The sequence below is a fragment of the Ixodes scapularis genome, unplaced genomic scaffold (assembly GCF_016920785.2).
Source record: "Ixodes scapularis isolate PalLabHiFi unplaced genomic scaffold, ASM1692078v2 PGA_scaffold13__105_contigs__length_92229423, whole genome shotgun sequence".
In the NCBI taxonomy this organism is placed as follows: domain Eukaryota; kingdom Metazoa; phylum Arthropoda; class Arachnida; order Ixodida; family Ixodidae; genus Ixodes; species Ixodes scapularis.
In genome coordinates, this window is record NW_024609839.1 from 41,093,397 (window position 1) to 41,670,112 (window position 576,716).

General features: G+C 47.4%; 7 protein-coding genes, 1 long non-coding RNA gene and 1 pseudogene across 10 annotated transcripts; 3 read left to right on the plus strand and 6 right to left on the minus strand.

Annotated features, from left to right (window-relative positions):
• Window positions 1-18,302: 18,302 nt before the first annotated feature.
• Window positions 18,303-299,184, minus strand: LOC8031807 (putative polypeptide N-acetylgalactosaminyltransferase 10). 2 transcript variants are annotated; one of them, XM_042289876.1, is made up of 10 exons: window positions 298,835-299,184; window positions 265,051-265,327; window positions 170,210-170,260; window positions 113,290-113,531; window positions 61,601-61,767; window positions 56,314-56,680; window positions 55,622-55,871; window positions 50,163-50,363; window positions 24,256-24,510; window positions 18,303-21,218 (listed from the first exon to the last, which is right to left on the minus strand). In XM_042289876.1, exons 2-10 carry the CDS (start codon window positions 265,225-265,227, stop codon window positions 21,066-21,068), a joined length of 1,863 nt encoding a protein of 620 aa, XP_042145810.1. In that variant the 5' UTR covers window positions 265,228-265,327; window positions 298,835-299,184; the 3' UTR covers window positions 18,303-21,065. The 2 variants fall into 2 exon arrangements, with proteins under 2 accessions (XP_042145810.1, XP_042145811.1); XM_042289877.1 differs by lacking the exon at window positions 170,210-170,260 and having other exon boundaries at window positions 298,835-299,161.
• Window positions 299,185-299,448: 264 nt separating this feature from the next.
• On the plus strand, window positions 299,449-312,443 carry LOC8031810 (fucose-1-phosphate guanylyltransferase). The gene is made up of 5 exons (XM_029975277.2): window positions 299,449-299,631; window positions 301,875-302,045; window positions 302,486-302,767; window positions 309,431-309,649; window positions 311,344-312,443. The coding sequence occupies exons 1-5, from the start codon at window positions 299,571-299,573 to the stop codon at window positions 312,321-312,323; spliced, it is 1,713 nt and encodes a 570-aa protein (XP_029831137.2). The 5' UTR covers window positions 299,449-299,570; the 3' UTR covers window positions 312,324-312,443.
• A 67,264-nt stretch (window positions 312,444-379,707) lies between these two features.
• Window positions 379,708-405,138, minus strand: LOC8029689 (U3 small nucleolar RNA-associated protein 18 homolog). Its single transcript, XM_029975278.3, has 14 exons — window positions 405,098-405,138; window positions 404,748-404,947; window positions 402,469-402,620; window positions 401,333-401,422; window positions 400,480-400,541; window positions 399,337-399,458; window positions 396,213-396,296; window positions 393,417-393,591; window positions 390,877-390,977; window positions 390,343-390,430; window positions 382,693-382,816; window positions 381,617-381,791; window positions 380,769-380,905; window positions 379,708-379,810 (listed from the first exon to the last, which is right to left on the minus strand). Exons 2-14 carry the CDS (start codon window positions 404,934-404,936, stop codon window positions 379,786-379,788), a joined length of 1,524 nt encoding a protein of 507 aa, XP_029831138.2. The 5' UTR covers window positions 404,937-404,947; window positions 405,098-405,138; the 3' UTR covers window positions 379,708-379,785.
• Window positions 405,139-405,352: 214 nt separating this feature from the next.
• Window positions 405,353-406,340, plus strand: LOC8036697 (COMM domain-containing protein 4). Its single transcript, XM_040215466.3, has one exon. It carries the CDS (start codon window positions 405,497-405,499, stop codon window positions 406,103-406,105), a length of 609 nt encoding a protein of 202 aa, XP_040071400.1. The 5' UTR covers window positions 405,353-405,496; the 3' UTR covers window positions 406,106-406,340.
• A 1,269-nt stretch (window positions 406,341-407,609) lies between these two features.
• LOC8036700 (NIPA-like protein) lies at window positions 407,610-416,729 on the minus strand. 2 transcript variants are annotated; one of them, XM_029975280.4, is made up of 9 exons: window positions 416,604-416,729; window positions 416,377-416,495; window positions 415,542-415,692; window positions 414,449-414,532; window positions 413,169-413,296; window positions 412,973-413,079; window positions 411,179-411,347; window positions 410,384-410,533; window positions 407,610-407,770 (listed from the first exon to the last, which is right to left on the minus strand). In XM_029975280.4, exons 1-9 carry the CDS (start codon window positions 416,617-416,619, stop codon window positions 407,678-407,680), a joined length of 1,017 nt encoding a protein of 338 aa, XP_029831140.3. In that variant the 5' UTR covers window positions 416,620-416,729; the 3' UTR covers window positions 407,610-407,677. The 2 variants fall into 2 exon arrangements, with proteins under 2 accessions (XP_029831140.3, XP_029831141.3); XM_029975281.4 differs by lacking the exon at window positions 416,604-416,729 and having other exon boundaries at window positions 416,252-416,495.
• Window positions 416,730-447,255: 30,526 nt separating this feature from the next.
• Window positions 447,256-460,524, minus strand: LOC120843948. The gene is made up of 2 exons (XR_005716298.3): window positions 460,160-460,524; window positions 447,256-447,418 (listed from the first exon to the last, which is right to left on the minus strand). It is a non-coding gene; the product is annotated as an uncharacterized LOC120843948 (long non-coding RNA).
• A 14,455-nt stretch (window positions 460,525-474,979) lies between these two features.
• LOC120843947 lies at window positions 474,980-478,837 on the minus strand (annotated as a pseudogene).
• A 15,653-nt stretch (window positions 478,838-494,490) lies between these two features.
• On the minus strand, window positions 494,491-509,948 carry LOC115329632 (cyclic nucleotide-gated cation channel alpha-3). The gene is made up of 5 exons (XM_040215465.1): window positions 509,910-509,948; window positions 502,082-502,228; window positions 500,548-500,687; window positions 499,786-500,009; window positions 494,491-495,920 (listed from the first exon to the last, which is right to left on the minus strand). The coding sequence occupies exons 1-5, from the start codon at window positions 509,946-509,948 to the stop codon at window positions 494,491-494,493; spliced, it is 1,980 nt and encodes a 659-aa protein (XP_040071399.1).
• A 59,922-nt stretch (window positions 509,949-569,870) lies between these two features.
• LOC120841342 lies at window positions 569,871-571,340 on the plus strand. The gene has a single exon (XM_040212221.2). The coding sequence runs from the start codon at window positions 569,871-569,873 to the stop codon at window positions 571,338-571,340; it is 1,470 nt and encodes a 489-aa protein (XP_040068155.2).
• Window positions 571,341-576,716: the final 5,376 nt, after the last annotated feature.

Here is a 576,716-nt window from a genome sequence, read left to right on the forward strand (position 1 = left end):
AGTTGTGCGCTGAATACCAGACTTCCCGAGAAATGGTCTGTGCTACCAGATCCTCGCGCTCGAAGTCTGCGACAGGGCACTCTATGGCTCCGTCGTCGAACTGCCAGGCTTTGTGAGTATAGAGGAAGCTATGGTTGGAAGTTGCCCTTAAAGGGGCCATGAAACGAATCTTAAGCTAGGATAAATGATTTTAAATTGGGACTTTACTAATCGCATATCGTTTAGTTGGCCAAAAGGAAAATGGTAGAAAGTCAAAAGCCAGCTTTTCGGTACGAACATTTGAAAACATAGTGGACTATTTTGTACCTTCTTTCCTTCGAAAGCTCCCCGCCTTTTCACTATGATACATCTGTTGTGTGTTGGCAACCGAGGATATCCAGGGATGCCGGTGAACTGGTGCACGCGCGCAGGCACGAGACGTTCGACTGCTCTGGCCCCACCCCGGTCGGTTGTGCCCGCTGTATGCTGTAATGTATATATTAAGTAAAGATTAAATACACAACATTGGCGACGAAGTGGAGTCAACCTGCGGCGGAAGACCTTCTAAAGCGCCGTTCACGGCGCCATGGCAGAAGCAAAGGCATCAGCGGCGCCGGCATTCGGCGGCATCGAAGAGTTCGCACCGAGCACCGGTGCAACATGGCCACTGTACCACGAAAGACTTGAGTTCTACTTTATCGCAAATGAGATCAAGTCAGCCGAGAAGAAGCGTGCAATCCTGTGCACGGTCTGCGGGACGGCAACGTACGCCATCGTTCGTTCACTCTGCTCACCGGCTCTACCTTCCGAGACGAGCTACGACGACATCGTCTCGCGACTGGCGGCCCACTTCAACCCGAGGCCGTCCGCCATTGTTCAGCGTTTCCAGTTCGGAAAGCGCGACCAGCGTCAAGGAGAAAGTATCGCCGACTACATCGCCGAGCTTCGTCGGCTGTCGGAGCACTGCGCTTTCGGGCCAACGTTGGACGACATGCTCCGAGACAGGTTAGTCTGCGGCCTCCGGGAAGAGTCCCTTCAGCGACGGCTTCTCTCCGAGCCGGAACTAACCTTCGCGGTGGCCAAAGAGAAGGCGATAGCAGCAGAATACGCCCACCGCCAGACAGAAAAGATCAGGGGGGCGTCCGCAGAGAGCAGCGATGTGTGTCGTGTTGGTAAGCAAATGGCTCCGAGAGCTAAGCCTAATGCCGAGGCAGCAAGAGAAAGGACTGCGTCGAAGTCACAGCAAGACGCTGGCAAGTGTTTTCGCTGTGGAGGGTCACACGCACCAGACGAGTGTCGTTTTCGACACGCACAGTGCCACTTTTGCAAGCAGCGGGGCCATATCGTGAAAGTTTGTCGACGAAAAGCGAAACAGTCCTCACCGACGCCTAGGCCTACAGGTGGCAGCCGCCAGAACGGCCGGCGGCGCGACAGTGAAACAGCGGATGTTTTCGGCATCTTCCGATTGACTGCCGAGGAACCTGCTATCCGCGTGGTCGTAGAAGTGAACGGAAACCCTCTCGAGATGGAAGTCGACTCAGGAGCGGTGTGCTCCGTGATCAACGAGAGAACTATGCGTCAGCTGCGGTTGTCCAAGCACAAGCTGCGACCGTGTGAACTACGTCTTCGCACGTACAACCAGCAGGAATTGAAGGTGCTAGGCTCCGTGATGGTCCAAATCACCTATAAAGGGCGTCAAAAACGACTGCGTCTCGTCGCGATCAAGGGAGCAGGCGTAGGCTTGCTTGGCCGAGACTGGTTCAAGGCTCTTGGGATTGAGCTGAGAGTCAATCAGCTGGAAGAAGCAATGAGCAATCAGAGCCCGTCCAGCGTAGCAATGCTGAGTCGTCACGCCGACGTTTTCCAACCAGGTCTAGGCAAGAGCAAGGGACCACCAGTTCGAGTCGAAGTGGAACCGACTGCCCAGCCCAAGTTTTTCAAACCGCGTCCAGTTCCCTTTGCCTTACTACCAAAAGTGGATGAAGCCTTGGACAAGCTCATCAGGCAAGGCATTTTGGAACCGGTCCGACATTCCAGTTGGGCGACTCCAATAGTACCTGTGGTAAAAAAGGATGGCACAGTGCGAATCTGTGGCGACTACAAGAGTACGGTAAACCCTGTGGTCCGTTGGGAAAGCTACCCCCTACCCACACCTGAGGAACTTTTCGCGAAGCTGGCAGGCTGTGCAAGGTTTTCCAAGCTTGATTTAGACCAAGCGTACCTGCAGCTGACAGTTGACAGTGAGAAAGCTGACCTTCTCACCATCACCACACACCGTGGACTTTTCCGTGTCACGCGCCTACAGTTCGGAGTAGCTGTTGCAGTCGCTATTTTTCAGAGGTACATGGAAGAGCTGCTGCAAGGGCTGGAAGGGGTGCAAGTTTTTCTCGATGACATCCTGGTAGGCGGTAAAGATGAAGCCGAGCACAACACCCGTCTGCAAGCTGTGCTTCAAAGAATTCAAGACGACGGTGTCCGGCTAAAAAGGGACAAGTGCGTTTTTGGAGTGGATGAAGTTGTATTCCTAGGATACAAGGTCAGCAAAGCAGGAATACAGCCGACAGACGACAAGGTAAAGGCTATCCATGGGGCACCCGAGCCAAAATGCAAGAAGGAGTTGCAAGCGTTCCTAGGGGCACTCAACTTCTACAACAGGTTGCTACGGGGAGCGGCACACACTTTGGAGCCCTTGTACAGGCTGCTCGACAACGGCCATAAGTGGAGATGGACTACACAGGAAGCAGAGGCTTTTCTGCGGGCCAAGCAGCTACTGCAGTCTTCGGACGTCCTTGCCCATTACAGTGTCCACCAGCCACTAGTCATGGCATGTGATGCCCCTCCGTACGGACTTGGGGTGGTACTCAGCCACGTTGATCGCGAAGGCCGGGAGGTACCGGTAGCCTATGGCTCTCGAACTATGACAGCTGCCGAAAGGAACTACGCACAGACAGACCGGGAAGCTCTGGCGATAGGTTTTGGAATACGAAAGTTCCACAAGTTCATCTACGGTCGGCATTTTCGGATCGTGACCGATCACAAACCTCTACTGGGACTCTTGCATCACGCAAAACCGATGCCTCAAGTGCTGTCGCCGAGGATGTTGCGATGGTCGTTAATGTTGTCGGCTTACGACTACGAGCTGGAGTACAGGCCTGCTCATCAGCTCAGGAACGCGGATGCACTGAGTCGACTGCCTCTAACTGTGGAAGACAGCTCAACTGACGAGAAACTTTTTGAAGTCCGGATGCTGGAGACTGCGCCGGAGATTCCGTGGAATGCCCAGAAGATTGCCCGATGCACCCGGAACGACCCAACCTTGTCCAGAGTTCGACATTGGACGGGGGTTGGATGGCCTCAAGGCAGGCTGCCGGACGAGTTCAAGCCATTTGTTCGACGGCAGCACGAGTTGTCGGAGTATCGGGGATGCCTGCTGTGGGGATGTAGAGTCATCATTCCAGAGCAAGCGAGAGACCAGGTTTTGGAGCTGCTGCACACCACGCATCCCGGGATCGTCCGCATGAAGGCGCTTGCCAGAAGCACAGTTTGGTGGCCGGGTATCGACCAAGATATCGAAGGAAAGGTCCGAACCTGCCTGCCCTGCCAGGAGACAAGGTCGCAACCTGCACGTGCAAGACTGCATCCGTGGGAATTCGCCAGAAACCCATGGTCCCGAATCCACATCGATTTTGCAGGACCCTTCCAAGGAAAGGTTTTTCTTCTGGTGGTGGATGCGCATTCGAAATGGCTGGAAGTCATCCAGATAGCATCCATGTCGTCAGCAGCAGTGTGTCAAAGGCTGCGAGTGCTGTTCGCAACACACGGTGTTCCCGACACTATAGTCTCGGACAATGGGACAGCGTTCGTCTCACAAGAATTTGAAGAATTTTTGCAGAGAAACCAGATCCGGCACGTTAAGGTGGCGCCATATCATCCATCGTCAAATGGCCAAGTGGAGCGCATGGTCCAAGAAACTAAACAAGTCCTCAGGCGCATGGAAGGAGGCGACATGGCCACCAAGTTGGCCCGATTTCTTTTGAGTCAGCATATTCTCCCGCACTCAACGACCGGAAAGAGTCCGGCGGAATTGTTGATGGGTCGGAGACTCCGTACTGCACTGGACCGGCTTCACCCAGACCTACAAGCAGAGATGGTGGACAAGCAAGAGGAACAAGCGCTGCGGGGAAGACAAGGTGTACGCGAATTCGAGCCGCGAGAACCAGTCTTCATCCGCAATTATTTAGCAGGCCCCAAGTGGCTACCCGGTATCATCACTGAGATCACCGGTCCGGTGTCTTACAAGGTTCGCACCATCGACGGTCGTTTCTGGAAGCGGCACGTGGACCAAATCCGGAGACGGGAGTGGAGCACATACCTGGACGAGGAGGAGCCTACGACAGAGCTGTCACCTCAGCAGCTCTCCTTACCAAGCGAGCCATCGCTTAGGAATGAATCGGTGGAAGAGTGCCCACCATCTACGAGTCAAGCGGACTTCCCTGAGGAGTCAACCCCAGTGGCAACACCTCCAGCTTCCCCACAACGTTCACCTGCTTCACCCCATGAACCGAGGCACCAAACAGTGTTGCCAACTTCAGCGCCTGCGCAAGAACAGTCAAATTGTCCCCAGCGACAACGGCGACGTCCCGACTACCTAAAGGACTATGTGACCTAGGGGGAAGGGATGTTGTGTGTTGGCAACCGAGGATATCCAGGGATGCCGGTGAACTGGTGCACGCGCGCAGGCACGAGACGTTCGACTGCTCTGGCCCCAACCCGGTCGGTTGTGCCCGCTGTATGCTGTAATGTATATATTATGTAAAGATTAAATACACAACAACATCCGTGGTTCACAAAGCGCGTCAGCGGTGCCAACCTGACGTCAGCCGAGCCCAGCTCACGCATTGGACACGAGAACTGCGTCACTCGGACGTACGCGCTCGTCAACAATCAATCCGTCGACGAATATTTGGATTCGCGTTCGTGACCAATGAGTGCCCTGACGGAACTTATTGTCACCGGCGAATGACAAGTTCTATGGTGTGCGTAAAAAGCACGGTGGAAGCTAGGAGTCATCGCACCGGTGCCGAAGGAATGTCACGACCACGTGATTTCACAATTCGCATATGAGTTGAGGATGAAAGCTAAGGAGGAAGAAGTAGGAAAATCGTTTCATGACCCCTTGAATGCACGAGAGCATGTGCCGCCGAGATGTGCCCTATTGGCGACGTGAGCTATCGAAAGCGTCGCCGTGGTCGGCCCACCCCAATTGGCCGAATGCTGACTATGACGTCAGCAAAGCATGTCTCATCGCCGGAAATAAGAGGAGTGCAAGAACTTCAATTTTAACGGTGTTGGCAGTGTTGCTTTGAGATCGCTATGATTTCAGGCTTCCACCATGCCCATTACAAACACCATCGAACTTGTTGTTCGCAAGGTAATGACGTCACGAAAGGTAACCGAACGAGGGCGCAGCCGGAACATCTAGCCGCTAATAGAGCAAGGAGCTCGCGCTTATAACATTTCATGCGATACTTCATAAGGTGAAATAGGGTATTAGCGGCGAGATGTTCTGGTGGCGCCCTCCTATGGTTCCCTCTCGTGACGTCATTATCTTGCGAACAACAGTTTTGATGTTGTTTGCAATTAGCATGGTGGAAGCCTGAAATCATTGCGTTCTAAAACCAACACCGCCAAAATTGAAGTTCTTCCATTACTCTTATTTCCGTCGATGAGAAACCCCTTTCTGACGTCACAGTCAGCATTAGGCCAATCGTGGAAGGCCGACCACAGCGACGCTTCCGATCGCGCACGTCGCCTATAGGTGCCCTGCGAGAACTGCCCACGCTTCCGCGGAACTCTTCTCGGCGAAGGTACCTCCACCGCGAGCCCGAAGGCTAAGCGCTGCTCTGAGAAATGTGTTTTCGTTCGTCGGGCCGCGCTACACATATTGCGACTTGCATTCAAGCAACCTCCGCGGTATCAGAGAACACGGGCTTCCTTTCGCGTCTGGGTTCTAAGGCCGTGCCTGTTTTCAATCAGAGCGACACGAAAAGGGCGGTCCTCTCCTCGCTCGCAAGCCTCAATGCCGAGCTTCATTCTCCAGCGGCTTGTAAAGCCGCCCGAATACAAGAAGACAAGTAACACATAGAATAAAGCAGACAAAAAAAGGACAGCGTCAGGAGTACGTACTACGTACTACAGTCTCCAGAACTGCGGTTCTGCCGTTTGGGTGGAATCCTTGAAGCAGTGCGTTGTAATTCCGAGTGGGACTTGGGGCTTGATCGTAAGCCTCGTTGTTTCGTTTTTTTTTCTTTTCGTTTTGTTTACAAATAAGATGCCTTAGAGTTTCGTTACCAGCCCCTCAAGCAGAGACCAAGGCTTTGCGATTCATCTGGTCCATTCCGCCCTTTCCTCTCGCACGTTTCTTTTGTGTTCTGGGTAGAGGCGCGTGCTGCGTTTTTTGCAGAACGTACTGTCGCCCTAACATATATCTTAGGGTTACAGTACGTCCTGCTACTAATACTGTTAATTATATGTATAATTAACAGTGTTAGTAGCTCGCGCTGCCACTTCGAGAAATTATTTCAAGGGCGCTCACGGAACGATATTGAGCCTTTGCAATCCCTTCGTTAAAACTTCCTGATAGGGATTTTTAACCACCTATTAGGGGCTGTTAAAACGTAGTTTTGGCACTTCGATAACGTTTCGTCAAATCAAGACTCCGGAATTGGATTACGTTGACTCGACCGAGTTCAGATTGCATTCATCTATCTTGCATTCTGGATCCTTCCTTTTCCTTGACCATATTTTTTTTTATCGGGTAGTATTAACGGAGAGTACAACTATGTGCCTCCAATGCGTCTTCGACTGGTGTGTTCACCGCGACGAAAAAAGTGGTCCCTCGATTTCCGCCTCATGACGTCATAGAATTAAGTGTCATGTTGTCGCCAGTCGCGATCCTGGCGGCGTGACAGCACGGGTAGTTGATGTGGCAGACGCCTGTTCTGCTGTTTGTCGCTCTCCAGTGTGGCAGTCCACGGAAACTTTAGCCGCCAGGAGTTGGGACGCCACGACGAGAGCGACACTCGCATTTACTCGTGCTTTTCGCCAGCATTTCTGAACCAGGCACCGGGATCGCGATATTCGACGCATAGAGTTATTATAATGTACGCTAGTGGTTCAACTGGCGCTAGTGTGCTCCGGAAAATTGAAGCAGACAGCAACCAGTCGAAAATTGACTTCTGGTAATGAATTTCTATGAAAAAAGAGCGAGTGTATTTTTATCTGCGCTTGATTATTTAAGCAAGTAGGACGAATAATTTGTACGTAGTAGGTAGATTGAAACATTTCTCAGTCACGCAGACGACCAAATTAATCAGTTACGGCGTTTTTTTTTTTTAATACGTGGCATGAAAAATGGTGCTAACAAAACTTCCCACATGCACTGTCGGATACTGTTAGCGCGAACACGGCGTCGGCGCTTTCCAGCATGGGGGTATACGTGCCAAACGAACGAAGGACATGTGGGAAACCAAAAGAGACGGCGAGGACTACGCAGTAACACTGGATAATTAGCTCCTTGGCACGGTGAAAGAAACACATTTAGATGATGACTCTCTGTCTGACGCGGCGGCCATATTATGTTCGGCGCACCGAGCGCTTACCTCGCACGGGGATAGATGGCGCCCAAGTATGGTTTCCCTCCCAAGCCGACCGCTCCAATTGTTTCTCCCAGCCGTGATCCCGCATTTCCTCGCTCACCGCTTCTTGTTGTACCTAGGGTGCCTACATGTTTCCGCTCCGCTTTAGGGTGGCGCCAACTTCTTGTTACCCTTTCCCAGATCCTCTCCCACCGCCATTTTGACCCACTTCTTATTTGGCTAAACGTACACAACGTTGAGTTTTCATAGTTTCGACACACCAGCAACACTGTGAGGCCACTTCCGTTTCCGTTCATAAGAGGAGTCGGACGAGTCGGAGGCTCAGCGGGATGGCGGTCGTCGTGGCTGTCGCTCTCTTTATTCGGGTGTTTCATACTTTGAAGTTGCGAGCAGGAAGTATGCGTTGCGTTTATCGAAACGTGAGTCCCCTCGACAAAATCGAACGCAACAGACCGGCATCGCACGCCGAAACCTCGCCGTCGGAACGAGAGCGGTGGGCGCTCCCTAGCCCTAACGAGGATTAGCGGAGTAGCGCGAGCGCACGACTGGCGAGTGGGACAAAATGGTCGACGAAACAGCGGAGGCTGCCATGGTAACGAGGTAGGCAACACTGGTTTGTCGGCAACAGGTATCACAAACGTTGTCGCCACCCTAAACAGCGGAGCGGCGGAAACATGTAGGCACCCTATAGTTGTACCTCACCGCCGCCACGCCGCCACCAAGTCGCCAGAGTCCGTAAATTTGTGTTCTCTTCCTTCTTCTTGTTCGGGTTAAGGGTCACCTTCGCGCATTATGGTGGCACCTGTGATAGGCACAGCACCAAAGTAAGACACGAGGCCAGCCACTGGCCGCACACCACCGCCTGACCACCACACCGCAAAAAAGGCGAGCACGCTACGCCGCCGACACCGTGGCCGCTGAGGAGGGACCAGTGAACAGGTGCCCGTATACATGGTTAAAGTCAGCGAGCAACGTGAAGATACCGCAGAAGAATACAGGAGACAGGATAGACCCTATCCTGTCTCCTGCATTCCTCTACAGCTTCCCTCATGTTGCTCACTGAACTAGCCCAGCTCACCACCCTTCAACAGGTGCCCGATAAAAGCTGCCTGAGATAGGAAATAATGAACAGACACACCTTTCTTAGCTCACGTACTTTATTCTTTACGTTTCGAATTTTTTTTTTTTTTCTAACCGCTCGTGAAGATGCACCGCGGAGTCTTTTCTATGTAGTGACAGGACGGGCATATTAGCAATATATAAGCGCCACCGGAATGCTGGCGAACCTTGAACACACTCTACATTCCTTTCGATTGTTATTTTACTTGGAATCGTTACTCGTTTTTACATACCTGCCATGGAAACGAGGTTTGGGCCTGAAATATAGAGAAGTTTAACATCGTTTTATGGGAAAGAGAAATGTTGTGACTAAAGCAATTACACTTTTATCATGTTAATAAAGGCACACGCTATTCGGTACGACCCACAGAAATTCCCAGGATCTCCTATGTTATCCCTAAGACGACTTGAAGGCGCAAGCCCAAGCACCGATGCATTAAAGACAGACACATGATTTACGGACGTGACAGAACCCCTCCGCGTACCGCGTCGGACTACCGAACGAAAAGCGAGCAACGTGAGGAAACCGTAGAGGAATACAGGAGACAGGACAGGGTCTGTCTTGTCTCCTGTATTCTTCTGCAGTTTCCTCAAGTTGCTCGCTGACCTAAACCATGTATACAAGCACCTGTTCTCTAGATTCCTCCTATATTCAATAATTTCGAGCGTGATTTTGATGTTTTGAACGCTATACGAGGGACAAGAGCGAAAAGTCTTCTTGCAGGTATACGGCGGCTCCGCCGATCCTGGCACAGGTAACGCCATCCCATGGTCCATCGGCGAACCGCGGGTGTTGGTACCTTTCGTGTCGCAGGTTTTCGTGCCTTTCGTGCCACTGTCGAGTTTTCGCTCAGAGACTTTGAAGGTCGACTGAACCATGGGACGTATAAGGCTTTCGCCTTAAAAACAAAAGTTATCTACGGTTACTTTCCGCCGAAGAGACAAAGGACACGCTCGTTTTCCCATAGGAATGCGCAGGAGCACCGCAAAGGTAGACTGGTGACTGTCTACTTCAATTTGCCTCCCGGAAGTCGCATGAACACTAAAGCAAGCTGAACCTCTAGCTAGCGTACATTATAATAACTCTAACAGCACGACGTAGAGAGCCGAGATTGAAGAGGGTCCATCTCAAAATATGGGCAGCGTTTGCAATTTCATGATGGATGCGTAGATTAGTCGCAAGTGCGCATGCGCTGCGTTTTCGCGTGGTGAGGAGGAAAGCAGGCGGAAAGGCGGAGACATTCGCAGACGATCAACGCTTTCGGCACCTCCTCGCAACTCGTACTGCAAACGCGGCCCAAAAACCACATGAGCCCAATCGAGCAGTTGGAAGCTCTCTCAGATACAGGCTCTTTACATCACACTTCGGCTTTTGTGATGTCATTGGTTGCCACTTTGGGACCGGCTTCGGGATTTGGAAATAGGGACGCTAAACACACCCATCGGAGACATGTTCCGGACATCGTAGTGCAACGATCTACCAAAGCTTTCTATCGGCTGCACGACATGGCTCACTTAACTCCAAGGAACGTTATTGTGGCGGCTTTCCATTTTACTGCAAATAACGTCACGAGGTTGGTCCATTTTGTAAGATGAGGGGAGTCAGTAGAGGCAGCGCCAGTTAGCGTGCATGCATACCTGAATATCTAGAAATCGGAAAAGCTTCCAAAATGGCCGAACACTCAATAATAACATGTAAATAAAAAAAAAAAACACGGATGCTTTTTTTTTCTTTGACACGCGTTTACATATTGGTAATTAATTACATCGTGGACGTGTAGTTGCAACGAAAACAGTGTGCACTGCCCGAAGTGCGTTCTGGCGGCCGCATTCGTAGAATTGCAAAATGTCGAAATTAAATCCAGCGGGCTTTAAAAGGATCCCCTCCCCAATTCATCCGCGTCAGGTTTCCAAACTTTAAAAAGGGACATCCGAGCAAAAACAAAAACTTCGAAGACTGCTGCACGGCCCCCAATCGCAGTGTCTCCAGCCTCATCCGTTCCTGCTTCTTAAAAAAAAAATAAAAAAAAAATAAGAGAAAGTTAGAATAATTGCCCGCCATCAATTTTACGCGGGAAACCGGGATATATATTTTTACATTAGATTACTTGTATGCTACCCATACTAACGTCAAGGGGGACCGAAACATCAAGGCGAAACAACGCAAGAACAGAAAGCAACAAAGAAAAAGCTTGTTTCCCTTTTTCTTGCTCCTCATCTGTCTATCTTATTGCCCAGACCACGGAGCTGAGAGAAGCTGTTTCTCTTTTAGTTGCCAGGCTTCTTGTTTAATGAAAAGGAGCTCGGTGACACAAATGTATAGACCATACAGAAAAGCACGTCGTTCAAAAGGAAACCCCGTACACCACCGCGGGGTTGGTTCGTTTATCATGCTGACGACGCGCTTAAAAAAGTATTCCCTTCGTATATCTGCTTGAGTTTCTTTTTTTTTTTCTTTTTTTGTAGCAAATGGGACATTTCCTTTCTATTATATTCACTTATTTTCGATGTTTTTTTCTCTTTTCGTTTGTGAGGGAACTTCGTTACGGCAACCACGATTGTCTTCGTAGGCGTGAAAGTCTTCTCTTCACTAGCAAAGTCTCGGAAGTGAACTGCTAGGAGCGGGAGTGTTCGATATCCTGTCCTATATTTTTCACAGAAATAGGGAGGTCCGTTAATAAAACTAATTTTCAATATCAAGGTTTATACCATGGACACGCTCGAAATAATACATATTTTACCATAGATTACTTTAAAAATCGATTGCTGCTACAGGGAGTATTCACTGGCGGCCATAGCTGTGTGCGCGAGTGCTGAGCGCGTGCTGATGGCGAGCTTCCACAGTTCTTTCGCAACGTGCATTCCGCACCACCAAGAGTGCCGGTCTTAGCAGCCTGTTGATGTGAGCTCGTTCCGAGCATGCGCTCTAGACAGTACCCACAAATATGGCGTCCAGTGAATACTTCCTATATTTTCTTTCACTTTAAGAGCGAGCTATAGTCTAGAGAAGCTAAGCTTTAAAGTAATGATATTTCAGTCAACTTGGTGTTGAAAAATATTGTTCGCAGTTATTTGAAACCTTATCTGAAATGGCAGCTAAGAGTTTAAACAAGCTAAGCTTTAGAGCAACAACATTTCAGCCATCTTGGTGCTGAAAAACATTGTTGCCAGTTTGAAACCTTATCTGCAATGGCAATAGTCTAAACAAGCTAAGTTTGCTTTGTTAAACATCGTTGCCAATTACTTGAAAGCTTGTCTGGTGTGTGCGCGTTTGTACAGCCTGGACTTGGCCTGCTTCAACGGGCGACTTGTTTCTCAGCTGAGCAATTTAGCCAGTGCGGTACAACCGCTATAGCCTGGGGTCTTTAACGTGCAACACGCAGTAGTGATACACGAACGCACGCCGGTACGATGCTCATCCAGATCGAAACGGGCAGGGGTGGGGATTGAACCCAGGATACCTAAGTTCTGAAGCGCGAGCTTTCGGTATACCTTATCTGAAATGGCAACAAACTGTTACCCGTCCACCAAAAATGTTAAAACAAATTTCGAATCATAGTGATCGCCTGACGCGCAATCTCTGCACCAAGCACCAAAATGGCGGCGTTCGCAACAAAAAACTGGGACTGGGCGGCCACTACCCTATGCTGAGCTTACAGTAGTAGGTCGTGCTGAGATGTATGCTGTATGCATACCACATAAACTCAGCATACCTGCTGTATGCTGAGTTTACCGTACGTCGCGGTCGTACCAATGACGGCCTTCTAGCGACTGATGAAGATGTTAAAAGATGCTTCTAAGTGGATGATGCGAGGTGTATACATTCGAGTTAGTACGGTGCGACGCAGGAATCGAACACGAGTGGACAAAAGCTTCGTAAACGTTCATTTCTGACTCAGATTCAGTCTGTTCATTTCTAATTCAGATTCTGTAAGCGGCACACAATTGGCCCTAAAGCCCTTTGGGGGTATTATTTTATCGAAGCGCCTACGGAGGTTGGAGCATCATTCTGACCGGTTGTATGTTTGTCACCATCGAAACTGAAAGTGATCGAGAAAGAACTGAACACTGAACACTTCCTCGCCAACCGTTGGTTTGCGAAAGGGACGCTGCCCGATACATTGGTATGGCAAAAATTAGACTTCGCTGTATGAGCCACCAGTTGGCACTGAATTTCGGAAAGGGTCTATTATTCTAAAGAGTGAAATAAGTGAGGCTTGACGTAGACCGCGGTGAAAAAAGACAGGAGCATCTGAGTAAGGCGGGAAAGGGGACTGACATTTCACTCGGGCTTCGCGCACCTCCCGGCAGAGGCGCTGTTGCTTTAGGGCTCTCGCGATGGCGCGGCCTTGAAAACCTGTGCGCGCTTAAGGACGGTTCCTCAAGGCCCAATAGACCTATTGGCGACGTGAGCGATCGAAAGCGTCGCAATGGTCAGCCTTCCACGATTGGCCGAATGCTGACTATGACGTCAGCAAAGGATGTCTTATCGACGGAAATAAGAGTAATGTGAGAACTTAGAGTTTGATGGTGTTGGCAGTGTTTCTTTGAGAGCGCAATGACTTCGAGCTTCCACCATGCTCATAGAAACACCATCGAGCTTGTTCGCAAGGTAATGGCGTCACGAGAGAAAACCATAGGAGGGCGCCACCGAAACATCTCGCCGCCAATAGCTAAATTACCCAAGCATCAAGGATAATGCAGGGATTGTTGTTCCAAGCGCCACACGCGCACGCCTTCCCCGTATAAAAGATTCGAAGAACCAAAATAAAGCGTTGACGAACGCGCGTGCAAGATGCCATTTGTTTTAGGTATTCGCTTTAGAAAAGTTACTACTGCTGAGGCCAGCACGTGCGGCGCGCGCAACACCGATGCCTGCATTCTCCTTGATGCTTGCCCCACCCCTGCCCGTTTCGATCTGGATGAGCATCGTACCGGCGTGCGGTCGTGTATCACTACTGCGTGATGCACGTTAAAGACCCCAGGCTAGCGGCTGTACCGCACTGGCTAAATTGCTCATCTACAGCTGGGAGACTCGTCGCCCCTGTGAGGCAGACCAAGTTCTAGGCTGTATAAACACAAACACAACCCAATTTTTTTGGGTAAGATAGAAATAGGTCTGTTAGGGTGCCTCGATGTGCGTCTGTCATAGGGTGAAGACACCCATTGTTGTATTGAAAACTGTTTGTGCGTGCCAAATGGGCATTAAAATGGCGCCAAACCACCGGGCGGAGAAGCGCTCGCTCCGAACGAGATCGAAGCGCGTGCATTCTGGGCACAGAAATGGCCGAGATGCCGCCACCCTAAGACCACGGTGGAAGAAATACATTTAGGTGATGATTCTGTCTCGCGCGGCGACCACATTGGCTATGTTCCAAATCTTACCCGAGTAACCTGCCTCTTACGTCAGCGGGTAATACCACGTGACATCGCGAGTAAACGATCCGCGACTCGATTTTGGAACGGCCAGGATAATCACCTGGATACTACGCGGATTGGCTTCGTCTTGGGCGACGGCAAAAAGAAAACACAGCAGCGATGGCAGAAAATAGCAGACGATCCTTTTGATCATGGAGAAAGCACCCGAAGAGCGGTAATGTTAATGACGACGCGGTGTATTTTGAGGTGGATCCACCAGCTCCTTTTTTACTCACCTTCCCTTTGAGCTGTATATTGAGATCAAAATTACTTTCTCCTTACAGCTAGACATAAAAAAATGTGTTTTTATTAATCAGCGCGATCGCTGCAATTCTAGTCACGGTGCCCGAAACGCATATATTCCACGCATTGTAATTTGCACCGATTATGTTTTGCAGAAATATATTCCACACGGTGTAGCGGTACAGCGCGAGGGTGCTTTCTCCAGAATGATATGAAACTCACGTTCGCTTTGACGCGAATGTGGTTACAGTGAAATTTTCGAAGCCTTCACTGCTTTACAAACGTTTATCCTCTCATTACACACACTCTGGAGGAAACAAAAATACTACATTATCATATACCGAGTTCAAACATTTTCGGCCTTGAGCGTGAGAATACGGCATTCCGCCAACGCCGAAGACGAGGATGCGGAGAAGCTCCTGTTTACGCTCGCACTCAGATAATAACAAGTACACGTTCCCGGGGAAGGTGGACGGTCTGGATGTAATGCAGTCAATTCTTGCGTTGACAACAGCAAATCGCAATAACCAGACATGCTGCACCTAATTCTTTGTCATTTCGAACGTCCGCCACCAAAACCAACGGTGCAAGCGAGCTTTGACGGCTGTCGGCGCAGAAAGCAGACGACGAACAGATCACGTGACGTATTTACTCGATTTGATCCGACTTTACCCCCCGATCGAGGAGGGTAGCGCGAGTAATTACTCCGGAGTAAACAACCCGCTTCTGGAACGCGAGTTCTGACGTCATCGAGTAAGCTCGAGTAAGTTTTGGAACGCTACGGTACGAAACTTTTACTCCGGAGTCGGATCGAGTAAATTTTGGAACACAGCCAAGATGTTCGGCCGACCGAGCGCGCTTCACTCGCACGGGGATAGATGGCGCCCGCGTATAGAGGGGCTTGTGAAGGCTTGTTTATAGGGCTTGTGAAGGAAATTATGCATTCTTTACTCGGTCCCTGTGTACTGTGTAGTGAAATTATGGATTTATGTTGGCGCACTGGCACTGATTGCCTTTTCCCCGTGCGGTTCCTTTTTTTTTTTTAAACGAGAACATTCCGATGATGACTCCAACGTGACAAAAATACTCCTATAAATATAAAACTTCCCGGCATAATCTACTGGGCCTACAATAATTTAGAGTAATTTAGAGTAAACACCTGGGTCGTACTCGCATGTTTTGTCAATCAACATCTTTGGTAACAGTTCCGTAACTTGTTTACACACATTGCGTGGCTTTATATGAGGTCGGGTGATTTTTCCCCCCTGCTCCTGCCTTATTGAAAAAAATTAATTCTAATAATGTTACATAGTGGGGCCTAAATAATTATTTACATGCTCATAAAGGTTTTAGCGTTACAAATGGTTTACACATAAAATAGGCATGGAACATACAAACCTTGTGAGCAGAAAAAAATCCTATTTATGATGCCATAGTGACTGAAACGATGACAGAGTATGATGACATACTGATTGACATGATGACACAGTGACTGAAAGTCAAACAATAGTAGCGGTTATAAGACATAGATCACTTTTCATCTATACTCTCACAATATGGTGGCACTACGTCTCACAGGTAAAAAAATACCTGACAAGTATTTTTGCTTTAAAATGTACATAAAAGCTGAATTCACTGCATACTACCAAAGAACGCTACCTCCTACATCCTGTGTTTCTCGCCCATGCAATTAAACTAAGAAGAGCGCTGCTTCGCTGATTTCTTTATTTCTTGAGCTTGTTTGTTGATTCTCGTCGTAATATGCTTACAGTGTTGTCACATTCGCATGCTGAAGTAGTAGTGGAGCAACTGGGCAATTGTTTCTGTTCACCGCATGGAAACGTTATTGTGCATGTGTCAAGAACACTGTCGATTGTGTCCCAGTAGACAGTCTGGTGGCTTTTATTTTCCACGAAGAACTGTTCCGCTTTCTTCAGTAGCTGGAAAAGGTTCTTGTTGGGGTGTATAGACGCTTTACACACGCGCCAGAATACAGCCGCCATTGCTGACCTTCTCTTGTTTTACCGAGATACCGAGCCACTGAAATTGGTGTGTACGAGCCTACACAAAAGCCATTGGTGGGGAGAAAGACAGAATAAAATCTAAGATGGCTATAACCTGGCCTGCTATGGTAATAATGAAGTGAAGTAAACGTAATAAGGGGAAATAAAAACTGAAGGTCAGTTATGGCGATGCCCATGCACAGCTGCTGCAAAGCGTCTATATTGGTTTGGCGCCATCTAGCGACTGAAGCAAGAAATATTGGGTACCCCTGGGAGTGGCGACTGCATTGTTCAAACGTGAGCTTTTACTCTGGTGGCGCCGCCGCTGAGCCTAGTGTCTGAAGCAAGAAATACTGGGTATCCCAGGAAGCCGTGATCGCGTAACGTGCCAGTAGAGCGGAAGCTACGGCCCTGGCGGGACAATCGGAACGTCAGTGCGTATTACCGGAGCGCGCCTCAACTCCGAAGAAGTATCAGGCTTTACGCTGCGTCATGCTCCAATATGTGTGCGTCGCGCTCGTATACGTAGCGCATTTCGAAGCCTTCGGCACGCAATGTGGGGCTTATCGTTCGCCGTTTGCCAAGTTACAACGGGATAGGGCGTTATAGGCAGCTGGCGCCGCCTGGCCGTTGCCGGCTGCCTATAAGGCTTCCTCTGTTCTTCACGTTTGTCAGGGCTGATTCAGTAGAAGTGTTCTTGTCGATGCTGAAAGCTGATCGGCATGCAGGGCAGCGTGTAATTTTTTATTTTTTTATTTTCATGCTCAAAAACCCAGTTACATAAGATAGCATGCAGTCCACAGCCTTGGTTTCTTGAGCCTTTTCTGTCCAGACATCTTTGCATTCCCAGTCTTCGACAGAAATCAGACTGCCAAGCTTGGTCTTTACTTGGTCAACGAGATGAGGAGACTAGGTAGTAACTTGCGATCGGCCCTCGGGATCGCATGGCGCCATTGCTCTAGGCGAGCGCCATTCGATGGAGCTTTGAACAAGGCCACTCGCTCTGCGCAGTTCCGGTACCCCGAATTGCAGTTGGGAACAAAGCACGTCTTTCCCATCCTTATAGCATACCTTCTTCTTCGGGTTAAGGCTCATCTTCGTGCACGATGGTGGCACCGGTGATTGACACAGCACCAAAGCAAAACATGAGACCAGCCACTGACCGCACACCACCACCACACCGCGAAAAAGGCGAGCCAGCTACGCCCCCGACACCGTGCCCGCCGAGGAGAGACCTTGTACTTACGGTGCTCACACCTCAGCGCCCTCCGCGGCGGCGCGGAACAACTACACCTCGTTTCGCCTTATGTTGTACCGCAGCGAAGGTTAGAAGCGCGAGCTCATAGCGTTGGCAGCTGCTCTTAAGTCACGAGTGCTTGTGTCTCCGGGATGTGCCCCAGAGCAAGGAGCTCGCGCTTGTAGCCTTTCCTGCGGTACATCATAAGGTGAAACAGAGTATACTCCTTGTTCGAGGCTAGCTCCGAACACGATCTGGCCGCTCGCTCCCCGCGTGAAGAGCGGCCAGAGTCACCACCTAAATGTATTTCTTCCACCGTGCCTAAGACAGACATGGCGAAAGTGTATGAAGGCTCCCTAAGGTCTATCAGAGGTCTATTGTCATACTCCGCCATCTCACGGCGATTGCCAGAAATGCGAGCGAGCCTTCGACACACCCGTTCCACGTCGCGACGCCGTTCAGACGCTTTCTTTCTTTCTTCCGTCATGGCCGTAGACATTATTTTCTCACTGCCACAAAATATTTTTTTTTTTTTTTTTTTTTAAAAAGGGCATAATGTTGCATTTATGATTTTCGAGCGGTTCAGTGGACTAATATTCTGTTCTGATGTTTTGAGACGTCGGCAGTCCACACAAACGACTTGGAAACAAAAAGAAAACAACTTTTATTTTCGAAGTTCTTTTCGTCAGACCATACTCGTTCCCCATCTAAAGAAACGCCTTCTAGCTCTCCATCAAAAATAACGACGTGTCATTTTATTTTTTGCTTTGTTTATCCTTGTCGAAGAGCACTTTCGAGCACAAGTCTCAGTCACGTCGGTATTTTGAGTTTCGACGGAGTAGCAAGAAGGAAAGGGCACGTTCACCAAGAACACTTAAATTGTCAGTGAAAGATCGGAATGGTTCTTGTAACAAGATCAAGTGAAAGTACTACGCACCCTGTACCAGCACGTGAAGTACCACAAGCACACACATGTACACAATCGCAACTCTTTTAAGGAAAGCAATCTGTTCTAAGATCAAAAAATAAAACAAAGACATAAAAAATAAAGAGCGCGAGGAAAACGATGGCCTACGGTGCGACGAAATCACTTCCCAAACGTATCACAGTCCCAGCCGAATGAGAAGCAAAGGAACACCTTCGCTGAAAGCATCTTTAAATTACAGAACATTTTTACTATAGTCAGTGACATGTTAAGGAACGCAGGGCGTGGTTTATTTACTACCTTCTCGCTTCTTGGTTCCTGGTTCGTTCTCCAGCATTCGTACTGTCCATTGCCACAATCTGATTTGTCGCGAAAAGATAATAGGCTAGGTGGCGCAAGCTACCGCCCGTTATAAAAGGTACAGCCGTTAGCATCCATCCATCCATCCATCCGATGATAGGGACTCACCATGCCCTGCGTTTCTTAAGCATTTCGTAACTATAATATTAAAAAAAAAACTTATTAAAGGATTTACAGGATCACGTTGGTAGTAAAAGCAAATTAAGACAAAGATTAAGACAGCTGATATTTTAAACATTAATATCTCTGTCCTTGTTTATAGGTTCGTTATCTACACTTTAGAGTACGCTAGGTAGTTTTCTTTGTGAGCCAATTGGACGCGACAATGGTCGACTTGACAAGCATGCAGGTTCTAGGAAGTTAAGGTGTGCATTGTTTGATAAACTGACCCGGGTTTATGCAAAAGCAGAACAATTAACTTGACTTAGAGCGTTCATGTACCACCAAAGCTGCATGCCGGGTCAGGCTAAAGATGACTCATCTTTAATCTCCCCTGAATGGCTCGTAGCATCGGCCGCACTCTTCATTAGAACGACGCAGTTTACAATCAATTTTGGCCAAAACGCTAACCCTAACGAGGAACCTAGTCCTCATAACCTTCCAGTCGCACATCTCTTCATTCACAACAAACACAAACGATCGAAGTTCAGCTCTCGTACGCCCCGTATTTGTTTATATATATATAAAGACACAACCAACACTTCAAAAAGCACCAAGGCATTTGAGCTTCGTGACTAAAACCGAAAGGCACGGACCCAAAGTTTCGAAGAAAAACAAATTTAGAGAGAAAAAAACAAAGGTATGGATTGCTGCGCATGGTGTGAATGGGATGCACAGCAGATTCAGTCCCAACGATGGGCGGTGAAGCGGCATACCAGGGACATGAATACTGGGGACAGGCATGCCAGGAACAAGCATACCTAAAAGGCATACCTCGACATGTATACCAAGCCCAGGCACACCAGGCACCAGTATACCAGGCACAGACATACCAGGCCCTAGCTTACCAGTCACTGGCATACCAGGCGCAGGCATACCAGGTATACCAGGCACAAGGGGTCTTCGTAACGGACTAGACCTTGCCCCTTTCGAATGTTTTACTGCTCTTACGATGAGTGCGCCTTAAAAGCAGAAGAAAACGTTTTCCGAGAGACGGATGGCTTGAAAAGTTCGAAGAAAGTTTCGGCTCATCCGTGGAGTGGCCATCGATCATGATTAACGTTGGATGGCTGAACGGCGGACTTCAGCATGTTCGAAGTTGTAGTCACTTGAAAAAAAAGTCACAGACAAAGAGAGAGAGAAAGAAAGAAAGAGAAAAAGATCGAAAAAAAAGTTCGAAGTTCGTCTCGGGTTACTGAAATACCGATCGTAGTTTTGGGTCGGGCGCGCAAGTGAAGCAAAGAGTCGTGGACTTGGCACGCGACGAGTTTTCTTGTAGTTCTGTTCCGTCTCGAGATCTTTTGGCGGTTCAAGCGAGACGTCCCACAACGTACCAGTGGCATTAGTTACTCACGAGAAGCGTATTTAAGCGTCTCACAAACCGTTACGCACTTTCTGCGAGATACTGCTGTAGGAATGCTCACATACCTGGCCCACAAGCACGGCCACTTATAAACTTCACACGCGTAAAAGAGCGCGCACTTGTCCAGCCGCGAAGGCGAAAACTGTCTCGACGCATCGGCCGTCTTAGTCAATTGGAAGAGTAGACACACATTTTGACACACATGAAGTTCCCAGCAGTGCAGACCACAGAATCACATTGCGCGAAGACAACGCCGTCTTACTGCTATCGTCGACGTATTTCCGACACATCCCGCGAATGGAACTGGAATAACTCCCTCGCGAAACTCCCGACAGCATCCAGAAGTAACTTGGACTTCAATAAGTATTCGGGACGTTCTCCAAATCCACTTGGGGAAATCCTGGACGACCCTCGAAACACCGTTGGGACATCCCCGGAATGCCTTATAGAACACATGGGTGCGTTTTTTTTTCTCTCTCTCAAAAGCACCGTCCCGCCATCCTTGCTGAAGAACCCGGCTTGGTTTGCTTTCAGTTCGAAAGCCAAGGATGGACCGTCATTATGTCACACATCGCTGATTTTCCAGTGGGGGTACGACGGATCACCAGTTGGCCAGGGCTGTTTCGTTGACGTGTTCGAAAAGCCATCGCTGCGTGCGGACGTCACTATCACATATACTCATGAAGACTTCGTGACTTTTCGCGTCACAGTCCAGGCAGTTGGCGGTGATTGGATGGAACAAATGCTTCGTCACCTGCGAATAAAGAGAAAGACGCGTGCACCGCGTTATACAAGAACTGAGAGTTGTGTATAGACACAAAACGCTGTTTACAAACAAATTCCCGCTGTCCCACACAATGGCGCCTGGAGCGCGTCTCCGACCGGTATGTGTAATAACGTCCTGTGCTGCCCATACATCGAAAGCGGTCCCGAAGTTTCAACAAAATGACGTCGCGGAAGCCGGAGTGTCAAGCTGTCGGATGATCGCGCATTGCGGCGGTGGGTTCTAGAAATGCTGGCGAAAAGCACGAGCGAACGCGAGTGTCGCTGCTGTCGTCACGACGTCCCAACGTATGGCCGCCGAAGTTTCCATGAACTGCCACACTGAAGAGCGACCTGCAGCAGGACAGGTCCACCACCACTCTTGGGACGCCGCCAGGGTCGCGACCGGCGTCAGCGTGACACTTAACGTCACCAGGTGGAAATCGAGGGACCATATTTTTTTTTAAGCGTTAAACACACCAGTCAGAGAAGCGTCTGCACGTATTCGCCGTGCCGACAGCAGCGCCACCACAGCTATGCGACACCAGAAACACGGATTGATGCATAACAACACCGTCGTTAGTGCGTCAATACAAGCTTCGTGCGCAGTCGACTTTGCTGTGAGTGGTCGGCAAACGGCAAACAGATGACACACCGGTTTAAATATACTTTAAATGTTAGCGGGCAATTCCAGTTACTGGACAACATGTGCTGCATACTAAACATGACACAGTGTGAGAGTAGCTTGGAAGGAGCGGGGGGCATGACGACTATAGGCAGGCCGAACTTTGCCTAAATTATAGACATTCATGTAGCTCCGAAATGTTGGAAAGCGTTTTCTCTCCGAGCGACATGCTTCCTGCATAAGTTCGCTGTTTTAAATGGTGCTTTGACTGCGCGGAAATAACAAAAAGGTTAGCAATGCAAGAGCATCTCTGGAAAGTATCCAGCTCTGGTTTCAAAACAACTACTGAAAGAGCGATTATATCTGTAAATGTAAAGCGTCATTGAGACTCTCCAACGTTCCAGCTGGTGACCTTGCACGATACAATTGTAGTCGCTAACCCGATGAGAACGGCTGGGCGTCTCTTTCGGATGGACGGTCTCCAGCACGCGCTCGTTGGTGTCACGTGACGTTACGGTGCCACGTAACATCGCAGTGTCACGTGGCGCCGCGTGACGTCACTGTGGCAGACGAATACCCTGCGCTAAACCTAAGCAGACATCTCAGCCGTCGCCACAATTCATCTACAGAACACTGCGAGGAACCACCGATTATTTTTCCACCTCTTTTTCACCCTACCCTGTGCTTGCGCCCGCCAAAGGGTGAGGTTAGGGGTTAGAACAGGCCTTAAAGAGATTCAGGCTTCTGCCATCGCGTGGATTCACCTTCTCGTGTCTTTCTCTGACGCGCACGGACGCTGCCGCTGCGCTCGGTTCCCCTGATCCGGCCAGTTTGATGTCGCGCGGAGTTCAGAATATTCCTAATCGTGCTCCGCGCGCTCCTCGAGTAGCGGGTATCAGGCTTCCCCGCTTCGAGCCGGCGTGCCAGGAGCAGCGGCTGACACGGGCGGGAAAGCACCCGCGTTAGCTCGATCGGCCGTGAAATATTGCTCGCTCTTATTCGAGGCGTGCGCGACCAGAAGCGTCGATGTGGTCGGCCTTCCACCATCGGCGAAACGTTCAACTGAAGACGCCGTGCCTTCCGAAGCGGTGAGACAAACTGACGGCGGCTGCCCATAGTCTATGCATCATTTCAACATCTCGGAAAGGGTCTATTATGGCGCCTGTAACGCGTCTCCTACCAGTGTATTTGCCGCGTCCCAAGATGTGGTCTCTCGATTTCCGCCCCATGACGTCGTAAAATTGTCATGTTGACGCCGGCCGCGATCCCTACGGTGTCGGATGAGGCAAACGTTTGATCTGTTGCAGTTCGCTCTCCAGCTTGACAGTACACTCTAAGAAATGCCTACGCGACTACTTAGCCGCAAAACCCTCAAAGAGCCAATCATTGCGATCTAGGAAATTTGCTCAGCGAATGATGAGGTGTAACATCTGTTTCGACCTTACAATTAAGTCTGCGCTGCGGTATTGCGCAATGCAAGCATGACGCTTTGCATTGCGTAATGCCAACATCCCAGACTTCATTTTTAAGTCTAAACGGATGTTCCGCCTCATCGTTCGCTGAGCTGATTTCGTAACTAGCAGAGACTGGCTCTTCTAGTGTTTTGCGGGTAAGTACACGCGCAGGCATTTCTTAGAGTGCACCCGCGGAGGCTTCGGCAGCCAGGGGTTGGGACGCCGCAGCGACAGCGACACTAGCATTCTAACCTGCTTTTATTTTTAGAGCGCAGCTCTTAGAGGCCCGTTCCCGGCTTGAGCGACGTCGCCCTCGGCGTAACCAAGGTCATTCCAAGGTCACGTGACCCCCCAAGGTCATCCCAAGGTCACCGCAAGGTCATGTGACCCCCAAGATCACATGACACCCAAAGTCACGTGACTCCCCAACTCACGTGACCCCCCGATGACGTCATCGGCACTGATGACGTCACCGTCATCCGCATCGTCACTGATGACGTCACCGGCATCCGCATCGTCATCATCGCTGATGACGCCATCAGCGACGTCACAGGCATCCGCATCGTCATCATCACTGATGACGTCATCGGTATCCGCATCGTTATCGTCACTGATGACGTCATCGGCATCGTCACGTGACCCCCCAAGGTCACGTGACCCACCCCCCCCGTACCCTTCCCTCCTCCTCCTCAAGAGCTGCGCTCAAATTCGGCGTTACAGGGAGTTGTAAACGGCTTTCACTTTTCGTTCCTCAGAACTTCAACGTTTAACATGATTACGACATCCAACAACATGACATAAGAGCTTTTGGGACGTTATTTGATGTCACTTCAGAACCACTTTGGACGCACGGGTAAACTAGGACGCTTAACACACCAGTTACGAACGCGTTCCAGGCACCCTAGCGGTATTGCCTCGTCTTCTAGGTGGCACAACGCTGGCATGCTCACCGTGTCGTACTTCCACAGCTGGTTGCCGTGCATGCCGTGGCAGCTCCAGAGCATGACGGGCGCGTGGACGTCCGAGCTGGACACGTCGAAGCAGACACTGCGCTTGGCCGGCCGCACGTCCTTGTGCCAGGTGAGCACGAGCTGCTGTTCCCCGGACCGGCCCCGCTGGTCCTTGAGGCAGGGCGCCAGCGAGAACCGCTCGTTCTGGCCCTTGAACTGCGTATCGATGCACAGCCCGCTCTCCTCGTTCCGAACCTGCGGCCAGCGGGCAACGGGTGTGAGCAACTGTCGGGACACGCACCACACAGGGGCCACTTTATTCCGAGTCTATTCGGCTAGAAATTGAGGGGGAGGAGGAGACGGAAGCACGCGGGGACGTCGGAACGCTGAGTTCTGGTTGGAACGTCTACCCGTACATCCCTGGGACAAGCTCCTTCCCACAATGCCCTCCACTCTTTCCACTTGAGCAGAAAACACTCTTGGAGAGAAAGTGAGAGGGGGCCAGTCCCTTCTTGCCTCTTCTCCAGTGTTCCCTCAGCAAGAGTGGAAAGTGTCGGGGGCCTTACGGAAGACGCTTGTCCCAGGGATCCCTGACAGAAAGAGTTGCATCTCAAGATCTAGTGTCTTATACCACCCTAGCGGCTGCAGCAAGGATTATATTTTGTTCTTGGCCCGAGACTGAGGCAGGAAAAGAGGAAAGTTTCAAAGTAGGAGAAAAATGAACAGTCGAGGACACGTCTGTTCATTTTTCTTCTAATTTGAAACTTTCCTCTTTTCCTGCCTCAGTCTCGGGCTAAGAACAAAATGGTTAACATCCACCAGCTCGCCTGCGCAATCACTACATTATCAAGAATTACATGTAATTCGAACATCGGATCATTCGCTTCCGAACCCAAAACAATGCAACACAACAATAATGCAAGAGAAACGGAGAGAGAGATAGAGCACACATCAGCTATGCTGCCTCCTCTCACTCCGCGAGACGCGATGCCACTGGCGCTAAGCCAACAGCTATGCTGTGCTGCTGATAGTCTCTCGCATGGCCTTCCTACGATGCGGCCAGCACGGGAAAGCAAGGTCCCCGCGCATGATTTTCATACAAAGCTATCGCCTTAAAACACGTTTTGAACTGACTCGGCGAGCAGGCTGGCAGGCGCAATACAGCACAGCACTAGGCGTACTTTATTCTACCCATGCTGCGATACGGGAGCATCACGTGTGCCCACTTTTTCGGTCACCGAAGGTCATATAACCTTCAAATCCATCTCCGTTGAAACGGAGTAACCGAACGGTATTTTCATTATTACCCGCGTTCGGCCAATTGCGTTCTTTCGTTTTCGTGCCAGCCATCCCAATAGATGGCTTAGTGAATGACGCGTCGTTTAATCCGTTCTTGCGTTAATGTTTTCAGTAACGTCTGATTGCAACCAACGTGCTCACCTCCACCGCAGAATGGGTCGGAGTACAATCTGGCGTCGAAAAGAAGAGATCACCGCTCCGCATCCTCAAGAATAGTGCATACACATTTCCACATACCGCGATCCAGATAGAGAGTTTTGAAATAGGGGGCACCAAGGCTCGGGGGCCCAAAGAAATAGGGGCCCACCACTGCGCTTGCGCCGAACTTAAACTGTGGGTTGGGTTTTTGGATCGACTCTCGTTCCCCAGCGCAAAATTCGAGAAACAGCGTGGGGCCCCTCTTTGCTTGGGGCCGGGTTACGTCGGCAAACGTGGCGGAAGAGTTGGGAAGTATCGCGAAATAGTATTTCAGAAACATATGTATTTATACTTCTGTATCGCGATACAGTTTTTCAACTGTACTTTGTATTTCTGTAACAAAATACATTTTCGAATGTGTCCTTGGTATCGCGACACTATTAGGTCCGATGCATTTTTGTTACCGTTATAAAATAATTGCTTACCTTCACACAGAAGGTCAAGACCAAGTTTCGGCCGGGACGTTTGGTGTATCTGTCCGCACATGACTGCCTTCTTTATTGTGAAAAAGTTAACAAATGTTTTCCAAAACTTTAGAGGGTCGACTATTCCAGTAGATTCCAAAAGGGGAAGGTGCTGTCGGCGCGCCCAACAGTTGAAAGGGTACGGGTTCTTTGAACTTCATACGACGTGACGTCGAAAGGTCATTGCTGAAACAGGCATCCGGACTGGACATAATCGAGTGACTTTTCGAAGTTATGTGGGAAGACACATGACTGATTCAGATGTCTCTGGGGTAAAAAAAAGATCGCTTGCTTCCAATACTACCTCCCAAAATAGAAGATTTTAATTTTGCGGTAAATTTGATTCGAGCTTAGTTCAGGCTCCAACATGCAGTGAGTACTTGCTTGCTGATTTAAGAACAAAATATCGTATTCTAGATCATGCTTCTCTTTTTGTTCTCCGTACGCACTAAGCAGTGCACCAAAAGGTCGAAAATATTGCTTTTAAAACAAAGTATTTCAGTGTCTGTATTTCAGCCCCAACAAAATGTAATGTATTTGTATGCAAATACTTTTGTATTTTTCAAAAGTATTTCTGTTACGTATCACGGTACATTTTTATAAATGAATTTCAGTATCGGTTTTTTGGCTGTTTTTGGCAATTATCCCAGTATTTGTATTTTCGAATACTTTTGAGAGTATTTCTGCCCAACCCTGGATTGCGCCGCCCTTTCCGCTCGCTTCGGAGGAAATTCATCACGGTCGCTGCCTTAGAGCCACGTTCATTGCCAGTGAATGGTGCAGCCGAATTTCGCTTCGCTTTATCTCGCTCAAATCTGAGAGAATGAGCGGTGAGCTTGCCCCTTTTTAAAGACCGTGTTCTGATCCCGGTTCTCCGTAAGCCTAGAAAGACGCGGTAACCGTTGGCATGGCAGCGTCTCGCTACTCCAAGACCCCCGAGTGGACATTCTTGGCTCAATTGGCCGAGCGTTCGTGGCACGTTACCTGTAGCATAGCCTCCTGTATATTCACAAAGCCTGGCAGTTCGACGACGGAGCCATATATGTTCCCGGTCGCAGATTTGGAGCGCGAGGATCTGGTAGCACATAGGATCAAAGAGCCGTTTCTCGGAGAACCTGGACGTCAGCCAACACCTCCTAGAAGACAAGGCCGTAGCGCTCTTCTCGTGACGTCGCAAAGGAAGGCCATCGGGGGCGCGCGTCGAAGCGAATGCACCGCGCGTAGATCGACCGTCGTAACGCGTTTTTAGTCGCATACGCGTGTCATATTAGCTAAAATGAAAGCTGCACATAGCAACGGGTCTAGAAAACATTTTATTACACGAGCAAAATATTACACCGCTAAATAATCGGTACGAAATGGCACGAGGTATGCGTACAAGACGTCTATAAAAAAATGTGATTGTTTTAAGTCGAAAACATTGAGTCATGCAATTATTGTTGTAGGAATGCATATTTTATACAGAAATACTTCGACAAAATGGCGAGACACGCAGTGATCTGGAAACAGCAAAACAGAACAGTTAAAAATCAGGTAGACGTAGTCAACGCGGACAAGGCAAGACAAGTGTTTCTCACGATCATGTAAGCGACGTTATCGCGTGCAGTCACTGAATTCTTGCATCATACCCCGGCCACATGGCAAAATTAATGCAATTTCGATCGAATGACATTGTGGGGTCGACAAATCCGCTTGCGGGGCTCGTATAATCACTCAAGACCGCGAGCTGATTAAATCCTATATCACTGAATGAAAATATATTAACTTTTCCGTGTGGCAGGGGTACTAAACTTACTACTCATTTACTTCTCCCTGTGGGGCTCGAGCTGCCTTAGAACAAAATATAACTTATTTTGTATATAATAATATTATTACCTTAATACAGTTAAGATTCTAGTATAAACGCGGAAAAGGCAATACAATAACTTAAGTATAAATAAACACAGAACCACGAACAACGCACTTTCAATAATCACACAAACTTGTTTTTCACCTTCCAGTGAAAACTAGATTAGCGCGCATATTTACAAATGTCGACGCAACTGCACACGAATTAGGACAAGAACAAAATTGCAGTCTATCATGCGATTAGAAAAAAAAAACAAAAAAAAAACGATTGCAGCATCTTACTTGGGTTCTACATGACCAAGAAAGCCCGTAAATAAGTTGCTTCTCACCTGTCGATCGTATCCATACGTCCCACAATATCCGTGACGTACACATTTGAACACGAACTCCAAGAAGCCTCTCTCTGTCGAGAGAGAGGTCTACCGATTAATCGACCAGTCTTCGTTGGCTAGTTGTCACACATGTCACTCAAACCGAAGCAGGACTTGTTTCACGAATCCACGTAAATGCCGTAGTATCAAGCGAACACAAAAAAACTACCCGAGACTACGGTGATGACAAAAATACGACGGGAAACAAGTCTCAAAAGTACCACACACGAGAGCAGCGGCGACGAAAGGCTTGACGTTGTCGACCCATCTCTTGCTCGTGTGCGCTCCCTGCGACAATGACTGGATTTCTTTTCGGTTTCCTTCCCTTCTGAGATGTCTCAGCGTTCCTTTTCAGACAGTCAGCAGCTCACACACAACGTAAATTTAACAGAATCGGAGCCATGTGGCATCGCATGGGCAGCGTCGCAGCCGGTCCTTTCGAAAAGTGTGGGGTGCTGCGGAACTGCACGTAGTCCCGCGGTTACGGGGATACTCATAAATATAAATTTGGTACTCTCAACCTTGGTAACGCGTTGTATATTACGTTTAAATTATATATATAATAAATTGTACAAGACTGCGCCTTTAAAACGTATATTAATGCCGGATAAAAGCGCATGAACCGCATGAACACCACCGCGCCGAGGTCCATTTTTTTCACGTCGATAGCGTATTCTCACGTAGTTGCGCCATGGACTTCCTTCCTCCGCCATTGTGACGTAACCTTTCAGAGCGCTCTGGCCTTCTTCTCTAGGAGGTGTTGCGTCAGCCCACAGCTTTTGAAGCGGCGAGGACCCGAAACACACTTGTTCCCTCAGGGGAAGTGTGTTTCGGCGTCTCGCCACAGCGGGGCGCTAGTCACGTGGCTCTCCTCTCATCCGCTGTCTGCCGCTCCACCTTTTCCATTTCGGCGGCCGCTTCTCGGGGTGATCTGCCAGGCTTTGTCAGAGGCTATGGCTTGCCGCATTTTAAGGATCGTCTTCTGACTACGGCCGTTCGCAAGCCTAAAGAGACGCGGTAACCGTTGACATGGGCAGCGTCTCGCTGCTCCGAGACTTCGCATGGATACTCTTGGCTCGATCGGCCGAGAGTTCGTTGCACGTTACCTGTAGCTTAAAAGCAAGGCTTCAAGAGCCTGTAGCTTCCGCTCAGATATAAACAAATCAGATGCTCGCAGGGTGTGCTCACCCGCGCTCGTCTGAGTTTCGTTACGGTGCCCGGAGCGCGTCTCTGACCGGTATGTTTAGCGTCCTAGCCCGCCCATATGTCAAAAGTGGTCCCCAAATGGCAACAAACGACGTCGAAGAAGCCGGAGTGTCGTCTGCTGTCGGATGATGTCGGCGAAAAGCACGAGCCTAACGCGAGCGCCGCTGTCGTCGCGGCGTCCCAACTCCTGGTTGCCGGAGCTTCCACGGACTGTCAAGCCGGAGAGCGACCTGCAGCAGATCAGACTTCTGCCGCATTCCCCACCGCTGCTGGGACACCGCCAGGATCGCGACCGGCGAGAGCGCGACACTTTTATGACGTCATCGGGCGGAAATCGAGGAACCACTTTTTTGGTCGCGGCAGAACACACCAGTCGGAAACTTGTTCCGGGCACAATAGATCCTTTTCAAAAGTCCATCGAGCAACATTGTTCGGTCGCCATTGCCTGCTCACGAAGAGCGAAATTGGCTCCGAGTCCTTGCCGAACGGTGACGTCAGCGCTCGTGATCAACGCGAGCTGAACCGAGTTGACGCCGAACGCTGACGTCATCCTCGTGTCCAATACACGCTCAGGCTATGTGAGCAAGCAATGGCGGACAGTCGTTGGAGCGGACTTTTGAAAAGGGTCTATTAGTCTCGGCATATTATTGAAGGCCAAAATCTTCGTCGACAGACGGTCAACGCGGCAGACGAACGCCTAATTAGAGCGCTAAGGATTGGATTGTTTTGACTAAAAGCAGCCAACAACGTTTATACTGATTTTAGATTGTATTTTGTTTTAGCCAGATTGATTTGGTCTTACCTCAACTACTATCTGTAAACGAAAAGTACTTGTTAAGCGCATAAATGTCTTTACGTTTTTTAGAGCGCAGCTCTTATGCCTAGTTCACACTTGCGAACCGGCGGCCGGATCCGCGAGAATTCTGACGCCCGGCTTCGAAAGCAGGCAGAACTTCCGGCGGAGGGCAAGATCGCTCCGGGACCAATTTCGAAGGCCGGAAAAGAATTTTCTCTCGTCGCAAGCCAATCAGAACGCACGGGGGAAGTGGCACTTGCTGACATCAGAATCCCCGCTGACGAGCTGGCGACGATGGCGACGAGACGCGCACGAGCAAGGAGGAGGTTGGGGAGCTCTCGTCAGCTCTCGTCTGTTCGGGAAATTGCGAGACGCTGGCGCCGCGCACTCCGCAGGCGGCGACAAATGCGAACGGCCCGATCTTTTTTCGGCGAGCGAATCCAGTCGGCGGCGAGTGCGTGAACGAGCCATTAGGTGCCCGTTTCCGGGTTGAGCGGCGTCGCCGTCGACGTAACCGCGTGACGTCACACGTGACGTCACGTGACGTCACGAGGACCACGAGTGATGTCACGAGGGTCACGATTTACGTCAAAAAAGTCACGAGTGACGCCACCCTCTTGACGTCACACGGGCATACCCTACTTTCCCCTCCTTCTCCTCAAGAGCTGCGCTCTGATCCGGCCTCGCAGAAAATTTTAAACGTCTTTCATTTTTTACAAATTTTTGCCTATTTCATATCTTAAACTTTTTAGCTGTACTGGAGCTGCAAACGGGAAACAGAAGCGCGCAGCGCTGCGTTGCAAGAACCCTCATATATTCGCAAGTTCCAGCGAATATAGAGGGCGCTGGGGAAATCAAAGACGGGAGTCAAGAGGGGAATCGGTCCGCCACCTGGGGATCACAATTCATTGTAATCGAAGTGCATGGCGACAAATAATACCGTGCGACCGATTTTAATATTTCATTAGTCCGTGTTTTTTTTTTTTTTTTTTTCTTCTTAAGATGCACGGGCAGCTAGTCAGACATTTGGAAACATCTCGTAGCCGCAGGCCACGCCACGCAAGGATGAAAAAAGGCGCCACCGGAACTGTCAGAATGGGGATCGTTTTGTTGTGGGCACTACGTTTCAGCAAGACCAGTCTTCCGACACAAAGTGGGATGCGACGGACAGTCGATTTTTGTCGCATGACGCGCGGGCAGCCGTCACATTTGAGGACGCCCACCGCTGGCTCGTCGCGCAAAGTAAGCAAAAAAATATCACCGCCGCGGTTAATTTGATACGCCGCTATTCAGCAGCACGTCTCATCGATCTAAAGAAGGCGCCGCTGCACTGAACGAGATTTATTTTATATCTCCATTTGTTTGATGTGGGACGCATTCCTCACCAACGGGCAGTACATTCGTGAGCGATATGAAGTTGAACAGCCCTCTTCTTGTTTTTGAAGCTCCTGCAAGTTTTGGAACAAGCTCTGCTCAGAAGAGGGCTATAACGCAAAGTTTAGACCCCCAAGCCATGTACCATTTGAGATGTTGAGACTTAATATAGCTTTAGGGAGCCGCAAAAAAGGCAAGAGACCAGGTAAGGTGTTCACCTTCATATTACCGGCGGGTGTACGGTACAGAACACGACGAGCTGTGGGTGACATCTCGGGAGACGAGGGAGCGAACCTCGATGAATGCCTTCCTTGGGTAAGCGCCGCAAACCTTCGGAAACAACGAACCAGAGAAACGCGCTAAAATGATTTTAAATTTCGTAAACATTATTCAAATCAGATATTTATTTCGTTTACGCTCATAATGCAATATACGGTGAACCGAAATGAGGTCGCTACATGGCCACTTTGCAAAACAAATAGCTCTACAGAAGCTCAGAATCATTTCGCATATATCTTGCTCGGTGCCACAAACATGTGCATTACCCACGGCCAAACATTGCACTCATACACAATTGTGTTACACTGGTCCAAAAATAAAAAAAGAACCAATACCTGAATGTATAACAATTTATTTGACGTAAAACAACATAATTTCATGCCTCTACGGGTTTCTTTATGCTATGCTCGGAATCAGGCACGTAGCCACCCCCCCCCCCCCCCCCCCCCCCCAAAAAAAAATATATATATATTTTTGCGAATTGCATTTGAAGAAAGAGGCCAGCTGCAGAGCTAACAGTGCAAAAGCTTTCGGACAAAAGCGATGGGGAAGAGTTCGTTGTGCACATGCGCAAAAACCGGGATTACGTCTCCCCTAACGCACATAGCTCACTTACATTTGCTCTATATCCAAAATAAAGCGACGTTACATTCACCTTTGTACTCAGAATTAGTCTTCAAATTCTTCACGGGAACACTGGTTGACCATGCTTCGACCGTAATAACTTCCGTTCAGGGATATATCGCTATCTCGGCAAGCGGGGAGCACAGACGATGATCGCACCGACTTTTAGGCTTTTACGGCCACTGTCAGGACCGAAGACCGCTCCGTGAGACTCATCCACACAGACCGTGAAGGAGACGTTTTCAGTGTCGAGTAGGAGCGAAGCAGCGAAACTTCATGGAGGGGGAAACCCATACCACGATGACAATCATCGTCGAGCGGCGGACATAGTGCCGACACAGGCCGTGCTTTCTTCGACGGATTGTTGCCGCGTGGCTCGGGAGTGTTTGCAAGCCTCCGTCACCTACGCTGCGGGCCTACGCAGCAAAACGACCCACCTAGTTTCATTTCTGAGGTTGCTTGCCAGGGCGGCGGCACCCTAGCTGGAACTTGCGAATAAGCCGACGTTTGGGTTGTTGCGTTTGGGTCCTTCAATTTCCTACGGGCACTCAAACGTTACTAAAAATAGAAGGAATAAAAACAGGAAGGACTTTCACAGACAAGCACACTCTTTCAAACCAATTCAAACGTTGGGGCTCCCTATCCTAAAGCTCTCTGATGCCAATTTCAAAGATTGTTATCTGTTCTTGCGTAGTTCCTCCGGGACTAAAAATAGTTTTCATTCCCAAAAGAGTCCTCGTTAGGGTCCGTTCGTTGACAGCCCTCCTGTCCGCGCGCGCATTCGACCCCGATGCCGCGCGGTGTTGTAATTCCTCAGGGGAAACAACGTCGATTTGTCTTCGAGATGCATGATCGAGCGTACGGCAAAGTGAAAGTGAAGCCCCGAAGTTCCCCCCTCCCCCTCCAGAGCTCACACACACACACGCACGCACAGACAAACGGAAATGCGGCGAAAGAATGCGTCGGAATGCAATAGACGCGCGTCGCCATCTCCGCAAATTGGGCGAAATTCACGAACTCGAAAAGAAAAAAAAAAAAGAAAAAAAAGAAAAGCGACGAAGTCGGTATATCTACTTTCTGTACCATACGCCAGTGCATCACTGGTTCCCCTGTGTACGCGGAATTGAATTTCGCACGCCTTCTGAGGTGGAACTCGGTTTCCTAGCTTCCATTTGGCTTGCCACCAAAGAAAAAGAAGAAAAAAAAAAGACACCATTTATGTGAAAAAAAAGGAAGGACAGCTTCTTGTCGCGCCGTAAGAAATCGGGCACCGAGGCGCCTTCGCTAAAAAAGCAAAAAAAAAAAAAAAAAAGTACGTGGAAGGTGGTGTAGGACGCCATCTTTTGTTGTGTGAGTCATGAGGCGCGGTGATGCTTCGCGATAATAACAATAATAAAAAAAAAAAGTCGAGCAAAGCGTCGAAAACAGAGGGCAAGAGGAGTAGGAATGAACCAAAAACTTACAAGAGAGAGAAAAGAAAAAGCTTTGGCGCGATTTGCGCGTCAACCCGACCGCGCACCGGTGAAACGTTCTTGAGCGTGCGCCTTCGAAGCTGTGAAATTGGAGCGTCGAGACGGACCGAGGGCCAGCACCAGCAGTCATCCGACATCTTCCTTTGGGCATTTATTTATTTATTTTCCTCGCTCTGTTTCTTTTTCCAACAGAAATCTCGTCCTCGGTGAGACGCTCGTTCCCGCAAAAATACTTTTATTGGATTCTGGTCCTGTGAGTTGGTTCTCCTTACGGGCGACGCGGTCGATCGAGAAGTTACGCTAAAAGAAATTGAAGGAGTCAACGAAAATTAAAAAAAAAAAAGAAGGCGCGGTGCTACACTTCGTTTCATCTTACAATGGACAGTAGTGCACGCCACGAGCCAGGTCGTGTCTATTTGATTGTTGTGTTTACTGGATTTCTTTTCAATATACCCTGATCCTTCTAAAGTGTCGCTCCGTGAATCTGTGTTTTTGTTACACGGATACTTACAGTATATATACAGGGTGTTTCACGAAAGGTGGACAAATTCGATATTGCAAAAACTACGCGTCGCACCAAAAGAATGCGTGTGTGGTTTTGGTCCTAGGCCAGGCGCCCATTTAGGAAAATTATTAAAGTCCGGGATAATTAGATTATTAATTATTTTTGCGTAATTAACTTTATTAATATTGGGATTAAGGCTATGGTTGCAATTAGAGAACTGCGCAGCATCATCGAAAAACACTTAATCAAAAAATTGCAGAACGATAGAAGGCACGCGAAGCATTTTACGGCTTTCTGAAAAACCGCACAAATTCGACGGGTTTTTACGTTTCGGTTTGCTATCGGAGCGCATCTCGGCCCCGGCGGCGCCGCGCCCCATGGAGTGATAGTGCAACCAGCCTCTGCTCCGCTGCCCTCGCGCAGCGCAGCAGAGGCTGGTTGCACTATCTCTCCACGGGACGCGGTGCCTCCGTGGAGAGCTCAAGTTCAAGTTATGCATATGTAGGGCTACGAGTCTTTGGATAAGTCCGAACAAAGTATAAACAAAAACAAACAACACTCGCCGGTAAATGTTTCGTGAATTCGGATTCTTTGGAAAAACAAAATCGCAAGGACAAAAAAAAAAGACATGTTTTACAAATGCATTTTATCAGAGAACTTGGTCAGTGGTCCTGAGGAGATGCCACTTCAGTTTCATTTTAAATCTAGAACTACTGACAAAAGGGGTTTACCTTTTAGCACGTCGAGGTTCCTTCAGGACAACGGGTCATGGTACCGACACTTTTTATTTATGTATTTTTATGAATTTTTAAAATATAAGAACACAGTAAAATAAACACCGAATAACAAAGAATTGGCAATCTAACAAAAATAAACTCCGACAACCCTCGAAGTTTCAGCGCAATAAAGAAAAAAACACCCTCTGATATTCAAGAGAAATAAACTCCGACAACACGAAATGCATATGTTAGGAATAAAACTATTCTATTTTATCAACACCAATCCAATGCCATTTCAGTGTCACGGAACCTTGTACGCCACTCATTACAAGTAATCAAATTAGCTGTAATCGATTACTTTACTTACAACAGCAGTCGAAGCTATTCAAAATAGATCTGTTCGCTTCATTCTTACTAACTATCACCCTAGTGCAAGCGTAACATCCATGAAAACGTTTTTAAACCTACCTAACCTTTCTTCACGTCGTGAGTTATCCCGTCTTTGTCTGTTTCATAAAATTTATTATCACAATTCTTCTTTGCATCAAAAATTACTAACTCCTCCCTCATATGTCTCGCCACGCGTCGATCACCAGCACAAAATCGGTCTACCTGTTTGTAAAACCACTACTTTTTATAATTCATTCATCCCCAAAACAACAATCACGTGGAACCACCTTCCATCGTCAGTTGTGTCTGTAACAGATGCCATTATGTTTAAACGTTGTTTAACCACTTTTCTAAGTTAAAATTTCTTATGTTCGTGTTTCTATTCTTAGGTTGTCATTTTGTTTTTTAGTGATTTTCCTTTTGTAACCACTCCCCTCTGTAATGCCCTCGGGCCCTGAGGGTACAATAAATAAATAAATAAATAAATACATTTACGAGGAAGTAATCCCATGGTTAATCTGATTACCTTGGGAAGTACTACCAAAAATTACTCGTAACCATTACTAGTGTCCCTCCCCTTTCTAATGCCGTCCTTTGTTTCTATACAAAGTTTCCTTCCAAAGAATCCTCGAACAAAGTCTCCGATGGGAGACTGGTTTACCAAAAACCTTGGAGGACACTTAAGCTTCGCCTTTAAGAGTGGAACACGATAGCGCTGTCGGGTCCCGTTCGCATCGCCTTCTCATGCTCTTCCTGGCAGTGAGCAGGAAGTGTGGCGGACGTAGCCTAGTTGTATGAAAAAAACAACAAAAAAAAAAACAACAAGGACATAGCTCAGTCAGCAGCGTGTCTGGCTCGACACCGAAGGGTCGTGGGTTGTTTGAAATATCCGCGCGAGGTTACGTGGCGGTGACGTCACGACCCTATCGACCAATCAGGATTTTCCCGTTCCATGCGACCGACATCGGTTTGTTTGCGACACGAAATCCTTAGCGCTGTCGCGTTATAATTGGTGGATTAAGAGCGAGGAGTTTATAGATCGGTGATTCTCATCCAATAATGAACGGTGGACGAAAGACCTGTTTTCAAACCGTCAGAAGAAAATGTGTCGTTTTGAAAACTCGAAGTCATCGGAAAAGCAACGGTTACTTTTCGAAGGCACGCTCAATTACTCTAGTCGATGAATCGAGTAACCAAATTTAATATCTTCAAACGAGAGCAGAGGACGCGAGAGGTATCGGCGTAGTCACGTGGTACGTTCAAAGCCCTGATTGCCTGTGGTGGCTCGTAGCATCCACTGCGCTCCATCGTAAAATAAAACGGAGCAATCGTTGTTGTTTTTTTTCCTTATCGTTGTATTACTCGGGTACAGCTTGGGATCCAACGTAACGCGGCGCGACAGAAGGCTTTGCTCCCAGAGGAAGCGGACAATTCTCGGACGAGTAAATTTCGGCGAGGGAACGTGAGCAGCACTGACAGTTTTAGAAACTGTTGCGTCGCAGTCACTTACACACGAGGAAGGCCGCTTCAAAAACCATACAATAAAGAAAAGAAGAAAAGAAAAGAAACAAGCATGACCAGTTAATACTGTAAAAAGCTGGACCATCTAGTTTTCTGCAAAGCATTTGGGGCAGTGCATCACAGCAATCTAAGAAGGGGGCTTATCGAACGACAAGGCCGGAAAAATGCTCATACCTAAAATATACCACACACCATGCTCAAATCACAACGCAACCTAATTTTATTTTTTTAGGGGCGGTCGGTGGGGTTTGAAATTAGACTTGTATGTTACGAACAAGTTAGACTACTGGTACTTAGTTTCTTTTCTGAGAAACGACGTAAGAACCTAGAGTTACTTTTTAAGAGAAGAAAAGGATAACATTTTTTCGTTACTTTTTGATGAAGTAACGAGAAACGGTATTCCGTTACTCCTAAAGGGAACGTGTGCCAACCCAATCCAGTTTTGACCCCAGTACGCGCCTGTATTTTGCACGACAAAAACAAAACACACACAAAAAAAAAAAAAACGGTAGGTTGGCCATCGAAAGACGTGCACAAGGTATATCAGTACAACCACAGTTAAACCACATTCGCACCGGCGGTTCAACCGCAGTTCAACCGCATGCATGCGCAAAGCCGTTCGAACGCGGTCACTTAAAAAATACGGTGCAAATTCACGCGTATTCGACGATTCAGCCGAGCGGATTCGCTTCGCTGTTGCGATTTGAACGCCAATGTAAATGCCGCTTTATCCCCGAATGAATGCATTCAAACGCGAGAAATTATCAGAGAGTTTTGGTAGACCGTGTTTCCAGGCCACGCGGTTTGTAACGGGAGCACGCGCTGCTATTCGGAGCATACACTAAAAGCGCGCGCCCGTAGCGGTGCGGGCCTTTGAAAACGATTTACTAAAACTGTCTTATTAACGACTACAAATATCAAAAACTACTAATGCCTCAAAAAAAAAAAAAAAACACGACACGTTTGGGGTGAGGAGAAACCAACGCGTTACTTTCAAACTGGCGTAACGCGTTTCTTATGAATCGCGGTAACGAGGAACGCACTTGGTTACATTTTGAGGTGATATAACGCGTAACGGTATTTAGTTATCCCACTGTACGTACACATGTGAGGGCCCGAAACTAGGGGTCTGCGGACGGTGGATCAAATGGAATCGCGCAAAGTCATTCGGAGCTTTCCCGTGTGCCCGGTAGACGCACGCGACGTGCCAGCTCCCTTTGCAGCGTTGAAGCTATAGGAGCGACGCCGCGCCATTCGATTCGAAGTGTTCCCGCAGAGTCCCAAACGCGTCAGTGGGCCCTTTCTATTTATTATTGTTTCAGCGATGATGGAACACGTATACAAAAACGCTTTTGAAGCTGTCTGATTGATCCTGTCAGCTCGTAGTGTCGCCCTGGGCTCGTAGCCCTGGGGTGATGAAACGTAGCATAGTCGAAACACGTCCTCAGCACCGCCGTTCGCCGTGTCTTTCCTACAGAGTACTAAGGTGGCGAATTCGGCGAGTTCGGTAAACGTTATACATGACGAAAACAGCTCGAACGACGTCGAAGAAGAAAGTGAAGGAACATACACTACAGGACGAAGCGTCTTCCTGTGGTGTATGTTTCCTCATTTCGTCTTCGTTGTTTGAGTTGTTTTCGTCGTGCATAACTTTCTTCGAGTATGCGCAACGATGTTTCTTACGCTTGTCTCGATTTTTGGGACGCGCCGACCGACCTAGATTTGTGGAAAGGAGTCGCGAGGAAGATCGAGTGGTATACGGCACAACTCCACCTCGTAGAAGACAAGTAGACCTGCTTTGTTTCTGCTATGTCGCCGCTTTACAGCGTGTTCACACGTTGGACTGAGGTTTATATAGAGAGAACAATGTGCTTACCGTGAAAGACACGCTGTAAAACCTTGTTACGGGGCCTAAACTGAGCATGTTGGTTCATCACTTGTAAAGGTGCTCAGCTGAACACGATAGAACAAAATACACGCGCTAGAAAAATGGTGCGTTCACACCGCTGGACTAGATACCTAGGTTCTAGTGCGTCGTTTTCTTCTTTTCCCTTTCTGCTATAGTTCAGTGACGCTTTTTCTTGTTTTGTTTTTTTCCTTTCTGCTTTTCTGCTATTTACTCTTCCTCTTCATCGACATTTTTCGACATTTGCCCAAGCTGTTGGAATCATAGCGTTATTATAATGTACGCTAGAGGTCCAACTGGGGCTAGTGTCTAGGGGACTTCACGTTTGAAATTGAAGCAGACAGTGAGAACCATAGTCCTCTTTTGCAGTACTCCCCTGCATTCTTATAGGAAAACGCGCGTGAACATTGTCTCTTCCTCTGAGAATAAGAGGAATTACCTTTGATGCTTGAGTCGAAGCTAATAGAAGGTAACTTTATTAACATTATAAAAGTGAAATTGCTTTAGGTACAGTATTTTTTCGATCACTAAACGATGTTTAAGTTCCCAGTATTCCGGTTTCAGCAATACAGCCGCGTTTACACGAATGCGACTTAGTCGCATCGAATCCAGTTGTCGCTTTCAATGCGGTCATGTAAACGGCATAATGCGCAAAGAAAGCGCATCACATTCAAGCCGCCAGACAGAGGTGGATCGAGATGGCGAGTGCGCATTCATTCAGCCCATGTAAACGGAGGTCGCATCGCATTTTAGAACGGGGAGGATTATGGGAAGGCGCTCGCTGCGGGAGCGAGTGAACAGCTGAGAACATGGCGGCGGCCAACCTCGGCGGCGGCGCGGAGAGTGGGACCGTATGGTCGCCGGCAATTTTTTCCTGAGAACAAACGCGAGCTTTTATTGCCATCATAAGTAACCGGAATATAGCGGAGCTGCTCGGTGAGGGCGGCCCCCGTCCAAGTAAGCTTGTGAAGTACGACTTGCGCGTCCGAAGGGGTCCCGAAGGCTTCGGCGCAAGCATGAACGACACCGAGAGCTCCGAGCACTGTAGAGCACTGCATGGTAGCACAGAACGAGCAGCTCCTACTTCGGTGCCGTTCCTGGCTGCGCAAGAGCCTCTCGGACTCGGGGTCCGGTTGGTCCGGTCGCGATCGGCGAGCTCTGGCGCGGCGAAGCGCGGAGGCTTCCTCAAAGCGTGCGCACACACGTCGGCTCTGGTCCAGAGTGACCCGGCGGCCCGGCCTGGAGCCCTAACGCTTGGGTTTTGATGTTTCTTCCGTCTCGTAACTTCTTCCGCAGCACCGAAGACAGCGGGCATGATCTTTACGTTCACTGAATGCGTCGAAAGGCCTCCGCGTGCGATGCACCGGAAAACGTGGTGCGGCTGGTTCCGGAAGTGCATAACTTCGAGCTTTGACACGGCGTGGCGCCACCTTCGTGTAGGGCTTGGTGCGCATTCGTGTAAACGTTGCCGCGTCGGCTTCGTTCGAAGAACGAGTGGAGTCGATGCGCTGAAGTCGCTTTCATGTAAACGAGGCTTATGTTTCACGGAAAGTGTGTAAAGGGAAGCGGCGAATTTAAGCAAGAATAACAGTCGAAAAGAACGTTGGACTTCTTCAAGGAGCGCCAACATCCCGATGACATCTGCGACATTTATATTCCACTAAAATGACCACTAAAAAGGTGGAAAAAGGATAGTAGGGTGCGTTGTTCGGCTAATTGGTTCATCTTAGTTAAACGCATAAAATAGCGCAAGAAAAGACAAGGACAAGAAGTAAACAGGACAAGCGCTAACTTTCAACTAGGTGGAAGGAGGTGGGAGGAGTGCTGCAGGGAGCAAAGATCCTGGGTTCTGTCACGATTCACTGCAACCCCGACCTGCCCACAGACTGGTTCAGTGTTGCCAGACGGAGAAAAAAAAAGTCAGCAGATTGATCCCCAAAAAGTCAGTAGATTTGCACAAAATTCAGTAGATTCTACGAAATCTGCGTTTTGCCATGTCTTGCTATTTCCGTTAAACCATACTTCATAGAAATAGTATGGAGTAACAAATAACATGGTAATAAACACAAATAAAAATGAAAAAAAAAGACTAGTTCTCGAGTAATTCGTTATGAAGGACAAAATAAAATGGCACCGCAAATGTTTTTTTTTTTTATTAGCTTTGATTAGTTTTGCGATTTTGAGGATTATTCTTTGAAATCGAGACTGAGTCACTTTTGGGATTAAGAGATGAGGGCGACAGTGCGACATCCACCTGTCGCTAATATTGAAACGAAACCAAAACAAGACGTTCCGGCAAGTGCGTGCGTACATGTCCAATGGAAGTCCTCTGCAAGCTGCCATTTTTCCTTTCTGGGCTGTGGAAGGTTTTTGACGCAACGCTGTCGGCGCGGAGCACTGTTGAGGGTACGCATTGTCTGCTACGGGCATATTTCTTTTTCGCCTGACTCAAAGTTTGCGTTCAAACGTGGAGATACTTAATTCCTTAGCTTTTTAAGCCACCGAGGAATAACATTATATAATTTTCTTGCCAGAGCCTGCCAATAAAAGGAAAGAACCGAAATTTGCATGTCGATCCGTTGCATTCCGCCGGACGAATGAATGAAAATGGCAGCCCTCTCCGTTCAGCTGGGAGCAGCCGAGAGTTCACGCGCATGCGCTTACACCTCTCGCTCTGCGCCGCAGGCTGATTGGCCCACTCGGGAGAGGGACATTAGGGCGGCGAGATCATAGTCTGGCCAAACTCTCCCTCTATATGTCTCTGGCCCGGATGTCACCGTCGAACCTGCTCTGGGTGAATAGATAGATGAATATACGGCTAAGTCACTCGAATAGGACGGGCTTCTGGGCCATCTAGCCAGTGCTTCATTTTTAATTATGGGAGAAGATGAATTTCCTTTGATGGGCGACCCTGGGAACTGAAAAGGCCAAATAATAAATTTTAATATGTTTACAAAAAAAAAAATTCAGTAGATTTTCGTTTTTTTCAGTGAATCAGTAGACCCGGAACGAAATCAGTAGATCTACTGATAAATCAGTAGACCTGGCAACACTGGACTGGTTCCCTAAGGAAGTCGGTGCCGCCGATGAAGCGCCTCGCTTTGCCGTTGGGGGCGCTCAGCAAAGGCTTTTCAGTAACCCAAACTCGGTTTACAGCCTGACTGTCTAGCCCACGGTTCGCACGGCACACAGGTGTTGATATTTGATGACTGTTTTTCGGTACACCTGCCGTAGCGTGGCGCCAGCAGGCAACACTAGCACACTGCAGCAGGACGCATCGCCGCATCGCTTTCATGTTTGTTTGGAACGAAAGAGCGGGTTTCTCAAGCACAGAAGTGCAAGGGTGTTTTTTTTTTTTTCGTTTTTTTTTAGCCTTGGCTGCTGTCGTGCTATTGTCGAAATAAGCCGCGTTCTCGGATGACCCACAGATAGCTACTGTGCTGGCAGCCGGCGCCTCTAGTGACGAACCTGTTCACTGACTGACAAGATCCCACGAGGCCCACGAGGAGAGCAGCTCAGGTTCAGATAACGCCGCCGCGTCTTGCGCGCTTTCGATTGATATGCGGATACCTTAGGAAACAAAACAAGACCCTTTGCGTGACGAAACGCTGCGGCCGCTGCCTGTACTTCAAAGTGCGCGCTGGCACACTCTTCTGTGGTCAGGTCAGGATTACAGTATAAGTCGTAAGTTCTGCAGCGATCCGCACTGCAGATTTCGGCATTCTCCAAGGGGTCCACCACGATCCGACCCTAGGCCCTCGGCAACCGTTTAGGTACTGTGTTCGGCCAGGTGTCAAGGACTTGTACACCATGCACCTCCGAAATTCGTCGCTTTACTCCACCCCTATACCAAGAGCAGAATGAACAAAATGAACATTATTTAATGCAAATCGCACTCATTACTCCGCTTTACTTTATTTTGATAATCTACATGCACAGGTAGCTACTCAGCCAGTGTCAGTGCGTAGTTCTTGACGCCTCTATTGATTTTCTAGATGCTCTTCATTGCTTTGACACGTAAACCCCTGGAGAAAGGCGCCGAAAACAGTGTAGGACAGTTTACATAAACATATGCAGGAAGCCATTTCAGCACCGCTCTTAATGGCATGCATTTGAAAGTAAAACGCCGTGACTGACCAATATTTTGGTCTGTGTGACTGAGAAATGTTCCAAGCTATCTAGCATGTACAAATTATTCGTGATATTTGCTCTTGTAATCGAGCGTCGGGAGCTAATGCGCTCACTTTTTTCCCATAGAAATGCATTACCGGAAGTCAATTTCAGACTCCTTGCTGTCTGCTTCAATTTGAAACAATTGACAACAGCGATCGTTGAACCTCTTACGTATATTACAATAACTATATGACTGGAATGAAAGAGCTCGTCATTCTTAAGGGGGATGGGTGGCCGAGTGGGCTGGCGCACACCAGCTCGGAGCACAATGAGCGAAAGCTCGTGCTGCAGAACCCAGGGATCCTAAGTTCAATCCCCACCCCTACCCGTTGCGATCTGGATGAGCATCGTACTGGCGTGAGGTCGTGTATCACTACTGCGTGGTGCACGCCAAAGACCCCAGGCTAGCGGTTGTACTGCACTGGCTAAAATGCTCATCTTGAATAGGTAACAATGGGTTCCTTTCGTTTCGACAAAACTCGTTTCGTGGAATTACGTTTCGTGGACAACTTTTCATGGACACACGTTTCATGAACACACACTTCATCGACAAGAACGTTTCCCCGAAACTGGTTATGCGAATTGCACGCTGTAGGGACATTTCGTCGCGCGTGTAATACTGGGGTGCGTGTTAAACCATCCGGCTGCCCCGTTTACTCCGTTTCGCGGCGACACAGTCTGCGGTGGCTGTCGATGAAACGATTTCTCGATGAAACAATCTGTCGTAGAAACATCGCGTGTCGATGAAACTACCCGTCGATGAGACGACCCGTCGATGAAACGACCCGTCGATGAACTGATTGCCACCGGGTAACAATGTCGCCATGTTTCTGGCACACTAACCTCCCGCTGTATAAATTCAACTGACGAATATTTACTTTCTTATTACTTGTTATTCTTCATTTATTGGAGTTATGAGCATTTACGACCCCCGTAGTAGGAACATTCTCTCTTTCTGGTGGAGTGAAAAAAACAAATCATGCGAAAATCAGATTAAAAAAAAGCTTTGACATGTACATATCTAGATTATTTCATGCTGAATATTTTAACACATTACTGGTGGTGGTAGGTGAAATTATCTCCAAGAACGTGAAGCGCGAACCAACAGGAGTCGACCTATAAACAAAGAAGACCAAAAAACTTATAGTGGTGGTGCCATATTTTCACGGCGTTACTCAATAGATAAAAAAGAACGCAGGCAGGCAAGGGGTTCAAGTTGTATGCACTCTGCCAAACAAGGCATATTCCATGTACGGTAAGGTAAACAAAGACCAAAGGACCAATGGACGAATAAGTGACACAAACCGAAGGACCAACCGAGAAAAATGTGACAGTACAGAACGCGAAACAAAGTATGCTCATTGCCAAAACGAGGTTGGCATACAGCGAACATTTGGCATATTATAAGTGCTATATTGGCCAAAACGGCCGATGTGATAATGACCGCACAAATGAACACGCTGCAACCTTAAGAAACTTAACAAGAGCAGGGCACCTTGCAGCTCGTTGTTGTGAATGCCAATGGGAGGCAAGATTGTTCGACCTCGCCACTGTGGGCCAACGTCGAAACCAACTTGGGCGAGAATTGCTGGAAGCTCTAGCCATTGATGAAAGGGAAAAATAATGCTGGAGTGCCGCTTCTATTGCACTCCACCAAAAAAAGAGAAGGCCGTAAATTTTCGGAACTCAGATTAATGAAGAAGAATGACATCTCCTTCATTCCAACAGCTTGGGAAAATGGCGATAAATGAAGATGAAAAGGAAGAGTAGATAGCAGAAAGAAAAAGAACAAGCCTCACTTTACTGTAACAAAAAGGAAAAAGAAGAAAAGGAAGCATTAGACGGTTGTCAGTCCAGCGGTGTGAATGTATCATGTAAGTGTGTGTGTGTATTTTGTTCTAATCAGCTCGCTACTTGGACACGTAAAACGTGTTCTTTTTTTTAATTAATATTTTGCGCCTTCTTTTCGGGAAGAAGACGTGCTGATGTCTCGCTACAATGTTTAGCTGTGGTTAAAATACAAAGGGAATTCAAGGTACCCGCAACAACCTTAAAACTAAATAAAAAAAATACTGCAGTGTTGGGGTCCTAAGCTGGACGCTTGGCGAAAACAACGGCGAGGAATTCGGCGGCCGCGATTGGCCAACGCCACACTTGACCTTGGCGCCGACCAATCATAGCCGCCGAATTTCTCGCCGACTTTTCCGCCAAGTGTCCAGATTAGGGCCCTTGGAGTGACTTTTTCTCTCCGCAGCCCCTTTCCCTCGGTAACAGATATTCGCCACTTCCCTCACGCACCTTTAGCCCAGCAAACCGCCCCCCCCCCCCTTCCTTTCGCCAAGTCGTACGACATAGTCGGCTGTGTAGAAATTACTGTATAGCTAACTGCGATGAATTTTTTACGCAGCGTACTACTGTAGGCCGCGTAATAACTCGATCTGCGTTTCATTAGCATGCCAGAGTGCAAAGACATCACATTTCTGTATTAGATCTGCTTTTATATTTCGCGAATCTTATCTCTTCAACTAACATCGGTGCGTCGTGGTTCACGCGCCAATTTATTTAAGGAATGGCGCGGGCACGTCTTTGTTGTCTGTCTGTACCGTGGCGGAGATTTAAGGCAGCTAACTAATTTCTCCAATTGCCTCAGTCTCCCCATGTGGACGATGTCGGTGAGATCAAACTGACTCGTAAATCTCCATTCGGCGTGAGGGCGAACAGCCTATGGTTCGAATAACAGATGTAATTACTCCGAAGATCGAATGGGCAAACCTCGTTTCATAACTCAAGTTTAGGTGTTACCTATGGCCAACGTCCAGCATAACATGCTCAGTACTGTATGTGCCGTCGAAGTGAAAGAAAAGACAGTCCTAAACGTTATCATACATACCATTACTACGATCAGCCGAGTTTACTAAAACGTTACTGAGCTACCAGATGAATGAGTAGTGCACAACTCCGCAAATGATGATAATAAAAAAAAAAAAAAAAAACTGGCAGCGACCTTTACTTTTAAAGTTATATAATGCATTACGTTCATTATAAGACTTTGAATTTTCAATTTTTACGCTAAATTTAGCGGGGAAACCATATTAGTGTATAGTTCACGTGACGTCAGGTTACGTGACATCAATTTCTCAACTAAATTTCTCCACAAAACTGAATCAATGTATATGTCACGTGACATAAATTTCCCGCCACATTTAGCGGGGAAACTGAATTGGTGCATAGGGTCAGGCGGCATCAATTTCCCAACAAAATTTCCCCAGAAAACGGAATTCGCGTATATGTCACGTTACATAAGTTTTCCCACCAAATTTAGCAGGGGAACTGAATTCGCGTATATGTCACGTTACATAAGTTTTCCCACCAAATTTAGCAGGGGAACTGAATTGGAGTACAAGTCACGTGACGTCAATTTTCCCACCGAAATTTAGCGGGGAAACTGAATTGTATAGGCCACGAGACATCGATTTTCCCGCCAAATTTATGGGGGAAACTCAATTGGTATGTAGGTACCGTGACGTCACGTAAGGTGATGTCAAATTTCCCCCTAAAGTTTTCGGGGAAACTGAATTCGTGCATAGGTCGCATGTAATCAATTTGCGCGCTAAATTTAGCGGGAACTGCACCGACGGACGGACGACCAAAATATGTGTGTGTGTGTGTGTGTATGTGTGGGAGGGGGGGGGGAAGGGGGGTAAACGTTGAAAAGTATTTCATGCTTAAAAAAATATGAAACTCTTTGTCTGGTTACCTCGTAGCGGGCACATGGATACCTCCAATTGTGCACACGTTCTCTGTCTTTATACACAAGATAGTCAAACAATACTGCCTTAAAAGTTGAGGAGACGGAGACAGAGTCGAAGGTCATTCAGAGAAACGTTTCGGGCATAGCAGGTCCTTCGTCAGTTGATTTAATAACTTCATTTTCTCGATGTCACTTTATATCGCTCTCTCTATCTCACTTTCTTGCTCCGTCGTACACTTTATCTCAGACTCACCCTCTTTCCCTCTACCTCTTTGTCGTACATTCTCTACTCCATTGTCTAACCTATTGTGTGCCACAAACACACACTGAAAAACTCGTTCTTTCTTTCTTTTATCGCTCAGTATCTCGATCTCTATCTTGATATCTTTCATACACGATCTGACTCTCCAGCGCACTCTCTCACGCACTCACACACACTGTCTCGCTCTCTATCTGATACATTCCTACAAACAGCCCCGCTCACACACTCTCTCGCTCTATCTTGCATTGAAGACGAGTGTAGTTTATGGCTTATAGCAGTGGTTCTCAAATGGGGGTCCGCGAGACCCTCAGCAAAATGTTTTTTTTTTTCTTAGTTGGCACGTTTCTTTTGCAGTTCAGTTCACGTATTGATGAACTGACCAAAATGAAGCGATGTGGCACCTTTGTTTTATGTTTTTCTGCTACATAGCAATAAAGGGCACCTGTTTCATGCTCCAGATGTGTTGACTTACTAACGTCCCCCCCCCCCCCCCCCCCTCCTGCTGGGAGGGGTCCCCCATCACTGCCAGCGGTCCGCAAGGGGTCCCCGACACATCCATGGCTGAGAACCACTGGCTTAAAGAATGGAGTCAATAGACTATTCCGGAAACAAACACGCAGCATTCTCACCGTCTCCTCGACGCGTTAGGACAATCCCATGCACGGTTCGTGAAGGGGTATTAGCGAATAGAAGCTGTCGATGTTGGTTTGGCATTGTGCGAATGTATGGGACGCAAACAGGGCACGACAGTAGCGAAACAGGGTACGCATCGGCTCTGTCAAGCGTTCGTTCTGCTCTCTTCGCGCTCTCAACTCGCCATGAGACGAGAGAAGAGATAAGCGCCGCCTCCATGACGTAATGGAGCGTGTACGTCGGCCCGTGCGCGCATCGCAACGGCCCCCAGAATACCCTGCGCCGCGCGGTGCAATGTGGGGTCGCACAGAGGGCTTGTGGGATTTTCGCGAAAGAGTGCCTCGGCGCGCACTGCCCTATCATGTAGACTACAAAAGAAGCTCGGCAAATGACGGGGCTGAAAGTATGTGTACACCTTTATTTTTATACTACTAACGAGGATTAGTGGTATTGATAAATAACTGAATGAATAAAAACACAGCCTGCGCTCTGTGACACGTTTCACCGTGCTGCGCGTCCCAGTGAAGACTTTTTTTTTTTTTGGGTGGGGGGAAGGGGATTTAAACGAATGTTCGGCACCGTCTTTCGTGTATCTCCATCCGTAGATCGCAGCGATTGGTTCTTCCAGGCGCTTTGCGGGAAAGGAGAAGCACCCGATTTAATTGAATGTATTGACCGTGTTTTTTTGTTTTTTTTTGCCATGTTGAATTTTAGCGTAGCTGAGTTGTCGCGAAATATTATTTCTGAGGCGCATCCGCTATGACCTTCAGCGCCCCCGTCGGCTTCCGTGACGAAGCATCTCCGTTGCTGCGCTTTTCTTTGTGTTCTATTTTTCTGAAAGCGCGTTCTGCATGACTTGCATTTAGGTGCCGTTTCGCTCAGCCAATGGGAATGGTGGGAGTTTACGTGCCGTTTCGCTCAGCCAATGGGAATGGGAGCTTCTAGGTGCCGTTTTTCGCGGTTACAGACGTCGCCGGCTTCGCTCTGTGGGGCAGCTACTGGTTTCGGATTAGAGTAGCAAATCACTCTATTGGCCGACAGGAAGGCAATCGAATTCACGGGGGTTCCTGTCAGTAGTTGAACATTTTTTTTTTCTTTGCTATACTTTCTTATAGCAGTTACGCTTAAACTATTTACTTTAGTTTTTGTCGCCCATCCCAACTACGCCATATATGAAGATGGCAACCGTCATTACGAAAACGGTGGGACAAATATTCTGACAACTTTAAGTCGCAGCCCATGCTATATTCCGGTGGATCCAATCAAACAGCACCAAAAGTGCACCGTCATGGCGTTCGTTGTCTTTCCAAGTATGTTGTCAACGGCTGAACCAATCGAACACTCAAAAAAAAAAAAAAAAGAAGAAAAACGCAGGATTGCGGCGGATTTGTTGTACCATTCTTCTATACTCGCAAAGCCTGGCAGTTCGACGACGGAGCCATAGACTGCCCGGTTAGAGATTTGGAGCGCGAGGATCTGGTAGCACAAAGCATTTCTCGGGAAACCTGAACGTCAGCGCACAACTTTTGCAGCGGCAAGGACCCGAAACGTGAATTTCAAACCCGGCGAGAAAAGAAGCGATAGCGCGAGGAAAGCGAGGATCACGAGTGGACATTCCATCGCTCGGGAGAAGTGTGTTTCGGCGTTTCGCCGCAGCGGGGCGCCCGTTACATGACTCTCCTCTCATCCGTTGTCTGCCGTTCTACCTGTTCACTTTCGGCGGCCGCGTCTCGTGGCGATCTACCAGGCTTTGTCAGTATAGAGGAGGTTATGCAAGTATGCTGTCAACGGCTGTCCCAATCAAGCACAAAAAAAAGAAAAGAAAAAAAAGAAACGCAGGATAGCGGGGTTTTTGTTGTACCCGATTAGCTCAGAGCTTGACAGCAACCGCATAAACGCGACGAGCGTAGAGACGATGCACTTTTGGCGCTGCGTGGTTGGCTCGATCGGATCATAGTGTTGACGTGACGTCACTGTGGGGGCGCTGCTGTCGGCACTGCGCATGTGCAGATGCTTTGCACCTGGCGAATCTGATTTCTGCGCACCCCGGAGTGCCCACAGCCAGTGTGGGCAAACGCCGAAACAAAGTCCCCCGAAAAGGAGGGGGTGCACTCGCCTCCCCCCAGGCGTAGTCCGGCGGCTCGACTGCGGGGTACTTGGAGGGCTGGTCGAAGGCCACCTGCTCCATGAACCACTTGAAGGACTTGCAGTTGAGGCGCTTGCGGAGCGCCTTCTGGGCCGTCAGGTCTCCCGGGTCCAGGTGGCGGTAGTGGGGTCGCCGGTGGTACAGGTGCTCCTTGTACTCGTCCATCCACACCTGCCAGAGGACGCGAGTTCAGCCGGCGCAGCCAAGGCACGGCAAACACACTGCCACGGTGATAGGCGCTACAATACAGCCCCATGCAGTCTTTCTTGGTGCACAAGGCGCGGTAATATAAGCTTCGTTTCATCTCCAGCCCGGACACAGCCGACGCTACGAGCTGATGGCACCAACCAAACGGCGTCGAGAGCGCACCAAGATGGTGTCCGTTGTGTTTCTCTACGTGTTCCAAGCTTGTACACGTTAACAAAAAAAAAAGTAATCCATTACAATTTTATTACTCTCGGTTAAAATGTAGGTAATTAGATTACTCGATTACTCGACAAGAAAAGTATTTGACCGTTACTTAAAAAAAGAAACCATGATTTTTCCGGCTGCTTTGGATTTTCAAAACGTCCGATTTTCTGCCGGTTTAAGGGCGGGCCTTTCGTGCTGTCCATTAGTGGATAGGAGTCACCGAATTACAAACTGCCCATCATCTTTTAATCCACCAATTTCGGTGGACCATTCCCTCCTGTCTGAGACGTAGTTCGAGGATTCCTCAGTGGGAAACTTGTAGAAGAAGGCACGACATTAGGAAGTGGTGGGGAAATTAGTAACGGTTACGGGTAATTTTGGTACTTTCTAAAGTAATAAGATTACTCTCGTTATTACTTCGTAATAAACGTAATCAACGTGTTCTATCATCGCTGAACCAATCAGGTACAGGCAAGGCTCAGCGACTTGCGCTGTTCAAACTGTTCGACTAAACGAAGTTACAGTCCAACGGAACGCCGGCCGGAGCGGTACAAACCCTGCATGTGCCCGCGGGAACGGAGGCGCGCACTGCATTTTTTGGGGAGGTGCACGGTCTGGGGCCAACTTTCCGGACCGCGGGAGCAGTGGCCGAACTGCATTGCTGCGTCTTTTGATGGCACGGCGCCTGCCGTAAAGACCTGCGCTTACACGTTTTACGGCAGCCGCGCTCCGACTACTGGTCGGTCACTTGCCGCGTGGCGCGGCTTCGTTAGCAGACGCGCGGGCCGCCGGAAAAGTTGACGAGGTTTGCGAAACCTCCTTTCACTTGCCCACAGGATCGCCTTCTTAGCGCGGCGGCCGTGAGCGAAGAGGATCGACATCCCTGCGAGTACGGCACTTGGCGGATGCTCGTCCTTGAGGATGAAGATGCGCCAGGTGCTGCCGGTCTCGACAGCAGACGCCGTGCCATCAGGAGGCGCAGCGAGGCATTTTGGCCACCGTTCCCGTGTCTCGAGAAATCTATCCCCGACTTACCGTTAGTGCGGCAAAGGTTCAACTGATACTGATATTTGAGCCACTAGAGGACGGTAAATTTCGGAAAATGGTAAGCTGCGCTCCATTAAAAAAGCAAGATACTTTTATTTTATTTTGTTTACTTTCTCTTTCGTTTCGAGTCTTTATATGGTCCAGCGAGAGTGAATGGCGATCTTCGACCCCGTAGCTTGCATCGGTTCGGACCGGCGAGAAATGCCGGCTCCATTCTGTTGCACGGTTAGTTAATTGCGGGGTTTTACGAGGCCCGGATGCACAGACGGATTTTACGACAGGCCAGTATATACGAGTCTGCTCGCTTCCGGACCGGTAGTTCCCCGAGGCTCGGAAAACGGTCGCTGCCGCGGCTGGGGCTCGATAGAACGTGCGCCAAAGGCAGCGTAAGGGGTGGGAGATAAATCCGCGAGTGAGTCTGGGTATAGGTGACCGGGCAGAGACTCCTGTTCGGCGGCAGTCGAGAATGAACCTGAATGGCGTATACACATCTATTATACTTCGTTTCGGCTTAAGCACACGCGCAATTACCGACGCTACGAGCTGATGGGTTCCACTAGACAGCGTGAAAAGTGCACCGTCGTGGTGTTCGTCATGTTATTGTGCCTGTTCTATCATCGCTGAACCAGTCAAAACAGAAAAGGTCCAGTGACCTGTGCTTTTGACTCCACTTCATAGGTCCCACTAGCTCGTAGCGTCGGCAGCGTCTAGACTTAGGCTGAAACGAAGTATAACATCTGAGCACGGTTTGAAGCATTCACCGATGCTCTTGGAGCAGACGCCAACGTGTCGACACTTGAAAAGGAAAATGTGATTGCGTCGTTCAATGAGCTTATATCTGAAAATGACTCAGGGTTCCTCTTTGATATTAAAGAATATTGCTTATATTTTGTAGTAAAAATAGTCGCGAAAAGAAACACGCGGGCTTCTTTTTAGACGTAGGGCTGAGGTCAGTGTCAGTTGCGTTTAAAATGGATATTAGAAATAGTTGAAAACTGGGGCATAGCTGACCACTTGAACGGAGATGAAGCCTCTCTCCCCTTCCCGCTTTTACACTCAGTAGATAATTTAGCCAGTAAATTTCTATAAAATGGGGGCAAGAAATCAGCATATCCGCCGAAACGCCCATAAATAAAAAATTCGACCGTCCAAGTTTTATGGACACGAAATTTAAAATTCGAATATCATAAACTGCAAAAACAACTAACCCCAAATATTATGAAAATCTACACTCGCGCTTTAAAAGTGGCACCGCGCACGAGCGCGGCGCTCGAACCAGAGTTGAGTCGAAGCGATCGCTGCTCTTTCGGTCGACCGCATGCTGCACGGGAACTACCTTGACCACCGTATTTATTCAGATAGAGACCCGCGTTCCGCCTCCTTTCTTGGCAGGATCTTTTTAAAGCTAGAGGTCAACCTACTGCCAAGACCAAAGGAGGTGGGCCTGTAAGAGTACTGAGCAAAATAATTTCCGAGCCAATCGCGCCAGCCCATGCGCTACATCCCTATATTACGCTGCTCCCAGCACTCCGGTGCCCAGCGGTGAAGCTCGTACTGGCTATAGTGTACCGTAGTACTTGCGGCCCTCGCATCAACCTTCACGTCCTCACACCAATCGCGCGCCGGAGGCAGGCATCCGGCAGACACGATAGTCAAGCGGTATCATCGGAAGTAAAAGACCTTGGGTCTGTCTCATTACAGTAGCTACCATCCCACTATTTTGCAAATTTCTCTAGCGACTTTTAGATCCTGACATCGTCTGGAAATCCAGTCGATGACGAGCCGGCGCAATTGAGGCCAATCTCTACACTTTGTTTCATCTTAAGTCGAAGCGCAGCCGACCCTACGAGTCAATATGGAGACCCATCATGTTGGCTCCAAACGTGCGATGTCCTGGTCTTCCTCGACTATTTGTAGTCGAGAAAGGTCATGGGCCATTACAAAACAAAAACGGCCAGAGAAATTCACGAAGCATTCCTGATTAAGTCCCACCACGACAACTCTTGTATAAACGCACCCTCTTTGTCCTTGTCCGATAAAGAATTGTAACATCTGAAGAGCGAGGTTTTAACCATATATTTGAGTTCTGCCAAGTGCGCCTGTTTTTATATTTTTAAAAGTATGTCATTAAAATTAACACTTCGGTTGAAAGTTACGCCGCGTCCTGTCCATTTCTCCCTTCGTTCTCGTCCGTGTTGTTTAGGCGTGCAAAACGGCACGTGCAAACTATTTGTACGTGCAATTTCATTGGCCAAAGCAATCAAGCGCTGCGAATGCCCATAGACTCGCGGTTTTAGTGTGTTCATGACTATATCTGTGTGAGCCTTCGACTGTTTTCTGACATTAGCGAAACACGCATACGGCTCTGAAATGCATATTGATACCATATTCGTTTCCCTCTGCTTCACCAAATATTAGAATCGATCAGTAATATAACTTTAAGGGTTTAGGTGTAATTTTCAATGAGTACTTATCTTGGGATAATCATGTAAATGATTTACGCACTAGATTGTCAAAGGTCATTGGACTAATCTTTCGTAACCGTTTTATTCTACCGACAAATGTTAAGTTTCTTTTATACCACACTTTATTTCTTTCTGGCCTGAATTATTGTTATCTAGTTTGGGGCACGAACACCCGCACAAATCTCCAAAAATACGCCTACTTAAAAAAAAAAAAATATGTACGTCTCATTGAGAATGCTTCTTACGACTCTAGCACCCAGGGACTGTTCATAAAAAATAGTATACTTCCTGTTTACAACATGTACAAGTATAGACTCGAGATCAGTTTCAAGTTAGAAAATGAAAGAAATGGGGGTAGTTTAGTAAATCTTGAGGAGCTAAAAGAACATGCAGCTTCCTACCCAACTCGCGGTCGGCGGAATATTGGACTGTACCACTGTGTCATAACAACTATTCAATGCCATCACTCAAATACACACTTCCTACTATATTGAACACCCTAACAAAGAATAACATTGGTATTATTTCTGTTGCAATTCGGGAATTACGAACTGAAAGCGGCGTTCAGTTCGTGCGGCGAAAACGAATGAATTGATTTATGAGACCTGTTTGATTTTTGTATTTTACTTTGTTATGTCGGTTTTCTCAGTGTTGTTCGCTGTTGCTTTGTTTTCACTTCTGCGTGTGCCACTAGATTGGGAGCAAGGGGCTCCGTCAAGCTGTTCTCACAGCTTTTTTTTTTACCGTGTTTCCTCCATTTATGTATCGAAATGGAAAATAAAGGTTCTTAATAAAAATATAATAATAATAATAATAATATTTTTCCTTGCTTTGTTCAGGCCCAATTTGACGCAGGTGTGGCGTCATTCTTCGCGAAATTGGCGCTTTGGCGCAAGATGTAGCCGACTTTCGTCGATGGCGCAAATGGCGCAGTAGCTTCATCACTGCGTTAATTCACCATCTCGGCGCCGCCACCTTCGTCTACTGGGCTGTGGAAGGCGTTCTGGGCATGCGCAGTAGCTCTCCTCTGACGGATATCAGGCTCCGCGCATGCATGCCCAACGACTCGGCGTTTTTTTGTTTTTTTTTTTTGCCTGGGCGATGAGCGATGAAAAGATGAAGCAGGCCGATCGATCTCGAAAGGAGCTTGGTTTGTGGGCGAAACTAATCTGACCCGCTTGACGTAGTCATCTTCGCGATGACACAAAACAATGTCACCGAATTTTGTCCTATATAGCTCATATATGGCCGCACTGTTGTGAAGAGTACGTGTTAACGTCCGTCGCATCTTTGGAAGATCAGATCGGACAACGTAAATGCTTATAGAGCGAATAACAACTAAAACTGCAACGATTGCCCCCCCCCCCCCCCCCTTCTCCTCCTCCTCCTTGAGCGTTCTACGGAAAAGCGGACGGTCCCAGTATCTTAGAATGAACGGTCCCATATATACAGAGGGCCCCAAAACGAAACGAGGTTCTCGTTCGGCTGCCCAGAGGCGGCGGTTACCTCGGCGACCCGCCGGTAGTTGCGTCCCACGAAGTCCCCGATGCCCGGGTTGGGGAAGGGCGCGAACTTGCGGTAGATGTGCCCCACCCGCGAGCAGGGCGCGTCCACCATGGTGCCTCCGCACTGCCAGATCTTGAAGGAGAGCTCGTACTGCTCGCCGCCCCACACGTCAAGGCCCTCGTCGTAGCCGCCCAGCTCCCAGAAGTACTTGCGGCTGATGGCGAACAACCCGCCGGCCATCACGGGGCTCCTGCGACGCAGAAAGAAAAAGCCAGTTCACTACTGACCCTTTCGCTGTTCACAAACATGAATTGCCGTTGCGTCCCAAGCTACTTCTGGCCGCTCCGTCTTTGCAAGCCTGTCGAGCTCGCTTATGTCACCTGCGCTACGAAGCATAAATGCTACATAAAAGCCTGAGGTCATTAACGTGCGCCACGCGGTAGTGATACACTACCGCATGCCGGTACGATGCTCGTCCAGATAGAAACGGGCAGGGGTGGGGATTGTGCCCAGGATCCCTGAGTCCTGCAGAGCGAGCTTTTGCTCCACGAGCTCGAAGGCTGCCGCTTTCCAGACTGGCGCACCTACCCGAAAATCTAGGAAGCTATGTCAAAGAGGCAATGGCGGTTTGTTCGGGTCCCTGTCCTCCGGCACAGGAGAGACGCCGTTGGCCGCTCAGACACGTAACTCACTTGAAAGGCTCGGTCGGCTTGGCCAGATCATCGGGGAGCAGCGGCAGCCGCTTGTAGTACAGCTCCCAGTCGAAGGAGCCCCTGGCTCCTTCGTCCTGCGCCCTGTAGGCGAACGTCTCGTAGTCGATGACGTCGATGAACGGGCACACCACGGTCCGGTAGTCCTTGGCGATAGGCTCCAGGAGCGGCGGCAGCCAGTTGGTGTTGGCCTCCGTGTGCGAGTCGAGGAAGATGAGCACGTCGCCCGTCGCCTGCCGGGCACCCATCAGCCGGGCGCGGATCAGGCCCTCGCGCTTCGTGGCCCGCACCACGTGCACGTTGGTGAAGTGCTTCGCGATGTAGTCTTCTAGGGGCTTCTTCAGCTGGTCTGCGGGGCCAAGACGCGAAAATGGTCAGGATCTCTACCATCGAAGACGGCTCTCAAAACGACCATAAAAACGATGTTCGACAGTACCTAGGGATTAACCTTTTGCTAAATTACCCAAGCACAAAAGAGCATGCTGCGGGCGTAGCTACACCAGCCGTACGTGCTGGCATCTACAGTAGTAACTGTTCTAAAGCAAACGACTAAAACAAATTTCATCTTTCACGCGCGTTCGTCAACGCCTTATTTTGGTTATTAATTTCGAATCTTTTAAACGGGGAAGGTGAGCGTGTGCGAGGCGTAGACCGTATCATATAGACTCCTATATAGGAGGTATTCACTAGACGCCACATTTGTGGGTGCTGTTTAGAGCGCATGCTCAGAACGAGCTCACATTATTAGCCTGCTAAGGACGGCAACCTTGATGGTGCTAAATGCACGCTCCAAAAGGACTGCGGAAGCTCGCCGTCAGCACGCGCTCAGCAGTAGCGCACACGGATATGGCCGCCAGTGAATACTCCCTATACTGACAAAGCCTGGCAAATCGCCACGAGAAGCGGCCGCCGAAATGGAAAAGGAGGAGCGGCAGACAACGGATGAGAGGAGAGCCATGTGACTGGTGCCCCGCTGCGGCGAGACGCCGAAACACACTTCTCTCGAGCGAACAAGTGTGTTTCGGGTCCTCGCGCTTCAAAAGCTGTGCACTGACGTCCAGGTTCTTCGAGAGATGGCTTTTTGACGCTCTGTGCTGCCAGATCGTCGAGCTCCAAATCTGCGACCGGGCACTCTATGGCTCCGTCGTCGAACTGCCAGGCTTTGTGAGTATAGAGGAGGCTATGACCGTATGCATTTCCAGCATCCTCCTTGATGCTTGGGTAATTTAGCAATGGTCGATTGTACTCAGACATGTTCAAACAGCTAGATATTTTAAAAAAACACAAAAAACGTAACTATAGTCGGTGACAGGTTAGGACTCAGTGAAGTGGAAACTCCTTCCCCCTCTTTCCACTTTAGCAGGGCGAACGCAGGAGAGGAGGTCGCCTCCTCTCCAGCGTTCGCTCTGCTAAAGTGGAAATGGGTGGGAGGAGCTTTCACTTCACTCTTAACTTGCCATCGATCATGAGTAGATTCCTTGTTTCTGGGATTCAAGAGGAACGCCGTTATGTCAGCTCAAAAGTAATGACTTACGTTCTCGTACTTTGAACGTGTCGTTTTCCTGCCCCCCACAAGTGGCCTCCTTCCAATATTTCGTGTCGTTAATAGTGCCTAGTTTTTTGTTGCATTCATGGGCATATATATATATATTCTTTTTTTCTCTTGGCGCTTTTTTTTCTGCCGCGAAAGCCACAGCCGCGGTCTGGGGAGGAAAACAAATAGGCTACCTTTTGTTGTGGACGTTCCTCCGCACAAGTAACTAAACGCATTTACTGGGTATTTTACCAGAAAATAACAAAATACGTTACTCGCTCATTCTGTCCAAACGTATACGTAAGCAGTTACTTCGTTACAAAAAAAGAACTCTCAGCCTTTCCACTCTGGTGAAGAAGGAAGACCAGCGAAGCTGCACTATGGTGAGAATGAAGTAATGGCCGGCCGCAAGTCGACAAGCCAGAGTTGAAAGGCTGGAAAGGTTGCCGCCATCTGTGAGCGACGGCAGCAACCAGACAACCGGCAAGTCGGTTGTCTGTTTGGCGTCGTTGTTTATAGATGGTGGTAGCTGTCCAGAGTTCTGTGTCATCAGGTCATTTGAGGTCGGACACGATCCTGGGGAAACTATCCCTTAACAGTTTCGCTATAAAAATGTAACTAGATAGAAAAAATGTAACTAGATAGAAGTAACGCGTTACATACACGAGTCTGGTCATTACCTGGCGAGGCGAAGGTAATACGGCGAGCGAGCGTTCAACAACGCGTCCGCGATGCACCGGAACGCGAGGAGGAGCTCGGCAATCAAAGGGCAACATAGAGAACGCCCAGGGAGCGCGCGATGACGCCAAGCGGCCAAGCGCGCGCCGCCATTGGTTGAGGTCGGGGGCAAAACAAAAGCACGCGGGCGCGTTTGGGGGTAAACAAACGCACGAGGGGCGCAAGGAGCAGACGAACATGCTCGCACCGTATATACACACAGGAGTCAACCGTTTATAAACAAGCCCGCGTTTGCAGAAACCGGGTGTGGTGGGCAGTGCGCGTGCACAAAAACCACAAGATTCGCCCGTAGGCGAAGCATCTGCGCACGCGCAGTGCCGACAGCAGCGCCATCACCGTGCCGTGACGCCAGAGTAAAGCTGGCCTATTTATATAAAAAAAAAAAAAAGAATTCCGTACACGGTTTATACTCACGCGTGCGAGCTTCGCAAGCCCCACGAAGGAAAGAACACCTGAAATGCCCGTGGGATCGTCGTAGCGTGATGCGCGCGTCGTCTCAGTTTACATGCTCGCGCGGATAGTCAACAAAACACCCGTTGAAAGGAATTCCGGGGGAACAATCTCGACGAGAAAGGACAAACGTATAGACTAGAGAGGGCGGCCAAAGAAACACGCGATCGACAATGCGCACCGCGTATTCGGTCTCGGCGAAACGAATCTGAACCGGTGGAAGATCGGACTAAACGAAAAGGCATCGATCGTAGGCGGAGCGACCGAAGACACACTTCCACCTTTGACCAAGCAATACCTAAAATATGTTCTAGCTATAGAAAGCCTCAACGTGCCAACGGACGCTCTGCGCCTCTCTTCTTTCGAGTACGAGTTTATCTTCACGACTAAAAAAATAATAATTCAATTTCTCACCGCCGTGACATAACCGCTCCGACATGAATGGACGAACACGCTATCCGTTCCCTTCATTTTTAAGCGCAGAATTAACTCTGTTCTTTTCTCGTTTGCTCGTTCGAAGCTTTTAGCGGTGTTCTTTAGGATCTGTATACAAGACGCTCTGCGGGCCTTCTTTATAAAATTGGATGCGGTAGCACGGAGGCTTCTGTGTGCGTCCCTCTTTATGTACCAATTTTCACTTCAGTGGTCCTAGGTTTTTGGTTATTTTTACGGCGGTTTTAGCGTTGTTTTGCGGCCCCAAGGACGAAAAAAAGTTAAGATGAGGTGTTCCTTGTTCGCTACGATGAACTTAGACATGCGATCATAGTTTACGCCTTCTTGTCTTTTCCGTTACACTCTAAAAAAGCCCGTGCGTCTGCTTTCCCGCACAACACTCGGAGAGCCAATCACCGCAACTTACGGAGGCAGCTGAGCGAATGACAATGGCGTAAAATATGTTTAGACCAAAAAACTCAGTCTGAGTACTGTGTGCGTGAAAGTAGACGCACAAACGTTTTTAAAGTGTAGCTGCTGCCGAAAAAAAAAAACATAATCGAGATGAAATTTCGTCAGATCCGTGCCAATATTTTATGTCTGGTTCGCCGCTACTCGGACCACACCTAAACGAGTTAGGAAAAAAAAAATGCGTTCCACTATCGCGCGTTATCGACCACGGACGCATAAGCCCTGGACGTGCCGCGTATAGCATAAATTATGACCCGAATCCCCCAGGATAATAACCGAGGAAATCTGACGGAAACCAGCTATTTGTTTCCATAGCCCTAAGAATGACAGATTCTCCGGCGGTATAAAGCTGTCAAATGTGACCATCATAATCAAGACGAATAATGTCTACTACTCTTTATTTTGTGCTGGAATAAAAAACAGAAGAAAAAAAACCAACCCCAACAAAAGAGCAATCCATACATCAATGCTAAAGAAGCGGGGGAAAAATGCGCAGAACATTTTATCAGCGTGGCTGAGGAGTTTGAATCCAAGGATTCAGTACGTTCCGTAATTGGTCTGGTTACTAAGATGGATTCTTTGTAATTATCAGGCTGCGTGAATGTACAAACTTTTATCACATATTTTTGCCGTTAAAACCCTTTCACACGCTTTAATTAAGCTTATTACTCGCAAAAAAAAAGTGCACGTAGAAAAAAGAAAGAATTTTTAATTTTGCGCAGGACCGGTACACGTTAGCGTTAGGCGAGAACTCGTATCCAATCACACGCTCTGCGCTCAAAGACGGATGGATGGATGCTAACGGCTGTACTCTTTATAATGGGCGGTAGCTTGCGCCACCTAGCCTAGAAATGGCGATCGCCAATGTTGCGCAATGAACTTTTGAAAAAGGGTCTATTCGGCATTATAAACTTCGAAAAAAAAAAAAAGCAGCGAAACACGCTCTTTTCCCGATGCCCCCCCCTTTCCATTTTAGCAGAGCGAACGCTGGAGATAGTGTGAGTGGAGAGGAGGAAACAACCAATCACTGCGAGCAGAGGGTTTTGTGGACGGGGTTTGTCCTGCTTTTCCTAGCGTAGTCAGACCTGTACGTAACTTGTTGTAGAGTTACTTTTTTTTTTTTTCTTATAACCAAGCAACGACCTAGTTACCTTTAAACGAAGGAATGAGTGGCGTATTTTCGTTAAGTGTTTTGATGAAGTGAGGAGCAGGGTTATTCAGTTACTTCTGGAGGGGAACGTGTACTACACAAGTACCCAATTCTCGCCCTACACTCTAAATGTCTGCGCGTCTATACTTACCCGCGAAACACTCGAAGAGCCAATCTCTACGATCTACGAAATCAGCTCAACGAATGAAATCTGCGCTGTGGCATTAGGCAATGCAAAGCGTCCTGCTTGCATCGCGTGATGCCACAGCACGCACACATAATTTTGAGGTCTAAACGGATGTTCCGCCCCATCATTCGCTCAGCTGATTTCGTAGATCGTAGAGATTGGGCTCTTCGCGTGTTTTGTGAGTAAGTGGACGCGCAGGCATTTTTAAGAGAGTTCCCACTCGTCCTTCCGGTCGGAGCTCGGTGTTCAGACGTGTTCCCGCGTGCTCTCGTCTCCTGCTCCTCCCTCAGTGACCAACCCCGCCTACCTTTGTTGCTGAAGTCGTCGGCGAGGATGATCTCCTTGATGAGTCCCGGCGGAGACCTGTTCAGCACGCTGGTGGCCGTCCTCAGCAGCGTCGTCCAGTGCTCGTTGTGGAAGGGCACCACCACGCTGGCCGTGGGCAGCTCCTTCACGTAGCGCTTCTTTCGGCACCTGCGCCGCCAACACGGAGAGGGCAATAGAAAGACTGAGGCAAGACGAACTACTTGCGTGGACCGAGCGCGACGGGGTTGGCTCCAAACGCGTAACGCCGGTGGCTTCGTCTTTTCTTCGCATCAGGAACGCTACCATCGAACTGAATCAACACCTCCTAGACAGTTTTCAAAGCCTGCGCGTCACGTGATATGACGTCACATCCCGGAGGCCTGCACGAGCGCTGATTGGATGCGAGTGCCGCGTCAGCCTTCGCGTAGGACTATGATAGGAAACGAGTCCCACAAGAACGCTTACGCGGCACTCGAATCCAATCAGCACCCGTGCAAGCCTCCGGGAAGTGACGTCATATCACGTGACGCGCAAGCTTTGAAAGCTGTCTAGGAGGTGTTGACTGAATGCGGTTGGGTGCGCGATCGCGATCGATCGAGAGATACGTTCGTGTTGTCGCCTGACACGAGAGTTTCGAATCGCCAAACCTGAAGCAACACGAAACCGGAGTGATACATCTTTCCAAAAAAGAAAAACCAACGTGCAAGCAACATGCTTACTACGTTTCCGTAAAAAAAAAAACAAAAAAAAAACAAAAAAAACACCTAAAAATGTTTTGAAAATCATTTAAAAACTGGCGTATAAATACAACACTATGCGAGCGATGGAGGAATGCGTTCGTGTTGTTGCCTGATACCAAAACTTTAAATCCTCATTATAGGAGCAATACGAAATCGGGGTGATCGATAATTTGTCTTCAAAATCAACGTGCAGGGTTCCACAGACTCCACTGCTTCACGCGACCCCCAAAACACCGACCGATCGAGGACTACACAACGATGACTCTACGTCATCGGGATGGCAGGAGCAGTCTTCCTCGGATGGTGACTCCGTTCAACCCCTAAGCTCACTGTGCGGTGCGAAGCACCCATCCACCGCCTCCCATTCATCGCCCGACCCCGCTCTCTGCACGTATAGTGTTGGGCAAGAGCGCTATCGCGTGGCGAAAGGTGGGCGTATGTGCCTGGTTTGTCCAACGAGCACGAATAGCTTCCGCAGCGCCGTCAGTGTTGGGGTGAATAGAGCGATGGGGGAGGTGACACTCCACCAGGCAGCTCCACCAGTAGCCGCAGGAATAGCGCTAAAAGCTCCAAACCCCGACGATTCCCTGGTGACGTTAAGTTTACACGAAAAGGTGGGAACGCTACACAGTTAATTCTCCCGGGGTGAGTAGAGTAACAATTTATAAAACATTTCCAAGCAATTTTATTTTATTTTTGTTTTGCTAAAGAAGATAAGGGTGATATATTTTTCTTCTTCTTCTTCCATCGACAGCTTGGGAGTTTGTTTTCTTTCTCCCCGCAGGATTCGGATATACACCGCAAAGCCTCCGGTAAAGTATGGAACCCAGGGCTCTAAGCTCCTACCCCGAGGGAGCGAAGCCGACAAAAAGCAAAATGACGTAAAAAAAAAGAACTAAAAAGAACACTGCGGGCATATTCCTCGACCCTCCCTGTTCCTGGAGGCTCTTCTTGCTACACTTCCCCGAGACGGAAATCCCCGGCAGCCGTCGGGTTTCCCAGTCGCACGCCTGACCAGGCTGGCTGAGGGTGTGTGGCAGGAGGGGAGAACACAGGAAAAATCCAAAACAGAAAGGAAAGTGTCACGCCGTTTAGTGTAACGTCGTTCGCAGCTCCGTTTCACTTTAACACGTTGCAAAAGCTACAAGAACGAGCTCCAAGCTTTCAGCGCTCCCTACCGCCAAGGATGGTTCGGGGCAACTTGTTCGTGCTTGTAGCTTCGGTTTTTCTCGCACATAAAGTGAAACGAGCAATAGTAGGTTCGATGCCAGTTAAAAGATGGTGCGGCAAGAAAGCGAGCTCTTTTAAAGAAACGCTAACAACTCTTCCATACTTAAAAAAGAAATAACCCGCTGCTATGTGTTTTATAGGACGCTCAACATGCTTCGCCGTTTTCCTCTCAACTTGGAGATGAATATGTGGACATAATGTAAGGATGCAAGTGAGCAGGCGGAGATCAAGCAAAAGGATGCGGCACAACACAAACACATAGACGTCTCAAACACAGCTGAGCGTTAGAAGACAGAAGATATCTTAAACAGGCATCGAGCGCAATATGCGGCACGCGAAAACTAACGGAAACGGACTAAGAAAGAGCGAGAAAGACGAAAACTATGTCACGGACGGCAGAAACGGATGATAAAAACATCGTAGACCCCAAATTCGTTACCGCCGACAAGATCCCAAGACAACAAAAACGTTAAAAAAATGCAAAACGATAAAAAAAGGCGGCATATCTAACTTACGGACGACAAATACGTCACAGGAGACAAACACGTCAGGGGCGATGACTATATCACGCAATAACAGCGGGATACAATGGATGCAGGTCCAATTGATCGACACATTAATGAGTTTTAGTATTGCGTATGCGAGCGATCGCAATCCCTGTGCATTTGCGTTGGCGTTGCGTGCTCCACACTGCCCGTGCGCGGAGCCTAAACTGCGGCCCTGGATTGGCGCATGGCGACTTCGCGCACGCGCAGCGTGGAGAACGCAACGCTAACGCAAACGCGCAGCGCTTGCGTTTGCCCGATACGCAATACTAAAACTCACTATTAACCGACAAATCGATACGCGGAAGAAGCGACAATTCACGCGCTTAGGTTAAACTACGATCATGAGTGGCCGAAGTTCTTGTGCCACAATTCCCAATCGCAAAAACAGAGCTCCGATACAAAGCTCGGCGTTTCTAAACCCGATTTTTGAAACGGTCGCACGTGCGATTCAGGCCCAGGGCCGTGGCAGCGAGAATGAACATGGGACTCGACAGTAGCTGGCGGACAACGGAGTCACACGACCGTTCCTCCTCCTCCTCATAAAAAAAAAAGAGAAAAAAGAAGAGAAGAAAATGCGACAGTGTCGGAGCCCCTACAGAAACCGAAACAACGAGGAAGGAAGAAGGGCATATTCAGATCCCACCGCCTCGGGAACGGGGGGCTTAGGGATGAAACGGCAGGACACTTCTTCGGGAAAAAGGGGATGCCGACGTAATTCCCTGCTTTCCCCGGGCTCCTCACTGTATCCCCGCCCCTTTCTCTCTTTTCGTAGCCGCCAGAAGCAAATATACAAGCAGAACAAGAAAAAACAAATACAAACCTCGCGACGTGATGGAAGTCCATGAATTGTCACAAAGAGTCGGAGTGTGACAATATTCGAAATAATCGATACGCGACACGATTCAAAAACATTCAGATGGGAAGGTGTCATTCGCTCATGTGCTATGGACCCAACTTTCGCACTTCGAATGAACAAAACGTAGCATTTTGTTTTCTCACGAACATATAATAAAAAAGCGAACTGTTCAAAAACGTTTTCCAAGCGCGTACACATATTCAAACTAAAAGTTGCAAGCGAAGCGGACCAAGATTTTGTAAAAAAAAGAAACCCGTTTTCACCTCAAGAACCGTAGTGAAAAACGTCCGGCTCCACGCGGAGCATTACTAATTTCCCCACTTACGTTGATAATTAAGACATGTGTCATCTTATTTAGGCGTACACGTTCCAAACACCAAAAACATCGCTTTTTCCTCCAACAACCAAATCTCGTAAGAACTACTTCGCGCCGTGTATGAACAATGCGCTGAAGCAGCGCGGCGAAGCGTTGATGTAGCGCTACTCACGTGTCGTCAGCTACACATCGTCTGCCATGAGCAAGAGTTTTGACGGTGCGATACAAAGCTGGTGAACGCTCCCGTCAGCACACGCTTAGCGCGAGGTCAGCGTATATGCTTGTAGCGCTCCACTGCATGTGTGAACGGGCCTTAACTTCACCTCCATATGTCCAAAAATACAGTCAAAATTTGTTTAAGACAGATATGGACAGCACCTATGATCACCGCCACACGCAGTGCGTGGTCCGGGTATCTTATCATCGCGTCGTAACCAATGAAATTGCGGTATCAGGTGATTAATCACAAAGCAAGAATAATGAACATATGTATATAAGCTGCGTTTATGAAGTTGACAATGACTATGGCTGCACTCAAGATGGCTCTTCCTGTAATAGAATACGTTGCATTCTATTGAATCACGTGGTTTCCGACGCCTTTTACCCTCCTCACAGGTATTTCCGTCTCGCTCGTCTACGATTCCGCTGCCCACGGCTTGCAGCTTCGTGCAGAGACCCCTCCCCCTTTTCATTACCATTACGCACGCACCCTCTTCTTGCATGCGGCCCCTACATTTATCTCCGGCATCCTGAGCGTCACGATAAACGGGGTGACTACAAAGGCGATGCGACAATAAGCCGAGTGTACTTTATTCGACCTCGGCAAAATGCCGGTGCGAAAGCGAGTTAACACTTTCACTCTGTCTAAAGGAAAGGATAATTTACTTTTACCACCGCGCTACCCCTTTCCCGTTTCTCTAATCCAAGGAAAGAGGCTGTACTCCGTCGTGATGGACCGCAGAGAACGCTACCAGCCATCCTAACCAATCCAGCGCTGCGAGCGTGCCACGTGACCACGCGCCCACATTCACGCGACATATAGACGCTTTGCAGCAGCTGTGCATGGGCACCGCCATAACTGACCTTCAGTTTTTGTTTCCCCTTATTACGTTTACTTCACTTCATTATTACCATAGCAGGCTAGGTTATTGCCATCTTAGATTTGATTCTGTCTTGCTCCCCAGCATTGACCTTTGTGGAGGCTCGTCCGCACCAATTTCAGTGCCTCGGTATCTCGGTAAAACAAGAGAAGGTCAGCAATGGCGGCCGTATTCTGGCGCGTGTGTAAAGCGTCTATGAGGCTGGCTTCGATGGCTCGTCGTAGCAGTGCTGTGGTAACGCGTTATAAAACCCGACGTTGCCGGTAACGCTTTTTCTATCTCGGTAACGTAGTAAAGTACTGGATTACACTTTCAAAGATAGTAATTTATAACGTAGTTACGTTACGTATTTCCAGAAACGGCTAATCATATAGTTAAATTACACGTTGCGCATCTTCTTCCCGAGACTTCGAACAAATTACACTCAGATTTCTTACACGTTTTACGCGCCAAGTCATACGAATTCTTGCACTCTTCCCAGATACCATAAAAATCAGAACTGTAAAAAAATAGTTAGAGATAATAATAATAATAATATTAATAATAAAAAGGTCACTTCATTTTCGCTTTGTGACGTCATATGAGTGTCACGCTATCGCCGGTCGCGATCCTGGCGGTGTGCCAGCAGCGGTGGCGGGTTGTGACAGACGCTGCAGGTCGCAGCAGAACGGGCGTAAAATGTTAGAAACAATAAAAAATATAAAACACTAAATTGTTTCAATTCACAAATAAAAACTAACGTAAACGCAACGTGCGTTACTAGACAGTTTCAGTGGACCGTATTCGCTAAAGCTTTGCGTACGCAAAGAAATTGGGGGTCGGGAGTGCGCCTGCGCAGAACGCGATAGAAGGGCTAGCGTATTGCGCGCGCACGCAACGCAGGGGATTTTGCGTTGCGGGCTAGCAGGCTTTGCGGGGAAGCTCTCGCGAGATCTCGGGCCCAGCGAGAGCGCCAGTTTCAAGATGGCGGTTACCTCGACTGGCGCAGCAAGGGCGACGTGGTGTTCGCGAGGTTCAGTGTTACGTGAAATTGCGTGGTGTTCAGCTCGGCAATTCTTTCCCGGTCAGATCGCCGTGCAGCTGAAGGAGTGCATAGTGAAAATGTTTGCCGCTCGCTAAATATACGTGAATGCTGCCATCTGCTCGACGTCAAGCCTCTTCGCGCAGTTCATCGCCGACGGACGAACGACTCTTCGAGCAATCGCGAAATATTCGCTATGCACAGGACATCAGCAGGTCACAGATTTCGTCCCGCGATGGCACTGATAAAATGTGCCGTTCCCACGGGGACGATTGACGGAAGCTCCGTGATCGAACTTCGCTACGCTCTCGTACTCGTAACCTTCGTTTCCCGAAGAAAAGCGCGCCTGACCAGGCAGCTGCGGCTCGGTTTAATCTGAAATAGACTCGTTGAAAACGTTCCCCTTGTCAACATTTCTTTTGAGCAGCATGCTCGCGCTCTAGGAACGCGGAATTCTACGGCTCTGGCAAATTTCATCAAGATCGTGCGAGGTTCTCTCTGAAGAATACACAGAAAGAATAAAACACATGAAGGACGAACACAGACGCACACAGTTCTTTCAATTCTCTCTCTCTCTCTCTCGGTAACGTAACGCACAACTAAATTTGGTTCGAGCCGGTCGTTTTTAGCGTACGCTATACTACTGGGTATTCCGTACGCAAGGGCCAGCAATGCTATACTAAAACTGTCTACTTATTATCTGTAACTTTAAAGCGTTCCATTTATTTCTGAGTAACAAAAGGCGGTAACGCCTTCCTTTTATCTTAGAAAAAAAGAAAAACGCGTAGCCTGTTATGTTACATCTTTTTTTTTTTTTTCGGTAACGCCTGCAACACTGGTGTGTAATGTCGTCTGCGGTCCATCGTTAGCTCAAACGGGGTACAGCGGGGCATAGCGCCGACGCTGTGATCCGTATAATCGTCCGTCCTTTTCCTTTATATCTTCGCGGGGTACACTAGCGACGGGGACGAGGGTTTAAAGATCCCTGTGCCGGCGCCATCTTCACGGGTAGGACGGAGGAAGCGAGGCGACGGAAAGTTTGGAGGGAAAATTGCCCCCGAAAACAGCGGGACCGTTTTTCAAGCCATCTTCCCTCCGGGTAGATTATCCATTCTCGAGGTGCACCGCAATTGCCTCGCGACTCCCGGAGGAGAGTGATAGATTCTCGAACCTCGATGAGAAAGGGAGACAAAACTGTTTTTAGTTTCTTTTTTTTTTTCTTTTTCTGTTCAGCGTTAAACGATGGTTTTGAGCAATAGTTCCCTCCCTTCGGCGTGTCCTTGTAGCTCGTTCAAGTCGTGGTCGCGGCGGTTCACGCGCATCCAGCTGAGAATAGCGAGTTTTAGCATTGCGTATACGAGCAAACGCAACTGTATACTGTGCGCGAGCGGAACGCAATGTCCACGCGTTATAAAGGAACACTGCGTTTTTGTTGGGGCGCGAAAACCGGCCTGCCGATTTCGACCGGTTCCACGCAGTGCCATGTATAAAGAGTGTTTGGCCATTTAATGGGAAGTATATGAGTCAAATAAGGAGGCGCCGAAAGCGGGCTGGGCTTGTTCCAGGGCGTCTTCACAAATTCGAATGTGGTCAGCTGCAGAAGCCAGAAATAACACCCTGGCGGCGGTCGCGAGAAACAAACTTAATAAATGCGTCAGAGTAACTTTCGGCGATTGAAAATATGGTGCACGTATAATGTTTCAATCAAGGTCATCCAGAATCATGGTGGAAGAGTGCAACTAGCGGAACGATCGACATAATCTGTACACCAGGCGCCGAGGGCCGGGAATCTGCCGTCCGAGCAGTCACGCTCTGTCCGAGCATATCGAGGAACTCTAGTCCGAGCAAAACAGAGTTCGGGGGGCGCATTCGTATCTTACATCTTTCTGCATGATCATGATCGAAACATCACGTGCACCCTATTTTCAACCACAAAGGGTTACTACATTTAACTCTTACGCACTTATTAAAACCACATATCTATGATTAATACCGTTTCTCATGACCACTGCTCGAGGATTCTTTTCGGCTTCTGGTTGGCCAAGAGAGCATGTCAAGACCTCTTTCTGCGTCTGGTGCACGCCGTGGCTCTGTCCGCTCCTCCCATTGACCAAACTCTCTCCATACACGGCTCTGGTTCCACGGAACGAAGAGCGCGAACTCGCGCGGCAATATACGTTTCATCACCTCAAACAGGAGCCCAGCCGATGCCCCATGGCTCACGGGGCCAATCAACAAGCGACAAAAGATCCACGTCACGGGCCTTGGCCATCTGTCTATATGTGTGCTATAGCGTCGGCTCAACCGATCAACAGCGCGGAATATACGGTGACCCTGCGCCTTTAGTATATGCGTGTCTGTATTTGCATGTATTTAATGGTCACGGACACGTAAGAAACGAAAAGCGCGTCACATTCTGTTCACGCTTCAAGCTTCGCGATCGGTTTTTCGGCGCTCTGATCGACTAACGCCGCAATATGATTGGCCGAGGAGCGATAATGAGATGCGCGGGACGCAGCAGGCTCTGCACTTCATAAACTGCCAGTGAGCCTCGACTACGCTCTAACTTACGGTGAAACGGCGAGTCGGAGAACGAGACTCGGGTCACGACAGTTCCGTGCCCAAACAAGTAAGGAAGAGAAAGTACCAAAGAAAGGAAGATTGGTGGGGGCACAGCGAGCGCGCGGAATGAACAGGCTTTCAAAGAGATGGCCATTGTTAGGGCTGTTGTTTACGATCGCCCGAAGGCAAAGTTGGAAGCGCGGGACCCTCTTTTTTTTTTTTTTTTGGTCTCGCGCTCGTAAAGCACGTCCACGTTGCCGCGGCGTTGCCCATTGAGTCTAACGACGTCTCTGATATACCACGCTACGCTGCGCCAGGCTCTCTATCGCCGCACTCAAATGCAGACATAACCAAAAACAAAGTAAGAAGGGACAAAGAAAGAAAAATAAAGAAAGATTAACGTTAGGAAGCACGTACGAACCTCGAATACGCGCTGGGTATTCGCTATTTTGGCATCTGGCTTGGCTATGTACGATATCAAAATACAGACCCTTTTTGTAAGGGGGCGCCCTCCTGTAGCTGACGTACCAATTATCCGAGGTCGCCATTGTTTGGGCACGCGTGTGTAGATCTTTTCGTCTCAGTAGCTACCCGACCGGCGGATAGAGGGCGCTGACGCACTCGCCGACATTGCGTGGCTTCAATTTAGTTGGTTTCGGTTTGAGCGCGCTCACGGCCGTGTTTATGTTTTATGTCATTTTCGCCTAATTTCGTGATACAAATGTGTCCGTTATATGACACAACCGATAAAACGATGGTAGCCTACTCGACCACTGCCATAATTGCGGAATTTTTAACGAACACTTAACGATGCATCCGGTCATGTTCGTCGTTATTTTCGGTCAGGTTCGGCGGCGAAACGACTCTAATGCACACGGAGGATTCCCATCGTCTACGGCCGCACCCACTGACCCTACTTTCGAGAAAAATAAACTAATAAGGAGACTAATGCGCAGATCTACAGTAAAAATGCAGGTCCACAACCTGATTAACAACCTGCTGAACCGCGAAAAGCACACGCAGGCGCATGTTAACAGCTCAGTGGCTGATTTTCCCGGACCCAACTTATTGTGATCTTCAGAGACTGGAAATGTCTCCTATAATAACGTCGATAACCTAAAAAAAATTATATTGTTTTGTGCTGTTTTCTTGAAAGAAATTAAGCGCTCAAGAAATATTTCTATTGTCCACGATACATGTCGGGCGGGGAATTTATTTAGCTATCGGCCCTGCTGAAGTACTTATTAACAGCATTTCACAACGTTGGCGTTAGAAGGTAAAACTTTGCCAAGTGCAATTAAAGGCCGCCAGAGAACTGGCCTCCCGTACGCTTAGCTGAAGTCAAATGCTAGCCAACACGTCATGATTTTGTGTAGACGGATCTTTATTAAAGGGGCCCTCCAACAGCATTTGAGCGTCGACTTTTTTTTTTTTTTTTTGCGGTTTCTACACGCTAGTGGTCCCGGAAACCCAGTGGACAACGAAAGAGTTTGAAAATATCAGCGCATCATGTTTTAATTTGACAACTCGGAAACACCTCCTCCGACGGTGGCTCCGCGAGGTGCCAAATGCGCGCCCATAACGGCGCTCCCTTTCACTATACGTCACATTCTCTGGGTTTCGTGATTGGCGAGAGCCGTCCGAGGAATTTTGAAGCGAAATATAGTATATCACACATTAACCGTCATTATTTCTCTAACAAGTCATTTTTATAGAGCTAATAAAGTTGCAAAGTAAAGTTCAAAAAGGGCGAAAACAACGCCTCGTCGCTCATGCGCGGCTCCCAGCGGCGCCCGTGACGTACCATCGCGAGCAGATGACAAGTGATCCGTGCAGACAACGCGCATCGTATTTTCACTTGTGCGCCCCCGGTCCCGGTCAACTAAAAGCAGTAAGAGAAGCCAGGGGAACCCTTATTTTCTTTTAGTGCTGTGACAGACTTTTCACTGTTCGAGTGAAGTGCGGCGACGGGACCCAGCTTCTATGGTGCACAACGGGAACGCTCCCCAGCTTGTACCTCTTACTCGCCGAGGTGGCTCCGGTGGCGGAGTTGCGGGAGACGAGTCTTCCGCGGCTGTCGAAGCGGACTGAGTGTCCTCGTACGGCGCGACGCCCATATCCGCACTCAAAATCAGATAAGCCCGGTACATTCATCGATGATGGCAACCCTATCCCAAAGCTACGATGGTTGCAGCTAGGCCTAATGACCGACGAGCCGACCGGGCCGACGGGCTATCAACGAAACTCGCGTCCAATTGGCCAACCGCTTTGCTCCAATCGCTAAACTGTTTCATTTTACGTCATGAAGCGCACTGTTTTGCGTATTTAAAGTTGTTTTCTGTAATATTTAGTTTGCTAATAACTCACAAAATATTGCGAAGTTCTGTAATATTTTTTTTCCTCGGTGTTCCTGCTTTCATGGAGCTCCGTTTCAGCGCGAACTTCAAACCGGTCAAAAAATTGTTGGTGGGCCCCTTTAAAACCGATGCGATCTGGAATCAAAGACGCTGAACTCGGGGGATCGCCATAGATGGCTGCTTTTCGGCATCACATAGTTGAGGCACTCTCAAGTTGCCTGTGACAGATATGTTCACCGAGGTAGTCCCGACCCTTGTGTTGAAATAATTGAAATAAATTAACTTAAATATATGTCTTAAAGAATTTGTTAAAACACTTAAATGACAGCAGATATGGGACCGAGCACGGTGTACAGTTTCTTGAAATTCATAAATAAACAAATAAAAAAAATGTTTATACCGCAAAGAAAAAAAAAAGATTAAGAACGTTAACACATTTATGTGTATTATTACGAATAAAAAAACAGCCTGGTGAGGACGTTACCATTTTCACAAACATGATATAAAATGTGAGTTAGATGTTCGCGATCTATCTTGTTTCAATCAAAAACAGCTATTTGAAATATGTTATGAAGGCAAAGCAGAAAACTCATGAAACACACATATAGCTTCATATGCTGAGTATTTTACATTGTGCTACTTATCTCGAACATTCCGCCACTATCACTGAGCAAACATTAGTTGTCATAAATAATTCGGCTCCGTGTGCGCCAGGGCCGACGCTTATTCTTGTGCCTCCTCCCTTCTCCCGCGTATCCAGTACGCCGACGTTGAAAATAGTCAAAAAATGTTACAAAACTAACTGCAGAAGTCATCGTGCACATAATAATGGCATGCAATTAAGTTGTAAATGCAAGCGTAGGCCGACACAGTACACGCCAAGGCGAGAAATGCGGTGAAATGCGACTCAAAAAGAAATAATGTAACGCCTTTGCCAAGGCGCGTTTGGGAGACCGGAGCGACGAGTTGAAGCCACCTTACGGCGGCCGCATCACGTGATTCCAAGATGGCAGCGCCCATGGGGACGGAGGCTGAAAAGGGGCAGCGTCACCGTTCGGCGTGGACTCGGTGCAGCTCGTACCGAGAACCCAATATAAACTCAGCGTTCGGCAAAGACTCGGAGCCAATCACACGCTTCGTGCCCCGATATAGATGGATGCTAACGGCTGTACCCTCTCTAACGGGCGGTAGCTTGCGCCACCTAGCCGAGGAGCCAAAAATAACCGAAAGTGTGATTCGTTTAGTTTCCGCGTGCTGGCCGCTACAGGCGGGTCGAGATCCCCCTAACCATGACGTCACGCGCAGGACTTCTCTCCACTGTGGCGCTGATTCGTCCATCTTTCCGACGCGTCGTATACGACCCCTTGGGCGTTTGATCGTGCACGTGTATGTGCGGTTAATCGGGGATAAAATATTTAATCGACGCCCAACACTAGGTCGAAGGCATCTGTACTGCCCCCCTACCTCTCTTGCACGCAGCAAGTTGGTTCAAGCGCAAATCTAGCCTCCGCGAGACTGCCTCGGTAAATATCAATAAACCGCGAAACGTCGGCCAGATCCGCCCACGGGCAAACCGGATTATACACCGCGCCGCGCACCGTTTTCTCCGCGAAAACTGAAAAGCCGAGAGGTTTTCGTTCCCGACGTTTCGTACGATTACTTCCACAAACGGCGCCGCGGCCTCGCTTCAGGGACACGTGGGATATGCTAGGATTAAAAACTAAATAACAATATTAATAAACTGTGCAGCACCGTTCTTGGACCGGTGTTTTTCTCCGCCGGCCGACACTCTAAGGAATGAGGGTGCACACTCATATTTTAGTCAAAGGGACAGGAGGCTTTCGCTAAATCGGCGAACACTGGAGCGGGCTCGGGGCAGGGTTTTCCAGTAAGTCTATATTTACGCGGACGTGTGCATATCTGCGTGTCTGTACCCGTGCGTGCTTATGTGCTTGTTTGTCTTTATGTGTGTGTGCGTATATTACGTCCGTGCGTGTGACCATTACTCTATGCTACGACCATTTCCTGTCCGTTCTGAAATACGACCAGGAAGGACGTGAACTCTCAATAGAAACGAATTTCAGTAGAAAAAAAAAAAGTGACCTCGTTTTCGTTTTTTCCAAATAATAGGATGAGGATAACAAGAATGAATCATGGGCTTTTTACCAATAAAGTTATATCTGGAATTTATATATAGAAAAAAAACGTGTACAGTAACCACGGCTGCAAAGAAATATGCCAAATAGCTATCGCTAATAACAACAAGAATCACAACTCCCAAAAAAGGAAATTTTGAACAGAGGGCCGCGCGAGCGAGACGGAGATCGTAAATGTCAGGTCCAGGACACTACGACCATTTCCAACCTTTGCACTCCCGCAAACCTAAACAGAAAAAAAAAAAGAAGAAAGAGATGGGGCAAAGACTGGAGATACGATACACAAAATGCACCAAAATAACGACTAAGTCTCAATGAAACACTGCGTCATTAAACAATGAAGGAGACAACACGGAAATGCGAACCGGCTACAGCGTCGTAAAGACTATCCTTCGCGTTCTTAGTTTCCAACGGTTATGGGCCACCTCTCCCTCGTTTGTGCCCGTTTCTGCGCAGCGGGAGTGAACGCAACAATGCCGGAACGGGACGCCACGCGCCACGGACGCTGTGTGAAGGCCGCGGCGTTCACTTTCCCGTCCGTTTCGGTGACACTACATATCGATGACGGACTTCGGAAGTTACTCGGACGCTCATTTCGCCGCCATACTATACGTTGACGGATCGATGGCCGTGCGTGTTGACGTACCGCAGCTATAGACCATTCCATTTAGCGCTCTCTGGGCGGCACCATTTTGTTCGACCGCAGCGCCCTCTCCACACATCCGGGAAGTTCAGCGGGTTCGGCGGGGTAAAACGAGAGAGAGGGAACGCGCCCTACTCCTCTAGCAGACGACAAACCGGGAGGTTGCCGTTCTCCATCTTTGGGCTGTATCGGCGGGCAGTACGGAACATCGAACTCTCGCTCGTGGCTGCCGTTGTGAAGTGGTTTGCTTTCTTAGAATAGTTATGGCTCCTCCAAAACCAGCCTATAGCTCTCTGTTGTTCTATTTCGCTAGATGATCAACTAGCATATCCTTTTTCCGTTACTTAAATAGCAGTTGAGTCAGCCGGCAGTACTACCCTCAACTACTGCGTGTATTGCGGCAGGAGAGCACGTTTTAATTATTACTTCAGACTTCCACTCATGGTCGCTAAAGGCCTATACCTGTACGAACTTTGTATAGTAAAAAAGGTACAGCAACCGGATTTACCTTTCGCCAAAGAAACCGGCCAATCTGACACAGTTTTCCCTATTTTTTTTTTATTTGCACGCAGGTAACAGCGCAATTGGACCCTGTGAGTTTTTTATCGAGCGTAGTTTTACACGACAACCGGCATACCAAAGTCTGCGCATCTGCGCTTGAAACCTCCAAATGGCGCGATTTTAAACAGAGTTTGCACGCCAGCCCGACGCTAGCTACAGTCTACTCGGCGGAGCAGACGACGTGCGGGGTGAGAGGGGGAGTGCATTTTTTTCTCTTTTACCCTCTCTGCTACTCCGGCGGCGCTGCGATCGCGCCGGAGCCGGGGGGCGTATAAGCAAACCATATCCCGTACAGCACCTGGCCACGCCCCCTTGTCACGTGACATGACGTCACTTCCGTCAAGGCAATTTGTCATGTCACGTGACCTGACGTCACTTCCGCTCCAAACCGAAACCAGTTGTTTTATTGGTTAGCGAATTGTCACGTGACATGACGTCACTCGCGCCGCTGTGGCAAGGTAAACATGGCGCCCGCCGCCGCCTGAAGCACGAATCGTACGCGGTCGATCATCGGTGCAGTCGCGGCTGAAGCCAGAAACGCTTGAGACGGGAAGCCTACGTGATCGACGCAGTCGCGGCTGAGACGCTGTGAACGCGGTGACGCGAGGGACTCAACACTTGGTGACGCAACTACGCGACGCCCGCAGTATGCGACGTCTCGCATCGTGCTTCTGCACAGGAGTGCGTAAAAGGCGCAAGTACTTCTCTTAGCGTTCTCAACTCGTCGCTTGATAAGAGCGAAGCAAGGTTACTACCAACGCCTACCGCTGGTTTCCGAAGTCGAGCCTTCGGTTTCCAACGTCGGGTCTCGATGTCGCCGCTATTCTTGCCGCGCAGGTTCGTCGCCGACGCGGCGGATGTGAACCATGTCATGCATGAACGCTTGCCTTTTTCGATACGAAAATATGCTCTGTCGTCACGAACGCTTACGCCGACCCACAAGCTGAATTTGAAGTATTGTCAGCATTTTTATTTCGCCTGTACGTTGTCATCGCATCACCGTTACTCGTGGCGACGCAGATCTTCGTGCTTGCCTTCTAGCGGTGCCGCGGCTCTCCCGACCCAAAATAAAAAAAGCTGCTCTACGCTCGAACCGCAAATTGGGGAAGTGGTAAAGAAATTAGCTTAGTACCGTCAGAAACACTCGTATGACGATAGGCATGCCCAGTGGAACTATGAAGAGAAAAAACAAGAGTGCATACTTTGAACTCGAAAAGTTTTTATTTCACCACATTAAATATATTGTTGCAATGCAGTGCTGGTTTCAAAGAATGCTATTTCCTCAGTTCCTTGCAAAATGGCAAGTTCACACTGAAAAGCAACAGTTTACGTGTACAAAAAGAAGTTCACAAATGGTAATAATAGTTTCTCTCGAGACCTAGGGTAAAGCAAACGGGCATGTCGCCTCAAACGCACATGAAAGCTGTAACTTTGGAAGCTACTACAGCTTTTTCATGTAAAAGCAGCTTCACACACTTGCAACAGCTTATGACCTGTGGCTGACCAGTCAGTCACAAGAGGCTAAAATCGGTTTGAAGTCATTCCCTTCGTAAGCAGTTTGCAGGTGAGTGAAACAGCCTTAAAGTGTGACACCTTTCGCTGTAAACACCAATTGTAAACAATGAATAAACCTCTTCTGTTCTTACTTAAGTTGTACCATGTCGGAATTTTACATCACACTTGTGTGCCTGTGAAATTGTGTGTGCATGTGACAAAATGTGAAATTGAGCCCGAAACTGACACGGCTGCAAAATAATCAGTTTTAAGAACTCGTGTCGGATTCAGAATTGCACCCAAAAATCCTGGACACGGAGCAGACGTTTGATTGTATCTGTTCGGATGAGCAGCTGTGTTTTTCCTTTCATTAATCCAGACAGTTCGAATGGATGTAACCTCTGCTTTTGTACAAAACATGTGGATATGAGCATAAACAACAGGGGAGGCACCCAGCATTAGCATCAGAAGAATGAAAACAGGTTAGAGAGCAGCTGGACTTAATTCTACTTGTTGGCTGATGAGTTCGTGGACGACATGAAGCGTGGAGTCTTCTGCCGCGCATGTCAACCCTCTGTGTACGCCCCTCTTTCAATCTCTTTTTTTTTTTTTTTTGTCTCCGCTTTTGAGGAGATTTGGGGCTAAGGACGTAGGCAACAGGTCACCGGTTGACACTCGACAAGTGCTTCCGGGTAGTCTGTGCCCAACTACATTGCCATGCTACGTCGTGTCGCTCAGCACTGCGAGTAGACATAATGTTCGTACAAGTTTTGTGACCGGTTAGTTTGTAGGGTGTGTGAGGAAGCCATTTAGCGACACCTTCTCGCCACACCAGATCTCGCTTTTGCTAGGGCTCAACAACTTGTGATTGCTGTGGAGTGTGCCACAAACGGAAAACCCCACATTTCCGGACTCCAGAGATGGCAGAGGTTCGCCACATGGACAAACACCACCTACACAAGGCATGAAACGGTTCATCAATGCCAAGCCACAGCACTGGCGCACGGAAGACATCTCCGAGTACAGCTAGAAAATGTTGCGCACGGTGCAAGTAGCTATAATTCTGAACACGCCATTTCTGTGGTGGAAAGGGACACATCATACATGCATGCCGTCAGTAGTTGGCCGAATCCCAGCACCAAGCTCCGGAAGTGGAATCCAGTCATCATCTGGATCATTGAACCAAGGCAGAAATCTTCGAAGTTCAAATAAATGAAATCTTCGTCTGCATAGATGGTGAGGCTTGGTCAACAATTGTTCTAAAGAGATAGTGTCGGCTTGGAACGGCAGCATAGACTTAAACCTAAACAGCTCTCCGGACGTATTCACAATGTAAGTTGGTGGTTCTGGGAAATATCAATTTTTCCATGCGGTTCAAGGGAAAGGAGCGTGAGCCATTGTTGCTGACCGTGAAAAGACGTGGAGCAAGCCTGCTTGAAAGAAACCGGTTTGAAGTATTCGATAAGCTACGTGATGCGTGAGCAACAGACCTTTCCAGAAACATGTGGTACCCCCAGCGTCTACTTTATGCACTGCGACGTCCAGATGTATGGCACGAGGAATTGTCCCAGAAGCGAAGACGGAGTTGATGTTTGTTTAACAGTTTGTGATTTCAGAACACGGAGGGGGCAGAGGGAGAGCAAAACAGAGGGTGTGATAACTTTTTTTTTACCACTCACTCAATTTTTAGCATTTTCTGAGCTCCTAATGATAAGAAAGACTGAATCGTGCTACTTCTACGATATACAAAGTGTTCGAGCCGGCACGAGCGTACATCCGAAGAGCCCCACAATTCCCCCGGTTGCAAGGTCTCTTGGGATTTTCCGGAAAGGTCTATTGCGCATTCAGAAAGGGAGAGAGGGGAGGGGTCCAAGAAGATGACAAATTAAAACACTCTTTGTCGAGGCTTGAGAAAGGATGGTCTTGCTCTTGTCTACCGCCTAACACAACACAAAGCACTACTATTTAAGGTGTCCTTCAATTAGCCGAGCCACTCCCACAGACTCAAGGACTGCCACAAGAATTTCCAAGGGTCTTCGAGTAAGGACTTGGCGGACCCACATACATTCACACTAAATCTAAACTTCAAACCCAAGTACCACAAGCCTCGACGTGTTCCTTTGGCCCATGAGTCAAAGGAGTAGTACACCATCACGCAACTCGTGCAACAAGGAATTTTGCCTTGGTGCGGAAATCTGCATGGGCTACGCCAGTTGTACCTGTGGGGAAGTCAAACGGCGTGATATGGCTATGTGAATGTTATAAACGCATCATTAATCCAGTCTTGAAACAGAAGTCGTACCCACTGCCAACAGCACAGCAAATGTTGACTCAACTAGTAGCATAGTCCTTTATTACGCTTTTGGTCACAAAACTTCTCTGCAATGCTATAGAAGGGCTTGGTATGCGACTACGTGTGACACTGGGGTTGACAAGGAGCCTGAAAGATGCAAATCTAGCCAGCACCACTGGGAACTGGGCTATTGTAGTTCCGAACCCACTCTGAATGAGCCACCTTTAGATCACGGTGATGCATCAATGCACTGAGAGCATTTCTGACAAGTCTAAGTGTCTTTGGCTCTGTACGCTGAGTCAACTGATCAAACTTTAAAACCTTGATTGCAGGTGCTATTTGTAAACAGTGTGATAGCCGCGTCCCACTAGAGCGACAAACAGCAACAAACGACAGTGACACACGACAACGAACGACAGACTACACCGACAGACAGCCTGTTTGTCGGAGTCCGCCGTCCCACCTGGGCGGACACGATGCAGAACACGGGGGCAAGGAAACTTGTTTCCTAGTGGGACTGGAGTTGTCAACAAAACACTTCAAAATACACAGGCAAACAAAGTCTGGTGATGCGGTTTTCGTGTTTTGCTCTTTGGGCATAAAACGCGCCGACAAACACGGTGAAAGGCGCGACGATTACTTTATTTCTTGATTAAATCTTCAGCTTCTCATCGTTGGCTGTTGGCGACTTTTCGTAAACAGTGCTGACAATCGACACCAAACTTTTTCCAAACTAGAAATACCTGAATCGTTCCTTTTGTGGTGCGCCATTAAACCCCAATCATCATCATCATCCTTTTGTGGGCCGTTCGAGGCATTCTAGGTGAGCGCCACGGAGTTTCACGCTGATTTTGAGGATGTTTATAACTTTATATTCGAATGATCGAGGGAAAGCGCTCCTTTGTGGACAATACGGCATCCCGATTATCACAGAACGTGATGACAAGTCTCTTGTCTGCCGGAGTGGCTTGCCGCGGAACGTCGTGTCCTACTTCGTGGTAAGCGGTCTTACTTTGGTCGGTCCTCGCACATGGGTGTATCCATCCTGATGCAAGGGCGTAGACTTCGGCGTCTTGAAGCACCACCTTGCACACCAAGTTTTCACGAGCAAAACCAGCCAGAGCAAATTCGCTTTTGCAACACGACCGCCCGGCACCAGCCAGCAAGCCTCGCCCGTGACTACTACATGCAACCGAGGGACCCGAACTGCGGGGCCGGGAACGAGGAGTGGCAGTGGCCACCAAGGGCTTCTCGTTCCGGGAGGAAGGGTAGAAGGGTGGGAAGGGAGAAAACAAAAGGCATAAACGGGCGAGGAGGATAGGTTTTGTCTCCGAGAGATGTTCCTCAGTGGGACTGCTTGCTGCACTTCAAGTCCAACGACAGACAAGAACTCGTCCGTCGTCAATCGTTTGTCGGCGATTGTCGGCGACACAGAACTTTGTGGTGTCGTCGTACAAAAACCGGTGTTTGTCGCTCTAGTGGGACGAGGCTATGAATGTTATATTCGGCGGCAACACTTATAAGAACACCGTGCAGAGTCCAAGTAACGTCGCTCTCACGGTCCCCCTCGCTCGGATCAAGTATTGTCAGCGCCAGGAAGCCACGAACATAGATCAGACTCTCTCAACAAACGTCGCAGCATCCTGTTCATTGCACCGTCCTTTTACCAAAAATTCATCAATGAAACGCATTTGATCGCAGTATGCGTTCAATTAACGACGGGGAAGTTTCTGGACCCCCGAGGATGGACGACTCGGCTCATCACGGATGAATTATAAAGCTTTCTCCTGGTAAAAACTGGAGTTAGTAGTTGGAATGCCTCGAATCCTACTTCGAGGCTAAGAACATCACAAGCTCCGCAAAGTAGCAAGCCGTCTTCCCGGCGTTCTGCATGAATAAACCTATGACACCGTACAAGCCCTGCTTGCACCGAAAAAGCTTTCAGATCGAGGTTGAGTTTGAGATCATCAAGCGCCTCAATGAACACCACGACCCCAAGCCAGCGAAAGTGCAGAGTTGGTTCAAATTCCATCAACGGAACAAATCAAACTACGACGGGCTCCGTTCTCGAGTACGTGGCCGCACTTCCTCCGCGATTATCAACTTTTCAAGGATTAGCATCATCAAAGGTCGCGGCGAGCTGTCGACACAAAAGACGGTTTGCCACGGTGCTGACGGCGAGTGTAGCAGTGGAGGGGGACAGGTTTTGTTCACTTCCGCATATCACACATCAGTTCCGTTAGCCACCACGGCAACTGCAGATTGGCAAATATTTTCTTTTCTTTGCGACTACGCACCGGAATAGCGGTTTTTCGAGGCAAAGTGACACGTTTTTGGTCACTTGAGCTTGGGTAAAAAATATAAAAAATACAAACTGCCAATTCTTTCAACACTGAAATCGTTGCACCACCCCTTTGACGTGCATCACGCAGTAGTGATACATGACTGCGTGCCACTATGATGCTCATCCACATTGAAGCAAGGAGGGACGGCGATTGAACCTCGAATTCCTGGATTCTGCAGTCCAAGCTTCCTGCTTCATGTGCTCCGAGCTGTGGTGCACTAACACGCTCGGCCACCGATCCCCTCAGCAGTGCCATCGAAGGGTTATGCGCCTCGGTCCAGCCCCACGAGCTGACCGCTCGACCAATGTCAGCGACCTTAGTGTAGCTGCATCAGTGTTGGCAACCGTTCTTCGTAAAGCAGTCCTTGTTAAGGAGATGAACAGCTTCACTCTGGTTAGTCTAAAACGTTGAAACGTGCCACCTGTGAGAAGAGTGTGGGTTTCCACGGTAAGGTTTTCCTAGTGTGCCACTGCGAAAAGCCCTCTTTGTGTCGCGACTTGGCTCAGGTTGCCTTTCCGGTTGAACCTTTTTGGTGTATGTTACTTGTACCCTAAGATTTCTTAGCTGACGCGGGAGTCTGCTAGCCTCCCATGCATTATGCACTTATTATAAAGTCGCATTCACTTAAGACCTGACTGCTTCTTCCAACACATTTCAAATCAGACTTGGGTTGCCAAAGGCATGGTAGCGCTTTTTTGGACGAGGACAAAAGAAAGAAAGACGAGACAGACACGAGCGCTGACTGCAACTATTTAATCAACATGGAAATGAGGCATATATACATGCTTCGATCCTATCGATCAACCAACCCCAGGCCTAGCCGCCACTTGCATGAACTGCACCTCCTTATCGAAAAGGTCGATAGATGCAACGCTGACACACCCCAGCCCTGCCCTTTTTATTTTGTCTGCTTCGATAATCTCCCTAACAGTTCTATTTTTATGTTTAGCGAGTATGGAGCATGAGTCAAACAAAGGTTTGCACCCGCAGTCATGGCAATGCATTGAAAGGTGGCCATCCCGATAGTTTTTGATGTTTAGACTATGTTCTCGGAGCCTATCGTTCAGGCATCTCCCAGTCTGACCTACATATTTCTTACCGCATGTTAAGGGAATGTGATATACCACACCCTTAACACAAACGACAAACGACAAATCCGTTTGTCGTTTGTGTTGAGGGTGTGGTATATCAGATTTCCTTAACATGCGGTAAGAAATATGTAGGTCAGACTGGGAGATGCCTGAACGATAGGCTCCGAGAACATAGTCTAAACATCAAAAACTATCGGGATGGCCACCTTTCAGTGCATTGCCATGACTGCGAGTGCAAACCTTTGTTTGACTCATGCTCCGTACTCGCTAAACATAAAAATAGAACTGTTAGGGAGATTATCGAAGCAGACGAAATAAAAAGGGCAGGGCTGGGGTGTGTCAGCGTTGCATCTATGGACCTTTTTGATAAGGAGGTGCAGTTCATGCAAGTGGCGGCTAGGCCTGGGGTTGGTTGATCGATAGGATCGAAGCATGTATATATGCCTCATTTCCATGTTGATTAAATAGTTGCAGTCAGCGCTCGTGTCTGTCTTGTCTTTCTTTCTTTTGTCCTCATCCAAAAAAGCGCTACCATGCCTTTGGCAACCCAAGACAAATACCAACTAGCGCAACATACAGCTTTGACAAATCAGAGACATGTGAAAGAGGGTTGTCCACTTACGCATACTAAGGTTAAATGAGTTTTATTAATGAGTTTCGCTTGAAAGGACGGTGAAGCGAACTGGAATCTGCGACGTTCGTTGAGAAAGTCTGATCTATTTCCAAAGGTCATCCATCCACCAGGAGCGTGACAATAATCCACGACGGGTCCCCTTCACCGACGCTGCTCATTGCAGAGGTCTCCATGCGTCTCGCCTTTACCGTCAACCGACGGGTACGACTTGACGAGCATTCCTTTGACTTTTCGTTGAACTCTTTGCTTGAAACACGCTCTTCCAAGTGTCCCTTGTAGAAAAATTTGCATGCATCTTTAGCGAGCTTGCATTTATCAGGTGAACGCATACCTGCGCAAAGGATACAGAATTTCTTTGATGATCTCGCCCCCTTACTTGTGGTTGCAGTGGAACTGGGCACATTACCTTGTTTCCGCATCTGGAATTGCTGGCTGGCGGCCGACTCTGTTTTCAATGCGAGAGTGTTGGCGCAGTCTAAAGTGATGTTCCGTTCCACTAGCAAACGTTGAAGGTGGGAATCCTTGATGCCACAAATTAATCGGTCCCTCATCATCACTTCGAGCGGTAGCACAGCGGAGAATTCTCTCGCTGGGGCTTGCGGGACCTGTCGAGTCTTTTGTGGTGAACTGGCATTTGACACAAGCATGGCTGTGGTGGCCGTTGCCAGAGAGGGTGTGGTCGTTGTGGCCGTCACTGTACCGAAGTTGCAGTCGGCAGTGATTTTTTGCAGTGCGACCACATCCTCGGAGACGGAGCCCATCGTAGTTTGATTCGTACCGTTGATGGAATTTGAACCGACTGAGCACTTTCGCTGGCTTGGGGTCGTGGTGCTCATTGAGGCGCTTGATGATCTCAAGCTCGACCTCCGAAGCTTTTTGTGCGCGGGCAGGGCTCGTACGGTGTCGTAGGATTATTCATGCAGAACGCCAGGAAGACGGCTTGCATCTTTGCGGAGCTTGTGATGTTCTTAGCCTTGAAGTAGGATTCGAGGCATTCCAACTACAAACTTCAGTTTTCACCAGGAGAAAGCTTTATAATTCATCCGTGATGAGCGGAGCCGTCCATCCTCAGGGGTCCAGAAACTTCCTCGTCGTTAATTGAACGCAAACTGGGGTTAAATGCGTTTCATTGATGAATTTTGGTTAAAAGGACGGTACTATCAGAGCATTGATGCATCACTGTGATCTAAAGGTGGCTCATTCAGAGTGGGTTCGGAACTACAATAGCACGTCCTGGATGCCCAGTTCCCAGTGGTGCTGGCTAGATTGACAGCTTTCAGGCTCCTTGTCAATTCCAGTGCCACACGTAGTCGCACACCAAGCCCTCCTATAGCGTTACGGAGAAGTTTTGTGACCAGAAGCGTAATAAAGGACTATGCTACAAGTTAACATTTGCTGTGCTGTTGGCAGTGGGTACGACTTCTGTTTCAAGACTGGATTAATGATGCGTTTATGACATGCACATAGCCATATCACGCCGTGTGACTTCCCCACGGGTACAACCGTAGTCGTCCATGTAGATTTCCGCACCGGGGGCAAAATTCCTTGTTGCACGAGTTGCGTGATGGTGTACTACACCTTTGGCTCATGGGCCAAAGGAACAAGTCGACGCTTGTGGTACTTGGGTTTAAGTTTAGATTTAGTGTGAAAGTATGTGGGTCCGCCAAGTCCTTACTCGAAGACCCTTGGAAATTCTTTTGGAAGTCCTTGAGTCTGTGGGAGTGGCTCGGCTAATTGAAGGACACCTTAAATAGTAGTGCTTTGTGTTGTGTTAGGCGGTAGACAAGAGCAAGACCGTCCTTTCTCAAGCCTCGACAAAGAGCGTTTCAATTTGTCATCTTCTTGGACCCCCCCTCTCTCTCTCTCTCTCCCCTTCTGAATGCGCAATAGACCTTTCCGCAAAAGACCTTGCAAAGGGGGGAATTGTGGGGCTCTTCGGATGTATGCTCGTGCCGGCTCGAATGCTTTGTATATCGTAGTAGTAGCACGATTCTCTCTTTCTTATCATTAGGAGCTCAGAACATGCTAAAATTGAGTGAGTGGTAAAAAAAGTGGTCATCACACCCTCTGTTTTGCTCTCCCTCTGCCACGTCTTCGCTTCTTGGACAATTCCTCGTACCATACATCTGGACGTCGCAGTGCATAAAGTAGACGCTGGGGGCATCACATATTTCCAGAAAGGTCTGTTGCCCACGCATCACGTAGCTTATCGAATACTTCAAACCGGTTTCCTTCAAGCAGGCTTGCTCCACGTCTTTTCACGGTCAGCAATGGTGGCTCACGCTCCTTTCCCTTGAACCGCGTGGAAAAATTGACACTTCCCAGAACCACCAACTTACATTGTGGATACGTTCGGAGAGCAGTTTAGGTTTAAGTCTCTGCTGCCGTTCCAAGCCGACACTATCTCTTTAGAACAATTGTTGACCAAGCCTCACCATCTATGCAGATAAAAATTTCATTTACTTGAACTTCGACGATTTCTACCTTGGTTCAAAGATCCCAGATGATGATTGGATTCCACTACCGGAGCGTGGTGCTTGGATTTGGCCAACTACTGACGGCACGCATGTATGATGAGTCCCTTTCCACCACAGAAATGGCGTGTTTAAAATTATAGCTACTTGCATTGTGCGCAACATTTTCTAGCTGTACTCAAAGATGTCTTCCCTGCGCCAGGGCTGTGGCTTGGCATTGATGAACCGTTTCATGCCTTGTGTAGGTGGTGTTTGTCCATGTGGCGAACCTCTGCCGTCTCTGGAGCCTGGAAATGTGGGGTTTTCCGTTTGTCGCACACTCCGCAGCAATCGCAAGTTGTTGAGCTCAACAACTTGCGATTGCTGCGGAGTGTGCGACAAACGGAAAACCCCACATTTCCCTAGCGAAAGCGAGATCTGGTGTGGCGAGAAGGTGTCGCTAAATCGCTTCTTCACACACCCAACAAACTAACCGGTCACAAAACTTGTACGAAAACTATGTCTACTCGCAGTGCTGAGCGACACGACGCAGCACAGCAATGTAGTTGGGCACAGACTCGCCAGAAGCACTTGTCGAGTGTGAACCGGTGACCTGTTGCCAACGTCCTTAGCCCCAAGTCTCCTCAAAAGCGGAGTCAAAAAAAAGACGTTGAAAGAGGGGCGTACACAGAGGGTTGACATGCGCGGCAGAAGACTCCACGCTTCATGTCGTCCACGAACTCATCAGCCAACAAGTAGAATTAAGTCCAGCTGCTCTCTAACCTGTTTTCATTCTTCTGATGCTAATGCTGGGTGCCTCCCCTGTTGTTTATGCTCATATCCACATGTTATTTACAAAAGCAGAGGTTACATCCATTCGAACTGTCTGGATTAATGAAAGGAAAAACACAGCTGCTCATCCGAACAGATACAATCAAACGTCTGCTCCGTGTCCAGGATTTTTGGGTGCAATTCTGAATCCGACACGAGTTCTTAAAACTGATTATTTTGCAGCCGTGTCAGTTTCGGGCTCAATTTCACATTTTGTCACATGCACACACAATTTCACAGGCACACAAGTGTGATGTAAAATTCCGACATGGTACAACTTAAGTAAGAACAGAAGAGGTTTATTCATTGTTTACAATTGGTGTTTACAGCGAAAGGTGTCACACTTTAAGGCTGTTTCACTCACCTGCAAACTGCTTACGAAGGGAATGACTTCAAACCGATTTTAGCCTCTTGTGACTGACTGGTCAGCCACAGGTCATAAGCTGTTGCAAGTGTGTGAAGCTGCTTTTACATGAAAAAGCTGTAGTAGCTTCCAAAGTTACAGCTTTCATGTGCGTTTGAGGCGACATGCCCGTTTGCTTTACCCTAGGTCTCGAGAGAAACTATTATTACCATTTGTGAACTTCTTTTTGTACACGTAAACTGTTGCTTTTCAGTGTGAACTTGCCATTTTGCAAGGGACTGAGGAAATAGCATTCTTTGAAACCAGCACTGCATTGCAACAATATATTTAATGTGGTGAAATAAAAACTTTTCGAGTTCAAAGTATGCACTCTTGTTTTTTCTCTTCATAGTTCCACTGGGCATGCCTATCGTCATACGAGTGTTTCTGACGGTACTAAGCTAATTTCTTTACCACTTCCCCAATTTGCGGTTCGAGCGTAGAGCAGCTTTTTTTATTTTGGGTCGGGAGAGCCGCGGCACCGCTAGAAGGCAAGCACGAAGATCTGCGTCGCCACGAGTAACGGTGATGCGATGACAACGTACAGGCGAAATAAAAATGCTGACAATACTTCAAATTCAGCTTGTGGGTCGGCGTAAGCGTTCGTGACGACAGAGCATATTTTCGTATCGAAAAAGGCAAGCGTTCATGCATGACATGGTTCACATCCGCCGCGTCGGCGACGAACCTGCGCGGCAAGAATAGCGGCGACATCGAGACCCGACGTTGGAAACCGAAGGCTCGACTTCGGAAACCAGCGGTAGGCGTTGGTAGTAACCTTGCTTCGCTCTTATCAAGCGACGAGTTGAGAACGCTAAGAGAAGTACTTGCGCCTTTTACGCACTCCTGTGCAGAAGCAAGATGCGAGACGTCGCATACTGCGGGCGTCGCGTAGTTGCGTCACCAAGTGTTGAGTCCCTCGCGTCACCGCGTTCACAGCGTCTCAGCCGCGACTGCGTCGATCACGTAGGCTTCCCGTCTCAAGCGTTTCTGGCTTCAGCCGCGACTGCACCGATGATCGACCGCGTACGATTCGTGCTTCAGGCGGCGGCGGGCGCCATGTTTACCTTGCCACAGCGGCGCGAGTGACGTCATGTCACGTGACAATTCGCTAACCAATAAAACAACTGGTTTCGGTTTGGAGCGGAAGTGACGTCAGGTCACGTGACATGACAAATTGCCTTGACGGAAGTGACGTCATGTCACGTGACAAGGGGGCGTGGCCAAGAGCTGTACGGGATATGGTTTGCTTATACGCAGCCGGGGGGTGTGGGCAAAAGCGCGCACGTTTCGCATGGGCGTCATAGTATTTCAGCATGCCGCGGAGCTGTGTTGTCGCTAATTGCGCCAAAATATACAAGAAAAGCAGCCGAGTGAGTTTCCACAAGTTTCCGGCAGACTCTGAAAGGCATAGAAGGTGGATAATATCCGTGGATCGAAAAGTATGGTCGCCTCGCGCGAACGACCGTTTGTGCGGCAAACACTGTCTTGAAGGCAAGTGCGGCTTCCATTTCAATCTCCGTCCCGAGGCTTGCTTATGTGCAGGGAAACCGTTGTCTGATCGAGACCACCCGGATTTTGTTCCCACGGTGTTCGCGCACAAAGCACCGGCCAAGCGCTCGTCGGAGGCTCGTTACGCCCGTGCTACCCAGCAGAAGGGGAACGGCGACAGAACGGCAGTGTTGTAGGCGTTACCGAAAAAAAGTAACTAAATACGTTACTCGTTACTTGCAAATAAAAGGTACGCGTTACTGAGCTACGTTACCTAAAAATAAAAGGAACGCGTTACCGCTACCGATAAAAAGGTACGTTACTTCTGATTCTGCGTTACTTTTTTAAATTATGATTTAACACATTTTACGGTTTTGACGATACAGGTAATATATCAAGAAACGTTATGTTCATGCAGAAACTGAACATAATTACTTGATCTCTTTTTACGGTTTCACCAAAATACTTACGAGAAAAAACGCACAGAAAATCATGGCTTGACGCCTAAAACACGTAAAAAATTGAAGTGTAATTTCTTTAAGACCTAGGAAGTAGTAACGAGTAACGTAACTACATTACTTGAAATGGTAGCATAAGTACGTTACTCGTTACTGTGTCGAAAACGTAACGAGTGGGTTACTACGTTACTGAAAAAAGTAACGCGTTACCAACAACGCCGTTACTTGTAACCTGTTACCGCCAAGACTGCAGAACGGACAAAGCGTTTCTGCTTGTCATGCCTTGTGGTCATGAGGGCAGGGAAAATATCATACCTTGACTTGAAGACGCTGTGTGTATTTAATCAATTAATGAATACACACACTTCCGCGGACCCACAGGCCGCTGATCCCGCCGGCAGTGCGGAAACCAACTCGAAGTAATCGTAGACCTCGAGAGACGTGTACGCCTGCACCGTGTCGGCCGTGAACTGGCTTGGCGAAAAAACTAAATAAACGACGACGTGAGCCATCGACGTCGGTGGCAGTAACTTTACGTCGGAAGTCCAGCAGGTCTTGTTTATACGCCGTACGGATCCTCGTAGTCAACGCCGTCCACGCACAGTTTGTTTCGATACCGCTGCCGTTCAGGCTCGGGCAACGAGCTCAAATAGTCGGGCATAGCATACGACATACGTTTTGAGGAAATACGACGCACAAATAAAGGTACAAGCGTCCCTACAACGTCAACAACGAGCGCACGCCATAGAGCGCAATGGCGAAAACACAGAGAATCGGGCTGCTTTTGCCCACATAGCTACCGCGCATGCGCGGCCTTCCGGCCGTGTTGGTAAACAGAGCCGCTCCGCGTGTCGGGAGCAAGAATCTCGCGCTGCAGACCCCAGGGATGCATGGGCCGAATCCCCACCCCTTACCGCTTCCATCTGGACCAGCATCGTTCCGGCGTGCAGTCGTGTAATCACCACTGCGTGATGCACGTTGGACGCCGGGCTATGCGGAGCGCAAGTTCGTCTGCTTCTTTTACAAGGGTTGTGGTGACGTCAGAACGCCGAGCTCTGATTGGCTCCGGATTAAAAGGATAGTGGGTAGACCTCAAGGCACCTAGCATTGAGGTCTCTACCCACTATCCTTCCAATCGAAGCCAATCAGAACTCGGCGTCGTTCTGACGTCATCACCAGCAAAAGAAGCAGACGAACTTGCGCTCCGCATTGTCACCGACGGCTCAAGTGAAGCAGGGCGTGGCAAGTTTTGTGCATTGGCCAACGAGAGCGCCGAACAACCAATCACGATCAGCTAGAAGCATTCACATAATTAAACTACGCCAGGCACGTAGCCAGGATTTTGTTTCGGGGGGGGGGGGGGGGGGGGGGGCGCCAATTTTCGACGTAGACAAACGCAACCGGGGGGGGGGGGGGAAGGCAGAGCCCCCCCCCCCCCCCCCCCCCCCCTTGCCGGCTACGTCCTTGAACCACGCCCTGCGTTTCTCAGGCTGTCGGCGATTTTAGCAGAGGTACCGCGCACTGGTAAAGTGCTCATCTGTACGGTTTTGAAAAACACTCGCCAGCAATTTTTCCGTCAAAAGCTCCGAATTTCGACGTCACAGCAACAAAATTAACAACAAAAAAGAGGTAGTTTTACAACTAAACCTTATAAGAGCACAAGGTCAGTGGTCCCGAGGAGATTCCACTTCCGTTTCCTTTGGAATCTAGAACTACTCACAAAAGGGGTTTGCTTTTTAGCACGTCGAGGTTGCTTCGGTACAACGGGTGAGGGAACCCAAACCTTATTTATTTTGTTTTTATTTATCATTATTATTATTTTTTTAATTTTTCGCAGTTAAATAAACTTCGCATTTTAAAGAATTGGGAATTTTAACCAAAATTAACTCCGATAAACCCCGAATCCCCAGCGAAAAAATAAACTCCGAAAAACACCTTCCGATTTTCACGAGAAATGAACTCCGAAAACACGGAGTCCTAAGCGTATGCCAGTGTCGCCGTACCTTAAAGGCAGACCGCTGACGCTTGTCTTGACACGAACGTCAAATTTGGTGGTTTGGTGGCGTCACCTGCGGTGGAACTCTAGGAAACCGTTTCGCGGATTGATGATGAGGATTATGATGATGATGACGATGATGGTTATAATAATAATGATAATAATAACAATAATAAATATTTATTGGAACCTGTATCTGTAGCAAGTTCGCTTGTAGGGTTGGTCGAAGCCTGCAAGGACTCGTAGGACCAGACCCAGCACTCAAATGAAGTATATTCATACGTAGTCTCACGCTCTCTCTCACTCTCACACACACAAACACACACACACACAAACATACACACACACGCGCGCACGCACACACACACACACACACACATATATATATATATATATATATATATATATATATATATATATATATATATAACCTCACTAAATCCGAACGGGCTAGCTTAAAAACCCTAAGCAATAGGACAGACATAACGATAAAACCAGCCGATAAAGGAGGAGCAATTGTGATTCTTAGCACTTCTGAATACATCCGAGAAGGAAACCGCCAACTAAATGACTCAAAGTTTTATGAACCTCTCGCGGATGACCCTACGGCGCACCACACTCAGATTGTGACCTCGGTTCTTAAGGATCTCCTAGACGAGGGCAGAATAACTGCTAACGAACATAAATTAATGAAACCGGTACAGCCTTCTCCGGGCCGCTTCTATATGCTCCCTAAGATTCACAAACCTGGTAACCCAGGGCGTCCAATCATATCCGGAATAGGTACAGTAACCGAACCCATATCAGGATATGTAGACAGTTTAATTAAACATATACCTACAATTCTTGATTCGTACATTAAAGACACAACTCACTTCTTAAGAGAAATATCAAATTTATGCATACCAAAAGAATCATATCTCGTTACACTCGATGTGTCATCGCTGTATACGAATATTCCACATGATGATGGATTACTCTCTTTAATTGACGTGTACGAACTCCACAAACAACCGGATACCCCAGATGGACACGTCGTCGCTACTCTAGCGAGGCTTGTCTTAGAACTAAACACGTTCGAATTTAACAATAAATACTTTAGGCAGGTTAGCGGAACCGCGATGGGCACCAAAATGGCCCCGAACTATGCCAACATATTCATGGGAAAATTAGAATCTCAGTTTCTTTCTGAATGTCCCGTAAAGCCGCTAATATACAAAAGGTTTATAGATGATATATTTATTGTATGGTCGCACACTGAGGAGGAGCTGGTGGACTTCATAGGTCGATACAATGCTGCTCATCCGAGCATCCGCTTTACTCATTCGTACTCTCAAACCGAAATAAACTTCCTAGACGTCAACGTTAAGATAGACGAAAGTAAACTCGCCACGAGCCTGTACCGTAAGCCAACAGATCGGCAGCAATACCTTCATTATCAAAGCGACCACCCACACCATTGCAAGAACAGCATTCCCTATAGCCAAGCTCATCGTTTCAAACGAATTTGTTCAAAAGAGACAGATTTTGATGCGAGCAGTCAAAATTTAAAGTCAGTGCTAGAGAAACAAAAGTATCCACCCCGTATAATCGACGATGCAATCAGAAAAGCCAAACAACTGAACCGCGCAGACCTCATCGGCCCGCGCCCCACGCAAAGCGCCACACAACGCACAAATCTCTGTCTAACTTATAGCATAAACCATCCTAATGTAAATAATGTCTTGAGACGACATTATAACATTCTCGAACAAAGCGAGCGCCTTAAACGCGCGTTTCCATCCGCCCCGGGGGTAGTCCACAGACGATCGCGTAACCTCAAAGACGCGCTAGTAAACTCTCGGATAAATTCATCGCCACCACCTAACGAATGTAGGCCTTGCAGGCACCCAGGATGTCTAATCTGTAAACAGATGCAGCACACAAGCACGGCCAGCAGCACGCACTCGCAGTTCTCGATCAAAATTAAAGGAAACTTAACATGTGCCTCGTCGAATGTCATTTACTTATTGGAGTGTACGGTATGCAAAATGCAATACATAGGGCAGACTAGAACGGCATTTAGACTGCGCTTTAATAATCACAAATCTCACGCCATAAATCTTCCGGCACTGCCTTTATCCAAACATCTCGCTCTCCCAAAACATTCTTTTGATAAATTGTCAGTGACGCTCCTAGAATCTGGATTTAAATCAAATCGCGAACGTGAACAGCGTGAATCCTACCTAATTTACCGATTTAACACTATTAAACAAGGAATAAATGAAAGCCCCGGTACTCTGGCATCGATTAAAATGCTAACAGACGAATAGCAACAACAATCCAAAAACATTTTTTTTTTTGTAGATTTTGTTGTTAACAGTGGTACTGTGTTTGGGGCCGGAACTGGACCATCAACTTCTCTTTTATTTCCAGGTTCTGATGTCTATTGTATTTCTTTTTACTTCTAGGTTTAACATTGTTCCCTTCCAGGTTTGACTCATGTATGCCGGCATGCACACAAGTGACCGTGCCGCCTTTCTTTTTTTTTTTTTTTTGAGACAGCACTTTAGTTTGCGCGTGTAACTTTCGTCTATTGTACGCTATCGTCTATATAGGTCACCGCTGCCGGCCCGGACACAAAGTCACCCTGCGCCCCCTCTCAAGAAGCTACAACCGTCATCCCGCCGTCCTTGAAACTTGGCACCGACCGTCAAGCTTCTTCACCCGGATAAGAACTGCCCTACGCTTCCCTCTCTCGAAAGCTTCAACCGTCACCCCTCCGAAATTTGGACTCGACCGTAGCATTGTATAAATACCACCCGCGTTCATCTGTAAAAGTTCTTCCTGACGAAGGCCGGACTCCGGCCGAAACGTCGAAGATTAAATCGTCCGCTGTTGCTGTTTTTCACTAAGGGTTTTTTTCTTCTCAGTTTTATATATATATATATATATTGATGTCATTGTTGTATCAGAACGCAGTTTCACAATTAGCGTCGTACTGAAAAATACTAGCAAATTTAGATAATTAAAAAAACGCACACACAAAAACATGACAATAAAAAAAGTACGTAGTGAAACCCGTTTAGAACGAACTTACGTACAGCGAATTATTGTCGATATCGAACTCAAGAAAAATGTAAATAAAAATGCATGTGAAAAGTACTTTTTATAACGAACAACATATTGGCTATATCGAACTTTTTCCCCACGGCAAGGCTTCCAAAAACGGATAAACTAGGGTGCCTACATGTTTCCGCTCCGCTTTAGTGTGGCCCCAACTTCTTGTTACCCTTTCCCAGATCCTCTCCCATCGCCATTTTTTACCACTTCTTATTTCACTAAACGTAAACAACGTTGAGTTTCTGTAGACTCGAAACACCGGCAACACTGGGAGGCCACTTCCGTTTCCGTTCATAAGAGGAGTCGGAGGCTCAGCGGGCCGGCGGTCGTGGTGGCTGTCGCTCTCTTTCTTCGGGTGTTTCATATCTTGAAGTAGCGAGCAGGAAGTGTGCGTTGCTTTTAACGAAACGCGAGTTCCCGCGACAAAATCGAACGGAACAGACCGGCATCGCACGCCGAAACCTCGCCGTCGGGACGAGAGCGGTGGGCGCTCCCTAGCCCTCACGAGGATTAGCGGCGTAGTGCGAGCGCACGACCGGCGAGTGTGACAAAATGGTCGACGAAAACAGCCGAGGTTGCCATGGCAACGAGGTAGGCAACGCTGCTCTGTCGGCAACAGGTATCACAAACGTTGTCGCCACCCTAAACAGCGGAGCGGCGGAAACATGTATAGGCAACCTAGCATAAACAATCGCCTTTTAGCCTGTTTTAGCCTGTCCTCGCCCCCCCTCCCCCCCCCCCCCCACCCCAAAAAAAAAGGAAGAAAATTTAAAGGCTCTAGTCGCGAACAAAATTGAGCGAAGAGAAGCGATTCAGAAGGGGAGAAAGCTAAAAAAGAAAACACTGCACGCACACACAGAAAAAAATAGTTTCATCCCAAAGCGGTTGCCCACGAAGAGAAGCGATTTAAAAGAAGAGAAAAGCTAAAACACAAAAAAACTCTGCAAGCATGCAAAAAAAAAAAAAAATCCACCGCGTTGTTACCAGGCGGAGGCGAAGAGATGAGACAGAAAGAGATGCTCTTCGCCTTAAAACAAACGCATCGCGGAAGTTCGTAGTAAATGGTTTTTGCTATATCGAACTGATCGTAGCGTTTCCTGCTCTTCGTTACAAACGGGTTTGACTGTAGTCGGTTTTGAGGCCGGGACGAAGTCTCAAAGTTAGTATATATGCCTACTTTAGAACGTAATTAGCATACACATAAACAATCATTTGTCCCAATCATTGTAAGATGCCTCAGGTTGTAGTCACATCCGTTTTTTGTTATAATTCTTGTTACTTATGTTGTACAGTACTGTATTAGTACAACTTGATATTAACTTTTTTTTTTTTTCAAATTCCTTTTTGTAGTAGTTTCCAGCATACATTCTGGAAGCTTATTAAAAATGAAAGACACATAACGTGAACGTACTCGTGTACCATAACGCGTAAAAAAAAAAAACATCGAATGGTCATAAACCGAGTTGCTTGACGAAGGTTTCTATGAGAAACAAAGAGATGTTTAAAATCATCACACCAAAAGTGGCCAAAGACGATACTTTTGACAAAAAAGAATAAAAATTTGTCAGTTATAGAGCTTCGAAAACATCTTCTTCGGATGAAAATTCGATTTGGTATCCAACACTCTTCAATAGACTATTCAAAATACGACTGATCTTGCATCGCCACAGTTCTGCACAATTCCCGAACAATGTGATACCCGTACCCCATCATGCTGTAACCGAGGACACGCGCGATTAACCTTCTGACGACATACGACATAAACATTTCTTTATTATAAAGTAAACAACTAATGATAATAATGATGATGTCGGTTACCCTTATTATTATTATTATAAGGGGGAGGAGGAGGAAAAGCTATGGCAGCAGCAGCAACGGCGGCAGCAGCACAGTAATTTATGAACTAATAAATATTGAGCAAGACTAAAAGAGCGTATGTGTGTCTAAGCTCCGGCGTACGACTAATCGGAAAATGATCGCGTGGCTAAGCCAAACACAAGCACGGTCACTGTCGCGTCCAGGAAATGAAATCAAATAAAACGAATGGCGCGTAGAGGAAAAATCGGCAGCTTCCAGTGGCTCGCAGAGAACAAATAATATCAAGTCCGTTTGTCGAGCTGAAAGGACATTAAAAAGAAATAGAGAGAGAGAGAGACAAACGAGTTAGTCGTGGTCACGAGCACATTGTGTCGAAAGAAGTAAAACGAAAACTTAATAATATAAATGTATTAAAAAAAAAAAACGGCCGGAAAGCTCAAAATGCCTTTTTTTTTTTTATGGTGCGGTTGTTCCAGTAACGACGCGCTGACAATGCAGAACGCTAATAAAACACGGCAGCAGAAACGGAGTAGCTGGAAAAGAGGAAGGAAAAATTACGAACGCAGACGCCGTTATTGTTTCTTTGTCCTCGGGGACAGTCGACGTTCGTTTTGCGTAAAAATGAATGTCACTCTATGGGCGCTGTGACCGGAAAAACAAAAAAACATGGCGTATAAAGTGTAAGGAAATTCGAGGATATTGTAAAGTGTAAGTATTAAAACGATATACTTATCATCATAGCATGAGTGAGACAGCCTTTGTTTAAACGCTGAATAATTCGTGGTTCGTCGAACAATAGAATTAAGGCTAAGTGTTGCGGGTCGGAAAATTCTAAACCGTAAAAAAAAAAAAACTAAAATATAACACTAGAGGAAAAATACGGATAAAAAGAAACACGGTGCACGTTCAAAAGAAGTGCGCCTCCTGCGACGTACTCGGGAAATTCGCCCCAGGAGAGTGCGTTTAATATTATTTCTTTTTCTTTCTCTGTTGGTGTTGTTGTTTACCGTTGTTGAAGATTATTTTCGCTTCTCAAGAAAAAACAAAAAACAATTAAGAGCTTAATTCCGAACCTAGCTAAAGATTGACTGAAAAAAAAAATATATCTATATGTAAAACACACAGCTAGCCGCTTGAAAACAATTTGCAGATTAAGGATGACTAAAAGAAATCGTAAAAGAGTGATTTCCTTATAGAATAAAAAATATTAATCAATGTTTAGGGACTTTTATTTATCTCTCTCTAATTTAGACATTTGGACTTTCCTGTTCGTACATGCAGAGTGCCAGCGCCGACCGTAGAACCTGTCAAATCGCAAGCGCAAAACAAAAAAAAAAAAAAAAAAGTAATTAACGCATCAAGTATTCGCGAGTCTAATTTAATTAAAGTGTAATCTAAAATCTGAGGAGGTAAGCAAATGAAAAAAAAATCGCAAAAGTTCGTACTTTGCGCGTAATTCCTGGGGAGCTAATCAGCTCATCGATCGTTTGCAGGGTACAGGAAAAATACGAGTCGGCGTGCAAACATTAGAGCTAAAAATCACGATACCAAATGCGAACAAACCAAACAATGCCTCTGTTGTGCCTGCTCTGTGGGCCTTGTTTTACGCAAATTCGTTTCACACTTCTCGCACTAATTACGCCGCGAGAAGACTTTAGTTAAATTCGAGTTTTTGTCTCTTTCCTTAGAATATGCTAATGAAAAGGAAACGATTCACCGTTCGTATAGTGGCATTGATCGGTAATTAATTCGCAGAGAAAAAATATAAACAGAACTAACAGTTAGGCGGCAGACGATGGAAAATGAAAGGATTATTTACATTTATAATAAGTACCGAGTAAATATGATTCGCTCGTCTGATTCAACAAAGATCACGATGGTGAGGAGGACACGATGATGCGGGTGAGGCGAATAGAAAAAAAATATATGAATATTGTTGTTTATAATGCGAAAAAAAAAAAGGGGGTCTAGTGCAGTCGTATTCGGTATGCAAAGTACCCTGTAGACCGGTTGATAATAGGTAGTTTTAGTAGACCGTGCTTCCCCCACCGTTCACCGTCCGCTACGAAGAAACCGCCACTGCGTCTGCGCGCCGATGGCCTTGGCTGTGGAGTTTCGGGTAGCGGAGGGGCTTAGCGGAGGGGAAAACACGGTCTGCTAAAACTCGCTAGTAAAACTCTACGGGTTTGACTTGTGCCGTGGAGACGAAGAGGTCTTCCCACTGATCATTCCAACAAAAGATTGGCGTAGCGCTCTCGTCTTAAGGGCCGCCCACACTAGCGAGAAAGCGCGCGTGGCACGCCGATCGCGGCAAGTAACAAAATGTCGCCGAAGCACAGTCAGCGCCACGAGCGCGTGCAGAGACACGCCCTTTATCTTCCCGCTTAACCGATTTATCGGCGCGCCGAGCGCGTTTTCTCGCTAGTGTGGGCGGCCCTTTATTCTCCCTGACTTTCTCGGCGCATTAAATCCTAAATGTACAAGCGTTCGGAGTCAACCATTTCGCGCCTATCGTCAAGGCTAGCCTATAGCTTCCACGGTGCTTTAACCCGCGCAGTGCCTCGAGAGCACGTGGCTTCGTCTTGCGTCTCATTCGCGTGAACACGGGCAACTAGCCTTGACAGTTTGGAACACTGCGAACGCTACATTAGCCTTGACAACGTAGCACAAAAAGTTGACGCCGGGCATGGTGTAATACCGCTAACTCAAACAAATAACCCCCGCAATTTCTTTTTATGGAAACGCTGTTTTAGTTGACTAGTGTGGCGGAAAGTATACTCTAGGTTTGACTTGAGCTAGTTGGCACACATTGAATACGGTCAGCTGACCAGTTACAACGTAGAAAAACCGAGAGAGGAAAAGACGTACACACCGCTGTTCTGTACGCCGGAAAGTGCACACTCGGGACAGTAACCTTTAGTCGTTCAAGTTAAGGTATACGAAGAAAAAATTGGACGGTGCATAGGTGTACTATGCTGCATAACTTTCCGTAGAACGACATGTGGGTGGCACTAAGGTCACTGGATCCTGGGAAAGTAACGCCAAGCTCCCCGTGTGGTCGCCATATTGGTCCGTGAAATGAGCAATTTCTCCTTGACCCCTCCGTTCTTGGTGAGCCGATCTAGATTCGGTGGTGACGGGTAGCTTTGCGGAGTGATTATTTGTATACCGAGATTTTGCTAACCACACACCGGCGAAACAAGCGTACACCTTCGTACCACCACCAGATGCTGTGTCGGTGCCTAGAGGCACTGAAAAATAAGTTTGCTGTATTGAAATACGCAAGAAGAACAATATAATTGTAAGAGATCCATGGAGATGGGCATGAATAATAAGTTGATTGCATACACTGTGCCAAAGACTCTTACATTGGTGAGAAACGCCTCCAGTACGATGATGCTCCATGGTAATCTTGGCGCGACTGGTTTAGAACGACCCTCTGGAAGCTTCGAAGATTTAAATGGACCAAGATGGCGATTTCCATGGCAACGTAGACCGATTGGCCAATCGCCTTGCTAGGTTTGGGTCATCTGTATGTTAGTATCCGTTTGTGTCCGGCTAGCACGTAGGAAAGGCAATAGCGCTACTTTCCCAGGATCCAGTGACTTTAGGTGGCACAAGACGTGAGGGGGGGGGGGGGGGGGGGGGGATATATGAAGTCATCGTTTATTCGTGTAGAAATGCGATCAGTATGCAGAGCGATGGAAATCAAAGATCAGCGAGCACAGAACGATGGTACGAGAAGTAGCAGATCTGTTTGTGGCAGCTGGAGACACGTCCACGAGTTCGTGCCGCTCGATGATGGCGGGTCTCGGAGTCCGGTAGAGGCAATTTCGCAGGCCCCCGCACCACCATCTCCGAGGCGCATAGGCGGAATTGCGTGCTAAGTAAGTCGAAGGAGGAACCCTGGGCGCGCTTTTGGGCCACTTCACGCACAGGGTACGAAGTCATTTTCGGGAGGAAGCACACACGGATGAAAGGAGCCGACGGCACCTGCTTGGCTGACGCGATAGCATGTTCGCCGCGTCATTGGTGCGAACGGGAAGAAAGGAACCAGTTGCTAGAAGAAAACAAAAGAAGAAAAAAAAAAAAAGGAGCTGCCGCCACCACCGCCGGCTGACGCGACAGCTTGTTCACCAAGTTTACGCGTGAAGGAAAAAAAAAAAATAATAAAAATATCATTAAAAAGGAGCCGACGGCCTTCCGTGGCTGGAGCGACAGCATGTTCGCCGCGTCACCGGTGTACGCCTCAAAAGACGTCACTTCCGTGACCAAGTTTTCGTGGTATCGACTCACAACTTTGCGCCCCTTTCCGAGCGCGAAGAAAAACGCGCAATTCTACGTTTAAAAAAAAATAAAAAAGACGGTCCCGTCTTGTACGTAGAACCCGGAACGGTAAGGTGATCCGTAAATTCTGACCCAATATCATTGCATATCCCTCTTAACCACCGCTGAGACGTGTACTACATTTGAATTTTCGCTGGCGTGCAGCTCAACTGGGCACCACCAAGTAGCATTTGCACTCAGTGGTGCCCCTGACCAGCTATAACAAAAAATAATACGATGGTAAAAAAAAACGTAATTTTTTTTAATTGTTTAAACCTTTTTCTTTTTTTTCTTTTTTTTGTACTGATGTCAAAGATGCACGCACGCCACATACGGCGGTGAGCAATTGTGAATACAGACATAAATACATTATTTCTATTTGCTATTTTTGAGTTGCATCGCCCCAAAAAAAAGCCGGGCACAGAGGTCCTCGTTCCTCGGCTTCGTGTTCCCCCAGCTGGAGAGCGTAAGGTGCGAATAACGTAAATTATGTAGACGTTAAAGGGCAACTCCGCTCAATTCCGAAGATTTCGGGATAATGATTGATTTCGAATTAAAAAGCCCTAGTAAAACACACTACGTCGTTTGCTTCGCGAAAAATGGGATATATATTTTTAAATCTGATTTTAAACACGAGCGGAAATCGAAACCGAAACTTCGGCTCCGCCCGGCAACATTGACCTCGGGTCGCCAAGTACATGGCCATCACGTGGTACGAGATGTCACGTGATCCTCGGCCCAACGACGGGCGGGATTGGGGCGGGCGTGTGGCAGGCGCGAGTGTCGTCTGCACCGCACTCTTCGCCACGTTTTGGTGTCTACGGCATTCGACGACGTCTGCACAACTGCGGCATAAGTGTGCGCGCACGTGGTGTCCGTGGTGTGGACGAAACTCCGAGAGACAATAATCACAATCGGTGAGACGACGACGGCGGTTGTGACGCGGAAGACGGCGGTAACTGCGGGACCACGGCGGGCGGCCGGACGGCTCCCAAGAAACGCGCTGCGCAGGCGCGTTACGCCAATCACGTGGACACTGCTGAGCGCCGAGAGGCAACGTTGCTGACGTCATGCGCTATGCTCGCCCGGAGAAGTGAAAACAAGCAAAAGGGGGCCATGTAGATGGCGTTTAGCTCAATGTTGGCTCCGCCCATGCCGTAGCCTTGACTGCGCTGTTGGTTGCGCCTGAATTCGCCCGCTCAAGTCAGTCGATTTCGGCAACTTGGCGAGTTGCAAAGTTTGCCGGACCGTTTAAAGACCGACGACCAGTTCGCGCTTTCCACTTTTCCCCCGCTTCCTCCTCTCCCCCTTCTACCCTGTCTAGCGTTGCCTGTTTCCTCCTCCCCCATGGTGAGGAGGATCTTCTGCCTTGCAGAATCTCGTGTCTGGTCGTCGGCCTTTAAGAAACATTTAGACGGAACTGCGTCGTAAGATTTCACGTGTGGTCTTCCTAGGCGATACTGAAGAGGACTGCATTGTTTTTTCAAAACCAAAAATGAAGCGGAGTTGCCCTTTAACTTCTCAAATAAAAAACACCGGCAGGGTGGCGCAAGTCGCCACCCGATTCAAGGGGTTCAGCCGTATATGCATCCATCCATTCATTCCTCCATTCAAGCCCGCGAACAAGACATTGCATGGCGTGGTAACAAGCGCTGGACAATTCATCGCAACCTGGGCACGCCCTTGCACATGACCAATAGAGTTTTTTTTTTTTTTTACGTAAATACCCTTTCTGTCACACCGACGCCATTAGTACGTCGTCGCTACGTCACGAGGGATCCAGGCACACAGCTAGGGGGGGGGGGGGGGTTCGCCCATGGGGCCCGGCCCCCCCCCCCCCCTTAAATCTTCCATTTTGCTGGGGCCTCCTCTCCCCCTCCCCCTCATACACCCCCCCCCCCCCCCCGAAACAAAATCCTGCTTACGCGCCTGGAGGGATCTACGCATGCGCAGAACCGTTCTGAAAAAATATCCATGGCTGGCAGAAGCGCTCGTATCTAGACAGCATGTCACGTTGTCTGCGCCAAAGGCGTGTGTATACAGCGCGGCAGGGGCACTAATCTAAGTGGCAAAAGTCGACGTTCGCTTGTAGCCTTTCTGAGTAAAATCCGAAAACGTATCGATACTGTGTTCGTGCTAACGGTGTCGTGCAGAGGGAGTGCAACCAGGCACGCTTCGAGTGGCTCTCAAAGCGCGCGAGAAGCGCGGAAAAAGGAAGAACGAATTTACTTCCTTTGTTTCACTCCTCGGCTGAGCACGAACTCGAGTCGGAGCTGCCCGAGTAAGAAAGAACACTCACATCATCATCATAAACATCATCATTATCATCCGCGCAACGACTGCCGCATCCGCCAACTCAGGCAAGACGCGGACAAAACGACGGAATTCCACGGAGAGCAAGATAGAGATGAAAGAGATACTGGAAGACGGAGAGAGACACAAAGAGAGAAAGAGAGAGAAGGGGTTGTGAGAGAGGAAACAACGACTCGAGGCAAGCATCTCGATTCCTGTCACGTGGGAAAGTTTTAACGTCCCTTTCTCTCTAATCTAATCCCGCAACTCAGGCGGATCCCGCACACTGCACTCGGGTACCCAGTCAAAAAACAAAAATAAATATACGCCGCAAAAGAGAGACGTACATCAAAAGAGGGACCAGGGGAAAATCCATTATAATAAAGGTGGGCCTCATTTACATTTGAAAGCCGAGCTTCCCGCTCGAGAACGAAGGCCAAGTTTCCGCGATAACGAAAAATTGTCCGGGCGTGCCTTGGGGCGACAGTCGCTATCTTTATTTTCTATTTTTTCCTATTGTACGATTTTATTGCTTCTAGTTATTTTCGTAACTCAATAAAATGCGGATTGAATACAGTGGTTCGTCGATTCTTTTCTCTTTTTTTTTTCTTTTGCTTTTGTTAATTTTTGAATTTTTCCTCGTAAGAAAATTTGTCGTACTAAAGCAGACACGACATTCAAAGTGCGCATACGTTCTGGCACGCCGGACCTCGCCTTTATGAAACTGTCCCCTCCCCCTCTTTCTCACATTTTAAACATATATGGTTCTGGTGCCATCTTGACATACGGCGCTATGCGTGTGTATTCCTTCCACTTGTCTTCGTCTTTTCCGCATTTTTTTTTTCACTTCGATATGTTTAATTATTTAACCTAACGACAATTTCTACCCTCACTGAAGATGATTTGTTCTTTTCTTCAAACTAAGAAGGAAACCGAATTCGCCATACACGCTGTTTCCATACTAAACAAGTTGCCGTTTGTCCCCATCAGGTGCGGGGCACGTGGCCAGAAACCGCTTCAAGAGAAGCGCTTGCGCGTGCGCAGTGCCGACAGCAGCGCCACCGCGGCGCCGTGACGTCAGAGCTAAGTGCTCGTGTACTGTCAGCGACAGCTTCATAAGAACAAAAGGGGCGTGGCCTATGGTTTTATTTTGGCGCATCCGCTTCCGCGACATTCCCATGGTTTCACATTTCGAACGTGAGGTACTTTACAGAGCTCCTCCGTCGGACGGTAAGCTCTCACACCTCGAACTCAATGCCAAGAAGCCTCAAAAGCCTGAATCGGAAGAAACGGCGCTCCATTTCCACCACCGCGCCCGATCAGCCGAGATGCGAATTCACCATCTCGCGCGTATCAGGCTTGCGGAGCGCCTAATTTCAAACCGATAAATATTCCCAGAAAAGCGGCACACCGCGCCGCTAATATAACGTTTCTGGTTCGCCAAAAACAAAGCAAATGGCGACACCTTCCACGGTGTGTGCGGTTTCGCGTTCAGTCGGACATATTGAAACGCGTAATCGCCGCCGCACGGGGGCGACCGTCAAAACTTTAACTTTAAGCATCCCTTTCCCAATGTAAGGACGAAATTACAGGTAGAGTTGTAGACTCTATATATAAAGGTATACCGCCGTATACCTTGAAATTTTAGCGAGACGATTAGCTGCAGTCACGCAGGAAGCTCTACCCTACTATACGGGTAGAAATAGAGGGAGAAGGGGCATCTGGTTGGAACGATTAGGGGGTAGACGCAAAGCCGGCTGCCGTGGTCTCTATTCGCTGCTCGAACGGAAACGCCGAACGCCTGATGCCGGCGTTCGAACACGTTTTCGATCAGTGAGTAGAAGAGGCTTTGCTTCCACCCACAAACTCTTCCGACCGGAACTCGCACCTCCTCCTCTCCCCTAGCTTCTACCCGTATATTCGGGGACAGTTTGCAGTCGTTAAGCGGTCCACGGTTTGCCACCGTTGACCGCTTAGCATTTGTTTGAGCGCCGATAAAAGCTGCGCACGCGCACTCTTCCTCTCTTCGGAAATGCCACACAAGGTTGTCGTCTCCGTGTATAGTTTCCCGTTAATGACCGTAAGGGCGGATAGTCTCCGCCTCCAAATGCGCTCCTTCTGAACGTGCACCAATTAAGAGGAAAAAAAAAAAAAAAAAAAAAAAACAGCACCCCGAAGCTTCATGTTTCTAAACGATCCACACAGCTGAGAGATAACAGCGCTCCCCGACGACCAGAGCAAGATTAGGGTACTGAAATCAACGAGGGAAGCCGTTAAAGCGTTTGCGGAACGGCCCAACGCTCGGACGGCTATCGTGCATAACTTGGCGCTGTTAATGCCGCGAAGTCGGCGAGCCACGAAGCTCGGCTATAGACGGGGAAGTCTGTCCCGATAAGGACGTGACCGCGGCAGGGAAAACACCTCCTAGATAAGACAAACGCATAGTGCTGAATTTTCGGCGCGTAACCCAAAGAAGGGTTTCACCGTAAAGGCCGGCTGACACAACACCGTTTCCTTACGTTAAATATGAGTCACTGAAACATTGGTGTCTCGAATGTCGCGTGCCAGGCCATCTCCTTGAATTGGTATTACAGGGGCGAAGTAGTTAGAAAAGAGGGGATGGGGGAACGCCTCTCCTACCAGGACCCTCTTTTGTGTCGCTTTCGTACCCCTCGGAGTTTAGTTCGTCACTCAAGATTTGCGCAACAGCGGCTTTCCTTTCTCTAACGCATACGGCTTTGACAGCACTGCGAGCAATGAGTGAAATAGAAAACAGTCACGTGCGCGCCCTGACGCGCTGATTGGCTCGCTGGGAGCGTAGCCTTCGCCGTCTGCCAAGTTACGGTGAGGCCGAGTTCGGCACGACAGAGACGCTGTCCGCCGTCACGGGAGGATACAACGAGGAACAAACGTGACTGTCTCGAAGAACACTCGGGGCAATCTGGCACGAAATATGGTTGCGCTGATTTTCCAAAGATATCGGGTCCAGCAGCTGCAAAACAACGAAGCGATACATCTATTCTTCACCGAACGGAACGCTGGGAACCGGCTGTACATAGAACCGGCTGGAGCAGACGACGGGGGCAGTCGTGGATCACTGCATGGATCCTGGGAACGTAGCGCGTTGCATTCCCTGACTGCTAACAGGGGACAAGCGGGTGCTAACATACAGACGACCAAAAACTTCGTCAGACGATCGGATGATCGGTCTCTGTTGTCATGGCAATGGACACTTCGGTCCTCAGAAATCTTCGGAGCTGCCAAAGGGCCGTTCTGAAACAGTCGCGCCAAGACCGATATGGATAGTCATGGTACTTAAAGCGCCGCTCGCCAGAACAAGCGTCTCTGGCACTGCACTCAACGTATATCACAGATCTCTTATAATGGCAGTGTTATTCTTGCCAATTTCGAAACAAGAAAACTGTCTTTCAACGCCGCCAGGTGCCGACGCCGTATGTGGTGGCGGTGCAAAGATGTGCGCTTGTTTCGCTGCCGCGTAAATGACAAAAAATGTCGGTAAACAAGCAATGTCCTTATAAAGCAACCTGGCACCGGGAATTTGAATCCGCTCAGCAAGAGTGTAGAGGTTAAGGAGACGCCGCTTATTCTATTGGCCGAAATGGTGACCGCCTGGCCGCCCTCACTGGAGCCTCCCTAACGACGAGATAAGACACTGGCACCATCTATGGGGTGGCATACAGTGGCGTAGCCAGAGACGTTTTTCGGGGAGGGTTGAGGTGACTGGGGTGCCATTGACATGAAGGGGGGAGGGGGGTTCAAAATGCATATGTGTAATATAGGGTGGGCTGGATTCCGGGGAGTGGGGGTTGAAGTGCCATAAGCTGGCTAGCTAATGGGACACTCAGTTTGCGTATGTTTTTATTTTTGCGCACCATTATTATTATTTTAATTTTTCGGATCGGAAGTCCAAGCCGAAATCGGGGATCACGCCATTTAATTGCTAATCTTTGCTGGGAGTCTACGGGGCAAAGGGCCGTTTTATTTTCTAACTCGAGTCATAAGACCCCGTCAATCTGCTTGAATAATTTACGTAAGGTAGAAATGATTACCTTTCTATAGCCACCAGTTCTGTTCCGATAGGTTAAGCATTTGTTTCACGCGAAATATGGAAAACTCTGCCATCTTGGACGCTGTTGCTTGTCTGGCAACCCTGCTTTCTCCTCTCAACGTTTGCGATTCCCGGAGAGAGAAGGAAGTGAGAAAGGCTACGCCAAGGCGTTCGTTGCATGCAATGAGAGGCGAGAGGAGGAAAGGCGCATGGGGCAAGAGAGTTGCAACAGAGCGGGCCTCTGCTCTCGTGTAGGCAACATTGGCGCATATCTTTTACCCATCCTCTCCCTCAAGCGCCGGCATTAAATTACAAACGCTCTCCTGAATTTGAGTTGCGATCACCCTCATTAGAGACTCCCTACTCGTCGTAAGAGATCTTAGGCCATATTAAGGAACACGGGCGTAAGCTGTCGCAAGTGTGAACCACTCTTTAAAGCAAGAGCCACACAAGTTAAAAAGCATAAAAGTGCCGAAAACAACGAGGGCCAAGACCAACTAAGGCAACACAAGTCGCGTTTTGTTGTCTTACTTGGTCTTGGTCCTCGTTGTTTTCGACCCTTTTATACTTTTCTAAGCCATGAACCAACTAGCCCAACTAACTACTTTGCAACAACACAGCGTATAAAATTGCCACCACTCCTACTTCAGGCGCACATTGAGTCGGTGGTTTTCGAGCGCGACTGTAAGTCACCGCGGAAGCTCCCACGCACGTTCTAATTAACGCGCCAAGTAACATTTTCTCGGCGAAAAGAACCCGTACCTCCTCCAAACGACAAAAAGAAAAAAAAGAAGAGAAAAAAGGAAGCCCTCGTTGCACTAATTTACATCGCGCAGATGCGAGGAACAAACTAGCTCAGAAAAACCGCAACTCTCTTAATCTAATTACTCTCCCAAGCACGCTTTGCTAAGTCCCCACCAGAGGCGCCACCCCACGCTCGTTCGGGGTCATTCCACAGTTGTCTCTCCATGCACGTATGCACGCGCACGCGACAAGACCCGATACAGGAGCTCAGGTACGGCGGGAAAAAAAACAAAAAGGTAAGCGGAGGGGGTGTGGGGGCTAGAATTGATTCGGATCGTGAGCTGTAATAAAGATGAGTCGGAGCAGCAAACGAACACGACCAAGACCCAAGTACGAGCAGGCGGCTTGGCTGATCATAAGATGCCGAAAAGGAAAACGAAACTGAAAGTAACAGCAACCGAGGAAGGAACAACAAAGGCGACGGAAAAAAAAGGTCGGAAACGGCGAATGCGATCGCACACACGGGCTAATTAACTTGTTCGCTAATGAGTACTTTGGAAGCAGCAGGCCGCGAAATTATGCAAATCTGCCACGGTGTATGTAGACCCCGCGAGAGTGTGTGCGCTCAGGGTGTTGCTAGGAGAAAAATAAAGAAGGGCGAAGACTCAGCCAAGGTAAATAAGTAAAAAAAAAAAAAGAAAAGAAGCGCGGCTCTATGTTTCACGATTGCAGCGCTGCGCAGAAGCTAAAGAATGAGACGGCAGACGGAAGGTGCTCAGAAGGTGATGCTTACGTATAAAGAAGTTGGAACGAGCATAGTTGGGTTCCGGTATCACTTTTTTTGTCGCGCTCACGATGCATTTTTATTACATTTCTTAACAACCTTCGACGCATACATTCCGAAAGACCACTAAAATATTTGTCCAACTCTAAAATGACAAAAAAAAAAAGAAGAAATAATGATATATTGGGAAGACTGCGCGTGCAGATAAGTTTTAACAGCGCAACGAGACTCGAGAATAAAAATAACAGCAGTAGCAGCAGTAGCAGGAGCTTTGTACATGACGAAGTCCATGCTCATCAAATGTGAACGTACAAAAAAAAAATAGAAAACTTGTGGCGAAACATTTTCCACAAAAGTATATCGCTCGAAAGAGTGCAGCCCCGACCTTGCGCAAAAAAGATAAGGCGCCTCGACTTCATACAGGATGAAGTTCCGGTGCGCTCAACATTAAACCGCGTTGTGCTGCCGATGATTACGCGCACGAACGAAAAATTCTTGCAAGTTGGATCATTGTTGCCAAGATCGGCCGTCTAACGAACAAAAAAAAAAAAAAAAAAGAAAAGAAATTGATAGAGAGATAGACCACGACGTAAAACGGGGACGATGGTGAAAGAAGGGAGACGGGGCAAGAGAATACAAACAAGACAATTTCAACTTTCATAGATTTCCTTCCGAAGGTTAGGAGTAGAGATAGCGCTGGCTATAAAACGGCTACATTGGAAGCCAGGTCGCTTCTTTTTTTTTTTTTTTTCCTTTTCTAGAATGAAATAAAACGCAGAGCACGCGCGTTTCGATGTGGTAGATGAAGTCGTTACGGGCAGGGTTATTCTCTCTAGAGACGAAGAAAAATAAAATAAAACACCTATCTTAATGTTAATATCGAAAAAAAAAAAGTACGAAAGTGCGATTAAAGTACACTTGAGCTGTCTAAACATTTTTTTTTCTTTCTTTCTGCGTTATTTTCTTGTTATTATTATTTATTTTTTTTAGAACAAAAAGATAACGGCGAGTGCGCTTATAACGCACAACACGAGGAACCTTGCAAAACGTTTCGGGGAGAAGGGAACCACTTTTGGACGACTAAATAATACTTCGAGCTTCTTTCAAATAAAACAAACACAAGAGAGGTATCGATCTCAATTCTTTCCTTTCACTTCCCACCGCTGCAGGAACTTCATCCCGAAGGAACGGGAAAGTCGTTCCTCGAAACAAAACAAAACTAAACTAAACAGAAAGAGGGGGGGGGGGGGGGGGGGGGGGGGGGGGGCGTGTCTTGCGAAGAGCTTTAAGTCGTGGTCGATCTCTTCCCTGAAGCAATTCGAACCTTCCTATTTTATTTATTTATTTTTCTCGTTTCAACCGAGGAAGCTACTTCCCGAAGAAGAGGGTGTACGAAAGATCGAAGTGCTTTTTTATCCTCTGGCTATTCCGGTTGCGCGTTTTGTTCTTGTGCCCCCGCGTACACCCGTCGAATATGAAGAACTATGGAACTTGCTCTCGGCAGAGTTTGCGCTTAGAAGCCCGACCAAGAGCGGCAAGATTCGCGTTTGCCTGCATTGCGCGTTTGTCGGGAGTACGAGCTATAGATTAGTGCGAGAGAGAATGGTAAGAGGACAACTGGGAACCGGTTTCCTTTCCGGAGGAAGACGATTCCGTAGGTCGGCCTTTAACCTGTCACCGTCTAAGCCACGGTCCCTCCTGTCGCCACGCACGGATCGCGGGAGATTGTGTGGATGGCCGAAAGCAGGCGTCCTCACTACGAACCCAACCAAAGCGCCAGGTTGCCCAAACCGATACCCAAACGTTGCCCGCTTCAAGCACGCGGCAAGAAACGGCTGCCTGATGTGACGTTTTCGGCGGCTTCCGGTCACTTCGAAACGCTCGGTAGCGTCCCAGATGCTGACGTGTACGCGTTCGTCCCTAGAGCCGGCAGACGAAGAATCTCGAAACCAAAATCCCAAGGTTTTCAGCTTTCGAAAGTGCTTCGTATAGGCGATCCGAAACGCACAGTTCGTGTAGCTCTGCGAGCAACACCCCTCAGCCCGAAGGCTCGTTTACACGGTTACGTCGACTGCGTTCCGCTGCGTTGCGTCGTGCTGCACAGCGCTCCCATATTGGCTCCTCGTAAGTGTCGCCATAGCAACAGCTCGAAGCAGGCAGTCTTAACGAGGAGTTAGTGTTTGCAATCCCACTCGAACGCCAATGTGTGAACGAGCCTCGAAGGTTGGTTCGCACTCTTGCGTTATCATACAACCGAGTTCTTGTGATCTCTTACGACGAGAGAAGACACTGGCCCGCTGGCGCCATCTATGAGGTTGCCCTTGAACTGCACTTCGCTAGAACGAAGGTTTCGCGGTATTTGTGAAATCAAATGTACGTACCATCTGTGAGAAGCTGTCGCTTATAACGCTGTCGAGAGATTTTCGAGTTAATGGCGGAAGAACGATGCGCGTAAAACGTAGGAAGTATACGGAAGTCACGGGTGTTCCATGGCTACGAAACGGATGACGCCACTGTCTTCTCTCGTCATAAGAGATCACAAAAACAAATAACTGCAGCGTACGAGTGACGTAATCACAGTGCTGTAAGACCGAGGTGCTCGCCGCGCTAGGAGGCAACGTTGCTAGAACATCTCGGTTCGGAAACTATCGCAGGCGCCTGCTTGAAGGAACGTGCTCCAATCATGCGCCGAGTATAATATAAACGCTATCGTAGCGCCGCCGTTTCTCCCGCACCGCCCACTCCGGAAACTATATATATATATATATATGCCAGAAAATCGGGAGGATACAAACAAATGAATCTTCCTCGTGCCGACAAAGCGAACTCTCGACGAGTCCTCGTCTCGAATCAGATCATATATACCTCCAGCTAACCAAAAAACCTCGCGCAACTAACTAAAAAAAAGTCAATTTTTGCGCGGTTTGAATTTTTTAATGACCGCCCAAGGGGTGGCAAAGCAGTAATCGATCTGGCTCACGGTGGCCAAATAAGCTCTACGGTGGACGCCGCGGGGTGCTTGTTTTAACGGCGAGTTTCTCAACCGAGTCGTTCTACGCACTCCGCTTCCCTTTAAGGGCCCGTCCACGGCGGACGCCATGCACTGACCCACGGCGCGAAATCGAGCGTCACCCAAAGTGCACAGTCACGGCGCTCGTCTCCTTTAGACGTTTGTAATCACCGATGAAACCTAATCACGCACGGTAAATGCGCCCTGATCCTGCACATTTTTCTTTTCCCGTGCGTGATCGGTGAGGCCGACGACGACAAACCCACTAGGACGACGAGCGCGCTGACCACGCAACTGGGCTACAGTAACGTTGCTAGCGGGCAACGTTACTGTAGCCCTTCTCCGAAAAGGCAAAAAAGCGTGCAAAGCACCATACTTTCTCAATGCGGGGCGGCCGTCGGAACACCGGAGAGCCGAGAAATCGACGTCTCGAGTCATTCCTCTGCCCCCCGGCCCCCTTCGGCGCCTGGGGGCGCGGCTCTTCTGCAAGTTTCATCCGTGCCAAGCCAAGTTGGCCTACCAGAGGGGAAAGGGGGGGGGAGACATAAAGTATAGATGCATTCATCTCGGCATGCAAAAAGGGGGGGAGGCGTCCTTACGAAGCTGGCCGATCGATAGCCAGGTTCCCAGGGGACGCGGCTGCACTTTGAGCCTTCTTCACATCCGCTTCCGGCGTCAAGGAGGATGGGTCGTGTGGAAGCCTGCTCGGCAGTGCGAGTTTGAGAGCCTAGGTTTCAGAGAGGGAGCTACTCGCAGCATGGAGAGTGTTGGCGATGTAATGGCGGATGCCTTCCGCGTTGATGTGTTATAAGTGCGCCTGCCTGGCGTCGTTGTTTAGTGAGGGAGGAAGGGGGGAAATGGGCGGAGACGCTTCTAGACATCCCACAGATGCGGTGTTTATCGGTATCAATTTCTGGTTGAGGACGAAAAATCGGAGGGTATGAGCTAAACAGTTTAGTTTCACCAAACACGATAAATCGGGGTCTATCGGGATTTCTGTTGAAGCTTCGAGAACATGGTGCCGCTTTTACACACGGACGAAAGGGGAGAACAGAAGAACACAATGCGCTACCGTAGCCCAACAAGCAACAGTGGCCAGTTTTACTTCTGTTGAACGACACGGGCATAGGGTTCTCCGAGTTGCAGGGAACTTACGCGTGACCCGATAACTTGGAAAACGTCCACATGCCTAAAAGAGAAAAAGAAACGAGATTTGTGGCTCCGAAGCAAGAAGCTTCGAAGACATTGGGGTCTGTACTCCTGCTCAACACAAAGTGATGTTCTTCGTGATCCTTTGCGAGAGATTGCCTTCTGAAGATGCTTCTGGAAAACTGAAACTGAACAGGACACTTTCACCTTTGGAGTCGAGTTGGTTGGTAGAGACTCTATTCGGTTGTGGATCGACGACCCCGGCAAAAGGCAACAGTTCCCTGGAGAACAATAAACGGATGACTTTTTCCGTGATCCTTGCGGCCTTGGTCACCTACAGCGTTCCTCAGATGCCTTCCACATTCCCTCGAAGATTAACAACTAAGTCTGTAGAAATATTTTTGAACTTTAGATAACAGTCGCCGACAGGCACTCCGGTTTCCACCGGACAGACATGGACCCTGAAGACGCACGAACTATATGCTTCCAGCCGGGCGTAAGTCTAACGAAATGACCAACCTTCTGCAAGGAGATACAACCGTCGCGCTCCCAGCGGCTAAGTTGGGAACCCAACTCGCGAGGTCAACAAGAGCATAACATATTTGTTCGTGCTTCCGACCGCTGGGAACCCGACTCCTAGCCAAACTGCGACGCAGCACTCGTGCCGAATGTAAGGCGTTACATAACTGCGTTCATCGTTACTCGAAAAAAAAACAAAAAAAAAACATAACGAGTACGTTACCGAAAACAGTTAGGCGTTACCGCCAACACCGGTTCAGCAAGAAGGAGGCACATGAGGCGAAGGAGGAGGACTCACCCGGGGTGGCGGATGTCGGGCAGCGATCGGTTGAGGGAGATGAAGTCGCTGGCGAGGGCGTTGAAGCCGTTCACCTTGTACAGCTGCTCCTTCTTCTGCTCCAGACCCGCGGGCAGGAAGAAGGCTAAGCCCTGCTCCCCGGGACCCTTGGCCGAGGCCTCCTTCTGCATCTGCGGATAGTTGTGCCAGTCGCGGTCCTTCTCCGTGGAACCCCCGGCGTCGCTAGAGGGCTTCGCTACTGCCTGCACCAAACGGATGACAAAACGGTCCCGGTTAAACTCACTAAAAAAAAAAAAAAAACTAAGCAAGAAAATAAATATTAAAAAGTGCATTAGGACCGGGGCGAAAGCAAAAACACTACTCGTTGCCACATACAAAAAATAATAATAATGAGCATTGTTTATGAACAGCGCAAATGAGATCTTACAAGATTTGGTTGTGGAAAAAGAAAGGACGCCTTTGGGCGTTTGAAACGTTTACGTTTTGACAGAAGTACATAAAGCTAATATAGGATGCATTTAAGTATATCCTACTTCCTCACATGATGGGGGGAAATTAATAACGTTCGCCAAAACACCGGACTTTTTTTACGTTTTTTTTTAGGTGAATACGAGTACAAACTGCTTTCTCGGAACTTATAATTTATAAAGTAATTATTAATTACATTCGGATGGTCAAAGACAAAAAACATGTGCAAACAACCAAAAAACAAAAATTGGCACAAAATTTAGGACATGCGAAAAAATTTTCATGCTATTTTCGAAGCCAAGGTATATTCTAAACTAACATAAAAAATAAATAATAATATATGGTTTTGTTAAAAGCTTATTTAAGATTTTTACGTGATCACGACTAGACCACAGATCGTTTTGTTAGACTAAAGTCGGCGACAATTTGGAAAACGAAGGGCGTAGTTTTTGGCTTGTTCAGCGCTCTTATTATAACGTGCCGCCACCTGATTGGTGGAGGCGCGACAATAGGAAACTGAGAACTCGTCACGCCCCCGAGTTTCTCGGGCTCTTTGCTGACTACAACGGTCGCGCAACTATTTTTCCACGTTTCTAAAATTCGCGCCTTTTCCGCATTCTTTTCTTTTTTTTCGCACGTGTGTTGCCGCGCTTTTAACGCTACATTCCTTACGCACCTTTAAAACGTTTTTTTTTTCTCCTCTCATAAAACCACCTTCATTTTTTTTTTTTTTTTTCGCATTCTAGCTTAGTAATTAATTTGTGCTTGGTTCTGGATCCGTAACAATGTTTACTTCGGAGAGATTGCCGAGAACTGCAGTTTTTGCCCGCCGTTTTCAGCGCAGTTACTTTATAAGGGCGGGTTTTATGAAGGGCTCTTTACACACGCGCCATATCACAACAACCATTGCTGCCTTATTTATTTATTTTTTTTGTCTCACCAAGGTGTTTAGAGCAATTGAAGCGGGCATTGACGAGTCTCCACAAGGGCCTATATGCTGGGGAGGCGGACACAGTAGTATCCAAAATTGGCAATAACCTGTCCCGCTGTGGTAAGGATGGCGTGGATCGAAAGGAATAAGAGGACACAAAAACGGAAGGTAGGTTATGGCGTCGCCCATGCACAGCTGCAGCGAGGCGTCGATCTCAAAACTCCTTTCCAGTTGACAGTCTGACCTTACTGTCATCTCCGTGAACTAAGGCGGAATTAATCATCCCACTAAGGACGGTGAGCGTTTGGCCAGCCGTGGAATGCCGGCTACAGCGACGCGTTCGGTCGCGCTGTCGCCAGTGGGCGAACCGTGCTCTATAACCGGAATGTGCGGGACGCAACCGGCGGGAGCAATCGGCCTTGTTTCACGCTCTTAATTATCGCGCAGCCGTGAAAAACGCGGAGAGAGAGGCGAATGACGAGAAAGGGGAGAGGAGGGAGAGGGGAGTTCCAGTCTTCAGCGCGAATCAGGGGCTCTCAATTACTTCCAACGTGCCCCCTTTCCCTCGCTAGTTCTCTGGAGCGAAGCTGAGACGAGTTTTAAATTAAAGCCCCACCTCGCGAGCGTCTGGCCATGTGAGGCGAATTTGGGAAAGGCGGAAAACGGACTACTCTTCCGAAGTTGAGAAAGAGAGAGAGAGAAAGGGAATACATGGGCACGGTATAGCGGCGAAGATTGAACGTCTGGACAGCGCAAATAAAAAAGAACTTTCAGAAATTTCGAAAAGCCAAAGTGAGAACAACTACTGCGTCGTGTTTACCGTGTTAAACACGACATAAACACGACATATTTGACGGGATGAAGGTTAAATATGACGAAAGCAAAAGGGGGCTCCGACGGTTTTTATTGGTTACCGCAAAAGGTGCCCTGCAAAGGTTTCTGAGATCGCCTGAATATAGCGATAACTCACTCTGCTGGCTCTGAACGAGAGGTTTCCCTAGGACCTGAAATTAGGGGAATCTACATTTTTAGGGGGGGGGGCGGTGCATTGAGAATAGAGGAGTCGTTGCAAATGAAGCCGTCAAAAAAACAAGGGGTGTGTACACCTCCCGACACGCGACGAAGTTCCCTATTAAACCAAGCAATCAAAGATGACAACAGACCGAGGTAATTTCCGGCGATGGAAGGAGCCTATTGTTCCGAAACCAGGACCACTGTAAGCCAATAGGAAGCGAAGGATCCTCGCGCTTCTGACCGGTGGAACCGCGGAGGGATATCTCGACTGGGAGTGGCTCGTTGCCCATACAGCCCGGACTACGGTTCAATCCAGCGAGTGCGCGCTCGAGAGCTGACAACCGGACACGTCACTCCGGCAAGAGACAAAGAGAAAAAAGAAATGTTGGTTTTGAGACGATTATTCTAGTATTATGTTCCCTTTCCTCGAGAAAGACATTTTTCGACCGCTCTTTTTTGCTTTTATCATCTACAAAGGCATAAAGATCTTGTAATAACAGCGTTGTCAATCTCAACGAAATGGCCGCCGGAACAATGCTCCTCCAATCGCCCGAGATGGCCTCGGTGTGTTGCTATCTATGTTTTTTGTTTTGTTTTTTTTGATACGGAAGTTGGCTGCGCATCGTTATGATTTGTGAATTTCTAGGACGCTTAAAGGCCCGCAGAGTGAGTTGTCGTCATATTTAGGTCATCTCAAAAACCTCCTCAGTGCACCTTTATATGTAAAAAAATCTGTAGTCTGAAGACGTGCAACACTGCTGCATTCTGGTAGGAAGAGGGGCGGCGGGGGGGGGGGGGGGGGGGGGGGGGGGGGGGCTGGTATTAGTCCAGTTGTCTGTAATCAGCTTTTTTTTTCCCCCTTGTCTCGTCCACCATTGGGTTGGTTGGAAAAGAAAGTAGATTATTATTAACTCACAGCTAGAGAAGCGCATGACATGGCTTATAATGTTCGCGGTTCTTGCTTCCTGATTGGTTATTGGGCGCTCTTACCGTGTAATGCCGCAATCTGATTGGCCACGGAGGGACAATACGGGACCCGCGCCACGCCTCCGCGCTTCCCAAGTTGTCGGTGACATCTATAAATATTAAGTAGACGGAACGATAAGCGGGTCAATTTAGAGCCTAGTTTGTGCGTCGAAAGCCTGGCACGCCACCGCCGAGATTGCGCGAGGTATCGTCAAAGAGCTAGCGGACGGCAGACGAGATCCCTTAGAGATCCCGGCTGGTACTCGGCGCCATGCCGCGGCAGCGGTTACCTAATGAAACACATTTATGCCGTCGCGCAATGTGAAGCAGAAATGTAATTCCGAGTGTTGCCGCGCTGCCGTGGCATGGCGCTAAACGCCTACATATTTCGCGTCTTTCTTTTTCTCCCATCTTTAGTGACGGCTTTTCTCGACCATCTGCGTGTTTTCTAATAAAAAAAGCCAAGGCCCATTCATTTGTTTTTTGCAGTGTATTGCAGATGATGGGGTTTAGTCCTAGTGGGAGAAGTGCGGTCGGTATTCAGCTTTATTAAGGCATATTATATCCGCCGCTAAAGCACCTACTACGTATCGTTTAAAAAAAAAGGAAGAAAACAAACGGCTTACTAGGTTCCCAACTAAACTGACCCTACGAGCAGTAAATCTCGTACTTGCTATACTTAGACTGGAGTGTACGGCACACAAGGTCGTAAGACAACAATGTTGTTAGCTTGAAAGCGGGAAACGGGAATGAACGCGAGCGCTTCATTCCAACTTCAGATACAGGCACACCGTCTAATGTGAGGGTATGAGCCGCGACTGTCGCTGTTGCTACATTAACCGGCGCCCGGCGTATAAAATTTGGGAAGACGCGCACTGCAGGCCCGAAAAGGGGGAAAGGGCAAGGAGCTGAAAAAATCTCGAGCGTTACAATAAAGGGCGGGGACAGGCACTTAGGGGGCCCCCGAAAACTTTGGAGGGGCACTCGAGGGGAGACGCTGTTCCCTTTCGTCGCACAAGGAGTCTGGAGTTCGGGCAAAGTTTAATGACGCGAGTTGAAGTGGAAGTTGGAGGCGCGCAGGTGCACGCCTCTTAGATCTAGCGGAAAAGACGGAGGAGAAACGAGCTTTGTGTTTAGGGAACCGCGGGGGGCACTTCTGCCAAACCGAGGTTTCGCTCGTTCTCGAGTGAAAGGATAACAAAGTGCTCCTTTTTTGTTTTTTTCCTTCTCGTCTTATAATTTTTCGGCAGTATCTACGGCACCTAATGGCGTTACGACATTCGAATTTCGGGAAGACAATGGCGGCGGGATGAAAATGGAATGAACAGGAACATGCCAAGTTCGTCTAATCTTCCATAGACTATTTTATGATTCGCCTTTCGCGTACTGCCACCTTTGTCTGCCGGGCTTCGTCGTGCAACACTGCGTCACAAGACGAATGTGACGTCACATGGCGCCCCATGACCAAGACAGCCTCAAGTGAGATCCCAGCGTCACGTCACGTCATGTGACGCGGTGTCACGTGACGTGACACAGCGTGGATAATACGCCAATACAGGTTTCGCCGCTAAAGTTTGCAGAAAACGCTAACCGCAGGACATAGCGGGGAAAAAAAAAGATCCCCGCTAAATTCAGCTACCGAGCCGCTACAAATGGACGGACACAATCCCATGCTTCGGTGAACTTCGAAATAATATCGAATTAAAAAAAAAAAAAATAACGAAAATTGTGCCGAAAAAAAAAACAGTCTGCGTATTTATTAAGAAATATATATCTTCTTGTATTTCTTTTTTAATATAAGACACACATTTCTGAAAGCAGGGTTGGCCAGATCGAAGGACAGTCTTTGGCCAATCTTAAAGGGGTAGTGAAACGAAATTTTAGCGCCGATCTTGTTGCATAAATATGGGCTAGGGACAGGCACCACCTCGGAAATATAAATATTGCTCTGTAAAACACAGGAGAACTAATTTTAAACATAATTAAACGATTTCAAATTCTCATCTGGTGAATGGGGGGAAGTTCTCGTGACATCACTTGTGCCAAAATAGCAGCGCCGTTCTGCGGCAATACGGCGTGCCGGCAGAATTCGCCTAGGCCTGAACGCGTTTGCAAAGCCTTGGGGAGAAAGCCAAAGCGTAGTTGGCCACAGTGAGCTCGTTCTCGTTGCGGCTCTTTGCACGACACGGCCCGAGCATGCTTCTGGCACGGCCGGTATTAGTTGCTGCGAGTCGCGAGCTGCAAGCCGACGTTAAAAAGGATATGTTTGAACTACGAGGGTGTCAGCAAGAGCCACGCAAATGCCAAATACCTGTTCACACTCGGAGCGGACACGCGCGTTTGATCGAAGTGCTGGATTCGCTCTGTTAGACCGTGCTTCGGTAAGCGCTTCTGGACCGATCTTTTACAATTGCAACTCGATACTGACATGACACGGCAAAGAAAGGTTAGACCGACATCGCGTAGCTCCCACGAACTGCTATTGGGCAGGAGATCGAACTATAGGGGGCGCTCTGACCCGTTTGTTTTCCCCACACTCGGTGTTTACTCAACACAAGGCCTGTGCACATGCCGACAGGCCTTATGGGCAGGTCCATGTCATCTTCTACAATAGAGCGCGGGCCACAGTTTAAAATAAAAAATACTAACAATCGACGAAGCGACGTTAAGAGGGGGCGCACCTCAGAGCCCCATAGAGAATACATGAGGTTTTTCACCAAATTAAAAAAATTGTCACATAATAACGGCTGCGCGGATCTTCTTGAAAATTTCGGCTTTAAAGACATTGAGTCATTATCGAGTCACTAAGCGCAACAAATGTTTCATCATAAATTTAATTATATTCTTTAAAAAAATCATGAAAATGGTCAAAATCGGCTAATTCGGCACTCTTGCGTTCGGAGCGAATTTACAAAATTATCTAAATTCAAACATAAGAAATATTGCGCTTAATGTCTTCTAAATTTATTACGGAATCGAATAATATTCAAATTATTCATGTAAGTCGATTTGTTCCGTAACTACAGCAAATATAAAGAACCAAGGTGTCGGTGCTTGTTTTCGTCGTTTTTAAGGTACCTCTCTCTCCCGTGCGGTGGCGCTCGCTGTCCACGAAATGCGAAATCGTCCGTTCGGAGATCGGCCGGATCGGCACTGTGCGAGGTGTTCTTCCGCGGCCGTATTCCGCGCCCGTATCCTGTTTCATTCTGCACGCCGAGGCGTCAGTGTGCGTGTCTTGCTTTCCTGGTTCTCGCTGGGTAGGTCTCCGTGCTTTCGCAAGTGGCAAATTCACCTTGGAGCTATGGGTCGAAGACAACCGTCCTGTGGCAAGCGGACCGCGAGGTGTTCCACAACCTCGCGGTCCGTCAACGCGTTGTGCTTGTTTCTACTTTTTTTTTTCTTTTAAAAACGGGCTTTTTTTTTTTTTTGACGCAAAGTTTTATTTTATGGTTATCCTTCACACAAACGTCCTTCGGCCTTGGGGTCGTGGAAATCGGGGATGAAGCGTGCACAGAGTAGATCGTTGTTTGCCTCCTTTTTATTTTTCACGGACGTCCTGTGACCTCCGTATGGTTCGTGGTCACCGCAATCTAACGCGGGGAAAAACGGGTCGCCTGCTCTGTAGTCAGGGTATTCCTAGGGGAGGGTGATAACTCGCTGTTCTTCTGGAAATTCACATATCACCCAAAAAGGTGACATGGGTAATGATTACGGTATGTTTTTCCGGTGTTTATTTTTGAGCGAAAACCGGTGCATGTTTTTCGGTGCTTATTTTTTAATCACCAGTGTATTATGGGTTGAACGTCTTGTGATGATGCTAAAAAGCGTTGATAACCAAAGAAAAATGCGATTGGACAAGAACATTTCAAATTTCCAATTCTATTCACATATCCATTACGCTCTTCTCGTGGGAGCATCTATCCTGACGAAAAATGCCTAAGTCATTGAGCTGTGAACGCATACTCAGTGTACAATCTTTCGGCCTAGAGAGGTATTGCGCACGCTCGAACGCGCTTCACAGCCCAGTAGACAAAGTTGGTGGCACTCAGAAGGCGAGTTTTTGAATGGTCTGTAGTAGGCAAAAGAAACAAATAACAATCAACGCATATCAGCTCTTCAAGCGAAGAGGCGCGTTTCTAAGGTCAATGGTTCCGGACGGCACTAATGTTGTTGGCGTTGTCGTAAGATGACGTCAGTTCATACGAACTGACGTCATCTTACGTGATCACGTGACACAAACACGTCATCTTACATGATCTCGTTACACGAAATGACGTCATCTTACGTGATCACGCTGCACGAAATGACGCCATCTTACGTGACCACATAACACGTCATCTTGTAAGTCAACCTCTCCCTACAGCAGCGCGCTCCGCGCTTTCCGGGCCCATGCAGTGCTGTAGTCGAAAGCAAGCTCCATATGGCAAGCGAAAGCTTCTGAAGTCTCACATTGAGAATACTCGCAAGCGACCGTCTGTGGAAGCTTCGCACGTTGAGGTTTTTGTTGAGATCGAGCCATCGTATTCCATTAACTATAGTTGAAGTTATCGTTCAATAAAGCCCTAAAGAATATGAATGTAGTTGGTGTAGACATCAAGATCTAATCAAAAATGCGGTTTGACGTCGTTTAATTAACGTGTATATACAAGTGTAGAAAAAAATGAGTTATTTGTGCATAGATGTTTAAAAAAGTGTTTATTATTCGACATAGGACTTTGGGAGAAGGATGTGTTCAGAGTTTTCTTCATGAGCGCAAATATACCTGACGCAATAAATAGTGACGATTTCATCGTCCCAGTGGTGAGCAGGTGATTTCTTGCTCGAAACAATGATGCCATTTCATAAACCAAGTTCTGCGACATATGCTTTTCCAATGTCTGGTCACTATTTTGTAAACCTTTCAGTCCAAACGAGTATACTTCTGTTTGTTTTTGTTAGCTTAGGAGGGGGTCACAGAGCCTATCTTTTTGTCTTCCTCTAGGACAGACGTACAGAGTTATACCGCAACACGCATCTGTGGAGCACACAGAGCTATCGCTCTCCTGTTGGCGGTACAGTAGCAGACGACACAACGCAGCTCCGTAGTCTATCGAGGGCACGGCTAGCCGCGGCCCGAGAAATGGTATCTTGTGTACAATAATCACATGTCGTTAGTATACTAGTATTCTACTTGCTAAGCCAAATAAATATTTGCAGCTTGTGAGAATATGTTTGCGTGACGATTTACCGTTCACACTCCTGACGTATGCTAGCGAATCCTTCATGTTCGTGGCTCGCAGTTATCGGTACCCCCTCGGAGTGACTTCACCATATATATTTTTTTCTTGCTTGCAGGACATCATAAAAATCACAAACACGCGAGAAAAAATATCTTATGAGTACGCGTGATTTTGAGCTTCGCAGCTCTAAAGATGCCCGGTAAATGTCGTCCAGCTTGGGAAGAAACTAATCCTTTTTGTTGGAGTTTGACTATCGTATGCTGGCAGCTCGTTTCCGGTTTGTTTTGTCTATACTCCGTTTCACCGTAATTTGGCAACCCTCAGTCAGGGCTGCTGTGAGGGAATCACAGTCGCGGAGCAAGCACGTGACAGCTACTTTTAGGAGCAGTACTATGGCACCTGCAGCGCGTCTCCGACTGGTGTGGTTAGCGTCTTATGCTGGCCATACATCAAAAGTGGTTCCGAAGTGCAACAAATGACGTCACAGAAGACGGAGTGTCACGCTGTTGCATCTCGCGATCCTGGCAATTCATCGTAGAAAGGCTGGCGAAAGCCACGAGGGAACACGAGTGTCGCTGTCGTCATGGCGTCCCAACGAAAAGCAATTATACAATTTCGACGTTTTTGGAATTCGGTAATTTAAATTACTGTATACAATTTTTAAGAAAGTAAAGACATCATAACCAAATAGGAACTTCCGTGCTAAAACATGCAGTGCGAAGTGAAGACAACTACTATCTTTTTTTTTTTTCTTGATGTCCACAAAAAAAAAAAGGCTATGCAGCATCGATCCTACCGTTTTTTTTTGTTTTTTTTTCGCACATTATGTGATGCACGAAAGTAACGACGTAAAAGCGCTGTAGAGACGATATAAAAACAAAAATTTAAGGGAATCGAGCTTTGTAGTGGAACGGAAAAAAATAAATAATTAACGACTTTTTACGGTAAACACTTCACCTCTAAGTAGAACTTCAAAAAAGTGACGGTTACGCGCTTTCATGGCCATTTCAACAAAGTTGGGAGAACGATGTATTGCATCTTGTGAATAGACATGTGGAGCAGCATGTTTATGTTAGAGGTATTGTGTGTAATCGCTGCGCAGTACCTGCCAAAAGAAGATATTATTTGGGCACAGTCTCAACCGTTTCCGTCTGTGTGTGCTACGAATACAGCAACTCTTTTCGTAGAAGTGATGAGGAAATGGCGTGCCCTTGATGATACGATTGTGATTATGAAATAAAATTTTTAATCAGCCAATAATTGCGACCTGTCCGGTCGCCTGGAACCCCGACAACAACTATCGTTCTCTGGAAAGTTCACTCTAATATTTACACGTTTTGTGGAGTTCATCGAGCGAATAAGAATGTTCCAACAATGAGCTAAACCTACACGAGTTCCCGAATCCAACACGGCGCTTTTGAATTTTAGCGCCGTAGATAGTTCTGCGAACAGTGTATACTACTGTGCAAATATTCGTCTAACAGTTTTGCAACGTTGGAAAGCATCGGAATGATTCAGAATCACTGCGGAGTTGATACTCGGGACGATAAGACGGGCACTTGGGAGAAACGGACCGTGGCATTTGAGACAGGGGCACAACCGGGGGACAAACGTGCTACAATCGCATACCCTTCCAAGGTCATCGCTTGGGCGACCGCGCGCGCGCCCAAGAAACCTTTTTTTTCTTCTTTTTAGGGGTGGTGGGGGGGGGGGGGAGGGGAGTGGTGTAGGCGCTGATTGTGTTCCTCCTTTGTGGCTTTTGACAGACGCACAACGAGACTGGCAGAACAAGCGCATGATTCATTTCTTTCGATGGAGGCGTTCTGTCCGTGTATGCGAACATGATTTTTTTCCCCTTTTAGTAGTTAGTTGTTCTTGCCTTGACTCGGGTCCCAGTGGGTGCGTTGTCGTTGTATGCCCACTATTTTTTTTTTTTTTTAGTTATTGGTAGCTTTTGTGCTGATGGGGTATCAAGGTAGACAAAAAGAAAAAAAAAAAATGAAATAGCGCCTCGACAAAAAAAAAAAAAAAAAAAAAAAAAAAAGTTGTTGCGATCAGGAACGTTTTCAAAGCGATTTTAGGAGCCTGCAGTGTTACCACAGGTGCAGGATTGAGAGCGTAACCCACGCACTTGAAGAGAAGGGGAAGCTCTCGTCTTATTGGAACTATCTTTTATGGGTTTCCACGTCGCGATTGTCCTTCAAAATCAACTGTCATTTATTTCTCGCTCGTGGCTTCCAAGTACTTGAAGCCACGACTCGAGCCACAATAGTTTTGCGAAATCAAGGTTTCGCTGAAATGGATAACTCTCACGTACAGTTCGACGCGCAATACCTTTGCCGTATTGACTCGTGAGAGATGCCCCCAACACGGCTGGGTATAGCGGTGCTCCAGACCTAACATCTAAATTTTGTTGCCTTACCTGCTACTATTTCGCGCCCATTTTGAGCCATATCAAAATGAAAGCGCATGATGAAATAAAAATGACACTCGTTTTCCGCTCGATGGAAATTTCACGCCAGCTCGCTGTCTTTGCTGGTACCTTGAGCGTTTCCCAGCGATGCGGAGAGGTAAAAAAAAAAAAAAAAAAACAACACGTACGATGGCATTTTTTGCACACTCATTACTTCTATAACACTGAGCCACCTCGTATCCTTTTGTTTTTCTTTCATGGTACTAATTTCTTTCTGCGCATTACGGCTGTTACGACGCTAAGTCTGTCTGCCCTTCGAATTTGAACTTAGGCTCAGATCAGGGACGAACCAGTTTAAATCAGGAAAATATAATTAACACTGTAGCAAAGTAAATCTATCATATCGATCGGAAATACGATTTGGCACATTCCATCTGAACACATATTGTGCACAGCGAATGCAATAGCGAGTCAGCGTGCAAAACGCCGCCACACTGAGCTACCATAACATCTCAGCGATTTTTGCACAGCACCGAGCACGGAAAAGAGAAAACAGTTATTCATTCAAATAAACGAAGCAAATTTATTTAAAGCGCGGACACTCCGTACGTCCAATCTAGCTAAGGTTATCAATAGACTCGACCATGTCATTTGTCGAAACAGATAAAAGACGTTGGCAAAAATGATTAAACTGAATAAGTGAATCTAACGCACGTATTTTACCAACCGACGGTCGCGCGCCTTCAATACCCTTTCCAATTGTCATTGCGCACCTTGGACACACTTTGGGGAGCAATGCATATTTACATCGCCGCCCGAGGTCTCCATTGAACGTGTAGTGCTGACCCAAATAAAATGCTAACCTGACTCTCAATCGCTCACCGCAAAGGACGATTTCGAACAGGCGGTACTGTAGGTCACTTGAGATAAAAAAAAAAAAAAGAAAAACAAGCTATAGAAACGAGCGTCGTAAAAAAGGGGACCGGCATTTTTATTCCTACCTCCGAACAGAAACGAGCGCCACCCAGTGCATCACACAGCGCAGAGACCGGACTCGGCCACCGCGCGTACATACCAAGCGCGCGCGAGGGAGGGAGGAACTTCCTCCGCCGGGAGAACACGGCACATTTCGGGATCTATTTCACGCAGCGGATAACGCGAGCCTTTTCACACCTCGATACTGGCGCCATCTAGAAGTTGCGCGTTCAACCACGTTTCGAGCCGCGCGCCATCTGGTGGCTGAAACGGACGAATAAATAGAGGTACCGCGCCCTCTTAAGTGCCGGATCTATCCTCAGAGAATGCGAGCTTGACCCACTTCGGCTTTTGTGCTGAGCTGGGACCGTGCATGCTGCATTGTTCATGCAGGCCCTAGTGGAAACAAAAGAGCCCCTCCTCCCCCTCACCGGAGAGCACGAACTCCAGCCGAACGCTGACGCCGCGTTCGGTTATGTCGGCCTAGCGCTGAGTCATTGTATTTGTTGTCCCCATCCGTGTAGTTGTCAAGTTAACCGCTTGGAGCGTCACGGTCTGTCCTCCTCCCCAATAGCTCGACACTGACGTAGCGTCGAGTCAGAATAAAAATGGCATACTAATAACAGAGTGTAAATACCGAGTTGCCAAGGTAATCCGTATGGCGCTTATTTGAGCTCTACATCACACAAAACAAGGAGGTAGAATCAATGAGAGTCCCTTTTCGACGACAGCGTTCGTCACCGCTGTCTCGGAAAACAAGGAGATCGAGATGACAAGGAGAAAATATTGACCTCTGAAATTTAGTTCAGGGATCAAACTACTCATCCGGTAAGGGTCCACAAGGGTCGCGCGGGCATATTCCATTCAGCAGGCCAGCCGGTCATGGACAGACGGTCTTGGCCAAGGACCGCCGGAGCAACGGTGCGCCGAGTCGATGTTGCTGCTAGGCCTACTATATTCTGCCGAGCTCGCTCGGTCGGCAGAATCGTGGCTGTTGTAGCTCTTCTCGTGTGTTTGTGGATCCTGCGTACCTTGATCGTCGTGGTCTGTTTTAAGTACTCCTTCCTTTTTTTCTTGCTGGTTGAAGTCGGGACGCACGAGAAGAGCACGAAGAAAAATAAATGTCCGTTGGTGGCCGATACCAAGTAACTGAGCGACGCTGTCGGCCTTGTTGATTTGATCGTAAAAAGTGCGTAAGACAGCTTCGCAGCTGTCGTAGGATTCTGTCGTAACCTGCGCAAAGGTTACGACAATTTCGCTTCGAGAGCACGGGTTTTCTCTCAAATTTGTCGTACGCACTTTTTTCGTCGTGAATTCGCTTTGAGAATCCGGCCTCAGAGCTGGTTTTGTCAGTGCTGCCGTGGTTGCCGACTTGCCGTGGTCCCGTGGTGCAGCGTGCGTGCAGCCCTTGCACATCTCAAACGGCCACGTTGTCACAGGTGGATGGATGGATGGATGGATGAATACGGCTGAGCCCTTTGGATCGGGCGGTAGCTTACGCCACCTAGCCATTTTGCTTTACCATTTAAGCTTAGAATATTTAAATGTGAAATCTATATTCACACCGCAGTGCAAAGAAAGTGAGGCTATGAAACCCCCTTGCCATCAGTGGATAAGAAAATACCTAGTTTTCTCTCGATTTCTGCCACCATTCACTTAATCTTTGCTTGGTAATCTCTACAGATTTGAAATCCACTCTCCCTTCGCTGTCTCTAAAACCCAATGACTTTATTAAATCTATGTTGTCTTCGGTAGGCATAGGGTGAAGCCCTTTACAGTAGAGTATCAAGTGTTCAGCCGTCTCGTCCTCCTCTCCACAAGCAGTGCACACTGTATCAATTTCCTGGTACTTCACTCTGTATGTTCTGGTTCGCAGAACACCCGTTCTTGCCTCAAACAGCAATGAGCTTCCCCTAGAATTGTCATAAATGCTTTCTTTGGCAATAACTCTTTTGTTTAATCTATAGCTTTCCAGAGCCGTCTTTGTCTGCATTCCCTCTAGCCACCAATCTCTTTCTGTGGCCTTAACTTTCTTCTTAACTGAGACTTGCTCTTCCGTATCTTCGCTATAGCCCAAAAACTTTCCTCTTAATTTCCTAGTGCGCTGTCTCCACTTTGTGTCTACACTCCTCATGTATAAATAGCTGGTCGTAAATCGTCGACGCGCCACCTAGTGGCAACGCTCGTAACCACAACATTCACGCCGTAGCCTTTCCCGACCGGCACAAGTGACGTCACGAATGCGCCCAATATCCCAAGACGCATCGCGCTCTCCGATGGCCGATTTTTGAGCGCGCGCCCAATCGGGCCCATCAGGGTGAAAAATATAGCCATCCGTTCAAAATACAAACGCGCGATTATGATTTATGAATATCATTGATCATATTGAACCTATTTCTGACCATAATAGGTGTATTTCAAGTTTCGCTTCAGTATCCCTTTAACGTCCGAGGATGTGGAGAGGGTGCGTCCGGCCAGTCTGCTCGTCCGTCGGTAGCGGACGTGACCTGGCGTTTAAACGCCACTTTTCTCTAAAAAAAAACCAACAAAAAAAAACAAGGGGGGTCATTGAACTTTTTTTTCTCCAAAAACGTAAAATAAAAAAATAAAAAAATGCTTTTCTCCACGCACCGGGAACGGATACAATCACAGACAAACGCGCATGCGAACGTAAGGTCCGAGGAGCCCACGCACCCCGAGTGTCTAGTTTAGTGGATAAAATGACCGGGTTACTTTAGAAGAACAGAAAACGATTCTTCTTTTTTTTTCTTTTTTATTTGCGGTTAACGAATAAGAATAAACTGTTCACGAGACGAATAGATTTTGATGGTAAATGTCCGTCAGCGCGCGTTTCGTACCTCGCAAAATGCTACCGTCTTTCAACACATTTCGCTCTGAAAGGTAAGAGTAAAGGAATTAGACAATATTTAACTTTTGGCGAACAGATGAACTATGGTGTGTTTGTGTGCGTGTGTTGGGGGGGAGGGGGTGTGAAAAGGGAAGCTTTTTCCGCCTTGCTTATCACAAAGCCCGGTGTTTACCACACAGAAGGCCCGTGAAGGACTCGTTACAAGATTGGGGAAAAGAAACTGCGACAACCCGAAAACAAGCCCAACACTTTGCCGACCTCCCTTTGCTTTTGCGTGCACACACAGTCGCCAAAAAAGAAAAAAAAAAAACATTCAGAAAACCGACAAGAATCGACAAACTGTGTAGAACCCTTGGTCTCGATAAACATTCTTGCCTCCCTGACCCCCAGCGATAATCCAATTAGAAAGAACGCGCGGCGGTGGTTCTTTCCTAATAGGCGTCCGGGAGAACAGGCGAGTGTGCCGTGCCGAATCCCAAAGGCACGACGACGCTCGATGTTCGAGAGACGCTAAGCTCGTCGCAATGAACGCGCCGGTCAGAGAGAGAGAGAGGGCGCTATGGGCTGGGTGGCCACCGCGAGCTCTCCTATACTTCGTTCACTCCTAAGCTGACAGTGCAGTGGGAGCTACAAGCTCGGCCCGACCAATCAGCGTCCTCCCCTTCATCACCCGACTCAGCTCCCTGCACGAGGGTATAGCGGCGGGAGCGTGATCACGTGACTGGTCCGACGAGCACGCGATCTCCGCGGCACTGTCAGCTTAGGGGGGCGAACGAAGAGCGTGGAGGGACACCGCAAATAACTCCTCGTCCGAGGGAGGAGTCTCACGCCAGTGCAGCGCGCAGAAAAGGACAGCTGGCAACCCCGGGCACCCGAGGCACGCCAACGTCGGATATCTTCCCGTGGTTTCAGAAGTCGATGGGAATGCGGTCGTCTTAAAGGGGCACTGACACCCCAAAGGTCGTATTTATTTTTATTGTCTAAAACGATGCAAGTTGCAGTCATAAACACGCAAAAAAAACCGCATCGCGAAAAAAAATTTTCCCGCGCGCGCGCGCGTCTTTTTATTTTTGGCGTTTGATTTTCCCGCCTCTCGCCTCCTCGCTTCTTTTGATCGGTGACGTCAAAAATCAGGAAATTTAGAAGCTTTGTAGGCGACATCTCTATAACATTTAATTACGGCAATCCTAAAACATGTTTTTTAACGCAATTGCGAACGCACTACGGCCCTTCTTTTTGAAATACCAAAAATCGGGAGTTCGTTGTGGTGCCGTCTCCTGGATTTGTATCCTCCAACGGAAAACGGGCGAACCGCTCAAAACCGGTCCGCCGCAACGCCGGGCGCTCGCTCCTTTCCTCCTCGCTTTGGGTCGCCATGGCAACAGCAGGGAGTGGTGAAAGGAAGTCTACTCTCAGGTCTCCGTAATTTTTGACGTCAAGGCACCGGCGCCGATCGCGCGGGAACTTCGAATTCGGCTTTTGGAAGTTGTTTTTTTACTTCACGAATACTGAATTCCCAAATCTCAAATTTTGAGGGTAATGTCCCGGCATCGTTTTCAATCGTTTCGGATAATAAAAAAAAATATGATTTTGATGTGTCAGTGCCCCTTTAAGACGACGCTGCTTTCGAGCTGCTGTTTTTCTTTTCCCCATTCTCTATCGAGCCGCGCCCGGCTTCAACTAAATGCAGCCGCGCACGAGAAAGAAAAACAACAACAAAACATCCTAACCCAACAAATAAAAAAAAAAAAACATTTTTTAAAGACATTGTTGTTTATTTATAAGAGGAATTCCTCAAGATCCTGAATGGTTGGATTATGTTTGCAGCGTGTTTCCAGCTGCGCTTGGTGTTATCTCCTCCCTTGTTTCATTTCATTAGGCATTTTCGTAGATTGCTTTTGTCCGCCGCCATTGCGTACGCGCGCCGCTAGATTCATCGGAGAGTTCTGGATCTTCCAGAAATCCGGAAAGCGCTGCAAGACGCAGAAAGAGATCCGTGAAAACTCCCACGTTATATCAGCCCAAAATACAGCGGGAAACGGTTTCTCGACAACTTTCGCTGCAAAAATAAATGTTACACCTTTGCGTCGCAGTTTCTTCGGGACTTTTTTTTTTAACGCGAATGCGAAGCCGGCGTTGTCTGTAACCGTCTGTAGCAGAAAAACGGCACCCGAATTCCCATTCCCATGGAAAACACAAAGAAAAGCGCAGCAACGCAGATGCCTCGCCACGGAAGCCCGCGGGTGCGCTCAATGTCACAGCGGACGCGCTTCGGAAATAAGACACAAAGAAAAGCACATGTTAATGCAATGCTTCGTCACGGAAGCCGTCGAAAAGCCGGCAGGGTTCGCTGCGCCTGCGCAGTGGGGGACCGGGATGTCACCGCCGGAGCGCCGTGTGAGGTACGAGGACGTGGCGAGCTGCTTGTAGGAATGCTTTCGCATTTCTACACGTAAGCAGTCTTAAATGTCTGTGATATACGGAAACGTATATTTTCTTGTGACACACTAGCTTTAATAACGTCTGTGCTTCAGCGCCTCGTGATATTCGAGCATGTGCACATAGCCGAAGCACGACGGAACGCGACCGGCGCGTGCTGGAGGCAAGGAATTCAAAGAGACGCCCTCACATTATTATCCTATCAGTAATTACTGTTAACCCATACTTCAATACGTAAAAAAAAAAAAAAAAAAAAAAAAAAAACTAGTGAGATATTTCGCATCACTATTTTTCCTGGCTAGCAGTGGAAGTATCAACCAGAATGCATTGCATGAAAATGGTGGGTTATTGTATACTCATAAAAGATTCCACGCCTTTCGGCAGATGCTCGTAAATCTGTCAGCTTCCTTCCTGACACGTGTAGATAGCTTGTACCCTCGTCACTTGGCAAAACATGATGGGGGGATGGTACGCGTGAAAGCCCATAGCTTCCGGTGCGATAACGAGGCGCTTCTGACCAACAGAAAGAGGAACGCGGACTGACGTCACGTGCAAGCTATATGTATACAGCCGGATCCCAAGCCTCGGCTACTTTTCGAGTAGCACAGACACCCACGACGAACATAAACATCCCGGTCCATCAGGCTGACACAAAACAGTGTAAAAAAAAAACGAAACAAAAAACAAAAAAAAAACACGAGGGATGCATTAACATTTGTTACGCTTAAACGACCAACACAGGAGGCTGTCAAGGGGGACATGGAAAGACGTCTCGCTCAAGGGTACTATATCAAAGTCAGTTGACAAGAATCCTTGTACACCTGTCACCTTTTCGTGGCGCGTCTGCGCTCTGTGGCGCTCGCTAGCTATCAGCTTTGCTGGCTGCGCCTTACTATAGACCGACACGCGGAGCGGCTCTGTTTACCAACACGGCCGGGAGGCCGCGCATGCGCGGTAGCTATGTGGGCAAAAGCAGCCCGGCTGTCCGTGGTTTCGCCATTGCGCTGTATGGCGTGCGCTCGTTGTTGACGTTGTAGGGACGCTTGTATCTTTATTTGTGCGTCGTATTTCCTCATAACGTATGTCGTATGCTATGCCCGACTATTTGAGCTCGTTGCCCGAGCCCGAACGGTAGCGGTATCGAAACAAACTGTGCGTGGACGGCGTTGCCTACGAGGATCCGTACGCCGTAAACAAGGCCTGCTGGACTTCCGACGTAAAGTTGCTGCCACGGAAGTCGACGGCTCAGGTCGTCGTTTATTTAGTTTTTTCGCCAAGCCAGTTCACGGCCGACACGGTGCAGGCGTACAAGTCTCTCGAGGTCTACGATTACATTGAGTCGGTTTCCGCACTGCCGGCGGGATCGGCAGACTGTGGGTCTGCGGAAGTGTGTGTATTCGTTAATTGATTAAATACACAGAGCGTCTTCAAGTCAAGGTATGATATTTTTCATACCCTCATGACCACAAGGCATTACAACCAGTAAAGTTTGTCCGTTCTGCAGTCTTGGCGGTAACAGGTTACAAGTAACGGCATTACCAGGAACGCGTTACTTTTTTCAGTAGCGTAGTAACCTACTCGTTACGTTTTCGGCACAGTAACGGGTAACGTACTTCCGTTACTATTTCAAGTAACGTAGTTACGTTAGTCGTTACTGCTTCCCAAGTCTTAAAGAAATTACACTTCAATTGTTTCCGTGTTTTAGGCGTCAAGCCATCTTTTTCTTTGCGTTTTTTCTCGTAAGTATTTAGGTGAAACCGTGAAAAGAGCTAAAGTAATTATGTTCAGTTTCTGCATGAACATAATGTTTCTTGATATATGACCTGTATCGTCAAAACCGTAAAATATGTTACATCATAATTTAAAAAAGTAACGCAGAAGTAACGTGCCTTACTTTTTATCGGTAGCGGCAACGCGTCCTTTTATTTTTAGATAACGCAGCTCAGTAACGCGTACCTTTGATTTGCAAGTAACGAGTAACGTATTTCGTTACTTGTTTTTGGTAACGCCGCCAACAGTGCCGTTCTGTCGTCGATCCCCTTCTGCTCGGTAGCACGGGCGTATCGAGCCTCCGACGAGCGCTTGGGGGGGTGCCCGGGTGCGTTGTGCGCGAACACCGTGGGAACAAAATCCGGGTGGTCTCGATCAGACAACTGTTTCCCTGCACATAAGCAAGCCTCGGGACGGAGATTGAAATGGAAACCGCACTTGCCTCCAAGAAAGTGTTTGCCGCACGAACGGTCGTTCGCGCGAGGCGACCATTCTTTTCGATCCACGGATATTATCCACCTTCTCTGCGTTTCAGAGTCTGCCGGGAACTTGTGGAAACTCACTCCACTGCTTTTCTTGTACATTTCGGTGCAATTAACGGCAACACAGCTTCGCGGCATGCTGAAATGCTATGACGCCCATGCGAAACGTGCGCGCTTTTGCCCACACCCCCCGGCTCCGGCGCGATCGCAGCGCCGCCGCAGCTCCGTGACGTCAAGCCCGCGTGTCGGTGTATAGAATGCCGACATCCTTTGGGAGGGAATAATGGCGACGTGCGCCATCGAAAGCGTCGCTGTGGTCGGCCTTCCACGATTGGCCGAATGCTGACTGTGACGTCAGCAAAGGATTTCTCATCGACGGAAATATGGATAATAGAAGAACTTCTATTTTGACGGTGTTGGCAGCGTTCGCTTCAGTGCGCAATGGTCTCAAGCTTTCACCATGGTAAGTACAAACACCATCGAACTTGTTGTTCGCAGGGTAATGACGTCAGGAGAGGGTACCATTGGAGGGCGCCACCAAAACATCTCGCCGCTAATACCGTCTCTTCGGCCGCGGCCAACATTTTGTCTCCAGCGATCCGGTGACCTCGTATGCCTGAGACCGGTGGATCGGCTTCTGCCCGTGAAAATGCCGATTTATAAAGTACTCGTTTAGGTCGGGGTAAATTATTCCAAGTAGAGGCTTCCTCGACTCGCTAAGGCAACGGAGCATCGCGAACGCAGCCATCTTTCTACAATGTTTTCGCACAATCATTGGATGCATCACAGAAAAAGAAAACCCATACCCAAAGTTATCCCTCGTCTTTTTACGAGTGATGAGGCCTATCAACTAGATAAATAGCTCATAAACGGCTACGTATGAGTGGAAGGCAAGATGGCGGTGCACTCTAAAAAGATCGGGTCGTAAAATAACTCTGAAGCCGGGGTCACCATAGCTTATACATCCTGCAAAAGACCGTCCGCATACATATTCGAACGCGAGTTACAGCGAGGTCCCTGCTTCGAATGCCGCGTGGCATTGAGTTGAAGGAGAAAACTTGGCACGCGGCATTCGAACCACGGATATTGCGGTGACTCGTGTTTGCAGACTGTCTCTTGTGTGATATATGAGCATTCTGACGCCGGCTTTAAGGGTTCTTCGGCTTGTCAATATTGTGCACCCTAAAAGGTTCTTTTAAGCACCCCTTAAAAGGCTTCTTCGTGAAAAACCTATAAAGGGTTCGTTTAGGCTCCCTTTTTGTTGCAAAAGAGTCCTTCTTCGCCCAGTAGCCTTTCTACACTCTCACAAATAGGGGGTGTAGTTCCGACACCCTTTGTCCCATATATATAGCACCCCAAAAGCTACAGTTTGACGTTCAGTCCACTGACGTCGAATTGACGATACCCACTTGCACGAGCGGCTAAATAATCGAATGATACAACTTTCATAGTCAATGGACGCATTAAGGACTACAGAAAAACACTCAAGGTTTTGTTTTCCCTGCTGCAGAACTTCAGTGTACTTTTTTTTTTTCTTTGTAGACTTTGATACCTTAAGCATCTAGTAAGTCATATCACGCCGCTGTCAAGCCGCTCGTGAAAGTTGGTATCGTCAGCTCGACTTAAGGGAACTGAACGTCAAAACGTAGTTTTCGGGGCGTTATACACGGGACAAGGGGAGTAAGCATCCTCCATTCCCTATTTATGAGAGTGTAGGTCACCAGGGGGCAAAAGTGTTTGGTGCGAAATTGTTCTTCACGAGCTCAAAGGGTTCTGGGTCGTCAACAAACCTTTCAAGAACTGTTTCATTTTATTTGTATTTAGTGTGGTAGGCAAGATGCTTTAAAGGGAAGATGGGGCACTTCCACATTTGAGAGAAAAAACGCTTGAATTGCGTTCATTTGGCCTTTAGAATAACAGATATCACAATTTTATTTCAATGCGACGCGCCGGAGAGCCATAAGAGCAATTTGAAAATAGGGCTGAAGCCCCGCCTCCCTAGCCTTGGCAAGCCAAAAGATCCGTCGATGACGTCACGTACAGCGACTATCTTTCGCGTTTTTCTCGCGTTTAAAAATACTTGCGCGGCAAATGGTTTTGGTATTCGGGTTCGCGAGGTAAAAATACACTAGAATTCACTTCTAACTCATTCTTTTCAAGAAGCTCCGTAGCTTCCCTCTAATGGTACTGAGCCGCCAGCCTAGCAACATTGATGCACTCTATATCCATAGAGTTAACAATATCGTCTAGACGGAAAGGTCCCACGCATTTGGGCCGCCTCACAACGGCGAGGCATATAGACGCGGAATATCGGCCATCCGAGTTGGCAGTGCCGATGGGCCCATACATCGCTGGCGACGCCTAACATGCGCAAAGAAGCAGCAAAGACATCACCCGAAAGATCTGTACCATGTTCTTCTCAATCTTACTTGGCAGAAAAAAAAGTTGGAATCGCGCATTGATAAAACCAAATCAAGTCGACAAGCGCTGGAGCAACTTCAACTCGTCGCGGCAAAACGAACCCGCCTAACCTTTCGTCCGCTTTCTTTCTCCGCTGTTCTTTTCGCTCTCTTTCTCGTTGTTTCTCTCGAACGACCGCCGATGTCAGCGCCCAGGATTTGCCGTGTTCTGCTCCCGTCTTTACCTACCCTGTCTATATGTCAGCCCAGCTCATCTGTCAAGAAGTGTCGGAGCCGGCGGAACGTTGGATGCACACTGTCTGCGGCCCAAAGTGATTTTTTTTTGTTTTGTTTTGTGGTTTATACGGTGATTATAAATTTTGCGAGAAAAGAGCGTGGTTTGGAAACGGTCCTTCTCCGTCTCCTGTGGGAGCGGTGGCGCATGGTAACGCTATCCGCCCGAACCTGCTTGCGCGCGGACCACAAAGAATAGGGGGTATTCATTAGACGCCATATTTGAGGGCGATGTTTAGGGCGCATGCTTAGAACGAGCTTACATTAATACCCTGCTAAGACATACAGTCTCGATGGTGCGGAATGCACGTTGCAAAAGAACTCTGGAAGCTCGCCGTCAGCACGCGCTCTGCATGCAACCACGCACACAGATATGGCCGCCAGTGAATACTCCCTATAGAAGCGTTCTCGAATCATGCCCTCTCCGTGGAGCTTGTCAGCTGATGAACCTAAGAACATTGGTCTCGCCAGGGCCGCGAATAACATTCCGAGTACCACAAACCAAACTGCGACGCTCGTCGTTAAAAAGAGAAAGGAATATATAAAAAAAAAGGGGGGGGGGGGGGGGGGTCCGGTTGTCAGGGAGGTCAAAAGGGGCTGTTCCCGGCACAAAGTCACGCAGCTGCGACAAGAGGCAGCCGCGCGCACCGTTAATTGATCCGGCCCGTCGTTTCCCCGAGCAACGGAAAGGATCGAAGAAGCGACCACCACAATCACCCCCTCCCTTTCCCCCCCGTACTGCACTTGGACAGGATCCAAACCGCGAGTCAGTAATGTTGCGGGCAACATGATACCGGTAACGGGTTACAATAGGGAGTTTTCGTAGACCCTTTTCGCCATTCCGCCACGCCCTCCGCAACCCGTATACGATATCCGGAACTCTGCAGTCAAGGCTATTGGCGCGCAGGCGCAGTAGCAACTTCTTCGTTCCGGTGGGCTTAGCGGAGGGGGAAACACGCGGTCTACGAAAACTCCCTGTTGTTCGGGTAGCATAGTAATTAACGTACTCGTTAGATATTCAAAACCGTAACTCATAACGCACTTGCGTGACTAATTTCGAGTAACGGGTAAACTTGAATAAAACGGCGGCTCAGCGCAACTATGGAGTTACACACAAAGCACAAGTCACCACAGGCCACAAAAACAATCATGCACAATCACAGCACACAAAACACTCACGCAGCGCCGACTCACAGCTCAATCTGTATTTGCACTTCTTTTTTCTTCTACGTCCCTTGAAATGGCGATCATGTGCGTTTATCCTATGGTAGAAAGATAAGCTAATTCTTTTCCTGGTGAAGTGAGCGATGAACTGCTAACGCATTTATCGTCTTACCTGGCAATATGTTCCGCTTCCACTATCTCTCTAGTCAGTTGGCAACCGCCTCTGTCCAGCACTGTACACATACCTAAATGTGCAGCTGATCCGCAATCACGGCAATGTAGACTTAAATGTCTTGAGTTGGCTCTAGTTATGTTGTTGTTGTGCTCACGCAGACGATCGTTTAAACATTTCCCAGTCTGGCCGATATATCACTTGCCACAGGAGAGGGGCGTTTCGGTGCACCAAACAAAACTGGTCTGGTGCTTTTTTGTGCAGCTCGCTGAATGTCTTAAGGATTGTTCACTTTCTTGCACAAGCTGGAAAGCTTGTTTGGAGCCGAGAACATGACGTCGATGTTGATGCTGTTCGCCACTTTTTAGAGCGCAGCCCTTAGGCGCCCGCTCCTGGCTTGAGCGGCGTCGCCGTCGCCGTCGGCGTAACCGCGAGTAACCCTCATGAGGGTTACGGGGGTTACGAGGGTTAATTTCACGAGGGCTACGAGGGTTACTAACCCTCGTAACCATCACGAGGGTTACAAGGGTTAGTTACCCTCAAAAGGGTTACCCTCACGAGGGTCACGAGGGTTATGAGAGTTACCCTCACGAGAGTCACGAGAGTTACCCTCACAAGGGTTACTAGGGTTACCCCCACGAGGGTCACGATGGTTACCCAGGTCACGTGACCCCCCTCCTGAGGTCACGTGACCCCCTCCCCCCGAAGTCACGTGACTCCCGTTGACGTCATCGCCACTGATGACGCCATCGGCATCCGCATCGTCATCATCACTGATGACGTCATCGGTGACGTCACTGATGACCTCATCTGCATCGTCATCATCACTGATGACGTCATCAGTGACGTCACAGATGACGTCACCGGCATCCGCATCGTCATCGTCATCATCACCGATGACATCATCAGTGACGTCATCGGTATCCGCATCGTCATCGTCACTGATGACGTCATACGTGACGTCATTGGTGACGTCATCGGCATCGTCACGTGACCCCCAGGTCACGTGACCCCCCGACGTCACGTGACACCCCAAGGTCACGTGACCCCCCAAGGTCACAGGACCCCCTCCACCCGAGGTCACTTGACCCACCCCCAGTACCCTTCCCTCCTCCTCCTCCTCAAGAGCTGCGCTCTAATTCGGCATTACAGGGAGTTGTAAACGGCTTTCATTTTTTTAAGACCATGGACGATGTTGTGGATGCAAGGCACAACAATCCGTCTAGTTGTCCTCTCTCTCTCTCTCTCTCTCTCTCTTAAATTTACGTCTGATGAAATCCTTTTTCCTGTTCTCTGCCAAGGTTCTCTGCCACTGATGTTAATAAGGAATTGGGATACCCTGCTGATGGCAGGCGCAAATCTGTGCACCGAAGCTTGATCGCATGATTTTCTAAGGGAGTTTTTAAGGCAAAGTTTGACAATGCCCGTCTTAACGAGCTTGGAAAGTGGAGAATTCAAGTTAGGGAGCGGCTTGTTTCCTCGTTGCTTGAACAACCAGCGTACGTGACACGTCAATAAAAATATTCGTATATCCAGGAATCTAATGGATCTTTCAACGGGAAGCTCGTACGTGAGCCCCAGCGGATTCGTGCACTCTTCGAAAGTGGACAGAACTTGCTGTCAACGCCGCGCGTGTAGACAGCAAGGTAAATTTGTTACGTTACTCGTGACCTCTTAGTATAGGTAATAGCTAATACAAACAAAAGGTAATACAATTACATTTTCTTTTGTGCGTTTCGGGGGCGAAGTTACAAAACATGAAGCGTTTTCTGGCTTTTCGCCTTGTAAATATTCAGGCGAAACCGCAAAAAAAAAAAAAAAAAGGCTATTTAGGTTTAGTTTTTGCGTGGACATAATGTTTCTTGAAATATGCGGCTTGGGGGTACCCGTAACGTAAGAACAGTTGAATATTTTAATTGATAATTAAAAAGTAACGCAAAAGTAACGTGCGGTCTGTTTTTTTTTTCTTTGCCTGCAGCGGTAACGCGTTTCTTTTATTTCCAAGTAACGAGTCGTTCCTTCTCTTCGGTAACGCGCCTTCCACACTGCACCGAGCCCACGAGGCTGACTCCGACGCGGGGTAGGCGGGGTTCTGACGCCCCGACGGGTCGCCGCTCCGTTGGGCGCGGAGCTCGACGGAGCCTGCGAGCACTCCCGACAAATCGCCACCACCTCGCCCGACACCCTGGAGCCTCGATTGCTGTATACCCTCCCCCCGTTCTTTCAGCCTCTTTGCTGAAAGATCGATGACTCTCACCGCGCGAGATTGCTTCAACGCGTCCGCGTGTTGGTTGTTCGCTACCGCGCGGTGTTGACAGCAAGCGAGAAGTACAAAGACGAGACGGGAAAGGAAAAAAAAAAACGGTCACGTAAAAAAACGTGTTTTAGTGCCGTGACGGCGGAAGAGAAAGGAAAGAGAAGAGACGTGACAAAAAGGTGTATGGGGGCAGAAAAAAAAAAACTGAGGGAGAAGAGGGGATGAGAGAACGGCCGAGTTCTGGTCCGAGTGATTACTGGGTAGACATAAAGCTATAGCTGCCTCTGTCTGCACTGTACTTGTCGAACGCGAATGCCGCAGGCCAGCGTTCCGCGCTTATCCTTATGAGGATAAGCGGAAAAAAAAGGTCTACACGACGGCAACACGCGGCACTAGCGTCAGACTGCCTTCGCTGTTGTAAGCAAGGCGCATACGAGCGCGCGCTTTACGCGAATCTCGTTTCTGCGCAGCCTCAGTGCCCACGCCTGGTGTGAGCCTGAGTTGTTCGCATACAGCGCGTTGGTCTACGCGTGGTCTGTGTGTGACATAATTTTATCACGCCGAAAAAAACAAAATAAAACGAACAAACAAATCCAATGGTGCGAAATGTGCGCTGCAGAAGGTACGCGGTCGGTAACAATGGAACCACAATGCATGCACCCGACGTGACGTCGTGCGAGCAGTGAGTAACAGATTTAGGATAAACCACGCGGGGAATTAACGCAAAGATAAAAATTTAAACGTAGCTTAATCCTGAGGTCCAAATCGGGATACGTAAACTGTGCAGGGTGTTTGTTGGTGTTCATGGTGGCAGTGGTGTTTCCGAACGCTTTTTGGAACTTACACAAAGTGGTCAAGGTTAGATCACGTGTTATATCTGGTGAACTCTGAACATTCAAGCTGCACTGGACATACCCTTCTTTCTTCGTTTTATTTTATATACAAAAGCACGAAATGTAGCGAGAAGCATTTCCCCACCCATTTAGGCGGGGAAAGAAAAAGAAAGCATCGGTCCATATTATTTTAGTTTAGCGGGTAAATTACGCATTACACTTATTCGTTTCTATTGTGGGGACATATTGTTTTATAAAACCCTAGCCTCAAACACATTTCATGTAAAAAAAAAAAATTACATGAAGTGAACATCCGATTTTTCATACGCGCCTGCGGCTATTGGGAAAGAAAGGGGTTTTCTTTATTCACTTTTTTCAGTTTTGTACTTTCAAAGTAAGCGCTTGAGCTTTTGTAGGTTCATTTTCTTTTTGATTCAAACTTTATATATTATAGTTTATAGTTTTATAGTTTATATTTTCACGGCGGGGTCCTGTTTGTCACCTCTTTCTTCCATTAAATAGAGTCGAACTTTCGCTTGAAAAGGTATAAAAAAAAAGGATTAAATAACCGAGGCGTTAGCCGGTCATGCTATCACGTGGTCCGTTTAATAAAACAGCCCTGAAGGTGACCCGCCGCTCGGCGATATGCGACCAACGAAGCCATCCCGAACTAATGACGCTGTAATCGCGTTCCTTCGTTTAGCCCAGCATCTTTTTGTACGTCTTTTGCGCTTTAAAACTGCCAGCATATTTGTTTTCGTATAATTTCATTAGCGTTTTTTTTTTTTGCCCTTTTTTTGCGCACTCAACTCCCTTGATTAACGACCCACGGTAATGATGAACGCTCTAAATACTATTAATGGGCGCGAAACGTGCTTTATATGCATAGTTCCCTCTTATTTATGACAGATTATCGTATACAGTCACATAAATAAAAATAATAGCAACATCTCGGTTTGAGAAAAGCAAACGAACTACGACCTAACTGCAGCAGTTAAACGAGTATCGCATAAAAAAATCCCAAGCGTAAAGAAAAAGAGAGAGAGAGAGAGAGAAAGAGAGGACAAACAGTGAACCTGGGAGTCCCGGAATTTAAAAGCCAACCCCCCTAACTGAAGCCCCGACCAGGGCGCCCCTAGCGGCAAATAGATCATTTTCATCGGTAGTTCCTTTTTAGCTGCTCCACACATTCGCTCAAGTTTTGCGCCACGGAAAAAAAAAAAAAAAAAAAAAAACAACTTGCGGGATTTGTAAAAACCTTAAATCCCGTCGTAATAATGACGGGCACCCTAAGTCCGCGCAATTCGTCACAATTGTTTCCCGACGACTTGGCGTCGACAACCGCTAGATGACAGCGAACAATCAGACAGCCCGTATTACAGAGAGCTTTCAACTGCCCCTATGGAAGTCACGTGGTTTATAGACCGCGTTTGCAATACGAGATACAGGCGACAAACGCGTTGGTCGTCTGCGAACGCCTCCGCCTTTCCGCCCGCTTTCCTCCCAGCCACGCGATAGCGCAGCGCATGCGCACTTGCGACCAATCTCCGATGGAGGCGTCCCCTATTAAACTGCAAACGCTCCCCAAAGTTTGAGTTGGACCCTCTCTACAGTCTAGGCTCTCTACGAACAATAGGCGACAGAGGCGACGCCGCCGCACTTCGTTCCACCTTTAGGCCAGACGCAGCGACGCTGCAAGCTGATGGGAGAGAGCAGACAACGTCAAACGCGCGTCATCGTGGCGCTCGTCGTGCTCCTTTACCTGCGCTATCATCGCTGAATTAATCACAGACAGAAAAGGCCTAGTGACTCGCGCACTTAAGGCTGCTTAATTGGTCGCATTACCTCGTAACGTCGGCTGCGTCAGGACGCAAGTTTAACGAAGTACAAGGTGTTCCCGAGAAAAGAGAACCGTGTTTTTCCGCTCGGGTAAATCAAGTACGCATCGCAGAACGCTCAAACTTCGTAAAAATGTGGTGCTATCGGCTGGGATAGAACGATGAAAGTTTGAGAACATGACTTTACCTGGATCAAAAGATAACTGAGAAAAACAAACTTTCTCTATGAGCCGACGTCCACCTAAGCCTAATTTCTTCCAGACATAAAATGACAGTATGTGCGCCTGTAGCTTTTATTTCAGCCCAACAAACTTATCGGCAAGAAATAAAACAATATTCTCTTTCTTACTGACGAGTGTTTTTCATTCACATCAATTTCCCGAGCGTTCACAATATCATTTCTTGTTTTGACGATATGTTACCGCCGAATTCAGAAACCTCATTCAAACTACACTCAAACTGAAGGGCCCCTCCTCTTCCTCGAGGAAGGCGCGAGGGCCGGCGGTGGCCAATCGCGAGGACGAATCCGCCGTCGCGATTGGCCAGCGCCGGCCCTCGCGCCTTCCTCGAGGAAGTGGAGGGGCCCTTCAGTTTGAGTGTAGTTTGAATGAGGTTTCTGAGTTCGGCGGTAAGCCTAGCAAGACGTCGACTCGTACAAAAATTTTGTTTTCCCTCAATTATAAAAGTGCTCATTGTTGGGCTAGTTGGTGACGAATGTTTTTGAACCGTGGTTAAAAGCGCCAAAGAGACGAAGACAAGAGCGAAGACAAACACGAACGCGTTTTTCTTCTCTCTTGTGTTCGTCTTTTTAGCGCTTTGGACCGTGGTTCAATACGTTCCCGAATTATCTTTTAATCCAGGAAACGTCATCTTCTCCAACTTTCGCTTTTCTATCCCAACGGCTAGCTTCATATTCTCACGAAGTTCGAGCTCTCAGCGATGCATATAGTTTATTTCTCCGGCACCGAAAAACACGGTTCTCTTTTCTTGGGGATTCCCTGTATAGTACAGACAATGTCAACTTGGGAAACGCGACTGGTGACGCCCTGCGTTTCTCAAGATGGTAGCGGGTACATATACAGTGCGATGAAACTGGGGCTTCTAGTCTGTATCGCGTTAGCGTCACATCTCTTCGTACAAAAGCGGCACAAGTGTTACTTGAAGCGAAGCATGCTTCGCGCAGCAGAAAGCTCGTTCATTATTCATGGACGTTAATTCCTCGCAGCGTCTCTCCTAATTGAGGTCTGTGCCAGAAGCAAAAGGTGTGCGCCGTTCGAGGGAGGCGAGAAAAAGAGAAAGAAGCAAATCAAAGTAAGAAAAAAAGTAGTGCGAAAGGGATGACGCGCTGTCTGCGTTCCCGTCATTAGTCTAGCACGCGTATATATATATATCACGGCGGAAAAAGACAGGTTCGGGGTTACTGCCGGTGGGAGACTCATCTCTCCTGGGTTCCCTAATTGGTTCCCGGTGAGAGCGAGAGCTTTCTAGGCTGCTCATTGGAGGGTACGTCACGGCTTCCTGCTGGGCGCGCGTAATCCGCCAATGAGAAATGCTCGACCCGTTCAAGAGTTCACGGTATTTTGGTGAAAGCATCTCACCGACACAGAAATGGCGAGGAAGGTCTCTCGGCCTCTGGTGGACGTGTTCTAAGTAGTCCTTCATTCACCGTTGATGTCAGCTTGTGTATACGGCAGCGAACAACAAGAGGGTTGCAAAAGAAGTGCGGGTTGTTCGTTGTTTCATACGTGAAATAGCAGAGAATCGCAACTTCAGCCTGCTATCAATCTTACCTCGCTGCGCACTCAATTCGTAGCCGACGATCCACTTTCTTTTTTTCTCGGTCTGTTAGCAAACGGCGTAGGGTGCCTTCTAGTTTCGTTTCTATCTTTACGTTTCTTAACTGATAATCCCGGTCGTGAACGTCCCGGCCAGGAACCTTGTGGGGCACCACCGAAACATATCGTAACTAAGTTAGAAGAGTTTCAAGTCGACGAAGCATTTGTGGATTGAGCATACGACTTCGCCAATAATGGAGACGAAAAAAAAAAAAAAAAGATCGGTTCAAAGAGACACTGAGTGAATTTCTGCAGTAAGATTCTTCTTTTTCTTTTATATTGCTAGGCGTATAGAGAGTTCAAAAACTCCGACAAATCTATCCGTATAATGGTACCGCACAGTTCGAATCGGTGCCGAGTGATTTTGAGCCGCCCTCCCAAGAGATTCAGTTCGTGAGTCGTTTTTCTTACGACCGTTCAGTTAAGGTGCTTTCCAGAGTAGCAAAGTATAAAATCGACAGAAGAAAAAAAGTTTGAGAGCTATATCTCTAACAACCCCAAAATGACATCGAAGATAACTACTTCACCTCCCGTCTCCCATTGGTACACTTTTACTAATGTCGATTCAATCCCATTTCTCCAGCCCCCTCCACCTTCACCCGTCTTTCTTCCAGCAATGCTTCTGCGCTTTGTACAGTAAGATCTAGCGTTTTTTTTTTCGAGTTGTCAACGACATTTCTTTAGAAAAGAAACTTCTTTTTAGGAGGACCTTTTATTTTTGTCTTCTTTTTCAAAAGAAATTCAACAGCAAGCTCAAAAAGTAGCCTGTACGCACCAACTCAGCGAGAGAACTACAAGGCCATTTCGTCTGAGCAACATCGCTCCTAGGTACGGCTCATCCAAGCGAGGGGAAAAAAATAATAAAATAGAACAAACTACAAGGAAACATATTGACCCTCGTAGAGCTCCTGACAAGAACGAAATTCAATAGCTCTCGAAATCGTACACCTATTCCAACACAAGATAAAAAAGAACACAAACATATGTATAAACGGAAACAACAGCAACAACAACAACAGGGGCGCATCGAAAAAGGATGCTAGCTAGTTCTCTCGGTCGAGTGCCTCGTTTTTCAAGTTTATATCCGAATTTCGCCTATAATCACAGAGCGTCGTAACACCGTGGACTTAAACATCTCACTTATTACTGTTCGTGGACTCCAGCTAGAATCACACTCCGAACTGGATAGTTGGCCAATGACAGTTAAAGGTAAGATTAAAAAGAAAAAAAGCAACATAGATTATAATTGTGACAACATTCGCGGGTACATATGATAACTACCTGTAGGCTGTTATTGGAAAGGTACAAAAAGCTGTAGTCCCATCGAAAAATAGCCTCCAGTAAAATTCATGTCTAAAATACTTTGCATGAAAAGCATCACTCACTCACTCACGCACACACACACACTCACGCGCACGCACACACACACACACGCACGCACGCACGCCCACACAAACACACACACGTTAAGTTGCAAGCGAGGTTAATAGCGCGTGATATTATAAAAACTCTTCGCGACACACCGCGGACTGTAATAGCTCATACATCTTGCGTAACACGAAAGTTTTGACCCGCAAGCGTTGTTCTACGGCAAAATACAAAAAAGACCAAGAGGGCCGAAGAGTTCTTGTACGCGAAACCCTAAACGGGAATTCAGTGTTCGTATATAGCAACCGCTCCGTTTATAAAACGGAGTTCAAATCACAATAAGTGGAGCATGCTGCGTTCACAGAACCAACGTCGACAGGTCGCTATCAAGATGAAAAATGGATTCGGATTCCAATTACACCCCCCCCCCCCCCCCCCTTTCCGCCCTTTTTTTCCTCCGCCAACTTTGGGACGAAACAGAAAGAGCAATACAACACTGCTCTAAGGAGTGTCAGGAGAAGTCAGCTTCAAATGAAACTGGCCAGGACCATCTTTCTCTTGTGTTCACCACCAATCATGTTCAATTACGAGTAATCCAGCTCAAGAACCAACAAAAGGTTCGGGTCTACACAAGAGTTTTTCGTCTTCAAGAAAGGTGGTCGCCCTAACCGGCTTTTTTCGGAAAATACTCTCAATGATAATATATATATATACGCGATGAGAAGGTTCAACGGACCGGTTGGACGTTAAAGGGAAGTTGAGAAGTTCCAGGACGGGCCCTTAATTCACCATTTCAAGCGGGGACCTCTTTTTTCAGGGTGGGATGGTGTGTGAAACACCGCTAAATACAGTCCAACTGTCGGTTCGGTGGATTGCCGGAAACGTTCGTGGAACAGCAAGAACTCGATAACTTATTTGGAAGTGGTTTTGAATTTGGGTATTAATGGTCACACACTAAAAACATTCACGTCGACACCGGTCGTAATCGGGAGACTTTAAGAACGAATGAAATCGGAGTAACTGAAGACACTAAACTCCTAAACGAAAAAGAAGAAAATAAAAAAGCCAGTGTCGCTAATATTGATCCGACTGCACTTAACATTGTTTTGGAATCGCTGCCAATTATTTCGCCATATTTCGGGCTTGACTAGTGCTGACAGCGAAGAGAGACAGATATCCACACTCTATTACGCCTAAACGTATTAAAAATAAACGTCCATTAACGGGAAACACTCCTTGTGCCGATTTCGATTTTAACGGAACGCTATACCTAAAATAGATTTAAAGCTACCTATATTAAACTTTAATGTAGCGTAAGTTTGGCAAGTGCCTAAAAAAATTCCGATCCGAGTAAACGTTTTAAATAGTTTAGGGCATCAGTTTGAAAATCGAATGCAATAATACTGAAATAAGGGTAATGGTGCAGGCTAGCTCGTGAACGATCATACTTATGCTTATGAACACCGAGAGAAGGGAACAAACGAAGAGAAAGAAGAAAGGGCACAACACAACGAGGTCTCACATTCAAAATCTCGTTGTGATGTCCACTTTTTTTTTTTTTTTTTTTTTTGCTTGTTTGGGTACGCAAGTCTAAGTCAATAATATTAAAAAATTCGAACACCAACCAAGCCCTTCTGTAGGGACCCAACGTTTCAAGGCCAATTCGGCCTCTTCTTCAGGGGCGACTACGGCTATGGCCGTTGAGGAGCAGTGTCCTTTTCTTTTTCTTCTACGGCGTGTGTCTGGTCTTCTTCTTCTACGGCTCTGCCTTTTTCAATAATGTGACGAAGCCCATTCACATAGGCGGATGGTAAAGCCCCTAGAGATCTGTTGATGTTCTGTGGCGTTGTTTGAATGTGCCATGATTCTAGGAACAGTCTTTTTCGAGGATTTGTCTCAACGTCAACGATGCATGCGTTGTCGAAGTCAATGCGATGGTCCTTGACGTCGCAGTGCTCAGCAACCGCGCTACGCTCGTGATCGAACTTGCGCACGTCGTTTTTATGTTGACGGATTCTCTCTCTAAAGTTCTTCGTTTCGCCGATGTATGAGGCCGCGCAAACCCCGCACGGAATCTTATATACAACGCCTTGGGCCCTTTCTTTACCAGGGCGATCTTTTGGGCGTGGCATGAGTCGTCCAAGGGTAGACACAGGTTTGTGCGCTAGTTGGATACCCTCTTTCGCAAGCACACGTGCCAGTGCCTCGCTTGTTCCGTTGATGTAGGGAACGCTGATGCGGGAGGTTGGGCGGAAATTCGCACTTAACTGTTGCTGCACGTGTCGTTGGTTTCGGCCTACACGGCGGGCAACGCGATGGATGAAGCTGCTCGTGTAGCCGTTTTTCTTAAGGTCAGCAATGACGGTTCGTTCCTCCTTTCTTTTGTCCTCTTCTGATGAGCAGATGGTCTTTGCCCTGGTTAAGAGTGTCCTGACCACCGACGCCTTATGATTGGCTGGGTGGTTGGATTGAAACTGGAGGTAGCGTCCAGTGTGCGTCGGTTTTCGGTATACAGAGAATTTTAGCTGTTCCTTTTGCCGTTTTACTAGCACGTCCAGGAAAGGTAAGGTGCCGTCCTTTTCGCGCTCCACAGTGAACTGGATGGCAGGCTCGATGGTGTTGAGATGCGCCAGGAATTTGTCCACTTCAGATTTGGCCAGGACGCAGAAGCAGTCATCTACATACCGCAAGAAAATCTTGGGTGGTGTAGATAATGACTGCAGTGCCTTCTGTTCAATAGCTTCCATGCAGAGGTTTGCCGTGGTTTTTACAGGAACACTTGTAAAAATCGAGATGACGTTTGCAGAGGTTTGTCGTTTTTTACAGGAACACTTGTAAAAATCGAGATGACGTCGAACGATACCATGGTGTCCTCAGCGCTCTACAAGTGTTCCTGTTCCCCTGGCAGTCGCCACGGCTAGGAACGCTTTAGAAAAAGACAAAAACCTCAGCGACAGAACGAACCTCAGCGTGGATGAACTGTGCCGCCTCCTTGAGCTCTGCCTCGACAGTTTATATTTCAGCTTTAGGGGGGAGTTCTTCAAGCAGACCAGTGGAACCGCGATGGGTGCTTCCATCTCCGTCACCACGGCAAACCTCTGCATGGAAGCTATTGAACAGAAGGCACTGCAGTCATTATCTACACCACCCAAGATTTTCTTGCGGTATGTAGATGACTGCTTCTGCGTCCTGGCCAAATCTGAAGTGGAAAAATTCCTGGCGCATCTCAACACCATCGAGCCTGCCATCCAGTTCACTGTGGAGCGCGAAAAGGACGGCACCTTACCTTTCCTGGACGTGCTAGTAAAACGGCAAAAGGAACAGCTAAAATTCTCTGTATACCGAAAACCGATGCACACTGGACGCTACCTCCAGTTTCAATCCAACCACCCAGCCAATCATAAGGCGTCGGTGGTCAGGACACTCTTAACCAGGGCAAAGACCATCTGCTCATCAGAAGAGGACAAAAGAAAGGAGGAACGAACCGTCATTGCTGACCTTAAGAAAAACGGCTACACGAGCAGCTTCATCCATCGCGTTGCCCGCCGTGTAGGCCGAAACCAACGACACGTGCAGCAACAGTTAAGTGCGAATTTCCGCCCAACCTCCCGCATCAGCGTTCCCTACATCAACGGAACAAGCGAGGCACTGGCACGTGTGCTTGCGAAAGAGGGTATCCAACTAGCGCACAAACCTGTGTCTACCCTTGGACGACTCATGCCACGCCCAAAAGATCGCCCTGGTAAAGAAAGGGCCCAAGGCGTTGTATATAAGATTCCGTGCGGGGTTTGCGCGGCCTCATACATCGGCGAAACGAAGAACTTTAGAGAGAGAATCCGTCAACATAAAAACGACGTGCGCAAGTTCGATCACGAGCGTAGCGCGGTTGCTGAGCACTGCGACGTCAAGGACCATCGCATTGACTTCAACAACGCATGCATCGTTGACGTTGAGACAAATCCTCGAAAAAGACTGTTCCTAGAATCATGGCACATTCAAACAACGCCACAGAACATCAACAGATCTCTAGGGGCTTTACCATCCGCCTATGTGAATGGGCTTCGTCACATTATTGAAAAAGGCAGAGCCGTAGAAGAAGAAGACCAGACACACGCCGTAGAAGAAAAAGAAAAGGACACTGCTCCTCAACGGCCATAGCCGTAGTCGCCCCTGAAGAAGAGGCCGAATTGGCCTTGAAACGTTGGGTCCCTACAGAAGGGCTTGGTTGGTGTTCGAATTTTTTAATATTAATTACTCCCAACCAGACAGATCTCTGTCAAATGTTTACCTTTAAATCTTTACGCATTGACTTCGGAGAGGAGACAGCGCAGCTCGCTAAACGGTATGTGAATATTGCTCGGAGCATCTCTATTTTCAAGACTCACCTGGACTTTACGGTTGCCTGCCGGGACTCCCATGTGGTTCCCCAAAGCCTTCGCATTAAGCGCCTCGTTCATACGCCGGAAGGACACAAGATCCTCGAGCAGGCTGAGCGCCGTCTCATTAAAGCCCGCATCCACGAATGCCACGCCACTTTAAAGAAAAAGAAACTGGACCTTTTTTTCACTCGACGGCAGCTAGAATACTGCATTCCAGATGTATTCCCATCTCTACAGTCTTTCGCCGAAAGTGTCGCCTCCACTGCAGCTGAAAAACAGCAAGTATCTCAAGGCAAAAAGTTTTCGAGACTGCAAAACAGACAAACAACACAACGCAGCACCAACACCGCTAGTTTTGTCACGAATCTCTCGTCCAGGTTACTCTCCCCTTGTGAGATTAATGTATTAGCCAAGGGCCATGGGTTTAACATGACCACAACGAGGCCGCCTTTGCCAAAAATGGTCGCAGCTCTTGAAGACGGCATCGCGCACATGAATCCAAGCTCTCGCGAACGAACCCGACAAAAGGTGATCGGCATCTTGTCTAAGATACCGCAACATCAGCGACACAACCTACCAAAAGAAGAAGTAAAAGCACTTCGAGCGCTTCGAGAAGATGACAAGATTGTGCTCCTTCCAGCCGACAAGGGCAACTCGACTGTCGTCTTGGACCGTGATGACTACGAGAAAAAGGTTCAAGATCTTCTTGATACTTCCGCTTATAAAAAGCTGCCAAAGGACCCTACATCACAAGTCCAGGCAAGAATGAACAAAGTTCTAGCGGACATCTTCAAGAAGCACCCTGATTCAAGAAGCCTCCACCTGCGACTTCTCTGTAGGAATGTATCTGCTCCAGGCTTGTATGGTCTTCCGAAGATTCACAAGCCTAGCGTTCCTCTTCGGCCTATTGTAGATTTTACCACCTCGCCACTTCGTGCTCTTTCCAACTATCTTCATCGCACCTTTTCTCCTCTTGTGGGAAATACGACGACCTATGTGCGCAATTCCAGCGATTTCGTAGAGAAGGTTGCACTATTACAACACAGTTTTGTTTGTTGGTGTTCGAATTTTTTAATATTAATTACTCCCAACCAGACAGATCTCTGTCAAATGTTTACCTTTAAGTCAATAATGCCTTACGAACGTACATACACAGCCTGGCCTGCCCGGAAGGATACTTTGCCGCAAGGTGAGGGCTTATGCGGAGAAGCCCACCGCGGCTGCCCGGGGGAGCATGCTCTACCGCAAAAGAGGTCCCTACGTGGTGAAGCCAGCTTCACAAATAATCCCGTTATCCTCGAGGCGATCGCAGCTTCTGTGAGTGGTTTCGACCTGCTACGTTATGAATATTCATTCTCAAGACAACATTCCTGGGCGGCTTTGTTCCACAAATGTTTCGTTTGCCCTAAAGAGAAACGGAAGTAACGGAACTGACGATATCGCGTCTGATTGGCTAGAGGCTCAACTGACGAAAGAGGAAACTTTCGTCTTTTGAGCCTCTAACCAATCAGACGCGATATCGTCACTTCCGTTTATTTTTAGGGGAAACGAAGCATTTGTCGAACATAGCCCCCTGGTTTCTTCATAAAGAAGTGTGTCAAGGCCATACGATACAACCGCTGTGGACAACAAACCAAGAAGAACGAGCCTGCACTCATTTTCTCCTTTTTTTATGTGGTGATCAGAACCCAAACCCACCACACAGTTATTCTCTCTGTTGCTAACATAAGACAGGGGGTTGGATGCGTTGAATGCTACATTTTGTTATAATTCTTTATCGCCACGCGAGTACCACCAGTAGAGTAGATCTATCCACACATTTTTATATCGGTACCTGGGAGGCATCCATAGCCAGTAGATTTCAGCACGGCATATGCAGATGAGCTCACTTTGATTACCGCGCAATATTAGTAAGCTATATTTGACCAAGTTCACCTTTAAGTACGACAGCTTGGGAAGTTAATCGAATTAATTAATTTTAATGACGCAAGGGGCGACTTTGGCCAAAGAACGATAGGGACCCACCCGGTACGTGAATAAAGTGATGTGTGAAGAAAAAAAAAATGAAACTAATAAAAAAAAAAAAAAGCTTCGGGGATGCTTAAAGGGACAATGAAGACGATTTTATCGAATTTTTTTTTTTAATGGTGTTTTTATTCTTCTTGGGAACATACATGCTGCCCAATTTTTTGTAGACATTTGTGACGAGTATTTCTTTGCTTACGAAAGAAGTAAAGAAGCCGAAACTGAATAATCTCCATTTTCGTTTCTGGGCCTCCGAAAATGGAAGTGACGTAGGGAGTGACGTCAAGTGTGAATAGTCGGTATCGGTAGTATTTAGGAGATCGAGACTCTGGTTACCGCGGTGGGTTATAACAGCGCAATGGCGCGGTCGTTTCGTCGAATCTGTCAACATGGACTACAATGCCGATCTCGCGAGCGAGTTTGAGTTTCCGTTCATTGACCCAACACAAACGGAACGGGAGTACGTGTGTGGCGGCCTCCGCCATCACCCGACGGAGACCGCCCGGCCAGTGACAAGCGGCCCGCATGCCGAAGTGCCCATAGTTGCTCGTTCGCCGTTTCGCGTCCAGCGTAGCAAAGAAAAAAACAATTATGCTGCTTTATTTACGGTTTAGTAACCATTTCCGGTCCGATTTATACTTTTCATGGTTATTCAAGCGGAAATTAGAACAAAATCGCGAACCAAAACGTGACCGAGGGCACGTTTCTCGTTTCGACCAATCGCTGACGCGTCTCTTGTGACGTCGCGCTTCTCGGCCCCGCATGGGTCACGTGAGCTCCGCTTCTCCTGGCTTCTCCCGCAACTCTCGGGGCGTCGCCCCAGTCGATCCCGGTACGATTATTAGCGCGACTGTTTAATTGATTTGCGTGGCACAAAAGCGCCGGTTTCGGCTGAATTTTGGGCAACGTGGCCCGATACGTGCCTGGAATCCAGTTCAATTGCCAAAAAGATGTCCGAAATTGCTTTCATTGACATTTTAAGCTTCACCTTTAAGATTGGAACGCGATAGCGTTATCGGGCCCGTTCGCAATGCCTTCTCATACGAGCCGGCGCTCATTCACAAGCGGTGCAAGCACGTGTGCGCGTGGTCTAGTCCGTAACGTCACGTGTCGCGTGACGTCGCACGTGGCTATGACGTCATCATCCTATCTACCCGCTAAATTTAGTGGAAAATGTTCCGCTAAATTTGGCGGGAAATTTCTCCACTACACTTAGCCGAACATTTTCCCGCCAAATGAAGCGTGTAAACAGGGTCATGACGTCACGTGTGACGTCACACTTGGGTCCGAACACCGCATTATGGGATGTTTTTTGTGACGCCGACGCCCGATTTTCTGCGACACAAGCTCTTAAACGCTATCGCCTTAATAGAGTATTTTCCTACAGGACGAACTGGTTCCCTCAATTAATACCTGATTTCACACTATGTCAGTTTGCTTCCATCCCAGCTCTACTTTTTTTAGGTAAACACAGAACAGAAGCAATACGGCGACGTCAATCCTTCCAGGTTCTGACTAAATATTAATAATAAAAAAACGGCAAAATTAAACACGCCACAGCATGCTCACCCGCAACTTTCCTTTCGCGCGAAAAAAAAAAAATAAAGGTACACGCCGAGATTTATAGACTTGGGGTCACACGCGAAGTAAATCCCCTTTGCGTCGTCCCTCCCTGGAAAGTAGGCTTTCCGGCGTCACTCCCAAGTGCTCGGGCAAACGAACTCGAACCCGCTGCAGCGTCCCGCACGAACCTAAAGAGCCATTTCAGGCGCAGGCTCTTCACGTTCCGCAGCACCATTAACATTCTCCCTCCCCCTTTTTGGTGGCGGTAATAAAATTACTCCGGCACTGCGGACGTTCCTGGCGTCTTGAGTGCAGCGCCGAAGCTTTCTGGCGGAGGCACTACACTCCCCATGGGGCCGCCAAGAGAAGCCACAGCTTTCCGTTCGCCTTCATTTGCATATGGGACGTAATAAGGTAACGGACAAAGCAGTACAGCCCGCGCCTGCCAACTCAAGGCTACCAACAGACGCAAAAAGAAAAAAAAAGCTATATTTAAGTAGAAAAAAAAAAAGCATCCCGTTTCGCGCTACGGTGAATATTCAAAAGCGCCAACCAACAGACAAAATGTAATAAAAATACTTTTTTTTTTCAGGCGCTTTCAACGTGGTAAACAAGAATACACACAAAACAAATTGGGTAATGAGAAAATATAATCTAGGAGAGGGAGTCGGGTAAGAAGCTCTAAAAAAATTATAGCGATAAAGAAATTAAATAATAAAGAAACGGTAAGCAAAGAGAGCCGACCTGCGCAAACTGAATGACACGGACGTGAAAGCAACCGGGACAGGCGGAAAAAAAAAATTAAAATAAAGGCGAGGACGCAACTCAAAAACGAAATGCGAGGGATAAAGAGACCTCTAGCGACCGATTTAATAAACAGGCCCGAAGAACAGCCGACCACGCAGCAGCTCAGAAACACACCAGCTTAAGAAAAAAAAAAAAAAGAAAGCCCGTCTTTTTCTTTTTTTTTTGTTTTTTTAAGTTCCCTTAAGCCAGAAACGTAGAAAGGAAAAGGTGGGGTCCCCAAACAGGAAGACTCGTTCGTCTACGCTCACTGTCTTTTTCTCTTTCTTTCTATCTGTTTTTCTTTCTCTCGTTGCTACGCCACTTGTGCGTGACATTGCCAAGATCCAAACAAAAAAACAACTAAAAAAAAAAACAAGGTGCACTTTTTTAAAACGAGGCCAAACACACTCCCTCCTCCGTCAACTTTCCTTTCCGTTGTTGCAAATGTAACAATCAAAATACGAGAGAGAGAGAGAGAGAGAGAGAGAAAAAAAAGCTTTTCGTAAATATCAGAGTAAAAAGTAGAACGGACAAACAATGGTGTTCCCTAAAATCTTTCCGTCCTACTTCCATTCCCGAATGAATGGCGCTGCTGAAAACGAAGAACTCGAAAGAGCAGGAAGAAACCAACGAAGAAAGCAGCCTATAGGGAGTGCGCATTAGCGCAAAACTAAACTCGGAACACGAGCACGCGAGATGGCGTTTCCTTTATTGCCGTTAAGAGAAAAAGGGGAAAAAAAAAAGAAATACGGGAGCTGGGGAGTTGTCGAAGGCTGAATCAACAATGACTCATTCGTTATAAAAAGAAAGGGGGGGGGGGGGGGGGGGCAATTCGCTTCACGCGATTGAAGATCCCTCTGGTGTGATTTTCCGCATATACGAACCCCTGGAGGCATTATCCGAACAAAGTTCTAGAGGGTTAGTCCCCCTTTTTTTAAAGTTTCGATCGCGTTAATTAGCACGTAACTATAGTTAAGTATAAAAGAGTCTCTTCCAATTTTCTTCTTCTTTTTCAGGAAGATAAATTGTTATCTTTATTTTTATCATTTTCTAGTATTTTCGTCTTCCTTCAATTTCGCTGGGACCAAAGTGGTTTTTCGCAGTGTGATGAACATCGTATAAATGTCGTTGCTCGTTGATAAAACTGTGAGTGTCTGTTCCTCGTCTATTTTCAGTGGTTTTTATTATTTCTGTGTGAACGATAGTTAAAACTTCGAGTTGTAACTGTGCCGTGCGCAAGTGTGGACGGTGGGAAGTTGGGTTGGACACAGTGGGCGTTCAGGGACCCCGCTGTAGACGAGAAATGTAGTCGGCGCAGTACCACCACTCGCCGCACCACGCAGTAGCGGTGACGCGCAACCGCACGCCAGTACAACCCTCATCCAGGTGATTAAAAAAGAAACAAGCAGGAATGCTTTCTTTCTAAAGATCCCTGGGCTCCGCAAAGCGAACTTTCGGTGCCCGTGCGTCCGAGCCGCGGTGCGCTAGCACATTTCGGCCACCGATCCCCCAAACCCTGCTCAGACATACATCATCAAATGACAATCTGCAGCCGTGTTCGTATCATGCGTACACGTAGGAAGCAAACGTATGCTTGGAAAATACTCGGGATGTGGCCGCGGACGATTTCTTTTCTCTTTTTTTTTGTTTTGTTTTTGCATTAATTGTCTGTATCGAACGCCACGTTCATTGTATGGCGCGTGTGCGTAGTGTCTGCGGTTTTAAACACGGGTCGGTTAATTAACCAGCTAGATAGAACACACCCTTCCGACGTCTGCAAATCCACGGCCCAGCCTGCAACCTCCACAGCCCAGCGCGCGCGTGTCGGTCGCTTCCGAGAGCGCGAGCAAATCACGCGCCGTTCGCACGAACGCCTAAAAATGGCACAGGCCTGAAACTGTTTTCTGGAAACGTGCCCCTTACCCCCCCATTCACACTGGAAGCGGATCCGCGTTCACGAAGCGGTTGCGAACGCGGTTGTATAAAGATCCAGTGCAATTGCACGCGCATTTGATGTCACCAATGCGCGTGCAATTGTACTGAATCCTTATACAACCGCGTTCGCAACCGCTTTGCGAACGCGGATCCGCTTCTAGTGTGAATGAGCCCTTACCGCTCATTCACACTGGAAGCGGATCCGCGTTCGCAAAGCGGTTGCGAATGCGGTTGTATAAAGATCCAGTACAATTTCACGCGCACTCGATGACATCAAGTGCGCGTGCAACTGTACTGGATCTTTATACAACCGCGTTCCCAACCGCTTCGCGAACGCGGATCCGCTTCCAGTGTGAATGAGCGGTTAGTGTCGAGATGTTTTTGGTGCGTGGCCTCCTACGGTTCCCTCTCATGGCGTCATTAGCTCGCAAACGACGAGTTCGATGGCGTTTTGTAATGACGAGCGGTGGAAGCTCGAAATCATATCGCCCCGAAACCAACACTGCCAACACAGTTAAAAATTCAAGTTTTGTTACGTTCCTCTCTTTTTTGTCGATGAGAAATCCCTCGCTGGCGTTACGGTCAGCATTCGGTCAATCGAGGAAGGCCGACCACAGCGAAGTCTTCGATCGCGCACGTCGCCAATAGCAGCGGAGGTAGATTCAAAAGCGCGTCGGCCACCTCCGTGTTCGAATCGTGCACGCACGTACCCCGCAAAACGAATCCTCTACCCAATCAAAAAGAAAAATGAGGCCGAATGCGCGCCGGAAAATAAACGAAAGAACGCACGCACAAGACAGTATTTACGTGTAGGTGCCGCATGCGTCGTTTAAGCACGCCGCATATGAATCTTGTTTAGAGACAAAGTCCCAGAAAATCTCGTTAGTCGCGCGCGCGCGCCCTCGAGCGAGACTTCCGGCGAAATCGTTTCGTATTCAACGGTTGCTTTCGCCGGAATGAATGGCGCTTCGAAAAACCTCGGAGTTGGTTATTTTTCGTGCGCGAAACATTTTTGCGGGCGGAAGGAGACGCGCCGGCGTCTCCGAGACGAAAATGTCTCTTCCGCGGCAAATCTGATTATACGGAGAAGGATTCGAAAGACACAGAAAGAGATTTCAGTTTCCTAAATTAGCGGCGTTGATAAATGAACGAAAAGAGAACACCCGGTGAAGGAGACTCCCAAATGAGCAGACATCGGGAACGAAACATACAGGAGGGGGCGTATGACTATGTGCTGTTAGCGCGTGTTTGATTAAATTCGGGATGAGCGGGTATAGGTTATACGGTACGCGTATTTAGGGGAAATAACGTGGACAGATCAACAAAGGTAGCTCCACACTGGCAACGAAATTTATCTACTTGGAAGCACCCTTCGGTTTTTTCTGCTGTTCTTCCGTCTCTCCCCGTTTTACCGCGATCGCTGTATGCTGATGTAGGGCGTTGTAGGGCGTCCGTTGTGGTTATCACCAAGCGCTTGAAAAAGGAATATCCCCAAAACCCGCCGCGGTTTTCTCGGGATTCGATTCCGGGCCCGCTGGTTGTGAAGCGAAATCGCCATCACGAAGCCACGCCAGCTGCGTCAACGCGCCGCCTAATAAACCGCACGTGTTGAGGACCTCTGCGGACACGAGTCTCGCGTAGCGCCCGCTAGATGGCCGCAGTTGATGTGGCGTCGCATCACGTCACCTCTATACTCTTTATCATAGAAAATACACGCTTCGTACTAGGGAAATGGTGTTGCCAGTTGGGAGCCATACCCGTCCGTCCGATTGTGTTATCTTCCTAGATACAAACGACCTGTTTCACAATCATTTAAAAAAAAAAACGGTTCATTTTTGTTTCTCGTCGAATCTGCTCCTGGTCGCGGACGCAAAAGATACATTTCGGTTTCGAGTTTCGTTCTGGATGAGTCTCTTAATTATTTAGAGTACGTCCCGGACGCCATTACACCCTGGGTCGATTCGGCGCACTGCATAAACCAGATAATTAAGGCCTAATGGACTTGGACAGAGAGAGAGAACCTCCGAGCGTCAGCTCCACTTCAACGACCCCCTTGACTTCATTCTTTTTTTCTTTAGATCATTTATTCGAGTTTGTGTTGTGGCTTGTACGCCGGCCAACCGTCCCAACTTAAAAAAAAACATGCCTAAAAAAATAGGAGCGTCAGTTTTTTTTTTTCTTTTTTTTTTATTGGGGGGGGGGGAGGGGGGGGGGCAGTCCCGAAATTCTAGAATAGCAGCCATCTTCCATTTATTTCATTCATTGATTCTCGACAAGTGCTCCGAAGGGCAGACATGAAAGGGAGAAATTTAAGAGCTGAAGTTATAGTAAGCTGGCCGCAGAATAACTGCCGACGAAGCTTCTCACTTGATTTCTCAAATAGAAATGGCATAGCGAAAGGATTGTCAAACTTTCTCTAGAGAAAAAAAGGTTGTCGAACATTCGACGGTTTAGACTTGTTTCCGAAACGAACACTGAAAGAAATACGGGCTGATTATGATTTTAAAGATTTCCTGTTGTTTGTTCTTGTTCTCGCTGTTTTTGGAAACAAAACCAGCTTTTTGCTTATCCTCATTCGAACCCGACAAAAAAGAGAAGAAATTCGACAAACTAATTAAAGTCTCGTGAACAGCAAAAATTTAAAAAAGGATAAAAAAAAAAACACGCTCAGAGCTGTAAAGTTTTAGAGCCTCCTTTTTTTAAAAATTCATTTTGGACCACAACGATATCAGAGCCACTGGCAGGATCAGAACGGCGGAGATCTCATTGAGTTGTCTCGCCTCCAGCGCAAGCTTCGTATACATTCGACAACGCCTCGGCGTGTCGTTCATCTGAAACCGACGACCCTGCCGTTCTAATCCTGTCGGTGATATATGAGCCGAGAAATAGAGGGAGAGGAGGAGGCGAGAGGGGACGACACAACGCCGACTTCTGATTGGAACGATTAAAGGGTAGATGCGAAGCTAAGAGCTTCGCATCTACCATCTACCAGCTAACAGAAAAAGGCTGTTAGAATAATTGAAAATGTACCTCGTGATTATCACTCTCTTCCTCTTTTTGAAAAACATAAAATCATTGATATATATAATATGTATTCTTCCAGATTGATTTTAAATTACCAACAATGTGTAAGAAAAAATATTAACATAATCTTAAACCTTGCTAAACTAGAAAAAAACGAGTCCATTTACGCATCGCGTCATAGGCCCCCCTGGCGTCTTCCTGTATCTAGAACAAATTTCGGCACTCAGAGATACCGCTACCAATTACCGCTATTGTTAAACCTTCTTTTTTCTCATGGAATTGATATATACTCTGTAAACAGTCGTACAATACAATACACTTTGTAATATAAAATCACTATTTACGTTTCAGATAGCTCTAAATATGTGTACTTAGGTAGATGTTTTTTTGCTGTTGTTTTTTTGTGATTGTTATATACTGTATTCTTCTTTTTTTGTATTCATGTCAGTTCCGCTGCTGCTTTGTATTGGGGCGCTGGGACTCGTCAAGCGGCTACGTGCAGCTTCTTTTCCAGCGCCCTTGTCACGAATGTATTTTTGTGGCAGAAAATAAACTGATTTGATTTGATTTGATTTGATTTGTCTCTCCTGCACTCGTAGAAGGCGTTCGAATGCGAAGGCCAAACGCCGGACGCCGGCGTTCTAACGCGAGAAATCGATTGGTCGCAGAATGATTGAAGTTGCTCGCTCTCTGACATCTCGGCTGTCTCGTTCTCTACTTCCACCGCAGCGCTCAACGAACCTACACAGGAGAAAGAAGGCCAAAACGCCTCGACACTCCGAATCCGCGGGGAGGCCCCGCGTCAAAACGGACAAAAAGACGTACCCCAACAGTACCGAGCGACGTCCCTACGACGATCCTAATCAGCGCTATCATCACCATCGCCGCAGCGATGGCTAGCTGCTAAGTCTATCCGTACACGAAGCCCGCTCCAAGCGCGTCACTCCTCACGTCCTATCGTTCCCGGCCGGGGGGGAGGTTAGACCGGACACAAAGGACACCCGGAGACGGCGATCCGCGAATACAAACGCGGACAAAAGGGACAAAAAAAATGAACCGAGCGAACGGAGAAAAAGGAGCAGAAGGAATGAGAAGAGTAAATGAGGCGCGAACGGAAACGTGGACCAACCGCGCCCTGGGTTGGCTTCGCCGCGCCAGGAAGCAGGCGATATAGAGGGGACGTCTCTGTCTAACTTGGTTTTTCCAGCCCTCCAAGGAATCAACGCAGCGCAACCCGCGTATAGTAGCCACACCACCTAAAACAAGGAAAAAAAAAAAAAAAAAAAATCCCCCGCATGAAGTCACTGTCGGTGGATCGCCGACCCGCCCCAAGCGGCAAAACACTGAACCTCGACGAGAGACGCCGCCAAGCGGCCGACGGAGCAACCAGCCTTACCTACTTCATTACTTGTTCGGAACGAGTCTGACGATGCGATGTAGATACAATAGAAGACATGTCTCCTTTAACAGGCACCGCGCGTGCCACGGGGCCTATAGGGACGTATGCAGAAAAAAACCCCAGTAATGCCGAGTCTTGGAGGTGCACATTAAAGAAGCCAGGGATTATTTCAGTGGACACTCGACTTCGGTAGAAACAACGACGTGACTGGAGAGTGCGAAGGTAAACAAGCAGGCGTGTTCAAGGCGTTGCCAGTCACCACAAGTTCAAAACAGGCAAACCCGTTGAAACAACAGTAATTCGCCTGATGTCACACACGTCAGGAAGAACGTAACACTGCCAACAAATGCGGGAAAGGGGGGAGGGGGGGGGGCATTTCGACGTGAACAAAAAGGTACGGCCCTCCCCACATCGGAGCGTCTCGCCGCCTTCGCGTAGTATAACGCTTCGACCGCGGGGCAGACCGACAAGACAAGAGTCTGACACGGACGGGAGCTTTTCACACGCGGCGGACGTGGCGCCAGATGTCGCTTTGTTCCGCCACGCTTCCCTTGATGATGATAGCTGGATATAAAATATTTATAAACGTTAAGAAAAACGAACGCGACGACCTGAAAAGACGCCTCCGCGCGCTGGTGCGAGTTGTCAGCGGTGTGTGTCGCTGTCATCTCTCGGTCGCAGTAGGGAGCCTAGACTCATGACATGGGGAGCGACTCAAACCACGGAGGGCCTTCGCAATTTAATGGCGGACGCCTCCTTTGCAGGTTGAGTGCATGCGCGCATGCGCGAATCGTTGCGTGGCGAGGAGGCCAGCAAGTCAAGCGAAGCTTGCAGACGCTTACAGACGACCGACGCATCCGCATCGCAGCTCGTACGCCAATCTCTGCCCGTAAACCACGTGATTCGATCGAGCAGATGGAAACGCTGAAATCTAGGCACCCTGGGCCGCAGCTTGCTCTCCTCAACTTCCTGCGCGTGTTTGTTTGTGTTCGGCGCTTCGGTCCGACTTTCCGAAACAACCACTTAGCTTCGGCGCACAAGCTTCCGTCCCACGTCTTTGTGTCCGTGTTTTTTTAGTTTTTTTTTTTTTTTTTTTCCCGATGTGTGTTTATACGTGGTATCCTTTGCTTCTTGGTGATGAAAAGAAAAAAAAAACTACAACAAAGCTTCAAAGCTTGAACTGTTTTTTCTTTTCTTTTTTGCAGAAATACTTTTTTACGTACTGGAATTTCGATGAGTGGCTCGCATTGGGAATCGAACTAAATGAGTCACGACGCATGAACGAAAAAAAAAAGACGAAAAAAAAACAGAAACGATCTAACTTTTGCGTTTCCCGAAAGCTCTTGTATCTACATGCATTTCGTCTCCCTTTCTCGTTGTTATCACTTTTATGTGGTATACGTAATGCGTATCAAAAGGGAGAAGTAAACATTGATGTTTGCTGAACAAATGGTTCCGGTCTCCAATCGATGCGGGAGAGAGTGAGAGAAAAAAAAAACTTGTATCGATTTCACTTCGAACCGCCTTCTTCGTTACGTACATCTATGCGTACATGTTGCTTGGCGAGGCTCTCTGTTAGTCTTCCGTATCTGCTTGTAAACAAACCCGCGGCCGGCTGGGTGTATGAGCAAAGAGTCCCGCGACACTGCATGCGGTCGTATGCCGCTCTTTTTGCAACCAATTCGCGTCAAACCCCGGTATTAGTGTACGCCGCCACACCGACCTAATCCCAACTGGAGAATGCGGCTTGATATCACTAAAAACGCACTAAAAGCCGAACTCAGCGCTGAACGAGGTATATTGTTTATATCAATTCACTCGAGCGCATATTGTATCTGTCGCTGCTCGGTTTCTCCTGGGTGGGGAGGTACGGTCGTTTTTTAAAGGCTACATAAATGAAGCATAAATAAAGAGGACGAGCGCCGCAACCATCTCCGACCCAAGTTTTTTTTTTTTTTTTTATTCCATTTATGATAAACAGACGTAAATTTCTGCTTCATCACACTAACAATCGCCAAATTATATCCCACCGCGAACAGATCACTCTCGCAAAGTTCGACGACCGTATGCCGCCAACAGAAAATACTTTCAAAATACTTTTATTTTTACATATCGGAGTGGAAGTGGTGTGCCGCGAGAATGCTGATTTTATTTTTTAACGCACCGTGCACCCCCCCCTCCCTCCCTCCCCCTCCCCCTCCCTCCCCTCCCCTCCCTCCCTCCCTCCCTCCCTCCCTCCCTCCCTCCCCCCCCCCCCCCCCGCACGCAATATTGACCAAAAGCCGCTGCGGGGTTTTCTCGAAAAAAAGAAAAAGAAGAAGCCATTTTAGCAGGGCGTCGACTTGGATCGTGAAACGAAAACATTCCTTCTACTCATTAACTTTGACCATATAGTTATTGACGAGGTGAGAACGACAGAGAGGAGCTTCGGTGGTGCCGCCTCCAGGACGAGCTCCCCGCCTTCGATAGCGCCTCGGCGTCTCGTGCCATAGTCTCCTATATACTGACAAAGCCTGGAAGATCGTCACGAGGAGAAGCGGCCGCCGAAATGGAAAAAGATGGAGCAGCAGACAACGGATGAGAGGAGAGCCACGTGACTGGCGCCCCGCTGCGGCAAGACGCCGAAACACGCTTCTCCCGAGCGAACAAGTGTGTTTCGGGTCCACGCCGCTGCAAAAGCTGCGCGCTGACGTCCAGGTTCCCCGAGAAACGGCTCTTTGATGCTCTGTGCTACCAGATCCTCGTGCGCTCCCAATCTGCGACCGGGCACTCTATGGCTCCGTCGTCGAACTGCCAGGCTTTGTGAATACAGAGGAGGCTATATAGCCCGGCGAAAGACACGGAGCGCGTGCTGGGGGCGGGGCGTTCGAAAGACACGCCCTTCCCTTCTCATTCTGCCAGTAACCACCCAATGTCCTAGGAAGGGTAGAGAGTATCAGACGTAAAGCAAGTTCTCCGAAGCGCGAGAAGCGGACCCGAGGGGCGACACTGGCGTGGATACCTCCAGTGCAGCGCGACAAGATTGGCGCCGGCAGATGCGCGCGCTTGGCTTTTATTGGTATTTTCGGCCGGCGGGCGGGAACTCACAGCGGCCTCGAGTAATCAATAGCTGCGCTACCTGTCACCCTATGTAATTAATCCTTACGCTTTACCTAATATAAAGAATAAGTTTTTTTATCTAATAGCGCGACAGCGAAAAGAAAAACATGAGTGATGACGTTACGGCGTGTCCACACTATACATTCGCGACCTGAAGTGACTCTCACCAAGCTCGGTACCTCATTTCAATTGAAAGAAAAAATAGATTACCCGTCCGCGTAAAAAAAAAAAAAAAAAGAGAACGAAACCAAAAGCCATCAACAACAACAAAGAAAAAACACTATATTAACCGAGCTCACAAACATCATACACTCGCGCTATATTTTCTCGGCGCTAGCGGGGAACCAGAGAGTTTCCTCCCGAGCCTGTGCGACTTTATCCAAAAGACCAACGACCTCGCTTAGTGATTCCAGGCACGGCCATGGACGAGGGCCATAATAAACCCAAACGTCCACGTAAAAAAAAGAAAAGAAAAGCCTACCGCCGACCGGCGCTTCGCCCCTTCCGACGCAAAGGGTGCTTCGCCGCACACTCCCGTGCCCCGCCGTGAAAACAAACCGGCGAAGCGAAGGGGCGCCAAACGAACGGCGCGGCGGCCGAAGGGCTCGGCAGAGCCATTCGATTCAAAGCGATCTGGCGCGGGGTGCATACTAATATCCCGGTCGCCTATCTTCACCGAAAATCGCCTCCAACTTCCCCGATTCTTTTGTTTGTTCGCTTTCTTTTTATTTTTGACGTTGTTTCGTGCAAGTTAGTGTTGCCTTCGCGCTTGTTTTCGATTCGCGTTCATTTTAAAATGGGAACAACGGGCGATTTGAAAGAAAGAATAAACGGGTTCGAAGCTCGGGGTCTTGAATATAATTACTGAAACGGGAAGGCCGTTCCTCCGCCTCCTCCGCAACGCGGGCTCGTTATAACGAAAGTGAAGTCGCAAACGCTCCAAAACCGCGAGCAGTGGTGCTTCATTTTGGGTTGTTGCGCGAATACGTTCGAACCGCAGTTTAATCGCGAACCCTTTATTTTCTGCGATACAACATCGCATCGTACATAAAGGTCCATCGGGAGCGCAATTTCGTAAAATTGAAATCTGTTCCTCGTTCCGCTGAAGGTATAGCATGCATGCGTCCCCCACGGGATTTTGAACAGTTTCGGTATTGTTTCGTAACGAGATCACACGTTGTCTCTAATGAGCGTACCACTATTTTGTACTAATGTAAGCTTTATTTAAGGCCTCAGGTCCATACCGGAAGGTTTGTGTTACCTCGCAAATAGCCCAATAGACACATACATGCATATAAACTGATACACGATCAAGGAAAAAAAAGAAAAGAAGAAGGCCGGAGGTGGGGATGCAGTTTTAAGAATGGCGAATCCGGGCATCTAATTATCGTTCCGCAGCCAACGAGACTGTGGTAATAGCCGATAAGAACCAATCACGAAGCAGGAACCGCGCATTAACATAAAAGGCCACGCCCCACGTTTCTGAATCTGTCCGTGACCACAGCGTCTTTGTAGGACTATTTCACGATTATGTCACCTGCTGGGGCAGTATAGCTGACATTTTGTTTGAGAGTAAAACAAATATTAAGAAATAACTACTTTTTTTGTTCCTTTTTTTGGAAGGCTCGCAGTAGTACGGACGGACAGATACTTGCATTTGAAAGTGCCGCTTCTTTTACGTTCCGGGCTCAATTTAACGTTCGCACAAAAGGCGAAACGAAAGGGAAAGCCTTTATCGACGCGCGCGAATTCAGACAAATGCCCGCGGACAAAGAGTCCGCTCCACTGGCGTCTCAACCCCCCCCCCCCCCCCCACCCCTTCCACGCGTAAATTCAAACAAATGCCCCCCCCCCCCCCCCCTCCCCGCCTTCAAAAGGATTCAAAGGATTCGCTTTCCTTCGAAAGAACCTTAATAACCGCACGGGGAGCTTCCCCTTCTACGAAAGACCGCAAGCCCAAGGGGGAAAAAAAGAAAAGGCTTAATTAGCTTTTTACACAAAGACGGCCGGACGCCAAACGGTCGTACGTAAACGAAACTCCCCCCCCCCCCCCCTTTTTTTTTTCTGAATCTAGAATGAAATTGAGATTCTAACGAAACAAAATTAAGCGGTTATGTTCGTACACGCGTTGAGAATAGCCAAAAGCCTCGGAATAGACCCTTTTTTAGTGCGCGCCATCTATACTCGCTTTCGCCTCAAGAACCGTAGTAGAAGAAGTCCGGCTCTTCGCGGATCATTACTGATTTCACTATTTATGCGGAGAGTTAAGACATGTGTAGGCGGATTTTAGATTAGATATATGTCATCTTATCAAGACACACGCGTTTCAAACGCCCAAACAAAGCATCTGCTCTTCTTACGGCAACCAAATCTTGTAAGAACGACTTCGCGCGGCGAATGAACAATGCGCAAAACGTCCTTTCTTCCTTGAAGTGAAAACGAGTATATAGGAACTGCTTCGCCAATAATCGGAGTCCGCCATTGTTTGGAAACGTACTCCTGGAATGTATTGGATCCAAGCACTGCGTCAGTAATCAGCGAGGATTCGGATAGAATCACACGCTTCGTGCCCATATAGATTGGATGGACGGATAAAGGCCGTACCCTTTATAACGGGCGGCAGCTTGCGCCACCTAGCCCAATACGTGGCAACCGCTAAAGTTGCTTAATGTCTTTATTTTTTTACGTGTTTTTTTTTTGTTTTTGTTTTTGATTGCGAGAGCCATTAGTGGTGAGGCTTCGCAGCAGATCCTGGCGTGTGTGTACGGTGTGGCCCGCTAACTTCAGTGGGAAAACAGTGTCGTCATATACGACACCATGCAAAGTGACGTCACGCGAGGTTGTTTTTTGTTTTTTTTCCTTCTATATCTTTTAGGTGAATTCTGACATCGCGTGACAGTGTAATCGCTACCAGAGTTACCGGAAGAGTCTAGCGAAACTCCTCGAGCACTTCCGAAAAGCTATTGTGACCTAATTAGAGCGGCCAATCATGACGTACTAAAATATCTACCACAGAAAACAGTAAAGCGATTTTCGGGCCGAACGAAGCCTCTAATAGGACATATGTACCAAATGTACGCTTCTACGAAATGGTGGTGCATTTTTAAGCACAAAGGCCCGTTCACACACTTGCAACCGAGTAGGACCGACTGAGACAAGACCGGCTCTTAAGCCTCTTGCGACGGCTTGGGACCTGCTCCTCAGCAGCGCGTACGGTCCTACGCCGTCGCAAGAGGCTTAAAAACCGGCCCTGTCCCGGTCAGTCCTACTCGGTTGCAAGTATTCCATTCCAGAGACCAATATTTATTAGCATCAACTGAATAATTTACATTACAGCATCAATCCTAGTCATCCTGTAAACTCGTCAGCTTTTGCAGCGTTTTCTAGACTGCGTTTACGCCTAAAAAAACTAAATATCTCCCCGTTTTCTCTTTTTTCTTTTTTGCTTTATCTTCTTACTAGTGGTTTACATTCTCACTTCATTGGTCCTTTTTTTTTTTTTTTGCTTTCTCTTCTTTCTTAGTACTTCTTATAGTTTCAATTATCACTTCATTGGAATTTCATTATGAATGTCGGCGCCAGTTTGTGCAGTCAGACATTCAATGCGTCACACTAGTAATGAGATTGAAGTTACTCCTAGATCCTGTACTTGAGGAAGAGGAATTCCTTTGATGTCAAAGTATGTGACAGATGCGCGACATAGGGGAAGAAATACCGGGCCGCTCGAGATATTAAACGAACAATATCCTGAAAAGTTGGGCCTTTCGCGTTTCATTCTTCCGCCGAGAAAGTTCTTCGGAGAACGCCAACGGACCTTCACACTGCGTCTTTATAAACTGAAACCAGGCGAACAAAGGCTTTTGCTTCTTTTAATGTCCGCGACGTCTTTTTCTTATTTTTTGCGTTTTATATTTAGTTTTAATGTTTACAATCTCAAGATGAGCTAATACTCTTCGCTGTACGCCATCTAAGCGCGCTGTGCGCGTGTGTGTGCATTCCGTCTTATACAGACGGCAGTTCTGATCGACAAGAGCGAGAACCTACGTCCAGACACAGTATACAGTCTCCACCAATATTAAAGACCCACTCAAAGCGTGTGGCCGAAACCAACGTTACTAGATCAAAGTCTGCTGACAACCTTCTTAAAACGCCTGACGCCTTTTTTTCTTTTTTTTTTCTTTTTTTTTTGTGGGGCGTTTACTGGGTGGCGCTCGGTATCCGCTAGCCCCAGAGTTCCTGCCTCTAGAACGCGCAACCCTGGGAGCCAGGGTCGCGCGTTCAGCCATGTTGAAATCATAAATTATGCGGGAAACCTCTTCTCGCGCGTGCAGGAGCCGCGCTCCGTCGATTGCGACCGGTCACGCAACTAAATTCGGCGCCGGCACCGCGCATGGAATAGAGGAAAGAAGGAGAAGGAAGCAAAAACAGGGGGACATACGCCGGGGCGCGTGCAACGTTCATATCGGCAACTTTCCTGCACGGCATAGGATTCTTTGCTCCTCACGTGATCGGTCTCAGCGAAAAACGGCGTGACGGCACGTGGAAAACAGACGCGCAACTCTGGCTCCCGTATAGGGTGCCGATACAGGAACTCTAGTTAGCCCTATGGACAGAAATGGCGGAACAAGTTGAACGTTGGATGCGCATACCCTGCGGCGTAAAATGATTCTATAAGGAGTATTCACTGGACGCCATATTTCTGGGTGCTTTTTAGAGCGCATGCTCAGAGCGAGATTTCATTAATAGGCTGCTAAGACAGGCAATGTTGATGGTGCGGAATGCACGTTGGAGAAGAACTGTGGAAGCTCGGCTTCAGCACGCGCTCAGCAGTCGCGCACACGGATATGGCCGCCAGTGAATACTCCCTATAGCGAGTATTCACTGGCGGCCATAGCCGTGTGCGCGAATGCTGAGCGCGTGCTGATGGCGAGCTTCCACAGTTCTTTTGCAACGTGCATTCCGCACCACCAAGAGTGCCGGTCTTAGCAGCCTATTGATGTGAGCACATTTTGAGCATGCGCTCTAGACAGCCCGCACAAATATGGCGCCCAGTGAATACTCCTTATTGGGGTTTTTATGGTAAACACAAAGTTTGCGCAAAAAAATCGTCGTACGAGGAAAGTCATTTACCGTTGCCCGTAGAGGCTTTTCCGCTGGTGACGCTAGGAACGCGATCCGTCCGTACCTGCTTGCGAGCAGAGAAGTGTTTTTCCAACGACGCCCTTCCGTGGAGCTCGTCAACTTATAAATCTAAGAGCGTTGGGCAAGACGGCGGCTGGTCAGGCACTTCGACAAGGCGCATCGAGTCCGTTCGGCTCTGTTATCGAGTTTCGCTCCCCTCGGAGTGACGTGGTACTGTCCACGACCCGCGCCGCGCCCTCACTTGTCGCAGAGTCAGCCATGCAACTCCGAGTGGGTCATTTTATATTCGTATTTGTCATTTTATATTCGTATTTACACAGGCCCACTGTTGGCGGTTGCTACCTTCACACTGCAGGGACTGCAAGTGCCAGCCTAATTTTAGTGAAGTCATTGTTTTGGATAAACATACAAACAGATTAAAAAGGGAAATCGTCGAGGCCTTTTTTTTTTATCTCTAAACTTGGCGGGAGATGCGTCAGCGAACCGTGAGTGGCGTTATCTGAAAAAGAATTCGGGTACCTTCGATCAACTATGAAGGGCATTACGTAGCCTCTGATATGGCCTGTCCCGACATAATAGGCTGCTTAATAGGCGCGTGTGTGGTGTATATTCTTTTTCTGGTTAAGGATGCTTTTTGTTTTATTCCTTCCTTTTTTGTGTATTAAACAACAGTTGTTTGTTCACCGTCGTCCTGTCGTTTATGTTTCTTTGCCCTTGTCCAAGCTTTTTGCCATTGTTCCTTCCCAAGATGTCCTTCATATCGGTGGAGACTGTACATCAAAAGCCACTGAGCTCGATTCAGACGCGAGAGTGAACCGTGACAGGCGTTTATTCGTTTCTAAAGGGTGGTTAACTCACCTGCGTTAGAGCGAGATAGGCTGCGTTGCTTGCGACCAAAGAAGACACTGGCGCCACCTACCAGGGAGCCCTGGAACCCTTCCGATCTGCGTGTAGCTAGACTGTAGGTTTTGTAATATTTTCGAAAACAAATATGTACGTACTATACATGAGAAATAATTACTTATAACGTTGTCAAAATTGCTCGAAGCACACAGTGAAAGAATACGCGTCAAATATACGCGAGTCGGAAATGTTCCAGGGCTAAATGATAGGTGGCGACAGCGTGTTCTTTCGTCCAGAGCCGTGTACTTGGAGAGTGTGGCCATTCATGGGTTTGAATAGGCTAATTTAAGCCGTTTTAGCGTCGCTAGAGTAAAAAGGTATAACTCTTGGTGACTGAAAACTTGGCGCATGTGAGGTTTTCGTCACGTCCGTATTCAACGGTAGAATAAACGAACGTGCGCTCCAAACCCGAACAAACTGCGTACTTGCGATCATTGCTGCTGATTAGCCGTTGACGCTATGTGTCACCGAGACGCCGAGATTGAACGATTCCATTTCGCGCTTTAAATGTCGCTACCAATATTGCGATGTCGCGGTCTGCTGATTGGTCGACACTGTGTCACACTTTGAGTTCACGCTCTAACCGCGGGGAGAATATTCGGCGCTGGCGGCAGGCTTTACTCCGCCCCATTGGCCAAACTCTCCCAATATATACGGCTCTGCTCTCCTCATAAGCAGTCGGTAACACTGAAACGCAAATTGATAAGCCAGCTTGCAAACCGCGGCCGCCAAGGAAGTTAGGCTAACAGCTGATTTGAGGTTAAGATGGCCCAACCGCGTCACCCGAGGCGTCACCGCTTCCGCGGTTCCCGTAAGCTGTAAGTGTGGAGATTGAGCTAGAAAGAAAGAGCGAAGGAAAGAAAAAAAAAAAAAAGAAAGAAAAGGAATAAAAAAGAAAAGAACAATAGTTATTCTTCGTACTATACGTCGGAGAGAATTTCAAGTGGTGTTTGAATTACCTTAAGTTCCGAGGCTTTGTCACCAGTGGCAGCGGCAGGTTTGGAAAAAACCTAGACAGGAACATTAAAAAAAATTGTAATCGGAAACAGAAAGTAAATGGCAAACTAAAGCATTGAAAATTAATGTAATAACCAAACTGAACAAAAAGACAAAAAAAAAAGCCTAACGTAAAAAAAAATGTTGCAAGGCAAAACAAAACAAAAAAAGGAGGAATTTGCAAAACTGTCCCATAGGCAGTACAACACGAACAAGCATATCGGAAAAAAAAAAAAAAAAAAAAACTTTACGATCGTTCTTTTCTTCTTTTTTTTTTAGTGAATACGGAATTTGCATTTAAAAACCTCGCATGTCATATCGTTTTATTTGCAGACGGAAATCACAAATGCTCGATATACTGGGCACGCGACATACGTATATTTGCCTCGCTAGAAATCGAGAAAACACAAGGGGACATTCGATAGCAGGTTAGTGATTAAATTCCTGGCGGAATCACGCCGCGAATGCAACTACGCCCAGGTACGCCCCCGTGAAAGCACACAGGTACAGATGCAGCACTTATACAGGCACAAACGCGCACGCAGAAATAGTCACGCGCAGAAGCACGCAGGCGCACACACACACACACACACACGTACCCCGGTAGGCATAAAATAAATGGCAGAAATATGTTTCACGGCACAAGCCGTATATATAAAGTACGGGGCGCAGCTCGCGCGAATACGGCATGCTTGTCATGTTTCGTTTTACCCGTGCATTGTAGCGTAAGGCAAACATCAAGCTGAAGCGCCTGATTCGGTGGACGAGGAGCCTTAATAACATGCTGCCGAGTAGCCACGTGCTGGCTACAGCAGTATTTGTGACAGCCTTTCAGCTGCCTGAGAAGTACGGCACATACTCTTCACATGGTTGAAAAAACCCCGAGACTGCGGGTAAACGACACGACACATTTCCGAAATCTGGTTATATAGGCACTTTGATACAAAAGAACAAAAAGGGGAGAGGGTGAGAACCCCAAAAAATGCCACTCACCCTTTCCCCCTTTTGTTCTTTTGTATCGAAGTGCCTATATAACCAGATTTTAGAAAATAAAAATTTCAGCTGTGTTAGAGACTTTTTAGTGTCGTGTCATTTACCCGCAGTCTCGGGTTTTTTTCAACCATGTGCAATGTACACCAGCTCGTTTGCGCCCTTACTTTTTATTCACATACTCTTCGGGGTATGTGAACAAAAACGTGCAAAAACGTTCGTGCTAATTATACGTCTCGCTCGTTACAAAAACCCACAGTACATGAGAGTCCGCGCAAACGCGCGGGAGTTTGCAAAACACGGGAATTGAAAGCCTCTAAACACGCACGTAATGTAAAAGCAAGCGCAAACAGCCAAAATAATAATAAAGAAACACCGGACGCGCACGCGAACTTTTATTGCACTTTTGTGCACACACAACACACAGCCACACGAGAATCGCTATTGGATGACATAAAAAAAAAAAATCGAGGGACTTTAGTTTGACAAGCGTGGTGTCTGCCCTTGTCTCGAGAATCGGGAAGGTGAAAATCGGCCCTCGGTAAACTCAGCGCGACATTTCAGACCCGCGGGTCAGACCATGAAGGAACGCTCTCCCAACGGCGAGTTTGTTTGGCGCTTCTTCAGACGCCGCCCTCCTTTGATCGTGCCGTCATGAAGAGGCGACGCGTCACCTTTTTTGGCTCGTGGCACATTCCCTACGCGCGAAACCACTCGCCCCTATTAATCAGCAGTGGCTCCCGGCCACACGACACCGTTTACGGGCGCGCTTCTTAATGGGGAATTGTAGTAGACCGTTTCCGCAGCCCGCTAAGCACCCGGACAGCGCTCCGTAATCCGCCACAAGACCTTGGACTATGCAGACAAGGCTGGCGGCGCGCATGCGCAGCTGCGGCGTTTTCTTCACGGATACCGTAGCGGAGGAGAAAAACGGTCTACTACAATTCCCTATTCGTCTGCCCAGTAACGGCCGGGGGGACACGCCGCCGGCGATGCTCCGCCATTTTTTTTCGCTCAGGAGAGTTTGCGGGTAGCAAGTCAGGGACAGGAGCAGACGAAAGGCTGGCGGGGATTTCAGAACACGGAGCCCTCGGTGGAATGATTAGTGGGTAGAGGCATAGCGATCCTCTCTCTATACTCATAAAGCCTGGTAGCTCGACGACGGAGCCATAGAGTGCCCGGTCTCAGATTTGGAGTGCGAGGATCTGGTAGCACAGAGCATCGAAGTGCCATTTCTCGTGGAACCTGGACGTCAGCGCACAGCTTTTGCAGCGGCGAGGACCCGAAACGCACTCGTTCGCTCGGGAGAAGCGTGTTTCGGCGTCTCGCCGCAGCGGGGCGCCAGTCACGTGGCTCTCCTCTTATCCGTCGTCTGCCGCTCCACCTTTTCCATTTTGGCGGCCGCTTCTCGTCGCTATCTGCAAGGCTTTGTCAGTATATAGGAGGCTCTGCCACTGCACTCGTCGAACGCCGAACGCCGGCTTCCGGCGTTTGGCGATCGCGTTCGAACGCGCACGAACAGCGAGTAGAGACTTCGCGTCTACGCCCTAATCATTCCAACAAGGGCTCGGTGTTCTGACGTCCCCACGCGCTCTCGTCTCCTCCTCGCCCTCGGTTTCTATTCGCATAGGCCACGCACTGCGTTTTTTTAAGCTGTCGATGACTACCGTCCACGGGCTTTTATTATACTTCGTTTCACCTCAAGTCCGAACGCAGCTCACGCTACGAACTGATGGGACCATCCTTTTAGAAATCCATCAGGCAACATTGGTGGTCGCCATTGCTTGGACACGAAGCTCGTGATTGGCTCCGAGTGCTCGCCGAAAGATGACGTAGGCCTCGTGTCCAATGAACGCTCAGAGTACGCGAACAAGCGGTGGCGTACAGGCGATGGCGCGGACTTTTGAAAAGGGTCCATTTAACGGCGTTTCTGTGCATATTCCATCATCGCTGAACGAATCATGTAGAAGGATGGCATAGTGACTTGCACATTCGACGCTGTTTGATTGGCGCCGCTAACTCACAGCGTTGGTCGTGTCTGGGGACTTTAGCTGAAACGAACATTGTGTTTCCAAACAAGCCCGCTTTGCCCACACTAGGTGTGGGCACTGCGCGTGCGCGGAAACCAAATTCGGGAGGAGTTAAAGCGTTTGCGCATGCGCAGTACCGAAAGCAGTGCCACCGCAGTGGCGTGACGTCAGTGAGTGTAGTGGCCCTATAGACCGTTTACGTGCGACGGTTGCCACGTTGAAATATGACGCAGTTGGGTTGGGCGAGAAGAGCTAAAGTAAATAGTTTCAGCATAACTACGAGAAAAAAAGTATAGCCAAAAACAAAGTATTGAACTATTGAATTCTAGCGCCTTCCAATCGGCAAATAAAATGGCTAGCTATTTCGCCAGAGCTAGGCTACATCAGAATTCAACATGGCGGCCGCCAAGAAAGAAAAAAAGGAGGCCAACCGCGATGCGAAATAACCGGAAGATGCGCATCCCTTCCGGTCGCCGGAAGTGACGTGTACCCTGCCATCGAAACCGGCGAAGTGCATTTCGCTGTCACGGAAGAACGATAGAGCAGAAAGTAACAAACACACACATACACAAAAAAATGCCGGCGCACAGGGGTCATCCTTTGGGGACTTCGAAAGAGCCACCCAAATCGATGCTTTCAAAGCTTGGGATACACATGTCTCAACATACGCAGTTATGCTGGAGGCGTTTTGCGATCAAATTGTTAAAGGGATACTCGAACGAAATTTGAAATTCGTGTTAAAAAATAGATTGAATATGATCCACAATAGCCGTAAATGACAATCGCACGTTTGTACTTTGAGCCTGGTGGCTGTATTTTTCGTTATAAACGACCCACTCTGGCAAGGGCTCGGAGAACAGCCAGCGGAGACCACGTGACATCCGACGCAATCGTGACATAGTTCGTCTCGGGACGAGCAAAGCTACGGCGAGGCTGACGTCGAAGAGGGTGGCCTAGTCGTTCCAGCCACCGAAGCGGCTCTTTTGTACGAATTTTGAGTGACGGGTTAATCTTTCTGGAACACACAAAAGGGATTCTCGGGAAGAGGGGAGTACCTCCTTCCCCTCTTCTCTCGTCGTGGCAGGAGGCGAGACAGTTAACGTCACTACCTCTCAAGGTTCATTGACGGGTATTACCATAGCCTCCGAGATCCCGAAGCGCGCCCGCGAAGGCTTCTCCGGCCGTCCCATTCGTCTCGCTCCCCAGCAGAAGAGTGTAATTGCGCTAACTCCGTCGCTCGCCGCGAGGCGGCGCTCCCAGCCCAGTCATGGACAGCATGGCGCGAGGCAGAAGAATTCAAGAAAAAGTCTTGTTACGTCGAGTTACTGCAACTTATACTTACAATTTTTTTGTGTATTGTGGTAGAACGGTGAACAGCTGTTCTGGCGACGCAGATAGAAAATTTGTTGTGCTTATTTAATTACTGTATTTAATTTGAGATATTCATCTGGACATGTTGCGGCTAGCGCTGCAAGCTCGCCTTTTGGTATATTTGATTGCAATCTGTAGGGACCGGGCCGGATACGGGCCTTGTATTCACATCTACAAGGGGGGCCAAAGCAAGCCAAACCGACCATTACTTTCTTCTTTTTTTTTTAACGGCTTGTTCTTTGGAATTATGTTCGGGGGTTGGGAGAGGAACCACAGTGGGGGATAAACAGATACTAAAGCATGTGTGTGTGGGTATATGTTTTTGTATGGTTCGGTGTGTGCAGCGAATGCTCTTCCAGAGCTAGGACTAGCGGCACGGCGTTTCTTTTTTCCCCGGCGGTGCCGCCATCATACAAGCGCTTCTCACCACAAATACGCACATACACGCGCCTAAACAACGTGTGCACCCTCGCCAGCGTAAACCATCTGTACGCACGAGTGCTTGCATCCCCAATAGGGGTGAAGAGGATTCCCGGAGGAGTACTTTTCCTGAACAATTTCTCGCAGACCACCGCAAGCGACAACGACATTGCATTTTTTTTTTTTTTTTTTTTTTTACGGTTGTGCGCAGCGAAAGTGGCTAATTTAGAGCTTTGCCCGTCTTTTGTCCAAACCCGTCGCGATGTGTCCCTTCCTTTCCAACTGTGACACGTGGTTTTGTTTACTTCTACTTGTCATTTTTTTTTTTTTCGTTCTTTCCGCGCGTGTTTGGTCGCAGAACAGGAAGATCGGGTGATTTTTCTTAACAAGCGGTCTACGCCTGCAGATTGGTCGAATAATATCAGCAAAAATAAAATGCTTACAGTATTTACTGTAAGCATCGTAATCAACCTATGCGTAGCAGTTGCGAGCGAGCTGCCATGCCGCGCAATTTGTGAGCTATTCATACTGGGCTAAAATAAAGCACAGCGTGCCCGTGAAAGTTAGCTTCGGGTCGGGCTGCGCCGGCTGTCGGAAATGGATAGCGGATAAACCAGAGTTCTTTCTCTTGAGATCCCATTGTTTGTTTGCATATCAATTAAGTTATATCACAAAGTACGTTACGGGATACGGTGGTCTGTGCTACATGTGCAAAAACTAGATGTTTACAAGATAACGCCCCACCTTTTCAATGATTACCTACAATTATCACGACGTTTATAAAAAAAATGGCGAAATCATTGCGAGGTGGTTGTACCTCACCGCCAAAGGTTTTTCCCCAAACCCGGGGTCACGCTGCTTGTACATCATACAAAAGACAGTCTGCGAACAGATTCACACTCGTGTCACCACGAGATCTGAGCTTCGAATGCCGCAAGGCAGTTCAATTAGAGAGTTGGCACGCAGCGTTTGAACCACGGATATCGTGGTGACTGATATCTGCAGACTGTCTTTTTGTATAATGTATAAGCAGTGTGACCTCGGCTTAAAGGTACTTCTAGTAGAAGCAAACACCGCAATACGACCCGCGAAAATTTCATAATATTAAAAATATTAAAACAATGACAACACGGACTTCATATATAGTATCAAACCTCGCGAGTCTCAAAAAGCTACGCCAAACAACGTGCGAGGGTAAAAAAAAATATATTGCAGCATGAATATTTTTATTTAGGGTAGTGCTAACTTTTTTTTATATACGGAGCTTTTCATTTTTTAGTTTTATACGTGCTACAGATTGCAATCAAATATATCAAAAGGCGCGCTTGTAGCGCTAGCCGCAACATGTCCAGATGAATATCTGAAATTAAATAATTAAATAAGCATCACAAATTTTCTATCTACGTCCCCGGAGCAGCTATTCATCGTTCTACCACAATACACAAACATTTTTAATTATAAGTTGCAGTAACTCGACGTAACAAGAGTTTTTCTTGAACTCTTCAGCCTCGCGCCATGCTGTCGATGACTGGGTTGGGAGCGCCTCCCCGCGGAGACACGCCGCCTCCTTCTCTTTTTTCAATTACGTCCTCTCCGTACGAATGGGACGGCCGGAGAAGCGTTCGCGCGCTTAGGGATCTCGGAGGCCATGGTATTACAAACGAGGCGTTAGCGACATCCACCAGGTGCTGTTTGCTAATCGCTTAATTCGTTTCAAAATTCCTTTTCGTGACTTTTTAAACACGATATTGGTGTGCTCGATGTGATACTGTGATTTCGTTGTAGTATCCCTTTATTAAAGGAAGGACCTCTGGAAGGCTCGGTCGCACGCTCGCGTTTGGTTGCACGTCATTTATATATATATATATATATATATATATATATATATATTTTTTTTTTTTTTTTTTTTTTGTGCGCTAGAAAAATTTTTGAAGATGTTTCGACGTTACCCGCCGTATCTCACGAATGACATAAGCGTTTGATCTAGCGAATACCCGCAAAACCTTCGCTCAAGAGAAATTCAGTTCCAGGAGTTCTCTAGCGTAGAAGACCACAAGGTTATGCACAGCACATTCGGTCGCAGCCAATCGCAAGCGTGCAAACCATCCTTCAAGCGGACGCTAAGCCAAATTCGTCAATGGCCTTCATAAATGGATAAGACTGAAGCCTTTCAATCGGGCGCCGGTTTGCGCCACCTAGCCAAACTTTCGAATTCAAATTAACCAAACTCCAATTAAACCCGTAATCCATGGAGAAGGGCAAAATAATCGCGGTTACGGCATCGCACCCCAACGCGAGACAGATGGCGAAAAACACGCGCCCGATCACAACGAGGGTCACTAGCTTTTCAGATCATGTCACGGGAAGATAGGCGACCCCGTCAGCGATCTTTGAACGAGATATGTCCAATCAACGCCTTCTAGGTAGCAAAGTCGTAGTACTGAACTTTTTTTCGCGTTGCCTAAACAGATTGAGTTCCGCGTCAGCGTTGGGCTCGTGTTCAATCAACACGCGAGTCCATCCCGAACGATGCATTCGTGTATCCACCCCTTCTTGGCCTTCTTTAGGTGACGTCAAAAATCCTTCCCTACGATCTTGCTTATCTAGGCCGTGTTGCCATAAAGCCCAATGGGCATCGTAGCACAAAAACACTGCGCGCATCTTTTTTTTTTTTTGGTGGGGGGGGGGGTGAATTTTTTTTAAATATATATATATATTTTTTTTTGTGTTGAAACAGTTTATAGATTCTTATCAAACAACTCCTATCTGCGCGGCATTATTGGCGCGAAGTCTGGCCGTTTTATCTTCTCGCGTCGTGCCATAAATCCAGGATAATCGCGTACTCGGCCCGTCTTTGCTGACGCGGCGTCGGACGGCGTCACAACCACATTTAAGTCCATTACTCACGGCGGTCCCACCTTTTCTACTCTATCTCATTTTATAATAAACATAATATATACTCACCCGCAACGCACTATATATAAAAGAACGTAATACGGTAATACCACCCTGCAACTCAATTGAACAGCGCTTTTGTGGCTATCCACGATAGCCATCCGACAAGTTCAAGCCCTCAAAAGAAGTAAACGTAATACGGTTTCGCAATCCCCACGAAGCCCCCGAGGGTCAGCCTCGATGACGGGTCGATTTTTCCGACGACGACGTTCTCGCCGAGAACGGCGCGGGGAAGCCGAGAAAAATATGACTTGGGTCGACCGGAAGAGACGGCTTTACGAGAACGAGCGCATTGCCGGAGACATGCCGGCGCATAACGCAACAGGCCCTTGACTTCGGTCAGGGTCCAGAATCGAAATGTCGCGATGGGCCCGTTTCTCTCGGCCAGGGGGCGACCGGTAGCGTCCACAAGACGCAACCACAAACCAGGCGCAGCCGCCTCCGCTAGCGTCGGCGACACGCGACCATTTAAAATTAACGCTGGCGCAAAGCAGGACCCTAGCGTCTCATCATGCGCTATGCATGAGCGCACACAAACGTCTGTCAGCGTCGGTCCAAGCGAGCTTACAGAGCGCTTAAGAAAGCTAAAAAAAAAAAAAAAATCTGTAACAAAAAATGCAATTTGCTAATTTGCGTTCCACCAAAAGTTCACCTTGATTTTTTTTTTTTTTTTTCAAAACTCTCGTTGATTTTTGTTGTCAAGATTCACAAATTTATACCGACGGGGACAAGCGTGGTGACCGCAGCAACCGAGATGCGACCTGTATGTCAGCTATACGTCGCTGGTCCTACACTGTTAGCGAAAATGTAATATTACGCCCGTTTACACCCCATTTTCACTCGCTAGCATATTTTTACACGCTCTGCTAGTGATAAATCGTCAAAAAATTACTTGGGGTAGTAAAAATTGGTGTTTCGATTTCGGTTTACACGACTAGGCGTGTAAGCAACACTGAAAACACCCCAGCCCAACACCCCAAAACGTCGAGCGCCATGTTGCTTCTGCCTCGAAGCGGTACGGCGGACGTAGCAGTCGAAGGTGAGTGTTTGATTTTTTTTTATCAAGTTTGTATAGAATGCAGCACGTCTCAGATTTTTATTACGTGCCGTTCAAGAACGTTAGATTTGCTTTGAGCAAGCCGGCTCAGGCGTTAAGCCCGATTCACACAACCGGCGTTTAGCCACCCCGTCGATTGGAAACAACTCGACTGCTCGCCGGTTCTTTTGCGCGAGCTTTCGCTCGGACGCTGTGAACCCTATGAACTGTGGTGCTCAAAGCTAGCACAATTAGGCACGGCTAGCGTCCCGGTGGAAGCTGCAGAGAGCGGAAACCGAAGACACCGTCGCATAAGAGTGGCGAAGCCGCGATCTTGCGCTGATCGTTGTCCCGCCGCTCTCTCCGGCAATATCGACACTTCGCTGCTGGGTGTCTCGTATTTCGACGTTGTAGAGAAAATTGGCAAGCGCGAGGAGTCTCTATATCGTTTTCTCCGTCTCCTGCGTGGAGGAAACACGGTGGCGATAGAAACATATGCTCATGCAGTCAGTCAGTCAACTTGGACAATCCCCCTGTTGTCCCTCAATCCTACCGCATTCTTTGACTGCGTTTGTGACAGCAACTACGGTTCCCCAGTGTGAAAGCTTTCAGACACAACGGGCTACAAACTGTGTTGTGCATTGCATGTTGCCCTGAGGGAATTCTTCGCCGGAGACACTAGCACATTAGTTTCATTGGTAAGGTGACCGGCCATTAACGTGTTTGGCAAATGAAGCGATCACGGGTAAGTAGAAATGCAAACAATGTTGAATGAATATTAAGGTGGTTGTAGCCAGAGCCTGCCAGTTGAAATTTATAAACAGCAACCTTTAACAGTATAGTTTGCGGTAACTTCTTTCACTTGGGATTGCAATTTTGAACACAAAGCCACTCCACATAGCTGTCGAAAATCGTGTAAACAACAGCAGTCATCGTCCCCAGTTCGGATGAGCGAAGCCTTAGCTTGATGAAAAGAATGGCGGTCTATACTTCTTGGTGGTTTCAATCACAACCTCGCACAGCTGAACACACAAACAAATCAAGGAAATATATCCCGCGCTGGCTTGCAAATCACAGCACACAAGCAGGGTACATAGCAGAGCAGAAAACACTGGCAATGAGCACACGGAGGCATGCAGCTTCCTTTCTTTTTCCCTCGGCGAATGATTGGTTTGCTGCAGCATTCCGTAAGCACGTCGACATTCAAAAGTTGAGCCTGAGTCTGTCTTGCAGTGCCTTGCAGAAGGGCAAGTATCACCCACCATTCCACAAGGCACTGCAGGACTCGCAAATGTGTGAACAGTGCTTTGCAATAAAGGCCATGATCGGGCAGCAGGTGCCCATCTAAAGACATTTAATATTGATTGGCATTGAACTAAGCTTTGGGCTTCATCACGTAGCAAGCATGGGTGAGGTGTAATTCAAGAACATTTAATGTTCGACGAGTTTAATACTTTGTGGTGCTTCCCCATCTGTTTCGGTGTAAGGAGTGGGGTTCAAATTAATAAAAATAATTCAATGATCCACTCTGAGGATAAACGAGAAATTACGGGAAAAGAACAAAAGAGCTAAGTTCGACCAGTGACTAGCGCCTGGTGTATAATGAGTAGAGAAAGACGATGACACAGGGATGATAAGCGAACAAAAGATTAGATTTAATAAAGTGAACAACTACGCTGTACACGGCAATAGAGCACTCAACACAAACCATGCTCCAGCTCAAAGCTATGGAGCCCCGCGAGCCAGAAACTAATACTAAAAAGACTCGACGCTCATAAAACCGGAATAAGCCAACAAAACAGTGACGAAAACCCGACACTAACAACAAGAGCAAACCGAGATGGAACTCGAACGTTGCCGTTACACACATGGGATAATCCCCCAAAACAGTCGTGACAGAAAGTAGCACTGCGTAAAAATCTTCCCTATGTTGAACAGTTCATACTTCAGAGCCAGAGGATGAAGTAGACAAGTCGTAGAAAACCAGGCTTAGCTTTCCGGTAGGTGCTGAGTCCAGAGTAGTCCGTAGTCTGGAGTTGTCGGCCGAAGAACGACGTCTCGGAGTCCGGCGGTCCGGTTAGAAGCTTGATGAGGTCGACACCGCGCACCACACAGCCACGCGAGCTTCAGCACAACAAATTCGAACACTTGCCCGACAGACAGGGCAAAAGCCAAAAATTACACATTCCAGGACTCATCTGCAGGGAGTAACCGCGTCGAGCAGCGACCCGGCCAGCTCCGGGGTTCGACTACCTCCTTTGTTCCCGAACCCCCTTTTATAGGCTCGTCTACCGACCAACCTCCCGTTTCCCCGCCTTTTGGGTCAGTCAACTTCCCAGAAAAACAAAGCTGCCCGGCATCGACCCAAATGGAAAAACCTATTACATTTTTCCAACAACCAAACATACGTGCCCACCCATTCCCCCGTATGAGTCCAAAAACATCAATTATCGCCGATATGTAGAACACGATAACCACGACAGGTGACAGACTGGGCAAAGCCGCTGCCTTCAAAAAGCACGCTAGCCAGCGTAAACATCTTTGTATCCCAGCGGCACCCCCGCATGTCAAATCGGCACCATATGCGAGCCAGCATACGCACCCCTCCGTCCGTGATGTCAAAGCCACAAACTATGCGCCGGGATGATCCGCATTGCCCGTCAACAAAAACCCATCCCGCAAACGAGCAAACCTGTTAGGGACTTAGAAAGGAACTACGACGTGACGAACTGAGATTAAAAGTGGCAGCTGACCGTACCGACACTTAGAGTGGTCCAAAAAAAAAAAGATCATAAAAGTATTTTTAAAAAAAATAAAGAGAAGCCTGAATTTGTGACACCCGGTTTCTCCATCTTGTGTTTTTTTTTTTTGTGCTTTTTCTATTACGAAGCGAGACATTATTCCAGCCGTAGGCACCAGATGTAATTTCCGTCTGTGATCATAAGATTATAGGATCCTAACTGCCGGCAGCTAAGTGTCAATTACATCCGGCTTGTGCATACAGTGCAACATCTTTTGCTATTCAACCGATCATCACTTTACAGCCTAGGTATCTGTTCTTGTAAACGACAGTAGTGCTACATGTTAAACGGCTCTAAAGCGATAGAGTAAACTCACATCTCATTATCTTTTAGCTGAATAAACTGTTTGTTTGGTTATGCTTGTTATCCAATCTTTGTTTTAAATTTAATTTTCTCATATAAACACCTTACATTATAGAAAAAAATAATTTTATAGTATGGAGGTGTCCATATTAAGAAGACGTGACTGTATCATCTTTGAAACTAGTTTGCCACAGCCAGTGTTATAATATGTATTGATTTTTTATGCAGTGCCTGCCTTTCCTTGCCCCTTGTGAGGACGACTGAGAAAGCGACTTTGCGCCACAACGAGGGATGGCAAGTATCCCAAGTGTCGTCACCTATAGTGGTCATGTGCTATGTGTTTGCAGCATTGTAGGCCGACCGTGGAGCACTTTCAAAAGGAAACTTTCGCCGTGTGCACAGTATGACCATGTACAATACGGGGCACGTATAGTCAGAAGAATTATGAGAGGGAACATGCGGGCGCGTGTCACTTGGTACAGGCAGAGCAGCCTAGCAAGTGTCATGCTTGTGCACTGAGGGGCCCGGTTTGAAGAGCCGAGGCAGAAGTTTCAGCGGCGGTGTCACCGCCCTGGCGGCTTGTCGCCGAAGCAGAAACTAGGTTAGCTAGCTTTGCTCGTGGCTGGCTTGGTGTAGTGTGTGTAGACCGGGAACGAAGGCTTATGAACTTCGGCAACAAGAATACTATGCGGCTTTGGTGTTCTGGTTTGAGCAACAAACGTGACACTATCTGCTACGACTAGCTACGACCACCCACCGCAGCGGTGAAGGCATCGAAGAAGCAGAACCTGTGTATTACGCCGTTGCCGTAACCCAACAGTGCTCATTTGTCATGGAGGGCTTTCCGCCCAGAGACTTTGCTCGTCACAGAGTGTTATTTCCCGTGTTTCTCTTTGTGTGCTCAGTGGCTGGACGGGCCTCATACAGCAGTTCTTCAGGCTCAAAGGTGACTAAAAGTCGAGGGTGGATGGACTTGCAGCAATCCCCTCGGTTGGTGCGTGTGACAGAACCTTTGTACGGCATCATCGGGAGGACACTGTTGTAAGTTAGCAAGTTGTCCAATTGTGTGTTCATTATGCTAATATTTGAAAAATCTTGTTTAAAAGGATGCTGGACCAAAATTTGGATTTCATAAAATAAGGCCGCGGAAGCTTTCAATGGGAGCTCTACAAACTCCGAAACATCACTCGTACATTAATATCTCAAACGGATGGCCGTATTCTTGGAAAGGAAAGGGCACAATCAAACAAGAAATGTGACGTCATACTTCTCCTGGTACACTTTAGAATGAGGGGAAGCGGCCTCGCTTCTCTCATTCCCGCTTCAATTCACCTGCTTAAGGGGATGAAGCCTAGAGGAGAGGAAATGAGAATCGCGACATCACATGTCTCGTCGGCCTTGTTGAATCCCACATGTTTCCAAAAATACGGCCATCCGTTAGAAATAATGCTCTATGTGTGATGTTTTGGGAATTTTGCAGCGTCCCGCCTACCGCCCCAGTGTTGTTTTGCAAGCTTCGAATTTCGGTTAAGCATACCTTTTAATATGTATAATTGTGTCATCAGAATGTTAGAACATGTCAGTTCTACACAGCTACTCTCAAACATTTTCGAGTGGCCTCGCCTGCCAGATTCAAAGGGGGGGGCAACATGTACATGTTTTTATGTCTACAGCACAAATAGTTCCTATCATGCACTGTAAATAGCTGTCAATTGACAGACTGGGTAAAAGAGTGAGCACAGACAAGTCCAACTACCAACAATGCCATCCATGGCGAATCTTGGACACCATGTCTTACGTTGTGTGGCCTCAGCGGTCTTTGTATAGTTCTTTTCATTGTTGCCGGTAGAGCAGCTGCCGATAGGGGGGGTTGCGAGGACGTCAACTTTGAAATGCAGTTTCTTCACATAATGTTTGCATTTTGGGAAGTTTCTACACATATACCTTGAAGTCGCTATTGTACAGATGAAACAACTTTGTAAAAGTGTCTATGAAAACTTTGGCAGGGTTCTCTTTAACGTGCCTGACTTACAACAAGGCTGTCCAACTTGAGAAATTTCACTGGTGGGAAGCTTATTTTCATATAAGAATGGTGTACTTCTTCACAGAGCTGTATGTACGCAACAGAAACTCCAGATGTGTTCAATAAAAGTAGCATTTGCTAATATTGTGTTTTCTGTGTATCTGGTGCACTAGGTTGTATTTGTTTTGAACGCTTGCTACGTTTAGGCTATAAAAAATAGTCTAAATGTTATGAGCGTTCAAAACCAGTTCAATTTAAATCCGACAAGCTTATTGAAAAAGAAGTGTTCGGTCTGAATAAAAGATTCCAGAAATTACTCTAAAATAAATTGCTACTTGGGGTAGCAAAAATGGTGTTTTACAGTCGACTCTCATTACAGTAGAGTCGATTGTTGGGCTAGTTGGTTTTGGAATTTGGAATACATTTTAGCGCTCAAAAAACAGGGACAAAGAGGCGAGAAACAGACAGCACAGTGCGCTACTAACAACTGATTTTATTACGTGAAACAACACTTTTATACCATCCGAGTTTCTGATTTTGCTCCACCACTAGCCAACCCGGTGCCAGGCCGCATCATTGAGGAACGCACGCTCCTTGTCCAGTAAATCAATTGAGGCCACGCTGACACATGCTGCACCACCCTTCCTAATCTCATCTGCCTCGATTATCTCCCTCACAGTTTTTTCCTTGTGCCGTGAGGGACAAGGAAAAAACTGTGAGGGAGATAATCGAGGCAGATGAGATTAGGAAGGGTGGTGCAGCATGTGTCAGCGTGGCCTCAATTGATTTACTGGACAAGGAGCGTGCGTTCCTCAATGATGCGGCCTGGCACCGGGTTGGCTAGTGGTGGAGCAAAATCAGAAACTCGGATGGTATAAAAGTGTTGTTTCACGTAATAAAATCAGTTGTTAGTAGCGCACTGTGCTGTCTGTTTCTCGCCTCTTTGTCCCTGTTTTTTGAGCGCTAAAATGTATTCCAAAGACTCTCATTATTTCAAACTCCAGGGCCCGTTTGCTCGAAGTGCTAACCGCGGCTGAAGTTAGCCGCAGTAGCTAAGAGAGGGATTTTCAAATCACGTGACTGGCTCGGTAGGGATGCGGGGAAGCGTGGCGGTGCCCCGGTGAGTGAGCGCCGCGCGCTTTGAAACTAATATGTCGTTTTAGCTGCAATATCGGGCGCGTTAGTCAGCAACGAATGGTGCAGGAGGCTTTCGCTTTGCCTTACCTCACTTCATCACAAAGCATGAGCAAGGCTCTCGCCGCATTTTTTAGAGTCTTTCGACTCTGGCCATTCCTAAGCCTAAATGAATGCGGTAATTGTCGGCTTGGCAACATCTTTGGAAAGCGGATTGTGTTGACTCAATCGGTCGGGTATTGATTGCACACAAAAGCAGACAGCATCCCTATAGACCTTTTTCTAAATTGCCCAAGCATCGAGAAGAACGCTGGAAGTATAATTCTGCGGTCCGCGCGCACTGACCTTCCTCTTATAAAAGATTCGAAGTAAATAATCATAATAAAAATTTGACCAACGCACGTGCAAGACAAAATTTGTTTTAGACTTTTTGCTTTAAAACAATTACTACTTCAGACGCCAGCACGTGCAACGCGTGTAACTAAACTTGTAGCATGCACCTCGGTGCTTGGGAAATTTAGAGAAAGGTCTATTATGGTCTATTGGGACGCTGTCTGCTTTTGTGTGCTATTAATACCCGGCCGATTGAGTCAAGGCAATCCACTTTCCAAAGACGTTGCCATGCTAACATTTATCGCGTTCATTTAGAATTAGGAATGGCCAGAATCGAAAGACTATCTAAAAAATGCGGCGAGGTCATATGCTCATGCTTTGCGATTTCAATGAGGTAAGGCAAAGCGAAAGCCTCTGGCACCATTCATTGCTGACTAACACGCCCAATAGTGCAGCTACAACGACATATTAGTTTCAAAGCGAGCGGCGCTCACTCACTGGGGCACCGCCATGTTTCCCTGCATCCCTGCCGAGCCAGTCACATGATTTCAAAATCCCTCTCCTAGGTACTGCGGCTAACTTTAGCCGCGGTTAGCGCTTGAGCAAACGGGCCCTGGAAGCCACACACTTTAGTTTGAAATATCAGAAGATTGAATTATCAAAATTCATCTAAATATTGTCACGAATAAAAACATACTTATTTATTAAACTTAAAATCAGTGTGTAATGCGCCAAACTTGTGCTGAGAAACATAAATTAACAAAGACCTTTGATGGTGTCGGAAGGACAACTGCCTCAAGCAACCATGCGAAGGTACTTTTGTAAGTGCGTGGGTATCTAGAAGTTTCTGAGCTCGAACAAAAAAAAATTTAGAGTCATCTCATCATTCCAGTCACGCAAACAAAAGAAAGAAGGACATGCGCTGGTGGGGTCAGCGGCATGACAGTCGATCACGCTGCTGACTCGGCTATTTGCACGTGGCATTACTCCCCTCTTGTGAAAGACTCATCGTCTCTATGCAACACAAAATTAAATTAACAGCTTAAACAAGACTAGGTCAAAATACAGAGTCGCGTAAATAGCAGATTTTCACAGTCCTACCGAGCATACCTAGTTCAGTTGAGTCGGAAGACGTGAATCGCCTTCGGGTCGCAGAGGGCAGCGTGACAATGTTGATGTGCCATTGGCCAACGACTTACAACTAGGGCTCCGTGTTTTCGGATAAATCCGAAAAACTCCGAAAAACACCTGCCGGTAAATATTTCGTCAATTCGGATTTATCCGATAAACTCCGAATGTTTTTGTGCCAATGCCACCACCCCCCCCCCCCCCCCCCAACAAAAAAAACAAAAAAAAACTTTTTTTTTTTCTTTTTTTAACAGTTTGTTTAGCACGGAGTCAATGGTCCTGTGAAAATGGCACCATAATTATCTTCCAAATCTCGGACCGTTGTCAAAAGGGGTCGTGCCGCTTGTCTCGTCGAGGTTGATTCAGGGCAACAGGTCATTCATTGTACAATCGGGTCACGTCAAAAGCCACTCTTTTGGTTTCCAGTTGGAGCCATCCGATTTGTGATTTGAAGAAAGGAGAAGTTATGTTTTTGTAACAGTGAAAGCTAGGGACCATAGAGATTGTAAAAAATAGGAAAGAGGGGCAGTTGAAACTTCTCTGTTACATCCTTAACCACTCCACCTCGCGCGGCTGCGGGATAGATTGGTGGGATCACTACGAGCTTCCTTGCGGCTACCTCCAGCAGTTTATTGATTTTAAGTTATCGAAGTTTATCGAAGCCACACTTGTGTGCGACTTTTGTCGTGGCACAAATTAATAGTGACACGAACGTCAAATTGAACTGAAGAAATTTTGAATCGATACAGGCGCGTGTTATTTTTTATTTGGCATACGTTTACATCCGGTTATTATTTACATATTTATTTTCAATAGGAAACACTGTGAAATTAAACTCCGAATTTCGGAGAATCGGCAATCAAACAAATGTAAACTCCGATAAACTCCGATCGGCAAAAAATAAACTCCGAAAAACACCCTCCGATTTTGACGAAAAATAAACTCCGAAAACACGGAGCCCTACTTACAACTTAGGTCTCATGTAGCGAATAACCTTGAGGTCGAAGCACCACTTTAACAGTTTCTTGCTGCGACGATGAATTTGTGTTTAGAATCAAAGTGGGTAGCCAGGCTGAAACTGGGCGTCGTGGCGACAAAGATTGTAGCAGTCATCGTCGGGAAGTTGTGGCTTGCATCAAAATGCGACCAAGCTGGCAAACTTCCTCCGTTCGTTGAGTGACATACCAGGCGTCGTCGTCCTGTTCGTCTTCGTGGCAGATACCACACTTGCCGTAGATATCGTCATCGGGTTCATCATCAAGGTTGCCGTCAAGTTTGTAGTCGTGGTTCTCGTTAAAGGGCAACTCCGGACCATACTTTCAATTTTGGGATTATGACTGTTTTTAGTGCAGTCAGCGTCCCTGAATTGCAAGGTGTAATTTTTTCCTCGTTATTGTGCGTAGTTTTAAAGATATGGACGCCTCAAAATTTTGTTTGGGGCACGGCCAACAAAACCGAAACTAGCCGCTCGAGGCCCTGGCAGCACTAGAAATCAGCCGCTATGTGAACGTGGCGTCAGGATCGTTCTCGTTCAACAAGTACGCAGGCCGAGCAGCAGCTACTTCTGTTGCGCTAGCCGTCTAAAGGTAGGAGGTAAGCTGATTTTATTTTAAATCTGTATATGTTGTAGTTATCCAGCATATGTAGGAAGAGTTAGTGCGTATACCCAAAAGCTAGCGACTGGAAAACCCGTAAACTCATACAGTGCCATACTCGGCGGCCGCTGCCTCCGTGCATGCGCCATGCCGTACTTGTCGCTAGTATACCCAAAAGGTAGCGACTGGAAAACGAGTGAACTCGTTCAGTACCGTACTCAGCGGCTGTCGTCGTGTGTGCGGTCTTCCGTACTCTGTCACTAGGCCTAAATTGTCATCGGGGCTCCGTGGATGGAGCGGCGTTGCTCTACGACGCGCTGCCAGTGAAGTACAGTACTGGGGGCCCTCTCGCTTTCGCGCTGCGGGTCACTAACAGACACAAAGCTTTGAGGCTTTCCAACACGGGCTGTTGCGTTAGGGCTGTACATGTCTGTTTTTGCGTTCTTTTTTCCTTGGGCGCGTAAAAGCCAAAGTCCACTCGTCGAACAGCGTTTACCCACACCTTCTTCAATTCTGGTACGTTGGAAACTTGTGAAAAAGCACCTCCGGGTTGGGCAGCGGGTTGTTTGAGCAGCCCACAGCACTACAAGTTGTACTCGGCATCCTTCGAGGAGCAGCTGGGCAGTCTTGGGCGCTACGAGTTGCTCGCTAAAACCAGTCTTTGAGTCCTCATAAGCAAATAAACAAAAGAGTATACCGAAGCTACACGGGCTACAGATAAAAGCAACGGCTAAACATGACAATCACAAGTCCAAGTAGCGGTGGTAGCGGCTCAAAGAAGCGCACTCCGCATAACGCTCGGACTGGAGGAAAAAAAGAGAACGATACTGACGTCACGGTCCAATGTTGCTTTAGTGATCGGCAACCCGCTAGCCGCCCGCTAAGGTGCAGCGGCTCGCGGCGGGTCACATTTTTATTATTGGCATTAGTTGAGAATGCGGCATCCCACGGACGTAATATTTTGGCTGGGGTCGTATTTTGTGTCACTACAGCGATACCAGTAATTTCTTTAATTTCGAGTTTTGGCCGGAGTTGCCCTTTAAAGTCATCGTCCGGATTGTCCTTGGGTAACTGTCAAAACCGTAGTCGAGATCGTCTTCCATGAAATTGTTTGAGTCTTCGCCTGGGTCATCATTAGTGTCGTCATCAGTGTCGTCATTACGGTTGAAGACTGTTTGTCATCGAGGCCGTTGTCAGGTTGGTTGTTGACATTGTAGCTGGGTTTGGTCTTTGGAGTTGTCGTCCGTTTCATGATTAGCGTAGAAGTCTTCATGATGTTTTCGTCTAAGTGTGGTAGCCAGGGGCTTTGTCAAGTTCATTGTCCGGGTCGCTTCCGAGGCCATAGTTGAAGTCGTCGTTGATGTCACAGTTGGAGTCGTCCTCGGATGATTTCAAGGACGTCGCCTTCACAATCGTCGTCTTCAGAGTTATCATGTTCACAGATGGTACGCTTTATGGGCATAGACTGCGTTACCCTGCACATCCACCAATATGTCATGAACAAAAACAAACTTGATTAATAAAACTTCAGATCAATGTTAAATGCAGCGAACTTGTGCCGAGAAACATAAAGTAACAAAGACCGCACATACTTTGACAGCGACAAAAGGACGACTGACTCGAGCAGCCATGCGAAGCTCTTTTTGTAAGCCCGTAGGCATCTAGAAAGTTCCGAGCTCGAACAAACAAGATTCTCGAGTCATCTCAAACATTCTAGGCATGCAAACAAACGAAAGATTCCCCATTCCACCCAACTCCATTCCAGAGAATTAGAATTTTCTAATACTAATTCCATTCCTTTGAACTCCTGGAAAGGAAAAACTGGGCCCATCCCCACTCCTGGAATGGCTGAACTGCTGCATTCCATTCCTCTCAATCCCTCCCAATTGTGAAAATGGCACTTGATAGCTAGTACTAAGTTACCGGAAAATAACGTCGGCGTAAAGCTGGCGTTGTGAAATGTGTAGACAACTGCAAAATTCAAAACCCTACCCGCAATCATTGATTTTACTAAGTTGAGCGTTGGTCGCACATAGCACTAGTGGCAATTGGTATGGGGGCACTGCAGATATCAATCACACCACCAGGCGTAAAAGCCTCATAACAGAGAGGAAAACTAAGTCACTCATCTTTTCCACAAAAGAACCGCATATGTCCTCCACTTTTACGAGATACATAATAAGTGAGGAGTCACGTGTATTAACGAAATGCGGGCGGCGTGACATTGTCCCTGCCTGGTGGCCTGCAACTGGTGCTGTAATCACACATGGTCCCAACAGCCTTATGGTTGCATCTCGCAGCGCCAGGAACGACACTTTGGCTGTGTTCCAAATCTTACCCAAATGGATCCGAGTTACTCCGGTGGGTCGTGTCACGTCACAACACAGATTGAAAAGTGCTGGGCACGGGTAGGTTTTGGAACGCCGAGGTACAAAACCCTTACCCTGGAGTAAGCTCGAGTAAATTGCCCTTGTCCCGCCTACAACTCTACAGTTTGGGTTGCTTCACTGGGGTTGCCACTTTCATCCTCGAAGGAACATAAGCAGTCAGATAACCAAACCGTCAGTTACCTAAGTGCAATAATGCCGTTTCGAAAGCCCCTTTGACGGCATCGACGCAGCTCGCATTAGAACAAAGCCTATTCCATTCCTACTCTATTCTGGGCAAAATGTAACTACTAATTTCATTCCCATTCCATTCCAGTGCTGCCACCATTTTATTTGCATTCGATTCCAGGGTTGTGGAAGTGCAGAATCGTTCCAACTCTGGTGTGGCAACTCCTCAACACTGGTGATAGTCACCAAGGCACCCAGTTCAGTGCGAATGCTGTCCTCACAGCCCATCCAAAGCTGTTATTACTGTAACAGACTCCAGTACGACGAAGTAGTTGAATTCGGAAGCCTGTTGTGCAGATTTGTACCTTGCATTGTTTCCGGTATTTTTTATTTCTTTTGTATTTTATAATGGACAACTCTTCTTTGTCGAGGGTAACAAGCGTTGTAATCTCGGTATTGTTGCCAAACCTGAAGGTTTTATCATCGGTGCACTTTTAAATAAATATATGCCACAGCCGCAGCTCAGCGATGAGCTCTTACACTGCGAGTTAGGTGTTTCGTAAGTATTCATTTTGATTGCGCGATAATGATGTTTGTCTTCTGTTAGAATTAAAAAAACCAAAACAATATTCAACATGATGGATAATTTTGGACACCCGCAGCATGTGTGATCTGAGCATTTGTTCTTTTCATCTGAAGTGTGTCTCTTTTGCTTACTACCTATAGAGTATACAATGTTGTGGACGGAAAAGATGCTGCGACCGACTCCGAGCAATAAAAACGTTCTGTTTATTCTCATGTCGTTGAGCTCGTGGCAACGAGTATGAGTAGCATTGTCATCTTTGGCGATGCCAAGGCTGAACCGATAGACTGCCGCAGAGCTATCGCCCTCAGCTCTGCACTGTGAGGAATGGCACGATTTTGTTGAAGTGATTGCGGCTCCAGAGAGGTGTCGTTGCTGTTGACATGTACCGCACGCAGGATGACATACTAGAGAGCAGGAAAGAGAGCGTTTGGAAGCCGTGCATGGTAGTTGGCGCCGAGGTCAGGAAATGAGGCAGCAGACGGGGGAAATCGACCCTGTCGTGCTTTCAGTCCGGCTCGATCAGTTTGGAGTGTACAGCCTCGGACTGAAAGGGGGATGCCGGCCGACTGCGGGGCCGATGCAACATCCCCTAAGATGAGGAACCGAACTGAGAGCGAATGCCTGACATGGCAACGATGAGGAGACCCTGGTCGGCTAGCAACATGCCTTGTGAACAGTGTGAAGATGTCGATGAATATTCACTTGCCAAGCCGGTGGGGCAAGCAAGGTGGTCGCAGCCCATTGCTGGGAGATGCCGGTGCTAGATGCGACAGAGCAGAGGTGGTTGCGGAGGCGCTGCAGATGTGGAGGCTGAGAAAGTTGAATATGTGCCTACTGCATTTTCGTCCGAAAAGGCAGAGCCGTTACCGTGCCCTTGGCCACGAAGAACATTCCCCTGGATAGCAGGTGCTCGGAGTCAATCATCATGTGCAGGTCACCAATTTGTAGCACTTTCGATCTTGAGGACGGAAGAGACGGTGCAACAGACTCCGAGTTTAACTGTGAAAACATTCTCTTTATTCTCGTACCGTCGAGCTCGTTCCGACGAGTAGCTTGCTTTTATAGACTGCAGTCATTAGCATTATAGTTGATCTAAGTATTTTGCAACACTATTAATACGGCAGATTGGGCGAGTTGGTACAGCATAATTACGAACCAGCGCACAGGTAGACAGTTACTCAAAATCCAAATACACAAAAATATACACTCGCACAGCGCTGATGTGAGTTTTTTGTGTTTGGATTTTGGGTAACTCCTGTGCACTGGTTCGTAATATTGCAACACTGCCGTCTTTAGGCGGTGTGGAGGCTGAACCGATGGACCACCAGAGGCCCATATCTGTATCTGTTTCATATACTGAATGCCTTTTGCACGGCTCTGTGTTTACCTTTGTCTTCCAGATTTTTACTGCTCACTTGTTTTTGTAATTTTATGTAGGGGATACTACAGGCCATTGAAGGCCCAAGTAGGAGTGGGGTACAACATATGCATTCACACACCTACAACAACAAACAAATAACACGACATTAAGAGGTTTACAACTAACCAGCAAATATACAGGATATATATATTTAAAGGGGGGGGGGGGGGGGGGGGGCAGCACAGCACGCATCAAGCAGCATGTAATTCAATCATTTGTAATAATAGATGTGAAATTTAAAACTCATATTTAGGATTGAGCATTATCAAACAAATGTGAATTTAATTAAGCTATAAATTTTATATAGACTAGCTGTTACTTTTTATAGAATTTTGTCTAGATTTGTCAGGATACAATCTGCAAGTACACATAAAGTAACTGGAAAGTTGAAAGAAGCAAATTAGAGATTGCAAAACCTACTTCTCAATAATATTTTTTTCCCAAAGTATTTACGTGATAGTGCAGCTGAATTAAGGCTCCTTTTTCAGTTGTTTTATTTGAAACACCTTTAAAATACATTGTTTTCTTAGATTTTTTTATTATTATGTTTGAAAAATTAAGTTACCGATTGTGTTCAGTTTATTCTAAACTATTTATATGAAATGCCAGAGTGCTTTTGTGCATAACAGTGGCTAGATAAGGTTTTTATAATTTCTGATAAAACAAACTGACTAGTTTGTTTTATCAGATTTGAATATCCTTATCGCTTGCTTGGGCTCCGCGGGTAATGCAGGTAGGCACTAGCGTGAGTATAAAGGCTGAACTGCATAAAGCGATTTAGCGAGCGACGGCGACAGCGACGAGTCAGCGACGTATTACGAAGATTTCTTACTATCGCTCGATCGTCGCGTCACTCGGTTTTTGGATTTCTAGAAAACATCGTTCCGTTTTTATGCGGCTTGCGTCGTCGCGCGAGTGACCGAACGTCAGCGAAGCGGGTCGCCGTCGCTTTTCTCGTCGCTCGCAAAATCGTTTACATTCGGTTTATACTTCACGCTGTCAATAATATCGACTCGAGCGCGTGTAAATCAAACCCTAAACCAAGACGGGGGCTGCAGCCAGCAGCTTTGAGAGCGTCATACAATGGATTATAGTTTGACAGAAGCAAGCACACACTTCGCTAGCGCATTCCAGCCTTTAGCGCTCGAACTTCCGAAAACGAAACCAGATTTTGCTACATTTTGGCTAGCTCCAAACATTTTTTTAAAAATATAGGGTGTCTTTTAGCCATAATCTAGACTAAGAGAAATGTGTACTTTCCCAAATTATATTTATGTCACCCTACTATATAAGTAATAATTGTGTAGTATCGTTACGTTCATGTAAAATACGGTGGGGGTCACCGGACCTTCGTCTGAAACAAAAAGTCTGCTATATATACCGAGCGGGTTACTTATGGAATTGAATAGGAGTGTCGGGTTGTTAGTGCCTCTGTTTGTTGTTCGTGCATGTATATGTGTTTGTATGTTGATCTTGTGGCATGTGCTGTGATGAAGGAGGTTGCTGTGATGTACGTGTTGGTATGCGCCGTCCGTGTTCCAGCGTGTCGCCTACAAAAGTGCTTTCATTTTTGTAGTTTTCCGCATACTCACTAGATGGCGCAAGCAGCCGCCCAATTTTATTTTAGCTTTGTTCGTACGTAGTCCATTTAGTGTGTAAGGAACTACACCACTATAGCTACAGTCTAGTAGAAAAGTAACCGGGTGTTTAAATGGCGCATAGCGCCGGCTTTAGTTCGTCTTCGTACGCTGGCCGTTTCGGTAGCAGATTCGTACCCGGAAAGCCGCAAAATTTGCGTACACACGAGGTATGAGTGGATACGTCGAAACGTCGCGTACAACTTTGCTCGCGGTAAAGAGGTGAGCGGGACGTCGGTAACGCCGGTCGGGTCGGTGTCGGAGCTATTCGTCGTCGCTCACGGCAAACGGGCTTTTTCAATAAAGTTCATGTCTGTGGTCGCGAAAAGATAACTCCTGTGGAAATTACCCGGCGTCGGTGACAATGCAACCGGCTTGAGGCCTCGGCGATCGGCTGAACCGCCACGCGAACGGGACCTGCTCGATGGGGAAACACGCTGCTGGATGCAGTCGATGGTCGCACCCACTGTCGCGTAATCGCCGTAATGGATACGGCGTCGGCGCTTGGGGGTGAATGCCTGCGGTACTTCAGCACGTATGGACGATTACGAACGAACACGTGCAAACTACGCTTTCGCTGCGGCGAAAAGCCGTGTAAAGCTCTGGGCCTCGCCCGTAGAACCCGTCTTACGTCAAACGGCCGCCATTGTGAAAAAACACCCCTAGACGTGTGACCGCAGAACGAAGTACACGTTCAAAGATGTTCATTTTACACGAGACCTCGGGTGCAAACGAAATACACCGAGCCTCGCGTGTAAAACCAACACCATTTGGGGAGTCCGCCCTGGGACAACGGTTTACACGTCCAGGGGTGTACTTTTTCGCTGTGTGTGTAGGCCAACCGCGAGGAGGACCAGCGGAGGGTTTTTCACCGCCGTGCATCTGGGACGACGTGGACGAAGCACTCCGGATGGCCCAGCACCTCCTAGAGTCCTAGACAGCTTTCAAGCGTGCGCGTCACGTGACATGACGTCACGTCCCGGAGGCCTGCACGGGCGCTGATTGGATGCGAGTGCCGCGTCAGCGTTCATCGTGGTACTCGTTCCTTATCATAGTCTCACGCGAACGCTGACGCTGCACTCGCATTCAATCAGCGCCCGTGCAGGCCTCCGGGACGTGACGTCATGTCACGCGACGCAGAGGCCTTGAAAGCTGTCTAGGAGGTGCTGGATGGCCCCGGGGGTGCGACGTCATCGCCTGGCTCAGACAATCAGCATTGAGTTTATCGACGGCACGTTTCACTTGAAAACTGCGACAGAACCTCGACATCTCTGTAGACCGCATACTACTATACATTTTTTCACGTTCATTTATTACGCGATGGCCTTCTGACACGAAGTCGATCGGTCACATTTCATGGCGCATATGCTTGTTTCAGTCTTTTAAAACTATATTTTTATATATGAAACAGATGATTACTTAAATGGTGCACCGTCACTCATTTTCGTACGTTTCCTGAAATACAAAAAGTGGCCGTCCAACCTGTTGGTGGGTGGTAAACAGCGTGCTGTTACTTTTATTTTCTTTGTCGGGAAGCCACCTGGAAGGCGCTAGACATAAAATACTATTTCACGTGTTTTCTAGTTGTGTGGTAAAGCATATGGACGAAAAAAAAAGTTTTTTTTTCAAATTCAAATAGTAATGATCGCCGAGCAGCGCTTTGGTTTCTTTATAAAGGAGATCAAGTTAAATCATTGTGGAAAGGGTGCAATCGCTAATATTCACCGTGAGTGCTTTCGGTCGTCGTAACTAAATAAATAAACCCTAAAAGTCGGAGTTCTTATTTAGACTTTTAAAGTTCTGATCATAAGAGCTGTAACTCGATCGATAACGTCGTCGTCGCGGACGACATTCCTACAATATTTCCAATCGAAACTAGAGGCAGCCCCGCCGGCGGGTCGGCGCAGCGAAACCAAGCAGCGCAAGAAGAGCGCCCCTTCGTCAGATCAAAGCGAAGGCGTGCGGCAGAGAGAAAGAGCGCGAGAACTGGACAAAACGAAGTCGCAGAAGCCGACCAAGCGAAAACTGGAGCGGCATCATTATTGGGTCCGAGTCGGAACGGGCCGCACAATAGCGTGGCGACCGTTGACCTAAGAGCCGCGTTCCTTCGAGCGACGCTCGCGGACCGGGAGGAGCCTCGGAGCACCCGGGCCACCGCGCGTTCGACCAATAATACCTACGACGCAAGGCCTGGCTCCCCTCCCCCCCTACGTCACTACGCGTGGCCCCACGAACGCACCGCCTTCCTTCCGTCAGTATCGCCGCCGGCGTGTCGTGCAGCGTCTCACAGCGAGTTCGAAGCTATAAAGCACGCGGCGACAATTAACGAGACGGACGCGTGTTTGCCGCTAGGCGCGGGTCGGGGATCATCCAACGCTGACGTCGCAAGCGGGCCTTGACTTCTACGCGACATTGGTTCGACAAAGACCCCGAGGCGACGGCTGGCGTCAGTCAACAGACGGCGGCGCGCGCGCGGAGACCCCGCTCTAGCGTGTGCCTATGCAGAGGAGCAGACGAACTTCCAGTTCGTCTGCTCATCGCACGGGGGATGCGATGATGTCAGAACGCAAACTCTTATTGGCTGATTGAAGAAAAAAAAAAATAGTGGGTAGACGTTTCAAGGCATCTAGCGTTGGTCTCTACCCACTATCCTTTCGATCACAGCCAATCAGAGCTCGGCGTAGTTCTGACGTCACCACGAGCCCTGCAAAAGAAGCAGACGAACTTGCGCTCCGGCACAGATTTCAGATGGTTTTTTAACTGATCGATGGGCTGACCTGGTTATGGTACGGGCCGCGTGTGCGATACGTTCTGTGAGCAGGTGACGAAAGCGTTAATCTAAGCGGCTCCGAGTGTTCAATAAACCGGGCTTCAGAAACAGCACTATATCCGAAAGTGGAGTCGAGCAACGACTTTCCTGTCGCGGTGTTTGCTCCGAAGCGCCACGCCGAGATCACGTACAACCAGACATGTAGAAGTTACTCAAAAGAAAAGTAATTAAGTAATTGAGCATTGGCCTCAGAAGTCATTTGAGTAGAGTAGAAATTACTCAAATGGAAAGTAATTGAGTAAATTACTAACTACCGTAAGAAATGTGGCAAATTACTTTTGAAGTTACTTTTATATGTTTTTATGGTAATAAGAAAGTACATAGGTTTTGATCCGTTAGCAAAAATATGCTAGCCAAATATAAAGTGGCTTGTGTTTCACAGAAATGCTTTAATAGCTGGTTCTGCTTCTGCGTGCATATTTTTTTTTTTTTTTTACTATGTTGTATTGCGGATGTATCATTTATGCTTTGAGGTTTAGCACTGCCTGAGCTTGATTTTGCAGACAGTGCTTGCTTGTCTGCAGTGTTACGTAAAGTACATGTAAAAAGCACTTCAAGTAAGGTACAAAGTAAATGAAAGGTTATGTACTTCAAGAGAAGTAGTAAGTATCACCGGGTGCAATGTACTTTGAGTACTATAGACCTTTGCAGAAATCGCCTACTGCGCGCTGCCATCTTTGTCTGCTGGGCTGTGGAACGCCTTCAAAGCATGCGCTGTTGATCTGCTGTGCGGTATATCGGACGCTGCGCGTGCGCCCACAGCTCAGTGACTCAGCATTTTTTTCCCGCTCGCTTCGTTCGAGACTGCCGGTGGAAAGGTCTATAAATACAGTATACTTTCAAAGTAAAGTTCAAGTACCTTTTACACATTTCATGACGGCCTTTCATTTCCTATACAACGATTTTTTTTTGCAAGTTTGCATTGCTACAGGGTAATCAAAGATGCATCCGTTTTTTTTTTTGTATTTTTTTTTGGAAATGACGGCATTAATTGAATAGTCAAGTCGCCACAAAGTAGTTGCTTTACTCTCGCTGACAAACTATTTAACACAAGAAACTCATAAAGCATCTATTTCTATTGGTTTTATAGTGGCCATTACTTTCCAGAAATAATACTTTAGTAAAGGACAAGTACAGTCATGCAGATACTAAATAGTGCCACGCAAACAAACATTTTTTTTTTCTTTTTTAGGAGCGTTTTATTGATTGTTGACGTTCGGACTAGCGCTGACGTCAGGACTCGTCCTTGTGGAGCAGACAAGGGGAGCTCATCAACAACTGCCGTTACCATCTGCCGTTTGGAGAATCATCTCCCCCTTTCTATAAGACCGCGGTGACACAGGCGCAGATGATAACGGCAGTTCGCGTTGATAGCCCCCCCCCCCCCCCCTCCCCCCCTTATCTGCTCCACATGGACGGGTCCTGACCTCAGGGCTAGTTCGAACGTCAACCACCAGTTAAGCGCTCCTCAGAAAAAAAAAAAAAAAAAAAAAGGAAGGCCCGCTTGCGTGGAGCTATTTAGTATTTGCATGACTCAGCTTGCTCAGAGAATGTACAAGTTATGTACAAGTTCCTTAAACGTACTTGAAGTAGAACTTTAAGTACCATGTACTTAAAATACTTCCGAACATTACTTATTTTTTACTTTTTTATGTCAGAAAGTTTGGGGAAATTACTAAGGTCTGTCAAATGATCTTTGAATCTTGGAAGACCTGTATATTCTGTGCTTTGGGAGGAAAGGCAACGTAAAGAAGTCACTTTTGCGTTCACTTTTAGCACGCGATTCTTCGAGTACAGCACAAACTACGGGAGCACAAGATGATCCTCAGAGTGGGTGCTGCATTTTGTTGCCTCCTTTGAGTGAGGATGCACTCCTGTAGTGTGCGAGAGTTCCTACGTTGGGGAGAAGCAGGGAAAAGCCCTTTCCTCAAATGCCTCAAGTCTCTTTGAGCTTCGGTACATAAAGGCACGCCAGTCTTCCGCGCTAATACTGCAGTTAGTCAGCCCCACTTGCGACGTGTCTGTCCGCTCTCCATGCTTCGTAGCAGGGTTGTTGCAGTTGGGAGGGGGGGTTCGTGAAAATTTTTGAAGGGTTTGGGATTCTCAAAACCACCCTCCCCCTGCCTACGCCACACGCTTGCCCCTCTTTGCAAATAGCAGCTGATCTTCTAAGACCTTATCTCTTTTTGTGCAGGAAGGTTTGTTGATCAGCAAACCTGGCACTAGAATTGAACAGTAATGTCATAATAGGTAATTTCTTACCCGTAAAAAGTAATTTAAGTAAAAGACTAGCTACCAAAATGAAAATGTAATTGAAAGTTACTAAACTACTCAGAAAAGAAGTTAAACTACAGTAACTTGACTAGAGTAGTTGAACTACGTGCAAGTCTGCGTACGGCAGAATAGATCACAGGAAGTGCCGCAGCAAGGCGGACTCCCCATAGAGTTCGCCCGGGCAGAACTGCACGAAGCGAAGAAGCCGCAAACAACCGACCCCCTTCACCCGGCGGCACAATGCGACTCGAGCGCCCGATGCAACAGCCACGGCTCTACGACGCCTGACTAAATTCGTCGCTCTTTGCCCCTCCACAGAGTCCCGCCTTTCAAAGCGAATTCTCTCGTATCGCTAGGGCTGGAAAAAAAAAAATGTTACTCAAAACTTAGGTCGAGGAAATGGAGTTTTTCACCGGTAGCAGACGATGTTCGATTGCACTTACCGGCAGGCTCAACGGGACGCTGTCTTCCTCTTGAATACTACTTGCGAAATATTCAGCCTATAGTCACCAGAGAGTTAAAGAAACGCGCTCCTTAAGCTGTCAGTGAGAGTGGTCTTTGATTTGGGAGGTGTTATGCGCCGACAGCTTTGCTGCCTCTCTAAACATCTTTCGGTTTATCCGTCCGACAGCGCGAAAGGCGAGCGCCATCTTTCTCGAAAACATTCCGCCTAATACGTAACAAAGCTACGTTAAAGGACGGCGAAGCGCGCACACAAACACAGAGAAGGCCTCGACAACTCGCGGACTCTTACTTATACGTCTCCGGCTTAGAGAGTCCGTCGTACAAAGAGCGCAGGACGGCATTGCGGACAAAAAGCTAGGCCTTCGGCAAATTTGCGGGTCTCGCGCATAGAGTTATTACAATGTACGCTAGAGGTTCAACTGGCGCTAGTGTCTATGCGACTTCCGGGAGGCAAATTGAAGCAGACAGCAACCAGTCTACTTTTGCAGTGCTCCTGTGCATTCCTATGGGGAAACACGCGCACATTTTGTCTCTTCGCCGGAAAATAACATAAATAACTTGTGTTATTTCGGTTGTACTGTATAGTGTGTACCTTTATTAACATTATGAAAGTGTAAATGCTTTAGTTACGGCATTTTTCTTTACCACTGAACGATGTCAAAATTCGGTGTATTTCAGGCCCAAACCTCTGTACCATGACAGGTATGAAAAAACGAGCAGCGATTCCAAGCGAAATAACGTTCGAAAGGAATGTAGAATGTGTTCAGGGTTAGCTAGCATTCTGGTGCCGGTCATATATCGCTAATATGCCCGTCGTGTCATTATATGAAAATGACTCCGTCGTGCGCATCTTTACGATCGGTTAAAAACAACACTCGAATGTAAAAAATAAAGTACGTGGGCTACAAAAGGTGTGTATTTTTATTATTTTCTATGTCAAGCAGTTTTTATCGGGCACCTGTTTTCTGGCTTCTCCCTTCTTCTGCAAAGATTTGGAGCGTGCGGGTGATGATTGGAACCCAGAACAAGCATCTTCGCACATATTCATGAGCAGAAAGAGTAAAACTAGCAGTACTTATTTATTGGAAATCAGACTATATTACGTGGCTTTCAATTTATTTTGATCGTCTGCATGCACAAGGAGTCACTTATTCAGTGTTACCGCGTAGTTCTTACCGTCTCTCATAGTCAGATGTCTTTCGTTCGTTTGGCACGTATATCCCCCAAGCTAGAAATCGCCGATGCCGTGTTCGCGCTAACAGTGTCCGACAGTGGATATAAATACATGTACGAAGCAGTTTTAGCACCGTTTTTTATGCCACGAATTTAAAATAAAAACGCCGTAACTGACCAATTATTCCGTCTGCGTGACTGAGAAATGTTCTAATGTGCCCAGTGCGTACGAATTAGTCGTGATATTTGCTCTTATACTCGAGCGCAGAGAGCAAATGCACTCACTTTTCTCCATAGAAATGTATTACCGGAAGTCAATTTCGGACTGGTTGCTGTCTGCTTCAATTTGCAGCAGCACACTAGCGCCAGTTGAACCTCTAGCGTACATTATAATAACTCTATGGTCTCGCGTACCAGTCGGGGCAGTGGAGAAGCGAACGTCAACAACTCGGCGATTGGGTTGTGTGTGTGTGTTTATACAGCCTAGAACTTGGTCTGCCTCACAGGGGCGACGAGTCTCCCAGCTGTAGATGAGAAATTTAGCCAGTGCGGTACAGCCGCTAGCCTGGGGTCTTTAACGTGCATCACGCAGTAGTGAGACACGACCGCACGCCGGTACGATGCTCATCCAGATCGAAACGGGCAGGGGTGGGGCTCGAACCCAGGATCCCTGGGTTCTGCAGCGCGAGCTTTCACTCCACGTGCTCCGAGCTGGTGTGCGCTAGACCACTCGGCCGCCGATCCCCCCCCAACTCGGCGACACAGAAACGCAATCCAACCTAGACAGATCCTCGCACAAAAGAGAAATCTAAATGCACGCAACGACAAACAAAAGCGACCTCGAACAACGAACGAACAGAAAGCACGGTCGCCGAGATTCCATCGGAGTGGTTAAACAAAGGCGACGCACACACGCACACACACACACGTGCCGTCGTCTTCATTGCCTCCGCGACGCGGAAGGGAGAGTTGAGCGGAAGTTTCGCAACATCAATACTAAACACCCGGGGAAAGAAGGGGACAAAGTAACCAAAATCGGGACGTGCGCGCGCGCGTGCTCAGTTATTTCCAGCGTTTCATGCATGCGTATACGTAGACACGCGCGCGCACACACACACAGACGTACATGCACATACCACACTCTACGCGCAACCCCCCCCCCCCCCCCCGACACACAGACACAAGCACATGCATACTTAACGATGGGCTGCGTTAGCTACGTTATGCGTCCTCCTTGCGTTCATTGTTGCCAGCGGTGCGTCGCGCTCGCTCGCAGGAACCCGGCGCACGAGGGGAGGGGGCCCGGCCGACATTTTCTATGGACGCTTCGCGGCCAAAGACAATGCGCCGGGGGGACGTCCCACGGCGCGGGCGAGCGACGGCGCATAGTGGTGAAACTTAATGATTGCCCCGGTGACGCTCGGCCGGAAAAAAAACAAAAAACAAAAAAACATAAAACATAACGGTGTGGTTGAAAGCCACCCCTCGCGAGACGTAGAACGCAAGTATGGCAGTCTGTTTTGTTCGATATTCAATGTTTGAATTAACTTTGAACACTACCTGCGGCCGCCGCTGGAGTTTGTTGCACGGTTAACAAACAAAACAAAAGAAAGGATCGGACCGATAAAGGCTCTCATTCGAACCGTTCTCAATAGAAGTCGACATCAGAGTGAGTTCAAGAACTGAGCCTTTTTCCACACAGTGCATTTGCAAAACTGCTCGCTGCTCACCGACCGGCACCTTTCTGACATTCAGTGCCAGGGGCTCAACTATCAGTCTCGCTTTTCGCGTGCTAATGGCGGTACAAACGGAGTTCTGTTCCTCGCCGTGCGTTACTCGATTTCAGTTTTGATGGTGGCAATGAAATTATACCGGACTCCACGAAGGGGTGACCTGAGTAAAGCCAACATAACGTATCGAAGAATCAAATCCTGTTTAGACGGTTATGTGTCATGTGACGAACGAAGGTTTACTGAGCAGAACTCGAGGATATATACGCAGCAACGGTCAGATGCGCTCACGATGAGGTGCGCAGAACGACTGCGCATAACACGGTAGCGCGTGTGCATGGCGCTGCGCGTTCATGACTCGCGCTACATCTTCCCTTTTTGGTGTATGCATTGTTATACAATACCAAGCACATGAGATCACTAAGCACTTCTAATGTTCGGGCTCCGTGTATCTTGTCGGGCGTCCTCTTGGCCTCTCACTTCCACGGGCCAAGTCCCAGGTTGCAGATGTGGTTGTGCTGCGGTGTCTGAAGTCGCCATCGGTTCCCGCGTCGGGCTTTTCAGGGGCTCTCTGGTGCGACGAGGCTTTCGTCCGTCTCGAGTCTCGACAATGTAGGACCTAGGAAAACCCGCTGCTCCGATGACCGCTGCCGGGGCCCACGTCTTGGCTAGTGCATCGTACCCTAGTCGCCGGTCCGCCGTCTCTCAGACTCGGTAGCGACCTGGCATTGCGGTTTTAGTACGTCCGCTGTTTCTCCCGGAGCTGGCGTAGACGCTCCTGGACCTCTCGCGGTTGAACAATGATCGGCTTCAGGTGACTTGCGGAAGCTGGTAGGAGGGTCCTTCTTCGCCGACCCATCAACCGCTGCACGAGGGACTCTAGATAATTACTCGATTTGCCGTTGAGCGATCAAGCGCTCTCACTTCGAAAAAAAAAAAAAAGGAGTAAAAATAAAAATCAGTCCTTACTAGGAATGCTTTGTTATTGTGGTACCACAAATCGATACCGACAGTCCGCATAGCAAGCTGGGGATTTCCTGATAAAGCAAAGCGAGCTTGGCGTTTTTAGGTTTGTGCTTTTGACATTCGACACAACTCTTCGCCATTTGCTCAATGTCGCTGGCCACATTACACCCAGAAATAACGGTTCTTCCTCTTGCTTTAATTTTTGGTCCGCTCCTCCATGTACCACATGCAGCGGGGTGAGTACATCTATATGCTGCATCGCGGACATGACGAGCCTACTGCCGCGAAGGACGAGTCCATCGTGAACGTGGATTTCATCGCGGTAGTTCCACGCAGAAGGCTCGGATACCCGCCGGAACCTCGCTCTTGGTTTCAGGCCATGCTCCACCGGTGTAGTCTCGCAGCATGGTCATGTCGAGATCTCGGTTGGGTTCCTGCAACACGTCGTTCAGGCGTTTGTCTGAAATAGACAGGCATTCGACCACGTTCACATCAAAATTTTTGTTTCCTCTATCAAATGTGAGACATTTGGAAACCTCGAGAAGGCATCAGCTAGAAGCAGTTCTTTTCCAGGCATGTTCTTGACCACAATTGCATACTTCTGCAAGTTCAGCCTCATCCGTTGTAATCGTAACAAAAACTGACACAGCGTGTTTCTTTTTCTTTTTTTCTTTTTTTAAATAATATTTTGAGCGGTTTGTGGTCAGATTCCACGGTCACTTGGGGCTGGCCAAAAATGTAGTGGTGAAAATTTTCTCATCCGTGGACAATGGCGAGCATTAATTTTTTTCTATTTCTGCGTACTTCAGCTGTGTTTCTATTAGCGAACGGGATGAGTTTGCCAGCGTGTGGCGGTCTTGAATGATTAAAGCTCCAACGCCCAACTTGCTTGCGTCAACCGAGACGGTAGTCGGTCTGTCCTTCTGATAGCACGCTAGCACTGGGGTTTTCGTCAGGCCTTCGCGCAAAGCCTCAAAACTTGATTGCTGCCGTCCATCCCACATCCAGGCAATTTTTTTCTTTAGCAACTCTCTTAACGGCGCTGTGATAGTCGACATGTTCGGAACAAACAATGATATAAAGTTGACCGTGCCGAGGAAGACTGGAAGTTCCTTGAGATCTTTTGGCTCCTTGATAGAAGCGTATGTACTTGGGCTAGTTGGTGATCCATGTTTGTGAGGGTAAAAGCGCTCTGTGTTGTACGTTTCTTTTACTTGTCCGTTGTTTTTAGCGCTTTTACCCTCACAAACATGGATCACCAACTAGCCCAGGTGCATACGCTTCTACAGTTCATTTGCAAGTAGCGCTCTGTGTTGTACGTTTCTTTTACTTGCCCGTTGTTTTTAGCGCTTTTACCCTCACAAACATGGCTCCTTGATAGCCAGGATGTCTGGCAGTCTTCCTGGGTCCAGCACCGGTCCCTTGTTAATCACAATGTGACCTGCAGTAGCGGACGCTTTTCCGCAAGAAGGGGCATTTGGACCTGTTCAACTTTAAATTATAGCTTCGACATCTCTCCAATAACTGATTCAAATTTTCGTCTTGCTCTTGTTTGCTTCGTCCCCATACTAGAATACCACCCATCACCACGACACCCCTGTCAGACCCCAGACCTTACAAAAATTTGGTGCACGATTCTCTGAAACACTTCTTGCGCTATTGAGATCCCAAAGGGCAATCTCAAAAACCTGTACCTCCCATAAGGTGTACTCGTGGTACAAACTCTTCAGCTTTCAACGTCCAATGTTATCTGCCAGTAATCAGAGGCATCATCTAATTGTGACAAATGCTTTGCCCCACTCAGGTTTGGTGCAGCATATTCTAATGTTGGCGTTGGGTAGTATTCTCTCAACAGAACTTTGTGATCTGAACATAACCGTACGTACGCTGCCTTTATTGACGACTACAACCATGTATAGCTTGACCATTCTGTTGGTTCCATTACGTTTTCGATGACTTGGCTCGCTTCGGTTCGCTCGAGCTCTGTTTTGAACTTTTCCTGCAATGTCACAGCGACACGTCTTGCAGGCTTCACGGTTCCTTGGGTATCTGACTTGAGCTTGAGGCGACAGGACATCACTGTAAGGCTCAGCCCTTTAATATAGTTGTCTTTCTACCGCTACTACTAGCACAACGGAAACCTCTCCGCTGAGCGTGGCCGTCACGTCATCGTCCACCACACACAACAAAGTCCGTCTCTATCGTATTTTCATTGCTGGACACACAGAAGTCGAATCCTCGCATAAAACGCTCTTCCAAAAAAAAAAAATTAAAATTACGGCTTAAATTTGCGCTGTGAAGGTGATTGGACAGCCAAGCTGTGGTATCACCGGCCATGATTGCCCACTGCACTCATTTTTATGAAAAACGCCACCAGGTAAGGCTCCAGCCTTTGACGTCACAGAAAACTTCCGGTTTATAAAAAGAACGAACAAAGGCCACCTTAACACCGCGGCTCAAAATGTAGATGAAACGTTTAACCACCAAATCTCCAGGTGAACACCATAAGAACGAAGGAATGCGAGATCTGTCAAAATGTTTCGAGTATTCTTGCAAAACCAACTTGCCTCCTCCAAAATGTAATATTGTACAGCCAAAGGCCCTCGCTAAATCCCCAACTTTGTTGTCAGTGTAGCATTTATGCTTTTCAGCAGTGGTGACATAAGCAAGGTCAACAGGCATGCATGGACGGTGCGACCGGAGGTCGCTTGGGACGCAAGCGGCAGTTCATGTTTGTAAACAGCTAAAAGGTATATACTAAATAATTGACGAATGAAAAGTAAATGCACTGTACCAAAGCATTTTACAGCGGAGCTGTTAAGGACTAGTTTTCCCCAGTTTCGTGTCCGGTACCAAACAAATGTCGACACAAAACTCTGGGCAGCTACCGCCATCTATGAGCGACGGCGGCAACCAGACAACCAGTCTGGTTGCCGCCGTTGCTCATAGATGGCGGCAACCTTTCCAACTATCATAGAAGAATGGATGGTTGGGCGAGTTGGAGGGAATTTATCGTCGGAAACAGCGCGCGAAACAGACGAGGACGAAGAAGAAACACACGGGACGAGCGTACAGCTTCGCTGGCCTTCCTTCTTCAGCAAAGGGAAAGGCTGAGTTTTTTTTTTTTTTATATCAAAGATTTTGTATGGCTGCTGTTGGCGCGGCAGCTTATGGAACCGCAATCTTTACCAAGAAACGGATGTGGAGAGGGCTACGTGCTTCGCTTTGTTAGCGGGGCTAGTGACGTCACTCCACACTTTGCACTCTGCCGTTGCCACGGCAGCTTACGCAACCGCGGGGAGCGCTATGTGCTTATCATCTATCACGTAGTTTTGACACTTGTTTTGTGGTTTTATTGTTGAAACAAGTGTCAAAAGCAGACGATAAAATATAAAGCGCGAGCGAACGGTGATAAGGCGCGCGCGATGGTTTTCTATCGACGGACACGAAAAACCCCGACCTACAAGGCATTACAGCAGCGCTTTGAAAAAAAAAAAAAATTAAGTACGACGTTGCATTTTTGGCAGGGCTTTGTGGTGATCTTGTCACCACATTTACCAAAAATGTAAAATTTCTGCGACTTCGACGCTGCTTGGTTTCTTGGCACTGCTCCTTACCGTGCTCGCAAACTTAAACATTTCCTTTTTTTTTTTTTTTCGTACTTGGATTTGACAGGATGAGTTTTTCCTGAAGTTTTAGGTCTAGAATTCCTAGTATTATTCTGCTTCCAGAGCATTTTTTCTTCCGTCTCTCCAAATTCGCAATGCTTTGCTAGGATTCGTCGTTCCGTTAGCCACACCCTGAAGCCTTCTCCTTCGTTTTGGTATCCTGTCCCGAATAGGAATTCGTGATACACGAGGTTCGACGCTGATTCGAAAAATTACTCGAACTTTGCTATCAGTAATTTGACGTTGTACCTCTCTCCTTCGTTGTTGAACGTAAACGTGTTATACGTATTCCGCGCCTGTTATCCGATCGTCATGAGCAGTTAGACGCCACTTGCACCTCTTTTGTCTGCGTTACGAGGAGTGTCACCGTAGAGAAAAAAGTCGGAACTCACGTTTTCAAACGTGCCAGCTCTGCTAGGCACCTTCAGTCATTTATTGAACAGAACACACGAATATAGACGCAGCAACGATCAGATACGCTGATGATAAGATGCGCAGAACAACTGCGCATAACACCGTAGCGCGTGTGCATGACGGTGCGCGTCCATGAATCATGCTGCAGCCTGCGTACTATGGAATGTTGGCGCCATGACAGCGAGATCGACCGAGGACACGGATTGGATACGAGTGTTGCGTCAGTGCTCGGCCGGGCCTCGCGTCCAATGAACGCGTCGAAGGACTTTCGGCAGCGGGCTCGGGCCCAATCGCGAGTTGGCGCCATTTTAGGGTGATGACGTTCTATGCAAGAAAAGGAGGTACTACCGAGACCGGTTATAACGAAGTTAATGGGTATCGGAAATCACTTCGCTACATCCGCTATTTCGTTATAACCGACTTCGGTTATAACGAAGTACAAAACTGAATGCAAATCGTGATGACTTCGCTGTAGCCGCTATTTCGTTATAACCGACTTCGATTATAACAAAGTGCAAAAGGGAATGCAAATCGTGATGACTTCGCTGTAGCCGCTATTTCGTTATAAGCGATGTCGACAGTAGTTTACAGGCCTTGACTTAGCTCTAGGTGGTGTTTGTAAAGTCCTCTATATGACCCACCACAACAGGGAGCTAATTTGTGGGTCGAGTAGGTCGTGAACGCAATTTGGGCGCCGCAATGTGCTCACGTCTGTACTCGGTGACACGTTAATTGCTCAGGAGAAGCTCCTCCCACCTCTTTCCACTTTAGCGCAGCGAACGATGGAGAGGCGGTCTTCTCTCCTGCGTTCGATCTGCTGAAAGGGAAAGAGGTGGGAGGAGCTTGCGCCTCACTGTTAACCTGTCCCGACTATACAGCGTGCAAATTTTGTGCATGGCTTCCGAAACTGCCACCTCGCACCTGGAATCTCGAACTCTTTGAGTTATCAGCTTCGGCGCATGTCTTCAACCTATTACATCACCAGCCACCTAAAAGCAGCTATCAGCATGTACGTACACGCAGATAGGGACAGTAATTGAAAAGGCCAAACCGAATTTGAAAAAAAAAAGGTATATAGTCTCCATAATTATTGTATTAAAAGGTACGGTCCTCGAGACAAAAGATAACCGAAACTAAATTAGACAAGGCATGTATACGGCGCGCGTTTAATGAATCGGTGGCGTTATTCCCAGAGTCACTCAGAAAAAATAAACCGCAAGGTTTCTCGTTGCGAGAATAAATCGGCGCGTGAGTGGCAGTAATAACGGTAATCTGAGTGCAACGATTCCATTAGCGCGTTCCAGCGCTACTGCAGGCGGTTTAGCGAATTTCGCCTGATAGATATAGTTCCCGCGGCAAACGCATGCGTCCCGGGTGCAATGTTTCGAGTTCGGGTACAAAGCGAACAGGACAAAGACAGGGAGAGAGAGAGACGTGAAAACGACCGGAGTATTACTCAGACCCTAACCACGCACGCATTTTTTCCCTTTTCCTTCGTTTCCCGTATTTGCCGCAGTTTTCGCCGCTCATTCACGTTGGCCCAAGCGCTTCGTTTAATTTTTTCACGAACTTTCCGCTGAGCGGCTTTGCGTTCCTTGGAGTTGCAAATAAACTCTTTGGCCGATTTCGAACCCCAGTTCTCTCAACAACTGACAGAATGAAAAAGAGAAAAAAAAACAGCACTGTTTCAGCTCATACTGTCCGCGATAGTATAGATAAGTTAGCACGTTATAGTGCGCTCCTTTCGCGTGCGTACAGCGTGTGTTAACTTTCTTGGGACGGTGGTCTATGGACCTTTTCGGCCTCAGTCGCATGGGTGCTGCCATCTCGAAATCACGTGACGCGGCCGCCATGAGGTGGCTTCAACTCGTCGCACCACTATCCCTTCTGCGACTTGACGAAGTCGTTGCATTCGCGTTTTTCGTCGCGTTTCACCGCGTTTCTCGCCTTATTGTAAATTGCCGGCCGATGTTTACATTTGCAACTTAATTGCATGCAATCATTATGTGCACGGCGACATATGCAGTTAATTTTGTAACCGATTTTGACTGTTTTCACCGTCGGCGTACCGGATACGCGTGAGGAGGGAGGAGATACAGCAATCAGGGTCAGACCTGGCGCATGTTGAGCCCAATTATTTATGACAACTGAAGTTTACAAAGTGATAGTGGCGGAATATTCGAAATAAATATAGCGCAATCTATATGTATAATCGCGCATTTAAAATCTTAAGGATTGGGACAAAAATACTACTCAGCATATGAAGTGATGTGCGTTTCCTGAAAGCCTCTGGCCCTCAGAAAACGCACATAACAAAGCGCTTCATAACAAGCTTAAAATAGTTGTTTGTGATTATATAGGGCATATAAGATATACAGGTGACGAACGTTTAACTCACATTTTATCTGATGCTTGGAACAATGGTACGTCCGCATCGGGCGATTTGTTTGTTCACGACATTACGCCTAAATCTGTTAGACGGTCTTAAATCGTTTTTGCAATAGAAACGCTCGCTTGATTTGTTTATTTATGAATTTAGAGAAACTGTACACTATGCTCCGACACATATCTGCAGTCATCAAATTGTGTTAACATTTTTATACAAAATTTAATTAATGAATTTTATTTATTTTCAACACAAAGACCCCTGTGTAATAATATGTCACAGGCAGCTTAAGAGTGCCTATGGCTCGCATTATTCGGTGCCGAAAAGAAGCCATCTACATTGAAATCACCCAAGTTCAGGGTTGATTTTAAATCGCACCAGTTTGGATGGAGATCTGTCATAAAGGTTCATGAAGTCGTGCCTAGCATTTGACTTCAACCAAACGTACGAGAGATCACTTCTCTCGTACCCTAATTTTATTTGGAAAAGTTTATACAAAGACAAAATTTCAGATTTCACTTGATGGGCTTCACTTATCTCATGTGCCAAGCACGTCGTAATCAAATGTCAGTAAAACAAATAGTTCATTTTCTAACGCCAACGTTGTTAATTCCACCCGACCCGACCTAGGACGCGGTCTATCGAAATATATCTCGAGTACTTAATTTTTTTTCTTTTTTAAAGAAAACAGCCCGAGAGAACATCGCTTATTTCTTAGAATATCTGCGTATTATATGAGACATTTCGAGTTTCTAAAGTTCACAGAAAGTTGGTGTCCGCGAAAATCAGTCAGTGAACTTGCGACTTTGTGTTTTTCATGATTTAGGAGGTTTTTACTTAGGTTGTGGACCTGCATTTTTACCATATTGTCACGGGTGGTGACCAAAAACAATAGATAAACAGAAAGAAATAAACGTTTAATGTGGCGAACTTGTGCCAAAAATAAAAGGGGTACAAAGAATAATAACAGAGCGTCGCGGGCGTCGAATTCGGCGAAACCACAGGATCGAGCGCTGGGGCGAGACTGACTCGACAAGGTCGCGGTCGGCCTCTTATCTAGAGTGCGTCGCTATCTCGAAGATTCGGCGAAAGCGGTTCGAGCGTCGCGTGATCGGGGCGAGAATGAACACGCACTTTCTAGAAAACAAATGCAGGGATAAATGATAGAAGTTACGTGCGGTACATGAATAAACGGGAACTTTCTGGAGGACCGTGACCGAGCGTTGCTTTCTCAGCCTTGCGCGCGGCATTACTCCCCCCTTTAAAAGTGCATCGCCCCGATGCAGTGTAAGACAAATCAAAATAAAAAAAAGAACGATAAACTAAAGAGTCTTTTGGAGCACAAAAGGTCCACAGTCATATCGAGCGTAGTACGGCTTCAGGCGCACGACGTGGACGACCTCAGGTCGTGGTGGGCGGCGTGACGATGTTCGTGTTCCGTCGGGCATCACCTCGTAGTTCAGCTCGCCGAGGCGACGAAGTACCTTGTATGGTCCAAAGTACCGTTTCAGCAGTTTCTCACTGAGGCCGCGGCGACGGATGGGCGTCCAAACCCACACCCTGTCTCCGGGCTGGAAGTGGACGTCCCTGCGACGAAGGTTGTAGCGGCCCGCGTCGACGCGTTGCTGGTCTTGAATCAGGAGTCGGGCGAGCTGGCGGACTTCTTCGGCCCGTTGAGCAACCACCTGGGCGTCGTCGCTCTCAATGTCAGCTGGCTCATGGGGTAGCATCGCGTCCAGCATGGTCGTTACTTTGCGCCCATGCACCAGTTGAAAGGGTGTCACTCCGGTGGTCTCTTGTACGGCCGTGTTGTAGGCAAATGTGACGTACGGCAACACCTCGTCCCATGTCTTGTGCTCCACGTCGACGTACATGGAGATCATGTCGGCGATGGTTTTGTTGAGTCTTTCCGTCAGCCCGTTGGTCTGCGGGTGGTACGCCGTGGTGCGACGATGGCTGGTGTGGCTGAGACGAAGGACTTCTTGCGTCAGCTGGGCCATGAATGATGATCCACGGTCTGAGATCAGGACTTCGGGAGCGCCGTGCCGGAGGACAATGGACTCGATGAAAAACTTGGCGACTTCAACCGCCGTTCCTGATGGAAGGGCTTTTGTCTCGGCGTACCGCGTGAGATAATCGGTTGCGACGATTATCCATCGGTTTCCTTGCGTCGACGGTGGGAAAGGTCCGAGTAAGTCCATACCGATTTGCTGGAATGGGGCAGATGGCGGCGCAATAGGCTGAAGAAGTCCTGCCGGTCTCGTCGGTGGTTTCTTCCGTCGTTGACACTCGTGGCAAGATCGGGTGTAGTGGTGTACTGTCTTCGCAAGCTTGGGCCAGAAGTACTTTTCGCGTATCCTCGCAAGAGTCCTGCTGTAACCAAGGTGTCCCGCCGTCGGGTCATCGTGGCAGGCTTGAAAAATTTCTTCTCGAAGACTGCAAGGGATCACCAACAGCCACGCCGTGTTGTTGTCGCTGAAGTTCTCCTTGTACAGTACGCCTTGTCGGATGGAGAAGGTTGGCAGTGTTCGTACAAAACCGCGGGGAACGGCGCTTCCTTGTCCCTCTAGGTGCTCGATGAGTGCTCGCAGCTCAGGGTCGTCTCGTTGGAGTGCTGCCATGTCGCTGACATCCAGAGCGCCGAGGAAACACTCATCGTCGTCCTCTTTGGTGCAGGCAGGACCGGCCTCGACTGGGGCCCTTGACAGGCAGTCAGCGTCATTGTGCTTCTGGCCGGACTTGTACACCACGGTCATGTCGAACTCCTGCAGTCGTAGGCTCCACCGAGCGAGGCGACCGGAGGGGTCCTTCAGATTCGCTAGCCAGCAGAGTGAGTGGTGGTCTGTGACCACGCGAAAGAAACTTCCATACAAATATGGGCGAAACTTTGTTATTGCCCATACGACAGCGAGGCACTCCTTTTCGGTCGTTGAGTAGTTCCTCTCCGCGCTAGACAGCGTCCGACTTGCGTATGCGATAACTCGCTCGGCTCCGTCCTGCACTTGGACTAGTACCACACCCAGTCCGGTGTTACTGGCGTCGGTGTGGATCTCGGTTTCAGCAAACTGGTCGAAATGGCCAAGAATCGGGGGCGTCTGGAGTCTTCGTTTGAGCTCGTCGAATGACCTCTGGTGTTCTTCTGTCCACTCGAACTTTACGGCGTCCTTCGTGAGGTGTGTCAGCGGTGCGGATAGCTTGGCGAAGTCTCGAACAAAGCGCCTGTAGTAGGCACAGAGTCCAAGAAATCTTCTCACGGCCTTCTTGTCAGACGGCGGCGTAAATGCAGCTACGGCGCGGGTCTTCTCGGGGTCAGGTAGAACACCCTTGTTGTTCACGACGTGGCCAAGGAACTTTAGTTCCCCATAGGCGAACCGACACTTCGTTGGCTTGAGTGACAGGCCGGCGGTCTTGATGGCTTGAAGCACGGCTCGAAGTCGTCTGAGGTGTTCGTCGAAATCTCGTGAGAATACCACGACATCGTCCAGGTAGACGAGACAGCTCTGCCATTTCAGACCTGCGAGCACGGTGTCCATGACGCGCTGGAAGGTGGCTGGTGCTGTACAAAGTCCGAACGGCATCACTTTGAATTCGTATAGTCCGTCGGGAGTGACGAAGGCAGTTTTCTCCCGGTCACGTTCGTCGACTTCAATCTGCCAATAACCACTCTTCAGGTCCATCGACGAAAAATATCGGGAGTGGCGCAGTCGGTCTAACGTATCATCGATGCGGGGGAGCGGATAGACGTCCTTCTTTGTCACGGCGTTCAGTCGACGATAGTCCACGCAGAACCGCAGGGTTCCGTCCTTCTTCTTTACAAGGACGACTGGGGACGCCCATGGGCTCCTTGAGGGTTGAATGATGTCGTCGTCGAGCATCTCCTGGACTTGATCGACGCTCGAACCGCTTTCGCCGAATCTTCGAGATAGCGACGCACTCTAGATAAGAGGCCGACCGCGACCTTGTCGAGTCAGTCTCGCCCCAGCGCTCGATCCTGTGGTTTCGCCGAATTCGACGCCCGCGACGCTCTGTTATTATTCTTTGTACCCCTTTTATTTTTGGCACAAGTTCGCCACATTAAACGTTTATTTCTTTCTGTTTATCTATTGTTTTTGGTCACCACCCGTGACGTTTTGGTGGAGGTGCTGGGTATCGCATTCTATGCCCATAAAGCGTACCCCTCTGAAGACATCCCGGCCAAGTGAGGTGCTCAGCCCCGGAAGGCTACCCTTCGCAGAGGACGCCGACGGCCGAGCAAGCCGCCGTACCAAAGTTCAACTCCCGGGATCCGGACCCCTGCTGCAGAACCCGAAGAAGAACATCCCTACGATGACTACCCCGCACCTCCACCAAAATGTCACGGGTGGTGACCAAAAACAATAGATAAACAGAAAGAAATAAACGTTTAATGTGGCGAACTTGTGCCAAAAATAAAAGGGGTACAAAGAATAATAACAGAGCGTCGCGGGCGTCGAATTCGGCGAAACCACAGGATCGAGCGCTGGGGCGAGACTGACTCGACAAGGTCGCGGTCGGCCTCTTATCTAGAGTGCGTCGCTATCTCGAAGATTCGGCGAAAGCGGTTCGAGCGTCGCGTGATCGGGGCGAGAATGAACACGCACTTTCTAGAAAACAAATGCAGGGATAAATGATAGAAGTTACGTGCGGTACATGAATAAACGGGAACTTTCTGGAGGACCGTGACCGAGCGTTGCTTTCTCAGCCTTGCGCGCGGCAATATATCTACTCATTAGTCTCTTCATTAGCTTATTTTTGGAAACTAGGGTCAGTGGGTCAGGCCGTAGACGATGGGAGCCCTCCTTGTGCGTCATGGTCGTTTCGCCGCCGAACCTGACCGAAATCAGCGACGAATATGACCAGATGCATCGTAAAGCGTTCGTAAAAAAGTCCGCCAATATGACTCGAAACCACTTCGTGGTTCTCGAATCGGCTCAGTACCGCAGTTTTATTAGTTGTGCACTATAACGGGTACATTTGTATGACGAAATTAGGCGAGAATGACATAACACACCAACACAACCGAGAGCGCGCTGAAACCAAAACCAACCAAATTGAAGCCACCCAATGGCGCCGAGTGCGTCAGCGCCCTCTGTCCACCGGTCAGGTAACTACTGAGATGAAAAGGTATCTAGCGGGATATTGGCACCCGTTATCCTCGCACTCAAGCGCGTTTAGTTTGTATGAAATATAGAGCCTCTGCACGCACGCCAGTCTCTCTCGTGTACGTTTTCAAATGCCGCGTTCGACCAGCCCGCAGCCCCCGACCTGTGTCGGTCGCGAGTCCTCGTCGTGATCCACGTCGTCGCCTGTCGCACGTTTCGCAATGCTGTGTACACCCTGCCAGCTGTCTCCCCCGACTCGCGCGCACCCTCAAACCGTCGAGCACGACCGACGGCCCGGATGACATTCTTCGTCACAGCTGCCAACCCAGGCCCTGCGCGTTCACCGAACTTGTCGGGAATACAATGATTGCTGTATGCATGGATGGCGGGTATTGGCATGCGTGCCTTCGCTGCCGCTGCAGTTGTTGTAGTTTTGATTTACTCGCGATAACAGTCCCGCGCAAGTTGCCCGAAGAAATACGCCGCGAGTTGGGAGCCCCGGCATCGTATTCAGTCGGAGGTAAAGAAAGCTGAAACGTGCGTCGATCTCTCGCTGAGAACGTCGGAGGAATGAAGCGTGCCCGTATTGTGTGCCGCCGAAAGCAAAGAAGGAAACAAAAAATAGGTGTGTCTTCAGTTTGAAAACAGTCCTTGTCAGTTACGGTATTAAATAATGGTCCGAACATTTCTCATGGAGACCAGATTACTGTGCTGAATCACGAACGGTCGCCAAACGTCCGGGAATGTCACTTCGTCATCCCGGAAAATGTTAGCGAAAATAGAGGTGAAGGAAAATCAAGAAACGAGAGACATTTTTAACGAAAACAGCTTCTCATTGCGTTCCGAAAGCAAAATGACGTTTTCGCCCCTACCGGAAGTTCCGCTATTAGAGACGGCGACTGCCGCGCACAAAAAGATTGATCCGTCGAAACCTATGAAAGACACGGCACTTTTCGCTTCGTGCCGTTATGTCCGTTGATGATCAGGCTCTACAGGTAAAAATTGAGGGAAAAGAGGAGAAAAGAGCCAAGCGAGCTCTTGTTGGAATCGTCAGTTGGTGGACGCGAAGCTAGCTAGCTGCCTTTATTTCTAATCCCTGTTCGCCGCAAGATATATACTGCACAGGTGAGAACACACAACACACGCTATATAGCCAAAGGCTGTTTTCCTGAATCGTGGGAAATTTCACACCATTGTGGGGAAAACGCAGCTCCTAAAAACAGAACTAAAGTTAATGTAAACGAAAATGTATAAGACTATATTTCCTATTTCACGCGCGTTCGAACTAAGTTGATGTTTGTCTCTCTATATTTACGAAAACCTTTCCACCAATTCGGCCACCTAGGAGGACTCAGAGATGGAGCTTATCTAGTGTTTGCGCTGTCATCCCAGATCGCGTTTGTACGAACGAAGGAACAAACGAAAACGACCCGCACATCCGGAGTCAAAGGAGCAGCTCGGCACGCATACAACAAAACCAAAACGGCGACGGGCGAGGCCGAAACTTGGGAACCTCCCTAGACTCCGTTCACTCCCTAAGCTGACAGTGCGGTGACAGCCACGAGCTCGTTGGACGGGCCTACCTCTAGCCACGTGACCGCGCTCCCGCCCACACCCACGCGCAGGGTGCGGGGTCAGTCGATAACAAAGGAGGCAGCTGATTGGACCAGCGCGCGCGTATATAGCTCCCACCGCACTGCCAGCTTGGGGCTAAACGGAGAGTAGCGCCAGACAGGACAATCTCGCGCTTGCAGAGAAGTCTCGCTTCTCTCCTTTGCAGCCCGAGTTTCCATCTCATCTCCACAAAACTTGCCCCCGAGGCTCCCCAGGAAACCGGGTTCGAGACCCTTCCCTCCCACAACTCAATCGCGCGCCTCTTTGCTTGCTTCGGGAAAGACGGGAAAGCTGACGCGAGGATCCCATTTCCCTGCCCGCGGCAACGCAGATCTACGGGCAAAGTATAGGAACGCCCGAGAAACGGATATAGTGAAAAGCCGCTTGGAGTCACAGCAAGAGTTCCAGCTCGCTAAATCGGACCGGGTGTTGCAGCGAACGCCGGTCTAGCACGTCGTGCGAAAAATACAAATCGTACAAAAAAAAGAAAAAGTACTGATGTATTAGTCAACGCCAAGGGGACAGGCGCAAAGCGTTTAGGATAAAGAGCGCGTAAATTACTTTCTCACGATCACCTTTTTGATTATAGTCGCCGACAAGATAAGCACGGCAGGGACATCTCCAGCTTCCTACCTTCAATAACACGTGCGCGTCTCGTGAGCTTCGAGTATGCACACGCAGCAGAAGCACGGTGGAAGGCGACGAGCGCGTCCTGGGGCAACACCAATCGAAGCTTGCGAACAGCCCGCTTTACACCTCGTCATCGCGCTAGGATGCAGCCAACTCGGCAGTAGAGCTATCGCTAAATTTCCCAAGCATCAAAGTGAATGCTGGGAATGTAGGTACACGGGCCGCGTGCGTTTGCCTTACCGTTATGAAATGTTCGAAGTCACCAAAATAAGGCTTTGACGAACGCTTGCAAGATGCCGTTTGTAACGGTTACTGCTGTAGACGCCAGCACGTGCAGCGCGTTACTACACTCGAGGCATGATCCTTGGTACTTGGGTAATTTTTTCTTTTTTTTAAAGGTTTTTTGGGCTTGGGCCCGACGCCGAAAGTCCCTCTACGCCTTCATTGGGACACAGGGTCCAGCCGCTGTGATGACGTCTCATTCTGATGACGTCATCAGTGAGACGTCTCACTCTGATGACGTCGAAACGCTAGTTTTAATGGGCTTTGATCATTGGTGTTTTCTCTATGGTGGGCGTTCCAAGAGACGCCCTGGTCTTCTTGTTCTGTGTCACCGGCAGAAGCGCAAGACGTCTCTTGCGAACGGGCAGATTCCGGCACGCCGTAACTTCCCATCAGACGAAAAAATCGCCCTGCTATAACACGGTTTGCTAAAGCCGCTCGAAATGACTCAGCATTCTTCATGATGAAAGACGGATGTCACAACTTTACGAGGGCTGCGTCGTCGGCTGTGTCGCCATTTACCACGATGTCACCCAAGAAACAAAGAAGAGTGACGTCACTATAAACGGTGTTTACTATACAGTCATCGCAGCGGGGTGGTGCCTCGCCATGCACAAGGCAGGCTGATAAATGGTGCGTCTTTGTCTCCCGCGAGAACCATGCAAAAAAAGAAAAAGAGGAAAAAAAGGATGCTTGGCCTTACGATGTTGTCTGAGCTATTATGACTGTTCCGTTGTTTGCCTTCCGCCCCCTCGTCGCTCTTTATTATTCTCATTTGTATCGTCGCTTTGTTCGGGAGGAAAGAAACATACAGAAACAGAGAGAAAGGGGCCGCTATTCATTGAGTAGACAGATCGCGGAAGAAGAGCAGAATGCGACGGCATTCGGGCAGACACTATACTGCGTTGGCTAAGAGCTTTCGTCGTTGCCCTTTTTGGGTCTCAAACTGACGCCGAGATGCGACGCGATCTTTTAAGACTGAAATGGCATCGCATTTCAGCTTGACCGTGGAACGCAGAAGGCGTTGCGAGTCATCCGGGCCAATCCGAGCCCGCGTCAGTGTCACGTGGTCATCGGCAGGGGGCGCGGCAACAACGCGCGCCGCGCTTAATCACGTGACACGTTCGCTACGCTGGAATTGGCTGAGACGGCTCGTAGCTTCCGCTGCGGTCCCTCGCGAGCTGGGACGGAGTATTTCCCCACGCGGCTTTCCCATTCGTCTGGCGTCGGGAATGGAAACGACGGAACACGGAATGCATCTCCGGTGACGGACGAGCGAGCGTAACGGCGGAATCGAGTGATCTATCGTGTATTTGAAGGCCGCGGGAGTCTCGTATCGACTCCGTTGCGCGTTCCTCGAAGTGGGGCCCCCTGTTTCTAAGGTTGTCTCGCCGCATCTCCATCGGTTTTACGGAGGGCATGCCGTCTCGAAGAATACGGATGGTCTCGATTCGCGCGTCTTTACAAGCACATAGAAAGGGGTATACATGCCTTGCACGTGACGTCATATGGCACCGTACCAGCCGCCATTTCTCCGTACCAGGTTCCTGTACGGAGCCTTCTGCGGCATACATTTGGCACCATCGAATCTGCTCTTATCGGCAAGCCTTGACCAGAAAAACAAATTCGATGGTGTCAAATGCAGGCTGCAGAATTTACGGCACAGGAGAACGGTACGGAGCAATGGCGGCTGATGTGACGTCAATGCAAGCCATGTATTGCATGTTATCACACTACACTGCAACTCGTGCGATCTGGCGGAGAGGCCCCGCCTACAACAAGCGGGGCTCCGGCCACAACGAGCGAAGCTTCACCCCTACGGAAGAGGGCTGGTCTGCCGATGACCCTCTCCTAATAAACTACCGTTTAATTTCATTTGCTAATTATTATCTATCCAACAATGGACCTTTTCCAGTAAGCTTCCGCGCATGCGCACACTCTCTCCCTAGACCTATCTTCACGCTGTCGCCAATTTCGCGGGGCACCATCCCGCACGACCAACATTAGCATCGACCTTCGCGCGCATACACCAACTCATCTCTGTGACGTCACGGCGCGGTGGTGGCGCGTCGGTCGCACTTCCGGTCTGGGGCTGTGGGCAGAAGTCCCCATGCCAGACGTGTATTCCTGCGTTACTTTGAAGGAAACCAGACAAAAACCTGCCTTCTCGTCGAAACGCCGGGACTGGGGCCGTGACAAAAGAGTCGAGAAAGATTTGAAGGCCCGTTTTCACGTGCTCAGGGAAAAGCAGACGCCGACGGACAACGATTGCTTGGGCGGGAAGCACTTTGAGTTGAATTCACGGATACTTGTGGTCATCAGATTTATTTGTTTTATTCCAACATGAACGCCAGAAAACCATCAAGTTGTGCGTACCACCTGCGGACTACGTTCAGTGCGTCTGAAAGTTCAAACGGCCGCCTGAGCGTTCCAACTGTCGTCTGCTGTTCCGCACGTTTCTGCTTGTCGTCTCCTCTTTTAGACGACGCCGGCCCGTAGATTAAATGTTGGCCCGGTACTTGCTATACGAAGTAAGTGCAGGTCTCAAAAGACTTAAGTTTGAAAATTGGTAAGCAGGCTCGATGCAAACAGTAAGTGCAAGGAGATGTTGATCATTGTTACGAGTGGCGGTCACTCACTTGCTATGCCTAATTGACTTGGTCCGATTCTGCTTGCGATTTTCAGTATCGACGTCGACTATCTCAGCTACGGTTCACGCTTTTGCAGCCCGAGCGGCGTCGCGATTGAAAATTGCGAGCGAAATCTCATCATGCGAATCAGGTTTTAGCGTACATACTGCAGCGTCCACGCGGAATGAATCGCCACATGTCACATTATTCACGCGAAGTTTCGCGGTGTAGCGAGCCTCGGTAATTTCGCTGGCGCCACTCAAGTAGTCAGACATCGCCAGGAAGACGTAGAATCAACGATTCGAACGCGAAAAAGAGCAGGGGGACTCACACCGACGCCGACAACATCGCATTCCAAAGGTTTGTTTATGGGCGACGGCGAGCTTCTTGGCCACACCCCCATCGGGCATGCGCGGCGCCGGTGGCGTCCGCTAGGTGCGCTCCGGTTTGTTTGTAAACATGAGTTGGTGTAGAAATCTATTTTGACGCTTGTTTTTTTGTTGTTGTTTTTTAGTATCGGTAGTTTGGGGTATTAAAACCCATAAAAACCGATACAACGGCACGATGCCAATCTGTTCTGACGGGCGGAGGCATGCAGGGCTGCCCTTCATTTGTACTTCGCAGACGACTCTCCAGACTGCGCTCGTTACTCGAAAAATCTTAAATGGTAAAACAAAATAGCTAGGTGGCGTAAGCTACCGCCCGATCCAAAGGGCTCAGCCGGATTCATCCATCCATCCATCTAGGTTAAGTCCCATGATATTTGTATTACAAGTAAAGACAACCAATACAAATGACAACGCACAATCGACTGGAACAAAATGGCGGCACTCAGTTCAAGCCACTGCTGTGCGCTGCCATCCGCTTCCTGAAACCTGCACCCGTCACGCAGTCGGCGCTTCAAAGAATGTCACTACTTATAGCAAGCTATGATCTAGGGACTTTAGAAAAAAGGTTCATTCCATAGAATGTTATAAAGCAACTGTATATGGCATACCAGCAACGCATGTTTCGCAATGTCTCACAGTTTAAAGAAGAAAAAAAAAACACGAGAGGGCGATAGAGAATCGAAGGTTCCAGCGACTAATAAAGCCTTTATACTATATATATAAATATTTCGTGCAAGTAACGCGAGACAAAAACAAAACACGCAGGACATTAAAAATATGCGAGAGAAAAAAAAAGTCGTAAAACCAATAAATAAAATCCCAGCAGTCAAAAAAAAAGTAAGAGCAAATAAAGAATGGAAACAAAGCAAATACTTGACATTGCAAAAGAACGTAGCAATTAACGAACGAAACACCAAACAAGAAAGAGGAAAGGTTCCAAATGACAGGCCTCCCGAAAACACGCGTCTGGATGGGCAGAAGACATCACAGCGAATTGCTTTCAAAGTACGCACCTCCTTAAAAAAAATATATAATGATAATAAAACGAAACAAATGAAGGTTACAATTTGTTCCCGTCCTGTTGATGAACGGTTCCAAATTTTCACGTTCGATCAAGTGCCAGCCGCCGCCGGTGCGCTTTGGAGCAGAATGTTCGTTTATGGAGTCGTTATCGTAAATCACGTCGTTCTAACGCGGGCACCAGCTGACGTCGTTTCGAGGCTCGAAAGCAAGCGCGAGGGCATCGAGCCGGATTAGTTCATTCGGGGGTCCTGCGGCCGAGATAATGTAGTCCCCCCAAGTGGGGCCAAAACCGGCACCACCAGAGGTCGTCTCGGTTACGAGCACGTTATGTACCCAATTTACAGGTTAGTGAATGCCTTCCACGCGTCTCCCACCCTCTCTCCTACACACGCACATATATTAGCGATTCCGGAGAACACTCGTATACACGTAGCTTTAAAAGAAAACCGGTGTAAAGGCATATACAAAAAATATATATAAGATCGGCCCTCCGATGATACTTTGAGATTGTCGTGGTTTGCTGCTTTCTTGGTGTGCGTCTACCAGTCCTGCAGTGTAAGTGTAATAATTGAAAACGAGCGTGTTGGTGAAATAACTGAAAGGATGAAACATCGAGGGCGGGGACAGAAACGGGACTTCTTTCATTGAGGAACAACGTAGAATGGTACAAAATATAAAACCGCCCCCCAAAGGTTTCAACGATCTGGAAGAAGGTAAGGAGAAAATTGTTAAAAAAAGGAAGAAAAAATTACTATAAATTTAAAAGATATAAAAATCGCTGGCGTAACGACGAGGTATGAGTAATCTAGTTACCTCTGGTGCTACGAATTCGACTTCAGTCATCGTAAGTGATAATGAAGGTGCAGAAATATTGTTGTTGACAGTCCCACACGGAAGGGTACTGTAATTGTAAAAGTTTCAAAAGCACTAGCGTCACGACGAGGTATCAGGAATCTGGTCATCTCTGGTGTTAGGAAATCGACCTCTGTCGAATCCGGTGTCGCAAACCGCCTGTGAAATAACTCGACATTAACTCTCAGCGCGTTCACATCTTTATTTTATCTTTTTCTGTTTTCCTTCCCTCTTTCCTTTATTTCCCGAATTCTCTCTACTTTCTTTTATGGGGAACCAGTTCAGCCTTCCCGCTAGAACAACCTCCCCTACTTCTCTCACGTCACCTCTCTCTCTCTCTCTCTCTACTTCTTTTCATCCCAAGTTCAGACGCAGCCGACTGAAGCGGAAACGTAATAGGCATTCCTAATTCTCATTAGCGACAATTTCAACCACCGACTTCAACGGATAGGGGAAGTGTCCACGATGATAGTCGTCGAAAACAAAAACAAAACAAAAAAAAACTGGAACTAATGTGACCTTGGTAACTGGAGGCGGATAGTTCGATGTAACTATTTTCACTCGCTCGCTTCATTTTATATACAGATTATGCGGCACAACATTTAATTAAACACGCAAATGGGACATTCACCCAACGACACTTTCCAATCTTGGAAACGAAACGGAATTTGGAATCATTCAAACTTGTAACGGAAACTCGTTACAAAATTGAGAGGGAGAGGGAACGATGCTTTCCTGTTTTCGGAGGGATGTGCATACAACACCGGGCGTCGGGGAGTGGTGCCAGTACACATGGTCGGCCAGTCGCCACCGATGCAAGACCTTCGTGGCACGACAAGGCTGCGGTAAATAACGCGCAGCTGTGCATCACGCGCACCTGTTGGAAACACAAACACGCGGATAACGATGCATGCCGGTTGACGGCGTAGCCCCCCGTTGATAACCGTTCCGGGATATTTACTGCGCTTACCGCAGACGTGTTCGGTCGTTAGTGAAAGATAAGACTATAACGAGTTTTTGCACCCCCAAGTCGGTGCACGGTGTCAACATGGAACGTATACTTCTGTTTCTTTTATTGGATCAAACGCTTCAGAAATGCACAATATAGTCCACCAAAAAAAGAAGTTATTGCGAAAAAAAAAAATATTTAGCGTGCGGAAGCGCTTGTCAAAAATTCGCTCGCGAAAAAAAAATAATAATATTTAGCGTGCGGAAGCGCTTGTCAAAAATCCGCTTGCCCCTCAACTTTTTTTTTTTTTTTTTTTTTTTTTGCAATGACGTTGTGGGCGACGGAATTTTTCAGAAATTTAGACATGTTGTAAGTTCCATGTCTCAGTGATGTGATTGGTCCGAGTCGTTTTGGAGCAGCTCTTGGAGCAGCCAAAAGCCAATTTTGGAGCAGCAAAAAGAACTTTTGTAGCATCATTTTTATTCATGCCAACGCAGACATCATGTTGAGATTAATGTGTCGGCGCGTCGAACTAAAAGGCAATGTCTACATTGCCTTCTCGTGTACGTGCAAACCTTAGTTCGCATCCATTGCACAGCAGGAGCGAGTTTCTCAAACACAAAACTAGCGTTTAATTGCGTGGTGAAGCACCAGACAGGGTGAGAAGGTGAGTGAAGAAGGACAGCACAAAACTGCTGTGAATGCTTATTTTAGGTACTGAATCTCACTGAAATAATACAATAATATACAGGCCATAAATTAATGGTTCCTTCGTGCTCTAAAGGTTGTAACAAAACAGCAATTTATAATTCAGATAAAAAAACAAAGCACTTGTCATTTGATTATGAACGCCAATTACATTTTATGTGTAGAACCTCACAACAAAAACAGCACGTGAACAAAACTTCAAAACAATCCCGCTGAACTCACTAAGGTTGTTCCCGAGCTTCCATCTATTGCTGCTGCCAACTTAGTTCTAATTTACTCACATCTATATAAAAGTGATAGCTAAACAAATTAGTGGCATAAATAAATAAATAAATACACGAAAGAGCGCATGTAAATGTTCTTGCAATACCGAAGTACCCTCGCTAAATCTCGATATCTAAAAAAGGTACCGCCAAGACATCGTAGTCTATCATACACTACCATACATGCGAGCCAAAGTTGTATTCAGGAATTGTGTCGCGTTTCGCTCTGGACGACTACTTTCCCCTTAGCACGGAGGAGCGCTGCGGCGCAGCAAGACACGCAAAATCGCGATGCTTACATTGCAGTTTTCGCTTCTGTGCAGTACACCAGTGGGCGAGGAGAAGCGCACTCAACGAGATTAACTAATCCTCCAGCAGAACAGACGAGGAACATGAGAATTATCGCGAAACTTCCGAGCACTGTCAGCCTTTCATACGAAATGCGATCGAATAGTGCGTTATTTGAGACGATAGTGAAAAGTTCTGAGAATTCGCATAAGCATATCGTAACGGTCCGGCCGAGCAGCGAGGGCCGAGCTATAATATTTTCAGTATCATTCGAGTGAAATTAAGTTTTTTGGCGCAACGTTGGCGCAAATTTCTCACGTTTTGGTAAAATGTAGCAGGATGTACCAGGGTAAGCACTTTGGCGCAGTTTGGCGCAGCAATCACATCACTGATGTCTGTACCAATTAATATTGACAGTAACCACTTCTTTCTTTGCAGCATATAAAAATGCACTACAACTCTAACATTAAAATCTAAAAAAAAAAAAATGGAGGCCGGCATTGGAAGTACAGTATTAGCAACAAAACCTCGACCGTCCCTTTTTTTTTTTTTTTTTTTCTGCGTTTTGGAGGTTTTGTTGAGGGCGCTGAAAGGGATGCGGGCGATTGGGAAGCCCGCGATAACTCGCACGAGCTGTTTATATTTCATTTTTTTCCGGTGATGGATAATATCGAAAAATAATCCCTGGAGAACGGGAACATGAGGGGCAAAGGACAAACACAAATCTCCAAACACAGCTGGGTGACTGGCTCGGATTTCGAAAACCAAAAAAAGTACAAAACGCGTCAGTTTTTTTGTTTTCTTTTTTTTTTAACCCGTTTTTTTATTTATTAAGTTGCAGCGGCTTATGGAGGATCGGTGGCCGAGCGCCTCAACGCATCGCTGCTCTTGAGCACGTGGATCGAAAACTGGCGCCGCAGAGTCCCGGGATTATGGGCGCGGCCCCGTCCCTGCCTGTGTCGATCAGGATGAGCATATCGTACCGGTGTACGGTCATGTAACACTACTGCGTGACGCACGTTAACGACTCCGGGCTAGGAGAGGTACTGTACCGGCTAAATTTCTCATCTGGAGCAGGTAACAATGTCGCCATATTCTGGCTGACTAAACTCCCGCTGCCTAAACAACTAACGAATACTTCTTTTTTCTTTTTTAATGCAGTGGGTAATTTTATTATAAATCGAAGTCTCGCGGCACGCACGCACGCACGCAGGACGCCACACAAAAAGCCTCGAATTGAGCCCGAAACAATTGTTGTCCCAAAACGCAATGTATTAAGGAGAAAATTGCGGGGAGAAGTCCCGAGCTGACCCCACATCTTTTATCACAATGGCGGGCTCGCGAAGCTGCCGCCTTTCCCACGATTAATCTTCGTATAATTTCCTCGTGATTAATCGCGACAGGTGCGACGGCCCACACGAAAAGAATACCGGTCTACGATCGTTCGAATTCTGAACACGAAGCTTTGAGAACACGAACTGCACAAGAGGTTCGCAAATTGAACGTGACAATGGAATAATTGTTCATATCCACATATCGTCACTACATCTGTGGACATATGTGTGTACGTACACTGCGCGACATTGTTAACACGAACAGAATAGCGTCCTATTTTTTAATGGTAACATCAGTCATTCAGCTTTACTGCTTAGGTTAGTGCCCTAAATTATTACTTTACAACAAACTAGGAGTTTTCAATTCTAAGAAAAAAGCATAAAAAAACGATCGCTTGTTTGCGTTAAATAACCCTGTCGCGAAGGCTGTCATCGAGCACCTCAGTAGGTGGCGGTGCAAAAAACGGAAATATCTCGAACAAAGTATTCGAAACAGGAACATATACACGACGGTTATATGATGAAAAAAATTTGCATCTCGTCATTTTTACCTTGTTTATCGTGTCCCGGAGGATAGAGAAAACACCTCCTTCATTAAAAATGTCACGATTCCGCTGCATAATCGCAAAGCAAAAGTCGAGCTTTTTCCCCCACCTGCAGCCCCAAGTGGCAGCCGAAGGAACTACGGCGGAAAGATTATGTGACCTCGCTCGGCTCTAAGCTGCAGCATAGCGCCCGCTAATGTCAGCAGAGAGAGGGAGAGGAAGCGCCCTCCGAGATAGCACACGGGAACCTACATGGCACTCCGAATGACGTCACTAGGAGGGGGACCAGGTGTGACCCTGAAGTAAGTTGAGGGGTGCCCGAAATGCCAATATTTTTTTTTTTTTTTTACGCAACAACTAGGACACGCAGGCGAAATCGGTTTTCTGTTCTTTACTTCAGAAGTGTCAGAGGGCAACTTCCAGAAATCTTTGACCGAAGCCCGGAAATCGTTGCACCCCCCCCTTTAACTTGGTTCGAAAAATAACATACGCCAAAAACGTAAAAAAAAAAAAAATAAATAAATAAAAAACGGGTGCACAGATTTAGTTGCTGACTTTTCAAGAAACTCACACACACATCCTGTATTCTCCGGAATTCGTTGGTTCGTTCATTCGAACGAGACACGTGAAAAAATAGCAACCAACCGAAGTTTTGAGAAGAATTGACCGAAAGGTCCGTCGATATCGAACACCACCTTTAGAGCTACATCTGCAACCTCCATCCCACGCCCTCTCTTTCTTTCTCTATCTCCGCCATTGCACAAAGCTGGCGGGGGTCGGCGGCGCCTCGCACCCCGCGTACTGCGGCGGCACCGAAATGCACTTCCCTTATCGGGAACGGCTGGCCTGGCGACGAGGTTACGTACGATCCCCAACCGGCGTCTCTCTGCTTCCTCCGCTCCCGAAAACTTCCGTCCTATCGGACGCCTGCCCCCCCCCCCCCCTTTCTCCCTTTCCCCTACGACACACACACAAATAGAACACAGACGAATTGCTGCGGGCACCCCGGTTACGCCATATTCTACCGTCCCCACAAAGAGCGGTAGAAATAAGAAAAAAAGATAAAAAGGCAAGATATACGGGTCATTGGTACCACTGTTCCGAACGAAGCCGCCTGGGACGCTAAATAAAAAATAAAAGAAACCAAAATAAAAATGAAAAAAAAGTTCCTAGCATTAGCCGGGCGGACTGTGTACGCGCAATCATCTTTGTTCATCTAGACTTCTCTTCGGCCTCCGTCGTTTCATCCCTGATTTCTAGCGTTCCTCCTTGTCATTCCAGTTTCTCGTCTTTCTTTTGCTCATTTTTATGCGACCCGCTCCATCCCCTGGCGTTTCGTGTTCATCTGGCTCCCCTCTCTCCATTCACCGCCCTCACCCAGTGTTACCGCAACCTTTTTTCCCCTCCTCTCATCATCCGTGCCATTCATTCCCTCATCACCATCATTCCTGCTTCCGCTCTCTTCTATCATCTTCATCCTTTATCGTCTTCGTCACAACCTTTCTTTCGTTGTATTTACTTCCTCACCTTCATCAACCTTAGTCCCACTAAGCGCTTACATTCCACCTCTCATTCATTGTCACTTCCTCCTCCCCCATTCAGTGTCGTACCATCCTCTCTTCCGCCCATCCCTCGCCCAAAGGCGTCTTCGCTTTCACTTTCCGCGATGGCGTGTTGTTTGGCCGTTCGACGCGACCCTGTTGTACATTACACCGGAGAGATTCCGGAACTAAAGGTACGCGTAAAGTCGTTGCGCTGCTTTTCCCCGTCTCTTTCCTCTCTCTCTCTCTGTCTCCATCTACCTCCTTCCCCATTTCGTCCACCACGGACACCAGAGAAAGATTTGGGACCCGATTGCCACCAGGCCCCCCCATTCCCTCCGCGCTTCTGCTGGCACCGTTTGCGCGTTGTTCGTCTCTTGTTTGTTTGTTCCGTTCTCTGGCGGCCTGCGGCGGCCGTGATACGCGTGTCCTGTTTTGTTGTTGTTTTCGTTTTGGTCCTATTTCATAACAACGCCGACTTTTTCTTGAGTGTTTCTCAGGTGCTCTTCTCTGCGTCTGCTTCGGCCGTGAGACGGCGACCGAGCCGCGCCGACTTCTTCGAGGACCTTTATCCGTTCTGCGTCCAACCGCTTGACGAACGTGTGTCCGCAAAGTGGCGGGACTTGTGTTCGCAAGTATTTGTCCGCGGGTGCGTGTGTACAGCAGAGCCGCCGAACCGCCGTACCTCGGACAGATTCGGCGCGTAGAACTGCTGTCCAACGGAGAGTGCCTCGCTCGGAGCAAAGCGCTCATACCCGAAACGGCCGGTGAACAACGAACTATAAAAGTGACAAAAACGCGGGCAAGCTGGTGAACTAACTCTACGACGGAAAACGAGAAAGGTAGCGATGAACACGACTCTAGACCTGCACGAAAATTAATTAACGATAAAAGTGAACAGAAGAAAAAGAACGCAGGCAAGCTGGTGAATCAATTTCATAATGAAGGCTGGGCTTTGAGACCGTGTGCGCGCTTGTCCGTTTATCTTTTTTTTTTTACTTAATTTAAGTTTTGAAGTGTTTTTTCTGTGTTTTTTTTTAAATTATGGAACGAATTATACTTTGTTTTACTTGGTGATGGACAGCAGCAGGCGCTACGAGCCACATGCCAGCCAATCCAGCGCCGAGATAGTGTCACGTGATCGCGCGTCGCTCCGGCCTTCTTAAAAGGTCACGTAATCGCATTGGATTGCCTCCAGTGACTCGTAGCGTCTGTTGCGGTTCATTCGATTTAAAACAAAGTACCCACACTTTCCGCAAAACAAAACAAAAAAAACCAAAACATTTTTTTTTTTTAAGGTTAATTTAGCTATTTTACGAAGTACCGCTTCTTCACGAACGTGTTCTTTTGCGGCCAGATGACGAGGATCAAACGTAGACAGGGGTTGCTAAAGAGGTACGACGCTTAACGTCTCTGCCAGCAGAATGCGCGGCTCGAAGGTCGAACTCGGATGTCGTCTGGCTTGAAAAGGTCGAGATCCCTGGGCTAACTTGGCACACTTCGAAAGGCGCGCGATATATAAAGAAGCCCGACCCTTTCTCTCTCTATGCGTGAGCAAGCGCGGATACAAACAGCGGCCGAGAACAGGTACCTCCCTAATACAATATGTTCGAATAGTTACCTTTTTTTTTATGGTGCGCGTATAAAATGTTTGTGTCTGTGTGTTTGCGATCGTCTTCGTCTCTTAACAAACAAAATGAGAGTGCCGTTGAAGCAGGTATGAAACACTCCGCATAAAGCCTCTTGGAAGTCTCAAAAGTGGCAACCAACGTCTCGCTAAGAGAGTTAGCTGCTTCGAAACATGTAAAAAAAAAAAAAAAGAAAGAGGCGGGGTTGGTCGTCGGCTGTCACTCTCCAGGATACCCGGGGGTTCTTTTGCAAGTTTCATCGAGGACCGAATCTGTTGCGGATCAAACAAAAGCGAACACATAGAAAGGCTCAGTCGACACTCTGAATCGCTGTAGCACAGACTTCAGACAGGCGACGAAATAAATCCAGCAGCCGCGTGAGACAAGCGAGCATGCATAAATCCGAAAACGCTGACAAAGCACTAAACGCACACGCGGGATCGGATCGAGTAAAAAAAACAAAAACGGGGCAAGTCATAAGAGAGAACTAGGGCTTAAAGGGGTACTCTGGCTAATTTTTAGGCTACCCTAACCAAGTATGTTTTTTGAATCCCCGACTTTTGACCCTTTCCGGTATGATATTTAGCATTAAAAAAAATTCAAAAAGCTTTTTTTTTTGTGAAACTGGAAAATGAAAATGATGCCAAAACCAACGCTCAGATATACCCGTGCTTTTCGGTGTCGTGACGTCAGTGGCAGACAGGCTTGCAGGTCGAGCAGGCAGTCTAAGAAAAATTATTACACCTACATAAGTTTATTGCATAATGAACGTGTACATGAATTATCCAGGCCCGCAAAAGCACGAGTGTGCCTGTGGGCAAGACACTGTTGCAAGGATAGGATGTTATCATTCTTACACAAAACAAAACGACGTACCATCGTGTTTCGGGAAAAAAAAAAAACGTCATGGTACATGTTACATAACTAGGGTTCCGCGTTTTCGGTTTCTATTTTTTCAAAATTCGGCGTACTTTTTTCGGTGTTTATTTTAAAAATGAATTTTCGGTTTTTTTCGGCGTATATTTATGCCCACAAAATTTTATCGGCTTTTTTCGGTGAATATACAATAAACACCAACGGTCACCTGATCATGTGATTCTTGAAGCTCTGATATTTGTGATTATTCAAAGAATAACGGCACAGATACATTGAAAAATAAATGTACACTTTATTTGGCAAATGTGTGCAACTGTAAAGAAACAAGAAAAAAAAATCACAAGTACAAACAGGTCAGATACAAAGCCTATGCCAAAAAAACATGGAACTTCACCTTCTGTGCATCAGGATTATGTGATCTTATTATAGTGCACACACGTGTACTTTAGCTTTTCCAGGTTCCCCTCGTTGATCAGTACTCTTTCTTTCCTGTTAATATCACCCTGAGCTTTGAGAATGCCCCCTCAACGCTAACACTGGACACTGGCAGGCTGATGAGATGAAGCACTGCCTGAACCAAAATCGGCCAATCAACCAATTGTGACCGCCAAAAGAGACACGGTGCGACGTTTTGAAGCGCAACACAATATGCAGAGCTTCCACGAAGTCAGTCTTCCTTACAACGAGTTCGAAAACACGCTCGTACATGGCGAGGTCATTACGCATTTCGGACTTCACGTTCCGATCGATGATGGTTACATTAAACCAAAACGTTTTGATGGCATCCGTGTATCCCATACATTCGGACACGTTTCGATAGACACTGTCGTTCCACTTTTTTTGCCAGGGCTCTGCGGTACGACTGGAAGGTCAAAGTGACCTTTTCCGGTTAAAACTGAAGTTTAGAAAATGAATTCGACGTACTATCGGTATTTATCGGTTTAAACCGAAAATGCCGAACCTAAAAACTGGCCTTTTTGGTTTAAAACCGAAGTTCCGAAAATGGATTCAGCGTATTTTTATCGGTTGTTATCGGTTTAAACCGAAAACTCCGAACCCTATACATAACCCAACAAGTCCCAAACTCTGCAAATTTAAAACTGAAAATCACAACATGCAACTACATAAAAACAACGCAAAAGAAAGAGAGTATTAGGAGTTGCAAATTTATTTGAGCAGCGAAGTTATTGCTCCGCTCTTTCAGCTCTCTCTTAACAATCCTAAGTGACCGCAAATCCAAAAGTCTATCTGGCAACATGTTATAATAATAATGTGGAACATCAAAAGCCGTACCCCTTTACCGTAGTTTGTGAGAGCCCTTGGCAGAACGAAGCGTTCTATTTTCCTCAGGACCCTTTGCTTTTGTGGTGGTATACTTAAACTCGTATCCGTAGTAATTGTGTACCGATGTGGTGCAGATGTACGAGTTATCAACCGGCAAGATCCTATAGAGACCGCATCTTTAGGTCAGTTTCGAGTTCAGAAAATTTAGTTTCACACGCAATGTTTCTTGATATACATTCTTTTTTTATGATACGAGCAGGAACCATAAACCGTTATTCCGTATCGCAGTGTAGACTCCCCCCGTGCCTGATACGTCTTATCTAGTACGCGCATCGTTCAGAACACGAAGGCGGTTATAGATAAGCAGATACCGTTCGTAGGCGTCTCGCCAGGTAGTCCCCATGCTGTCCGCATGACAGATGTTCATCGAAAAGCACGCCCAGATACCTCGTAGATGCCACGTATTCTAGCAATGCACACCTGGAGCTTTTACAGGTGGATACGTGAAGAACTAAGAGGGTGACTAGGTAATTCAGCGATGTCTGTCGGTGTGTTTGGCCAATTTTCAGTCAAATCCCGGACCACGAAGAAAATGCCGGAGCACACATTTAAGAAAGACAACACTGCAACCGCAGTCTTTATCAACTTTTTTTTTTGCGTGTGCTTGATGAATATTAGCAAGGCGGAGAAAAAATATTTGATAAACTGAAGATATTTAGACCCAGATATGGGTCGTTACCCCTCGCACATCAGTAAAACAAAATAGTTTAACATAAAAAAAAAACTGTCAGTGAGAAAAAGCAAAGGTGTATATATATATAAAGTCTCCCCAGAAACTGAAATACCCATTCCGCTTCGTGTATTGATCCCATGCTTAAAAGAAGATCCGAACTGTCGAGGAGAAAACTATTTTACTATTTTCTGCTTCGTTTCTGTCTACTCCGACCGTTATTTCCTTCGTCAATCAAAAATGTGCCCCAGATAAAACACACACACACACACACATCGGAAGTAATAAGAACAGAAAGTACGAAGGCGAGAGCAGAAAAAGACAGTGCGGTATAAGCAATGAAGATGAAATGCCGGCTCATCATATCCGGCTTCCCAAGGAAGTAAGAAGAATAAGAAAAAAAAAAAAAAAGCCTTCGCTCCTCCTCCTAAAGTTATTCCCCATCCCCTGAGCTCAACTTCCCCGCAGTGCGCGAGAGATCAGCGGGAAAAGCCGCCTTCCCGGGGGCGCCGGGAACGTCAAACGAGGGCGGAGAAAAAGAGGAGAGAGCAACAGGTTGTCATGGCAAACAATCGTCCCGCCGTCTCTTTCATTCCTCGCAAACGGAGAAAGTAGTCGTTATATCAGAAAGCAAAAACTCAAAGAGACGGGCTGGGCCGAGACAAGACAAACTGCTGCATTTGTGTGTACGCTTGTATCCTTTTTTTTTTCTTTGTGGGAAAAGGAAAGGGGGGGGGGGGGGGAGCGAAACAAATGGATGAACATTAAAATCGTCCATTATTCTAAGGTACGGCACTTGGATCGAAAAAGACGCTGTCAACAGCGAAAGCTATGGCCGTCCATGGACACTTATCCACTATCTCCGCTGGCACACGATGGGCTATTACATAAAACTCCGGCAACCACACCGAACGTTCAAAGAGCAACGCGCAACGTTAGACTTTTCTCCAAGCCTGATAAAAACTCCATTCTGTCACGTAGAAGCCGCTGCGCGACTCTTATGCCTAAATCACCGATAAAAACAAAAGAAAAAAGCGCGGTGTTATTTGTATTAGCCGGACAAGCATGTACGAACACACGACGTCTTTGATGCGCCATCAACTGGGATAGCAGGGACGACTTAAGAAACTCGAGGCGTGGCTTCTGATGTTGACGCTTTCCGATTGGTTCTTCGGCTAATGGTGCACTCTGATTGGTTGCGGAGCGATAATGAGATGCTCGGGACTGAGCACGCGGGACCACCGATAAAAGGCTTATCTCCGTGCTTATCGTAAATACCGCCATTGCTCGAAGCGCCGACTGGCGGCGCACAGAAGTAGCAGAATGAGCTGCGAGGCGCCATTTTGTTCCCGCGAAAAGTGCCTAGTCCGGCGTGTTTGCTGTTGTTAAGAAATTGTTAACACGCTGACGCCACCTACGGGAGATGGGCTGCAATATTTATCGGGTGCATTGCTTCACGTCAACAAATATGAGCAAACTAACTCAACATGTAAACTTCAAATGTTTTTATGACGCGTAAGATATAACTCGAACTACTCAATTTTTTTTTTTCTCCAGATGTTTGCATTTTTTTTTTTCGTTTTTTGCGTACAAGTCGGGCAACATTGTTCAAGAGTTGGAAATCGTCGAACTTTCCCAGAGGTTTGAAGGTTCGCCGAATCAGTCAATCTTCAAGGCCGAGAAAAGTTCGCCACATTCCTACACTTCGTTTGACCTCAAAGGAGCCACGAAATGATTTTTCTATTTTCGCTAAATACTACTTAGAATCATTCCCTAACGTCAAGAACCGAATAAGTTTGCCTCAGTTTTTCTTTCTAAGCAAAAACAATCGGCAAAAAAAAAAAAAGAAATTGGAGAAATATGAGCATCGTTCATCCCCCCAACTCGGAGCCAGAATAAGCGGTCACGTGGCCCGGTACATATATCCATAGCCTCCTTTATACTCACAAAGCCTGGCGGTTCGGCGACGGAGCCATAGAGTGCCCGGTAGTAGATTTGGAGCACGAGGATCTGGTAGCAGAGAGCATCAAAGAGCCATTTCTCGGGGAACCAGGACGTCAGCGCACAGCTTTTGCAGCGGCGAGGACCCGAAACACATTTGTTCGCTCGGGAGAAGTTTGTATCGGCGTCTCGCCGAAGAGGGGCGCCAGTCACGTGGCATTCCTCTCACGCGTTGTCTGCCGCTCCAACTTTTCCATTTTGGTGGCCGCTTCTCGTGGCGATCTGCCAGGCTTTGTCAATATACAGAAGGATATATGATGTATCCTATGCCGCCAAGGTGAATCATAGCCACGCGCTGGGGTCGGCAAAGTGTAAAACATCAAAAGAAATGACGACTATCAGCAAGTTTTTACAGCAGTTCCAACTGGATACTGACGCTCCCTATATATATATATATATTTGTATATAAATTCCCTTGAAAATCATTTTAAAAAAAATTGTCGAGCACATGTCCACTTCACTTGAAGATGAAGGGCCAGCGAAGCTGTTATCTTTACGACAACTTTATGACAACTATACGATTTACATATGACCGCAATGAAGACATGTAGACGACTTCGTTGTTTGTCTTTATTTAATTCTTAGTGACTAAAGTGATCATTTCCTTATGGTCACTTTTGGGCAAGTTCTAACCCCAATTTTTCGAAACACACCTCGAGGACAGGTTTTTTTTTTTTTTTTTTCGATTGAGTTTAAGTTTTTTTAATCAGCATTGCGGAAGCGAAAGGAAAGAAGGTTAGATCGGCGCGTTCTGCCCTCAGCCTTGTCACAGCGCACTCTTAGCTGAGAGAAGTCGGTGACCGTAGATGATAACAAGAGATCAGGACCTCACTATCTAATAATACCAAGGAAGGCTGACTCACGCGGGTTGCTTCCTCTTTTTATTTATACTTGCCACGACCAATCGGAACGAAGGAACGCCGTTTAAACGGGAGTTTTTTTGTTAGCATCCATTGAAGATTTTTTTTTTTTTTTTTAGATCCTAGAACATAACAGGCTTCGCTGTAAAAATGCTAGCAATAAAAACTAATTTTGTAATCATCACGAGGGCTCATCGGCCATATCAAAATATCGAAGCGCTTTTCTGAGTTTTCGTCTTGAGGTAAAGTCACATAAGCTGGGAGGTAAGGAATTAAAAATTTTAGGCACATAGACGGAACGCACGCTCTTACCATAGCAAGCGAGAACCAGAAACTTTGATATTTTTCGGACGAAGAGTTTTAAAATCATCCTTCGAGTAGTGCCCAAGCACGACCGATTCAAGAAACAAAAGATTGTAAATTTGGCATGGAGAAACAAGAACGACACACACATACACACAAACACAGACAAGTTACTTGTATATCATTATTTAGGGGTGGGTGTCATCACAGCAAGCGGCAGGAAGGGGTAAATTCTCTGTGCGGTGCCGAAACACGTTTCTTTTTAATGACGTGGTTTATACACGCCGTACGCCGACGGGTGTGGGAGAATCCGACACGACCGGATTTATTTTCTCGCGGACACCGAACTTTATGGAACGCACAGTAAACGTCGTGGTGCTAACCCCACTACACCAGCGTTTTTTTATCGTTTTTTTTTTTTTCGGTGTCCTTTCTTTCCTTGTCGTTCCTATACCATGTCCCACCCGCCCTTTTTTAAGTGAAGTATCCATAACATTACTTTCGGCGGGATAACCCACTCACCTTTCGCCTCCCCCCCCCCCACCCCCCTTTAAAAAAAAAAAAAATAAATAAAACAATTCCGCAAAAAAAAAACAAAAAAACTATATGCATTAGAAAAACTTGTGAATGACGCCTTCTGCCAAGCGAAACGCACGCTCAAAAAGTCACCCACATCGAAACGGCAGTACCAGTCAATGTCTTCTTTTCTTTAGCAGTACAGAAATAAAAAAATAAAAAAATAGAAACGGCAATAGTGAAATGAACTTACTTATTTTTCGTCTGAACGGTATATGTTTCGAATAAGAACAGAATAAACAAACGCATAAAATATCTCGAACCGACAAGAGGAGGAGGAGGAGGAGGAGGAGGAGGAGGAGGAGGAGGGGGCTATCTAAACAATAACAAACGCTTGGTGGAGGGACATCCCAACGGGTTCCAACTTCCAATACCATCTTCGCGTACTCGTTTCGCGCCCTAGAAATGAACAAAAGCAAAAAGTTTGCCCCGAAGGAAATAGACAAAGCAGAATAGGGCATGAACCCCCCCCCCTCCCCCAGCCCCAAACAAAAAGAGAAATAAAAAAAAAAAGAAGTTCTTGGTGCTTTTGCGACCTTTCCAATCGTCTTTCGTAAATGCGCAACAAGTCCACAGTTTCTTCGTTTGCCAACTTTCTTTGCTACCTTCTTTCCATTTCTTTCTTCTTTCCTAGGTTAGCACGCGCCCTCCACATGTCTCTCTCTCTCTCGCTCCCTTCCACTCCGTTCCTCCCCTCTCGGTCCCCCGATCTCGATTGCAATGCAAATACAGCGCTCGACGGCTTTACTTTCGGCACGAATTCTTCCGATACAGTGAGTAAGTTGCCGCGCAAGAGGCTTTGCCGCCCGCTGCTCGTCACCCCTAAATGTCCTTTTCCTTTTTCACGGGCCGTTTTTTGTTGTCGCCCAAGCTTTAAATGCAAAAGAAAAAAAGTAAAGAAAAAAGAAGAGCTTTTAGTTGAGAAAGTTTTTTGGGGGTCTTGCACTCTGGCGTTCAACAAAAGACACCGCGAAAAAAAAGAGAGTTTAACAGTGAGAGCATTTGTGTACGTTATTTCGCATCTTTTTTGAAACTCGGAAGAGGCAGAGAACGAAAGAAAGCGGGGGGGGGGGGGGGGGGGGGGGGGGGGGCGCTAACTGAATGTATATATATTTTCTATAGACCGTTTTGCTGAAAGGAAAGCGCTCCTGCGTGCTTCTTCGTCTTTTTGTCCCGTCTTTTTCTGCGCTATTTTCATATGAATGTCAATTACCAACTTGCCCAGCAGACCAAGCTTTTACGATACTGAAAGAGGGCGAGAGAGAAAAGAAGAAAGGGCTACCGGCGCTCTTCCCCTTTCTGGTTGTGTAGAAACAGGGAAAGCTACGGATGAGAGGCTTGGCCGGTGTTGGGTGTATGCAGTGCCCGAACTTCCTTCGCGCTTTCTTTTCTGTTTTAAACTGGCAAACTTAATTAGAGCCACGGGCTTCGATGGCAACAGCCGCCCGGTCGTCGGGACACCATTGCTCGGTCATAGGGTGCACGAATAACGACAGAGAGCGTCAAATACTGTCCGAGGACCTATGTAGCTTGCACGGAATCCAGAGAGCGGCTGCAATATCTTTAAGCTCCATCGCTTTCCGCATGACTCCAATCTTCTACGGCAGTGGATTGCGTCCGTAAACCAAAAAGACGTTTCCTCAACGCCATCATCTCGACTGTGCTCGGAAGATTTTGTGAATGGAGCGCGCACCGAACGCTGTACAGCCGATGAACATGGGGTACACTCGCGAGGTGCGTGCGAGTTTTCTCGTGATAACTGCTGTTTCAACTTCAAAAATTTTGTAACTAAATTTACCTTAATACTGATAATTGGAAGTGGTGACTGACTCGATTTTATCATCTACAACACTTAGTTGAAGGCTCATTTCCGCCGCTGGGTGAGGCTGGAAGTTGTTGAAAGGCTAGCTCTATCGGGTTTTCCTGAATCGCGGTCGCCTGCGCGAAACCAGAGAGCCGGCAAAAGCGCTCCTTGGAGTGTCGCTGGTGGGTTGTTTCCGTTTATTGGGCGCTTGGAAGCGCTGGATATTCGCTGCAGGGTACGTCTCGTGTGTTGCGATCGGCGTTTTTGAGCCCAGTGTGCACGTTTCTTTGTTCGAGTTATGGTATCCGCCAGTGCGGCGACGGGGGGAACAGCGGCAGCGAACGTGCCAGCGATAGAAATTGGAGGTAGGTACTCAAAATATTGCATCAAATAGTAAAATAATTCGTGGCTGCTTTGAGGCTTTCTGCGGTTCTATAAAAGTACATCTAAAACGTCTTCGTCGCTCATCCACAAGGAAATATAAGAACTCGGACACGCAAGATAAAAGCAGCGCAGCAAAACGTTCTGTGGCAGCCCGGGTGTTTACAAAAGTTAATTGAGGTTCCCGTGTCGTGTATCGCTTGTTGATTACTAAAAACGGCTACGTTGAAATAGGCCCCATTGTAAGCAAAAAATGATAAATGGTTCATCATTTCCAGTCATGGGGAAATCGATGGAGCTCGCCTTGCCGGATTCCATGCAAGCTACGTAGGTCCTCGGACAGTATTCGACGCTTTCTGTCGTTATTCGTGCACCCTATCACCCACCAATGGTGTCCCGATGACCGGGGGACTGTCGCCATCGAAGACCATGACTCTAATTAAGTTTGGGAGTTTGAAACAGAGAAGAAAGCGCGAACGAAGTTCGGGCACTGCATACACCGAACCCAACACCGGCCAAGCCTCTCATCCGTGACTTTCACTCTTTCTGCAAAACCAGCAAGGGCCCGGGGGAAGGCTCGGTAGCCCTTTCTCCTTTTCTCCCTCGCTCTCATAATGGCGCTACCCACGATAAAAACGAATCCCGGACAAAAGCTCACCGGACAAAAGCTCACCGGACAGAAGCTCACCGGACAAAAGCTCACCGGACAAAAGCTCACCCATTTTTTTCACAGACCCGGACAAAAGCTCACCCATATTTTCACAGACCCGGACAAAAGCTCACCAAGAGAAAATTTCATGTTGGTCTTAACACGAGTGCGGACAACTTAGGTGCATGCGTGCGACACAAAAAGGCAACGATAAATTAAATCTGACAGGCGCATGGTTTGTTGATTTTAATAGAAAAATGTTTATTTATCGATTGGTTAGAAGCGAATGCAGTGCCCCACTAGCTCCAGCAGGCTTGGTAGATCTCGATGTACATGCAAGCCCTCGCAAATATTTCTAAGACGATTTTGCAGGTGCAGAGTAATTTTTCGCACCCGCTTTACGGTGGGCTCACCTCTCCGGGCTTTTGTCAATGACATGGCAACGAGCGCCTGATTTTGCTGTAGGCATTCAATCAGCCCCTAGACGCTTGGATGGGTGTGGCCGACGGGCTTCTGGAACCCGGTACTCTATCATTCGCAGGTGTTGCTCATCCGGTCTTTATCTTGAAGAGTGTCGTACATATTCCTCCGTACCGGGAAAAACTCCGGTCGCCGTCGGCGCAGAGGCAGGCGAAGGGAAGAATTCGCTCTGGGTGCCGCCGCAGATGGAACAGAAGCATAACGGAAGCGGCCGTTGAAATACGTGCAATCAAAATAGTCCAGTAGGTAGCGATGTCACCGGTAGACTTTTCCCTGGTGGTCAGTTCTTGTGGAACAAGCTGTGGTGGAAGGAACCCGAGCCTATCTAAAATACCGCACAATTTTTTAGATTGGTCATCTGTCTTGTACTTTTCCAAAAGGCCGAACTCCCGTTCTTTCAAATTATTTTAAACAAATTCTCAACTCAATGGTGGATGAGGTACAAGTTCTTCTAAAAATTTTCCAATGTCCATTGCGTCCGCACTTTATTTCAGCCCGTGTTTCGCCCGGATAGTAAAAAAAAAAAAGAAATCGAGGTGAGCTTTTGTCCGGGTCTGTCAAAAAACGGGTGAGCTTTTGTCCGGGTCTGTCAAAAAACGGGTGAGCTTTTGTCCGGTGAGCTTTTGTCCGGTGAGCTTCTGTCCGGTGAGCTTTTGTCCGGTGAGCTTTTGTCCGGTTACCGATAAAAACGGTCTATAGTCCATTACCTTTTTTTCTTTTTTTTTTTTCAGAAACCCAGGGCTTGTCATATTAGAGTATTGCGTATAAGAATTAGATGATTGCGCATAGTCATTAAACGATTGCGTATAGTTATTATTGGCTGTGAAGCGATGACAAGATACGCGGGGCTCGCCTCACCGTGCGTTTCTTAGATTGTCAGTGGGTATAGTACTGCAAGGGCTGCGGGTCACGTGATACAGCCAGGAAAGAAAAACAAATATGGCGGCGAAGCATTGAACGTAGCCACCTGGACGCCGTGTCATTTGCACATACCTCGCTTGCGACGCGTACGCGGTTCTCAGTGCTGGTAAGGAAGCGAAAGAGGGAATTACAACGCGGGGGTTCGAAATATATTAACGAGCTAGACGGTATGTTTCTAGCACGTGTCTCGAAAAAACATTGCACATTAAAACCCACTTTTTCTTTTTTACTTTAAGAGGTGAGAATCAATTAGTATGATATGCAGGGCGTTCCCGAGAAAAGAGAACCGTGTTTTGCTCGGCCCAATTAAATAAACTAAGCATCGCAACAAAAAAGAAATCTTAAAATATTTGGTGACGCTATAGCGGTAGGGAAAGAGCGCGAAAGTTTGTGAACGTGACGTTTCCTGGACCAAAAGATAGCTGAAAAAGACGAAATTTTTCGATATCTCGAAGCGAACCTAAGCCTGTACTGTCAAAACAAGAAATGACATTGTGGAAGCATGTTGGGTTTATATATCACTGAAAATAACTTGTCAGCAAGAAAGCAATCAATATTACCTTTCTTGCGAACAAGTATTTTTTTTTTTCCACTTAGCAAATGACGTTATTACGGGAGCATATACGGTATCGCTAGACGTTACCTGGATCAGAAGATACTATACGTTCCGTGCAAAAACAATAAGGGGCGCTTCGAAACACGGGGGAACTTGCGTTCGACCCCGTGTGACGACTTCAGCAGCCTGCGGTGTCTCTTCCCGTGCGAAGCTGCGGCACCGAAAGCGCGCACGGACAATGCTTTGACTCTTGGAGCCGATACTTTGAGGGTGACGTTGCCTGAGGGTTGGGGCAGACCTGCAAAAGCTGGTCTAGCTGTTCTCCGCTTATTTATCCCAGGATATGAATTTAACATTTTCAATAAATCGGAGTGCATGCTGACTTCCGACGAGAAACCTTCCCGGCTTCACAAAATGCCACCATTACAGTTTTTTTTTTTTTTTTTTTTTTTTTCACAAATAAAACGAGGCATTGATATTCTGATATAATTCTACCATGAATAATTTCAAGGTGGAGAGTAACAATCAAGATGCTTCAAATCGCCATTTAAGTCAAAACAGTTTTATTGATAATTTTCACGCAAGAAAACCTTTCTCACAAAAAAAAAAAAGCTTTTTGCACACAACTAATCTCAGAAATATGTTTTGTTATCGTCTGTCTGTAATCTGATTCTGTTCAAGTACATTTATTTTGCTTTTAACAAAAAAAAAAATTAACCGCAAGCTGAAGACGAGCAAAACTCTTCTGCTGATCCGAAAGGTGACCTATGTTTCTATCTTGCGCTTGTTTCGTCAATTAGGTGCTATGTCATACAAGCAAATCAAAATACGAGAAAACATGCGCTCACACGCACGCAGACCGTCAGACAGTGACTGAGAGAGACAGGCAGATACAGACAGACCGAGCTATATGTAAGGTTGATATTGAATCGGCCAGAACATTCTTTTTGTCTTATACAAACTTTCCGGGTTTCTTTTTTTTTTTTTTTTTCTTTTTTTTTTTCAGTGTGATTTTCTTATAGTTTTAAGCACTTTAAAATTAGAAGAAAAAGTCACTGTCGTTAAACAAATCGGAAACTTTACGTTTTCGCCGCACCCTGTTATAGAACGGACAGTTTTGCCAATTCATTCTTTGTCAAAACCGCGATTGGGTGAACGACTTTCCGGAAGAGATCGTGTCAATTGACGATAACGACTTATTATTTTCACACCTATCGCGATGTATTCTTTAAAATAAATCCTGGAATAATGCTGACAGCTATATAGGTATTTTGTAAATAAAGAAAAATATGCGAGTGATGTCTATTTTACTGCGCTGAAGGATATAGCAATGAAAGTTGTCTGAATAACCAAAAAATTAAGCTTCTTTTGTTCTAGTGTGATACGGGAAATCCTAAAATGTAAACTTCAGATCAATTTAGAAAAAAAGAACAATTTACTTAATTTTTTTAATTTATGACTTTTTTTAGGTTGATTTACATCAATTGTTTTGCATTAATTGGATCGAACCCAGTTTCGGCGTTTTGTTTTGCATTCGCCTACCGCCTGGCGGCAACGAAATTTTGTGATTGGCCACGCCTGAAAAGAGGCTGATTAACAAATAAAAATAAAACACGCGTGTAAACTGCCAGATTCAAAGGTCGATTGCCAATCACGCCTGTTTGTAACCCCGGGGGGGGGGGGGGGGGGGGGGGCTTTCTCCGACAAGCGCTGGACCGGTGGCATTCGCGGCAACTAATCTGGTCACGTGGTCAACATCTAACTGTCTGCTCGAGGGCTGTTCCTAACCTCCCGCGATCGGAGAACGCGGCAGGCTGCTCGCACGCTTCGCGCCTACTTTTTGTTCCCATATGGGCTCCGTGCTCTCGTGCGCATATCAACAGCTCGCTTCTCCCCGCATCCTGTCGATAAGCTATTTATTGTTGTCTTCTATCACTACGGCGGCGTTTTTTGCGAAGAGCACGCGAGCCGCCTTCCACACGTCGAGCGACAGCCCAGTGGGGAGGATCCACGTCCGAGCGGACCGTGTCACGTTACCCACGTGACTAGGTGACTAAGTTAGAGTCGCCTCGAATGCCACCAGTTTAGCGCTCGCCGGAGAAAGTAGCGCGATCAAGTGTGATCAGCGCTGTACCGTGCGAATATTTCTGCGAAAAGTACATACCGGATCCGACACTCGTCCGGGAAATGTCTTTGGAGGGTGCGTCCTCCAACGAAACGGGCACTGAATATCCGCGAGTGTGGGATGGATGGGATTCCCGTTCGTATACCATCGGTGCTGAAATATGTAGACGTTACTGGTACGAAAACAAACGCGGCGCACGAAACGGCGCTGTAGAATATGTCCACCGTGCCGGTATATAGACGTGGCAAACGTGATCGGGAGACCAAACATTTGTGTGTCGTGCGGCCTGCGTTTATCATCGTCGTCGCTGCTCAGCAAAACAACGGCGAGATGAAAGACTACAAACTTTGGCCCCGCGAGAGAGAGAGAGAGGGCGACTCTCGGAGCACTAAATGACGCAGCAGTTCACGCTCTGTCGACCCGGCGTAACCTCACAGCTCCGACCTGAATGCGTACCAATGTACGCGGCGCAGTTTCGTTTCACGGGGGGTACTTATATGGATCCGGCGCGCTTCGGGATGTCGAAGGCCATGGACTCTCGAGTGTCGAACCGGCACCGAACCGAACCGAAAACCGGAACCGAACGTTATTTTTAGCCGAACCGGAACTGGACCGAACCGAAATCTTCACCGCCATCTTGGAACCGAACGGGGACAAAATATAATGGTATCCAATTCAAAACGGTTCGCGGCAATCTTTTTTATTACATCTGAATGTTTGTGAAACAAAAATTAGCAGCTGTATTTATTAGTAATCAAATTGCCTATACCGAATTGCAATGTACGAGATATTGTTGGTCTCCGTAGCGCTCCTATATTAGCACAATGATTAATCATCTGTCACAAAGTCACGTGACGTCGTGCTGTCAAGTAATGGCACGTCACGTGGTCCCGTGACGTAAGTCACGTCACTCACTGCGCCAAGTAGATTTAAACTGAGAACGTCACAAGATGTATTAGCGTGGTTGACATCGTGACGTCACATGATATAACGACTTCTCACCGCGAGTCACGTGACACCGTGAACGTACTCGACTGCGATAAGCCCGAGTCGAGTGCTCGGGTTCTTGACAATCAGCATCGCCAAACATTCGGGTAATGGCTTGTGTTCAATCCAAGATCAAAATAGCCGAGCTCTAACAATGTCTGAAGCTGAACCTATGCTTTATTCTTTGCCAACCCCAACGGATAACTATGGTGAACACTGACAGCATATAATTAGCGTCACATCACGTGGCCGCTTGTTTTAATATCAAGTTAAGGAAGGGAGAGCTGTTTTTTTTTTCTTTATTTCTTTCTGCGTCTGCCACTAAAGCGAAGAGGAAAACTAGAGTGTTTTTGCAAGTTATCATAGTCGGGAATTAGCTTTTTACTTTATTTGCAATTACTTTGCGAGTAATGAATAAAGTATTTGGTTACCTTCTTTCATTTTTATTTTTTTCGGTAACGCCAACAACACTGGTCTGTGCGCAGGACAAAAACAAAGTACACAGGGTCGCGTGGCGGAACTATGACGATTGCGCAGGCAGACCGCCAGAAAGCGACCAATTAAGTAGCTGCAATGTCGAGTAGAGTATACTATACTTTGTTCTATTTAACAACAAATCACCAACTAGCAAGGGTGATGCTTATTTGCAAATCAAATTAACCGGCATTTTTGTCAAGAACAAACCTCAAACGCCAAGCTACGCCGAAAAGGTTCATCTGGGTATACGCGCTATTTTAGGCCAGATTCGATCTGAGTACGAAGGTGCCTGTAGATTAGAGTGGCCAATTTTGTTCACCCTTTTCTGCGTGATTATTCGCCTACGTTACGGTGCTGAGTGTAAACACTGTTGGTCAGCAAAACAAGCGTCGTGATTGCCGCACGGTGTTTTTAGAAAAGGTAGACTGCAAGGGCTTGTCCGAAACCTTTCGTGACAATTTGAGAATAGTATTGTTTTCAGCTATAGTTGCGTCGTCATCATATATATTGTGAAACGTGTTGCGTAAACTAGCTTTCACGATACATAACGCCGAAGAGGTGCCCATATTACAACGGTTAAACCAGCTGAACTACGCTGGTTCAGCGTATACGTTCAGTTGGTGGTACACCAACTAGCTCAGCTTCTACCCCCTGTAAGAGGTGCCCATTCCATGATTCTATGCACTGTACTTATTTCCTAAGTTCAAGAGCACCACTAGGATTCATATTTTACTACTGCGACGCAAAGCTGTACCAATCACGGGCATTTTAGGCGACCCACCAGACGAATAACCTTTGATTCAAGTAAAATTTATGCGACTGAGGTATACAAATAGATGTTGAGTTGTATAAACACGATGTTTTATATGTTAATCTTGCTGTTGGTTTACTGTTTCATCGCAATTGAATAATTAAACTTCTTATCTTTTGTACTTGAAGATACAGGTGGATTGTCCGAATGATAAAAGAAGCAATAAAGTTTCTCCTTTCCAAGTTGAAATAGTGCCAATTGACAAGAACGCGAAAAATATATTCTCAATTTAACGGTTCAAACCGGTTCGAACCGTTGTTTTTGGGTCCCGGAACTGAACCGTAAGCCCGAACCCAAACCAAACCGAGAAGAATTTCAGTTCAGCACTCTGGCCATGGTACTTACTTACATGGGCTCCGAGAACCGCGCGCTTCGGGATCTTGGAGGCCATGGTATACTCACAACCCGCTTTCGGTAACGGCCGCGCGGCGGTGGGCCGGTCGCGACGCACGCAGTGTATACAAAAAACAAAAGTTTTCTACGAGCCAACGTCCATCAATGCTTAATTTTCATCAAACCAAACGCTGACTCTGTAAAAGCCTAAATAAAAATAAAAATAAAAAAACTGGCAGCATGAAAGAACACAGAACACAGCATGAAAGAACACAGTGCATGGCCAGTTTTTTTCACAGAAATAACGGCTATATGCGCACGGAATCTCAAATTACGGTTTGATGAATATTAGGTTTAGGCAAACATCAGCTCGTTCGTTTCTTTTTTGTTTTTTTTTTGTTTTTTTTTTTTTTATTTTTTGACTTAGGTACTGTCTTGTTCTCAAAACTTTCGCATTTTATCACCACCGCTAGCGGCACATTCTCACGGAGTTCCAGCTTTAAGCGATGCATAGTTCATATGCGGGGCGAAAAGCGGGTTCAATTTTCTCAACCTAACCCGGTAGTTCTAAAAAAAAAAAGAAAAAAATAAAGGATTACTCGGAGAACGAATATCGGCCGTGCTAGATTACGACGGCCATTTCGCCCACCGAAATCGACAAAAAAATACGTCGTTAGGCAGAAAGTACGTCCGCTAAACTTGGACCGTTCTCAAAACGCGTATTTTCGAGACATTTTGTCAGGTTGGTGAAAATCAACCGCCGATGAACTCTCCATCGATCGCGCGACGGCGGGCCGAGCTCGGGCGGCTCGAAAATCGCGAATCCACCCGAAATAGTACTCGTTCTCTTTTCTAGGGCAGGCCCATTAAAACTGAAACCGATATATAGTCATTAATACGCTGTATACGCGGGAACGTCCTAACTGAGCTCACAAACTTTTTTTTTTCTTTTTACTCTAGTATTCTTGAAAATGTAGCAGACCGAATCGACCTAGAAATTGTACCTTCCCATGTACGGGCGCTGCTGGAAGCTAGACCGGACTGGGAAATCAGCCGGGATACATGCAGATAGTGCATCGATCGAATAGCACAGCCTCATCCCTACAGCTTCAACACTGCAAAAAGTCGGTATGTCGTAAGTCTCTACAGCACCGTGAAGTTTATAAATGACGTAGCGCTATTCGATTCGAACCACTCGTCCCACACCCATAAAAATCAAACGTCAGTTGTTGTTTTTTGCGTGCAAGAAATGCAGACGGCGGTGATTTTGCAGCGCTTTGAAGCCTAATATTTTTTTGTTGTAAATTTTTTTACTAAAAGTATTTTAGCAATATGTACGTCGTTAGACGCAATTTAGTTGAAGGTCACGGCTCGCTCTAAGCCCCGCCCACAGATCAGTTGCCCCGCCCATTACTACTGGAATGGCTCCGCTGAACACGCTAGCAAGCCTAGTGTGTCCCTTTCGCATCCTCCGGTGCGTCTAGTCGGGTATGACACCGCTTGCTAGTCGTGCGAGCGGACGCGCGGCAGCCACTCGCATCGTCTGCTATTTCACCACCATCCATCGTCGTCTGCAATGCCGGTGAGACCCGGACCCGAAAGCTGCGCGTCGGCGTCCGTTTTCGCCTTCGTCCGTCTGCTATTCCGACTACGTCTAAATACTTCTGCAGCGCTCAGAAGACGTGACCATGAAAGCGGAGTTCCAGCGTTCCATCATGCGGGAGCCACGGTGTAATACAAGCGTGTGTCGGCGTCAATCAATGTGCGATAATAAGCTTCCGAGAGGGAAAAAAAAAAGTTCTTTTTTGAGCTTTACTGTTTTTGTTATTTTTTTTTTTCGCATGGCATCCACGAGCAACGTATGTATGCGAGCGTCATGACGCACAATTAAAACGGGACGTAAAAATTTAAAATATTCGCTTTGGTAGGCCAGGTGCACTGCAAAACTTGAGCTACTTGCTTTTCGAATCGAAATGACGAGAACAGAGACAGGCTATACGCCCGATTGCCTACAGCCACATGACTCGCAAAATCGCAAAGCATAATTACATGTGGTGCATTTTTTCTATAAAATTTGCAAAGAGCGAACTTACCCGAGGAACAAGTAAAAAAAGAAAAAGGCTTAACTCATATGGAAACGCAAGGAGGTCACCGGTCTTGAAACAATAGGGCGCCCTATTGATTGAAGACCGGTGACTTCGCTGGGTTTCCATAGGAGCTAAGCCTTTTTCTTTCTTTACTTTTTCCCCACCTAAGCTCACTCTTTGTAAATTTTATAGGAAAAATGTACCATCTGTGGGCAACGCTGCCCAAAGTTGTAGCGCGATAGGTTAAGAAACCGAATTTTGCGGTCGATTTAAACAGCTTGGCCGCTATTTGAGACGCCCGAGAGTTAACGTGAGACGCTAGGCCTAGGCCAGTCCTGCTATACGAGCCCAAGCACTTCCGAAGGCAGCACATCCGAAGGCGCGTATACTTGCGACAGTTTGCTGCAAACTAGGTCGGTTGAGACAACATTCCTCTAAAAACCTGGGTAAACGCAGAACGACTCGCACTCATAAAAATAAACCAGCTCAGAGAGCTACGCTCGTTGAGTACGCCGCAAACGCAGTCATGTTTGGTATCCTTTGAAGCCGAAGCGGAAAGGCAATCTCGGGATACCTTTTTCTTTTTTTAAGCAATGTTGATTATATATTTAGATTATTTGCATCTAAAACATAAAATAAGACTGTCAATATAACATTATTACGGCACGGAAAACAATTTTACAACCAAAATTTCACACGTCAATCATCTCTCCGACCATTGAGAGCCGAGAAAAGTTGCTTAGTTTAGTAAGCACCGGGCGGGGCCTAGCGGGGCTACCTCCCCTAAATTGCATCTAACGGCGTAAATATTCCGATATGTTTGTTAGTCGACAAATTTACACACAAAATGATGCTAAGTACTTTCATTGTTTTCTTTTTCTCACTTTAGTGTCCTCATAAAAGATATGTAGCCAAATTTAAAAAAAAAAAATCAAACTGCTAGCATATATTTGCATAACAAGTGATGACGTGTTATGTCATACGAGTAACGGAAGTGACGTCATGACCATAGTCGCTGACAGCTTAAGATATGCAGGGCGTGGCCACTGCAGTTCCGAATTAGTCGATAAGAACGCGAAATAACGAATCGTCGGGTTTCTTAAATTGTCACTGACTGTAGTTGGAAAGAGATGGAACGGTCGCGCCGCTAGTGGATATCCCGCAGCAACCGTAAAAATAACGCGCAAAACTATTTTTTATTATTTTTTTGTGTGTGTTCTTTGTAGACGCCGAAACGGCATCTTACGAAGCTGTTGCAGAGTACAATCACTAGAGCAAACTTTGTAGCCTTTCAGATGCCAGGGAAGATGAAAACAAAGATAAGTTATTGTGTAAATAAAGGCCCCTCCAAAGGAGTGAAATGTTCATGAATACCATCTCGATCTCTCGATCTCTCTCTCTCTCACACACTCACACACACACATACACACACACACATATTCTGTAACTACGAAAACTTCTAGGAACCGAAACTAAATGAACCATTCGGGGGAAAAACAAAACTGCAAAAGCCAAAGGATAAGTTAACCAACAAACGAGCCCGATATAACCGAAGATACAAACGAACCGAAATTGAGGATACATGTACCAGAACTGGAGACTTTCCCCAACGAGGCAAACGTCGCTGTTGACCGTGACCAACCAACCGACTACAGCATCCCCAATCGGCGAAGCGCCTCCGTCCATCGTTTTCCCCAAATTCCCCAAGGGGAACGAGCGGCGTAAATAGAAACGAAGAAGAAACAAACGCAACATGCAGCAGACGCCAGCAAAGACGAGGAGGCTTCCAGGCGAGAACACTTTCCCGTTAGGGATCTACCAACAGAAATGGGAAGGGAAATAAATAAATGGAGTGCAAACGGGAGAATGGCAAAAGTCGTACAAATAAAAATGAAAAAACAACAATAATAAAATAGAGGACTGGGGTAAAGGAGAGAAGATGAGAGAATATGAGCGAAATGATGGAATGGCGATAAAAAGGGCAAGAAACGGGGTGAATCAAATTGGGTTTCAGTTCATTTCGAATGAAGATTAACGGAAGATTCTTTGATAAAGGAAAGAAAAATAACGAGCAAAAGAAAACATCGCCTCGAAGAGGCACAGACGAACACGGCACGGACGGAGTTGCAAGGGATCAAAACGTGCAAAAACAAGTCCAGAAAATATATAAAAAATATAGGGAGGAAAAATGAGAAAAACAGGGAGTAAAGAAGCGAGGCGACGGGAGAAAAAGAGTAGAAATCAGAGAAAAGGGAGTAAATGCGGGAAAGGAGACGAGATGAAAAGAAGGGGGAGAGAGAAAAATAAAGTAAAATTAGGGTGTGAAATTAGAAAAGCAGGGAGTAAAGCAGAATGGATGCGGAATAAGACTAGAAGGCAGAAGATGGAGTATGCACAGAGGAGATGAGATGAAAGGAAGGACGAAAGATAGTAAAAATATGGAATAAAACCAAAAAAAAATAAAAAAACTGGGAAGTATAGCAAAAAGAATAGGCCACTGAAGGTAGAGAATAGAAGGCAGGAAAGGGGAGTAAGCGCGAAAAAAAGGAGACGAGATTACAAGAGTGGGAGTTGAGAGAGAGAGAGAGAGAGAGAGAGAGAGCAAAGGCGATCTCAGCGGAACCATATAAGGCCGTTCTTGTGCATTCCCAAGGGCCCCGACCCCTTCCTCCACCTCCCCAAATTGGCTGGGGAGTACAACCATGGGCATCCTCCAGGCGCCGCCACGCTCGAGGAGAAGCGGCACTCCTGATTCTCATCTCTTATCCCGGGGTTCCCACCCCATCGCCTTTCGTTCCCCCGAGAGGAGGAAGAACCGGACTCGCGCCAAAGAAGTGGGGGACAGGCAGCCAACGCCGCCAAGCCGAACGCCGATGGTACAAACGAGCCGGCGCTAGGCCTAACGAGGAGTAGGGACGAGGTTCCTCCCTCCCCCTGCCTTCCGAACCTCCCGCGACGGCCGGCCCGCCTGCTGCAACGCCCGGTGTCGCGTATTATAAGTGCCGGCCGGTTCTAGTTCCCGACAGCTGGAAAAGGGCGAGGGAAGCGGACGAGAGATGACACTGGGTGAACCGCACGGACGCTGCGAGAACATCCGGATGGAGGCTGAGGGAGGTGGACGAGAGACGACGAAGGGAAAGAGGAAGAAGGTAAAAATGGGGATTAAATTTCTTTTTTACTGCCCCATTTAGGGGAGTAATAGGGGAGTCAACATTACTTTTCTTCCATATTTTTTCCTCTCTCCCGCGATGGATCCCAGCCAATCCTGCTGCGATGTGAATGCATCATCTGACTACGGTATACCCTACACGTCGCTACGGCCCTCTGAAGATCACGTGACACTCACGCGGCATTGGATTGGCTTGGGTGGCTGTATAGCGTTCTCTGCGGTTCATCGTAAGGCGAAACAGAGTATAGCTTCTTCGATTTCTGCGGGGTTATGTATTATTCTTCCCTCTCTCTCTCTCTCTCTTTCTTTCTTTCTTTCTCTCTCTCTCTCTCTCTCTCTCTCTCTCTCTCTCTCGATGCTCGGTATGCCGCCGAACTTCCCGTGTGTACGAAGAGAATGCGGTATCGGCTCCAACTTGGGCGTCGATAAATAGGGTGGCGAGATAGAGGGGAGAATGCAGTACACCTCTAATTGAACGCGCAAATAAATGCCACCCATTCCCTTTTCGCTCCACCATTCCTTCGATGGAAATCAGCATTCTGATGTCGCGAACTTCTATCGAACCTGGGGTTCGACTGATTCGGCGAACGTTGGAAATTTTAGCAAACCTCGACGAGGTTCGACTCCTGGGCAGTGTTACCCGACTTCAACGCAAACATTTCAGTTTGGGAAACAAATAAATCTTAAAGTAGTATATTTTTTGTGTCATAAAATGATCACTATCATCTTACACGATAATAAAAGCAGACGTGTGTATTAATGCTTCAGTTTGAAAAAGAATAATAATAATAATAAGTAGTAGTAGTAGTAGTGGTAGTAGCAGTAACAGTACTAGTAGTAGTACCACGAGCGCGGGGAAACTCTCGAAGCGTGCGGTCAGAATGACTGCAGACAACAAGACATCGAGCTTTTGCAGGACGTTTCACTACTGGGGAGGAGTAGAGAGCCTAGATGGATGCACGGATGGATGTTAATTGTTATACCCTTTGTAACGGGCGGTAGCTTGAGTCACCTAGCGTAGATTGCAATACGAGCTGCGAGGGGGTGTCGAAAGCGTTTACCGCCTGCTAGCGTACTCGTCCTTTCCGCCTGCATTACTCCCCACCACACGATAACAAAACGCATGCGCACTTGGGACCAATTTCCGCAGGAGTTAGGCGACCGCCATTAAATCGCAAACGCTCTCTGCGACTTCAGATGGACCCTCTTTTCAATCTAGGCTCTCTAGGGAGGAGACTCAACCGTCGCGCCGCCTAGCGGCTCAGTTGAGAACTACACCCGCGAGAACAACAACATGAATTCTTGGTTCGTGTTGCTGAAGCAGCGCGTCGGCTGAGGTATATATATATATATATATTAGCGGCGAGATGTTTTGGTGGCGCCCTCCTATGGTTCCCCCTTGTTACGTCATTACCTTGCTAAAACAAGTTCGATGGTGTTCGTAAATAGCACGGTGGAAGCTTGAAATCATTGAGCTCTTAAAGCAACACTGCCAACACCGTCAAAATTAAAGTTCTTTCATTCCTCTTATTTCCGTCGATGATAAATCCCCTTTCCTACGTCATAGTCAGCGTTCGGCCAATCGTGGAAGGCCGACCACAGCGACGCTTTCGGTCGCGCACGGGGCTAATAGGCGGACGCTGTATCAGAGTTCGATTGGTGCTCGTGTTCAGTCGGCGAAGTACCAATCGAACTCGAGTCCAAGCCGAACAATGACGAAGGCCCGCGTGTTCAATTTGTGCCCCGCGCGCGATCGGGAAATACCGCGCGAAGCATTCAGCCCCTCCGGCTTTGTGTGTCGGCTACAGAACCAAGCTCCGTAAAGAAACAAGCTGCACAAGATTGTTTTAGGCAAGTGAGTAAAACGCGCTTAGCGGTGTGCGACGTTAAGCTCCGCATGCCGGTGACGCTGTTTCTTCTTTTTTTGTCCATGTTTTCAGTTTAAATAATTTATACCTGCTGTCATCTCAAGAAAGAAAAAAAAGGCTAATTTTGTGGACACTTTGTAGTTTGTGCAAAGTATGGAACTTACAAAAATCTGGCTGTCAAAAAGAAAAGAAAAAACGGCTTTTTTTTCGTTTGAAACGTGAGGGTTTCAACACGCACGTCAACATGATAACAATACACACGTCAACAGGACAACCACAAGAACAATAACGATGGAGAATTGACATGAAATGCGCATGTGTCTTACTTCACCATAGAGGTAGGGAAATTAAAAACGCTTAACAGAATCCCTAACATTTTTTTTGCTACGGTTTTTCGGGCCAAATGAGTATATTAAAAAAAAAAAAAAAGTGAACGTTCGAACCAGGTGAAGCCGGTACTCGATTATACGACCCACTCCTGACTTCCACAATCAGAAACTAGAAAAAGAGAAGAAAGAAAAAAGGGGGGGAGGGCGGGAAAGGGGGAAAAGGCTTGAGGACAAGGGCCATAAACAAGTTTATCCAACCGAAGAATGTCTTGCCCGGAACGTTATTTATATATTTGGCCCTGCGCGCGCGCGTTCCGTGTTGCTGCTCTTTTTAGCTCGCCGTTAGCGGATAAGGCCTTATCTGGGCACAAGTGGTCGCCCCCCCCCCCCCCCCCCCCTTTCCTTCCCGGGAAAATTGCCTCTCTTTCTGTGTAAGTAATCGCCGATACCGAAACGTCAAACGCACGTGCCACGCAGACGCAATGTCGTAAAGGCGCCGCAAGAGGAAGGGGTCAGGGAGCGCGAGGTGCGCTTTGCTCCCGCGTTTCCGGGTTCGTCCAATAAACAAGGGACAGGAGTTACAAAAAAGAACCGAGCCCGGTATTACTGTGCACAGGTGGAACTCGAGAGAACGAGGAGAAGATGGGACCTCGAAACACCGATCTCCGGTTGGAATTATTAGTGGCTAGACGAAAGCTATCGCTTCCTTTGTCTTCATCTCACTCTTCGAACGCCACCGTCCAGCATTCGACGTTCACATTCGAATGCGTTCGAACGGCCAATGTAACCTAAACATTCAACCAGAACTCGGTGTTCCGACGTCCTCCTCTCCCGTGGTTTCTACCCGCATAGGCAGGAACGGTGCAGCGTGTGCGCAGGATGTATACCAGCTCTCGGCGTTACGTTTGACGTGCGGAAACGGACAACACTGCGATTAATGTTTCCCCAACACAACAACAACAAAATCTTTCTTTCTTTCTTTCTTTCTTTCTTTATTGGTTTCCATTTCCTACAGAATGGAGGAGGCCGAGGAAAAAAGCTACAAACGCAGCTTGTGGGGCCCTCGGCCCCCTTTAAATGATGGCAGCATTGGACTCGCAAAACACTCACAATCTTGAGCAGAGCTTGCTAAAAAAAAAGATTCAGTGAGCCTTTTTTTTTTTTTTTTCTCCAGTAAGCTTCTGCGCTTGCGAACACCCTCTTGTCTTGCCTTACTTCCCGCTGTCGTCGGCATTTGAGAGGCTATTAAGTCTCGCCCGACCAACGTAGTCAGCACCTATATCTTTCAGCGTTTTTCGTCTTTCGGTGACGGTTCTTTCTCGAGTATCGGCAGAATATGGGGCATAAAAAGCAACGAAGACCGAAACAACAGCACGACGCCGATGTGTGTTCTGTCCGGCGGAAACCTGTGGGGCTGCCCTTCATTTGTAGTTCGCAGACAACTCGCCAGACGGCGCTCATTACTCGAAAGAGGCATTCGGTAGGTGGCGTAAGCTACCGCCCGATCCAAAGGGCTCAGCCGGATTCACCCATCCATCAATCCATCCAGGCCCATTACCAGCGACCTTCCATCTCAAAAGTCCTACAATAATGCATAGAATCAGTGTTAGCATTAACGCGTTACAGGCAACGCCTTACCTTTTCGGTAACGTATAGTAACGTACTCGTTACGTTTCCAAAACAGTAACGAATAACGTATTTACGTGACTTACATCGGGCACCGTAGTTACGTCACTCGTTACACCTTCTTCCCAAAACTTCAAAAAGATTACACCTCAATTGTTTTACTGTTTCCTGGTGCCAAGTCACAAATTCTCGCGCTCTTCCCACAAACCTTAAAAATCGTAATCGTAAAAAAAAAAATAAGGTGATTATATCCAGTTTCTCCAAGGGCGCAATGTTTCTTGAAAAGAGCGAGACGTTTAAATTTATAAATAAAAAGTAACGCAAAAGTAACGTGCGTTACGTTTTATCGGTAACTGTAACGCGTTCTTTTTACTTTGAGGTAACGTAGGACGATAACGCGTTTCTTTCATTCGTAGGTAACGATTAATTTAATTACTTTTTAACGAAACAACAACCGCGCGGATCCCCGCTGATAAGCGCTCGGCGACACGAACGTCCCTATACGAGCCGAGCAGACAGCCGGGCGCTCGAACCGGTGCTACGAACTCGAAGTAAAAATAGCATCGAGTTATTATAATTTACGCTAGAGGTTCAACTGGCCCTAGCGTGCCTCAGCAAATTGAAACAGACATGCAACCAGTCGGAGATTGACTTCCGGTAATGCATTTCTATGGGGAAAAGAGAGTGCGTTTTCTCGCTGCGCTCGATTATAAGAGCCAATATCACGAATAATTCGTACGTACTATGCGCAATGGAACATTTCCCAGTCACGCTGTCGAAGTAACTGGTCAGTTACAGCGGCTTTATTTCGAATTCGAGTCATTAAAAACGGTGCTAAAACGGCCTTATTACACTAATTGCCTCTCTTTTCGTATATGTATTTATGGTATTTATGTCTTTTTTTTTAAGGCAAAGAACTGCGCAATAACGCTGAATCGGTAACACCTTGTGCATGCAGACGATCATCATTAATAGGTGCCCAATAAAAGCTGCCCCGCGTAGGAAATAATTAGAAGAAACACATTTTATAACCAACGTACTTTATAATCTATGTTTTGAATGTTTTTAACTGCTTGATGCACGACGAGGTCATTTTCATAGAGTGACAGGACGGGCATATCAGCAATATATAAGCGCCACCGGAATGCTGGCGAACCTTGAACACACTCTACATTCCTTTCGATTCTTATTTTGCTTAAAATCGTCGGTTGTGTCTTACATACCTGCCTTGGAAGAGAGGTTTCGGCCTGAAATATAGCGGTTTAACATCGTTCAGTGGTAAAGAAATAGTCTGCAACTAAAGCAGTTACGCTTTTACAATGTTAATAAAGGTACCAGACTACTCGGTACGACTCAAATAACAACGATTATCCGTGTTATTTTCCGGCGAAGAGGCAAAATGCAAGCGCGTTTTCCCTTAGGAATGCACAGGAGCACCGCAAAATTGGACTGGTTGATATATCTGATTCAATTTGCATCCCGGAAGTCGCATGGACACTAGACCTAGTTGAACCCCTTCACCGTAAAAAATTATTGCGTAAAAAAATAAGCAGAAAAAGATTGGCAACTCTTTCGCCATAAACTATCTGTTTTGTCTATTTCTCTGTTTCCGTAAATTTTGTTAAAAAAAAATAATATTTTCGGTTCTTGTCCTTTAAAATGACGGAATTTATGTTACCCAGCCAGGTAAAAAAAACCGTTTTTGTTCTAAAAAAAGAACTTTTTGTAAAAAGAAAAAGAAGAAACGGGTTTTTGTTTTGGAAGTTTGTCAAAAAACATTTCTGTTTATAAAAATAACAGAGCTTTTGCAAAAAAAAAAAAGGTTTTGTTTTGAAGTTTGTAAAAAAAAAAACAGCATGTTTTTTCCATGTTGAGCGAAAAGTTCTACAACAGTGTCGCTGGTATTAATTACCTCGCCATTCAGCTCTAAATACACAGAAAAGCGGGAAAATGCGTTACAATGAACTCCCACGTACAAACACAACGCAGAAATACCAGCAACACAACAGCCAAACCAGTCACGCACATAGGCTCCCCAGCGCGGACCTGCGAGATGCATAGCCATCCAGCGGCCACATACACGGAGCCTCCGTTCGTGGCGGTCTCGGTGTGGTTAAGCGACTAACAGCCGCCAATCAGTTGGAAAAAAAATTACTCGCTCCAACAGGTACAAGGTTAGATCCCTTTATTAGTCGAGCGGATACTAAAAATAAAGATTAGTCAAACAGCAACAAGTTATTTCCTTTGGGTGTAGCATTTCCTGTAGGTCTAATATTGCAAAAAACGGCGTAATTGCACGAAGAAAAAAAAAAGACTACAATGGAATTTCTATTACGGAAATGAGCAGCTAACTTGAGGAAGAACAAAAAGTGCACTCGTCTTCGGGCACGTTTTCTAAATAAATGTCGATAACATGCCGAGCACAATCATACAATCCGTTTCTTTTAAGGGTTTAACCGCATTCCGGCCTATGTTATAGTCGTGAGTGTGACTCTATCCGGAACCGCGGGTTACTGTCACGGTGCGTGACAATAAGCGAAGCGTGAAGCCTCAACGGGTTGCCGAGCGTAACCAGAGACGGACGAGTGGTGGAAGACGCAGTAGAGGCGGTCGACGCTGAACACCGGTTCGCAGCCGTCATTAGTCCTGCAACCCGGTAAGCGAGAGATCCTAATTACACTCGGCCTCATTAGACCAGAGAGCAACGGCTGCCCCCCTCTCTCCCTCTCCCCCTCTCTCTCTCTCCCCCCTCTCTCTCTCTCGTATCCCTCAGCTCTCGCTCGCTGTAGATCTCCCAAATTGCAAAGACGGCGGATACGGGTAAATCGAGCGGCCTGATCCGGTGATACATATGCATGCACTCGCAGCGGGACTCAGGAGAAAATGTATAATTTAAAAGGAACCGCCGCAATCAACGCGACTAAATATAGCGAGCCGAGATTTTGCCGCTGCGGGAGGGTAGGGGCGCCTCTCGGTGACTTTGATGAAGGCGACCATCACGGCTTCCCCTTTCTATACGTATCGCTCCCCTCTTTCCTTAACCTGCCCTCGTCCCGAAAGCAGAAGTCCTCCGCAGGAGGCAATTCCAATAGACCGTTTTCCTGTGACGGTTGCCATGCTGAAATTTGGCGTAATTAAGCTAAGGGACAAAAAAAAAAGTAAATTAGCAGTTAAAAAAAAAAGGTAGAACTATTGGCACGAAATCCTTGAATTCTAGCGGCTTCAATTTAGCAAAGAAAGTGATTTGCTATTTTCACCAAACACAGCTACGTCAAAATTCAAGATGGCGGCCGCCACGAAAAAAAAACGGTTCATACTCCATTTCACGTAAAGTCAGACCACGGCGGACGTTACGAAACGATTCAGCCAAGCAGGCAACGGCAAAAGCGCGTCGTCACGGCGCTCGTCTGATTTATTTATTCGATGATACCATCAGAACTTACAGCTAGACAAAAGCAAGCACATAGAAAAAAAAATTATCAAGCAACAACATCAGTATTTCTTACTAAAACGCACACGCGGAACGCAGAAAACAAAAATTGTATTTCACATACTGCAAGAAATATACGGTCATTCTGATCATTCCAATGTATTTTGAAACTGAGCGACAAAAATACCGCTCAGGTATGCAACTGTGATAACAGAAATAGCATCAACCTGGTTCTTACATATTAAAACTCCTTTCAAACTCCGATACAGTGTCTCCTACAATAGTTATTTCACGTTAAGGCCCGTTCACACTCTTCCAACCAAGTACGACCGAGAGAGACGAGATCTGCTAAAACGTCTTAAAATTTCATAGGACGAGGGAACACACTGGCATTTTGGCGCCATCTATGCAGTGACCCTGGAACTGCATTTCACAAGAGCGAAGGTTTGACGGGATTTCCGAGGCCAAATGTGCGTAATACCTATAAGAAAGGCTCGTTTATAACGTTGACAAAAGTTTTTCGAGCCAAGAATGAAAGGACAATGCGCGAGAGAAATAGAAAATATGCCGGACTGGTCAAGTTTACACTGCTACCAAATAGATGGCGCCAGTGTGTCCTCTCGTGGTAAGAGGTTTTAAGGAACCCAGTTTTAAGAGGTCGCAAGAGTGTGAACGGGCCTTTAGAGCGCACCAGAAGAAAAAGTACTCACGGACACAGGCACACTGAAAAATAACACAGTCGCACAGCGTTGACTCGCAACCCTGCGTTTGTCTTGGTTATCTTCTTCTTGTACTTACAATGAACATATCTTTTTTCTATGCAATAAAAACGAGATGCCAACGAAAAATTGAAAAATTATTAAAAAAAATTCACAAATTAATGTTTTCGTACTAAAAAAAAAAGCGCGGGATCAGCGTTTTGTTCAACTGCCCCGCGATTGGCTTATTCGGTGATAAACGCACACAGACTAGGAGCGCCATGACGACGCACTTTTGGCCTGCTCGATTGCGTCCCTCGGATCGCGTAGCTTATCGACCGCCGTCGGACTCGAGATGAAACGGAGTACGAAAATTGGCAGCATCCTTTTTATCTTCAAAGTCCCTTAAAAGATCAAATGCATCATAGGGAATCGGGGGGAGGGGGGGGGGGGGGGGGGGGGGGGGGGGAATAGCGGGTTAAACTGAACGGCTGTACGGGTCACGTGACGTCGATTTCCTCCCCCCGCTAAATCTGGCGGGGAAACAGAATTTTCGTCTGGGTCGCGAGACGCCAATTTTTCCCGCTAAATTTAGCGGGTAACTAAATGGGAGTGTAGGTGCCATATGACATCCATTTTCTCCCGCTAAATTTAGCGAGGGAAAACGGAATTGATGGTTTTGGCCGCGAGACGTGAAGTTTCCCGCTATATTTAGCGGAAAGTGGGTTGACGCGTGTATATATATATATATATATATATATATATATATATATATATATATATATATATATTATATATAGGTCACGTGACGACAATTTCCCCAAGGGGTATAGGTCACGCCACGTCGGGTGACGTCACATGATGCCACTTTCCCGCCAAATTTAGCGGGAAAACTGAATTGATGTATAGGTCACGTGACGTCACTTTTCCCGCTAAATTTAGCGGGGAAACCGAATTGGTCTGCATGTCCCGTGACGTCGTCACCTGACGTCGATTTTGGCACTAAATTTAGCCGAGAAACGGAATTTGTGTACAGGTCGCGCGATATCGAGTTCCCCGCTAAATTTAGAGGGAAAGCCACGGACGGACGGACGGGACGGACGGACAAAGTTTTGGGATTGGCGGGTAGCGTTGAAAAGCATTTGGCGCCTTAATAACGAAGTTCTGTTTTCGGCGTACGTAAATATCGAAGGCTCCACGCGGGACGCACACTGGACACGACTGTATAGGGTCGGTGCTCGGCCGAGACTCGAGTTCGACTCCCTGCTCTCCAAGCCTCCATGAAAGAACGCTGGGTAAAAACAGTCCGCAGGCCGGAAGTGTTCCGTGGCTGCCCGACACAAGGCGCCACTGCGTTCTTCCACCATTAGCGGTCGCGATCGAGCGGTTTCGCGACGCAGTCGTTCTCGCCCCAATGCAAATGTGTGAACCAGTCCTAAAAGGAAGACGGTTTTGTCGGGTAGTAAAACCGGTGTCAACCGGGCGCCGACGGCGTCGGGGGAAAGCGGAGAAACGCGAGTGCGGGAGCGGAGGTGAAGCCACCTTGCCGTCCTCTCCCGTTTCCCCCCCGTACGAATTGGTAGAACAACCGGCGACATCGACCAACGAACCCGTCCGACTTGTTGCCTCCTCCTTCGCGCTCGGTGCGCCAGACATTTCCTTCGCGTTTCTCTGCGGCTATTTTACCCCGCTTCCACGGCGTACAAAAAAAAAAAAAAAAGAGTGTTTAAGGCCATTTTTATTGCTGGGAAAAACATGCCGCTAACTTCTTTTTACGAACGCCGGGTGCTCAAACCGGTGTACACTGTGCCGTTTCATTTAAGGACGAAACACAAAATCGGCTCGTCTGACTCTCTCAGCATCCGTGTAGGAGTTGTTGGCCCGAAAGCGACAGAGTGGCCTTGTCGCGAGTTAACGCATGCCCGTAAACTGTTCCGCGCAAGGACGCATTCCACCAGGCTGATATGTAGCTTCGTCTTTAATTGTAATGCAAAAAAAAAAAAAAAAAAAAACGGCGTTATTTTTAATTTTTGAATGCAGTATTTAAAGGGGTACGGAAACCAAATTCGGGAGCTCATCTCTTTGCTTCGACGTGGCGAGGGTAGCGGTAGGACCTCTGAAAGATCAATATTTCGTCTGAAAACGCAAGAAAACTTATCTTAGACGGAAACGATAACCAAAAATCACCTGGTGGTTGGTTATGAAGCTTCCAGATTACCTAGGCCAGAACGTAATACCGAAGATTTGGTGAAGAAAGCCAAAGCACAGTTGGCCACCTTGGATACACCCTGCCGGTCAGTCGCTTCCACTGATTCTTTGACATCACTGGCGTCCCCAGGGATCAACCATTTTTTTCAACACGGCGCGCGCTGCTTTCGACGTCGCTCTCGCCGAAAGACGCCGACCTCTCGAAGTGACTCAGGTTGACGTCGCAGAGCTGTGCCAGTATCCGCTTTTGTGCGAGGTAGTTTTTGTGCGACGATGTGAGAATTCGGCAATCGTGTCGCAATCCAACTTAGTCGCCGTTGACGTGCCCCCCGCCTGGACGATCGCGTAAGCCTCGTTGGACGAGACCGACGAAAGCGGTGCCGATCACTTCTCTTTCTTCGTTTAGTGCTCGCCAGTGAGACAAGCGGCGTTACAAAATCGTAGCGATGACAGCGTTTTCTCGTCGTAGTTTGTGTGTGACAATGTGAAAATTGTACAGTCGTGTTCTCTGGGCTCTTTGCCTTCGCTTGGAAAATCGCGTCCCCTCGAGACCAGCGCAAGCTTCCTCTGCGCCGCTGCCTTCCCTTCGTTCGTTTAGTGTTCGCTCTTGCGACAAGGAACGCCACAGAATCCTCGTACGCGTTTCTTCGCGGTCTAGCGACAATGCTGCAGTCACACCACTATCGATGCGATACGCTGCGTGAAATACTCGAGTGATGCCACTTCCGTGCTGCCTCACCAGACTCGGCCCGCTTCCCTGCTCGCTTTAATAAACGAAGGGATGCCAACTGGTATGGCGCCTTCGAAGCGACATGTATTTCTCCGCGAAGCTGGCGCCCTCGCCGAGTAGGGTCGTTTTGATCGGTCGGTGGTAAATAGGGTAAGCAGCAATTGCCTCGTCCCACAAGAGTCACGCACGATCCTGCCGTCAACTTAGACAACGTATGAGGCAGGAAATCTTCCAGCATCTCGCCTCGTGCGAGATGACGGAGGTGGTACCTTAGCCGCCTCGCGACGATGTCCTTCCGTTCAAATCGCCCAGCGAGTTCGTGCCCGAAACCGACGGTGCCGATGTCGCCACATCGGCCCAAGTGGAGGGAGCAGACGACGCACTACGTGTTGTCATTTCCCCGCCAAGTTTAGCGGGAAAACTGAATTGGTGTATAGCTCACGTGACATCGATTATCCCGTCAAATCTAGCTGGAAGCTGAATTGGTGTCAAAGTCGCGCGACGCCAATTTTCGCCGCTAAATTTAGCGGGAAATGCATGGACAGACAGAGAGTATTTTGGGCCTTGGACGAAAAGCATTTCATGCCTTAAAATTTGAAGTTGTCTCCATCGTTATAACTTATCCGAGGAGCGCAGAATATGTGTCGAGCATGCATTCTGCGTGCGTTACGGTTTGCTATGCCTTAGTTAGGGGTGGGATTTTAGAAAAAAGGTCCGGGGCTCGATTCCCGCTGCGCAAACTCGGTAAATATCGCTAATTTCGAATAATAACGTTTATTTGCATCAAGAAGTGCATGACGCTGCAGGACTGGATAGACGCCGGCAGAATCTGTCAATCTGAAGTACACCGGAACAATTAAAGAAGAAATGTTCGTTTGCTCCCAGTCTGATAAATTAATGAGATACTGGTCCGATTTAACCATTTCTTCCTCTGCATTTTAATGTGCACAAAATACATGCAATTTTTTTTATACTTTATTGAAGGTTGAAATGGCGGACCCAGCTCCGGTGATTTCATTATCACTAGACAGCACAATGAAATGCTCGTACTCTGCGAAATTAATGAGATGGTGGTCCGACTTAACAATTTTTTTTCTTTCTCGATGCGCACAAAATACACACTATTTTTTTTTTTTTTACTTTATTGAAGATTGAAAGGATGCTGCCAGCTCCGGTGATCTCATCATCGCTGGACAGCACAATGAGATAAAGGCCTCACGCCATAAGAACAATGAGGAAACAAAGGCGAAGCAACGAAAGCCATGACGTCATAAACACGAGGCACGCCCGGAACAAACAGCGATACAGAACGACGTTCGAATGTCTGTTTGAAATAGACACGAAGTATACTGAAGACGCGTTTACAGGGCGAAGACAAGTTCATCCTATTTTCTTTCTAACCGTATATACAAGCGGTTTGATACGCGAGGAAACGCCCTCCTGTAGAGGAAATTATGCGAATGAAAGCGTTAATGAGGATAACGATGATGATGGTGAACTGAAAAAGCAAACAATCGTTGCGCCGCTATCCCAAAACGACACAAGTCGATGCGGGCTGCCGGAGCGACCCGAGCTTTGAAAGAGTGGGAAAAACAGAGAGAGAGAGAAAGAGAGAAAGAATTTGTATTTCCGAGCTAGCAGACTAATGGCCAGTCAAAATAGGAGGAGGAGGTTAAAGACAGACGAGAGGCAAGCCCGGGAAACCGCGAAACTTCCCTTTCTTGGCGTTAACGATTTCCTTTGAAGGTTTCGTTGTTGTCTCCTTCGAGGCCGTGGCCCCTCCACATTCCTGCGGTACGGAACCGCAGTGGCGATCTTTAAACTTTCTTTTTCTCTCTCTCTCTCTCTCTCTCTCTTCGTGTCCCTCGCTGCGACGGGATAGCCATTCCACACAAGCTGGCTACTCGCAGAACCAAAATTTCAATAAGCTCGGGTGACTCCCTCGCAGACCCTCATAAATCGCCGTTTACACAGATCGGACATCCATAATACACAGTCCCCGAATCAGACAGTTGCCATGCGCCGTCAGCAATGCCTTATCTACAGAAGGGGCCGCCGTCCGTCCTTCAATAACCCCTAACCCGGCTCCGCCATTCGGGATCCGCCGTCTGCAACTCCGACATCCGCATCGCCCAACTCTGCAATCCGACCAACGTCATCGGTAATCTACAACACGGCCTCCGCTATACCGCAAAAACCGGCCATCCGTCGCACGCAATCAGTAATCCATTGTCCACGAATCCGGCATCCGTGAACCACAAATATGGCACATCCGCCGTCCGTTATGCAACATCCTCGAGCCATGGATAGAATATCCGCAATCCACTATCCACGAATCCGTCATCCACCGTCCGCCATCCACACTCCCCGAAATCCGGCGTCCTTCGTCCACCGGCCGTCCACCGCTATCCACAGAAACCGGCACGCGTCCGTCGCCGAACGGCGGTGGACGCGCATCTCCGGCAAGAAAGGATCGTCCGACTCACCCGCGGCGCGGCGACGTCGTTGGCGGCGTCCCTGGGCGCCCTGGGCAGGAAGGACCCTCCGGGCACGTAGTCCAGCATCTGGTAGCTCACGAATGTCCGAAAGAGCAGCGACGTGCACAGCACCACGAGCAGCGCCGTCGTCACCAGCTTCAGCAGCTTCTTGGTGTTGCGCCGCATGGCGGACTCTCGGTCCACGGAGACCGAGGACTAGAAGTCGTCCGCTGTCAAGAGGCCATCACCGTCGTTCCAAGGAGACCCCCCGGGGCTCAGCTCCTCTCTGCACCAACGAGGTACGATTTTACCGAACGGAAAACCTACGCGGAGTCTCTCGGGTACATCACAAAGCCCATTTATAGATCCCGTGTGACATCACGGTGTCGGTTTAACATGACGCCACACCCCGTGACTCCATGATGTCGGTGTCACGTGACATCGTAGTGTAACCTGACGTCAGAGTGTCGTGTGACGTCACAGAGTGCCATGCGACGGTCGTCACGCTGATGACGTCACGTGAGCACCCTGACGTCATCAGCGCGACGTCACCATCGAGGCGACGTGCCAGCAACACGAAAGTGGTAAGAGGTGAGCCTTATAAAGTCGTACATTTAAAAGAATAAGCTGCAGCGTTTTTTGTTTTTTTTGTCATACATTGTTGCCTAACGCTCCTGAATTCTCAACGAGGGACGACATAAACTGGGCTAAAAAGCGGGTCAATTGGCGTTTACCTTCCGTCCCGGTGGTCCAGGAACAAAGAAGGGCGCCTCGCAATTACAGTATTTGACATTTGAACGTTCAGAAAACACCCATCGCGGCCATCGCAGTCTCCAGTGAACGCGATGAGAGCGAGGCCGCACCGCAAAAACAAACGAACAAACGAAAGAACGCGGAAACAAAACAGATAGCAGACGAAATCACCTTTTTCCGGTGATTGTTTGCGTCTTGTAATAACTTTTTTTTTCTTAAAATGTGCGGCAAGCCAAGGTCGGTAATATTATGGGAGCGCTGGGAACAGCGTGTGTAAAACGTTGCCTGTTGCCGATGGAATTATTTTTTTTCTTCGTGTTATTTATTATATATATATATATATATATATATATATATATATATATATATATATATATATATATATATATACAAAGATGGAAAAACATATCCGTCCCATCCTGAAATGCCCAGAACAAACTCGTTCTATGGTAAAGATGTATGCGACTGCAATGTTCGTGCACCGATGTTTCACTGCCTTCCAGAGTCTCTGCTCCACATCACCGAAAGGAGAAATCGAAAGAGGGAAGTGCACGCATAGCTAGGTGATCTGAGGTCTAACGATTTCTCCTCAAGCTTTTGTTATACTTGTCTGAGCACTCCTCAGTGTCTCTTAGTCGGACCGTACTTTTCCATAGTGTACAAGTATATGTAAATAGAATGGATCGATTGATTCTACTTATTAAGCACCTCGCGTTGGGAGGCGAAGAATCATTTGGTAATGCTGGAGGCCGGTAACACTCCACAGAGGTCGATCGTTAGCTCTCTCGAAGCACCTGGTTGAGAGAGGCTCGACGCGTCTACAGGTGTGATCAAAATGTGCCTCAGAACCCGTGGTACAGAATAGGGAACACCAAAGTCTAGAGCCAGTATGGGCAAGATACCCTTAACTAAACCATTTCAGTATGAGGTTGCGTTCAGTTAATAACACACACACACACACACACACACATACGCACACACACACGCACACGCACGCACACGCACACACACACACACAAACATACATGCAAGCGCTAATGAGACGCCCTGATTAGACTCGAATAAAGAAAGGATGCTAAAATTTACGTAAACTTCATTGGTAAAATGTTCAAGTATTATGTATATTTGGGGAGGAAAAGGTTTCCAGCAAATTTACAATTAACGACAGCGAAAAAAAAAAAACCTGCATATCGTTTTTTAAACATTGATCCCAAGCAGGTTTTGACGCCTCTGATATCACACCTCGTAGTCGCTCTATATACGCTACCCAAAAGAATGCCAGCCTCGTTTCAAAAAGACTTCCCGGATGTCCTGTTAACCTAAAGCCGCGCCGAATTCGGCGATACTTTCCCGGTCATCTCCGTCTCGCACGAAATTCGAAGCAACTTCTCGACCCCTTCCTGAGTTCTAAATAGCCGGGATCCGACATCCGGGGAAACAGTGTCTTTCCCTGTTTCAAGCCGTCTTACAGCTCGGATTCGCCGAGCCCCACAAAAAAAATAGCCTTCTTTTAGTAGTCCGGATAAAAGCCGCCTTCTGCGATGCCACAAATCTCAAAAACCGATATCGTAATCCTGCTAGAGTTAATCTTCGTCTATACCCGTCTTGCGTGTTCCTCTCAGGCTATTTGTTTTTAGTCTTGGGTGATGGCGACGATTTCGGAAGCTCAGTTGTACTGTGCTTGTTCCCCTTTGATTCCAACTATTTGAAACGCGTTTTCCCGCTACAACTTGTATCGGTTGAAAAGGAGCACGTATCCGTTTTAGTTCCAATAAGTTAACGTTAAAGCTGCCCTAAGGAGGTTCCTGAGATCGCCTAAATATGGCGATAACTCAATGTGCGGACTCTAAGCATCCTAGAAATTCATAAAACACAAAGATTTGCGGCCGATTCCCCTACGACAAAAAGCAATCAAAGATCGAACGCACCGAGTTCATCTACGGCGATGGGAGGCGCATTGCTCCGGCAGCCAGGACGACACGAGGCCAATGAAAACGCGCCTTTTCGTTCAGATTGCGAACGCTGGTATTACGAAATGTGTAGGCTTTTATAGATGACAACCGCGAATAACAGTAGTCGAAAAGCGTTAATTGTTCGCGGAGAGGGATCATAATACTGCAATAATTGTCCCCAAAACAGCGAACAATGTCGTTGTTGTTCTTGTTTTGTCTTCCGCGGGAGTGGTGTGTCCGGTCGTCAGCCCTCGAGCGCGCACTCGCTCGCGGAACGCCGGCGTCCGGCGTTTGGCATTCCGCTTTCTAAGGCGTTCGACGAGTCTAGTGGAGACAAAGGGAGCTATAGCTTTAGGTCTACCCACTAATCGTTCCACTCAGAGCTCGGCGTTCTTTGTCCCTCTCCTCTCCTCCTCTCCCGCTCTTTCTCGGCGCATATTTCTGCGTACTTGTATGCACGTTTTCTTTTTTTTTTGCATATATATATATATATATATATATATATATATATATATATATATATATATATATATATATCCGCGGATACTGCAAGGAGCTTCATTTTGGCGAGGACCTAATATTTCGGAATTTCACCATCTGAATAAATGTCGCGAAAAAACTGATCATGCGAATGCATCGTTTCGTGCCCACGAAAACGTAGCATATCACTCCCAACTCCGAACTTTCCGCGTCCGCGAAATGTTTCCCAAACTACACGGTTGCAACTTGGCGAAATCTCGAGCCCGCAAAAATAAAACTCGTCTACGATACTTCTGTGTGTAATTCTACACATATTTGTGCACATTCACACATTCGACACATTCCTGCAATAGTGCACCCTGGCGCTGAAGGTTAAATGAATTGATTGATGCACATGCTTCGTTTGAAGATTATTATTATTGTTATTATTATTATTATTATTATTATTATTATTATTATTATTATTAAAGCATGAAATGCTTTTTAGCGCTATGCCCCAATCCCAATGTTGTCCGTCCATGCGTACATTTACCGCTAAATTTAGCGAAGAAACTGGCGTCACGTGACGTCTCATGACGTCACATTACTTATGCACCTTAGGTTAATTGACGTCATGTAACCTCTCCGTACACCAATTCAGTTACCCGATAAATTTAGCGAGAAAATTCACGTCTTACGACCGACACCAAAACTCAGTTTCCCCGCAAAATTTAGCGGGGCAATTCGACGTCACGTGACCTGACGTCACGTGACCTGTACAATTATTCAGTTTCCCCGCTAAGTTTAGCTGGAAAATATACGTCACGGGACACACTCATTCCCTCTGCCATTCCTTCTAATGCACTTCATGCATTCTAAAACTTTCAAAATAAAAGTCGCTGCCATTTTTTTTTTTTTTTTTTTTTTTTTTACAATTTGTTGGGGATAATTTTTTGGGGGTCTGAGGCTGAAGAAATTACACCTCACATATCGAGCAGAACACGTTAGACTCAGTCGCCATTTTGGACTACGAAAATGAATCGATGCGAACGTATACCGATTCATCTGCTCACACGTGAATTGCCGGCTCGTTATTAATTACTAACGAGTTGGCGATGAATGCGTACGATTGATCATAAGTTCCTACGTACGTAATGCATAATATATCATAACGCAAACTCGCTGCGTTCGGGAAACGTAAATAAATCGCTTCGTTCGCGCATATATATACCTCTAGCGGAACCAAACACGCGAGTGAAATTTGCAGGTCGAAATAAATGTTCGTTCGTACCGTCGTGTGTGTATTCGTGAGGGGAGAACAGCTGTGTGCGGCATAATTGTTGGCCCTTTGATAAGGCTTGCCTCTCTCTGCGTTCCGAAGCTCAATATACAGACGCATTTTATAGAACTTTCTGGCCGCACGAGCTCGCCATTTTGTGTATTTTCCTTAAGCATACCCGCGCCTCTCGATTAACCCGCCTGTATTCCGAAAATATAAAATAGACGTCTCTTAAAAGACTTGCGTGCTTATTATAGCTTCCAGCTGAAGAATATTGACCCTCTCGACGGCGTTATACTTTAGCAATAGGGAGTTTTCGTAGACCGCGTTTCCCCCTCCGCTAAACCCTCCGCAACGGAGAAGTTGCTACTGCGCCTGCGCGCCGATAGCCTTGACTGTAGAGTTCCGGGTATCGTAGCGGATTGCGGAGGGCGTTGCGGGACGGCGAAAACGATCCCCGAAAACTCCCTAACGTCACGCATTTCGGTAACGTAAATAGGGCAACTCCACGTCGCCGAAAAAGAGGGAATGTTTTTTTTTTTCTTTGTTTCCTCTATACTTTAGCCATGGGGCCATGTCATTTGAATGCGCGTCGAAGGCGTTAAGAAATTAAATGAAATGACTTCATCGTCCCTGCACCGCCAAGGCTGTACGAATCTCGGTAATTGTATTCCCCAAAACGTGTAATGGCGTGTTTATAATTTTGGGTTCGTTTAACGCTTCTATCGGCTTTGACGCTGAAACGAATAAGCGATGAACGAATCAGTTGAAAGTTTTTACTCGGTACACAGCCCTTATTCGCGAGGCAGAAAACGCTTGGATAGAAAAAGTGCGGCCTTGAAAAGACTGTGATAATAAACGCCTGTAGGCCGCGGATTTTTCCGGTGCTTATATATAAGGAATATCGGCAGATGTTTTTTCGGTGTTAAGTTTTTAAGTATCGGTGTCTTTCGGTGATATTTCCGACGAACGATAAAAACGTCGATTATCGGCGAAAATCTCGCATAAAACACGAGTTCAAGTCTAAGAGGGCTATACAACAAAAACAATCCTAGCTAGAGTAAACAAAAAAAAAAGTCTATAATCGGTGCTTTTTTGGTTTCACCCGATTCTCTATTTTTGGCACCAACAAATGTTTCGTCCGCTTTCTGTTTGTTGGTTTCAGCCGATGTAGAATTTTTGAGATGGACGAACGTTCATCTGTAATTTTCGGCTAAACAAAAAAAAAAGAAAAAAAAGAAAGAAGTCGCTTTGTAGTATTACACAGGATCTACAGATAGAGAGCGCCTAGGGCCCAATTTTCCGCGTCATCTACTGAGGGCCAGCGCGGGTCACACATTGGAAACGAGTGCTGTGTCATCATCATCATCATCATCGTCGTAAACTTTATTAATCGAGTGTTCAGCTAGTACTCGTGTTCTGACTGACCGAACGCGTGTCCAATATGTGCCCTCTGCCGGCCCTCAGTATAGTCACGTAAAAGATTTAGCACTCCCTACTCGGGCACAACTTTCTGCGGCCACGCATTCAAAGGCGCGGGATCGTGCGCTCGAGCGCCGATTACATCTGTTCACGCGCACTTCTCTCGTCCAAAACGACACAGAAAGTTAGCAGGACAACTTTCTACGGCATTCCCGAAGAGAGGAATGCGCCCGCCCAACTTCTAAGTGGCGATGGCTTCTAATAAAATCAGTCGAGAGTTTGCGCCTGTCCTAGCGTCTCTGTCTCCTCATTGTCCTCGTTCGCGTTTTTTTTTTTTTACTTTTTACTTTTTAACGAGTATAGACCAACTAGTTCATATCCCAAACTTTAGCGCCAATAGCTTTAATCTGCGCTCAAGCATGCACTGCCGTAACTTTTCTGACTGCACTATCACGGAAAGTCGTAACTGAGTGTATAGCCACCCAACAAAACAAAGTAATCAACACTAAAAAATAAAAACAAAATAAAAAGTTGTGCGCGGCGTTACTGCATTTTTTTTTCCCCTAAAAGAAGCGCGGTTCAGGAACGCGGTTTGATAAAACTATGAGAAGCCAGACGGTGATGGAAGCAACGATAGCGGCCAAACGACGCATGCCATCGAACAAGGTCACAACAGCTAATAAGAGGAACACGACCAATGCACTATATAAAAAAAGGAAAAAAAAAAAAACACATACAGGCGTTTCGGGTGACTGGTTGCAATGGATGGTGCCTTCTTGGCGCGTTTTTCTTTTCTTTCTTTGTTTCTGTCTAAACGCTCGCACGCCCATTCCACCTCCATTGTCACGCATTGGCAACTAGCTTCCGCGCAAACGTATCTAGTCCGAAGCTCGTCCCTGTCGTTACCGACGCGTTCGGAATGTCGGCGACTGTCACGTAGGGGTGGAATGTATTTATACGTAGGTATTTAACACGGACAAACCGACAGGGGTCATTACAAGCGCGATCTCCTTCGGTTGGATTGCTCCACGGCGACGAGAAGCGCTCGTGCCCGACGGGAGCATTCTTATTAAAAGCTACATTATTATCCCGTATCATCTGCTTTCTTGCAAAGTGCCGGCCTTGTCTGGAGGATGTTGTACAGCGGAGCTGTTAAGGGCTAGTTTCCCCAGGATCGCGTCCGGTACCAAAAAAATGTCGACACCCGTGGTCGACCCAACACTCTGGTTGCCGCCGACGCTCATAGATGGCGGTAGCTGTCCAGAGTGTTGTGTTTGCCGGTTGTCTGCTTGCCGCCGTCGCTCACAGATTGCGTCAACCTTTCCAGCCTCGGCAAACAGACAACTAGTTGCTGCCGTCGCTCATAGATGGCGGCAACATTTTTTTCCGAGGAAGAGGAGCGGGAACGGAACGAGCGGTGATGTGCGCAGCAGCGCGAATGGTTGTGCAACCACCGCGAGGCCGCTATCGCCGAAAGTTCCACTGCGTCGAGCGCTTCAGATTCCCTCGCGAAATAAGAGCAGATCGCTCGCCTGGAAAGTCATCGCCGATAACAGAAGCTGTTCCTCCTTCTTCGCCAGAGTGGAAAGGCTGAAAGATTTTTTTTGGTTTTTTTCTTTTACGACAATGAGTTAAAATTGTACGTGACAACTAATCTCCCAAGTCAAAGCAGACACTAGACACGAATTAAGCATCTTACTCAGTTATAGAACAAAAATAGTTTTTGTAATAATAATAAAGAATTTATTAAAAATGGTTACCGCCACCGACAACTTCAGAAATGCAGGGCGCGGCGTTTCGTAAGGTGCCGGTAGCGATAATAAAAGGTAATGACATTAATAAGCGCTCTATACTCTGCGTAAATATTAAAAAAAAAGAAGAAAAACAAGCAGAACATGAACGCAACTAGTGCCGTAAAATTAATTACCACCGTCAGAAAGCCATGGGTTCAGTCTCTGTGGGCTCACCGAAGACGTCGAGATACGAGCAAAAACACACTCACAAAATACACGCTGATTATTCTCACTTCAACGCCCGGGGCAAACCAAAAAGAAAAAAAAAAAAGAAGAAAAGAACAAAAAACGAATGAATCGACCGGCCCGACATATGGACGAATCCAATCACAGCAGCAGCGGGAAACCTTTTCAGACACCTCATCTCGCTGAAGAATACCATGTTCATTTTCTTCTCAAATATTGATCTGAGAGAGGGGGCAGGGCATGCCTGCAGTTTTTGACACCCAATACTGGTTCGCTAAATCATAACATCACAAACAAAAAAAAAAAAAAAGAACGTTGTCAGTTGTTAAAAATTGAAACGTGAACGTGAGAGTTGTTAAATGCCCGAGAACAAGCGTGACTCAACTCCCCTGACAAAATGTCAAAAGATAAAAAATAAAATAAAATAAATATTCGCAATTAAATAAATACATAAAATAGATCCCCGGAAAAAAAAATCGTGGCACGACAGCTGGGTGCGAGCCAACGTGAATCCCGCACCTTGAATTCCTTCGAATGTTCTTTTTTTTTTTTTTTTTTAAAGTAAACGTGTGCAAGTGAGGAGAGTACGCGATAAAACAAAATGGAACGATGATGACTGGGTGATTTGGGGGTGTGCGGATGATTAGACACGCGTTTACATTTTTCCTCGGGGCAACCGGAGAGCCAGTCCATGAGGAGAACGTCCGGGGACCGCGAAGCACGGCTAAAATTAAGTTGATCTGACATTCTGATCCACGCTCGGACCATGCCTGTGGCTTTGATAAACGCCCAAAAGCAAATCGACTGTTTTTTTCCCCTTTAAAAGTAATACCAAAAAATAAATTCAAGAAACAATTCGTTTTTAATTGTTCGGGTAATGCAAGTATCAATAAATTTTGCAAATTCAATTTTTTTTTTTTTTTTTTTTTTCTGTAGGAATTGGGAGGGTTTGTTACTATACCCTGTGACCTCTGCGCTTGTTTTTCTCCCTCCCGTTTTCGGTACATGGCGTCATTCAGCTCCGTGTATTGGAGAGCACCGTCGGCCGTCATTTTCCCATTACAAACTTTCAGAAAATCGCCCATAACTTATTAAATGAGATAAGGGTCAGTTCTGAGACTTTGGTGCACCTGGCTCGAACCGCTAGCGCTACATATTTGGGCGGACAATGAGCGTTCCGCGATGCGTAATTTACTTCTCCAGTAAACAAAGGAAAAAAAGAAAGCTCAATGACACTAATGGATATTAGGACAGCTGGCGAAATAAATCAGCGTGAGACGTGCCGAACCCTCGTGTCCCCGAAGCCTCGGTTTCGAGTAACGAAGCCGGACCACGCAGAGCACGAGCATTGAGCGTCGCCGCCTGACAACCCTGGCACAATTTGCGCGACAACGTCGGGAGAGAAAAAAAAAATCGATTGCGTTTTTGTTAGCACGAAGGTCGAGGTGTGGATCACTAACGAGCCTGGCCGTCGGAACGCATCTGCGTGCCATATCGAAGCCAATCAGGGATACACCGCGTTTTGCTCTCGGGAATCGTGCGCTCACGAGGGCGCGTATATTTATTTATTTATTTTATTTTCCTCGAAGGCCCCCGTAGGAGGGCGTATATGTACATAAGGATGCTGTGGCAGCCGATGCGGTCAGTATGTATTCGCGCCATACTACCTACAAGAAAAGGCCTGGGCGTGACGTCATCGTTAGTGGCTCCGCGACGCACCCCCAAGCGGCAAAGACGCAGAACCTATATAGACGAGAGCCGTAGCAATTCAGAGGTAAACGCGGTCGTCTTCGCGTCGCTGCGTGCGCCTAAAGGGGTATTCACTGGACGCCATATTTGAGGGCGATGTTTGGAGCGCATGCTCAGAACGAGCTCGCATTAGATAGGCTGCTAAGACAGGTAACCTGGGTGGTGCGGAATGCACGCGGCAAAAAAGAACTGTGGAAGCTCGTCGTCAGCACGCGCTCAGCAGTCGCGCGCACACTTAGGGCCGCCAGTGCATACTCCCTATACGAAGTATTCACTGGGCGCCATATTTCTGGGCGCTGTCTAGAGCGCATGCTCAGAACGAGCCCACATCAACAGGCTGCTCAGACCGGAACTCTTGGTGGTCTGGAATGCACGTTGCAAAAGAAGCGTGGAAGCTCGCCATCAGCACGCGCTCAGCAGTCGCGCACACGGATATGGCCGCCAGTGAATACTCCCTATAGGTATACAAGCCCGAGGTGGCCCACGCTTCTTCCGTTTACTTGACTTCATCATTACCACAGCAGGCTACTGCCATCTTAGATTCTACTGCGTCCTTCCCCCCAGCGTTGGCCTTTGAGGAGGCTCGCCTATGCCTGTTTCAGTGGCTCGGCAAGACGGGAAAAGGTCAGCAGCAGTGGCGGAGGTCATCTGGCGCGCGTGTCCAAAGTGTCTATATGAAGACAGAATACATCCCGAGTCGTTTTGTATCGTATCGCGTAACCAAGCTGCCAGTGCCGAATGCCCTTTTAAATACTGCATACCTCCAAAAAAAGAAAAAAAACGACAGGTGCCGGTTGTTACAGGAAATTACCGGCCTTAATGTTCCGAATTTATCTTCGACATTATAGTATAAAAATGAATTCGGGCTTGAAAATGATCCTCGAGTACTTCTAACGAAGCTGTCCAAACCCGAGTCGGTTAGACATTCAAACTGAATCCGCTCTTTCTCGCGTGAGTTGAAACGTGGTGGCGCCAGTGTGCAAGTCTATAGATCAGAACCACTTCTGATCTAGACGGCGGGTTTCGCGGTATCTGCGAAATCAAATATATGCGCGCTATAATCTGGAAATGGCCTTTTATAAAACGCTCTCAGACACAATTCGCACTTACGATAAAAGTATTATGAGTAAAAAAAAATAAAAGGAAATATTGGCGTGAATTGGAAGTGTGCCGGGGCTACCCAACTAGATGGCGCCACTGAGTTTGTGGCCACACAAAAATGGGGACGAATACACATATAGTTGCACGTGTATACGAGTGTGAGCAGATTTTCTGGTTCGAGTTCCGAACAGCCCCATTTAACAAACAAACAAAACTAACAAAAAAAAAAAAAAAACAGCGAAAGCAGCAGACCGACGCTGTCGTTCACAAGATGGTTATTTCTCGGCACCCGGGCGTAGGACGCGCATCTACTACAGCTAAGCAAGCACGCTATATCAACATAACGTAAGTACTGCCTATTCCAAACCGCACTTTCGTGCCTTATGTGTATACAAGTACAAGTGGCGTTACAATTGCTCCACGCAAAGCGTGACCGAAACCATTTACACTTTCGTTTTTATTTATTATGAAGACTAAAGAAAAAGAGACCCTACGAAGCGCTGAAGCAACGTAAACGTCGCTCGAAGAAGGAAAAAAAAAAAAAGAGTCGTAAAATAATTATAAAAATGAAACGGCGTGCCGTTCCTCGTTTTTTTTAACCTCCATGCAAAGCAAGAGACTTCCCTTTGCTTTTTCTTTCTTTATTTTTCTTTCTTTATTTTTTTTTTTTTCTAGTGTTTCGCTTGCTCACTTCTTGTGTCAACTCGGAAAATGGTGGTGGAAGCGGCGGCTTTTCGGTGCCGCCGCTGGAACTGCTCTCACTTGGAAAAATATTTGGAGTTTTCGCGACCGTCCCTCTTTATCACCCTCTCCCTCTTTCCTTCTCTTGCACCCTTCGGACTGAGGGGAAAAAAAGAAAAAACAAATACACAGTCCCCCAGAAAAACTAGAACGAAAAGGAATGTTTTCCTTTCTTCAATTTTTTTTTATTTTTCTTTCCCAGAGCAACGCACACTGAAGTCGCAGACAAAAACACACCATCAAAAAAAAAAAAAAAAACATTGCTTGCTGGCTTTAACGAAAAAAACAAAACGAAAAAGAAAAGGCCAGTGTTATTTTGCCGGGATTGTTTCAAAGTCGACTCACGACGATTAGGATGGTGCAAAGAAAACATTTATAAACCGAGTTAGTTTTGTTCGGCTTTAAACCAAGCCCTCCCAAATCAACAAAACGTGTAAAAAAAAAAAAAAAAATCGTCGCGACAGTAAATAATACGGTAGCGCCAGATCTGTTGTCGGTTGCGATCCCAGCTCGGACAACATAACTCTGAGAGCGTTTGGCTCTTTCGCGTTTGTCCCAATGCGCGCGTTCGACGTTATCGAGAGGAGAGCCTATATTTAGGAGAGGGGGTCATTTAAACCACGAAGAGGCGTTCGCGATTAAACGGGGGACGCCTCCTGCCAGCAGCTACTAGATTTAAAAACAAAAAAAGGCCCAAGTGCCTAATTTTCTTGCATCACTTACGAGGGCCATCTTTGGCCACAGAAATTGGTCGCGACTAAGGCGTCAGTGTTTTGGCTAGGAGTCGCGTTCTCGCTGCTTGCACACGAATTCCAGCAGAACGCTGAGGCAAGCACCCGTCTCCACTATGTGTAGCTAACATCAGCTCGGAGCACGTAGAGCGAAAGCTTGCGCTGCAGAACCCAGGGATCCAGGGTTCAAATCCCATTCCTGCCCGTTTCGATCTGGATGAGCATCGTACCGGCGTGCGGTCGTGTATCCCTACTTCGTGGTGCACGTTAAAGACCCCAAGGTAGCGGTTGTACTGCACTGGCTAACTTGGTCATCTACAGCGTGTGACTCGTCGCAACCTTGAAATGGCTGACCAACTACACGCTGTCTAAATATCCACACAAACCCCCCATCTGGCCTTTCTTAGTGACGCAGGAAAATTGAGCACACTTAGGCTTTCTTATCTCAGGGGGTGTTGCCCCTTACTGCTCGCGGGTGCGCATGCGGGTTACGGTGTCGCGTGGGAAATAGAAGAGCGGGCGGAAGGGCTGGGCAAAAAACACTGGCAGTTAAGCCGCCCCCCCCCCCCCCCCCCCCCCCCGCCCCCGCCCCGCCCTCGCGGCTCGTGGTGCAAAAACACTGTCAACTGGGGAAACCACGTCACCGCGATCGAGCGGTTGGAAACCCTCTGAAAATCAAGGCACACCGTGCCCGCAAAACTTGCGATGCGACTAAGGCAGCGCGCTCTTGAGCGTCCATGCTCAATTATTTATCGAGAGCCCTCCTCCGTCAGTATAACCCCCGTTAATCTTTGATCGCGTCGTTTTTCCGTGCAGCCTCGGCGACGAGGCACCATATAGAAAAGTGGAGACGTCATTTTGGGATGATACCCGTGGGCCACTTCCGCGTTATGTCGCTTAAAGAAGAAAACAATGGGGAAGACAATCTTTTCTGCGCGAAAAAAACGAGATTTTCAGAGTTCAAGTAAAACCGAAACTTCTTCGTTTTATCAATACTTTTTTTTTACTGTGACATTAGTCGATGCAAGTCGTGCACGTAAACCGTAAAAAAACAAATTAATAAAAATATAAAGAAATAATCTTTTTAAACGTAAGTTCTTTTGTTTTGTTTTTTGTGATGATGTTACGCAGTGTTTTGAAATGTGTGTACTGAATGATACAGAGTTCTGTAACAAGAGTTCGTAATTAGGCATTGTGCTTCTAGTCTCTGTCTCCTTTTCGAATAACCAAAATATAATAATTTAGTTCAACTACTTCAATTTATTTTCTCTTCCTCTCGCCTGTGCATCACTGCTCGCTAATTTGTTTTGCTTTTTTTTTTTTTATGTGGTTCAAAAGACTAAGAGGCTTAGCGAAGCACTGGCCTTTTCCAGCTAAAAGTCACAAACTCAAACACGCTGATCGGCATCTTCGCGATAACACACAAATATACAAATAACACGCAAACAAACAATGCAAAATGCGCAAGATACAGGAATGATCGAACGTAAACCTATAGCGCGAGACCCCCTAAGGGCCTTCATTCACGTCTCGCCTATTCATCGGGAATCCTTTCTTCTCTTCTTTTGTTTACGAAAGCATTATCGACAGTAGCATCGTGATAAACTCGGGACCATAGTCCAGGCTAACGCTAAGAAGAACATCCGCCAAAGTCGAGCAACCAGGGAGGGCCGAGTTTCTCATCAGCCGGCAAACCAGTGATGGATCGGTCGCGGTCAGCGCGGCGCGCGCCAGCCGGTGGCCGTCTTCTCCACAGCGCCAGCCGTCTCGCGTGCCGGCGTCGCCGCCCCTAATTCGATGCTTCGGCGCACGGGAGGCAGCCCGGCCGGTGCCATCCGGGCCCCGATGGGAGACAATTTGGCGGTGTCGGCGGCGCCGCGCTGCTGCATCCATCATCGAACCCTCGCTGCCCACCATGCAACGCAGACGTCCGACCGCCGTTCAGTTCGACAGCCCCTCCCTCCCGTCACCGTTTAACTCTTTATACCTCGCTATAAGGAAACCACTTTTCGTTTTCTGCCCGTCAAGGTCTCCCTCCCCCCTTATCGAAACCTGTCATTTTCATATAAAAGCCAGATCTCTTCATCAAAAAGCTATTCCCTTCGTCCAAAGATCCTGATATTCTTCTTTCGCAAACGTCAGGTTTCCGCTGAGATCCGTTTCTTTAGGTCGATCGAACATTACTCTTCGTCGCTGTCTATTAGCGAAGTGCGCGACGAAAAGAGTAGAAAGAGCGTCGCTGTGGTCGCAACTTGCAATTGGGCAAACGCTATTTTTTTTTTTCATCGACGGAAATTAGCGTTATGTCAGTGTCAACTGTGACGAGGTCGGCTTAAAGGCCGACGAACAGTTCGCGCTTTCCACTTTTCCCCCGTTTCCTCCTCTCCCCCATCCACCCTGTCCACCATTGCCTGTTTCCTCCTCCCCCATGGGGAGGAGGATCTTCTGCCTCGCAGAATCGCGAATCTGGTCGTCGGCCTTGAAGAACGCGATGACCCCGAGCTTCCGTTGTCATTTTCTACACACACCATCGAACTCGTAGTTCGCAAATGACGCTACGTGGTAAAAGATTACAACGCATCAGAACGCGGAATGCTGGCGTTCGACGCTTCACTTTCGGACTGGAATTCGTTCGACGAGTTGGAGTGGAGACAAAAACGGCTATAGCTTCAGGCCTACCCATTAATCATACCAACAAGAGCTCGGCGTTCTGATGTCTGTTCCTGTTCCTCGTCTGTTCCTGTTCCTCACCTTCTCGGCGTATTCCCTGTAAACCTCCTCTCCGTTGGAAGCTAGCCTCCCCTAACGTTTCCACGCGCTCGAAGCCACGCGTTGCAGTCTCGGCACATTCCAGCTTCGTTAGACGTTCTTCCGGTAATGAAAAACGTCTTTCCTCATTTCATGTAATTCCCCCCCCCCCTTTTTTTTTTTTCCCAGCGTCCAAACTGTGACTGTGCGATGAGACGCGCGCAGGCCGACCAATTAACGATGCTGCGCAAATCGGGTTCCGTCAAAATCCCAGCGTGCGACGCGGCACGGCCGTTGATTGAACCCGAGAACGAAAGCGGATATAATGAAAGCGCCTACAATGAAAGCGGATATAACGAAACCGGATATTCGCGACTCCAATTAACTATAGGTGGCGCCACTCATTTTCCAAAATGGCGGTTAGAGTGAGGGTCGGAGATGCGCGCCGCTGCTGAGCCTGTCTAGTGTGCTGGTTTCACTTAGTGACACAAATTATGTCTGGTAATACGAGGAAGCTAGAGTGCTATGAGTGCAGGTCACCTCTTTATCCTAAAAAAACAAAAACGGTGTTTAGCGTAATACTTACTCCAGGAGGCACGTTCTAACTCTGGAGCGAAACCGAAACTAACCTCTATTTCGGATTTAATTTCTCGATATACGTCTTAATTTCGAATTCTTTCATAGCTCAAGATGTGTCTCACATCGTATTTATTTAATTAAATAAGTTTTTTGCGGAAACTTTATTTTGTAACATACATGTTCGATTCAGGCACTTCAAAATACTTCGGAGATTTCAGTGTCCCTTTGAAGACGGGGTCTTTCTTACACCTTAGAGCTAACATAGAATATTATAGTTGAAAAAAAGTGAAAGCCGTTTACAACTCCCTGTAATGCCGAATTAGAGCGCAGCTCTTGAGGAGGAGGAGGGAAGGGTACTCGGGGGGGGGGGGGGGGGGGTTCGCGTGACCTTGGGGGGCCACGTGACGATGACAATGCCGATGATGTCATTAGTAACGTCACTGATGGCGTCATCAGTGACGATGCTGATGACGTCATTAGTGACGTCACTGATGACGTCATCAGTGATGATGACGATGCGGATGACGGTGACGTCATCAGTGATGATGACGATGCGGATGCCGGTGACGTCATCAGTGACGCCACTTATGACGTCATCAATGATGATGACGATGCGGATGTCGGTGACGTCATCAGTGATGATGACGATGCGGATGCCGGTGACGTCATCAGTGACGATGCCGTCATCGGGGGGTCTCCTGACCTCGGTGGGGGGGTCACATGACCCCGGGGGGCTCGCGCGGTGCATTATGGTACATTTCCCATAATGCACCGCGCGGTTACGCCGACGGCGACGCCGACGCCGCTCAAGCCGGAAACGGGCGCCGAAGAGCTGCGCTTTACAAATCATTGCTGATATTTGTGCGTTCTCAATGCCTTTTCTTGTTTCGATTGTCATGTGAAATAATGAACTTCGGGCCTTTTAATGGGTTTCGGGGTATTTAGATGATTAATTGCTTTAATATTATTCCCAGCACAAGAATAACAGAATAAATCAAATTTTTACAGTATGTCCACAAAACGTATAAATTAATACGTGCTGTTCTTACTACAACAACCTAAAGAAGAAATCCGAGTCAGGCAGCTGAAGTGTGTGTGTTTTTTAGAGGCAACGCGTGACCATAGAACTTTATATTGCATCCAGTGTTTGACTGTTTGTCTATATTGATAACGATGCCAGGAGTTTTTCATATGCTAAAAAGAAGAAAAAAAAATGATACCTTTCTGGAAAGACCACTATTGGGTAAAGGGCGTATTTTTCTGATCGTGGCGTTAATTGGGGCATACAGTGCCGTGATTTGTATTAATAATAATAATATTAAAATTAAGATATTTTAATACACAATTTTTCAAGTTCTAATATAATTCGTTGCTTATTAACTAATTTTAAACGCGCAAACAAATATGACAATCAAAAGTGTGCTAATTATATATCATCACTGGGGCCGATTGTAGTATTTTTAATTACCAAGTTCTAAAATAAAGATAGTCTAAAATGAATCACGAGAACTTTACATGAGAAATTCATGTAAAATTACATTAATTGTGAATAAAGAATATTTTGCTATCGAAGTAGCGCGACTTTTGACACTCGGCAAGAGTTTGAAAGTCGCCGCCAACAGACTTCCCAATCCCCCCCCCCCCCCCCCCCCCGGCAAAAAAAAAAAAAAAAAAATTGTTTTTATTTATTATTTTTTATAACATTTAGTTACTTTTATTTCGATGTGTCGTCGTTTTGCCAATCTCAGCCTTTCCAGAGTTCGGAGGAACGCCTACCTGCTTGCACCTCTGCTCACTGCAGCACGTTGCGTTGGCGTGGAAGCCGGTGAAACAGTTGCGAGTTTTAGTATTGCGTATATGAGCGAACGCAAAGCGCTGTTTGTTTGCGTTAACTGTGCGTGGTCCCTGCGCGTGCGCGGAGGCCAGAATTGCGGTCTTGGATTGGCGCATGGCGATGAGGCGCACGCACCACGTGGGGCACGCAACTCTTATGCAAACGCACAACGCTATAGCTTCTATAAGCAATACTAAGGTAAACACTCCTACACCGGCTGCAGCACTACGTTGGGACAGCGAAGAGCGTTGTTTGCGTTCGGAAATGACATTTCGCGAGCCATGATCGCGTGCAGTTCCGCCGTGCCCGCTGAACAGGAGAATCGGGGGACCCTCACTAGAGCGCTTCACGTTTCCGCCGCGGGAGGGCGAGCGTCGAGCTGGAGACGCGAATAACGAACGTCGGCTTTATGGGCCGCCGGCACGGCTTTGATCACGAAACGCCGGCTTTGATCACGAAACGGTCGGCTTTGATCACGAAACGCAGCGATTAGGATGAGGTTCAAGGCTGTAACGACAGAACGGGCAGTCTTCTGTCGAGCGAATTCAACCACTCCCGAAAAAAAAAAAAGAAGAAAATCTTCGCGGAAGCGTTAGAACGCACTCATAGTATACTTAATAGACTCCTTTCGAAATACTGCCCTCTGTTGGCGGCTGTGGAATCGCTGCACAATGGGGGACGAAAACTGCAAGGTCACGGCACACGTTATGCAATTGGTTGGATCAAAAGCCAAACACATCCGCAGAAAAAAACGTGGCGAGCGCAGGGTCGTTCCACTTTTGACCCTGTTTGATTGGCTGGTCATGCTCCTGGCGTTGGACGTCCTCTGACGTTCGCTATCTTATGGAATAACTTGCACATTCCACGATGTCAGTTGTTCCGCCATTGTACTGTGGTTCCGACGTCCTAATAACCTACACGTAACTTTCGAAAGGGGTCTATCGATTCAAAATCAAATAAAATGGTTCCGTCTTTGTGTTAGCGTTGTGCTTTATTTGTGAGCACGGCACGGATAGAACGAAATATCGTCATATCGAAGACCACAAGACTCGGCCCATATAAGAAGCAGGAATAAAATTAAATCGAACACTCGGAGCTTTGATATCTCCGTGGGACAACTTCAAGCTCACTCAAATTTTAATACAAACTAAGTAGAGATTAAAGAAAATAATAAAAAAACTAGCGAAGTACGAGTCAAAAATGATAAAATAATAGCATACTTTCGCAACAAGGCCCTATTTCGCAGGAGGGCTAGATAAATATTTGAAAAGCCTCACCGTCACCATACCGCGCCAATGTTTGCTGCTCGACCCTCCAACATTGTTTTTCTTCTACTTCCACGTCCGACGTATCACACTACCTGTCGCTGCCGCTTCCACTTTTGCGTCCTTCCGGCGCGCAATTGCTTTGCAAGTAAAGTTGACGTCGTCGCGCCTTTCGCTCGCGCAGTTCCACTATTAAAGAGAACGTATATATGAAATAACCTTACGCACAACGCAACGCATATGTACACACCCTCCATACCCCGTCCAAAATTATTAATTTCCTTCCGTGTCTAAAGCGTGTCTTTGGAAAGAGGGAGCGTATTAAAAAAAAAGGTTTGACAGCGCTTCCCCGGCACCTCGCGAGAAAATACGAGACGACGGGAAACCTATATAAGCCGATGGAATACACGGGAGCTCTTACGCCGCTTGATGGGCCGCAATGAGGCACATCAAGCGGCGTCGAAAGGGCATCGTCTCGGCGTTCGCGTTGTCAGTTTGTGATCAACCGGCTGAGCCAATAACGCACCGAAAAAGAAACGCGGGATCCTAGGCGCGTGATTGGTTTAGTGATTGGTTTAGACGACGAACGCCGTGACTATACACTTTGACGCCGCCTGATTGGCTCAATCGGAACGCAAAAGAGGGGGACACTACGTAGCGAACATTATATAACGAAGAATCGGTTGAAGTTACACTACGATCGAGAAAAAAAATTTAAAACGAAGTGACGCCCAAGGCGCAGTGAACATCGAGTAAATTGTTCATCGGTAACGACTCCACCAAGTCATCGAAAGTTCGCACGTTTGCTTCGATATTAGGTAAACATCGGCCATGATTTTCAAAAAAAAAAAAAAAAAAAAGTAGTACAACTTGCCGCGTGTAGTTAATTTTATTTCTCCCAAAATTGGAAATTTTATTGTCGAAATCGGGCAACACTGTACAACAGTCGACCAACATTGAATTTTGCGAAACGTTCGAAATGTTCGCCGAATCAATTGAGGCACGTGGCTCGACAAACATTCTCGACATCCAGACGTACGCCTTCTGTGGTTACCTTTGCTCCTTTCAAAGGGTGGTGCAACGATTTTTGCACTTTGCGCGAATACCGCTTAGAACGAATCCCTGTCGTTTATAAAACATGAAACACGCGTTCGGTTTTTCCCCCTACGCAAAACAAGTCCCATCCAGAACCCAACTCGCAGCCATAACAAGCTGCCACGTGATCTGGAGCCGATTATATGCCGCCAATGTTGATCATGTACCGGGTGTTTCAGCGAAGACGGACCAAAATTCATAAAATTAGTGTATTCGAGGTAAAAAGATAATTTTCTCGAGACCGCATTGCTCGCGGTGGCGGACATCAGAAAGTGCGCGATGCTTACTAATTAGTTCGTTAATTAATAAAGATGTCTAAGTAAAGTTTTACTTAGTGAAAATAAACATATGTTTCCAATAGCGAGTTTTAGTAGACCGTGTTTTCCCCTCCGCTACCCGGAACTCTACCGCCAAGGCCATCGGTGCGCAGCGGAGGGTTAGCGGAAGGGGAAACGCGGTCTACTAAAACTCCCTAATAGACCGATCTCACCAGGAGTTGCGCGACGCCACCGCTGCCGCGGTGCATCCTGCATGGTACCTGTAGTTCTCCCGTTTTCCGGCCGCGTCGATGCGCATTGTATGCCCGGCGTTTGGAAGTTTTCGGGTTAGCACGAGACTTTTAGCCAGGTGTGTTTACTCATGGTTTTCAATCGGTGGCTTCACATGTTGTGTGCCACAGAGCTATAATAACAGCACCAGGCAAAAAGACGTCGGATATTATGTCTTCCCGCAAGAAAGAAGCATGGCAAAGAAAGGTCGACAGAGCCGGACAGAGCGGCAGGAAAAATAGCGTTTTACGATTTGTTTCGCGATTTGCTTCATACTTTATATCCAACCTATTGCACGTCAGCTAAAATGTATAAGATTACAGGGCACGAGACATAGAGCGTGCCGAGGTGTTCCGTAAGCTGGAATCTCTCTGACCATTTGCTCTGTAGCGGCCTATTCGTTGGTCTATCTCAAATAGGACCTCCACACTGCTTTGTGGAGGCCGTTTTTAATACACTTCTTGCTCGGTGTATTTTGGTGGTTATAACTGTTATTGCGACGACATGTTTCAAGCATAACTCTGCTTCAAAAGATTAAGACAATCACTAAAAAAGAGCAGCGATTCCCGATATGCACCACTTGAAATAAAACATCCTTTCCAGAAGCAGCCTTCATTTTCTTTCATACAAACGTGAAAAGATTACATAATGCAATTTAGAAGTGCAACACGTACCTACCGCCAAAAATGTAACAAACGAACCTCATTCATTTTGTAATGGTCTATTAGGCTGGTTTTACCGATCCATTCTGCATTAGCACCAGTCGAGACCGCAGAAAAAAGGTTCCCCCGTCGGGCCACTGTTAGCGTTCGGATCTTGCGCAAACAAAATAAAACTGAATAGAAACTGTGTACGAAAAACCATCTCCACCCCAAGCTTTCAGATATCTGGCATGGTTGCTTCTTTTTGATAGATGCCAATTATTACGGCGCGTTAGGCATGGCCTTTCTGTGTGTGCAGGCTTCTCCCGCTGTTCATCTGTACTCTGTCGCACAGGCTGTCAACCAGAATGAAACAACTTTTAGAAAACTATCGCTCACCGAGAAAGTCTATTTAGCTCTTCTTACTTGATGGCTGATTAAACGTTATGCACAAGACTGAGCACCACCAAGCTCAGTTTTTCATCACATTGGATGCTGTTCTGTGGCGCTACACCGAGCCGATGGTCCCGCGAATTTCGTTGTTTTTTGCTATTGCGCAAGATGTTCACTTGTTTGCAAGGTAATTGAGACGACCGAGGAGTCGGACTGCTCGAGTAGTAGCGCCGTTGTTGTTTTTTTTTGTTGTTTTTTTTGGCCGCAGTGGGATTACCGCGTGAACGGCAGTGGGCTCACGCGTTCACGAAGACGAAGAAGCAGACGACGACGAAGCAGACGACAAAGCGATTCTAAAGCGATAAGACGACTGAAACTGCTTTTCTGCACTTGCTGAGGAAAGTAAGGCATCACAAACAACACAATCTTATGAAGTAAAAACATGCAAAAGAATCAAGGTGATACCGGGACGTGCCAAATGATAATCTATGATGTACGTACGCGCAGCCGTATGTAGCCGGGAAGCCGGGGAGGGATGACTACAAGTAGCATGGCGGCGGCACCACTTCCGGAATGCGCGCGCCTGCGCACTTCGCTTGGTGGCATCGGTCTATTAGAAAGTCGCTAAGTGTCATAGAACTTAACCAGTAATTTTCCAAAATACTTTGAGCGCGTGAGAAGCGTAGTAGTGCGCTAAAGTTACCACTCGTGGAGCAGGGTATACAAGGTTGGGGCGATTAGAAGAGAATAAAAAAAAACGATTTTTCAACTTTTTCCTTTTTAGCTTTCTTCCTAAACTCCCAAATCCCGCATTGTACCAAACAGTTCGAGAAGACGGAAATGAAACTCCCCTCCCGCTCGGACCCTCGTTCGTGTACCCGGACACCGCCATTAGGGAGTTTTCGTAGATCGTTTCCGCCGTCCCGCAACGCCCTTCGCAACCCGTTACGATACCCAGCACTCTACAGTCAAGGCCATGGGCGCGCAGGCGCAGTAGCGGCTTCTTCGTTGCGGAGGGCTTAGCGGAGGGGGAAACGCGGTCTACGAAAACTCCCTATTCTCACCCTAAAAGATCAGCCCGTCGCTCAAAACTCGGACAAAAGTTACTTTCCCCACCCCGTTCACCCCTAAGCTGACAGTGCTGTGGAAGCTACGCGCTCGTTGGCCAGCCACACCTTTGCCACGTGGTCACGCTTCCTCGCGCATACCCACGCGCGGAGAACGATGTCAGGTGATGAAAGGGAGGCGGCTGATTGGTCCGGCAAGCGAGTAGCTTCCTCCACACTGTCAGCTTAGGGGTGAAGGGAATAAGTGGTGTACGGTGCCATGGTGACGCGCTTTGGGTACCGCAGACGTATCACAGTGGAAAGTCATAGAGCTTTTGAAAGGAAGGAAGTACGAAATAGTTCGCTGTGTTTTCAAATGTTCGTACAGAAAATCAGGCGTGTGAGTTTCTACCTTCTTTCTCTTAGCCCGCTAAACGATTTGCTATTAGTAAAATCCCTATATAAATTCATTTATTTCAACCCAAAATTCGTTTGATGGCCACTTTAAAGGGACGCTACAACGAAATTTCGGCGCTTATTTCTTGGTCTATTCGTGTTCAATGGAGCATTATCACATCAGACACACCGATATCTTGTTGAAAAAGGCACGAAAAGGAATTTGAAAACGAACTAAACGATTAGTAAAGAGCACCTGGTGGGTGTCGCTAACGCCTCGTTTGTAATGTTCGTCTAGGAATTTTGACGGTAACAACTGTCTCGGCTCCGGCGACAACGAGAGAAGAGCTCAAGGAGAAACTCCCCTCTCCCCGAGTCTCTCTTTTGAGTGTCCTAGAAGTCGCTATTGTCCCTCTACAAGATTATAGAAGATTAAACTGTCACTCGAAATTCGTCCAAAGACAGCTTTGGGGTTGCTTGCGGTGGCCTGATCGCTGGTGTGCTTCGGTAGAGCGGAGCATATTCGCGACTCCAGCAAAACGGACGCCGCCAAGCGGGAAAACCGGGAACCAGCCGGTCCAGGTCGCTCCGCGCCCCTCCGCGTCTCTGGTGGCTTTCGCGGAGACGTGTTGTCGGCGCGGTGGCGAACAATGTAATTTGACGAAGGTCCGAATATTTCTTAAGTTTGCCTGAGTGATCATTAGTGTGGTGAAACCTCAGTAAATTGTTTTCTTCTATTACGTGTTTGAAAGCCCGTTTACTCCACAGCACACGGTCGCGTGCTTTCGATTTCTTGGATGGGGAGGAATCACGGAAAAACTTTTTGATTTCTTGTCTGTCTCGAATCACATTCAAAGTGACGACTGCTTGGTAACTGATACTGGAGGGAACATCAATGTTGCAGTCAAGTGAATGGGAAGGGTCGATAGCTGCTTTTCTTGAGTTTGGTTGTGTTCGGCTAGCTTAAAGTTTGAGCCACCCACGCCGGTCGGTGCGTTGGCTATTCATCTTGGCTGCTTTTCGCCGAAAAAGCCTTTGGACCACACTGAAGGAGTTGGGCTGATTTCGCAATTACTTGATTCAGGAAAACTTGCTCGCTGCAAATGATGAATGAGGGAAATTATCTGTTTTCAAAAGATGGGAGACAAGTCTCGCAACGTTAGATGCTGCCACGGCATTTTGACCTATCGCGCTTCCAATATTTATATTACCAGGACGTCGAAGCCAGCAGTAATATGCGTCTACATTGATCAGGTTGACCGGCCACAAAAAAATACTAATTTTCTCCGTTCAGGATTCGAAGCAAAGTTCAATGCAGAGAGGTTCTGCGTGGATCTTCAATGAAGACTCTCTTCAGTTTGTCTCCGTGCTGCCGGCTATACAACCATTTGGCTAAATTTAAGTAGTATGTCTTCGTCTGTCAAATATACTTTTATTCAGCAGCTCACCTAATAGCTAGTCAACTAAGCTCATATTTTAACCCGAAGGATATACTAATATCGCTTTAGTGGGACCATAGTACGTAATATAATACATAACCCGCTCGTCAAAATGACTTCTCGATTGCTACTAAAACCTGAATTGAAATACGAGTATCAGCTGCTTAGTGGGGCGCCGGCGGGTTAACATGGTCCTTGGCTCAAAAAGCGGTTGCTTAATTTTCGTAATTGTCCTGCAGCCTGTGTTGGTGGCCGAGCAGACGACTGGAGCTGTTTCGTAAACGCGGATACGCACAAAAGCTCGATTCTGCGGACAGATAAGTCGCATGGTCGAGGCATGCGAGTTAGCTGAAAAGTTACTATCTGTGGAACAATTCTATAGTCATCGCCGCTTTCCTTAGATGATCAAAACTGATTAGTATATTACCGTCTCTCCGGAGCCCATAGTTTCGGTTTTGAACGAAATCTCCAAAACGAAAGTTTGACACGAAAAGAACAAAAAAACACCGGCAAAACAAAACTATGCTTTGCAAGTTTATCTGCACCGGCTACACTTCACCGTCTCAGTTCAAATACCTATAAAATTGGGCATTAAACAAAAGAAAATCTGCTAAATTGAACGCGCCACCCATTCAGGCGGCCCGGCCGAGCCGCCACGACCTGGACTCAGCCGCCATGTTTGTTTGGTGGTGGCGCCCCCTATAGGTTGCTGGAGTCGCGAATACAGTTACTCTATGCTTCGGCTGCTTTCAGCGGATGCTACGAGCCATCAGAGCCTATCCAAGGCCGTGGGAATGTCACGTGACCTTGGAGAGGAGGCGCAGCGACGCGCAGAAAGCGTATCACAGGCTACGTCCACAGAGCGGGATTGGCTCGGATAACTCGCAGCGTCCGATACGTCACGACTGCGGCGGATGTGACGTGCCCTCCGCTGGCTGCTCTCCGAGCTTTTGCCAGAGAGGGGCCGTTTATAACGAAAAATACAGCCATCAGGCTCAAAATACAAAGGTGCGATTGTCATTTACGGATATCGTAAATCATAATCAGCCTATTTGTGAACACGACGGGTATATTTCAAATTTCGTTGAAGTATCCCTTTAAGCGCAACCGCTAGCCTTGTACCTGCTCCACGAGTGGTAACTGTAGTGCACGACTACGCTTCTCACGCGCTCAGTCTTTCTGAAAATTACTGATTTAGTGGTTTTCGATGACCCTCCGCAAATTTCGAATCGGAACCACACGTCTTTTTTCACGAATTAAAAGTTAATTATTCTTAACTCATTATCGAACTAATTAGTAAGTATCTCGCATTTTTTGACGTCCGCCACCACGAATGATGCGGTCCCGAGAAAATTATCTTTTTACCTGGAATATATTAACGTTAGGGACGTTTGTCAGTCTTCCCTGAAACACCTGGTATATATAGCCACGCGCTGAGTTCCAGACATCGTTAGGGTTCGGCTATTGTCGACGTAGCAGCGTCTGGACACAAGCCACTATCCGAACGCCTGTCGATCGAGCCATATTATCGCGAACGCAAATCCAGTGCTCGCGCAATGCTCGCGTCCAATCTATGAGGCGACACCGACCTTCAAACTACGTCATCAATTTTTTTTTTTTTTTTTTTTTTTTTGAAGGAGAGATTGAAAGGAAACGCTCGCTTTTATCCTTGAAATTAGATCGCAACAAGACATTTTCTTGGTCAGTGGCGTTCCCTTCGAGTGCCAGTAAGTTCGTGTAATGTAAAAAACGTTCCAACTGAACATCGTTACGCTTATTTTTTTTTAATTATGTTCCTTTCCACGTTGTCTTTATTGAATCGCTTAAACAATTCTCCCTAAGCTCTACTCTCCCCCACTCCAATCTGTTTTCTTTTCACACTCATACGCGCTAAAATGAACAACTTGGACTTTGACTTGAAGGAAACGAGCAAGAGCAAGACAAAACAGTACAAAACACGGACAAGCGCAAGACGAAACGAAACGCAAACAAGTCACGCGCTCAAGTGAAACCGTCTCGTCCGTTTCCCAAATTACAGACGGGAAAACAGAGGGCAAACGGCGAGGTCTCTTTGCTCACGCGTATCAAAAATGGGCAGGGAAACAGTCTCTATCTCACCGGAACACTTTGCTTTTTCTTTTTCTTTCGTGCGTGTGTGTGTTTAAGGAGACAAGAGACGCGGGAGAAGGCTGCAGAAGCAATAAAACATCTTCGGAGAGGCACGCGTACACCGGCTTTCCTGCACGGCGCGGATGACCCGAATACGTGCACGGCAGCCGTTTTCTGGCTGTCCCTTCGGGCGGTGTCGTCGCTGCTCAGGCCTCCCCCTTTGCCCCCAAGGGTCGACGATCCACGGTTGCACAAACAAAAACTCTTTTAAACTGAAAAAAAAAAAAAAAAAAAAAAAAAAAAAAAAAAACGGGTTTTGTAGAGTTTCCGTTATTTATCCCCGTGTTTCTGTGGGCTTCGGCGGCCGACATTTCCACAATCAAAATTTCCGAAAATCGCTTACAACTTTTGCTAAATATAACGGTTGGAATCGGGGATTGAGCGTTCGGTGATGTGTAATTTCAATTAAATTCATTATTAAAACAGAAAAAAAAAAGATTGCGTTTTATTTTATCTTTGGGCCCGAAGCTTTCAAAACTGAATATAAATTCCGATATCTTAAAGTAGATAAGAAAAACTCTTGGCTAATCCCACCCAGACAGTCCCTGTTAATAACCAGTTATCAGATCCTCTTCAAGTATCATCAGGCGCCCCCAAATATCGGTTTTTGGTCCCCATCTCCACGTCCCCTCTCATATCCGGGTGTTTTTCGACGATTGAGTAATTTACCGCTCTGTCACCAACGTTTCAGACCGACAAGCTCTACAAGACGACCTCATAAACGTCCAGGAATGGTGCAACCATTGGCTCATGACACTAAACATCAGTAAATGCAAACTCATGTCTTTCCGCCACCGCCATTACCCCCTTCTACTCCCCTATGTCACCGCTCACACCCCCGTGGAATTAGTCGAATCAGCGATTTATCCTGGCGCAAGCATATCACTGACATCATCTCATCCGCTAACAAATCGCTGGGATCCCTGAAACGTCATCTCCAGCTCACCCGCAACACGTAAAGCTACTCGCCCACAAATCGCGTATCCGGTCAAAGCTAGAATACGCGTCTGCAATCGGGAGCCAACACCAAATATATCTAATCAACGAACTCGAAGCTGTCCGAAGTCCCGCTACTCGGTTCATTCACTATTAATATTCATACAATATCAGCATATCGTTATTAAAAGCTGAATGAGAGCTTCCGTCTCTTTCCAGTCGTCACTGCATCACCAGACTCTAATTGTTTAACAAGTTTTAGAGCGCAGCTCTTAGGCGCCCGTTTCCGGCTTGAGTGGCGTCGGCGTCGCCGTCGCCGTAACCGTGAGGTCACGTGACACCCCCCCCCCCCCCCCCCGAGAACACGTGACCCTCAGTACCCGTCCGTCCCCTTCCTCAAGAGCTGCGCTCTAATTCGGCGTTACAGGGAGCTGTTAACGGTTCTTTTTTTTTTATTTGTCGCTTTGACAATTATTTTATATTTTACCCCCAGCACGCATATCACAGCGCACCGGTCATTCCCTCCAAGTTCTACGCCCATGCACCTGCACTACTACCTTTTATGATTCCTCCACCCCCCCCCCTTTTTTTTTTTTCCTGAGTAGCACGGGACTGGAACGGCATTTCTCACGACACTGCAGTTATGGAAAAAGTAACAACACATGTCTGGCTTTAAAATCGTTCGCCATCTAGGTATACCCCATTTATGTACATTTATGTACCCACCCCTTATGTGATACCCCTCCGGGGGTCTTTAAGGTAATACAATTAAGTGAAATGAAAACAACACAGGAAAGCCCGTCCCGCATGGTGAGTTCCGCCCACAGCCCCAGACCGGAAATGCACCCGACGCGCAACCACCGCGCCGTGACAGGGTCATTCTGCCGACGGCTTAACCTTGGGGTCCCAGAAAATATCATTTTGCGACATTAATTTTAGTTCTTAAAATTATGTTGACTATTAAGTGAATCATGTGTAGTATTCATAAAAAAAGCATGACTATAAGCTTCGAGGTTTTTTTTTTAATATTAGTTTAATATATTGTAGAATGTACCCCACTAAAATTAATAATGGCTATCTCAAACATTTTTTTATTTCTCGTTCTTAACGCAACATAATTATCAACAATTTTGGAGTGATTTACATCTGCAATAGCGGGCTCTTCATTGACGCAGTAAGTTTTCGTTTTCAGACGAAGAAGTATTTTGGCGAGGGCTGCTATCTTGCAAAATAAATAGAAAAAAAAAAAAAAAACTAGTACCAACTGTTATGTTTGAAAGCCAAGAAAATTAATTTTAAGAACAATAAAATGTTTTTTTTTTTTAATCAGCAGATGCACGTTCTGTTTAGCAGTTTGGTATCTCTACAGAAAAAAAAATATATCGCAGAAACAGTTTAATTACAATTACGATTCCTTCAAATCCCTATAAAACCCTGCAAGTTTTTCTTTTCTTTTTTTTTTTCTTTTCTTTTCTTTTTTTTTTTTACGCGCGCGGACGTTGTGGAAAACGTGAATTATTGCATTTGGTGGTTCACATAAAAAAATAACTATCAAAACGCTAAATTTATTTTTAATTCTTGTTGTTCTGGGTCTTCATTTCACAAATTTATATCATTTTGACAGAGCCTCCTTACGCACAATGACTTAAAAAAAATCTGATTTTGGTTGTTAGAGCTGCTTGTCCAAATTGTAGAGCGACAGGCCTATACAAGTCAGCCAAGTATAAAACTGGCGAAGAGGACAAGCCACGCTAACACAGTAGATGGACAGAAGCTACGGCCAAAAAGCAAACAAATAAACTTAATTTTCGAAAAAAAAAACGCAAATAAGACAAAAAAAGCAGTAAAATAAATAAGCTGTCAGGAGAGCGCTTTATGAAACTCCCCTATGAAACGTAACACACAGGCGTCGGTGAACCGCCTCAACAAAGAAAGAAGTCTTTTTTCCTTAAACTTCCAGCTGTCTATGCGTTAAACTTCCAGCTGTCTATGCGCAGAAAAGAATGCCTTTACAATTTCTTCCTTTTTATTTAAAGTTTACAAGACGCTTTTAACGCCACGTAACTATCGATTCAAGCGCCCACCGCATGAACGCGGTGGGGCGCTTGAAAACCTTCCAAAGCGGCAGTAAATGTCACAAATCATCTGGCCCCCGAGCCTTCGATAGTACTGCCAACCATGAGATGATGTATACACGTACCTACCAAAGCCGTCTTTTAACTCTCTCGAATCCCTGCACGGCTTTCATACCTGCGTCGAGTGCACTAACAATAGCACGTTCCCAGAAGCATACCTATGGTGCGCCGAGAGACAATGCTCGCCTTGTATACGGGGCCCACGAAATTCGTTACTTCGTCTGGAGCCTTGACGAGTACTACAATGCCTTTCGATAGTTCGGAATGGTAGGCTATGGGTTGCGAATGGCCACCCTTCTCGGTGACGTCGGTGGGTAAAAAACACACGACAGACAGACCCATTGTCCGTGATCGCTTTTATCTGGTTGGCCGAGGCTCTCAAGACAAAGTCCTTCACATCCAGAATAAAGGGGAAAAAGAAAAGATATTGGAAAGGTCGGGCAACATACCACGTGATAACGCAACGGGTGAATCGGGTAAATAGAAATTTCATTGGTTTTTGTTTTTTATCCTTAATTTTTTTTGGTATTTTGTGGCTTTGATTGGAGGATCGAATCAAAATAAACTAATATATATATACTTTTCTATCGCTCATCTTCCAGGCGAAAAGAGGCCTAGTCACTGCGCTGTGGGGCCATGCGCGGCGTCTGATGTATGCAGACGAATGCTACTGCGCAGGCTCAGAACGCGCCCCACAGCCCAGTGGACAAAGATGTCAGCGGAATTCTCCACCAAAGAATCGCCAGGATTGCCAAAGCAATAATAGCATGTCGCTTCATTGCAGTCTCGGAGCAAGCGTTAGGTCCTAGCAAGAGGAGTCGTTACAACGTTGTCTTCACGTGATGATTTTAACCCGAGACTGGGACACCAGGAGTAAAAGATGTTTACACTGGAAGAGAAAGTAACAGGGACAGCGTGACTCTCAGACGTTTTCTGTCCCTGTTACTTTCCCTTCCACTGTAAAAATGTTTCCTCCTTCTGTCCCAGTCTCGTGTTTAACATCATCTCGGTAAACTTCCATCAGCTCGCCTGCGCACTGACTGCAATTACCTTGTCTTCTCGCCATCAGAAACGCCGTTCTCAAAACTCGGAACACGCGAACAAGATGTAAAGACTTAAGGAATAAAATAAATATAGAAGGACGCACACGGGCCCGTCCTCCCATACTTTATTCTTTTTCGAAAAGTATGCGCTAGCGAGGCTCCTCGCACTTTTTGTTCGTTCAGACAGCTAAAAAGCGATATTTCAAAGGGCTCATTAGCGATGACACTTCGGGCGCTTTCGAAGATTTCCCACTGTCGAAATCTAAATTCAAAGCGCTTAATCAACCTTTTGTTAAAAGAGGTGGGAGAGGAAAAAGAACGTTTACAGTGCACGCCATTTCAGTTCACTAAAAATATTTATCGGGTTTAGCAAAATTGCCAATTCTTCTTCTTCTGCTTATTATTATTAATATTATTATTGTTGTTGTTGTTGTTGTTGTCGGCCGAGCAACAAACTGTTAGTGCGCCTAGTCTGGAGAATAATTACCCCTAAACAGCTCCATTGTACTGCTAAGTAAACCATTTCACCCCCCTATAATGCATCGCTAGATGCCTTGGAGGTAAAATAAATTAAGGAATGAAGGAATTTTTCTGCCAAAGAATATGCCGTGTGATCGTTTTATGCGGTGCTCGAAATATCGGGTCTTCTCCTCTGGTAATTAATTTAGGTTTGTAGGTATAGTGCAGTTATTGACATGCCTGCATCCTGAACATTATTATTATTTCGTTTTTTTTTTTTTTTTTTTTTTTTTTTTTTTTTTTTTTTTTTTTTTTTTTAACGTTTGGGCGTCATTAAATTGTTAGCAAAATAACATGTTTGTGAACGCATGCTAATAAACGCTGCCTCGATCACAAAAAGAAGAAATGGTTACGTTTTTCGCCGCGAGCGCAACTCGATGTTTGCGGCAAGCAGCCAGTGTTGGGAAGTACTTTAAGAACAATGTACTTAGAGTTCTACTTCAACTAGGTGTAGAAAACGTGTACTTTACTCGAAGTACATTCTTTGATTATGTGCTTGTTCTTTACTTAAAGCTGTTTTGCTTTTATTGTACTTTCTGAGTAAAGTACAACTCCCGACTTCAAAGCGGGAACGCGTGGCATCGGGCACTCTCAGAGGAGCACTAGTCTCACGGCGCCTGGCCGTTAGAGTGCCCTGTAGTACCCGATGCCACGCGCTCCCGTGTTGCCGCTAACTTAACAAATAAGTGCCTCGTAAGTTTATTCTGTAAATTGTTCGTTAACGAGAGTAAAAAAGAAATTACTCTGTCGTCACTTGACCTTATTTAATATTTGTCCCCATTGCCGAAAATGATTGGGCAATGCATACCAATTAAAACAAAATTCTGTTATAGGGGAACGAAAGATTGTGTTGAAAAGTATTTCTAGTTTACTTTGAAAGTGCACTGTATTTATAGTATTTTACTTCAAGCACATTGCGCCCGGCGTACTTACTACAACGTGCCCCCCCCCCCCCCCCCCCAAAAAAAAAAAAAAAAAAAGAATTATGCATTACTGAGCGCTTATTTTCCGCCCAAAAGTAGCGATAGAGGTCCGGAACCAGACGGCAAAGTTTCAGCACTAACCATTGAATCATTTAAAAGTTATATGTGATTTCGTGAAATTTGCAGTGGAAAAATAAAGTCCAGTTTCGGTAGCAGGCGTCATAGAACTCCATGTATTCAAGAGAAAATTACTTATAACATTTGAATAAGATAACGGTTAGTGCTGAAACTTTGCCATTTGGTCCGGAGATCTAGCGCTACATGTGTGCGGAAAATGAGCGTTGGCGAAGCATAATTTATTATTTTTTTAGCTTAAAAAATTTATTTATGTATACATATATTAAATATATGCGTATATATATATATATATATATATATATATATATATATATATATATATTATTTTTACATACTGCAGCCCCGTCGGGGCTATTGCAGGAAAGGGGGGCGGGGGGATCACAGCTCACAGTATTTAATATTGAACAAGACAGAAAAAAACAAAAAACATCGTAAAATAGGATCAACCGCTGTCAACCGCACGCAGAAATTCGTCTGGAGGTAATGAACGAATGCTACCGGGTAGCAGATTCCAATGTTCAATTGATCTAGGGAAAAAAACTGTATTTGAACATGTCAGTGCCTGCATAAAATGAAATGTTTAGGTCATGCTGGCTCCTTGTTGATGACTCTATATGAAACCTTATGTATATGTCTAATGAGGTGAGACGTGGCGAGTTAACCAGACCGTAAAAGACTTTAAGGCTCTCAGTGTGACGTCTATTGAAAAATATATATATATATATATCTTTTTCTTTTTTTTTTTTTTTGGGGGGGGGGGGGCACTTAATTTGAAATGCATAACCTCTTATTTACTTTGTCCACTTTCAAGTACTTTTCAAATGTACTTTACCCAACAATGAGGACAGCATATTAATTTTAACTCAACCGACCTCGTATAGCTCCATTGACGATCAACTTCCCGTGAATTCGCTCAAGATAACGCGCACCCATAGGATACATAGAAAACCAAAAAACGGCTCGATTTGTTCGCGCGCGAACTTTATCCCCGTATGCGTTGCAGAATATACGAAAGCTTCCGGGTACAAAAGATCTCCGCGTAAAAAGAAAACACAAAAGAAGAAGAAAAAAAAAAGAGGAACTAGTACCGGTACAGTTGAGATAGGAACGAAGGTAAGAGCCGCGCGAACTGCCAACAGTTGACCCTTGCCAAGTTGGTCTCTCCAACCAAATGCTCAGAAGCATCTTTTGATGCGCTCCGTTATCAAGCGGATATTTCCTCACACGAGTTGATTTCCGCGAGTGGCGTATTTTCCGTTACTACTACAGGCGATTACATCGTTCTTTCCTTTCTTTATTTTCCTCTTTTTCTATTTTTGGAAGACCGTCACGGATATCAAGTTTTTCGCTTGTTTGTGTTTTCCTTCTCTTTAATTCAGACGCTGGCGAGCGACCGGCTTTCTTTTAACACGGGGGATGAACCGGCCACATCGCAAGCAAAAACCAGCTCCACTACTCAAAACCGGTAAAACCGAGTCAAAGGTAGATAAAAGAGAAGAGTAAAACATTCGGGGTAGATGGAGATTCATTTTCAAGCACGGCACGTGTGCGTTCGTGCGGACTGCAAACTAGCACGCGCGTGGATACCAAACAAAACAAAAATAAAAAAAAGTCGAAAGGCGTTCGACTCGTCGAACGCACGAAACTTTGCAGAGACGGAACGCGAAAGACTGATCTTCCTTGTTCTTTTTCGAACCGGTCACGAACTCCACAATGACTCATTGTCGGGATCGGTATTTACGACCAAAATCAGAGGCATAAGAAGCGCTGCAAAACGCACCTGAGCTCGAAGTGGGGCGAAGTGGCAAAAGAAATCCTTTGAAGAGCGACGTCGGCGTGGGTGCTTTGATCGTTGCACGTTTCAAACACACACACTCAATCTGACAGCTCCATCGAGAAGGCTACAGCAGCCGATCAGAGGCACAACACTGCGTGATTCGCACGCGTCGACTAACATCTGGCGAACACGCGAGCAGCACGAGCGAAGGCGTGAAGGTTCGACTGCCGCAAGCGGCTGCTTTGGCCTGGCTCATCCGCCGACAAACACACACCGAAACGATCCGCTGCCGGCGCCTTGGCACTGCCTTGCTCAGTTTGCGGCGAGGTTGGCTTTCCTGCACGTGTCTTTGTGACGTCACATGCGGCAGGCTAGCGGCATCTCGTGTCAACTCCGTAAAGCTCGTGCAAAACAAGCACGTTTCGTCTTCTTTTTTTAGTAACGCTTCTGCAAATTATAATTAGCATTCATATAGTTTTATTTACAGATATTGCGTAAATATCTTGACAAACATATGTTTTATACGTTTGTGTGTACGTGTTACATGTGTGCCGGCAGCACTTTTGACGTACTTGCATAGATGGCGCCACGTATCTTTCTCTGCGTGCGCGCGAAAGGCGTTGCTGGCGTTGTCGCGGCGGTGGTCGTGGAGTTTGTAGTTTGAGTGTCGTGAAAGTCGTGAACTTCCCATTAATTTAAGTTTCGACGTTTAGTCGCTATGTCACTGCGGCATTGAAGCATGGAAACGTCAGTGTGCTCTTTCATGAAAGCCTGCCTGGACTCTTACGACGCTTTGAGAGGTACTATTATTGTCTCTGTGCCAAGACACGTAGCGATAATTTGATGTATGATTTGTTGAGTTGGCATCGGCGGTCTGATGCTTTCCAACTTTCTTTCAGCGCCCGTGTTGCTGGTGCTTTAGCACGACCGAGAGTTCAAACGATTCTTAACACGCCGAAAAAAAAAAAAAAAAAAAAAAAACGGAATGAACTTGTGTTTGTGTGCTACTAATTTACAAATCAGTAACATTCATTTTTGCAGTTTAGTGCCGATACCACTGATCTCTTGTGACCATTTGTCAATAGTCAAAGAGATCAGTGGCTTGTACCGATCCCACGTTCACTGCGTGAAATTGTTAAACGAAGTGTCCAATTGCTGAATGTGACCAAAATCAGGAATTGGCGAAATTAGAAGTTGTGACCTGCGCGCGCCACATCGCCGTGCATCACATCTGTAATTTTTTTTTTTAATTTGTTTTGTTATGTATGTGTTACCAAATTAGAGGTGACAGTGCCTCCAAAGTTTGTAACGATATGGGTAAATTAAGCAGATAAATAAAAAAAAAATCCAACACGTAATTTTAAAAGTATTAAAAAAAACAAAATCTTGATTACTCAGAAATTTATGCATGCACATTGCATCGTTAATGCACATCAAGTATCAGTCATTCATTCCCCTTTAATCAGCTGAACCCGGTGGCCAAGAAGTCTCAATGGGTCACACACTCATACTGGCACACGTAGCACCATCTGACCACTGTGAGTGCGTGATCATTTGAGTGCAAGGCAGCAGTGTGTATGTGCTTTTTTGGATCCGAGAAGTATACTTTACCCAAAGGGCTGCTTCTTCTTCTGGTAAATATGTTTAACACATCACTTGCAAAAAGTGAAATGATTGTTCTACATATAATTGTTGCCTTATAAAATAGGACACGCTAGAGATTTGAGAGAAAATGAAAATAAAAAGACATCCACTAACTAACTCTAAGTCACAAATCTCCGAGACAACCCAAGCAGGACACAAGCAGGAACATGGATCCTGTTTAGGCCATACTCGTGGAGCTCATACTAGTTTCCTGGCACTTATATTGTCCCATTTGCTGTGCTGCTGTGTGGTGTACACTAGATCTAGTGTGCATTGAAATAAATGGCCATATCCATCCTAGAAGTAGACACCCTTCAAGTTACTCTGACTCTCGAGAAAAAAAAATTAAAGCCGTTTACAACTCCCTGTAACACCGAAATTCATATTAAAAATAGCGCAAAAGACGCTTATGCGACGCTTATGCAAACGTCAAAGACGTTTGCATAAGCGTCGCATCGGTGTATATGCAGCAGAAAGAGTACCATTTCATTAACACTATCTAACTTGACAATATTAACGCGGCGTTTTTTCTATTCTTTTCTCGTTTGGATTGTGCGGCGGGGTGATGTAGCTGTTTTGCTGACTTTTTGGAACAGGCGGTGGGCGGTATGATTGTGCGGATTTGGCGGTACGCCCTGTCTCTGTTGAACGAGACTAAGCACGTGCAGGGCGATAGCAAAGTTGGAAGCTTTCAATAAAGTTTAGTTGCCAGTTAGCGTTTGTCCTGTGTGCTTCTTCGTCTTTTTGTCCCGTCTCTTTTGCGCTATTTTTAATATGAATGTCCACTACCAACTTGCCCAGCAGACCAAGCTTTTACAGTAACACCGAATTGGAGTGCAGCTCTTGAGGAGGAGGAGGGAAGGGTACTGAGGGTCACCTGTTCTCGGGGCGGGGGGGGGGGGGGTCACGTGACCTTGGGGGCACGTGACCCCCAGAAAAATTTTTTCCGCTAAATCTAGCGGGGAAATTTTTCCGCTAGATTTAGCGGGGAAATTTTTCCGCTAGATTTAGGGGGGATATTTTCCGCTAGATTTAGCAGGGAAGTTTTTCCGCTAGATTTAGCGGGGAGGTTTTTCCGCTAGATTTAGCGGGGAAATTTACTTATAATGCACCGCAAAATTACGCCGACGGCGACGCCGACGCCGCTCAAGCCGGAAATGGGCCCCTAAGAGCTGCGCTCTAAAAGGCGCTTCAGTAACTCTTCACTAAAAATCAATAGCAAAGTCGCTTTATGAAACATGATTACGAAAAACCGCGAGATGAGGGTAAAAATGGGGACAGGACAAACACCCTGGGGTATTTTGTAATTATGTTCAATTTACACCAGCTCGTTGCCACATTACGTTTTCGTACACTTTGTGGACTGCACCTACAAGTTGATGTGTTGACCTCCTCCCAGGGAAATGCCCCAAAAAAGAAAATGCCGCCTTTTGGGACGCCGTGATCATCTCTGCTGCAGACGAACAGCAGGCTGCGGCATTTAGGCTCCAAGTCCAGAGGAAAAGGGAACGAGGACTTCTGCCACTCGTTCCATACCACGTGTTTGCAGACCTTCCAGGAGCCAAGATGGGTACGTCAGTGAGCGACTACGTCTTAGAAGTGCTCAGTCTTGCCCGATCTGTCGGCTATATTTGTTGAAGTCATGATTTAAGTCAAATCTATTTGTTACAAACCCTTTCCGACATGATAAATTCAGCTCAGTGACATCACCACTTTTTCCCAAGTAGGCCGACATTTCCAAGCACAGTGTTGTAACGCTTTGTTGGGTTCTCTTAAAATTGTCGATTACCTCCGGCGCTGTGAGAACGTGAAGTCGTTCTACACTACAGCGTGCGGTGTTGGGGCACGCGGGTGCCTTTTGCTGTGTAGTTGTCTTACAAGAAGCGTGCTATTTCTCTCTGAGAACTCAGCACCTAGCCTCTTCCGCCGCCCCAACGTTGCAACAGACTTTGGTAGCGTTTATTTGACCACGCTGCAAACACTATGTCAATGCATTCCGAACGTTACCAGGGTCCGGAGGAGCCACACTTCACATTTTGGAACGCCTGGCCGAGCTGTACGGCGACCGGTCCTTCGCGATGAGGATGCTGCTCATCCACACCGGCGGGCAGAGCAAGCGGCTTCCCAGCCACAGCGTGCTGGGGAAGCTGTTTGCGCTGCTCCCACTGCCCGCTGACACGGAGTTCCAGATGCTTGACCTCAAGCTCGCCATGTACGCGCCGTTCTTGGCGAGGATGGCACCCGGCTTCTTCCTCACTTGCTCCGACGACATCGAGACCTACGCTCTGCCAGGTGAGGATCCGAATGGAACGTTTGAAAGGGACGTGGACGACGGGACCTACGCATGCCTAAAGTTGCCGACAAGTTAAGAAGTGCAGGGTGTAGCTTATTATGTTTGCACCTCTTATTTTTTCTTCGGTGTTGTCGTCGGCTCAGGCCGCCATCTCGCTGGCTGTGAAGAAATGATAGTATGCTTGGGACCCCTCACGTCCTGTATGTCTTAAGCGAGTCGGTGGGTTTCTGTAGAGACACGGCCCATTAATTAGGCAACCAGGGCCGGTTTGCCGATCTCTGCGGCTATTAGGACTTCTTTTGAGGAGAACATGTACCCTGCGTTCCAGCCAATTCCACTCGGCAGGTGTAAGTCTTGCATGTCACTTTCATTAATTCTTGCTTGACGCGACTTTTAACAGAAATGACCTTGCATGCGGATTCTGGGGTACATAAATATGATTTGTTCCACTTGCACTTCGATCTTCTTCACCCTTTTTCTGCACACGGAATTGTATTTTAGTAATTTAAGCGAGGATGGACTCGCGGCAGCTATTTATCTGTAACACTAGGTGCCCTTAGTTTCTTCTCCCCCTTGAAACTGGTCATGTGACCAGAAAATCTCTTTCTCGGCTATTTTACTGACTTACTAATATTTTTTTTTGTTTTGTATTCAGTCAGCTACCCCCCTCTTCTTATGCCCTCTGGACCCCAAGATTAGTGTAATAAACAAATAAATAAATATTAGTCTTGCCAGTAGTCTTTGCCCGCCGAGACCACCAATATTTGCCTTTATGCTCTGCTGTTTCGAGGCAGTCAAAATGCCCACAAAAATGGTTCACCCTTTACTTTAGATTTATAATGGGAACTCGATAGCACAGAACGACTGCCCAGAGGACGCGCCGGAGCAATACTATACTCCGCTTCACGATAACTTGGCAAACTGGGGGGGCTGCGGCCCCCGCAACCCCATAAGAGTTCCGGAGCGAGGCACGTGACAGCACTCCTTGGTCGAGGCCACAAGGGCCTCGTTATTGCCACAGCAACAGTGCCATCTCTGACAAAACATGGTTCTAGGCCTCTTTCCCTTTTAACAGCAGTTAAACTCGCGCAATTCCATTTTTAACGAGAAGACATGAAGAACCAGAAAAGTGACACCACATCCGTATCCGCTCTTGATTTTTTTCTCTTTGTAGCGCCGTGGCCGTTGGCGATCGCCAGCAATCGCAGCCGTGTAATCAGTTGTTTCCACTCAAAACATTGCACTGTGCCCTGGCATTAGCACCCGTCACAGATTTGCAGGTAAATTGAGTGTATGGTTGTCTCATGAACTGGTCCTGAAGTGCTCGCTATTCTAGCAGACGGAAATGTTGTTGCAGTGGACGTCCATCCGAAGTTGGTTGGTTTCGGAGTAGACGACTCTTAGCTAGCAGACGACAGCCAGTTCCTCCGGACCTTGCGCCTCGCATTTGGTGTGCTGACACAAATGCTCCCGTGACGTCCGGTCACGTGCCTAACTCCGACGCTCTTATTGGGTTGCGAGGCCCCAGCCTCCACAGTTCGTCAAGCTATCGTGAAACAGAGTATAGATACGCTGTGCTCTGGTGCAAAACCGCCCTCTATAGCAGTACGGGTCCGGTTGCAATGGCGACAAACACGTTAAAATTCTACTGCAGCCGCGCTGCAATATTATTCTGACTTTTTGTCTATTGAAAAACGGCGATTATTTCTTTAGGGAGGGGAACCTTCACAAAGAAAGGTCGCCAGTGTCCGGGGAGGAAGGGATGAACCTGGCAAAAGAACATTTGTCGACAGCAATGTGCGTCTTGCAAGGGCAAGACATCGTCACCTATGACATCCGCCTCAAGATAAATTCTGTTTTTTTTTATGGTTTTGCTCACTCTTGAAAACCGAAGCTATTCGGGCAAAGATCAGGATGCTATATTGTTCAATTTGTCTTTTCCCGCACAGCTGTGCTGTCGCACACACTGCTTGAACTCAGGCAAGTGCTGTTATACCCCAGTTACACTAGCGCTCTCAACTGTCATTAAAAAGGTTATGGCACTAAAATTAAACGGATAGATTATTCTTGAAATAAAAGGCTCATACGCTTCTTAGTATATACACCGAGTTGCGCGATTTTTAAAGCTCTGGTAATTGCAATATTCAATTTACGAATTTTTATCATTTTCATCTGGCGACCTGGCAACACTGCCCAAGTTAGTTACACCATGGTGTCCATAAACCGTGTGACCATGAACGCTCTCATTCTAGGCACCGCCATGATCGCCCAAGCTCTCCTCGCCGCGGTACGATCAAAACCGCTCACACAACTCGAATGCTATTCTCGCTCTTGCCCCCGGCCCGTTGACCTTTTACCCTGCATGCGCCTGCGAGATAGTCTCGGACAACAGTGACCACGGCTAGTTCTTCCGTAAGTCGCCGTCGCTAGAGCTGGTCGCCGGCAGGTCTCAGTCAAAATGAACAGCTTCCAACATCTCTTGATAGCAATCAGTCTCATCGCTGCTGCGATCAATGTCAAACACTTTGACTAGGCGAGCGATGCCGTAGACGTAATCGTCACGGACCGCATGCTCGAAACGCGGTAGGTAAACGAGAAAGCTGAACCTGGAGACGCCAGGAAAGCCAAGTTTGTGAGTGCATGCAAGGAGACACCACGCGGGAGGCTGGCTACGTAGCCAGCCTCCAGCTTTGACTGGATCCACCTTTCCAAGGGACCTGCATATAAATCAATTTATCCACGAAACTATCTCGCCATTTTCAAAACAAATTTAACAGCATTAGCAGGATTATAGCAGTATAGCTTTCTCATATTTTTTTTTTGGCGTGTCATAACCCCTTTAAGCCAATGACCGTTGACATTTCCTAACTGTCATTGAGCTCAACTAAGTTGCCCGCTGTTACACGGTGCATAGGCCTGAGATGCGCGTCAAGGGACACAGTTGAAACCGAAACAAAATCAAAACTGATGTCACATTAATTTTTTTTTTTTTAAATAGCAATGCAAATTAATTATATGCACACTTTTCATTTGTTCAAAATGCTTAAGACAAAATAAAACTAACTTCTTTGTTTCTAGAGTAAAGAAACGACAATCGGAATGTTTCACCCAAATTCAAACGAGAGAGACACAACGAAAGTCTTATCTGCACCGACATCACAATGGCTGCCCTTGCTGAGCTTTGGCTTCCGCAACGTGCCGCAATCGTTCTAGTGGCAGCTCTGTCCCCGAATCAGCGGCGTAGACTTTCCATTTTCCCGGAAGGGGGGGGGGGGGGGGGGGGGTGCTGCTGCACGTTACCTTTTCGCCAGAACTGGAGATTGAAGCTAACGAAAACAAGCTGGAATTCCATTTCCCATGTATTTTGCCAGTAAAGGCAACTTGCGCGTTATTTTATTTACATGCCGCTACTAGAAGCTCGTTACATGGCACGTAAACAGCGTCTCGGTAAGGATCATGGCCCGGGCCCGGGGCTCTGCCCCCCTCCCCTCTGGATTTCACCAGGGGGCACGAGCCCTGTTGCCCCCCCATAGTCTACGCCTATGCCCCGAATCATACCTTTTCTGGCAATATTTGCTGCCACGGTACTTTTTAGGTACCTCCCCCAATCTTCCGCAATAGTAAGTGCTTCGCTGGCGCTGGACATGTGCAGAAATGCGGCAGACGCCACCATCTTTAGCTCTATTGGGGTGAACCCCCATTAGTTATACTCCGTTTCACCTTATGTTGTACTCGTGATTGTATTGCAGCGAAGGCCAGAAGTGCTAGCTCATAACATTGGCACCTGCCTTTACTGCACGAGAGCTTGTTCCGCCGAGATGTGCCCTAGAGCAAGGAGCTTGTGCTTGTAGCCTTTCCTGCAGTACATCATAAGGTGAAATAGATTATAACTGAGGCAGGCCAGCTCAGTTGAGCTCGGTGATTGTTAGCAGCTCAATGACACTTGGCTCTTCTTGGTAACTCCGGCCGATCATGATTGAGTCAGCTGTCATTGGCTTAATGACAGCTAAGAGCGCTAGTGTAACTAAGGTATTAGAAAGTCAGAGTTATCTGACTGCTGAAAGCATGCCTAGGCTGTTTTAATTCACACTAATGAAGTCACTGATGAGGAAGGCACTCCACGACTGCAATGCTAGGTCAAGCTGTATAAAAAGACCGAAGTGCAATACTCATACAGTCAAAGCTCACATGTTTTGTTCCCAGGCATTTTGAGTGACTTGAACAACAAAATTAAAAACTTTTACTGCACGCTGCAACACCTTGTTGTTTTTACGCACGTGTGCCGCTGCCGTCAAAGTGGTAAAATCGTAATTCATGCACGTGCGTCAGCCACCCCCTCATTCTTTTAGAAGTAAAAAGAGCGATCACCATCTGACTTACATTTGTGCCAGTATGGTTGTCTTTTTTTCTCTTCTTTTACCTTTCTTATGTGATGCCAGAATTATAATTTTGAGCACAGTTGCAGGTGACCAGGGTTGTAAAGTACCTAGGTACAAGTAACTGGAAATTGATATCTAGGTACTTTTGTTGTACGTGAGGTACAAACCTAGGTATTTTTATTTCTTGGTGTCTGTATCTGTATCTTAGGTACATTTTCCAGTAACTTATAACTAAGCGAAGTTGCTTTTTACGGGTACTTTTCTATTCACTTCGTCAAAATGGTAGAAACTATAAATATTTAAGTATTAACACACTATCATGTGCCATGATTAACGTTCAGTTAGGTACGACCTGAAAGACACTGACTTGATCGAACAACGTTTTAGCGAATGGCGGTGTTCGTTTGCGTGAACGGTGGATTAGCAATGCCGTTCTAGCGACACCAATTTATTGAATCGCTTCAGAACTCTGTTTAGAAAAAATAGTGACCTGGTTCCTTCATTTCAAACCGAAATCGACTTCATTGCATGTTTGGAGCTCCTCTGACAGCTGTACAAGGGAGGAGATAACTAGAAATATGTGTGCCGTTTCTGTTAAAGCCCCTGTATATCTGGGAAAAATGGCTCTTCCCCCCTCCTCCAAACCTCCAAATCCAAACCCACTTTGGGTCCTGGGACACCAGCATCTTGCGTACCACACGCCATAGATTCATAGTGGCTCTCCACGACCACTACAGTTCTCAAATTCAAAGTTATTAAAAAATGGTAACTGCATATTGGGGTTTCTTTTGTCGACATCCTTGGGGAACCATTGTAGCTACTGCATTAAGGACTTATCGTAGAATGTCAACTGTGGTTTGCAGGCCCTGCAGGTGCAAGCTGAGTCCGCCCTTAAAGTGACAGCTCCCCCAAGCAATGCAAAACTCTTGCATGCTCTTGCATGTGTTCTACGAAAAGTCTTTATTAACGTGACGGGTAAGCGTAGCTGCACTACCGAATCAAGCAACAAGATGGAGAAACAAAAATGAACTTTGTCAATCCACAGTTAACGATTCATGCTCCTGGCAATCGTTCTTGAATCACCTCCTAGGAACTGAAGAAAACTTTTTGGGAGACAGGTATTTACCTTTCTATTTAGTATGATGCTGTGGCACTTGAGTACACAACAAAACCCGGTGCCCTGCCCTTTCGCATTCAGTACATTACTTTACGAAGTGCAAGGCCAGCATGACCAGCGCACCAGCCTCCCGTGTGATCTGCTCCTCATACTGCTAATAAGCATGGGCGCGCCTCGCCAAGGGGGAGGAGTGGCATTGCGTATGCATGGCGAAACTTCAGCCGCACAGCCCCATGGGCCCAAGAATCAAGAAAAGTATATTTTTCTACTCAAAAGCCAACCTTTTTTTTTTTTTTTTTTTTTTTTTTTTTTAGAAAATTTGTTTGAGAATTAGTTGCACAGGACTTCTCTTACTCTCTTCTTTGGTGATGTATGATGATGACACATAAGTGGCAATATTTAATGAGTAGCAAGCCATCTGTAGCACATCTTCAATAATAAAAGTGATAGAATCTATGGACATAATTTTTACAAGGGTGCACGTGTCAAACCGGTCATTGTACCGGTTCGGGTTTAACAGCTTTGAATTTTGTTCTGGTTCAGTTCCGGTTCAATCATGCGTGTGAAATATTGGTGTCTGGGAGCATTTTGGCATATTGAACGATCTTTGATGCAAGTGATTTTGGGGAGCGATCGTCTGTTTCAAGAAGACAGGCCTGCATCGTCATGTAACTTGAGGCGTCTGTCGAAAAGCCAAAGCTTACGAAAATGCTCCGTCACAGGAAACCACTTGCCGCTACACCCGCCGTCTTCCATCAGAAAAATGACAAAATCTGCCAGATTTAGAAATAAATCTACTGAAATGGTATCACCGTACCCATTTAGGTAGCACTGAGTGGTCGGAAGCGAAGCTCGACAAACCAACCACTCTTGTGCCTCATCTTCAGGGTTGTCCTCCACACAGGACACATTTTTTGCAGTCACAGCATCTGCTATACCGGAAGTGGAGGTTTTCTTCTGGTTCCGGTCCGCTTTGGGACTTTTTTTTTTTTCTATGCTGATATGGTTGATGTTCTCACTAGAAACAGACACACATGCTGCAACATTCACATTACTTTTAGAGGCATACACACTTTTTTTGTTGTTTTGCATGCCATGTGCCATGTTCTATTTGGCCAGATTTTTGGGCTGTTTGTTTGATGCGACACCCGCTCTTCTACTTACAGTGGCTTCAGAGGGGAGATGGACGTTTGAAGGTGCTGGCTTCACGGCCTTGGCGCATCCGTCACCGGTGTCACTTGGGCTAACTCATGGCGTCTATGTGCTTCCGGAGAATCCAGGAGCTAGTTCCGCCTGTGTAACCACCTCCTGTTTGGAAGTGCTTCAGAAACCCACAGAGGAAGTCATGCGGAGAAAGGGCGCCATTGTCACCCTGACAAAAGAAGGCACGTCAACTTTTTTCCTTCTGTTGACAAAAGAAGGCAAGCAATGCAAGAGTGGTTTAGAATAGTGTTTCTTCGCTGCGACGCAAGAGATCAAGCATCTCACGCTTGCAACATCACCATGATACAGTAAGAATTTTTATTTCACAATGAAATGCTGTAATATGAGAGGGAAAAAAATAAGCTTTTGTTTTGGAGCTACATTTTAGCTGTTTAAATATGAGAATGCGACGGGAGCGGTCCACCGGTCATGTCCGTTGACGTCGCCTCAGCAAGAGAGGTCTCATGTACTGACCCATCGCCGAGAAACGTTTGCACGTCGCAAGCAGCAAATTGCTGGCGATTGTTGCCCACCTTGCCGCGTCTTTCAAAACATTTCCGACGTGCACCCCCCATGGGAGTGCAGTGTCGTCCTGCGTTGAAAATCACAGTTGCGGGGATGCCGTCGACTTTGCACCCATGACGCCATGGTGCTGGAAGCCTCCCTTTTTTTTCCGTAACTGTGCTCGTCTTGGCTTTAGCCAACTTCTCATCACGAATCCTCGGAGGAGGAGCACAAGGACCCTTTGCGTACGCGTGCAATAGACCCTTCCCGAAATTCAGTGCCATCTGGTGGTTTGTAAAGCAGTTTAGGTTTTGCCATATCAATGGCGGAAATGAACTTGTATCGGCACCGTCACATTCGCAAGTCAACGGCACGCGAGGAATTGTTCAGTGTGAGTTCTTTCTCAATCACTTTCAGTTCGATGGTGACAAAGAACCTGCATTCAGAACAAAACTCAAACCCACTCAGATGCCTCGAGAAAATACTATACAGCATAGTGCTTTAAAGCCGATTGTGTGCCGCCCACAGATTGACTGGATCTGAGTTATTAGAAATAAACGCTTACGTAGCTCTTCTGTTCCATTCCTACGTCGCGTCGTACTGACCCCCCGAATGTACAGGCCTCACAAGATCCGCTTCGGAGCTTCTTCAACGTCTTCCTTTATCAGTCACTAGAAGGCCGCCATTTGTATGGCACAGATGCCGTTTCACAGATGATGATAGTGATCAAAGTGGCCAGCCTGAATTTCGGAAAGGGTCTATTTCAGAAAAATGGCGCACACAAAGCACAGATAGCTGTTAGCTTAGAACATATGCGCAGTGGCAATGACGCTATTCTTTGCGCACGCTAACGCTTTGCATTCGCTACTCTAAAACTCCCTGTCCTGCATATCCGTAGCAGAATAAAGCGGTGGGTTTTAAATCTTTATATTCGAAGTACACTTAACTCGAAAATGCTTGCAATCAAAATGCTTCATTTCTTCCCTGGTTGTCTAACCTTTTGGTAGTTATGCTTCGAACTTTGTTGAGCTACTTTCTTGGATTTGGTGTGGCACAGTAGGAACTACGTAGTATTCATTTCTTAACTTTATTTTTTCTGTTTGGAACCCTATGCGTTTCATTGTGGCCCAAGGTGGAGTGGAGTTATATAAATGAATTATTCATGCCCTGCACAGGTCCGTGCATAAAATATAATTTGTAGGCTTATAGTGATTGTGCTTTTAACAAACACATTGATTGCATCATTAAAAAAAGAATGACGAAACATAAATAAGTTTTTGTAATTCGTTTGTAATAAGTTGCACTAATTTTGAGATTTCAACATTCTTATATTTTTTATGCTGCTTTTTTTAACAGTTTTTTCCTCGTACAGATGGGTCCCGTGAAGAAATTGCCTTTACCGACAGTGCCTTCTTCTTCGACTCTACGGTAATGTGCCGGATGCTCCGGTTCTACGAGAAAGTCAAGCCTCTTTCCTACGAGATAGACGCTTATGGCGACTTCCTCAAGGTGCTCGGCACAAAAGCCAGAGACGTGGGCAACGTCGACGCGCCGGACGGTTGCGGAGACGCAAAGCCGAGCATCCGAGATGCGCTCGGGAGCTCGGACCTACGAGTGATCGTGCTACCCTCGTCGAGGTTTTATCACCTCGGTACGACCCTGGAGTACATCGAGAACCTCTGTACGAGTGAGACCTTTGAGCGTGAGTTGGGTACGTCCAGGTTCGTGTTGAGCAGATTGGTCGGCCCAGCCGTCGAGCAAAACGCTCCCAGTCGCATTGAGGGAGTTGTCATGGGTTCTTCGTTGCACTCCGGATGCATCGTCGGATCGACGGTCGTAATTGAACATTGCCGTTTCGAAACGCCGGTTTCTGTTCGTAAGAACTGCATCGTAAGTAACTGCAGGTTAGCCGGTGACAACGAAGTGCAAGTGGACGTTCCGAATGACTGCATCATTTTCACTGCCTGCGTTACAAAGTCGGACGCGAGCGGCTATGTCACGGTCGCTTTCGGTGTCCGAGACGACTTGAAGCTCGTGTCGAAAGAAAGGGAAAGTTTGTCGTACTTTGGACGGAGGATCGGGGAATTGGCGCGTTCCGGTACGGTCGACTTAAGTTTAGTGTTTGAAGAGTACTCCGACGCATGTTCGCTGTGGGAGGCGAGACTCTTTGCTGTGAAGCCGACCATGAGCGAAGCGTTTTTGTCGACATTGCACTTCGTTCAGCGTGTGCTCGCCGGAAACAGCAGCGACCAATCTTGTCAAGTTTGTGATTTGAAAGTGAGCATGAGAGACATTGTAATGTGGAAAGACATACCCAGAATCATCAGTCACCAGGATAGCATATTTGACTGAAGCAGTGGGAGTAGTGCATTTTGCTTGGTGAAGAGCGGCTAATGCAGCTGTCGGAGGCTGACTTCTACCGTTCGTGGAATAAAAAAAATAAACATCACATTATCACTTTCAAGCAGTACAGATTTAAGTAATTGATTTAGTACACATGATTATCACGTAAGAAATTATTCTGTTAATGAAATGTACTTTCTTATAATGTTTTCGTTCTTGATTACTAATATGGGTGTATGACTTTCTTCAAACCATTTCCCTGACCACTTTTTTTTCTTCTAATTTTTGTGCATGGGTGTTTTGAAGCATGGCCTATTTGTCGACACATACTTTGATAAATGCACTATCACCCAATGCTAACTTCTTTTTAATTAAAAAGAAAAAATCGACATACACCAGCTTCTTTAGGGAGGAAATGGTTAGTTTTTGGTAACATGCAAAACGTCATTGGCCACATCCACCACCGAGCCAGGTTTCCCGCGGTGCAACCAGAATTCGTCACGTTTCGCTTGCGGACGGCGCACGAGTGCAGTGTTCGACGGAGGATGTAAATTCTCCGCAGGTTCCCGTCTACTATCGCGCCATCTATGTAGTGACATATGAACTGAACAAAAGCGGGGACCACAAGGACCGTGCAGAACTGTGCAGCCTAGAGTTCCTGTATATGCTACCTACGGTAGCAGAGTTGCGCATTCAGCCTCGGCGGGTGGCCGTAGCGCCGGCTTTCCCGCACGCCCTGGATGCTTTGCTCCTCACGCGACTAAATTTGGCGAATAGCGGCGCCGCGCGCGCCGCCGCGCATGGAAAACAGGAGATGAGAAGAAGGAGGGCGAATGCAGGGGAACATACGTCGGGGCGCGAGAAACGTCGGCGGAGCGACCGTAAAGGTGGCTTTCTTACACGGCGCCGGATGCTTTGCTCCTCACGTGATGGATCTCGGCGAATAGCAGCGTGGCGGCGCGGGGAAAACAAATGCGCAACTCTGGCTCCCCCTTCGGGGGAGCTATACGGGAACTCTAGTGCAGCCGACACTTCTCCGCCACCTGGACGTGGCCTGGACGTTGTGTTTGGATGTTGACAGGGAAAACAAGGGGGTGCAACATAAATGTATTTCGAGCCTTCGGGAATATTCTGCGATTTTCTTTGGAGGGCATACAACCGACGATTATTGCAAGGACATGGAGTTAGTGGCGTCGGAAGTATCTCAGTGGGGGGGGGGGGGGGGGGGGGCGGCGGGGGCAGGGCAGGGGGCAGGGCAGGCATACGAAACACTCGCATATGTTTATTTAGAACGAGTATAAATATGTCCTTCCACTTTTGGGCTGTGGTGAAATTATTTTTCTCCCCTTCAAACTGTGTGAAATAAGGAAGAGGGCACTAAAGAGGATTCTGCGATCGTCTGTTCTTGGTCATAACTGGTTCTACGGGCCCTAAGCATCCTAAAAACTACAATCACGCGATGCCAATTTCTCTATTAAAAACATGATGAAAGGACGGAACACACCTCTTTCTGAGACGAATTTTCCGCTCAGGAAAGGCTGACACCGCTGTTGATACTCCAGCAGCGGTGTCAGCGCGGTGACGATGTGCCCTCGTCGGCCAATCGCAAGCAGCCTCTCTCGGAGAGCCGGCTTGCGATTGGCCGATCAGGCGCATGGCTCACTTTCCTACAAAACGACTTAATCCACCTTTTTGTCCGAAATATGGTTTGGACAGTAAATGGATCTGTTTCCCTATCTCTCCGCGCTAGTCAAATAGAGAGTGGATCGCTTCTTTGTGGTGACCTCGAAGCGAAGGGGGAAAAAGCGACCTTTGGGCCGCCACTATCAAGGTCACTGCAACTCAACAAGTCTACAGGATGTCGCTACTTTCGGCCAAAAGGCGCTAGTTCTGTAGCCATGTATACACGTTTGCAGTGATTTCCCTACTCGCCCCCTAAAAAGGGGGGCACAAAGGGGAGGGGGTGTACCCCTCCCCCGTTCAAAGAATTTGCATCTTCTACTTTTGACATTGTTTATATCTTGTCACAAAGGACAAAAAACACATCTCCTTCCTTCGCAATGTTGCGATTCCGCGAGGCAAAAGTTAGAATATTTCCCGACCTGCAGCCGCGAGTGGCAGCTGTGAGATCCACGCGGCGTGACATCAATGGGGGACTTGTTAGGAAATTGTGCAAATGCCTGTTCGATAGAAGGTCATTTTTCTATTCATTTTATCGTTCCAACATACATATAAATGCATCAAAAACCTGGTATCACCCACAAAACTTTTATTATACAGAGTTTTAGTGGCGCCATCTATCAGAGGTCAACAAAACCGTCAGCTCTATCTGCTACCGCCAACAGCCGCCAGAAGCCGGAAGTGGACGGGGGCAGAGCCGGACGGGGATGGCCAGACCCGGACGTTTCGCCATGTTGATCTCACTGCGCAAGCACGTGGTCACGTGGTCGCGAGCGGGTGGGTTCTCGCCAACGTTACTAGAACCACTCAGTTGGGAAACTGCCATAGAGACTGCTCTGAAAAAGTGGCTCCAATCTGTCCACCAGAACCGAGCTAATGGCGAACACAACGCCGCCATTTCTTCCGCAGCGACCACTCGAGGAACCGCACGTTACTTCTATTTTGGCTTTAATCGGCCATTTTGGCGCCGAAACAGATACAGCGGTAGAGGTTACAGGGGTGCCACCCCCGCCTCCCCAGCGGACGCGCCGCGAATTACCACCCAAGTTAAAATGCACCTAGGTCGGGACGCGCTACCTGAAAGCACCGCTGAGGCATGGTTGTATAAAAACAATAGTAATTGTTCCGCAAAACCTTGCAAACTAAAGATTATAAAAACATCACGCGCTCTTCATTTTGTACTAAACTCCAATAAATTTCAAACAAAAAGAGTCCTTTCCGTTTGTTTTTACGCAAAAACATGCTTTCTGAAAGCTCGGGGTGACCACAGTACAGACAAATGATAAAGAGTGGCGCTGTTGTCGTATTTAGCTCGGTCTCGGTGGACGCCAGCGGCTCAGGTTTCGACGGCGAGTTTCCCAACTGAGTGTTCTAGTAACGTTGGTTCTCGCTGATTCTTGATGGTGAGCAGCGTCACCGGAACCCCGCGCGTCCCCCACTGACGTCACAGCGCACGTGACTCGGAAGATGGTAAAGGAGTTGAGAGGTGCCGAAAACCTCAATCTTTGTCGATTTTTTAAAATAAAAACTAGGACATGCAGGCAAATGTGTTTTTTTTGTTCTTTACCTCAGAAAGGTCGAGACACGAACTCCCAAATTATTTAAGCAGAGCACTGAAATTGTGGCACAGCTCCTTTAATTTGCAACGACTCCTCTATTCTCAATGCCCCCCCCTCTCCCTTCCCCTCCCCTAAAAATTTAGAACCCCCCCCCCCCCCTAATTTCAATTCCTGGAGAAACCCCTGTATGTTTGCAAGTACGGCCTCAGGGCGCCGGCCATCATAGGCAGTTGGGGTGCGCTTGGGCGCGGCCATAATCCGATTACCACGCCTTGGCAAGGCGTCGCAGTCGGATTATGGCCGCGCCCAAGCACATCATAATCACACACACACCCACAAACCTGACCCATAAATCTGCCCCCGGTATGGACTGCAAAAGCAAAGACAAATGGCCCAGTCAAAGAAAGAACACAAGGCAGTCGAAACTGGTAGGAACCTGAAAACCTGGGGGGCAGCGCGGGTTCCGATCTTTTGTTTACGGGGCCCTGTGCACGGAAGAAATATTATGTTACGGTTTTACTTTTTTTAAGTAAACAATATTTTGACTTAATCCACGTAATAAAAGGAAATAATCCTGTAAATTTGATAGATTTTTTTTTTTTTTTACAAACACAAGCTGTCTTTTGCACCCCAAAAGACTTTCGGTCGCTCCGTTTTGACGGCCTTTCCGAGCCTGTTGATGTCAAAATTTCTGGGACGATTAAGTTCTACTGAAATCACGAAGTTAAATCTAGCCAGGTCCTTCTGCTGTGCTATAATAAAACATGAGGGGATCGGTCATCTTACAGGAGTATTAAAAAATTTCTAACAAATCTCTTGCTAACCGATCCTTTAGCTAATCACGAACATTTCCAGAAGCGGTGCTAGGGTGGGGGTTGTTTGACCTCTACTTTGACCAGAAGTTCGCGAGATGGAAATTGCCAGCAGCACCTCCTTTCGGTGCTTTTAATAAAAGATATGAGCCAAAGGAATCCTATCCAAGTAATCTAAATCTGATTTACGCCTTGACGTTTTCTTCTTGCCCGCTTCATACGCAGCGTCGTGCTGTGTGCTCGTCTGTCTGTACGAGGACGACGGTGTAGGTGATGACTGCTCCAGACATCTGGAAGGATCAGACAAGGAAGGCAAGGTTAAACAGCTGGGATCGTCAGCCCGATGGTTTCTCAAATTCAAGTATGTACGCTGCTCTGTCACACAGCGCGGCCCAGTTAGCGGAAAAAAGTTGGTGGTTGTCATGCAGTCTCAGTAAAGCAAGAAAGCGATGACGTCGTGTTCACACTAAAGGTATGAACATGACGTCAGATAAAGGTAAAGCACAGGGGTGAAAGATATATATATATATATATATATATATATATATATATATATATATATATATATATATATATATATATATTGTCACGAATGACAAGTGATGAGGCAGCGAATGACTGAGTAATCTGAACGTTTAAGGGTGCGAACTTGTGCCCAAAAATTAAAGGAGAAAGAAAGATAACAGCAGAGCGTCGAAGTCGGCGAAAGAGCTGAGTCGAACGCTGGGGCGAAACTGACTCCGCTCGCCTTGCGGAATCGTTCGGCGTAGAGGGTTCGGCGCGTAGAACATTCTAACCTCGAATCAGCTAAGACGGTTCTCGAATTCACCAGAACATCACATTACAGTGTCTACAAAAATGTGTAGCCGCGGCCAGGAATCGAACTCTGGCCTTCTGCGTGGAAGGCAAGCGCGATAACCGTTAGGCCACGCGCGCGCTGCCTACTCGGTCAGCTGCGCGCGCGGCATTACTCCCCCCTTTAAAAAGTGCATCGTCCAGATGCAACCCAAAAACAAAACAAAGCAAATAAAAAGAACGGTAAACTAAAGAGTCATTTGGAACACATAAGGTCCACAGTCCTATCGAGCGTAGTACGGCTTCAGTCGCACGACGTGGACGACTTCCGGTCGTGGAGGGCAGCGTGACGATGTTCGTGTTCCGTCGGGCATCACCTCGTAGTTCAGCTCGCCGAGGCGACGAAGTACCTTGTATGGTCCAAAGAACCTTTTCTGCAGTTTCTCACTAAGGCCGCGGCGACGGATGGGCGTCCAAACCCACACCCTGTCTCCGGGCTGGAAGTGAACGTCCCTGCGACGAAGGTTGTAGCGGCCCGCGTCGACGCGTTGCTGGTCTTGAATCAGGAGTCGGGCGAGCTGGCGGACTTCTTCGGCCCGTTGAGCAACCACCTGGGCGTCGTCGCCCTCACTGTCAGCTGGCCCACGGGGCAGCATCGCGTCCAGCATGGTCGTTACTTTCCGACCATGTACTAGCTGGAAGGGTGTGCATCCAGTGTTCTCTTGCACCGCCGTGTTATAGGCAAACGTGACGTAGGGCAGCACCTCGTCCCACGTCTCGTGCTCAACGTCGACGTACATAGAGATCATGTCGGCGATTGTCTTGTTCAGTCTCTCCGTCAGCCCATTGGTCTGCGGGTGGTACGCAGTTGTACGACGGTGGCTGGTGTGACTGAGTCGGAGGATTCCTTGGGTCATCTGTGCCATGAACGATGATCCGCGATCTGTAATCGGAACTTCTGGAGCGCCGTGCCGGAGGACGATGGACTCAATGAAAAACTTGGCAACTTCCACAGCAGTCCCCGAAGGAAGGGCTTTCGTTTCGGCGTACCGCGCGTGAGATAATCTGTGGCGACGATGATCCAGCGGTTCCCCGACGTCGAAGGCGGAAAAGGACCAAGTAGATCCATTCCGATCTGCTGAAAGGGTGCAGTTGGAGGAGAAATGGGCTGCAGAAGTCCGGCCGGCCTCGTCGGAGGTTTCTTGCGTCGCTGGTACTCGTGGCATGATCGTGTGTAAAGGTCTTGGGGAGCTTGGGCCAGTAATACTTTCCACGTACACGGGCCAGTGTCCGGCTGTAACCAAGGTGTCCGGACGTCGGGTCGTCGTGGCAGGCTTGGAAGATCTCCTCTCGAAGGTCAGTCGGGATTACTAGCAGCCACGACAAATAGTTGTCCCTGAAGTTCTCTTTGTAGAGTACACCTTGTCGCATGACAAGGTCGACAGGGCTCGTGAGAAAACACGTGGCACGGTACTCCCGCGCCCTTCCAGGTGCTCTATTAGTGCGCGCAGCTCAGGATCGTCCCGTTGAAGGCGTGCCATGTCGTCGGTGTTCACCGCGCCTAGGAAGCACTCGTCTTGGTCGTCGTCGCTGCTATCGGAAGCTGTTTCGACGGGCGCTCGAGACAGGCAGTCGGCGTCGCTGTGCTTGCGGCCTGACTTGTAGACCACAGTCATGTTGAACTCTTGTAGTTGGAGACTCCATCGAGCGAGGCGTCTCGACGGGTCCTTGAGGTTGGCCAGCCAGCAGAGCGAATGGTGGTCCGTGACTACGCGGAACGGGCCCCCGTACAAGTACGGACGAAACTTTGTGATTGACCAGACGACCGCAAGGCATTCTTTTTCAGTCGTGGAATAATTTTTCTCCGCCTTGGATAGTGTCCGACATGCGTAGGCAATGACTCGCTCGGTGCCTTCTTGTAGTTGAACCAGTACCGCACCAAGTCCTGCGTTACTTGCGTCTGTGTGAATCTCGGTTTCCGCATCCTGATCGAAATGTCCAAGAACAGGAGGCGTCTGGAGTCGTCGCTTCAGCTCGTCGAATGTCTGCTGCTGCTCTTCGGCCCATTCGAACTTCTCGGCGTCCTTCGTGAGGTTTGTGAGCGGTGCCGAAATCGTTGCGAAATCCCGAACGAAGCGCCGATAGTACGCACATAGTCCCAGAAATCTTTCCACGGCCTTCTTGTCTTTCGGCGCTGGAAATGCTGCGACGGCGCGAGTCTTCTCTGGGTCTGGGCGAACGCCATCCTGGCTAACCACGTGTCCTAGGAACTTAGTTCGTCATAGGCGAACCGACATTTCGATGGCTTAAGGGTGAGTCCGGCGGTCTGTATGGCCTGGAGAATAGCTCGAAGTCGTCGCAAGTGCTCGTCGAAATTGCTTGAAAACACTGCGACGTCGTCAAGGTAGACGAGACAGCTCTGCCATTTTAGCCCAGCCAGCACGGTGTCCATGACACGCTGGAAAGTTTCTGGCGCCGTGCATAGTCCAAAAGGCATGACCTTGAACTCGTACAGTCCGTCTGGCGTGACGAAAGCTGTCTTTTCTCGGTCCCGTTCGTCGACTTCGATCTGCCAGTAGCCGCTCGATATTTTTCATCGGTCCACCGATGAAAAATATCGAGAGTGGCGCAGGCGGTCTAGCGTGTCGTCTACGCGGGGGAGTGGGTAGACGTCTTTCTTCGTCACCGCGTTCAGCTGTCGGTAGTCCACGCAAAACCTAAGCGTTCCTCCTCCTTCTTCACCAGTACGACCGGAGAGGCCCATGGACTGCTGGAAGGCTGGATTATGTCGTCGTTCAGCATTCCTTGCACTTGCTCCTGTATGACCTCCCTTTCTTTTACTGAGACTCGATATGGCGATCGATGCACAGGGAGCGCGTCGTCCTCGGTAACAATGCGATGCTTCGCAACGGTGGTTTGGCGCACCTTTGACGACGTCGCAAAGCAGTCGCTGTATTCGGCGAGGAGGTCACTCAGCTGCTGTCGTTTTAGGTCCGGAAGCTTAGGGTCAATGTTGAGCTGCGCTGGCGACGTAAAGTCTTGCTGAGGCGGCGATGATTCTTCAGCAATCGCGGTGACTTCGGCGGAGTTTCGGAGTTCCTCGACATGGCCCACAGCTGCACCTTTAGTGAGGTGTTGCGTTTCTGAGTCGAACGCTCCAGAAACCCCGTGGGTTTCTGGATCGTTCGGCGTAGAAGGTTCGGCGCGTAGAACATTCTAACCTCGAATCAGCCAAGACGGTTCTCGAATTCACCAGAACATCACATTACAGTGTCAACAAAAATGTGTAGCCGCGGCCAGGAACCGAACCCTGGCCTTCTGCGTGGAAGGCAAGCGCGATAACCGTTAGGCCACGCGCGCGCTGCCTACTTGGCCTGCTGTGCGCGCTGCAATATGTTTCACTAGCTTGATCATGATGACCAAGACCGGGAAGCACTCAGTGCGGTAAATCAGCTGGGCACATGCTCTGTCTGTCTGTCTGTCTCTGTGTGTGTGTGTGCGCGCGTGCGTGTGTGTGTGTGTGACACGTCACGAGGTCACATGACTGCTGTCACACGCCGTCGTGGTGTCGCGTTGTGATGTGACGTTATGTGACGGTATTACAATGTGCGACGGTGAGGTCATCAGGGTATTCAGTGAGAACGACGTGGTGGTGTCACGTGACGTTAGTCTTTCGTGGCGATTCTTCATCTTGTAGAATTCTGCTGATCAAACACGTTCTGTGTTTGAAAACTGACAAAGCCACACCCGTTGAAGCAAAACTATTTATCAAAGCATAGAATGCTTGTAAAGAGATCCCATACTCCCAGAAATTTGTACGTCCGTCCGTTCACGCATTTCCCCGCCAAATTTAGCGGGGAATTAAAAATGGGTATATACACCAGTTAACGACACCAGACACCACGTTTTGACACCGTGACCTCACGTGACGCCAGGTCACGTGGCGTCAGATCACGTCACACGACCTCGTCTGGTCACATGATACCTCAACTTCACACTAAGAGGTCATGTCACATGACGTCGTACGATCACGTGACATCACAACTTGACACCATGATGTCAGTTCCCGTGGACGTTATGGAATCAATGAAGCAATTCAATCATTCAAGGAAACAACAGTCAATTAATTAATCAAAAAGCATCAGTCATTCAAGCAATCAGTTAATCAATCAATAATGAATAAATTAACCAGGTAATTCAACAAATCAGTCCTCTCACCCATAAATTAACAAATCGTTTTATGATAATATTAATAAATCTTACCAATTTCCCATAAATTAACAAATCATTGCATGAGATTATCAATTAAAAAACTACCCGTGAATTAGCGAATAATTCTATCATACTATTAACCATTCAAATGGAAAGTACGTCACCTTCATTAGCATATGACATCACAATTTGACTCTTTGACCCCGTCACGCGACTCCGAGAGGACTGTTTAAAGGGATCGTCCGGTGGTATCCGGAAGTTACTAAGTTTTTGCGCTGGTCACGTAGAGAGGGCCTAAATATAGTCGGATGTAATATTGATTTTATTAAAAGACGCCCAAATATTCGTGAAATCAATTATGAACATCAATACGAAACTTTACGCCAAATTGGGCAAATATATATGGCTGGTCGTGTCGTGACGTCACATCAGGCATGGTAGCGTCAGAGTCGCGGGTGTTCACTTATTCCAGGTTTTGATCGACATGGTTGATCGTGCGCTCAAAGATCATCGTCGAAAAATTCAGCATCCCTCAATAACGTAGACCTTGTCTTTCTTGGAAATAAGTTCTTCTATTGGAGACAGCAGTCAAGAGCTGCGGTGCTTCTCTTTGCCTAATGTTAAGCGCCATACGCACATTCGCGTTTGAACGCGTTTGAGTGCGTTGCGGAGTCCTTGCGGCCAGGCGCGGTCGCTTGCGGACCGACGCGCGCCTTCCCGCAACGCTCGGTAGCGCGACGCAAGCGAGTAGAGACTCGTTCAACTCTCCGAAGCGTTGCGGTGCGTTCGGGCGCGTTCGACCAATCAGAAGCCGAAAAAGGAGAAGGGGTGACGTGTTCGCTCCGGCCGACTCGGCGAGACGTATCCGGTTCGCCGGTCGCAGTGCTTGCTTTTTCGGTTTGGGGAGCCGTGGGGACTATATTTTCCAAGGCTGCGATGGTTCAAGCTTTACAAAACGTCGGGGAAGCCGGCGAGATTGTCCCAAGATCGAACGCTTCGACGCTGTCGCCGTGCGCAGCCATGTTGCCTTGGATTTCGCTTACTATTGGTGAGCCACTAGCGACGATAGCGCGTTCCTATTGGCTCTTGACTGCGGTTGACTGCGTGTCAACGCAACTGTGCGTACAAGTTTGGCGCAAGCGGTCTTCGCAACGCAACACGTCCGCTTGCCGCTACGGAACGCACCGCGCTCAAACGCGAATGTGCGTATGGGCCTTTATGTCGGAGCTTCCGCTGTTGCCAACGAAGACGCTACGTGTTTTCCGGTTGCAATCTGAGCAGTCGGGCTCTGTTTAAAATTGAATTAATTGTGTGACGGAGGATTAAAAATTCGGATATTGTACGGATAATATTCCTAAACGCAATGGCAATATAATTTAATTGTTTTCTGAAAGGCAAATTTTTACTGGACAATTCTTTTAACGTCTTCTAAACAGTCACTCCTTAAAGAGCCCCTAAAGGGAAAAAAGACATGTTTTTTAAACAATCTGATTGGAACACGCAAGCCAAAAAAAAAAAATATGCGAAAAAAAATATTTTAGGCAATATTGACGGCGAGAGATTTCTTCGAAAGTTTGCGCGCAAAGTCCATGACGTCACGGAATAGTCATTCGCTCTTTCCACCTCAACTTGAAGAACGCGAAGCGCGTCCACCTCTCCTTCACGCGCCTGAAACGCCGAGAGAAAACAAGTTGGAAAGAAGGGGACTACCGACCAAATTGCGTCTCGCGCCTTCAATATTCCTCTAAATATGTTTTTTTTTTTTTTTTTTCTCGCGCAAATTCTTTTTTTTTTTTTTTACACGCGTGTTCCAATTAAACTGTTAACAAAACATTTTTTTTTTCTTTTTAAGCCCGACTACGCGGTATTTCGGAGTGGCTGGCATGTGACCTTGCGTTCGCTGACTGGCCGACCAGATAATGTGATGCGATAAAACTGTCATTAACGTTTACCCTGTGGCAGAGGTATTAGACACTTTGTCAAATGCAATGAAAGCGCGAGAGCACTAATACGCAGCTCCTACCACAGCTATGCAGGCCCCGTTCCTTGCCAGCGGAAGGGGGAGAAAGGTGAGTGTTAGCAGTGTTAGTGCCCCGCTCCCCCTGCCCCCTATTTACGTGGCGCAACGCCATTGCTCGCGCACAATTTTTTGGCGTCAGCCCAACAGCTGCACTCCGTTGTTGACATGCTGCCACGGCCTTCTTATGCCCCAGAAACAACCAACATACCAACAAGCCTCAACACGTGCAGCATGCACGCGAGGGTATCTCTGGCAGGCTTGCGGTCACTCCGGCTTACTGCACGAGCTCCCAGAGACTCCCCAAGCCTGCCAAAGGTACCTTCGTGCATGCTGCACGTGTTCAACGCTTGTCAGTGTCGGTTGTTTCTGTTTGTCGCGTGCGATCAACACGAGCAAGCAAGGTCTCATGATGAGCAACTTGGGAGCGCTGGAAGTGCTATACTCTGGCATTTTTCAGTGGCTGTGTACAGTCTCGGGATTCGCGTTGTCCTAAACATACACCGATTTTTCGCTTGCACGGTGTGTCTACCGCGTACGTTAGAACTCACCACAACAAGAAGGGGAAGGTTGATCGGGAACAGTCCGCATCCGGTGAAGGCCTTCTTTCCTGCTTCGGACGTCACCAGCAGAAGGTGCAGCTGAGGAGACAGGAGCGCTTTAAGAAACTGACCATCGGAGTGAAAAGAAAACCGTCAATCGTAAAAAAAAAAAAAAAAAAAAAAGAAATGAAAGAAAACGTTCCATCTTCAGTAAAATATGATGTATCAACGTATACTTTAATAAAATTGCACACGTGTAAAGATCTTTTCCCAAACGATCGTGTGCCCAAATATACATAGTTTTCACATGACGTCGTCGCATCGTGCGTTTCCTACTCTGTACTACTACTATAAGGCGTATTCACCGGCGGTCATAGCTGCGAGCTCACATTAATAGGCTGCCAAGACCGGCAACCTTGGTGGTGGGGAATGCAGGTTGCAAAAGGTCGTGGAAGCCCGCCGTCGGCACGCGCTCGTCGCGCACGCAACTATGACCGCCAGTGAATACTTCCGATGGTCCCTTTTGCTGTTTATAAACATGAACTGCCGCTTGCGTCCCAATCGACTACCGGTCGCACCGTCTTTGCAAGCCTGTTGAGCTTGCTATATGTCACCGGTGCTAGAAAGTATAAATGATACACGGACAACAAAGTTTGAGATTTAACGAGGGCCTTCGGCTGTACAACATTACATCTTGGAGGACGAAAGTTGGTTTACAAGAATACTCCAGACATTTTAACAGATCTTGCACTCCTTCGTTCTTTTAGCGCTCACCTGGAGAATTGGTGGTTAAACGTTTCATCTACATATTAAAGGGGCGGTGCAACGATTTTCGGACTTCGGTCAAAGATTTGTGGAAGTTGCCCCCTGACACTTCTGAAGTAAAGAACAGAAAACCGATTTCGCCTGCGTGTCCTAGTTTTTGCGTAAAAAAAAGATAAAGATTGGTATTTCGGGCACCCCTCAACTCACTCCCAGTCTTCGGGGTCACACCTGGTCGCACTCCCAGTGACGTCATTCGGAGTGCCGTGTAGCTTCCTGTGTGCTATCTCGGAGGACGCTTCCCCTCCCTCCCTCTGTGTGCATTAGCGGGCGTTAGGCTGCAGCTTAGAGCCGAGCGAGGTCACGTAATCTTTCCGCCGTAGTTCCTTCGGCTGCCACTTGGGGCTGCAGGTGGGGGAAAAAGCTCGAGTTTTGCTTTGCGATTATGCAGCGGAATCGCGACATTTTTAATGAAGGAAGTGTTTTCTCTATTCTCTGGGACACGATAAACGACGTAAAAATGACGAGATTCAAATTCTTTTAATCATAAAATCGTTGCACCGCCCCTTTAAGCAGCGGTGATGTTTGCCATAAGCGCGAAACACATGTACGACGAAACCGTCCGATCCGACGTCCGACCGCGCAATACGACGGTCGGAGGCGAGGGTTTTCAACGCTCTCCGATGCTACGAAAACTCTCTCCCCCCAAGGTCATTCCGGCAGTCCGCACGTCGGATCGGACGGTTTCGTCGTACATGTGTGCGTTGGCACGCGTGCAATTGACCTCGAAGATCAAACCCCACACTCGCGCCAGCAGCTTCGACAGCGTTATACACTAATGGCGAATTCAGGTGGTCGTTTCCCGGCAAAATATTCTGCAATTTCTTCGGCAAGGGTGTTCGCGCGATCAAAGGCCGTATTGCATGTTATTCGGGCATGCTTTTCAGGCGCATTTGCCGGCGCAATTTTTGCCCAAGCTCCAAAAAGGTCGGGCAGCTTGTCTGCCACACTGTGTCTAATACCGTCACGTTTGTTTCGGATCAACGCCGACAGCGGTATTAGCGGCGAGATATTTTAGTGGCGCCCTGCTAAGGTTCCCTCTCGTGACGTCATTATCTTGCAAGCAACAAGTTCGATGGTGTTCGTAATGAGCATGGTTAAAGCTTGAAATCATTGCGCTCTGAAACCAACACTGTCAACACCGTCAAACACCGAAGTTCTTACATTACACTTGCTTCTGTCGATGAGAAATCCTTTGCTGACGTCATAGTCAGCACTCGGCCAATGGTGGAAGTTAAAGCCCCTTTATCCTGAGAAAAGTGGCGCCATTTATTGGTGTGGAACTGCTCGAGACTAAAGTCCCTTAATACTTCTTTTACAAGTAACGACCACCAATACAAATGACAAAGCACATTCCGCTAGAACAAAATGGCGTCATTCGGTTCAGACCCCTGCTGTGCGCCGCCAAATTCGCTTCCTAAAACCTGCACCGTCACGCAGTCGGCGCTTCAAAGAATGTCGCTACTTGTAGGAAGCTTTTATCTAAGGGCTTTACTCGAGACTAGAGTTCCTGTATAGGCTCCCTACAGGAACTCTACTCGAGACTCTTGCCGCGCGCCACCTCTGGGAAGGACATGGCGTCTGAAATCTAGCTCAGCTCAGTGCTGCGCTGTGCCGCCATGATCTTCCCAGGGGCTGCACGTTGCACGTGCCTCTTACATCGACGCACCTTGCGCTACTTTTAAAATATGAAGGGGCTTTAGTGGAAGGCCGACCACGTCGACGCTTTTGATCGTGCACGTCGCCAATAGCGGATTCGAGTCGCAAACGAAGCCATCGAGACAGATACCCTTTTGTGCTCCGAGAAAAGATAGCAAAAACAACGAAGATAGAGATAATTATCGTTTTAAAGGAAGCCAGAATTTTTGAATAGAATTTGTCAAGCTTGCGCGAGGTCAGATTGCTCTGGGACACGCGTCGTGTTACACCGCTGTAAAAAAAAAATAATGCATGAGGGTGGGCGCAATGAGAAGACAGAAGATTCCAACAAACAGAAAAATGTAATACAAATAAAATGGGGCATGAAAAGCGACGCGGGCGAGCCTCTTTGGGATCCTCGTAAAATGGCAACAGTTCCTCAGAAATACATAGTAATATTTAAATTTGGCGCATGTGCGAGCAGCACCATACCGATTTATTAATCTACCCTCCCATTAATTTTATAATTTAAGACCCTGTAAGCTCTGCGGACTGTGGTAACGCAGTGTGTTTACACACATCTCAGAGAGTCGAAATGGACTTTTTCCAAAACCGACGCGCCCCATTGCGGCGAAATACCACGCAGTGCACTCTGGGAACTAGTTGGCCACTCAGTTTCGGTTTCGACTGAGCAGATTCATCTCATGCTATCACGTCGCGACCGAACGCGTTGCTTGCGTTTTCGATTATCTGACTTTTTTACGAATGTACAACACACTCATTCTCGAGCGATACTAAACGAAGGCTGGGACACTTTCCTTGGTTCCTGAAACACCGGATATTATGAGTGCGTATGCAAACGTAGTAATACGTGGCTTAGTCACCTTATCTTTGAGTTCAATTTCAAGAATCCCGTCTAGTACCAGTGAACTACAAGTGAAATTCGGTCACCTGGAGCATTACACGTATTGCGCTTGCCAAACGTCCGCTTCTTGTTACTTCATTGGGCGAAAAGCAAGCCGCATCCTCACAGTAGTATCAAAGTTGAGCCCAGCGTTGACGCATGAACTTTTAGGGAAACGCATTAAATTCGACCTCACTACTGCACCAAAATTACTATATCTTCCTCCTGTCATCATATATCTCCCACTCAAATTTTATGCTGAGTCTTCGCAAACGCTGAGATCGGCTAGCTACGACAGAGGCCCTAACAAGCGTTTCCTACTCCTTGCTAAGCCTTTTTGGACGAGCTTTTCCTGACGCCCAAGATCTGTGCCTGAACGGTGTGTCTGAAATTATATCGGCATACTCAGGCAGGAAGAAAGCCAACACATAAATATTATGGCCATTAGCAATCGTCAAATGCACTTTGAATAATTTCGTTCGTTTGGCGCACCGCATAGGGGCTCATGCCCGTCCGGCGTACTTCTCGCGAATGGTGCGAGATTTTTCACACAAGTGCTCGACTTTTGCTTTCTTAAAACGGTTTGTATGTACGAATGTGCCTATACGATTGCAGGATAAATTTACGCGCATACGCGATGTTGAATGTTAGTATAATGCAAGTGGGTGGAGACTTCACTTCGTGCAGTGCCGCGGGTCAGTACAGATAAGAGATAAGAAGTGCGTTATAACTTATAATTGAGCTTTTCAGTGGCGCTTCTGAGTTTTACCTCGCGTACACAGGCGTATTAAGAAACCAGTAATTGCAAAAAGTAATATTTCGTCTATGGACGCACGAAACAAACAAACTTAAGTTTGTTTCTTGCGTCCATAGACGAAATATAATCAACAACACTAATGTAAAGGTGCGAGCTCGATGTATGCATACTTATTGGTTGCTACAGCTTGTTGATTCGAACACGAGCAAGATCCCCGAGCTTCGCAGCGTCGACATTCCCAGCACTGGCTCGTCCACATAACTTGAAACGCTAACAGGAAGCCTCAAGTACAAAAATACAACAGGCATGTGTTAAGACAAGCTATACGTCTCGGGCTTGTGCTAAAGCTTCGAGGTCTGGCCATTTAGGTTAGTTTAGAGACCACAAATGACGCTGTCGGGACCAGAAACATGAGATAACGACCGTTAATAGTCCACGCTCTGTGTGTAATCTCTTGTCGACGTGTCGATCGAAACCGAAACCATGCCACTCTCCTCCCTGGCCAACTAGTTCCCAGAGTGCAATGCGCGCCGTGTTGCATGCAGGGCTTTATGGAAATAGTCTATTGATGCTGTTGACGCATACAGCGTGCTCATTGTACCATCGATTAATCGAGGGAGAAATTCGGATGACGCGCGGCCCAAGAAAACAAAAACGCCAGTTGCCGGCGCTTCCTGTTCGGGTTCAGAGGGTCACGTGGTGCGCCGCTGGCGCGTTTTCGTTCGCCATGGCCACCGGCAACGGCTCGCCGGCGACTGACCACCCGAATTCGCCATAAGTATGAAATAGGGTGCCCTCATGTGCGCTTTGCCTAGGGTACTCAGAGTAATGACTTCTGGCCAGTTTGTTCCAAACGTTCATTTAAAAAATAAATATATATATATATTTTTTCATTATTGCGTGAGAGAGGGTCTCCCGTTGCAAGCGCTCGTGGCGCTGACTGTGCTACGGCGACCTTTTGTTTTCGTCGATTTCTTCGCAGTTTCCCCGTCAGCGTGTGCTGTCGGCCTCGGGCACCACAAAGGGTGGCATCACCCTAAACACAAGGACATTGAGGCACCCTACGTGAGACGGAGTATACTTGCGGGAAAAACGCAGACCTAAAGCCCCATTGGTGTGTTTCTGCTCGCGTTACAAGAGCGACAAATGCATCCTTGCACCGAGAGCGTGTCCCGTGCGGCTCTTGCAAGCGCAGCACATCGTGACACGTGTCTCGCGCAACAATGGTTGACGATGATGACACTTGTAAGGAACGAGAAGCGCGAATTTTATCAAGGGGTTTTAGTAAGGTCACTACAGGCGATGTGGCGTCAGTAAGCGCACCTATCTCGGACATTCGGCAAATCGATGTAATCCAATAAAAAACAAATTGCCTGGTTAGCAGCAGCATGTGGCAGGGTGTCGTAGCACGTGTCCTGGACAATGGTCTTGATCTTATTGGCCTGGAACAGATGGTACACATGTGGTGTCACGGCGTGCACGAGCCACATAGAACAGCGTGTTCTCAAGCCGCGCAATAGTAACCACTTTTTTTTTTTTGCGACAATTTTAGTGGTGATATTTATTCGATACCTCCGGCACATTTCCGGTTGGCTTATATTTCCTAACTTTTACTCGTCATTATTTTATAATAAGAGCGAATTAAGTCTGACAGTGCTATAACTGGCGGCAATATCTGTGTGCGTGGTTGCTGAGCGCGTGCTGACGGCGAGCTTCCGCAGTTCTTTCGCAACGTGCATTCCGCACCATCGAGACTGTATGTCTTAGCAGGCTATTATTGTAAGCTCGTTCTAAGCATGCGCCCTAAGCATCGCCCTCAAAAGATATATTTGACTTCGCAAATACTGCGAAACGTTTGCAAGAAAGGCTCCTGTGCGCTGCCATTTTGAGCGATGCTGGCGCCCCGTACCGTTTCCGCCATGCTGGGGTGCGCCAGGGGCACGTCAGTGGGGTGCGCGATGACAAGATGGTGCCGTTTGCTGCATCGCCGATGGCTAACGTTACCGGCACACTTACTGTCTCGGAACGCAGGAGGAGGTATCCACACAGAATCGTAGCATCACCTATTGTAGGACGGGGCATCTTTAAAGGAGCTGTGCAACGATATTCAATTGAAATGTTTTTCTCTCTACACGAGCTTACTGGCACACCTGGGACTCAAGGATACTCACACGCAACGCCATTGGCCAAGAAACTCCTTTGTTGCGGTGTAATTTCAAGGACAAAAGCGATCATTTTCATTCAATCTCTCCTTTGCAAAATTTGATGACGTAACTCGGGGAACGCAGTACACCCAAGTGACGATATTTGAATGCGGTTCATAGATTGGACCCGAGCATTGCGTGGGCACTCGACTTGGGCTCGTGACAATTGCTAGCTCGAGAAGCATTCGGGTTGTGACCCGTGTCCAATCGCTGCAACGACGACAACAGCCGAGCCATAACAATGTCTGGAACTCAGCGCGTGTCCTGCGCTTTGCCAACCCCAGCGCGTGGCTATGATCAACATTGGCGGCATATAATCGGCACCAGATCGCGTGGCCGGTTGTTCCGGCTGCGAGTTGAGGGGGTGAACGCTGCTCGTTTTTCTTTAATTTTTTTCTGGGACTTCTTTTGCGTGGGGTGAAAAACGAACGCGTGTTTCATAGGTCATTAACGTTAGGGATCCGTTTTAAGCGGTATTTGCGCAAAGTAGAAAAATTGTTGCATCGCTCCTTTAAGGGTTGGAGCAGCCTCTGTTCCTGCACGTTGTGGTAGCCAGAGCTGCCGCGAGCGCAGCCATCGTTGATGCAAAGGCCATGCGACTTGTGGCGCATTCTGAAGAGCGCCTTGAGACTTTAGATATTTTAGAAATTTTTTCATTTGTTACCGGTTTAGGCATTTTATTTAATTATTCGTGCTCTTTCGCGGTCGAAGACGACACGTGTACGTTTTATAGTTATCTTTTCAATTTCTTTCTGCGCTCAGTGGTGTATGCTTCGGCGAGAGACGCTTGGCAACATTGTACGACAACCAGCGAACGTCCTGGCTGGAGAGTAGGTCCGCCTCACCTTGGCGCGCGGTTCGAGGTTAAGCCGGGATCCCACTTGCAAAGGTGTATAGTTCAGAAACGGAAGTCGTCTGGGGCTATTTGCACTCTGCGCCACCACGTTTCGACTGACGCGAGACAAAGCGAATGACCTTGGTACTAAACGCGGCAGCGAGAACAGTGCACCAACGAAGCTGGCAAAGTAGCGGACATGATCAGCGACACCCCCAAACATGTACTACATTGTAAATATACAAGGGAAGTTTATTTTGAATGCGTGAACGTATACCTCCTCCTCCCATAGACCATTAGAAGAGTTGATGTCACGGACATCCGATGCGGCTTCTATAACGCGCTTGTGCATTGGCACTTCGAAAGATGGATAAGCGCCTTACTGAACAAGACGACACCGAGCGCTACTTAGACAACTGAATTGTTTATTGAAAAACGCGCATAATGTTCACACATCGTGGGGCTCCCGGCACAGATGGCGAACTCCTTGCGAGATATAGTGATGCACTACAGTGACGGTGCACTTACTTAAGTTATGTTACGAAAAGTCAACTAGAATTAAAAAAAGCCGCGAAAGTTACACTTATGCGGTTTGTGCAGGTGAGTTATGCGGCCAGGGGGACATTATATAGGGGGCTAATCGTAACGATCAGTTGGCTAATTACTTAAAACTCGGTAATTAACTTTTTAATTTTTTAACACAAGCTGAGACAGTGCTTGGTTTCGGTCTCAGAGCCAGACTCAGTTTCGTTTTGAGCAAGTGGCTTACGCTCGCTAAGACCGCCGCTCAGCTGAGACCGCCTCACTTTGGGTCTCAATCCGTTCTAGCAAGCGGCTCCTGTTTTTAGTGTGAGAGATAGCGCGTAATGCCAACGATTGCGTGCGCTTGGCTGTGTTTGCGGATACCGGAAAACGAAATACCTTTCCGATCCTCGTAGGTAGCTCTCGAATCTCGCGGCAAATAAGGAAGCCTTGCCCAATTTTGGAGTTTCGACAACGTCATGGTGCACCAGAAACAATTGACAATTTATTTCTCAGAAGAATGCTTTCGTTTCGCAGGAACGAAGCCGTCAAGATAAATGATCCGAGCATGCGGTAGATGTCTTCTCCGAGCGCATTGGTTACCGGTGATTCTCACGCACTTGGAAAGACGACCGAAGTTTCCTCGAGGAGTGATCCGAGCGAGGGCGAGTTCGCAGAGCAGGACGAGCGCAGCCAGGACCAGTCCTAGACCCAAGACCACGAGCAGGCCCAAGATGTCTTTGAGCTGGAGGGCACGGCAAGTGCAGCTTCCTTTGTTCTGGCTTAGCAGCCAGGACGTCCTCTGCTGGATGTGCTTGTACTTGGCACGCCTTTGGGACTCTATGGAGACGGCCGTTTCTCGTATTCTGTTGGCGATGCGCGAAAAGGCTCTTGTGTAGGGAGACGCCTTCGGGGCGACAAGAATAACTAGAACCTGGAAGAGTTCTTCGTCCGCAGGCACCGTGCCTGCGAACGTCCTTCCCGTTGTACACCTCGTGTCCTCCTTGCTGGCGACGAAGACGTGCGTGCCGGCGGTGACCTTTCGCAGACAGCACAGGGTACTCCTGCACTTATCACTCAGAGGCAGGCGTTTCAGGTAGTCCTTGAGCGTCTTGTTGCAAGTCTCCAATACGTGATTTTGTAAGATGCTCCGGAAATAGCGGTTGTTCTTGATGCACAGCCTTACTTTGTTTTGACCGAGGGCCTCGCCCAGCCGTTGCAGGGTCTTGATCGGTCGCGTCTTGGGCGGAAAGTTAGTGTAGGACGTGAGCGCTCCTGTAAAGACGGCGGACATGGTGATTGCAAACATAAACCAGAAACCTAAAAGTATTCGGATGCTGCTGTGTGTCGGAAAACGAAGCGAAGGGACATGCATGATCAGAACCGACGTAAGGTAGAACAAGAGGTTTGTCAGAGGCAGTCCCTGGCACTCGGATCTCGTCTTTGTTATGACTGTCTTCCGGTGCAACAGGCTGAACGCAGATATGAGCGCCATGTATACGCCGAGTGACGCCCACACTGCCGCCCAGAGTGCTCTCGAGAAAGGTCTGCCGATGATGGCGAGGTCCTTGATGTCATTGGGCAGCGGGGAGAAGAACGTGACCGCGTCGTACCGGACGATGCCGGCGACGTCGACCCCGTACCAGATGCTTTCTGTCACGTAGATGTGGAAGGCCCCCAGGTCGGCATCTTTGTTCTGGATGGCGCCCAAGGCACCCTGGAATAAATGGTTCTTGTTGGATTTGCCAAAGCTCGAGTAGTGCAGCGTTAAGTTCCCCCCGACCATGACTCCGCTTTTCTGCACGATTGAATTGACGATGGTGGTCTGAGGCTCCGGGTTTCTGTACTGCCAATCCTTTTCGTGCGGTGACCAAATTTCGTCGATTATTCGAAGCTTGGTGAGATTCCCGATTGGCCTATCTTCGAACGCTGGATCTGGGTAGGGGCCTACCCGACGAACTTTGTCCCAACAGTTACTATACGTGTCGTTTGGGACGTACGCTGCCATTGGCGTCACGACGACGGCCCTACAAGCGACTCGTTGAAACGCCTTTGACATGGATACCCGAGATGCGTCGTTTTCGGACATAAAAATCCAGCGAATTCTTCGGAATGGGTAGTCCAGCTTCTCGACGCGAGTCAGTAGATTGTCAATATTCGGCTGCCAGCAAGGGACAAAGACGTCACTCTTGTAGCCTTGAAGCACACTGAGGTGTCTTAGGAGCGCCGATAATCCTGCGCTGTTCCACGACACGAGGGGCTGACTTATTTTCTTGAACACAGACATGGGCAGATCGTCGCAGTTGGAAATAAGGTTGAGACTGTACCTCTCATGAACCACTGAATTGATGGTGTCCCAAGGGTTGCAAGGCGGCAAACTAGGTAGGATCATAAGACCTAATCCAACAAAGTAAAACTGGAGGTACATCATCGCTCCGGGTTACCGTTGCTGCCTGCGTGGCAATGCGCTAAACTCGACAGCGCTGTCCACCGGGGGTAAGAACGGCGGTCAGGAGGCGTCGTCTGCACCTGGAGCGTTGTACGCTCAATGCTTAGCGTTCAAAGCCCAGTGCTACGATGAACATTGTGAGGCGCAGCTGATCGATAAGGTCTTCCATAACACTCGCTGGAGGAGACGTCTGAGCGGAAGACTTTCATTGGCTGCATATATGACGACTGTGTCTCGTTCATCACTCGACGAAGGAAGAAAGTGACATTGCGCGTATCACCTATACAATCTACGAGGAATGTGATTGAGTACTCAGAAACTCTTATGGCGAAAGCTTATGCTAGATGAAAGAAGTCGATCGATTTGTTTCTCGTGCGACCAGCGTATGGAGACCCTCCCAGGCCGTTGCTCGCGCTTAAATAGTATCTAAGTATGCAACTAGGTACAGAGTGTGATGAGAAAATAAGGAAAGGGGAGAGAAAAAAAATGAAAGCCGTTTACAACTCCCTGTAACGCCGAATTAGAGCGCAGCTCTTGAGGAGGAATGAGTAGGGAAGGGTACTGAGGGGGGAGGAGGAAGGAAGGGTATTGAGGGGAGGGTAGACACCTCTTCCTTCTCGTCCTCCTCCCCTCATTCGTGAATATGCTCCGGGGGGGTCACCTGACCTTGGGGGGAGGGGGTCACGTGGCCTGGGGGGCGGGGGTGTCACGTGACCTTGGGGGGTCGAGAGGGGGGTCACGTGACCTCGGGGAGGGGGATCGCGTGACACTGGGGGAGGGGTCACGTGACATCGGGGGGGGGGGGGGCACGTAACCTCGGGGTGACGTGACCTCTGGGGGTCACGTGACCTCACGGTTACGCCAACGGCGACGGCGACGCCGCTCAAGCCGGAAGCGGGCCCCTAAGGGCTGCGCTCTAAAATGAAAACCGGAAACGGGCCCCTAAGCGCTCGTCCTGTTCGCCTTCCTTTTTGTCCTCGTCTTTGTTAGCGCTTTTAAATTTTATATCTAAAATGAAAGCCATTTACAACTCCCTGTAACGCCGAATTAGAGCGCAGCTCTTGAGAAGGAGGGGAAGGCACGGAGAGGAGGCCATTTCCCTCCTCCTCTCCTGCTCACCTTCCCTTTAGGAAAAATTTTTCCGCTAAATATAGCGGGGAAATTTTTCCGCTAGAGTTAGCGGGGAAATTTTTCCGCTAAATTTAGCGGGGAAATTTTTCGCTAGATTTAGCGGGGAAATTTTCCACTAAATTTAGCGGGAACATTTTTGCGCTAAATTTAGTGGTTTAATTTTTTCGCTTTTTTTCCGCTAAATTTAGCGGGGAAATTTTTCCGCTAGATTTACCGGGATAATTTACCCATAATGCACCATGCGGTTACGCCGCCACAGACGGCGACGCCGCCGCCGCTCAAGCCGGAAACGGGCGCCCAAAAGCCGCGCTCTAAAAAAAAAAGAGACGTTTACAATTTTTTGTAATGCCGAATTAGAGCGCAGCTCTTGAGGAGGAGGCGAGGGTACGGAGAGGAGGGTATCTTCTCCTCCTTCATACCCACTCCTCCTCCCCCTCCTCCCTCGTGACGTCCCTTGTGACCTTCGTCGAGGCCTTCACGAGTGACCTTTCTTGACGTCGCAAGGGACGTCACGAAGGTCACTCGTGAAGGCCTCGACGAAGGTCACGAGTGACGTCACGAGGGTCACAAGTGACGTCACGAGTGAAGGTGACAGTGAAGGTTGTGACCTTCATAAGTGAAATGCGTGACGTCACTCATGACCTTCGTGACGTCACTCGTGACGGTCGTGACCTGCGTGAGGTCACTCTCGAAAATCGCTGTGAAGGTCGTGACCTTCGTGACGTCACACGTGACCCTTGTGACGTCACACGTGACCCTCGTGATGTCACACGTGACGTAACGTGTGACGTTATTATGGAAAACCTCCCATAATGCAACACGCGCGGTTACGCCGACGGCGACGCCGCTCAAGCCGGAAACGGGCGCCTAAGAGCTGCGCTCTAATGGTACGTTTACACTTGCGGATCCGCCCAGCTTTTGCCGCTGAGGCGAAACGCTGGGCGGAAAACGCGGCGGCGAGCCGTTTAGGTCCGGGATCTATTTCTGCCGCCGAACGAGGCGTTTCACTGACCGGATGTGACATTCTTGCGCAGCGCGACGCTGCCTACGTCATGAGTAGGCGTTCTTCCGGGAGCATCAACGCCCGGGAGAGACAGCCGAGATGGGAACTCTCGCGCCTTCTCGACACATTTGTCGGGAAGTAACGAGAACAGCTGCCGCAGCCGGCGCCACCGCCGCCGCTCGAAGGAAATAGATGTAAACGCAACCCGCTCGTCACCGCCACCGCCGGGAGCGGATCCGCTCCCGCGGCAGCGGATTTCTTCTCAGGTGTAAACGTACCATAAGACCACAGATTTACAGTCTTGCCCAGAACTTTGACAGCAATTCACAACGCCCCAGGTAAGTATGAGAGTACTGTTTGCTGACACCAGTCGAGTGTCCTTACAACCAGTGGCCTCTGCCGCGTGGTCCGTCGATCGCAGCAAGGCAGCACCAATGACGCTCACATCAGCCCCCGTGTCTATAATGACATCGATTGGTTGCGTGACTCCGTGTATCTGAATCGAGAGGTGAGGCGTAAGCGACCTGCTCACCGACGCTGCTGCCAGAGGGACTTCGTGGACTACGCGGGACCTTGCCCCGTCGGGCCCGCGTGGATGTTTTCCTGATGTTGAGAGGCCGGATTCGGGCATTAGCGAGCAAGTTTTCCTGGACGTCCACAGTCGAAGCAGTGGCGCCAGTCAGGTCTATGACTATGACGGGTTGTCGGGTAGAGGAATCTGAATTATGGGGTGGACGGTGGAAGCGGTGGCTCTGTTCGCTGCGTCTATTTCCAGCGCGTGCCGTGACTCAGTGCAGCGCTGAGTGTGGTAGGTCGAGGAGCCGCACAAAGCGCTGAATTTCGGAGTTATGGAAGGCATCGATGAAAGCTGATGCGGTCATCAGGTGACGCGTGGCTTCACAGCACCCAAGAAGTGCTTTTCTTGCCAGTCTATCGATAGTGTTGGCCAGTTCTTGAAGTGAATTTGTGCCCTGGCGATAGATTTTGAGTAACGTGAGGTGTAGCTGCTGCAGATGGGCTTTCAAGGAAGTCGGCGGCTTTCGCACAGAGCTGGGCGACCAGGGCTGCAGCCTTGCCATAGGAATGCCACCCGTTGTGTTGGGCTACGGTTTCAAATTGAATGATAAATGCGCGCCAAGATCCAAGGCCATCACAAGTTGGAGGTTTGATACACATACCATCGGAATGTAGATGAGTAAGTTCAGCTGGGGTCTCACACCTTCGTCGGATGGGCGTAGGCGTAGATGTCCCTTGAACTTGTGGAAGGTCACCTGAGTCTCTTGGTCGCACAGTTGGGAGAGCCTCTCCAAGGTGCTGCAGGCGGTCTTGTACAGGCGAAAGGTGGTGGCGAACCTCAGTGAGTTGTTGGTTCACTTTCTCTTCAACGCGAATGACGCGGGCGGCGAGGCGACTGTCGAACTGTTCAAGCAGAGTTGCGGACTCTGCCGCGCTCTTCTCCACCAACCGGTTGTAGAGCTGTTCAGTAAGCTCGCCCCACGGTGTCTCCGCTGTTGCTGGGTGGGAGTGCGTATTCATGCTGTCTGGAAAACCGCTGCCACCATTTGTTACGGGTAAACCAAAAAACCGATGTTCCAGTATATATATATATATATATATATATATATATATATATATATATATATATATACATATATATATATATATATATATATATATATATATATATATATATCACGGGCATTTCACATCATCGTACGGCGGTCTCCGAAGAGGACATTATCGAAAATATGATGATGATTGATTGAACCGTACTTGATCGAATGAATCAATGTCTTACGAAACCCCCGAAAGCCGAAATATCCTGGCTCCGCCGTATATTTTGGCTTTCGGGGGTTTCGTAAGACAACACTCAACAAATAGCACCCAACAACATTGGGTGCTACTTGGGGATGGATATGCCTGATGTGATACATTTAGCACGAATAGACCAAGAAATAAGCGACGCGAAAATTTCGTTGTAGTATACTTTTTTTTTTTTTTGGTCTATTCGTGCTCAAGGGATCATATTTTACCATGGAGCGCAAAGACAAAACAGGAAGAAAACAGAGATAGGAAAGAACGCTACTTAGCGTTCTTTCCTATCTCTGTCTTCTTCCTCCTTTGTCTTTGCGCTACATTGTAAATATGCAAAACCAACTAGCCCAACAGCTCATTTTGATTCAAGGGAGCAGTATCACAGCAGGCACATGAATCTCTTGTTAAAAAATGAAAGACGTTAACAAATCTCTGTAACGCAAAATTAGAGCACAGCTCTTGAGGAGGAGGAGGGGAGGGTACGGAGGGGATGGCATGTCCCTCCCTCTCCTCCTCCTCCTCTTCCTCCTCTCCTTTCCTCCTTTCCCCACCTCCTCCACCCTCTCTCCTCATTCTCCTCTCCCCTCCTCCTGGGTACCTTCCCATCCTCCTCCTGGGTACCTTCCCATCCTCCTCCTCTGTACTTTCCCCTTTTCCTCCTCCATACCCTCCCATCTTCCCACAGTTTCCCCTCTAAATTTAGGAGAAAAATCGACGCCGCGTGACCTCAACAGCAATTCAATTCCCTGCCAAATTTAGCGAAGAATTAAACTGCTGTTGATGTCACGTAGCGTCAATTTTCCCGCTAAATCTAGCGAGGAAACGGAATTTTTTCATCCGTGACGTGACACCGAGTCATGAGACGTCATTTCCCACGCTAAATTTAGCGGGGGAACTGAATTGGTGTTGAGGTCACGTGACGTCAATTTTCCTGCTAAATTTAACGCGGTTACGCCGACGCGGGACGGCGACGCCGCAAAACCCGGAAACGGGCGCCTAAAAGAGCTGCGCTCTAAAGAGACAGGGATCCTACAACGAAATTTCGGCGCTTATTTCGTGGCCTGGGGAGGTTTCGTCGGTGCATGGGAGTGGCCTTGGCCGTTGTGTAGTTCTGAGTTAGCGGAAAGGTGGGCGTATGTATAACGGGGGGCGTGTTCCTTTGTTCCCTGTGAACCCTTTGACCATCTTTTGTAGTCTTGTGTAAGAAGTGTCCGGAATCAAATTTAGTAGCTGTGTTCGAGACGTCTTGTGTTTGTTCCCTCTTTGTGGCCTCCGTCTTGGGTTTTAGATGTGTTTAACCAGCTCGCCGGCCTTATTACGTTATGTTAGTAAAGTTTAGTTTCTTTTTAGCTAATTAGTATACTTTTGCAATTTCTGACGTCCATCGTGACTGGCAGTTGGTTTCCGAAAAAGCTATTTTTTTCTTGGCCACCCTATTTTTTTATATATTTTTAACGTTTATGATGAAACTTTTAGCATTAACAAGTTGTGTGCAAAAAAGAGAGAAAGGAAGAAAGCCTCGCGCTGTTTTTTTATAAAAAGAATTCACGTAGAACTATTTTTTCATGGTTTCGATTTCCGCCCAATCTTCAAGTAATTTCTGAGAGAGAGAGAGAGAAAGGAAGCAGTTCGGGCCTTTATAAAAGCGCGACCTCAGTCCGCATTTTTTTTTTTCGCACATCTGTTCTATAAATTTTTAATAAATGAAAAATAGGGAAACAATTCAAGGAGCTCAAGTCTGCACTTGAACAATTTATCTCGCGCTACTGATGTTGTCGGTCGTGAAAATTGGGCGGTCTTCCTAGGTTGTTTCCGCCGTCCCGCAACGCTCGCTGAAGCGCGAAACACATGTACGACGAAACCGTCCGCTCTGACGTGCGAACTGCCGGAATGACCTTCGGGGGCGAGGGTTTTCTAGCACCGGAAAGCGTTGAAAACCCTCGCCTCCGACAGTCGTATTTCGTGATCGGACGTCGGATCGGACGGTTTCGTCGTACATGTGTTTCGCGCTTGAGGCCCGCTACGAGGCACAGACAAGGCTAGCGCAGCGCGCTAATGCAGCAGCCGCGTCTTTGTTGCCGAAAGCACAGCATAGCGGACTAAGCCAACACCACCTAGACAGAAGGCCTCCACACGCGTCATCACAGTCAGATCGATCGAGGCGAGAGATTGGGCACGAGTGCTGCGTCAGTGTTCGGCTGCGGCTCGTGGCCAATCAGCGCGTCGAAGGTCGGACTCGGGTCCAATAGCCGACCGAGCGCGATCCGACTGTGATGACGTTTCATAGAGGAAGAGGAAACCATGCGAAGGCCTTCTGTCTAGGTGGTGTTGACTAAGCGGAGGGTGAAGCGCCATCTACGTAGGTCGATGTAAAAAAAAAATCATTATGACACGCCAGAAATATACCACCATCGTTACGGACGCGGTCACCTCGCATTTTCCATACGCGGCGCCACATTGAATAAGTTTACAGTCTTGTAACAAGCGTTAATGGCGATCATAAGAAAGCGGTACGGCTAATCCTAGTTTATGATGCAGAAATGTGGAACTTTCAACCTTACGATCTTTGACGTCCAGATAATTGTAGTCAAGCACGAAAATTAATATGGCTCCTGTGATTATATAGGTTTTTTTTTTTTTTTTCTAAAATCCGTAGTGAAAAGGAGTCCGGCTCCTAGCGGTGGTGAATTAAGATAGGTGTAGTTGTATTTTAGATGAGATGTGTCATCAAGACGTGCACGTTTCAGACACCAAAATTACCGCTTCTTGGAAGACAGGCACGTAGCCAGGGGGGGGGGGGGGGGGGGGGGCCGGATGGGCCTTCCCCCCCCCCTGAAATCTTTCATTTTGCTGGGGCCTCCTCTCCCCCCTTCCCTCATACAGCATTTTGTCATGCCCCCCCCCCCCCCCCCCCCCCGACACAAAATCCTGGCTACGTGCCTGTTGGAAGAACTATAGACCGTTTTACTGAAAGAGGGCGAGAGAGAAAAGGGGAAAGGGGTACCGGCGCTTTCCTCCTTTATGATTGTGTAGAAAGAGTGAAAGTCCCGGATGAGAGGCTTCGCCGGTGTTGGATGTCTGCTGTGCCCGAACTTCGTTCGCGCTTTCTTCCCTGTTTTAAACTCGCAAACTTAATTAGAGCCAGAGGCTTCGATGGCAACAGTCCCCCGGTCATCGGGACACCATTGCTGGGTCATAGGGTGCAGGAATAAAAACAGAAAGCATAGAATACTGTCCGAGGACATATGTAGCTTGCAAGGAACCCGGCAAGGCGAGAGCGGCTGCAATGTCTTTGAGCTCCATAGCTTTCCACATGACCTCTGTCTCCGGCGGCAGTGGATTGCGTCCGTAAACCGAAAAGGCGTTTCCTCAACGCCATCCTCTTGACTTCGCTCGGATTATTTCGTGAATCGGCGGTACAGCGTTCGGCACCGAACGCTGTACCGCCGATGAACGTGGGGTAAGCTCGCAATGTGCGTGCGAGTTTTCTCATGATAACTGCTGTTTCAGTTTGTAAAATTTCGTAACTGAATTTATCTTAATAGTGATAATTTTCAGTGCTGACTGACTCGATTTTATCATCTAGAACACTTAGTTGAAGGCTCATTTCCGCCGCCGGGTGAGACTGGAAATTGTTGAAAACGTAGTTCTATTGTTTGTTTGTTTGTTTTTTAATCGCGATCTCCTGCGCGATACCAGAGAGCCGGCAAAAGCGCTCCTTGAAGTGCCGCTGGTGGGTTGTTTCCGTTGACTAAGGCGCTTTGAGGCGCTTGATAGTCGCTGCAGGAACGTCTCGTGTGTTGCGATCTGCGTTTTCGAGCCCAGTGTGCACGTTTCTTTGTTTGAGTCATGGCATCCGCCAGTGTGGCCACGGGGGGAACAGCGGCAGCGAACGTGCCAGCGATAGAAATTGGAGGTGAGTACTCAAAATAATGCATCAAATAGTAAAATAATTCGTGGCTGCTTCGAGGCTTTCTGCGGTTCGATAAAAGTACATCTAGAGCGTCTTCGTCGTTCATTCACAAGGAGATATAAGAACAGGGACACGAAGATAAAAACAGCACAGCAAGACGATATGTAGCAGCTCCGAGCGTTTACAAAGTTCATTGAGGTTCCCGTTTCGCGTATCGCTTGTTGATTACAACTAAAAGCGGCTACGTTGAAATAGGCCTTTTGCAAGCAAAAATGTATAAATGGTTCATCATTTCCAGTCATGCGGAAAGCAATGGAGCTTAAAAACATGCCAGCCGTACTTGCCTTGCCGGATTCCATGCAAGCTACATAGGTCCTCGGACAGTATTCGACGCTTTCTGTCGTTATTCGTGCACCCTATCACCCAGCAATGGTGTCCCGATGACCGGGGGACTGTCGCCATCGAAGACCATGGCTCTGATTAAGTTTGGGAGTTTGAAACGTAGAAGAAAGCGCGAACGAAGTTGGGGCACTGCAGACGCCCAACACCGGCCAAGCCTCTCATCCGGGACTTTCACTCTTTCTACACAATCAGAAAGGGGGAAAGCGCCGGTAGCCCTTACCCCTTTTCTCTCTCGCTCTCAAAATGGCGCTACCCACGATAAAACGGTCTATACTTCACGTGGCGTACGAACCAGTGGCGTAGCAATGGGCGTTGGGGGGGAGGGGGGGGGGGGTTATTGGTTTTTAGTCCCCCGCCCAGCACCCAATGGACATCTCAGGCATCTCAGCCCCCCCCCCCCCCTTTCACCTTTTTCTTTAAAAAAAATAATAAAAAATACCTGGCTACGCCACTCGTAGGTGCTCAAAACATACTTCTTTCTTGAGGTGACAAGAAATAATCTTAATAACTTTGTTGATCGCTCTACGCCTCAGATGCCTTGTATTAACGGACCCGATCTCTAGCCAACTGGCTATGGGTCCATCTGCTTTTTTAGTATAATGTATATCTGCTCCCTACTGTTAATAAACGAATTGAATTGATTTGAAAAAAAAAATGGCTCACCTCAGATGTCATGTTGTGAGCTGCCCTGGCGGAAACATACACCGAGGTCGCCAAACAGACCACAAAAATGGCACGTATTGCCCTGTCTGCGTAGGTGAGAGGGAACAGCAGGACACCATACAAGGAGGCGCACAGGAAATAGATGCTGATGCCGTAATACAACGTGACCTGAAGATCAAATGCGTTGTTAATTTTGAGAACCATCCCCCTGAGGGCAGCGTGATTCAAACGGACGCGCTGCAATGATTCGGCGGGTCCCGTCGGGTCTGTGAGGGCTTGAACCATGCGGGCGTTGACACAGGCGAAGTACTCCTTCAGAACGGACGCGTTGTAGACAACAAGCCAGAAGCTGAGACTCGCCCAAATACCAACGAGGTAGACACCCACCTCGAAGCATGCGAGCAGACCCATCTTGACCCAATCGTGAAGCGACCACATGAACCGTAGGCTCAGAGGTAAGACCCTCTTGTTGATAGCAAGACCCCTCGCGCTATCCAAAATCATGAATATGAGGCAGCGGCGTGATATCTTCTCGAGTTTCCTCTGAGCATGTTCGCGTGGTAACCCAATAGCCACTTCCAAGTCCCCGCATGTCTTAATGATTTCCAGGTAGGTCCCGCTGTGTCTAAGCAAGCTCAACATGCTGATGGCGGCTTGGATGTTTATGAGTACGTTGTAACCGTAAAATATCATGTTCGGCGTGTCGAAGATGGGTCGGTTTGATTCTGACCCAATGAGAACTGCCATGGCCCAAAAATAGAACCAGAGGCCAGCGAGGGAGTAGAGGATGTACCAGGACCATATCTTGATCTTGAGGTCGCTACATCCATGTCGTATGAAGGCGCCATCAACGAAGCAGCAACCTGCAATTCGACAGAAGACAAAGAACTGCCGGTAGCCTGCGTAGATTGCTGGCATCTTGTTGTTCCCCATCTGCGATGCCGATTTTTCTTACTGCAACACAAGAGGTGTTGGCGACAAACAGGGATGTTAGCCCTCCGCACTAGCCTCACAGCTCGTCACTGAATGTTCACTTCTAACTGCGCAGGTCTGGTCTTGTCGCAGTGTACTAGGAAGGCAGTATGACTCGGTATTTGAGTTGCTTCGATATATTCGCGGCATATACAAAAGGCCATGGCACAAGGGCGTGTTCAAATAATTCCAACATACCATTGTCCGCGATGTTTGTTGTTTCGGGCAACAAAACGATCCCGGTATTGTATGTCGAAAAAAAAAGAACAAAAGAACAATGGCCGTATTTCGAATCTGCAGTGACCTTTTGTGTATGGTTCGTGCTTTCACGCTTTCGATTTTTTAATCGACTCGGGCGGGAAATACAGTTCTTATAAGAAGCGATGGGAAATTGACTGTTGCCTAGAGCTGTCGCTTCACCTCGCTAAGGAGACGCACATGGTGATCGCCCATCTTTTGCATATTTTGTGTTGTCCATGGAGGGGGCTTCGTTTGCATCGCACGATTCGTGTTAGGTGCTAGACCTTGTTCTCTCCACTGAGCTGTGTAGACCTCAATTTAGCTCTTGGGCCGTCGCTTTTGAGTCCATTGTGGATTTTATCGTCCCCCCCCCCCCCCACACACACACACACGCACACACTTTTGCACCGAGGTCTTTTTCCCCTCTTCCCTTTTTTTTCCCCAGTTATTTCCGGAACGTGGATTAGGGAGCTAGCTTGAGATAGACGTAGGCTTGTGACGGTCCTCAATTGATCAAAAAGCCTATAATCGTTCCACCAAAAGAATAAAGCCGTGCCTCCTCTCCAATGGAGGATGTCTTTGTTCTAGGGTACAAGTTTGCGCAGGGAGCGTGTAGACTACCTTAATATCCCCAGGTAGCCCACTTAAAACCCCAAGAGCAAATCGGGTGAAATTGAGGGGCGAGCTAACTTTCGGTGTGCAATCAAGAATAGTTGAACAAAATGCTCTAATTAGGTCATGTGTCCCTGCAAGGGCCTTTGGTCATTGCGGGGAGGGGCAATGACGCAAAGATGTAAAACAACCCCGAGACTGCAGGAAGCAAAAACGACACACACACACAGACGAAAAGAGCAGAAAAATTGCGTGTGCGTGTCGTTTTTTGTTTTCTGTTGTCTCGGGGTTGTGTTGTGTCTATAGTAGGTGACAGGTTGAGATGTCAGGAGAAACTTCTCCAACCCCTTTCCCCTTTAGCAGAGCGGACGTTGGAGAGGAGACGATCTCCTCTCCGGCGTTCGACATAGGCGTTCGACAATAGTCAGCGCTTGGCCTGTCCAGTTTCTTTGACTCATTCTTTTCTTTTTCCGCTGCTTCTACTCGCCTTGAGAAACAAACCCGTTTGAAAAAAAGAAAAAAAAAATGTTCCCTCTCGGAATATCTTGAACAATGGGAAACAAAGACGCCACCCATGAGACGTTACCTAATAACTGCTAGGCTTCCTAAAACATTCAGAGGTCTGTAAATCACAGTGTCGCATGTTTTCCCCATCGTGCAGAAAGTTCCGACTTTGCAAAGCTTACAAAAAAGAACTAAAAACAAAAGGACTGTGAAACTCAATAAGACCACAAAATTCAATCACAACTGCCACCTGCAAAAAAAGAGAAAAGAAGTATGCGACAAATTTTTTTTCAGATGACACTGAGAGGGTATTTTGCTCGCCAAGGTTTTTATTTGTACATGATATATGAGAGCCCCTACCCAGAACACAATTTGTGGCTTAAAATTCGTTTTCTTTCCGCCCGAAAACCGCCGATCGAGAACGCTTATGGTCAAAACATCCAATGGATCATAATATCCAGCCAACGAGTCAAAACATCCATTAGGTCACGTGACACAAGACTCAAAACATCCAACGCTTGTTAACACAGAGGTTCGGGCGAGTTGGTTGCTCATGATGTACAAGGGGAACAGCGCACCCGGAGAACAGTCATTCAAATCAACATACACACAAAAGAAAGAAACACTTACTCAGCGCTGACTGACAACTCTCTATATTTACACTTTCTCTTCTTCTATTTGTGCTATATGCAAGGGCCAGGGAGAATAACTGGTCTTTTTTTCTTTTCTCTCGATATGATGCTAAATAGTGAACTAAATTGAAATTAATGTAAAGCTAGGAGTCTCATTCTTTTTGAGACAAGGTTAAAGACGGAGTACTAACGCATGTGCCGTTATGTTTCGCTATGTTCTCTGCCTCGATAATTTCTCTTGTGAGTTTGTTATGGTGCTTGCCAAGCACGCCGCAGTTACTCAGCTGCACTGAGCAGCCACAGTATCGACAGTGAATGCCTAGATGACCGGAGCTTTTGTTGGTGAATGTGTTGTTATGCTCTCGAAGGCGATCGTTCAGACACGTTCCGGTTTGACCTATAGGTACAGCTTTCCACATGAGAGGGGAAAGGAGTAGACCACCTTTTCTGTACAAGGGACAAAGGTGTTCTTGTGCTTCTTTTTGCAGCCAACTGTTGTTATTGGTGGAGTATTTACCTTCTTGCATAAGCTGTGAAGTTTGTTAGGAGCTGAGAAGATGACTTCCAAGTTTACTCGGTTAGCTATTTTCTTTAGTCCGTGAGAAAAATTATGAATATATGGCACAATGATGGGCTTCTTTGTTTTTTCTCTTTGCTTTTGTTGTGTGCATAGGTCTTGCCTGCTTTCGTTGATGAGCTTTTCGGCCACTGATATTAATAACGAGTTTGGGTATCCTGCGCGCTTTAGTCTTGAGACCTGCCCGTCGAAGCTCGCTGGAATGGAATGCGAGCAGGATTTTATGAGTGAGTTTTTGAGGCATAACCGCACGATGCTTCTTTTAACAAGTTTTGAATGGGCCGAGTTGAATGGTAAGAGCGGTTTTTTTTCCCCTGGGCTCATACGACCAGCATAAATGGTAGGGTAACATGAAGAGTCTGAGATCCAGTAATCTTAAAGAGCGCTCGTTTGGAAGTTCATGGGTGATTTCCAAAGGACTCATGCACATTTTAATGTTCTAGCTTCAGACGATCGCAACTTCACCAGCATGGTTGCTGACGTCTTCGACAGTTTTAAAATGTCGAGTTTTGGAATGGAGTTTTAAAAAACTCCACCAATAACAACAGATGGCTGCAAAAAGAAGCACAAGAACACCTTTGTCCCTTGTACAGAAGAGGTGGTCTACTCCTTTCCCCTCTCTTGTGGAAAGCTGTACATAGGTCAAATCGGAACGTGTCTGAACGATCGCCTTCGAGAACATAACAACACATTCACCAACAAAAGCTCCGGTCATCTAGGCATTCACTGTCGAGACTGTGGCTGCTCAGTGCAGCTGAGTAACTGCGGCGTACTTGGCAAGCACCATAACAAGCTCACAAGAGAAATTATCGAGGCAGAGAACATAGCGAAACATAACGGCACATGCGTTAGTACTCCGTCTTTAACCTTGTCTCAAAAAGAATTAGACTACCTAGCTTTACATTAATTTCAATTTAGTTCACTATTTAGCATCATATCGAGAGAAAAAAAAAGACCAGTTATTCTCCCTGGCCCTTGCATATAGCACAAATAGAAGACGAGAAAGTGTAAATATAGAGAGTTGTCAGTCAGCGCTGAGTAAGTGTTTCTTTCTTTTGTGTGTATGTTGATTTGAATGACTGTTCTCCGGGTGCGCTGTTCCCCCTGTACATCCAACGCGTCAAAACGTCCGTCGAGTTTGAACATCCATAGAGTCAAAACGTCCATCGAGTCAGAACATTCACAGAGTCAAAACGTGCGTCGATTCAGAACATCCATCCATAGAGTCAAAACGTGCGTCGAGTCAGGACATCCATAGAGTCAAAACGTCCATCAAGTCAGAACGTCCATCCGGAGGCTTGAAAACCGGGAACCTTGAAAAGTTGGAAGATATATATATATTTCTGTTAAGTTGATCAGTCACTCTTGTACACATAGCTACCATATCGTTTTTAACCTTTCTCTATAAGGTTGTATGCGTGGATGTATGCATAATGTTATCATTTGTTCGCATGACTTCTTTTTTTTTTTTGTACTTAAGTGTTTTATACAGAGACTTCGGTCGTTTTGAGGCGCAAAAAATTTAATAAATAAATAACTTCTAAGATTACGCTTTTTGCGATGACTGTTCCGAGAAGGATGGAGTTCACCTTCGCCAGGGACCTGCTCGCTACTCAGCCACAGGTACCTCCACTGGACGCTGCTGGACTGGAGCAATTTGCCAAGTATTTTGACAGTTTCTTACTTTCGAACACGGTCGTCAAAGACATCTGGGGCCAGTTTGAGAATGATGGACCACACACCACCGATATGGTGGAAGGGTGGCATAACCGACTGCACAGCCGGCTGATGAGTCATCATCTAGCCTTGGCTGAATTCATACAGTTACTGCAAGTTATCCAGCGTTCCTCGCAAAACAGGATCCAAGCACTCCTCTTGGATCCCTCGCGGTGGCGTCTGCACCGGCGGTTCAAGGGACCAGACGTTACAATCGGCTGCAGGAGGAGATGGCTATGTTTTCGTGATACTTGGCGACTGCAGTTTCGACATTTCAAGACGTTTTTGAACTATGTTGACAGGAGTTCAATGACTGGAGTCCCTCCATAGAACGAACAGTACGCTCTGAAAATGAGTAATTTTTATTGATGTATGCTTGTGCACACAATAAACCGTTTTCAATACCTCGGGCAATACTGGTGTTTTACTCGACGGCCTTTTGTAGAATATCAGTGCGTCGTATCTCGGAGCGAAAGTCGGGGCATAAACTATAGGGAGTATTCACTGGACGCCATATTTGTGGGTGCTGTTTAGAGCGCATGCTCAGAACGAGCTCACATCAATAGGCTGCTAAGACCGCCACTCTTGATTGTGCGGAATGCACGTTGCAAAAGAACCGTGGAAGCTCGCCATCAGCACGCGCTCAGCATTCGCGCACACAGCTATGGCCGCCAGTGAATACTCGCTATACTCCGTTAGCCTCTTGGTCTGTGGAAACCATCTTTTCGCAAGTGCAACCAATAGCATGCTTCTTCGAGCTTCACATCGTTCTTCCTGCGTGATCATATACGGAGATAGGGGCGATCACGTGGTGTGACGCCGACAGGTCTAACGAGCGTGCAGTTTATTCTGCACTGTCAGCCTCGGGGCGAAGGGAGTACAGTGTGATGAACCACGACTGGGCATATGCGTCTGAGCAGGTAATAGCAGCCGTTCATCGGTCCCCAAATATGGCCTGGAGCACAAAATGTTTTTGTCCTTCCGTGCGCCTGTTTCTCCAGCGCCAGCCTCTCGTTGAACCATTGCTTTGGCTCACCGGGCCCAGGTAGCACGCCAGAGGAATGCCCAACTTGGGCAAAGGTCTGGCAAACATAAGGGCCCAACTTTGGCGCAGTTAGGTTTTTGCACCATGGCATTCATCAGTGCCAAAGTACGGTGCCTAACTATAGCCATAGTTGGGCGATCCTATGGCATGCCAAAGTTCGGCTCTTCTCCGGTACGCCAGAGGAGTGCCAAAGTTGGTGCCATACTTGAGCCATAACTGCCATAGTAAATCCTAATCTGGGAATTCGGGGCATGCCAAGGTTTGGCATTTCTCTGGTCTGCCAGAGGAGCGCCAAAGTTGGTGGCATACTTCAGTCATAACTGCCAGAGCAACGCCTAATTTCGGTATTTGGGACGTGCCAAGGTTTGGCGTTTCTCTGGTCCGCCAGAGGAGCGCCAAAGTTGGTGCCATACTTCAGTCATAACTGCCAGAGCAACGCCTAATTTCGGTATTTGGGACGTGCCAAGGTTTGGCGTTTCTCTGGTCCGCCAGAGGAGCGCCAAAGTTGGTGCCATACTTCAGCCATAGCTGCCAGAGCAACGCCTAATTTCGGTATTTGGGACGTGCCAAAGTTTGGCTTTTCTCGGGTCCGCCACAGGATTGCCGAAGTAGTGCAATACTAGAGCTATAACTGCCACAGCAATTCCCAATTTGGGTATTTTGGACATGCCAAAGTTTGGCGTTGCTCTGATCCGCCAGAGGAGTGCTAAAGTTGGTGCCAGATTTGAGCCATAACTGCCATAATAAAACCTAAACTGGGAATTCGGGGCATTCCAAGGTTTGGCGTTTCTCTGGTCCGCCAGAGGAGCGCCAAAGTTGGTGCCATACTTCAGCCATAACTGCCAGAGCAACGCCTAATTTCGGTATTTGGGACGTGCCAAGGTTTGGCGTTTCTCTGGTCAGCCAGAGGAGCGCCAAAGTTGGTGCCATACTTCAGCCATAGCTGCCAGAGCAACGCCTCATCTCGGTATTTGGGACGTGCTAAGGTTTGGCGTTTCTCTGGTCCGCCAGAGGAGCGCCAAAGTTGATGCAATAATTCAGCCATAACTGCCAGAGCAACGCCTAATTTGGGTATTTCGGACACGCCAAAATTTGGCGTTTCTCTGATACGCCACAGGAGTGCCGAAGTGTGCCATACTTGAGCCATAACTACCAAAGCAACGCCTAATTTCGGTATTTCAGCCTCGCCGAGTTTGGCTTTTCTCTGGTCCGCCACAGTTGTGCCAAAGTAAGTGCCAGACTTGAGCCATAACTGCCGCAGTAAATCTTAATTTGTCGATTCGGGGCATGCCGAAGTTTGGCTCTTCTGGCTACCCACTGAAGTGCCAAATAAGTGCCAAAAGTGGCAAAGAAAGCCGAGAGGCCAGCCCAAGTTTCGAATATCTCTGGTGTGTCACAGAAGTGCTCTTTTACGCGTCCCAGAAGAGAAATAAAATAAATAAGCGTTGGAAGCACGATAGTAAGATGTCATCACCTCCGTTCCCAAGCAGCACGGCAATACTTTGCAGTATCGTGCCAGTGCCGGCCGAAAGTCGGTTCCAATATCGCTCAACTGTCCAGTTTTGCACCACCGTTTGATACCCGGCAGGTATTGCCGTACAGCTGTTTCGCCCCGGCCTAGCGTTCGCGTAATATTGTGCGAAAACTCTACGATGCGTCTGCTTCGTATTGGCCGAACGTCGTGCAAGTATGTGTACGTTGCATGTCATTTGTTGCATATCCAATCACTTATACGGACAAACAAATTTTTTCGATCGCTCCCAGAAGTTTATTAAACAACTATCATTACACACAGTGTATTCTCAACATATTTACAAAGGTCACACTTCTCTGTAAAACGAAAAGCAAATTATAAAATACAATTAACACTGTCGTCATGCCAAGCAAAACTCATCACACGTAAAACCGCGGAGAATGAAAGGAAAGCAGGACGACTATCAGAATCATGCTTGCAGTGTACTTACTAATAAAAGAGCGATATCATGTAATCCTTGATAGATGCATAATCCAACTCAGGCACCCCACAAACACATTCGAGGAAGAAGGTTGAGCACATTCAACTGACGCCTGGTCGTCGGCGAAGAGCAGTTTTTGTCGAAGCGTGTCCAACAAACACATCACAAGTATTCCACGAACTCCGGTGCAAAAAATGACTGTTACCGAAAAATTGGCATGGACGTATTCCGACCGTTTACGACGAAAAAACACGGCCGCGTCTGCAACGCACGAAAGCAACAGAACACTGAAGAGTCCAGTTCGAAAACCGGACCTACGTGGCCTGCTTATTTCTATAACTAGGCAAACGGCGAAAACGACAGCCCCAGAGATCCCATCAGCGTGACAGAAAAAGTCACGTGACAAATTTTCGTCCAAACGTTTTTGTCCTACGCGTCCTATGTAGAGAGGTCACGCTGAGTCACGCGTTTCGCTTCATCCTTTTGATTTGCTTAAAGCGGCTGTCGCGCTCGCTGACAGCCACACGAACACGCAAAAGCAGGTGGGGAGGATTTGCAAAAGGCGAGGTCGAAGGCGCATCAACAACGCATAAAAGAAAGGCCGCTTCTGCCGGTGACCTTGTCGCCTTGCCTAGTCTGTCAGCGTTCGGCTTCCATTAAAGGGGTCATGAAACGCTTTTCCAACTTTTTCCCAAATACTTTATTTGTTTGTATGTAAAGTATTTGTTTTTCCTGTTTCGCTTTCCTCCTCAACTCATAAATCGCGCATTCCACCAAACAGTTAAAGAAGACGAAAAGGGGGAGTCCCCTCTTGCTCGCACTCTCGTTTGTGTAATCCTGGACACATCCATTCTCCCCCTTGAAGATTAGCCCGTCGCTCAAAATTCAGACAAAAGTCGCTTTCCCCACCCCGTTCATTCCGAAGCTGACAGTGCTGTTGAAGCTACGTGCTCGTTGGGCCAGCCACACTTGCCACGTGAGCGTGGCAAATGTGGCTGCAGAGAATGAAGTCAGGTGATGAAAGGGAGGCGGCTGATTGGTCCGGCAAGCGCGTAGCTTCCACCACAATGTCAGCTTAGGGGTGAAGGGAATAAGTGAGGTCCGGTTGCGTGTGACGTCAGTTTGGACCCGATAACGCGCTTTTGGGACCGCGGTTGTGTCACAGTGAAAAGGCAGAGAGGTTGCGAAGGGGAGGAGGTACGAAATAGTCCGCTTTGTTTTCAAATTTTCGCACTGAAAGTCAGGCTTTTGACTTTCTACCTTTTTCTTTTGGTCCACTGAACGATGTGCTATTAGTAAAATCCCAATCTAAAATGATTTATCCCAACCCAAAAATCGTTTCATGGGCCCTTTAAGGGCCTCAGAAAGATAATCTCCTTTCTTGAGAGCGAAATGGACGGGGTGGTTATGTTTTCCGGGCTTGTCGCCATCCGATAGGCCTCAATTATTTCTCTCCCCATTTGCTCGCAGTGGCCTCCCATGGCTGTCGTGCCGGTGAAATTAGGAGCACAAAAATACTCCACAAGCCGGGCGAAGACGTGATAAATGTAATAACAAAAACGGCTTGACATAACAAAAATAACAATTTAATTAAACGTTTCACCTCCCATGCGGGAGGTATCTTCAGTAGAGCGCAGAGCGAGTGAGAGTCGCACAAAAAAGTTCGCTTATTTAGGCATAAAGTTTGTGTACACGTCCGACAGGGGGCCACGGTTCTTGTTTACCAGCGATGAATCACTTCCGCGTTTGTCGTTCTGGATGAACCAAGATTCCAGCAGCTTCCTCGGTTCCCACCTTTTATCCCCCTCCAAGGTCGATGCCTTGTCAATGTCAAATTGGTGTCCTGACGTCCATGCGTGGTCGACGAGTTCGGACATGAAGCGGGTGGCGGTCCCGTGCGTGTTCTTTTAGTCTTGTTTTTCTTTTTCGTCCCGTCGCTCCAATGTAGGAAGCGTCACATTCCTTGCACTGTACCTGGTAAATCACGACCCTTTCTGCCTCTGGCGGGGTCGGATCTTTTGGCTTGGAGATAATATTGGCGATTGTTCCGTAGGGTTTGTATACAGTTCGTACCCCCAACGGCCTAAGGCCGCGTCCCAATGCCTCCGAAACCCTTAACGTAACGTGTTCGTTCGGCTCGATTCAGGCTCCGATGCGACATTTGTTTGTTGGTCAACAAGAACGCATTGCTCTTAATGAGTTGAAGTCAGACAGCTCCATCATGATTTTAAAGGCCGACAAAGGAAAGAGAACCGTTGTGCTTGATAGGGATGACTACATGAAGAAGATGTATGAAGTGATAAACGACAGTCACTATTTCGTCAGGCTATCAAGAGATCCCGCTGCTAAGTCCGAAAGAGAGTTAGTTGACCACCTTCGAGAGCTGAAAAATAAAGGACGCATCAGTGACGACCTGTCGTCTCTTCTCCTTTGACGCCGCGACACCCAAGATGTATGGACTCCCCAAAATTCACAAACCGGGTTGCCCCCTACGCCCGATTGTATCTTTTATTAGTTCATCCACTTACAGCGTTTCCAAATATCTGGTTATGATTCTGAGCCCTCTTACAAGAAAAAATGAGTTTAGCGTCCGGAATTCCCATGACTTTGTTGAACTTATACGCGCTCAGACCCTGCTCCCGCACGAGGCTATGGTATCCTTTGATGTGATTTCATTATTTGCGAATGTCTCCAACGCCCTGGCGGTTGATGTCGCCCGTGACCGGTTGTTGGCAGACCAGTCGTTGTCCACTCGCACAACCCTCCTTGTTGAAGACGGTATACTCCTTTTGCGTTTTTGTCTCAACCAGTGTAATCTTAGTTTTAATGGGGACATATATCATCAGGTCAGCGGATGCCCTATGGGGAGTTCAGTTTCCGTAACCGTCTCGAATCTCGTCATCGAATATGTTGAGGAAAGGTAATGTCTGGCATTGATTTCCCCGTGAAGTTCTACCGTCGTTATGTCGATGACACTTTTGTAATGGTTAACAGAGAGAACGTAACTGATTTTCACCGCAATTTGAATAGTGTCCACCCCTCAATTCAGTTCACCTGCGAACATGAAACCGATAGTACCTTGCCGTGTTTAGATGTATGTGTCCATAGAACTAGTGAACCTTTTTTTAAGATGGAGACATCCGTATATCGTAAACCATGTGACAGACAAAACTTTCTTGACTACCACTCTCATCACCCTACTCAACACAAAAGCTCAGTTGTAAGATCGTTACTTCATCGTTTAGAAACTGTCCCATCTAAGTCAACACTTAGCATTCAAGAACTTAGCCATGTGCGGGAGGCTTTGAAAAAACGTAACTACCCCGACTGGTTTGTCAATCGCGTTAAAGGGAAGATGGGGCACTTCTACATTTGAGAAAAAACGCTTGAATTGCGTTCATTTGGCCTTTAGTATAACAGATATCAAAATTATATTTCAATGCGACGCGCCGGAGAGTTACAAGAGCAATTTCAAAATATGGCTGAAGCCCCGCCCCCCTAGCCTTGGGCAGCCAAAAGAGCCGTCGATGACGTCATGGACAGCGACTGTCTTTCGCGTTTTTCCCGCGTTTAACAATACTTACGCAGCAAATGGTTTGGGTATTCGGGTTCACGGGGTAAAAATACACTAGAATTCACTTCTAACTCATTTTTTCCAAGAAGCTCCGTAGCTTCCCTTTAAGAAACAAATGTCCCGTCGGCGCCCGGATCGAGCCGAACGAACACGTGATGTCGTGTGCATCTCGGAGGAATTGGGACGCGCCCTTAGGCCGTTGGGGGTACGAAAGAACAATTGTCAATGTTATCTCCATGCCAAAAGACCCGACCCCGCCAGAGGTGTGATCTACCAGGTGCACTGCAAGGAATGGGATGCTTCCTACATTGGAGAGACGGGACTAAAAAGAATAACAAGACTAAAAGAACACGCACTGGATGTCGCCAATTCCACGAACGCCACCCGCTTTAAGTCCGAACTCGTCGACCACGCATGGACGTGAGGACACCAATTTTACTTTGGCAAGGCATCGACCTTGGCGAGAGATATAAGGTGGGGACCGAGGAAGCTGCTGGAATCTTGGTTCATCCAGAATGACAAATGCGGAAGTGATTCATCGCTGGTAAACAAGAACCGTGGCCCCCTGCCGGACGTGTACACAAACTTTATGCCTAAATAGCCGAACTTTTTTGTGCGACTCTCACTCGCTCTGTGCTCTACTGAAGATGCCTCCCGCATTGGAGGCGCAACGTTTAATTAAATTGTTATTTTTGTTATGTCAAGCCGTTTTTGTTATTACATAAATTAGGAGCGCAACCGGGACATTTTCTCCCGTGAATGACGATCGGGTGCTTGGACTCCGAAGCAGCTCTTTCGGCGTCCATTTGATGTTCTCGGAGTCGGTCGTTGAGGCATCGCCCCGTTTGCCCGATGTACCTGGTCCCGCAGGACAGGGGGATCGCGTACACTTCCTTCGCTTCCTCTCCTTCCGCAAGATTTCTCTTCCCACGGAGCGGGCGGGTTTTGAGGTTGAAGCCGAAAATAAAGTTCGCTCTTTCCACTTTTTTTTGCGTTTCCTCCTCTCCTGCCCTCCTTTCCTCCCTTCACCGACCTCCCCCGAGGGGCCAACACAGAGAATGGATTAGGAGACGCCTCCGTTAATCCGGCATAACCCGCCGTAGAGGGGGCGTGCTGCTTGACTAAAGATTATCTCGCTGCACAAAAAAAAAAATAAATAAATAAATAAAAAAATAAAAAATAAAAAACGTCGCGGGCAGCGATTTAATGCGCTTTGCCGGATGCGTAATGCTTCGTCCGCCTTGAACAAGCTGGTATGCATTGGACTAACATTTTTCGAAGCGCGGCAGGTTTAGTGTAGGTCCTATCATAATGGTCCTGCAAGACTTCCCTGCCCGCCACAAGCTAGCCAATAATTCAAGGACATTACGACGGCAGCGTATTCAAACAGTGTAAAATAAAATGTATATAATATTTATAAGAACACCATCGTCTTCACTGCTTGGCTTTCAAATTTTTAGCGCCGCAAATAATCGTAATAAAAATATTTTTTTATAATTGAAGACCCCTCGTCGTGCATCGAACCCAAAATTACGCTTACGTGAAACATGATTCGGCGCGGCAGCAACTCGAGCGTGGATTTTGCTTTTTAATCTAACTGAGGTACCACTGGCAGAACACGAATCCCATACTTGGAAGGATCTGAAAACTCATATAGCTGGTTGAGTGAATGCAATACTATCGCATTCGTTGAAGCTCGATTTGTTGATTCGAACTTCAACAAATCACACGCACCCATTCTCCCTATTTCTGTTTACCCAGTCATAGTCGTTCCCTCACGATGCAATACGAGTACAAGTAACGGCAGTTTATGCAATGTTGACGATACACAGCCGTGATCGCACGGTTTTTAGAAGCGCTATAGAACGAGCACAAGCGTCGAATTTCGGTACTCTGATTGATTTCTGTCTTCCCGCCGTGACACCACACGAGAAAAGCGATTTCGTTCTGTCTGTGAAACTAGGAACAAAGAAATCAAGATATAATCACGTAATAAAACAACGCGAAATGGATCTCTGCAGCCAATACCCAACCGTTCGCGAGGTGACTGGGCAAAAGCATATATTACCTCCGTGCCTTTACCCTCTGCGCACCGCCAGAGAGAGTCATACAAACTCCTTTGCGCTATTATCAACACGATTGCGTTTGCAAGCCGGTAGTTTGACTGGCTGGGATTCGTCCCTTCTGACTTTCATAGCTCTCTATGAAACCAGAAAGGTAGATACTTTTATCCATTGGGTTGGTTTGCCCGGGGCCTCCAGTTATTTACGGCCAAAATCACACTAGAGGCGCTTCAGCAATGTTCACTCTGGTCGACACACGTGCTCCTTAAAAATGCCTGTCGTCAACTCTTTCCCAAAAGATACTTGAAGAGCCAATCTTAGAGACCGACGGATAACGAGGCCTTAGACCTCAAAGAAATTATAACAGAAATTTGGCGTCGTCATTCCCGAACTGGTTGCCGGACGAAATCCAGGGTTGGTAATAGTAACATAAGATACGTACGGCAGAATTCCCTGCCATAAATAAAATGATTTGGCTAACGCCAATGTAACGCGAAATAGGTGCAAAGAGTTTTGCGATAGGAAGCGTAAACCGAAAAAAAGGAAAAAAAAAGAAAGAAAGAAAGAAAGAAAGACTGAAGAAAAGGAGAAATTAGAAAAAAAATCTCTGGTGACTTGGCCTAAAAAAAATTCTGTTCATGTGATTTTTCTTGCCACGTGACCAAACAAAAAAAAACGAAAAAAAATAACACGAGAAAAAAAACAACCCCCTGCCCGGTTTCGAAGCTAGGCCCTCTTGATCGTGAAACTAGCGCGCTATCCGTTGCGCCAGCATAACTTTTTTTTTTTTTTCTTTATTGCAAGTTGCGCCAACTTAACTCTGCCTGTAATACTCACGCATTCCCACATCATAGGCGAAAGCTTAGGTGCCTTCGCAGTTTTTCATGCATGTGTTATTTTTATTTGTGGCAAGGGTTCACGTCCAGAATGCTTTCAAAGTTTTCGACCAAAACGAGTTTTCTTCATCCGAGTCACCTTCTAGAACCAGTAGACCGCACTGGGTCGTCCGGCTAATCAAGCAGCTATTTTCAAATTCTCTGGCGTGCCCGTCCTCGGATTCGAGGTCGCTGTTTGACAAGCTTAACTTTCTTCCACCTGGTAGCCGGAACCTCCACGGCCAGCTTTGTTCCGTCCCCACTCCCTCTCGAGAGGATGGCTCGCCCCGAGGCTAATCCCATTCTCTAAACCTCTTTCCATCCAACGGTTGACCTTTCCCTCCCCGTCCCCCAGCTTCGGGAGAGAAGGTTCTTCTCTGCAGAACGTCCCGTTTGTACAGCGGCTTTAAAGTTCAGAGATTGTCCTGTCTTTATCGTCCCTTTTGTGTCTCCACTTTTTAATGTTTAAAAAGTATCAACACGCTAAAATAGTACAATTTCCGGGATTTCATTTTCATCCCCCAAGTGTGATGCGGGAACCGCGCGATAGAGCCACGGTCGTTTCCGCACTTTGTTATCGCTAGGATTTGACAGTGCTCAATCACAATGCAAGACACGCACAGAGCCACGCTAGCTTTTGCAATGCGCCGCATAAAGGGGTGTCCAAACAGGACACGACTCCGACAAATCGTGAAAATTGAAGCGGGCTTGAAGCGGGCGTGTCCGCTTCAATTTTCACGATTTGTAGGAGTCGTGCGTTTTGTAGTGTCCTGTTTGGACACCCCTTAATAATGATATATCTTGTTGAGACGTGCGCACATCCGTCTTGCGCAGTGTTAGCTCAATGGCAGCACTTTCTGTAAAGGCGGATTCACACCGGGGATAGCAGTCGCGCGATCCAGCTAAATCGCATCGCAAAAAAAAAAAAAAGAAAAAAAAAAGTAATTAGTTGGTCAATTTGGCGTGCGCGATGAGCGAGTCCAATGCCTTCGTTGGCGAGTCGCGTCTCAAAAACTCTCGCTCCGAACGCCGTTGGTTGGCTCGGCCTCTCCGCGACTAGAGTGCATCGCAAAACGTCGGGTCAGCAAGCGACTGCTCAAAACCCGTCACGTTTTGCCCGCGATGGTCGCTTTTGCGATGAAAGTTATGGCGCGACTAGATCGCATCGCCGGTGTGAACGCGCCATAATGTCGAACCAGTCTCACGGCGTGTCCCGATATTGGCTTGTGTACCCGGTTTACCGCTCATTCACACTGGGAGCGGATCCGCGTTCGCAAAGCGGTTGCGAGCGCGGTTGTATAAAGATCCAGTACAATTGCACGCGCACTTGATGTCATCGAGTGCGCGTGCAATTGTACTGAATCTTTATACGACCGCGTTCGCAACCACTTTGCGAACGCGGTTCCGCTTCCAGTGTGAATAGGGAATTGTAGTAGACTGTTTTTCTCCTCCGCTACGGTATCCGTGAAGAAAACGCCGCAGCTACGCATGCGCGCGCCAGCTCAAGGTCTCGTGGCGGATTACGGAGCGCTATCCGGGTGCTTAGCGGGCTGCGGAAACGGTCTACTACAATTCCCCAATGAGCGGTTACGCTAGTGCTGCACTATTCCGGACCACTTGCACTGCTTTAGTCCCGACATTATTGGAGTCATCTGGAGCACGCTCCCGAGCTTGATGGTTTTCACCATTCCCCATGGATGTTTGCTCCGCTTATGGCGTCTTATCTCGTGCCATCACGGACATTACTCAAAGTCCATCGCCCGCTTTGCTGGTCCTTCGCATGTGGCATGCACTATGCTCGAACCGGTAAAATGAAATATACACATTCCAATTTTTCCTTTCTTAATTAGGCGTTCAGCGTAACTAAATTCCTGAGATTCCTTCCCCCATATATCTAAAACCATATTTTCTTTTTAAACTTTCTGGGAACATACCATTCGCATACCTGCATGCTAAGGAATATTTGATACGCAATAAGTTTCATTGTATCGTTTTCAAGCATGCAATCCGCTCACCGCATAATGAAGCCGTCCCCGCGGTTACCTTCTGCGTTGAATACAGAGCGGAACACAAGAAGCGGTTTTCACGAGCTCTGATAAGATACGACAATGGCAGGGTGTACAGCGTCACTGACCACTGTGCTCTACACTTAAAAATGAAAAAAATATAAAGTAGAAATATTCCACTCATTCTGTGCGCTTCGCTGTTCCTGAAAATGTGAAAACATTGTTCGTCTCTTCGTCATATATATCTCGGTTTATCGAGGAACATATGGCCTTTGCTTACCGTATTTTTAATGTCGGTTACAAAGAATAATAATAATAATAATAATAATAACTTTATTCACCATATCACATATGGTGGGAGCTGGAGAAAAAAGCTGACAAAGCAGCTTGACGGGTCTCCAGCCCCCTGAACAGGTACACAGCGGGGCCAAGTTACTTAAAAGCAAGAAAAAAAAAAAGCAACAGCAAAATAAACAGAAACAACCACAAAAACGCTGTTATGGTAAAACAAAAATATGACTAACAGGCCGTCAACTTCACAAAGAAAAAAAAAATGCATGAAGACTAGACGACTGATAAACAACATATTTATATAAAAAGTAGATAGTCACGTAACTCACGCGGGCTAGAAGATAATATATCAATATTCGAATTCAGGAAAGTGTTTAGTAACGTTGGAAGTGTATTTCTAATCATCTGAAGACCGTAATCTGTACGCGATGTACCAACCATCCAGAAATCTGAGTGGCGAGTAGAATGTGTCAGCTGTTTTTTCCTAAGGGATGCCAAGTTTAGCAGGAAGCTATCTATCACAGAATATTCTTGTTTATACTTCATGATAAGCCTGTATTCATATTGTTGATGTATTTTAAGTACCCCGAGTTTTTCAAAAATTTGGTCCGTCTGAAAAAGATAAGGCACGTCACACACGAGTCTTAACGCTCTCTTTTGCAGTATGAATATTCTATGTAAATTTGTTTTAGTAGTGGTACCCCATACCAAATTACAATAGTTTAAATGAGATACAAATAGTGTGTTATACAAAAGTAGTTTAACACTTGATGGAAGAATTAGACGGTGTCGATGTATCAAACCAATTATACAAGCAAGTTTTGAAATAACGTAATCTAAGTGCGCTGTCCAAGACATGTTGTTTGAAAACAACACGCCCAATGTCTTGAACGTGGTGACCATTTCAATGGGGGACGAGTACAGAACGATGTCGCTCAAAAGGGTAATTTTCCTGTTTTTGGGACTAGAAAGCATAGCTTTAGTTTTTTCTTTATTTATTCTTAGATTATTTGATGTAGACCAAGCCTCCAGAATTCTCAAGATGCCGTTTGCGACTTGTACAATATCGCTGCAATTCCGAGACGATATAAAAATACTCGTATCATCAGCGTAAATGATAAATTTAGCTGGTGGTGCAATATTAACGATGTCGTTTATGTATATGTTAAAAAGAAGCGGACCAAGTATACTTCCTTGAGGTACTCCCGATTTTATAGGTTTTAATTCAGAGGCGTGACCCCCGATAGGCACATATTGACGCCTGGTTTCTAGGTATGACTTAATAAGTACTGCCGCATGCCCTCTAATACCGTAAATATAAAGTTTTTGAAGAAGCAAATCATGGTTAATAAAGTCGAATGCCTTTTTAAAATCTATAAATATACCTAACACTACATTTTTGTCTTCGAAATTACGTAAAATGAATTCTTTTTGGTCCAACAAACCAAGTTCCGTAGAACGTCTCTTTCTAAACCCGAACTGCGATTCCGTAAGAATGTTATGTTTTTTCTATAAATGTGGTAAGACGACTTAAGATAATTTTCTCTAAACCTTTCGAAAAGACTGGAAGGAGAGACACAGGCCTATAGTTACTTATGTTATTTCTGTCACCTTTTTTGTAAAGTACAACCACTTTTGCTATTTGTATTTTTGTAGGGAATGTGGCTGTCTCTAGGCTAAGATTAAAAATGTGTGCAAGGCACCTGCTAATGGTGTCCAAAACATAAATTACTGGCCGTATTTGTATATTGTCACGGGTAGTGACCAAAAATAACAAATAAACAGGAAGAAATAAACGTTTAATGTGGCGAACTTGTGCCAAAAATAAAAGAGTACAAAAGATAATAATAGAGCGTCGCGGGCGTCGAAGTCGGCGTGGCAGCAGAGTCGAACGCTGGGGCGAGACTGAATGCGTTCGCCTGGCGGAATCCCTTATGTACCCTCGTGGGTTTCTGGATCGTTCGGCGTAGAAGGTTCGGCGCGTAGAACATTCTAACCGCGAATCAACAAGACGGTTCTCGAATTCACCAGAACATCAAATTACACTGTCAACAAAAATGTGTAGCCGCTGCCAGGAATCGAACCCTGGCCTTCTGCGTGAGAGGCAAGCGCGATAACCGTTAAGCGCGATCCAAACCAACGCTTCTTTTTGCGCCTGTAGGTCGTGCGGCTGCGGATGTGACGTATTTTCGTGACGTCGCGCCGCTTCTTCGTTCCTTCCGGGCGCGCACAAGAAAGTTGGATGATTTCAACTTCTTCTCAACGCGCACAAAAACGCTCGGTGACGTAGTAGGACGCTCCTGTGTGCCGGCCAATCGGTGGAGGGCAAGCTAGTTCCGGCTCCGCGTTTCTCGCCGTCTGGCTGCCCTCTCCTCCCCCCCTTTTATTCTCTTCCAACATGACAACGCGATCTCTCTCTCTCTCTCTTTCTCTCGCCGTCTGGCCGGCCAGTCTGTCGCAGTTGCACTTCGCTTGTGCGCTCGTGCCTGCGTGCGCGCCTGCGAGCTCGCCCGAAGTTTCGCCCGTCCAAACCAAAGCGCACGGTTCTGAGTCAGAAAGCGCGCCCGGAAACAGCAAAAACGCCACGAAATGCGTCACATCCGCAGCCACACGACCTACAGGCGCAAAAAGAAGCGTTGGTTTGGATCGCGCTTTAGGCCACGCGCGCGCTGCCTACTTGGCCAGCTGCGCGCGCGGCATTACTCCCCCCTTTAAAAAGCGCATCGTCCCGATGCAACCCAAAAACAAAACAAAGCAAATAAAAGGAACGGTAAACTAAAGAGTATTTGGAATACGTAAAGTCCACTGTCCTATCGAGCGTAGTACGGCTTCATGCGCACGACGTGGACGACTTCTGGTCGTGGAGGGCGGCGTGATGAAGTCCGTGTTCCGTCGGGCATCACCTCGTAGTTCAGATCCCCGAGTCGACGAAGCACTTTGTAGGGTCCAAAGTAACGTTTCAGGAGCTTCTCGCTGAGACCGCGGCGGCGAATCGGTGTCCACACCCACACCCTGTCTCCGGGCTCGAAGTGGACGTCCCGGCGACGTAGGTTGTAGCGGCCAGTGTCGACACGAGCCTGAATCCGAAGTCTGGCGAGCTGACGGACTTCTTCTGCCCTTTGGGCAACCACCTGGGCGTCGTCGCTTGCGTCGAGAGCCGCTTCGTGGGGTAACATAGCGTCCAGCATTGTCGTTACCTTGCGCCCATGCACCAGCTGAAAGGGTGTCATTCCGGTGGTCTCTTGTACGGCCGTGTTGTAGGCAAATGTGACGTACGGCAGCACCTCGTCCCATGTCTTGTGCTCCACGTCGACGTACATGGAGATCATGTCGGCGATGGTCTTGTTGAGTCTCTCCGTTAGCCCGTTGGTCTGCGGGTGGTACGCCGTGGTGCGGCGATGGCTGGTGTGGCTGAGACGAAGGACTTCTTGCGTCAGCTGGGCCATGAATGATGATCCACGGTCTGAGATCAGGACTTCGGGAGCGCCGTGCCGGAGGACGATGGATTCAATGAAAAACTTGGCAACTTCCACAGCAGTTCCGGAAGGAAGGGCTTTCGTTTCGGCATACCGCGTGAGATAATCTGTGGCGACGATGATCCAGCGATTTCCCGACGTCGACGGCGGAAAAGGGCCAAGTAGATCCATTCCGATCTGCTGGAAGGGTGCTGTTGGCGGAGGAATTTACTGCAAGAGTCCGGCCGGCCTCGTCGGAGGTTTCTTTCGTCGCTGGCATTCATGACATGATCGTGTGTACAGGTGGACGGTTTTGGGGAGCTTGGGCCAGTAATACTTATCACGAATACGGGCCAGGGTCCGGCTGTAACCAAGGTGTCCGGACGTCGGGTCGTCGTGGCAGGCTTGAAAGACCTCCTCCCGAAGGTCGGTCGGGATTACCAGCAGCCATGGCGAGTTCCCCGCACCTCCACCAAAATGTCACGGGTAGTGACCAAAAATAACAAATAAACAGGAAGAAATAAACGTTTAATGTGGCGAACTTGTGCCAAAAATAAAAGAGTACAAAAGATAATAATAGAGCGTCGCGGGCGTCGAAGTCGGCGTGGCAGCAGAGTCGTATTTTTTTAGTACTAAAAATGTACTAAAAAAATCTTTGGCTGCCCTCCTGAGGACGTTCTGAGGATGTCCTGAGGCCGGACAATAGGACGTTTTTAGGATGTTTCCAAGATCATTTGAGGACATCCTCAGGGCATCATAATGTCCTCAAAAGGTTGTCCTGAGGACATCCTGGGGATGTCCAAGTGTTGTCTGGGATTAGTTCTTCATTTGTTTTACATGACAGCCTTCATATTGAACGAGAATTTCCCGTCTCGGAAGTTAAACACATTGTTTCAAAGGTTTGCGCATACATTTCATTTACTCAGGATGTTTATACACCTTTTCCGCGTAGTCGTCGCCATCTTACGTGTTGCAGCGACAGCCGCGCCGTCTGGCGTACGGTTATTGTGCGCCCATTTTGGTATGCGGAGAGCAGCGTTGTTCCAAGCTCCCGCGTTGTCCCCATTGACCCCGTGCATCGTATCTTCATTGTTTTCCCTTTAGTGAGTTCTTAATTTGTTTGTTATTGAAAGTGTGAATTATTCTTGTGCTCTGGCGTGTTTATTCGCCTTCATGGCGCCCGTTGTTGCGCAACAGCGCCGAGAGGTTCGTCGCCAGCGTCGCCGGTAATCGAAATCAGAGGCATGTTCACTTTTCCTGAGGACGTTTACCAGTGTTTACTCTTCGCGTGTTGTTGTTTCTGAAGATGACAGCCTTCTGCGAATGACTAAAGGAGGGTTTCTATGCGCGAGCGAGGGCGACCCTGGGCATAGAAGTATCATCGTTTAATCGTAGAAATACTCACAATGGGAGTTGGCGACGCGGGCCGAACGGTTTATTGTTATGGTGCACCGTCGAGGTACGATCACTAGTTACCGGGACATCTCTACTTCGTATGACGCCCAGATGCGTCTTAACTATTCAGGAGATGGGGGTGAAGGGGGGGGGGGGGGGGGGGGGGTTCCATTAGCGTATTTTAACGGGCGTCGCTACCGAGCAACACACAAAATTATAGTGCACATCCTCGTAGGAATGAACGGAATGAAAAACAAAACTTAAGTAGCCAATAACAATCATTACACCCAGGGTCTTACGTTTGCACCACAAGCTGCAAAATTCGTTCTACATTTGACTTGTCGAGGCCTATTACTGCACTTGTAGATGTCCGTTTCTATACTGCCTATCTGCTTCTTTTTTTTTATGTGCTGATATTGCATCGCTTCCCCGCTGATATCAGCGGGGAAGCGATGCAAAGTGTATACGTTACAGCCGCATTCGCTTTGCGATCTTCTTGTGTTCGGTGCACAATTTGCCGCGCGCTATCTTCCGTTTTCGGAAATTGCTGCTGCAGCCAACGACTGCGCCGTGGCAGCCCGATGACCAAATATGCGTGGACATGATACATCGACGTATTAACCCACCTTATCACAACCCACTTCGCTGTCAAGGGCTTCAAAACCCATTTAACGCGCACCAATTCAGCATCTTGCCAGCCGGCTAGGCCTGCTCCCGCATACCGGAAGTGTTAGAACCGGAAGAGCTATTCCCATAGAGTAATCTACACAAGGTAAAGAGCGGACACTGCCGTAGGCCCCAGCGTCCCGTATAACAACTAGCGCGCCAAACGGTCGATGAGAAAAGCTTACTCTTGATTCCGGTTCCGGTGGTTTCAGTTTCGGTTTCGTTTCCGGCGCTTTTTTTGCCGAGCTTGCTGTCGCGCGGCTTCTCTTACTTGATGTCACAAATGCTTCTTATTAGAGGCTTCACACCACGAAAGAGCAAAAATTATTGTCTTTACTGCTGTGAAATATTAAGATAGCTATTCCTGTCATACTGCTTCTGTTTGTTTACGTGTTTACGAAGTATTTTCAGGCAACAACAAAAAGTGCTTCAGAATGATTTATTTTGAGGTCAATCATAAACAGACTTGAACAATTCAGAATCGCCAAGTATTCTTCATGAGGGCACACACATTCATATCAAGAAGAAACGTTACAAGAGTCCCACATTTACCAACACTCCAAGCCTGAACTTTCCAGCGATGGTAAACTGTTTGATTGAATTAATCATTGGTTGTCACAATGCTGAGCAGTTTCAGTAATGTGGACATGTGGACATAGCTATCATTAACAAGTAGTGTAAGCGACTTTATTGCTGCGAGCTCGACATTTAGCGATGTGCCAGTTTCGGGAATATTTCGCGGGCACAAACTTTCACCACCGTGAGTGACATTGCATGTATTCGTGTCCATAGGGCAACTTATTCACGTTACCAATTTCTTGTGAACTTGATCAAATCGCGATATTTGCGAAACTTAGGTCCACGCAAAGATTAGGTCGTTTACGCTATTAGGGCACAGCCTAGACTGCACGGATTTCAAAGAAGCAGATTCAATGTCAATATACAGTACACTATTTGGAGTAGCCTAACACTTCTCGTAGGCTAACAAAAAGGACCTAATTCAGACCCAGGGAATATTCAACATTCCCATCCATATTCAACACAATGAGTGTACAGCAGAAAATATAGCAATGCTAGTACAGGGCCTGTGGGAATTACAGCAAGAACAGGCAGCTAAGGTCAAACCACTTAACAGTGTTAGGTAATAAAAATATACAAAAATCTGTTACCAAGGTAATCACACAACATTTGGTCAATATACAAGGCACATTGATTAAAACATTAACATATCGGACATGTTCGGCATATACTCCACGCACACACCCATCAAAGATCACTTTGCTACAAAACATCCTCATCCCGTATATAAAAAACTATGTCCTGCATTATAAAGTTGCAAAAAAGCCAGAAATATAATCGACATGCAAACCGCACAACCCAATTAGAAATCATTCTTTCATAGGCGCCTGAAACACCATACCATACTAAGCTTTGAACTTGTCGAGTGGAGCGCCAGCAACAGAAGAATGAAACCAAACTTTTTCAAAGTTTCGATTAATAAAGCGCACATGCCAGCACAACCGCACCCTGCAAAATATCTTCAAAAACCTCCGCTGACACTCCTCGGAGCATAAATGCAAAAAGCCAATACGCGACAGATGGTGATACAAAACATCACAGACGTTGCGCAGGTATGCTACGCTTTCTATAACACACATGAAGTGAGATTCCAGGCTCTGAATGTAAGGGAAAGCAGCCTCCGAAGGCACAGTTAATTGCCGAACATCTTTCCTGGATAATGAAAGGCTTTAAGCATTGTAAAATACTGGTGGGGCCAGTTCAAGTTGTCAGACCCTTCCCTCAGTGACCCAGAACAGAGACAACCCTGTGAACTTTTTTCCAGGAACAGCTTGATTAGAAATCCTGCAACATAATAGGTGTCAGAGTCGTCTATTATGTTAGAGTCTTTACTTGATACAAGTTCCGAAATATCGTCCAATGAAGGGAAGTCGTCCACGGGGGCACATTCCACGGCATCAACGATTGAGGTTGTCTCTAGTGAAAACGGCGACATCTCCTGAAGGAAGTTAGTGTTGTCATCTTCAACATTTCCCTTTTCCGAGAGTTTTAGGAGCTTCCTAATCCCAATGTGCTTCAGTCCACAAGTAAACTGATACACATTAGGATTGGTGTTGCAGCCGTGTTGTTGCCTCATCTGCCAGAAAATATATCCGAGGGCATCTTGCTGCAGTCGCCGTGTGAAAAGAAAGCTGAAGTTATATTTCTCAGAAATATCCTCCCAGAGCATGAGGACGGCCCTGATAGTAACCTGCCACCCAGTGACTGTTTGTGGCTGCCGTCTACCCTCAAACTTCCAGGCTGCCACCCATGGAAGTTGATTGCAAAGGAAATCAATGATTTCAGTGTCGCAGTTTCTAATCGCATAGCGTAACTTTTGTTCAGATTTTTTTGGTCTCGAGCTGTTAAGACAGTCAAAAAGTTTGTCCATGCGGTCACAAAAGTATGCCGTGGACATGGCCGCCTCAGGGAGCTGTCTGGCATAAACAAGAGCTAAAAGTGCAACGCATACTGATGAACTGAGTACCTGAGTCGCACGTTTCACCTTCATGTTACTGAAAGGTTTCTGGTGGATATGCCAGTCTGTTAGTTTCGGGGCTAATCGTAGTCGCATCTCGTGCGTGGAGTGGTAAAGTTGCACAATGTAGTTCCAGTCTACAGTTTCACTCCCGATGTGAAGCTTGTGGGCTTGTAGGTTGTTACGGGTGGTCTTTATCAGGTTCGGGACATCAAAAATATAATAGACACTTTGATTTCTTACTTTGAAGAATGGCTGCCCAACAGACACTCCAAGCTGATGCGCCAAACTTACGTTGGAGGCACCCTGGTCACAGACCACTGCTTTGATACTAATGCCAATGTCCTTCAGCTGCTCAATCAATGACATAAGCAGGTTACGAGTTACAGAGGATGGTGTTGACGTATGTCCAATAGTATATGCTACAGGTTGCACCCACCTCCTAGACACTCCAGAGAGGAGGAAAACCTGGGCTCTGTCAGCAATACTGGAAGTTCGCTCAACACCATCATCTGCAAATCCGAGGACAACATCCTGCGCCACATCGTATGACAAGTTCTTTTTCAATATCATCTCGTCAAACACTAAGGTACAAATGCGGTCGCGTTCATTCCATGACTTTGTTTTTGACGAAATCGATGACATGAAGCCTGGAATGATACCTGGCGTCATTTGGATACTGGCGAGCCACCTTCGCAGTGAACGCCGAGATGATAGCGTGAACACTGAAGACATAAATCGGTATGCCCGCGGTCCATGAAAATTCAGATGGAGAGCAAATTTCTTCAGCCACAGTGGAAATCGCTTCCCCTTGGCCTTCGACCTATTCTTTACATGCAATGATATGAGGTGAAATACCTCTTCAGAAACATGAGGCCGAATTATTTCCAGAGCTTGAGAAGCTGTCTGAGGCGTCTTCAGCTGCTGTTTCCGCAGTCTGGCTATCGTCTTTCTGTAGCTGGAAATTCTCGCCTGGAGTCGCTTGATAACGTCCTCGGGCCTTTTCGTGAGCTTGCGGCATACAGGTGCAGGATGGTTTGGACCAGCTATAAAAATGACAACAAGTCAGTGAGATTGAAAACAGTTGCAATAAGTGCAATACGATTTAACCAGTACAAGCACCACTAACCAGTTCCTGCTCCAGAGTAGTGCAAAAGTAGCTCAACTAAGAATTCATGGTTTTTGCGCAAGAGGACGAACACAAGGGAGTACAAGAAGCACAAGCGCGCTTGTGCTTGTTGTCCTCCCTTGTGTTTGTCCTCTTGCGCAAAAACCATGATTTCTAACGTTCACCAACTCGCCCAACAACAGGTCATTTTATAGCTAATTAACAGCAGGTGCACATTCACATTTCTCTAAGAAAAGACAGTATCAGTAGAGAGCAATATTCACCCCACCATGAAGCAGCACCTTTATAACCCCAATTTAGAGCCACATTAAAAACGATACATTCAAGCTATGTATGAGAGAAATCAAGGACTGCTTCTTTTCCTTAACAATTTTGTTTTATAGGATTATTTTTGTCATTTTTTATCTTCAAAGAAAAAGTGGTAATTCAGTACTAAAATTAGTATAACTGACCTGAGATCGCTTAGCACAAATCCCCACATTACAGTTAAGGCATCCAGTCAACTTTAGCGCTTGATTTAAAAGCGCATTCTAGTAATTAATTATATTTGAAGAAAAAGAAAGTATTGGGAGTTTTTTATATACTCAAGTATGCAAATGGTTCCAAGGAACTATTGACAAGAAGGAGCTCACGCCAACTTACCTTGCGTCACGTGGGATTCGGAAAAACTTTGTGCCGGGTTTCTTGTGCGTTTTACCATTGTTCTTGCACCATGCGACACAGCAGTAGCTACTGTAGTAGCAACTGGAGGGCATCTGAGAAAGAAAAAAAAATGTAAGATATAAACACAAATATTCGTAGCTCTTAGTACGATAGCGCAGCCCATGTAACAATAATAACACACACGGGGAAAGCCGGCTGCTGTCTGAGATTTATTTCGCAGCGTCTGTTGGACCTCTCAGCATGCAAATAACGGGTAAAACAAACGGACACGATACAGTTCGCTTTTTTCTCTGGCCCTTGTCTGCGCACGCTGTGTTTTGCTCGCGACTAAGCAATAACAAAGAAATGAGAAAACGTCTTACCTTCTGAAGAAACCTGTTAGGCGCAGACAATATCCACGTTGTGCTCACATTCTGCTCGCTGTGCTCACATGTGCTCAACAAAAAACGCGTTGACAGGTGTCAGGCACCATGCGGTCACGCCGTCCACGCACGCACGCGTCCGTCCGTCCGTCCCGCTCCAGCCACTCCAGCCGCTTTCTCAGAGCAACTGCAGGAACCGGAACTTGCCCGTACATCACGTGATCCTCTTAACGTAGTAAACAAAAACTATTTCACCCTTTATGATACTTGCAACAATTTTAAATATAATAAAATCAAAACTTGAGTATTTATTTATAACAAACCTCACGAAATATTTTCATTCTTTGGCACACTGGCACCACTTAGCGGTCGGTGAGAAAACTAAACGCTCGGCCGCGAAACGGCTCGAGTGGCCACTCTTTTCCTTGTGTAGATTACTCTATGCTATTCCCGCAGTGCGCCGAGTCGCCGAGTCGAGGCTACGCACGTTACGCGCTGGTTTGAGGTTAGACGGAAAAGGTGTATAGACGCTTTGCAGCTGCTGTGCATGGACGCCGCCATAACTGACCTTCAGTTTTTGTTTCTTCTTATTTCGTTTATTTCACTTCATCATTACCATAGCAGGCCAGGTTATTGCCACATTAGATTCAACTGTGTCCTTTTCAAAAGCATCGTCCTTTGTAGAGAATCGTCAACTACCGTTTCAGTTGCTCGGCATCTCGGTAAGACAAGAGAAGGTCGGCTATGGCGGCTGCAATTTGGCGCGTGTGTAAAGCGTCTATAGGACGAGGATGCGCGTTTCAAATGATTGTTTGTTTCGCCATTGATGCAAAGCAAGAGATAGGCAGAAAATGTGATGTTTTTGGTCCTTTTATATTATTGCATATTATGCCTAGAGGTCAACGCATTTGATTAAATAATTAAATATTCGATTCATCGGCAACAAATTCAATCAGGCTAAATTTTTTAGTCATCGTTCAGCCCTTGATACGCTGGAACGGAGCATGAATAATTTAATGAATAACATAATTAGACAAAATGTCTTCCCCGTTTGGAGCTACTGGGGTCTAAAGGGGCCTTCACACCAGCGATGTGCAGCACTCACGCGATAACTTTCATCGCAAGAGCGACCATCGTGGAAGTCCGGCCTTAGAGCTCCACCATCTTGCTCCATTGGGGTGCGCTTGGACATGTCATGATTCGATTACGAAGCCTCAGAAAGGTGTCTTAATTAGGGATGTCGCGAACCACCCTAGGTTCGATTTCGAAAGGTTTCGATATTTGCGAAGCAAACTGAGGTTCGATTTCGAAAAATATTTTCGTACCGACCGAGGTTCGATTTCGAAAAATTCGCAACTTTTGACCACAGCGGAGTTTCGAATTCGAAAATTGCGAAGCTTTCACGGTTTCTAAAATTTCGAATTCGAATATTTTTTTACTTCAGGTTCGATAAATTCGAAGATTTCGAAATTCTTTGTAAAAAGAATTCGAAAACTTCGAACGCTTCGAATTTTTATAGACATGAAGTTCGAACAATTCGAAGATTTCAAATTTCTTTTTGCATAAAGTTCGAAAAGTTCGAAGGTTTCGATTCTCTTTTAACGCTAAATTAAAAAAAAAAAAAAAAAAAAAAAAAAACTTCGAAGATTTTGAATTTTTTTCTAATCCAAGTTTTTAAAGTTCGAAGTCCGATTTTCAAGTTTTTCCACAGTTTCAGTTTCAAATAGCGTTTTCACGACTCACTTGTTTTCACAAAATCAAGTTTAGAAAAGTTAGGGTGTGATATCTAGATTCTGCGAAGTTGGTCAGGCAATTAAATTTAAACGTAAACATTTTTGACAGAAGTCTGTCTGGTTAGGAAGATATTGACAGAGTTTTTTGCGGACTCTAACCAAAGTTTTATTTAAAAACACATAAACCCGACGTTTCGGGACCCGCTCGGTCCCTTGGTCACGGGTGACTGTAGGTGGGGGCGCGGTGGGGAAGGTTGCCCAGGTGGTTGGCCTTGCTGAGGCTTAACCCAGAGGGCGCGGGGGAGGGGGCGCGGTGTGAAAGGTTTGCCCGGGCGTTTGACCTTGCTAAGGTTTACCCCAGAGGGCGCGAAGTCCAGACACGTACGCGCTCGGGAGAGTGCCCTTGGACCGGTTCACGTTCTTACTCGTTGTTTGGATAAACCAGGACTCTAGATGAAGGCGTTTCCTCCAATGTCCCTCGGTGGCCACGATCTGAGTCTCGTCGAGGGAGAAAGAGTGCCCCGTTTTTTGCTCGTGCTCTGCCAGGGCGCTGGCCTCAATATCTTTCTTTCTCACGTCGTATTTGTGTCGTCGAATACGATCCGGGAAGTTTTTCGTTTCCCCCACATAAGCGACCGGGCAATCCGCGCACGGCACGCGGTACACGAGGCCTTGAGCCCTTTCCCTTCCTGGTCTGTCTTTGGGGAGAGGAAGCCGCCGACGGATGGTAGACCGTCGGCGGCTTCCTCTCCCCAAAGACAGACCAGGAAGGGAAAGGGCTCAAGGCCTCGTGTACCGCGTGCCGTGCGCGGATTGCCCGGTCGCTTATGTGGGGGAAACGAAAAACTTCCCGGATCGTATTCGACGACACAAATACGACGTGAGAAAGAAAGATATTGAGGCCAGCGCCCTGGCAGAGCACGAGCAAAAAACGGGGCACTCTTTCTCCCTCGACGAGACTCAGATCGTGGCCACCGAGGGACATTGGAGGAAACGCCTTCATCTAGAGTCCTGGTTTATCCGAACAACGAGTAAGAACGTGAACCGGTCCAAGGGCACTCTCCCGAGCGCGTACGTGTCTGGACTTCGCGCCCTCTGGGGTAAACCTTAGCAAGGTCAAACGCCCGGGCAAACCTTTCACACCGCGCCCCCTCCCCCGCGCCCTCTGGGTTAAGCCTCAGCAAGGCCAACCACCTGGGCAACCTTCCCCACCGCGCCCCCACCTACAGTCACCCGTGACCAAGGGACCGAGCGGGTCCCGAAACGTCGGGTTTATGTGTTTTTAAATAAAACTTTGGTTAGAGTCCGCAAAAAACTCAGGCAATTAAATGAGACGATGAGTGTCCCGGACGTGCTAGAATATTTGCCAGTGCAGAATTGTGACCGCCAGCCCCGGGGGGGGGGGGGGGGGGGGGGGGGGGGGGGGGTCTTTAATTTGCATCACGCAGTAGTGATTGCACGAACACACTGTTTTACCAGACTCATCCAGTTCGAAACGGCCAGGGGCGAGCAGGAGGTTGAGGCTCAGAAAGACCTTGAAGCGACCTGGCAAACTAGCTCGCCACTCCTTGCACGCTGGTAGTAATCCGATCCGGTGAAGTTTGTAATTGTCCTGGAGGTTTATTTTCTGGGACGGAGGAATCGCATCGCAAAAAGCACAAAAGCCGACACAACTCGAGGTCGAGGAGCGTTCTACCATAGCCTCCTCTATACGGAGAAAGCCTGGCGCGTCGTGTGAAAAGACGGCCGCCGTAAATGGGAAAGGAGGGGCGGAGAAACGGGAGCGGAGAGAACCTTGTTCGCTAGCGCCACAAAAGAGCAAGCGGCCAAACGCAGAAACAATCTTTTTTTTTTTTTTTTTCTCTCTTTTCTTGTCGCTATCGTGGAGAGGAGAAACTCAACGTCCACCCTTTCCCGTTTCTCCCTGCGCCCTTTCGAATCGCCGCGCCCGTTTCTCCCGGAGTACAAAAACGACGGTGACGAAAACACAAAAACAAGCGTGGTTCGGGGAGCGGCCGCTCATGACCCAAGCGCTCGCTGTCTAGGTCTGCCCTTTCTGCTCTGCGCTACCATATTGGTCACCGTTCGGCGCGCTCCTCCTCTCCTTTTTCCTGCGGCCGCGCTCTCTATGGCTCCGTCGTCGATGTGCCAGGCGTCGGAAGAGGAAAAACGGGGGGAAAGAGGGTAGCCGGGGGGGGGGGGGAGGCTTCAGCCTCCTTCTGGCCCTTGCAGGTATTTCGGACTGTTAAAGAAAACAATACGGGGAAAGAGGGCGTGGTCGAGCTTATTTTAATCTGAAATTATTTATGCATATGTGTAGCTACTGTCGCTCTTCACTGCATAAAAGGTTGCGTAGATGGTTATTGTTAGAAACTCGTTGTCAGAAGGCACTGCTCGTCACATGCTTAGTGGTTCGGAAGTTCAAAGCTGTCTTTTCAACCTAAACACCTGTGCCAATAGTAAAAAAATAAAATAAATAAATGCGGGAATAAAAAGCAGGAGAAAAAAAAAAAACAACTATCAAGAATTCATCGGAAGTGTTCTATTCTTGCATATTCAGAGGTTCAGAACTTCGAAACAAGTTTCTTTTACCAAAATGTGTACAGGCTAAAAGAAACACGTCCCAGAAACGTGAAGCGAAAAAAAGAAAAAAAAAAGTTTTCTTTTAATGACGTGCTGAACTTGAACACTATTAGAAATCTTCTCCCATGAGTTAATTTATTCCTTAACATGAAAAAACAATAAATATATTATTTTGTATTCTGCAGACGGCAACGATATGTACTGTCTGTGGTGTTAATTTAAATGCGATACCTCAAACAACTTAGACGAAAATAAATATCAAGTTTAGGTCATAATTGCATGCAGATACATGTTTGGACATTTCTTCGAAACTCACGTTGAATAACAATAATCACATCTTAAGACGGCACTTACCTAGGCTATACATAGATCATTCTTAAAAAAAGTATAACATATCTACCATAAATAGCTCCGGCTGCAGCGTGCTTCAAATCTGGCACAAACGATAATCGTCAAAAACCCGTCGTCCTTCCTCGCCCCTTCGGGGATTTATTTCTGTAAACCTAAGCATGCCAGAACATTGAAATAAACGACATTGTCTTTCGTAAGGAACGCAGCACCGCGTGTAAAAGTTCGAGAAAAAAAATTACGAATGTACCCCACTACTTGAAATCACATGAAACCGTCCGCCGGTCTTTCGAAGTTCGACGAACGTCGAACTTTTACCCTAAAAGTTCGAACCTCGTCGAACTTCTGACTTTTCAGAATTCGAAAGTTCGAAACTTTTCGAATTCTCTTGATAAATAAGTTCGAAAGTTCGAAACTCATCGAATTTTTTGGTCAGTCAAGTTCGAAAGTTCGACAAGCATCGAACCTTGCAGCGCAATAAGTTCGAAAGTTCGAAAAAGATCGAATTTTTTAGCGTAATAAGTTCGACGGTTCGAAAAGCGTCGAACTTCTTAGCTTAACAAGTTCGAAAATTCGACCTCCGTCGAATTTTACGATATAGACAATTCGAAAAATCGAAATCTTTCGAACCTTTCGAACCGCTTGATTCGATCATCGAAACTTCGATTCGAAAAAAGTTCGCGGCATCCCTAGTCTTAATCGGATTATGACGCGCGCCCAAGCGCACCCCCGTGAGCAAGATGGCGGCGCCCTGTGGTGGGGCGGGGGAAAGGAAGGCTCGGGAGGAGGAAGCAGACGGAACGTGAGGACAGGGGGAAACCTCCACCCCTCTCCAGCGTTTCGTTGGTTCCTCCTCACCGCGGCCTTCCTTTCCCTCAACCTACCGACTTTTTGAAAGAGCGGAGAGAAAAAAAATTCCCCTTCCCTTCTCACCCCGCACGTCGTCTGCTCTCTGCTCCGCCGAGTGGGCTGTACCTTACTTCCGGCTGGCGTGCAAACGCGTCATTTTGGAAATTTCAAGCGCAGATGAGCGGATTTTGATATGCAAGCTATCGTGTAATAATACTATGCTCGATAAAAAGACTAACCGGGTCCAATTGCCCTGTTACCTGCGTGCAAAAAAAAAAAAAAAAGGGAAAACTGTGTAAGATTGGCCGGTCTCTCCAGCGAAAAGTAAATCCGGTTTACTTTACCTTTTTTACTATACAAAGTTTGTACTGGTGTATGCCTTTAGCGACCATGAGTGGAAGCCTGAAATAATAAATAAAAACGTGCTCTCCTGCCGCAATACACGCAATAGTTGGGAGTAGTACTGCCGGCTGACTCCACTGCTATTTAAGTAACGGAACAAAGATACGCTAGTTAATCATTTACCGAAATAGAACAACAGATCGCTATCGGCTGAATTTGGAGTAGCCATAAATAATCTGAACGCAAACTGCTTCACAACGGCAGCCACGACGAGAGTTCGAAGTTCGGTACAGCCCGCCGGTACAGCCCAAAGATGGAGGATGGCAACCTCCCTGTTTGTCGTCTGCTAGCGGAGTCGGGCCGCCGAACCCGCAGAATTTCCCAGATGTATGGAGAGGCCGCAGCGATCGAACAAAATAGGGAGTTTTAGTAGACTGTGTTTCCCCATCCGCTACGCCCCTCCGCTACCCGGAACTCTACACCCAAGGGCGCGCAGGCCCAGCGGCGGTTTCTTCGTAGCCGAGGGTTAGCGGAGGGGGAAACACGGTCTACTAAAACTCCCTAATGGCGCCGCACTGAGAGCGCTAAATGGAATGGTCTATAGTCGCGGAGCGGCTGAGCCAATCAGCGTTGTAAGGAGCGAGATTAATTACACGATGACTTTAACTGCGATTAGATTAACTGCAATTGATATTGTTCTAGCTGTTTACGTTCTATATAATATGCAATAATTATCAGTTCGCCGAATGGAAGGTAGGGCGAGGGAAAGGAAGGCCGGGCAGGCTCTGAGGCCGGGGGGAGGAGAAAGCAGACGGAACTCTGGAGAAGAGAGAGGAAAATCTCTCCAACGTTTCGTATGCTTTTTCCTCCCCGGCCTTCCTTTCTCTCGCCCTACATTCTTGAGTTGCAACAAAACTATAACCCTAAAATTAAAAAAAAAAAAAAAGAAGACGTATTTTGCTTGAACTTTGGATTGAAAATAGTCTCTCCTCCACAGTGTGTGGTCATGTGCAAAGCGAGCCTTCCACCGGGCAAAGTTAGTTGCTTTTTCACAGCACAAGTTTTTTACCAGCTTTTACTAAAATAAGTTTATTTGAATCTAGAAATGGTTAGAACAATTTACCCAGCGAGGATTTCTGGCATTCAAAGGGTTCCTAGGGCCATGAATACAGCGATTTCATGTTCAAGGTTCAATGCACGGTTGGTTGGCAATGCGGGGGATCGCGCAGCGCACTGTTTTTGTCCAACCAGTCAGCCGGCTTCTTCGTTTTGCTTCTATTTTGAGCAGTGCCGTTTCCCCAAAGAACACAATGATTCCTCTAGCTTTTTTTCTTGCAGCTGCGCTTTTCTGTTGTTGTTCTTGTTGTTTTGGCATTCTGAGCAACCACGAGAGTCGGCCGAACGCGAGGCGGGGAGACGGTCTGTACGAGAAGAAAGTCCTTCTTGAACGAGGGACTGCCTACAGATGGAGCAAGTTGCGGGAATAAAGTATCCCAACTCCCAAAGCAAGAGGAGGCCTTGGCAGGCGACATAGGTTCTCAGGGGAGACATTCTCGCCTGTATTTTTGTGTCTGATTTTCGAAACACCATTTGGTGCTCATTCAGTCTGTTTTACCCACTTTTCAAAGACGATCATAAAAACAAGAAACATGCTGAAATAAAAAAAGGGTATCGCCAGTAAAGGTTTACCACCGAGAGACGACCACGTCCACCGGTGGTAAACTTTTCTGAAATTTTCAAGAATGCATTGCTATAACTTTTCATAGGAACAAAGCTGCAACGAGAACTTTTATAGGAATGCGTCCACGATTCAAATACACCTTCATTGAAAATGTGGACTTTCTACGTGCAGGCGCCTAATCTTCCAGTGCATTTTACATCGACACCGTGGATTGAATGCGCCAACATCCCATTGCTTCGCGACAGGAATATTGAATGAATGTGTGAACACACGGTATAGTTAGTGAAAATAAACCTTCTATAAACAGTAAAATATTCGTAATTGATTTTTCAAATTTAATCTCTCCCCCCCCCCCCCCCCCTCCCCCTTTATTTCGACCGACCGACCGACCGCCAGCCAGCCCAGCCCAGCCCAGCCCAGCCCCCCCAGCCCCCCCCCATGTAAAATACACTTCCGGGGTCGCTATGCGTAGGTGTGATAAACAGTCAAAAACAATAAAACAAACTAGTAAAAATTTAAAGCGTGGGTGATAAAGAAAGAAACAAGGAGGTCGTGCGATAATGGTATCGGGGAGTGGCAACAATCGCAAGAAGAGCCACATTACTCTCTGCCGCATCATTGATTTAATCGCTAGACAGCTCTGAAATCAGTTTCGGCCACAGCTCCCGCGTTATATTTAACAGTTAAGCACATTGTACATGCATGGAAGCGCGTGAAAACAACAAATGCTCTGGCTTGGGGCATTTGATACTGGTTTCGCCATCTCGTTGAACCGATTGAAAATAACTCTAGCGAAAACGGCCCCGTCAAATTTATTTACACAAACATGCTAACACCAATACATTTAGGCTCCTCGTAAGGGTCTTAAAATTAAGATAGGAGACACCTCTCGAATGTACTGCCATTCATTTTGTCACTTTTGTCACCTAAGTGATGTTATATTTCAAAATTGCCTCAAAATGCGCTAAAAAAAAGTCAAAATGGTCATATTTCTGAATTTCATTAAAATTCTGAATTTCATTAAAAAAAAACTCCAGCGCTCTCAAGGGAAAATCTAAGGGCCGTACGACCTTCATTACATCTTGATAATGAACCTAAAAAATTATCAATACTCTGGGGTCTGGTGCGTTCCTGAAACGCAGGTTTGTGTAGCGAAATTTGGGCATTGGGTGAGGAGCAGGTGAATCTCCCTCAACGAGGGCCTTTGGCTGTACGATTTGACGTCTTGGAGGAGACAAGTTGGTTTAGAAGAATATTCAAGAAGTTTGATTGGATCTTGCACTTTTTTGTTCTTTTGGCGCTCACCTGGACAATCGGTGGTTATATGTTTCATCAACATTTTCAGCAGCGGTGTTGAAGTGGGCTTTGTCCATTCTTTTTGTGAACCAGAATTTTTCTAAGACATCAGACTGAAGCACCGCCTGGTGGCATTTGCTATGAAAAGAGCTTTACATAGGGTAGAGCCGTTACCATCTAACCACCCATTCATCCTCGTACCCGATGCTTCTCACTTTTCCTGTCTATAACAGTAGCAGAAGTGGGAGCAGACAGAGGCACACCTTGTTTCTTATTTCTTTTAAGCCTAATTCCACATTTGTATAGAACAGTAAAGGATACTCTTTTCACACTGCAATGGTCTTATTTTATATCCCCTCGCCCCCTCCCAAACACATCCCCCTCAATGCTGACATGGGGTACCCCAATACTTTGGTGGGTGACCAAGGTTCCCCTGACATATCCATGCTTGAGAACCACCGATCTAGGAAAACCGTGTACACTTGAAATGTGCAAATACTGAAGGTGGCAGCAGTTACAGTATCTTTTATGAAATTGCCTACACTTTCACTGAGAGGAGGCTTGCACCTTTGCGGTTCAAAGAAAAAGAAAGATGAAACTAGAAAGTACAAACCTATATTTTATATATATATATTTATTACACAGCAGGGACTCTCAGTTAATTAATGGAAACCTTGCCCCGACACAGCAGGCATCTCAGAAATTGGTGAAATGCTTCAACCTGAAATCAGAAAGAAAAAAATATTATCTTTATAGTTACAGCAATATCTTAATTCCTAATTATGTTATTATTCCCACTTATTTCACCTCATAATACCCTTCAACGAATAGACGTTATATGAGGAATGGTCACCTTTTAAATTGTGATTACCAAACAAAAGCCTAGTAAAAAGACCTATAAGACAATTACAAAAATTTTAAAAGACCTCAGTGACATTTCAGGCACACACTCAGATTTTCCGGTGTTAATCGGCAGATGTTTTCGATGCTTATATATTTTTCGAAATTCAGCGCATTTCGGCGAGTCGCTTTGTACGAATGCTGAAAACGAGGATTATCGGCGAGAAATCTCACGAATATGAAGGGTCTGAATTTCATTTAGTACAATTTTTATACGTCCTCATGACGTTTCATGCTTAAGGCCTGTTTACATGCTTGCATTTGCTCACGACCGAGTTTTTTTTTTTTTTTTTGCAATCTCTTACGACGAGGTTGCGCTGGCAAGGTGGTGCCACCTATGAGGTGACCCTGGAATTGCCTTTCACTAAAGCGAAGGTTTTGCGGTATTTTTTAGATCAAATGTATGCACCAGCTACGAGATATGGTCGATTGGTACTGTTAGAAGCTTTTCAAGCCAAAAAAAAAAAGGATTGATTTGCAAAAAAAATAAAAGAAGGAAATATATAGAGACTGCAAGAGTTACACGGCCGTCGAATAGACGGTGCCAGTATGTCTAGGTGGTGCAAGTTCTCGCCCGATTCAAAGGGTTCAGTTTCATCCATCCATCGTCGTGAGAGATATATTTAAGAGGTTTTAACGCACGTGGTCATAACCAGTCGCAAGTGTGTGAACCATAACCACAATGTGGCAGCACTTGCAAACCACAGACGAGGAGTTTGAAACGCAGGCTCGGAGACCAAAGAATGGCACTGTCCCGTGCGGGCCGGGTAGCAGCGTACCTGAACAGGTGCGCAGTCCCCAGGTTGTCGCCGCACGCGAAGTAGCCGCTGTGCGGCGATAGGTCGACGCAGTTGGGGTACTTCAGGTCGTGCTTGCCGGGAAAGTTTGAGAACACAGTCAGGCTGGGGAAATGGACCTGTCGGGAATACCGTGACTGTTGTAGCAATGCCGCTTTACCCATAGTTACAGATTTTTCTTAATTAATAAAGACAGGTTTCATTCAGTTGTCTATTCATTTTGCAATTTATAAAGTCAAAAATGGCACAGTGAAAATGTTTTCTCAAACTCAGTTAAGTGATAGACGCTACTTACCACACTGCAGGAATCGTATCATTTACGACAAATGAAAAAAGTAAACAAAAGAGGTCAAAGGAACGTGGTTAGCCCGTCAAAAAAAATTGGAAGAAAGACTCATGATTTTACTGAATTCTAAATCATGTAGTAGGCTTTAAGTATTTACTTTCATATGGTTAGCATTGGAAGTGTTGAACTAAAGTGGGCTCTTTCTAGCTCTTTATTTTGTTCTATTTTGAGTTTTCATCAAGATAAACTTTCTCGCGATTTTCAATACTCACGCAGAGTAGCAAGGAAGGACGGCGCAAAATAAAATGAAAAAAGGTCAAGGAAGCCTTTGGGAAAAAATTCCAAAGGAGTGATTTTCTTCTTAAACTTCACACCGCGATGAATTCTGCATCGAGTGGCTCAAGCTTTTCAAGACACCATCCGCTCACTTTCAAGATGCGCTGCCCGCGCTTCCATGAAGTATGCGGTGCTTGGACAAAGGGAAGCTAAACCGAAACCAAACTGACTTGATCGGTTTTGAAGTTTCCTTGGAGTCCAAACTCACCAGCTTGACGGAGCTGGCCTTGAAGGAAGAGCTCATGGCGAGGAGCTCGGAGGTGCAGTTGAACTTGAGCTGCGTCACTTCGGTCGTCAGGTTCATGATGGCCTTTGCCGGCGTCGGGTACCTAGTTCCCAGCAGCTTCGACGTCTCGTACACGTTGACGACACCGGTGTCCGAGCTGAGGGTTTCAAAGGTTCAAGAGTTTAGCGGGTTGGAAAGGTCACTGCAACGTCTGGCCAGCAACATCTAAAGGCCACGACTCTGTTTCGTTCTAAGGCCCAACCACGTGCAAAGCTTTTGCTTATGACCGAGCCCTTGTGATCTCTTACGAGAGAACATGCTAGCATGCTGGTGCCATTCATGAGGTGGCCCTGGAACTGCAGTTCAGTAGAGCGAAGGTTTTGCGGTATATGCGAGATAGAATGTACATCCATCTGCGAGAAACAGTGGTCTATAACATTGTCAAACGTTTTTCGAGCCAAGAAAGAAAGAATGACACCCAAAAAAGTGTGAAATGTAGAGAAATTGCGAGGGTTTCATGGCTAATCGATAGATGGCGCTAGTTGGTTCTCTCATAAGGGATACCAAGGGGTTATTTAAGGCACAGGGTCTTAGGCAGTTGGAAGTGCGTAAACCAGCCTTTATCTGCGAGCGACGCCGAAGCTATGCTTGTGAGCCTCGTGCTTTGATCGTAGCTGCTGCGCATGCGCGTTCGTGTCGTGCAAGTGCTGTTCAAAGACCTCCTTCGCGCTTCCGGTTCCAACTTTCACTACCGAACATCGCGACACACCCCTTTTTCTGAGGTATACATTTTGGAAAAGAGGACGTAACGCAACCTTTTGTCACGTTTTCAATGGGGAGAGTCACGCATGACTGCAATTGCGGGTCTTCTAGGATCCTTAGAGTGCACAGGTTGAGTTTGCTCCATAACAAACGATCTTGGAATCCCTTTCGGTGCACACTACTTTATTAGCGCCTCGTCAACAAGCATTTTGACATTTTGCCTGCGACGATGCCCGATGTAAAATGAAACCTTGATTGATCAACCGATTGATTGGCTAGGCAACGCGAGAACATACCCAGACACAAGGTACTGTCCGTTTGGCGAAGCAGCCAGGGACAGACCGCTCACGCAGCCGTGGTCATTGAAGCGGTGCTGGCACTTCCGACTCTTCACGTCCCAGATGCAGATCTCATTTCCACCTGGCAACAGATTAGAGGAACGTTGCCAAAGGGAACGGAATTAAGAGTGCGCCCCAACTCATAAAAAACCAAAGCCACGACTGATTGAATAACATTGGATGTCTATCTGACAAAGCCACACTGTAATCTTTAAACAAGAGAGAACCTCAACAATGCATTTCTGGTAACGTTTGCGGCTTCCAGTCTTGTTGGAACTCCTATAAAACGAAAGAAATTAACTTATTGTTTACTGCAATGCAATTTCTGAGCCTTCTCGCTTGTTACATCGAGAATATTGTAAACGGCTTCATTTTTGTGGGCTTAATATTTTACAAACTTCGGGGAACCTGGGTTCCGGGATTACTTTGCAGGCACAATATTTTTCAATGTGGAGTGATATGCTATGTATTCGTTATCATGGGGTGATATTACTGCGAGGCAAATTTTTCGTAATATTTTTCAAGTTGCAAAATTTGCTAAAGGTGGGGCCTCTCGAAAACTAGGTTGCTTACAGTACATACTTATTTATTGAAATACAACTTTCAACATTGGTGGCATCCATTAAGCCCGCCGTATTGTGGCCCCTCGAGGGTCAACGGATGAATTTGGACTTGACCTTTGACCCCGTGTAGCGGCACTCTTGCTGCAGAGCGCACATGTGCAAACAGTGGTTTTCGCAGTGACTTTCTCTAATCTCTGCATCTGTTTTGTTTCGCAGCACAAGGCGCACATATTGTTTCTTTTAACACGGAGTGCGTTTCATGAGCCGATTTTCATGGAGTTCTCTAATGTTGGCAGAGACAGCTGGCTGTAACGAAAGACTGACACCGTAAAGCATTACACCCAAAAGGAGCCAGATAAGAAGACTTCAGTCCCCCAGCTGGATTTGAACTCAGCACATCCGAGGTTGTGAGCGAAGAGCTTTGGCAACCGAGTTATTCGGGGTCGGTGGTCGGTGCATGCAGAAGTGAAGTCACAATTGCCCAGCAATTTGCAATGCATTTTTTCCAAGAAGGAGCAATTCTGTTTGTGTTTAAAGGGTAACTGCAAAGAAAAAAAAGTTTTTTTAAAAATAGGGACAAGCATGTCAAAAAACAATTTTTCCGCGAGAAAAAACATTTTTTACAGCAATATTTATTGTGTGAGACTCATTTTAGTTTGCGGCTATTTGTCCGTTTTAAATCGCGCGCCACGAAGTTGTGATTATGTGACGTCAATCCCAAAAGGTTCTCATTGGCTAAGAGTTTGATTGACAGCTTAGGTCTTGGTTGTTAAACCTTTGTCATATGTTGCAATTTCCTTTTGAGCGGCATATTTTTACGTTTAAAGAATAACCCATGTGCTGAGAGTTATTATTCTTTGCAAAAGGTTTACAAGACGGGCACTTCCGTTTGGATTCATACAAACAAAAGCTTCGCCATTCTTTCATGGCCGCCGAAGTCTCTGCTCCCGCCTGTCTCGCCTACCTCGACTAATCGTTTCGCCGAAGTGATCAGTGTTTCGTCGTTTCGTGCTGACCCAGGTGCTTGAGTGAGACTTCTTGAAGTGAAGTAGTGTGTGTTTAGCAGCTGTCGCAGGTGTTAGTGATAGGAAGCGACGCGGGGTTTTGGCTTTCATAGCGCAGTTCTTTTGTTTTCCTCTTTGCTTGCTTAGCATGCTTTTTTTTGTTTTGTTTTGCTTTGTTTTGTTTTGCTTGTTTGCGCGTGCAAATGCTGACTTTTCGGAGATGTCAGATGTGTGATCCCGACAGTGAGCCTTCCAGCAGCCATGTCGCCCCGAAAGGAATGCTATTTGGCTGGAGGCAATCGGGCGTTCGCGTAGCGACCAACATGTCTAGTTACGTTCTCGTCATATCGCTCTGGAGGCCGTCGAGATTCGCCCCGTGTGCACCTAACGACCGTGACTAGACAGAAAATGAAAAAGCACTATGTCCACTACGTAAAAATGGTCTCGGTTCATGCATCTGTAGGCAGGTACGAAATCGTGCCCAAATTTATTCACACCGCACGATGCAACACGTCGCTGTGCAAACGCAGTCCAACACGAAGCATAAAAACGGCAGATTTAGGACAACAATTCAGAGTCCATTGTTCAATTAAAACGACGTAATTTTGTTGAAAACGCCCGCAGCTTTTTACTCACGGTATGCGTCGGGAAACTTCCACATTTTGAAACAGAACGAGGCAGATTTACTTTTAAAAACGCTCCCAGCGTCCTCCCGGACCAGTTTGACTGGATCAGCTGACGACGACGGGACTTAACTGGTTGAACGTCAACCCCACAACAACCAATTTGCGCTCCGTGTTAGCACCGCATTACACACACCACGAACGTTTCAGCTCTGTCGCATCGCCGTGTTGCACCAAACAGAACGAGATCGCCGAAACCAACGCAGCGCTGTCGTGAACCTTGGCTTGTGGTTGCGCACTCGTGCATTCTGTGACTCCCTTCGCTTTTAAAGCGCACACGACGATTACAAACAATACTTTCCGTCTTCCGGGAACATCACAGGGGCACTTCTCCGGTCACGTCTTCGCTACATGTGCTCGCAAACCGCGTCAAACCAAAACAATACCGCGGCCTGGCATAGTTGCCAGATCTTGCCGGAAGTCGAGACGCTGCGTCGTTCAACTCCGCAACACAAGGAGGTTGAGGGGCGGGGCGTAGTCCTCTTCCGCGGGGGTCGAAAGAGCGGGAGTTTCAAATGTGGAGAGGTTCTGACTACCGTAATATCCCGAGTCATCGCCCATCTCCGAGCCATCGCCCACCCCATTTTTTGGGCCAATATCGATTTCCGAAAAAACACCGAGTCATCGCCCACCCCTTCAAATACCCCAGCGCGGACTCTGCGATCCTCGAACACTCATCCTACCCGAATGACGTGGCCGCAGACCTTACAGTTGGAGGTCGTCCGTGAGAAAGTAAAACGAAGGAGGGAAAGACACTTCTTTTTGTTTACGCATTTCCTCCGTGAGCGACCCCAAAGTGGTCGTGTATCCGTGCGAAAAGAAAACGATAAAGATAACAAAATAGGAGTTTGTTAACGTAACCGCGGAGTGTTAGGTCAAAGTCTGTCTCCGCCGAAGTAAGGTCACCGCGAACCCGCTCCTTCTTCCCGCCCGTCGCGACCGCTGTTGTGCAATATTTTAGGCAAAGCCAAAGCGTAAATAAAGCTTTGCTGGAACGTCCTACACAGACGTTTGCAGAGCGTCCCAACCGTGCATTAATAGCCCGCCGTGCACGGACGCACGTATGTACGCACCCAGGGATGGGCAAAATACATGCAAATGTGTATCGAAATACAAATACAAAATACTTCGTCAAAAATGTATTTAATTACAAATCTAATTAGATTTCCAAAAAAATATTTAAATACAAGATACAAATAAAACAAATGTATTTGGTCTCCTTCAAATACTTTTCCAAATACATTCCTCAAAATCTGCGTCAGCGACTTGAGGGCACCTGCAACGGGTTTCTGGGTATCTCTTTATAATTTTGCATTGCACACTCGGGAGTTAGTGTGCGAGGCTCTAGTAACATAATAGAAATATAATCACCACAAAAAAATGTAATCAGCTTGGACGTAGTACACAGTAAATATTTTAACACCCAAAATCGTGTTAAAAGGGCGTTTTTTTTTAACCAACACCCTTCCTACACCCTCCCTACACCCTTTTTACACGATTTTGAGTATTCGTGGGTGTAACAGGGGTGTACGAGAAGGCTTACACCCTACATACACCCCTATCACACCCACAATTTGAAATATGCTCAGGAAATCGTGTTAGAAGGGTGTACGCACTAGTCGCAACACCCCCGTTCATAACGTGTAGAAAAAGTGTGAAGGACTTATATGATTTCAAGGAGTCGGAGTTAATCACGTCGAAGAAACCCTTGTCTACGAGCGGAACCGGTAAGGACATCGTGACATCGATTGATCGTCATCGCGGTATAGGAGCATGTGCCCCAAATCGAGGAGCTAGCTATGAAATGAGTCGGAAAAAAAAAGCGTCGCCTGCATTAGCAAGCTCGAATTTTTATCTAATATGTGCTTTAAGCGGTGGATTTTATACTTTGTGCAACACCAAGACGTAGCTCAAATTGCTTGGAATTATGTAGCGATGCATCGGTCCGGCGTCCCGTCAAAACCTCAGGACATCAACGAGAACGTGCAAGAATGCGCGTCACATTAACCTTACACAAATCCGCTTTCCCCTCTGTTCGGTCAATATCATTGTCATCAACGCCGTTTTTCTTCACGCCTGGAGGAGAGGCCATTTATTCCTACCGGTTTTTGCCCGAAAACCCGGCGCAAATGACGATGAGCAGTGCTCTATGCTTCCGTCCCCGGTCAAGTGGTTAACGGACGTCCACACACTTTTCATTCACACGGTGTGAGTTGGGAGTAATGTTGATACTGTCGATTATACCCATGATTTTATAACCGTTCATGTTTATTGCTTTGATGAAACGGTTGCTGATGTACGGCGGTACCAACATCGAATATAATTAATCGCCACACAAAGGCGCGTATGATTAGGAAGTGCTAGAGAATGTTTTTTTGCAACTCCGATTGAACTCTCCGTCCGAGAGGAGCCGAAAATTACGTGTCGCGCGTGCATCAGTTTTATCAGTTCAACTTCGATTTAAAAAATCACCTCCGCTCGCAAAAAGTGACCGAAGACGTGTAAATATACATACAGCCCAGGCAACACACCGCATGTCGCCGATATTGGATCTATTCGAAAATATTATGCCCACACCATTTTGGTCTAGCCAATATTTAACGAATGGGATGAGTCGCGCCAACGATATCCTGACATAACGTAAGCGACGCGTTTTTAGTTGAGTGTTGAGAGTATCCTGCGTGAATCGGCTATGCCGGAGAGGTATTTCTATTTATTTGCCGCCTAAAATACGACGTTAAAAATAAAAAAAGATTAGCCAAAACGGAATCTGCTTGCTTTCAGCCCGAGAAGTCTTTCTTGGGCAAAAAGCGAGCTAATTCCGCTTTGCTTAATCTTTCTATCCGTTTTCCTTTTAACTGCGCTGAAGCTTGAAACAAACAGTGGCGCCTTTTTTTGGGTAGCACAAACTCACCTGACTGAACCAATAAATACACTTCCAAACACATGAAGAAAAAAGGAAAGGGAAAGAAGGAATTCAAACGCATAAACAAGACGACAATCAACGAGTTATCCCCAGAAAGCATAAATCCGGTTTCCAAAAAGCGTCCGCAAGTGTTCTCTTTTTCGTGCAAGCAGGTCCTGGCGAGTTCCATTTCGCGACCGTGGTTTTTCGTCGTGAACGGCCGGAATACATCGGTGCGAACGTTTTCGTCTATTGGCCATTTATTTCGTCGGAGTCTATGGAATTATCGTGCTGTGTTTGTTGGACGCGTTTCGACAAAGAGCTGCTCATCGGCGGACGCGAGACTTCCGTTGAATGTGATCAACCGCATTCATCCTCGACATTGTGTTTGCGTTGTTTCGTGCTGCCCGAATCGGATTGTGCAGCTATCACGACCGAGAGTTGTTCATCGGTGACCGCGAGGCTTCCGTTGAATGTGAGCGACCGCCTTCATCCCCGGCATTGTGTTTGCGAATTGTTCTGTGCTGCCCGAATCGGATTATGCATCTATTACGGATTACATGAGATCGCTCTCTTATTTGTAAGTACTTCGCAAGCATGCTTAAAAACATGAACTGCCAGTTGCGTCGCAAGTAACTTCCGGTCGCTCCGTCTTTCCAAGCCTGTCGATTTTTGCTAACGTCACCAGTGCTAGAAAGAATAAATGTCGCAAGCAGGGTTCTCCCCAGGAATTTCTGAAAGGTAGACACTACCGGGGGGGGGGGGGGGGGGGGGGGGGGGGGGGGGGGGGGGTTAGAAAGTAACACTCCTTTTTAGGATGTTAATAAATCACACCCCTTCTTAGGGTGTTAGAAATCACACCCATGATTAAGAGTGTTAGAAAACTCACACCATTATTTTAGGGTGTGGGATTGTCACACCCCTTTTTTAGGGTGTCCGAAAATCACACCCCTTTCTTAAGGTGCTAAGAGTTACGCCCCTTTCCTAGGCTGTTCCGTTACACGAATAAGGGTGCTCCCCATAGGACAAGCCATTTACACCAGTAAGGGTGTTAAAATTTTAAGTGTGTCGGTGAAAAAAGTACAGAGCTTCAAGCAGCTTTTTTTTTTTTTGTCGATTACATTTTGGTATAGATTAACAAATAACCGAGACGACCAAGACGCGCTGCACTAGCTAGAGAATTTTGTATTGTTGCAACTCGCACCAGTTATAAAAATCTGGACGACCCGCGCATTTAGAATGTTCCAGGCAAAAATATGGATGGAAATCAGACTGGAAAGCATCACAAGTTCTCACAGGCACTTATTTAGCCAGTCTGCCTGTGAACGTCAATTTCGCCACTATTCTTGCCCTGGACTAGCACCGTAATCGCAGAGTCACCAAACGCTTGTGCTTGATTGAGAGACATTGCATTCTGTGCAGGACGTAGTTTTCTTCCTGCTCTGGACAGTGACAATAAATTTGAGGGATGTATTTTCGCCCACAAAATTGTATTTAATTATAATTGTATTTGAAATACCCACGTTTTAGTATTTAAATACGCACGTCAAATACATTACCCAATTTGTAATTAAATACAAATGCAAAATACACAAATTATTTGAAATACGTATTTCAAATACTTGTATTTGAAATACTGCCCATCCCTGTACGCACCAAACAAGAAGTTGCGCAAGAGCTTGCAATTGACAAGGCGCCCGACTTGGCCCGACGCCAAAGTATTTGCCAACGCGACCGCTGGCTTTCCCGCTTTCCCAGCATTGCTCTTGGTCGCTTCTTTGGTCCGCTCGCTCGCTCGCTCGCTCGTTGCGCCTGGTCGGTTTTTCTATTTTCTTGTAGACTTTTCTTTCTTTTTTTTTTTTACTAACTAGGAGAACATAATGGTGACATTCTTTCACGGAACAAACGTTCGTGCTATATGCAGATCGGCGGTGTTTCTAGCGCGTATGCAAGCAACGGACTTCGCTATTGTAAAATATTTTTTCGTGAGCATTTTTTTTTCTATAAAACAATGAAACTAAATCGAGTTTTGAGTTTGATGTATCTCTTGTGCATCAGCGCTAGATACGCAAAGAAAAATAGGCGTTTTTTTTTCGTTTTTTTTTTTTTTAAGTGTTTGTGCTCACCCACCGAGACATGGCCCACCCCACTTTTTTAACGAATTTCAGGCGGTTGGGGGGGTGGGCGATGACTCGGAATATTACGGTATACTAAATTACGTCCTGTGGCGTAAATATTGATAAAAAAAATCATTTTTTTCGCGGAACATTTGTTTTGTGACATGCTTGTCCCAATTAGGCTGTTTAAAAAAAAACTTTTTTTTCTTTGCAGTTCTTTGCAGAAGCCGGGTACTAGTGTAATCAATGCCGAGACAGCAAGCAAGGCTTTCTGTCTTGGCACCGACATGTTGGGCAATCGATAAAACAGTGCCTAAAACAAGGTGCGCATCTCACCCAGAGTGTAGATGACAGAACCGTCCTCGCTGAATGCCACAGACTTGACCTCATTGTTCATTTTCAGGGTGTCCACGCACTCCTTCGACTGCAAGGTAGGCGGTGCAAACAGTGCTGTGAGGCCACGGCTCTTATGACACATAGGTAAGCAAACATTTTGAGCCTCTCATGCAAAAAAAAAAAAAAATGCAAGGGCCAATGCTACAATCTTGGAGGACTTGCAAATGCACGGCAAACCTGAACACAGTCGTTGAAATGGCTTACGTGCTGCTTCAGCCAGTCTACGGTTATAACATTACGCGTGTAAGGCACAATGCAACTGGACATGATTACGAGAGTGGCACTTCGACGCAGTGTCGGGTTAGTACGTTTGTTTTCAACGTACAAAAAAAACCTAATTCGGGCCCACAAACGTGTGAGTCAACATGAGGTGCTCGTGCGTCACAGCGCGCCTTCCAAATGAACTGGTGAATTTTTGTTCATGCCTAGAAAAATTTGCAGGGACCGTTAAGACAGACGTCGCTCCTCCCTCACCTTGCAGGAAAGAAGATGAACTTCGCCGAACCTTCCGCACACGGCGAGATGTTCACCGTCGGGCGACACGTAGAACTGCTTGGTGTTGGTCATGTTCAGTCCTGGGAACAGATAAAGAAAGAAGCTATCGGGGTATTGCCTAAAGTAAGTGCAATGTAATTGCCTCTGCTAAGGAACTCAAACCTTCCCCCCTCCCTCTTGAGATACGATCGATTCAGGGCGTGGCAGCCTGCTAAAAGCACCTTGTCTCGTGTCAGTTTTCTTTACTGGACACACAGCGATAGAGTTCAATCGTGGGATAGGCACTCTTTGGCACTAAACTAAGGATTGTCCGATCCGACGTCCGATCCGACAGTCTGAACGCCGCTACGAATTGCCGCATGCGACAGTTCAAGACACACGCTTCCGACCTTGCATGCGACACAACGATCCGTTCGGCTCCGCCCAGGGGATCTAAGCTCCCCAGCGGAGGTCCGCGTTCATAGATCTCGGGTCCCAGATTGACGGTTCAGCTCGCACGAGCGAACCGTCACGCGCTAGCGTTCTCGCTAGCGCGTGCATTCTTGACCGGGGCCATCTTTTTCGAATGAGTCAGCGGGATTCATGGGTCCGGCTTCTCGTCACCCGTCCCGTTTTCTTCTTCGTCCCGCCAGACCCAGTACGTCATCATGACGTTCGCGCTAGCTGTGCTGCCATTGGCTGGACGCTTCCGACAGTCCGTCCGCCGTGTGAAACTATCTTGCACGTTGGACACATGCCTGATCGTCGATCCGACGTCTGAAGCGACCAAATTTTTCGGATCAGTCAGTCGTGCTGCCGGATTGGTTGTCGGATCAGATGGATTTTTCATGCATGTGTCCCGCGCTTTAGGCGTGTCCTCAACATATTACGACATTGTCCTCACCAGTATCACCATTCTTATGGTGAATTCAGCTCGCAGATCTCGAGCGCTCCAAAAGCGCTCCATTTGGAGCGCGCATATTCCGCTCGCAGATCTGGCTCAAGTTGGTCATCTTCCACTCGTAGATCTCTGGCAGCGCCCGCTCCACGGAGCGCCCCTAACTCCGCCGAACTTGCTCTGCGGGATTTCACAGATCTCTCCGGAAGTTGACAGAGCGGCCCACGTAATTTCCGTCCAAATCGGCGATGCGCATGCGCAGCGAGGTTGGAGAGATTGACGGGCCGGTCGGGTCGTGGAGTTGGATCTGTCAGGGTGCGTCGGTTGTTTACTCTGGATTGTGATGGCTCGAAAGCTTCTACCTCGCGTAGATCAGGGATAAAAAGCCAGGAATGTGGAGCGTGGCAAATCGTAAGCGCTGACGTCTGTGATCGTGAGAGGAAGAACGAGAAAAAGAATGACAGAAAAGCCGGAGGCAGACGCAAGGTTAGGCCTATTCATTGTGCACCCAGTGATTGTTTACCTTTTTACACTGCATTCCGTCGGCGTTTTCCCGTGAAATAAAGCAAGAAGTGGTTAGGCAACGACCGCGCAAGTGATGGTTTGTTACCTCTGTGTTTATTAAAGTCGTACTACAAATCTGAACTCCACCGCTGGCAATCGCTGTCCGTGCCCCACCGCTTCAAGGCGGCCGAAAAGTATGTGACGGTGCCGAACGCGGACGTCTTCGGTATTTGTGACATGGGCGCCGTGGTACGTATAATTCCGCCCGGCCTGTGTCACGTGTTACTTCTGCAGCTAAGCAGTGACAGTCGTCACTGGTCGTCGGAAAGATCAGCCCGCTGAGGCGTTCGTGGGCTGGTCAAGTTCGAGCAGCGGCCATTTTGTACGGCGGAGGGAGAAGGGGTGGGGAGGTCGCTCCAAAAATGCAAGTTTATCTTCCCCTCGTCGATTCGGAGCGGGTCCCACGGAGCGGAATTTCGCCTCCCTTGTGGATTTTGGAAAGCGCTCCAGATCTACGAGTGGAATTCACCATTAGTGACCTTTTTCATACCTGTGTAACTTTGTACATTAAAATTCCTGCGCGTTCCCAAATATATTGTGCTTACCGTAGTGTCCCGTATCAGATCTATTGCATATTGTCAGGATCAGTTCCATCATTCTAATTAGTCTTCTGCCCTGCATGAACATATGCCAAAGTTTCTATGCACTCCCATTCATGCCTGGTGGGTTTTCTGGGTCCCGGTATTGTGTAACGTTACAGGTTTTAGCTAAATACTAAATTTAAAAATAAAGTAAAGTAGGCTGAAAGGCTTTATTCATCCACAGCACATTCTTCTTTATTCACTTTTTACTCTAACTTTCGATTTTGTACTTAACAACTGCTTATTTAGAATTATTTATTTAGTCTTTCCTCATTCATATTTACTTATTTCTTTTCCGGCCCTCGAGGAAGCGACTGACCCCCGATTCGGCCCCTCAGCGAAGAAATATGGTGACGTTAGGTCTAAACGAACCCAAATAATATGAGCATGGTTCCGATAACTGCGCATTACAGTTGTGGACGGTGCAGCGTTCTTAGCCTGTCACCGACAGTAGACAGTCTAAAAGACTCTCATAAGTCGGGAGAAGGGGAGACTACCTTTGGGGAAGCGGATCTGGCTGGTCTTGCCGGCCATCATGTCGTAGCAGAACATGTGGTCCCGCTGAGAGGAGCCAACCAGCATCTCCCGCCCGTCCCTCGAGAAGTGGGCGCAGTGGATCGGAAACCGGTCGAAGTGGACGGCTTGGATCTTGGGGTTCACTTTGCCATCCACCTGCAGAGGGCAGCACGAGACCGACGTCGGAACAACCCTGCCGCGTGACATGACTAATACGAGTGGCTAGATCCAGCGCCCTAGTCAAGATCCTCCGACACAAAGCAGTTAGCCCTAAATACAAATCCAAATGGCTCGACAGAACTAATTGCAAACGGTGTTTCTGAGCGCCGTTTGGGCGCAAAGAAAAGCTGTGTAATTAAACTAATGAACGGAGTGCACTGAAACTTTTCACAATGGTGTCTTTACATGGTGCATTGATCATACTCAAAATTCATTAAAAAAAATGGTCTCGAAGGAAAAAAAAATGTAGACCTAAAAGATTAGGTTTATCTCCTATGCGCAGGGGGAAAAAAAACGTAAAACACCTTCTGGTTCACGCTGCTGTCTGCTGGATCTGCTTTTGGATGTCCATCTCAAAGAAACTCACATTTTTTTTTTATTTACATAGTGCCGTCTGTGAGTAGCGGAGTCAACCAGACAATTTTTACTGTTCGCCTCCCTGTGCATAGGAGAAAACGAGATTTTTATAGGATTAAAATTTTTTTCTACAACCTACACTCGCGAAACTTTAGTATGATAAATGTACCATCTAAATATACCTTGGTAAAAAGTTTACATGCACTTCTTTAATTGGTTAATCTATATGAAAAAGAGTGAAAGCCGTTACAACTCCCTGTAACGCCGAATTAGAGCGCAGCTCGTGAGGAGGAGGAGGGAAGGGTACTGGGGGGGTGGGTCAAGTGACCTGGGGGGAGGGTCATGTGACCTTGGGGGGTCATGTGATGGGGGGGGGGCACGTGACCTGGGGGGTCACGTGACGATGATGTCATCAGTGACGTCACTGATGACGTCATCAGTGATGATGACGATGCCGGTGACGTCATCAGTGACGATGACATCATCGGGGGGGGGGTCACGTGATTTCGGGGGGGAGCGAGTCACATGACCTCGGCGGGGGAAGGGGGGGGTCACGTGACCTCAGGGGAAGGGTGGGGTCACGTGACCTAAGGGGAGTCACGTGACCTCGGGGTGGAAGTCACGTGACCCCCCCAGTCACGTGACCCCGGGGGGGCTCGCGTGGTGCATTATGGGACATTTCCCATAATGCACCGCGCGGTTACGTTGACGGTGACGGCGACGCCGCTCAAGCCGGGAACGGGCCCCTAAGAGCTGCGCTCTAAAAAGTAACAAAATTACAATAACGCATTACTACCCATGACTGTGTAACACCAAAGCCAAGTAACCGAAGTTAGGAGGCTGGCCAAATAGGCACATCCGTTCGTTCGCTCTCCCATAAAATGTTCGCAGCATCCGACGACCGAACCACCAAGCCGCGGGAAACGTTTCTGCTCGGTGTCGAATGGAAAAAGAAAACAGAAAAAAAAACGTTGGCGTTTACCGCAAGTGAATTTATTCGTTTTATTTAGTTTTGATTCGAAGTGAAGGACCTTCAGCCAATAATTTCCTCCCAAGTTCTTTTTTTTTTTTTTTTTTTCAGCTAAACTTAGATAGTATCAATAAAAAAAAAAAAATAAAACTGGCCGGAAATGAGATCGGGAGCCTTTGCTGATTTCATGGGCAGCAGTAAACTATACTCATTTCACCCCACATAAGCTGACAGTGCGGTGGAAGCTGCAGAGAGTGTGGTCAGCTATCAAGAAGGTCTGCGTTTGATTGGTCCGGCCAGCGCGTAGCTCCCACTGCACTGTCAGCTTAGGGGCGAGCGGAGTATATGGGCAGTGATACGGATGAAATGCAAAAGTGTAAATCTTCGGGTGTAGTGAACTGAAAGCGGGTGTGTAACTACAAGCGATGGGGCAAAACTTTTTTCTGAAACACAATCAGTCTTTCCACTCTCGTGAAGAAGGAAGACCAGCAGAGCTGTACTCGATACGCTGCCGCAACGCATATGCGCCCGTTTTTCCGCTTCTTCTCGTCCGACACGCCGCCGATCGTGGATACGTCTCCGGCGACCCAGAGTCAGTCGCACACAGCGCACGTGACGTCAAACGGGTAATCCACGAACTCCCTCCGGAACATCGCCGTCACGCCCGGGAACTGTTCAGCCGGCTTGCGCTTGGCTTCCACGCGATCGTCGTCCGTGGCTTTGGCCCGCCGGCGCCCTTTACATTGCTGGTTATGTTCTCAGCGGCGGCTTTCCAGGCGAGCGATATGCTCTTCTTTGGCAAGGGAATCTGAAGCGCTCAACGCAGTGGAAGTCGAGGCGACAGCGGCTTTGCAGCGGTTACGAACCCATTTGCGCTGCTGCGTACGTTGCTGCTCCTTCCGCAGCCAGTCTTTTTTCCCCAAAAGGGCACGCAGCTGACCCATCCTGAGTCCAAACCGAAACTGATAAGAGCGTAGGAAACAGCGCGCAGAACAGACGAGGATGAAGAAACCCACGTGACGAGCGCTGGGCTCGTTACGTGTGCTTCTTCTTTGTCATCGTCTGTTTTTTGCACTGTTTCCTACAATGAATTCCCACCAACATTCCGCCAAACTATCCATTCTTCTATGATACAGTGTAGACCGCATATAACGTATGTCATGGGAAAAAAGACAAAGCAGAACTTCCAAGGACAGTCTACTCCCAATATACAAGTAGGGATCGGACTGACCTGGTAAATGGTAGCCGTTCCGGAAAGACCAGCTGCAAGCGCCACCTGGGAGCTTGGGTGGAACTCCACGCTCTTGAGGATAGTCTGAAAAACAGTTGGGAACATTGTTTGTAGAAATCTGTGATCCATTAGTACTGAAATAGTTTGACAGAAGCCATAAGAGTGGAGGGACATGCAAAAAACACAGCAGACAGGGATGTCTGCAAAACTAAGTTTTGGGAATGTTAGACTGACGGCATACTCCTTGGCTTATTCCTACCTTCGTCCATGATCCAATTGTTCTCCAAGCAGAGAGATGTGCCAAAACCGCATAAGCTTTTAGGCAACATCATGTCAGACACGAAATAAGGTGGGTTCAACAGAAGAACCTCCAGCCTTTCCACTATGGTGAAAAAAGAACACCAGCATAGCTGCACTACAATGGGACGACCTCAAGGATGACGGCTTGAGGACACCGTCTAGGACGTCTAGGATGACCTCAAAGATGACTTCTAGGACGACCTCGAAGACGACGCGTAGGACTACCTCAGGGACGACGCCTAGGACAACCTCAAGGACGACGCCTAGGACGACTTCAGGGACGACGTCTAGGACGACCTCAAGGATGACATCTATGACAACCTCAAGGACGACCTCGAGGACAACCTCAAGGACGACCTTGAGGACGATCTCATGGACGACGCCTAGGATGACCTCAGCCTTTCTACTCTAGTGAAAACCAGAGTGGAAAGGCTGGAAAGGTTGCCGCCATCTATGAGCGACGGCGGCAACCAGACAACTGGCAAGCCGGTTGTCTGGTTGCTGCTATTGTTTATAGATGGTGGTAGCTGTCCAGAGTTTTGTGTCGACATTTATTTGGTGACAGACACGAAACTGGGGAAACCAGGCCTTAACAGCTCCGCTGTAAAAAAATATCATGCAAATTGTATGTGCTTCTTTCAAGAGTACCGACAATACCGGTTACATTTTCCAACTTGCCAAGCTTGTCTTACCAAAACGCAAGCATTTGTGTGAGAGTACACTTGACTGGTTTTAGAGCGCAGCTCTTAGGGGCCCGTTTCCGGCTTGAGCGGCGTCGGCGTCACCGTAACCGCGCGGTGCATTATGGGTAAAATTCCCCGCTAAATCTAGCGGAAAAATTTTCCCGCTAAATCTAGCGGAAAAAATTCCCCGCTAAATCTAGCGGAAAAATTTCCCCGCTAAATCTAGTGGAAAAATTTCCCCACTAGATTTAGCAAAAAAATTTCCCCGCTAAATCTAGCGGAAAAATTTTCCCCGCTAGATTTAGCGGGAAAAATTCCCTGCTAAATCTAGCGGAAAAATTTCCCCGCCAGATTTAGCGGGAAAAATTCCCCGCTAAATCTAGCGGAAAAATTTCCCCGCTAGATTTAGCGGAAAAAATTCCCCGCTAAGTCTAGCGGAAAAATTTTCCCGTTAAACCTAGCAGAAGAATTTCCCGGCTAAATCTAGCGGAAGAAATTAGCGGAAAAATTTTTCTGGGCAGTCACGTGACCCCCCAAGGTCACATGACCCCCCCCCCCTCCCCGCCCCGAGAACAGGTAACCCTCAGTACCCTTCCCTCCTCCTCCTCAAGAGCTGCGCTCCAATTCGGTGTTACAGGGAGTTGTAAACGGCTTTCATTTTTTAATACATGTTCGCAGTAGGCAAGAAAGTGAATTGCAATCTCGTACTACCTTTGTATTGCACCAACTACCTACTATATTAGTTTCTTAATTCATTCTACAAACATTTTCAGGAACTATGCAGTGAAGTCAAATAGAGTAAGTAAAGCCTTGTCGATACCTTCCCAGCTTTCACATTTTCCAGGTCCTTAGGTTTGCAACCCTTGGTCTCGTTTGAATTCATACAGAACTAAAGAACTAATTTACCCTTTTTTTAATTCTAATTTTCGGGTCTTTCTACTTCTTATGTTCAAAATACAATTATTTTTATCATAGTATGATTTTCAAGAAGCTTGGACCCCGCCAGCAATAATGCGGCCTCCATGACTGGAGGCAGAAATGCAGCTTTGTACGTTGAATTAGGTGGTAGTTTGACGACCTTTGCACCATCCTAAGGAAGCTAGGGAGAAAGTACTCTTCTGCTCCACAAATTGTGGCACTCTTGTCGGATCACGCGCATGCAACCGGCGAGCTTTGCTGTACGTGTCCCGACCGCGCAACTCGCGGGATGCGCTTCGGTTTCCGTACAGTTCTGTTGATTTAGTTTGGACTCTGCTTTATGTGAAGTAAGTCATGTCTCTTCCAAGAACGCACGCATCTGCCATGATGCGGACCTTGGATCAAAACCCCCAAAAAAAGAGGACAGATATGCAAGTGCACTGGAGAGGATAAGCAAACCTGCCAATCAGTCGTGCAGACAGTAAAAAATGGTTGCGGCTACCCACAGTGAGACTTGCAGTGTAAAATAAGCTATGTACAAGTGTTAGACAATATCATCTGTCCTTTAATCTCATACATACAAAATTAACTGTTGTACAGGAGTTGCTTCTTTTCTGTGGTCTGCTAAAATATGTATTAACGAGGTTTTATTGTATAAAGTTGACGATAGTAGGTGACAGGTGAAGAGTTCAGGGCGAGGAAAAGGAAGGCTGGGGAGGAGGAAGCAGGCGGAATGCTGGAGCGATGGGGATGTTTCCTCCTCTCCAGCGATTCATCTGCTTCCTCCTCTCGAGCCTTACTTTCCCTCACCCTGAACTCTCAACCTGTCACTGACTATAGTTATAATTTGGTGCACTAGTAAATATACTGCTGTAACAACTCTTGTACAATAGAACTATGTTCATAAACTCAAAGGACCCCGAGCCCAAGGTAAAATAAAGAGCACAAACACCAAGTGTTTGTGCTGTTTCTTATTTTACTTTAGTCTTATTCCACTCCAGACATGGGGTTCTTCATAATGAAGTTAAATATGCACTAGCTTGTTTCTGCACCTGCTTTTTGTTCCTTGACTAAGTTCTATTGATGTTCTGCCACACTACCAACTATGATCAAACTTAGCTGTCTATACCACCTATGTATGAAACACCGTGGTTCAGGATCCCAAACTGCCGTCTACCGTCGAAGTCTAGACGCCCATGCAAAGGAGAGCGGTGACCATTTACATTTTCCTTGGCTTCAGAATTGAGCGGCCGGCACTTGTGGATCCCAAGCACGCCAGGCGTCAGGTGAGCAGCCTTCACGACGTAGCTTCCGACCTTGCGCAGCATTTCGTCATCCTCCTCGTCTGGAAGTCGGCAAAGAGCAATGACTCCCAGCTTCAAAATCACAAAGAGACTACAGGAAGCTTAGGCTGGTGTATAACATGATGAAACGTTTCATTACAAGTTTGGCGAGTTCAAAGAGAAACAGGAACCAGAGCTTCAGCACACCCATCACTGAAATACCCGAGCACCAGGAGTGATGCTTGGAATGTAGGTACACTCTGCGATGCTGCTGGCACAAACAAGCCATCGCTGGTTTTCTTCTTTTCTCTCACTATCAAAGGACCGTCGTCAAAACTGCTATAGTGGTGGAAAGCGATAAGTTGGGGGTACTAAACTAAGCAGTGAATTTTCATGCCCACCAGCACCCTTTAAAGTAAAATGTGAAAAAGTGCCGAAGTCCTGTTTCCGCCAACATTGTGACGCAGTATAGCACATGCGCTGCAGCGCTCGCCTTGTCCGTATAAATCATTCGAAAGAAAGAAAAAAAAAAAAGAAAGAAAAAAAAAGAAGGCACTGACAAACGCACATGCAGGGTGCTTCTTGTGATTGCTGATTTAGAACAGTTACTGCTATGGATGCTAGTATGTGCAGAATGTGTAACTACATTCGCAGGATGGTCCTCGGTGTCTGGGTAATTGAGCAAAAGGGTTTATTCTCGTTACATTTGAGCGAACAAACAATCTTGCATCCAAATGCTATTTTTCAATGAACTCTGACATGGACTAGATGTGACCACAGGTGTAATTTTATGCCAGCCACGCAGCGCAGTGAAATAAGCAGACTTTTTTGCCCACTTACCTACGCTACCATACCAGAAACATGACTGATGGTTGTTGTGTTTGCTACACCATAGGCACACCATTGTAAGTGACACCGTATTACACACAGAGGCCAACTCACTTAAAACATAACAAGCTATTCGACCCCACACTCCCATATCCCATAATTCAGGGCGATAAGGAAAGCAGGTTTTGCTCAATATGTGTCACACGGTACGTACTGGTACACTGAGACTAACGAGAAAATAATCAATTGCACTACCTGAGGATTGTTGAGCATCCTGCTGTTCGGCCCATTTTGGAACACCCATCAGCTTTTCGTACCTGTTCACGTTGAAAACAAGAACTCAGCACACCATTATTGTAAAATACCGGGCTAGCGCCCACTCAAACTTTAGAGATATAATCGCAAAAAAATGGGGGATGGGCGCTTGTCCGGTCATAAATTTTACATAGAAATGTACTGTGCGTATTTTCTCAGATCTTACAAATTTGGTAATGGGCACTTAATGTGGAATGGGTGGATGCGCGGTATTCTAAGATACCTTTTGCTAAAGGCCTTTGACAAGTCATTTGATCATGCCTAGATTGTTAAATTCCACAACTAAGAGAAAAAAATTAGTAAAAATCAGCACCTCAAATTTTATGTTTTGGCTGCAAGAAAGTCACTGTTCCAGAGCCGGCACTTGTGGCTTCCCCAACTAGCTTTTCTTCAATTATGTGCAATAAGGACAGAAAACTTTAATGTTTTGAGAAGTGATAAGCTGTTTGTGGCGCACGTTCGTAAATAAGAGGAATAGAACCCACAAAACTTTCACGACCACTGAAACACCAAAGATGCATCGGTCTAAGGAAACCTTGAATGGACAGTTGGGTGGGGCGAAATAACCTAAGTGATTTCCGGAGCGACCTACTCTTAGAGTCCTCTGTGCTAATTTACTAACTTTGGTCCGCTTCATTTTTTTTTTTTTTTAGTAAACAAGTCAGCAGCATAAAGTCCTTTTAGTAATGTTTTGACACAATTAACTTTTGTTTCTTGCAAAAAAAAAAAAAAAAAGTTTTTTTGTTTTTAACGAAACAGCTGTGCAGCAAGGCAGGGAGAGATGTGACCTTACCGTTTCTTGAGGTGCTCAGAGTACTGCGCATCCTCGTTGGCCCACATGTCAGAGGTAGCCTTCTTCATGACCTCCACCTTGTCCTTGACCCTGGAATGTAGCAAAAGTTTTGGGACACCATGCGGGAGCGTACAAGAAATCTACTACAACCTGCACAATGCAAAACCCAGAAACTTAATAAAAAAAACATTAACGGTGTTACTGCTAAAGCCTAGAAGAAGATGAAAAAGGAGTAGACGAGAAGATAATCTAAGAAAATTTCTGATATCGCAGGGTGGTTAAAAGGTTTAATCTTCCTAACTACATGCATGGAGTGTGGGGACATCGGTCTGCTTGAAAATGTCCTGACTCGTGTCTCCAGTCTGGACGAGAGGTTTGATCAGTGTGGTATGACTGCTAACCTAAGCTTGTTGAAGTGCGTCATGTAGTTAGGATTAACCAAATGTGCACAGGAACAACGCCTGTCCACATCTAAACCAGTCTCGCTCAGACAACACTGTTCGTGGAGCATCTAAATATTAGACCAGGGGGATCGGTGGCCGAGTGGTCTAGCGCACACCAGCTCGGAGCACGTGGAGCGAAAGCTCGCGCTGCAGAACCCAGGGATCATGGGTTCGAGCCCCACCCCTGCCCGTTTCGATCTGGATGAGCATCGTACCGGCGTGCGGTCGTGTATCACTATTGCGTGATGCACGTTAAAGACCCCAGGCTAGCGGCTGTACCGCACTGGCTGAATTTCTCATCTACAGCTGGGAGACTCGTCGCCCCTCTGAGGCAGACCAAGTTCTAGGCTGTATAAACACACACACAACCCAATTTTTTTTTAAATATTAGACCAAAATCCCATTGGCACATAACGGTGGTATATGCGGAGAGCAAGTCGTCTGCTTCTTGCGTGGGGGTTGCGGTGGCATCAGAACGATGCCGAGTTTTGATTGGCTTTGATCAGAAGTATAGTGGGTAGACCTCAATGCTAGATGCCTTGAGGTCTAAACACTATCTTTTTCAATCAGCCAATAAGAGCTCGGAGTTCTGACATCATCGCAACCCCTGTGCAAAAAGCAGATGACTTGCTCTCCGCATAGGAATGACCCAAAAAAGACTGAATAAAGAAAACAAAAGAGAGACGAGCTCACAGAATCTTTTCATCGTCTTGGTCAATCCAGGCTGGTTTCTTCTTTCCAGAAGGTTTTGATGGTGCATCATCGACAGCTGTCTCCTCATCGCTGTTGCTGGCAGAGCTGTCGCTTTCTTGGCGTTTTTTCTTTCTCTTTGGTCTTGCCTTGTCCTAGAATTTGAATGATACGGTAGTCAGGTATCACGGCATTATGGCAGCCCCAAGAGTGGTTTTTCAGTATAGTTGCTTTTGAAAACAATATCCCACCCTACATTAGCAGACGAGCGTGGCTAGGTTCCTAACTTATACCTTGTCGCACAGAAGCACAGTTTTATAACTGCCTACTGAAATATCTCGAGAGACAGCCCACCTAAAATCAAGAAAAAATTGGGTGAATTAATGAAAAATACAAACGACTACACAAAGTGCACTGCGCTTGACAGCGGCAGAGCCGTACATACAGAGAGTTTGGCTGTTCATTGGGAAGTATAGGAGGCAAATGAGGAGGCGCCATTGGGTGAAAGAATGTGTGGCCAAAAAAATATGGCCAACCAGAAGCCGGAAATGATATATCTTTTTGCATGATCATAATCGAAACATCACATACACTCTATTTTCAACCATGAAAAGTTACTACATTTAACCCTTATTCTCTTATTAAAACTGTTTCTCGCTACCACTGCTAGGGGATTCTTTTCGGCTTCTGGTTGGCCGAAAGAGCATGCCAAGCCCTCTACCTGCGTCTGGTGCACGCCCTGGCCCCGCCTACTCCTCCCATTGACCAAACTCTCTCTATACACGAATCTGGACGGCAATAGCTGCTGCGTTGTGGAAAGACATGTTGAAGGAGATTCGCCTTCAGACAGCAATGAGTTCTCTGCTTTCGGTGAAATTGATGTAGGAGATGTCTGCTTTGGTAAAATGATTGTGTGAGACGTTGCACTTTGTTGGAGAAGAACAGAGACGCGCTTATATTTTGGCCGAAATGCTCTTTCAGAACGGGGGCGTCCGTGAATGCGCCTGCCGTGGAAGAAGCGAAAGTATGCATGCGAGCCGTACTGCAGAGGCGCGGAGAGCACACGAGAACGGATCCTGTGCTCTCCGCGCCTGTGGGAAGGTGAGGGACCATGTTCTTACAGTGTGACCACGTGGGTATTTTGCAATGGCGGGTGCTGGAATGGTAAAATGGAATGGGGGGGGGGGGGGGGGGAACAAGGGAGAGCGCTGCCAGAGGGTATGTGAATGTAGGCGGAACAATAGGGAGGCGGAGAACGCTCTCCCCGTGATCACGCGGGTTTTTCGGAACAGCGGCAGCCTAGAGGGGGGGAAGCGAGAAAGCGTGGCCGCAGTTGGCACGTATGTGCGCAGAACGACGTGGAGAGGGAGAGCAGTGCCTCTGCTGTAGAGTGGGGTTTTGCATTCATACGTGAGCACTTTTTGTTGGTAAGGGGCACGAGCAGCTACCACCGTAAAACGGTAAGAGAGACAGATGAAAGGAGGGACAGGCAAAGCCCCGGGAAGCTCAATTTCACTGCTGCTGGCTGGGGAAGAGACAACACTTGCTGCGTGGAGCGAAGCACAAAGGTAGCTGGCATAGTCACTGACGCAGCGAGAACGGCAGAGCGTGTCTTCTGAACGCCCGTCCTCCGTGCTCTGGTTGTGCTCAAGGTGCACGAGATGCCGAAGCGGTGTCAAAGGTAGAAATCTCGTGGTGGAGGCGAGGCAACTGAAGCTCCTCCCTCTGCCGTTCCCACCTTGCCAGTAACCCAGGTGTAGATTACAGTGCCTGGAATGCGTCTCCAACTGGCGTGTTCCCCGTGTCCAAAAAGTGGTCCTTCGATTTCCGCCTTATGACGTCACGAGAGTGTCATGCAGTGGTGGATATGGCAGACGCCTGGTCTGCTGCAGGTCTCCCTTCAACTCAACAGACCACGGAAGCTTCGGCAGTCCGTAGTTGGCATATTGCGACGACAGCGACACTCGCGTTGGCTTTTAATTTTTTACCGGGACTTCCAGCACCAACCGCCAGGATCGCGAAATTTGACAACAGCACGGCAAATATGACACTCCTGCTTCCGTGACGGCATTTGCCCGATTCGGGACCACTTCTGACATAAGAGCGGGGTATGACGCTCAACACACCATCTGAGACGCGTTCCAGGCCCCATAGTGTAAATCTATAAATGCGGGGCGGACATAAAAATGCTCGCAAAACAGAAGTCTCACCTACGATCTCGCGCCGAAACAAATATCAGAACGCGAGGGATATGATTGGTGGTGCCTTAGAGCTGGGCTCACCTTCCGAGATGTCTTTGCAGGTTTTGAAGCGGAACCGAACACGAGCTGCTCGAGCTGCTCTTCGGCCGAGTCCTTGCCCGAATCGCTGTCCTCATCGTGTTCTTCGATCTCGATGGACCGTGTCATCGGGGGTTTGTAGCCACCTTTCCCTTTGGGCAGCAGCTTCGTCTCCACGGCAGTTCGCAGCATGGTTTCGCTACCTGGATCAAGGAGATCGTACGTTACCGTTGCGACGGCATTGCTAGAATAAAGAAAGCAGATGTGTTCTCTTTTTTTCGCAGGGGGATGTCCTTATAATTTACGTGAAGTGACCGAGGAAAACCAGACAGAACTCGACTTTGAGCACAAACCTGGTCCGAGTGAGAAGCATGAGGAAGCGCCTTGAATTGGATTGGCTCTGTTGGCTATTTTCTTTACAACTAGCCAACGTGATAGGAGTTCAAAAATGTCATAATAAAATTGTGTGAATTTGTTTAAAAACAAAATAAATGCCAAAATTTTTAAGTTTATTTAAATGCTCACAAATATTAATTAACCAAAAATATAAAAATAAAAGACAGCTCTAATGCTTGGTAGATGGCGCAAGCTACCGCCCGTTTAAACGCACCCTACCCTCCGACACTGTTTTCGAGCAACGGATTAATTTGTTGAAGGTTCGTCGCGTTGTGGGCGTGCTTTGGCTTTTCTGTGGCGTGGACGACGTTGGTACCGTGCTTAGATTTTTCTTCGTTTCTCAGTAAAGAACAGCCATGCGGTTTAAATTCTGCGGAGATCGGGACTGCCCCGACTGGCTGCTCGCCGAAATCGCCTCCCTCTCCAAGATAAGCTCCGTCAAAACCAAGCTCCTGTGCGTCCAAGCGGTGAACGCTCTTCTCACCTCCACCGTCGACTTCGAGAAGGCGTCCAAACTCACGGCGGACTCGAAATTCACGCCGGACGACCTCAAGGGCGTCCTTGTGGCGCTCGAGTTCATCCTCAAGAACGCCACCAAGTTCGCCGTCGACGAAGAAACGCTCGTGAACGAACTTCAGCAGTTGGGACTGCCCCGCGAGCACGCCGTGTCTCTGTCCAAGGTTTACGCCGACAAGTCGGCGGACATTTTGACTGTGCTGAAAAAGCAAAGCCTGCGACTGTCGTCGCTGGAAGGTAATCCGCAGTGGAGGGTCGACTACGTGCTCGAGTCCAGCGTCGCCGGGGAGGTTGCCCAACCGTCGGTGCAAATGAAGCTACTCGTCAGGGACTCTGATCGCGACCCCAAGCCCATGCACTTCAGCATGACTGCCGAGACTTGCAGCGTTCTCTTGCACGAGCTAAAGCAGGCCTACAACGTGATGAAGAGCTTGGAAGGACCGAGCTAAGGTGCCGACGAGACGGCTTCTCGGGGCCTTTGCACTGTGCTGTTGACTGATGCAGTTGGAACGGCCAAATAAACTGCAGTGCGAGACCACCGTTTCAGAAGCAAAATGTAACGCGTTTGTTAGTCTTGGTGCGTTTCTTTTTTTTTTTTTCCCCGTGATTTACGCGTAATAGGCAAGACGGGTTCTCTCATCTTCATCATGCACAAGTAAACCGCATAATTTTGTGTGTAGTGGTTCTTAATCTATGGTGTTAGCAAGCTGAGAGTTAGAGCGATTGGCTCATCCAAAGAGTATAATAGATGCTCGTGCAGTGATGACAGCCTAAAGGGCACAGGGCGTTCCTTGTGCAGGAGTTGCGGCGATGTCAAAACGATGCAAAGCTCAGTTTGGCCTTGATTGAAAGTATGGTGGGTAGACCTCAATGCTGGATGCCTTCAGGTCTACCCACTATTTTTTTCAATCGGCCAGTAAGAGCTTGGCGTTCCGACATCATTGCAACCCCTGTGCAAGAAGCAGACGAACTTGCGCTCCGCATAGAGTGAGGTAGGCAGTGGCGTACCAACTTGTTTTTAAGAGGGGGGGCAAACCAGATTCCCCCCATCAGAGTTGAGGGACGGTGTCCTTGGTATCGCTTAGGCGCCGCCGACCAGCGTTTGCCCTGCCCAGTGGCGGCTGTTTCAGGAGGGGCGACAAAACGCATGCCTTGCCTCCCCACTCTGGGAACTGGGGGGGGGGGGGGGGGCAAGTGCCCCCTTGCCTTCCCGGTTGGTACGCCCATGGAGGTAGGGTCTTGAGACCTCTGTGGCTGTGCCACGCTTAGATTCTGTGTTCCTAGAGAAGCACCGTTGAGTTAATGGAAACAGCACAACAAAAAAAATGACCGCATCTCCACATGGTGAATGATGTTGATTGGGGCAAAGCTCTGGTAATGCTGATGATACTGATTTTGTTCATAGGTAGTGCTGATGGTGCAAAGTTTAATGCAATTATATACGCATTTGACCACAGTGCCCTCTCCTGTATAGACGTTGAGCGGCTATATGCAACGTTTCATCCATGACATCCCCAGCTCTTGAGTTACTACCACATCTCGGAGCCCCCTACTCGTCCCGCAGTCGTGGCCGAGTGGTTAAGGCGATGGACTAGAAATCCATTGGGGTCTCCCCGCACAGGTTCGAATCCTGTCGACTGTGCAAACATTTTTTCTTTTTTTTTAAGAAGACAGATGGGATGGCAATCGATGTGAGCACGGACGCCAGACGGACAAAGCTAGACATTAAGGAGCTTCGCCCCTAAAATCCGTACTACTAAACTAGTCAAGGTGCAGGTGAGCTGGTGGAAGCTTACCATGGTGACGTTACCCCAAAAAGGGGGCAGACGGAAAAAAAAAAGTTGACATTGGTACCACTGTCAAAATTGTTTGCCTCCTAGCTTCTGCCCTAGTGTCGGGCTAAAGTCATCCACTCTACTAATATGACTGACAAATTCTCACAGAATGGGACTGTCGGGTATACACATTCCTCTGTCAGCATGCTTTAATCGAGACCTCAACCAGTCTGTTGCCTGAAATTTTCATGATGTCGTCGTCTTCTGGATTGTGGGGTGCTTGACAACTTCCCTCCAGGAGCTGATTATTTTCTCGACATCATGCTTGAAGGCATCAACCTGCAAAGAAAAGGTAAATAAATGCCTCAACTCCATAAAAATGTATCCAGGCGCATTGAGTTAATTTAATAATCTATAGGGAAAGGTGCATGCATTGCAGCTGCTTCAGAACGGCGGGGCATAGACACGGACATTGGTGGTTCCAAGGGTGGTCCCAATGGGCCCAGTTCACTGGCAATGCTATAATGTACACAAAGCATAAAAACATCCCTTGCAAGGGTTATAAGGAGTATTCACTAGACGCCATATTTGTGGGTGCTGTCTAGAGCGCATGCTCAGAACGAGCCCATATTAATAGGTTGCTAACACCGGCAATCTTGATGGTGGGGAACGCACGTTCCGAAAGAGCCGTGGAAGCTTGCCACCTGCACGCGCTCAGCAGTCGCGCACACAGCTTTGGCCGCCAGTGAATACTTCCTATACTTATACCTAGGGCTCCGTGTTTACGGATAAATCCGAAAAACTCGAAAAAAACACCCGCCGGTAAAGTTTTTGTCAATTCGGATTTATCCAAAAAACTCCGAATTGTTATGTGCTCATGCCCTTCCCCCCCCCACAGCAAAAAAAGAAAAAGTATATATATATATATATATTTTTTTTTTTATTTTTTTTATTTTGAGTAGCGCAGGATCAATGATCCTGGAAAAATGACACCATAATTATCTTTCAAGCCTTGGACCGTTGTCAAAAGGGGGTGTTACGGCTTGTCTCGTCAAGGTTGGTTCATCGCACCATTCATGTCACGACAAAAGCAACTCTTTTGGTTTCCAGTTTGGGCCATTGAATTTGGGATTTTGAGAAAGGAGAGGGTATGTTTCTGGGGTAACAGTGAAAGCTATGGACCATAGAGATTGTATAAAAAAAAAATGCATCTCCACGTGGTGAATGATGTTGATTGGGGCGAAGCTCTGGTGGTGCTTGTCTGCGTAGACGCTGAGCCACAGCATGCAGAGCCTTTCGTTCGTTTTCATCCATGTCACACTGCGGTCAAATGCTCAAATGCGTATATAACCACATTCCATACCACAAATTATCTTTCTGACATGGATGAAAACGAACGAAAGGCCCGGCATGCTATGGCTCACCGTCTACGCAGACAAGCACCACCAGAGCTTCGCCCCAATCAACATCATTCACCACGTGGAGATGCGGTTTATTTTTTTTTTTGCCCTACACGAGCACGGGAGCACGTGCTCGTGAGCATGAGCACCCGACGCCGGACATCGGACGGACATACGGACATGGCTAGCCCTTAAGGAGCTTCGCCCCTAATAGGGAAGAGGGGCAGTTGAAACTTTTCTATTACATCTTTAACCACTCCACCTCGCGCGGCCGCGGGTAGATTGATGGGATGGCTGCGAGCTTCCTTGCGGCTACTTCCGGCAGTCTATCGATTTTAAGGTATTGACGCTTATCGAAGCCACACTTGTGTGTGACCTTTGTCGTGGGACAAATTTGTATTGCCAATGACACCAACGCGTTTTATTTTTTATCTGGCATACGCTTGCATCCGGTTATTATTTCTTATTTTTTTAATAGGAAACACTGCGAAATTAATTTCCAAATTTCAAAGAATTGGGAATTTACGAAAAATAAACTCCGATAAACACAGAATTCTTGCTAAGAAATAAACTCCGAAAAACACTTTCCGAATTTCACCAAAAATAAACTCTGAAAATACAGAGCCCTAGTAGTAGTTATACCCAGTGTTTTTCTAGCTTTATTTTCCACTGACTTAGAGAAAAACACCGGCGGCAAAATACAAAGAACTCCTAGCTGCTACATATCGAAGGTCTTGGGATCACCTGATGCTGCCAATGTTGAGAAGGTTGAGAGTGCACACTGCTTCTAGTGTGCAGAAATTCGATGGAGTCCAAAAAACGTTTGGTTGCGCTCCGTTTTACATTTCTGTTATAATGTAGTCAATCATGCACTGAGGAGAGGCACAAAAAGGGTTGTATAGGCACAGACTTTTAACTAACAACCTGTTTCTGGTTGGAAGTTTTATCCCACCCATTTTTGTTACCTTCCTCAATGTGAGATTTCTATTTGCTCATCCTGACTTGGTCATATTATAAATGCTGCAGTCAAGTCATAATGAGTGGCAGATATGCCGGAACCTTTGAGGTTTGCATCATCCAATGACCCAAAATCTTTCAGTAGATTGCGCAGAAGAGGTCCGCTGACCACAAGCAAAGTTTCAAGGAAAACCGAGCGAAGACTAGACGAATGCAACACATCCAATCAAGAGAAGCTTTCAAGCTTTCAGAAGGCAAACGCAAGTCCTTGGTTCAAAAGTATTGAGACCATCATGATGGACTGCATCTGACTGGGGAATGCGGGGTAAAATTCAACCTTAGTAATGACCGTTAATGATCATTGCAAAAAATGCAGCCTAAGATCAGTTTTGGGAAGACCTGTGCCGCCATAATTTTCTTGCTAGTTGTGCCCAGTTTTCCTCGGTTACGGGAAAGCCCACCTATCACTTGCACAATGGTCCCTCGTATAACTTGTTCTCTTTGTGACTGCTGCCTCGCAGGGTTTGGTTCTTCAGATGCTTACAAAATAACAGCTAGCAAACATGGGTGTGAAAATTTCATCTGAAAGTCTTACAGATGACGTGGATAGTCTTGAGTCATCGTGGGATGAGTCGACGTTGCGGAGTAAACACTCGCTGAAGACCAGCCATCCTGGCTTGCCCGAGTCGTCGTTCAGGACCCAAATGCACCACGGTCGGTGCTCGTGAACGGGGTCCAATTCGTCCTAAAAAAGGTAGAGGGGCAGACGTGGGCACTTCGTAGAAAGCTGCCTTATGCGAACATAAAGCAAAGGCGTGATTGTGAATGAGGAGCTTGAAATCTCTGCCGCTAGCAACGTTCCTTGTTCTATGCATGCCTTAGTTTGTCCCTGTCCCATTTGTGCCGTTCAGTTCCAGTATTTGCAAACTAATAAGCAAACCAGCCCAAACCAAAGTTTTATGTTGAAATCTAGACTGAAAATTGAACTAATCCAGAAGTTCAAAAAACTTTTTAACTGATTCAGCTGGTCAAGTATCCATCAAAAAACAAGAACTACTACAACGAGGCTAAAATGCATTTAAGTCTTGCAGGTATGCTTCATCAGATGTAAAGAAAGCTAGATTGCATGACGAGCTTACATTTTAAACACACTAAAAAAAAAGAAGCAGTATTTGGAGATGGCTTGGTATGACCGCCAACACTGCTTGATGGCAAGGTCTAAATCGCTATTGCCATGAGCCGACATGCCCCAAAACGAAAGGACTGAAAGGCTGTCAGTGTCCTTTATACTCCCTTGGGCTTGTTTCACAAGTGTTGTACGGGCATACCTCTTATTTAAGATTCATACACCACAGTACTTTGGCCTCCCAGTAAATCTCCGCATGCATACCTCTTCCCGTTTCCTCTTGGTGCCATGACCTGGGGAGCACGCTCCTTTGTCTTGGGAGGTAGTGACCTCGTCCCGTGATTCAGAAATCGGCGCCGACTTGTAGAAGAAAGTGGCTACCTTTCGGGAACAGTATTCACAGGTAACGAGCTTCATCTTGCCCGATCCGGCCCTGAAATGAAAGAAATCAAGGAGAAAAAACATTGCTACCTTAAAATACCGCAGAAGCGCCCATGTTGTACAAGTGCCTGCTATTAACATCCCCCATACTTGAAAATTCTGCAAATTATATGTTAAGCGCCCACCATCTACAAAGTGCCAGCATCAGCTGAAAATATTCACCCCTCTGCGGCGGCCACGAGACCGCCAGCGACAATGACGGGGAGATTATGTAGAAATAAATGTGCTTTCTCCGATTTCGTTCACCCTGCCTTTAAAGGGACACTGACAAGGTACTTATGCTTGTTAAAATTTTTATTTGCACATAACATATGAAAACCTTGCCACGGTTTTTATTTGCACATAACATATGAAAACCTTGCCACGGTTTTTATTGCACATAACAGAAAACAATGCACGGCTCGAAATTAATTTTCTTTCTGCCTGAAAACCGCCGATCGAGAGCTAGCTGGCTTGAGTCATGCTCACTCTCTTCTCCGTGGTCACGTGCTGTTCTCTATGGTTTAGACACAACCACCAAATATAACCAAAGCCGTAGGTCATCGAACGCACACAGACAATATTAAAAATCGAAAAAACATAATACCCTTTATTGTGGCTTCTAAAAAGCTGCAAATACGTTGATTGGAAGAAAAAAAAAAGTTGCACAACCGCGTGACTTCCGCCAGCTCTCTCCTCCTCTATGTTTTTTCTTCCTCCCCAGTCCAGTTTCGAGCAGTTGCATTTTTTTACTTTATTAAAAATATATGTCACACTATAGCAAAATATTGATCGGGCAAGTCTTCTGGCACCATAATGAATTGCCAGGTAAAAAATAAAAAAATAAATTTTGGGTGGTGTCAGTGTCCCTTTAAAACTCTTTATTGGCCACCATCTTGGTTTTTTTACCAGTTTGACTGGACAAGCACCTATGCGTAGATTAACCGAGATTTCAGTGAAAGTGGGGAGGGCGCATCCCCGGTATTTTACGGTATACTAAAACACAGGTCAGAGAATAATTTGTTTGATGATTACAGACACGCCTCTGAAAATTAAACTAGTGGTGGCTTTTTTGGGGGGCAGGGGTTACCCCAGGGATTCAAATTAGGGGGGGGTGTCTAAATTTTAGGGGGAGGGGGGCATTGAGAGTAGGTGGGTCATTGCGAATCAAGGAGGGTGAAAACCCCCCTTTGTTTCCTAGTTCCTCGTCTTCAATATGAGGCTAGAATTTTGGAGTCATTCGAAGGAAAATGCTTCATTTCCTCTTATCGAGTTATTTTAACGTTGCCTCAGGACAGAGTTACAATCGCATGAGTGCCACTACCCCAGTTTGAAGGGAAAGAAGAGAACAGAGGCTTAGGTTGCTGGATGAACAAGAAAAGCTGACTTATTACATAGGCAACAACATTCCTACCACCAAGTCAGATCCACACAAAGCTTGAAGAAAAGTGTCGGTCACCAGCGCGTAAAATGAGCATGGTTTCTGGTACGACCTGCTAACAGTCCGCACGCATCCTATAAGAATGCGAGCAAGTAATACCGGTCTTAATGGCACTCCTATGTTTGAAGCAAGCTGGTTTGTGCATCACAGCATATGAGCCGACACAAACCGTTAATGAAGAAAAACCTTTAGCTTACCCCGCCTGCCACCCGGTAATGGCCAGAAGTAGATCTGCACGCTGAGTCTCTGTACCTCGGTCTTTGTCGACCAATTTCCCGATCCTCAGAATGTCTTCGGGGCTCAGCTACAGGGAGGTCATTGTAGAAATGAAACTTGCACATGAACAGATGCAGAGACACTCCAAGCAGCCGTTGTACGAAGCGACAGGCTCACCAGGCTCAAAATCTTGTCGGTGTTCAGCACAGGAAGAGTCGACAAGATGGGGCGCAGGGTCTCCAGCCTCTCTCGGAGTTGCGACAGTGCATCTTTCCGCAAAACTGGCTGCATCACTGTGTAAGATTCTGCAGTGATGCCGTGGAGTTGGGATAGATATCAGTGCCCCTTACGACTTGTACTACAGTGTGTTTAACCTCCGTCATTTCCGACAGAGTTTGGGAACCGTTCGTGCAACAAAACATTCACAAAATAGAACGCCTACAAAGTGAAGCTGTCCGATTTGTTTTCAATTGCTTTCGACCACAGACAGTTTCCTTAATGAAATTTGATGCAAACCTTTACCCATAAGCACCAGGACAATTTGACTCGAATGAAATTATTTCTTAAATTTCTATGTGGTCATGGCTTTATTGATGTTCAGAAATATGTCTCATATGCAAACTTGAATAACGCAACTAGAACGAAACAAAGCAAATTTGTTGCGCCTCATCGCTTCAACACTGACTTTTTTAAAAACCCTCCTTTTGTTAAATGTATAGACAAATGAAACTGCCCATCCAAGGATGCTGTAGACAGCGATGTGTGTGGTTTTTTTTCGATGATATTTTTAATACTCAAGTGTGCTTGTGCTTTTAAGATGCCTACCAACCTGTTTTGGCCTCACGGCTGGCAGTATGTTAAAATAAGAACGAATACAAAATAAATAAAAGTCTTCAAGAACATTACCCTAAAATATTGAGCATGTGCCCGTGTCACAATAAGTGCCCGCCTCCTATTTTTGAAACACGCGAAATTCAAGCCAAGGGCATATCAAATGCCCACCCCAGCAAACTTCAGAGCCCACCAAGCTAACTAAGGTGTCACTCCGCATTTGCCATTTTTCCAAAAAAAGCCGGTGCAAGGTGGTGAAGCTTTATGTGCGTGCACTGGAGCGAAGCGTGAAGCTTGATGCGAGCGTGCCGGTACGAAATGTTTCACGGGAACAGGGTGTTTCCTTTAATTGAAAGTTCCCTATACTGCCCGTATATGGTTTGGCTGGATCAAACAAGGGCTTACCCTACCATGTGCCCCTTCTGCTTTTTGTGCTCTCAGACCTAACGAGTGCCTATCTCTATTTTTCGTGATTATCTCCAGTCTTTTGGCAAGGGCACTTGCTCGGTATTTGAAGGTGGCTAAGTACCTTCTATCACAGGAACAAACTTAGTCATGTTTCCCATTCAATCCACAGAGTGCAGCATTCAATAACATTTACATATGGACGAAAAGACAAGACATACTCGGACAAGGTGCCGTTTTCCAGGGACAGCAGGGTTTGTGAGCTCCTTCGAGTAAAGACACAAGTCTTGACAGGCACTCCTTGTCTGTAAAGAGTTTTCTATCACAGACTGCGACGAAACTGCGATGTCGGAAATGTCTTGGAATGAAAAAGGTGGCGCTTTTGATGCATGCACACGCTGATTGCAAAGACATTTTTCCTAAAGCATGGTTTCTCAAATCAGTGTTCCTAGGAACGCAGGTGTACCCCAGAATACCCCCATGGGCTCCTCAACCCGCAAGATTACCTCGTCCATCCTTGTCCCTATGTAAAGCATATTTTCAGTTTCAGCACTATGCGGAGTGCAAATTCGTCTGCTTCTTTTTCAGGGGTTGTGGTGACATCAGAACGCCAAGCTCCGATTGGCTCCGATTCAAAGAAGTGTGTAGACCTCAAAGCAAGCTGCCTTGAGGTCTACCCACTATCCTTCAATCACAGCTCGGCGCTCTGACATCACCACAACCCCTGCAAAAGATGCGGACCACTTTCGCTCTGCATACTAAGGAGACCTAAGCCGCACGGCAACAGCGGCAACGACGCTCGCCTTCTCTCATGCTTTTTTCCCCAATTCCTATGGCCAACTGCTGGGATCGCGACGTTCGATGGTGTGACACTCCGCGCTTCTACAACGTCGTTTGCTGCCACTTCGGGCCACTTTCGACGCACGGGCAGAACAGGACGTTATGCGGAGAGCAAGTCGTCTGCTCGTTGTGCAGGGGTTGCAGTGACATTAGAACGATGCCGAGCTCCGATTGGCTTTGATTGGAAGGGTAGTGGGTAGATCTCAATGCTAGATGCCTTGAAATCTACCCACTATTTTTTTCAATCAGCCAATAACAGCTCGGTGTTTTGACATCATCCCAACCCCTGTGCAAGAAGCAGATGAACTTGCACTCAGCATACACACCAGTCGGAGACGTGTTGCCGGCACTGTGGCGTCACCACCAAGACCGGAAAGGGTTCCTCCGCTGCTACTGGAGCCGGATAAAGGTTGCTCGGGGCAGAGAAGTCTGAAAACCGTTGTCTTAAAGAATGTTGCACAAACCGAGACTTACGCAGTTTTCGTCCCAGGGAACTGGACACCTCGCAGTCGAGGTATTCTTTGCAGGCGGCGCAAACGAGCAAGCTCTCGTTGGCGCATGTCCAGCCGAACCGGGCGCATTGTGGAGGCGAGAGTTCGGGTGGCTTGCATGGCCAGCGCGACAGCTGCAGCAAGGGTAGTCAAGGTTTTAAAGTCGAATTGGGGGGTTTCACGGGCCAGACCGACGAAGGGCATCTGGCACGCCCCAGCGGAAGGCTGAGGATTGATTTCGACCAACTGGGGATCTTTTACACGTGTAAACCGAAATCTCGTTTACACGGTGCCTTCTCCGTAATGAGCCTCCATCAGATAGCGGGCATGTCGGTCGGGATTCGAACCTGTCACCTGGGGAACCGTAGGCCGGCGCTTTTGCATCCAAACCGCCGAGGTGAGCAGTCAAGGTTTAGACTTTCATGTGAAGCGGGGGACGCAATCCTCAAATTAAAGAAACAAAATTATTATTATTATTATTATTTTTTTTTAATACTGACGAGAATTATCGAGTTTGATAGTGTTCCACATATTAGTCCGGTTCGCTGAATGGTTCTGGCTGCCAAAAACATGTATTTGACTAAGGATTAGTTGCGGAAGGATCTAAGTGTGCAAATACCGATTCCCCTAAAACTGCCCTGATCGGTGATTAAGTACTTGCGCTGTCTAAAGGAAAAAAGGACTGAGATATACCACTTTGTCTCCGTCGTAAAGGACTGATTGCCGATTGCTAGCGCTCGGAAACATCCCGTAGAGTGAAAGGAATGGCGAAACAACGCAGGCGTCCCTTTTCATACGGTGAACTGCGTGAAAGATACAGTGCCGTAGTCGTCAAAAAAGGTTTCAATCCTTGATTTGAAGTCGGCGTAGTCTTTCGCCGAGATTCCCGGTAGACTGAACGTCGTCAGGGAATCCATAAGCTGCGAACATTCGGCATCTTAAAAGAAAAGTTGCAACGATTAGTCACGTTTCCAAAGATGCTGGGTTGAACCTGAATCTGCGAGGATACAAATTGAGAAACCGCGTAGGGAACCGAGCAACTTACCGACAAATGCTGTCATTTTGTCGTCAGCCGAATGCAGCTCCTGAAGTTCCCGGAATGGCCAAAGCGTGGAGCTTGGTTACTGGCTTCTTTTTCGTGCGTCCATTTAAACAGCAGAAGTGAAGTCGTTTCTCTATTTACCAGGCGCCAGACTAGACCTGTGCTGCCTGTGCGCCGCCGCGCCGCGCCGCCGCCGCCGCCGCCTGTTTTGCTCTCGCCGCCCTGCGCCGCCGCCGCCGCCGCACAAGAAATCCGGCGCGCCGCCGGCGCCGCCACCTTTTTTTTTTTTTTTTTTTTTTTTTTTTTTTTTAAGGGGGGGGGGGGGTTATTGGTGTTTTTTTTTTCTGCTTCTGTAGGAGTTTTACCTACTATATTATGCATAAAAAAATGAATAGATACACTGGCGTCTGTGTGCCCTTTTTTCCCTTTCATTTTTACTCCTGTAAGCATATCAATAAATGTAGAGGTTCCATAAAAAACGGAGACACTGAACGATAAAAAAGACCGGACAAAACAATAAGTCTCAAACGCCGTTTGTAGTTTATTTGAACGACGAACGTTGTTACATATCCTCAAAACCCTCACCACCAAAAAAGAAGCACCTCCTCTTCACTAGGTTACCGAGAGCCGGACACTCAGACGGAACCCATATGATTCATGATTCAGACATATCTAAATGATTCACACCAACCAGCCACCCTGATGACCTCGCTTGGGGGCTGACCAGCCACATGCGATAACAGGCAACTACAGCTCCAGCACAGCCCTTACAATTCTTAGAAGACCCACAAAACAGGACCTTATAGAGACACAAAAAACTCTTCATATCACTGTCCAATGCCAAGGACGGTGTGCTCACACAATTACCAGAGGTCAAAATACGCATGGTCTCCCTCAGAACTCTCCTACCATTGCTGATTGTTGGGCGAGTTGGTATTGTGCGTCAGAAAACATGATTGCGCTCTAAGACATAGACAGAGGAAGAACACCACAGAGCGCTTACTTTCAACTGATTTAATCCTAGAGCCTCAGCGTAGATACACACTGCGTCACCGTACCACATCTCAACCAATCCGTGGGCCCGCCGCGGACCGGAAGTACACTATCTCTTTTTCTGCAAAGTCAATTGAAACCACGCATGATTGCAGGTGCAAACCATTATTTGCTTCTTCCACTGTTCTCGCTAGGCACAATGATAAGACTGTTAGAGAGATAATTGAGGCGGACGCCATTAATAGTTCCGGCACGTGTTGTAGACGTGTTTTTTTCTGGCACCCCTAAGGACCACCCGAAAAGGAGGTTAACCTTTCTAATTCGTGCTGAGCTTTGAAAACTAAATTTACACCGGACCCCTCTGCCACTGATATAAGGTTATGAGAGATTCCAAGGTAGTAAGGCACACACACAACAATCTTTACAACCGGCTTTTTCCACAGGAGCCGGATTAAACGTACGTTCCTGATGCCTTGAGCACAACTGTAACAATCCCATCCTGGTGTAATTGTTAAAATCGTTGTGAACGAAAATTGAGCTTGGCAGAAGGTGTTGCCGGTTTTTATCTCGAAATGCCTGACAGGAGTGGAGCAACAGTCCATCGTCACTCAAAAACTCTGAGCAATTGATTGAAATATTGAATCCGCATCATGGGAGGAGGTGCGATGTGACAACTGTAGACATCAATTAAGTACTTATGTTACTCTATGGATAAGTCGGAGCTGTTAAAAGGGTCAAGAGGTGGTGTGATGAGCTAGTGAAGTTGCAGTCTGCCACTGGTATTGATGCAGATAGTTTTATCAGCATTCTGGAGTTTCATTTAGAGTCCACTGCCGTAGACTTTGATGGTTCTCTTTTTATTCAAAAACAGGGTCGTGAATTGCTCCGGTGTTGTCCGAGATTTTTTTTTTTTTTTTTTTTTTTAACGAGACTTTTGTTTACGTTGACACGGATGTGCGGTCCTTGTCGATTGGATTGCACAACCCTGCCATCGCAACAGTCCAATTAAGTATTTATAGACCTACTGTTGCACACGGAAAAGGGCCTGTGCTGGAGGTACGGTAAGGAATCAGCCAAGCCTCTGTTGGCGGCTGACAGCTGTCACTTGATAATAGTTAAGAGTGGTGTAATTGCGTCTGCGATGGATAACGCCTGTAAAGAATCCCGTATGTTTTGGATTGGTGAGGCAGTTGAGTTGCAAAAGATGCGTCGTTTGGAAGCGGGCCATCACCACGATGTAATTGTTAGAGTTGTGCTCAAGGCGCTGAAGGTTTAATCCGGCTCCTGTGGAAAAAAAATGAAAGCCGTTTACAAATCCCTGTAACGCCGAATTGGAGCGCAGCTCTTGAGGAATAGGGAAGGGTACTGAGGGGGGTCACGTCACCTGCGGGTAGTCACGTGACCCCGGGGGGTCACGTGATCTCGGGGGAGGGGGGGGTCACGTGACCTGGGGGTCACGTGACCTTGGGGGGGGGGGTTACGTCACCTCGGGGGGTCACGTGACCTTGGGGGGGGGGGGTTACGTCACCTCGGGGGGTCACGTGACCTCGGGGGAGGGGTCACGTGACCTCGGGGGTCACGTGACCCCCCCCCCCCTCCCCCCGGTTACGCCGACACCGACGGCGACGCTGACGCCGACGCCGACGGCGACGCCGCTCAGGCTGGAAACGGGCCCCTAGGAGCTGCGCTCTAAAACCGGTTGAGAAGAATGTTGTGCGTGTGCCTATACTACCATGGTATCTCTCATAACTTTATATCAGTGGCAAATAGGTTCAGTGTAAATTTAGTTTTCAAAGCTCAGCACAAATTAGAAAGGTCAACACCCTTTCTGGTGGTCCTCAGGGGCGCCAGAAAAAAAAAAAAACAACATAAGAACCCAGATCTAACTTTTCAGGCAGGAGTGGTGTACGGGACCATCTCATTTCGTCGAAACTCGTTTCGTGGAATGACGTATCGCAGACAACTTTTCATGGGCACACGTTTCACGGACACACATTTTGTCGACACGAATCGATCGTTTCATCGACACTCGTTAAAGCGAATTGCACGCTGTAGGGGCATCTCGTCACGCATGTATCATATTAGTAAGGGTTCTGATAGAGTTGCCTGTTATCGCATGCGGCTGGTCAGTCATCAAGCGGGGTCGTCTGGGTGGCAGGTTGGTGTGACCATGAATCATTTGGATCTGTCTGAATGTCCGGCTTTCAGTGACCTACACTCTAAAAAAAGGGTGTATTCTTACACCCTTTGTCCCGTATAAGAAACCCCAAAACTTCAGACGTCGATCTGACAGTACTAACTTTCACGGGTCCACCCGACGGCGGCGGCGTCTCGGGGAATCTCACGTTTGTCGAGAGAACACGGCATTTTTTATTCGTCTGCTTCGCACGATTGTTGTTGCCTTGCCTTCGCGATTGCATATGCGGTGGGAGACAACCGTCTTCACTGAATGGACAACGGTGATGATTATATATACGTTTACACTCCGGTTATATGCAGCATTGGCGAAAGGCACGGACTCGAACGGGCAGCTTCAAAAGGTGCTCTTTTGCCGCGTTTTTGTGCAAACAAAGCACGGTGCTTCGCCGGCGCGTCCCAGAGCCTTCGCGTTCGTACCTTTAACACTGCACGCAGCCTGCGCGAGAGTGTTTTCGATGGAGGGCTGTTGTATTCCGCAGTGATGGGTGTACACAAAATTACACAACACATTGGGAGTGATCGCTCCCGCACAGTCGGAGGTCGGAACACACCGCGAACTTCGGTGGCAGCTTTCGCGGCAGCTTCGCGCAAACGATGAAGAGTAGCTTCACAGCGTCGTACACGCACATAAAACACTGCTCACAGTCAGATGTTCCAATCGGCTTGCTTCTTTCCACGCTGGAATACTTCCAGCCACGTTTGGCGAGTGCACGAATCCCCCGAGCTCTCTGCCTTTTCGCCTTCATTGTGATTCGAAAATAAAAAAACAGCGAAAACATGTCCTAACCGGAAAAGGGCGATACGTCACGTCCGGACGCTCGCTGATTGGCTCAAGCGCGCGCGTCGAGGGAGAAATTGGGTTCAGAGGCGTCGTCTCCCTGCGTCGTCCTCCTCGGCGCGCGACTTTTTTCAATACAAAAATAAGCAAAAAATTCCCCCCACGACGCGCGTCTTTCCGCGAGTTGTTGAAATCGACGTCAATCGCTGCGAGTTGTTCGTAAAAAAAAAAAAAAAAAAAAAAAAAAGAGTTATTGTGCGGCAGCTTTGCGGCAATCTGGTGTGCCTTGCGGGGTAAACCCGGAAATGGTGTAGGTTTGATTGTTCACGTTGGTGACGACTTAAGTGTCCGTGGAAAAGCAGGCCAAGTTTCGAGGTAGGAAGGCCGTTCGTGTACCCTGTCCCTGACGCTGTATGGAGCTGGCCAATGTTTTGCATCGTAGGAACGCTTCATGCCGTGAAGGTAAGCGAGGTTCGCGTTTGCAGCGTCGCAGTTCGCGCGGACGTCGCCGACCTCGTCGGGAAGCGGGGAAAATTCTATTGGTCGACGTGGGACAAAGTTGAACAGGAGTTCGAACGGTGATGTCTGGAGTCCGGAGTCTGGAGTCTGGTTCTGGAGTCTGGAGTCTGGTTCACTTGAAAGCTGGTTGCCTGGAGATAATCGCTCCAATGGTCGATGTCGCCGTTGACGTTCTTTCGCGCAGACATGGAAGGATTTTTCCGTTGGCGCGTTCGACAAAGCCGTTAGCTTCGGGAGCGTAAAGTACCGTTAGGGATGCACTATATGTGCCTGTCGGCGAAGTACCGCGAAGCCGAACGAGAGGTTAGGACCCTGTCGTTGTCGGTGATGACGGCTTCTCGGTCGACTTGTTAGGCACGGGGCGCACAAGCGCGTGGTGAGGTGGAACGCGATGATAAAATACCTATTGTCGTTGGTCCTCGTCTTGCGCAGGACCTTGCACCGCGGCTGCTAGCCGGCGACATATTCTTTGACAAACGAGAATAAACAAGATAGCCGAAGTACCTGATTCTTCTAACGGACGCAAATAAATTAATTGCATTATAATCATAAAAAAGTGTGCTCCTTTTTATGGTATTTGCATCCTGTTTTCCAAATTCAAACGACTCCTTTCTCTGTTCCCCTCACTCTCTAATTTACACCCCCCCCCCCCCCCCCCCCTCCTCCCCTCCCTCTTCCGCGCCACGCCGCCGCCGATCCGTTGATCCCTGCGCCGTCAACACGCCGCCGCCGGAGGTACAAACACCGGCGCGCTGCCGCCGGCGATTTCTGACCGGCGCACAGGTCTACGCCGCGGCCAGACTCCCCAGACTCTATGCGTGTATTTGCCGCTGCGTTTGTTGGCGCTGATCTTGAAGTGGACTTCGGCCACCATAACGTAGTTTCTCTTGCGTGCGAGCCTAAAGGGTTGTACCGGGTGATTCAAGGAGACGACAGGTCTACAGATGGTGCATTTTTTTTTGTAAAATTTGCAAAGAGCGAACTTACCTGAGGAAAAAGTAAAAAAAGAAAAAGGCTTAGCTCCTATGGAAACGCAGCGACGCCACCGGTCTTCAAACAACATGGCGCCGTTTCGCACGGGAGACAAAAGATGGCGCAAGCAGTCGCGACGCCAACTGCCGCCAACGAACGAGCAGACGACACCGAGAGCAGACAAGGAACTGGAGTTCCTTGTTGTTAGAGCGCCTGTTTTTGTTTCTGCGACTGTCGCCGCCCGCGGAACGCGCTCCGCTTTTGAGTCGAAAGGATTGTCTGCTAAAGACGCTGGCTCTCCGCGCCGAATGCTCGTTCGTTGCGCCATCTCTTGTGTCCCGTGCGAAACGGCGCCGTGTTGTTTGAAGACCGGTGGCGTCGCTTCGTTTCCATTGTAGCTAAGCCTTTTTCTTTACTTTTTCCTCAGGTAAATTTGCTCTTTGCAAATTTTACAAAAAAAAAAAAAAAATGCACCATCTGTGGGCAACGCTGCACAAAGTCGTAGCGCGATAGGTTAAGAAACCGAATTTTCCGGTCGCTTGAATCACCCGGTAGTAACGTTGGTGCGAGCCAATCAGTGTTGCGGAGTTGCCACTCCGGAGTGGGAATGATTCCGGAATCATTCCGCATTTTCGCGACGGAATGGAATGGGAATGGAATTAGATGACTTTTGCCCGGAATGGAATGGAATGGGCCAGGTTCTTTGTATAATTTTTTTTATTCATTTTTTTTTTTTTTTACGTTCAGCTATACCGAGCCAGTCAGGGAGTCGGTTGCTCAAAAATAAAATGAGCGGGAAACTGCGAACCCGCGTAAGGCCCTAAACAACGTTACTAGAACACTCAGTTGGGAAACTCGCCGTCAAAACCTGGGCCGCTGGCGTCCACCGAGACCGAGCTAAATACGACAACAGCGCCACTCTTTGTCATTTGTCTGTACTGTGGTCACCTTGAGTTTTACATAGCATATTTTTGAGTAAAAACAAACGGAAAAGACTCTTTTTGTATGAAATTTGTTGGAGTTTAGTACGAAATGAAGGGCGCGTGATGTTTTTATAATATTTATTTTGTACGGTTTTGCGGAAAAATTAATATTGTTTTTATACAACCATGCCTCAGCAGTCCTTTCAGGTAGCGCGTCCCGACCTAGGTGCATTTTAACTTCGGTGGTAAATCGCGGCGCGTCCGCTGGGGCAGTGCCTCCTATATAAGTTACACTATGCCTGTCAGCTTCTCTCCAAGAGGTGTCCAGACCCGATGCTCCACCTCGCAACACGCACGTACGGCTAGGTAGTGCCGCCTGGCGGACGTTCGTTCTTTCTATTTTTCTAGCATGTTGTATTTACATTATTATTGAAGATATATCACATAAATGTTTTTTAACAACATATGGAACACTGTTCTGGATGTTACCGCCCTGATTCAAACGAGTTTCACTGAGACAAAATACGAAGCTACAAAACAAGCATGGCCAGGAGCGCGAACGCGGAGAACGCTTGGCCGCTTGACCGCCTGCTTTGGCGGTCACCCTGAATCGCGCTCATAGAAATAGTTGGCGTCGGGTCGTGTGCGGGTGAAAAGGTAGGAAAATAAGAAGTAATATTCCGTTGGAAAACGGCGAGCTGGTCTCGAGCTGTTAGTCAAAAACGTTTAGATTTCTTGCTGTCGGTGTTGCTGGGGCGACATCATTGAACATCCTACCGAAGAGATGGTTGGCTTCACTACACGGCAGGTTTCTACGCCTAGGTAGCTCCACCGCACGGAAGCCACACTTACTATTTGCCCTGTCCCTTCCGCTTGCCAGTGCTCGGAGCTGACAGGCATAGTGGAACTTATAAAGGAGGCACTGGCGGGGGTGGCACCCAGACTTGTACGTAACGCGTTACAAGTAATTGATTACTTGTAATCAATTACAGTTAAGTGTAATTTTGTAACGCTTCAATTACATTTGTCAAGCTGTAACGCTCGGAGTAATTCAATTACTTTTTTTCTGTAATCAATTACAAAATAAATTACACAATTACCAATTACATTTTTCATCCCACAATTTTTTTTCTCACAAAAATCAGCATAGTCACTCAGCCATGGAGCAAAAATGATTGACATTTTTTTAACATCTAAAAAAAATAAAACTAGGATTAGTCGGCAAATCCTTTTTTCTTTTACGCCACGCTCTTCTACAAGCGCGCCACCAGCCTTGGCTGGGGAGTTCCGGATCTCGTTGCAGATTGCTGATAAAGTCGACGGGAAGCGGGAACTCGCTATTGACTTTTTAGTGGGCTTTGTTCCTTAGGTCGACGCGTCAGCTACACAAGGTCCGGGTCTGAAAGCAAAAAAAGGGAACAATAACCAAGCAAAATTGTGTACGCAATATTTTACTGTGTATTTGTGTATTTCTGTCATCGCAAAAAGAAGTAACGTGAAAGTAACTTGAAAAGTAATCAATTACTTTGCAGTAATTGTTCAATTACTTCTGGGAGACAGTAATCAGTAACGGTAATCGGTTACTTCTTTGACTGTAGTAATTGTAATTGTAATCAGTTACTTTTTTTCAGTAACGTGTACAAGTCTGGTGGCACCCCTGTAACCTCTTCCGCTGGATCTGTTTCGGCACCAAAATGGCCGATTAAAGTCAAAATAGAAGTAACATGCAGTTTCTCGAGTGGCCGCTGCCGGAGAAATGGCGGCGTTGTGTTTGCCATTAGCTCGGTTCCGGTGGACAGATTGGGGCCACTTTTTCAGAGCAGTCTCTATGGCAGTTTCCCAACTGAGTTGTTCTAGTAACGTTGGCCCTAAAAGACTTAGGCCGGCGTTGGGTCGACGCGGTCGACGCAGCGCTAAACGTTGCGTCGACCCAAAACGTCATATCCGGTTTTTTACAACGAATGGGTCGCAAATTTTTTACATATTGTATTGCTAATAAACTATTTTAATATCAATATATTATTAACTCATTAAAAACCCATTAGTTTTTCAACAAAATAATATTGTTACTATGATGTCATATCCGGCTTTAGATTAATTTAAAATACAAATGGGTCGCTTGTGTTATATACTAGCACTTGTTTGAAATTTGTTTTAATTATTATTTATTAAGTTAGTAAGGCAAACCCATGCCATCCATGACCAGGACCAAAAATCGCTGCCACCTCGCGCTCCGGTTCAAGAGTACGCACATATGTTTACAAATGGCGGCGCTATGGTAAGGTCGGGACTATTCGGTTATTTAGAGAATTTCATGCAGTTCTTTACAAATTAATGTATCAGGGAGCCCATTTATGCATCTTGATAACATAGTCAAGCCTGCATAACCTTCGCGATCCTAAATATCGCTGCTCACCAGAGCAGCAGGATCACGCTGGACGCTCACGCGATGCCAGAAAACCACTGAAGGTGGAAGCCTCGCCGGCCTCGCGCCGAAAGCAATGTGTTCCCCATGCCTGCGAGCGAGCTTAGAAACACAAGTACGAGAATATTGCCTTGAGCAGCGTTTAGACTGCACGAGAGCGCTTGCACAGCAGGCCACCTCGGAGTGTAGAGCTTTTCGTTGCTTTGGCCTCTCCCTCCGTCGTCCTTGCATATCTCACGACGATAACAATGTCTTAGCGTACCAGTGGTACGATCTCGGGAAGAACAGACCACTTTACCGAAGCCCAGTTACACGAGCATCCCAGCGGTTTCTGGGAAGAAGAGGCAGGGGGACATTCCCCTGCCTCCTCATCCCAGAAATATATCTACGCACTACATTAATAAGAGTGAGTACAGAGTTACTTCTCTTGTGTTCCCCTTGTCCTCTTTTTTTTGTCTTCTTCTTTTGTGTGTTGTGTTTTTCAATGGGAGAATGTGCAAGTGTAAAATGCATGGCATTGATTTTCCGAAGCAAGTGTAGATGTGATGGATGCCTCGGGAAAAACTAAGGATTAATTTGAACCGCTTCACTTCGATTTTCTTTTCACATGCCTGAAAGACCTCTATTACACAGTAAGTAAAGCTACTGGTAGACTAAGCTGCACGTTTTGCCTCTTTAGTTCCCTATCTGATGATGCTGGCCTTGAAGGTGCACTTATGTAAGCATTGACAATATTTTCATCTGTGTTGTACCCTGGAACCCAGCATGCTTACACTGAGCTTACAAAGAAAAAAATTGGGAGGGCAGTTATTATACTGTTGACAACAACTGTAATCAGCCTTACTGAGAGCAACATGGTTGTTTATTTCTTTATTCTGTATTACCCTGCCAAGTTATTACAGTTGAAAAAGTACAAGTTTGAACAAAAACAAAGAAAATACTTCTTTTACCTGCACCAGAAGACTTGAAATGCAAATTTGCAGGAATAATTTTTTCGTGGCACCAAACAGATGATAACCACTGGGGGACCAGTCAGGCCATACGCATGAACGACCAAATGTCCGACTGGTCCTACGCCATACCAGAAAGATTGTCGAACCTCATCAGGTGCCACCCACTTGCTGCATCGTGTGTATTCACGCATAGGCGTAGACTACGGGGGGGCATCGGGGTTCGTGCCCCCCCTAATGATATCCGGGGGGGGGGGGGGAGGCTCCGTCCCCTCCGGGCCCGGGCCATGATCCTTACTGAGACGCTGTTTACGTGCCATGTAACAAGTTTCTAGTAGTGGCATGTAAACAAAATAATGCCCACGTTGCCTTTATTGACAAAATGCATGAAAAATAGAATCCCAGCGTGCTTCCGCGGGGGGGGGGGGGGGGGGGGGGGGTGCTTTTCCGCTTGGGCAGAACCCCCCCCCCCCCCCCCCGGGAGAACTTCTCAGCCTGCCCCAGCCCTTCCCCCGGGAGGATGGAAAGTTTACGCCGCTGCATTCACGTGAGGCTGTGATTGCCAGTGTCTGATCGGGTTCAGCAGTCTTTTTGGCATGTCAAACAACCAGTCGGGTGTTGAATTGTGTATGGCCTGCCCGGGCCCCCAGTGTTTATCACATAAAATGTGGCATTTCGCAGTAATTAATACATGGGAAGCAGCTGTCCAGGCGTAAATGTAAAACACAAAAAAAAAATCATTGTTTTTTTGTTTTTTTTTAGTAAAGGACTCTGACAACCGATATGACCGCAATATGCAAAAGTTGGACAAATGACGAGAAAAAAACTTTCAGCCTTTCCACTGTGGTGAAGAAGGAAAACCAGCGGAGCTGTACAATGGAAAGTAACGGCTGGCCGCAAGTCGGCAAGCCAAAGTGGAAAGGCTGCCGCCACCTATGAACGACGGCGGCAACCAGATACGTAGCTTGCCGCCGTCGCTCATAGATGGTGGTAGGTGTCCAGAGTTCGGTGTCTTCATTTCTTTGTGAGGGACACGATCCTGGGGAAACCAGCCCTTAACAGCTCCGCTGTAAAAGTGGTTCCAGCAGGGCATAGAGAAGCCGCCACACAAGTGATGCAAGGGCTCCTGTGGGAGTCTGTCAAGGTGGACATGCGTGCCTACATCTAGGTGACCGGTATATCTGCAGCAGAAAACAAAATTGTGAATCCAAATAGTATGCTTCTGGTAATTGGCTCCAGATCACGTGGCCACTTGTTCTGTCTGTGAGTTGGGGTGAACACTGCTCGTTTTTCTGAAACATTTTCCGCGACTGCCATTACATGAAGAGAAAAAAAGTGGGGCTGGGCGTCGATCAAATATATATATATTTTTTTTCCTTCGCTGAATATGTGACAAGCGGTGCAATATACAATTTAAATTATAAATCAAGGTCGATACATTGTTCTGTACAGTTCAAAGATGCTCACACTCGCAGATTATTACTTCAGCTGCTTGAGGCAAGGAAGTATGTTGATATTCTCCGGCAACAGCGGCCACCTTCGATTGTTCACTATAGTCTCTGCTGCGCTAAACGGACACTCGCATGGCATTGAAGTGGCCAGGACACGTGTAAACTTCTGCAGTTGTCTGGATTTACAGGTCTCGCATTTAAAGTTTAGGTTAAAATTTCACCTAAAATATGCCCTTCATATAGGTGTACTCGTCCACATCTGCATGGTGAAAGCATTTCATTTTTACTTTTGGTCTGCCAAAACTCTACCAATTAACCGGTTAAAAACATTAATCGTGATTAAAGTATTAAGTGGTAGGTTAATCAACCAATTGCCCAGCCCTAGGAAAAACCAATGTGTGTTTCATATAGGTTATGAACATTAAATAATAAGTTACAAACATACAAAGAGGAGGGAAAAGAGTGTGAAGGTATGTCACTGGGGACAGTGCCTCTTCTGACCGAGACATGTGCCCCCCCCCCCCATGCAAGGCTCCGTTTCCCAACAATTCCTTCACAGCAGAGTTTTAGTTTATCCGCATGTAACAATCTAACCGACTACCTCCTGAAATAAGGCAAATCTGACAATAATTCGCAGTTGGACTGCAACTCTGTACACTGAAGCCACCTGAGCAGGTTTCAACATAGGCCAGCATGCTATCTCAATGTCACCAGGGCAGTAAGTAAACAGGAACTGAAGACAGACTCAGATATGCAAAAAAAAAGAGTAGTCAAGAAGATTTTGACGAGCGTGTTGGAACAGATGTAACAGTAAGAAAGCACAAAACGAACAGAAGGACGAAACAGATCTTTACAAGCTTTCACTTTACAACAAGATATATTTGTTGCCAGCGAACTCTGCACCAACAAACGTCAGTGGGGAAGGGGGGAGGGAGCAAGAGGGAAAAGAAAAGGAAAGGGGGAGAAGGGTGCGCGACGGGAGTGAAGGAGAAGGGAAGATAGCATTTTCGCATACGGAACATTGTAAAATCGGTACACTGGTTTTACGAGGCAGAAGATGTACTAATCTCTGCAATGGAAATAAAAATATTGCTCCACAATATCATGACAATTGTGCAAAGCCAAAGTGACTGTTTATTTTGTCTTCTACATCCATAGCCATTTCTTTCCGCTAAAGGGTCTCAACAACTGAGGTCTTCCTGCATCTTGCACATGTTCTCAGTAGACTACAGCTTAAAATGCTGCAGTCTACCGACAAAAATTGTATTCATGCTATCAATCAATCATGGTTTTATTGTGTGTTTCCAGGCAACTCTTAGACCTAAATAGGGGTACACTCACCCCATCTAATAAAAAGAAAACCAACATTGTCTCATCCTAATTAGCATACATAAGACTTTTTTTTTCTTTTACATTGAAAAAGGAGCAGAGAAGTCAAGGTATGTATTGTCACAATTATTATATGCCTGCTGAATCCTAGACAAAGGAGTGTCACAATTAGGGATGCCGCGAACTTTTTTCGAATCGAAGTTTCGATGATCGAATCAAGCGGTTCGAAAGGTTCGAAAGATTTCGATTTTTCGAATTGTCTATATCGTAAAATTCGACGGAGGTCGAATTTTCGAACTTGTTAAGCTAAGAAGTTCGACGCTTTTCGAACCGTCAAACTTATTACGCTAAAAAATTCGATCTTTTTCGAACTTTCGAACTTATTGTGCTGCAAGGTTCGATGCTTGTCGAACTTTCGAACTTGACAGACCAAAAAATCGATGAATTTCGAACTTTCGAACTTATTTATCAAGAGAATTCGAAAAGGTTCGAACTTTCGGATTCTGAAAAGTCAGAAGTTCGACGAACTTCGAACTTTTAGGGTAAAAGTTCGACGTTCGTCGAACTTCGAAAGACCGGCGGACGGTTTCATTTGATTTCAAGTAGTGGGGTACATTCGTAATTTTTTTTTCTCGAACTTTTACACGCGGTGCTGCGTTCCTTACGAAAGACAATGTCGTTTATTTCAATGTTCTGGCATGCTTAGGTTTAAAGAAATAAATCCCCGAAGGGGCGAGGAAGGACGACGGGTTTTTGACGATTATCGTTTGTGCCAGATTTGAAGCACGCTGCAGCCGGAGCTATTTATGGTAGATATGTTATACTTTTTTAAGAATGATCTATGTATAGCCTAGGTAAGTGCCGTCTTAAGATGTGATTATTGTTATTCAACGTGAGTTTCGAAGAAATGTCCAAACATGTATCTGCATGCAATTATAACCTAAACCTGATATTTATTTTCGTCTAAGTTGTTTGAGGTATCGCATTTAAATTAACACCACAGACAGTACATATCATTGCCATCTGCAGAATACGAAATAATATATTTATTGTTTTTTCACGTTAAGGAATAAATGAACTCATGGGAGAAGATTTCTAATAGTGTTCAAGTTCAGCACGTGATTAAAAGAAAACTTTTTTTTTTTTTCGCTTCACGTTCCTGGGACGTGTTTCTTTTAGCTTGTACACATTTTGGTAAAAGAAACTTGTTTCGAAGTTCTGAACCTCTGAATATGCAAGAATAGAACACTTCCGACGAATTCTGGATAGTTTTTTTTTCTCCTGCTTTTTATTCCCGCACTTATTCTTTTTTTTTTTTTTTTTTTTTTTTTTTTTTTACTATCGGCACAGGTGTTTAGGTCGAAAAGACAGCTTTGAACTTCCGAACCACTAAGCATGTGACGAGCACCATCTACGCAACCTTTTATGCAGTGAAGAGCGACAGTAGCTATACATATGCATAAATAATTGCAGATTAAAATAAGCTCGACCACGCCCTCTTTCCCCGTATTGTTTTCTTTAACAGTTCGAAATACCTGCAAGGGGAAGAAGGAGGCTACCGCCCCCCCCCCCCCCCCCCCCCCAGCTACCCTCTTTCCCCCCGTTTTTCCTCTTCCGACGCCACTTGTATGGTAGAACGCTCCTCGACCTCAAGTTGTGTCGGCTTTTGTGCTTTTTGCGAGGCGATTCCTCCGTCCCAGAAAATAAACCTCCAGGACAATTACAAACTTCACCGGATCGGATTACTACCAGCGTGCAAGGGGTGGCGAGGTAGTTTGCCAGGTCGCTTCAAGGCTTTTCTGAGCCTCAACCTCCTGCTCGCCCCTGGCCGTTTCGAACTGGATGAGTCTCGTAAAACAGTGTGTTCGTGCAATCACTACTGCGTGATGCAGGTTAAAGACCGCCCCCCCCCCCCCCCCCCCCCCCGGGGCTGGCGGTCACAATTCTGCACTGGCAAATATTCTAGCACGTCCGGGACACTCGTCGTCTCATTTAATTGCCTGACCAACTTCGCAGAATCTAGATATCACACCCTAAATTTTCTAAACTTGATTTCGTGAAAACCAGTGAGTCGTGAAAACGTTACTTGAAACTGAAACTGTGGAAAAACTTGAAAATCGGTCTTCGAACTTTGAAAACTTGGATTAAAAAGAAATTCAAAATCCTCAAAGTTTTTTTTTTTTTTTTTTTAATTTAGCGTTAAAAGAGAATCGAAACCTTCGAACTTTTCGAACTTTATGCAAAAAGAATTTCGAAATCTTCGAATTGTTCGAACTTCATGTCTATAAAAATTCGAACCGTTCGAAGTTTTCGAATTTTTTTTACAAAGAATTTCGAGATCTTCGAATTTATCGAACCTGAAGTAAAAAAATATTCGAAATATTCGAATTCGAAATTTTGGAAACCGTGGAAGCTTCGAAATTTTCGAATTCGAAACTCCGCTGTGGTCAAAAGTTGCGAATTTTTCGAAATCGAACCTCGGTCGGTACGAAAATATCGAAATTTTTCGAAATCGAACCTTAGTTCGCTTCGCAAATATCGAAACCTTTCGAAATCGAACCTAGGGTGGTTCGCGACATCCCTAGTCACAATGCAAATTACAAAAATGAAAAGGTGGCCTAAGCCTGGTTTGACATTAAGGAACATTGAATAAAATCTTGCTACGTATTGTAAAATACCGGGAAAGCGCCCACTCAAACTTTAGAGATAAACGCAAAAAAATGGGGGATGGGCGCTTCTCCGGTCATCAATTTTACATATAAATGTACTGTGCATATTTTTTCTATCTTAGAAATTTGGATATGGGCGCTTAATGTGGAACGGGCGGATGCGCGGTAATTCTATGGCAAGTAGAAATAAGAGAATTACAGCATTAATCAATTTGTAAAGAAACCATATCACAAAGTAGTCACCTTATGGAAAGAGGCGAAAGTTACCAAAAGATGTGAATGACCATAATAAAATTGTTGTCCAATGTGGCAATCATACATGGCCCTGACAAATCGTCACTGGACATATTCCAACCTAAAGGGGCCCTGCAATCATATTCAAGTGTCTACCTTTTTTGCGGTTTCCACGTCTCTTGGGGTTCGGGCAAGCCAGTGGGCACAGAGAGAGTAACTAAATATCAGTGCATCATATTTTAACCGGACGACGCGGAAACCTCCTCCACCGACGGGGGCGACCCACGGTGCCGAAAGAGCTCGATATGTGACGACATCAAGACGTTTTTGGTTCTGGCCTTGCTACTGGTCAGAGCCGCTAAAAGCTTTTTTACTAGTCGAAATACAAAGTATAAGTGGGGTGGTGCAAACCGTTTCAATTATGTAAAAAAGTAGTTTCTGTTCAGTATTTTAGATCAGAAAAGAAACGAATGCAGTTTATAAAGTATGGAAACAAGAAATGACCCATCGACATACCCGCCAACCAGCGGTGGAAAAAACGGCACATACTAGAAAGGGGTAGCGGGATGAGGCATCAACGAACGGCGAGCGTAGAAAGTTTCCGGATGTATGCGGCAGCCCTGCGGTCGCATGGGCTCGAAGATCCGACCGGTTCCGAGCATTCCGAAGGCCTTTGGTGAGCAGGTGTGACTTGCAGTTTGGCAGTTTGGTAGCGCGAAGTGGCTGCCGTACTGAGCTGATCTTTACCCCTGTTTGCTGTCATTTGCGGCCAATGGAGTGTCATGCCGAATTAGTGTCTAATCGCGCAGCAAATGCAATGCGAGCCGCCCTGGCCGCTCGCTTCATCCAGCCAATCCAGCACGTGCTTTTGTGGCGCCCTCTCGAGCCGTCAACACGGAGCGCAGCAGCCTTAAGAGCTAGAGTTCCTGTATAGCTACCTACTCCCGTAGGGAGCCTATACAGGAACTCTATTAAGAGCCCGCTGAGCTCACTACCCCTCCTCTAGTTCACGGCCGCTCAAGCAACCAGGGACGTCACGAGGGACGTTATTTTTTGCTTGCTTTTGTAATTTCAATTTGCCTATAACTTTTAAAATAAAGCAGAATTCGAGAAACGTTTTATTAAGTAACTATGTTCAGTGCGCTCAGGTTCGGTGCAAATTAAAAACCAGTCAAAAGGTTGTTGCAGGGCCCCTTTAAGCTTACACTTATTACTTACACTTATTGAATTCCAAACAATTTATGCAAATTCCGTCCTTGGTTAAACTAACGAGCAAAAAAGCTGAATTGTGTGATATGAGATTACGCCCTACGCCCAACAGACGTAGGGAATCGTCGAAGATTTTTTCAAATGTGAGCAATGAAAAACGGGGAAGAATTAACGAATATTCTAAGATCACAAGATCACTTTTGCGGCCCCCGTCGCATCCTGTTTGGGCCGACCCCATGACTGGGGTAGGCGACATCCACATCCGGGGAGTTCAGCGGGTTCGGCTGGGTAAAACGAGAGAGAGGGCACGCGCCAACTCCGCTAGCAGACGACAAACCGGGAGGTTGCCGTTCTCCATCTTTGGGCTGTATCGGCGGGCTCTACCGAACATCGAACTCTCGCTCGTGGCTGCCGTTGTGAAGTGGTTCGCGTTCTTAGAATAGTTATGGCTACTCCAAAATCAGCCTATTGCTCTCTGTTCTATTTCGGTAAGTGATCAACTAGCATATCCTTTTTCCGTTACTTAAATAGCAGTTGAGTCAGCCGGCAGTACTACCCTCAACTACTGCGTGTATTGCGGCAGGAGAGCACGTTTTATTTATTATTTCAGACTTCCACTCATGGTCGCTAAAGGCCTACACCAGTACGAACTTTGTATAGTAAAAAAGGTACAGCAACCGGATTTACTTTTCGCCAAAGACAACGGCCAATCTGACACAGTTTTCCCCTTTTTTTTATTTGCACGCAGGTAAAAGCGCAATTGAACCCTGTGAGTCTTTTTATCTAGCATAGTATTACACGACAACTGGCATACCAAAATTTGCGCATCTGCGCTTGAAAGTTCCAAAATAACGCGATTTTAAACAGAGTTTGCACGCCAGCCGGACGCTAGCTACGGCCCACTCGGCGGAGCAGACGACGTGCGGGGTGAGAGGGGGAGTGCATTTTTTTCTCTTTTACCCTCTCTGCTATGACCATTAGGGTCATAGCAGAGAGGGTAAAAGAGAAAAAAAAATGCTATAGACCGTTCCATTAAAAAAAGAGAAAAAAATGCACTCCCCCTCTCACCCCGCATCTCGTCCGCTCCGCCGAGTGGGCTGTAGCTAGCGTCCGGCTCGCGTGCAAACTCTGTTTAAAATCGCGCCATTTTGGAACTTTCAAGAGCAGATGCGCAGATTTTGGCATGCCAGTTGTCGTGTAATATTATGCTAGATAAAAAGACTCACAAGGTCCAATTGCGCTGTTACCTGCGTGCAAATAAAAAAAAAAAAAACAACAAAAAAAAACAACAGGGAAAACTGTGTCAGATTGGCCGGTCTCTTTGGCGAAGAGTAAATCCGGTTGCTGTACCTTTTTTACTATACAAAAGTTCGTACTGGTGTGGGCCTTTAGCGACCATGAGTGGAAGTCTGAAATAATAAATAGAACGTGCTCTCCTGCCGCAATACAAACAGTAGTTGAGGGTAGTACTGCCGGCTGACTCAACTGCTATTTAAGTAACGGAAAAATATATGCCAGTTGATCATTTAGCAAAATAGAACAACAGAGAGCTATAGGATAATTTTGGAGTAGCCACAACTATTCTAAGAACGCGAACCACTTCACAACGGCAGCTACGAGCGAGAGTTCGATGTTCGGTTGAGCCAGTCGATACAGCCCAAAGATGGAGAACGGCAACCTCCCGGTTTGTCGTCTGGTAGTGGAGTCGGGCGCCTGCCTACTCTCTCGTTCTAACCCCACCGAACCTGCTGAACTTCCCGGATGTGTGGAGAGGGCGCTGCGGTCGAACAAAATGGTGCCGCCCAGAGAGCGCTAAATGGAATGGTCTATACTCCGTTTCACCTTATGTTGTACAGCAGAGAAGGCTAGAAGCGCGAGCTCATAGCGTTGGGAACTGCTCTTAACGCACGAGAGCTTGTGCCGCCGAGATGTGCCCTAGAGCAGGGAGCTCGCGCTTGTAGCCTTTCCTGCGGTACATCATAAGGTGAAACAGAGTATAGTCGCCCCTCTGTAGCAAATCGCAGCACACAACGTTGGGAAACTGATTTTTTCGGACAATCTAAAATGGGTTGGACGCATCAGGGTTTATGCTGTACACTCCAAGAGCATATTATAACGGGCTGACTGCTACTCCGTATTTTAATTACCTTTTTCTCCTGAACCACTTTTCCGCTGCGGTGCTCTAAGTCGCACTTGTTAACATAGTCAAACCTGAGACACACAAGGAGGAAGGCGGCGCGTAAAAAGGACACGCACATATACACACACCGTCTGCCCTTCTGTGGACGTTACGAGCGGGGTGCAGCAAAGATCTGTGGGCAAAACCACAAGAAATAGGGTGTGCGAATAGTGGTTCAAAGCCCATAGTGCTGCGTAATTCCTAACTTTTACAGTACGAAGGAAACACACGAGATACCAGTTCTGTTTGCCGTGTTGAAGCTATGATTTACGCTGCGCCATTCGGTGCTAACTTCACAAGTACTCGCACCTCACGACGAAGTCTTCGAACGAGTTGGTTGCTGCATGCCGGCAGCATTTTCAAATCATGATAGCGGTGATGAAACCGACCTGCCTGTCCCACAATGTCCCGCTCTCGCTGATCCCGCCGAGGCTGTGCTAAAGTGACATTGTAACAGCAGTAACACAGTACCACTTTGAAACGTTGTGTTCCTGCTGTCATTTGTGAGTCGTGACTCAGTTTCGGCCATCTTGAAATCGCTTCAAGCAACAAACACAACAAACGCCTCCTAGCAACGCATAGTTGCTTCAGCAGCGTGCCACGCCCGCCGCGCTATCAAGGCGAACGTAGCGGCGTAGCCAGCGTAGCTTCCCCAGGGACAGAAAACCAAACAAATTAGTTGTTAGGCGGTTATACTGGAGGTATAACCGCCGCATTAGTTGTTAGGCGGTCGCCATGTCCGTCAGAACATGGCGACATTGTAACCCACTGTAGATAAGCAATTTAGTCAGTGTGTACGACTGCTAGCCTGGGGTCTTTAACTTACGTGCACCACGCAGTAGTAGGGAGTTTTCGTAGATCGTTTTCGCCATCCCGCAAGGCCCTCCGCAACCCGCTACGATAGCGGGAACTCCACAGTCAAGGCTATCGGCGCGCAGGCGCAGTAGCAACTTCTTCGTTGCGGAGCGCTTAGCGGAGGGGGCAACGCGGTCTACGAATACACGACCACACGCCGGTACGATGCTCATCCCGATCGAAACGGGCAGGGGTGGGGATTGAGCCCAGGATCACTCGGTTCTGCAGCGCGAGCTTTCGTTCCACGTGCTCCGAGCAGGTGTGCGCTAGCCCACTCGGCCTCCGATCCCACCCAGGGGCACACCATGCGCCCTGACCGTTCCCCGATTGCGCCAGCAGGGGAAAAGAAGAGGACGGACAAACATAAACCTTCAAACAAAGCTGTCAAAGCTACTTGCGTGAGCGTCTGACTGTGTGTTGTTACGGCGTTTCCTTTGCACAAAAGTGCGTGCAAATAAGACGCAAGACGAAGCCACGTGGCCACATATTTCTTGCAACAGTGCTAGCAGGGCGGGACTGCAGCGTCTCCTTTGTGCTACGTTGTCAAAGCTAGCTTAGCTTCCACAGTGCTCCAGCTCCATCAAAGATAGTTGCGCGAGCGCATACAAATGAAGCGCAATAGACAAAGCCACGTGCTCTCGCAGCAGTGCGGGCTGATGCACACTGAAGCTACGCTAGCTTTGACAATATACCACAAGAACAGATAACATAAAACCAAAAAGTTTATGCCACAAGTGTATGAGGCTAGTTCAGCCTGTCCAGTAACTTCAGTTGATCCGAATTATTTTTTTACACGAGAAATCGCGCACAAAAGACACTTTTCAAAACCACACTCGCACCCGCGCTGATTTGTCAGCGCTGGAGATGTTATTTATAAATTCACAACCCAGCACACGCGAGTTTGTTGCCTTGGTAAGCATGGACACGAACAGTGAGAATGGCACCGCAGCATTTTATTGTTTACAAAACCTCAGCACGTGCATGTTCGCCGCGTTGGAAAGTGCAAAGCATGTGCCATGGGCGCGAACGCTAAAATGGGGATGGCGCGTCCCTTGATCGCATTCCGGGGCAACGAATACGCACGCGCTGTAGTGTAAAGCTGCGCGTTGGGTGACACAATGTGACAGTCCAATTTCATTGTTCGTTGTCATACGCACTGTAAAGTGGCCAGATGTCCCGATTTAGGCAAGGAAAGGTCCCGCTGTACCGATTAAACGAAAGGATGCATCAAAAGAGGGTGCTGACGCTGAAGGTTTTAGTTTGCGTGTGACATGTAAGCGGTACTATGAACATAGTATCTACAATAATATATACATTATTACTATATAAATATTCCAAACAGATATATTACATGTGCATGCCAAACGGTGTGCGAACTGCAAGGAAAAGAAATGCGAAAGGTGTAAACAAAATAATAAAAAAATGAGTGATTTGTTATCTAAATCTAAAGTTGTCAAAACTCAAAACAATTTGGGGCCAGAGGATTATGGTCATTGCTATACTCCATCTCACAAATGTCTGCAGTAAAAACGGCACACGCCTGTGGCTCAGCAGAATCTGGTGCGTCAAAGACACTTCAAAACCACGAGCTCGTGATCGCAAAGATCGGCACTGCAGATCTTACTTGGGATTGAGTACAGGCTCTGTAGTTTGTAAATACATCTGACCGCCGCTGCCATGTACCTATGTACATTACGTATTTTACTACAACACTGTAATGTACCGATTCTTGCATGATGAAGCACGTGCCAAATTACTCAAGCACCAAGTAGCATGGGAACGTATACGGTACACGCGCTGAACGCACTCGCCTTATCAGTATAGGCAGTTTCATTTCACTGGACGCCATATTTGAGGGCGATATCTAGAGCGCATGCTCAGAAAGAGCTTACATTAATAGGCTGATAAGACCGGCAATCTTGATGGTGCGGAGTGCACGTATCAAAATAACTGTGAAAGATCGCCGTCAGCACGCGCTCAGCAGTCGCGCACACAGCTATGACCGCCAGGGATTACTCCCCATAACAGGTTCCAGGTAGTAAATAATCATAATAAAACGTTTATGAGTTCTTGTCCAAAGTGCCCTTTGTATTAGGTTTCTGCTTTAGCACAAGTGTGTGTGATTCGTGACTGCCTTGCATATCTTCACCTAATCTCCAGTGTTTTACCGAAGTGAAAAAAAAAAAAAAGTTGCTTTTAAGCAAGAAAGGGTAAGGGGTAGAAGAGGAGGAGAGAGAGTGGAATTAGGGGCGCCTTGGCACCTTCCAAAAGTGGTGTATGACCGTGTGAAAACCATATAAATGCATTCCACCAAATTATAGCAAACAACAAATATTGTTTTCATTGGAGACTCCTGTTTTTCCCTGAAGAACTATTTAGGCAATTTTCCTGTTTTGAAAAATGAGTCACGCAAGCGTAGTTTAAATTTTAATTACAGACGAAAGCTTATGTAATACTGCAAAATCGATTATATTTACCGGAGAGGTGCATCTTTAGCCCATAGCCCCGCGTATAAGCCGCAAAAAATTGCTGGCACTGCGTTGTGATATTGTGTAATATATATATATATATATATATATATATATACGTATATGTATGTACGTGTGCTGCATTGTATAGTAGAATCTGTGCCAACTTCCGCAGATAACATAAGCAAATATTTCTTAATTGACTGAAATACATGCCTTCCTCACGTTTCTAGAAAGCGTGGAAGGGTTGTAAGTTCTCTTTAGACGCGTTGGTTTTCGGTGAAAATGAGTGCATGCTGTTGACATAATAGAGCGTAGCGTACATAGCGTACACTACGGGTGATCCTATAGTCAATCCAGTTCGACCCATCGTAAGGCCAAACGGAGTAGACAAATTTTGGGACGACGGACATCTCGCTTTGTCAAGCTAGCCGCCGGGTGGACAAGAGCCAGAAATGGGTAATATATATATATATATATATATATATATATATATATATATATATATATACCCATTTCTGGCTCTTGTCCACCCGGCGGCTAGCTTGACAAAGCGAGATGTCCGTCGTCCCAAAATATATATATATATATATATATATATATATCTATATGGGTGATTTCATCTCAACTCAGGCACGGATTTAGGTTAAAATTTTTAATTTTGACGAAAAAATATTTGTTTTGGCGCAATTCCGATAATAAAAGAAGACGCAAACGGTTATTTCGTCGGATTTTTTGTTCTCAAGTTATGGACCGTTGAAGCGGTCAAGGTGGAAATTGATGTTTTTCCAGCCTATCGGAGGTGCCATATTTCACTCCATCCCTTTTCCCTACTTTTTACGCTACATCAATATAACTTTTTGGGAACACTCTAGACATGGGCTTTTTCATGCTAATTAAGCGTCTAGATCATAACATTATTAATGATTTTTGTTTTTATTTGTCAAACCGCCTCTCTCTGGCGATATTTGACGAAGTTCAGCAAGCTGTGCTGTGTGACCTAATCAACATATTTTTATGATCTTTATATCACCGTAAAGCACCAATTATGCTCTTTCTTTTGAGTATGATTTCAATATTTTGCCACAAGTATATAATGTGCTACATGTGCCTCAAAAACGAATATTTCGAAAAACTAGCAAGTTTGGAGTCGATTTTCTAAAAAAACCCACTTTTTTATTTTTTTCATTTTTTATTCACAGTTAGTTAGTATAGTAGTCTATCAGGAACTACCAACAGAAATTGTAATATATTGTTTGTATGGCCGCTATTAAGACTCGAATCTCGTGCTATGAGCGTTTTGAACGGGACTTCGCATAGGCGCTTTGCTGAGCAGAATTTTGGCCAATGTAAAGTTTTCTATTTAATGTTAGTACTTACCACAATATCTGAGCGTAAAAGCAAGTGAAGTAACAATATTTATCCTTACAATATTTATTTACTTGACACTGGGGTGATTTGAAAGGTGTGTGAGCTTCGCTTTATGTATTGACGGAGAAGTACGTAACATCTAAACTCACGGACAAACTTAAGTCACGAGGGCAAAGTCTAAGTAACCTGGCATGAATCACTGCAAATAGAAATGAAACCTAAACACATGATTAACGCATTTGAAGCCTTACACGCCACGAAATGCTCGTCCTTACACGCCACGAAATGCTTTTGATTTTACGAAAGAGCCCGTATGTGCACAAAATAGACCGTACTTCCTAAGCGTCAGATACCTAATCGCACATATGCATATGCACTGCATATCTGTTTGACATAAGAAAATATGACAATTACATATAAATTTCGGGATTTTAAACTCAAGATGCGACACGTAACCAGAGAAGAAAGTAATATTTCATGTTGTTGCCTAAACATGTTCATTTCATAAAATATATCAAAATGTGTTGACCAAATGTCTCATATACTCCTAATTAACATGAAATACACTCAAAGTTAATACAAATATAAACTTTAAAGCGAATTGAACACCGCCAAATTCCGTCTGGTTTACGGATAGACGACGCAGTACCTTTTCAATACTACACGGCGCTGCTCACACAAAAACAGTGATAAACACCTGGGATAGGGATAGTCATCTTTCGACGTAGCACATTTCGAGACAATGGGATGATGCGATTCTGAGCCAGTTTTCGCTTTGTCCAAATTGCGGTCAGTTCAGTGTCAAAGTCTATGGCGCGTCGTCTGATCACACAGCGCGCACTCACAGGGGGACAAGGATGAACGCACTGTTGAAACGGTCCGGCCTTTTCACGGTCCCACCATTTAGCTCTGTCTATTCTGGGGTTTGGTAAATTCTTTCTAGGACCACATCACCTCCCCCTTCCCCCATTGCTTTGTTCCACACATGAGAAGATTGGATGCCTTTCGATGGGGTTACCTTCTCCCACCCCTTCCTTTTAAGCTCCCGATAACGGGACAGCTCCTCTTGGTCGATGAAGAGAAGCGTTATCCCCTTGATTTTCTGGCCGAGAGCTTCAACGAACGTACGCGCGTTAGTTATGGAGCTCAGCTCAGTTGTTTTCAAGTTATGCAGTGACGCATGATGCTTCAGCACACCACCCACTCCATCGCACGCGCTTTTGCCGTGCCCTGACGCCAAGTATATCCACCTGCTGACAACAAACTTCTTCTGAAATTCGTGTAATTGGTGCCGATTTTTGAAATGGCTTGGAGCGCCGTCCGAAACATAGATTAGCTCCAAAAAAACGGGCAAGAGTTCCTCGAGCCTGTCTTCAATCATTGTGAGCGCAAAGAGCGCGTGTGCAGAATCATGACAGGTATCGCCACTCACGACTCCGAAACTTAGTGTTCCCTTCGTGGTTGTCGCAACGCAGGTAAAGATTGTCACCATCTTGGTTTTCCAGTGGTATCCCTGCACTGCACGTTGGAGCACAATACTCCAGTTTTTGGCGAAATCAAACTGGAGGACTACTACACGTGGCTTCACATTTGCTTTTTCAAGCCATATTGTTCTCTGTTGTGCGCGCCGAATATAATAGTGGGGTATGTATTTCTTCGTCCACTTGTTGAGTTCGTTAAGAAAAGCAGTGGCCTCCAAATGTTTTTTCACCAACTCGCCACCAGATTCCCACAGTGCCAACTCCAGTTCATCTTCAGCGCTCATCCCTAGCATCTCGAGGGATATATCCTTCCGGTTCGAACAGGCTTCACACCTCAGCAAAAAGCAGATTTGGGAAGGATTTTCACAAAGAAAATTTTTCTGCACGTCTTCAAAGGTCATGGTCTTCCCCGCCGCATTTGACAGAGATGTCAGACAGAGTATGAAGTTGGCGCAGCATACACACACACACTCTTCATGTACAGGGTGTTTCTTAACCCACTTGGGCCGAAGAGAATAAAATTTTGTCAGGCCCATTTTTGACTCGGGATTTGCCGCCTTGAATTCTTTGTAGGTTTCCCTAATAGATCTCGTCATAAATCGCTTCGTGACGAAGACTTCCTGACCATCAATAAAAAGCCTTACGACATCCTTCTTGTTCGGGCTTTGTCTTGAGCAGTCTTTCGCATCTGATGTGTAGTAAGTCAACGCAAGAGCGACATCGTTTTCGTTGAGAGCATGTCCTTGGTATGGGTCAGGTGACGCCCAGACCCCCTTTTTTTTTCAGCTTTCTTGATTGATCCAAAGCATGCTTCGTCACTTCAGGAATTGCTTTCAGGATATCTTTCTTTTTGAGGCTAGATGGAAAGAGAGTTAAGAGGCGGTAGCGTTCTAGCTGCGACGCGCTCTTGACGTAGGCTGCTCGTAAATTGGTGACCCAGTTGGAGCACGAGGAGCATGGATTTTCTTTGTTTGTGCCCGTAGGTTCACTTAGTTTACACGTCACTTAGTTTACGACCAATTTTCTTTTTGAAGTCCGCGGTTATCTCGGATTTTTTTCGCTTAACATAGCCGGTACGACTTCGTGGGGTCACGCTAGAAGGGAGTTTAAGTGGTGTCACACTTACCTCGGCAGCATCAATTGCTTCAGACACTCCTTGGACCAGGGCTTCCTCGTCAACGAATGGTCTGTCCGCTGGTTTCAGGGATGATGACGATGAGCTTGATGACAACATTTCCTGCCCTTGCTTATGTTCTTCAATCTGACCCAAGAACATTGTGTAGCAGTTATTGCACAGAACATCTCCAGGGCTTACGCGCTGGGCGTCCTCAGCCGGTAGAACTTGCTTAAGAAAACTTAGGTTTAGCTCCGAGACTTGACGAAAATGGCGTCCGTAAAACACTCTTCTCGTGTGTCTCCTTGAATAGTTGGCGCACACTTTCCGGTTTGAACTGAATAATGTATTAGCCATGGCAGTAACGAACACTTCTGGCTTTCTGAAAGCAGGAGCAGTTTTAAGTTCATCCAGCTCAAACAGCACGGAGGTAGAATGAGTACCAGATTTCCGCCGTGGCTTAGGAATTCAAGTAAAGAGCCAGAAAGGGACCAAGAAGGCTATTATCAGTTAGACGACGTGCGAAGATTCGGCTTCCTTTGGGTCTCCAATCTTCCCGTCGATCCATACTTAAACATTCGGTCTCCGCCTCGCGCGTAATCTGAGTGCCACGCAGCAGCGGCGTCTCTTTAGTGCCCGCGGATCAGCTTGCGACGTAAACTTTAACCTCGAAACGCCTGTTCTCCCGACAATCAGGGTTTCCGTGTCGGTCGCATCCAAAAGCATAACCCTTAGAGGCTCCAGGACCCCGACGAAGACAGAGGCCGTAGCCCCGTGATGTTCAAGATAAAGCATTCTATACACGCCGCCTGACTGGGGTGGCATCTGTAAAATTTCGGAGCCGAAAGCAAAAGGCCTCAGAGGACTTCTCTAACGATCTGCATTCCCCCGTATTGGGAGAAAAAGATGCGCTCGCACTTGTGAATACGGACCTCTAAGTAACTTTTTTTTAAGAGCACTACTCAAAATGTTTTTAATGTTTATGGTTGGATATTAGGTAACTGCTAACGATAAATAGAAAACCTTATATAGGCCAAAATTCTGCTCAGCAGAGCGCCTGTGCGAAGTCCCGTTCAAAACGCTCATAGCACGAGATTCGAGTCTTAATAGCGGCCATATAAACAATATATTACAATTTCTGTTGGTAGTACCTCATAGACTACTATATCAACTAACTGTGAATAAAAAATGAAAAAAAATAAAAAGTGGGTTTGTTTAGAAAATCGACTCCAAACTTGCTAGTTTTTCGAAATATTCGTTTTTCAGGCACATGTAGCGCATTATATACTTGTGGCAAATTATTGAAATAATATTCAAAAGAAAGAGCATAATTGGTGCTTTACGGTGATATAAAGATCATAAAAATATGTTGATAAGGTCACACAGCACAGCTTGCTGAACTTCGTCAAATATCGTCAGAGAGAGGCGGTTTGACAAATAAAAAAAAATCATTAATAATGTTATGACCTAGACGCTTAATTATCATAAAAAAGCCTATGTCTAGAGTGTTCCCAAAAAGTTATATTGATGTAGCGTAAAAAGTAGAGAAAAGGGATTAAGTGAAATACGGCACCTCCGATAGGCTGGAAAAACATCAATTTCCACCTTGACCGCTTCAACGGTCCATAACTTGAGAACAAAAAATCCGACGAAATAACCGTTTGCGTCTTCTTTTATTATAGGAATTGCCCCAAAACATATATTTTTTTCGTCAAAATTAAAAATTCGACCCTAAATCCGTGCCTGAGTTGAGATGAAATCACCCATATATATATATGTATATATATACATACAACGGGAATGGTGGCGGGAGGCCGAAGGCGTGGGTATAAAACTGAGAAGAAAAAACCCTTAGTGAAAACAGCAACAACGGACGATTTATTCTTCGACGTTTCGGCCGGACTCCGGCCTTCGTCAGGAAGACGAAGGCCGGATTCCGCCGAAACGTCGAAGATTAAATCGTCCGCTGTTGCTGTTTTCACTAAGGGTTCTTTTCTTCTTCTTCTTCTCTCTCTCTCTCTCTCTTTCTATATATATATATATATATATGCAGCCGTTAGCCACTCCGGTCTCAATAAGGTAAGGGCGCGCGGAGGGTAACAACAACATATACCCTTTCAACTACAACAAACAAATTATAAACAAGGAAAGATTACCTAAATAATTGGTGAATTCGGGTCTATCTTAAAAACACGGACGAGAAATGTTTTCTAATTGGTTAGTTTAAAACGTTTGTTCTGTATGAATGTATATTTCAGCTCGAAAAATATACGAGGGCCCTTTTTCGACACCCGAAGTTTACTTAACAATTACCGCGATATCGGATGATTGATGCACTGAAAATAAAATCCGACATGAAATTTCAGATTTTTGTGCCCTTTTTTCAGCGTTTGGATTCTGCAAGAATGATAAAGTTAGAAACAAAAGTGTCTTATGCATTATCCACACCAGCGATTACGTCGAGTCTGCATTATTTAAAACGAAGAAAAACGTTCCATGGTTCCCTTGGGCGTACTTTCCCCGTGCGCACGCGCCGGAGAGAAGCCCGACTACGCAGTGCACGGCCGCTGTATGGGAGCTTTCTGATTTTCCTAATTACTAAACTCACCAACTCAGGCAAGAGACATAAAAAAAAAAGAAGTGCAGCTACACGCGCACTTTTTTTTATTTAATGGGGACCAGCGGGATTGGGACAATAACGGAGGAACCCCTCTCCCTGCTACTTTCCCGCAGTGCTTGCCTGCTAAGGGAGAAGCTCCCTTGTAATTATGCAGGCACGTAGGGTTGGCAATCGGGTCAACTGAACACGAAAAAACGGGACACGAAGGAAATGACTGGACAAATGGGCCGCTGTTTGTCCAGTCCTTTCCTTCGCGTCCCGTTTTTCCGTGTTCAGATGACCCGATTGCCAACAGTATGTATCAACTTGCCCAACTAAAACCTATAGCACGAAGGGTGTCCGGTTTTATTTTCCTCCCCGACTTAGGTCAGTGTTAATTTTATTGAGAGCGACTAGTGCGTAAAATCAGCGAAATATAATTACCTAATAAAGCAACGAAGTAGGAAACGGTGCAAAACTGCATAACTAAATTTGAGAAATGTTTTGATCGCTTCAGCCTTTGCACATTATCAAAAAGACAGCATTGTGAGAACTTGTATCTTGCCTAGTACCTGCCAATAGAGAAATAAAGGCTGAATTAACAATGATGGAAAGCCATACCTAAAAAAAGGAAAAGTGCAATATTTGTATCCAATTTTTTTAAAACTCGGTCTTGAGTTGGCTATTTCACACCTTTTCTATTTTCATCCTTGTTTTCCTTTTAAATACATAATAGCCTAGGCATGTGCTGTGAAGCCTAAGCTATATGTATTTTGATTTTTTTTTTAACATACATCTGTTAATAAAAGCTGCAGGTACTCTAACCAACTGTGTTTATATAGCCCAACGTTTTGTGGCCTGCTTGTTCACGGGCGACTTATTTGGCTGGGAGTTTGTATTTCTCTTCTCCTTGTCGCTGCCGTTTAAATCATTCTCCTCGTTTTGTTGCACCCTGAAGCCCGTGGATATAACTGCTTGGGATGGTACCGATCGACCTGTTCTGGTTGTTCTTTGTGTGCTGAATAAGCTATAACTATAAAAAGTCGTTTTTTCAGTTCCTTCCGAACCTGGAAAAAAGGACTCTGGCATATTCAACATACAAAGAACCTGAACCTTCCCAAGCAGTTATATTCGCAGGCTTCTAGGCGTCACAAAAAGGAGAGATTGATTTAAAGGCAGCGACAAGGAGAAGAGAAAGACAAACACCCAGCCAAATAAGTCACCCGTGAACAAGTAGGCCACGAAACATTGGGCTATTTAAACACAGCTGGTTAGAGTACCTGCAGCTTTTATTAATACTCACCTAACCGGACAGAATTTTGCCAAAATGTTTGCTTTTCAAACATGCATCTGTTGAACGTAACTATTGTTATTATACTGGAACATAAAAACCTTAGTCCTCCCAGTCCCAGAAAGCAACAGCTTAAGGCTGAACTCCATAGAGCGAAGTATGCGACGAATAACTGAAGAATGTCACCCTACGGCATGCTCACTTTGCGCGCGACGTAGCAGCCACTGTGCCGATTCCATGCGCAGAACAAAAGCCGCCGGGCAAAATTAGATTTTTCACAGCATATTCGTCTCATGGAGTTCAGCCTCTATGGGTCATAATGCATATGCAAGTACAAAAGTTTCCTTGTAAATAAAAATAGGCTATCTCCCTTCGACTTGAAACTGACCTCCTAAGTTCTCAGGTACACAAGGGACTAGGAGGAGGTTCACAAAACAATACATGTAGTTTACAGGCGTGAGCCCTCACAATTTTCCATGCCTCCGGCAGCTGCCAGACTGTCAAATTTTACTTTGGGAACAGTACATACTTTATGGCATGAAGGATCATAGATGGATGGATGGGATCTTTCAAAGTAAATAATTCTCATTACCTACAAAAAAAATACTGTCACAACTTCAACAGTTTATTTACACAAACACACAGCACCATTCCAACTTTTATTCAAGTGGTGACTAGCAGGCAGGACCAATCCCTTTGGTTCAGAGATGACGATGAACTGGGTGACAGAAACTTTGTGCTACAAGTCACAACTGAAGCAGCTTATTCAGAGTGGTGCCCAGGACGCCAATGGCGGGGTTCAAGCTGGGCTGCAAGAGAAAAGAATTGTCACAGTACAAGCACCGTAACCATCAATTTTAAACCACGTGGAACAGACATACACCACTTCAGTGCACTAAGGAGTCTGTTACTACTTTTAAAAACAAGAACTCTTGGATAATGATCCCCTAAACAAATCGAATTGACAGCAAGGAGCTTTGCAAGTTAGTTTGAACATTCAACAAGTAATCAAAACTGTTGAGAGTAAAAAAATATTCGAATATAGGTCATCCCTAATTTTGAAGTGGAAGGAAAGGAAATTCATACGAATATTTAACTCGTCGCATCATTTGTAACCAGGTTAAAACTCATCTGTTGATCATGCTGGCAACGTCATCTTATGAACATTAAGAATGGCAACTGCATGCTTTCGTACCGAATGAAAGCATTAAATATTGAACAAAATAGCACATTAGTTTACATAAAATAGTGCTCGAGGCATTTTTGGTCATAATCACAGACCACTGTTGTAAATCTTTTTATATTAGAAATGTCACTGAAAACCTGTTAATTTTTGTTATAAATATTCACTCTACTATGAAAAGGTAAACTGGCACGGCAATTGACCTTTTAGCAGGGGTATGCCAGATTAGTTCATAACATTACTAGTCAGGAAACAGTGCTTTGCACTAATACATTTTGCTTCACTTATACTACCTTGCAGATATTAGATACAAAGGTGCACAAACTGCAGTTGACACAAAAACAACATAAAACTACCTCATGTTAAAAAACAACAACAACAACACGGCTTATTGACGTCTTTCACGATTGCAGCCAGTGCATTGATAGTAGGGGACAGATATATGTGTTTTTGGATTTCGCCAAGCATTTGATTGATTGTCCCGTCATGTAGCTGTTATGTAAAATTGCAGGTATCATTAAAGGGGCCCTGCAATCCTATTTCAGCGTCTACCTTTTTTGCAATTTCCACATCTCTTGGGGTTCGGGCAAGCCAGCGGGCAGGGAGAGAATAACTAAATATCAGTGCGTCATATTTTAACCGGACGACGCGGACACCTTCTCTACCTACAAAGGCGACCCGCGGTGCTGAAAGCGCATGCTATGTGTCGTGTTTGGTCCTGGCCTTACTACTGGTCAGAGCCGTTAAAAGCTTCTTTTTAGAAGCGCGAGCTCATAGTGTTGGCAGCCACTCTTAATTATCACGAAAGCTTGTGCCGCCGAGATGTGCCCCAGAGCAAGGAGCTCGTGCTTGTAGCCTTTCCTGCGGTACATCATAAGGTGAAACAGAGTATAGACGCTTTACACACGCGCCAAATTACAACCGCCATTGCTGACCTTCTCTTGTCTTACCGAGATGACGAGCAACTGAAACGGTAGTTGACGATCCTCTACAAAGGCCCATGCTTTAGAAAAGGACACAGTTGAATCTTGAATGGCAATAACCTGGCCTGCTATGGTGATGAAGTGAAATAAACTGATTAAGAGGAAACAAAAACTGAAGGTCAGTTATGGCGGCGTCCATGCACAGCTGCTGCAAAGCGTCTATAGCGGTGAGCGTAGAAAGGTCCCGAATGGGACCTTTCTACGCTCACCGCACGCTGTGTAACCAAGCAAGGCACGCACGCTACTGCCTTGCTTGGTTACACCCGTTTGTTTCTATCGCGGCAGATATATTAGAATAGTTTGTTTCACTTGCTTCAGTTGTCCTGCCAACGATCAGTTTCCGGATCATTAACTAGAAGAGGCACTCTCTCCTCATCGCAACGTAGTAAAATTGTTCAGACTCCGAAAAACTTACCCACACCATGGCACAGTAAAGGGAAACAGGCTGCAGCAGAACTCAATAGCACGATAATTTCTGATACAGCACTAGCTTCTCTTCATGCTAAATATTTATATTACTGAAAAAGCTCCAATTTGCAAAAACAAAAATGCATAGAACCTGCCATTTCACAGCCCACAGTACCCATATTATGTTATCCGGGTCGCAATTCATTATTTTGTTAAATTCCCACGCTGGTGAGCCTATAGAACTATTTTCAAAGAAAGAAATTTTTAACATAAATAGTGCAGTTTACCCAAAGACAGGCATCCGTCGTGGTGAGCCATGCTTCCAAAAGTCTGCCTAGGGCAGACGACTCATCCACACAAGTGTTTATTTATACTTAAGCCGCATGCTGGTAAGACAATTCAATCTTTACTGACGCACCAAACGGTACCGCACCCCTTTCCGCTAAAATTCTTTTCCCACCGATACTGTGCACCAAAATAAATGGAAGAATTTACACCGTTTCGCACGCGAACGTGGAGAGCCTACGGGACAGCGATGATTCCATCCCCGCTTTGATAATGATGATAGCGCGACAGTAGCGCCAGCTCTAAGTCGATCCCGAGGTCAGTAGCTTCCTACTGCATGTGAGCAGGATCACGGGAGAAAGCTAGATGATTAAATGCATTTTAACCGCAAAATAAAACCTTAAACATGTTTGCACGTCGCCAGTTTCCTAAAGACAATACTTTGCATGCTGCGAGGGAGCATGCTGTTCGGCGGGGGGATGGTTGGTTGCGCAAGAATACTGACGTCCCTTGTTCGGCGCACTTCGAAGATGTCTGCTTTGACACAAGTGGTCAAGCGAGAAGACTTCGACCAGGCAGCATTCCAACTATGTTTATGTTTCCTTCATTTCCAGCATACCTGCGGAAAGCAGTGAGTATCATAGTGACTGTGATCACTTATTTTGTATTTTAGCTAGTTTCATCTAAAACACGAGACGGTGCGCTTATACAAGCCGTGCATCTGCAAAACAAGTATTAGAAACTATTTTTGCGACCTTGATATTTCTGTAAATTCTCAAAGTGCCGGTTTTGGTGATCGGTCACGCGCACACATTTCCGCAATTGTGAGAGGGACGCTACGTATTCATAACCGCCGGCGTGGATTATTTGCAATAAGAAGATATCCGATAAAAAAAAAAAAATCCAACGTTAAGCGGCTTTCGAGTCCTTTAAAAAAAAAATATTTGTTTTCGTTGTAATACGCAGCCCCAAAAGCAACAGACGCTGCTAGCACCCCTATCAGCGCAGTTTCTTTTTTTCGCCCTGAGCAAGATGGCCGCCGATTTGTTAACTTAGCTGCCCCCGGTTGCATGGGAGAGTGCAGGCAAGGACGTTTAAACAGACAGGACCCGGCATGACGTCAGTCTGAGTGAAGCCGGAAGATGCGTTTAATCCCAGGCTGCCTTGCGCACCCGTTCCGAGGCCGTGGGGTAGCGCACCGGCGGTTCGTCTGCTTTGTAATCTGCTCCGGCGTGTGCTTCACGAGGCTAGCTTTCGATGCGGTCGGCGTCCGCCGTGGGCGTCCACGATGCAAATGCTTTGCAGCGTGAGTGTTTATACTTAGTTCCACATTATGTGCGAGCGAAGTCAGAACTGGAAGCGCGAGCCCGTTCTGTGCGCTCCTGGCTCGCATGCGCGCTCGTGCGATCTGCTGCTGCTGTTTATTAAAAAATGCGTTGCGCACCGCCAAGACCTTAACGGTGCGTTGTCTAGAGCGTCGCAATTCTAGTCACTTACGTTCTGCTCGGCAACCAGGCGTTCGTTTATAATAATTTAAAAGTCTCCCGTTAAGCGCTGTTTCAAATAACAGTGGGAGCCGCCATTACTTTCGGTGCACACAGTCGCGTTGCCACGGAAATGTCATGGCAACGCGGTTGTTTGCACCGAAATTAATGGCGGCGCCCACTCACTAGGCTTCCCATTAGTCAAGAAATGTTCGTTGCGGCTCGTGGCCACGCCTACTTCCGTTACACTTCGCTCCATGCATTGGGGATAGGGACGCCACCTCCTGCCCATTATAACCTCCTTGAGTGCAGGAGACCGCCACTCCAGAAGTCTTACATTTCAATTGAGGCTGTAAGGCCATCGCAGTCGTGCTTCTCACTGCATGTGCGCGCTCGTTTCCGTAAAGCCGACCCGCATGTAAGCGATTTAGCGTGCGACGAGACGAGCGACAGAGATTTCTCACTGTCGCCCGTCGCATCGCTCGGTTTTTGACATTCTAGAAAACCTCGCTCACCGTCTTGGTCGCTTCGCCGTCGCTTCCAGGCGGTTTGTCTCGTCGTGCGACTGACCGAGCGACAGCGAAGCGGGTCGCCGTTGCTCGCCAAAGCGCCTACATGTGGTTTATACTCAATTTACAAGCACACAACGTTGAACCATTGGCGCCTCGATTTTAAGTATGAACTGCATGCAAGCGATTTGGCGAGCAACGAGACAAGTGACGGTGACCCGCTTTGCTGTCGCTAGGTCAGTCGTGCGACGAGGCAAACCGCATGGAAGCGACGGGAGCAAGCGACCAAGACGGTGAGCGACGTTTTCTAGAAACCCAAAAACCGAGTAACACGACAAGCGACAGTAAGAAATCTCCGTCGCTCGTCGCTGACTGTTGTCGTTGTCGCCACCACTCGTCTCGTCGCAAGCTAAATTTCTTACATGCGGGTCAGCTTTACGGAAACAAGCGTGCACATGCAGCGAGAAGCACGACTGGATAGCCTTACTGCGTCAGTTGAAATTTGCATATGTCGCAATGGTGTCGACTGCTCTTTATTAGCGAGAAAAACGCTAGAACCGGATGAACTTATATGGTCTCTGAAACCATAATCTTTTATCGTCGATCCATTCTCTGTCCGATTCCATTTCATAAATACGAAAATACAAGAGCTGGTGTTGAAATATAGATATCAAATGATTAAACAAAATCCCGAAATATCGAAAAGACACACAATTTCAACGTCGAAAAGACACACAATTTCAACCCGGAATGTGAAAGAACACGAAAGCAAAGCTCCGGTAGTGGCCTGTGCAGCACGCAAAGCGGGGGAACGGCGAGAAACTGAAGGTCGGCTAAGGCGGCAGGGTCACGTGACGTCAAGATGCCGGCGCCCATGAAATGTTGCCTGAAAGGGTCTATAGCTATGCGTTTCTTGTGTAATAAAGCATCATTGTAACAATCGCGCAACTTTCTGAAGTGCTTTTCTAAAGTGCCGTTAATGTTATTAACCCACGACTAATTAGCTTCACATACTGTGAACAACTTTATTCTTGCGGCCTCGATATTTCGCAAATTTGGAGAATATTTCATGCGCAGAAAATTTTGCGAGGAGTGGTGACCTATAATCTTTACCATATATTGGTGGGATGTGTTTTTCGCAGCAATTTTTAAGTCAAGATATTTGCGAAAAATTAAGTTGTTTACAGTAGTCGGGTACGCTCATTTGCCTGCCAAGCCTTTGTAAGGCCAGACAAGTCAATCCCCTTCATCGTGCTACAGTGTACTAGAATCTAGTACACCATAACCGTGTGAATTCACGCCGCTCTTCCATCATGGATTCAATTTCTCGGAAGGAAACCGAAAACAACTCGTCCCCTCCCCCGGCCGGTGCCGATCCCGTCATCTGAACGCAACACAGCGCTTTGGCATCGCCACTGGGAATCGCACGGTGCCCTTGCTTCAAGCTAAATGGCAGCCTTGTTTCCACCCAGCCTAGCAACACATGCATTTTGCACTCTCGAAGCGGAAAACAGGAAAAGGGTCCATTCTCTACAGTGCTTACTGGTAGCACCCACATTTGCAAAATCGTCCACTGAGAGTACTTCCCCTATTTCAACAACTATAGCATCAATGGGTATTTTTGCAACAGGTCTACACTCTGTTTCACATCACGTCCCACCGCAACGGATGCTCCGAGCCATCTCAGCCAACCCAGCTCTGCGAACGTAGCACGTGATATGCTCTACGCATGTCACCCTTTTCAAGGTCAACTAAAGCCCTGGTCACACATACAGAGCGCTCATGTGGTGCTTCCTTGCGCGTGACTTAGTTCTAATATAGCGCGCAATCAGCACTTTAGTAGCGCTCCTTGTACGACCGTTATTGCTGCAGATTAGCGCGTGTACTGATGTTCCGGTTCCTGTGGTTGGGTGTGCATCAACAGTACCATGGCGGACATGTGGGATGCTGAAATAGAAACGCGACAAATGCCCTTACATGCGCAATTAGTGCATATGTGTGTGGACGACTTAACGCCCAGAAGAACCTTCTGAGTGCGCCAAATCTTTCGCCACCAAGATATCGAAGGGTATCCGGTGAACCTCGTTCCCAGGCCGAGGGACCGAGACACAGAGCTCTTTCGAAGGTGATTATTTTTTAACTGCGTGTCTTTGAAACCCGGGTCACGCATGTCGAATAGAAAGTGATAAGGTCGTACCGAATCATTTAGTCGCTCAGAGTCTATGACTCTGAATCGTCTGCCCGACCCTTTGCTTGGAGAGCGGCTCTTTTACTTCCTCTTCTTTCAATGCCAAAGGAAAAATAACAACAGAATCGCCGTGCATGCGCTGTTTCGCAGCAGCAAGCACGGTACAAGGAACGCGCCTACACTGCGCTGCTAAAGCGACAACCGAGCGTTGTTGTTGTTGAAGCGATGTTTATTAGAAAATCGACGTTGTTGTTAGTTACGCTCTGGGCGCACTTGTCACTGTCGATGGGGAAGGGAATTAAGGGAAAAAAGAGATAGAGGAGGAGAGAGGGGGAAGGGGGAAGAGGATTTTTTCAGAGTGTTGAGTTTCTTGCGGCTTTCGGTACAGAATCGCGACTCCTGGAACTCCCATAAACCTCTGGATGTAAGATCTCTAAGAGCCCCAGGAGCCGCAAGCAACCCAGATCTCTTGGAAGTCTTAGAGGACCTCGAGGAGTTCCGCGCTCCTCAGGAAGCTGACTACACTCTTGAGTGCCTTGTCCGTAGTAGCTCGTGAGGCTCTTGGACGCAGGAGTTCTTCCAAGTTGGTACTATGTAGCCCTAGGCGGGAAAAAGCATCACGGAGTTTGGTGCGCTCCTCTTCGTGATCACTGCAGTGCAGGAGGAGATGTTCGGCGTCGGCCGTTTCCTCGCAGGTCTGGCATATGGGGTCAACATTGGGTCTGAAGCGACTTATCCACGCCGGGGTGAAGGCGCTTCCGGTCCGTAATCTGTGCATTACTGCGGCAGTTTGGCGGTCGAAGCCGTGCGGTACCCGAGCTGGAAAGGCACCCGCCACCACTACAGGGTCCGGGTGCTGTAGGGCGATGGCTCTTCTCACAAGGAGCTTGGCGTCTGAGAAGCGGGGAACGGTTGAAAGCGGGCACGCGGGGTCCTTGTGCACCCCGCACCGCTAGAAAATCAACAACTTCATTACCTCTAATGCCACAGTGGCTTGGGAGCCATTGGAAGGCAATGTCGTTGCCTTCTTGCTGCAGCTCGACTGCATCCTGCGCGATTGAACGGGCCAGGGGCGTTGCCCGTTCGAGCCTAGATAGCAGCTCGAGGGCTGATCTTGAGTCGCTCAGGATGACCCAGCGTAAGGCCTGTGTGCAGCCTGTCCGAATACCCCAGAGGGCGAGCCGTATGGCTGCTAGCTCTGCCGTGGTGGAGGATGCCTGGTGATCCAGGCGCTCACTGGTACCCACAGCTGCTGCTTCGAAGAAAGCCGCTGCTGTTGCTGTGCCTCCGGAGGGGTCCACTGATCCGTCGGTGTACACTCGGGTCCACCCATCGTACTGGGTAACTAAGTGATCTTCCGTGAGCTGCCTTGCTACGACCACTGCTACGTTCTTCTTGGACCGCAGTCCAGGGATATGAAGGCTGATCCGCAGGGGGTGGGGATCTCTGTGCAGCTCTGGGAGTGGAACGAGTGGTCCTGGTGTGCCAGCTATGTCACCAAGAATGCAGAGGTGCGCTCCTAGTCTTGATTCAGCGCGCTCGGCGATCCTCATTAGGAGTGTGATGGTCGAGTCGCAGTTGCTCATTCGAGTCAAATGACCCAGCGCCCGTTCTTGCATGATGTTCTCTACAGAGTTAATGCTGGATTCTGTGAGCGTATGTCGAGACGAGGCTGTGCGGGGAACTCCGAGGCAAATCCTGAGTGCCACGCGTTGCGCTTGTTCAAGGTTTTTGAGCTGGTTGGCACTGAGTGTTGCGAAAGGTAGGGCGTACAATGGGCGGGCCAGGATGAGCCCACTATACAGTTGCAGCATCATGTGAGATGAGGTTCCCCAAGTAGTTCCGCCGAGCATCCGGAGGATGTTTGTATGGGTTCGCATCTTTTGAAGCACTTCCCTCAATGCTGGGCCCCAGGATAGCCTCGAGTCCAACATGACGCCAAGATATGTGGCCGTTTTCGCCAGTTTTACTGGAGTGTCCCCAATGCGTAGTGTGGGCATGAACTTGCTTGGCCTCTTTGGAGCGTAGCACAGCGCAATCGTTTTTTCGGCTGATATTGCCAAGCCCAGTTGGTGGAGACGATACACTGCATTTGTCAGGGCTCGCTGGAGAGCGCATACCATACGTTGCCTTCTGTAGCTGGGGGCAGTGGACCAGAGTGCCACGTCGTCTGCATAGACGGCCATGCTGATAGGAAACGCCGGCTCTTCTCCAACCCTTGCCGCCGCTGGGAGTGACGCGATGGCCAGAGCAAAAAGTAACGGGCTAACAACGCTCCCTTGGGGAACTCCTTGGATGATTTTCCGGGGGTTGCTCACCGCGTTGCCTGGCTTTACACACATAGTGCGTTCACTAAGAAACGCACAAATGTATTTCAGTGGACGTCCGTTTACCCCGAAACGGCGTAGAGCTGATATGACGGCCTTGTGGGGAAGGGCATCAAAGGCTTTGCGGACGTCCAGAAAGACGGCCACCGCAGACCAACCCTGCGCTTTTGCCTCTTCCAGTGAGCTGACGATATCTCCCATTGCATCTACTGTGCTCCGATGGTGCCGGAATCCCGAAAAACAGTCCGGTAAAGCCCTTGCCCCTTCTAGGTGGTAAACAAGACGGCGTAGCACCATACGTTCCATCACTTTCCCGAGGCATGATGTCAAGGAGATAGGCCTGTATGAGCTTAGCTGGTCTTGGGGCTTGCCGGGCTTCAGAAGTGGTATCGTTGTTGCTACCCTCCAGGCGTCTGGCAGCTCAGCTGTCCTCCAAACTTTGTTGATGAGAGCTAGCATTGCTGGGAGTGCCGACTCGTTGACGTTTCTCAGGGCCTGGTTGGTGACTCCATCCGGGCCTGGTGACGCGCGGTGTCTGGGAAGGGAATCAAGGACGTACCGCAGCTCATGCAGAGTAAAGTCGGTGTCCGGTTGTTGCATCAGAGGTGCCGTGGGATGACGGAACTTGTCCCAATTCTCGGGGGGCGGTCCCACTGTCGGTACCAGCGGAACTTTAGTGAAAGTATCCGCGAGGAGTTCTACCATGTCTGTTGGTCGGAGGTTCATGGCCACGGCCATTCCAAGGACTGGGTTTCGGGGAATCGGGCGGCCCGCCAGTGTTCTCGACATCCTCCAAGCCCGGCTTCCTCCGGATGGCCTGTCTAGAGTACTACACTTGAGACGCCATTGTCGGCGCGCCAGTTTCTTTCCGTGTTTCCTGAACCTGGCATCCAGTCGCCTATAGGCCAGGATATCCTCCGGTTTTCCGGTGACCCATGACTTTCGCTGGGCTCGCCGTCTTCTCGCTCGGAGTTTAAGCCATTCGAGGTCAGGGTTAGGACGTGTTAATGGCACGCTGACTTCACGGGTGGCTTCTTTGAGGACGCGCGACAGTGTTTCTGAATTGAAGGGAAATCCCCCCTCTAGTGCTTCTCCAAGCAGTGTCCTGTAGTGGTCCCAGTCGACTACCTGGCAAGTCCTAAGGGGGACTTTCGGCGGTCTTCCAATGACAATTGGAAGGTGATCACTCCCCCAGCTGTCCACCTGAGGGGTTGCACTGAGCCTCAGGGACCAAGTTGTGAAGGTGAGATTAATCACGCTTCCCGTCACTCCAGGCCGGATAAACGTCTGGCTCCCACTTGTTATGTTCCTTAGGTCAAGTGCTTCGATCGTTGCCAGTAGCTCCCATCCCCGTGGGGAGTCTTGCTTGTCTCCCCAAGACTGCGAGTGCGCATTGAAGTCTCCGGCTACTATAAGGTCTCCCTTGGATCGGACTCGAATGTCCGCAAGTACATGGGTGTCCCAGGGTGCGTTAGGGGCCACGTATGCCGAGACGATGGTGAGTGGACATCTTCTCCATTCTACCGTCACCGCCACAAACTCCGCACTCTCAGTGCATAAATCATTGAGGTCCACCTCACTTTGTGGCAACTCTCGACGTACTAGTAGCGCTGCCCGCGGAAACCCTCTTGCCACATGTGTTTTGCTGGCGTACACTACATGATCCGCAATGCGCATGTCGCCGGCTGACATTCTTGGTTCTTGGAGAGCTACTGCATTGTAGGCGTTGTCCAATAGGTGTTTGCGGAGCTCAGGCAGTCGCGTTCTCAATCCGTTACAGTTCCATTGAAAAACCGAGCAGGAGAGGGGTTGAAGATGCTTGGTGGTCCTCTTATTAATGTCTCCCATCGTGGATGAGTTGGTGTGGGCAGGTGAATGGTGGAAAATTGCTGTCCTGCAGCATTGATATCTGTGATTCATACTGGTGTATGAAGTGTTTGTGCCTTAAATTATCTGATGAGAGCGTTTTACGAAGCGTATACCATATAAATTTGTAGAGGGCATGTGATGAACAGGGTTCGTTCCACTCTATTGCAACAGACTCAGTTTCAATATGATCTGGCTCATCTGTTCGATGCCATTTAGCTTTCGAGTTACAGTAAAGAAAATATCTGTACTGACAAGTAAGGCTTTCTTGGAAACGCTCTAGCATAGCATTGCAATAATGGGTTCTAATGTGAGGACGGCTTTGATCACTTGATGAAGTGTTGATGTCTGTGACGTTGTGGCCAGTATCTTGCGAAGAGCAGTGAACATAAGTGGGATTATGGCTTTAAACACAGAGTCAGTCTTTGTTCCACTTTCTTGGTTGGGTCCCGTCATGTGCACGTTGGAGGTCTTATGTGAAGTGATGTTTTTGATGTGTGGTTTGTCCCAAAACGAAGGTTTCCTAGAAACTGGCACTGTAGTGGTTGCGGTACATTTAGCGGTGACCAGATTTGCAGGCGTGCTCTCTACGTCTTCGAGAGGGGGGAAGTCTTGAGCAGTCAGAGGCAGAGTAGTGTTAGCGGAGGCGCTAGATTCTTGTATGTTGTTTGAATCCGTTGTTTTGTTTGCCTGTCTTTTTGCATGCACAGCACTTTTTGCCTCACGAAATGTGGTGTTGTGCTCTAACTTGTACCTCGCTACTTCTGCCTCCCTTGCCCTCACTGGGCACTCAGGTGCGTTGGAGGCGTGATTTCCGTGACAGTTGACGCAGCAGGGGTTGGCTTCGCACTTGTCTTTGTGGCATTGTCCACACCGAGAACATAACTGCGTTTCTTCTGCGCAGGCAGCTGCGATGTGGCCGAATTTGTGACACCTGTAGCACTGCAAGGGGCGTGCTCGGTAGGGAATTACTTCCGTTCTTACAAGACCGACATTGACATGTTGAGGAGCTACTTTTGTTGCGAACGACACTCGCACGACGGGTGATGTCTTGCCAAGGCGCTTCACTTCCGTTATGCAGGCGGTTGACTGTAATCGCGTTTTTATGTCGGTCTCTGTGCAGTCAGGGTCGATGTCTCGAAGGACGCCATAGCAATTTGTGCGCTACAGGAGTTCGGCTTTGAGGGCAGGCTTTTTAACGTCAACCGCAACAATATTACGAGCTTTGTTGATACGAACTACACTAACCATGTCTGGTGCGACGTTGTTCAGGTAGTCAGTCAGTTTAAATTTGCTGAGCGATGCAACCTTGCTGGTGTCAGTTGGCATGTACAGTACGGTGAATCCGACTTGCAGGTTGTTTTTTTCTTTAGAATGCGATGCTGAGCTCTGGCTTGTCTTTCGTCTTTTCTTGCTAGTCACCGTCGTCCGAGTGCAACTCGTCGTTAGTAGACACGATTGTCGATGAGGAACTGCTCATTGTTTCAGCAGTGCGGTGTATGGGCGGAATCTCATAGCCGTCTTTGATGATCGTAGATGCGCTTGCCTGAGCTTCATCCATGTCGATGGACATGAGAGCGTTCGATGACTCGATGTCCGAAGTCATATTTGTTGATGTCCTGGCCTCCCTTCAGGAGGTCCTTTGCGCACGAAGATCCTATGTCGTTCTGTTAGTTGCTAACCACCGAATGTACTGTTTAAACACGCTATTTATCGGCTACGTAAGGAAAATTCAGAGACACGAAAAGGGTTACCAGCAGCAGTGTCGTCGTCGTCTTCTTCCCTCCGACAACCGAGCGCTGCTTCCAGCGCTCATGAAGCGCTAACTGAGCGCCTTGGATTGGCTACTTTTGAAACATGAAGGGGCTTTAAGGTGGCGCAGTTGGCAACGGTTGCCCCGTGGCCGTTGTTGCAAGAGCAAACTGTGGTTCGAGCACAAAATTGTGAGGGTAGGCTTGTTAGTCATTAGATTAAGGGCTCGGGGAAAGTGATCTATGTGACTCCGCCCATTACCTGGCCCACCCTTCCGTTGGGGCTTTTGTAGCGATGGCACAAAGGGTATGTTAAGCAAAATAGCTGTCAACGTAAGAAAGATATAATAACAATGTCAGCAGGCAGAGCATGTTATGGTCTTAACTGGAATAGAGGCGAAACCTATGAGCCTACCACTGCAAATATTTCATGTTGATCTATATAGCACACAAACTGCCTCTGCTTGCCAAACATTTACCCCTGCATCCTTATTTTCAGAACGAGGCTGGTGTGCTGCAGTAATCAAATGACAGATGAAGAAATAAACTTCAACATATCGACTGACCTCACTGAAGTGAGCGCCGCTATCCTTCAGCATCCCGCTCATCTCCCGGCTGTTCGATGAAACCATGGCCTGCCTTGTGGCTCCTGCAGAAAGTGTTGGTCTCCCGGTCATCCTTGTTCTTTCCCGCAGAACCTCGGCACGTCCACCGCGGGCTGCTTTGCCTCGGGAGGATGACCGTCAATCCAGCAGTCATGACGAACAGACGGTTAATCACCGCTAAAGAACGAATCGACTGAATCTCGACAGCCACGTCTGGTTTCAATAGGAAAATGCCGAAGGTCTTTCCACAAGAAACCCCAGTTGCCCCAGTCACGGAACCCCCAGATATCAAAGCACATGGTACACCGAGTGTTGGGCTAAATACACAGGCAATCGGAATCTCGCGAATGAAATACATACGTGAAAAAATTAACAAGACACCAGGAAGGGAAAATCAACGCCCAGAAACGGGGATTCATGACAAATGGAGGTGGACTTGCGAAGGTTGCAGGAACACCAGGAGCCGAAGAAAGTAAACAACGGTCAAAGCGCGGGAAACGAAGTGATTCTCCCGCCTCTTATCAAATGTAACACGTGACATTACACATAATAATTATCTCAGAATGCATTAAATATATCTAATATAATTTCATTTCTACTAATTTAAAATTTATATAAATAAACTTAACAAAATAATTCACTCAATTTATATAGACACGTGACTTTTTCTTAATAGCCAATCAGAATTTTGGGTCTACCGAACGCTGGGCGTTGCGTCGGCCGGGTCGACGCAGTCACTGCCTTTGGTAATTTGAAACTGCGATATCGATTGCGTGAACGATTTATTCAACAGACTGAACCGGTGGAGCCTCGCATAAAAAAAAACGTTTGACAATATGAAAGCGATTGAAACTCTTCCTAAAAGCTATATTAGTAGAAAGTACCGAGTTATAAAGGACCTCACGAGTTTCGACCAAGTTTTCCAGCACGTTACTTTGCAAGAAACGCAAGAGGTCAAGTGTACAACCTGTCTCCGAAGCTGGCAGCCACAGCTGGAATTAGCGCCATCCTCGGCAGTTTCCTGAACCTCGGGTAGTCACATTTCAGCCGCCACCACACAGAGGGCGCAACCGGACATCCAATTTATATTTTCTGTATTTTTATGTTTTTTAATAATTAGGCACGATTAGCGAAAATGTGGGCTAATAATCGGGACATGGGAAAGTAATCTCCATTTCATACTAAAAATATCGGCCTAAATGTCTGCCAAAAGGGGTCAAAATGCTCGTTTTTGACTATCAACAAATTCGTGATTTCGTCTATATTCAATATTTTTTTATGAAAAATCAAAGGTGAAATTTAGAAAAAGGGCCTCGACTGACAAAGCAGAATATGTTTTTTTCTTTTCAAGCCTACAATTTTATTCAACTGTGACAATCCCTAAGCGCTGTACCACTGTACTACCAAACGAAGCTTGCCAAGATTAACTGTTTTTGTCAATGTTCGCGTGAGCATTCTGAAAAAAGTTGAGGTCATATTACTATTAAATTTAGCGTAGCTCTTTTGACTGTAATCGAAAACACCTGTAAAAAGTTTCAAATAAAATGACCGAGTAGGCGCCGCAAAATGCGCGACTGAATGTGCGTCCGCGAAGTCAGTTTTTCTAAGCAAAAATCAGTCAAAATAAAATAAAAAAACGAAAAAAGGGCTTTGGCTGACAATGAACGCACTCTTCTTTTATAACGTACTCAAATTTGTAAGAAATTTCTCCAATAGCAGACCCTGCACCACTGTACTACGAAACCATGTTTTGCCGAAATGGCCAATATTCGCGGGTGCCCACTGAATTAGCTTTCTGCATTAGGAAAATAAATTCTATATCATCAGATAATGTTGTGCACTACCAGGTGCCATATAACACATAACTTTAGAAAGCTTGAACACGCCAGTATAACATTTCGAAAGCGCGCGGAAAGCGTCATATGTCATGGCCGCCGTGGGACCGCAGCCTTAAACCAAAAGTTAAAACAAATTATTTTTAAATAAAAAAAAAAAAACAATACATTGTTCAAGCTTTGCTCGTTTTTTATTTGAATTCTAAACAACGTACGGTTGTTAGGTGTGTATTTTAGATCAAACACATATTTTCTTTTTACAACTGAACATTTCGCAGTTCGTTTATTGTGTCAATAAACCAAAATATTGTTTGCCTTAAAAAAAACAACTTCTTTAATTTTTTTTCTTAGCTATTATCTACATATAACCGTGGAGCATGCATTTGTAGACCGATCACCTTTTGGTAGGCACAGTAACCTTGGAGCTGGGGGTTACTATGTCTATCCTAGCTGCAAGGTTACTATGTCTATCCTTAACCAGTTCGCCAGCCTAATTGCTTTAACCACCTTGTGTTTGATTTAAAACCTAAATATTTTGGAATTTTTAATATTGCAAAAAGTATTATTTAAAAAATACTTTGCTTTCGTTCCTTGTTTGTTGTGCAAATTTTAGACTATCTATAACCGCTGAGTATATATTTTTAGACCGACCACCTTCACGAGTTTTATTTTGTTTAAACTGAGAATTTTGCTAGTTTATATTGCCATATTGTATTTTAGGAAACATAGTAACGCAGCTTTTATAAAAAGTATTTTTAATACACTTTGTTTTCTTCACTACTAAGACACATAAGTTTTAAGTCTTCATACGGAAGCCTGTTTCTGAAAATAATAGATGAATATCAACGGATCTGCACCCACACTCGAAAATGCGTGCAAAACCTATTCGATAATTTATAATATATTGGCCTACTAAAAAACGGTGCTTATATCAACATGTCGTTTCAAATCTTTCAGAAAAAAAAAAAAAAAAGAATTGTTTTTTACCGTCTAGGGCCCGTTTGCTCGAAGCGCTAACCGCGGCTAAAGTTAGCCGCAGTACCTATAGGAGAGGGATTTTTTTAAATAACGTGACTGGCTCGGTAGGGATGCGGGGAAACATGGCGGTGCCCCAGTGAGTGAGCGCCGCTCGCCTTGGAAATAATATGTCGTTGTAGCTATAATATCGGGCGCGTTAGTCAGCAACGAATTGTGCAGGAGGCTTTCGCTATGCTTTACCTCACTTAAACCGCACAGCATGGGCAATGACATCGCCGCATTTTTTAGATAGTCTTTCGATTCTGGGCATTCCTAAGCCTAAATGAAGGACCTTTTTCACATACCGACGGCACCAGGCGGTGGCTGCACGAACTAAAAATCGAGGAAGTGACCTGCCTGCGCTACCAATCGATAATGGGAGCTATACGCTACCAGTTTCTTCGCTCTCTGAGCAGCGGCGCCTGCCCAACGCGACTTTAAAGAGGAGCATCCCTGGCGTCCACCAAAACGTCGTGTTTTCCTTTCCGTCGACGTTCTTTTCTTGTGTAACACAATTATATATATGCTGCAGTTACGTGTTCTACTCGCTGATATACAGCCTCCTTCCGAATTTCCTCGATTTTCCGTTCCGACTTCCGCCGCTTGGCATCGTGCGCTCGCGCGTGCGCAGAACGCTTCTCGGAAAAGTTCCATTGTCGGCATGACAACGTCTTTGAAAAGCGGATTGTTGATAGCACACAAAAGCAAACGGCGTCCCAACAGACCTTTTTTCTAAATTATCCAAGCACCGAGGTGCATGCTACGACTGTAGTTGCACGTGTCGCACGTGCTGGCGTCTGCAGTAGTAACCGTTCTAAAGCAAAAAGTATAAAACAAATTTTGCCTTGCACGCGCGTTCGTTAAAGCCTTATTATGATTTTTTACTTCGAATCGTTTACAAGAGGAAGGCCAGCGCGCGTGGACCGTAGAATTACACTTCCAGCGCTCTCCTCGCGATGCTTGGATAATTTAGAAGAAAGACTGTTGGGACGCTGTCTGCTTTTGTGTGCTATCAATACCCGGCCGATTGAGTCAAGGCAATCCGCTTTCCAAAGACGCTGCCATGCCGACAATTATCGCGTTCATTTAGGCTTAGGAATTCCCAGTATCGAAACACTATCTAAAAGATGCGCCGATGTCATTTCTCATGCTTTGTGGCTTAATTGAGGCAAGGCCAAGCGAAAGCCTCCTGCACCATTCGTTGCTGACTAACGCGCTCGATATTGCAGCTACAACGACATATTATTTCCAAAGCGAGCGGCACTCACTCGCTGGGGCGTCGCCATGTTTCCCCGCATCCCTACCGAGCCAGTCACGTGATTTCAAAATCCCTCTCTTACCGCTCATTCACACTGGAAGCGGATCCGCGTTCGCAAAGCGGTTGCGAACGCGGTTGTATAAAGATCCAGTGCAATTGCACGCGCACTTCGATGACATCAAGTGCGCGTGCAATTGTATTGGATCTTTATACAACCGCGTTCGCAACCGCTTTGCGAACGCGGATCCGCTTCCAGTGTGAATGAGCGGTTAGGGCTCATTCACACTGGAAGCGGATCCGCGTTCGCAAAGCGGTTGCGAACGCGGTTGTATAAGGATTCAGTACAATTGCACGCGCACACGATGACATCAAATGCGCGTGCAATTGCACTGGATCTTTATACAACCGCTTTCGCAACCGCTTCGCGAACGCGGATCCGCTTTCAGTGTGAATGGGGGGTTAGGTACTGCGGCTAACTTTAGCCCCGGTTAGTGCTTCGAGCAAACGGGCCCTGGTTTGCTTTCCGCAAAATACAAATTGTCATAAAAAAAGCAAAAAGTTGTAGTAAAATTATTTTGGAAAAGGCACTTTTAAATCATTAATGCCAACTTATTACTAGCTGTCTGCAGTAAGCCATGACCGAAATAGAATTCTATTTTTCTCTATGCGTGTTTTTCTTTCTCTATGCGTTTACTACTAGGAAGAACATGGCGGATTTGACTCAACCTCACTCTCAAGTAACGGTTTGGTACCTTGGCGTTCGAAAGCCTACCCGCGTCCAGCCTCGTTCTATCTGAATTGTCACGTGGCTTGACCCACCGGAATAACTCCAGAAGATTTCGAACACAGCCATGGTGGGCGAGTTAGGAAGAGCACGGCGGACCGACGCGCTAGCAGACGACAGGAGCGGGGGAGGACCTACCTCGCATGCTCTCGCATAGCGTTCATCTAGGGACGTTGGTCCAGAATAGAGCCTCTATGTTTAAGCCCCGGATGGCCCCGGGAAAAAACTCTTGTTTTTCTTAATTTTATGCGCTGCCGTCACCGTAGCGTTCGGTCTAAACGGCGAAGAGTATGTGTGTTATAAACAACGAGGTAGAGGGGCTTAGAGCGATAAACCGGGGTTCCGGTCTGCACTCGAAAGTGACCCCCATAAGGCGGCTGCCATTGTACGCAAATTTGACCACTCGTCACATGACCGAACCAAATGCGTGACGTCACAGAAAAGATGGCAGCGCCCATGCAGCGGCTGGCCCCAGCTGGGCCGGAGCTTGTCGGATGCTTTGTTGGTTGTCGTTCGTCTCGGCGTGTTGATTTCAGGCGCAGAAGCCGTCATATGAGGCCGGTCGACAGCGACTTCAGAGTTCAGCGTGGTGTCTGACGTAGGTACAAGGTGAAAATACAAAGGAACGGTGTGCATTTCGCTGGTAACCGACGGCGATATTTCCACGGAAGAGACAATGTGCCCTACGTTGCTCGCACCTCGGATTGATTCGGATACCGCTAGGATAAAATTTAAGGCGACGTTTCTGTGCTCTTGTTGACCGTCGGAACCTTCGAGATCTGCAGTAAAGCGTGTGCAATGTATGGATACACTACAGTCTTGGCAGTGTGCAATCGTGGTGTCGCTTCGTTCAAATGCCCGAAGGCTCACTTTGGTTGTACGGTGCACCGCAGAGCTGCCTTGCCGCTTGTAGTTCCCGTGCCGTGCTAAGTGATACTGTGCTGCGTCCCAAATTGTTTCGGCGTAGACGTGCTCTTTTACGGAGCACAGGTGTGCGGCGCGCCGAAGAGCTGCCTTCAAGCTGGTAGTTCCTGTGCCGTGCTTTAGGTGATGCTGTGCTGCCTACTAAATTGTTCTGGCGTAGACGTGCACCTTCACTGAGCACAGGTGTTGCAGTTGGTATTGGGTCCGCTGGTCTGTCGCACGTTTCGTCGACACCAAAGTTTCAACACTCGTTACGCGAATTGCAAGCTGTGTGGACATTTCATCGCGCGCGTTACCTACCCAGTCCACCCATTCACGCCGCTTTGCAACGGCAGTCTGCAGCGGCTCATTACCAGAAAAGTGGTCTCACATCGATTTCAGTTCAGCTCGTCCACGGCAGTCGCCAGACCCCGAAGGAGAGGATTTATTCGGACAGAATGCCACTAAAGCAGTGCAGCTTCTTTAGTGGTCAGGATAGACTCTTTTCTGTCTGTTTTATTATATTGTCTCGGATGCTTGCTCCAGTCCTATTTTCTATCAATATTTACTATTCTGGAAAGTTCCAGGCCATGCTCAGCTATCATTGTATGTTCTGGTGGAGGTGCTGCGCACTTTACCCATAGCCCTTCACTCTGTGTCTACCCTGGCGGCACCTCAGCCGAGTTGCCCAATAACAAGACACGGGTGGCACATTATCCCGAGTCTTAAACCCCCGGCAAGCCGTGAACCAAGTCCTATCCCGAGCCCGGCAGCAAAATTGCAAGACGAGCGAGTACCACAAGGGCGAAACTCGGAAATACACCACAAAGAACTTGAAATCCAAGCCAGGCGCTGCTACCAGCAAGAACCAACGGAATTAGGTCTTTTGCCAGAAAAACCGAAGCTGACTAAGCCAGCAATGACAACCCTGTCGCAGCAAACCACGTTCGCTCCCACCATCGTTTGCATGCCCGTCGCACCTCGCACTCCGATGCCCTTTCACGCAAGGTGCACAAGACGTCGAGGGCTGGATTGAACAATATGACCGTGTCGCCCGCCACAGTGGGTAGATGGACAACGAGCTCCTGCAGAACCTACACTTCTCGTGGAAGAAACTGTGAGGCACTGGTTTGAGAACCACGAATCCTCCTTAACGTCGTGGGAAGTTTGCAAGACCGAGCTGAAGTGCATCTTCATCAGCCAACATTGACAAGAGAGAGCCGAATTCCCGATTCTGTCCAGGACACGGCCCCAACAAGAGCGTCACCACCTTCGTGGAGGATGTTTTGTTTCTGATCGAGCACCCATGCCAACCCTGATGCTACAGAAGACAAGAAGCTAAGAATCCCATGTTCCTCATGTGAGGGACACCTTCAGCAGCCTTGTCCGCAACCCCACGACAACAGTCGAAAGGTTCATATCAATGCAGCTCCCAACATTGAATGCACACTGCAGGCCCGAGCACGTCACAATTTAAAAACTCCCCAACGTCGCGACACTCAAGTCGTCCAGCCGCAACTTCGACGCCAGCCCCCCAGGCATCCGTGACATCATTCACAACGGTGTCCGGGAGGAGATAAGGAAGCTACCCAAGCAGCACGTTGTGAATGGGCCATCGCTGGCAAGTGTACTATGGCCAACCAGATTTTCGATGGCCCAAGCTTGGCCAAAGTGCTCGGCAATAGCAGTGTTTTCGTCCTCGTCTGGTGACTTGCCATTCACTTTATGCCAGTCGCTGGCCATTCACTTTAGGCCAGTGACTGGCCATTCACTTTAGGCCAGTGACTGGCCATTCACCTTTGTCCAGTGGCTGGCCATTCACTTTAGGCCAGAGACTGGCCATTCACCTTTGGCCATGACTGGCCATTCATATTTGGCCAGTGACTGGCGATTCACTTTAGGCCAGTGACTTGCCATTCACCTTTGGCCAGTCACTTTCGGCCAGCCACTGGCCATTCACGTTTGGCCAGCCACTAGCCATTGACTTCCGGCCAGTCACTGGCCGAAAGTGGCTGTAGTTATACACTTAATACATAATTTATCACAGACCGCCAGAAAATTTTAGTGTTGCTCAGAAGACTGTCAAGAGTTTCGGGAGGTCAAGTTTGAGAACTCAACCCCAGAAACTTTTACATAGTAATGACACGCGAAGCTGCTGCAAGGCTGCTCAATATTTATTGGAGTTTTTGAGTACTAAGTCTTACGACGCTGGTTGCGACCACCATTCCAGTCGTCGTGGGTTCAGGGATGGTATGTTGTCCCACCATTACGATCCCCCGGTAGTGCAGCAGTAAAAAAAAAATAAAAAGAAGTAACTTTAGGTGAAGGGACAGTGCAACAATAGAGAGTTTTAGTAGATCGTTCCGATACCTCCGATAGCCCCGATAACGGTACTATGGATGCGCAAGGGAGGCGGTAGCGGAGTATCGGGTATCGTTATCGGAGTCATGGGAGCGATCTACTAAAACTCTCTACTGTTCGGTTACAATATTTTTCACTTTACACAAGCTTACTGGCACTAATGGGAAAGAGAATCCTTGAGTACACAGTAAAAGTTTTTACACCCTTAAGGGTGTAAATCAGTTTGTCCCTGGGCTAACACCCTTATGGCGTTCAGGCAAGCACCCTTCACAAAGGGTGCTTGGCATGAAATGAGCACCTGCTGGGGTGGCCCAGTGGATGCTGGGCCACCCCAGCCAATCTGGCGCCGGGAGGGTGTCATGCGACGTTTTGGTTATGTGGAGTACAAGGTCACATGACGCTCTCTCGACGCTGGATTGGCTGGCAGCGTCCGCCGTGCTCGGACGAAGGGTGAAATGAAGTATAGACCCCAGTGAACATTTCATTGGAATGTGTCCAATACACATATCAGAACTTGTAAATTGTACAAAAATCATATATGGTATTGCATATTCTTATATTATTATTACGTGATTTACAGCTTATCATGTTTACTGAACACATTTACACTTTTTTTACTTAAAGGGATTGCCACATCACCCCATACGAGGCATGTGATAAAGAAATAATGAGTCACACTAAACACAACTCACTTCTTGAAGTAATACAAAAGAGCTCCTTGCAAGCCACATCATAACCCCGTGGGCGATTGGGAAGTGCTACGGCACCGCCCTTTCTCGAACTCTAAGTGTGCAAGCAATGGCCCCAAGCATCGCACTGCACGGCTGAACCATTGTGAACATCATGGTCTGCCACAAACGAAGCATGTAAAGCTTTCCTGTTTGGAAATCAAGTGACATGTTTTGTTTGTCTCAGAGGATTGCAGGCACCCACGCTTCGCTTATCACTTGTCTCCTACGCGCATCTGGCTAAACACACAAATCGCGCATAGTTCCAAACGGTCCAAGAAGACGGAAAGGAAGGACTCCCCTCATTCTCGGACCCTCGTTCGTGCAACCGGAAACAGTCATTCTCCCCCTAGAACAGGGGTGCACAGCATACGGCCCGCGGGCCGCATGCGGCCCGCGGCCACTTTCTGTGTGGCCCGCGGCCCGCGGCCCAGCTGAGCGCTGAAACCGCTCGCCATGTCATTCAATGCACTACAGTCGTTTACTTGGCAGAAAGCATTCGAACCCTTTGACCTACTTTTCTCAGAGTCCTCTTTTCCGGGGGGAAACTCCGCGTCCTTGGGGGGAAACTCCGGTGGGAAACTCCGCTCACAGACATACGTGCTCCCAAAACGGAGTTTTGGGAGCACGTATGTCTGCGATCAGACGTTCTCACTGATGACCCTCAACAAGGACCGTCTTCGATCTTCTATGACGGACATGACACTGCGAGATGTGCTGAAGACGGCAACCAGTGCGGTGACGCCAGATATTCAAAACCTGTCTGCAGCAAAAAGGTGTAACGTGTCACACTAGGTGCGGCCCGCGCAGTTTCCAATAAACAATGTTTGGCCCGCGTCATTTTTGAGTTGTGCACCCCTGCCCTAGAAGATTAGCCCGTCGCTCAAAACTCGAACAAAAGTTGCTTTCCCCACCCCGTTCAGCCCTAAGCTGACAGTGTTGTGGAAGCTACGTGCTCCTTGGGCCAGCCCACGTGGGCTAGCCACACGCTCGTCACGCCACGGGTACTTCGAACGGCTCGGTTGTAACGCGCTGACGCTATTGACACCACCACAACGCTGCCAGCGCCACCAAGGGCAAAGCTGATAACCACGCCTGCCTTGCTACTCCACGAACGCGGGGAATCTTTTCTTTCTGGTTTTGTTTGCGCCGGATATCCCATGACGCATCGCGCTCTCCGTTCGCTTCTCTTCGAGCGCTTGCTCGAGTGCACCGTTTGGAACGAAAAATATAACCAGTCGTTCAAAATACAAACGTGCGATTATCATTTGCGATTATTATCCCTCATACTTGATTCACTTCCGAACGAAATTTGAATATTTCAATTTTCGTTTCCGTACCCCTTAAAAGAACACAACTGTGATGATTTAATGAATGATGATGATGAAATAATTTTGACTAAAGTGAGTGACCACAAGGGTATACTGAAAGAATCACTAACAATGATGAAACCTAGAAATCTATTAGTGCCTTCCCTGTGTTTTGCCATTGAGTGGAAGAAATTTCTTGGCCTATATTTTTGTTAGAAACAGGTGTGATGCGTCCGTCTTTTTAAATCTTGATGTTGTGCATATTTTTTTATTTCCTAGGTTGAAAGCTCAAGGCATTCCTTGTTGTTTGTTCAATCACATTTACCCAAATGTTAGTAGGTTGATTTTTTATGTTTACTGTCCTTGGGTATGTCAGGGGTTGTGAACAGTAAAACGCTGTAAGGCACAGGAAGGAATTCCCTTTGTAAAGTGGTGGCAAGCAGAAGAGAAATTGTAAAGACTGACTTCATGTCTTCCCGTACGTTTTCTTTTCTGGGTCGCCTATTCATTCTTTGCCCATTAATACTCAGCTGTGTTTGATACTTCTCTGCGTTTGTGTCATCCTTCAGAGAACCCGTCTTTAATAAATTATCTGTTTAGCCTGTTTAGCTAGCTTGCACCCTCGTTTTTGTTTATTAATAAATGACTGTAGGTTTCAACTGCAAGCACCGTGTTAAAGCATACTAATAAATAGCAGCATATTTTTATTGACTAGTGCTGATGATTGGACTAGTTAGTAGCCAATTATTGAACTTATGAAGAATATGGGAACCGAGGATATGAACACAACACAGCGCTGTGTTGATCTCCTCCTCCTTGTCCGTGCCATTCACATTCCATGTTTTTAATAACACATTTATTAATAATTTTCTGCTTGGTATCATCTGTATAGGGGTTCGCTGGAACGACCCATCTGCTATTGCATTCACTTTAGGGAAGCTCCCCCTTCCTCATGGTGCCATCGTTCAGGAAGTGCAAGGCGGGTGTCACTCTCACTCTTGTGGTTCAGTTCCCCAGGTTCCCATAGGTTTCAAGCTGCTAGCCAAACTGAGTCAGGCCTTCCAGCCCTGCAGGAAATGTCAATTCCACTCTTTTAGACGTAGACACCCACATTTTGCGTGTACGTGAAAGAAACTCCAACAGAGAGGAAACAAAATGATTGGCCTTTTTTTAATGCATCCTTTTCTTTTGCTGAGAACATACATAAACGTTACACGCTATTGTACATTCAGTGGTGCGGCTTAATTTAGGAAGAGCACCTTTTTTCATATTACTTTTATATAAAGAAAAATCTCAATATAATGGGTCGGGCATAAATGGTTGCTATGAACTGCCCTATACATTTACACATTACCTGATATCACCAAAAGAGTAGAGTAGCGTAGGGCTGCACTGCACCAATTACGACTTTGTAACCAATTAATAGTTGGCATTTATTTGTTTATTACTGTTGGCTATTATTCTTTGACAGAAAGAATAACCGGGCGAGTTGGTACGGTGGTAGTCTTTGAACTCCATCAAATGTTCAGGTTTGTCATTAGTTAATTTTTTCCGCCTTTTTTCATGTTTTTGCCTTTTCTAGCTGCTCTGATTTTTGTAAGGGCTTTCGCCACTACTAAAAAACGTGACATCTAAACTCCTTTTATTTTTTGCATCACACAATCGTAAACTTAAAAAGTGTGCCGGTTCGCTAAACGCGAAGAGACCTAATTTCCGAGGGTGAAACCTCTAAAAACAACGGACAAGTAAAAGAAACAAACAACACAGGGCGTTGTTTGTCCTTTTTTTTAGCGCTTTTACCCTCGGAAATATGACGAAGAGACCGCGCGTCTCTACGCACAGGCATTAGCATGTGCAAAAAATCATGCTGCATGCTCGCTCTTGTAACGTTTTTCTCGCTCCCGCTTTATGAAACAAATCGGTGCCGAGCGGCTGTTAGGACAAGACGTCAGAACTAGCATGACCTGTGATTAACACTTTGGGACGGCGACTGAATGCTTGAACTGCCGTCAGGCGGCACTTGAACGCTCCGCACAAGCGTCGTCGGACGAGCGCCGCACAACGGCGCGAAGAACATGCTCAAGGTTCCGCCGCGCGGGAATCTTTCTCACACTGCGGAGCGAGCCACATATTTTGAAGCAGATACGCTCTTTTCAAATAACGAAATAACACAGGGCAGAAGCATAGTTAGAATCAAGCCTAGCTTACCAAGCGCACGGTACACGACAAAGTTTGAAGCAGCAGCCCACTTCGCAGAAACAAAAGAAAGTTGCTAACCGGCGTTTGCACGAGCATGGGCGGTTCTGAACTTACGGGCGTTGGCAAGAGGCAGCGTCTCTCAGCTCTCAGTCACCGATTGTTATTCTTGAACACGGTATTCGTAAGGAAGATATTTAAAATATCCATTAAAACGGCTAAAACGTAAAGAAAAGGAAATTTCCGAAGCCTGTGAAACTTCAACAATCATTCAACCGAGCCCAACGGAAGCTGATTGCGATAGCGATGGTCTTGCGCAGCCTTTAAGAGTCTCTTTTCCTTTTTATTTATTGTTAATCTTTTTAGAACGATACTAAGCAAAATATTGTTATATTAGTAACAATAAGAATGTCACTAAATAATAATGTAAAATATTACAAAAAGTGAGTAAATCTTAGGTTTTATTTAAACTTCAGGTTGTTTCTTTTTTGTGTAAACCGAAACCGAAACTAACTTAAGCAACGTTTCCTACGTCGTAATTGTTTGCGTGTGTGTGTGTGTGCATGCCCGTGCGTGTGTTGGTGCACGCGCGTGTGGATACGTCCCCATGCATGCGCGTGTGCGTTTCTGGTTGTGCGTGCGTGTGCCTCTGCGCGCGGGCGTGGGATTGCGCGTGTGCATGCGTGTGTACGTGCGTGCGCGCGTGTATCTGTGCGACTGCGAGCGCGCAAGCGTCTGTTTGTGCGTTCTATTGCACTGCGCTCGCAAGAAGAACAATTGGATGTCCCTGGACACTGTTAAAACACTAACTTATTGATTATTATTATTATTGTTGTTGTTGTTATTGAAGCATAGCCCTGAGACTTTAGACGCAGGGCCCTAAACTTTTCTATAGCTGGCTGTAGCTGTATCTATAAATTTTTAAGGCCGACCATCCAAAGCTACAGGGGGTGATAGCCTCCCATTGAATTTCCCATAGACGACCATAGGTCATTTTTTATGGGATGTCTCGGACTGGTTTATTAGGGGATTTGCCTCTTTATGTGTGTGAGTTTTTGTTCATGTCACCATATTCTCAAATGAATATTTTACTCGGGTTGACATGGTCATGGGACAGGTTCTAGCAGCATGTCATGAATATTTGTCAAACATTTTCACAATATTTTGATTTCATGTTGCCAGATATAAACTCGAGACTAACTGATTTTCTTACTGTACACTTCCATCAATAAATATTTGTAAAAAATGCTAGTATAGAGCATTTCACCCTACTTTCCGATTTCTGAGCATGGAGTGATTTGTAAGAAAATTAAATATAAACACATATATAAAATTTTGTCTGCCAACATAAAAATTGTATGCAAAAATAGGCACTTTATTATCAGCTATTTGCATGAATTACAACTGACATTATAAGAAACTAGACTGCTAACAACTGTTGCTTTTCAAGCAGAAATCTTACCTGTACCATAGCCGTCTGTATACTCTGTGCCTGGCAGACTGCGCCGAATACAATGGTGGCTGACCGTCGAAGCATTTGCGCTCCGTCGGCGCAACGCCATTTGGGGGCGCCACCGTGTGAGGATTCGTAACAGACGACACGATAGCTCCCGAGGCGTTTGAAAGGTGCAGCTGAATGGTCTAACCGTGTTTGCCGGGTATATTTCGTGTTTTTACTGTTGAGGTTTGCCTACGCTAATTAACCTTACAGCGTTGCTTACCGAAAGTTTTTTAAGCGAACCTAATAGCGTCCCCCCCAATTGCACTTTTCTTCCTTTTAATCAGTTTGCTTGCATTGCTGCGAGTGATGCCGCAACGGCGAACGGAGCCGGAATAGCTTAGATTTGGACAGCGTAGACAGTTTTCACGCGACCCTGACATCACAATGTCATTACAAACACCACATTTACAGAATATTGAAGGACGCCACATGAAATTTAGCATTAAATGACAAAGTATAGTATTTCTGTGAGTAGTGTGGCCGTATCTAATGGATCCAAAAATCGCCAACTGAGCAAAGACGATTTTTGTCCATGTGCTTGTTCCAACTGCAATATTGAAATTGTCAAATAACACTTAACCTCGTCGGAAATTATCAATTTTACGTTTCACCCAGCCAGACGACAGCTTATAGGGGCAAGTCATTTATTGCCACTCTATGTCCTCAATTGACAAGGCTTATCAAGTTGGAACATACTTAATGGCTTTCTGCAAATGGAAAGGCAAGATGTAATATATTAAAATTTAGAGTATATTCTACACACAAGTGTAGGAAACATCTTTGGATTCAATACAATTCGAGTAAGAGACAATGGATGTTAAAGATATACAATACAGGGTTTATTTTTCATGACAGTTGCATCTGTAAGCATCCAGTTCACATTTTTTCCTACAGCTTTACATATTTGCGAGACGCTGGCTTGGTGGCAAATGCCTTGTACACATCGTTTTTGTCGGTCTTCATTAAGGCAAAATTCACAAGCAGTGGTTTCATAAATCTCGTGGCCACCAGTTCGCAGAATCTCTTCCTATGATCGGTGTCTTCACATCTTTCGCATCTCAGAAGAGGCGACGAGGAGATGGCTGGCACAGCAACTTTTAAAAGCACTGTCAAAGGATTTTTCAGTCTTGGGTTCTCTTTCAGGATCACCTCGACAAACGCCCTGAGTGTGTCGAGCACATGAAGGAGTTCATCTGACGGATACAGAAGTCCTCCTCTGTCCTGGTAGTGCGTGAACTTCTGCAATGGTTGGTTGCATCTTGGCTTTGCTGTCACTGTACAACAGCTTTCACAGCCCATCTGCTCACTAACCACGCGGGCTATGTATCCACCAACATGAACAGTTGCTGAGAGTTGCAACGTTGGTAGACGAGCTTGAACTTGTGACACCCTCAATCTTCTCAAAACAAATGCAGCGTCCCCCGAGATTGTCACCGCTTGTTCTTGGAATGGTCGTGGTTGCACAGCTCGAAGTCCTTGGAGGTGTGGTGGGGCATCATCATGTGCAACGTTGCAGGATGCGGGGGCCGTCGCAATCCCTGTCTTGAGGATCGTTTCTAGGCCTGCCATAGCAGACCGCACATCCAGCTGGTCATTACATCCCAATGCCCGTCTAAGAGTTCCAAAGAGCGACTCTATGCAGTCACTGCTAAATTTTCGTGTCAGAACGAACAGAAAGTGCTCCTTAGTCAGGAGGTGTCGGACGCAAGCAACGGTCGAATAGCTGGTCATTAGCTGAGCTTCGTGGGTCTCCTTGCTTAGGAACTGGTGTGGAGTATTCGCCCTCTTGCTGAGGTCCTCAAGATACAGTGGCAGTGTTGTCTCCAGCCATTCCAGTCTAGGATCCTCTGGATCGTCATACTGCCTCACGTCTGGGAAGTTTTGGCGGATGTGCTGACTCTTGCTACTTGTGTCGTGAAGCACAAACCACCGATACATGTTCTCCATGAAAGTCACCGATGGTCCACAGTCAGCAAATGAGTCGTTATGACAGTGCCCAGCTTGGTCTTTCAGATACTTTAACGTGGCTGTTACATCTGTTGAGAGTACTTCGACTGCTCTCGCCACATTCATTTTCTCAATGTTGTTCGGATAAACGTGTTTCCTGCTTAGGAACCTTACTGGCTTGACAGTCAAGTTTTTTGCATGTCATAGATCTTTTTTATATGTGATGAAGAGATCTCGCCATCCTTACCCATATCGCGTGCAAGGAACTGTGACCTTACATTTTTCAAAACATGACAGTAGTCAAAGCTGAGAAAAAGCAGCCTTTCCGAGCTGCATGGATGTTCAATCCGGTATGTGAGGAAGCCATTACAGAGGATTTTCATTGCGCTCACATTGACTTTGTGGTTGTCCGTGACGGGGCGCAGGATTCGGAAGCCTGCCGCTTCGACGTTCTTCATCACGAACACAAGGAGCGTGGCCAACTGGCTTCCGTTGAGGCCTCTGGTGAAGAAGTAGGAAACAGGAATTCGAAATGACGTTGACAGTCCATTGAGAACAAAGTACAACAGTGAATTTGCCAACAATGGCTCGGCACTTGCGTCGTTGGCCACTTCCATCTCAGTGTGTCCAATGAAAGAATCCTGCTGTTTGTTGTATTGCAGTCTTTCTTTTATGCGCATTTTGTCACAAACGAGTGAGCAAACTCTGGACTGGGATGTTATCAGCCGCTCAGTCTCAGCCTTCAGGCGTGCGTCGATGAGACCGTTGAAGCCAGTTTCTCCGCTGGGAATTCCGAGATAATTCTGCAATGTAATCCTGCATGGCAGCTTCAAAAAACCTTCCTTTCGGATGTGCTCGTACAATTTCGTCGAAAGGTGCCTCAGGACAATTGAATGGCGGATGATTTCTTCAGACCAACAGGGCTTCTTTCGGCTGAAGTTTGAAATCTGCTCAAGCAGGAAGATAGCAGAATGTTGCTTTTCGGCTGCTTGTTCCTTGATGTAGGACAGGTCGGCGACATGGCAGTCCTCTCGCAGCTTCTGGAGTTCCTCCTTGTAACTGTCCACAGTCTTTCGCAGTCTTTCCACTTGTTTCTTGAGGTCGCGTTCCTTTCGCTTCCATTTCCTTCTTTCGAGGACCAACGAGCTGGGCGCTGTCCTGCAGTTACCATGTGTTTCTTGGTCTTTCGTGGTGAAGACGCGAACCTGCTGGAATTGGTTCACTGTGCTAGCTGGCACCTCTAGGTACTTCGGTGTAACAACGTCAAATCCTACACAGTCGGCTGCAGTCCAATCTGTCGGTTCAATTCCTGTTGCATGCATGGCTGTGGAGCTTCTCGATGATGTAGGCAGCGGCTCCGATGGTACAGGTGGATGCTCCGATAATGCAGACGAAGGCTCCAATGGGGTAGGCAGAGGTTCTGCTGATGTAGGTAGAGGCTCCGATGGTGTGTGTTGAGGATCCTCTTCCTGCACGCATCGCGTCCCATCTGATAATTTCAGGATCTTCTGTGGAACAGTTTCACTGGAGAGGGATCTTTTTTTAATACTTGAGCTACCCCTTTCTTTTCTACTCTTTGGCTGGAGATGCAAGGGGTGGCATTCAAACACCGAGGGAACTGCCCCTTTCTTGAGACGACGATACTTCCCCTCCAGAAAGTCTGTCTCCTTGAAGTGTTTGCTGCACACTTTGCTGTAGTTGGAAGTTGTGTTGGGTGTCCAATTGTCACGTCGAATCACTAAAATTCACTTCTTGCTCAACTCTTCATCTGCTGGAATATCGTGAAAAGACAATCCAGGAATCTTCTTCTTGGCATTTGAGCAGCAGTTCGGTACACAACAGTACGCCATTCGCTCCTGAAACAGCAGGAACGCAAAGTTATTTTGAAGCCCTCGAAAGCTCAAGAGAACACAGGTCGCGCATATTACAGACTGCCTATGTTTCACTCCTTTATGTGGCCGTACATAGCTACAATGCTACAGTCGCTGGCATGACAAGAAGTCTCTACTCTGCTGAGGCCTCAGAAAACTGTCGAGAAGAGGCGCGGAGCGTCTCTTCTCAAGACTGACTCCAGCCATATGCTTCAGCATGGGAGGCACTCACTTGATCGAATGACGTGTTAGCGAACGCCCACGTTTCACCGAATGACACTAGCGAATAGTCGGACGCCGCGAAGCGGCGTTTTCGGGTGGGCCAAGTGGGTTCACATTTTTGTAATGAGCCGCCGAAAACTGTCGTCGCAAAGCGGCGTAAGCGCAGCGCGGGGGGGGGGGGGGGGGGGGGGAGAGGTGGATTAACGAGCGGCCCCGCACTCCTGCAGCATGCACTCGTTGCCTCCGTGCTGCTTCTGAATGCCTGAACCTTGCGTGGCGCTTGCGAGGCGCCGAAACGTCTCGCGAGCTTCGAGCATTCATCCGCCGAAGCGGTACAAATGAGACCTTTCTAGCGCTCTTTTTTTACTGTTAACAAACAATCTGTAAATAGAAGAGCGCTATACCTTCCGTAATATCGTGTCAGGTTAAACGCGCCATCACAATGTGACTCCCACATGGGCGCTGCCGCTGAAAGTGCAAGTATTTTGAAGGTGCTGCGTACACTTACCTTTCGAGAAGCCGTGAATGACCATTAAGGGCTCGTGAACGTAAACCCAACTAAAAAATGACTCAACTGCACAAGTAAAGTGTTGTAGGAACAAGGGGAACGTTGCGAAAGTTCACCCGCAGCTTCGAGTTCACAGCGCCGAACGGTGTGTTGCTTCGGCGGCTGAATCCTCACTTCGCGGCGCCCTCTCGCGTTGGGCAAAGCAAAGAGAGAGAGGGGGAGGATAGAAGAAGGGAGGAGGAAAGCCGATGACGACGACGGCCCTCAGGGAGAGACTTGACAGGCACAGAGTATACAGAAGGCTTTGCCTGTACATTATGTACAGAGCCATGTATAAGCTTTTCAAAACCATTTCACATTATTTATTTAGCACCCTCCTCTACACCCTTCTCACATTCTTCACTAAATGTAGGGTGTAACACGAAACAGCAAATTTTCGGTAAAATATGAGGTTGTATTCCTTGTTTTTAGGGTGTTAAAAGGGTGTAGCCGAGGGTGTAAGTTGCTACAACACCCCTGTTACACCCTTAAAGGTGTACAAACTTTTACTGTGTAGTACGGCCGAGCATCGCTGGCGTCAATCACCACGATAGCGTCGACAGCGTCACGGCGTTGCCCACCACCCGCCAACAACGATGTTGTTAACAACAAAAACAACATCCTGCACATCTAGGTCGAGATGTTCATTTTCTTTTTCTTTTACGTGTGGTTCGATTTTGAACGTTTCCGTTGCGGTTTTAACCGAAGCTGTTAGCTTTCCTTGGATCAGGAAATCAGTATCCTAGCACCTAATTAAAACATTACTGAGACTAGCTTAAGTTTAATCAATATATGAGAGACGTCTTGTTTAGGCTCTTCCAAAACACAAAGCCTGAAATATCCAATCTTATCCGATTCAAGCACAAGCTGATCGGGGTGCGTGGCTAGCGTGGCGGTTTACTAGGCTGAGTGCATTGATACACCTATAGGTTTTTAAGGTAGAGATGGGGGCTTATGGTCGGTATACAGGTACACTGGCTGGGTAACGGAGGGTGCGTCTTCCAGGAAAGGGGAGCATGTGCGCCCGATGCACCCGACTACAACTTTTTTTTTCTTCGAGTGCAGTTGGGAAGTATATATGTGGAGCGCTAACCGAAATATCGCGGATGTGGTATTCGCGCTAAGAGTGCCGCGCAGCGACAGAGCGGTATTGTTAGCGCGAAGAGGACGTCGGCGCTGCTTTCGTATTTTATTTTCATAGAACAACGACGGGCACAATATTTCCCACTTCTAGTAATGTTCCAAATGAACATATCGCACGACAGTGCTAGTTAAGACAATAGCCTTTCAAGTCTAACGAAAAAAAAAAAAAACTGAATAAAACGGTGATCGTTTGCTTGCGCTAACAGTGTTCGCGCGATGCACGCACTAATATCCTGCTAACCACTCGCTCATGATGCTTCTCTCGCTGCCCGTTGTTATGCCAGAGTTTCGTCAACGCGATGAAAGTTTAGATTATGGGTGTCCCTGCGGCGAAACTGAAAATCAGCACTTTTGGCCGAACACTTGTCGACCATGTTTATGTCCACTGCGGCCAAGCTGAGAATCAGCACTTCTGGCCAAATACTCGCCGGCCATGTTTATGTTTCCGGCGGCCAAGCTGAAAATCAGCACTGCTGGCCAAACACTTGCCGGCCGTGTTTATGTCTCCGGCGGCCAAGCTGAAAATCAGCACTGCTGGCCAAACACTTGCCGGCCGTGTTTATGCCTCCGGCGGCCAAGCTGAAAATCAGCACCTGTGGCCAAATACTTGCCGGGCGTGTTTATGTCCCCGGCGGCCAAGGTGAAAATAAGCACTTCTGGCCAAACACTTGCCGGCCGTGTTTATGCCCCCGGCGGCCAAGCTGAAAATCACCACTGCTGGCCAAACACTTGCCGGCGGTGTTTATGTCTCCGGCGGCCAAGCTGAAAATGAGCACTTTTGGCCAGGCGCTTGCCGGCAGTGTTTATGTCTCCGGCGGACAAGCTAAAAACAACCAGTTTGTGGCCGGACCCTTGCCGGTCTTGTTTATGCCTCCTTTGGCCAAGCACTTAAAGTGGCCAAGCTGTCCAGACACTGGCCAACCGTCGGCCGATCGAAATTCACTTTCTGGTGCTGCTTGGGTAGTTCCTGCCTTCAGTTGCCCGGCTTTAATTTTGATCGCCGAGATTTTTTCAGAAGTTTGACAGGCATTTCAACTGGAGACTTCTTCGAGCGAAGCGGCATCTGACGAAACGAGGGCGACTTATGCCACAAAGTCACAACGACCACCACCGGCTACCTGTTACTATTTAAAGCCAATTCAACGAAATACCCCAATGCCGAAGCATTCCCGATATCGAGAAGAACCAGTGTAGGTCCGCGCTGAACAAAGTACACCGAGGAAGACGGAGGTACTGCGAATGGCCAACCGAAAACCACTCTGCTACCACTGCATGAGGCCGACCTTGTCTACTGGAGGTGCCTGTACCAATGAATTGGCTTGCAAGGGTTCGTGCCGAACGACCCTCGACCACGTCTTGACAAGCGTCCGGGGAAGACTGAGGACCATCTTCGGCGGTCTTTGTCCCTGGTGCCGCATTACCCCGAAGCTCGTGATCTACTTCATCTGGACGGGAGGTAAGCACGACAAAGCAGGTGAGCGGCAATGCAAGGAGAGTTGATCTGGTGTCGGTTGTCGCCCAAGGACAATACCTAATAATTTGCTGACACTAATTATCTGTGTCCACGCCATGAAGCACACAATTTCCAACTTTGAGGGAGAATGCCGCTCAGTGACCTTAAGAAATAGAATGGTTGGTTTCTCTCAAAAGTGGACTGCAAGCATCACGAGACTTCAATTTGCCACACAAGACTTGCACAAGTTGCAGTGGTCGTGGGATGCACAATAAATCTCCATTACGAAATGGAACTGAAATGGCTTGGATAGCAAACATTATTGCCAGCTATCAAATCAACGGTACAGCAAAAGGCACAGCCATATAACCAATACATGCCCGAGCTTGCTACATTGATACAGAAAACTACCAGGAAAATTTTGCGGATTAGAAGCCAGCCCTGCAGCTTCAGTGCACCAGATGTCAGTAGGCTCACATGACGTATGATTACAAGATGGCATCAGTCGGTTAAAATTTCTACTCGACCAAACTGAACACCGACGTGCCAGGAGCGTCATCCCACAACAAGGTCCACAGGTATTATGATTGAACGCCTGACAGGAAACTGTCACAGAAAGAACTCGTTCTAGAACCATTAACTAAGAATCAATAATTATGTAATGCAGTGGAAATAAACATTTGATACACTAACCAGATAAACCTATTTCCGCTTGCCTTTATGCCTTGAGAGTTTATACACTAAGAATTGTGTTCACCACATGCGCAGGTCCTTTTGAGGACACTCGCATCTCTGACCCTTCAATATTAATTGATGGGACATACCAGACTAGCAGACTTGTTGCATTGGGCTGCACTCATTCCACTTTTCCTGAACACACCTCTGAGCATATACTTTAATCGTATGAGTTAATGCATTGTTATATAGCAGGACACTTCCTATACGTAGACCTTTTGCAGAAACCCATCAAGCAACACAACTGTTGCCATTTTTTTTCGGCATAAAGCACACAAATGGGCCCCAGTTCACGTCAAATGCTAATGCAGCATTCGAGTCCAATGGGCGCTGAGCCGAGTTCACAGTGATGGCGGACGTAACATTCTTGTCGAACAAATGACCAAAGTATGAAAGCCTGGGGTAATTAGAGTAGTAGCTACTGTAATTTGTTTCTTCACTATTTGGCAAACTGCAAAGGCTACAGTCTCGGTGAGCCAATATGCACGTTGGAGAGAGGCACATGACAACATGTCATTCAGAGTGCTCGTCTGCACAGATTTGTCACACAGCTTCGCTCTGTCTCTCTGATTGGCTCGAGGGGGCTGTGGCGGTTGCCCTTTTCCAGGTTACAATGATACGAAGTATGGACAACCCATATTTTTCAAAAAAGGCTATTGAAGAGACCGAAAGGAATGGTCAACATTTTTCAAAAAGACTGCTCTTCAGGCAAGGGATGAACAAATATGAATCATCTTATCCAGGTAATTAGACCAAGTGAATAATTGACTGACTAATACAATGCAGTTTTGATGAAAAAAGTAGTGCTGCAATAAATCCTACGAAAGAGAAAAAGGTGCAGTTAATCTATGCATACACCAAAAACAGTTGTTGTTATTGCAAGTCGAATAGCTTTGAAGCAGGTGCCTGCAACGATTTATTCATCCCCACACTCAATAAAACGTCATCCTCGTAGCTGAAAATAAGTGTGCACTTCGCACTCACCAAAAAAGGAAGAAAGGCGGTCGAATGTAAAATCGCTGATTAGCACAAAGTGCGCAGGAGCTTCCTCGCTAAAAGTTGCTATGGTTATTCGGTGACGCAGGCCTGAAACAACTTCTCCTAGGCCCTGCCGCGACGTATTCCTTTCGCGTCGATTCATAGCCATTTCAATGTTCAAACAAAGCTAAGAGAACGCGAAAGTTTCATGCTAAAAGCACTCAAAGTTGTATCGATCCTCGAACACATCCCGGAATCCGAGCACCGGTACGGCGATACGGCTGATGCTGTCTCACAGGTGTTAATATCCATATGATCCAGAGCGATCTTCCGGAAGAAGGGTATAAAGTCTCATTCCTTCAAATTTTCACAATATACCTGCGTCAGCGAGCACGAAAAAGCCCGAAATCGTCGGAAAGCCGCTGCACATCACGGCTGCCGCGCACCGACCAAACTCGCATCCGCCAGCTCTGGGCGCTGCCATCTTACCTGCGACGTCACGGCTTTTGTGAGGTCACGTGACGAGTGGTCACATTTGCGTAAAACATGGCGGCAACCGGGGGGGTGCCATTTCGGAACTTCCGGTTTATCACTCTAAGCCCCTCTACCTCGTTGGTTATAAATTATAAATCATAATTATATATAAAAAAAAAAGATTGTGTGACGTGATTACGCAACTCTATCAAACTGCAGGCAGGTCGACAACGTAGAAAGCCGTCGAAAAGGCTGATACAAAAACGATTGCGTTTTCACTGCGTCACTCGGTGACCAGGGGAGCGTTGTTCGACAAATGTTTCGTTTCCCCTAAAAAAAGCGGAAGTGACGGAAGTGACGGAAGTGAAGATATCGCTTCTGATTGGTTAGAACTTAGAGGCTCAAACGACGAAAGAAGGAACTTTCGTCATTTGAGCCTCTAACCAATCAGACGCGATATCGTCACTTCCGCCACTTCCGCTTCTTTTTAGGAGAAACGCTACATTTGTCGAACATCGCGTCCCCGGAATCTCTAGTGTTTCCGTGCGCGCGCTGTGAGGATCAATGACTTATAAGTGTAGTGTGGCGGGTTGTATAGGGAAATTATGCCGGAGAATCGGAGGTCCACATATTCTCCTTCCGGCGTATCCATTGGATTAGGCCACTTCCGGAAAACGAACTTACCAGTCCTTCGAAGATATGTTGGTTTGGAAGCTTTTGTTTTATTTTCGCACTTCCGTACTGTCACCCGGAGGAATATTATGTAAAGAACTCCGCTTTCTTTATATTCTCGTGGGTGCACAGCAGGCATCTTTAGAACGAGCGATCATTTCCGAAGTGGTTTGAAACGTTTTGTTGGTTTCAGTATGCGAGCTACCTGCTCAAATATTTTGCCTTGTATTCTACAACTTTGTTAATATTTTAATATATATATATCCGTGTCGCCAGTATAATTCTCGCCCCTCGGCCCACCGTAGTTCAGGAGTGCCACGTTTTAATACATTTCTTTTTTTCAGTCTATGGTCCATTTGTTTTATGTGTCCATAATATTTTATTGTTGAATCTAGAAAGCAAATAGTAACAACATCGAGGTCATCTATGACGACGTCACCGACTGCGATTAAGCAGCCCTGTCTGCCCTACGTAGCTGCATACTGCGCCCCTTCGGCTGTGAAGACACACACTTAAGTGTAAATACTGCAGAAAACATTTGGTTTTGGAGAAGACACTTCCTCACGATGCAGTCGTGCATCAAGCGACAGATGCGTTGAATGAAGGAGGACTGCACCTTCCAGCGCCATGCACTGGTCGCCAGTGTGGTGATGCACGCTCAAGTTGTTGTGAACGAGCTTGTATGTCTTATAGAAAAACAGCCATCCTAATTAAAACATTCTCCCTTAGTACAGCGCTACGAACAACTGGGTGCCGCACAGACATTGGCGTCCTTCGGAGAGAGATGGCATCGATCTCGCACCAAAATAGGCAATTAGCCGAATGACTAACGAGCCTCCCCGTTCCCGAGCCGGACTGCGATTAATTAATTCCTAACTGCCTTTGGGCGCTTCTGAAATCGCTGATGCGGGGACGATAAGTTGCTCCGGTTAGCTTCGAATAATGCCGCCGACCGCGCTTTCCACAAAACCACGTCGATTGGAGTTTTGTTTTGTTGTTTTCAGGCCTCGGATCCAATGCGTTCGTGGATAGGCCCGGTTGAACGATAACGTGATAACGCCGTATACGAACTGGTCTGAGCGGCAAACAAGAAGCAACTGCTCGCCGACATTGAGAGCGGAAGAGATGCGGTCAAAGAAAAACTTAAGTTGCTTTGTTGAGAAACAATCCTCAGTTTTTATCTTTATTTTTTATGTGTCAACTTTTTATTAAAAAAGGTAGATGCACGTACGGAGACTTACGCAACAGGAATAGATATCAGCATCAGGCGGTTACTCGTGACGCACTTCCGGCTAGGAATTTCAAACCCCATATCAGTGGGCCACCCCACTGGTCGCGGTGACGTGCCATCGCACCCACGGCGTTTCTCGTTGCTGTAAGCATCTTCGGCTACGTACTGCACTCAATGAACCACTCATGAAGGATGCCGAAATTGCTGCCTTCGCTACGCTGGTTCTCGACCAAGTGTGTTAGCTTTTAGCGCATGGGTACCGACTCTGTGGAGGATGGGAATTTCGACCTCGCAACGGTTCAGATACAGTTGTGTTCGGAGAGCTGCAGTCTGTTCTTCCGGAAAGTCTGAAAGTCTGCGGTTTCGAATGCCGTCACCAAAGCTTCCCTTGATCGCACCTTTCCAAAGAACGCTCATAGGCCGCCGCCATGTTGCTGATGCTGATGTAGCTGGTGGAGGGGTTTCCCCAGGAATTGAAATTAGGGGGGGGGGGGGTGCCTAAATTTTTAGGGGAGGGGAGGGTTGGGGGGCGGAGCATTGAGAAAAGAGGAGTCGTTGCGAATTAAGAGGGTGCCTTCAGAAAAACAAGGGGGGGGGGTATACCCCCCTCCCCCCTAGGGGGTGTGTAGGGAAATCACTGGGCCGGTGCGGCTGTCGCTGCCCCATCAGCTAGAATTTTTCTGTCACTCTCTTGGACTGTGGAAACCCGCTGAGCGCGAATCTCTGCCTATGTTTTGAGGTTCTGCATTTGACGTTTCCTGCCCCCCCTTGAAAGTTTCCGCTTAACTTTTCTGATGCATGCTGCGCATCCTTTCTGTGTTATCTTCCACTGTGAGTCGGACATGTGCAAGTTACTCAACAAAAACAATTAAGTAAAGTTACTGGATATTGACCTCAAAAGTAATAGGAGTAGAGCCGCAATTACTCAAATAGAAAGTAATTGAGTAAATTACTAAAAAGTATCCAATGAGTTTTGTGGTCCCTTATATACTGTAAACGACTATATTTTAGCGAGGACCTAATGTTCGCGAATTTCGCGAATCGTCTACAATTCGCGAAAAATACGTCCCGCGAACCATTCGGGCAATATGTGAACGCTACGGAAGCTACACTCGATTCGCGAAAATTAGAACCCGCGAATAATTTCAAAAGTTTCAACTTTGGCCCGATTCGCGAAAATTTGAGCCCGCTAAAATTAAGTCGTGTACAGTATATATATATACAGCGTGTTTCAGAGAACTCAGGCCAAATCGCTAGTACGAAAACTACTCATCACAACAAAAAAAGGATTGTGTCGTTTTGGTCCCGGGCTAGGGGCTCATTTAGAAAAAAAATTATCAAAGTCCGGGATAATTAAGTTGTTAATTATTTTTGCGTAATTAACTTTTTAATATTGTGTTTGAGGGCATGGTTTCAATTAGAAAATTGCTCAGCATCGTCCAAAAACAGTAAATCAACAAATTGAAGAACGATAGAAGGCACGCGAAGCATTTTACGGCTTTCTGAAAAACCGCACAAATTCGCCGAGCTTTTAAGTTTCGGTTTGCTATCGGAGCGCATCTCGGCCCCGGCGGCACCGCGCCCCGTGGAGAGATAGTGCAACCAACCTTTGCTGCGCCGTCATGGCGGGACGCAGTAGAAGCTGGTTGCACTATCTCTAGTAACTAGTCGCTCGCTCCCCGCGGGAAGAGCGGCCAGAGTCATCACCTGAATGTATTTCTTCCACCGTGGTTGTTACGGACATTGTGGCTCCCTAGGTAGCTGAGCATTGGGCTCCAATTTCGATTGACAATTTTCACGATTCCTGGACTCGTATCCTCAAACTAATGCTACATGTAGCATTAGTTTGAGGATAGGAGTAATCTCTGCAGAGATTACTAATAACATCCGGCACTCCTGGATATAACTCTCGACAAACACCTGTTCGTATTTTGTGAACTGTAACCAAGAGCTTACCACCACTGGTCTGGGCCTAACAAAAAAAAAAAAAAAAAGAACCAGCAATTGGCGGAGAAGATAAAGGCCGGTTCTCACATGCAGCGAAGCGCTGATGTAGCGCTCCTCACGTGCCGTCAGCTACTTATTGTCTGCCATGAGCAACAGTTTCGACGGTGCGATACAAAGCTGGTGAACGCTCCCGTCAGCACGCGCTTAGCGCGAGGTCAGCGCTATGCTTGTAGCGCTCCGCTGCATGTGTGAACAGGCCTTAAAGGAGCTGTGCAACGATATTCAATTGGAATGTTTTTCTCTCTACACGAGCTTACTGGCACAGCTGGGACTCAAGGATACTCACGCGCAACGCCATTGGCCAAGAAACTCCTTTGTTGCGGTGTAATTTCAAGGACAAAAGAGGTCATTTTCATTCAATCTCTCCTTTGCAAAATTTGATGACGTAACTCGGGGATCGCAGTACACCCAAGTGACGATATTTGAATGCGGTTCATAGATTGGACCCGAGCATTGCGTGGGCACTCGACTTGGGCTCGTGACAATTGCTAGCTCGAGAAGCATTCGGGTTGTGACCCGTGTCCAATCGCTGCAACGACGACAACAGCCGAGTCATAACAATGTCTGGAACTCAGCGCGTGTCCTGTGCTTTGCCAACCCCAGCGCGTGGCTATGATCAACACTGGCGGCATATAATCGGCTCCAGATCACGTGGCCGCTTGTTCTGGCTGCGAGTTGAGGGGGTGAACGCTGCTCGTTTTTCTTAAATTTTTTTCTGGGACTTCTATTGCGTGGGGTGAAAAACGAACGCGTGTTTCATAGGTCATTAACGTTAGGGATCCGTTTTAAGCGGTATTTGTGCACAGTACAAAAATTGTTGCACAGCTCCTTTAAGGGTTTTGGATCTTAAAGGAGCGGTGCAACGATATTCAATTGGAATGTTTTTCTCTCTACACGAGCTTACTGGCACACCTGGGACTCAAGGATACTCACACGCAACGCCACTGGCCAAGAAACTCCTTTGTCGCGGTGTAATTTCAAGGACAAAAGCGATCATTTTCATTCAATCTCTCCTTTGCAAAATTTGATGACGTAACTCGGGGATCGCAGAGCACCCAAGTGACGATATTTGAATGCGGTTCATAGATTGGACCCGAGCATTGCGTGGGCACTCGACTTGGGCTCGTGAGAATTGCTAGCGCGAGAAGCATTCGGGTTGTGACCCGTGTCCAATCGCTCCAATGACGACAACAGCCGAGCCATAACAATGTCTGGAACTCAGCGCGTGTCCTGCGCTTTGCCAACCCCAGCGCGTGGCTATGATCAACACTGGCGGCATATAATCGGCTCCGGATCACGTGGCCGCTTGTTCTGGCTGCGAGTTGAGGGGGTGAACGCTGCTCGTTTTTCTTAATTTTTTTTCTGGGACTTCTTATGCGTGGGGTGAAAAACGAACGGGTGTTTCATAGGTCATTAACGTTAGGGATGCGTTTTAAGCGGTATTTGTGCACAGTACAAAAATTGTTGCACAGCTCCTTTAAGCGGGAGCTGAAATCAAGGAAGATATCTATTGTCGGCTCGAAGAGCAAGTTGCTTGAGCGCTTGCAAGCCACCACGGAATGCCCCGATGATGTGCTGGCTGGTGTAGAGTGGGAACCAGCATCCCTGCGAACTTATGAGGACGCAAGCGCAGATGCACCGCTACCTTACACATCACTTACCCTGACAGAAAGCATAGCTCACACCGGATTGCTCGGCGCCTGTGAAACGGAGTGTTCTAGGACCCCACACCGACCATACCTAGGGACTGCTATCGAGGTGAGCCAAGACAAGCCTTTTCCCACCGCTCCGGAGTCGACGACCGTGACGGTTTCCCTCGTTCGGCCAGCAGATGTAGACATCGACCAGAATCTGAAAAGCTCTTTCGAGACGATCACTTGTTTGAAGGTCAAAGCGAACAGGGGTGGTACATTGAATGACGCCGTAAACACGATGTATGTGCAAAAATTAGAGGAACTAGAGAAAAGCATGAACGAAAGGATACAGCGGCTTGAAGATGGAACAAGAAGGGATGACCCGAATCTGCGGAAGGAAATGTGTGTTCTTTGAGACAAGGTAGCTGAACTTGAACTACGGGTTGAAAAATCGAAGAAAATGTCGAGGCCTTAGTGCTGAGATGGAAATCAACCAGCCTGAGGTCGAAGCAATATATGAGATCATAAATTCTACAGATCCGAGAAAGAAACAGAAAATGAACTTTCTGAGGGAAGTAACATCGATTTAACTCAATGTCAGCAGAATGGAATCCTCTCCGCACTAAAGAACATTGGTACACAGTGCGGCAACGGCGACATCCAAGAAAGCCCTCACAATCCTGAAGCTCCCAGAGACAGCACAGTCGAGTTCGGCCCGGAGGAACGTACGTGTCCCCGATATTGCAAAGAAGAGAATGGACAGCATACAGCCGACAAATAAAAAAGAGGAGATCAGACCTCCGCCGGGGGATACAACGATAAATATTTATCGCCGGAGATGACGATGTCGCACGGATTGCTAGGGCGCTCATTGATGAGATCATAGCCCCCCAAAAGCTCGGAGTTTGTAATGAACAGAACCACCACGACGCCGGTGGTGCTTGAACTGCTCGAGACGTATGAAGAACAGGCTGTGAACGTGCCACGTCTGTATATACTACATATGGGTGCATGTGACTTACTAAGGGGTGAACAACTGGACGGCATAGTGGAGCGTCTGATGATGAAATGGACCAACCGCAAGGCACTTTTGGCTATCTGTTCAGTGCCGGAGAGTGACACCAGAGGCAAACGAATACACGCCAGGCTGAAACAACTATGGAAGAGCGTCGAAGCAAGGTTTATCGACCTAAGCCGTGAGCTGACAAGCAATAGAGCGATGCAAAAGGACGGACTCCAGTATGGCGAAGAAGGTATCCGAGTGGTGACAGAACGACTAGGTGCTATGGCAAGCCGTTTTCTAGATCTCAGAAGAGGGGAAAAGTTGGACGCCGGTATCAGAGCATTCTGTGGTGATATGGGAGCTATCCACGAATGGGACACACAGAAATGTTGCCAAGAAAGCGCGTCACTGACGACATCTCAGGGATGACTGTTGGACACGACACCCCCCCCCCCCCCCCCCCCCCCCATATCGGAGTGCCTCACGTCAGGAATCTACGAATAAAGACTCAGGTGAATGAACACCAACCTTCGCTGAGCAACCAACCGGGGGTATACACTGCAACCCCAAAGCGAACAACTGTCCCAGGTGCCTACTTTTCCCGAGATACGGGTACCCCCTGTTCCCGTGCAACGAAGCGGTGGAGGGTGGCCATGCAAGACAGAGAGAGTTCTCCAATGTCAACAGTGAGAAGTGAGAATGGGTCTACCTGCATACCAGGAGTCACCCCTTTTCCCATGGCTACGTCCAGCACCAGCCCCCCGTCCCACTTCTCTCTGGTGCAACTCTAGGCACTCATGCGTGCGGGACAACAGGCACAGACTCCATTTTCTAAGGTGAAACCCGGCACGGTCACCATCTTCTCTCAGTGTTGTCAGACCACCAAGCAATTTCGAATAAGGTATATTATTAGTAAAAATTGGATAGAACAAATTAATCGATCGCCTGAATTTGCCGGGCCAGGTCCGACACTGTAAGAATTAATAATGTCTGCTTTTTTTTCGAGCAGAAGTCGCGATGTGACAAACTTTTGTGCCCTGTTTTCGATGCGTGAGGAACTAAGTGTCAGTTGCTGACGAGAATATGCTTGTCATCAACTGTCGAGTCACACTTGGATAGAAGCGTCGGTATCGGCAAGCTCAATGTAGCTAAAACAAGTGTGCGGCACTTTGCAACACCATCTGAGCGCGTGCACTGCTAAGAAGACAGCACGTCATTTATTCTTATGAATGCAAAACCTTTATTCTACAACAGCCTCCACAGATAAAAAAAAAAAAGCATCAGAGAGGCTGTGAATAGCCCTGACGCACGCCGCGCAAGCTGTAATGTGAAGATCAAGGCCTGTTTTTGAACATTTTAAATTTTCTAAAAGAAAACCCAACTTCGAGGAGCTATTATTCTCACAAGAAGTACATACGTGTTTTTTTAATAAAACGTTTTTAATCGGCATAGATGCGAACTAACAAAGCCACTTCGTGCTTTGCCATAACACCTCGTCTGCTCGCATCCTACCAGCTCGGTTACAGGCGGGCGCCCGCGAGGTGGCGCCACCAAAACATCTCTCCGCCAATAGATTTCAGTGAACAATGGAATAAGATATGTTTTGGACACGTCGTGCATCCCTTCATTCATGTGCGCCCTCTCCCCAAAGCGATAGTCCTGCGAACAAAGGGGCTTACACCGGAGCTTCCTTAATGGCTGATTTATTCGGCCACGTGACTTGTCACCACCAGTCGTGGTGCTTCTTTCTAGTCACAGAAGACAGAAGCCAAACACAGTGCCGTTTGAATATGCAATGACGCGACAGGGTGCAACCGTAGACAATATCATTTTGGACCGAGCTAAGACAACGGTAAAATACGTTTCTGACTTAAGAGATTTGCTAGTCTGAAAGCAGACGAACCAAACAGTCCACATAAAACTTAAGGTCGCCTTTTTGTCTTTTTCGTAACCCAGTTCTAAAATCCGAGAGGCAGGAAGTACGTTATTGCGTTTCTCTACCGTATTCGGCTAAAGTAGATGTTGAATGTGTTAGCCCCGTGGTTAGCGCAACGTGCAGCACGGAAAGGCTCGAAGAATCTACGTACCGTCCGTTCAAACCTCGTCTCGCGTGCGGTTAAAAGCTAACTTTTGACTGGTGCACGTTCAGCTCCCTGCAGGTTTTCGCTCGCTTTTCACTAGCTCGTCCAAAGATATTCACCAGTATCGTCAAACCTCAATGCAGATATTCAACTGACCATTTGCAAAATAGCATGCTGGGAGTGTAGCTACATGTTACACTCCCAGCATCAGTGGCGTAGCCAGGGGGAAGGCTTATGGGGTTTCAGACGCCCCCGAAGTCCAACCGACCCCATAATATACACATGCATTTCGACCCTCCCTCCCCCTGTCCGCATTCCAAGTCATGGACATCCCAGCCCCCCAAAAAATTCCCGGCTTCGCCTCTGCTTAATTGCTTGCAAAATACAATTTGCCTCTAGAGCTTTTTTTGAAAATTACTTCTGGCAGATGCCAGCAGGTGAAGCGCGTGGAACTACAAACCCAGCATGCTCCAGGTGGGAGAAGTTTTTCAAGCGCCATATTTGATTTCGCATCGCCACAGGATTAACCTGCATCTGCGAGCGGAGTGACAGGTTTTCCAAGTCCAGCATTTGAATTTTCGTGCATCGAGTCAAACGTTTTAATTTGGGGTGGCGAAGCGCACCCTGTGAGTGCAGCGACTGGAACGCTTGTTACAGAAAGCAATGTTCGCGGCGTGTGTAACATTGTCGTGGACGGAACAGGTGTCGATGTATTAGAGAAGCGCTGCAAGTATGCAATGTTTATCCACCCTCTTGAAATATGCTTGGTGCCCTACTGGACAAACACGAGTAATAATTGTACTCATAAAATGTCGCCCTTTGATCATGCACTCGTCATGGAAAACAAAGAGAATACGTGCGGTGTTTACGGCGAACAAAACACATGTAATCAGTGTAACAAAACTTAACGAACCATAGAAAAGTACTGAATTCAAAATCATTGCTGTCTTACTCGCATGACAATTTTCTTACTGGCGAATGAATTAAAAATTGGCGAACGCATGAATCATTCTCAGTGCAGTCCTAAAAAATGGTTGAAATTGTTCTACGTGTCTTTCTTCACCATAATGTTTTGTCTGCAGAAAGTATAACACTGACTTTGGTTTTCCTAAGCGATACTCCATTACCTTCAATAGTGCTCCGAACATATTCTTTCGAATTTGAAAATCCCATAATCAAATTAAGGTCTTTGGGCCTTCCTCTGAATCTAAAAGCGAATGGGGAATACATGACTTTTACAAGTACCCCCGTTTCAAGAACCAAGGTTAATGCACTCTCTAATATCATTAGAAAAGAAGTGCCAAAACACTCGTTGACGGACAGCTTTCGCGTGTACGCCTTACAAGGATATTCACTGAAACGCGAGTACTATCTTTGAAAAGGGCTTAGTTAGAAGTGACGCGAATAGTAAATCAAAACGTTTGCTACCTACATTTCTGGCGCCAATTTCGGCTTATATTAATGGGTGTTATTCAGTAAAGCCAAAGTAACAAAGTCCACAGAAATAATGTCCACTCAATGTGTCAGTGCTAAATGAAGCGCCCATACCTTCACCACAGTCAAATAACAAGCGCCCAAGCAAACGCGTATTTCTAACACTGCGAATTATCGGCGAATCGTGCGCTGCGGCAAGGTCACCAGCAACAAACACAAAGAATGCGAGGGAGAAGAGAGAACACACATTTGAGGTTACGTTGTCCCTCAACTTAAAAAAAAAAAAAAAGAAACAGTTCTTGGTCCACAGAAATTGCTCTCTCGTTCAGGCACGTACGCAGGATATCGTCTCCTATGCGAATGAAAGGCTTTATGTACAACTAACCCGCAACATCACTCACCGGCAAGCGTCTCTGGCACATTCTACACGCGGAAACATTTGTCGACGAGCGGCTTTAGGTCGAAATATTGTGCAAATGCGTCTTAGGCCATAAAAAAAAAAAGTTTTTTTGGTTTTTAGATTTGTCAAGGCGTCGTCGTTGTCGATATTGCAGCCTCTTATTGGTCTGCTTTTTATAGAGAAATATCAACTGTACAGCGTTAACTACCGACATGTTTTGGTCTGCCAGAAAGTGAAGTCTTTTTTTTTCTAACTATTTTTAAAAGCAAAAAAAAAAAAAAAAAGTTTCCCGTTTATAAATGTTTTAAAACCCCGAGACTTGCATTATATCTTGTCAAAGTAGAATTGAACAAAAAGAATCACGTTATTTTCCAATGCACTTAGCTGTAGCCTGCACCTTAAAATAATTGGCTTAAATATTAATCTTGCGATATGTTACAAGTGAAAAAAAAAAAAAACAATTGTGGTGTTGTACCGCGGTTTGCGCCGGACCCTGGTGTAAAGTACTCAGACCATGGCCATGGTTCAAACCAGCCGCGGTCTCGATTGAGGAATAAAGAACCGAATTCACTCCCGACCACTCTGAGTGGCCAAGTCCTCGTCGTCCGCAGAAGGCGGCTCCTTGTCCTCATCGTCCGCACTATTGCCCTCCAGCTTGGTAATCCGCTGCTTCATCTTTACTTGGAACGCCATGTACTCGGCGAGCAGCCTTGCGAACCTTGTCTGCAGATGGTCCAGCGACTTCTCGAGCCGCTCGCACTTTCCTTTCAGCGTCTCTTGCTCTTCTTCGGCGACCTTGATGGCCTCTTCGTCCAGGAGTCCGTCCCGCCGAAGAATGTTCCTTCCTCGTTCAATCAACATCTTCTTTGCCTCGGCGTACTCCTCCAGAACAATCCAGAGATCTTCCTTGGACAAGCAGAAAAGGTCCGAATAACCCACGCTACGGACGTTGGCCGTTCTTCTGTTGCCCGTCTTGTTGCCGGAGATGTTCAGAATGCTTAACTCTCCGAAGACACTGCCGTCGCTCAGCGTCGCAAACACTGTGCGTCCATCGTCACCCACCACGCTTAGCTTACCCCTCTTGACAATGTACATTTCTTTACCGACGTCTCCCTTTCGACATATGTAGTCTCCAGGGCTAAAGACCTGCAGCCTTAGCTTCAAGACCAGCTGTACTAGGAGTCCAGGTTCGCAGTCTTGGAAAAGCCTCACCCTCTTTAGAGTGTCCAGGTGGACGTGAATGGCAATCTCCGCCTTTAGCTTGTCCGGAAGCATGGACGTAATCTTGTCCTCGTCCAGAGACTGCTTATTCGTCCAGAGATAGTCGAACCACTTGATCACGCGGTTCTCGAGCTCTTTGCTGACCTTTCGGAACTCCATGTACTGCTTGACGCTGTCCATGCGATGCTGGAAGTCGGCTCTGGCAGCGTTCATATTAGTTATCATGCTGCCGACGTTGCCGACGATAGTGGCAAAGATGAGAACGCCCACGAGAAAGTCTATGACCACAAAGACGTACTCTGGATCCTTCTCCGGAATAGGCACTTCCCCAATGGTAGTCAAGGTTAAGGTAGACCAGTAGAAGCTGTAGATGTATTGGTGCCTCAAGGTACTGTACACAGGAAGGGTGATGTTCTTGTAGACCCAGCTGTCTGTTCCGAAGCCAATGGCGTAGCTCACGGCGAAATAGAGGCAGGCGTTCCAGTGGATGATCACCAGAATGAGGAAGATGAGTTTGCCGATGCGGAAGGCGTACGGAAAGTTGGTCCGTGCCTCCGTCCTGTCAGAAAACTCTTGCATTCGATAGGCCCTGAAGAGCCGATTCAGACGAACGATCACAACGCAGGGGACTTGGACGTTACACTCGACGCCGAAGAAAAAGTACGAGAGGTCTGTCGGGATTAGGCTCAGGATGTCCAACTTGAAATGCAGCGACGTGGTGTACTGCTTGATCAGCTTGCGCGTGTTGCGAACGAGGAGCCCTTGTTCGAGGTAGCCTGCGAATATAAGAGCGTCGACAACATGTCATATTGGTCTATGGATGACCCAGTATATGTATACTTCACTTGACCTTAACTTCTAGCGAAGTCAAGTACTTATGAGTGAGCCCTTACGCAACACAAAAACTGTTAAAAAAAACGCTACCGCTTTTAGTTTTGGTTTTGAGTTTATTATAATAAAACCGACAGCTGAGTTCATTTTCCCGCAATGAATATTCTGAGCACTGAATATTTTGTTTGTAAAGAGCAGGAGCCTCGATGTGAAATAAAAAAAAGTTCGCTGTCAGCTCGCTCTCGATTCCGCGACACGGACGTTCCTTACGGCCAGTGAACGCCTCGAAGTGTCTCTCCAAATTTTAGGAATACAACAATTTATAACGCGTGGAAAGAGACCTAGATTAAACTAAACTCCGGCGACTGTGAAGTAAAGGCTGGGCAAGAAGGGTGGTCCAACAAATCTAAACCGCAAACCATTACAAAAGAAAAGAACTTAGGCAGTTTATAGAAAACTTATCAAACTTTAACGACCCTTTGAACTTTCCATACAGTCATGTCGTATCGACAATTTTCAATAGATTTTCTATAGACTTTATTTTAACCGGAGTCTATAAAGACGATAGAAATGCTTTATAATAAATATGGCCACGTCTCAATAGACTTTCTTTAACCATGTTTCTAAATTATTTCTACAGAGTAGACTCCATAGAATATCAAGGCGCATTGCGGAGAAGCGTCATCAGACCCAGTTGAAACCTCCTTGCGGAGGCTATTTTTTCCGACTGTGTCAAATAATTATCCTTTTTTGTGATGCTTTATGGTTAGAGGCACAGTTCACCAAGCCTTAGAAGCCACATTTCGTATAAACTTTTGGCGAGAAAAAAAAAAAACATATTCGTAATCTTTTTATCTTCTGGGGTTCGTTCAAATTATTGCTTTTCAAATGCATGGTGAAATAAAAAGCGTACAAAAACCAGGACAAAAAATAGGACACCTACGAGACAAGCGCTTGTCTTTCGTACGTGTCCCCTTTCTTGTCCTGTTTTTTTGTGCGCTCATAATTTCATCATGAGCCACTTCCAACTTGCCCAGCTTTCAACCCTGCTGTATATAGGGTGTCCCAAGTCACCAGGCTCGATCCAAAATGGACCGTAAAAATCGAAGCTTGCACGTAGCAATCTCAACTTTTCGTCAAGGGTGTATTTCACAGGTTGGGTTTTTTCCTGTAAAATTACAACGCGTAGCTCTCTTTGTGTAAAAAATTAGGGCCAACAAACTTTAGGGTCTACGGCGCGGGCGGCGATGCAGACGACCAGGTCGAGTTGAGGGGTGCGTTTGGCGCGCGTATTGATAGATGGCACCTGGAGCGGCGTCCGAAAATGTAGCCGACCAGCGAAAGAAAGCAGACGACACGCAGACGAAATCCGTTGGCAGCAAAAGCGCCGTCGTTATGCGAATGCGTTTTATTTTCATCTAAGTTTTACTTTTATTGTCTGCATTTCTTTTTTAACCAAAGGTACATTACAAAAATATTATGTTCATTTAAATAAAACATGGTGGTCGCAAGCAGTCTCCTGAAGGAGGTAGCGTCATGTATCAACACGACCGCCAAAACCGCCCCGCTACTCGACTGGGTCGCCTGCGTCGCCGCCCGCCGTTGACCCTGACAAGTTTCTTGGCCCTATTTTGTACAGAAAGAGAGCTACGCCTAGTACTTTACTAAAAAAACCGGCCTTCGAAATACACCTTTGTAGAAAAGTTTAGATTGTTACGTACAGGCGTCGATTTTTACGGTCCATTTTAGATCAAGCCTGGTGACTTGGGGCACCCTATATATGGGATAAAGCATTCAACTCTGCTGAATAACTAGTGTTGCGAGCGCTCCGTGGCGTGTGTATTTGTGATGTCTGTGTGTGTGCCCAAGCCAAGTGTTTCCATGGATTTATTGTGACAACCCTAATATTAAAGGGGCGCTAAAGTGATTTTTGAGATCCTTATTTTATGGTCATCAGTCAATCTACGAGCTCTAAGCATACTAAAAAACAGAACATTACATCCATGCGCGGCTGATTTGCATATTTAAAAATTGATAAAGGATTTCGACACTTGCCGTTGTCGCAGAACGGCAGATGGCGCTACCGAACCTCGCTTAATATGGTCGAACGACGGACGCCGCTTGTCAGCCACTCGCACGCGATGGGTTCCCGCATGGACGAGCGGCCGCGGTAGCGCCATCTGTCGTTCTGCACGAGCGGTAAATGTCGGAATCTTTTACAACTTTTTTTAAATATGCGAATCGGCCGCGCCTAAATGTACTTTCAGGTTTTTAGGATTCCTAGAGCTCGTAAATTGAGATTGAGTCGACAATAAAACAAGGATCTCAAAAAGCACATTAGCGCCCCTTTAATGTTTAATGTTCCGAATATAATTCCTGTTTTCGCAAAAAAAAAAAACAAAAAAAAAACGGATTAAGTTATTTATAGAAAGGGGATAGAAACGCAGTTAGAATCTATATCTGCTTTCTTTACAATTCCTATGTAATCTCTATCACAGAGTTATATAAAAATTCCACAATCGAGCGGTCAAAAACTATTGGCAGTAAATAGAAAGTGGATACATTTTCTTTACAGTATCTATAATCTTTATACAATATTTTCTACAAAATTCTGTAGAAACGGGATAAATATTTTTGTAAGGGGAGGACGTAAAGATTGTAATCTAAAAACAGATACTTGGGGTGTCTCAAGTCACCAGGCTCAATCTAAAATGGACCGTAAAAATCGACGCCTGCACGGAGCAATCTAAACTTTTCGTCAAAGGTGTATTTTACAGGTCGGTTTTTTTCTTGTAAAATTCCAAAGCGTAGCTCTCTTTCTGTAAAAAAATAGAGCCAAGAAACTTGCCTGGATCCACGACGGGCGGCGACGCAGACGACCAAATTGAGTAGCGGGGCGGGTTTGGCGCTCCTATTGATAGATGGCGCTACCTCCTTCACGCGACCATGGATGGTTTATTAAAATTAACATAATATTTGTGTAATGTACCTTTGGTTAAAAAATAAATGCAAACAAGAAGAGCAAAAGTTAAAGAAAAAAAAAAAAAACGACGGCGCTTTTGCTGCCAACGGATTTTGTCTGCGTGTCGCTTCTTTCTTTCGCTATGTCGGCTGCACCTTTGAACGTAGAGTTCCTGTATAGCTACCTACGGTAGCAGAGTTGCGCATTCAGCCTCGGCGCGTGGCCGTAGCGCCGGCTTTCCCGCACGAGCTGGATGCTTTGCTCCTCACGTGACTAAATTTGGCGAATAGCCGTGCCGCGCGCGCCGCCGCGCATGGAAAACAGGAGAGGAGGAAAAGGAGGCGGAAAACAGGGAAACATACGGCCGGGGCAAGAGAAGCGTCGGCGGAGCGACCGTAAAGGTGGCTTTCTTGCACGCCACCGGATGCTTTGCTCCTCACGTGATGGATCTCGGCGAATAGCGGCGTGGCGGCGCGGGGAAAACAAATGCGCAACTCTGGCTCCCGTAGGGAGCCTATACAGGAACTCTATTTGAACGCTGCTCCAGACGCCATCTATCAATACGCGTGCCAAACGCACCCCGCAACTCGCCTTGGTTGTCTCCGTCACCGTCCGACGTACACCCTAGCAAGTTTCTTGGTCCTATTATTAGAGAAAGGAAGCTACGCTTTGCAATTTTACAGTAAAAGAAGAAAAAAACCGACTTGTGAAATAACCTTTGACGAAAAGTTCACATTGCTCTACGAGCAGGCGTTGATTTTTACGGTCCGTTTTAGACCGAGCCTGGTGACTTTGGACACCCTACACTTTCCACCATAAAGGTCTGCGCAGCCAACCCGCCAACGTACCCGTTCTCGCGTGGAAGACCATGTCGAGAAGGTAGATGCCGTCGCAGGTGTAGTCGAAGACATACCAGGCCACGGGCATGGCGTTCTGGAGTTCCCAGAACACGCTGCGGCCGACAATCACCAGCACGTTGTACAGCACCGCCGCGCTGATGACCGACAGCCAGCGGTAGTGGAAGTTGTCCGAAGGGTCCACCACGAAGGACTGCCTGTGTTTCTCGAAAAAACTACAGAAAAAGAAGGCAATGGTCTGTGAGAGGCTTTTTTTTGTTTAGTAGCGTGCAACGAAGACCGAGCATATTAATAATAATAAAAAAGCTCTATCTTATACCATTACGAGGGACAACTCCACTAATTATTTTATATTAGTAGTACCTAATAGAAAGTATTTCTGATTCGGACGTGCGTGAACTGTCTAGCTTAGGAAGGTGTCCAAGCTGTCCGTGTGTCCCCCCTTGGACAAGCGCTGCACCGGCGCTCAATCAGACTAGACATGTCTTCAATTCAAATGTCAATGACTTGGGAAGCTTAGGTGCACTTACACAAGGATTTCCCGGAATGGTTGACAATGTTTCCCGCAGACAACTCTCTGACGTAAAGTAATTACCATTTGTTTTCGGTCCATACCGCTGTTTTTTCCTTCCAACCTCTGGACTACATTGTGTACCTGCCGACTAATTTTATTCGACGGGTATAAACGGAATGGGATAAGAAAATGAACTCCGCGGACACAGGCGGAAAACGTGTAAGCAGGTGTGCCTTCACCTCTGCTTGGTGCCCGGTTCCTCTTTGGGGGCGTCGCCGCCTTCCTCGCCCATCTGGCCCATGGCGAACTTCTCCAGGAAAGAATCCGGACGGTCCGGTTCCTTGTGCTTCTTGTGTCGAACCGCCCATTTCTTCAGGCCCTGAGCAAACCAATGTATATCTAAAGCTACGCACTATCGTCAAGAAGGAAGGTTTTTAACGTACTCCTGGGGGATGTTTTTTGCTTTGGTATTCAGCGCTACTGGCACGTCTGCCTTTAAGTCAAAAGCAGGATGTATGCACGTCTGTCGAACCACTCATTTCTCAGAGGCCGACGCGCTAACGCATTTTATTTCACTCTGCAAACGTCTAGAGTACATTCTGCTTCCCCCTTTCGTTCACCATCGTTCTGGGAGTATGACGTAGGCCTCCTCTAGTAAACAAAACCAGAGATTTTAGAAGTCCTCCATCGGAGGCTAGTGCGGGGCACACATTAAACACGCGTTCGGCAGCTCGGGCTCGTGCAGGGTGTAAGACTCGTGTCCTGGCCCATTGAACACGGGTCGAGCCGAACGCTCTGTGCGCCCACTCGAATGGCTGACGGAGTGGAACTGGTGCTACAGCCCGTTTCCGCTAGATCCGAGCGCAGCCGACTTTACGAACCCAGGGGCCAATGGCACGGCAACCCAGGAGTAGGGGAAGACGGGACGAACAACACAAACCTCCAATCTCGGAGCGTTCTCTTGTCCGTCCCCTTTCCCCCCGCTCCTGGGTTACCACATGTCAGTATTGAAACAGCTAGTTCCCCTCCACACTTGCTTGAGGGCCAATGCAGTTACATTGAAAGCGCAACGTCATGCACGGTTCGCTGTCTTTTTGTACGTGGTTATCCGTCAGCCCATCTATTCAAGCGCAAAAAGTGGGTTTATAGGCTGTATGTGTGCGTTTGTTCGTCTTCTTGGATTGGACAGCGGCCGGGACATCAAAATACATAACAGAATTTTATAAAACGCCAATTAACGTTGCCTGCAAACATAAACGAGTGCTCTACTAAAGAACATATCACAGAGTTTTGAAAAGAGTGTATACCGACAAAAAAAGGCAGTGTGAAGAAAAGCTTTTAAAAACAAAAGCTAGACGAACAGACCCGCGAAGTGCGCACGATGTTGACACTGGGCACCGGGTAGTGACCTAAGGCCCTCGGCAAATAACTGAGTAGATGACTCGGTGGACTTCTAAATACGTTCAAGGTGTATTTTGTTTTAGGCTTCACAAACTGTTTTATTGTTTTTAAGCGGTCAAAGTTGCACAAATGCGGTCTGCAGGTGAGTGCGTCGCCACATCAGTCGCCACGCCTGACTGAGCAAAAGAAGTGCGAGAGAGCCGTGAGCGGCCAGTTTTTGACCAGCGGTTTTCTTAAAAAAAAAACAAAAAAAAACAAAAAAAAAAACATTGAGGCAGGCAGGCAAAACAATCTAGGCAGTCAAAAGTGTCCTTTTCGGAAACCCCTTGACGCCAAAATAAAGAACGAGGAACGGGACATCACTGGGCGTACCCTGATCCTGCTGATGTATTTTCCCAGCTTGGTCTCGGACTGCGAGTCTTGGTCGCTGGCCATCTGTTCGATGCGCACGATCTCCGAGCAGGTGCTGCTGCGATTGGACGGCGTCGGAACACCGTTCTCCAGGAGTTCCAAGTCACCCTGCGACCAGGCAGACAACTCCGTACTCGTCGACGGACTCCTCCGGCATGCGCTAGACTCTATAGCAACGCGTATGACGAGTAGTGAGGGACTACTTGAATTGAAGGTGAAGGTTACGAGCCCTCCGCACGAAAATTCCTATTCGTAACTCTAGCGGAGTATACTCAATTTTCTCAGCTTTCCGCCGTTTCACGAATCAGGCGCCAGGTCGCGCCAGCTTCGTCCGCTGCCCACTCGATTCTCTTTTTCACGTCTTTTTCGCTAGGCGACGCCGCCTTTTCTGGAGTTGCACCCGATGGTCACCTCGAAAAAATATCAACTTTGGCGCCTCCATGTTCAGTCTGGCAATAATTTTGATCACTGTCATCTATGGCATCCGTGCCAAACTAATGGCGGCCTTCTTGAGAAAGAGAATAAACTTTTTTTCTTCGAATCACCGATGTCCGGGCAGTAAGACTGATGAAAGAAGTCGACTATACCACCAAGCGGATGGTATTTGAGACCTGTACGTTCGAGACGTAGGTACGAAACGAAACGATCGATCTCACCAGGTAGTCGGCGCATGCGTGAAGTCATAGCCTCCTATATACTGACAAAGCCTGGCAGATCGCCACGAAAAGCGGCGCCGAAATGAAAAAGGTGGAGCGGCAGACAACGGACGAGAGGAGAGCCACGTGATTGGCACCCCGCTGCGGCGAGACGCCGAAACACACTTCTCCCGAACGAACCAGTCCGGCCGTGAGTGAACAAGTGTGTTTTGGGACCTCGCCGCTGCAAATGTTGTGCGCTGACGTCCACGTTCCCCGAGAAATGGCTTTTCGATGCTCTGTGCTACAAGATCCTCGCGCTCCAAATCTTTGACCGGGCACTCTATGGCTCCGTCATCGAGCTGCCATGGCTTTGTGAGTATAGAGGAGGCTATGGTGAAGCCGACATAACTTTAGTTCAGAGGAGGCAGGCGGCCGTGCCCACGGGGATTCTTACACATGCATGGCCGTGCCCGAGATGTCTTTTGCTCCGCAAGCGCAGAGCTTCAGCGAGGTTACGGCCCGTGCAGGCAGACTAAAGTTCTTTGGCTGCATTGCGGCAGCGGTGGCGTAGCTAAACAGGCTGGTGAGATCGGTTCGGAGTGTGATCCAATCAATTTTTTTTTTTCTCGCGAGTTTGGCTCGTTTTGATGGCGGAAACGTATTCAAAGCACACATGGGTTGCCGCTTTGTACTGGTCAGTTCTTATGTTCACTCCATTGAAACTGAAACAAGTAAAAAAAGAATAATAAGGTGATCGAACAACCAATAGACGTCTTGCAATATCGAAGTAATCCTAGCAGCGTAGTTCCGCGCAAAGCCTCTTGGGATACTATTGGCAACAGTTTCGGTTTCGATTTGCCAACCTCACTTCACGACATCCCGTCACGGCCAAATACCGTGCCTGCATTTTCAAATATGTGACTTTCCTTAAGGGGTAAATGAAGCAATTATGTACTTAAAAAAAAAAAAAACTCTTAAATCGTCTTTCTTTTGCCTCCAGAATAGCGAATATCTAAATTATATTTCAGATTGGAGCGCCAAGTAGCCTCAACTGTGCTTTCAGAATAGCGCCGAAGCCCCTCCTTCCCGTCGCGTTCGTTGCGAGGAGGGAATCATGATGTATTGATTATACAGAGATCTCAACATTTCCGCACTTTCAGCAAGCTTTACCCGAGCGGTGAAAAGCGCTGCACGTGTTCCCTCACAAGCGGCACGCGCAAGGCAGCTGAAACTTCTGGGTGTGAAGTCACCGACCCTGCGGTTGGCGACGTTGGCGGTTGGCTCTTCGGTTTTTTTCGTGTCTATTGATATGTTCAGGTCAACGCTTGTGATATTCAAATACTCAAGACAGAAATACGCTAGAATTCACCTCTCACTCGTTTTTGTCTAGAACCTCTCCAGCTTACCTTTAAATTTATGATGCTGTCTGTGTTGCTTACCAATAACGTATAAAAAGCAAATGCACGTTTTTGTTGTATTTTCTTTTGTGGGGAAAGGCCCGGGGGGGGGGGGGGGGGGGGGGGGCGGGCTCCGACGTGCCACATTTTGTGCGCATGTAAACACAAAACTACGGTAGAAGATGGAAGAAGTATAGGGGACTGATCCGACCGATCATCCTGTCCCATTGTCTCTTCGATGTCCCCTAAATTATCCTTGAACCTGGAGGGTCATGCTGCAGTCTGGAGTGGTATTCACACCGCTGGATTGTTGGCTCCTAGAAATATTCAGTGACAAGTCAACTTTACGGCGTAATCTAGAGAGTATATATTGTTTGCATGATCCCAGTGGTTTCCAATTTTGATCGATTTTTGCTCTTTTGGGGTTGCTGTATTTGTGTTTTCAGTGCCTCTTCTTCCTTTACTTTATCTTGCTTGTCACATGTCACTATGTGTTGTACGTTTGTTTTGTGAGTGCTTTCTTAGGATAGCTATGTTTTTTCAGTGCTTATACTTTTATCTTGTCGGCATTTGCTTTGTACCACACAAAAGGCCCTGCGCTGTTTGTGGACACATAAAATAAAGACTATTATTATTATTATTATAAAATATAAAGCTGTGAGACGGGGCAGGCCTTACTCCTCCTCCTCGCTAAGTCTAGGCAGGTCCTTACGGCCGCTGGAGCTCCGTGTTATAACGGGGAGCCGCGCGTTGCATTACGGGACGTTTCCCATAACGCAACGCGTGGTTACACCGACGGCGACACCGCTCAAGCCGGAAACGGGCGCCTTAGAGCTGCGCTCTAAAAATCCCATTGGTACAAGGAACGATCGTTCAGTGCAGTCGCTAAACCCACACTCGTTTGCATATCTAAGGAGTAAATTTAAATGAATGGATTTGAGTTCATAATGAGCCAACTCAATCGCATTCTTGATGAGTAAATTCGAAAGAATGTATAATGCATTCTTATGACGGAACTCAATTGCATTCCTAATGAGTAAATTCAACGGAATCGATATTGAGTTTCTTATTTCAAACTCATTAAATGTTGAGTTTATATCGAGTTTCAACCAGACTTGTACGTAATCCGTTACAAGTAACGAAATTACTTGTAATCCCTTACATTTATCAGTAATTTAGTAACATAATAATTACATATTTTCTAGAGTAATTTTAAAGTAATTCCCTTACATTTTTACGTAGCGGATTCCTTGTAATCCGTGACATTTTTTTCACAGGACCACCCCCCCCCCCCCCTTCTTCTAAAGAAAGCTTTTTTTTTTTTTTTTGGTAAAGTCGAGGCGCGGTGACACTGTCACGCGAATTGACCTGCGCAAACGGAGACTTGGCAGTCTTCAGTTCCGCAAAGCATTTTTTTGCAACACCAAGCCCCTGAATCCATTTGTTTAGACCCCAAAAACAATGTCAAGTAATCTAAATAAGCATTTCTACAAAAAAAGAAAAAAAAAAAAAGGGGGGGGGGGGCATCCGCTTTTTTAGTCCCTTTGTTTGTTTTGTTTTGCGATCGAAGACGGGAAGAGGAGGACACCAAGTGATTGTGTGCCTCTTCGAGAAGCTCGAGGAGGTAAGTGCACCGACAATAATTAACAATGTCCTACTACGACCATTTTTATAATGTCACAACACGAGACAACGCTCCTCCGCCTACCCTAAAATCCGCTAAAAGAGGTGTGATAATATGTGAAGGTGTTATTGTCACAAGCATCCTCGTTGGTTGCTGCACACTTATCATCTTCTCTTAGGTTTTTTGTAGTCCAACTTCTAGGGTTGGCCCACTTTATTTGTGAATTCCAGCCAGGTTATCTGCTTCTCAGTCACCCTTTTCGTGATTCAGCGTTCTTCTCCCTGTTTTTACCCCAGCAGTACGCATCTTATCTCAAGCCGATATTTTCACAAATTAAACATACTGGTGTCTAACGTAGACTTCATATTCTGGGCTTGAGGAGAGAGGGAAACTCATGAGCGCGGGTTACTTAGTACTCTGCCCTTCGCTGCCCGTGACATCAGTGGACGTCTATCTGGAGAACACCGGAGTAAATTGCAGTCGGTTCGTGCTCCATGCGTTTTTGAACGGCATCCAAAAAGGTACGCACGGCAAACGTACGTTTACATTTCCTTGTTTTAATCGACGTTCTAATTAATTGTTGTTATGAGTCTACTTTTTTTTTTATTACCTATATTTATATACTGGAAACCTTTTTTTATTCACCAACGTCTCAACCGAGGCTCGACATGGTCAGAACCAATGGAAGAAGAATATCGAGCCAAACCTTATTTATTACTCAATTATCACCTTACTGTTACAACTATGTTTTGCTATTGTCTAGCAATATGGGCCGCTATACTAAGATGGATATAAATCAATTTGTCTTCTAGTTTCGGCTAAATGTATGATGACTTCTACAGCTTCGCGATTTCGACAATGGAGAATTTTAGTAGATCGGTCCGATGACTCCGAGAAGGATACCCGATACTCCGCTGCCGCCTTTTCGCATTCATCATATTGTTATCGATGGTATCGGAGGTATAAGAGCGATCTACTTAAACTCTCGAATATCAGGCGCTTTCTACAACGACGAAGCTTTGCTCAATCTTCCAGGTGAATGGTACTTCTATTGCTTCGCTGCAGAAGCCCAATGCAGAGTATAAAACATTCGTGAGGAACAAAAGGGCACTCCCATCCAGTGCCTCAGTTCAAAGGGTGTTCAGCGTAGCAGTTTACATACTGAGTAAAAAATAACGGAAAATGTCGGACGAGACTTTCGAGAGTCAGCCGCTGCTCAAAATACTCAGGGTCATTAAATGGGACAGGCTGCAACAATAAGAACTTGAATAACCGACTCCCCTTTGTTTCTTAGCTGAAGACGATATTGTTGAAAGTAACGCCAGAAAAGTAACGGATTACTTTTTGGGGTAACGGTCACTTACTTTTATGGGAGGATAATTGTAATTGTAATAAATTACAATTTAGCCTTGAGTAATTGTAAATGTAATTCCTTACTATTTTTCAGTAACGTGTACAAGTCTGGTTTCAACTGGCTCTATAGGAATACATTAGTAACTCACTCGAAACTCATTGATCATTTTTGTAAGTGCGTGTATAGGTTCGCTTTGGAAAGCGAGCAAACCAGGTGAAACTGGCAGTGGCCCCGCGAAGCCCCTCTTGACGCACCTGGTCTGGGGGCCCGGCGGCGGCGGCCGAGGGCAGGCTCCGGTGCCTGGGCACCTGGAGCGTGGCCGTGGGCACCTTGAGCTGCGGGGCAGGCGGCGCGGCCGGGGCTGCGTCCGCGCTGCACCGGCGCTGGGCCGCCTCCATTCAGCGACGCTGCGGGGGCGCTCTGCCGCACCCTCGCATGGCACTGCGACGCTCCGTCTGAAAAACACGAGACCGAGACCATGAGTTCCTTTGACGGTCGTCGCCCTACATGTATGGCGGCGATTACGCATTTGAGAGTGGGCGCATCGGCGGAAGGTGCTGCTATTTGTTTTGTCTTGGGTGAACTGTAAGCGTTTCGTGAGCACGGTGTTTCGTATTTTCTGGGGCTATTTATACTTTGGAAATTAGACGCTCTTTGGCGCACGTGATACGCGCGGAATAGTCGCTTCGCATGTCGGTTGCTCTGGCGGTACTGGAACTTAACTCAGAGGATGAATGTTTACCATCCGATGGAAAGGCCCGTGGTTCGGGATCTCAAACTGCCGGAATGTCGCGGCAGCGAACGGGTCAAAATAAAACTGAATGGAAAAATGTGGCAACTGTTTTTGCTTCATTATTTCCTTTTTACGCTTTTAAACCTGAACAGGTTGCAAACACTGTACGTGCTCCCGCTAAACAAAATGAAAGCCGTTTACAACTCCTTGTAACGCCGAATTAGAGCGCAGCTCTTGAGGAGGAGGAGGGGAAGGTACGGAGAAAGGGCTATGCCCCTCCTCTTCTCCTGCTCGCCCCCATTTAAGGAAAAATGTTCCGCTAAATTTAGCTAAAAAATTCTCGCTAAATTTAGCGGGGAAATTTTTCCGCTAGATTTAGCGGGGAAAAATTTCCGCTAAATTTAGCGGGGAAATTTACCCATCATACATCGCGCGGTTACGCCGACGGCGACGGCGACGCCGCTCAAGCCGGAAAGGGGCGCCTAAGAGCTGCGCTCTAAGAATAAAGCAAAACAAATCTTTGCATTTACTTTTTTTTTTTCTTTTAGACTATTCCTTCGGAAACAAATCCCAACCACTGGAAAACGTCTTTTGGGGAAAAAAGTAACTGGACCGTCATAAGTTAAAAAAACACTAAACCTCCCCCCCTCCCCCCCACTAAAAAAAATGTTTTTATTTTTTTGCCAGGCGATCCACAATGGAGCCAGGAGACGACACAATCAATATTTTGCTACAGCGTCACGTATATTGTTAATAAAGAAAAAAAACGTAACTGCTCGAAACTGAAACAGAAATTTGACTGGGGAGGAAGAAGAAATATAGAGGGTGAGAAAGTTACCAAAAACCACGCGGCTCTGCAACTTTTTTTTTTTTTTTCAAGCAACGTATTTACAGTTTTTGACGAGCCCCCAAAAATGGGTATTGTATTTTTGTCTATTTCTAGCATTGAGTCTGTCCTTTCGATGACCCATGACTTTGATTATCTTTGACGGTTGTGTCTCTAAACCATAGAAAACGACTCGTAGCACGGAGAAGAGAGTGAGTGCAATTCAAACCTGCCAGTTCTCGATCGGTGGTTTTCGGGCGGAAAGAACACGAATTTCGAGCCGCAAATTGTGTTCCGGGTAGTTGGGCTCTCGTATGTCATGCACAAATAAAAACCTTGGCGAGCATCAATACTTTGTCAGTGTCCCTTTAAGCTTGAGGACGGAATGCGACAGTCAATTGTGGGAAATCTCTTTCGGATGCCTCAAACTCTGTTGCCTTCCGTCGTGCACGTTGTGAGCTCACGAGACGACCGAGTGTTATCGAGGACAGCTGGAGAAGGGACGACGGAAAGGCCTCCGTGCCGTTCTTGCCCCGTCAATGACCACACCCCCTCCGCGAGGCGCCCACCCATTCCGAAATCTCATGTGGCCACTTGAAAAAATATCATGGTCCGAGTGTGTGGCATCCGCGACACGCTAATGGTGTCCTCCTGGTGGCTGACGAAGGAAAAAGCCGGACATGCTCCAAGGTGGGTTGTCGATTATGGGTTTAATGGCGCGAGAGCTACCGAGGTCAATTGCGCCAAGTGAGTCGAGTTTAGAACAATCAAGAATAGCAATGTAATGAGAGTTAAAAAAACGAAAAGTTGCGTTAAATGACCCAGTTTCTCGAGACAATCTAAAACGCGGTTGAACGATACTAAACGATCATCACTGAGCAGCACTTCGCACAGGTGTCGGCTGCGCGACAGCTACGCGAACCATGGCCGAATCGTTGGTACCTAAAGCACCGCTGAGGGCTGGGCACATGGGGTCGAACACAGCCCTAAAGGATAGCCTGCTTTTACAGAGGCCGGGTGAGTGGTGATATCGGAAATCAGGATAGCGTGCTACGTTTCACGTTCTGTGCCATCACGGCGGATGTGATACGTCTTGCTACAACCACTCCCTGACTGCAGAGGCCTCCATTCAGCTCTGCGTCTGTTTTATGCAGCGAGTCGTCCTCGAAAATGACTCCTTGGACAGTGTTCAGCTTGCGATGAGGTGTCACACTAACTTTATAGTAGAGGACACTAAACTGGACACCTTGCAGCATGTTAGCAAGAAGGAGATGGGACAGTTCACCCAGCGGTTCGTCACTTCCGGAATGATATATTAGAAACTTGAGAAATTTCTCGAAAACAAAAAAATAGCTCAGGAGTGAAAAGTACTTCGGTGCGGGCTCTTTCAGAGCCTGGTCAAAAAGTGGTTACAATGAATAAAAAAAAAAAAATGTCGGCGCCCGGGTGCATTGCACACCACGGAGATTAACAAGGGATAAGCACTGCAGGGACAGGACCTGTTTCCACCCATGGTTGGCCCTTGCCGTCTAAGAAGGTAAAAAAAAAAAAAAGGAAAGAAGACCGCGGTAGCAAGAGGAGGAAAGAGATAGAAGAAAAAAGAAAAAAAGAAAGAAGGTAGAAGAGGGTTGAAAGAGGGACTAAAATCACCCCGGCGAGGCGTTACAAGGACACCCGTCTATGAAAAGCAGGGGCCGCAGTGGTGTATTGCCTCGCCCGGGGGTCCCCGAAAGGGTCAAACCTACCCCGGCTCGACTCAGCCACCAAAATGCCCTTTTCCCTGGGTATGCCACGCACAGCCAGGCGTGAGTGGGTGAACTCGCATGGCTTGAGGTCCGTGGTGACGCCACTCACCAAACACCTCCTAACGCAGGTGGCTCCCGTGGGGCTCACAAGAGAATAACGCCGAACCTTCCCGAGCATTATAATGCAATGAATGCAAAGGTGCATGCGAGCCGGACGAGGATGACTCCTAGCTGTGTTTGGAGATTTGTGTTTTTCCTTTCTGTTCTCCTTCTCCAGGGATTATTACTGTCATTGTCGTCTTCGTCCTTCCCGAGGTTTGTCCGACGCGATGCCTCAATATACCGATCTCCCAAGCGTTAGGTCACACACGTTGGGTCCGACTAAATGCGAGGGTTGTTATGACCAACAGCTACGTCGGCTCCAAAAGAAGCGGTTTTTACCCCGTTTTGTTGGAGCCGACGCAGCTGTTGCAATAGCAACCCTTCCCATTGGTCGTACTCAACGCAAGTGTGTGAACCTCCCTTAACTTTATTTCACAGTAGGCAGATGCCAGCGTAAGCGCAGGGCTCCCGCGAGGTCGTCGCACGTGCACAAAGACACCCTCGATGCACTGCGGCAGTGGTGGCGTAGTCAAACTGGCGGCTGAGATCAGAGGCGGTACCAGACATTGGTATTAGGGGGGCGAATTCCTGATATTGGTTTGGGGGGGGGGGGGGGGGGGGGGAGAGCGACAATTTAGGCGGCGGGAGCGACCATGAAAGTTGCAGCAGACGGCGCCCAGGAGATTGTCACCGCCGTCGTCGCCTTGTCACATGGTGCCGCCTAAACCAATGAGATCTCAAAGCGACGGCTAAAGGCCTGTTCACACACTTGCGACCTCTTAGCACCGGGTATCTTGGGACCTCTTAATATTTCTTACAACGAGAGGATACACTGGCGCCATCTATTGGGTAGCAGAGTAAACTTGGCGGTCCAGCATATTTTCTATTTCTCTCGCGCATTATCCTTTTGTTTCTTGGCTCGAAAAACTTTTGTCAACTTTATAAACGAGCCTTCCTTATAGGTATTGCGAACATTTGACCTTCGGAAATCCCGCAAAACCTTCGCTCTTAGGAAATGCAGTTCCAGGGTCACCGCATAGATGACGCCAGAGTGCCAGTGTGTTCTCTCGCCCTAAGAAATTTTAAGAAGTTTCAACAGGTCTCGTCTCTCTCGGTCGTACTCGGTTCTAAGAGTGTAAACGGAGCGCCGTACGTTCACACATATGCAACCGAGTTAGACCGAGAGAGACCAGACCGGTTTGAAGCCTTTTGCGACGTCTTAGGACCAGCTCCGCTGCAGCGCATCCAGTCCTAAGACGTCGCAAGAGGCTTAAAAACCGGTCTGGTCTCTCTCGGTCTTAAGGCCCGTTCACACATTTGCGTTCGGAGCGACCACTATGCTTACGAACGAATGCAACCGCTGCGACTTCAACGACAACTGTGCGCGACGTGTACACACACATGCAACCGCATGCAACCATACGAAGCAACAGCCAATGAGAAACGAGCTTCAGCTCTTGCTCCTAGCCAATAGGAAGCGACCCAGCTACGCTTACAAACATGGCGGACGGTTTCGTGCCCGACGCGGGGTAGCGGGGTCCTCACCGGAGCAGCCCGAGGGTTCGGCTACGGCGTACAGTCACGAAGATCTGCTGTGCGCCTACAATAGCTGTGTAAAGGCTGGTTCAGACATCTAAAACAAACCCGTTATCCGCGACTGCGTCCGTTGTGACCAGAGCGACCGGAACGAACGCTCTGCGCCGCGCGTACACTCCTGCTACCACTGCAACAAGCGCAGCGGGTCGGCAGCACGGCGACCGCCTCTCCGTTGCCGTCAGCTGTTTCAGCGGTGCCTCCAAAAAGAAGGGGACGCGCTGCCACTCACTTGCGTAACAGAAAATAGACAGACCATCTTCTATGACCTCAAGCTTTATTACTCTTTATTTCAGGATACGCTTGCAGGGTAGTGCATTAAAAAAAGAAAAAGATGCAGTACGCCGTCTTGGACGATCACGACTTTAATACACGACTTTGCCAACAGTACAAATCTCGCCACACGCCTTTTTTACGATTATAAAAGACGATGTAATCTTAGCAACGATATAGCAACGTAGAAATATAATTTGACAGACGATGCGAGCGTTCAGGATTGCTAACACTAATCACCTTTTTCGGGCGATGAAAACGAGTAAAAAATTCGCATCCTTTGTACGGGACGCACCAGTAATACCTTGAACTTGAGCACACGCAAGGAATGCGCCAAAAAAGAAATCCGGGTGATGTTTGAGGACACAAATGCTAAGAAAGCACCACTGTAGTCGAAGTAAACAAACACGACGGCACGGGCGTTTCTGCTGTCTTGAGTGCCGCCACGAGATCGCCGCACAAGTAGGTGGATCTTCCCTTCTAGTACGTGCTGGGTTATCCTAACGACACACGACGAAAATTCACAGTCAAGGATAGCCCTTTTACGGGGAACGATGAGCCTTCACCACACCGTCCTGCCGACGATCACCACCGACGCCATGTTTGCAAATAGAAGGAGCCTGGAACGACCGGCATGCAACGCGCGCGACCGAGCTCCTTGACCTGTGATTGGTCTGTCGCTCCCGTCGTTCCCGAACGTAACGAAAAAGTTCAGCCCGGCTCAACTCCTTGCGTTGCGAACGAACACGAACGAAACGACCGTTTGGCGCTTCGTTGCTATGGTAACTTGTCGCTCCACCCGGTTGCATTCGTTCGTAAGCGTAGTGGTCGCTCCGAACGCAACTGTGTGAACGGGCCTTTACTCGGTTGCATATGTGTGGACGGCGCTTTAAGAGAGATGACAGAACTTGAAATAATCTATGAGGTGTGGCGGGCTTACATCGTCGAAGTCAACTGGTCACTTGCACTGAACAAAAGTACTCCCGCATTCTTCGCACAAAAGTTAAAAAAAAAGAGCGAAGAGGTTTTGAAGGCCTTCTTTGCCTTGTCCGATAGTACCCTCTGATGTCGGCGATAATACCAAATTCAACGATCTTTGCTACCAATTTTGATCGAGAAATAGGTCACGCATGCAGTGTTTGCCTGTTAGGATGCTTAGAGCCCATAGGTTGAGTTATGGGCCTCAACAGACTATCGCAGAAAGTGATTTAGTTTAATGGAGGACATTTGGAGAACTGCCGCTGCGTTTCTTCCTTTTTTATACCGCTGCGGTCTATTGTTCTGGCACTCAGCTCACAAGCTGCGCTAATTATTTACCTCTCGAGCCTTCAATCTTCGATTGCGTCTTTTTACACATAACAAGACCGCGCGTAAAACTATTTTCTTCATTTATAAAATACTTCGAGCACGTAGATAATATTAGTTTTCTAATATAAAAATCAAACCAAGTCAAAGGCCCCTTTGGAACGCCTTCAACTGAAAGTCGGGAACGCGTAGAAAATTTGACCTTTCGAGACCTCCTCGGGTTGAACGGGCACAACGGGCACAAATCGTGATTTGTTTCCACGGACGATTCTGCTTCCAAAGAGAAACATTCGAGGTCTATGCTTCAAGATGAACAACAAACTCTTTCCGGTTGCAATCGCGAGCCGGTCCTGTTCCTCGCACGCTCGAAAGAATAAACTTTCGCCAATCGTTTGGGAGCCGCTGTTTCCCTTTGAACCTCGACCGCAGGAAACGTAAACACGCCGGCGTAATCCGTCCGAACCGACCCCTCTTCGAGACGGCAACCAACAAAAACGAGTTAGCGACGCTTTAAGACAATGACAAAAAGCAACCACGCTCGCGAAGAAGTGAAATAACGCATTTTACGTTTTCGTTCCGGCGACGACATATATATATATTTGTGGAGTTGAGACAACACTCGAGCGAACTGCGCAGGCTGTACGGTCCCTGCGTCGGTGCGAGGCACGCAACACGTTGTCACGGGAGTGCTTGTTCCCCGGAGAATCGTCCACGGTGTGGGTCTTCCGTAATAACGAGACAAGGGGGACTTTTAGCCAACCGTTACCGTGTTCCGCGTACCGCACTATCGGAAGCTTTGATGGTTCCGCGCACCGCGGTCACGGCATCACCCGGTGCTTCGGGCGCGCGCTCAAATGCTTGCTTCAAAGGCTACTGTAGGGCGGCAAACGGAACACGATAACGATTTGCTAAAAGTCCCTAAGGATGCACGTATTCCCTTGTTCGTCCCCGAAAAGTGGGAAAGTGGGGCAGCCTTTTTGGGACTCCGGACCGTCCGAGGTCAAGAGTGTGTGCTTTGTTTATGCGTATAGACCCTTTGCTATAGTTACACGCGCAGCGCGTGTAACTATAGTTACACGTGCTGCGCGAATACTGCCTTCTCCAGCAGTAACTGTTCTAAACTAAAACTTCAAAACAGATGGGACTTTGCACGCGCGTTCATCAACGTCTTGTATACTGCAAATATTTAATACAGATAAGGCCAACCCGTGCCGCGAGCGTACCTATACGTTTCCAGCACTCATTTTAGTGCTAGGGTAATTTTAGCAAAAGGTATTTTGGAATATCGATTGGAACTACCCAGAGCAGAAGTAATGTAGTGTTTTTTTGTTTTTTTTTCTAAGTTGAGTCAGCGCTTGATTTTGCCAGTTCGCGTCTATCGTGCGTCGTATTTTTTTTAGCCGTTTTCCGCAGTGCATTTGTACCAATTAGCACAACTTTCTATCCTACTAAAAAGGTACTTGCGCTGTTCTCGAAATAAATTATTTATAATTTTAAAGAAGCGATGCAACGACATTCGATTGGAATGTTTTTAACTTTACACGAGCTTACTGGCACTAGTGGGACTCAAGGATACTCGCACGCAACGCCACTGGCCAAGAAACTCCTTTGTTGCGGTGTAATTTCAAGGACAAAATCGATCATTTTCATTCAATCTCTGCTTTCCAAAATTTGATGACGTAACGTGGGGATTGAAGTATTCCCAAGTAACGATGATTGAATGCGGTTCATAGATTGGACCCGAGCATTGCGTGGGCACTTGATTTGGGCTCGTGATAATTGCTAGCTCGAGAAGCATTCGGGTAGTGGCCCGTGTCCAATCGGTGCAACGACGACAACAGCCGAGCCATAACAATGTCTGGAACTCAGCGCGTGTCCTGTGCTTTGCCAACCCCAGCGCGTGGCTATGATCAACATTGGCGGCATATAATCGGCTCCAGATCACGTGGCCGCTTGTTCTGGCTGCGAGTTGAGGGGGTGAACGCTGCTCGTTTTTCTTTAATTTTTTTTATGACTTCTATTGCGTGGGGTGAAAAACGAACGCGAGTTCCAAAGGTCATTAACGTCAGGGATCCGTTTTAAGGGTATTTGCGTGAAGTACAAAAATTGTTGCATCGCCCCTTTAATTGATGTATCAATTAATACATCAATTTCAGGTTTTACCTTTTCACCCTCCGCCGCATGGACGCTTCCATCTTGGAATCACGTGATGCGGCCACCATTAGGTTGCTTCAACTCGTCGCTCCGCTCTCGCTCTCTCTTTCTCTCTCCTCTCCCCCCTCCCCCACTCCGCGCTACTCCGCGGATCCGTCGAGTTCGTGTTCTACGTCGCGTTTCACTGCGTTTCTTAGCTTCCTCCGTAAAGTGTCGTCCGATAGTTATCTTTACGACGTAATTGCATTACATCATTGTGTGTCCACAACTTCTGCACTGAATTTTGCAACACATTTTTACTATTTTTACCATCCATCGGCGTGCCGGCTGTGTGTGAAGGGCCTGGATGGGCACATGAATCAGCGTTAGCGCTCACGCACATTGAGCACATATACGACTCTAAGACAGCACAAGGGGCTCAAAGGTGAATAACTTACGAGTACTCGGGTTTCCTTACTTATAGTGGCGGGATATTCGCAATAGAAAGCACAATAGTATGTAATGATCGCGCATTTGGAGTCTTAAGGAAGGTGACAAAATACGCAGTGTAAATAACCATGGGTGTTTCCTGAAAGCATCATGTTTTGTATTTATCGCAGACCGAAAACATTGGCTTTTGATTATATGGGTGAACTCGTGGACAAAAAAAAAAAAAAAAATAAACGTCTAATTTTTTTTTTAGTGCTAGAAATAATGGTACGTCAACATCAGGCCAAGTTATTCGCTTACAATATCACACCACATCTGTCTGACGTTCTTAATCCTTTTTGTGATATAAACGTTCGCTTGATCGGTTTATTTATGGATTTCAAGAAGCTGCATACCGTGCTTAATTAGTCCCAAGTCTACAGTCTTTTATTTGCTTAAATGATTTTCTTCAGATTACCAGTTCAATTTCATTAATTCATTTCAACACAAAGGTTGGGACTCCCCGCGTAAGAAACTGTCACAGACAGCATGAGAGTGCCTGGGGCTCACAATATGTGACGCCGAAAAGAAACCGTTTGCATGGAAATCGCACGAGTGCAGCGTTGTCGACGGCGAATAGGGATTCACTTTTAACAGCTGGCGACGCCGAAATCTACAAAGCGCGTCGGTTTAAACCCGTAAAAAGCTTTCACAGGTCGATGGTGTGGTGCTTGGCACTCGACTTCAGCCAAACTTAACGGAGATTATTCTGCGCCGTTTAATTTCATCAGGCATATTTTACGGAAGATCAATGTCAGGCTTCATTTCAGAGGTCTGGATCACTTATCTCATACCTTAAGAACGTCGTAAGCAAATGTCCATATAACAAATAGTCTATGCACAAGACCAATACTGTGAAATCCTGTTAATGAGTAAATAAACTTTCCAGTCGGCCTAGGTTGGTTCTCGAGACATTAATTTATTGAAATAAAACAGGCTGCGAGAATTACGCTTATTTTTCTATTGTGTGTACTTCGTTAGAGAGTTTTAGTAGATTGTGTTTTCAGGCCACGCTAATCGAAGCGGGAGCTCGGGCTGCCACTTCAATGCATGCTCTGAAGCGCGCGCTCGTAGCGGTAGCGGGCCATTGAAAACGATCTACTAAAACTCCCTAATATAAGATACTTTTCCAGTCTGCGGAGATCACAAAAAGTTGGTGTACGAAACCCAAACATCGAGCAGTAAACTTGTCATTTTATCCGTTTTCCGTAATTCGGCACATTATCAATCATGTTGTGGACCTGCTTCTCCACTAAGCACTCACGCATTATAGTATGCTGGAACAGAGAGTTTAGTAGATCGTGTTTTCAGGCCACGCTTTTTGCAGCGGGAGCTCGCCCTGCCACTTCGATGCATGCTCTGAAGCGCGCGCCCGCAGCGGTAGCGGGCCTTTGAAAACTATCCACTAAGACTCCATAACATAAAGGCTGCTTCACACATTTTCAAAAGTTGCGTTCGCATGCAACCGAAACGACAGAACCGACCAAAACGCCGGAACAACCGTGACTCATGGATTACTTCGCGAAGCTACCTTGCACCGCTTGCCACGCTGCGTACGGCGAACTCTTGTCTTGGTGACGTCGTTGCGACGCAAATGTGTGAACCAGCCTTCAGATAAGCAGTCTAATATACGACTTGAGCGCGAGCTCAAGTCGTATATAGACTGCTTATCTGAAGGCTGGGTGCACTACTCGGTGCACGCGTAGCCAAAGCCCGGCGGCAGGCAAGAAGCGCGTGCTGGAGGCGGAGCTTGTTGTGCTCTTGATTATTTACTTTTCTGGGAACTAGTGTCCGCGGGTACCACCGTGGGCGATGGTACTCCTCCCCGTGCATCAGTGCACGTTGTTTTACGGACGAACCTGGCCGAAATTAAAGATGGACGTAATCAGACGCATCTGTTGTTGTTCGTGAAAGTGCTCGCCGATTTAGGCTGGGACCACTTGGTGGTTCTCCAAGTGACTCAATGCCATTGTTTCTTTCGCTGTGTGCTACAAGAAAGAAATTTGTATAAAAAAATGAAGCGAAAATGGCATGAAACAGCAACACAATCGCGTGCACGTTTAAACCGAAACCAACCAAATTGATGCAACCTCATGGCGGCGAGTGCGCCAGCGCCCTCTACTCGACGGTCAGACAACTACTGAAATGAAAAGGTCCCCTGCTAAATGCAGCGCAAAAAAATTGAATTGACCTATAATTACTATTCAAGCTTACCGCGAAATGTAGCTATCGAGTGGCGACAGAAGAAACCACCCGATCTTACGGTGGGGTGACCCTAGAAATACTGTCGCACTTAGAAATGAGCTAGAAACAGAGAAAAGCAACAGAACGACACAGACGTCTGAAACGACATAATTTGTTTTGTCACCTTTTGGCGACCAATCGCGCCTTGCAACAAAAGACGGTGACCGATCGATGAACAGCTGTTCCCGTCAAAGCCCCCTTCGCGATTCGACCGACGCACTGACTTCCACCGCCATCGGGCTTGCAGTATCGGACTCGTCTACATGCGCCCGCTCGTACCCCGAGAGTCGCTGTCCAATTAATCGGGCACTCGCAAGAAAGCCTTTATCGGGTCCATTCATACACACTCTGGAATCTGGATACTTTCAAGGCCTTTTCTTTTTTTTTGGCACTTCCTCTTCCCGTTTTATATATTTTCCTTTCCCCACCACTTTATCTTTTTTCCCCCGCGGCACTTTTTGTAGTCTTTCCCGCCACTTGATTATTTTTTTTCGTTTTTAGTCTCGTTTCCCACCATTCTCTTGGCACAATTTTCTTCCCGCCCTTTTCTTTTCGCCGTTGTCCTCAAGGTATTTCTGCTTCCTCGCGCGAGGCCGCTTTTGATTCCCCGAAGACGGCTTTGCCCCAAAATTTGGGATTATTTAAATAACTTTTTTTTAATAACACTATCTTCGTTTCAGCGCCGTTAACGCCCATCTGAGCGTGAAAGATTCTTAAGACGGTTTAACGTTTTTGACAGTAAAAATGAAAATCGAAATTCTCTCGACGCTTATTTTTCTTTGAATTTCTATTCTAAATCACGCACGCACGCCGACAGATACGCGCGCACACTTGCGCATACACGCACATGTCTATGGGCGCACGTACGCACATATGCATGCGCACACAAACATGCTTTCACACCGACGCTCGCGCGCACATACGCGCGAAAGCATGCATGCAAACACGAGCACAGGCAAACGCACACACGCGCACGAACGCACGCGCCACGGGTGTGCGCAAATGCACATGCACAGGTAAACATCGGACACGCGCATGCGCGTGCACACGTGCTTACCGATCCGCAAATGCACATACTCATTCGCACACACACATGGACATACGCACATGGATGAACGCAAGCGCGCGCACACGCACTCACAGGTATGAACATGCACATACAGATACGCCCACACGTACAGAGACGCGTTCGCACAAGTGCATGCACGTACACGTACACGTCCACATACACACTGAGACACGCGCGCACACATACGGAGCCGCCACGTGTACACACACGCACAGACTGAGATACGGAACGTCATATACAAACCCATACACGCACGCACAAACTGACGCACACGTGCACTAGATACGCATACATAAACGGATATGCGCGCACTAGTAGACACAACAAACGCACGCACACATGCACACAAAAACACATACACAGTCAAACCATGCGGGGATTCACATACACACATAAATATAGACCCGTCCTGACGCGCACACGCATACAGAGGCCCGCAAAGAGGCATGGGCGGCAGCAAGAATACACGCACAGATACATCCGCAGACCCGCGCGCACACATATAGTGACACACGCAGGCATATACACGCAGGCAGATGCAGGCGTGGACGCAGGCACGCAAACACACACACACTCAAAGATACTACATGGCCATACAGATTGACACCTACACTGACATACAAGTAGACACGCACACGCGACCATATACTGACACCAGTGTTGCACACGTTGCACGAAAAAAGTAATATATAACTAACACGTTTTGTTTAAAAGTATTCAATTAGATTACTTGATTACTTCAAAGAAGAAAAAAAAGCAAGTGGACATTGCTTCAAAAAATAACCTTCTTTTTAGATTACGTTTCGATTACTTTAGAAACTTCGTGCCGTTATCACTTGGGATAATGAGAAACTTAGTAAAAATAAAATTGCTCACGTCTCGGAAAAACCAAACAAAATAACTTATCTGGATCGAACTAAATAAATAAATAAATACATATAAGTACGGGATCCGCTCCAAGATATCACACAACGCTTATTGACGAGTTTCTTCCAGGTTTGAGAACAGGCCTATCCTAAGAGAATCACCGGACTACTCGTCGTCTCTGACACTGACAAGTACACACTCCCACGCACGCACACCTTGAGAGACGCGAAAATCCACATATCCATATGCGAGCACACTCACGCACACGTGCAAACGCGTAAACTCACAGATACGCAAATGCACGCAGACGGGTAAATACACACACGCATTGACCCGCGCCCGAAAACACACACACGCGCACTCGCAGGTGTGCAAACGCGCTCGCACACACAGACACAGACACGTGCACACAGACGCGCGCAGACTCGCATGGACGCGCGCGCACGTACACATTCGCCAGATACGCAATAGCAGATACCCTCACACAAACACGTACACACTCACATGCTGTTATTCACGCACACGCGGGTGCACGCACATTTACTTTACGGTCAATGCACACAGACGCGCGCGCGCATTTTTCGCATTAATAAAAAAGAGTCGTCACGAAAGAAACGTCCAGCACCAGCAGCGTCTTCGTGCTGATGCGTTTCCTCCGCAGCTCGTTTAGGTTACCTTCCAACCTAAATTCAGAGACCGTGCAGCGAGCTCTGAGTGTCCGTGGCACAGCTTAATGCAGCTGAAAGTCATAGAAATGGTTTCTGAGACGACAAAAACAATTTTGTACCTACTTCAAAGACGGTGAAGTGCCATGAGGGAGACTGCGCGTGTTGTCTTCGAGCAACAACTTTACGACCCCCGCACCCCCCCCCCCCCCCCCCCTCCCCGCTTAAAAAAAAATGCCCCGGATAATAAATGACAACTAAAGGTATAAAAGTAATCAAGAAAACCCCTCTGGGGGAGTTCTGGAAAAATGGTGCAAGGCGATATTTAATTAAGACGCGCTCTCCCCCGGGCGTTCTAATTAAGGCGGCATCGGCGTGTCATTTCGCCTCGGATTTTTGTTGAGCCGACGACTCTCGACAGCCCCCGTCTATAGGCCGCGGGGTGCTCATTTGTTTCGGTGTACCTCAAACAGCCGCAATTAATCTTGCGACTCGGCTCGGTCGAGACGCCAACTCAAACAAGGCGCCTGCCTGTATTTCTCTGACGGCGGGCTTCGCCACCTAAAAGCCCTTTCTTTCGGGCTCGTTCGAGCCAACACTTCAGAGGCCGTCCTGTGAACTCACGGTGTTTGAGTTTGAGAGCTTAACCTGCGCCCTTTGTTAGACTTCCTTTCGCTCTGATCCTCGAGAGTGAGAGAGAGAGAGAGAGAAATGCGTCCTCGAACCGGAGCGACAAACATACAGGCCCGTTCAGACACTTGCGTTTGACTACGACCAGGTGAGAGAAGCCCTGGTTTTCAAGCTTCTTGTGACGGCTTATACGACCGGCTGCGCAGCAATGCAGCCTGTCGTAAACCGTCACGAAAAGACGCTTTTAAACAGTTGCGTCGACCGCGTTGCGCCGCGTCGTGCCGCGCTGCGCCGCGTCGTGCTGCGCTGCGCCGCGTTGCGCCCCGTTGCGTCGTGCAGTACAGCACCTCCTCACTGGCTCGTCGAAGGGTCGCCATAGCAACAGCTCGACGCTAGCGGTTGTAAAGCGGTCAACCGCAACTGCGTGTACGAGCTTAAAGGCTTAAAAACCGGTCTCGTCTCAGTCGGTCGTACTCTAGCGCACGTGTGTGAACGGGCCTTAACGCTCGCCTGCGTTTTAACCAGGCACATCTTCAGCTCCCGTGAGCAGGCGGCGAGGCGCCTGGCTAGCACGCATTCGCGGTCCGAGATATGGCTCGTCGACTATTGGAGCCTGGGAAAGTATCGCCATTGCTTTTCCTGCTTGCTAGGGAACAAAAACAGATACTAACGTATAGATGAGCATACCTTGCCACCTGATTGGCTGATCGATCTCAGTTGCCACGGAAATGCGGAGCGCAGGTTTGTCTGCTTGTTGCGCAGGGGTTGCGGTGACGACAGAACGCCGAGCTGTGATTGGCTTTGATTGAAGGATAGCGGGTAGACCTCAAGGCATCTAGCACTGAAGTCCATCCACTATCCTTACTATCAGTGCCAATCAAAGGTCGGCGTTCTGTCGTCACTGCAAACCCTGCGCAACAAAAGACGATTGCCCATTGTCATTTCGGTTTATTCAAATATTTGAAAGAGTCGTTTGAACCAGTCGCACCAAGATCGCTATGAAGCGTCATCGTATTAGAAGCGTTACTCGCCAACATAAGCTTCTTTCGCACTGTGCATGCGAGTCACTTATCAATGATCTATACAGACCCCTTACAATGCTATTACTCTTTTCGTTCGTTTCAAAAGAGGAAACTTATTTTTCAATGCCGCTAAGCACCGACGCCGTATGCGGTGGCGGTGCAAAGATGTGAGCTTGTTTCTCTGCATGGTGGGGATAACAAAATCTAGTTGTTCGAGAAATGCCTATATAAAGCAACCTGTCACCGGAAGGTTTGATCAGATCATCAAGAATGGAGAGGACCGAGAAGAAACTACTCATTCCATAAATCAAAGTGGCTACCATATACCATATACCATGTAGCACCAAGAAAGCTTGGTGCTACATTCTCAGGATCCAGAGACTAATAGATTGACGTCTCGTAGCTCAGAACGCGCGTCATGCGCGTGACTATTGTTTTGGTAGGCTCGAAATTGCGCCCGCTTGCGACAGAGTCATGCCGGCGCCCAGACCTATCTGAGGGCCATCCATGGTAGCGCTACAGTGTACTAGAGTACCAGTGCTGGAACCAGTTTAGCACCTGAGCCACTCGCGTGATGCGTGCGGTGTAGATCCCGAGTGGTGTTGACACCGGCGCAATTCTACACTCGCGGACAACTTTTTCTGACATTTGCGAAGAAGTGAAGGCCGCTCGAGCGGAGCTGTGATGGGCGCATAGTGTGCACAAGGGCACGGGCGCCCATAGCTCTAGCTGGCTTCGTAGCCAAAAAAAGTTGTCTCCAAGTATAGACGATTGCAAACATAGCACCTCACTGGTGGCCCATGCATCCAAGCATGCGCAGCGTGCTCGTGAACATAGCTTTCACAAGCTTGCAATTGCACGTACAATTGCCCGCACGAGCAGAGTGGTGCCCTACTTGCAGCCGTCTAAAGTCGAGTGGTACCTGGTCGCCTGCCTCACGTGGACGAGAGTTATGGTGGCACCACGTATGCGTAGAGCGTTTAGTGAGATCTGCCTATAGGCCTGCTTCTCTCGGCCAAATGACGCGAGCGTGTCCGTAAGACGCGGCCATGTAATTCTTGCGTCAAACATAAAGCGGAACTGCAGCGTTCGATCATGCACGAGCCACGATCGTTTACAAGCGTCTGTCAGCAACTGTGTACGCCTGGTAATATGGCGTGTGAAAGAACTAAAAAGAAGAAAAAAAATTAAACGAAGAAAAGGAAAATTAACGGCTCGGGTTTTTAGTGTCCTATGAAAACAACAAGGATGATTATAGCTTTTTTTTATTATTTTAATTTACAGATGTTCATCCACCAACGAAGTTCTGCCAGCTTAGCGTACGCGAGCTACGTGAAAAGCGCAGTATACGCCGTCGAAACGCGACCAAAAACATTCGATATTTCTTGCTGGAGGCGCTGCCCAAACTTGAAGATACTATTTCGCAGCTGACCGCGCCTGCAATTAAAGTTCGCAAGTCTGTTGCCTGGTACTCTTGAATATTTCCCACGAAGCATCCCCAAATTCAATTAGTGTGTCCTTATGTCGAGAGCATTGGTAAGGCAACACTTCTTCGATACAGTCGCTAAAAAGCTTTCCCTTAAGCTGTTCCAAATGGGAGTTACACCCGTTCAGCATAAGCAGATTTTTCCCCATGTTGCGCGCTTGACACATCAAGGCTGTTCCGTCAACTGCACCGTAATTTGCGACGAAAAGTTATGGAGGGCTTGATAGTGCGGTGTACTAATGGGTTAAAGGGACACTGACAGGGTATTTATTCTCACCAAAGGTTTTATTTGTACCTGACGTATATGAGTTCCCAGCAACCCAGAACACAATTTGCGGCTCGAAATTCGTATTCTTTCCGCTTGAAAACCGGTGATCAAGAAGTGGCCGGTTTGAGTCGCGCTCACTGTCTTCTCCGTGGTCAGGGGCCGTTCTTGGTGGTCCAGACTCTAGACACTCACACACCAAATATGCTCAAAGCCGCGGGTCATCGAAGGCACACACTCAATATTAGAAATGAGGAAAAAAAATGAGACCCATTTATTATGGCTTCTAGAAAACAGGAAATACGTTAATTAAGAAGTCAAAAGAAAAAAAAAATGCACAGCCACGTGATTTCCGACAAATTTCTGCTCTCGTATAGACAATTGCAAGCATGGCGCCACAAGTGGTGCCCCATGCGTGCAAGCGCGTGCAACGCGCGGGTGAACGTAGCTTTGGCAAGCTCGTAATCGCACGGGCGTGCCTGCTCGAGCAGACACATGGCGGCGGCCAGTCGTCCAGCTTGCAATCGTCTATATTACGTCTTCCTCCCCAGTCCAGTCTTGGTTGCGGTTTCGATGGGTTGCGTTTCTTTATTTTAAAGGATCGATGCAACGATTTCTGCATTTTGCGCAAATACCGCTTAGAACGGATCCCTGACGTTAATGACTTGTGAAATATCCGTTCGTTTTTCACCACACGCAATCGAAGTCGCAGAAAAAAAAAATAAAGAAAAACGAGCGGTGTTCACCCCCTCAACTCGCAGCCAGAACAAGTGGCCACGTGATCTGGAGCCGATATATGCCGCCAATGTTGATCGTAGCCATGCGCTGGGGTTGGCAAGGCACAGGACACGCGCTGAGTTCCAGACATTGTTATGGTTCGGCTGTTGTCATCATTGCAGCGATTGGACACAGGACACTACCCGAATGCTTGTCGAGTTATAGGTTATCACGAGCCCAAATCTAGTGCCCACGCAATGCTCGGGTCCAATCTATGAGCCGCGTTCAAATATCGTTACTGGGCGGTACTGCCACCGCCCAGCTACGTAATCAGGTTTTGCGAAGGAGAGATTGAATGGAAACGCTCGGTTTTGTCCTCGAAATTACAGCGCAACAAAGGAGTTTCTTGGTCAGTGCCGTTTCGTGCGAGTATCCTTGAGTCCCACTAGTGCCAGTAAGCTCGTGCAAAGTGAAAAACATTCCAATTGAATATCGTTGCACCGCCCCTTCATTAATAAACATGTATGTGACGCTGTAGCAGAAGATTGATTGGTTAGTCTTACGACACCATAATCATATCGCCTAAAAACATTTTACTTTCTTCTTGGTGGGGCCGGGGGGGGGGGGGGGGGGGGGGGGGTAAGGTGTTAGTGCCCCTTTAAGTCGCTGGAGCAGGCGGGTGGAACACGTTCCAGTCTGCAATGTCTGCAAGGGATGACTCAAATATGAAGGGCATTATCGTTTGTTAGTAAAGTATATTATGGTTACCATCAGAGCCACTAAAGACGCTATGGTTGAGAGTAGCGAGACTGGAACCGTTGCTTCAAATCCTTGTTCCCCTCTGGCTTTACCTGAAATCGCAGGAAACAGTTTTCCTTCCTCAAGAAATGTTTCAACAGTCTGAACGAAACAATATCGCTCGAGCTTCCATGAAGCCCTGTCTAAACCTCAGGAGATGGCATATTCGAAACATACTATACAATGCAACCTGATAGCGGCGCCCACGTGGCAATTTGGGGTCACTTTACGCGTACTTTATAAAATTTCACCGCAAAGAATTTCTCTACTATACTAAGGGAATTATTGTTGGATAGCATAGCCTATTACAATACTCCAAGATGGACTCAAAGCCACGCGCCGCCGGGTCCAACCACAAGCAACTTCGAAACCACGTGGTGAATGTATTTCTCCGATGCGAGCAGAGCAACGCGGTGCCAAACTGGCTCGAGATGGATGGAACCCGGCGGCCTTTAGCCCCGACTGCAGTCCATCGTGGTGGGCCGAGTCCCCTGCCGAGCATGGGGCGAGTGAGCGGATCAATTTGCGGGACGTCGTCCCACACGGCGGCGCTAATCAGACTTCTGGCCCTGGCATTCCAAGCAGGGGACAATGTCCCCGCCACAATCCGTGCCCCGCTCGCCGACTGGCTTGCCCGCCTAATTGATTCCGTGTTGATTCGCCCTCCCTGCTTTCGTTCTCGGCGTCAGCACACTCGCGGCCGCTCGATTCTGGGCCGCCTTGCTAGCGTTTTAGCTTAGACTAGTGCACCTAACTTTCGTTCGTTTTAGAACTGTAAAGGGGACAGAGACCTGATCAGGCGTCACGCCTTAGTCTCCCCCCCCCCCCCCATTTTCCGTCAATCAAGGGAAAAAAGAAAGAAAGAAATAAGCTACACTTCAGAGTAACGACACTTACCCACGTTGTGACTTAAAATCATGGTTGCCGGTTATCTGAAGCTTTATTTGAAATCGCAGGAAACGCTTTACCGACCGTCACAAATGTTTGAACAGCTGGCGACAGAGCAAAGCGATATTACACGATCTTCCTAACAACGAATCTAATGCTCAAGAAGTCACACTTTTGAATCATGACGATGGGCAGTTGCGTCTGCTCTGCACAAGCACCAAAATGGCAGCGCCCACAGCAATGTTGGGAAACGGCTCTAGCTTAGACTGCGCGAAACAAAGTCTGCCAAGCCTGGAGCGCGTAAGCTTTTGAGACTAGACCTCGCTGGAGTCACTAAATGTTCCCCAGAGTACCGAAACCATGAAGGGGGGGGGGGGGGGGATTCAGAGGATAAGAAATCGTAGGAGGGGCATAAAAGAGAAAGAAGCAATGCAACTCGTTCAGGCCTTTATTATCTCCAGAATCACTTACGCCACACCGTACTTGGTCTTGAGTAAAGCGGAACGGTAAAACATAATATTTTGATAAGAAGAGCATACAAAAGTGCGCCAGGGCTTCCCGAGAGGACAGCGACCGACAATTTACTAAAGTTAGGTGTCCACAACACGGTAGATGAGCTTCACGAAGTACACCTCATGGCTCAGCTAAAGGGGTTGGCGTCCACGAAGAACGGGGCGTGGCTCATGAACAAACTCGGGATGGCGGTTCCGGGAGGAACGCGTACGGGTACTGTCCCGGACCATCAGCTGTCAGCAGAAATACGAAAGAAATAGTGGTGAGTCGTATCCCGAGGAATGTGCAACCAGGAAAAGACGACGACAAAAGAAAGGCCAGATCTCACGCCCTGTCTAAGACATGGGATCACAAAGAGGGAACGCTATATGTTGACTGTGGCGGCCCAGCAAACGGAGTCGTCACAATCGCAGTGGCTAACGCCCAGGGTTTAAGATTAGCTTCGGTCAGAGTAGAGTCGGCTGGGCAGGCTGAGGAAGCGGCGATTGCGTTGGCGGTTGTTTGCAACCCCAGGGCGACGGTTATCTCTGACTCCCAGAAAGCATGTGGAAATTTCGCTCGCGGGATGGTGTACGCCGTCGCTGATAGAATAGGTACTTAGTAAGACGGAAGTGCAGGGGGTGCATCTGATCTGGTCCCCTGGCCACACGGGTAACACTGGAAATGAGGCAGCAAATGCTGCGGCCCGACGCAGTATTCTCCGCGACTCGCCCCAGTCGGGTGGTCAAGAGGACGCGGACCTCTCGTTTAACGAGGCACTCAAAAACAAAGAAACTCGACAGACGCGTATTGCCGAGCCCGTACGGGGGGCTTGGGAAGGAAGAAGAACGGACTTGGAGAAGGCTCCAGACGGGCACTTTTGTGACCCCCGCCACGTTGCACCAGTGGTACCACGACCGGTACACTACGGGGGCCTGTCCCTTCTGTGGTGACCCCTGGGCGGACGTGCATCGCGTTATTTGGAAGTGTAAGAAGATCCCTGGACTGGCTCCACTGGTGGAGCCTTCTACTCAAGAGTGGGCAGCGGGGCTGCAGACTGAAGTTATCGATGTGGGCAAAAGCTGCTGGTGACCCGCGCGCTGCATGCCCAAGCCGCAATTGGAGCCCTGGAATGAGGGCGTACACCCACTCTCTATCTCCTTAACTCCCCCTTCCCTTCCTAATCTTTCCTGTTATGTCCAGTAAAAGTTTTCAACCACAACAAAAACTTAACCCGATAATGGGGTATAACATAGAAACTTAAACATAAAATAAATCTTTTAGCTGCGTTTGAGATGTTTTCTTCTGCCCTGTTTTCTATCCCTTCTACGTTTAAGTTTCTATTTCATATCCTAGTCTCGGGTTAAGCTGCACCAGCTCGCCTGTACTCCAACCGATTTTTTTTTTAATTTTTTTTTTTTATTTTAGTGTCCATTTAGCCGATGCGGATTGCTTGTTGCTCTAGATACAATGAAACTTTCTTCGCCTCGTTACTTGTTTCCTTTGCCGTTTCTTTTTTTGCAATATAAACCTTTTTTTTTTAATTTTAAAAACAAATTGCGTAATGTTTGTACTCCGACAAGCTGACTGATCCTGCGATGTCGTGTTTTTTTTTTCTGGTTCTAAGGTACGCATAAAGAAGTTTTGTATATTCGCGGAAACGCGTGGAATGTTCTCGTCTCAGAACTCGTTGTTGTTTTCACCCTTTTGTTTATTCCTATGTGAGTAACCTTCGGGCCCAAATTAAGGCATTACGAAAGTGAATATCAAAACAACAACACAGAAAAAAAAAGCGCCAAACGGCTTCCCACGAGTGAACAGATTACGAAATTGTTTCGTCGTCTGCAAACGAGATTAAGATGACCGGTTCCTGAAGTTGTCCTAAGTGACAAGCTAAATGAGAAAGGCGCGAACGAGACGTGTCTTTTCTTTATTTTTACTTTGAAACCTAGTTTAAGACGCACAATATTAAATCTAGAATTTTAACGACAAATGTATATATATATATATAAGACGTAACGTTACGGTTAAAAGGAACATCGCTCCGAATCGAGCGGAGCAGACGACGCGGCTTGCACTGCCTGCTGCGTTTTCATTTTAGTCTAACACGCACGGCCGGATTAAGGTACGGGCTAAGGGGGCTGCAGCCCTGTGCCCCAGGCTGTCAGGGGGCCCCATGCTGGCCCCTAAAAATTTAAAAATGTTAGTCGTTTTTTTTTTTATCATTTAAGAAAGTTTAGGCAGAAAGCAGAAGAAACACTCCGAAGGGCCTCTGGCGCAATGGCATTCTCGTTCTCTTTTCCTCAACAAGGAAACGAGGATGCCATAAAGTTCCCGTCTTTAGATCAGCTGGCGTTTGTGAGATCGGTGTGCAACAGCGTGCCAGAACAACAAAATTTTACACAACCTCCCATGCCCCTCGTCAGATTTTTTTTTTTTTTTTAAATTGAAGTTTGATGGAAGAAGGACGATTATGAAGCTTTCTTTTGTACTGGGGCCCCCTTAACGGTGTTCTACGGACAATTGTGGGCAGGAAGTTAAGCAAGCGTTAAGCAAGCAACGCAGATGGTTCACACATGTTGTTTTGAAACCTTTTCGCGAAACTCCATATGGAGTTCATTTCAGAACGATAAGTTTGGAACAAGCGAAAAAGCGCCCGTAAATCATCCGGACACCGTTTTAAGGAGCCGGCTCTTAAGACGCCCCTCAACAGTTTTCGATGGGTACTGACTGCAAGGAAGTGCTATAGAGTCGATATCTGGTCTGCCAGTGCAACTGAGCACTCTTCCTTCCAGCGACTGATAAGAATACTGCAATGGTTTCACCAACCTCTGAGGTATAACCTTTTATTATTTAACGTTGAGTCACAGAGCAAAATGGCCGCCGAGGTCTAAATTACTGCATTTAAAAAGAACAAGATTAGTACTAAATCTGATGCGAAACATTTTCCCCATTCAAAAAGATAGCGTGTAGATACGAAAAGAAAACATCTCGATTCTCATGATAAATTCTTTAAATGCAGATGTGCCCGAACGACAGCGGTCGATGTCGAGAGAGAGAAGCACGAAGACGCGCGGCATATGCTACGCGTGTCCTGCGACATAGCCTCCTCTATATTGACAAAGCCTGGCAGGTCCTTACGAGAAGCAGCCGCCGAAATCGATAAGGTAGAGCTGCAGACAACGGATGAGAGGAGAGCCACGTGACGGGCGCCCCGCGGCGGCGAGACGCCGGAACACACTTCTCCCGAGCGATGGATTATCCGCTCGTGCTCCTCGTGTTCCTCGCGCTAACGCTTCTTTTCTCGTCGGGTTTGAAAACCATGTTTCGGGTCCTCGCCGCTGCAAAAGCTGTGCGCTGAATACCAGATTCCCCGAGAAATGCTTTCTGCTACCAGATCCTCGCACTCCAAATCTGCGACCGGGCATTCTATGGCTCCGTCATCGAACTGCCGTTTCGTGAGTATAGAGAAAGCTATGCCTGCGACCCCGAAAGCGCTCAAAGAAGACAAACGAGCGCATACGCACCTACCAAGAGCGTCAAGTCACGGCGCACACTCTGCGCTAGGTCAACACCTTCTAGAAACTAAAGCCTACGCGCTTAGTTTTGATTTACCTCAGCTACGTAGCTAAGCCAAGCGAGGAGAGCCAGCAGAGGGTTTTCACCGCCGAGCATCTGCCACGATGCTGATGAAGCAGCTTGAATGATCCGGAGAAACAGCTAATATTATTTAATTTTTTTTTTTTCAAGTCGGTGTGTGCAAATAGTGGTTCGAATCGAATAGGAATAGAGGAGCGTCATCCCTAGCTTCTGTACTGTTGAAAGAACCGGCCGTCTTGGCTTCCTTCGCACTGTCAAGGCTATGAATGTCGCGGCGCTATTCGATTCGAACCACTATTCGCACAGCCGTACTTTTTTGTTATTATTTTTTTTAATGATCTGTCATCTCCGTTGCGCTCGGTCTGAGCGTCAACGATGGAATTAAATCTAAAAAAGAAAAAGATGATGACGCGACATGACGACGCAGTTTCATGAACGGTCGGCGTCTCGCAAGCGAAGAAAAGCCAGACAATGGCTGCGGAATCGGGCAAACGGGCAACGTAGAAAACCGTTGGAAACGCGGAGACAAGACGCCTCCGTATTCACTGCGTCCGTCTGCGACCAGAATCTCATTGTTTTCGTGTGTGCGAATGTGAGGATCAATGCTTTAGATGTGTTCTGTGCGCTGGTGTCGGAAAATTTAGGCCGGAGAATCGAAGGTTCACATATTCTCCGAAGAAAGTTGTTGACGTTGCGAGGTCTTCGAAGGTACGTTGGTTCGGCAAATTTTTGTGTTATCCTTGCACGCTTGTACAGTCGGCAACAAAAGTTTGCGAGCCGTGGGAGCGTCAGCCGAAGTGACTGGTTGCGCCCTCTGACGGCGAGCGGCCGCCCTCAAGGTTCACCCTTCGAGAATGCGCTTCCTTTTCGTGCTCGCAGTCGCGTCTTCTTTTTACTCGCTTCCGCCCGACATGCACGAGACGACCGGGACCGGCGCAAGGTACCGCTTTGTCAGCCATCAAGCTGCGTGTCTGTCTCAGGCACCGTGACGGGTGACGGAGCTCGCGCATGCTACAGATAACATGTGACGGCTCCTTGCGCCAGTCTCAGGTATCTTATTGGCACCAAACAGAAGCGAACGAGAAAAGAGTTCCCACTTCGAAGTGTTTTGAAATATTTTGTTCTTTTTAGTATACGAGTCACCTGCGCAGAGTATTTTGCTTGGCGTTCCAGCTTTTGCATTTGACATCACCGACTGTGATTCAGCGGCGCAGTCGTCCAAAACTTCCGTTCTATCCTACGTAGCTGGATACTTCGCCTCCTTGACTGATCACATTCAATACCGCAGATAACGTTTATTTTTTGAGAAGACACTTCCTCACAATGCATGCAGTGGTTCATCATGGGACAGATTATTTTTTTTTTTAAATTGAGGGACACTGCACCTGAAGTTGTTTTGCACGCTGAAGTTGTTTTGAACAAGCTTATGTCGTCCCAACACATTGCTCAGCTCTTGCGGTTGCGTGATCAACGAAAGGTTGCCAGGGACCTGACACTAGCTACGCTGTCAGAGTTCGAAGCGTTGGACACTTGTGCAAGGGCATCGACAAGCATTCTTCTGAACAGTGCCCGGAAATAGAAAAATGATGCCTTAGGCAGGATGCAAGGTCTGCTCCAGCCAAAAAGCAACCGTCTCTTTTCCCAAAAAGTGAGCGTTGTTCTAAAAATAAAGTGTAAAGGAATCGGGGCATCTCTGCATACGCCGACATACTAAAACGCGAAACGGAGGCAAAAAGGGAGTTGTTTCATGAGAGGAGAGGAGCTAGACATTTTGTCACGTTCACGTATTTCATGATGGCCTTCTGACACGTAATCAATCAGTCACATTTTGTGTCGCATTTGCTTGTTTCAATGGGCTAAATGTACCGTTTTTCAATTAAACAATTGACTCCTTAATTAGCGAGCCGTCAATTGTTTTTTTACATTTTAAATACAAAAGTTGCGTCCAACCTGTAGTAGGAGGTTGAGAGCATGCTGTTACCTTTATTTTATCTTTCCGTAAACCACCCGAAAGGCGCTAGGCATAAAATACAATTTCACATATTTTCTGATATTTTCTAGTCGTGTCGTACATGGACGTCAAAAATATCTTTCAAATTAAAATATTTGCGATTGCGGTGCACCGATTTGGTTTTTCAAAGGAGGGTAAGTCAAATATATTTGCAAAGGGTACAGTTACCAATACTTATCACGAGTGTTTTCAGCCGTCCTAACTTAATTGGCGAACTGTAGAAGTTAGAGTTGTTATATGATCTTGTAACCTTAAAGAACTCTAATTGAATTAATTACGCCGTCGTCACGTACGGGTAAGTGACATCCGTACAATATTTCCAATCAAAGAAACAGGCCGCCCAATTAGCGCGTGGGCACAGCAAAGCCCAGCCCACTGTCGATTTCCCGCTCGCTGGCCTAGCTACAGTGACATCACGGAGGGGGTGTTGAATATTAGAAGACGAGAGCCGGCAAGAGCGCGAGCTCGTGGGCCAGCGCACCGGGGGAATCTGTCGTGCCGAGATATAAATCGATGCAAGCGGCAAGGAGTGGTTCTAGTCTTTTCTTCACACACTGGTGCCAAAACCCGGGAGACTTTGAAGGACCGCTTTTGTTGCGCCACGATGACCGACATCCATGAACCGTATGAAGAGAACACGCGGCGTCATCCGTTCGGCCGTGTTTTGCACCCTCAACGCACTGACCGATCGACTGGGACGCACCAATCCCGACTTCACCGACGTGCAAGTACACCTTTATTTCCTTCTCCAAAAGGAAGCGCAGCTAAACGACTTAGACAACGAGATCAGGGACCTGGTAGATGACGAGGACCGGGAGAACGAGGTTGTTGGCACGCTCGAGTGCAACATGAACATCAGTCATACCGTCGCCCGAGTTCGTTGTGCTCTAGCTTGAAATAGCATCGCCAGCAATCTCTCCCAAGTACCGGACAACGGTACAATTCTCGGTGACCGGGATCAAGTTGTTGCAAGAACAGGAGGTCTGGTCCACGCACCCGCTCGCCAGACACCACGCACCGTCGCCCTGCTGAAGTTACAGATACCCTCGTTTTCAGAGAACCTGCGGGACTGGCAAGGCTTTTGGGACCAATTACGAGCGGCGATTTACGACAACGTCGATCTCCCACGTATCGAGAAATTCAAGTATTTGCAGACGTATTTAACCGGACCGGCAAAACAATCAATGAGTGGGTGAGGCTCTCGGACTAAGGGTACGACCTCGCCATAAAAGCTCTTCTCGAACGATTTGGACGGAGCAGCATTCTTGTAGACGGACACATCGATACGTTACTGTCGTTGTCACCTGTTAACAGCTCCAACGACATCGCGCAGCTGCGACATTTGTATGATTCAGTACAGTTCCGCACAAGCTGCCGTGAAGGTTTGGGTGTTCCACCTACCTAATACGCGATTGTTCTAGAGCGTGTCCTCATGAAATCGCTCCCCAATGACCTTGCTGTGAGACAGAACATAAAGGAAACGCAGTCACCAACCGAAGCAGGTGACATGCAGACCATTATAGGCGTCCCAGGTACAGCTGAAGTTGCAACTATCTTGAGATTTCTTCGGACCCAAATAGAGAGCCGCGAGGAGAGTCAAGGGGAGCTTCAGTGGTCTTCACCTGAACCACCACAAGAGGACCGAAGGGGAACACGCTCTTCAATCGCCCAGCACAGTCTTCCGTCGGCTCTTGTCCTCCCGACTGCATCGGTCGCACCGGAGCCCGGGTCATGCCCACTTTGTACCGGCATCGGACACCAAATGCAGGATTGCAATACCAACATTTCTCCCGACACGAAACGAAACCGACTGAGAGCTGCAAGGTGTTGTTTCAGATGCGGCCAGGTAAACCATGTTGCCCGTGATTGCCGTACGTTGACACGACTGGTATGCGGTACCTGCAGCGGACGCCATCTCACCATCCTCTGCGACATATGGCACTTCCCTCAAGACGAGTCAAGACCGAGCTTCACCGGTGTCAGTGAATAAAGTACAGACGAGAATTGAGGCCTTCCAAACAGCGTTACCATTGCTCCCACTGCCAGCACGGGAGTGTAATCGGTTTTGCTTCAGACCGCGAAGGCCTGGGATACAGGCACCACCGACAGCGCACTCGTAAGGGTTCTTCTGGACACCGTAAGCCAGCGGACATATATATAAAACGAGAGTCCTCGGAGAGGCTTCGGTGCCCAGTTCTCGGTACCGAAGAGCTCTCGTTCTACACATTCGGAAACACTAAACGCCCCACAAACTATTGGTGCCGTCGAGTCGAACTGACGCTACAGGGCCAATACAGCGTAAGGGAGGTTACCGTGGAGGCGCTTGAGTGCCTAAACAACGATATCTTAAATCAGCTACATACTGAAGGGCTGATTGTGGCTGACGTCGCTCCCCCCTAGTTTAAAGAGAGGTACAGAGGTCACTGTACTTATCGGCTCTCACGTCTACTGGAAGGTAGCAGCTGGACAAATTCGCCGTCTAAGTGAGCATCTGACAGCAGTAGATGCCATCTTTGAATGGATATGGTACGAGAGCGCTACAGGTGCCCAATGGGTGGCCGAAGTAACACCATTGGCGTTTTAACAACCGGCTGTGGTGCATCGCACACCAAAATGCTTCCAGATCCATCTGAGATGTGGCGATTCGACGCTATTGACATTTCCGACCTTCCCTCGTCAGACCCAGCAACTCGCCCAGCGCTGCTTCAAGACAACATGGCGGACCCCACGGTTGTAGTTTGCGTCAAGTTAGACATGCGAAAATCGAATCCTGACGCGTCGGTAATGGCATGGATGGTCGTGGATCCATGTGAAGTCAGCAGCGTGAAGCAGCTGAGACGGAGACGAAATTGGAGCCCCAGTCCACCGCGAGGTCTTATGCAGTTTTTCCGAAACTCAAGACGCCTTCGAGGGTCGGAGACGCGATAGCATTTAAGGTGCTCAAGCTCGATGCCAAGTACTGCCGCAATGTGTTCGGGTACAAAAAGGGCAAAGTCCGGCACCACAGCAACACTGCCTTGACTACAGGTCGGCGACGTGGTCATCGTAGAAGACGACAACACACCTCCTCTGATAGGGAAACTTAATCGGGTGACGAAGATGTTCCTCGGTATAGATGGCGTGACTTAAGGCTGCGGTCCCACGGCAGCCATCTTGAACAAGGCGTTAGTTCAACCAATAGATGGCGACACGCACCCGTGGGGTGTAGGGTGCCTACATGTCTGTCTGTCTAAGGGTGAAGACATTCATTGTTGCCTTGAATGTGACAGCGCGTGACGCTCTCGCGCACTCGGTGCCTGACTAGGTCGGTAAAATGGCGTCTATGCGTTAACCAAAGCTACGCGCTCAAGCTGGGTGACATCAGATTGCGCGCGCTTCAAAATGCATAAAAAACGATTGGGCGGAAAAATGGCTGAGATGTCACCACTCAAGCAAAAGCGCGCGTGTGTATGGAGGCACTCTAGTGGGGTGGCCGAAACATTGGTTCACAGTGGGATGGCTCGAGCACCATCACGTTCTCCTCGTGGCCTTGCTCGCGCCGCTGCCAGCTGTGCTCAGCTAGCTCAAGTAGCGTGGCCCAGCAAACGGATGTATGCGAGAATGTCAGGCTGGGTATAAATTGTTCTCTGATATAGGGACATACGGTTCGGCGGCTGTAACGGGCTTTCGCAATAAATCTTACCAAGAAGGAATCAAATGTTGATTGTCGTGTCAATATTCTATCAATGAAAATTTCCTCTGCAGGAATGCACGCTCAGTAGACTCAACCAGTGGAAGCGGACGTCAAGTAAACTGCTTCGCGATTTACGGTACTTACCTCACCATTTTAATGACGACTAAAATAACGTCACGAAATATTGTGTTTCACGGGGTCCGGAAGATGTTGTAAAGGTTGTTACATTATAGTTCCCGGAAAACAAACGCAGTTGCAATATTTTCGGAAGTACCGACATACATAATGTTGTAAGTACAGCTTAGGAAAACCATCAGAAGAAATAGGAACACGTTTATTTGCAATGAAGACGCTATGAATGAACGGCGTTTAGCGACGGCAAGTTATGAGCGTTCGGGAATTTATAAGTTGACGTGATTGTTAACTATGGACATGCGAACAATGAAGACCAGTTTTGTCGGGAGATGGTGTTGCGGTGATGACCTGATATCGGACGACTCATGGCAGACGAACAAGCAAGTTTCTTCTCAGCGAATGGTAAGTGTCCAGTGTCAAGCACAACACGTGGCTACCAACGTTGTCGACGTTTCGAACACTTGCCGCTTTCGACAAAAGTCCTGGCACCTGGGCTAACTTTGTGGAAAGACTCGAAGTCTTCCTTGAATCCAACGCCATCATGAACAGTAACTGAAAACGATCTATTATTCAGTCGGTGGGTGGCGAAACGTATCCCTCTACGGAGTCATGGGCGATGCGTGCTCTAAGTGGCTGGAAGTTTACACGATGCCTGCCACGACGTCCAAACACGTCATTGACGTTCTACGGTCTCTTTTACCCACTTTTGCCCTACCGAAAATACTTTTCTCTAAAAACGCGCAAAATTTTGCTTCAATTAAAATAAACAAGTTTTTGAAGAAAAATAAACGGCATGAGGCATCACATTAGTGCATCATACCATCCTGCAACTAACGGGCAAGCAGAGCAGATGATGTGCGAAACGAAAAAAAGCCCTTTTGAAGCTTACGGAAGAAGCAGTTCAGTGAAGAATCGCCAGGTTCTTGTTCCGGCAGCACGCGACGGTCTCATCTTACACGAGAAAAAAAACCCGCCGAAGCAATATTCGGCGGACGAAGAGCCACACCCCTCGATCTCATATTACTGTAGCCTACGAACGAAGATCGAGAGATTCCCAGATAGAGTAATGGCAGTTTAATCGGTCGGACAACTCGTCTACGTGAGGAATTTCAGCGGAAGTGGGGCCTTCCATGTAAAACCTGAGTAGAAAAGGCTCTATGTTGGTTGACCAGGAATGGTCATCTCTCTGAATACGTTGGATATCAATGACCTTCAGTGTAAATATAACTAAATCAGAAAACTCTCTTTGTGTATTGTTTAACTGCCCTTGTATTAGATAGTAGAAGCTATAGTGGCGATATGGACCTTTCACACCAGGCTCCTTTTTCTTATTTTTCGCCTCATACTCCTTTGCGGTTTAAGTATGCTTCAAGAATCTTTTGGAACGGGGACACTTTACGTCAACGAGGTCATTTGTTCCAAGTAGTCAATCAGGGAATGCTACTAGAAATCCGTCCCTCATATTAACGAATAAGCCGCACTTCTGCACAGTGCAGTTTTCCTGTTCAACGTACAGTTGTAAAGCAGCATCCTCAATGATTCTACCTTATACTGTTGCGGGTGAAGAGTCTTTGGGTACACGATACTTGAAACAAGTCTGGCACTGCACGTTGTGGTTCGACACCCACTAATGTCGTCGTCCTTATGGAGCCTCATCAATTAATAATTACCTCGTCACCTCATATTGCTCTTCATCAACAGTAAGTACAATAGGCTACAGCCATATCCAAGAATTGAAAAATTTAGTCGTTCAGTCCTTCAACAAGTTTATTATTTATACATTGTTATTACGTTACATTACCTCGAGACGATCGACGTCCATCGTCGATCTTCAAATACTTATACCTGTATATGAATTAGACGCACAAGAAGAGGGGGGGGGGGGGGGGGGGGTCGGTGGCCGAGTGCATGGTCTAACGCACACCAGTTCGGAGCGCTTGGAGCGAAAGCTTGCGCTGCAGAACCCACCCCGCCCCTGCCCGTTTCGATCTGGAAGAGCATCGTACCGGCGTGCGGTCGTGTATCACTACTGCGTGGTGCACGTTAAGACCCCAGGTTTGCGGCTGTACCGCACTGGCTAAATTGTTCATCTACAGCTGAGACACCAGACGCCCACTAAGGCAGACTAACTTCCGGCTGTATAAACATACACACAACAATTTGCAATTAGACGCATAATAACAAAGAACACGGCGTGCCGGATCTTTTCTTTTGGTGCCTTTTTTTTTTTTTTTTTAAACCAGCGCAAGCTCGTGCGTTCTTTCTTTTGAGACGGTTAGAACGGTCGCACATAAAACCCGCGTTTCACCTACCCGCCCGCTTCCTCCTCTCATTATGTGTATTTTGTTATAACTAAATAAGCTATAATGATGGTGTATTATTCATATTTACTTTCAGTTTCAGTCAGGGAAAAGGAGTTTCGCGGGAACTAGAGCCAATAAATGAGCTGCACTTAGAGTATCGGCACTCTCTTCCCCGACAGTGTTGTGAACGCCGCCATTTTGTTGCTTGTGCAGAGCAGGCGCAACTGCCGATCGTCATGATTCAAAAGTGCGACGTCGTCAGCATTAGATTCGGTGTTAGGAAGCTCATGTAATGTTGCTTTGCTTTGTCGAAAACTGTTTAAAGTGGAGGACGGAAAAGCGTTTCTTGTGATTTCAGATAAAGCTTCAAATAACTGGCAACCATGATTTTAAGCCACAATAAGGCCAAGTGTCGCTACTCTGAAGCGTAGCTTATTTAATGACACTATTCATGCTCTTGTTCAAGAGGCTTGTAATACCTGGAGGGGCCATGACGTAAGCCCCGTGGATTCCACAAGCCACTACCTTTTGACACCTGCCTCTTCTTCATTGCTCCCGCTTGTGCCAGTAAATCAGCTGCGGATCCGAGTAACGACACTTGGCTTAAAATTGTGGCTTAAAATCATTGTTGCCAGTTATATGGAGCTTTATCTAAAATCACAGGAAACGCTTTTCCGTCCCTCACAAATGTTTAAACAACCCGCGACAGAGCATTTAAATATTGCATCAGCTTCCTAGCACCGCATCTAATGCTGAGGAAGTCGTACTTTTGGATCATGATGATCGGCAGTTGCGTTTGCTCTGAGCAAGATCCAAAATGGCGGCGCCCAAACCAATTTTGGGGAACTGAGTGCCGATACTTTAAAGCTCATGCAGTGACTCTAGGCATAAAGTGAACTCGGGTGTATTATTTTCCTCTTCGCCTTTATTGTTTATTGATTTCAATCATATCGAATAATGAACGCATTATATCACGCTACGCTTGTGTAATTATTTGTCTTATATTTATTAGCCTGACCCAATACTTAAACCAATCATTTATCAATAGTAAATCTTCCAATATATTTTTTAAATGTGAAGGTAAAAAGACACGGAGATTGATGATGATACAGATGCCAACGCCGCCCTCGGAAATTTTTTGAACACTAGAAATCAGCAGTTTGTCTGCCATCCGCCAGGTAGCGCAACAAAACACCCAAACAGTTTTTAATTGTTTTTAAAATTAGCTAAGCGCTACACCTATTAAGAAACCAAATCAAGATCATTGTGAAAATTTAATACATCGCAATGTATATCCATTCCAAACAATAAATGTTATTAAATGCCAATAAATCTGTTTGATGTCCGAAACAGATATGCGTCAAAAACAGGTACGTTTGAAGGGCTCCTGGAGCGTTATGACTTTGAAAATGAAAAAAAGCCATCGTCCACCTCTTGGGCAACCATTGTAGCTCTAAATGTTATAAAATTTTTTATCATAGTTTAATTATTTCTTCCGCGGCATTTGAACTACCATGACTCGAAGCACAAAAAGTGCTACGTTTGATATAAAATATCTGAACAAAACAATTTTACACAACATTAAATTTTTTTCTGCATATTACCAATTATAAGCACTACATCTGTAGCTACTTTCATTGCCCTAGCACTTGTCATTAAAAACATATTTGTGCTGAAAAATGTCAATTTTAGGGCAATATTTGGAGGGATGAAAAAAAACAAAGTAGTGCAAATATCAAAAAAGTGGATCGTTAGATTCTGCTCCAACATCATCTTAACAAAACTGCTATATTGGAACCGTGTTATCTTTAATGGATCGTTCATAAAACATGAACTAGCGGAGCAAGTGAGGGTCCGCGCCATCATATTCGCAACGCTACAAACGCGCATGAACAGTAAAAACCAACACATACATAATATAAAATGAAAGAGGATTGCATTGCCTTTCGAATGACATCAATCCCACAAAACAGTATTTAAAAGGAGATGAGTAATGGCCTGCCAAAAAGTACCTAAACTGTCACATCCAGTGGGACCGTGGCCTTAAGCATCCGCACTACGACTCTCCAGCGGCTCAGAACTACGTCATCCTGTTCAGCGCCTTTATCTGTTCGAGGCGGGATCATCTCCTTCGTTGCCGCAGGGGGGGGGGGGGATGTTGAATATTAGAACAAGACGAGAGCCGGCAAGAGCACGAGCTCGTGGGCCAGCGCACCGGGGGAATCTGTCGTTCCGAGATATAAATGGATGCGAGCGGCAAGGAGCGGTTCTAGTCCTTTCTTCATAGTGGGGGCGCAAGCCCTAGTTTCTACAAGGTGTTGGTTTGGTCGAATGAGCCGGAGGATGAGGACGCGTAAAGATGTTGCGCTTTCGGCCCATTGGCTTCTCGGCTCGGCTGCGCTTGGAGTATAGAGATGTAAAATAAAGTAGCTGGTTTATCTCCATTTTAGCTGGCGAGACAACTCTGTCGAATGGTGACAGCGCACTCGAGCCTCTATTCAAACGTTTCAGGCGATGCTTTCCGATGTCAACAGTTCATTCGTCCCTGGCATTTTCATAAGATAGCACTTTTATGAACATCGCATCTAAAGACATCGAAGACGTGGTTCGCGACAGTTTTTGATCAGCTAGAACGTTAAAATACCCCAGGACCCCGACGCCGGGAGAAGAACTCAATCCTAGACCGTATTGCCTGCCCACCGACGCACTCTCCCGATTTGCTCGCCACTGCTCACCGCTTGGTCGGCTGGCGTGGCCGATACGTGGCCTGTGGTTCTCGTCGCCTGCCCCCTGTAAGCGTACGCAGGAAGGGAAACGCGAGATCAGAATATCACATGCATGGTATAACATTAAAAAAAAACTTTCAGGCTTTCCACTTTGGTGAAGAAGGAAGACCAGCGGAGCTGTACAATATGGAAAGTAATGCCCGGCTGCGAGTTGGCAAGCCGATGATGATGATGATGATGATGATGATGATGATGATGCTTGTGGCTATCCCCTTTGAAACGGGTGGTCACGTATGTCGTGTCCAATCCACGTGGCTTTCACTTTCTACGCTTATCTTTACTTTTCCACCAATTTTCTCGTCGTCACTTTGTCACGTTGCCAGTCCATCTATCTGTGGTGTTCCTGTGGTCTGTCCAGGAATGGAAGCCCAGTGCCTCTGGTAGTAAGGGTAACACTGGGGCCGCTGCCGCTGGTGGACCGATAGCCGCCTATGCAACTTCCGCAGTCTGTCTGGCCCGGCTTGTGTTGCTTTGGCCAGGCCCCTGGTTGTGCACGCGCCACGCCTCATCCCATTCTGGCGTCCGGCCGGTGCAGTGCAGGGGCCCTATGTTGCGCTTTTTGGACTCCTACGGCGACCAGGGAGAAGGAAGTGACGTTAACGACACAGCAAACGCAGATTGGATGTTGACAGAAGAAAACAAAATCAACATCCAATCTGCGTTTGCTGCGTTGTTGACGTCACTCCCTTCTCCATAGAGTCGCCATGGGAGTCCAAAAAGCGCAACATTACATAGGGCCCCAGGACTAGGTGCGTGATGGTTTCGTTCTCCTGACCGCAGGCCCCGCACTGCACTGACTTTATTGCCGGATCGAACCGCAGCCGATATAGTCGTGTGCGCAGTGATCCTGCTCGGGCCTCAAACAGGAGACGGCTGCGTATAGACTGTTATCATAGTACACCTCCGGTACAATTGTGTCCTTGTGAGCGCTATAGATTTGGAGTGAAGATTTCTTGTTTGCCTTCTCAACCCAGAAGGTCATCTCCGCCTCTTTGACCCGTCGCCTCACCTCACTTGCCCACTTGCTCGCAGTCGTCTCCATGACTGGCTGTGTGGAGAACCCATATTTCTTACGGAACTGGTTGATCCGCTTCGTCCACTGGGTCTGCACGCAGTTGACACCGATGTGGTCGAACGCCCGCCTTGCCCACCGATGCCTCTCCATATGGAGAAGTCGTCACCGGTAGGCTAGCTTGCTTGATGCCTCTTGTGCCTCAACGTCAACCCCCCGTGTGGTCGAGGTTTGAGTGTGACGTGTGACGACAGAGTGGAAAGGCAGCCGCCATCTATGAGCGATGGCGGCAACCACATACGTGACTTGCCGCCGTCGCTCATAGATGGTGGTAGGTGTCCAGAGTTCGGTGTCTTCATTTCTTTGCGGGGGACACGATCCTGGGGAAACTAGGCCTTAACAGCTCCGCTGTAAGAAGTACGTGTCGTGCGTAAAAGGTGTGGTCTACCGCATTCCCTTTTCTTGTGGGCGCTCTTATATCGGACAGACTGGCCGGTGCTTAAAGGGCCTCTGACACGCCAAAAAAAAAAAATTTTTTTTCGTGCTATACTTCGTTTTAGCTTCGGTCCAGACGCAGCCGATGCTACAAACGCGAGCATCTGGCCCAGAGCAGTGCTAGCACTGCACGAGCGCGCGTGCTTGGCAGGGATGCTGAAAGCCCGGAGCTCGCGCTTCTAGCTTTGGCTGCGTCTGGACCGAAGATGAAACGAAGTATAGGCGTTGAATTGGCATGTCAGGACATTGCAAAAAAATTGTTTCACTAAAGAGTTGCGTAGCTTTTTTATAAAAATAGAAATAGGAGGCCGAATTCAAAGTTCCCGCCAGTGCACTGTGACGTAACAGTGTACCGCAAGGTGTCGAGGCGGTAAGAAGGGAGGCATCGACCTACGTCACTAAAAGTGGGTTCGCAGGAAGTCACGTGAGTTTCACTCCTCGTGCTCTCCGCGACCGTGCCTAAGACTTTTTTTTCTGCTTTTTGTACGAGTGATTGTAGAAAACGAAGTTTCAGTTCCATTAGCTCTTTATCGCTCCACCGTTGATTAGTTGTAAAAGTTGAGGACGAAGAGTCAGTAAGGTCAATGAAGAAAGCGTTGCGAGTACAAGCCAGTGTACGAGTGCATGCGATCAGTCCGATGATACAGAGCTATACTGGGCGCAAAAGAAGCTATCAAGTCTTGAAAAAAAATTTTAGAACGCTCGCAGAAATTAGGATTGCTTGCGTACGACACGCCCAATTGCATTGGTGAAGGTTCGGACACCGAGGTAGTCGAATCATCGTATACTCTCCAGGCTGAATATGCCTGCCGTCCCTCGGAAATGCATGCAGTGTGATCTCTTCTTCAGTTGCTGAAATACCGGGACAGTCCCTCACACAGCCACTTCTAGGCATTGTAGTTGATCACGTCAATTCACTGACTCCTCTTCTTCTACCTTTACAGCAACATTAAGCGATGAAAAGCAGATAAAGGAAACCTTGTCTGCTTGGATCGCTCGTGGAGGTGCGGAGAACAACAAAAAATATTCAAAATATTACACGCGCTCGCGGTAAGCACGAGGAGGGATACAACTCACGTGACTTCCGCCGATGCCTCCCTTCTGACAGCCCCGACACCTTGCGGTACACTGTTACGTCACAGTGCACTGGCGGGGAACTTTGAATTGGGCCTCGTATTTCTATTTTTATTAAAAAAAAAACAAAAAAACTACGCACCTCTATAGTGAAACAAATTTTTTTGTAATGTCCTGACATGCCATTTCAACGCCTAGCATAATTTTTTTTTTTTGGCGTGTCAGAGGCTTTTTAAGCATCCGACTCCGAGAGCACCAAAGTTCCTTGAAAGGCACCGCTTATTTCCTTTTAGCAATAGACTGGCGAGATTGCGGGTGCGAACCACGCTTCAACAACACCAGTGTAATACACACGACCGGATTTATAGGGGAGACCGGTCACCCGAGGCAGCGCGAGCGCGCCGCATTTGCTTTTGCTTATTTAGTGCTTTCTCTAGTTCGCTAAACCGCCACCGCGTTTTCTGGCGCGGTAGCTTCGCACACTAGCAGACGCTTTCGCGTGTGTATCTCGTGTGTCCGCTCCACGACCGGCGACGTTTTGAGGATAATCGGCTGTATTTTATTGACTTTTTTCGGCGTTATTGCGGTTGTAAGTTCGGTAAAGAGCTACAAGCTGATCTTGATCGGATTCTTCTCCCGTCATAAGATAACAAACTTTCCCTAAACCTAAACCGAATACGCTACCATGCACATCACTGCCTCGCGCCAACCTTCGACCCCTCCAACACTTTTCCTGAGCCGAGTGGAGATCCCAAGAACAACGCATATATCCACCTCCTAGGTGTCATCATCGACCAGCATTTCGACATCCGTCGCTATGTCCAAAGCGTCGTGTCCCGGGAAAGGTGACTCCTTGGCTTCGTCATTCGGTCCACAAGAAGAGCCAGTCCCAATGTGCCCAGATTGGTGTTCACAGCACTGGTGTTGTCCATCCTGGAGTTTTGCTGCGCTCGGTGTGGGATTCGCTAACCAGGAAACTTGTTGCCTCCCTTGAGTTGGTGCAAGGTCGCGCTTCCTGCCTTATTATGAGGCGCCAACTTGGTCCCGAACACCATTTTATTAAGCACTGCGCCTCCTCCGTTCAGTCGACAGGGACCCGCTTCAACATTGTTCTGCTACCGGACTCCTCACTTCCTTTTGACTCCTCCCTGCGACGTACTCGCACTGGTGGACTGCAGCCCCTTTTAACCCGTACGTTTCGTCACTAGAACTCATTCGCACCCCGTGCAGTGCAACTTTGGAGGTACCCCCCCCCCCCCCCCCCCACACACACACACACTCACACACACACACTTTCCCCTCCGCACGCCATCACCAGTTCACCACCAAGAGTGTCACGGCCCACCTGCGGAGCATCTAACTCGGTTTGTGTTCCCTCACAATTCATGGACACACTTCATTTATGTCCCGGCTATCGTTATTTATTATTTTTTTGTTTTGTTTTTTGTTTTTACATAGAGGTACTGTGGACCCCTTGGTATGGGCTAATGCCCGCTCACAGTTGCATTATTCTCATGAATTGAACGAATAAACAAACAAGCAAACAGACAAACTGTAATGTAGATAATCCCCTTTCCTAAACCTTCGCCTCATGGTTGGAAGTGTACAGTAATGCAGGTATGAAGTAACTCCACTCAAGTAAACGTTCTTTTTTCGTTATTTTCTTGTTTTTTTTGAGGAACGTTTGATTGGTGGCTCAGGTTCGAATTAATGCTGACGTCAGGACTCCTCCATGAAGCAGACAGGTGGGCGCCCATCAACGGAAAGAAACCGCCGTTATCATCTGTGTGTTTGCCACTGTGGTCTCATTGAAAAAAGGAAACGTAAAAAATAAACATTTAAGATCGGTGATAGCTCGTGATAGGGTGAGATGACAGAAACAAATAAAAATAACTCAGCATTTTTTATACAGCGCTTTGGCCTTTCTGTCGTACTGCTATTGATTTTGCCTTTCTTAGTTCGGCTTGCTCGAAACAGCGCCTCAGCTGAGACCGACTTCAGAAAGCACTGTCAAGGTTGGAATGCGCGAGCGCGTGAGACGCGATTTAAGTTTGAGCGCGTGATTGAGCTCTACATTTGACATTTTTCCACACTCTCCCATTGCCTTCCATAGCAGCCTCCGCGCTTTTGGTGTTGAGCTAGGGCGGCGCCTAGCGGAACACTCGGTCCCTCCAAGTCGCTCACGTGATATTTCTTGGCTCGCGCGCTCCTATGGGGAAACGCGGAGTAAGCTGGTCGCTGCTACTAAAGCCGGTCGTGGTATTATATCAACACCACGACCAAACATGCCGGGATACGACAGAGGTACAGTGTTCTAGAGAGTTGTAGTGGCAAGAGCGGCGGCCGCCGCGTGAAGATTTTGCGCGTAGACGACACCGTAGCGCTGCTGTTCTGGGCCCTAGGAACGTGCCCCCGTCAGCCTCGCCGTCGGCGCTGCTCGGCGTGTACTTTACTGTGGTTCGACTGGAGCTTTTCGCGACGCAGAACAATTACTCATGAGAAACATTGTAGGTTTTCCTTTGGACTAATCCCTCTCGAGTGTGTGCTATTCTCTACTTTCGTTATTCGCGTGTTTTTGATGGAGACCATTTAACTAATATCGACTCCCCGACTCCCCCCCCCCCCCCCCCCCCCCCCCCCTCCCAGTACTGACAGGTCGTTCAGGAGCGCTATCACTTAGGCTGCACTCTTAATAGCTGCGAAAAAAAACCACGCGATATTGATATAACAAGCAAAAATAGACCAATAGATCTCAATAAATCTCTCACTTTTTTAATGGTGAGAGATACAATAAACTGGTGTATTGTTTTTTTGTCATCGTGTTGCTGATGCGGGGACCAGCGTTGTGGACGGCAAGGTGCCGCTGCAACTGGCGTGTTTGGGAACGGCAGAGGAGCCACTGCAACTGGCGAAAATAGAAAATTGTCTTTTGTGGGAGGCAGTCTATGAAGAAGAAATACCTCGATTGGGAGTACATGAAGCATTAAAATACAATATGAACACAAACTTGAACAACCCCCAATATGAAAAAAGTATTTAATCTCAACTCACTGCTTTATGACTTCTCAAAAGTGGTAATACACTTCATCGACATACATAGCAAGCACAGGGCAGATATCCAGCAACATACTCGCAAGAATTCTACAAAATAGTCGTAATATATTGCGGCATAAAATCCTAACTTCTTCGTCATTGACGATGTGCACATAGTCCCGAAGGATAAGGCGCGGTTCAAAATGTCTCTCGCACACCACTGTTGTCTCGGCGAGGCGTTTATTTTCTCGATTAATATTTTTTTTTTTGTCAACTGTAGTCTGCGCGACTCCTCGTTTGGCGCACGAAACAGCGGCGGCCTACGATCGCTGGTGCTCCAGCTGCCCTTGTTCACCGAGTATCCCGACTTGCATCCTTGTAGCCCGACTTGCGCGAAGCAGTGTGTGTGTGTGTGTCCGTCTTTTTCCTTGCATTTATGACAGAGACGGCAACGGAACATTGAAGACTCCCCACCACTACACCACAAAAAAAAGTGCTACGGTGCTACGTTCGGGAGAAGCGTACCGCCTCAGCTTCATTTTCTTCTTCGCTCATAGCACATCTGCCATCTGCCACAAATTCTCCTAGGGCTCGGAACTGAAGCGCCACTCGCGGCCATCTACGTTGACCGTCTTCACGCCGCCCATTGTAAGCGGGCGCCGCTCTTGCCACTACATCCTCTAGAACACTGTAACAGACGCCTACAACATCACCAAGAACAACAGCTCGTGTGTGAGCCAACCTTCGTTGACTCTGACTCCCAGCGAGATGCACGTTTTGGATTTAGGATAAGAACACCTAAGGAAGAAAAGAAGAAAATAACTTTCAACGTTCACGTTTACGAGGTCCCCTGGGATGAAGAGAGAAGGGGACATATTCTACGAGACACCCAGCAAGCGCGCGAATAGTTGACTCCATGTTTTATTTTCTTTCTTCCTTATGTTTTAATAAAAAACCAGTTGTCAGTCAGCGCTTGTCTTGTGTTCTCTTCCTCCTCTTGTCCTTGTCCCAGTCGCCCTGTTTTTTTTTTGTTTTTTTTTCAACTCTTACCAACTTGTTCAGTTATCTATTTTATTCAGTATACCATTGTCAGTGTGTGGGGCTGGATTTACGCCAGCGCATTGCCGAGTAGCGAAAGGTGGCGCAGCACGGCGCAATTGGAATGTACCATAATTGCGCCGGTTGATCGCAGTAACAAGAAGCAGTCCGTTACCACACTTAGCGCGCTAAAAATGGGGGGATCGGTGGCCGAGTGGTCTAGCGCACACCAGCTCGGAGCACGTGGAGCGAAAGCTCGCGCTGCAGTACCCAGGGATCCTGGGTTCGAGCCCCACCCCTGCCCGTTTCGATCTGGATGAGCATCGTACCGGCGTGCGGTCGTGTATCACTACTGCGTGATGCACGTTAAAGACCCCAGGCTATAGGGCCGCCCACACTAGCGAGAAAACGCGCGTGGCACGCCGATCGCGGCAAGTAACAAAATGTCGCCGAAGCACAGTCAGCGCCACGAGCGCGTGCAGAGACACGCCCTTTATCTTGCCGCTTAACCGATTTATCGGCGCGCCGGGCGCGTTTTCTCGCTAGTGTGGGTGGCCCTTAAAGGGCCGCCCACACTAGCGAGAAAACGCGCGTGGCACGCCGATCGCGGCAAGTAACAAAATGTCGCCGAAGCACAGTCAGCGCCACGAGCGCGTGCAGAGACACGCCCTTTATCTTCCCGCTTAACCGATTTATCGGCGCGCCGGGCGCGTTTTCTCGCTAGTGTGGGCGGCCCTTTAAGCGGCTGTACCGCACTGGCTAAATTTCTCATCTACAGCTGGGAGACTCGTCGCCCCTGTGAGGCAGACCAAGTTCTAGGCTGTATAAACACACACACAACCCAATTTTTTTTAGCGCGCTAAAATTAGTCATGAACGCTGATGTGACGGTTGAACAAAAAGAAACAGAAGGCAAACGCAATTCTACGAGCCTGTCGCAAACCCGTTGCTTAGCTGCGTCGTCGTCTGCTGCTGCCGTTGCTGATGATTAAAAAAAAAAAAATCTTTAAACGATTGTTTTTGTTGAGCGGCTCAACAAACACAGAGTTTGGGCCCAAAGTTGCGGAGCGTGCCGATGGGGTTCTCGCGACGATGGCGCCACACTTTTGTCTCCAGATTCCAGTCTGTGCGCTCCGCGAACGTTCGGCTCCGATTGCCTGTTCGACGAGTTGCGAGCCCGAGCTTCGAATGGCGCGATTTCTCGATAGATGCTCGAAATGCAATTCTTCCGGTGCAGTCGTCCGCGTTGGCTCCGGTCGATAAAACACAGGCACATGTTCCTCACAGGAACTAATCGAAAGCCTTCAAGAAATACTTAACCGAAATTTGGATTTCGCAAAACAAGGCTGCGAAAACGTTGAACGGTACGCTACGAACTCCATGGCTTCACTCCTACATCGATATTTTAAACGCAAAGGGCAGGAACAAAAACAACAACAACAACAACAACAACAACCATACCTCTATATTTGCAGGTTAAGGAAATAATGATACCTATGCACTGAAAAAGCACTGTTTCGAGATAATCAAGTTTAAAGTAAAAAGACAGGTGAATAACAAATTTCGATTGGCACCAACATCCTCAGGGTCATTTCTTCAATAGCCTCCAGTTTGGCAGTCATTGTTAGAGTCATGTCTTCGCTTTTCGGCTTATCGCATTGCTTGCCGGGCTTCTTTTGGGACTTGCCGTGCCGCTCGGTACGCAAAGTGCATTAGAGTGCGGTCAACTTCCCTCAGCCACTTGATGGTGTCCCGCAGAGTGTTCAATCCACAGGACCTCAAAATGTTAGCTCCTGCGATGCTACCATCAATGGACGAAAGGGCAGAGCCCCGTGTCGTTTTAGGTTGTTCAAAAACACAGGCGCTTGAAAGTACACACGTGGAAGGAACGTGCACAGCGTCTAGGGATAGTCTCGGTTAAAAAAATGAGCTATGGGAAAGTTGCTAGATAATTTTTTAGACGTTTCTTATTCCGGAAATGCTTTTAGATATGTTTTTCAATATCTAACTTTTTTTGTTGGAAAATTTATCGATGAACAGTTAGCGTATTACAAAAAGGGGCGGGTCACCCACTACTTGCTTTTGGAGAAAGTGTTCTTCAGCCAGAAATATGTCTCTCTTAGAACAACGTGACGATGAAAAATGTAAAAGAAAAAAAAGCTTAAAAAATTGACTTTTTTTTAATGATTTCTTATCGTGTGTTTTTAACCATGGCCTTCGAGAACTCGGAGCGCGCAAACGCATCTCCGGGCGTCCCATTCGTGCGGAGTCTGTCCGCCGGGAGGCGCTCTCAACCCAGGCATCGAATCGGCCGTTTCAGTGGGTTCAGTATGGCACAAGGGAGAAGAGTCCAAGAAAAAAGTCGTGTTACGTCGAATTGCTACAACTTCTACTTATAGATGTTTGTGTATTGTGGTAGAACGGTGAAAGGCTGCTCTAGGGAAGTAGATGGACAAGTTGTGATGCTGATATAATTTTACATATTTATGTGGACATGTTGCGGCTAGAGCTACAAGCGCGCCTTTCGATATATTTGACTGCAAACTATAGCATGTATAAAAAAAATTAAAAGATCAGTTCCTTATATATATAAAAACAACGGATGTTCCTAAATAAAAATAATCATGCTGTACACATATTTTTAAAACTCTGCACGGCGGGGTCACATTTTTTTTTTTATTTTTTTGAGCCTGAGCACGAGGTTTCATAATATCAAAGTCCGATCCTCGTGTTGTCCATTTAATATTTTTGCTATTATTACGCAATTTGCGTTGGTCAAATTGCAGTGTTTTGCTTGCGAAGAGGACCTTTAAAAGGGAACTCGGGCGATTTTTTGAGCTACCTGATTCTAAGGCATAATCTGAATGCGGATGACTTCCTGATTCCGAAATGCTATTTCGTACCCCCAGATTCACTCTAGGTAATTACAAAAAAGGATATTTTGTTCACTGCCGAAACCGAAACATCGTTCTTCCTAGTTTTTCCCCAGTTTTAACCGCCACCCAAACGTGACGTCACCGGCGGGCAGCGAGGCGCGCGGCCGGCAATCGGGTTCGCTCGCGCCCGCCTTTCTCAGGTTTAACATCGAGAAAACAGGGGCATTTCTGCTATCTGAAGCTGGTAATAATCTCTGTATTGCGCAAAGTATGACCTTGGCCCACGCGCTAACTTATGAAAAAAAAAAAAAAAAAAAAACAACGGAAGCAAATGGGATTTTGAGAAAACCGTTTTTGCAACTCGGTGCGCTCAAGCCACGGCTCGCTAGTTTTGTAAACTCTCTAGCGAATCCGTTTCCTTTCTATCAGAAGCTGGCAGTTACGCTGGCGAAGAAAAGTCGAAGAGTCACGCAATACATTTTTTGACGAATTGTCCAAGCACCACGGAGAATGCTCGGAACGTGGGTACAGGTGCCCCACACGCTCGTCTTACCGGAGGGAACGTGCCATATGTTTTAGATTTTATTTAGAAAAGTTACAGTTGATAACGCCAGCATGTGTAACTACTCTTGTAGCATGCATATGTTCCTTGGTGCTTAGGCAACTTCGCAAAATATCTATAGACCATTCCAGAAAAGCGCTTCTGGCCGGTGCCATTTTCTGCATTCATGCGAGTGGCGCGCACTTTGCTCGCCTTCTGGCACCGTTATCAAACATATCTAGTAGGTAAGATTGAATCTATTCAAAATAAAGCTGCTACAATTATAGCTTGTGACTACTCCCGATTCGCAAGTGTAAGCAGTTTAAAACTTCGACTTGTCACCTGTTCATACAAGAAGACACCTCGCACGCTTATCATTTATTCATAAACTTTATTACAGTTCTTCACATTTCAGGGGCACTTTCCTACTACCGGCTCACCATGTATCGTCCCGCTTAGATCGCCCTTTCATAATTGACCCCATATTTGCACGAACCAACATGTTTAAAAACTCTCCACTACTTCTCGCTATATCGGACTGGAACAGCCTCCCCAGAGAAATTGCCTCCGTCAGTGACCATCAGTTCCTTGTCTCCGCACTAAACACGTTAAAGCTTGAATAGTCTTGTATCCTTGCAATATTTGTTGTTGTCAGTGTCTTGTTCATGATGTACATGTTTTTATTATGCGCCATCTTTTTTTATATCTTATGTATGAAGGCCAAAATTGCGCCAAATGCTTTCTAGCTTCAATTTATGCTTTTGAAATTTATTGTTTTATCTTTGTCTCTTTTTGTTGCCGCATGGTTCCGTTGTACTAATCTTTGTGTCACGTTCCCCTTATGTAATGCCCGAAATGACCTTTTGGGTTAAAAATAGATAAAACATGCGCGTGCTGGCTAACCTGACCTAACCTGACCTAACCTGATTTGACCTGACATAACCTAACCCTGACTTGACCTGATCTAACCTGACCTGACCTGACCTAACCTGACCTACCCTAACACATGTCGACTGCGATTCTCGTAAAGATTGAGCGCCCGACTGCTACCCCATGCGTGCAAGCACGTGCAGCTTGTTCATGAACATAGCTTTGGCAAGCTTGAACATGCATGGGTTTGTCCGCAAGAGCGGAGACATGGCGGTGGCCAGTCGCCTTGCTTGCAGTCGTCTAAAGAATGGAAGGAACTGCCTTCGTGTAGGCCAAATGGATGGTTACTGGTCATGAAGATCGTGTTGAAATGAAAACTAAAAGAACTCCGTAACCCCCAAGCTAAACTTCAAGGTGCACTGAAAGGCGTATAAAATAAACATACACTATTAATAATCAAATAAAATATATTTCCTTGAAAATGAAATAATGCATGAAGTACAAAAATGCATCATAACATTTTTAACTCAAAATAAGTTAACAAAACTTGCACCCCCACCCCCCCCCCCCCCCCCAAAAAAAAAGGTGTATTTATACATATATTTTTTTCTTTTTTTATAGTTGGAGTTGACTGCAAAACGCTCATGAAACACTCATTCACGAGTGCACATGGGGAAGAATGTGATTCTATATAAAATTTCTTAATATTAAGTTTTGATTTTGCACAGCTTCCACCAGCTGCAAATTTGCAAGCCCCTCCTCAACGACATCATTATTTTCATAGCTAAAATAAAAAGAAAAAAAGCTTTCAGCCTATATAACTGTTCTCCGCAACAGAAGAAAATAAAGGAGCTTTCACTACCTCTTCTGTGAAAGAAAATTTAATGTTAACCATTTGACAAACCACTCCATGGCTCTATCGAATACTAACGGAGTTCAACACTTGCACCCTAAATTTCTGTAATACGATACACGAATAGCAGTGTGTCGAAAGCCATGTCTAAACTCAAAATTGAACTTTGTTTAGACGTTTCCCCTCCCATGTTTAACGAATCGACCGCGTGAGTGAAACTCCAAGACTAGCCCGAACCAGATTCGATATGTTCAAACCGGATAAAACGGAAAAAAAAAGACTAGTAAAGCAATTGTCAACAACAATTGTGTCTGCGCGAAATGTTGATTACAGTGCTAGAAAGCGCACTAATTTTTTTTTTCGATGTTATTAGCGCTTTTTTTTTTTTTGGACGCTTGTCGTAGTGGTCACAGCCGGCTTGAGTCTGCGCTCTCCGCTCTTGAAGCTGCTCCAATAATCCAGTGTCTTTAGTTCCAGCTGAAGAAGGCTGTTCCACTCGCAGCACACGGCTATAAAATATTCCGAGCATAACTGAGAATGTTTTATGTGACACTAGTCCTTTCAGCAAACACCTCTCGCAAAAGCATTTTGACGTGGCCGGCATCCACTGTTTCCGAGGAGCGCATTTTTTTTACCCACAAATACAAAAGTAAAAGAAAAAGCTTTTGCCAGCACTCTATTGTGGAGCACAGATCCATGGCAAAAAAAATTTTAATCTCTAAAGTGTGAAAAAAAAAAAAAAAAAAAAAAAAAAACTCTTTATCGCTCACATTTGAAAAGCGTCTTCGCGGCTGCCCGAGTCGCTTGTCCACGTGCCCGCCGGTGACGTATACGGGTAGGGAAAAGTAGGGAGTTTTCACTTTTGCCAGTAGAGAGTTGCGTCCTGGAAACCTCGCTGCCGGCGTGACTTAAAGGTTCAATAACTTCACGAAAGATTTTTATTTTTATTTTTATAAAACATGTTAGCTACTATAAAAAAACTTAAAGGTTCAATAACTTCACGAAAGATTTTTTTTTATTTTTATAAAAGATGTTAGCCACTATTGATACGATCTGTCAGTTTCCAGCCAAATCGAAGAATATATTTAAAAAAAAAATGGGTGTGTTCCTTGAAAGCTGATGTCTGCAGATATTAGTCACCGTTCTATCCGGTGTTCGGATGCCGCGTGCCAAGTTTCTCCTCAAACTCGTTGCCATGCGGCATTCAAAGCACGGATCTCGTGGTGACTTGCGTTCGAATCATTTTGCAGACTGTCTTTTGTATGATGTACAATCAGTGTGACCCCGGCTTTGGGAAAAAACGGCAGTTTGATACTTTAGACCCATGTTCCGGATAAAAAAAACAGGACGCGGGATGGCCAAAAAAAACATGCTTTTCGTGCAAGGCTCGTCAAATTATGAGGAGCTGGAGAAATGCAGCCTTCTGCGTTAAAACCTTATTTCGAACTCTTTTTGTTCGCCTTCCGCCCATTGAAAAGCATGCGGCAAGTGCCTTAGAACGCACCTGGTATCGCTGCGCCGCAGAGTTCTTCCGCATCAAAAAGTTCGTCTGCTTTCCTCGCCGTCACCATGGCAACGAACACCGAATGAATAGAAGCACGCACAGTACCGCCGCGTGAAGCTAGCAACAGCTGACGCCATTTTACGAACGCCGTCTGCTAGCCAAAGCCGAACGCGGTGTGTCAGATCAACCGCCTCCGCCGGTGCGCCGCTAGCAAAGACGACGAAGCTGTGACACGCCGACGGCGATCGAGCAAGCAACAACACCGCGGGACGACTGCAACGGCGGCACTTATTCGGATCAAAGGCCGGCTTCGCCGGTGCGCCGCTAGCAAAGACGACGAAGCTGAGGCACGCCGACGGCGAATGGGCGAGCAACAGCACCGCGGGACGACTGCAACGGCGGCATTTATTTTGATCACAGGCGCGAAATAAGCAAGAACAATTTTTATTTGAATCATAACACCCGATATCCAAGTTGGCGACCACATACCTTTGCTGGGTCTTTCCTGTGAACTTTTTACAGAGACACGGGGTGCCGCATTGAAAACACAGCTCCGTTTGCAAAATATGGGGGCCCTGAAAAGGACCGTTTAGACCGCTACCAGAACCTATAACTGACGTAACGAGCACTTGACGAGCGGTTGGCGCATAAGTCGTCTTTATGCATGCAGGCGGGTGACGGGCTCAGCGCAGCGGATCCCTCGAAGTCACCGGGGCCGTCAGAATCCTCGCCCTGTCTGCGTCGGGGCTCTAGATTTTGGCGGCCGCGGCGACGAACGACTGGAATCTATCAGTGTTTCCGCGCGCCTTGTCTCTCCTCCAAAACATGAACTTTGCAAGGTGACCAGTGAAATGGTGGCTCTCGCGCCATCCAGATGGAAGAAAGTTTTTGACGTGGGCCCAGGTGCAATCCACCGTATTGGTGTGCGCACCAGTGTTCGCGTCGACAAAGTTAAGCTTATGGTTGACGGTGAGGTGCGTGAAGCGAGCGTCATCTGCAAGCTTGCGATAGCCAGCCAACAATCAGTGATTATTCTTGTTTCAGGGCGGACCCACTCGGCTATTAGCCCTTGCAGGGATTTAGCGTCACGGGTCTCCACGGGAACAAGAAAGCAGCACCCGCTGCAACGCGCCACACCGCCGAAAACCCGCTGGCCAGGCCTTAAATACCCGCGATGGTACTTGTGCCGACCGAACATACTCTCGTCTGGTTCTACAGTCACGCCGTCGCCACCAATCATGTCTGAATGCTTAAAGACGGCATTTACCACAACCTCCCAACAAAGGCTCGCCCAATCAGTTATTGCCTCACTTGCGATATCAGCCTCCCGCTGAATGACGGCGCATGGTAGGTTCTGGCATCCGGAGGATGATTTTCATGAGTTGGAGAAGCGTCAGGTGCGTGCGATCCTTCGAAAAGGGAACCGCTCCGTATGGAGACTTCGCCCCGGCACTGAACTTTGACCGACTTCCTCTTGGGCACCTCACGAATCATCCACACACAGCACCCCCCCCCCCCCGGTGTAGCCATCCGCAGATCTAGCGCGGACTTGCAGCTTGTCATCGCAGGTTCGCACTCTGGACACGCACGAAAACCCAGGAGCGAGGAGCAGGCCAACGCGCTAAAGCAAATTAATTGCTTCAAGAGGGTCTTTCATGGCGCCAAGAAGACGGCACAAGTTGAACGCCATGGCACTGCGATGCTCGCCTCTGGAAGAACAAAGCGCCGAGGGGGAACTGCGCGCTTCTTTACATTTATTATATTTATTTCATCCGCCATTTTATACCTCGTGACAGAATTCTAACAAACTCATTGGTTGATCGGTCGGACCACACTATCGCGTGACAAAAAAAAAAAAAAAAAAAAAAAAACGCCAAACGTATGTTCACGGACGGCATCCTCACAGAGAAGGGAGCAGTCGAACCAAACAACAAAATGAAGTAACAAAGTGAATAAAAAAAAAAATAAGAAGGGAGCCGTTGGAGTTTTGGACGGCGTCTTTGATGAGAGGAGCTGCTCTGGCCAGAGCGGCCAGAGCAGCCGTGCTGCTCTGGCTGCTCGGAATATTCCTGTTTGTTCTTTTTCTTACTCTACAGGGTGCCACGACCCTTATTTGAAGCTAATTTGTTAAATTAATAACAAACAACGCGTTGGAACGGAGGAGGTAGAGAGTCTTGGCGTCAGAATTTGACGTGGTAGAAAAGAAAAAAAAAATAACGAATGCACAATACATACCGTATGCCAAGACCGTTATACTCCGCACTTGGCGAGGCCTTATGACGCAGCCGACGACCGTTAGGCTATTTATTTTGTTTCTTTTGATTTTTTATCGTGACGACTACTCCAATGTGCGGTGTGTGGATGATTCGTGAGGTGCCCAAGAGGAAGTCGGTCAAAGTTCAGTGCCGGGGCGAAGTCTCGATACGGAGCGGTTCCCTTTTCGAAGGATCGCACGCACCTGACGCTTCTCCAACTCATGGAAATCATCCTCACGATACCAGAACCTACCGTGCGCCGTCATTCAGCGGGAAGCTGATATCGCAAGTAAGACAATAACTGATTGGGCGAGCCTTTGTCGGGAGGTTGTGGTAAATGCCGTCTTTAAGCATTCAGACATGATTGGTGGCGACGGCGTGACTGTAGAACCAGACGAGAGTATGTTCGGTCGGCACAAGTACCATCGCGGGTATTTAAGGCCTGGCCAGTGGGTTTTCGGCGGTGTGGCGCGTTGCAGCGTGTGCTGCTTTCTTGTTCCCGTGGAGACCCGTGACGCTAAATCCCTGCAAGGGCTAATAGCCGAGTGGGTCCGCCCTGAAACAAGAATAATCACTGATTGTTGGGCTGGCTATCGCAAGCTTGCAGATGACGCTCGCTTCACGCACCTCACCGTCAACCATAAGCTTAACTTTGTCGACGCGAACACTGGTGCGCACACCAATACGGTGGATTGCACCTGGGCCCACGTCAAAAACTCTCTCCCATCTGGACGGCGCGAGAGCCACCATTTCACTGGTCCCCTTGCAAAGTTCATGTTTTGGAGGAGAGACAAGGCGCGCGGAAACACTGATAGATTCCAGTCGTTCGTCGCCGCGGCCGCCAAAATCTAGAGCCCCGACGCAGACAGGGCGAGGATTCTGACGGCCCCGGTGACTTCGAGGGATCCGCTGCGCTGAGCCCGTCACCCGCCTGCATGCATAAAGACGACTTATGCGCCAACCGCTCGTCAAGTGCTCGTTACGTCAGTTATAGGTTCTGGTAGCGGTCTAAACGGTCCTTTTCAGGGCCCCCATATTTTGCAAACGGAGCTGTGTTTTTAATGCGGCACCCCGTGTCTCTGTAAAAAATTCACAGGAAAGACCCAGCAAAGGTATGTGGTCCCCAACTTGGATATCGGGTGTTATGATTCAAATAAAAATTGTTCTTGCTTATTTCGCGCCTGTGATCAAAATAAATGCCGCCGTTGCAGTCGTCCCGCGGTGCTGTTGCTCGCCCATTCGCCGTCGGCGTGCCTGAGCTTCGTCGTCTTTGCTAGCGGCGCACCGGTGAAGCCGGCCTTTGACCCGAATAAGTGCCGCCGTTGCAGTCGTCCCGCGGTGTTGTTGCTTGCTCGATCGCCGTCGGCGTGTCACAGCTTCGTCGTCTTTGCTAGCGGCGCATCGGCGGAGGCGGTTGATCTGACACACCGCGTTCGGCTTTGGCTAGCAGACGGCGTTCGTAAAATGGCGTCAGCTGTTGCTAGCTTCACGCGGCGGTACCGTGCGGGCTTCTATTCATTCAGTGTTCGTTGCCATGGTGACGGCGAGGAAAGCAGACGAACTTTTTGATGCGGAAGAACGCTGCGGCGCAGCGATACTAGGTGCGTTCTAAGGCCCTTCCCGCATGCTTTTCAATGGGCAGAAGGCGAACAAAAAGAGTTCGAAATAAGGACTTAACGCAGAAGGCTGCATTTCTCCAGCGCCTCATAATTTGACGAGCCTTGCACGAAAAGCATGTTTTTTAGAGCGGAGTTTGGAGATAGTTTTTTTTACAACAACATGGGCCTAAAGTATCAATGTGCCGAAAAAACTATGGCGGTGACTGTGAGGTAAGACAACGTCGCAATGACTTCGCCATTTTTTTATGAACTTCGTGATAATTGTAGGTACTGATTTAAGAGGTAAGACGTTATCTAGTTATCGTATCGTTGTAGCACAAACCACCGCATCCCGCTATGCGCCTTGTAATGTAGGTTAATTAATATTCAACCAGAGAATGGAATTTCACGGAAAATAACTTTGGTTTATTTATAAATTCCAACCTCGTTCCCACCTGGTTTATTCGGTATTCCAACTTCCAACCTGGTTTATTTACAAATTCCAAGCCTTAAGTTTAAGATTAGAGGAGAAGTACTTTGCGATGCAGTGGCTTTGGGCAGTTTCTTTCGATACGCTACTCTTCCTGTCATAGTCAAGCCTATGTTGACCAGGAATGGCCGTACAAACTTTTCTATAACAATCCTAGACGTTTTTGTCTCATGGCTGTGCCCCCTTCCTGCCCTTGCTGGGCAGGAAGGGGGCACTTCTCTAAATACGGCAAAATCAGCGCTGTTAACATTTCAAGCACTCTGTGCTTTCTGATGTGTGGAACATCAATGCCAAGAGCTTTTTTAGCAGTTACCAGCACTGCCACAGGTGTCGAGCGCGTTGGCAAATATTGGCATTGGTCGTCCGGAAGCATCTCACCCTTTCCTCCTGGTTTCTTCCTCACCATGCGAAAACGATGTTTTCGCATGTGAGGAGAAAACGTCCCTCTCTACAATCTGCAGGCTCTCTTTGCAGCTACAGCGATAGCTACAACACCTTATCGAACCCCGTAGGGTATCCTTGCGTATCTTGCATCTTACGTGGAGCAGCAATCGCCGATGTCCGCTCCGAGAGCGACACACTCATCCATAACCATAAAACTATCCAGATAAATGATGCCACGCGACTACTCGCGTATAGTTACGTGATGTTATGACGTCATGTGACACTCTAATGTCACGTGACGGTGCTGCGCCAGGTGACGTTGTGGCGTCACAAGACAACGTGAAGTCGCGTGACAACACACACGCCCCGTTTCGTTTTGAATGGGGGAAGAGCCCGTAACAGCCATTGCTATAGACGCTTTGCAGCAGCTGTGCGTGGGCGCCGCCATAACTGACCTTCAGTTTTTGTTCCCTCTTATTCCGTTCGCTTCACTTCATCATTACCACAGCAGGACAGGTTATTGACAATTATACTGTATTCTTGTGCTTAGCATAGGCCCTTGTGAAGACCCGTCAACGCCCGCTTCAGTGGCTCGGCATCTCGGTAAGACATGAGAAGGGCGGCTATGGCGACTCAATCTGGCGCGTATGTAAAGCGTCTATAAAAACGCAGAAAGCGCGTGAAATCAGCTTTCGAAAAAGCTGTTTTGGTAGGTTAAAAAAAAAATTAGTTCGGCTGTCTTTTTTTTAAAACAAGGCTTGTCCTTCCCACGAAAACCCCCACTTCCAACCCCATTACCCATTTTGGCATTCCAGGAAGTTGCCGAAAATAGACCGCGGACTGCGGAGCCCGGGTGAACGGAAAGTGAAGCTCGACGACGCGTCTGACACCAGCCACCCACGACGCCTGCCACGCTGATGACTCGTCGGTCTGTGATGACTTAGAGTTCCTGTATAGGCTCCCGTACCGCTCATTCACACTGGAAGCGGATCCGCGTTCGCAAAGCGGTTGCGAACGCGGTTGTATAAAGAACCCGTGCAATTGCACGCGCACTCGATGACATCAAGTACGCGTGCAATTGCACTGGATCTGGAGTACTCACTGGGCGCCATATTTGTGAGTGCTGCCTAGAGCGCACGCTCAGAACGAGCCCACATTAATAGGCTGCTAAGACCGGCAATTCTGATGGTGTGGAATGCACGTTGCAAAAGAACCGTGGAAGCTCGCCATCAGCACGCGCTCAGCACTCGCGCACACAACTATGGCCGCTAGTGAATACAACCGCGTTCGCAACCACTTTGCGAACGTGGATCCGCTTCCAATGTGAATCAGCGGTACGGGAGCCAGAGTTGCGCGTTCATCTCCGTAGCGCCGTCTTTCCTGCACGGCATGTTGATCCCGCTCGTCACGTGACTGAATTCGGCGAATAGCGGCGTCGCGCGTTCGAGGCGCGTGGCGCGCTCAAAAGCAGGGGAACGTACGCCGGGGCGCGTGCAACGTCTGCTTTCCAGCACGGCACTTGATCCGGCTCCTCACGTGATCGGATCTCGGCGAATAGCGGCGCGGCGGCACGTGCAAAACAGACGCGGGACTCTGGCTCCCCTAAAGTCACTGGATCCTGGGAAAGTAGCGCCATTGCCTTCCCTACCTGCTAGCCGGACACAGACGGATACTAACATACAGACGACCCAAACCTCGCAAGGCGATTGGCTAATCGGCCTACGTTGCCATGGAAATCGCCATCTTGGTCCATTTAAATCTTCGAAGCTTCCAGGGGGTCGTTCTAAACCAGTCGCGCCAAGATCACCATGGAGCATCATCGTAGTGGAAGCGTTCCTCTTCAATATAAGAGTCTTTGGCACTTCGTATGCAATCAACCTATTAATCAAGCCAATCTCCATGGATCTCTTACAATTATATTGTTCTTCTTGCGCATTTCAAGACAGTAAACTTATTTTTCAGTGCCTCCAAGCACCGACACAGCATCTGGTGGTGGTACGAACGTGTACGCCTGTTTCGCCGGTGTGTGGTTAGCAAAATCTCGGTATACAAAAAACGACTCAATAAAGCTACCCGTCACCAGTGAATCTAGACAGGCTCACCAAGAACGTAGGGGTCAAGGAGAAATTGCTCATTTCATGGACCAAGATGGCGACCACACGCGGAGCTTGGCGTTACTTTCCCAGGATCCAGTGACTTTAGGCTCCCCTAGGGAGCCTATAGACGCTTTGCAGCAGCTGTGCATGGACGCCGCCGTAACTGACCTTCAGTTTTTGTTTCCTCTTATTCCGTTCGCTTCACTTCACCGTTGCCACAGCAGGCCAGGTCATTGTCACTTTAAGTGCTACTGTGTCGTTCTCCCCAGCATAGGCCCTTACGGAGACTCGTCAACGCCCGATTCAGTGGCTCGGCATCTCGGTAAGACAAGAGAAGGGCGGCAATGGCGGCTCATTTTGGCGCGTGTGTAAAGCGTCTATACAGGAAGTCTATGATGACTAGGAGGATGCCGCCACCTCGCGGCGAGAGACGGAGTTAGCGCAATAAGCCTTATGCTAAATTAGCCAAGCGCCAAGGAGCATGCCGCGAGTGTACAGGGTGAAACAAGGAGACGGCAGGGTCTTTAAATCGACCGGAAAATTCGGTTTCTTAACCTATCGCGCTACGACTTTGTGCAGCGTTGCCCACAGATGGTGCATTTTTTTTTGTAAAATTTGCGAAGAGCGAATTTACCTGAGGAAAAAGTAAAGAAAGAAAAAGGCTTAGCTCCTATGGAAACGCAGCGACGCTTGTTTGTTTGTTTGTTTATTTCTGGGGTGACGGGAAAGGGTGGACACCAGGAGATTGTGGGCCTCCGTTGATGGGGCGAGTCACTACCTGGTGGATTAGGGAAGGGGATGAAAAGGGGATTAGGAGAGAGTAAAAGAATGAGAAAAAGGGCAATCTTTGCATACTGTGAGTGCTATGCAGAGAGGCTCAAGAAGGGACATAAAATGTTCAGCAAAGCGCCACCGCAATAATGTCACCATCCCCGCCACGCCGGGAGCAGACCTTGAACCGACCGCAAGGAAACGCTCCATCCTTCCTCCGTGCCTCCGTGCCCGGGAGTTTTTGTTCCAGCTCGGTACCCACATGACGGCCGGCCAAAACGTCGCCCCTCCTCCTTCCCCGGTGCGGCCCCAGCCCCGCCCCGGCAACGCAGCAACAGAAACGGCAACGCGGCACCGCTATGTTAAAACTCTCTATAGTCGGTTACAAGTTAAGAAGGTAGTAGAAGCCCCTCCCCATAAGCGTGATGCGCCCGCTTCAGACGCCTCCGCAGTCGAGAAGATAGTTCGCTGAAAACGCCCCTTCTACTTCAATGGATGGATATTGACTACAGACAGACCTTGTAGCGGGCGGCAGCTTGCGCCACCTAGCCGAGGCAAATTACTGGCTCCGGAAGGTTGACGTAAAAAGAAGGCTTCAGTGCAACGAAAATTGTAACTTTTATAAGTAATGCATATATGGTTGTTGGTTTTAGCTTGATAACCTTCCTACTCGAATTAGGTACATTCCGTGTATTTTCTGCGTTTGTTAAAAAAAAACCTGCGTTTCGGGTTTTGAAAGTTTCTGCGATTCGCGTTTTAACAATGCCGAAGTCGCCGTTTTCCGTTATGAATCCCAACGTGGAGACAGCGGAATGCGATTCCTCTGATTCTTCTTCGTCAAGAGAGTCTGGTGCAGCCTCGCCGCCTACGCCAAGGCGCCTCTACAAGAAGCATAAGAGCGGCGATGTCCTCAACCGAGCTGCACGGCAGCTGATAATGAACGCGTACGTTCAGGTGCGACACGAACCGCCCGCCAAGCCCGGCCAGCCCGGCCTCACTGTGGAGGAGTCCTGCATCAAAGTCAGCAAGCTGCTTGGCGTTGGTGTACGCACCGTCCTCGAGATTAGGAAGCAGGCGAAAGAAACCGAGGGACAAGTTGTGACACCTTCTCGGAAGCGCCCAGCAAGTGAAGGCAAGAGGCGGCGCAAAGTCAGGTACGGCGAGTTCACGTTGTGCGCGCTAAGATCGTGCGTCCACCGTTTCTTTCGACGGAACGAGGTCCCCACGGTCAAGAAGATAACGGCCGAATTCTGCGCGAGCACTGAACTTCCCTCGTTGAAGGCTTGGACTGTGCGTCGCCTTCTCCACGACATCGGATTCGAGCATGACAAGAGGGAACGAAACTCCCGGTTGATTGAACGAGAGGACATAGTCGCCTGGCAGCAGAAGTACCTGCATGAGATCGCACGTCACCGACAAGATGGTCGGAAGATCTTCTACTTGGACGAGACGTGGGTGACAGCAGGGCACACTGTCTCAAAGGTGTGGGTAGACACGACAGTGGCCTCGTCTCACGACGCCTTCATGCGTGGTCTCTCGACTGGCCTCAAGCAGCCATCGGGGAAGGGCCAGCGTCTTATTGTCACCCACATCGGCAGCGATGAAGGCTTCGTCGACGGCTGCCTGGACGTGTTCCGTGGACAAAAAACCGGTGATTACCACGAGGAGATGGATGGCGCCCGCTTCGAGAAGTGGTTCGACGGTGTCCTCGACAAACTGCCGACAGGAAGCGTTATCGTCATGGACAACGCTTCTTACCATTCACGGCGGTTGGAAGCAGTGCCGACGACGAGTTCCCGGAAGGACGACATCCGACAGTGGCTGACGTCTAAGAAAATTTCATGGGACCCCAAGATGGTGAAGAAGCAGCTGCTCGACATTGTGGCCTTGGTGAAGCCACAGCACCTAAAGTATCGTGTGGACACTGCTGCCGAGATAGCTGGCTGCACTGTGGTCAGGCTCCCATCGTATCACTGCGAGTTCAACCCCATTGAACTGATATGGGCGCAGATCAAGAACGGCGTTGCTGCCCGAAACACGACGTTCAAGATTGTCGACGTGGGGAGACTCCTCAACGAAGAAGTTGACAAGGTCACCACTGACAACTGGATTAATGCTGTCAGGCACGTTATTGACATTGAAGCAACGTTCCGACGAGGCGGTGCCACAAGTGCCCACATCCAGCCCATCGTCATCCAGCTGGATGGAGAGGACACCCCATCCGAGAGTGACCTGTCTGGTGTCGAGCCCCTTGACGAAGCTTAAGGCCACCATTATGGAGAAAGCGTGGAACATCTCGGAACACAAAACGGTCCTTTTAAGGACCACTTATTTGCTTTAAGATCGGATTGTTGTTCTTGACCACCACTAACCTCCCGTGTCTCATGTTGTCATGCTTCTCTGCTCGTTGCCGAATAGCATTTCGATATGCAGCCACCAGACAAACTTTTTATATTTGTTGCGATAATGTCTAAGCTGGTCTATACATTGCACTGTGCCATAAATCACCAGTATAGATTTCAACTTCACGAAAACAAAAGTTTGCAGCCCATCTACGGCAAAGACATCAGATGCCATATTGACCCTTCCCGCTGTCTAAAGATCTTTGCTACGCAGCAAATGGAATTTTGATTGCAAATAAGCTCTTTTTTGTCTAAGAAAAACGACACAACATATCACTGCCAGTGCTCTGCTTTAAAGCATAAATGGGACGTCTGTGGCCATTTACATGACTGAGGCTTCTGGGAATAACAAACCCGTGTGTTAGCACAGTGGAGAGCGAAATCGCAGTACCAGTACTCTGTTTCTAAGTCTAAAGGGAACGCCTATGGTCATTCACATGACCGAGGCCCCTCTGAAAACAACAATAATGTGAGCCAGCACTGTGGGAAGCTAACTCTTAATGCCAATGACCTGTTTCGAAGCATAAACTGGACGTCAGTGGCCATTCACATGACCGAGGCCACTCTGAGAATAACAATAACGTGCATCAGCGCTGCGGGCAGCTAACTCTAACTGCCAGTGACCTGTTTCGAAGCATAAACTGGACGTCAGTGGCCATCCACACGACCGAGGCCACTCTGAGAATAAGAATAACGTGCATCAGCGCTGCGGGCAGCTAACTCTAACTGCCAGTGACCTGTTTCGAAGCATAAACTGGACGTCAGTGGCCATCCACACGACCGAGGCCACTCTGAGAATAACAATAATGTGCATCAGCGCTGCGGGCAGCTAACTCTAACTGCCAATGACCTGTTTCGAAGCATAAACTGGACGCCAGTGGCCATCCACACGACCGAGGCCACTCTGAGAATAACAATAACGTGCATCAGCGCTGCGGGCAGCTAACTCTAACTGCCAGTGACCTGTTTCGAAGCATAAACTGGACGTCAGTGGCCATCCACACGTCCGAGGCCACTCTGAGAATAACAATAACGTGCATCAGCGCTGCGGGCAGCTAACTCTAACTGCCAGTGACCTGTTTCGAAGCATAAACTGGACGTCAGTGGCCATCCACACGACCGAGGCCACTCTGAGAATAACAATAACGTGCATCAGCGCTGCGGGCAGCTAACTCTAACTGCCAGTGACCTGTTTCGAAGCATAAACTGGACGTCAGTGGCCATCCACACGACCGAGGCCACTCTGAGAATAACAATAACGTGCATCAGCGCTGCGGGCAGCTAACTCTAACTGCCAGTGACCTGTTTCGAAGCATAAACTGGACGGCAGTGGCCATCCACACGTCCGAGGCCACTCTGAGAATAACAATAACGTGCATCAGCGCTGCGGGCAGCTAACTCTAACTGCCAGTGACCTGTTTCGAAGCATATACTGGACGTCAGTGGCCATCCACACGTCCGAGGTCACTCTGAGAATAACAATAACGTGCATCAGCGCTGCGGGCAGCTAACTCTAACTGCCAGTGACCTGTTTCGAAGCATAAACTGGACGTTAGTGGCCATCCACACGTCCGAGGCCACTCTGAGAATAACAATAACGTGCATCAACGCTGCGGGCAGCTAACTCTAACTGCCAGTGACCTGTTTCGAAGCATAAACTGGACGTCAGTGGCCATCCACACGTCCGAGGCCACTCTGAGAATAACAATAATGTGCATCAGCGCTGCGGGCAGCTAACTCTAACTGCCAGTGACCTGTTTCGAAGCATAAACTGGACGTTAGTGGCCATCCACACGTCCGAGGCCACTCTGAGAATAACAATAACGTGCATCAGCGCTGCGGGCAGCTAACTCTAACTGCCAGTGACCTGTTTCGAAGCATAAACTGGACGTTAGTGGCCATCCACACGTCCGAGGCCACTCTGAGAATAACAATAACGTGCATCAGCGCTGCGGGCAGCTAACTCTAACTGCCAGTGACCTGTTTCGAAGCATAAACTGGACGTTAGTGGCCATCCACACGTCCGAGGCCACTCTGAGAATAACAATAACGTGCATCAGCGCTGCGGGCAGCTAACTCTAACTGCCAGTGACCTGTTTCGAAGCATAAACTGGACGTTAGTGGCCATCCACACGTCCGAGGCCACTCTGAGAATAACAATAACGAGCATCAGCGCTGCGGGCAGCTAACTCTAACTGCCAGTGACCTGTTTCGAAGCATAAACTGGACGTTAGTGGCCATCCACACGTCCGAGGCCACTCTGAGAATAACAATAACGAGCATCGACATATCTTGCTATGTTTCGTCGACAAGATCTTGGTTTGGTTAGGGGTGCGCTGCTTAGTTGGTGAGCAAGGGTACGGGTACATGCACGGGGGCACGACCACCCTTACACGCTGCTGCGAAGCGGCATGTACGGGTGGGCTGGGTGGGTCCACATCTTTCTAATGAACTGCTGGAGACTGTCGCCGCAAAGCGTCGTGAACTGGGTCGGTCGGATAGTTTAATATGTGCTTCAGTGATAAACGCACAACAAAATGTTCCTACAGCGTGAAATTTTTGTGTCGATGAAACTTCACAGCACAGTGTGGCAGTATCAATGAAACGAGTCGTAAAAAGTTGATGAAACGTGTCGATGAAACAACAGGGACCCTTCTTTCCAATGGTTCCATGGAGGCTCTGACAATGAGGACTGCAAGGTTGCCTCCAAGAAGCTCAATGATTTTACACGAGTCTGTCTTTGCCAAGGTAGACCAGAAAGACGATGGCAGATTCTGAAGAGCTCGTTCGCGGCTACGGCCTGGTATGATCCAGAGATAAACATACATCAGAAATGCAATTAGGCGGTTTGAGCTGCTGCTTGATTCAAACATTGTTGATTTTATTGTTATATAAAGACAAATCATTCTGCCACCTGCATTCGGACCAAGATCAAGAGTATTCGGTATGTTTTCAATTCTTGATTTAAACAAATATTTCGCATATAAGAAAGCCACAATTCATGAAGCAGGAAGCTGCCCTTGAAATCAATTTTTATTGACCATACTTTTCATCTTTTACAAATTATTAAACCAACGCTGCTATCCAGTATTGTGGACACATTTTCCTTCTTAAGTAAATTGGAAAAATTGGTGCGTGTTTACCGGTAATACCTCAGGCCGCGACGCAAAGCGAGTGGAGGTACAGGCGTCACGTACCCGGGTTTCGAAGCATAAACATACGACTGAGAGCGCCTCGAGAGCAAGCAGAATGTTCGGAAGCATTTGAGAGAACCGAATGTGCTTCCCTCAAATTCTCTGGTATTTCTTCCAAAAGAAGACATCAGCCTCTTAACGTCCAAAACAATATCAATTGAATGTTTGTAACATACGCATCACTGGCTTTATCATTTGTGTGCCACCTGTATGTAACAGCTCATTATTGCGAACGAGGGTGTACCCGCGGGTACTATCGCAATCATAGATTACCGTGCAGCCGATTGCGACGCGGAAACTTGAAAAGGACGCGACGTTTCAAAGATGAATGCATACTGCTTCGAAAGCGTCATTTCAGTAGACAGACTATTTATTAACGCCAGCAAAGGTACGGTCGAAATTGGGTAAAGACACTTACTGTGTTCGCGGTTCACTTATGCCCCTCCCGCACAGCCCACTACACTTATAAAGAAGAGTTTGGTGACCGCTGCATTTTAACGTCGCTCCACGGAAACCACTGCGAAGAAAAGCCGATGCCTTCACGATGTTGAGGCGCAACCCGAGGCACAGAAGCAGACGGCGTTCGACGTATGTACGATGCTAGGCCTTACTCCCGCATCGAAATTTTCGATGGCAATGCTATCGCTGGATTCTCACGCTGTCGCGCAGAACCTATTGCGAATAAAAGTGGACGCGGTTACGACTTAGCGACGTATGCTCGGGTAAGTGAAAAACCGCATTAAAGACAGAATAATTGCTGCAAGATACTCGAGTCGTAGAAAATCTGCCCGGCAGCCATGTTGAAAATATTCATTTGCCAGAACAAGATTGGTTCGGGCAGGTCGTGACGTCACGGAAACAACGGGACGTGATTGGTGGCGGAGGAATACAAGATTCCCTTTGAGGGGCTTTTGCCGCTACCTTCTTGACTTGTAACCGACTATAGTCACTGATTCGCTGGAAACGTGATCAATTACCGGCATCTGGCCGACTCCAAAAAGGCAGCGACGCCACCGGTCTACAAACAACACGGCGCCGTTTCGCACGGGAGACAAGAGATGGCGCAAGCGGTCGCGACGCCAAGTGCCGCCAGCGAACGAGCAGACGACGTCGAGAGCCGGCCCTTTTGCAGACAAGGAACTGCAGTTCCTTGCTGTTACCGCGCCTGCCTTTTTTGTTTCTGCGACTGTCGCCGCCTGCGGAACGCGCGCCGCTTTTGGGAGAAGACGACGACGTTTTCAGGCAATCAACGCCATTCTTCTTGCTCTTTTGGAAAAATAGAATTTTTCAAAGTTTCGTGATATTATCCAGTCAGATTTTCTTATTGACGTCAAGCGTCGAGGTCCCGGACGCGGCGCATGGTCGCCCTTTCCCTGTAAACACCGAACCGACGACCTGGGCAATGGACCAACCGCCACCAGCTGAAACACCCGAAAGAGGGGATCCTGGACCATCACATGGCAAGTCACCACCTCAATGTACCGCCCCACCACCGCCGACCCTTATCCCCGGTGACCTCAAGAAAGCTCCTATTAAAAGACGATGTACAGACCCAGACTCATATCACGACTATGATGATGACAAGACCTCTACTTATTCCGTTCAAGATGCTATTTTACATTCCAATGAAGACGAGTCTCCAGAAGATCCCATGCAAGTTCTGGAAGCCGATGAAGATAATCGGCCCTTTACCCCAGTCCACTACAAGAAAAACCGCCCTGCGGGCATTCCAGTGGTTTTCAAACCCAACAGTTCCAATGCATCCTTGTGGAGGGTGAATCCTAACGAAGTGGCCAAAGAGATCATTGATGTTGCACAGGAGAAGCTACTCTCACATAGGATGAACAAAGACGGGAGCCTTTTCGTGAGTGTTGCATCTCTGCAAGCAGCCAACAGATTACTAGCCATATCGACCCTTTGCTCTATTGAAGTGGCGACAAGTGTACCCCACTCCTACTCACGGAATTTGGGAAAAATCAAAGGAGTACCGATCGAGTATACCGACGAAGAACTACTAGACTATTTTAAAAATCTTGGAGTTATTTCTGTTCAACGGCAAATTTCGTATAGAAGACAAGAGGACGGCAACGTGGAACACCGCAAGACAGAAAGCGTGCTCCTCCACTTCCGCCCAGACCAACCAATGCCTACACGCGTTCTCTTAGGCTTCACAAGTCACACTGTTGACGAGTATTTTGGTCCTCCAGTGCAGTGCTATCATTGCCAAAGGTACGGACACATTGCGCAATACTGCCGTGGACCACGGCGCTGCAAAGTGTGCGCAGGTCCGCACCACCACAAGACTTGCACCAATCGGCAAGAACCCAAGTGCGCAAACTGCGGTAACCAGCATGCCGCTACCTTCTCTGGGTGTCAACGCAGAAAGGCTGCCTCGGTTATCCGAAGACAGGACGTCTTAAATGGCAAGGAAAATCGTGGGTTCGCGGCCACCTTAAACCCTGAAGTTGTGCGCGTCCCCTTGCCTGTCCCGGTTCCAACGGATAAGCGAGCCCAAAAGCCAACTTACAGTGACGCATTGAAGAAGACGACGAATGGAGTGAAAGAAAAACACAGAGAACGTCGGCCACATGAAGACGCACCTGAAGCAGCCAGAGGAATTCCATCAACTATGCAATTACTGAAATCAGCCCCTACCACTCAGACGACCATACGACAACCTATGTCGGTATCATCAGCTCCAAGGCGCAAACGACAAGAGCAGGCTGGTGACCTTGGTAGCGTCCTTATTCCAATGCTTTTTGCTGCGTTAAGGGCCATCATCAAAGCGATCCCTGATTCAGACAACCTACCAGAAGTGCAAGCCCTGCTTGCAATGGAATCCTTTTTGAAAGCAGGACCCTTCCACCGCTAGGAGCGGATGACCTCGGCTCAAAATCACAACTTCAAGAAACGTACAAACGATAAACCCGAAATTCCAAGAATACTACAGTGGAACGCTTGCAGCCTAAATCCCCGCCTTCCAGATCTTCAGAGGTATCTACTCTCCACTAGGATTGATATACTGGCGATTCAGGAACCTAACAACGATCCATCCAACTGCCGCCTGTCGCGCCTACGTAGCCTATTACAGTTCTACAAAAAGGAAGGACTGCAAGCCACGATCTGTAGTCTTTGTTCGCGCCGGCCTTCCTTAATCGCCAGTAGACCTATCTTCAGTTTCGAAGAGTAGTGCTGAATATGCTGCTGTATCTGTTAGATACAAAAACGTGGACTTCACAGTCGTCTCAGTGTATGTCCCTCCAAATTGCAAATGGGATGTCGGAGAGCTTTCCGATGTAAAGCAGAGAAGCAGAGGCCATCTTATACTCTGTGGAGATTTCAACGCCCACAACAAGATATGGGGTGACCGCAAAAATACAAGAAGAGGATTTGATCTTGATAGTATGACATCTTCACTTCATTTAGAGGCCCTTAATGACGGTGCGGAAACGTTCATCAGACCTGGAGTTGGCCGCAGTGTATTAGACCTGACGTTCCTGTCCCCGGATATATTGGCAGATTGGAATGTGCTAGCCGATTCCTGGGGCAGTGATCATATACCGATCATGATTACCAGCAAGTTTGCCAAAAAGACAAACAAAACTTACAGAGAGGTTCGAGTTACCAACTGGGATGTATTCCGATCTCACATGGACTTTGCTCTAGCTGGCAGCACGACAGAAGACACAACAGCCATGATTGCACGAGCCATTCAGCTGTCAACAAAGACCATTAGAGTACCATACACCCGGCCTGTTCCCGACCTCATGTACCTAAACCTAAGGGCTGCTCGACGCCGCGCGCAGCGACGAGCCCGAAAAACAGACGATCTGGATGATTGGAATGAACATCGCAAGATCGATGCCAAATTTCGACGATATACTAAGCGCCTCCAACGCCTACAGTGGAACCAACTGTGTGAGTCGTTTGGTTCCCCATCGGGTATTTCGAGAGCATGGAGGATCGTCAGAGTCTTGAAAGATAAAAAGCAACCCGAGCATCCCGTTGCAGGATTAGCGCTAGCCCTAGGCCGCACTACTCAAGAAACCGCGGAGCTTCTTGCTGATGCGTTCGCTGCCCCAATTCCGCCACCACAGGGATACAGGGACAAGCCTCCAGTTCCATTGAAAACAAATCCTTGCTCAGAAATGGACGCTGATTTCACCATCACTGAACTTGATGTTGCCCTCCGACGCTCGCGCCGTCGAACCGCTCCGGGACCGGACGGCGTAACGTTTCAAGCACTGAGAAATCTTTCCTTCCCGCATAGAGAGGCCTTACTGGAGTCTATCAACAACATATGGAAAACGGCAAAAATCCCTGCAGCATGGCTCACCTCTGTAGTGGTTCCTATCAGAAAGCAAGGAAAACCCGGTGATCGGATTGAATCCTACCGGCCAATTTCTCTCACCAGTTGTGTCGGGAAATTAATGGAAAGACTAGTACTTTCAAGACTTACGTGGCTGCTTGAATCGAAAGGAGCACTGCCAGATCAACTCTGCGGATTCCGACGAAGGAGGTGCACCTTTGACGCCATTGCTGATCTCGTTTCGAGCCTTGAAGATGCACGTTCAACTCACCAAACAGTCTACTGCATATTTTTGGACATATGCAAAGCTTTCGATGCCCTACCACACCATACCATTCTGCGTCAACTTACACGGTACGGAATTAGTGGAAGAACATATGACTATATCGCCGCGTTCCTCACTGGCCGCAGCCTAACAGTAAGAGCTGCCGAATGTCTTAGCACTCGTCGGTCGGTGACCCAAGGCGTTCCCCAAGGAAGTGTACTGAGCCCGTTTCTGTTTAACCTTACCATGGCAGAACTTCCGCTATGCATAAACTCCGCAGAAACGTCCAGTACAACAGTTCACATGACGATATACGCCGATGATGTGGCAATTTGGTGTGTCGGTCCATCCAGACTGTCAAGGACCATCGGCAAAAGGCTTCAGAAAGTTCTTGACAGCACGACTTCTACTCTAGAAGAACTAGGACTTACTTTATCTACAAGCAAAACAGCCTTCCTCTGTTACCGCCCTGGTCGACATCCAAACCGCAAAGTTGCAAATACGCCAACCATTAAAGGAATACCGATCCAGAGAGTCTCAACGTACCGATACTTGGGGATGGAAATAGATGACCACGTTACATGGAGACCCGAGATAAAACGACTTGTAACGCAGTGCACTAAATTATTAACTGTGCTCCGTCACTTCCATCGCCAGAAATCTAGACTGCCTCCTCAGGGACTTTTGATTTTCTATCGTGGCCTTATCCTCTCAAGAATGTTATACAGCCTACCTCTCATCAGAATCAGAGCTCATCAAATGACCACACTCGAACGTTTTCACCGTGTTGCCCTCCGTCAGTGCCTTGGACTGCCACGCTTCGCGGGCAATACGGCGACACTCGTAGAGGCCAAGGATCAAACAGTAGCTATGCATATAAGAATAAGAGCAATGAATCATATCACTCGTATGCATGGAGCACGATCTGCGACATCACTGCTGTCCAACATTGAAGAGCGGTTTGATTCGCAGATAGGTCGATGTGTACAAGAATTTAATTTACAAATTGGACCTCCTAATAGCCATTACTTTCCTCCGGCACCTTTCATAACCCAACCGCCGTACATTGTAGAAGAAACGCTTCCTTATTTCCCGAAGAAGAATTCTATCTCAGCCACTGTTGGAAGCTCGCTTGTAGCTGACCAACTGACAAGCACGTACAATGGTTGGCTCCAAGTGTCTACTGACGGGTCAACGAATCCCACAACTGCAACATCTACAGCGGCATTCGTCATTCCCGATGCCGGAATCGAAGCATCACACCGCCTCAACTTCGCAACCACGTCCACGACAGCGGAGCTGGCTGCACTAGCAGCGGCATTAGATGCGCTTCACAACCTCAATCCTTGCAAGACTGTTATTCTCTCCGACTCTCGAAGTGCGTTATCCAATTTGGAAGCTTCAGACCAAGCTCCTTTTCTGGCCCAATGTGTGGCCGACAAGGCCCGAAAACTTTGCATGCGAGGGTGGCAGTTGGCTTTTCAATGGATTCCGTCACATATGGGTATCCCCGGCAACGAACGCGCCGATGCCCTTGCTTCAAAGGCACACAAGGAAGAAGAACCCAGTCTTTTCATCCCACGTTATTGCGAAGCGCGCAGACTGTGCAAATTAATTACCACAATGCGTCACCCCCATACAGAAGTTGCAAGCGGGAATCCTCCTCCATCGCTCCCCGAGTCAAAACTAACCAGATCAGATTCCACGCTGCTCCATCGCCTTCGTGCAAACTGCGCCTACACATCAACGACACTTCACAAGATCTCCAGGTCTAGTACACCCAACTGTGCCAAATGCAATGTGCCAGAGGACCTTGACCACGTCCTCCTAAATTGTTCTCACTGCGATCAAGCTCGACGGTCCTTTTTTACCACCATCCTAAGTGGCAGCACAACTGTGACTCAAAAGAACGAAATCCTTTTTCCTACCGGAGGTCGACGAAGAAGAGAACTTGTTTATAAATCTCTTCTTGAGTACCTCAAAGCCACTGGACTTGCAACGCGCCTCTAGCCCACCGGCCCGCCACCTAGACCAGCCACGCCTTCTCGTCTCAACTGTCATCGACTAATTTGTGATCTCCATACCAGAAGACAGTTCTGCAGTGTCCCCTCTCCCTCAAGAAAATAGCCTCCTGATTCGACCCTACTCATCCAGAGATTGGTGACCAAATCACCCCCCAACCCCTCTTCTCTTCTTTTCTCACCCTCCTTCCCCACCTGTGCGAGTCTTGCCCCTGCCCAAGGAGGCTAACATTACGTGCAGGTATCCCCTCTTCCCGTGTGTAACAACACTCAACAACAACAAACAACAACGCGCCGCTTTTGAGTCGAAAAGATCGTCTGCTAAAAAGGCCTGCTCTCAGCGCCGTACGCTCGTTCATTGGCGGCGTTTGTTGCGCCATCTCTTGTCTCCCCTGCGAAACGGCGCCGTGCTGTCTGCAGACCGGTGGCGTCGCTGCGTTTCCATAGGAGCTAAGCCTTTTTCTTTCTTTTTCCTCAGGTAAGTTCGCTCTTCGAAAATTTTACAAAAAAAAAAAAAAAAAATGCACCATCTGTGGGCAACGCGGCACAAAGTCGTAGCGCGATAGGTTAAGAAACCGAATTTTCCGGTCGATTTAAAGAGCCTGCCGTCTCCTCGTTTCACCCTGTAGTTACACGCGCTGCGCGTGCTGGGAGTCTGCAGCAGTAACTGTTCTAAAGCAAAAGCTCAAAACCAATGGCATCTTGGACGCGCGTTCGCCAACGCTTTATTTTGGTTATTTACTTTGAATCTTTTATACGGGAAAGGCGAGCGCGTGTGGCGCGTGTACATACATTTCCAGCGTTCTCCTCGATGCTTGGGTAATTTGTAATTCCCAGCAGTACGAGCGTAATTGGGTAATTACGCTCGTACTGCTGGGCAGGGTGTCGAATGACACGGCCGGAGAAGCCGTCGCGCGCGCGCGCGCTTCGGGATCTCGGAGGCCATGCACATTTCGCGAGCGAAAATCGACCACTAAAATAAGCTGTTAAATCCAATTTAAGCTGGCTAGGCTGAGACGCAAATTTTTCCGGCTCATTTTACAGCCAGTCACGCGAGAGTCGCCCATTCTAATATACAATCTTTACTTCACTTTTTGCTCGAAATTCAGCGTCGCGAAGTAGAATAAGGATATGACCAAATTGCCCAGGGGCCCATAAATTGCGAGTTGGATTACCTAGGTATTACCATGGCAACCTCGATGGTTCCGACAGACCAAACAAAAAGCAAACGTTAAAGAAAAAAGTTTCACTTTCGAGATATCAGCGCCATTGCTGCGGAGAGCGACGGGGCCGGTCTCCGATTTCTTTATTTCAGCCCTTTAATCTCATTGGCTGCTTTTCAATTCGGAAGGTCTCCCTTATCCATTTTCTTTCTCGTGGGAGGACTCTGCCTCTGGCTGACGGGACGTGAGTCAACATCCCCCAATTCATTTCGAAACTTCTTCGTCTCTTATCAATTTGCCATTCAAAAAAAGGAGACAGAAGGATCAACAAATGAGATTCCTTGAAACGTTATTGACACATCGAACGGGGAAGAAAAGAAAGTATTTCGTGCTGGTTGAGCTCGAAATTCCGACACACGAACGGGGTTAGAGGCAAACATAAAACAAACGAGAGAAAGGTGCAAAGAATAGAATAAACAAGAAATAGAAT

What these genes read in the sequence shown, in the direction of transcription:
- LOC8031810 (XM_029975277.2), top strand. Translation starts at nt 299,571, where the DNA reads ATGGAAACGTCAGTGTGCTCTTTCATGAAAGCCTGCCTGGACTCTTAC. An exon ending in CCTTCCAGGAGCCAAGATGG is followed by an intron (nt 302,046 to 302,485) that starts GTACGTCAGTGA and finishes GAACGTTACCAG; the next exon opens with GGTCCGGAGGAGCCACACTT. An exon ending in TGTCACCCTGACAAAAGAAG is followed by an intron (nt 309,650 to 311,343) that starts GCACGTCAACTT and finishes TTCCTCGTACAG; the next exon opens with ATGGGTCCCGTGAAGAAATT.
- LOC8031807 (XM_042289876.1), bottom strand. Translation starts at nt 265,227, where the DNA reads ATGCGGCGCAACACCAAGAAGCTGCTGAAGCTGGTGACGACGGCGCTG. An exon ending in ACGACGTCGCCGCGCCGCGG is followed by an intron (nt 170,261 to 265,050) that starts GTGAGTCGGACG and finishes GTTCCTGTCTAG; the next exon opens with GTTTTTTCCAAACCTGCCGC. An exon ending in AGCTGTGGAAGTACGACACG is followed by an intron (nt 21,219 to 24,255) that starts GTGAGCATGCCA and finishes CTTTATTCGCAG; the next exon opens with GTGACGAAGCATTTGTTCCA.
- LOC8036697 (XM_040215466.3), top strand. Translation starts at nt 405,497, where the DNA reads ATGCGGTTTAAATTCTGCGGAGATCGGGACTGCCCCGACTGGCTGCTC.
- LOC8029689 (XM_029975278.3), bottom strand. Translation starts at nt 404,936, where the DNA reads ATGCTGCGAACTGCCGTGGAGACGAAGCTGCTGCCCAAAGGGAAAGGT. An exon ending in GGATGCTCAACAATCCTCAG is followed by an intron (nt 399,459 to 400,479) that starts GTAGTGCAATTG and finishes GCCGACTTCCAG; the next exon opens with ACGAGGAGGATGACGAAATG. An exon ending in AGGCCAGCTCCGTCAAGCTG is followed by an intron (nt 380,906 to 381,616) that starts GTGAGTTTGGAC and finishes TATTCCCGACAG; the next exon opens with GTCCATTTCCCCAGCCTGAC.
- LOC120841342 (XM_040212221.2), top strand. Translation starts at nt 569,871, where the DNA reads ATGGACCAACCGCCACCAGCTGAAACACCCGAAAGAGGGGATCCTGGA.
- LOC8036700 (XM_029975280.4), bottom strand. An exon ending in GAAAACGGCACCTTGTCCGA is followed by an intron (nt 413,297 to 414,448) that starts GTATGTCTTGTC and finishes GCATCACTGCAG; the next exon opens with AATCTTACACAGTGATGCAG. An exon ending in ATTACCGGGTGGCAGGCGGG is followed by an intron (nt 411,348 to 412,972) that starts GTAAGCTAAAGG and finishes CTTTCATTTCAG; the next exon opens with GGCCGGATCGGGCAAGATGA.
- LOC115329632 (XM_040215465.1), bottom strand. Translation starts at nt 509,948, where the DNA reads ATGCTGCAAGGTGTCCAGTTTAGTGTCCTCTACTATAAA. An exon ending in AATACATCAGCAGGATCAGG is followed by an intron (nt 500,688 to 502,081) that starts GTACGCCCAGTG and finishes TGGTTTGCTCAG; the next exon opens with GGCCTGAAGAAATGGGCGGT. An exon ending in GAACCGGGCACCAAGCAGAG is followed by an intron (nt 500,010 to 500,547) that starts GTGAAGGCACAC and finishes CTTTTTCTGTAG; the next exon opens with TTTTTTCGAGAAACACAGGC.